The 512707-nt window shown below is 35.5% G+C and overlaps 10 protein-coding genes, 1 long non-coding RNA gene and 1 other non-coding gene across 19 annotated transcripts; 5 read left to right on the forward strand and 7 right to left on the reverse strand.

Moving 5' to 3' along the window:
* Nucleotides 1-31659: 31659 nt before the first annotated feature.
* Nucleotides 31660-80892, forward strand: LOC106664380 (BMP-binding endothelial regulator protein). Of its 2 annotated transcripts, XR_002910721.1 has the most exons (11): nucleotides 31660-31783; nucleotides 31909-31978; nucleotides 52120-52205; nucleotides 72157-72433; nucleotides 75681-75866; nucleotides 78355-78614; nucleotides 78676-78835; nucleotides 78909-79096; nucleotides 79696-80186; nucleotides 80244-80472; nucleotides 80557-80892. XR_002910721.1 is itself a non-coding variant. In XM_014390059.2 (10 exons), exons 2-10 carry the CDS (start codon nucleotides 31912-31914, stop codon nucleotides 80383-80385), a joined length of 1857 nt encoding a protein of 618 aa, XP_014245545.1. In that variant the 5' UTR covers nucleotides 31660-31783; nucleotides 31909-31911; the 3' UTR covers nucleotides 80386-80892. The 2 variants fall into 2 exon arrangements, 1 of the variants encoding a protein (XP_014245545.1); XM_014390059.2 differs by having other exon boundaries at nucleotides 80244-80892.
* On the reverse strand, nucleotides 42407-60969 carry LOC106664381. The gene is made up of 3 exons (XR_001340169.2): nucleotides 60773-60969; nucleotides 42564-42634; nucleotides 42407-42491 (listed from the first exon to the last, which is right to left on the reverse strand). It is a non-coding gene; the product is annotated as an uncharacterized LOC106664381 (long non-coding RNA).
* Nucleotides 80893-83441: 2549 nt separating the features above from the next.
* Nucleotides 83442-89209, reverse strand: LOC106664414 (protein PTHB1). The gene is made up of 13 exons (XM_014390115.2): nucleotides 88576-89209; nucleotides 88424-88512; nucleotides 86485-86749; nucleotides 86209-86432; nucleotides 86018-86145; nucleotides 85757-85937; nucleotides 85199-85636; nucleotides 84828-85114; nucleotides 84605-84769; nucleotides 84412-84552; nucleotides 84174-84360; nucleotides 84026-84112; nucleotides 83442-83701 (listed from the first exon to the last, which is right to left on the reverse strand). The coding sequence occupies exons 1-13, from the start codon at nucleotides 88842-88844 to the stop codon at nucleotides 83646-83648; spliced, it is 2517 nt and encodes an 838-aa protein (XP_014245601.1). The 5' UTR covers nucleotides 88845-89209; the 3' UTR covers nucleotides 83442-83645.
* Nucleotides 89210-92672: 3463 nt separating this feature from the next.
* Nucleotides 92673-98552, reverse strand: LOC106664375 (BTB/POZ domain-containing adapter for CUL3-mediated RhoA degradation protein 3-like). Its single transcript, XM_014390055.2, has 5 exons — nucleotides 98215-98552; nucleotides 97807-98066; nucleotides 94099-94151; nucleotides 93828-94026; nucleotides 92673-93754 (listed from the first exon to the last, which is right to left on the reverse strand). The coding sequence occupies exons 1-5, from the start codon at nucleotides 98378-98380 to the stop codon at nucleotides 93554-93556; spliced, it is 879 nt and encodes a 292-aa protein (XP_014245541.1). The 5' UTR covers nucleotides 98381-98552; the 3' UTR covers nucleotides 92673-93553.
* A 2905-nt stretch (nucleotides 98553-101457) lies between these two features.
* Nucleotides 101458-108354, forward strand: LOC106664389 (BTB/POZ domain-containing adapter for CUL3-mediated RhoA degradation protein 3-like). 2 transcript variants are annotated; one of them, XM_014390066.2, is made up of 7 exons: nucleotides 101458-101534; nucleotides 101597-101854; nucleotides 104325-104387; nucleotides 106479-106738; nucleotides 106807-106859; nucleotides 106934-107132; nucleotides 107187-108354. In XM_014390066.2, the coding sequence occupies exons 2-7, from the start codon at nucleotides 101689-101691 to the stop codon at nucleotides 107382-107384; spliced, it is 939 nt and encodes a 312-aa protein (XP_014245552.1). In that variant the 5' UTR covers nucleotides 101458-101534; nucleotides 101597-101688; the 3' UTR covers nucleotides 107385-108354. The 2 variants fall into 2 exon arrangements, with proteins under 2 accessions (XP_014245552.1, XP_014245553.1); XM_014390067.2 differs by lacking the exon at nucleotides 104325-104387 and having other exon boundaries at nucleotides 101497-101854.
* Nucleotides 108355-110206: 1852 nt separating this feature from the next.
* On the reverse strand, nucleotides 110207-123833 carry LOC106664211 (E3 ubiquitin-protein ligase Bre1). 3 transcript variants are annotated; one of them, XM_014389700.1, is made up of 15 exons: nucleotides 123681-123833; nucleotides 117948-118134; nucleotides 117700-117891; nucleotides 117511-117632; nucleotides 117223-117450; nucleotides 116797-116922; nucleotides 116279-116710; nucleotides 116040-116225; nucleotides 115776-115975; nucleotides 115574-115721; nucleotides 115400-115513; nucleotides 114851-115250; nucleotides 114692-114786; nucleotides 114423-114619; nucleotides 110207-110524 (listed from the first exon to the last, which is right to left on the reverse strand). In XM_014389700.1, exons 1-15 carry the CDS (start codon nucleotides 123831-123833, stop codon nucleotides 110440-110442), a joined length of 2865 nt encoding a protein of 954 aa, XP_014245186.1. In that variant the 3' UTR covers nucleotides 110207-110439. The 3 variants fall into 3 exon arrangements, with proteins under 3 accessions (XP_014245186.1, XP_014245185.1, XP_024084961.1); XM_014389699.1 differs by having other exon boundaries at nucleotides 114851-115235; nucleotides 115776-115993; XM_024229193.1 differs by having other exon boundaries at nucleotides 115776-115993.
* A 1544-nt stretch (nucleotides 123834-125377) lies between these two features.
* LOC106664213 (polyadenylate-binding protein 2-B) lies at nucleotides 125378-127518 on the forward strand. The gene has a single exon (XM_014389704.2). The coding sequence runs from the start codon at nucleotides 125608-125610 to the stop codon at nucleotides 126256-126258; it is 651 nt and encodes a 216-aa protein (XP_014245190.1). The 5' UTR covers nucleotides 125378-125607; the 3' UTR covers nucleotides 126259-127518.
* Nucleotides 127519-133664: 6146 nt separating this feature from the next.
* On the reverse strand, nucleotides 133665-249275 carry LOC106664212 (sn1-specific diacylglycerol lipase beta-like). The gene is made up of 16 exons (XM_014389701.2): nucleotides 249084-249275; nucleotides 185292-185362; nucleotides 154817-154917; nucleotides 150444-150656; nucleotides 144440-144552; nucleotides 138886-139110; nucleotides 138674-138823; nucleotides 135502-135670; nucleotides 135273-135396; nucleotides 135066-135209; nucleotides 134885-134996; nucleotides 134612-134704; nucleotides 134382-134536; nucleotides 134176-134319; nucleotides 134017-134108; nucleotides 133665-133960 (listed from the first exon to the last, which is right to left on the reverse strand). The coding sequence occupies exons 3-16, from the start codon at nucleotides 154909-154911 to the stop codon at nucleotides 133777-133779; spliced, it is 2013 nt and encodes a 670-aa protein (XP_014245187.1). The 5' UTR covers nucleotides 154912-154917; nucleotides 185292-185362; nucleotides 249084-249275; the 3' UTR covers nucleotides 133665-133776.
* Nucleotides 194767-194838, forward strand: Trnad-guc. Its single transcript has one exon. It is a non-coding gene; the product is annotated as a tRNA-Asp (tRNA).
* A 5880-nt stretch (nucleotides 249276-255155) lies between the features above and the next one.
* LOC106664383 lies at nucleotides 255156-338388 on the reverse strand. Its single transcript, XM_014390062.2, has 5 exons — nucleotides 338152-338388; nucleotides 306897-307166; nucleotides 303431-303517; nucleotides 302662-302877; nucleotides 255156-256086 (listed from the first exon to the last, which is right to left on the reverse strand). Exons 1-5 carry the CDS (start codon nucleotides 338310-338312, stop codon nucleotides 255897-255899), a joined length of 924 nt encoding a protein of 307 aa, XP_014245548.1. The 5' UTR covers nucleotides 338313-338388; the 3' UTR covers nucleotides 255156-255896.
* A 10063-nt stretch (nucleotides 338389-348451) lies between these two features.
* LOC106664296 (sodium-dependent phosphate transporter 2) lies at nucleotides 348452-425439 on the forward strand. Of its 2 annotated transcripts, XM_014389893.2 has the most exons (15): nucleotides 348452-348604; nucleotides 379968-380001; nucleotides 402075-402635; nucleotides 415335-415433; nucleotides 418609-418752; nucleotides 418829-419011; nucleotides 419075-419194; nucleotides 420678-420734; nucleotides 420953-421086; nucleotides 421144-421234; nucleotides 421297-421355; nucleotides 421431-421546; nucleotides 421612-421797; nucleotides 421873-422028; nucleotides 424414-425439. In XM_014389893.2, the coding sequence occupies exons 3-15, from the start codon at nucleotides 402443-402445 to the stop codon at nucleotides 424502-424504; spliced, it is 1629 nt and encodes a 542-aa protein (XP_014245379.1). In that variant the 5' UTR covers nucleotides 348452-348604; nucleotides 379968-380001; nucleotides 402075-402442; the 3' UTR covers nucleotides 424505-425439. The 2 variants fall into 2 exon arrangements, with proteins under 2 accessions (XP_014245379.1, XP_014245381.1); XM_014389895.2 differs by lacking the exon at nucleotides 420678-420734.
* LOC106664297 (E3 ubiquitin-protein ligase MARCH3-like) lies at nucleotides 376704-384012 on the reverse strand. 3 transcript variants are annotated; one of them, XM_014389898.2, is made up of 4 exons: nucleotides 383704-384012; nucleotides 383416-383630; nucleotides 380065-380197; nucleotides 376704-377148 (listed from the first exon to the last, which is right to left on the reverse strand). In XM_014389898.2, exons 2-4 carry the CDS (start codon nucleotides 383540-383542, stop codon nucleotides 376818-376820), a joined length of 591 nt encoding a protein of 196 aa, XP_014245384.1. In that variant the 5' UTR covers nucleotides 383543-383630; nucleotides 383704-384012; the 3' UTR covers nucleotides 376704-376817. The 3 variants fall into 3 exon arrangements, with proteins under 3 accessions (XP_014245384.1, XP_014245382.1, XP_024084945.1); XM_014389896.2 differs by lacking the exon at nucleotides 376704-377148 and adding an exon at nucleotides 377222-377630 and having other exon boundaries at nucleotides 383704-383994; XM_024229177.1 differs by lacking the exon at nucleotides 376704-377148 and adding an exon at nucleotides 377222-377630 and having other exon boundaries at nucleotides 383416-383994.
* Nucleotides 425440-512707: the final 87268 nt, after the last annotated feature.

Consider the following 512707-nt stretch of genomic DNA (forward strand, 5'->3'; position numbering starts at 1 on the left):
CTCTCTCTCTCTCTCTCTCTCTCTCTCTCTCTCTCTCTCTTTCTCTCTCTTTCTCTCTCCCAAAATAGTGCAAAAACTAAAATACAAATAGTTAATTGTATTCATTGAAAACTAATGAAAAACTAGTCGAATGTTAAAAAGAAAACCCTATATAATAAAGGAAACTTTACTTGTTTTTTGATATGAGCATTTCTTCCAGCAAGGACTAAATCCTATTGACATTCTACAAGATATCGGTATATTTATTAAAAATTCCTTCTGTTCTTCCCAGTAAACGGATAATAGCTAAACGGTTAAACGGATAATGAAAAAAGAGAAAATTGTCGGTTCAGAAGCGTAGAAGCACGCGATTCGATTTGACCTCCCCTTGCACCAAATTCAAATCCGTGGAGACCATCTTTCGTTGGAATTTCGCCTCAGGCAACTGATTCTGTATGCTCCACATCCAAAACAGCAATTCACATCAACATTTAACTTAACCACCTGAGGCGGACGACCTCTACTCCTATCCACAATAACAGTTCCTCAGATTACCGCTATTCTAGTTCCGAACAGCATGTTTTGAAGTGCGCTATTATATTTTCAATCCAGCCCTCAACAAAGGCGTGAAAAATTTATTTTATTTTAAAAGCGGTACCCAGTTGATCGAAAATTTGATCAAAACCGAAGAGAGGTGTACTCCTTTATATGTTGGTTTTGAATTTTTATTTTAAATTATTTCTATAATTTTAGCATCGTTGGGAAATGTGGGCAGAGGAAAAGAGTTAAAAGTTTGAAACTAATTGTTTTTTTCCATTGGTTCAGAGCTTTATACATATACTAATTGCAATTGTGCAATTGCTCTTTGTAGTCTGCGTGGCAGAGTTGGGCAAAAAGTAGTTTAACTACAAACTACAAAACTACAACTACAGAATGCGAGAAGTATTTGTAACCAAAACTACTTTTGGTAGTTAGTAGTTGGCCACCCCAACTGCTTGTTTCCCAACTACAACTACTGTAGTTGAAACTCACAACTACAACTACTATAGTTGGAAAAAGTAGTTGCGATTACGACTACAAACTAGTAATTGTAGTTGTAGTTATTGAGCTGTAACTACAGTTTCATTGACTCTCTTCTAAATATCCAAACGTCATGTGTACTATTCTACTATGAGTTGAATAGTTAAAATATAGAATTAGCAAAAATTAAAAGGTAAAAAATCATGTGGTGCAAAGCAATCACACTACTTTCCTTCCCGTTCCAACACCAGTGAATTTTTACATAATGCCTTTTTGCTTTGTATGACATATTCAAGGTAGTGATGTAGTTAAAGTTAACTTAGCGGAACAGTTATCACAGAATTTCGTTTAACCTGAAGGCAAAGATATAGCGGCCCAGCTAGTTTATTTTTGGTCCTATCGCAGAAATGATATGAGCAAAAAAGTCTCTACATTCAAATTCCTTCCATTGTGTTTCGAAGGTAGTAGGAGTACTTTGTAAAATGATCAGGAACAGAGATATATAGGTATATATATTTTATGTTTCACCCTCCCTATAAGGTCGGCCGCCTCAAGCAACTTTCTGAAAAAACTGACTACATCATCTTCTAGGTGCTGTTAAAAAACTGATTTTATGGAATAAGTACCTACTGTTTTGTTTTCCAAATGGTGTTTTTTTTTTTTTTTTCATTGCAAGTTATTCAAACATGAAAAGCGACATTTGCTTAACCAACCACTTTTCTCCGGGAGTATTCCAGGTATATTTGAATTGCATATAAATTTTTCACTTGAGGACTGAAAATGGAAAACGCAGTAAGTGCCTGAATTTGCCAGTCATGGATTTTTCGCTCTCCTGAAGTTTTAAATTTTGACAATTCATGCGTTTTCCATTCCCAGTCATCAAAAATAATAATTTTTATATGCATTCCCTATGCACCTAGAATTCAACACAGCATGCTTGAAACTTGTTGAGAAAAAAGAAATAAGTTGACTTATTCAGCTATAAATAGATAAAATGGGATCATTTGGAGTTTTCTAACTTTACCAGTCTTTCCAAGGCCAAAGGATTTCTGATGTTCTTTCTTTTTTTAGCTCTTATAATCTACCTCACCTATTTCGCTACTAAATTCTAAAATTTGGATTTTCTGCTTATCCTATCCACAACAGAATTTGCATTGTTAAAGTGTTTTACCGTTCCTATGTGTTTATAACAGTTGTGGCGTATGTAAGTGGACTGTGGTACTGTGGAAAGGGTTCTTAATACATAGAGATACGGTTTGAAGCATTTTGCGTAAATTTAACTGTTGGAGCTCAATAACTACAACTACATCTACTTGTAGTTGTAGTGACAACTACTTTTTGCAACTGCAGTAGTAGTAGTTACGCATTCTAACTACAGTAATTGCGGTTGAGAAAACATTAGTTGTGGGTGTCCAAACTAGTAGTTGCAACTACTTAAAATGTAGTTAATGGTTGTAAATAACATTTTTCTAGAGTTTAGGTTACTTAGGTACTTAATTGTAGCTTGGAATTACTGAGGGTTTTTGAAAGTTGTTGCCTATGTAGTTAACTACTAATTTCTAACTTGTTCGTTACCGATCTTTGCATTGATTTTTCTATACCATTTTTTAAACGTTTTTTCTCTATCATTATGATACTAATTCTTTCTGACATTTACCAGAATTCTTGTAAGTTTATCTTTACTGGCAGCACTACACTCATTCTATGTGTGCTCTCTGCAAAAAATTCAAAAAGTCAGAATTTTCAAGTTCCAAGGAAACAAATGAAACATTATTGGGGAGTGAGAGAGATTTGATAAGGTCTGATAAACGATTTTTTTTACAAATCTCGCAGAGTTAGGACAATTTGACCTTTCTTACACTCAACGAAAAACGAACGTTTTACTATTTGAACTTACATGCATGCGCTTCTAGATGATCATATTTATATAATCATAGTAATTTTCTTTTTTTTATCTCAACCAATACCTTTCATAAAGATTAATTAATTGAAAGATGTTATTTGATCAATCTGACTACGAAATCTAATGGATTTAATAATAGTAATAATAATTATATTAAAACTTACATTAATTTAACCGTAATAAATCAATAAAGAAAGAAATCATATAATTATATAATTTACTAAAAATGTTATACATTATGCGCATATAAAATTAAATTTACATCACCTCATGGTGGCCCACAGGGCAGTGTGCTCGCTCCTTTCCTTTACTCAATTTATACTTCTGACTTACCCACGCAACCTGACATTATCACCTTCACCTTTGCCGATGATACCGCAATCCTTTCTCCTGATAAAGATCCTGTAACAGTGCGTGTAATCTCCAAATCACTTACACATCCTAGAATACTGGCTCCGACTGTGGAGAATCAAGAACAACGAAGCAAATCAACAAATATAATATTTACGCTAAACAAGAAAACACTCCCTCCAGTATACCTCAACAACGTCCCCATCCCATTTGCGAACCATGTACGATACCTCAGACTCTACCTGGACAAACGCCTGATGTGGAACCCCCACACATGACTTAAGCGCACAGACAGTAACATACGATTTTTCATGCTTAAACGACTACTCGACAGGCGATCAAAACTCTCACTAACAAACAAAATAACACTTTACATTGCCCTACTGGAATCCCATTTCGACATACGGACTTGAACTTTACGGGACTGCTAAGCGTTTCAACCGCAATCCAATCCCAATCCCTTCAATCTAAAATCTTCAGAACAATAGTCAAAACCCCTTTCTATGTATCCAGTCATACGATCCATACAGTCCTAAACGTTCCTCTTGTTAACGAGCTAGCCAAATCCCGCTACGAAACGATCCATTTCAAACTACCCCACCATCCGAACCCTTTCGTCAAAAACCTGTCCTCCACCACATTACCTAATCCCAACCGAAGGCAAGCGTCGGTGGCCCCATGTTAAGACACTTGACAGTGTCCACACTTGACTCTCGTAGGACAGTGTCCAGCTCGCTCATCGTATTGATGTACTAACATCTACCAACACTGGATAGCAGCTGTTCAAGCTTTCATGCTACTGTTATTATTGTTTATATGTAAATATTATATGTTTTACGTGTTGCGTCCAAATGAAATAAATAATAATAAAAAATAAATACAATAAAGTTACATTAAAAAANCACAGGTCCGACGATATTCCAAAATATTGCCTATAAACGTCGATTAATCTGTAATAAATCAATTAAGAAACAAATCCTGAAAAGAATTTACAAATATGTTCAAAACAACATACAACATTATAATAGTTTGAATACTTGACAGATATAATAAATTCAATTATTAATATTCTTTATTAGTAATTTTACATAAAGTTTTTTTATTTCTTCTATATTGGAGGCTTTCTTAATTTCATCTGATAAATTATTATGTAGATACATACTTGTTATAAGAAAATATGTTTATATTTTATAGCATCAAATCTTGGTATTGTGAAGTGTTTTATACTCCTTGTGCTGATGTAACACATTTAACATGATGTTGAAAAGTAGTAATGGTATATTTAGGTTGTTTAAAATATATTAAGAGAAAGAGAGAGAGAGAGAGAGAGTGAGAGAGAGTTAATTTGGTTTGATAAACGATTTATTTTTACAAATCTCGCAGAGTTACAACTCATTTGGCATATCTTACATTCAACGAGAAACGAACATTTTACAATTTGAATTTACATACATGAGCTTCTAGACGATCATATTTATATAATAATAAAATAGTATTAATAATAATATATGATAATAATAGTAATAATATCTAAAAATGTACATTCAAATTTTCGTAATAAATCAATAAAGAAAGAAATCATATAATTATATAATTTACTAAAAATGGTATAGATTACATACATATAAAATTAAATTTACATCATCTCATTAATTTGTAAAAAATCAGTTAAGAAACAAATCAATAAAAGAACTTACAAATTTGTTCAAAACAACATACAACGCTATAATAGTTTGAATACTTGGCAGATATAATAAATTCAATTATTAATCAGTCTTTATTAGTAGTTTTACATAAAATTTTTTCATTTCTTCTCTATTGAAGGCATTTTTAATTTCATCTAGTAAATCATTATATAGATACACACTTGTTATAAGAAAATATTTTTTCATGTTTTACAGTGTTAAATCTTGATATTGTGAAGTGTTTTATACTCGATGAACTAGATTATCGACCTGCTGGATACAAGAAGTCTTTTCAGAGGATCTTCGGAAGAGGTCAAAACAGAGAAAACTTCCTTACGGTTTTCGCCGAGCTTTCGACAGTTTTATACTACGATACGACGGTTTTAAAGTAAGATATCCAATTATTGTTGTAATTATTGTTTTTTCATGTTTTAATTGTTTGTTTATATGATAATAAAACAGGCCCTGAAGATGACAGTATAAAACTGTCGAAAGCTCGGCGAAAACCGTAAGGAAGTTTTCTCTGTTTTGACCTCTTCCGAAGATCCTCTGAAAAGGCTTCTTGTTTTATACTCCTTAAGCTGGTTGTAACACATTTAACATGATGTTGAAAAGTAGTAATGGTATATTTAGGTTGTTTAAAATATTTTGAGAGAGAGAGAGAAAAAAAGAGAGAGATAGATAAGAAAGAGAGAGAGAAAAAAAAGAGAAAGAGAGAGAGAAGAAAGAGAGAGTGAGAGAAAGAGGGAGAGAGAGGAAGGGAGAACGAGTCAGTAATTGATTGAGTGAGGTAGTGAGTGTGTGAAAGAGGGAGTGAGTGAGAGAGAAAGTAAGTAAGTGAGTAAGTGAATTTGTGATTTAGTGTGAATAATAACAGAGATGAAATGGCGTCGGTGTCCGCAAAGATAACGCGCTGACACGCGCTCATCACTGTAAGGTAAAGGTCCGGGGTTCGAATACATCGGCCCTGCGTTCAAACTTGTCATATATACAAATGGGCTTTTTTCGAAAACACCGGCACCCCAGAGTGTCAAAAAAAGGGAGATAGAGAGAGAGAGAGAGAGAGAAAGAGAGAGAGAGAGAGATATGTGGGTTTTATATTTTTTTCTGCTCAAACATGCTGTAATAAAGATAAATATAAAACTGTATAAGTAAAAAAAATCATTTTTTACATCGCATTAGGACTTCTCTTATCTTAGTAAAATGATTATGGGATACCATCATTTTGTGATAAAATTTGGCTAGATGTATTGTAGTGTCTAAAAAGACAAATGTTTTTGGACACCTTTAATTTTTTAGTCCGAACTTTTAGTATTCGCGACTTTGTTTTTTAAAATTTAATTTATCAATATGTGCACGAGATAATTATAGATATGTTTAATTTATAAGAGTTACTACTACAAAGTTACGACGGTTTGCAGGCCCAAAGCATGAATTACGAAGGTCTTGAATTGAATTGCCGATCCCTATCTCGATAATCGGCATATCCCACTAGCACATTTAATAATGTCCCTCGAGGATAATTCCCTGTTACAAATGCAAGTCAGGGAAGTGTGTTATGATCCCCGAGTCACACCGGAGACCCGCAATTACCTGGAGTGTTCTGCAATTAAGAAATTTATCAGGCTGGGAAGGGGGATCAAGGAGAGCGTTAACTATTTTATCTCAAGGCGAGAATAACAATCAAACGGCAAGCACCATCCCAGACTAAACAAACTATTTCTTCTTTTGACAACAAAAAGTACGACCGGGTAGTTATGAGCGATAAGGGCCTTTTATCGGCTGAATCCCGGTTTGGAGCGTATTTACTCCAACACCGCTTCCTTCGCCTTGACCTTCCAATCATTAAACATTTAAACATCATTTATTAAACATTTAAACAAATACCAACAAGCATTGTCAACCAACCGTCAAGTTTTCAAAGTTTTATTCTGCTAATTGTCCTGACAAATTCGGTAATTTTGAAAATTTTAATAAGTTCACGGTATTCACAAAACCGTTATATTGTGGTACATATGTTATTGTGCTATTGAGACAGTAAGAATATAAGTGACCGACCTCTGAGAACAGGAGTTCGTGATTATAATAAAAATAATAAAAGTCAATATTAACAAACTCAATATTATACATTTCTTTCTTCATTCCATACGCTAGACCTACAGCATTGAGACCTTCTGAGGGTAAGATTTCGTGATTCAAAAGGATTAATTAGTTGTTTTTTTCATTCTCTGGATTCGAACCCGGGACCTTTACCTTACAGTGATGAGCGCCGTGTCAACAACTAAACCGTTGCCACCAATGCCCCCATTAATTAGTTGTTTTTCAAATGTCAAAGAAAAGTGTAAAGACTGTATATGGATAAAAGAGGCGGCCACAAGGCTTTAGGTGGTTCAACCTGAGTAGATTCCCTATGTTTTGTAATTCAATGACCAGCTTCACAGATTGTTTATCAACCTCCATAGCCTTGCCAGTGGCTCCTTAGTGCAGGATCTTCCTTTTGGCTTTTCCTGCCCTACCTGCAAGAACATGCACCTACCTAGATCTTCATAAAAGCATAAAATATGTTCTGCAGTCTCCTCCTCGGCCTGGCAATATCTGTACTCCTACCCGGTGCATGTGATTTCTTAAGTGGCAGTGCCCTGTCAGGATGGTTCACTACCCTTTCTCAATCCAGGTCCTTCGGCAGTTTTCCTTGAGACTTCTCCCAACCCTTGGATGCAAGGGGGTATCCAGGCACAAAATAATGGTGCAGCCTTGAGGGCCTGCAACCTCTCTAAAGCACAAGCTGGATTCATGTCGGCCTCCGGGTCGGCAGGGGACGGCGGGTGCTTTATCAGAGACACACTATGATTAGGTATGAGATCTGCATAGACGGAGGAGTGTTCATAACCATCTGTACTACGGGGTAGCAGAAATGTTCCAAAGTCCAGCTCCTCCTACATGGAAACGGACTCGTAGAGGCTTAGTGCCGATCTCCTGGCGGAATTTAGATAAGAGGATGTTATTCTATTCGTGCCCTTTGCCCAAGCACTTCGTTATAACCCCGGCCTTACGTTTTCCTATCGCCTGATGCAGGATGAAGTGTTTTTATCAGAGCTCGGCAATACGCTTCAATGTGGGACTGCAGAGGCTAGAAAATGGAGTATGGAAAGCTCTGATGAGGAAAAGCGGTTTGAACTGCGGACCGAGAATTAATATTGAATAGGAAAATCCGGACTGGAAGGTGTCGGGGGCTAATTCGTTCTTGTGGTCGGGGCTTGTTACAATTATCCTGTTTTATACGAGACAAAACGATGTAAATAAATTCCGCTGACTGGTATGAAGGATATTTATCTTAATGAGTAATACAAGTAGAGTAAAAAATATGACATCAACGAATTATGACGATTAAAATAGAAAATAAATCTTCAGCACTCATATCTTGATGTCTCTTAACGGGATACGAAAGATCGGACCATCGAAGCGTATAGCGTTGACGTTAGAGTTGACTACGCTGACGCTCGAATGCGTGAGATAGTGGTCGGTGGTGTCTACACGGGCGTCCTTTAACGAAGGCAGTCTTTTCTAGGGGGTGGTTAGTAATTTCCACTTTAAACAAAACCGCAGACGGAGCGGATCCGGAAATTCTTACGCTGGAGGAGCCTCAATACTCGAGGAGATAGAGTGGCCTTCTCTATCTAGGGAGTGCGTGGGATGCATTTCAGCCACTTTGGGTAGCCCTTTACTCGCGGCATACGGTATGATGCTCAATGCAGGCCCGATCACTCGGAATGGGCAAGCAGGGATTGAGGTTCGTCTTGGCCCCTAGGGGCTGCGACAGCTTCTAGACCAACGCTTGCGGCTGTAACACACAATCCAGTCGTGAGCGGGGGTGCGTCATCTCTCATCTTTGGTAAGGCCATGAGCCAGGTACGAACGCTAAAGATCATCATTGTCCTTTTAAGGACGACCGAGTATTTGGGAACGCATGCCCTGTCAGGAGTCCAACTAGAATCCATGGTTCGGTTGCGGTTGCCTTCCAGTAATTCCTGTGTAAGTTTTGCGGATGGCCCTTCTATGAACGTCTTCGAGTGCCTCATGCCTATAGTATTGTTCCGCCAGGTTTTGGACATATTAAGAATACATTTTGAGATGTTTCTTCTTTTGTGGCACGACGATCACAGTAGAGTTCAGGACCTAGGGAGTTCCTTCTTTGGTAACATGTCAACTTTTTCGTTGCCTCTATGCCCCGATGCCCAGGGACTCATGCTATTTAGTGTATTCACGCAATGGCTTTCTCTTGCTCTTTTGCTGTGCTATTAAGATAGCAAGTCGTTTTTCTTCTTCATGATTTTCATGTAAATGTGTAAGCTCTTCTAATTTCAAAAATGAGTGCTAAGGCAAAGTTTTAGAGTATTCAACCTTGATTATTTGTGTACAAATAAAATTAGAAAGCACGTTTCTACTTAAGCAATTAATTACCACATGTTGCAAATTGATTTTCGCCACTTCCTCCCTAGATTATTTTCTCATATTCTTGAACGACGACATTAGCTTTAAGAATTGACAGCGTGTTTGATGTGTTTTGTACAACACTTGATCGAGAGGATCTCGAGTGTCTTGTCAGTTTGTTGGGGGCCCACTTCACACCGGCGGTCTAACAAATGCAAAACGTCAAAATAAGGACGGCCCCAATAAAGAAAAAGGCAAACACTTTCGGTCTTCACGGATATTATTCGGTTCCCTTTTAAATTGAAGTGCCGGCAAAACGGTACAGACACGGCCTTACTCGGTTCTTCTACATTCTGACATTCCCTTGAACTAAATCGAAATTCAGGTTGATAAATTGCCTAAACCCTGTAAATAAATCATGGTTAAAGAGAGACCAGTTAGCAAAACGATTTTTCATTTTCAATCGGAAACAAATCAAAAATATTCAGGTCTGTTGTAATGTAAATTAAAGATGCATATAATTTTTACAACAACCAAGCGGTAAAATTACGTAGTGGGTTAGAGTTGAAAAATCATACACCATAAAAATTCTCAATTAAAAAAAAATATTGAGAAGTATTTGTGAAACACACCATCCACGAAGAGCCCGACGGATCAAAAGAAAAAAAGTCGAAAAATTGCTAATCGGTTCTACATACAAGTGCAATAAGCTTGTATATTGTTCCAGCAAATTTGACTCATTTTATATATATATATATTTTTGTTTTTGTTTTTTAAATAAATATTAGACTGATTTTATTATTATATATAATAATAATAATAATACATGTATAAATAATACAATAAATTAAATGCAGTTTACACGAAAAACTTATTTATAAACTCATACTTATATTAGCTACTCAACACACTTGGAATACAAATGTATAAATAATACAATAAATTAAATGCAGTTTACACGAAAAACTTATTTATAAACTCATACTTATATTAGCTACTCAACACACTTGGAATACAAATGTATAAATAATACAATAATTATGTAAATAAATTATAGATTTATTCGATTTTTATAAAACGAGCCAAATTGTTTCTAGTAGTTCGAATGATAAAATCTAGGTAGATTCGAAAACATAAAAATTCCCAATTTAATGAAACCAAATGATAAGCTGATAAAAACTAAGGGTTGACTTCCGACTCGCAAAACTTTTAAAATTTGAGGTCGTTTCCTATGATTTTGGTCTGTAAGAGGATTTTCGGATTTTTTCCATTCGTGCCCCCTTTAAAAAAATCTGTGAATTGCACAAGGACTAGTGTATTTGTGGAGAATATGCTATAATGTAAATTAAAGATGCATATAATTTTTACAACAACTAAGCGGTAAAATTACGTAGTGGGGTAGAGTCGAAAAATCAAACAGCGTAAAAATTCTCAATAAAAAAAATAAAATTGGGGAGTATTTGTAAAACACTCCATCCACGAAGAGCCGGACGGATAAAAAAAAGTCGAAAAATTGCTAATCGGTTCTACACAAGCTTGTGTATTGTTCCAGCAAATTTGCCTAATTTTATATATATATAAAAATTAGTTTAAATATATATATTTTGTTTAAAAAAAATACTATATTCATTTTATTATTATTATATATAAATAAGGATTGACTTCGATAGACTCGTATAGCTTTTAAAATTTGAGTTCGTTTCCTATAATTTCGGATTGTCAGAGGATTTTCGGATTTTTTCCATTCGTGTCCCCTTCGAAAAAATCTGTGAATTTCAAAGGACTAGTGTATTTTTGAAGAACGAACTTATTATTCTGATACTCACTATGAGCTTCCTATTTTGGTACTAATATTTCGGTGATTAGCCTAAAGCCGAAAGATTTGCTGTTTTTGATCATTTTGGCTTGTCTATCGACGTTATTTTGGTCTGTCGGGCATTTCGTCATTTTGCTGTCTTCACTGGTGGGTCTTTTGTTTGTATTTTGTTTTTTTACTTAATTCAAAATGCACATACTTATAAATTATTATTAAAATTATATACTAAAATTATTCTTAAAGCCCAGTATTTCCGACGAAGATCAAAAGTTGAAAATAGTCTGTTTATGATCAATAACCTTTACTATTTTATTTATTTTATTTACCTTTATTTTATACAATTTATTTTACCTTCAAATAAATCAATTTATTTGAAAGTAAATGAAATACTGAATAGTGAAAAGAAAACCTAAATCGACTATCGATGTAATGTAAACATAATCAACGTCTGTAGTTAAAGCATAAATAAAGTCGAGATTTATACGATTTTCATAAAACAGGCCAAATTTTTTCTAGCAATTTAATTTATGAAAAACTAACAAGTGGTAAATACAGTGTAATCAGACAGACGCGTTTCATCTTTCGCCATCTTCAGTAGTGAGCCTGTGTGTTTGTATTTTGTTGTTTACTTACAAAATACTTACATATGCAAGTATTGCTTTTTAATAGTCTAAAAAATGGAAGTATTCGTAAAGCCCTCTATCCCCGAAGTACCAGACGAAGATCAAAAGAACAAAACTCCAGGCAACATTGCTAGTTGACTCTATATAGGGCAATAATCTTAATAAACCAATTAATTAGTAGAAAAAGAGTGAAAAACTAGTCGAATAGAAAAAGTAAAAAACTATATAAAAAGAACTTTTTTCTTGGTTTTTATGTCGAATTTTTCAGGCAAATTTTGCTAAATTTTATAATATTTTTTAAATATATAGAATATAGTTTAGTATAACTAAAGAAGTAAAAACCAGTTAGTTTTGGGAGAACAAAATGATCGGAAAGATCATTTTACAGGTAATAAAAATGACTAAAAGTACAACAAATCCTAATGAACTAGATCTAAAAATTTACGAAAATTCTAACTATTTATTACTTACCTAATTTATTATAAATACTTTAAATGGTTAAGTTTACAATTTTTTTTAAAGAGCGTATTTCAACTACGAGATTAATTGAACCCTGGGGTGGGTTATTGAAAAAATTTTGGGTTAGTGAATAACTACTAACTTCACGTTTCTTCGTAGTTTCTTTTGAATCAAATTTAAGAAAACCTAAAGGGGGCGTCGGTGGCCGCAACGGTTAAGCGTTGACAAGGAGCTCATCACTGTAAGGTCCTGGGTTCGAATCCAGCGGCCTTGCATTCGAACCCGACATACTAACAAGGTTTTTGTTTTAAAGCACCGGCACCCTGAGGGTTGATATGATCTCTGCTGTTGCGAACCCTAGTAAAAAAAATGTTTGTAGTTGAATCGTAAATTATGTAGAGATTTATACGATTTTTATAAAACGGGTGAAATTTTTTAAAATAGATTTTTAATAGTTTCAGTACTGAAAAACAACCATGTAGTAAATATGGTGTAGAATATGAGGTAAATTCGTAAATCAAATACCATAAAAATTCTCCATTCAATTTAAAGAAAAATGACTGGCATTTTCTTCTATTCAAAATTCTGAGTACAATAAGGAAAGTTTATAGTGATCTCTATGTACTTGATATGTTGACTTTTAAATACTTAATTTTTAAGATTATATTTAAATATCCTTTCGCCCCACGGAGACAATTCAACACGCTTTGGTTAATTTGGAAAAAAGGATCTTCGATGAGGTCACAACAGTACGACAATTCTTTTCGTCATCATCAGGGCTTTAACTCGATGAGTATTAAAATATATCTTGAGAACAAGAAACTGAATTTATAATAAGATTATTAATATAAATATAAATATAAGTACATGCTTCTTTTTTTCTTTTTTTTTTTTTTAATAATAAAATTACTTTTTTTCTCGGGTACATTAGAATATCACAGTTAAGATTAATTAAGCGTTTTTTAAATTGTACTATACATAGATAACTTAAATTAAAGTGCTAATTTCTACCACAAGGGAGAGACTTAAGTCTCAGGTGGCTTTTCCGTTACAAGTGATGACGATATAATCGTTGAAAGCTCGGTAAAAACTTAGAGAATTGTAGTTCTGTTATGACCTCATCGAAGATCCTTTTTTCCAAGTTGTTGAACAGCAGATCGATACATCATCTCAGCTTTGGTTAATATTTGACAATGAAATGTGTAACTCATGTACGTCTTACGTGATCATAAATGTAAAGGAACAAACAAACTTGTAATTAAATATGAAATGTTCTTAAAAAGCTGATTACAAAACTCTTATATGCACTCTTGTCACATATTACACCTTCATATGCATTTCCATCCCGAAAGAAAGTAAAAAACGACCGATCTTCGCTTTGAATAGACTGTTATGATGTAAAATAAAAGCCGTAGTAATTTATGTGCGGTGATGAGGATGCGGTAGGTAAGATTCAATAGAAGACGTCGGTAGTGGGAGGGTAATAAAAAGGGAATGGCCCGAGGAGGTCGTGATGTTAGGGGCAAATAAACACACAAGGGACCAGGTGCTCCTTCTCCCATTAAGATATTAAATCTCGAGAGGAGGCGAGGCATCAGTCAAGGAGAACCGGCTCGGCTCCCTACAATCTGTTTGTATTACCTATGGCTCACTCCAAACCTACCTTTCTAATCACGGTATTTGGTCAACCGTCTTCGGAAGACGGCGGGATGCGTCGAGACGTCAATTTCTCAACTCGTGTACCTTTCAAGTTTGCAATTACGAAAATATCAAGGGTTTAACGGTGTATGAAGTGGAAAATCAAGAGACCAAACTAGTGTACTGAAGTCAAAGTCTATTATTATGTTTTTTAATGATTAGTACGCATTTTATGGCTGGGCGTGGTTAACATCAAACATTTTATGCAACATATTAACATGTAACATTTTCTAACATTTTGTGATTAAATTCTGTTTTCATATACATTGAAAGTTTTTATAAAAAACATGGACTTTTATTTTTTCACTGCCAATTTTATCGTAAAAATAGTATAGCTCTAAAGGTCATTTTTCATGTAGAAATCGCTAGAAAAATGTCAAAAAGGAGGAAAAATTCGAAAGGTAGATTGAGACGGGAAGTTGATGTCCGAGTGGATCGAAGTCACGATAGCTTAGTGGTAGGGCGTATTTAGCCGAAGGTCGTAGGTTCGAATCCCGCTCGTGACACTATCTTTTTCATTTCAATCAATACCTTAAATAAAGATTAATTAATGGAAAGAAGTTATTTGGTCAATCGGACCACTAAATGGATTTTAATCAATCATTTTTCCTTTTCTCTTATACATTTTTATAATTATTTTATTATTAATATTTACCTTTATTGTTAAGTGCCAACTCGACTGCATATTTTTTAGTTTACTGTTTTGAAGTTGTTATATTTGCTGTTTATATTTTTATTTAGTCCTTTACTTTAATTATTCATTTTCTTTCTTTCTTTTTAAACAAGGTTATTTTGAAAAGTACAAGTTTTTTCGAATTTCTGTATATAACATCTGTTTTTTTGTTTTGTTTTTTACATCTGCTTTCTTATTAAATAGCTCATAAAGCTTTATTATTATAAATGAATTTTCTTTTTCTCCTTTATATTATTTTATCTGGCTAACATTTTTTGTTCTTTCAGAGGCAAAGTTGTAGAATTTATATTTACTATGCAAAAATAGTCTTGCAGTTTCTCGTCTTGTATTTAATATCATTCATATTCACATGCCATTTAGGCTGAAAGCTGATTCCAAAACATATGTCATTTAATAAAAAATAATTGTTTCACCAATTGGGGTCTTAATTTTAAAACATGTTTTGTGAATTATCACATAAACTATTGATACATGTTACTGATTTTTTATATATATTTTTTTATTAAATATGTAACACTTTAAATGATATTTTTCGTTTGCCTGTTAGTTTAGTAACTTTATTAAAGGTTTTTAAAATTAAATCTGTAAATTTTTCTACAGCTAAAATCAAATCATCAATATATTTACATAAAATCAATATTTATTTATCAATGTAGGTTTTTGTTTTATCATATCGGAAATTTAAAATGTAATATATATTTTCTATATAATATATTTATAAATTGAGGTAACTAGATAGAAAAAAGGATTAATTTTATTTCCAATTGCACTTCAAACTTTCTGTCTTTTGCTTAATGTTATTTTTTCATTCATTAATCACCACAATCAGGTTTGTGGATATTGTTGAGACTTCCTAAAATTCGGGGGTTGAAGATGTCGAGGTTTTTGCCCTCACTGAATCATTTAAAACGTCCATAAACATTTAAATAACTGAAATAATTATCTTTCTTCCATCCGGTATAAGTTTTATTTTTAAAATTAAAAGTAATTTAATTATAAATAATATGTAATTGAAATTTTTTAATATAAGTTTAACAAACAAATGTAGGTTTACGTAGGTTTTTTTTGTACATTTTTGGAATATGTATTTATAATATTTGCGGGTAGAAAACATGTTATTTACTGAGTAGTTAAAAAAACAATAGTTTTCATTAAATATTTCCACCTTGTAAACAACAATAATTGGTTGTTCTGCTGGAAGAATCGTATTACACATTATAGCTAAATTAAAATAAAATTCTTATCTATGATAAATAATGGATTTATGCCGGGTGGTCTGCCAGTCTATTAAATCTGTTGACTGTAACTTATTAAAAGCTGATTTCCTTTGGTCCGCCTATTCTCGCTGTTGGCCGGGATGAGTTAAGCCGAAACAGGTCTTCGACTCCACGCCTAACACCAGACATTTTTATACAAGTTACTGTCAAATAATATTCCGTCAGGATTAAAAAATCATTAATTATTCCATTATATTCGATTGATGGCTGTAAAGATCTAAACTTGATAAAATTCGGAAAAATTGGTTCTTTTTTTGTAGGTTGTAAAAATTAATGACTAGTAGAAAAAGTTAATACGAATATATCTCGTTTTTTTTTCCTTTCGAAATCTGATTTTCTCCGTTATAATTTTTTTATGATTTGTCAAGTAATTACACGTGTAATTAATTAATTGATTTTGGTCAGATAAAATCTTGATAAGCTTAAATGTTCGGTGGCACGGAAGTGTTTTATGAGAGGGAGATTTGAGTTAAAAGTAACAACTTAGCTAAGTCCACTGGAAACAGGTAGACAAAACAACGACAGCCGTTTACCCACGTGCCACCGAAACTCGTCTAGACCCGAGGCCGTTACAGCCATAACCCAGAAAACCGCAGCAATCGTGAGCACGTACGGCTGAATGGATCCATAATTATTTATGATTTATTATTTGGGCCGGACTGGTCGAAATCGGTAAACATCCGTAACCCATGCGATTTATTTTAGAAGGCAGAGCGGTTTTCGTTCGGGAAAAAATTGATAGACAGATTTATTTAAAAAAATTAAAGATTACAGCCTACCCTTGTAAAGAATGCTTAAAAAGTCCATAGACTAGTCCGGATGGAGTTGATTTTTTTTTTGTTTAATTATCATATTACAATCAATAATTGAGCAGGCCAGAAATATTCGTGTGTCACTTCTTCTCTTTAGAATCTAATTTAAAAAACACTAAATGATAATTATCCATTCGGAATAAATTTATGAAATAATTATGTCTATATATTTATGTACGATATATTGAAGTATCCATCGATTCAAAGTAAATTCGAATTATCATATTCAAAAACAATATATAATCATTTTATGACAGCAAAGTATACCATTAATATAAACACGTCGTAAAAGGCGGATAATAAAATATCTAGGAGGCGTCGGTGGCCGCAATGGTTTGGGCGGTGACACGGCGCTAATCATTGTAAGGTAAAGGTCCCGGGTTCGAATCTTGCGGCTCTGCATTGGAAATTCGAACCCCACATACATACAAATGGGCCTTTTTTCAAAAACACCGGCACCCTGAGGGTTTATATGACCTCTGCTGTTGCGAACTCTCTATAAAAAAAAAAATTTTAATATAAAAAAATAAATAAATAAAATATCTAATAATCACGGTTTGCGATTTTATAAGTTTTTGTTGCTCAATATACTAATACTACAGTAAAATTAAATAAAAGCTCATTACGGCTTTGGTTAACCGTCTACCGGAAAAACGGGCAAAAAGTTTTATTATTATTATTTCAATAAACAAGCTTTTAACAAGTTTTTTATAAACATGAAACAATTATTCATACTAAATTCTAACAATTTGTGCAATAACTTCTTGGGAAAAAGACCTGTTAAATATACTCATCTAAAAATAAAAATATGATAATAGTTAATAGTAAAAATATGAAATCATTTCTTTCCTAACTCCAGACTTCTTTAGGAAAGTTTACTAAGTTGAAACACTGATTTAATGAGGCGATTGTATATTTTCTTGTTAATATGGACAGACCTAAGTGTCTCCATCGGACATTCTGCTTAGAAATGGAAGGTTTTTTTCTCTGGCCTTTCTATTGCAAAGGGAACACAAGTTGAGGCAGTTATTTCTTGTTGGATTATAGTTGAGAGGAAGCAACTCACATCTGATTTGAAAAAACCAGCAAGCAAACGGGACAGAGGAAATTCTAGCACTCTCAGGCATATCAAATAAGTTTCCATCAAGCGCAAGTTCCTTATACAACAGGAACCTGGATGACATATGGGCCTATGCTAGGCATTTATCAATGTGTACGGTTCGGATAAATTGCGTGAGTTTTGTAAGCAAAACTGGCCAATCCTTGACGTTATTCCGTGAAAATTCAATATTTGGGCTGAATTGCTGAGTCCCGTCCCTCCAGGCGGAAAACCATGATATTTTGTGGCTAATAATTTCTGATGCTGTTAATGGTGAAGATTTAGGACCCCGCGCCTATAGGAAATGTGAATATTTGCAGTGTAGCTCATTATAATATTTAATAAAATGCATTTTAATTTCATACAGTAAAATTAAATCCGTATTATTGCAGTGTGCCCTAACGGCAGAGGAAAAGATTATTGATTATTTGGAGATCGTGAGTGCGGTCTGGTGTGACGTAGGTTTTAGAAAAACATTTTCTTTATCGTGCGAACGTTTCGATCTTTATTGAGATCATCTTCAGTGCTCAAAGTGTTTGTTTTCTGCGTGCAACACTTTGAGCCCTGAAGATGATCTCAATAAAGGTCGAAACGTTGGTACGATAAAGAAAATGTTTTTCTAAAACTTACGTTATACCAGACCGCATCTCACGATCCCCAAATAAGCATTAACTAAGTCACTAAACACCACACATTCATTATTTATAAGGAAACTCTAAATTTTTTAAATTGTTATTAATTGAAAAGAAAATTTGAAAGTTTTCACGTCAGGGCTTGGATTTTGTGGTTTCTTTTATGGCACGTGGAGTAGATTGCAAAAATATCAAACTACCAAGGTTTTGTTCGCATGTTTTGCTGCAATTGGAATTTGTCTGATTTTTCGATTAACGCGTTTTTCGCCACTCTTCCACTGTGCCCGAGGGCGTAATTTTTTAGGAACTGCTAGCCTCTTAAATGAACACTTAATCCGAAATCATGATCAAATCTTTGATTTTTGATTATATGGTGGTTCAACCCCCTTTATGCACACATTTTCGGCGGATTGTGAAAAGTTGGAGTCGAATCTGCCAAATGAGTTTTAACTCGTACCGTTGGATCAGCTTCATGCACATTTAAAGAACATTCGGCATTATTTTCACAAGTAGAAGTCACTCAATATTTTCTCCAGAAGATTTTCTAATTGGTGCTCCTCTATTAGCCATTCTCAACCATTGATCCATAACCTTTTTGTGTTGAAAATGTATTTCTGAAGGGTGTTTCGTCCTTTAACGTGGCCTGTCGGGCCTTTGCATCCTGGGTCCGATGGGGTACCGCGAGTAGCTACTTACTAGTGGGGTACCAAACCTTCGAATTAATTGCCATTTTCCTCTATTTTACGTTTCCACACATAAAACACCATCCACAGTTTCCACCGAATTATTGTGCATAGTCTATATTTTGTGACCGTTAATCATTTAGCCTCTTAGTGTTTTACTTTTTGACATTATGGTAAGTTTTGTCGATGGTGAGCTCCCCTTTTAAAATACATACAATGGCCAGGATTTTGAATGGGGTTATGTTGCTACCGGTTCGACAGGCAAAGTGTCTATCCCAGAAAAAAAGCAAAAAGACAAAGTGTTTACTCTTTTAAGATAATAATTCATTTTTTAGCTGGGTTTCGCAACAGCAGAAGTCATACCAACCTGTATTATCATTTTTAATTTGCCCTTCTAGACGAGGTGAAAAGGCTCTCCAAATCAAGTATGCACATAAGTACATATATGTATTGTGAACTAAGTTAAATTTGGCGGGTCTCAGGGCACTGTATATTTCGCTGAGAACCTGCCATCAACCACACTTATAAATACATTCACACTGACTAGAAAATATTGGGATGTACGGGGGTTTTACGAGTGTCATCCTGGTCTGACAGACCAATCCAGCGAATATAAGCCGACCAAGACGATCAGGCAAGATCCACTTACAAGTACATCGTCCTCAGTCCACAGGAGGACGTCTCAGGATTAAATGTTCCATTGATTTTATTGCAATACTAATTGTTGGTAAAAAGTAACAAATCCTGCGGGGCGATGTGACATTTTAATATAAAAATGATTCAATCAATCCTTATGTTTCTCAAAAGGATAAATTTAGCCTGGCGGAATGCGACCTGAAAATGATACAACGGCATAGATCTCGAGTTCAAAATTAAACGTGGCATCTGTTTATTCAGATGTCGAGTGATTTGTTCGGCATCGATCTTCTGATCTTACTTTCTGCCAAGCAACAATGTTGTACCAGCATCCTGGATGCGCTCAGAATCCGAAAGTCATGTTAACCGAAACTAAGAAGAAATGATAAAATTACTGGAAGAGGAGATTGGCCAGAGTCTAATTTACGGCTTTGCTTTTGCAAATTGCTTTGTTTATTAATGGAACCCTGATTTATGCCATACCCTAGGAATAGTTGATAAAAGTGCTCCGGCGTGGGCGAACTAATGGGAAAAATCCTTTGCAAATGGACAATAAGAACGACAAAGAAACGACGCTCATTTGCAATTTTCGAAGGACGGTGGATAAGCCCTTCTCAAGTTTATGGAGATCAAGCGAGAAAATGATTATTAGCTTAGATTAAAATGATTACGAACAATAGATGATTTGGAAATGAACAATTAATCTTTTTTGATTTACTGTTAGGTGTTAGGCCCATTACTTTTTATTCTGTATATAAATAACACTTTTTGGTTGAAAAATGATGGAAGCCCTTACTGTTTTGCTGATGATACGGTATTCCTTGTTCAATCTGAATGTTTTGACAATCATACGAATACTGTTTCAAAAAATTTCTTCCTGTACTAGTGGTAAAAAGAGAACATTCAGAAACTATTAAAGATATTACACTTCATTCTGTTCTATCTTGTAATAAACGTAATGATTCTTGCTATACCATAAATTTTGTTGATCAATGTGAATATTTGGGTGTATACTTTGACACAAATATAAAATTTAAAATTCATGTTGATAAACTCACTCTAAGGATTAGAAAATTGTTTTATAGATTCAAAGTACTTAGAGATATTTTGGGATCAAATTTGTTAAAAACAGTCTGTTTTGCACTTTGTCATTACAATACGGAATTATTGCTTGGGATAGTGCCAGAATTGTGTTTTACAAAAACTTCGTACTGCTCAAAACATTATCATCAAAATCATAATGAACAAACATCCGGCGTATAATACAATCACTTTATATGAAGAATTTAATGTTCATAACATAAAACAATAATATTATCTTCCTGTATTCAAATGTATACATTAAATCTTTATAATTGTAATTACCATGAACATAATTCAAGTTAGTATTCAAACAATACTAATGTAATTATATATTATATTGTTGCTTTAAAATTTGCTATTACACATCAAATTAACTTTAGTAATTTTTCTAGTGTCAATATGTTTAAAAAAAATTTATTACATGTTATACGTTAATTTATTAATATCTTGCTTGCCAAAGCAGATCAGTTGCTTTTTGATAAATTCTTTAAAATAATGTACATTGATAAAAATAATGATTATTCGGAGATCGTGAGATGCGGTCTGGTGTGACGTAGGTTTTAGAAACACATTTTCTTTGTCGTGCCAACGTTTCGATCTTTATTGAGATCATCTTCAGGGCCTGGGATTTATAAACATTGTTTAAATTTTACAAATACATGTAGGATGTGGAAAAATGAATTTATTCAATGTTAGAAATTTTAGATTAAAAATAAATAAATAATAAAATGGATTTATAAAATGCGAGATAATTTTAGATTAAAAAAAAAGCCACACACAAATTAAAAATAATGTTTCTTCCATATTTATTTATAATCTTCTTTAGACCATAGACTTTAAATCTGACATTTAAATATATGTACATACAATTTTCTTATTTACATAGCGTATGTTACATATATCTCTCTAATAAATTGCATAAATCTCTGCTTGCTGAGAGTTGGCTTCATAACTATAAGATAAAGTAATAAGTAACAATTATTTGCGTTTTTATTAACGTAATCTTAATTATACTGTATTTATATTTTATTCTTATGTTTATTTATTACATGTAATATTATGTATGAACCCTCTTAAATAAATAAATACTATTTTAAACGGATAAAGTATTCTTTTTCATAAATCATATTCATTTCTCAGCCTAAATTTGAAGCCAAAGTACAACCAAATGAGCTTATAGCCAAAAGCATTAGAAGACTAGAAGTTTATTCCTATTACTTGTTGCAAACAGTCATTAAACAACACTATGAACATGATTTATATAATAATTAATTTCAATTAATTAATCTTTATGTAGGTATTTGTTGAAATGAAAAAGTTAGTGTCACGAGCGGGATTCGAACCCACGAACTTCGGTTCAATACGCCGCTGCCCTAACCACCCACTTGAGCTCGTGACTTGGATCCACTCGGACACCAACTTCCCATCTCAACTCAACCTTTCGAATTTTCCCTCCTTTTTGCCATTTTTCAAAAATTCGAAAGGTTGGGTTGAGATGGGAAGTTAGTGACCGAGTGGATCGAAGTCACGAGAGCTCAAGTGTTAGTGCAGCGGCGTATTTAGCCGAAGGTCGTGAGTTCGCATCCCGCTTGTGACGCTGGCTTTTTTATATCAACCAATAACTAACATAAAGATTAATTAATTGAAAGATGTTATTTGGTCAATCGGATCACGAAATCTAATGAATTTAATAATAATTCAATTTACATCATATTAGCCCTATCACTTTGTTTTTTAATTATTAAATATTAAAAGAAATACGATTTTTTTATATTGATGGTTTAAAATGGTACCCCATTAATCTTTTAGTATCTTTTTATTCTTTTTAATCTTTTAAAACTTGTAATTACAATAAAAGCAATCATATTCAAACAGAAAATTAGTAACCCTCCATCACAAGCTCCTGTCAATAAGAATTTCTGTAATTTTTCACCGCTACTATAATTAATTCGAAAATCCAGGTCAAGTCATTAAGAAAAAGAAATATGCTAAGGCAAAAATTAAAAAGGTTTCTTTTAAGAAATTATGATTAATTGGACATTAAAATAATTTTACACCAAGGACAAGGGCCTTGGGATGTACAGAACCGACTACACCTATGATTTAGTTATACTAATTACAAATTCTTTTGTGGCATAATATAGCTATAAAAATGATAATTGAGTTGTCCGCCGGTCGCGACAACACGCAAAGATGACTGATCGCTATCGACTCCTCCTACTTTTATCCTGAGCCCTAAATCCGTAGTTTTGTTGAAATTTAATTCATCTCGGACGGTTGGTGTAACGCAGGTGTTGTCTACAGGAGTGATTGATAGGATCGGATATCGATGAAACGTCTTATCCGGCAGAAAGCAGACTTCTCGAGTTGGTTTACTCCTAGGAAAAAAAAACACAAACTGGAAAAATATAATTAGACTAACTAGGGGAAATGACAAAACGAAATCAAACGGACATCATCCTTGAAATAGACTGGGGTTTTTCATTAGTGCATAGAACATTTTAGAAGAGATTGTTATAAATAAACATGATCCTACATGTCAGCATAAACTCCAATTTGTGTTCAATCAAATTAATCAAAGGCAGAACCTTTATTTTTTGAAAATTACTTAAAACTGTTTAAACTAAATTTTCAACACGTGAACTAAATGTCATTTTGATTCAAAAGTTTGAAAGCAATGAAAGACGAAATTAGATTCTTGCACATAGAAAATTAACAAATGAATATTTGTATTAATATCAAGAATTGAAATATCGATCGAAAACTAACTATTTAAAAATATTCTCAAAGAATAAGCAGTTTTGTATAAGTGGCATTTCGAATAAAACTGTTCATTCGAGGATATGTGTCAATAATAATAATATTACTGTGAAATAATAATCAGTGAACAAAAACTTGAAATGTAAGCTCATTATTTTATAAGATCAATTTAACAGGAAATAAAGTATTTGAATTTAAAAAAAAATTGTTTTACCAATGTATGTCATTTTGCAATTCTTATTTTGTACATATATTACTTTGGTACCTTTGGAGAATTTTGACTTTTAATGAAAAAATAATGTTGGTGTCTTAATTTGAAAACATGTTTTGTGAATTTTCACATAATCTATTGATACATGTTATTGATTTTTTTATATATATATTTTTTGTATTGAATATGTAACACTTTAAATGATATTTTTCGTTTGCCTGGTAGTTTAATAACTTTATTAAAGGTTTTTAAAATTAAATCTATAATTTTTTCTACAGCTAAAATCAAATCATCAATATATTTACATAAAATCAATATTTATTTATCAATATAGTTTCGTATTTTATCATATTCGCAATTTAAAAATGATAGGTAGTAAATTGAGGTAACTGATAGAAAAAAAGGATTAGTTTTATTTCCAATTACACTTTAAGGTTTTTGTCTTTTGCTTGAGATGCAGAAACTTGATATTTGTTATCATCCTTGAAATAGACTGGGTTTTTTCATTAGAGCATAGGGCATTTTAGAAGAGATTGTTATAAATAAACATGATCATTCATGTCAGCATAAACTCCAATTTTTTTTCAGTCTAATTAATCAAAGGTAGAACCTTTATTTTTTGAAAATTACCTAAAACTGTTTAACCTAAATTTTCAACACCTGAACTAAATTGTCATTTTGATTCAAATGTTTGAAAGCAATGAAAGACGAAATTTAAGAAAATTAGATTCTTGCACATAGAAAATTAACAAATGAATATTTGAATTAATATCAAGAATTAAAATATCTAGCGAAAACTAACTATTCAAAAATATTCTCAAAGAATAAGCAGTTTCTATAAGTGACATTTCGAATAAAACTGTTCAATGATAGTTCAAGGATAGGTGTCAATACTAATAATAATACTGTGAAATAATAATCAGTGAAAAAAAACTTGAAATGTAAGCTCATTATTTTATAAGATCAATTTAACAGGAAATAAAGTATTTGAATTTAAAAAAAAATTGTTTTACCAATGTATGTCCTTTTGCAATTCTTATTTTGTATATACATTATTTTGGTATCTTTGGAGCATTTTGACTTTTAATGAAAAAATAATATTGGTGTCTTAATTTGAAAACATGTTTTGTGAATTTTCAGATAAACCATTTCATGTTATTGATTTTTTTATTTTTTTTAATTATTAAGAAACACTTTAAATTATATTTTGGTTTGTCTGTTAGTTTAATAAGTATATTAAAGGTTTTTAAAATTAAATCTATAATTTTTTCAACAGCTAAAATCAAATCATCAATATGTTTACATAAGCAGTTTGTATAAGTGGCATTTCGAATAAAACTTCAATGGTAGTTCAAGGATATGTGTCAATAATAATAATAATAATACTGTGAAAATAATAATCAGTAAAAAAACTTGAAATGTAAGCTCATTATTTTATAAGATACTATCAAGGATCAATTTAACAGGAAATGAAGTATTTGAGTTACAAAAAAAACTGGTTCTCTAAACCTCGTCTGTGCATTTTTACTGTCCAGTATTAGATCCAAGGAGTTTGATAAATCCTGTCGTTTTGAAATTTGTTTTCTTTTTATATTTATTTAATTATCATAGGGAAAAGAACATATGTTTAAAAATGAATAAATCAACCGTTTTGTCGGTTTTATTTTGTAATCGATCGTTTGTGCCTATTAAATGAGTGAATTCTACTTTCCGATTGTAATTCCGTTAATGTTCGATTCTCCTTCTCTTTAAACAGGCCACGCTATGTAATTTCACACGTAATCTTTGATCTTTTTCAATATTACCCGACAGTCTTATTTTATTGCATTATTCACAAAATAGGCCTAATTTTTCTTTATGCATGCTTACTTATTTACATATCATATAATTTATAGTTTGCTTATTAAAAAAAACACACACACAATAAATAAATGTAACGATTTCAATGGCATGTTATAAAAGTCACAATTTTAGTAACTTGGTATAAATTTATTCAGTAATAACAGAATTATAATAGAAAGTATACATAGTAAAGAATGTTATAACATAACTTTTATATGGTCCAATTTATGAATATTGAAGAAAGATTTTTCTGCTTTAAATAATGATCCATAGTTATTTGTTTAGATGTAATTGATATCTCTATTGCAATGAGGGATAAGATGAATTTACAAAAAAAACCACTCAGTTCCTTCGTCAACCTTTCGGGCAGAATATCCTTTTCATAAGGACTTTGAAACTATTATATGATTAGCACGGTTAGCAAATATAAAAATCTACTATATTAATTACTATGGCTTCAACCATTGTAGTAAAATAATTGAATGCGATCAATGTATGTTGGTGTGAGTGTATTTATTAGTGTGAATGGGGAGGGGCTGATGGTGAAGTAGCATCTCCATGGCCCCTCATGTTGCCTGCGTGACTTGGGTCTACGGCTGAAAACTTTTAATGTACCCTATTGACCCCAAATTAGAGTAGTTTATTGTAGTGAACAGGTAGATGGAGGAATATCTACCAAGCAGTATGAGTGCGATCAATGTATTTGGTGTGAATGTATCTATACGCGTGATTGTGATCGAGTGAGTAGCGGTATTTTGTTAGTGCTTCGGAGCTGAAATGACCAAGCTGTCGGATGCCCCTTTCAAGAATAAATTAATTAATTAAAAAAATAATAATAAAAAATAAAATAAAATAATTCAATGAAAACATTTTTTTTTTTTTGGCAACCACAAATCCTTTGCACTTCGAGTAACTACACACTGATGATTGTTTATTACCCATTATAATTAGTTATAGTTTGTTTTAAAAAATAAAGTTTTGTGATTAGTCGTTTTTACATTGTTTAAATGCGTGCATTATTTATTCGTTTATTCCCTTTACATTTAATTAATTATAGCCCACCTATAATAACAAATTAGAAACCAAGTAATAAACTAAATTATTTTTTTAATTACCAATCTGGCTTAATGTGAAAGACGTGTTTTGTATATTTTATTAATAAAATAGCTAAAAAGAAAATTCGAATGCTCAATCTTTGATCAAATAGAGCTTTATGTTCGGAAGAGATCCAAATAAAATTCAACCTTTTTCAAAAATCAAATTAAACGTTTTCCTAATCAAATTGAACTTTGTTAAAACAAAATTAAATCTTTTTGTTGAATGCCACTTCAAATTGGAATTGTTTGGGCATCGATTTTCGGGCATCCTGTTCCGATTGGAGGAAGCAGGGCTGTTTTATTGTATATAGTACTTGATTTAAATTTCGTTTTGTGTATATTGAGAGGGAATGTATTTATTTAATTGAATTTACAGTGTGAGAGGACTGAGGGTGGAATATTGAGAATAGTTCCTCTTGTGGTCTGCGGGGTGATGAACCAACGGTTTGAAAGTCACCTATCACCTTGGTCTGCCTATCCTCGCTGATTTTTGATAGACGCGTTTCGCCATAAGGTCAACTTCAGTTGGGTTTATGTGATTTCTTGTTAACCATATAACCTGGCTAGCCTTATGTGTCAGGCACGTAGAGAAAAGTTACAAGATGTGTCACTGTCACTGAATTGAAGTATGTCATACCTCGGTTCTGTATAGAGGGGCATATGTCAATTTTACTTGAGCAGCGAGTTTCTGATACCTGTTTCGTTTTGTGGAAAGAAATAGCGCTTTTTTATCGTATATAGTACTTTGTATAAATCTTGTTTTGTGTTTTAATTTATATTGAGAGGGAATGTATTTATTTAAGTGAATTTTCCGATGGTGGACTATAGCATACCCCATTACAATTAGATTTTTTATACTGAATATGTGTAAAAGGTAACGGAATGGTAGATGAAAGAATGTATTTAAGAACTAGCTTTTACCCGCGACTTCATCCTCGTCCAAGGTATGGCTTTCTAATAACATGTCTCGTTTGTCAAATTCTTCTTTAGTTCACTTCTAGCTATACAAAGTAAAAATTTTTCATACGATCCCCTTAGGGATGGAATTTCTAAAAATCCTTTCTTACTGGCTATCCATGTCATTATAGAAATGCACTGTCGACATTTCAGCCCTTTAGATCCAGGGGTTTGGTCTGTGCGTAGTCTCAGTCAGTCACGGAACTGTTTTATATACTGGGAAGATTCGGATCAGTGTGAAAACTTTTTTGGGTGAAACTTCATTGAAAATGGAGTAGAATGTCGCCAGAACTGGCATCCTATCTTTGTTTAATAGTTATGATTGTTTTTGTGTTTTTCGTAAAAAAATTGGACCTTATGCAGTTAAATCGCTTTTTCCCAATAATAAATAAATAATTAAATAAGAAATACCATATCAGACCAGCTGGGTAGACAGACAAATATGATGGGTAATGAAAAAAATATAACACCGACAGATGCACATATCAACATCGATTGATTGATTTATACGCGCTCACTTCTGAACATACATAATGTACATACAAACTGAAATGAGCTTATGACTTCGTTTGGGCAGTCGGGGGGGGGGGGGTCAAACCTCGGTCTTATCAATTACTGAGGTTAGGCTCCAGGGGCTGTAAAGTAAAACTTCTAGGATATCTCAATTCTCATTCATTTATATACGGGGTGGAGTGGGTCAGTGTGAAATTTTTTTCTGAATGAATCTTCATCGAACATGAAGTAGAATGCCGCTAAATTTATTCTTTGCGGCGTGATTAAATGTCAATGATTAGAAGGAATAAGAAGGAAGACAGAACTTATATAAGGAATTCAAAAATTTGCCTCTCTTTTACGAGTAATTTTAGAGACTGTCGAATCACACAAAAATTTCTTCATTTAATAACCTTTCTAATGATGTATGCATTACTGTGATTGATACTTCTTTGGGAGGAGAAACCAACCTTCAAAAGTGAAAAAACGTGGTCTCGGTTGAGGGAAGAAATTTATCATGTTTCTCGTTCCTTCTCTTTATTTTTATTTGTTAAGAAGATAGGGCCCCACCGCATTATTCTAGGACAGTAAGCACTGTCTGAACGAGTCCCTATATGGATAGGGCGAAGTGGTACCATTGCCTCTGCGGTCTGCTGATCTCAACCCCTTTCAAGGACTTGAGTTGACTTCTTCGTTTGGGGTTGTCTCAAACAAGAAATCTGCAGGGTATAGGTCAACAGCGAAGAAAAGTTAAAGAGAAGAAGAATTGCTGCAGCAAAAACTTATGATGTTAAATCTCTCAATTACTGTGGGAGCCGTTCGGAAACGAACAAAATTGTGCGTCAGGAACAGGGGAAGGCAGTTCGAACAAATTTTACCCTGAATACTTTATTGTTTTGTTTAATGTGCATTTTTTTCTAAAATGAGAATAAAAAGAAAGAAAAGGAATGGGAACATAATAAACTACTCCACCCCTTTCCATCAACCGAGACCATGTTTTGTGTAATCTTTGAAGCTTGGTTCCTCCTCCCAAAGAAGTATCAATCACAATAATGCATACATCATTAGAAAGGTGATTAAGTGAAGGAATTTTTTGTGATTCGACAATCTAAGATTATTTGTAAAAGAGAGGTAAATTTTTGAATTGCTATGAAAATTAAAGATTTTTGGTAAATTTTATATATCCTCTGATATAAATGACAATTAAGCGTGTCGCAAAGAAATGAAAATGGTGTAGTCCTACAGAACATTTATCGCTCTTTCCGAAAAAAGAGTGAAAACTGCGAATAAATTAGGTAAAAGTGGGTAAAAGGTAAACGGTTAAGGAAATTTTGAATAAATTTATTAAGCGTTTTTTAATTTGGGTTCGAAACCGAAATAGTGCAATTGTTTACATATTTACCAACACTACTACAACTTTGATTATTGTATTATCATTCCCTGAAAAAAAGAATATTAACATTCAAAACGTTTTTAGTTCATTCATTCAAAATTTCCTTAAGTTTTTACATTATTTTTTGTTTTTTAATTTTCCACCTTACCAATCCGTCAACCACGGTTTTTATCTTTACTTCACCAATTTCTTCATTTTTGAAAAAGTAATTAAAAAAGCAATTACACCACTAAAAAGGATATTAAATGGAATACGTTTTCTAGTATTTGCTGGTCTCTGGGTTTGGAAATAGTAGTTTAGAATCACCACGGTAAGTTTTCAACTTTGAAAAAAAATTTTTTTTCGAAATTCTCGCTACTAAAACACCTATTTTACAAACGTTTACATGTGATGAGTTTATCGCATCTTATTGGAAATTTAACGTAGATTTCAATGGTATCAACCAAAACTTTTCACTTTTGGAGTTATCATTGTTTATTTGAAGTAAGGTCGTGAAATCTTAAAAAATCAGAAAAACGAAAATAACTCTGAAACTGTTGAGATTCGGACCATAGTTAATGAGGACTTTTTGATTCCATTTTGAATGTAGAATCTACTGGCAAAGTTTGTAACACGAGTAGCCGAACACCCCCTGATATACAGGGTGTCCCAGTTCCTTCTGACAAAACTCAGGGAATCTATTCTACTCTTCGTTTGGAGCAAAAAAATCCCCAGGAGAAAATTTTCGGAAAGTTCTCTATTTTGAAGATATTCGTCAATTTAGGTTTTTTTCAACTTTTCATTACCTTACCACATAAAAACGCTTACAACTTTCAAAATTTTGAATACAACAAATCCAATTACACCATTTGAAAGAACGCTAAATTTGCTGTAAGATACTTCTATTTGCAATAATCTGAATGACCTAAAATGTTAGCCAAAGCATATTTATAGAATCGAATTGACCACGCTGGAATAATTTTATCAGATGAAACATGTCAAAATTACAAAATTTAACATTTTGGTCATGATTGTACGTTACATTTTTTTTTACAAAGCTAGTTCTAATTGATTTATCTACCTCCCCCCTTCAAATTTATCTTAGCTCACGTTTTCGAACATTCAGTTGTTATTTTTCAACTCTACCAGAACGTTATTTAAAAACCTGGATATATCAACATAAAGCATATTAAATGAAGAAGTTTTTGTGAAATTTGACAAGTTGTAGGTGTTTTTTGTAACCTCAGTAGAACGTGCAATCATGACCAAAATTTTAAATTTTGTCATTTTGACATGTTCTAACTGATATTGGCTAACATTTTGTCATTCAGATTATTGCAAATAGAAGTATCTTACAGTAAATTTAGCGTTCTTTCAAATAGTGTAATTGGATTTGTTGTAGTCTCAACATTTTGGAAATTGTAAGCGTTTTTATGTGGTAAGGTAGTGAAAAGTTGAAAAACCCTAAATTGACGAATATCTTCAAAATAGAGAACTTAACAAAAATTTTCTTATGGGCATTTTTTGCTCCAAACGAAGAGTAGAATCGATTCCCTGAGTTTCGTCAGAAGGAACTGGGACACCCCGTATATATCCATTGTTATCTGAGAATTATTGTGCTACATATTATTTATTAATTATAAACGTTGCTATTACTTGTAGAGCCCTGATGAAGACCTCAATAAATGTTGAAAGCTTGGTATAAGTTACAAAATTTACTTGTTTTTGATGACCGCATTCCTGATCTCGAACTTACTAGTGAAGAGAAGTTTCATTTGAAAAGTTGATTTGAAGCGTTTAAAAATCGTTACCAGTACAAATGAATGACAGTAACAATATGATTCAAACAGCCATAAAACAAATTTACACGGCATATTTATAGAATCGAATTGACCACGCTGGAATAATTTTATATGAAGGGGAGGTACTGATATTACCTGTAAAGTTGGGGGTGCGATTGGTGGAGTTGAGGGCTGGTGGGAGAGCCAGGGCGGAGTCAGTTTTTCCAGCTCCGCATCTCTTTCTCATCGGTTTAGTCCGTGCCCAGACGTGAGGAAGCACATCGACGGCTACCGGGAGACTGTGTTCGTAAAACTTCGCGACTTTTTAAATATCGATATATAGACTTTCGTTTGTCTTGTGATTCTGATTTTAGTTTTTAACTTGATTCGGTAAGTCTGAACATTTTTTCGATCGATTTTCGTTCAAAAAGATATTGAAATTGCTTGATATCAATTTTTTTCTTAAAACGGTAAATTGAGTGACTTAGGGCTTATCGGGTTGTGTGTGGTTTCAGGTTATGAAATCGTTCCCTTGGCTCGGGGTACTGACATGGGTCAGCCTCGCTTCAGCTAATAACATAATCGGTGAGTAAATTTCAAATTTAAAAACTGCAAAAAAAACTGGAGATACATCTCTTTAAAATAATAGCTATAATTTAAATTTCATGACATTGATAAAATGCAAAAAAATCTTACATTGACCTGAAGCTGATTTAAAAGTAGTTGTCTCCAGGGTGTAAGGTAAAATAAAAATTCAATTTTAAGATGCTTAACCCTCTCGCATTTTGAACTTTTTCAAAAATCCACAAAAAATATATAGTATTAAGTAGTCACAGTGTACAATCGGTCAATCTTTGTTCATAAATCAGCAAAAAATATCTAGTTTAATTTCTTTTAAGGATTTTTATCATCTTTTCAATTTCAAATGACACTTTTCACATTGCACAGCAAGACATTTATTAAATATTCATCGATTTTGAACATATCTGGGATTTTTTGTGATAATATAAATAGCTTGTACGAATCTATCCTACAGTAGACTCCACTCTTTCTTATTGTTTCTTAGTTTATTATAAAAATTAAAATAATAAGAATAATTAGTCATAAACAAACATAAAAATGGTAAATCCTCTTGTTTTCTATTTATTCAAGGATGTGTTGAAATCTCCAAACTCCGTCAAGCCTGTTCAGAGTAATTACACACACCCTTGCACAGAGATAAAACAGCCTTATAGCATATCAACAAACATTTATGATGTTCAAACTCTATAGTTTTTATTATTTTAATTTAATTTTTTTTTAATATTTGACCACAAACCCCTCTTCATCGGGGAAATTTAAATGAGTTCCGTTCTCAACGGAACTAAACCAGTTTCGGCTGGTTTCCCGGTTTATTTGACGGAATTCTTAAGCGGATTCCGTGACACTTTCGTTTTCTTTGAAAACTCGTCAGAATCACTTAGGAGAGATAAACTGCTTATTCCCTTGATTTGAACTATTGAGGAATCAAGCCTTTCAACATTAAGTAAAATTTGAATTATCTACACTCTCTTCTTTAAATACGAAATTTATTACAAAACTTTTTTTAAAAAGAGGCCGCAGAAATATATCCGTTCAATGACTTTTTTTTCCGAGAAAACACTTATAGGTATGGGAGTAAAAGGTGTCTTCCTAGAACTAGTAAAATAGATATTTCTGCACGTACCGTTTAACTATCATTCGTATTTTTTAAATGCCAATCGTAAGGAAATTGTTAATATAAGATTCCTTTGTAAATATCCAAAGTCAATGTATTGCCAAAATGTTTTGGCATGTTAATAATACAAAGTTATAAGGAATGAAACAACAATATAACATTTTAATACACACAAAAAATTATTTAAAATATTTATTTATCTTATAATTCGTCTGTGAGAAAAGGTTTTGAACCCAGTTCAACAATAAAAAAAATAGATACATTAACTATCACCGTTAATCGTTAAAATGAAATAATGTTCGCGATTATAGGCCAAGATATCTTCAACTTAATTTTTGATCAAAATTTTATTGACCTCTTCCTAATCGAACTGAAATCTCAAACCGCATAGAACCTTTTCCTAACTAAATTAAATTTTGAGGATAAGAAATATTCGGTTTTTTTTTCAAATCAAATTGAACTTCTTTCACAACAAATCGAGCTTTTTCAAAACCAAATTAAACTTTTTTTAAAAATCAAATACTGATTTTTCTATGGAAACTTTTCCAATCAAATTAACATTTTCACAATCAAATTGAATTGTGCGAATACGAAATTATGCCTTTTTCAAATATTTTTTTAAATCAATTATCAAATCAAACTGAAGTTTTCTAAACCAAATTCAACTTTTACTAAATCAAATTTAAATTTATTCTAATCAAGTAAAACTTTTTCCAAAACAAATTGTACATTCGTCAAATCAATTCGTCCATTTGACTAAATCGAACCGAACGTTTTTGTTCTGGGTCCAAGTATATAAGAAAACAAAGTTGTTTCTACTTTCGAATTTAGTAATTAAAAATAAACAGATTAAAATCGTGTCCGTGGGAGCTGAGTAAAGTTGCAAAATAAATGGTCCAAAAATTAAAATGTTCGATATATATAGATATATACATGTATATGTATACATACATACATACATACATACATACATATATACATACATATATACTTGTACAACAACAATCAATTAGTTCATCTGATGTACTAATTGTTTTTATTTACTAGCCAAATTGCAAATATTACTTTTTTATTGAAATATTAGTATCTCAATTTTTACACTATATTATTATTTTTATTATTTCATTATTACCAATGTTTTCCAAGTTTTAAATCTTCTTCCTTGAAATTATTGTAAGAAACTGGGCTATAGCAAAATTCACAACATTTATTTATTATTTGTACTTTGTAAAGGAAATGTTGAAATTGAAAGAGAGAAAGCTGAAAATAAGAGTGAGAAATGCCAAAATTGAAATTGTAAAGGTTCGAAAATATTAAAATTTTCGTTGGAACAGGTTGAATTTGACTTGAAAATAGGGTGTAAACAATGACAAATTTGATCATAAAACATATTTTTGTGAGGTGTTTAGTGACCCTTAGACAATGATTATTCGGAGATCGTGAGATGCGATCTGGTGGGGCGCTACGTTTCGATCTTTATTGAGATCATCTTCAGAGCTCAAAGTGTTTGTTTTTCGTGTAGATGTGCCATTATTGTCTGTCGTGTTGAGGGGGCACTCAAAACACTTTGAACTCTGAAGATGATCTCAATAAAGATCGAAATGTTGGCACGATAAAAAAAATGTTTTTCATTTTTATTGTCAAGAAATTAAGTAGTTTCTAGGATTAGGGTAACAGATTAATCTTTAAAATGTAAAGCAAGTAAATATTTGATGTCAAGGCCAATGTATATGGCCCGGATAAAAAATGCATCTAGTTTTTGTTTTTTTAAATAACCTTACTATTCCTTGGTAACAGTGTTTAAAAAAATTAAATTATTATTCGTCATAAGTAACAATAATCAACAATTGTATAAGATTCAGACTAGTAGGGGGAGAGACTAGTAGGGAATATAAATATGTTGGTTTTTTTAAAAATATTATTATGTTCAAATATTTAAACAATGTAGTTCAACCGTGCAGGGTGTCATAAAAGTTACAAAAATAGATTATTTTCTAGAATTATAGTGAGGCGTTAAAAACGAGTGACACTCATCTGGTAACAATTGCCACCAAAATAAATATTAATTATCGCGGCTATTCTATTTTTTCTCTTCTGAGGACAATTTTCTTTTTTTCTATTGCTTTATCGTATACAAAACAGATAAGACGTCTTCTAAATTTTATTTGGGTGTATGTCTCGGTTAAGGATAAAAGGTCTGATAAAATAGTTTCATTAGGAGAGCGATTGAGTAACACCGGTTGCGTAAATTTTTCAGTGTCCGGACCTTCCCTCCAGGAATATGTTTATAATTAACTCGCTTCGAAAATTCAGGTTTTTTGTCTAAGCATATGTATTTTTTGAAAAACGCACATCAGTAGAGAAAACATTGAAGCTGTACGTTCATACAGACAATAAACAAATATATTTTTAAGATTGGTTTAACCGCTTGTATTTATGAAGGGATACAAAACTCAGACAAGCTCCAAGGATTTTTGGACGGTATCGCATTAATAATTATTTCTTGCCGGCCTTTTAATGAAAACTTCCTGCAATGAATGTTTTCTTAACATTTGGTTGAAAAAATGTTAATGTATACCAAAATACCAGAAATTTGGGGTTGTTTTGTGTGTAACCAGTGGACCTGTTCTTGCGGCATCGACAGCATTTTATTGGCGTGCTTTCGTTTCTAGTGAGGTATGTTGGAACATTTCTGAATTGTTTCGTCTTTATCTTTATTATTACAATATAAGTTCGAAAACTTATTATTCTTTAATAAACAAATTTGAGTATGAATTTTGTTTCAAATCCTCTTTCGTTCCTCGGTACCCACGATTGCTTTCTAGCAACTAGGAAGTTATGTCATTACAAACAAATGCAATATCCCAGTCCCTGAAGATGATCTCAATAAAGATCGAAACGTTGGCACGATAAAGAAAATGTTTTTCTGAAACCTACATCACACCAGACCGCATCTCACGATTTCTGAATAATCATCGACTAACGGTCACTAATCACTACACAAATGCAATATGTATTATATTCCTACAAATTAACCAATGTCAAAGCATACCATACAGGACTTTCTGTTAAAAGGAAACTACATTTGTTTATAATACGGTGAGTGCCACTGATCTACGATATGAGAACTGTTTCGAATTAAGCTTTAATTTGTCGTCGGCCTTGTTGAGTGTCCTTTGACTTATAGAGAAAAATCATGTCATTTCACTTACTAACATGGCCAATATGCAAGAATTTGTACTTTTTTGACTGTTTCTTTAGAAAAAAGACTAGCAAAATCATCACTTTTTGCCCAAGGGTTTAGGATTAAAGATGAGGTGGGTTGATGGGACTTAACTAAACGTAATAATAAAAGCTTGTACAACTGTTTTTCTAATAAATTCTATCAAGTGTTTCGAAAGATTTCAAAAATTCTGTATACTTTAACACTTCTATCTTAAATCTGTAGTAAACATTATAGTGATTTTCCCTAATTGATGTCGGTTTTCTTAAGAGTTCTACCTGTAAAGTTCGAGTTCCGCAACCCGTCTTCAAAAATGATAAATTGGGGAGGTAAAATACCTCGAGTGTTCTGGCGGTGTCTCGACCCCGTTAGACGTGGTGCCAGCCACCCCTTTCAATCGTGACACCTTTTCTTCTTGAGACTTCTGGTGTAAAACCTGCCGCCGAGCCGGGAAATTGTTTATTTAGGCGGTTTTGTTTCTGAAAAGGAGGAGAGAGTGAGAGGGAGTGAGAGAGAAAAAAAGGGAGTCGGTAGCGGGAGATAGTAAGGGTACGTGAGGCCGATAGCATCTTATGGCTTCATTGCCCACCTGCCCAATGGCTTCTTACCGCGGTCACGTCTCCTCCAACGAACACACACGAACCCACCAGTGGCTCTTTTATTTTCTTTATTCTTCTTTCCTGCCTTCCTGTAATTTTTTTTTTGTTAATATATCTCTAAGATAAACATTATCACTATACGGCGTGTTGTTTGTTGCCCCTTTCCCTTTTTGATTTAAACGCCATAAAATCGAGGTAAAACCTTCCTGACTGTTTATCCAAGATTCTTATCTCTACTCCTCAGGGAATTTTTTAAGTCGTAAAATAGAAGAAGAAACAGAAAAATACTCCTCCAACATTTACTTTAAAGTTACATCAAAGTCGTTTCAACCTGTTTTTTTTTTTTTAAGCTTAAGCTTCTTAAGCAACCATTGAAAATACCATTGACCACTTATGTCTTATAACCCTTTTGACAACAACAAGCAAAGACGGTATTCTGCCCAAGTTTGAAATGAAAAAGTTTCGTATTTCTACTAGAGCGGTACAGGCAAATCTGATGTCATTATATTGAATTTTATAGTACTAACGTAGAAAATTAACCCTTTGGTTACACTCCTATAATACTATCACGAGGCCATTGGAACTTTAGGCTACACATCTTAACTTGGAGGATTATAGAAAATGGTTTGGATGTTGGACTAAGAGGTCGAAATGAGTGACCCTGGACAAATGTGAAATGAATTTATAGCTAGAAAATTTTAGATAAAAAAAAAATGAATTTATACAATGCTAGAAAATTCTAGATTCAATCAAAGTATTCGAGCTCACTCAAAGTGTTTGTTTTCCGTGTATTTTTTTAAATCTAAAATTTTCTAGCAATGTACAAATTCGTAAGTTTTTCTACATCCTACATGTATTTGTAAAATTTAAACAATGTTTATAAATCCCAGGCACTGAAGATGATCTCAATAAAGTTCGACACGTTGGCAGGATAAAGAAAACGTTTTTCTAAAACCTACGTCACACCAGACCGCATCTCACGATCTCCGAATAATTGACTAACGGTCACTAAACACCACACATAAAGAAAATTATCTACAATTTAAAATAAATAAATTATAAATAAATGCTTGGTAAACAAGTGAATATTTTTTTAAATTAATTAATATTTATGATAGGTATTGGTTGAGATAAAAAAGTCAGTGTCACGAGCGGGATTCGAACCCATGACCTTCGGCTAAATACGCCGCTGCTCTACCACTTGAGCTATCGTGACTTGATCCGCTCGGACACCAACGACCCATCTCAACCTCACCTCTCGAATTTTCCCTCCTTTTTGTCATTTTCCAAGTCACGATAGCTCAAGTGGTAGAGTAGCGGCGTATTTAGCCGAAGGTCGTGGGTTCGAATCCTGCTCGTGACAGTGACTTTTTTATCTCAACCAATACCTTTCATAAATATTAATTAATTGAAAAATGTTAATTGGTCAATCGGACCACGGACTGTAATGGATTCAAGTGAATAATGTATCACTCCCTGTGTAAAATTAAAAACCCAGAGTACTTTTATCACATAACGTTAGGATGTGATATCGGAGAACCACATGTGATAAATTTACCATGTTGTGATTGCACTACGTTAATCTACGTTAGATGAATCATGAAAAGTTTGAGTAAGAAAATATCTAGCAATACCGATGTCAAATTCTTTTTTATAGGTTTACTTTTGAAAATACATATTGCTTTTTGAAAATTTTAAATAAAATAATTCTAGTGAATTGAAAAGTGGGTCTTTCTATGTTGAACGCAAAATTGAAAACAGGTTTACTGATCATTGTTTTATATATACATATATCATTTATGACCAGTTGGCATTATAACAATTTTCTGCCATTTCTGAAATGAATAAATAGAAATAATTTCGGCCTGTATTGTGGGGTTAAAATAATGTAACACTATTTAAGGATCCCAGCCTTGTAAATTGTTATTGTTTAACACGGCCCTCTTCTCCGTTCCTTTTTATAGCTATAGTATATTGCAGTCGGCCGGAAAAACGCACTTCGTTTTTCAGACTAAACACGAGATGTCAATCAACTACATAGCTCATCAAGCACGATTTTCCAGCGTAACCGGTCTATTTATAAACAATCACGACTACATTAGAGCCGGCCGAGAGGTGGCCAAATAACATGAAATTAAGCCCGGGTCGGGCCTATAATTAAAATTAAAACGAAAGACCGGGAGAAAACACTCCTGGAGCTAATGCAGTCCAAAAGTGAGTCTGTCAAATTACATGCAAATGGGGTGAATGGGATATAAGGACCAAGGGAGGGATCAGCTAGGTTGCGCGCTATTTCTTCGAAAAATACTAATTAGTGTTTTATTAGTATTATTATTAGTATTATTATGTATGATTATAAGGAAAAAATTGGAGAAAATTCTAGAGAAAAATCAACACATATTAATTCCTTCGAAATTTTTTCTTAAATTAGTAATATTTATTGCAATCTATAATCTTTTAGTGAGTTGAATTGACAAATGACATGGGTCATGTGTCGTGATGGGAATTAACAACCCATATTGTTCTCCAAACTATATGCGAGGACTAATCCTCGGTTAGTAGGTCGCGAGGCCATCTCATCCTCAGTCGTCTGTTGGAATGATGAGGGCTGTTTTTATTGGATAAGGATTTAGCAACTCGTTTGGGGTGAGAGTAGAGTTTATTGTGGAAAGTGGGAAATGTTTTGGCAATTATTTTTTGCAAGGGATTTTGAGGTCATTGAGAAGGGTATGGTTTCATGGACATTGAGCGTTCTTAGGATTTTGGATCAACTGTATTATTTGGATGTCGTTAGGTTTTGCGGTGCCTCAAAGGTCTACTCCTTATTTATTGCTTTTAGTATTGTCTTGTGTAGATTGTCAGTTTATTTTTGTTGAAACATTAGATTTGCGTGACAGTAGTCCGAAACGTTTGATTAATGTCTTACGTTTTAGTCATATTAGTTAGTTCCAGGTTAGTCATGAGCCTGGACAGCACACAAAGTGCGCAGTATGTTTCGGGATGGGAGTATTATTGAGGAATGAGTGGTTTTGCTCCGAAGAGGGAAAATAACATGGTGCTTTTGCTTTATACGCCAGTGTTTGCTCCATTCCTGGCGCTCTTCCAAAACAATTGATCGGGATCAGAGGATGGCACGGCTGAATCGTTGGAAAAGGATGTAATGATGGTGGTGGCTGAAGTTTGAAAATCTAAGGTGTAGAGGAAATCCAAGTATACTGCGCTGAGGTACTCCCGCTCCCAGAAGAAATAAGGGGTATTCATGATCTTTTGTGTTAACCCTGTTAACTCTGTTAGGTCGTGTTAGATCGAGAAAAATGATGACGTAGACTTATAAAAATCGCCTAGTTAACATTGCTCGATCTAACAGCCAGAGCCAGTGTTACGTGTTAGGATGTTGATTAGGACTCGGGTTGTGGTCTTCAAATATTATATCAACGCCCAAGCTTTCGACAAGTTTTATTGTCTTCTTCAGGGACATAGAATATCTATAGAGACATAGGGACATATTCAGGTAGGTAGTTATAAATTATTTCATCAATTTGTGCTAATTTCAGATACGAAGTCGAACTTAAACACATTAAATTCACTAATTTCGTGGTCCGCTTGACCAATTAATATATTACAATTGATTAAATAATGCTGCTCTACCACTTGAGCTATCGTGACCACTTTCCCTCCTTTTTGTCATTTTTTTTGTTGGTTGTGATGGGAGTGTCCGAGTGGATCGAGGTCACGATAGCTCAAGTGGTAGAGCAACGGCGTATCTAGCCGAAGATCGTGGGTTCGAATCCCGCTCGTGCCATTGACATTTTTATCTCAACTAAAAACCTTAATTAACTTAAACANAAGGTTAGGTGTTAGTTCGGAAATGTAGTCACATTGCTGTCCGTTAGGGCGTAGGTAACCAACATGGCAGCCATAGATTTAAGAGCTGTTCTTTTGTTTGCACGTATTTTTATTCTTAAATAGGCATTAATTAAATCAGACCGATACATTTCTTTTTTTCATTTCTGACCTGTCCTTATACTCATACTTACCTTATACTCCTACTGGAGATTTCTCTATTTGAATTAACATCTTACAAACATCGTGAATACCCCTATAATCGGAGTAGGTCGATCCTTGGCGACTCTGAAGAATTGTTCGATATTAGAGTTGGTTAAATATAAATTAAATAAATACTTAGTCATGTACATTTTTTATTTCGTCAAATTGTGTAGACGTTTTATTCTAATATTCACATATTTCAAAGTAAAAGTTTTGACTTACCTTTAAACATCGGGTCAGTCTAATTTTATTACATAAAAAGTAAACTGTCCATATCAGTTGGTACTGATTAATTTTAACAAAACTAAGATTCTATCTGGTTTCTTTGTATTACATATAATGTATGGTGTTTAGTGACCGTTACTTTATGAATATTTGGAGATCGTGAGATGAGGTCTGGTGTGACGTAGGTTTTAGAAAAACATTTTCTTTATCGTGCCAACGTTTCTTTCTTTATTGAGATCATCTTCAGGGCACAAAGTGTTTGTTTTCCGTGTAGATGTGACATTCTTGTCTGTCTTGAGTGTCCCCACGACAGACAAGAATGACACATCTACACGAAAAACAAACACTTTAAGCCCTGAAGATGATCTCAATAAAGATCGAAACGTTGGCACGATAAAGAAAATGTTTTTCTAAAACCTACGTCACCAGACCGCATCTCACGACCTCCAAATAATCATTACATATAATATAAATACGCTTTACATATCGCATAAATTAAATTCGAAATGTATAACACATTGCTGATCTGGCCATGAACACAGAAAGCTCAGCAATTTGCATAATACAAATACCAACAACTAGATGTATTTGTATTTATGAAATAACTCAGTAGCTATCATAAAAACAACATGGTCATTTTGTACGTTAAAATAAATTATCTAGGTATGTCAAACATTTTTGCTACTACTGAATGTCCGAGGAAATGTCGACTTGCCCTTACACAACGAAGAGGTTGTCTGATTAACGTAATCCTTTCAGCGATCTCATTTATAAAAGTGTTCAGAAGCTCTACTTAAACCACGATAAATCGTATATTAGTAGAATCACATTGTTTCTTTGAGTTTTACACCGCTTTTTTATTGGAGTTGTTAAAACAATTTAAACAGTTTAAAAAGAAAATCAGTTATCTTCTGTTTTAGACACAAATCGACAGAGGAGGAATGTAGAAGATTTGACGCGGTGTATCTGAGATCCGTTGATTGGCAAGTGTTTTTTTTAAATATTGGTACTTTACGCTATTTAAGTTAATATAATTTCTTTTAATTTTATATTAATAAGTTCAGGAATTCTACAGAAACATTCTTAATTTATGATCCATCTAGGGAAGTAATTATATTATTAAACAAAATTGTACTTTTAACTAGGAATAAAACAGTTATTAATGCAATTAATTTTAATATATTTCAAGTAATTTTCATGTCTAATAATTTTTTATGTGGTGAAATTTTGTTCTTGAGAGGAGTGATCATGTTCGGTTGTACCCGATCATCATCCGACCACAGCTTGATCCGTCTGTAAGTTCCGTACCTGTAAGAGTCATAAAAAAGAAATATCTTTTTATTATATATTTTGTTATAAAATTCAAGATTTCACACAGACCAATTGCGAAAGATCAAAACAGCGAAGGTAGACCGAATAGATCCGACCTAGGATGATTGGAAATGACCAAACTGCAAATTTTTAAATTTCATAGATAAATATATGTGTAAGATTTATTGAAACTGAAGCGCAAATTTTCTTATATGACTGGGTGCTTCGATTGAAAATTTAGCAACAGAGATAAGATCTTAAAAAGACAGAGAGCATCATGGCGAACTTCGGTATATTGAAGAGGTTCTGCAGTAATCCGCAGAATCAAACCCAGTCAAACTATTCGCGTACATACCAGGAGATATGGACTACAAAAAAGAAACTGTTAGTCACCATCCACACGACATGGGATTCGAAAAAGATCGGTATACTCACGACCCAACAGTCATATGAAATGGTAGAAACTTAAAATCTTCTAAAAACCCATGTGAATAAAAGGTTGTCACGTGATAAAAATTGTGGTTACTTGGGATGTCCTAACGCTCATCAAAAGTGGCTAGAAGATTGCAGACAAACAACTTTTCCAGTTTCTCCAAGGGGTTAATGTGAAAAAATCCATACTGCGCATTTTTTGGATCTAAAAAAGAGTTCTTAGCAATTTTTGTCCTGATTAATGTTTTATAAACTATGAACGCTACAGCAAATAGAAAGGTACTCGAAATAGTTGCAGCATTAACTAATTTTCGTTAGGATAGGGAAGATTCTTCGAAAGTGGAAGGTTGGTGTTTTCAAAGCATTGCAGTCTTGTCGCTTATTGTGCTTTTCCTAATTTCTTAGTTCAGTTTAATTGAGTCGATTCCATCTTTTAAGAAGGAGAAGATCATTGTCTCTTATTACTTCAATTCTTTTCCGTGGGTCTTCCGACCCTAGGTCACCATAGTTTGATTTCTACTTCTTTCTTCTCGTTTATTGTCAAGATTTCTTATGGCGAAGATTATTCTAGTTTATTTCTGTGGTTATACCACCAATCTCTATTACCAAATGGGTGTCTGTTTATATTTGTTATAATTGGACCACTTTGTCGGTTTCGAACTCCCAACAATTTATTTGTTTTCTGAAATCTGTACAATTTTTGTCAAGTTTCTCCTTGGATGTATGGATAATTATTAATGTTAGTTAATGTTTCTATGGCACTTGATGGAGTTGTCATTGCCCCCGACGCAGATTCGCCGGTTTATGCATGGTGCATAATTTCTTCGGTAGCTTATTTATGTTGAGCTTTGATCCGATGTATTATTGCGAGATAAAATGGCTTAACACAGCTGTGTGTGTCTGTTCTTCTTGTAGCCATTAAAGATGATTTACTTTTGTTTATAGTGTATTGTAGGTGAGGGTTCAATATTAGTTTCTTTATCAAACTCCTAAATATTCAACTCTCGTTTTTCATCTACAACACTTCAATCTATAGATATAGATCTATTTTCATAGGTTTCTTTTCTTGCTAAATAAAATAGGTGTGGTACTATCTTTGGATAATAGTAAAGGTGTTGCTCAAGAAGTAGCTGGACCACACACTTTCCGGACCAAGAAATTTTTTAAAGAATTTCAAGGAACCAAATTTCTTTCACACCGTACAGTTCAGACCTTGTTCCGTCAGATTATTACTTGGCTTAGATCCATGATCCACTCAAGGGAAAAATTAATTATTTATTTTAAAAAAATAGTTGTGGAAGAATTGCTCGTGTCTTCCTGGAGATCGTGTAACTGACTGAAAGTAGGCTAATTGCAATAGAACTCAGTGAGCTGTATCTTAAATATTAATTTTATTTCTAACTTTTTCGTTATTTTATCAGCTTATGCTTAATTATATAAATACTCAATTAATTATACACATTTTTTCGAAATGGAAAATTTGTGTCACAGGCGGGATTCGAACCCACGACTTTCGGTTAAATACGCCGCTGCTCTACCACTTGAGCTACTGTGACGATCGCTCATGCCACAAACTTCTCATTTCGACTCCCCGTTTTATTCCAATTGTAAGGAAATCGCGGCTTCATATAGAAACACTTTTTATTAACGATTGTACTACAATAGCGGGACTGTGTACGATTCACAGGTGTGATTCTAGATTAATACTAATAATTAATACTAATTTTTAGTACATTACAACTTCTTTCAATTAAGTAACAATGATCAAGGTAACATATAAATTAATTAATCTTTTTATGTAAGGTTTAGGTTGAAAAGAAAAAGCTAGTGCCAGCTCTACCTCTTGAGCTATCGTGACTTCGTTCCACTCGGACACCAACTCCCAATCTCAACCTACAACCTTTCGAATTTTCCCTCCTTTTCGCCATTTTTCAAAAATCGAATTCGAAAGGTTGTAGGTTGAGATGGAGAGTTGGTGTCCGAGTGGATCCAAGTCTCGATAGCTCAAGTACATTACATAGAAAGAATAATTATTGCAAAATCTCACACTGTTCTGTGTGTTCTGCAAAGGTGACTTCTTCAGATCCAACCTGTTCACTTTTAATTGTACTTATTTCAAGTAATTATTCTTTTTATGTAAGGTCTTGGTTGAGATGAAAAAATAAGTGACACGAGCGAGATTTAAAGCTCAAGGAAGTCGCGATAGCTTGAAGTGGTACAGCAGCTGCGTATTGAGCCGAAGGTCGTGGGTTCGAATCCCGCTCGTGACACTATCTTTTCCTCAACCAAAACCTTACATAAAAAGGTTAATTAATTGAAAGAAGTAATTTGGTCAATATAATGGATGTAATATATAAAAATTAAAAACAAGTGGAAAAAATACCCGTTGGTATTACTCCAATTTTACTATAATATTGTCTATTTAATTGATACTAGTGCTATTATCACTTTCACTATCATCACCATCACATCCTAGGAGATCTCGCCGTCATTGTCTCTTCAGTAGGCGAGGATTAAAAAGGCAATGAAATATGGTTTGTACCATGTGTTTAAAAAAAACTAGGTTGTAACTTGAACTAAATTTGGGTGCATTTCTCCTCGTTCAGTTACATCTTCTATGTTTTGCACCGTTCTTCAATTAGCTTCAAGATGCCATTAAATATTGGACGTAGCTTTGTTAGGAAGAAAATTCCCTAGGTTTAAGGCTGTTGTTGGGATCAAGTCAGCAGCATAAATCGTATATAGGATGGGACCAAGGCATAAAATTTATACATATTGATATAAACTTTTTAATTATTTTATCAGCTCATGCTTATTTATATAAATACTCAATTAAGCATAAACATAAAATAATTAAAAAGTCGTAGTAATATCGAAGTCACGATGGCTCAAGTTGTAGTGCAGCGGGGTATTTAGCCGAAAGTCGTGGGTTCGAATCCCGCCAGTGACACAACTTTCATTTCGAAAAAATTGTGTATAATTAATTGAGTATTAATTTTATTATATATGAAAGGAAGAAAATTAATTTTTTCCAACAGCTCCATGTAAAACTTCAATCGTTTATAATTTGTGTTTAAAGATCCGGCCAATGTCGTGTATTTTTAAACGTATTTGAAACTGTTTAGTCTTTATTTTAAAAGACACTCAGGTGCTTATTAACGGGCGGCTTTACTTCCGATGATTCTTTAAAATTTCAAACGTGTAAACAAAAAAAGGGCAAGAAGCCAAGTTAGTGTTTATACAAGTACGGCCCCTTAAGTCTAGCCCCATGCTGCTACTTAATACTTAGTGGAATCGTGTTAACCGCTGTTCAAGGGTGTTCGACAAAGGGAAGGGTTCTTGGAGAACGGCACTGCAGGAGAGGGATTGAGTGAGATGAGAGGGATAAGTAGACGAAGCGAAGAAGGGAAAAGGAAAACAAATAGTGGAGGGGTAGTGATGACAGGGCCACCCACGGAAGACCATTGTCTCAACACTTAATAGCCCGTCCTGAGATCTACCTCTTCTCTCCGACGGGCCGCCAATACCGACTACAAGATAATTGCGGAATGACATCCGCCCTCATTAAACACCCGACATAAATTACGAAAGGCCTTAAATAATGTTAGGAGGGAGAGATATATATTTACAGGACGGTCATTAAAGGCGGCCGAAACCTTTTTCCCTTTCTCCTATACCTTCTCCCTACCTTTTTTCGCTGGAAACCGCTGAATTAGAGGGCTTCACGACAGGTGGTCCAGCCTTGTTAACATCATCATCAAAGAATGAGCGAAAGGGCATTGTCTCTCTCTACGTGGGCTATGACCGGAAGTGGGGACAGGTAAAGCCGCCTAATGGAATATACGTGTTCTTCTCCAGTATTGCTGGAATGCACCCCCTCGATAACAGGACCTCCCAGAACGACTCCCGACCCGAGAAATTGCTCTAATTGTCCCGTAATTTTCGAGTGATTCTCCCGACGGCGGTAATTGGGCTTCGGATTCTCATTACTTTTCTTCTAGGTCGCCTCCATTAATTACAAACAGCCGGAATAAAACCGTTTTCCAGCCTATTTATAATCTAAACTCGCAAACTCTTGCGATGATCACTATCGATTTATTTTCCAGGCTTAAATTAATTTATTTTTAAGGTAGAATATGTGCCAGCAGCGATTCTGGGTTCGAATCCTGGCACAGCTCTTGAAATTTTAATTTATAAATGACAATAACGGATGATAACCTCTCCTGTATGACAAGAAGTACCTACTACTTTACTAGTAATTTACTAGTAAGTTACTGCCCTGTATGGCTCCGCGACACCCAATGGATAGTTGGGCGTTAAGTCCTCCTGCATGACACTTTACTTATTTGGAAATTTTATTATTTCAAACTACAGTAAATTAATTATTATTTATGAACAAAGATATTTATCATTTGATAAATGAAGAATACTAAAACAAAACTTTTCCTTCAAATCGCAGACAATCGGTGTGTTTGTGTGTGTTTAATATATATTTTATATCCATGATATTTCGTGGTCTATTGACCAAATTACTTCTTTCAATTAATTAACCATTTTATGTGAGGTTTTTGGTTGAAATGAAAAAACTAGTGTCACGAGTGAGATTCGAACCCACGATCTTCGGCTAAATACGCCGCTGCTCTACCATTTGAGCTATCGTCACTTCGATCTACTCGGACACCAACTCCCCATCTCAACCTACAATCTTTCGAATTTTCCCTCCTGATTACACGACATTTGAAAAATGCCAAAAAGGAGAGAAAATTCGGAAGGATTTAGGTTGAGATGGGGAGTGGTGTCCGAGTCATGATGGTTCAAGTGGTTAGAGCAGCGGCGTTTTGAGTCGAGGGTCGTGGGTTCGAATCCCGCTCGTGACACCAGCTTTTTCATTTCAACAAAAAACCTTGCATAAAAAGATAAATATATTTTATAGTTTATTATGTTTTTAAATTTATACTACACAAAATCAACAGCAAGCATGAGATACTCTGAATGTTCTTGTTTGTTATTCTTTTTAAATTTCGTTTATTTGTTGGCCTATCTCTAATATGTACGTGAGAAAAATTGACATTTATTATTTTTATATTAGCAATAATAATCCAAACACCAAACTAGGATGCAGAAAGAAAGAAAAAACAGGGGAAGAATAATTAATTATTTAAAAAAACCATCAGTGGTATCCGCTTTATTACTTTTTTATTATGTTCATTTAGACGTTTAACATCTATTTCTTATCTATTCTTTACCAAAGGCGTGTTTTTGAAGGAATTATTTAACGAGTGATCTTAAAATTCACAGTGAGAAAACTAAGCTGTAAATCTCAACCACTTGAATATTTTGAAAGATTAAATTTAATGATTACTCTAAGCATTATCAAAAATAATTGAAAAATCAGTACAAAAAACACACTAGGTGTCAAAAAGGATGCGAGAAACTTGAAAATAGTAGTACTTCTTCAAATTTGAATTATAGATGGATTTTTCGCCCTTAAGGGAAACAGAAAAATGGTAGATAAATTTTGTTGACGTTTTATTGAATTCGGTTATTAGTCCAAAAGTTGTTTCGTTAAAAAAAAATTGAGATTTAACCATAAACAGACTGAAGTCAATGAAGCATTAAATAAGCTAAAACCCATTTAAAGTCCAGAGAAATGTTTTTTCCACAGGAAAAAAGTCAGAGGCACAGGGGGAAGTTGACAAAACTTTTCGTAATATATTAAGAGTAGGGAAACATCTAACTGATCCTAATAGATAGTCCTGAGTAGGAAATAGGTGAATAAAGGTTTTAGGCGGACCTTAAAAGCTGAACACTACGTAATCCCGTTCCACACTAATCCGGCTTTACCCAAATGTCTATTTTGTTTGAAATGTTTTTTTTTTTTTTGTTATTTTTCTATTCTAAAATTAGAGAAAGAAAAAGCGACGGGATTTCTTTGATCAAGGTTTCCGTGTGGATAAACTAAAGAGTATGACAAAGAGTATATACATGTACTATTTTACTATGTACTTATTAATATTACTTCTATGTTTAATAGATGAGATGAATATGCAAGCAAAAAGTTGATAGTGACAACAAACAATGACATGGTCTGATAAACCGACCAAAAATACAAAGCATTTTAAAGTTGTTACAACTACAATTTAAATTTTCTTACAGTATACAAAGACACACAATAGTTATTAAATAAGTATTAATTGGACGATTCAAGAACAAGGATGATGAATTTGTAGTTTGGTTATTGACAACCTGATCTGCGATTTCACGCTGTTTTGGACTGTCAGGCTTACCTTAAGCGGTCGGCATATGAGGATGGTGAATGAGGGACCTCTAGTTTGGTAGTTTTTGAATATCCTGGCCCACGATTTCTCGCTGTTTTGCTATGCCAGGCTTCAGCGGTGTGTGAAGTGTCTGATGCAAGGGTAAAAAGACAACTTACATAGCACTAATCCGAGTTTCGTGAGATTTCTCAATAATGTCATGCACCAAGGATGATGAACGCCTAGTCTGGTCTTTTCTGAACATCCTTGTACAGTAGATCTCGAGTGTAACCGTCTTGGTGAATTTTTCTGGCGCATAAATAGGATGATCCGAGATTTCGTGAGATTTCACCTTGAGGTCCTTAATCAATGAAAATGAAGCTGTTATTTTATCGTTTGTTCGTCTTACAAGAGGACGACCAGGTTGGTGTGTCACGGATTTGGACCAAACTTTTTTTCGTGATTCTTCCAAAATATTGGACACGTATCCGCTTCTTTGTGAATAAGCCTTGGTTCAAAAAAATTTGAAAGTTGAAATTGTCCGTTTTTTAATATTTTTATTTCGCCGTTCTGCTTACTCAAATCAGCTATGTGATTTACAGCATTTTTTTATGTAGATTACAATAAAAATATAGTAAAAAGTATAAAAGTTTATCATTAACCAAAAAATTTCAAAAACCAAATATTTTTCAAGTAAACTAGGTCATAAATTTTTTTCGTGAAACTAATAAAACTTCGTTTTAGAACCGCTGGACTCCTAATATAAATTTTTGTTTGAATTTAAGTTTATCAATTTTTTGACCCCCTAAAATTTTTCCCATTTTTAAGAAATCGTTCTCGGAATTGATTGAAACAGTTATAATTCAAAAACGGCTTAAAAGATTTTAGCAATTTGAAACAAGGAAAATGTAGCTACGTATGTGCCATGAAAATAAACAAAAAATTTCTATAAGAAAATATATAAAATTAAAAAAATATTTTTGTCTGAAATTAATCTCGTTTTTTCAGTGGAAATAATAGTCCGATTTTAATGTTTGTCACAGTTTTAAAATACACTTAACACTTTATTTAAAACGACCATCATCAACTATGACAATCGGTCTCCTAGGTAATTGAGAAAAATGCTTGCTCTAAGAATGTCAACCGAAATTAACAGTCAAAAAATTAATATACACCGATTTCGCTAAAGTCGGTATCTAAGGGTTTTATAACGCTAGAATTACGACACTGAGGTAAAATTCAAAGTTTTTTTGACTATTTTCTGACCTACAGAATTACCTTACAGAATGATTATTAAAATACGTAAACAAAACGCAGTATTTGGTCGATTTTTCTTTTTAATTCATACCAAATTAGAATATTTGCGTCATAGAACATTTTTGTTTTTATCTTAACCAACAATTAAATTAATACACCAAAAATAATAGTTTTTTAATCTATAAATAACGATTTATGATAATTTAATTGGATTTTTTTATACTTATAATTTTTACTAACATTTTGATTTATACAATATAAAAATAAATAAAACAATTCGTTCAGAATTATATTTGGGCCCTCCTGTTTCAAAATTAACGAATATGAATTTTGTTGAGAATGTGTTAGAGTTTTTTGCTGATCACCGTCCATTATAATAAATTTAAAAAAGAATGAATTAATAATGGGTAAAAAACAAATGAACAAAATTTAAAATGTTATAATTAAAATTAAAAATAGAAAAATTAAATAGACTTATCAACTTAATCGGGTTAATGAAGCTTTTTCTAATCTAATTTTAGTTGCAATTAAATGTTCATCAATCGTTATTTAGAGATTAAAAAAATATTATTTTTGGGGTATTAATTTCATTGTTGATTAAGATAAAAACAAACATGGTTTCTGACGAGGCCAAAAATTCGATCAATTTAAATTCAAGCAAAAACTTATACTTAGGGGTGTCTAGAGGTGCTAAAACGAAATTTTATATTAGGTGATTAGTGACCGTTAATCGATAATGATTCAGAAATCGTGAGATGCGGTTTGGTGTGATGTAGGTTTCAGAAAAGAATTTTCTTTATCGTGCCAACGTTTCCCAGGCCCTGAAGATGATCTCAATAAAGATCGAAACGTTGGCACGATAAAGAAAATGTTTTTCTGAAACCTACATCACACCAGACCGCATCTCACGATTTCTAAATAATTTTATATTAGTTTCACACAAAAAATTTATGACCTAATTTACTTGAAAAAATTTAGTTTTTTTAAATTGTTTGGTTATTGATAAACTTTGATAGCTTTCACTATATTTTTTATTGCAATCTAAATAAAAAATGCTACAAAATGATATGTTCATTTAGCTGATTTGATTAAGCAGAAGGACGAAATAAAAATATTTTTAAAAAACGACAATTTCAACTTTCAAAATTTTTAAAGGCGAAACCAGGGCCTATTTACAAGAAGTGGCGGATACGTGTCCAATATTTTGGATTGTAGAATCAACAAAAAAGTTTGGTCCAAATCCGTGCTATCCAACCTGGTCACCTTTGTTAGATTTATCTTCGTTGTTTTCATCTGTCAGACAATTCAATCTTCGGCACGTAAAGATGTCTGAGCGAGAATAGTATAATTATATTTTATGGCTTAACATATACGTATATACAACCATACAGTAAGCAATAATATTCCATAGTCCTTTATTATTATAATGCTATACAATAATGGAAAATAAAAAACAGCCTCTGGATGGTGGGAACTTTCTTAAGAAGGCAAGCGTCAAGAGTTATCTAAGCAAGGTGTAACTGGTGTATAACTAGTTCTTTCTTTTTCACTAATGAATAAGACCTAATATCATAACCCGGTTTAAAACTAAGTTGTCCATTATGACGAATATTCGACGCTGAATGATAGGACAGCATTCTAGGTTTGAAAAATATTGTTCATTGAACTTTTTGTTTCAGGTAGTAGAGAAGCGTGCTCAAATGAAGGCGAACTCGTCAACGTCGAATCGATTAAGGATATAAGATGTTTCACGTGTATGTGTAAGGTGAGTTGCACCGTTTACTTTTCTTTATCGTTAACCTCATGTCGCGATCTAAACGGCTTGTAACGGATTAGCCATTGGAACGTCGAATGCAGATAACGTTGAATGAACGTTGTTATCTTCCGAAGTTGGACGGTTGTACTTGCCGTTAGCGTCGGCCTCAACCTATTTCAGCCGGGTTGGCCGTGTCACCGCCAGGCACCGCTATGCCGCAACCGGTTCAGCCACTCGCATTTTTTGGTATGGTTTTTCTCTATTTTTCTCTTCTCGGCTCGTTACCCCTGTCATTACAGAAGAACGGCCACCAGAGAGGAAGTGTCGGCCGTTTTCGACCTGGACGCGCTCGTACTGGTCAATTCGCACTGCCGTCATCCCTTGTTCGAAGGGTGAGAGGAGTTCGCCCGCGAAGACCTTGACCATCAGCTTTCCAAGGTCAATACCGGCAACCTGTTCCACTTTTACGCCTGCCCTAATGTAACACTTAAAAAAATATTTTCGCATGTAAATATTCAACTTCGTTTTACTCTAATGTTAAGTAGACAACATCATAGACCTGATATTGTTATGCTGTAATGGCTGTTGTACAAAAAGTCTTTGCGAAAATCCTTGCCCAAGAAACATAACTCTCCACGATTCGTGAGGACTCTTCACAGGAGAAATATTACTTTTTCATACAGAAAATATGTCATTTGAAATTGAGAATTGAAAATATGTCATAAATGTTTGCACTAATAACTTTCTTACCTCCTCCAACATTCTAGATTTGATCCTTTGGATTTCGTGTTCCGATTGACCAAATAAATTCCTTCAATTAATTAATCTTTTTATGAAAGGTTTTGGTTGAAATGAAAAAGCTAGTTAAAAAGAGAAGAAGAAAGAAGAAAAAGCCAATGTCACGAGCGTGATTCGAAACCACGATCTTCGGGTAAATACGTGCTGCCTACCACTTGAGCTATCTTGACTTCGATCCTATCTTCCCATCTCAACCCCACCTTTCGAATTGTCAAAAATGGCAAAAAAGAAAGAAAATTCGAAAGGGGGGTTGAAATGGGAAATGGGTTTCCGAGTGGATCGAAGTCAGGATAGCTCAAGTGGTAGAGCAGCGACGTATTTACCCGAAGGTCGTGGGTTCGAATCACGCTCGTGACACTGGCCTTTTTATCCCAACCAATACCTTACATAAAGATTAATTAATTGAAAGAATTCTAGATTGTTTGAAGGATCAGAAGGAGGACCTCAAACAAATTATAAATCATACGTCGATCCAAATTAATTAATTGGGTATTATAGAGTTGGATATTTTTGTAGCTAGTGATACTATTGTACTTTCATAAAGCAAGACAAGAAAGCAAAACTGTCTGAGTTTGCACGATGATGAATCAGGTTGGTCCTATTTTAATTTCTCACTGGTTCTGTTTGTCATATGCGTATGACATTATCATTTAGCCAGCCCAGTCTGTACTCGTAGTGACCACAAAAATCTGCGCTGTTGAATCTTTAGTCTGGTCTTATCCGATCATCCAGGTTGTCCAAATTTATAGTCGTAGTAACTATCAAAAAAGGTTTCGTAAGAAATATTTCCACCGTTGTATTTGATCAGTTTAGTTCATCTATCCTCACTGTTAGGTATGTCCGAACGTTTCGACCTTTCGCTATCATCAGTGGTGGGCTAGTAATAATAAAGATACGTTTTTTTACAATATTTTTTTCAACCTAAGATTTAACTTAAGTTGTGATAGACCAAACAGCGAGAAATAACCGACCACGATCACAGACAACTAAAATAAACATATCTGTTTCGCTTGTTTAAATATTAGCAAAAACCAAAACCCTCACCATAAGTATTTGAATGATAAAAAATATAAATCTCAAAAACTTAAACTCTTCCATTGTTAATGCCTAATGTTCTCGTACACAATTGAAGGATACCTTGGTCTATTATGGTGAATGAGAAATATGCCTCTTCTATCGTATATTTTAAATTTGTTTGAATGAAGAACGTTTATTAAACTTAATGTATAATGTGTGGTGATTAGTGACCGTTAATCGAGAATTATACAGAAATCGTGAGATGCGGTCTGGTGTGACGTAGGTTTCAGAAAAACATTTTCTTTATCGTGCCAACGTTTCGATCTTTATTGAGATCATCTTCAGGGCCTNTCTCTCGTCCGATAACTTCAAAATAGCTTTCAAAAATTATAAAACAATCCAAACACTTTTTTCCAAAATTAAAGATCCCACACCAATAACAAATAAATCTGACGTAATCTACAAGATTAGCTGTTTAAAATGTCCGGCAACTTACATCGGTCTTACATCCCAATATCTGGACAAGAGAGTAAAGCAACATATCTATGATTGCATAAAACCCAACCAAAATCCTACAGCACTCGCTACCCACCATTTTGAACACCAACACAATTTCGACTTCAAAAATCCAAAAATATTACATACAGAATCTCACTGGCACTCTCAAAACGACACGCAAGAGTGGCACAATTACACAGAAGACAAACACTTTGAGTGAGTAGAAATACCTTGATTGAATATAAAAAATATATTTTCCATCGTATAAATTCACTTTTCCACACCCTAAATGTATTTGTTAAATGTAAACAATGTTGTAAATCCCAGGCCCTGAAGATGATCTCAATAAAGATCGAAACGTTGGCACGATAAAGAAAATGTTTTTCTAAAACCTACATCACACCAGACCGCATCTCACGATTTCTGAATAATTAATATATAATGTGTATAGTATATTGTTTTAATAAACGAATATCGAATATTCTGAATTGATTTAAGTTGTATTGTAGAAGAATTAGGCAGAAGAGTTAGGATGGATATAGAGATTGGTGTGGATCTGTTAGAACGGATCAGATAAAAGGAATGTTATGATCATTGAGCAGTGAGGTTAGTACCGCAGTAAAGAGCTTGGAAAATTTGTCTGATAACTTTTGGTTGAATGGATTGTATGCCCTGGACATTGGATGGCTTAGTAAAACCCGTCAGTTCTACCCTATGTCCAAAATGGTCACAGTAATAACTTGTATAGGGTTAGGTGAGTTTTGTCCGTCAAAACAGTTTTCCTGCTAAAAGACGTTATAGTTGTCCAAGTCTTCCATTAAGTTGTCTTTTAAATCAGGTTATAGCTTCAAGTATCTGACTTGAGTGTAAGTCTACAATTCCTTGTTGTTGAAGTAAATCAGAGGCTATTTTTTTTTTTCGATGTAAATCTATACTGTGTACATTTTCCTCATTCTGTCTTGGCCTACACCTAGGTGAAAATTATGATGTTGGCATGTATTGTAAAGTCATCGGTATAAATGGTAAACAGAATGGGACCAAGAATTCTCGCTTATGAGACGCCGGCTTGTATTGGTCCAATGCCCATCTAGCTTTCACCTTACTAACAAACTCACCAATTTACAAGACCCTCCTGAAACCGACATGAAATTGAAGTTTGTGAATCCACGAAAAAATTCAATTCCAACAAAATCCAACTCATCCAATCATAAAATACTAAGAAAAGTATTAAACTTTCCTTTTTACCGTTTCAACTAACAATCCACAATGACCTCCAGATCCCCCATTTGTCATTCACATTATTAAATCCCGATAGAAAAACTGCCACAAAAATTTAAAATTTCGTCCCAATCCACTTGTCCAACAGTTTTCTTGTCCTAACCAGGATATCCCTCATGTCCTTGACGCGTTTGTGGCCGAGAGATCTCTTGAGAGATAGATTGACTCGATGTGAGGGATACTGTTGGGTGTTTTCGCCTGCTAGATTACATGATAGATTGTCACTGTGTCTTTTATCTCATTTGCTTGCTGTGACTAAAAATTACAGTCTTAAAAATCATAATAAATAAATTTACAAAATTATATGGTTAAACTTCATAGAAAATATCAAAATTTTTATCACAAAGAAAGATATTTAAAATCCTATCGGAAACTTAAATACCCTAGATTTTTAAAACACAAACCAATTTAAATCAAATCACTAAATACAAAAATTAAAATTTTAAATATAAACATCAACTTCATTGATTTTGCATTAGACTACTCCCTATTTTAAATCCAACATTATTTCCATTAAAATTTACCCTGGGGGGGGGGGAGAAAAAAGAGTTGAGAACGCAAAATGTACGTGCTGACCTCTTCTAAGACTAAAAAAAGATTGATCAATAGTAACGATTTTTAAACACAACCCCCTCCTGTATGTAAACCGCGTAGGACATTAAACTCAAGCCCCCGTCCAGGAATGGAAAGTCGAATCAAATGTTAAAACGAACGGATTTCCACGTTTTTCCTTGTAAATTGTATGCTAAAATAGTTGTTACTGTATTTTCTTTTGTGATTATAATACAATAATTGAATGTTAAAATGAGACGAGAGAAATGTCTCAACCGTATGGAAATGTTTCTATAATCAAAACTTGAGATTGGCAGGTAAACATAAATAGCCATGGTGGTTTTGATCCAGTTAGCGCCTGGAGAATCTGTTAACGCCTTCAAAACCGTTGTGCATTGTGGGTCCCACTGTTGCCTAAGCCCTTCCAATTATTATTTTCTCCAACCTGCCTAAACCGGTTTGTCAGTTTTGAATGTGCGTGCTAATTAATTTTTTTTTATTGGCTTTCCGTCAGCTGAACTGGAGTTTATTTGGAATTTTATAACTTTGCAATCGGATCGGAAGACGATCGTCGTTCTTTCGCTTGACAGTGGCTTGCAGGGGTAGATTTGTTGATTACAGTAAAAGCTCAATTTAAAATTTGAAAGTAATCCATCCAAGCAAAGTTTAAAAGATCTTTTTGAAATATTAACATTTATTTTTGGAAGTTATAATAAGAATCAAATCTAATTCGAGTAGTTTTGGGGTTCCAAAATTGTTCTGACCATTTATTTTCGACAGATTTGAAGAGAATAAAGAATGTGGCAAAGTTTCTCATCCAAAATAGAGCGAATCTGAGATTCAACATTGGCCTTTAGGTATAAGCAAGCTGTTGATATATTGAGGAAAAAAGGCATAATTTAAAATTTGAAAATACCAGATCCATTGGGAACATTTAAATAAAAATAACATAGAAAATAATTATTCTTTTTAATTATTCAAAAATCGTGAGATGCGGTCTTGTGTGATGTAGGTTTAAGAAAAACATTTTCTTTATCGTGCCAACGTTTCGATCTTTATTGAGATCATCTTCAGGGTTCAAAGTTTTGTCTTCTTGCGTGTTGTGTTGAGAGTGCCGCAAGAATGGCACAATTACACAGAAGACAAAACGTTGAGCCCTGAAGATGATCTCAATAAAGATCGAAACGTTGGCACGATAAAGAAAATGTTTTTCTGAAACCTACATCACAGTAGACTGCATCTCACGATTTTTGAATAATTATCGATTAACGGTCACTAATCACCACACATTCTTTTTTATGTAAGGTTTGGTTGAGATAAAAAAGTCTTTTACTTATTAAGTATCCCTTCACTCCCAGCTCCCCGTGGCCACTTCATAAGTCGCTGAGAATCGAATCCTGATTTGAAAATGGCAAAAATAGGGAAAATTCGTTGTAGGTTGACATGGAGAGTTAGTATCCGAGGGGATCTAAGTGACGATGGCTCAAGTGATAGAGCAGCGGCGTATTTAGCCGAAGGTCGTAGGTTCGAATCCCGCTCGTGACACTAACATTTTTATCTCAACCAAGACCTTACATAAAAATATTAATTAATTGAAAGAAGTAACTTGGTCAATTGATCACTAAAACATAAATGGATTAATAGAAAATAATTTTAAACGTTGAAATTAACCCTCTTACTCTAATCACACTATCCCAAAGAGAAGCAAATCAAAAATACCTATTTGAAACCTCAGCATTTGTTTTTGGAAGTCATAGAAAGATTCAAATCTAATTCAAATAGTTTTCGGACAGTTTGAGCGCTTAAGTAAGGCTGAATTAGAGTTTATAATTATTTTTATATAAAAAAACATTTACATTACACCCTAGAATAGGTCGCATTACAATCAAACTGATAATAAAAATGCTGGAGCGTAAACAAACAAGATTAATTTTCCAAAACGAACCGGTAATCTTTTACTAAAACATCATATTAAAATTCGACAAAACAATTTTAGCCGTTTAAAAACCTCTATTTTACTTTATCTTTTATATATGGGTGAATATTTTCCTTTTGCCGCAGTTTTTAAGGTATATTTTTGTATTAAAGTAAAATTCATATTTTTTTCTGCCCACATGGAACCACACATTATTTTATTATTACTTCAAGAGTCCGCTAATTTATGCTTTACAAAGACAGTAAATTTTGAAAAGATTTAAAAATTGACGTTAAAAAAATAAATTTACCATGCAAGACCATTATTGGACCAATTCAGATTGCGGACAACTAAGTCCTTGGAAAAGTACTCAAGAAGCTTCTCCTTATCAAACTGCAAACCATAACCGTCAAACCTTATTTCTGACCGCCGTTCGACTCCAACACCGGGTGTCTTCTTTTCAAGAATTTGACCGGGTATGGCATTTGGCCCTACTGTGGAAACTTAAGAGAATACCTCTTCCAATAACCTCATCCTTTTACCTTTTATATAGCACAAGGTTCATCTACTTCTACTAATTAGCCTATCAACACTTGCGTTCCTCAAGGAAATGTATTAACACCACTGTTCAATACCCTATACCATTTTCCACGCAATGCCTAACTACTCAACAACTCTGCCTTCCTTTTCCCAGGATTGCCATAATCTTTGCTTTCGCTATTCACTGCTAGTCTATTCCCCAGCCCTAATCCTCTCAAGACCTCTACAATAACTCCTACACAGCCTGGAACTTCCCGGTTGGAGAATCAGTCGCCACTGTTGATGATGGATTTGTGCCTAATCAAGAAGTTAAACTCGACTGAAACGTACAGAATGTATCCAGCGATGCAAAATGGTCAAACAGTTGTCTCTACAGTATAACAAAACAGTACTTCTACAGTAAAACACAAATTTGTACTTCACTATTTGCACCCGATCGCAAAGAACTCCAACCGATATCGACTTAAGTCCATTTAACCCCAACATCCTCCTTATAAAGGAAGCCATACCATTTACACCTACCTAAACATCCCCTATCTCCTAGATGTTTCTAAACCCTTTACTAAACTTTACGTACATATTTCAAATTCTCCTAGTTCTAAATCATTAATAATAATAATAATAATAATAATAATAATAATGCTTTATTAAACATAAAAAAAGGAAAAAAGACAATTTAGATTTTAAAGCATTTAAGGCCATAGATCTTGGATCCGTCTGCCAGAGGTCGTTGATTAAACAGTCAAAAACGAAAAAATACACAATAAAATAAAAGTTATAGCCTACGCAATAAAAAGAAAAAAAAGGAGAAACAACAACTGCCAAAATGCGAAAGAGAACAAAAAACAGGTTATTCAAAAGAAATCAAAAATTAAACTCATTAATTAATTCATATCTGTAATTCCATGCATGCCTAGCGTAACGAATTAAGGGCCGCGAATTTGAGCCACTCAAAAACCGTAACAGGTCAACCCTGGGGAGAGTGAAACATCCGAGATGCAACAACCGAATCTCACCCAGGGTTGAGCACTCCGCCAAGAAGTGGGATACAGTTTCAATAGAGCGCGAATTACACAAAGAACAGATCCCTAATTCCCCTCTGATCCAAACAGCCGAGTTTAAGTGCAAAACCTCACTTCTTAGCTTAAATAGCCATCGCAACCCATTGAGACAAAGACCGTCCAAATTATCTTCATGTAGGTCGAACAATGCAGGAGAAATTGTGTACCTCCTTATAAAGTGTGAGATGCGTAGATGGTTGGACACGTGACCGGCATTCTTCGTGTTGTTTATTAATTTGATCAATAAGAATTGAAAAATGATTATACCAGTCATAGAGGTTGTCTAAGGATATGAGGAAGGGAAAGTTGTACTTTTCAAATAAATATTTCCAGTGAGCGAACCATGAAATATTAGTCTTTATGACCGCCAACGATGTTATTTTTGTGTATCTGGTATCGGGAGACGTCAGAACTTTCACAATATAGGAGTAGTGAAACTTAAGTGTATACACCAAAATTAAATCCAAGTTGGTTTCTAAATATAATATATAGTTTGGTGTACCAGATGGCAATGTGAACAAATTTCTTACAAAAAAACGTTGCACTTTTTCTATTGCTTCAAACCTCTGGTATCCACACATTTGACAGCTATAGCACAGAATTGCACGACTTATCGCCTTAAAAATATTATACTTCACTTTAATAGGGATAGTCTAAATCATTAATATATAATCTACTCTATCTTCTCTTTCTACAAACCTTCCCAGACAAGTGAAAAAACGCTGTGCCAGGGATGAGCGTTTAAAATACCAAAATATTTACCCGACACAGTAAATGACTAACGACGGTAGTCCTGGCGATCATCTTTCACGCTTGTCACGTTACGAAACAAAATTCAGCAGATTTACATATTATTTTTGTTATATAAAGTTGCAAATAAATATTTCCACAATCACGACGATGATAGAAAGTCTTACTTGGAGTGCTCGTCCTGCTACGTACTGCATTCTTCGCGGCCCTTCTTCGAATTCATAAACTTTAAAGCTCAACTCATAAACTACTTCGCACCCTTATTAAACAATTGTAGCTTTAGTTTCAAATAAGTGCCACGATTCTATTCAAATACTGCATAACAACTTGACATTTGAGCAAAACCTCGTCTAGAAATCATAAAGTGGGGTGAGTATGTAGATTCACTTTTTGTAAATAATGGTTGTTGTTTACAACGATCCGGATTTCAAGCATTAAACGTTCATCATCGGGTTGAAGGAGTTACAAACACGTCCTCTCGACGAGAATATTATGATAATATGAATTCATGCCGAGAGACGTGTTTGTAATGATGAGCGGTTAAGGCTTGAAATCCAGATCGTTGAAAACAACAAGTCTTTGAATTGAACCATCGTTACAAAAAGTGAAAAAAAAAATAATAGAGAATTCGTCTAATTCTGATCTCAAAAGTTCAGCCAAATTAAACTCTGCTTTCCTTAACCATAAATCTCATAAACTACACGAAAAAATTATTATCGAACGAATGACATAAATTACAGAATGATTTAGCCAAATCGAGCTTTCTCAGTAAGACTTGATTTTAAAGTTGACTGTAAAAAAAATCTATGCATCATTGTACATGTTGATTATCAGAACCTTGTAGAAATCGTATTTTTTATAAGGATATACAATTTACATTTTTTATGTGTTAAATTGTAATAATAATGATACAGATAATGAAGTGGATATAAAATGGAAAGAAAATAACGGTAGAGTTTGTTAACGCGACTTACAGATCTGTTGGTTTATTTGTAGGACAGTAGCAGGTAAATTTTTAAAGATGTATCATCAATTTTTTTTTTAAATCGGGGCCACCGGTTCATTTTTTGTACATTATAAAAACAAGATTACTGATAAGAAAGTCGACCTTGAAAGGTTGATAAAGCCGGCGTTGCCAAGTTAGCCCGGGAGAAAATCCCGGTGGAATGCAAGGAGGAGGCGGTGTGGACAAGCAGGATCCCTTTGGCTCGTACCAAACTGGCCGGGGAGGCCTTGGATGCTATGCGGAACTCCTCTCTCTCTCCAGAGGGAACGAGAGGGGAAATACGCGATGGAACGAGTGGACGGGAAGTCGGTGAAATGTATTGACTCTGAACAAGGACGTCAGTGATTTTGGAACCGTTTCACATTGGACGCAGCTTATCCCAGTCGTAAACCGGAAGCGAAAAGACATGCCCTTGGAGTTAAGTAATTCGTTCAATTATCATTTGGATGATTTTACCCTGAAATGAATAATCGAGCAAAATCTTAGAATTTAATAACCAATCTGCGTTGAAAACTACATATTTAACAACCCTTTCATTGCCCAGTTTCCTCAACTTGGATTTTCCAAATATTTGATTTTTCTAACATTTTCAAAAGGATTGTAGCTCTTAATGAATAAGTAGACAATCACATTTTAGTCTCGTTTTATACGGGACACGAAGTGGACTTTGTGAAAAAAGTTCTGAAGACAGCAGTACAATTTTCTTAAGGAAAGACCAACACCTCGGAAGATTTTCAACGCCAATCTTAAGAAACCTGAAGAAAAACCATCATAAAACTAGCATTTCTTGACAATGTTAGACGAACAGTTTCCAGACCCTTAAAATGAAATTGGTAAAGCCCTGCTTACATAGAATCGTAGACGTTAGATATCGATCATCCCCCTTGTCACACACCTTATTAACGACAGTATGATGGACTGTAGTTAAGGTCATCTGTTATTTCTTCTAAACGTAATGCTAGAAGGAAGCGTCAATAAACAGTCGGAACTTGTGAACATAAAGGTCTTGCCGAATGACAACTTGTGAAAATGAACAAATTAAAGGAGCTTGATTTGCGCATCTTTTTCTACTGGTCCGTATCCTATAGACCACCAACTTTATTCAAGGAAAAAGGTGCGCAAACGGATCTGATAAAAAAAGCCTTTTGTAATTCTGTTTCATCTCGTTCGTAGTTAGATTTCTATCAGTTCCCTGTGACATGCCAAAAATGGAGAAGCAATGGCGAGTTGTGGTCCATTGTTCTTTTCTACTGACGGAAGAGCTGTTCTGGCACTTTTAATTTTAAAAAAGGTCTTATTCTATCTATACCCTACAAACTACAGTTTTTCTCGCAACTTAGCAAACTTAATACAATGAAAAGGCTTAAAAATAAATCGGAAATTCAAAATAGCCTTTACTCTAAGAAAGGTGATGTTGCAAGGGCATTTCCAGGCCGAGTACAAAACTATGAAATCCAAATTAGAAACTGCCAGTTTCTTTCGATCTTTGATTCGTAAATGTGTCTGGAATAAACAAAACTATTCTGATTGAGTTTTATCTCGGGAGACATTTTTTAGGTCAGTAGTTAGATTTTTATCAGTCATCAGGTGACATACCAAGACTGGAGAATCTTCGATGGCTGTGTGGCTTGTGGTTGTGGTCGTCAATTTTTCTTTATGAGCTGTACATATTTTGTAGCTGAGCTTTGTAGCTGTACATGTATGTACTAGCAAAAATGGACCCATTGCGTCAAACCAGCACCTTCCGGCAATGTTGATCAAAAAGGTGTTATTCTCCTGATCTAATTGATTTAATTTAGATGTCGATCAGCCGTCAGGTCATAAGCCAAAGCATAATTGTATGTTGGCTGAAGATAGTGTTCTCATTTGCTTTACTAAACAAAGGAAAGGAATAATAAAATCGACGACGTACTATGAAGCATTAAAAGTTTGCATGCATTAAAATGTAACCAAATACCAGCAGATTCGGGTAATGGAATGATCCTGTTTCATGGTTCGAATTTAGCCAACTTTATTCTTAGAAAAACGTTTGCGATTATATCTGTGATGAAAAAGAGCCTTGTTTCATCTCGTGATTGGACTATTTTTTTCAGTTAGAGGTTCGACCAGCATCCAGGTCACATTCCAAAGAAAAATTTTATGTTGGCTGCGTGGTAGATTGAAGGTAATGTCGTTTTTCTTCACTACCGAGGAGAGAAACAATAAAATCGACAACGCACTACCAAACATTAAAAAATCGACAAAATCAATCAAACTGATTTTTTAAAAACTATCAAATTCGGTTTATTAAAAAAGGTCCTGTTTAAATTAAGGCTATGAACTAAGCAAAAAAGTTTGGCTATGAAATTCTTTTTCAATACTTTTGCTTTCCTGATCTTGTACCCTTCTACACCGGTTTTTTCGCAACTTTGCCAACTTAATTCGAGAAAAAATCTTTCCAGATTAAACTCAGATCAGAATAACACCATTTTGCCAATTATGTATTTCTTTGTTTGACATCCAAAGCTCTAAGATCCAATAGTAGATTGTTGTAATTATAAGTGTGAATTTACTATACGGCATGTAGTATACGGCAATTACCAAGATGTTAAGGATTTGTTGAAAGTGTAAGACATTGACTTTCATTCGTCAATTGATCAAAAAAAAAACTCTCTAAGGAACTATAATTTCGTTGATGAGACGGCAAAAATTGTTGTATCTAGTTGGGAAATGCCACATCATCCACCTAAACGGCGGATGTAGAATGATTATCTACTTATTATAGGCAATGCAGACTTACCTAAACAAGAGCGTTTACATAAAGTTGGTATAACCCCAAATGACCCATCAAGTTACCGACCCATCAGTTTGCTTAGTGCTCTAAGTAAAATTTTTGAAAAAGCCGTAGATCGCCGGATCTGAGAATTCTTAGACAATGAAAGACTACTCATGATTGAGCAGTTTGGCTTTAGGTCTTCTCTTTCAACATAAGCTCAAATATGCAGACTCGTTGATCACATATCTTGGAACTTCAACCTTAAAAAATATATTGGCGCCTTGTCCCTAGACATCAACAAAGCATTAGACACAGTCTGGCACATTGCATTAATATTCAAACGTATCAAGATGGGCTTTCCTCAATACTTAGTCAAGATCATCACTCATACCTCACCCTACGAAAGTTTGTAATATCAATTCAAGGCGTAGAATCACGTGTTGGTGCTGGAAACCCACAAGGCTCTGTTCTGGGACCTCTCTGTACCTCATTTATATTAATGATATGCCCAAAACCCCTGGCTTTGAACTGGCCCTGTTCGCGGGTGACACTGCGCTTTACACATCATCATGGAGGGTGAGGGCCATAATGAACCGATTGAGCAGGGCAGCGGACAGGACTATCGAGTACTTTACGAGGTGGAAAATAAGTGTGATGAGGAGTAAGTCTGAAGCCATACTCTTTACGAAAAGACGCCCAACTGTAGAGCTTAAAGTTCTCCTTAATGGAGAAGAAATTAGCTGGTCTCTCTGGACACTCGCTCTACATATCATCATGGAGGGTGAGGGCCATAGAGAACCGACTTAGCAGGGCAGCAAACGTGACCATCGGGTACTTTACGAGGTGAAAAATAAGTGTGAACAGGAGTTAGTCTGAAGCCATACTCCTCACGAAAAGACGCCCAACTGTAGACCTTAAAGTTCACCTTAATGGTAAAGAAATTAATTGGTCTCCCTCAGTAAGGTACCTCGGCGTTCGGCTAGATGCTAAATTAACGTTTACAGCCCATATCAATGAACTAATACAAAAAGGAAAAAACATGTAAAAATACTTTTTCCCCTCTTGTGTCGAGAGTCCCAGTTGAGCGTTTATAACAAGGTTTTTAGTTGACATAAAAAGTCAGTGTCACGAGCGGGATTCGAACCAACGACCTTCGGCTAGATACACCGCTACTCTACCACTTGAGATGGGAAGTTAATGTCCGAGTGGATCGAAGTCATGAGAGCTCAAGTGGTAGAGTAGCGGCGAATCTAGCCGAAGGTCGTGGGTTCGAATCCCGCTCGTGACACTGACTTTTTTATCTCAACTAAAAACCTTAATTAATTGAAAGATATTAATTGGTCAAGTGGACCACGAAAACTAGTGAAGTTTATAACAAGTTGCTCATCTACAAAACCATAGTAAGGCCAGTGTTGACATATTCATGCGCTCGTTGGGGTACTTGTAACACCAATTATAACAATCTGCAAAGAACTCAAAATAAGTTCCTAAGGTTACAGCCCATTAGCAACCAAGATAGATGAACTCCACACAAACTCCGGAGTATGATTTCTGCACGAGTTCATAGAAACCAATTGACAAAAATTTTTTGATAGATGTTCTGGAAACGCCATGAGATTAGTTCAAGATATCGGACAAATACTGCACCCAGAGCCAAAGACAAAACCCTATGGGACCTCAATGTGAGGCTTAAATATATTAACGCCTAACTTAGCTATATAATTTATTTATTTATTTTATTTGTTTGTATATTATTTATTTATTCATGTATTAAAGGTATTGTGGTCCTGGGGTCACTGTGCATACAATTTTATTTGTTTCTTAAAAGAAAATCAAAGAAAAAATACAAAAAACATAAAGTTGGATTTCATTGCAGGCTTTTTTTCTTATCAAAAACTGAAAATTATGAGCTGAACGAATATCACACAAATTCTCTGTTGAAGCTGGCCTAATGTCAAAACTCTTTTGACAGATCAAAGCAGTGAGACTAAGAGCACCTGGATGATCGGTAATGTCCAAACTAAAAAAAAAGTTTGGATAGGTGGTGGTATAATAAAATTGATTTTCGTCTTTATTATTACAAAGAATTGTGTTTAACATCGTCATTCTAACTACGTTCTGTCTTCAGAAACGACTTTTTTTGTGTACTTTCGCAAATTTTAAGTCGTCACAAACTGATTTTGAAATTGTTTCCCCTCGCCTCGAACGATTGAAACTCGGGGCCGAGTATATAAATTGTACCACAAAGAGATTTCAATTAGCGGTACGGCAGAGTTTTAAATCAGCCTCGGGCGGTGTGATTCATCAACCTGATGATGTGACCTTGCTCTAAACCTCGTTAAAATACTGTTGTCTTGCTTTATCTCAAGGTAAGAACGGAAAACGTAGAGGTGAGGAGACAGACGAGAAAGTCCGTTCGAAAGTTCAATTAAAGAGAATCCGGTGTTCTCTACTTTTTTCCTCCCTGTGTTATGCGGATTTTAAACCCTGTGAATACACGGCTTGATGCAAATTAACCTATTCATATTAGCGTTTTTATGATTAAACACCTTTATCGTTCCATTGTCGACATATGTTGACATGTTCTACTCTAATTTGTAGAGGGTTTTTCATTTAAAATTTAAATAAAAACCTTTTAAGTAATTTACAATTTTTTTTCAAAATGTGGCTTTTCGCCTTTGTTTTGCATGTATTTTAAATTTGTTATGCAGGGTCTCATGCTATTCGCGTCACAAAATTTGCCAGTGAATTTCACACTTCCAGGGTAACCAAAAGGTTTAACCATGGTCAGATTCTCAACTCAACTTCGCAGATATTCAACATTTTATGGGGTTTTTTTCCAACTGTCACGGTTTTTGTCATCACAAGTAAAAAAACAGAGAATTCGTCTAATCCGGATCTCAAAAGTTCAACGATATTAAACTCTGCTTTCCTGAACCATGAATCTCACAAACTTCACGAAAAAATTATTACCGAACGAATGACATAAATTACAGAATGATTTAGCCAAATCGAGCTTTCTCAGTAAGACTAAATGTTAAAGTTGACTGTAAAAAATCTATGCATCATTGTGCTTCTTGATTTTCAGAATTGTGAAGAAATCGTATTTTTTATAAGGTTATACAATTTACATTTTTGATGTGTTAAATTGTGATAAGAATGATACAAATAATGAAGTGGAATTTCACACTTCCAGAGTTGCCAAAAGTTCGTATGAACCATGGTCAGATTCTCAACTCTCGCAGATATTCAACATTGGGTTTTTTTTTCCAACTATCACGGTTTTTGTCCTAAATCTACTCGTAGTTATTGAATTATCCAGTTTTGTGGAAATCCAAAAAACAGCATCTAAAAGGACATTGAATGTCCTTTAAGAAGACACCATTCTAGAATTTTCAATTTGATTTTTGGTAAACAAAAAATCGAACACTATGTCTTTCAAAAACTTTGATTTATGAGGAAAACCGCAGATAGATAAAAAAAAATAAAAACATAAAATGTTGAATAACTGCGAAATGGTTGAGAATCGGACCATGGTTAATAAGAACTTCTTGTTCTGGATGCCTGAAATTCACTGGCAAAGTTTGTGACGCGAATAGCCTGACACATGTATATCAGACAATTAGTTTTGCTATCTAGGATGAGAAAATAATCTGCACAATCGCACTTAATGTGATTACATATAAAAATTTACAAAATTGAAAAGTGTTTCTACTAAAGTACTAAAAAAATGTTTTTGAAAAAACAATCGGGATTCATTTTACGCACTCTTTGTGGACCTCAATTTATAATTTATTATAACAATAAAAAATTAGACATTTTTAACTAGATTCTCCTGGAGCAATATTCTGCTCCCCGATGTCCGGTATTTCTCTTAAAAATTCGTTCGTTTGAAAGTTTAATTTCTCTTTTCTCAAATTATATCAACAATGTATAAACTTTATGTCTTGGCTCCATCCTATATATGATGCTTCCAACAACAGCCTTAAGCCTAGGGGACTTCTGGTTCTTCCTAACCAAGCTACGTCCTATATCTAATGGCATCTTGAAGCTCATTAGTGCAAAACATAGAAGGTGTAACTGAATGCTCTCAAATTTAGTTCAACAACCTAGTTTTTTAACACATCGTACAAACCATTTTTAATTCCCGTTTTAATCCTCGCCGACTGAAGAGACAATGACCGCGAGATCTCCTAGGTTGTGATGATGGAGTAATACCAATGGTTATTTTATCCATCTTGTTTTTAATTATTATATATTGCATCCATTGTATTTAGTGGTCTATTGAGCAAATTATTTCTTTCAATTAGTTGATCTTTTTATATAAGGTTTTGGTTGAAATGAAAAAGGTAGTGCCTCGGGATTCGAATCCACGACCTTCCGCTAAATACGCCGCTGCTCTAACCACTTGAGCTATCGTGACTTGGATCCATTCGGACACCAACTCCCCATCTCAACCTACAACCTTTCGAATTCGAATATTTTTGAAAAATGGAGGGCAAAAAGGAGGGAAAATTCGAAAGGTTGTAGGTAGAGATTGGGAGTTGGTGTCCGAGAGGATAGAGTCACAATAGCTCAAGTGGTTAGAGCAGCGGCGTATCCAAAGGTCATGGGTTCGAATCCCGTTCGTGGCACTAGCTTTTTCATTTCAACCAAAACCTTACACAAAAACATTAATTAATTTATACATTACCTTGCCCAATGTTACATCCTACTTACTTGAAAGTAGTTGTAATGTACTACAAATTAAAAAAAAAGTTTTAATTATGGTAATAAAGGTTCAATTTTCACGTTTTCAATTCGATGAATTGAACAGAAAGACTTATGGCATAATTATCACAAAAATTTATACATAATAAAGTTCCACCTACAAATAATGTAATATTTTGTTCAACTCGATAAAGTTTTCAAAAAAAAACAACAATGGACCTTAGTGTTTGAAATCAATTAAATTTTTGAATAATTTTTAAAAAAGCAATTGAAATAATCAACAGAATTGTCCGTGCCGGTTTTTTGAATTTGTCTGAATTAGATGCGAGTTACAAGAGGAACCAGCATCTACAGATAGCAAGATTACAGCCTAAAATGATTAAGAGCATATGTTATGAATGGATTACCTTGACATTTTTATCGGCGGATTATCTCTTTCTAATAAGAAATGCCTACAACTACTTTCTCGATCTCATTATAGACTCCGTAGTACGTAAAACACTGTTGGTTTCTTATTTTGCACTTGTCCGAGTAGATTTTCGTTTTCGAGAAAAAAAAAGTATTACGAACATAAATATTTATTGCTACTAATGAAAATATAATTTTTTTACAAAGCATGTATTACAAAAGATGTGTAAAAGCGATGTTCTTTAAATTCCTTAAGAGATCAGAAAAAGTTTTTTTTTAACCGAACAATCTCACAAAACCCGTCTAGAAATTTGAATTTGAGTTTTGTCAAATTTCTATTATTTCGGTTACAAAAATCGATTTTCCACGCTTGAAATGATAATGAAATCTGTCCAAAGATATCATTATCGTTCGAAAGATATCGCTATAAATAAAAACAGATTGGTTTTACAACATATTATCCTGCATCACAAATCGTTGTTAGACTATTACACCGAGAAGGAGAGATAGATTGTTCTCCTAATCTGATTTGCAGAGGTGACTCAGTATAGGCCATACGTGGCTGGTTCCTAAATTTGACCAAAGCCCTCTAAACTCCCGACGTGACTTTTTGGACTTAAAGCTATTAACAAAAACCATAGATTCACCGACACTACTTCTTAACCTTCTTTCTGTAATCAGACATACACAGAATGCCTCAAATCATAATACTAGACACACTCACTTCGTGAACATCCTTCCTCCTCTTATGAGACCTTCAAATTTCGTTACCACCCAAACAAAAACAAATTTTACCCAAATCCGTAATATACCAGTCAATGACTAGATACCATCCTACGAAAAAACAGGAATTCCTAGAGATTAAGAATGCTCATCCTAGAGCCATTTTTGTTTATACCATTAGAGGACCTGACTATGAGCCGATTGTATCAGCATCAGAGGTAATAGAAGGTACCAACCTTTTCGCTGATCTGTATCTCCATCAACTTTAACGCTGAGCTACTAAGTCTAAAGCTCTGAACTGTCATATGCCTAGAAAGTGACAGATTTGTTATATTATGTTCTGACTATCCGCCTTCCTGGCCTTGGAAGATCCTTTTTCTTCTTTTATCCTGCACACCCCATCGTACATTGAATTATCTCTTTCAACGGAACATGAAAGTTCTTTTTTTCTAGGCACCTGGGCCTCCGATATAATGGGAAATGAATAACCGTTAAAACTGGGTTCAAAATCAAAGAAACACACAGATATCCTATGATTTCGCATTGAAGATCGTTCGTATGGCATAAATGGGTACGAATCTGGTCTAAAATTCCGAGGGAAACAAAACGAAGTCAAAGCTACCGTGCGTGTTGGACGTCTTCTCATATGGCAAACAGCAAAGAAGTATTTTGTCCAAACTTAAGATCGAACATTGTAGAATCACCCAGGGTCATTTGATGCCACAACCCTATATGCAAAGAAGGGGTTAAAACAAAACATATTTTGACAACCTGCAATGTTCCATGAGCGTAAAAATGCCCATTCCCTACCCCCTATCGGGCATGCTGTAAGCAAATAAAAACTAAATTTTACGTTAAATATAAAAAAAGATGAAGAAGTGAAATTACATCAAATTCTTGGTTCAATATGGATTACTACGAGTACATATCTACGAGACTTCTCTTCCTATACGTTCATTCCTATTTAAAATTGTATTTATTAGCGTAAATGTGTAGCCCGTTATAGAATGTGGAGGACCTTTGACGGAATATAGAGCATATCAAATTCACTAGTTTTCGTGGTCCGCTTGACCAATTAATATCTTTCAATTAATTAAGGTTTTTAGTTGAGATAAAAAAGTCAATGTCACGAGCGGGATTCGAACCCACGACCTTCGGCTACATACACCGCTACTCTACCACGTGAGCTATCGTGACTTCGATCCACTCGAACACTAACTTCCCATCTCAACCCCACCATTTGAATTTTCCCTCCTTTTTGCCATTTTTAAAATGTTGTAATCTCTCTAAACTAAAAACCTTAATTATTTGAAAGATATTAATTGGTCAAGCGCAACTCGAAAACTAGTGAATTTGATAAGTTAAAATGAAGTATACCTTACTAAAGCTCTCCGTGGCCATTTCATTTGTCGCCGAGAATCAAATAGATTACACGACATTTGAAAAATGGCAAAAAGGAGGGAAAATTCAATAAGTGGGGTTGAAATGGGAAGTTAGTGTCCGAGTGGATCGAAGTCACGATGGCTCAAGTGGTAGAGCAGCGGCGTATTTAGCCTAAGGTCGTAGGTTCGAATCCCGCTCGTGCCATTGACTTTTTTATCTCAACTAAAAACCTTAATTAATTGAAAGAGCATATCATCGATCTTCACTTAGTTATTTCCTTTTGTGAATAGATGTTTGGGGGGGGGGGGATATCAAGTATTCCATCGCCACCAGTAAACGAAATATATTTAAGAGAAAGCAAGTATTTAAGAAAGAGTGAAAGTTTGGGACAAAACCTGCCTGAGACAGTTTTTGAAATTATTCAATAGTCGATACCGTCTAACTTCAGAAGGACAACACACATGTGTACGTTCTCCGTTGACATAAACAGCTAAAATTTAAGTTAAAAAGAACTTGATAGTCTTGTATTTTTAAATTTTATTTGAAGGAAAATATATCTTTTTCAGAATGGATTTGTGGAGTGCCAGAAAGAACAGTGCCCTAGCCAGGAGGGGTGTCACATGCTCCTCGAGATCCCGAAGAACGGATGTTGCGGCAAGTGCAAAGGGTGCATCTACAAAGGAGTGGAGTACGACAGCGGAGTCGAATGGAGGGATCCGGACAACCCTTGCAAGGTCTTCACCTGCCGTGGAGGTGTAGTAACTGACACGATAGAACAGTGCTTCACCCCTTGCAACGACCCTTTTCCTCCTCTACCTGGGCAGTGCTGTCCGACATGCAGTGGTCAGTAGAATTATTCATTTTCGATAATAAACAAACAAAGATTTAATAGTTAACTTATAAAATAATAAGTTCCACTTATGTCGTACGAAACATATTTACGTCCAAATACTTGTCGGGTGTCGTAGATTTGCTTTAAAGAAAAAAATCTAAAATTTACTTGAGTCTTTGTTGAAAGAGAAACAAAACGGGTAAAATTCGGTAATTATGTTTTATTGTTAAATTTAATTTTTTTGGTAAATTTTATTGTTTATTTTGATGGGGAGTCAGTTGAGAGAAATCCCGAGGGGAACAATTTTATTGTTGTCCTGGTTGGTTAGGGGGTAAGAAAGAAGGTCGTAACAAGCTTTACAAATAAAACGATTTTTATAAGCTTCCAAGATTTTTCCGAATCGCCTTTATTTTCCAAAGCCTTTACAAACTTTGAATTTATAAAGATCTTATTAAAAATCATCTTCTTACATTGGAAAAATATAATTGTCTTATTGACTTATTAGTAAAATCATAAATAAAATTCTTTTTTTACTTTTATAAAACCACTAATTATTTTGTAAAAAAAAATTTTGGTTCAATCTAATAATATCAATAAGGCTGTCACCTGTAAGAATTCGTATGCGTGGTAGGTTGAGTTATTGCTTGGAATTGATATGTGGTCCCTGGATTAATTGCTGCTTCATATTCATTAGAATTGTTCTGCTCCTCTCAGTTGTATTGTATGCTAAGTGAATGGCAAAGTACTACCGGCGCTATGTCTGCAAAAGGAACAAATCTTTGGACTTTGTTAACTGGGGTGCGGATCTTTTGTTAACTTGTTAGTATAAAATATTATGACGTGTAGAGAAAAATGTTGATCTATCAATATACTTGATATCAAAGCATTAGTAAAATTCAAAGAAACTTGAAGAGTTCGCCTAAAAAAAAAGTCCGAAAAACAAACGATTCCATTAGACCAAAAATAAAATCGCAACAGAGGAGACACAGGTTTAGATAAATTTTGTAAGTGTATCTGTGCACAAAGTAGATACAAAAAGCTATAAATTTACAGAAAATAGTTCACTCTTTTTGGTGTGTATATTTAACTTTTTCTACCAGAATGAGAAGTCTATAGGGTTTATCGCAACTACTTGTTTTTAGAATATGTATAGTTATTTTTTAGTCATCTATCATTAACCAACCATTATCAAGTTGCTCATAGGACTGAGAATGCCGTCTCCATTTTTGCTAATAACAACAACCTAAAGAGAAACATCGAATAGCTGCAATATATAATATGTCTACGGACGTCATGACTCCTCAAAAAAAGCCAAATTGTTCCGGCACAATAAGAGTCCAGACAACTGTCTATTAGGTTCAAGGACGGTTCAAAATACAAACACAAGTTTGAGTCTTATAATGTCAAATTTTCTTGATAAATTGATAACTTGAGATTTGTGCCAGGACACATTTGTACAAGGCCGGGCGTACAAAGCAAGAAGCACAGGCATCACCAAAGCTTGAGACAAGGTGAGTGCTCTGGGAATCATATACTAAGAAAATTGTTTGTCTCGGTCCCAGGACAAACAGGGCAAAAAGGAGAGACAACACGCAGGAAAAGTCTGATAAATTCTCAGTGAAGGTTCCTCAGCAATACCATCAGAAATTGTCATAACCTATGATCAAGCTGCCAAGAGAAACATAGAGAGAATTTAGCATGCCTGAAACCTCCATTTCTCATAGGTTTGACATCACAAAGTAATGCCAAATTGTTCCGGCTCAAGAAAACATACAAGAATGTCCAGCCTAGTCACCGGTGACTCTGATACAAGAACAATTCAAAAACCAAACTTTTGAGGGTTACAAAATCATTGTTTTACATTAGCCATGAGACTGGATTTGTCCGCTGGGAGTCATACAAATGGAAAATTATCTGTCCTAATCCAAGGAGAGAAAGCAGGCAGGTAAAGAGGCTTACTAACTAGGCAGTAAAGATTCTTCACCAATAGTTACCTTGAACCAAGACGTCTCGCCTAAGCTTACAATGTTATAACCTGCAACAAAATTGGAGAGAACATCGGATCTAAGGAAAAGGAGGAAACCGCAGCTAAAGAAAAGCTCAACTCAGGAAACTTAACTGAGGAGGCAATGAAAGATGATAAAAAGCCATACAAAATGAACATAAACCATATGGGGTAGAGCACAATAGCCCTACCTAATAAACGTAGTGCAAATGACACTTTAGCTATGTGAGTAAAAAATCTAACCTAATCTGGAAGAGTAAAACTCCATGTGACAGTTTTTTATTGTAGTTTCGTCGTTTACGATCGTTTTGATTTGCAGACACCCCTCGACTTTCTGCAGTGCCAGTCTGTGAAAAATATTGCGAAATATAGAAACGCGTCTGACAGACCCAAACAGCGAGGATAAGCAGACGTAATGGTCGGAAATGACCCAACTACATATCATCACCCTAAGACCCCCAAGGGAAATGCCACAGTTTTGACTGTACTAATGTATGTCCACACATCCCCCAACATACAAAATTTTTGCATGTACCTTGTCAAAATTCAGCTTGTACAGTCACAATCGAATGCATTGTATCGTGAAGACACTACCAGTCTCTATTGCTCTTCATGGGTTTCTGAACCCTGATATGCCCCCGGGTTGACGTGTAAATACAAAGGTTCACGCGGTGTTAACGATGTTTTTGTACGAGTTTTGACAGCAGGTTGGTAGTCGGTTGATGAGTATAAGATAGGTGATAACCAAACACTGCGATAAGGTATGTAAAAATTATTTTTCGGATGCTATTCGAATATTGAAAATGAAAGAATTATAAGGAAGACAATTTGACTAACTTGGAAAGATGGTCAGCTATAGGACCTGGGCTGATTTATTGAACAGGGAACTAGACATATAGGCGACATATCCCTTGAACGGATCTTGCGGGTCACGATTCAAGAATGGTATAGCGGCGAAGAGAAAGGATCAATTAGAAGTAGGCCTACCTCTCATCCCATTGTCTCGAGAGAGCTTTTTCATCAATCTCAAAGGAGGGAGGATAATGGAAACCCTGACAGGAGCATTAGGCCTTCCTCTCTTCCCTCCCCCGGTCTCTCGTCCTTTTTCATTTTTGCCCCGTCCGTTCTTCGACGGCGCGATTCGTCTCTCTCGCCCCCTCGATAAAAAGCCATCCGTCCATTCATTAATTACACCCGGAATCTATTTGCCGTGGCTTTTTCTCACGGGGCTCTGATGTCTGTTGTGCCTCCAGGTTGCCGTGTGAACGGGCAGACCGTCGTACCAGGGAGGACGGTGAGAAGCATGGAAGACCCCTGTCTCAAGTGCCACTGCTCCAACGGAAAGGTGTCCTGCGCCAAGAAAGCTTGCCCGGTCGTCCACTGCTCCCCCAGCTCCGTCCTGCCACCTGGACCAGGAGAATGTTGTCCTTCCTGCCAAGGTATGCATACAAAAGTGTTTTACAATTATTACATATTATGAATGATATCCTAAAGATCACTTCCCGGTTTATTAATATACAAAAAAAAAAATTTAACCATCACCATCTTAAATTTTGCACTTGCTACCTTCTACCAAAAATAGTGCCATCAACCAGTCAGAAACAGTAAGAAGTACAAACAGTAAGAAATAGCAAACAATTTCTTAGACGCAATAAATAAACTAACAAAAAAGACACACAAAAACAGACATTAAACGGACCACAATGGCATACACAAAATAATCTGTTAACAGAATAGGCATAAAAACTACACTAAATATAACAAACGCAAATTGTCTCCTGAGATAAAACATCGTCAAAATTGGCCCACTAGACGAAAACGCCGCGAATGCGGAAAAACAATACACCGTACAGGAAGGAAAATAAAGGACTCAAAGAATTTACCTTAAGATAAGGCTATTTACGGACACTGATGGGAAATGAACAAAAACCTCCACAAATCCTAAAAAATACGGGCAATCTTAAAACACGTGACATACAGAAGGGTCGTACGAAATACACAAATGAACGACTCGCACATAATAGAAACATTATACAAACTAAAAAGAAAATGAACAACCGATAAAGATAACAACAACAATCCTTTTCCTTTTACGGCGAACTTATAAAAGATACATGATTAAACAGAAAAATCACACAGACCAACCACCGAAGGCGGCATGTTTGTCAGATAAGTTTCTTTTTTTTGCCATCTTCAGTAGCGGATTCGTATCGATGATTCCTTCCTGACATCCTGCCAACCGAGGGGGTTGCCTAAGTAAGGGTAATGTGGTCTTAACCGATTAGACCCAACACTGAAGATGGCGAAAAGCAGAAACACGTTTGATGGAACAAAACAGCGAGACTGGACAGACCACGATGGTACGCCTATCATTGCTGTTTAGTTATGTCAGACAGGTTTCGATTTTTCGCCATCTTCAGTTCAAATATCCTACTACCCTACAATATCGTGCAATTAACCATATCCTGTTTACAATCCTACCAACTGAGGGTAACTAAGTAAAGGTAATTTGAGCGTAACCGATCAGATCTAACAGTGAGGATGGCGAAAAGCAGAAACGCGTCTGAAGGAATAAAACAGATCATGATGGTCCTCCTATCATTGCGATACAAACCCGCCTCTGAAGATGGCAAAAAGTAAAACCTTGTTTGCAGAAGAAAACAGCATAGCCTGGGCATGATGGCCCGCCTATCATTGCGGTAATGTTATATCAGGTAATTTCGGTTTTTTGCCATATTCAGAGGTGAGTATGAGTCGATACAAATATCCTGTATACTTTGCAATCAATCATATCCTTCCATTTTATCCCTGCCAACCGAGGGTAACTAAGTAAGTGTATTTGGTAATAACCGATCAGAACCAGTACTGAAGATGGCGAAAAGAAGAAACGCGTCTGACAGAACAAAACAGCGAGACTGGGCATGATGGTCCGGCTCTCGTCGCTGTTTTGATAAGTCAGACATGAACGGTTTTACCTCTTCTTCAGTGTCGGGTTTATGACGAAGCTTCGTCCTGCTTATATCCTTGCCAACCGAAAGTATTAAGGGCAATTTGATCGTAACCGATCACCCAACACTGAAGATGGCGAAAAGTAGAAAAGCATCTGACAGACTGAACCATCGCCGTTTTGTTATCAAACAGTTTTTCACCTTACACAGTGGCGGGTTCGTGTCAATGATTCATCCTGCTTATATCTCTGCCGACCGAGAGTAAATTGGTCAATCTTTTTGGTCTGTCCTATTTTCGCTGGTACAGTCAGTCAGATGCGTTTCGGCATATCGCCATTTTCAGTGTTGAGTCTAACCGGTTAATACCAAATTACAGGTTCGTCAGTACGAAGACCTTAAGTTTACGTCTTCTATATTGTTATACATAAAAATAAGACGTTAAGTTAACTAAAATAATCGCAAAGTCTTTCATATTTGAGCTATTATTGCAAGTTTCAACAATATTTGATAGAACTAATTTAATTTGGATGTCCAACTCAAGTTTGATCAAAGTTCACAGTTAGTAATATATGATTCGTCTTAAAAATATCAACAAAATTTCCTACAAATATTAAATATCTTGATAATTTTGAAAAACGATTTTCGCCATCTTCAGGTTGGGTTTGTGTGTTTTCTATGAAATCAAATTTCTTTAAATTGTCCAAGTCACAAGATGGCGAAATGCCGAAACGTAGCTTAGAGACCAACACGGTAAGTATAGGCGAACCAGGATAATCGGCATGATCAAATTATATGTTCATTATATATTTTTTCCCCTTACGATCGCAGGAGAATACTTCACGATTTTGATCATTTCCTGCACGAAAACTTCGTCCTGAACCTTTTTCCTTTCCGAATTAAAGCACATAACAGCATTTTCTACCATTAATTTAACTTTTTCACAAGCGTTGTTTTTCAATTTGGAATTGTTACATTTTAGGCTCTAGGAAGCTTATGTTGCCACCCCAAGGAAAATGCATACTCGGAACTGGACTTCACGAAGCCGGACGGAGTTTCATGCCTGACCACTGCACCATTTGCGAATGTGTAAATGGTACGAGTGTTTGCTCTAGGCCTTCTTGTCCAGTGCTCGATTGTCCATTGGAGAAGCAAGAGCTGAAGCCGAACTCTTGTTGCCCTCACTGCTCGCCCAAATCCGAGCTCTCGAATACTTGCAAAGTTGGCGATTTGACTTATGAAGTAAGTCGTTTTTGATTTTTGCAATTTTTATTTATTTTTATATCATTACTTATTGTTATAGGATGGAGAAACATGGCAGGTAGATCTTTGCAAGTCGTGCGTATGCAAAGAAGGTAGTGTCAGATGTGCCGCAGAAATGTGCCCTCAGCAAAACAAGGCTTGCCCTCCAAACCAAAACCTCGTTCACCTGGAAGGCCAATGCTGTCCAAAATGTGTTGAAAGTAAGGAAAGAATCAAGGAAAAATTAATGTAAGATCAAGTTTCAATTTTATACTGATAAAACTGTTTTTATAGGTGATGGAGTATGCACTGTTTTTGGTGATCCTCATTATAAAACTTTCGATGGAAAATTCTATAGTTTTCAAGGATCGTGCAAATACCTTTTAGCAGCTGATCGGGTTAACAATACTTTCTCAATCCGTGTCACTAATGATGCAAGGAATACAAAAACCTCTTCATGGACCAAGACTGTTTCCATAAAAGTAAATCAGTTTTATTTTATTAATTCACTACTTTCGTGGTCCACTTGACTAATTAAAACATGACAATTAATTAAGGTTTTTAGTTGAGATGAAAAAAAGTTAATGGCACAAGAGGGATTCGAACCCACGACCTTCGGCTAGATACGCCGCTGCTCTACCACCTGAGCCTTCGTGACCTCAGGAGGTAGGGCAGCGGCGTATCTAGCCAAAGGTCATGGGTTCGAATCCCTCTCATGCCATTAACTTTTTTTCATCTCAACTAAAAACCTTAATTAATTGTCATTTATTTTATTGATAATTATCTAAACTGTAAAAACTTAATCCTTCTTTCTTTTTATTTGTGTGTCTTAAATGTTAAAGTGGGGGAGTCAGTGTCACAATGGTTAAGGTGTTTGTGTCCAGGTTTCGAATTCAGGGCCAATGGATTTTTGAAAAAAAAAACTGGCACCAAGGGGTTGATATGACTAATACCCTAAAAAAAATGGTCTATTGTGTTATTTAAATTTCTACTTACAAATAAAAAGAAAAATGGTCTATTTGACTGCTTTACTTCAGAATGTAACCAATTGTTGAATACTTAAATAAATAATTTTTTTCAGGTTGATGGGATTAAAATAAATTTAGGAGAAAAAAGAAGAGTGAAGATCAATGGGAAAAGAGTTTTTATTTCAAAGTATGGAACGACTAGAAATGGCATTCACCTTTCTGAGGCTGACGACAGTGTTCTAGTAGAAACACAACAAACGGGACTGAAAGTACTCTGGGACGGCAATTCTTTCCTCGAGGTGTCAGTGCCTGCAAAGTATAAAGGAAAACTCGAAGGACTATGCGGTAACTTCAACAGCAAGCCCGGTGACGATATGACATCGAGATGGGGAGAACCGATCGTCGACCCTGATAAATTCGGCAACTCTTGGAGAGTCGGAGGACGAAGGGCCTGTTCACGAGGAACCACACTAGTACCAAAGCAGCAAGGCTGTTTTTCCAAAACGGGCTACCAAAGGCGACAGAAGGAAAGGCTTTGTAAAATTTTAAGGAGTCGGGTCTTTGCCCCTTGCCATAAATACCTCAACTATGTTATGTACTACAAGTGAGTATTTCACATGCTTTCAATTTTTAGTGTTTTTTTAAACTCTTGTGTTTTTAGATCCTGTTTAGTAGATATGTGCGAGTGCCCTAGCAACATGTGCTACTGTGAATCTTTTACCGCTTATGCACATGAATGTGCGAGGCTGGGAGCAACCCTCCATGATTGGAAGAAAGAGACTAGTTGTCAAGCAAGGCACTGACAAACGGTCACCAGGTCTAAACCAACCAAAAAACCCATTCGCCCCATTGGGGAAGGAAACCTAGTCAGCCCAATCACTAGTACCAATGTCGGTATTACCAGTTCGTCCATTTCATGGGGAAATCGGCAAAGTTTCTTCAAGATGAAGGCTACATGCTGGCTCTTGTTTCAGATGTACCAGCGCTCGAGTTCAAATAGTGATGGGCCATTTTATTTGCTTCTATTTTATTCTCTTTTAAATTATGAAGGCTACATCAGTGTAGGCCTGGCTTGGAGCAGTTAATCAAAGAGAAACTAAGCTCCCAGAAAGTGCTTCACAGCAAAAAAATATATTTAAAAAAAAATAGTGTCCGTTTGTAAATATAAAGATGCTTTTGCGGTTGCTGTATTTTAAGTGGACACATACAATTTTTATAAAAGTGTAAACTCTATTTTTATAATCATGATATAGGTACACACGAATTATGTTAGTGTTAAATGAAAATCTGAAATAATATAAAACAAAATTAAAAAAAAAAAAAAAAAAAAACAATACCAAAGACTTGAATTTTCCTCTCTATCTTTATATAAAAATTTACCAACACAAAATACTTCTTGCCCAAATGTGCAATATATTTATGATGTTATTTTTTTTATTTTAACCATGTTTGTGTATTGTTATAACCGAAGCTTAGTTTATTTAAGAGTTATAAAGTGAGGCTCGAATGTTCCAAGAGATCAAATAGTATTTTGTATATATTTCACTATTTATGATATATTATAATGATTAAGAAAAAATAAATTATTGATTTTAGTTTATTGTTTTCTATGAATGAGGCAGGTTTCTGTTTTGCCTAATAAAGCCAATTAACCAAGCTTTTGATAAACTCTAAATTTATAATTTTCTGTTTTCCTTTTTTTTCTTTTTTTTTGCCAAATGGCTGTAAATTAAAATGTATTGTTTAGAAATTAAGCAAAATGTTTATAATGAAATTGATCTCACAAACAATGCATTTAAATTAAAAATGAAATATAAGAAATTGAATTTCGCAGTGAATTAATTTATCCTGATTCCTAAATACATAAATGGACTTATAAGTTGGGATGGTTCTCGACAACTTCAGCATTGGGTTTACGCAAACAGAAAGGGAGGCAGACCAAAATCATTGGGAACCTCGAAACTACAGACTCTAACCTACCTTTGTTAAGACTCCAAAACCAATTAAATTGACCAGAGACATGATTGTACAATAAAAAATTCTGACACACATTCCTACATAAAGTAAATTACTGCATGATCCTGGAACATGTTTGGCAACATCCTATAAATTTTTAAAAAACCATAAAGGCTAAAGACTAAATCAGGATAAATCAAATACAATTATATGGTATAAAGTTAGCCATAAAACAAAAGAAGGAACCAGTTCAAGTATATTCTGTACAAGTCCAGACTGTAAGTGATCAAACTCAAGGGAGTACAGCTCGGTCTTTCTAGTTGATAGTTTTCTAGTTTTTGGTTAGTCTACAATATGTCTTAAAAGGTGTTAAACTAACAAAAAAAATATTTCTCATTAGATCAGACAACCAAGCAGCCCTAAAAGTAGTAGAAAAAGTCGCAGGCAATATAGTTAGTGAATGCATCTAAAAACTCCAAAACCTGGGAAAACACAAAAAAGTTTTGGGTAATGAATTGCTGCTTGTTGCTGACAAAAGAAATTGCCACATTATCTTCAAATGTAAAGTTTGGTACTTAGGATACCAAGAAAACCCAGGAAAAAGAATTGCAATGACCTACTTACTACTTCTTATAATTATTCATTGAGATGAGATTGACATCGAGTCAATTAAAAGTAACTAAGAAAGTACAATAAACCAGAAGGATGACAAAAATAGTGGTTCAACACAATAAATAAATTAAGGTTGAGATAAAAAGTCAGTGGTTTAGAACCACTCAAGTGGTTAGAGCAGCGGCCTATTTAGCCGAAGGTCGTGGGTTCGAATCCCGCTCGTGCCATTGACGTTTTTATCTCAACTAAAAACCTTAATTAATTGAATGGTATTAATTGGTCAAGCGGACCATGAAAAATAATGAATACAATAAATAAATAGCTTCAGCAGAAAAGATGTTTCCTGGTGGTTTTAAAAAGTTTAAAAGAATTCATAATTGATCGCATCAGACCAAAACACGATTCCAGAAAAGTTAGACATATCTAAAAAGTTTCTCCGGCCCAAGTCTGTGCCGAATGAGTGCTGTTTCACAGAGCCAACCAATGACGACTGGTCAAATGGCATTCAGCCTAAAATGTTTAGGCTAGTTAAGGAAAATAATTAAAAAAGTGAAAAAACAGGACTTAACTTAGAGGACTTCATGATTAGGGAGGAAATAATTAAGCCTTCTTTAAGTTGCTTATCAATCTCCAATGCTCTACCATTATACATCATTATATTTCACACACTTTTTTCCTTTTTTGTACAATTCCCCTTAATATTCAGTTTAATCAAATCCTATTGACAAAAAAATTGAAATTGCCATTTATATTAATTAGAAATAGAGTACATAAAAGAAATTAGCCATAAAAATTAAATTCGAATAGAATCTATTTAATAGAATTGATTCTAGGTATGGTATGTTGCTTAACTACTTTAAAAGATAGTTCTTACTCATAGTTTGTTGTTTTCAACTGTATGAACAAAAATAGGTTGTTGTAGGTTACTATCTTTTATAGTAGAATCTATTACTATAAATCTTATTACACAAAATAAAAGCTAATATGGTAGAAACATTCAAATACGTTCAACCTGGACTCGCTCAACCCGGCCTATAATGTAAAATGTGCATAAGAAGACAAAATATATCTAAATAATATATTTTGAATTTTAATCGATAAAAAAAGTCAACCTGAAGTTGTGCATTGTTCTCTTAGTATTAATAAATTTAAGAGGAAACTACCAATACCAGTGAGATAAACAGGGACAATAATATATCATTTTTACCAGAAGTAGTTTTATTCTGCAACTTCTACAAAATAGAAAATCTAAAACCCTAATAAAAAAAAATTACATTTATCACAGTAATCATTTTAATATTTATCTTTCCAATGTTTCATTTATAAAACAACAATTATACTGAAAAACATGTTTTAAGAAAATCTAATCGTGTTTTACATGTTTGATCACACTACACATTCTTAAAGTAAATAATCATATATTATTACAAGAAAATTATTTTTATAAATAAAATATAAATTTAAAACCCTTTAATACCGTCAAGATTTAATCACCCTAATCTGTATCCTCATTTAATGATGTCTGTCGCAAAAGCTCTTTTACTTCTTCATCTAAAACAATGATAATTAAATATATTGAGTATATTATATTACTAGCATATTTGTATATTGAAATATATAATTTTATGATGGTAAACATATAATGTTTATTATATTATCAGTTTTATTTATTAATATTCTTTTAAATAAAGGATGAATTTTGTTAGACAACTTTTCAGATAGAATCATCAGACTAAAATGATCAGCACGGACCAAATTACAGTTATTCATCACACCACAGGCAAGATAAGAAATATAATATAATAATAATACTTCATTATAATTTGAAAGTATTAACAAAATTTTTCAATTAAAAAAAACTATGAAACATATTACCAAAGTCCTCAAAAAATTCTGGTTTCCTTGAGTGCAAGTTTTCTTTGAATATACCATCTTCTTCTTCTTCCAAAATTGGAGATGAAACTGGAAATCGGTTTCAATTAATTTTAGACAACTTTGACACTGTAAATGACAGCCTGCTAACCTCTATCGTCAATTTTTTGCCCTTTGATGACTCTTTCAATCGAAATTGCGATATACTTTTTTAGCAGGGTGGAATCTGTTACGATATTGTCTTCGGGTACTGGAGGCATGTATTGATCTCTCATGGACCTTGCTAACGTCGTTCGTAACAAATAATTCAATGCGGCTTCAGTCACCTCAGCCCAACCCTGCACATCATATTTATTTATTGTTTTCACAATAACAAAAAAAAAACATACCTGATTTTCTCCGATATGATTAGTGTGAGATAAAGCATCCGATAATTTTTTCACATCTTCATTTGAAGCACCATACAGTTTACACAGTATAAGTGTAAGCCTAATAAGACTCCCTAACCTTGTTCCATTTTCAATAAGATCCTGGAGAAAAAAATGTTTTTAATATGAATTATTGCAGTTGGTATTGAATTACTTTTTGCGCAGTCTCTAGTTTATGAGCAGCATCTAGAATATATTCGTGAGTATAGTTTATCAGTTCATTAAGCGCTGATAAATCTGTTTGCGTCTTATCTCGCATTTTTGTAAGCAGCCTTTTCTGTGCGGCTCTCATTTGTGCTGTTCCCACCTTCAGTTTTTCCTAAAATTTTTGAAATGGTTGATTATAGAGTAAAGTACTTCAGACACGATGATAGTACCTGCAACGTTCTTATGTTGTTTCTGAGTTCAACGTTATTGTCGGCAGAATCCAATAATTCAATCAGTCCGAATGTGTGTTGGCTCGATTTTATGCCTTTAGGCGATAACTTCTTAGATAAAATAGTCACTGGGAGTGTTAACGCTGTGATGGTGTTCGAGTCTAATCTGTATTTTTGCTGATTTTTATTCACTGTTATTGTGAAGTTTGTATCAGCCATATTTTTATATCTGAAGCCAGCTTGAAGTTCATTACTTCCAGTTTCATTCCAAGAATCAGCACCGAATTCTTTTTTGAAAAAAAAAAAATAGATAAAATCTATATACTCTAAGAAAAATATAAACATATTCTTACTCCATGTCAGTTTTATACCTGGAAAAAGTGTTGGAAGAATAACTGCATGGGAAGCAGAAAGGATGAGAGTCGATTCTAAGTCTTTAGATGGTGGAGCAAGCTCCAAAACTAAATGCGGAGGCAGTGTTAAACTTGCTTGTGCCGTGCCACACCTGTCATCGGAGCATAAATAAACCGCTAAAACATTAACATCAAGATCCCAAGGAACAGTGTGACTTGCGCTGACACTTATATTCGAAAACACTTCAATTTTATCATTAAGATTCGGGATGTAGTGCGAAACGGGCACAGCGAGCATTGGATGCTGGACGGTTACAGTTATATGTATGTTGTGAACGGGTGTCAATGCCTGAACTGACACTTCAAACTTGCAAGCTGTCTCTTGTTCCAAAAGCGGCCATACTTTCGGTATCAATTTCAAATCAGGTAGATTCGTCGGTGCTCCCAAAGTGTTCTCTATAATTTACACACAAAAAAGACACCCTGATCAAATGAAAAATTTAAAGAAATCCTAGTTAAATCGGTTTTTGAACTGTTTAATTTTTGACGAAAATTTGAATTTAACATATTCTTTACTTGCTGTTTGAGAAAATGTAGCTATTTGATGTTGAAGTGTAGCTAATTTTGATTCAAGTTCTGAAATTGTTGATGTTCCGCTTGGTATAGGCGGTGGGACAAACATTGTCGGTTCTGTGCCAAGGTAACAGCATTGAAGTTCACCATCTTCAGATAGTAATACCAGACACCCGACTATGCCCTTTATTCATACAAAAATATACATAAAAAATTCATATTAATAAAAATAAACGAAATGCTTAAATTAAAATTGTTCGCCACCTTGAAGTTGCCTTTAATAACTGCGACAGGTGTCAAGGAAATTTGCGCAGACCACTTTAATGTTGTTTGTTCGTATATCATCAATTGGTTTGTATCTGTAGCAACAAGTGACATCACCACTGGCTCACCTAAAATAAAAAATTTATTAACAATGAACCTTGATTATTTTGTTTTTTCTTTTTCAAAAGTACCTCTTGAGTAAATAGAAGAGCAAATAGGAGTATACTGTAATCTTTTACAGAATTTCATTACTCCAGTTTCGCTGAAGCAATAAATATTTCTATCGCTCAGAGCAAATATCGCCGCTTCTGTTGTAGTTACGCTTAAAAAGTGCAATTCGTTTATCGCCTCGCCTAAGTTATACGACCAAGAAGGTGTCAATTTTGGGGAAGAATCTTCACCCAAGATCTGGTACCTATGAATTCAAATAAATTAGATATTGAATTTGGCCCTAAGAAATTTCTTACCTGTAAGATTCAAGATGCCAGTTCGCGTTTAGTATTATAAAAGAGTCAGTATGGGGAATGTAGACGAATGGCGAAGGGATAAGAAAATTTGGCAAGGAACGAGTTAAAGTTAGCGTTTCTTGTTCGTAAAACATAAGAGTACCGTCTAAACCCTGCACACAAATGAAGTCTCTACCTTCCACACCGCCAAACCCTCCGACAATCATGCTATAAGCTGCTCTTTTTAATTGGTGTTCATACACTATAAATAATTGACTTTGATCTCCTGAAACAACATAAGAAAATAAAGTGAATTATAAAATGTTTTGATTTTGTTTGAAGTTGAATGCATGTATCAGACATCATAAGTTGTGTGTTTAATATGTGCAATCAACTTCAAACAAAATCAAAACATTTTATAATTCGCTGACTGCGGAGTATAGGCACAATGCCTGACAAAATACAGAAATGTGACAGACCAAAACAGAGATAATATGTGCTGGGGGAGGCCCTAACATTTATATACCATTTGAAGATGGCAAAATACAGAAATGCAATAGACCAAAGCAGTGATAATAGACAGAAAACTAAAATTAGGAATGACCAAACAAGAAAAATTGTATAAGGTTTTGTCGTGAAGCCTGCAGGGAGATGAGCATATAACCTGGACATTTCCTATTTCTGGTTGCAGAATGAGGCACTATCACAGACATGCTATGAAGATGGCAAAATACAGGAATGTGACACACCAAAGCAGTGATAATGACAGAAAACTAAAATTAGGAATGACCAAACAAGAAAAATTGTATAAGGTTTGTCGTGAAGCCTGCAGGAGATGAGCATATAACCTGGTCATTTCCTATTCCTGGTCGCAGAATGAGGCACTATCACAGACATGCTATGAAGATAGCAAAATACAGAAATGCAATAGACCAAAGCAGTGATAATTGACTGAAAACTAAAATCAGGAATGACCAACCAAGAAAAATTGTATAAGGTTTTGTCTTGAAGCCTGCAGGTTGATGAACATATAACCTGGTCGTTTCCTATTCCTGGTTGCAAAATGAGGCACTCAGACATGCTATGAAGATGGCAAAATGCAGAAATGCAATAGACCAAAGCAGTGATGATAGGATGATAGGTAAGAGAGGATGATCGAAAATAACTAGACAAGAAAAATTTTGCAAGATTTTGTCTTGAAAAAATCTGCAGGGTGATGAACTTATAAATTGGTCGTTTCTGATTCCTCGTCAGTTGCTCATATTCATGCAGTAATCATTCTCAGTAGTTGTGCATTTCAGCTGGGTGAGGCAACAAACGAACCATTTAATGATGACAAAATACAGAAATGCGAATCACCAAACAAGAACATTTTTATATTTCATCTTGAGGTGTATGGAGTAATGGGCCTATAGTTTGTCATTTATGTTCATCCTGATCTGCCCATTCTAGCTGTTTTGATCTGTCAACATGAACACAAATTCAAGGTTAGTTGTGGTCGGTGTTGTCTGTTTGTCAACAACTTTGATCAATGTCTGGATTTTTGGGTCAATTTGTCAGTACTGTTTAATATCCGTGCAGAATGCACAAACAACTTTTATAACTACAGTGCAGTTGTCTGAGGATATAAAGTGGGAATAGGCAGACCAAAATGATCTTTCACTAGCTGTATATACAAATTCACCACTGGTAGTGAAGCATCTCTAACAGACTGGTCTGTCACAGTCAGTAACAACCAAGCTAGAATATTTTTATGTAAAGAGTTGTGCCAGCTTCAGGATCTGCCAAGTAGAAGTGTCTTCTTGATAAATATCCTACTGATAGGATTTCATTCTAAATGTTTGCCTTTAGATTTTCTATCTCCAAAGGGATCTTAAGTAGCAAGAATGCACTTCTATTGGGGGGGGGTCATCCATATGCTGAAGTAATCTAATATTCTTAATAATTATTGGCAGTTTACCATGATCAGTGGAACCAGAGAGCGTAACAAAGTTGTAAACAGCTATACTTCTCGGATGCAGTATTGCTAGTGTTTTACTCTTTGACCCCCTAAGAAGAAAAACAAAAATGGTATTAAATGAGAATAGTGGGCATATTCAGCAGTGTTCTTACGACATAAATCTTCCTGTAGCTATCTGAATAATAGGCTGTGCCAGGTCTATTTCTATCACCAAATCCGTCGGTGCAAAGCCCTTTTCGTCCGCGGCTTCGGGTGGCTCGGAAAACGGGCTGAAAATCCTGAGGATTCCATGGTGACTTCCGACGATTATGTGGTCGGCACCTTCGCCGTTGAGATCCGCGACGTGAAGGGACGACTGTTCAAAAACTTCGTTCTGCCCGCACCTCGTCGACCACAAATCCCGTACTTTGAACAATGACATTTTATTCGCATTTCTTTCCAATTGTAGACCTCATTTTCAACTAATTGTGAAATCTGTCGAAATCCATCCTACACCCTGGGTCACAATAGCTACGTCGACGTTTTGACAGACATGACTCGAGGAATTTATGTTTAATGTATGGTCTTCGTGTTGCCGTGTTGCTTAGCGACATCCTATACCAAACAACCTGCATAGTTGGCCTTTTCGTTTATTAAAGGACAAATCTATATAGGACATTATTGAACTGAGATTTAACTTTGAAAATGCGTATTTAGATCTCTATGAAAAACTTCGCTGATTAAAGCTTTATTGGCCGATTTTATCTTTTAATTTTTGGCTAATCCCACTTGTATATGCAAGACATCCTTACACAAAAATTACATTATTTTAATGACATTTTAACAGCTGCAAGTTAAATCAAAGCATAAAATATAATATTGAAATAGAAAAAGTTAGATTGAGATCATTAAACGACGCCGTCCGTTTTTTTCTTGGCAAAATGGCAGTCCTACTACTGAAGATGGAAAAAAACAATGATATATGATGATGTCAGTACGATCAGAATGACCAAACAACAATATTTTTAAGGGATTTTGTCTTGAGGGTTGAAGGGTGATGGACCATTTCATTTCTCATCGGCCATCATCGTGGGCAGCCTACCTTGCATATGCACTTTGCCATTCTCAGCAGTTGTCAGAAATAGCAGTTGTCAGAAATAGCAGCAGGGTGAGGTACTGACCTGCTGCTGGCAGTGTATAGGATGATCAGAAACGACCAAACTACGATAATTTTATGAGATTTTGTCTTGAAGAATGATGAACCTGTAACCTGTTCATTTTCCATCATCTTAGCCAGCCTACCTTGCATTTATGCAGTTTGCCATACTCAGCGGTTATCAGAAATAACAGCAGGGTCAAGGGTGAGACACTGACCTGCCGCTGACAGTGTACAGGATGATCAGAAACAACAGCTACAATAATTTCATGAGATTTTGCCTTGAAGAGAGATGAACCTGTTCATTTCCCATCATCTTAGCCAGCATATCTTGCATTTATGCAGTTTTCACTGGTTGTCAGGGATATCAATAAGTTGAGACACATCTACTACCAAAGATGGCAAAATAAATTTAAAAAAAAAAAAAACAACAGTAAACAGGATGATCAGAAACGACTAAACCACAATAATTTTATGAGATTTTGTCTTGAGTGATGAACCTGTAACCTGGTCATTTCCCATCATCTTAGGCAGCCTACCTTGCATTTATGAAATTGGCCATTCGCAGTGGTTGTCAGAGATAGCAGCAGGGTGAGGCACTGACCTAGTCCTACTACCAACGATGGCAAAATAAAGAAATAACAGCGAACAGAGTAATCAGAAATATTTTTATGATATTTTGTCTTGAGGGTTGAGGAATGATGAACCTGTTCATTTCCCATTATCTTGTACAGCCTACCTTGCATTTATGCAGTTTGCCAATCTTGGCATTTGTCAGGGATGTCGTTGAGCAAAGAAATTTTTAATGAGATGCTGGGTTTTATATAGCACACAAATTGTAGTTTGCAGGAAAAACAAATTTACATAGCTTCCTTGTAACTGAGATCTTGAGGTGAGACACTGACCCCGACCTACTAATGAACATGGCAAAATACAGAAATGTGGCAGACCAAAGCATTTATAATAGATGATAAAACAGGGTGGTGAAATGAACAACAATAACATTTTTATCAAATTTTGTCCTGAAAAAATCAACAGGGTGTTAAATCAAAATGAACATGCAGCTTGGTCGTTTCCAATTCCTGGTCGGTTCATCCTCACATTTGTACAGTAGCCATAGCCAAAGATATCAGCCGGATGAGACACTAACACATTCCTATCAATGAAGATGGCAAAATCAGAAATACTTGACAGACTAAAATAATAAAAATGGACATAATAGATGATGAAAAAATTCTCAAACATGAAATTTTTATGTAATTTTTTCTTGAGATCTGTGGATGGCAAACCTAGTCACTTCCAATCCTCTTGGTCTGCCTAGGTGTAATTTCCAAGCATAAAACATAAATTTAACTTTGGAGTAGCAAAGATGATGTTTGAGGCCTTACCAAAAAAATAATTGGCTTGATGATCTCAACTGGATCATGGCTCTTTTCTGCTCCTATCTGTGGGTTAATCTGCTCTCATTATGTATTGTAAATGTAAAATTTTTTGTATTTCACTTTAATTAAAAAGATGAATTTTTTTCTCTTTCGTTAGTTTTAAGAAGAAAATATTATTTTAATTCAAACATTTAAAAAAAAAATTATGATTTACAAAATATACTTTAAAAAAAAGTATATCAAATAACTTGTAAAATAAGTAGTCAAAGACATAACCACTGGGTTTGCCAGAAATTCTATTATGAATAAAGACCTAGGTATACCAGAGGTTGACTTCGTCATCAAGATCAAGCTACTCCCGTTTAAAGTTAATATTATCAATATAATTGGTTGTAAGCTTCATAGTTGTTAATAGTAAATATAATACAATTAATTAAGGATTTTAGTTGAGATAAAAAAGTCAATGGCCGAATCGAACCCAGATCTTCGGCTTGATAGCCGCTGCTCTACCAAAAAGGAGGGAAAATTCAAAAGTGCAGTTGAGATAGGAAGTTGGTGTCCGAGTGGATCGAGGTCACGATAGCTCAAGTGGTAGAGCAGCAGCGTATCAAGCCGAAGATCGTGGGTTCGAATCCCGCTCGTCCATTGACTTTTTTTATCTGAACTAAAAACCTTAATTAATTGTAATATATTAATTGGTCAAGCGGACCACAAAATTAATGAATTTAAATAAATATAATACTGAGTAAAGGAGGTTTTCCATTTTTCTTGATGAAGTTTTTCATTTGTAAAAGCCTCAGGACAAAAAGGATTTGTTTAAAATCAACAAATAGTTACTGTACAGAAGAAAAGACTATTGAAATTAAATTAATTTAATCACAGTAATAACATACGCAATGATTGGCTGTTCATGATTACATAAGGATCACTGTTATACATACATATATTTTAATTTTTACAGGTCTACATTTGTTACAAAAGTACAGTCTTTGATACATCAAGGCGATAATAACTAAAGGAACGAGGGGCACAAATATGAAAAAAAAAAAATATATATATATATATATAGATATAAATACGCATATAAGTAAAACTATGAAAGGTGTTCTTTTATTGTGCTTATTTTTATTTATTATGTTGATGTTGTTCAAACATTATCAATATCCATATATTGAAACTTTGGTGCTGAGTTAGGTAGTTAAAAAAAAGGATAACTATAATTTTACATTCAATTTGTTAAATTCAGTGAAATAATTTTGTCCCAAAATAGAAGTTTATTTATTTATTTTTAATTTTTATTTGTTTTTTATTTTTTTTGTAAATCCCATCATTGTAAGGATTAACATTTGTTTGCATCAGGCTTCTCCTCTGGTAGTTGGCTTTGAGATTGAACTGAGACTAGATATCGTTTTTGTAAGGCATCACCTCCCGTAATTGGTTCCTGTGCAGTCGTACAGGACTCAATCAAGATTTTCCTCCATCTGAGTTTTCTTCAGTTCATTTCTTAAGAAACATTGTTTTGGAGACCCTGACCCTGATTTCCTGAACTTTTTCGCTATTTCTCAACAACTCTAGCCTGCCTTCATCAGTCATAAATCACCACCATTAGCTCTGGACTGCCATCGTATCATTGCCGCCCGATTAAATAAATAAATTTATGTATTTTTCTTTTGTACTTTTCAATTTATTTGACCTACAAGCTTGCATTTTTGCTTTAATTACAATTTTTTTTCTTTTCTAGTTTAATTCTATTTTTATTCTTTTATGTTATATAGGAGGTTCATTAATGCTATTTTGCTGTCTGTATAGCCCCCCCCCCCACAAAAAAACGAAGTTTATTTGGTTACTTATTTTTTGTTAATAAAACATTGTCTTTTTCATGTGGTGGATTATCAAAAATACAATATAATAAATGCAAATAGCCAAGTTTTCAATCTGGTAACAGGTAATTTAAGATAGTGGCAAATTACATTTGTAATTAATTAACAATTATTTGTTGAAAAAACATCAAACTTTTTCTACTCGCACTAATAATTAAGTGCTTTAAAACAGACTTTTAATATAAAAAAAAAATTGCTCTATCAATTTTGAGCTTAAAGATTTACCAAATTAACTACATACTAAATATAATGTAAGAAATTAATTCCTTGGTGCAAATTTGGATTTCAGTTATATAAAGGAACAATGATCAGCTTTATAATTTTAACATAAATAAATGAGCTTCAAAAATTTCCTAATATAGGGACACTACAATTAATTAATATAATTTTTCAACGGTTAAAGATATTTTTCATATTGGAAGACACATTTATATAAAGTCTAATATTTCTAAAATGTAACAACATAAAATATATTTAAACAATAATCAGTGTCTTTTTATAGCGATAATAATTTTTTTTCTTTAAAAATTCAAACAAGTACTTGTAATTTTATTTTGTACATATAGGTTTTGTGCTATTTGCAAATGCTAATTTTCATACCTGTCAAGGGTATTCAATACGGTAAAACCAGCTTTGTATTTTCCTCATGATATCTCCGAAGTAGCAATACATCCCGGATTGGCGTCCATTAAAAAATTCAGGGGGGCAAAATTTACCGCCCCCCGACATGCTATCATTGATTGTTCTGTTTATTCGATCTGAGCCTCGCCAAACCGGATCTCTCCTCTTCCTCGTCACTGGTGTATGACGAAATGCCAGTGACGGCGCCCCGCGATGAGGTCGCCTGCATCAATTCCTGATCGGGCCCAATACGATTCTCATAAAGCAAAATGTTCAACGTCTCCTCGTATATCCTTGCCTCAGGAAATTCAACCTGTAGAAAAACTTAATCAACAACCCCATATACAATTGAAGTCTTTCCTTTAGTAATTTTTTTTTTTTTTTACCTTGGTGTGCTTTTTGTCGGTGGCGTACAAAATCGATGTACAGCAGACTTCTGCAACTTTCTTTCCATGCCCATAAAATCCCCAGCAGCAGATCTCACTAGATCCTATCACATCTTTAATAAATAAAACTCTACCACTAAACCTCAGAGATAATTTATCGAACAATTCAATGTTTTTTAGAAGATTATCGTCAGAAGTGCTAAAATAAAATAAAAAAAGTCAATGTAATGCATTTTTTACTTAAAGAATAAAAATAAAGAACATCAATTACCTTGTATAAGAATATTTATTGTTATGCCTATTAATAAGCAATTTCACAACAGGCTAAAACATAAAAACAAAAATTTATATATTTAAATGATCAATTTCATTGTTTAAACCAACCGCACACTTAATCGGCCGACTGTTCAATCAATCGCTCATACAGCATTAACCTTTTTGGGGCTCGTAAGAAGTTATCTCATTCAATCTTGGAGGCTCCCCAGGCAAACTCAAGCTGGGCAGCTTTATTGGGCTCAGGTTGTATCTATTAGCAGACACCTCAGTAGTAAATAGAAGACATCTCCCACATCATCCCTCATCATCAACAAACCACTCTTTTCTCCCCGTTCTATTCATAATCTGGGCTATCAAACTTTTGTGAAATTGCGACAATCATTTTTCTGGAAAACCATTCGGCCACTATATCTGAGTTTCATTGAGAATGACCTATAACTCCTGCCCCTGCCCATCCCTTTGGGCTTCCCAAACTTTTTAGCCAGCGGACACTTTCCACAGAACAAAATCCATGGCGAACCCCTCGCATTCAAGTATTTAAAATTAGATGCTTACAGTATCTGTAGTAAATTAAAATAACATGCAATAACAAATAATACAACATATAAAACAATCATTACACTCCACACATCAAACTACATTGTCTAAATCTTCAACCATTTATCTCTCCTTTCCATAATAATACCATCTGTAATAATCCTGAAAGGCTAACCAGGCCTGAACGACAAACCATTACCCCTTTTTTTCCGTTGTCAGTCCCTTTCAAAGAAGCCAACTCCTCATAGAAAAATGAATTTCTATCCTTACTTCCTTCCCCAAACATATATACATAAAAAACATTAATCACATCAACATTCTCAACACGACGCACAACAGTAACAAAATCCCAGGTCCTGAAATTGATTTCTTAAGATGGAAATGTTGGCATGATAAAGAAAATGTTTTTCTGAAACTTACATCATACCAGACCTCATCTCACGATCTCTAAATAATCTTAATTAACGGTCACTAAATACTACACAGAGATAAGACTTCAGAACGTAATTCCTACAATGTAGAAAGTGCTTTCCTACAAGACAGCCTTACTTCGATATGGAGAAAAAAGAATGATGAAGGCGTCCCATATCAACACCTAGTATTTTGAAAAGTCTTGACTTCAACAGCCGCAACTTCTTATAATTAATAATTTGCACACTCATCTAAAATATTCTTGAAAGAAGCTAGCATTTGTTTCATAGCTAAAGCATGCCTGTGGAGAACACAATGACTGCTGCTGCAAAAAAACTTTCATTTTCAGTACTCATTGTTATTACTGTTTTAATTTTGTTTATTCATTCTACGTTTATTTTAGTAATCATTAATTTTTCTCAAAGTTCACCACAGACACCCTAGTTAGGGTCGGTGGACCCCCAGTTTGAGAAGTCCTGCTCTACCTTATTGTCTGATTTTTCACCTCTTATCTGCCAAGTGCCCTCAGTTTTATTTTTACATTTACAGTAATTTTTGGAATATATTTTTATTTTTGTTGCCATTATTTATATGTACATATTTTTTTAATAAACTTTTTTTTCGATTGTACTCCTGTGTATGTATGTACAACCGAGTGACAAAATTATAGACACACCCCTAATTGTTATGATTTTTTAATGTAATGGGTTTGTACTACAAATATTTATTCAAAACACATGAAATATTTTTCTTCATTAAACTGAAATTTTTCAGTATATAAGAGAAAAAATTATTAAAATACTCAAATTAAATGATTTTGTCTGCGACAAAATTATAGACACATGGGATAAAATCAATTTAAAACAAGGTTATAATATTTTGTGGCATTATCACTCAGTTTTATTTCCAGTAATCTTTCTGGAATGGTTTTGTACAAAATTTTGAATAAAATCTTGAGGCAAATTATTCCAGGCAGTGGAGACAGCTGTTTTAAGTTCGTCGACAGAGTTGTACTGCTTACAGTCTTGATACCATCCTCAATAATTTTCCCCATACATTTTCTATAATGTTTAAGTCTGGTGAGACTGCAGGCCATTCAAGTTTTTCGCTGTTCTATGAAAACCATTCTTTAACAATTTTTGCATTGTGTATACCTGCGTTATCCTGCTGGAATATTAGAGTCCCTTCGCATAAATCGCTGAAACTAGTTTTTTCTTTGTCCAGTAATTTCTTGTAATATTCCAAATTGACTTTTTTTTAAGAAAACAAAGATTCCCTTTTTTATTACACCCAATACACCCCCAAATCATCAAAGATCCACCACCCATTTGGCGCCGTGACAAAATTTTTTTGTCTTTAGTTAGATCATGAAAGTAGTATGCATATCCGTCCGGGCCATCCAAATTGAATTTTTTTTCATCAGAAAAAATAACTTTTCACCAATAATCTTCATTGGCAATGTGGTTTTCAGCAAATTTGACACGGGCTTGTTTGTGGTGGGGTTTCAGAGCTGGTTTGCGTTTCAGTTTTCTTCGGACTATGTTTTCAGTTTTTTTAAGGGATCTCTGAACAGTTCGAACATAAACATCAACACCTGCCTTCTATGCAATGGCTTTTGCAGTCGAAAAGCTGTTTGAAGCAATGCGCAGGATGTGCGATTTGTCTCTCTGGTCAAGGAAGGAGGTCTTCCCTATGCCCTCTTCTGTAGTCTTCACCTAGTCGTATTATCTTCGATACTGACAAAAAACTTCGTTTTATGCGTCGGGCGATATCTCGACAGCTCATTCCATCTTCATTGAGCAAGTGAATCAACCAGCGCTCCTCATCAGAAAATCTTCTTCCTTTGGGAATTTTAAAATAACTTTGAATTGCTCCAAATAAACTCACAGTAATCACTTTACTAAGGCACGGTACAGTGAATACTGAATAAACTTTTGGAGTTATAAAATAAACGTAAACAAAATGTGTGTCTATAATTCTGTCGCAGCTAAATCAAAACAATACTGTTTATTGAGATGTACATTTGTTAAGATTATCAGATCAAGCCATTTCCAGAGTTAATTTTTTTTTAATATCATGAACAATATTCTAATGGCAAAAGAAATCATTTTTGACTGTTGAAATCGTGATTTTTTAATGTGTCTATAATTTTGTCACTCGGTTGTATATATTTGTACAGACTTGAGCTAAATAAATCATAATCAGTATTTATTTATTTATTTTTACATAATGAATACTTTTTGTGAATAATTCATTTATTACAATTAAATATAACTTTGCTTTTTCCTTCCATTTAGTTACTTCCGTTGAAAACTACAATAACATAGGAATGTAATGTCAAATTCTGAACGGAATTGGTGCATTTTAAAAGAAATATCCGCAATTCGATGTATGATGCAAAATAAATCAGGCTGGGGGCATAGCTGCCAAGATAATATGCAGGGAAACACATTTTAGCATCCTAAAATCAGTCCCAAAAAGGTCAAGTCTCAAGTGAGTGCAGACACCCAAGAGTTTTTAGCTCATCGATACCTGCATGACTAAACACTTGGATAAGCTGCTTGATGACCTTCCAAATAAAAAGTTGGCTATCGGAAGACATGTAGTACAGTGTGCTAAGGGAATGCACATTTGCTTTAACCTGCAATTTATTATACTGAAACAATTTATTTGACCTAGTGTGCGTGGTTGCAACCCAATCGGACTAAACTGTCGGCCGATAGTTATCAGTGGCCCTTATACTTTCTATAACTACCTTAGATGTAGAATTAATCAGCAATTGTTCCTCTTTAGGGGATGTAATCAGCGGAACACGGCAAATTGGTTCGGCCTCCCTTTCTTTTTTCATCAGCGCCTGCTCGCAAGCTTGCGCCAACTCTGCTATGCAGTAGTATTTAGATTCTGCAAGAAGCTCAGCTGTGTCTCTGCTCGATTCCGGCAACGGTACAAGACCATCTCTTAAAAAGTTCAAAATCGCTTCAAAATGCTTTCCACACCTGTCGATTAATATCCATCCTGAAATAAATATGTGTTGTTATTAACGAACATAATTAAAAAAGAAACGGATATTAGAGTATGGTATGTAGTGTGTGATGGGTGATATGGGCGGGTCCCATCTTTGAGGTCGACCGTCCAATAGCATAAGAGATATGGTAATAAGTACCTTCAGAGTCAGTCAGGACTTCCATCCTCCCTGAGAACATAGCCCTGAGCATAGTGTCATGCTTGGTGAGCGTCCCGACGGTCGTGTAGTGCAAAGAGCCCCCGATGTTAAGTTTGACATACTGAGAAGGATTGTCCTTTATGACAGTTTTCTGGTCCCCGGACATATTCCTGCCGGGCCGCAAGTTCAAGTCCCTCGGGGTCGAGAGGCTATGAAGTTTATGATAAGCCCCTTGGACCGTGTCGCATATCAACTTTAATGTCAATGCGCCGAAGAACGCGATTCTATCAAAGTATCAATCTAGGGATGGGCGATACTGATAGTCGATGGTACCGTCTACTATCGATATAGCGTTGCTCATAAATATATCCATAGAAAGTCTATGCTACCATCTAGACGATGAATTGTCAAACTGGATCATTTTTGAAAAAATTCCTGATGGATATTATTTACATGGAAGTCTATTGCTGTCAGCCTTCAGCTAAGAAAAGCTCATTTAGCCTTCCGAAACAAACTGGGTGGGAACTTAAAACTTAGGGCACACAACAATAATCAATAAAATCATACACCAATTATTTGAAATGAGGACTGATTATATGATCCCGAAAACACTCTTTACAACATCCTATAAATTATGAACAGACTACAAAGGAGAAGAAGAATTTAGGAAAACAGCAGATACAATGATGTGGTGTACAGATAGCTCCACAGCAAACGAAGGAACCGGATCAGATTTTTGTACAAGCCCAAAACATGATCATACTCATGAGGAAAGTACATCTACGTTTTCAAGCTGAGATACATACCAACAATGCTTGTACCTTAGAAAATCTTAAAAGAGATTACACCAAAAATTCCACATAAGATCAGATAAACAATAACCTTGTGATACTTAGGTACCAGGACACAAAAGAATGTTTGGTAACAGAGGGCAGAGGAGGATCTGCAAGACCATAAATAGACCCTGTACCTTTTCTTGGCATAACAAAAACAAACACAGAATCCTCCATTACAGAACAGAACCAAAAAAGACAAAAAGAGAAGTCGATAAATTCTATAGGTGCTATACACAGTAAACTTAGGCTAAAACTTTAGGGAAGTACACCTTGGTCTTCTTCCAAACTGAAATACATGACATCAATACTTGTGCCTTAGAAAATCTTAAAAGAAATTATCCTGGTAAAAAATACACATAATATTGGATAGCCAAGCAGCTATTAAAGCATTAGCATGTAAAAATTGGTCAGTGAATGCATTCAAAACCTGGGGAAACACAACACCTGATGATATTTTGTTTACCAGGATACAAAGGAATTTTGGGTAACAAAAAATCAGATACACTGGATGGAGGAGATCTGCATGACCATATATAGGCCCCAAACCTATACTTGGGATAACAAAAGCAAACAAAAAACCTTCAATCGCAGAATGGATAAAAAAAAGACAAAAAGAGAAGTCGATAAATTCTACAGGCGCTATACAGTAAATTTAAGCTAAAACGTTAGGTTAGTTCTAGCTCTTTCAAGCTGAAAAACATGCCATCACCGTATTTTACCTTAGAAAATCTTAAAAGATGTTACACTGCCTTATAATATTGTATAGCCAAGCAATAGTTATTGAATGCATCCAAAATCTTAGTAGTAGTTATTTTATTACAAGGTAGAGCCAAGAGGCAAAATGAACTTGAACACTTAAAGATATTTATAAACTGAAATTGAACATAAAACTATGTTAACAAATTCCATTAACAACAGCATGATCCAACTAATTAAATAATAATTCAGTAATAACAAAATTTTTCATGGCGCATAAATATGAAAAATGAAAAAGTGAGAATCATTTACACCTACATACATATCTCTTTGGATTGTACAATTTTTATCTATATCAATTAAGGTGTTAGTCCATCAAAACTTTGCCATAAAACTATTGTAAATGAAATCCTTACTGAGCAATTATTGTAATTTTTTAAGAAAAGTGAAAGATAAAGTGTAAATAAGTGAAATTAAATGTAAATATTTTTTAAACTTCATCTTTCATGAATCTCTACTTTTGTTTCCTAGTTGACATTTTGTAAATGTATTTTTCTTAATCCTAAATATACACAAAATATATGTATAAAAAGACATTATAAAATATAATCTATCCAACAAAAAGCAGGCATTGTAGGTAAAACAGGAATAGTGTAGGGCCTGATACAGAACCTTGTGATACCTCTAACAAGAGCAGGCATTTTATTATTACACATAAGAGCGGGTGGAAGATATTGTATAAAAAACATTTTTTGTAGTTCACCTTCCACTAATCCAAAACGGTTTTCTTCCTCCAAGTTGATGTTTTGTAAATGTATTTTTCCTAGTAAATATACCCAAAATATATATACAAAAAGACATTATAAAATATAATCTATCCAACAAAAAGTAGGTACTGTAGGTAAAACAGGAAAAGCGTAGGGCCTGACACAGAACCTTGTGATGCCTCTAACAAGAGCAGGCGTTTTAATATTACACATAAAAGTTGGTGGAAGATATGTAAAAAACATTTTTTGTAGTTCACCTTCCACTGATACAAAAGTTTTTCTGCGTTTTTGTAAATGCATTTTTCCTAGTAAATTGTTTATAGATTCACCAATGGATAATAAAATAGAATCTATCCAATAAAAAGAAGTCTTTAAAGGTAAAACAGGAAAAGTGTAGGGCCTAACACAGAACCTTGGGAGAGCTCAACGACAGTACTGTGGATTGTTAAGTTTCAATCAATAAACAATAAATTAATTTGTAGACAAATGTTGTAAATTTATTTAATAACAAACAAAAGCAGGCGTCTTAATATCTAACATAAAAGCTAGTTGAAGATATGTAAATAGCATGCTTTGTAGTTCACCTTCCACTGACCCAAAACCTTATTTCTGCTTACATGTTCGGTGTTTTCAATGCATTTTACACAAAAAACTAAAAAGTATATGTAATTTAAATATTCCTTACTAATTATAGTGAATGTATTGTAACATATATTGTTGTTGAGTTTACAATGATAAAATGGTTACTGTATGCTTTATAACTACTGTAGAGTTGTAAACTAAGTTACTTACACGAAAAATATAATTCTTTAATAGCGAAACAATTTTTGGTTATACATTTTTATTGTTCTCATCTAGTTTGATGGAAAACATCATCAGATATTTTTGTATTATTGAAAAAATTGCCCCTTAAATGTTGTGATTAGCTGTTGTTCCGCTAGGTCATCCCTCTATAGGTACAGCGTGTGATTGTACTCTTGTGTCTCTCTGAAATTCTATTTTGCCGAACTGACATTTCTCGGTAATCAGAAAACTTCACGGGTGATTCATAGTTCGAAGTACTAGTTTCCTAATTGCTTTTAGTATCCTTTTTCTTCGGACATGCCATCTTCGGATTCTTCCAGTTCGAGAGGGCGAAAGGTGCCTTTGTAAAACTGTCGGATTCAATTCTAGATATGTCCGGGGACCAGAAGACTCTCATAAAGGGCAACCCTTCACGGTACGTCAAGCTCAATGTTGGAGGATCCCTGCACTACACGACCATAGGGACGCTCACCAAGCATGACACCATGCTCAGGGCTATGTTCTCAGGGAGGATGGAAGTCCTGACAGACTCTGAAGGTAATTTTCTGAGGGTTTGCTCTATGTTGTTTGTGTGCTTTGCTAAATTTGATTCATTCAATGAATACCCTATGCATTGCACATCAAAATCAATCATGAAGCTCTTAATGAGAAACGAAATAAGAGAAAATTCAATTCAAATTTGTATGCACTACCATTTTTTGTAAACTGTTCAGCACAGTACTACTGGGTCTGTCTATTTTTTTGTAAGTTTACTTGCGTTTCAATGAGTGTGACCTGAACCTGCAAAAGAGTGACCAAGTGCCAATAAGTTTAATGTCTTCACCAGTTCACAGATCAATAACCACCAACTAGCATGTTTTGCCCATTAATGATTTGAAGACTATGCAACCTCTTGGTTTGACCGTACTCTTTATGGTCCATGTGAAGTGCACTCTCATTTAATGGTGCGTGCACACTAAGCAAATCTTGGCCAATGATAGACATGAATTGCTTCACTGGCTGCGATTTGCTTAGGGTACAGGAGGCGAATCAGAGCCAACGAAGCAGTTGGCCTTGGTCGATGTTCGGACTTCTGGTGGTAACATCAAAAGGGTTGATGTTGGCTGTGATTCTACTTGGCAGAATCCTTTGGTTTGATGAGGATGAGCCAATGATGGGCAATGTTCGGCCCAATATATTCATTGGCCGAGATTTGTTTAGTGTGTACGCACCTTAAGAATAAATCACTTAGTGGTGAGATATCTCCAAAAAGTCTGCAGGATGATGAATCTATAATTAGGTTTGTTTCAAATCATTTTGGTCTGCTTATTCTGCTGTTTCAGTTTCCCTAGTGGTCTTCAGTATGTAAGAAGAATTTTTTTCCACGACAAGTATATTAGATTCTTTAGATTTCTTTCTGCACCAGTCCTGTTAGACCTGAACTGCAGATTCATCTCGCCAACCTTAAAGAGAAATATTCTTTCATCTTAGAGATTCTTTGTGTGTTTCACCTTTTCTGATGTTTCTATAAAACTATGTGAAGTTTTTTAGAATTTACCACTCTTGTGGTTGGTGTTCTGTGGTTCGAATTCCACAGAGCCCACAGTTTTTAATGGATTATAGTATGAAAAATTTATTGTGACGTAGTTTGATCCATCATCTGGACCCCCAACAGGTAGTTAGATGTTAAGCCCTCCTGGATGACAGGATTTACTTTACCTTTTTTAAACAATTATAATTTCTTTAGTTGTATGTCAGATGCTATGCTCTATCCCTGGTTTTGCGCTTGGTATTGATATTTTGTATTGATATGCACTTGTGTACACATATGTGCAGAACTTAGCCTATGGCTTCTTGAGGCAAGCTGCGAGAATCGTCTATTTCAGTGTTTTGGTGGTCCTGGTCAGACCTTGGTCCTTTCCTTACCACCTCTGAAGTTAGGCTCAAGGAGCTATCGATAGGATAGTAGATATTCTATCATCGATACTCTTATACTATACAAACTGATTGAGCAAAAAGATCTATATATACAGAATTTAAGGGACCCAAAGATTCGCTGCCATATCGAGAACAATTCTCAAGTCGGGTGTATTTCTATTCGCCCCCTATATGGAGCCAAGGAATGACACCCTTCAATTAAGTTGGTCACATTAAACACCTTTCTCTGCATGCAGGCCTTGGCCCAAAAGTAAGTGTCCGTGTGTCATGGCTGATTCTAAGTTGGCTTGGAATGATCTTCCTTCTGTGGTTTAGAACATCTGGGGGTCATGTACCAATCGTGCTCTTGACACACAAGAGCATCTCAGACCTTACAATTTTTTTTTTTTAATAATGGATACCAGGAACTGGAGGAATTCCCCTGAATAATACAGCTTATTGTACTAACTTCTTGGCTCCATTTTTTGTGAGCTCGCAACAATTTGAATTTGAGCCCCCAGTGTTCAGTTCCATTGAAGAAGCTCATTTATGAAGGGGGTTGGGACCACATTTAGGGTCGCTGAGATCTGATTCCGATCCACCTTCCATTGATGAGGGATGTGTCTATTTTTTTCAATTGCGGCCACTGGTCCCCTTAGGTGTCGCAAAAAAAGTCCAGAGGGACTGTGGGAATCGAACCTATAGCTGCAAGAACTACTCGCCGAGAGTCTGACACCTTAACCACTTGGCTACCGTGGTCCCCGAGATATAATTTACTATATTCTTTATTGCTTGTCTGGCGCCAGTGGGTCCGATTGAAAGGTTGGGAGTGTGAACCCTCCTTGCTTTTGCTACATTGTCATTGCGCCCTATGTATCCAGGTACCACATTTTGCACTTGGTATTTAGACTGTTGTATTTTCTTTACTGTTTGGCTAAGATAACAGTTGTCGGCTACTAACTCACATTTTCTTCTGTTCTAATGCAATTGTGATGTTTTGCCTAATAATTAAAAAAACAGCCAGGTTGTCTGTTGTTACGGTTCAGGTTGCTTTATGTATCTTAGAACTCTTTTCTCTAATTTTTCTGCTTATCTATTTATTTTTGGATAGGCTGTTCCCAGATGTACATCCCATCCTCAACAGAGGGGATGAAAAACAGGACAAACCCAGAAGGTAATTTTGATTATGCCTAATCTAAATTTCGGACGTTCATTTTTAGTCACTTCCATTTTTAGCTTTCGAGTACATCAGTATTTTTAAGCTCTTGTCAAAGTCTACTTGCATTGGAAAATATAAAAGTATGAATTTATTCCAGCGTTCGAATCCAGCAGCCTTGGATTCAAACTTGACATACTTAGAATTTTTTTTTTCAAAAACAGTCACGCTGAAAGTTCAAACAGTGCAGCATTGAGAATTGACTGTTTGCTAGTACCTAGCATTTGTGTCTGATTTTTGTTGGTTCAGATGCATTTTGGCATTTGCTGTCTTCATTGTCTGGGTGATTTTTGTGAAAGGAAGTATTAGTTTTGGATCAGATGAAAGGGGGGGTTGTGTAGGTATTAGCAATATAGTCCTGTTTGTCGATTATCATCCCGCAGACTACAGGAAGAAATCTCACAGTGTTTGGAAATATTTGACTCTTTAACACCTACAAAGTACACGGGCAATGAGAACAACCCCTTCAAATGCATCAGAAACTATGCTAAACCGACCTCCATTGGAAATACTTATACAAGGAGAGACTAGGAATAGCTCATTTAGGCTCCAGAAATGATCAAATTGGATGGAATTAAACAATACAGGCATACAACCATAATTAACAAAATCAGCACCCATTCTTAAAAATGGAGACTGACTATATGATCCCGGAAACATTCTTTACAACCTATGAAGTCTCAACGGACTATAAAGGAGAGAAAGGACACAGGAGAGCATCAGATACAATGATATGGTGTACAGATGGCTCCAAAACAAATGAAGGAACCGGATCAGGCGTTTTTTGTACAAGCCCAAAACATGAGCGATCAAATTCATTAGGGAAGTACACTTCGATCTTTCAAGCGGAAATACATGCCATCAATGCTTGTGCCCTGGCAAATATTAAAAGAGGTTACACTTGCAAAATATCCTCATAGGATCTGATAGCCAAGCATTAGCATGTAAAAGAATCATATCAAAATTAGTCAGTGAATGGATCCAAAATCTCCAAAACCTGGGGAAACACAACACCCTGATGATATCTTGGGTGCCAGGGCACAGAGGAATTTTGGGTAACGAGAAAGCAGACAGACTGGCCAGGATCTGCAAGACCATACATAGGCCCCGAACCATTACTTGGGATAGCAAAAACAAATATAGAGTCCTCTATGGAAAATGGATCCAACAAAACAAAAGGAGAAGTGGATAAACTCTTGCTGCACAAGACACAGTAAATTTATGCTACAACCCTCACCAAGACTGGGAAACTCGCAATTGGGGAGGGCTAGACTCAAAGGTGTGATTGAACTATTAACCGGTCACTGGCATCTGAGAAAACATCTACAACATGGGCATGTACAATGATGATCCCATCTGCAGATTATGTAATGAGGAGGAGGAAACAGCCACCCATATCATCTTCGAATGCAATGCTTGGCTCAATGGAGATTTAACTTAATATATAAAAAACTTAGGGAATGAAATTGTAGCAGCGACAGTTGACTAAGAAGGATTGAGTCTATTGCACTGATCTAAGTAACTAGGAAGGCTGAAGTGCCTATGGAGCACAAACCCCGCTTCCTAGTATGCCATACCATACCAACACCTAAAGTGCCATGGGACCCCCTGCATACTCACCCTCAGACCAAAATGATTTTTTGTTTAGTAACTTAGAGTAAAAATGAACGCATTGTTCTTTTGAAATCTCCTTGGTTATTCTAGGCCAGAGCAGTCCAAAACATGCGGTGAATTCCTGGGAAATGTGCTACTGTGGCCACAACGTGAACCCAACCACAACTTGTCCTTGCGGTCCTAGGCACCGCTGTGGTGTGAGAGTGAGGGTTCGCCTGTGACCGCTGGAACTTTACTTGTTAAAACAAGTTATTAGCAGATAGATTTGCCTTGTTTGATTTTTTTATTGGGTAGCTTTATTCTTCTGAATGAATTCTGCCTAAGTCGATTTGATTACTATCTGCAGTGTCTACTCTGTTATGTCTTTCACAAAATATGTATCCAAAATTCCATTAACATCATGACAAATTGCAATAATTAATGAAATTATTTTAGGCTGGATACTAATAGACAGGTGCGGTAAACATTTCGGAGCGATTCTGAACTTTTTACGGGATGGGCTGGTACCACTTCCAGAATCCAGTACCGAAACAGCTGAACTTCTCGCTGAATCCAAGTATTATTGCATATCTGAGTTGGCTCAGGCCTGTGAAAAAGCGTTAATGAAAAAAGAGAGAGAGGCTGAACCTATTTGTCGGGTACCTTTAATTACTTCCCCAAAAGAAGAACAGCTTCTTATCAACTCTACTTCAAAGGTAGTTATTATTGTTAATAAAAATACTGAAAATAATGCAATTTAATTAAATTGTCTTTTCTTTTTTAGCCAGTTGTAAAACTTCTTATCAATAGACATAACAATAAGTATTCTTATACAAGGTAATCTTAATTATTTATAATTTATTTTAAACATTCTTAACCTTTTTTTTAAATTATATTTGTGACTTTTTTAGCACCTCTGATGATAATTTGCTTAAAAACATTGAGTTGTTTGACAAATTGTCTTTGAGATTTAGCGGCCGTGTTTTATTTATCAAGGATGTGATAGGATCTAGCGAAATCTGTTGTTGGGGGTTTTATGGCCATGGTAAAAAAGTGGCAGAAGTATGTTGCACGTCGATTGTTTATGCACCGGACCGAAAGCACACGAAGGTATCAAATGTTTTTAAGTATGTAACAGCTGTTTCTATATGTTGAAATGCTTAGGTTGAGTTCCCGGAGGCAAGGATTTACGAGGAGACGTTGAACATTTTGCTCTACGAGAATCGCATCGGACCGGATCAAGAGCTGATGCAAGCCACCTCGTCAAGAGGAGCCGTGACTGGCATGTCGTCATATACGAGTGATGAAGAAGAGGACCGCCCTGGCCTCACAAGGCTCAGAATGAACAAACAAAACCCATGATTCTTTTGTAACAGTGGTAAAATTAATCTTCAATTTTTAGTGTTCACTAGCCCATATCGACTACAAGAAAATGAGCATGGCTCATTTTATTAGCCGGATGCATTTTTATGGTCTAAATAAGATATTTAAAGAGTAATATTTTTTTAAATAGGTGGAAGTTTTAATTTTTACTTCAATACTTCTGAAATCAGGAAAAATATGGATCAAACACATTATCTAGTTTAGACGAGTTTCTGGTTTTCAGAATTAACAATTCGTTTTCAAGTCAGTACTTGTACATATTTTTGCTACATAAAAACTATGTATATATAAAACTTATTTATTATAAATGTTTTGTGTGTAACTGAAGATGGAACTGAAAGTAGAAAAAGACTTAAGTTGTTGCAATGCCAAGTTTTATCCCCCTCTTACCAATTCGACAAGGTAAATGTTTTCAATCCTCTACCATTTCCTTTAATTATTTCTTGGAAAACTCTTCAATTAATATGTATTAAAAATCATTTAAAAATAAACTACACTTTTTCCCATAAATCAAAATTAATGAAGTCATTCTTTAAATTAAAATTGAAATTTATCTTTTAATTACCTTAGAAAAGTTGAAGCATGTTTTGATGCTCAAGGTTCTGCACTACATAAATTGAATGAAATATGTTATTCAATTTTTTGTTAATCTTGATGCTTTTAGTAAGAAAAATATGATTTTAATTTAAATAAAAAATATTAAATAATATAAAAATAGAATATTGTCAATTATTTGCAGTTAGGAAATTTTACCAATATGACTTTTGATTACCCCTTTTATGTTGAACCATAGTAAATAAATAATATGAGTGTATACGCTTCTACAAAATGTCGCTTGTAAGAAAATAAGACTGTACTTTGATGGCATATACTTAAGTTATAATTTAGAATTTGAACAACAATCATTGGTTTTATTATTGCTGTGATTAAATAAATGAGTTATAGTGTTTCTTTTGTTTTCCTTCTTTCCTTTCCAGGAAAAATATGTTAGGTGAACAACTAACATTTATCCTCGCAATGCCACAGAATGAAATTCTGTTGAACACTATGTGTGGTCCCAGCGGACCCTTTTCGTAGTTTTGATATGATTTAATTGATCTAAAATCATTCCAGTCACAAATTTTTCATAGACATTTTACTAAAAATAATAAATCAATTAGTTTTTAGCATTTTTTCAATATTCTTTATAACTTCACTAATTCCGTGGTCCGCTTGACCAATTATTATATTACAATTAATTAAGGTTTTTAGCTGAGATAAAAAAGTCACTGTCACGAGCGGGATTCGAACCCACAATCTTTGGCTTGATACGCCGCTGCTCTACCACTTGAGCTGTCGTGAACCCACAATCTTTGGCTTGATACGCCGCTGCTCTACCACTTGAGCTGTCGTGACCTCGATCCACTTGGACACTAACTTCTCATCTCAACCCCACCTTTTGAATTTTGAGATGGGAGGTTGGTGTCCGAGTTGTCGAGGTCACGATAGCTCAAGTGGTAGAGCAGCGGCGTATCAAACCAAAGATCGTGGGTTCGAATCCGCTCGTGCCATTGACTTTTTTATCTCAACTGATAACCTTGATTAATTGTAAGATATTGGTCAAGCGGACCACGAAATTAGTGAATTTAAAATTAGTCAAATCTCAAAATCAATATATCACACTTTTTTATTGTTATATTAAGTATAACATACTTATTTTAATTGTAAACCAAATTAAATGAGATCAGAAATTCATGAGTTAAAAAAAGACTTATGATGGTTTGAAAGAAAATTTACCAAAATAGTGGTACTTTAAGATTTAACTAATAATTTTTAAATTATTTTGCTCTATGCATTATTATGAATAAAACCAGGTAATAAGACAGATTCATTCTATCACTAAACTTTACAAAGTTTAAAATTTTTATTAAAACTTGAATTTTTGATTTCCTTTAATTTGGTTTACATTAAAATAAGTTTTATGTAATTAAAATTTATATAACAATAAAAATACATACAGTTTGAAATAAATCACAAAATAAGTTTCCAGTTATTTTTACCATTAAGTGTATTGTGTAGTGGTTAAACATGAAGAAGGGTTAATATACAAAAAATATATTTAAAAAAGGAAGAAAATTACAGAAACTCAAAATAATTAATTTTAATTTGTTTAAAAAACGTTTTTAAACAATAATAATTTTTGAAACTCCAATTCAGGTGTAAAAATTACAACTGGTAGGGAAACAATGAAAGTAAAACATTGATTAAAAAAAATTCTAAATTTTTTTCAAGTTTTGCTTTTTATTTTATTAAATTGACATTATAAAATAAAAAATTTAGTCTTCCATTACAATTTTGTAAATTTAAAGAACATTATATATATAATACATAATCATTTATGCAAATGTTTATAAGTTAAGTCATAAATAAATTACAATAAATTCTCTACAAAAGTTTTACAATAAATAAGTTTGAAAAAAGTCATTTCACCACATAGGAAATAATAATAAAAAAATAATTAGTCACATTTTTAAACAAATTTGAATTCAACTAAAAATTACATAAGGTTTAATTAAATTTTTACATGTAATAATTTACCACTTGTAAAGCTTTTCAAGATAACCAAAAGTATGTTTTGTTTTCTAATGATACTCTTTATAGTTTATGCGTTTCGAACGTTGAAATAAAAAAAGAAAAAACAAAGGGCCAAATCGATTTGGACTGATTATATAAAAATGTACCGAGCGAAACACAAAAACTAAAAAGTTCAAAACGGTCAGTCTGTTCTTTTGGGAATTATCAACTTTTAGCAACCCTAAACTTTAAAATTGGAATAGGACTCTTGGATTGGAGAAAAAAAAATTTATATAATAATTTTCACAATGACCTTTCTGAAGAACATGACAATTCTAATACAAAAACGGACATTGCAGAAGCTATTATACAATGTATTACTATTAAATTAAAACTTATAACAAAAGAAACCATTATACTACATAAACAAAATAAAATAACAATATTTTGTTGGAATAAAACATTTTTCACAAGTACTTTACTAAGAGCCAAGGTAAAGCCTGTGGTAGTCATTTGCCCCAAAGGCGGCATTACATTTGGGACATTTCCTCTGCCTCGTCTCATACCTGAAAAGAAAAATTATATAATCGGTATTTAGGTTCAGTAAGTAATTTGATCTAAATATAATTTTTTTTAAATAATAAAACTAAAACTTCAGCCTGCATACATGTGCTTGATTGACCTGTCACATACTAACTTTTAGTCTGTTGCTTATATAGCAATAAGTCTTATGTCAGTGTGCACACCCAGGTGATTCTATTGACTGATTTTAGTAGCATGAATACTACTGTGCACCCCTCAATTGCATTCGTTTGTACATTATTATTATTATTTTTTTTTTTGAGAAGTGTGATTTTTATTCAGTAATATGCTGAAATAATGTTGGGAATCTCAAAGAATTCCTCCAATTAATTAATTCTCTACACTGTAATATAAATTTTACATTGGAAATTAACAAAGATGGTTGTTTAAACTTTTTAGACCTAAAATTGTGCATAATAAACAACCTAATAGAAATAGATGTATATAGAAAACCCACAACTACACACACTATGATACCAGCGGATCATCCTAAAGACAAGGTAGACTACTTGGCAAAAAGCGGAGTTTACCAACTTAATTGTAATGATTACGATATTACATATATAGGACAAAGCGGTAGAAAAATAAAAACGAGAGTTCAAGAACACTTGTCTAAATCGAACAAATTTTCGGAATTTAAGGACCATCTAAAAGAAACAAAACATAATTTCAATTCAAATTTAAATACAACAGTGTTACATAGTTTCAACAAAGGAAGAGAACTAGATTGGTTTGAGAAATTTGAAATTAAAAAATGTAAAATTGAACATGGAGATAGATGCATTAATAATATAATACTTTTTGATCGACCTCCCATTTTAAATATGTACATAAATAATATCAAACATCTAAATAATTAAATTAATTATTTTAATTGTTATTATTTTTATAATAATTTAATAACATTGAGGTATTATTCTAATTTTTTATCTTTAATCACTAATTTTTAATTAATTTCTTACAGTATTTACCATTATAATATTTACTTGTGTTATAATTCCCACTTTTTGCACGTTCAAATTGAGCGCCATTAAAAAACCAGCATCTCATTGGAACGTCGCGTTGGCAGGGGTATCGACGGGTTCACCTTTGCAATTTGTTGAGAGACGTGGTTTTAGAAATCCTTCAACTGATGATGATGAGCTTAAGGGCTTGAAATCCGGATGTTGGAAAACGACACTGTGAGTAGGAACTATCTTTTTTAACTTATGATTTTTCCTTCTTGAAGGTGGGATAATAGGTTTTTGATCCAATCCTGTTGAAGTTCATTGGGCTCCCTAGAAATTCTTGTTTCTTTCATTTATAGATTATCTAGTTTTTTATTCAGTTTTAATTTTCATTTCTTCTTTTCCCTGTCAACGAATTCTCTCTGTTTTCTCCTAAATTCTATAATGATATTGGGGGGAATCTTTCCATATAGTTTGTTTTGTTTGGTAGCTATGTCTCTTTCAAATCCTTTAACCTGGGAATAAGCTTATATCCAGGTTCAAGATTTTCTTTTTAGAGTTTCTAGTTTTTTGATGTAAGTAGCTGTGCTCACCGGTAAAATATCTTTGTCCACTTTTAACACGTTATTAAGATAATTAGGAAAAAACATTGTTTCTTCTACATTTTATCAAGAATTCTTTGTTGAGCTGGGCGTTTAATAACTTATTATTTAGTGAAGACCATTTCTTAAAACTTGACATTAATTGTGTTCCGTGTTCCTCAGCAATCTGTCTGTAGAACATACCTCCTCCCCGATTGGCAGTGCTGGCATGTCCGTTGATATTTCCCATGATTAGAGTAACAATGTTTTCTTATATTTCGAAATATAAGAAAACATCATTATCTTTTTTTAAATAAGGATTGAACACCGCACTCACTCCACCATTCATCATTTCTGTTAGTGTTCTATATTGTAAAAATGTTGTTCTCCTATAGACAGTACCCTTGGCCATTTTATTTGTATTTTTTTTTATCGGTTCCCATAATAATTACAAATTATATTCAGCTGTATGGTCAATTGAGGATTGCATCTGAAAGTGGTCCCTTTTGGTCAGGAACCCAACCATATGGATGAGAGCCAAGCTACTTTCTCTGAAATTCTGGTGGCAGCATTCCCAGCTTGCAGCTTAGGCTGATCAAAGGGCTTGTTCTAAACACGTGGGAGATTGCCCAAAAGTAGTAGAGCCTACTGAGCTTCCCCATACTTATTACCATTACATTGACTTTTATGTATACCATTTGTTTACTATAAATTTTGTTAATATATCTATGGGGGGGGGGAAGTCGCTGTAGTAACTTTGTACCCTATGTACTTGTGCAATAATGGTAATAACCCATATATGTTTAGCAGTCATAATTGACCATATTAATTATTTCAATTAATTATTCTTTATATCTAAGGTCTTGATTGAGATGAAAAAGTTAGAGTGGGATTCGAACCCACGATCTACGGGCTCAATATGCTGCTGCTCGACCACTTGAGCACGGAAATCATGATTTCTCAGCAGCAGGATATTGAGCCGAAGGTCATGGGTTTGAATCCCGCTCTAAGTTTATCTAGAAACTTTTTTAAAATACCTTCTTTTATCGACAAAGTGGATCTAAAAAAGTTCTTTTATTGACAAGATAAACCTAGAAATTTTTCTAAAATAAGTTCTTTTATCAACGAGATTAACCTTGAAATTTTTCTAAAATACATTCTTTTAATGAATAGACAAACATAGAAATTTTTCTAAAATAAGTTCTTTTATCGACGAGATTAACCTTGAAATTTTTCTGAAATACCTTCTTTTATCGACAAAGTAAACCTAAAAATACATTCTTTTATTGACGAGATTAACCTAGAAATTTTTTTAAAATACATTCTTTTATAAGGTAAGTTTAAGTAAACCTAAAAATACGTTTTTATCAACAAGATAAACCTAAATTTTTTCTAAAATACATTCTTTTATTGACAAGATAAACCTAGAAATTTTTTAAAAATACCTTCTTTTATCGATGAGGTAACCCTAAAAATACGTTTTTATCAACGAGATAAACCTAAATTTTTTAAAATACCTTCTTTTATCGACGAGGTAAACCTAAAAAATACATTCTTTTATTGACAAGATAAACCTAGAAATTTTTAAAAAATACCTTCTTTTATCGACGAGGTAAACCTAAAAATACGTTTTTATCAACGAGATAAACCTAAATTTTTTCTATAATACGTTCTTTTTTTTGAGAAGATAAACCTAAAAATACGTTTTATCAACGAGATAAACCTTCTTTTATCGACGAGGTAAACCTAAAAATACGTTTTTATCAACGAGATAAACCTAAATTTTTTCTATAATACGTTCTTTTTTTTGAGAAGATAAACCTAAAAATACGTTTTATCAACGAGATAAACCTAAATTTTTTTCTAAAATACGTTCTTTTTTTGACAAGATAAACCTAGATATTTTTTTAAAAATACCTTCTTTTATCGACCAGATAAACCTAGAAATTTTTAAAAAATACCATCCTATATCGACGAGGTAAACCTAAAAATACATTCTTTTATCGACCAGATAAACCTAGAAATTTTTAAAAAATACCATCCTTTATCGACGAGGTAAACCTAAAAATACATTCTTTTATCAATGAGATAAGCCTAGATTTTTCTAAAATACTTTCTTTTATTGACAAGATAAACCTAGAAATTTTTTAAAATACCTTCTTTTATCAACCAGATAAACCTAGAAATTTTTTAAAAATACCTTCTTTTATCGACGAGGTAAACCTAAAAATCCATTCTTTTATCAACGAGATAAACATAATTTTTTTTCTAAAATACATTCTTTTATCGATGAGATAAACCTAGAAATTTTTCTAAATTATGATGAAGTAGAAATGAAATTAAAACTGAAATACCTAGTTTTTAGACAGTCGTAGCAAAAGACGTGGAAACATTTCGATAAGACAGCATCCTTTCTTTTGACTTTGCAAGAAGGACATGTGAGTGTTTCCTTGTACTCCCTGATCTCCTCCATCATGACTTCATCCAGCGTTCCGGCCAGTTCGATCTTCTTCATCCTCTCAGTCTTCCTCCTCAATTGCGCTATTTCCTCCTGTAATTATAAATAATAATAATTGTATAATAAAATAAGAATTGTGAATTTTTTAAAAATTAATGAACGAACCTGGAGTCTTTTGGTTTTATACGCCTCTGCTTCTAATGAACTCGTTTTCTCCGCTACAACTTGTTGTGCCTCTTTCATTTGCGCATGGTATTTTTCTGTAGCAAAACATTTTTATTGTACTTGTTTCTTTTTTTAAATATTTTATTTTTAAAAAATTACCAAGATGGAGTTTTAAATCGGCAGCTGACTGTGCACTTTCGATCGCTTTTCGTTTATGCATTTCCATCGCTTGTTGCCGAACAGCAAGTTCTTTTTCAACTGTTGCAAGAGAATTCTGCAATATCCTCTCTTTTTCTTCGAGTTTTCTCACCACGAGGTTAGTTGCATCTACTTGTGTTGATAACGTCGTTACTTGTTCTTTGAGAGCTTCCTTTTCCTCACGAGACAGCTTATGCAACTGGTTAGATTTTATTCTCTCCGACATCAGTTTAAAGTTGGCATCATCCTTCTCTCGAAGTTGTTGAATCAGCCTTGAGTTCTGCTCTTGCATATCCTCGAATGCCTGGCCGGTCACCTCCATCTCGTTTAAGAGCGCCTCCTCCTCCTGCCAACACAGCCCCTAGAATAGGTGTTGCCACTACTGACCGACAGTCCAGTAAGTCTGATCATACATTTTTAAGTATGTTCCAACAGAATCACTTTCCAATTTAAACTATCTTATATTTAATAACAGACTATATGAATAACAAGAATGAATAGTTTTCTTGCCTGCTTGTGAGTCGAGACCTGCTTCTGGAGTTGGTAGGCCTGTTCCTCGAGATGCTTGATTTTTCTGAGTGCATCTTCATCTGCCATCTTTTTACGTTCTTCTCTCTTACTTTCCTGAAGTGACGAGCAGTTTGAATATAATTTCAGGCTAGGAAACAACAAGTTTTATGTCACCTTTTTCAACTGTTGTCGCAAGTCTTCAACCTCGGCGCGTAGCTTCTTCTCTGCGGCCATGAGTTGCACCTTGTCCCTCTGCTCCTTGCTTACTCCTTTGTACATATCCAAGAGAAGTTTCATCTCTTTTTGTTCATTCACAGTCTTCCTGTAATCAATTTAAAATTAAAATTTGATAATTTTCGACAATTTCCTGACATACTTTAGTTGCGCTTTGAGATCACGAACAAGTTCAGATTCTGCAGGTTTGACTTCCTTGGCGCGATGTGCAGGTTCTCTATGTACACCAGTTTCCTTCTTTACTTCTTTTTTAATGACAGCACCACCCGGTGCAGCAACAGTACCCTCTTTCTTTACAATTGGCGAGCTTCCTGATTTATCCTTGTCGCTATTCTCATCCACCTGGGGGGTATGGCAATTCTAAACTTTCAAGTTTTAATAAATCCATGAATTCTAATTAACTTACAGTGGCATCGACTTCATCTTCGGAGACTTCTTTTTTTATGGTGGTGGGTTCTTCCTTGATCTTCAATCCTTCGCCATTATGACTTCCTTCTTCTTCTTTACACTCGACGATTCCTTCTTTTCCTTCTTGAATCACACCAGGATTACTGTTTAGCTTATTTTGAAGATCCTCAATTTCTTTCTTGAACTATAAACCAGGAATTTTTTACCGAGTTCAGGTTTGAGCATAAGCCTACTTACTTTAGGTATTTCTGCATTTGAGTCTTTGTATTTTCTTTTGTACCGATGCACCTCCCCTTTGAGCTGTTGATTATGGTTTTGCAGGGATGTTATCAAATGCCTCATCTCCCTGTTGATCGGGCCGGTCTGTTCATTGGCGGCGTAGTTCTGCTCGAATTCAATCCTGAGCATCTCGTACTCCTTTCTGACCTGGGCCAGGTGGTCTTCGAGTTGAATTACCTCCGTCCTCAGTTTTTTCTGACCCATCAACTCCTCACTTTCCATCATCTCAATTTGTCTCAGATGGGCGTTTTTAGAAGTCGCAAGTTGGTGTCTAACTTCATCCAGCTGGGTTTTAAGCTGCATCGATTCATTGTACAAAACTGAAAATTGAGATTGGAGACACTTGTATTCGGTCGTTTCCACAATAACACTTTCTGGCAATTGGCGGATCTATATTTAATCGACATAAAAAAATTAACATTACACGTACATAATTTTAGGAAGAAAATTAACTTTTAGAAAACCAAATAACATACATCCATCTTTAGTTTTTCCACTTCTTTTAAGGTTTCCCTATGCTGTTGATGAAGTCGGTCTAACTCGGTCAAACGGTTATTCGCCAATTCCCTAGTTTCCTCTAATTCCTTTTGAAGTTCCTCCACCTAATAAACAAGTTTCTGTCAGGAAAAAGTATCTAGTGATAATTACAAACTATACACACCCGTCCCTCAATTTACATGACACTTTTTTATGCAAGTATTCGTTTTATGTGAAATTTATTTACAAGGCCAGATACATATTTTCCTGTAAGTTTTAAAACTGACAACTTTTTTATACAGTCAGTATACATGTGGCGGATAAAGAACTCAGGCTCAATTTACAGAATTTTTATTCGCATAACTTAAATCCACGTGGGACGGATATTCACGTAAATTGAAGAACGGGTGTATTAAAATAGTTACCTTTCTCTGAGAAACGTTAGAAACAGGAGAAGGCTTTGTTATTCCTTTTTCTTCACCTTGTATTTGCTGGTAGTTCTTTAGTTTTTCAATCGCCTCTGCAAGGTGATGCTCTAATTTGTCATTTCGAGCTTGGATTTTGTTCAATTCATATTGCTGGTCATCTATCTGGTTTCTAAGTTCAGCAGCTTCCGTTTCCCGTCCTGCCACAGTATCTTGCAACTCTGCCATCTAAATATTACACAAATTGAAGTCGACACATGTTTTTTTCTTAATTTTGGTAATACATACTTTAAGGGAAATGGTATGATATTTTTTATGGAGAGACGTGTTAAGCGCTTGCAAATTACGATTCTCTGCTTGGATCTCGATATTCGCCTGGCGGATAACTTCATCCATAACTGGGGCCTCATCTAAAAATGCATAAATATAAGTCTTATGTCTAAGAAAAGCCTGAATGCTTAGGAAAAATTGTATCACCTCCACTTTCGAGTTCCCCTTTGAGAGCCAGCGTGATTTTTTCATTTCTCTGCATAAGCCTATCAAACGCTTGGATTACTTTCGCTACAGCCCTTTTTGAGACTTGCACTCGGTTGGCGAGTTTGTCGTCAAGCTCTTCCTTATCCCAAGTCGACAGTTGTAAAAGAAACGAAGTCGTTGCTTCGCTTTCGTCTAATCAAATCGCACAATTTATTCCAAATCGATTAAAATAGTAATTCAAAACTTACTTTTATTTTCTGATTCATCAGCCGTTTCAGCATCAAATCTCTGGAGTAAGACTCTGATGTCCTCATTCAACTGGTTCCAGTACCGGTTTACAACATTGAGCACTGCATCATCCTGAGTCTGGCGTTTTTCCAACTGCTCAATCCTCTGCCTGAGTTCTGCTTCAACTCGATGCCTTTGTTCTAACCTCTAACAAAAAAATAAATATTAACTCTTTCATATTGATTAACTCTAATTTGATAAAGATGATGGGGAAAAAACACAATTGTGAGATTTCTCTGAGTAGTCTGCAGAGTGGTGAACCTGTAATCTGGTCTTAATTTAAAGCAAAAACGTTTAATTGAATGTGATGCTTAGTTATCTTAAGTGCTTAATTGTATATATATATGTAGATTTGGAGTGAAGTGGGATCTGGCATTCATGGCTAAGCAGGTGCTTTTTTTTCTCTGAATTTGTTCAGTAAGTACAGGGTGTGGATTAACATTTTTGGTGACAAGTTATCTTGTTTGGGCTTGAAGGATCCCCCGTACTCATGAAGAGTTATTGTTTTTTTCTTATTTTTTAATTTAAATTTAAATGGCTCTAGTTGGACACCCATGGCATCAAATGAGCTGAGGTTGTAGGGTAGCAGACATCTCGGTAGTTGATGCCACCCACACCCTTACTTTCCTGCCATCATCGAACCACTTGTTTCTCCCTTTTCAAAACCTGGTCTCCTTTTAAAGTTTTGGAAAAATTGCAACACATTTTTCAAAAACCATTTGGCCACAATATCTTCGTCTCATTGGGAATGTCTTATTTTCGTACCTGTGCCCTACCTACTTGTTGGGTTTATGAATGAGGGGGGGTGTCAAACCACATTTTTTGTTTCAATGTGGCCTAGTGCCTGGTGTTCTTATTTAAATAATTTTCTGTGACTAGTGCTGAGAACTTATTCAAAAAACTTCAAACAGCAGGACATTAACTGTGAACTTTGTAGTGGTATATTATGCAGTGTGGGCGACCAAGACCCGAGGGGTTAAATGCTTGGGTAGACTCGTACCCCATCCCTAAAAGGTCCGGGACTTGGTCGGCATAAACCTCTTGGACCTGTTCACAAACCCCAAGATTTTGGACCATTTAATCTTGGGGAGTGATTTGGTGATGTCCTCTCCTTCAAAGATTTCAAATCTAGACCTAGCATACCTATCACACTCTGCGAGGTAGTTCCTTGCAGTTTCTTCTTTTATTTCGCAGAAGCGGCAAAAGGGATCTGGTAGGATACCCATTACGAAGAGGTGTCTTCTCAGTGGGCAGTGGCCCGTCAGAATACCTATCAGCCTCCTAATTCCCTTCCTTGAGATAGAGAATAGCCATTTCGATTCTGCTGGTTTGATTGCCTTAACAAACTCTTTCGATTGTCTGTGTCCGGGGGATAAATTCCACTCCCTAAGGAATTGTTTCATGCCCCAGCTATTGATACTCTCTTTCGCTGTGCTCATAGAGTGAGGTAATACCGGTTGTGGTCCAACAAACGCAGTATTAGAACCTTCTTTGACCAGGCCATCCGCCTTTTCATTGCCATGGTGTCCTTTATGTGCTGGTATCCAAATAAGGGTCACCTTATTCTCAAAACTGAAAGAGATCCTATTGATAAGATCTATAGTTTCCTCCACCAGTCGTGAGGTTGACAAATCTTTTTTAATGACCTAAGACTAGCCTTACTGACAGAAAAAATTCTAATATCTTTTCCCTTAATTTTATTTTCCATAAGTGTTCTACAACACACATTGATGGCCCAGATTTCCGCCTGAAAAACGGAGGTGTTATTGCCAAGAGGGGAGGAGATGCTGATTCCTAATTTTAGTATGTAGATTCCTGCACCACTCCCTCTTACTTTGATAATTGATCCATCTGTGTAGCAGTCTATGTTGCGATGGTCATCATCCAGACTATAATTATAATCACAAGGGGTGACTACCTGAAAGCGCTTTTTCCCCGAAGGGGTTTTAATCTTTTTATAACTAACGCTTAGTAATTGACCGTTAACCTTACTCAATAGTTGTGAGATTTTCGAGTGACCTATGTTATTGCACTTATGATTCCAGCTGCCCTCGCTAATTAATCTGTAGCAGCTGATTAGTGCTCTGACCTTAACCTCAATGTGAAGAGGTGTAGTATTGGTTTTGATTTCAAGTGCTAGGGTGGGTGTAGTTGAAAATGCTCCTGCCATCATCAAACAACCTAGTCTTTGAAATGACCTTAATTTATTACTATTCCCTTTGTTTTCTAGACCTTTCCACCGTACTAAAGCTGCGAAAAAGAATCTAGGTAGAATAGTTGCAGTATATAGCCATTTGGCCACCCATGGTTTGATGCCCCATGTTTTACCGACAATTCTCCTACATTGTACCATTGATATAGTGCCTTTCCTGTATATGTTATTAATATGATCTTTCCAATCAAATTTCCTGACAAGATGTGTGGTGATTAGTGACCGTTAATCGATATTTATTTAGAANATGATCTCAATAAAGATCGAAACGTTGGCACGATAAAGAAAATGTTTTTCTGAAACCTACATCACACCAGACCGCATCTCACGATTTCTAAATAAATTTCCTGTCAAGTGTCACACCAAGGAATTTGATGGAATCCACTAACTTTAATTCTATGCCCTGAAATTTTGGGTTTTTAAAATTACCTAATGTTCTTCTCCTGCTAAACATTATCAATTCTAGTTTAGCAGGATTAATTGATAAACTTCTTTGTAGTGGTACAGAGTGAGAGGGTTTGTTCTATTTCTTGGTAACTTGCCCTGTACTGGCCACTGTCAGGAAACAATATTTTGGCAAAGAAGCTCTGTCTAATGAGATCCTGCTAGAATATATTAATGGCAAGGATTGGACTGTGTTGGCTGATTTCTGCAAAGAGGCCAGGATCAGAGGCACCTGGTGAGGGGGGAAGCGGCTTCTCTTGGTGGATTCCCCTGAATAGTGAAAAGCTCATCCTCGACTTAAATATTGTATCATAACATTTATTATTTGTTTTAACTATTATCTCTTGTAGTATATAATGTACTTCATTATTATTTGCTTTCACTTTTATTATTCCCATTTACTTTATTTTAGTTTATTTTATTGATTGAGTTATGTGTATTATAGGTACTCATAAATAAGTGATGTATATATTTGCATTTATATTTCAGCTATTATTATTGAATTGTTATATTATTACATTACTGAAATTTTTGAAGAAAGAATATATTCTTTTTGTAAATACTAATTATAATTACTTGTAAATACTCAGAAGAGAGATTTTAGTTATTTAAGATTATGTGCTAGACTCCCTCAGATGGTTTTAAACATGAGGAACTCTTTGTTGTTTTGTAAGATATATTGCTGATTGTAAACTTTGTATATATTAAAGAATAAAGACATGTAATAGTAGTGGTTGGAAAAATCGTTGAGGTACTTCATCAAGTTTGCCTTCTTGTACTCCAAAATAATGCTATATTTAGAAACTCGTGTTGATCCCTTATTTCTGCACACTTAAAGCCCCATTTTAAATATGTATACAAAACCCTAAAAATTCCTGGTCACCGTTATACGAAAATTACAGCTCAGCAGATAATAAATAAAAATATTTTTTGTTTCCTTGCCAGATAGATATCAACCTTCGTTCCGATTCTCTCGAGACATTTTTGAATGGATGGCAGAATTCCAGTGCATTCTTTTCAATATAAGGTCTAGCAATAACAAGAGGTTTTTGGAGCGAACGCTGACAACAGAGAAGTTTCTTTTGTACAAAAGGCTTGACCGAAATTTCAATGTGTTCTGCTTGACGAATGAGAAACATGGAAGAACACTAAAACTAATGGATCTCTGCTGGCTCTTCAAACTCCAAGGAGAACTTCCGTTCCTTAATTCTACCCCCTTGATAGGCTACCAGAGGGATTCAGAAATGTGTCCTCTGCGCAATACAAGGGAAAAGGAAACCAACGTCCACTTTTTGGCTAAATGTACCATTTTGTCCGAGATGCGTGCTTCTTATTTGGGTAGTGCTATGCTCTCGGAAGAAAGACGAGTCAAACTATTTACTATTTTTAAATGAGCCAAGCCTGCAGCTAATAAAATTTACTCGTCACACCTGGTTTTCCTGCTAGGAGCTGGTACAAAAGTTCAATTTTTGATTTATTAGAATAAATTTGATATATTGGAAGAAAAACTTAATTAATGGTATATTGGGAGAACAACAATGGTTGGCGACTTCCCTCAAGACTATACAGTGTATAATATAAATAACTTCACTAGTTTCGTGGTCTGCTTGACCAATTAATATCTTACAATTAATTAAGGTTTTCAGTTGAGATAAAAAAGTCAATGGCATGAGCGGGATTCGAACCCACGATCTTCGGCTTGATACGCCGCTGCTCTACCACTTGAGCCATCGTGACCCCGATCCATTCGGACACCAACCTCCCATCTCAATCACAGTATACTTCACTAAAGCTCTCCGGGGCCATTTCATTTGTCGCCGAGAATCAAATTGATTACACGACATTTGAAAAATGGCAAAAAGGAGGGAAAATTCAAAAGGTGTGGTTGAGATGGGAGGTTGGTGTCTGAGTAGATCAGGGTCACAATGGCTCCAGTGGTAGAGCAGCGGCGTAACAAGCCGAAGATCATGGGTTCGAATCCCGCTCATGCCATTGACTTTTTATCTCAACTGAAAACCTTAATTAATTGTATGTAAATAACCTCAAATTAAAAGATGTATTAATAGGTAGTAAAAAAAGACAAAAAGGTAAATAAATCTTATACCTTTATTAATACATCTTGTAATTTGAGGTTATTTACATATTTACATTATGCACTGTATAGTCTTGAGGGGAGTTGCCAACCATTATTGGTCTTCCAATATACCATATATTTGTTTAAAATTAATTAATTTTTTTGGTTTTTGTTTTCTTCTTCTTTCTAATTATGTTATAAAACACAGGGAATATTATTATATGGGCAATTTTATTATCTTTTTTCAATATTTTATCAGTAATCTTGACTCCTAGCAGACGGATATTCCATTGCTGTAAATACTTTTTTTTTTCAAAGGGTATATTTTATTATTTATAATAATTGTCAAATAAAGTGTTATTGTTATTATCACTACATAGAAGCACCAGAGGAATATAACGAAGAAAAGGTGCAAATGATAAAGATGGGCAGTGGCTCAATTTAGATTAATAGTATGCTTTTTCTTCGCGCTATGAAAAATATTTTGTATAATCGAATGTATTAAAAATGCACAGAATTTTTTTCGTCTTAACAAATTGACCTGCTGAGGAGTTTGTATTAACAAGAGTCAAATGTATTTTATTCTTGCAATTTGCATTTATGTAGACAGATAAACTGAGGATATCTAGTCTTTAAGACTAAGTTTCTGATAATTTAGAGGTGGAGTTTAACAGTTCTCTTAATAATTAGTTGGATTTCTGCTGGGTCTGTGAGTCGGTGAACTCAGCTTGTACTTGGCATTGGGTCCGACTCCACTCACAGGTTTTTTGAACTACTCAAACACGTTTCGGCATCGTGCCATCTTCTGGAAATGCAAAATTTGAGCAGTTCAACAAACTAGCGAGTGAAGACGGACCCAATAGATGACTCAATGCAGGTCCGACATGAATTTGTACGGCTGTTTTCAATGGATAAATTACTGATTTTTAATTCTCACGGATGAAACATCCCCGCCGTTGTTACCTGTGCTAGTTTTTTATTTTGAAATTGTAGGACTTTGATGTCCATCTCCTCGAGGGTGGAGATGGGTCCGATCCTGACCGGCTCGAACTGCACCTTCTTCTGTGGCGGCTGGCCACCGTTGCCGCTCTCTCCGTCTGCTGGCCTCTTGGACATTTTCCTCCTATCGCATCAACAAACACCTGGTCGGACAAAACGCAAATCTTTATTATGGGAAGGCGTCACGGATCAGCATACTCACATAAACAAATAAAGAGCATTAACAACAAACAAACATTGCTCGGGGGGGAAAAACTGGAAAGGTTACTTCAGCTGATCAGCATAGAAAACAAATACAGATTTTTTAAAATAATTTTTAACGGCCTTTTTGTTCGGATTTGAGGAGTCGGGGATTTAAAAAGTTTCAAAACGGCACAATTGAAGTGGGTAATAAGGTAAATAAATAAAAAAGTGAGAGAAACGGGTAGAGTAAAACTGGAAATATTTTCTCCCTAGAACGGCTCGTTATTTATACCTTTTTTTTCTTTTCGGCTTCGTTTCGAACGGTTGGAAAAAGGCAAAATTTTTTAACTGGATCGTGAAGGGCCCAAGCTGGGAAAAACTGTACGACAAGGATGCCTTTTGAGCGCCATTGCCGATAGAAGGGGTGAAGCGGCGAAGCGTAGAGGTCTCTGACTCCGTGCTACGAAGTGCCAAGCCAAAAGCCGGCTACGGCCTGACGAAAATGAACCTACAAAAGTGACAGAGTGAAAGCGAGAAAAAAAAAGGCCTTTCCAGGACGTCGAGTCGAATCGAGAAACTATAAATCTTTCAAAATTATCCGGGAGATATGACAATTTTTTGAAATATTTCGCTTAATAAGCCTTGGCCGAAAACGGCTCCAAAGCCCCGCCCTTCTTGTTGCTGTATCATAAAATATTCCCTACTTAGAATTGACTTAAGAGTAAATTGTGATGACTCAATTACTTTTTAATGAAAGGTTTTATCACAAAAATAAATATTTTGTTGTATAATTGATATATACGGGAAATTGGAGGAATTTGGAAAACTGCAATGTCAAAAATGTAATTAAAGAAAAACTATGACAAAAACAATCGTAGGAAATATTTAAAAAAAGGAACTCAAGCACTTGTTTCGATATTTTGTGTAAAACATCAGAGTGGAGGTAAAAAAAAAAGGTTTTTTGAAATAGTTTCGTGTGAAGTTTGATATTTGATTAAAATTGTCATCCAATTGTGATTATTTTGACAAAAGTAAGAGCATTTTTCGATTTAATTAATTTTTAATGAAAAATGCTTGTGCGATAAAAATGGATTAGCCGGCAAAAAAAGAAGAAAAAAAACACGGGGCATCCACGAGTCGCGTCGTAGAACGTTGCCAACCGAAAAAAAAGAAAGCGACTTGATCGAAATTCCGAGTCGAAAATTAAACAATTAAAAAGTCGAATCTTGTTAATTTCCGTGGAAATACATTCGAGGATAGCAATTTTGTGGGAATTATTTGATTCAGAGGGATGTTCGTACGGTTTGTCGGGATCGGTGAAAATTGGATTTTTCAATTTATTCCTTTTTAAGCGTGAATTAAATCGTTTTAATAAAGGTCTCGAGGTATTTGAAGTTTGATCTTTTGATTGTTGTTTGATATCCTATGAAAAAGGATCTGTGGGTCGGCCGTGGAGAAGGTTGTCGCACTTGGCGATTTCGTAGCTTTTATTTCTAGTTAGCGTAAAAGCCCAACTCGAGACGAGAGTCCGGTCTCGTATTTAGTGTGTACACACGGAATTGTACGAGGGGCTTTGCGTGGGGGTTGGAAGTGAAAGTCTCGGAAGGGTTCTGCGAGTGTAGTGCACGCGGCAGACTCCGGCCGCTTTTATACGTTGAACAAGTGAGTCGTTTTTTTATATAGTTTAGACGTTGTGAAAGCCGTTGGGATGGCGGACAACGACGAACTGGGTTCCGACGTGATGGAGGCGTTGGAGAACGGCGAAGAGGCGGTCGGTGAGAACGGCGACGCGGAGGCGGCCGGCGGCCAGGTGGACGACCAGGAGTTGGAGGCGATCAAGGCGCGGGTCCGGGAGATGGAAGAGGAGGCGGAGAAGCTGAAGCAGATGCAGACGGAGGTGGACAAACAGATGAATCTCGGGAGCCCGCCCGCGACCGGGGCCGCCGGGCTCAACCTCTCCTACGACGAGAAGGTCGAAGTGGACAACCGGTCCATCTACGTCGGCAACGTGGACTACGGAGCGACCGCCGAGGAGCTCGAGTCACACTTTCACGGATGCGGCTCCATCGTCCGGGTCACCATCCTCTGCAACAAGTTCAACGGCCATCCCAAGGGGTTCGCCTACATCGAGTTCGCCGACAAGGACTCCGTCCAGACGGCCATGGCCATGGACGAATCCCTCTTCCGCGGACGGCAGATCAAGGTGAATCCCAAGAGGACCAACCGACCCGGGCTCAGCACCACCAACAGAGGGTTCAGAGGCCGAGGACGCAGCAGATTCGCAAGAGGGGCCTATTACGGATACCGGGTGTCGAGAAGCGCCAGAGCATACCGCCGTCCGTTCTATGCGCCATACTGATTTATAATATAATACATTTAATTTCAACCTTATCATTAATTAAAGGTATAGTTAAGTTAGAATGTTGCAAATCCTTCATGTTGTAGAATCTTGATTCGAGTCTACGTCGCAGATTTTTTGTGTTCGCAGGAAAGCTGATCAAAAACATTTTTCTTTTTCCTTCATTTCATCAAATACTATCAACTGCCTGTCTTTTTTTAAAAAATAAATATTAACAAAAAGGTTGAAAATTTTTTTTTTAATAGCAATTGTTAGAACAACTACAAAAAAAGAGTGTACTAAAAGTGCTACTTTCATCGAGGATCTTGAACCCTCTCAAATAAAATGTCATTATTAATAAAAAATGATTTAAAGAAATGTAAACTTTTTTTATTTTTCAATAATCTTTGTTAAGATGAATAATTATAGCAGGCTCAAAATATCACCTTGCGAGAGGCGATTTTTTAACGACTACCCTACCATGACAGGTTATATAAAAAAAGAAAAAATATCACATTTTGGATTTACATCTTTTAAAATCTGGCGTTTGGTCTACGAAATCAGAATTTATTTAAAAAATAATAATTTTCAATTACATTTGAGAGAAAATGTAAATATTGTATTTTATACTAGAGTACAAAACTTAGGGAGTAATTGGTTTTTCGGGTTTTATTCGAGCACGACAAAATTGTATCAATACTGACACTCACAATAAAATAGACTCAGTTCATCGTACGATAAGTAAAAAGAAAAAAAACCCTCTTTTGTTTTTAATCGGTGGTTATTAGTTTACAATTTTAACCCTGTAAAGGTGTCAGAAATATTTTAAAAAACCATCGGTGTTAAGAACAAAAGAGTTTAAAAGTACAGAATATCTTAGCAAAATTGATGTATTAAATTTTTTTAAATGTACAGCACTGTATTTTAATTCTTTAAATTTTACATTTGACTGTAAAAAAAAAAAACAAGTAATTAATAACTTCATTCTGTATTTTGGTTGTAAGTTTGGATCCATTTTTAAATTTTTGTCAACTTGCGAGAAAGAAAAAATGTAAATATATTTTTTTTTAAACCAGTCTTAAAATTTTAGGATTTTTGTTTTCAATTTTTATTTAATAACCTCAGAAAATTGCATCAAAATTTTGTTGAACTTCAACACATTCCTTGAGATGAACTTTTAATTTAATAGAAAGCGTTGTTAAAAAAATTACAATAAATGAAATGAACCAGTTTTTGATGTATTACATGAAAAAGATAATAAAAAAAAAAAAAATCATATTTACAATAAAAAAGGGTCTTATTTTCTCTCCACTTGAAAAATAAAAAAATGAAAACCTCCAGGGGTTAACCGCTCGATTTTCATTTTTTAAAAAAAATCAGGCCAGCATTCTATTGAGTCAATACCGATATTCTAACTTAACTGTGCCTAGTCTGTGATAAGGTTGAAAATAGGTGTGTTTTTATAAAGCGGCATGGCCTGTGGAACAGGCGGTGGTATGCCCTGGCCCTTCTCCACATGCTGCGGAGAACGAGCGACGATGTTAGGCTTACCGCTATCCGTTCTACGCCCCCACCCCACACTCTGTAATTTTATTCTTTATGACCTTATCATTTTAGAATTTGTAGTTAAGTTAGAATGTTGTCCTTTTTGTATTAGAGACGCTGACTTGAAATTTGTTGTTTTTTTCTCTGTTTGTAATGGTTGTGCCATGGGTGATATACAATGGGCACTGTTTTTTTTTTTTTTTTCACTTTTCAGCTCTGACATAATGCACGAAAGGATTTACTAGAATTTACCCTAACACTATTTTGGATTTAAGGTGAAACTTTTTCTTTTTTCTTTCTTTTATATAATTGAAAACAGCTGATTATAAAATTTTTCCAGCATTCATTCTTGGTTCTATTTTATTGTTTTATGTTCATTTTTTTTCACTTACATTTTCAGTTTTGTCTACTAAATAAAAAGTTCCTTTAATCAGTTCTGTTCATAAGAAGGTCAATTTTTATTCTACTGTACTCAACAAGCAAAAATTATATCAATATATTAAAATTTATGTACATTTTCTTATTTTACAATGTGTAAAATGTAAGGCAAAATAAAATTAGGGCTTAGAATTTTTTTCTGTTTGAAACAATTAATTGAGCATCTTTTATAAAAAAAAACTTATTATATCGATAAAATTGCTTTGTTTAAAAATTTTACTAATTGTGGTAAGGAACTAATTGAATTTAAAAAACTGCTTTTTTTACTGTGAGGTAGTAGATAATTTATGAGACTAAATATTTATTGCTTTAAAAAAATATTTAGGCGAATACATGTTTCAAATTTAAACTAACCCTCTAGCGGATTGATATTTCTTTTATTCCTGTATGTATAGAAGTGCTTAACACAGTTACAACAAGAAAAAAAAGTGGAAATTATTTTATTATTGATAATAGCACATTTGTAAAATATTACTTAAGTGAATGTAATTTTTCTTTTAAATATTAGAATCAATTTAGTGTTTCAATAATGCTTGAGTTGTTGGAAAGTCATTCTGTTTGAAATCTGTTTCGGAATCTTTATAAATATTCAATTTTGGTTGTATTCCTCATATAGAATAAAAACAGATACTTTTTCTCACTGATTTCATCTCCAAACAATCGCATTGGACATTTTCAATGCGCAGGTTTTTGGTTTACCAGATACGCAAATGTTTGCAAACTTTCTACTGCTACTCGGGATGTTTTATATGAAAAAAAAAAATATATATATATATATATATATATATATATATTAATTTCCATGATGGCATCTAAAAGGTGGAGTGCAGTGGTTCTTCAGTTTGAAAGTAAAAATAAAGGTTACTGAAGACAAATTAAATATTGTGGCTCAAAGTAGATCATTCTTACATTGGGAAAAACGTCTAGTTTTAGGACGCCCACAATTGGTTTTATTGCTCAGCGTCTTCATGCAAGGGAGGAACATTGTAGCTGAGTTGTAGATCTTGAAGCTGGAGGCCCTCTTATGATGATGAACCTGTGGACTTACCTGACCAACTTTCAATTTGACTTACTTAGGTTCTGACTTTGTCTCGGATTCATGATATCTACACTTGATTCCATGTAAATTGACTCAGGTATTGACTGATGGTCTTTGGTACTTTGGTACATGCGAGTGTAGTATATCCTGTACACATATTATGGTTCAGACAGGAATGATGTTATCCTTAATGATGAGGCTGTATATGTGCCCTTGGGTGGTGAGGACTAGCCTTATGATATTTGGGTGGAGTGGCTGTTTAAGCTTTGGACAAGGGCATGGACCTCAGAGTGCTGTTTATTAAATTTATGCTGTTAATTTAATAATTATTCAGTGGGGGTGTCAGTGGACGCAATGGTTTAGGGGTTGACATGGTGCTCACCACTGTAAGGTAAAGGTCCCATGTTCGAATCCTGCGGCCCTGCATTCAAACCCGACATACTTACAAATGGCCTTTTTTTTCAAAAACACCAGCACCCTGAGTGTTTATATGACCTCTGCTTTGGAAGCCCTCGTAAAAACTAAGAAAGAAAAAAATTCTTCAGTGCTTACAAAAATAGGCGGATGGTAATTAAAATATGACAAAAAAAATAGTGTTCTCATGTTTGAGCTACTGGGTTCTCACATTGGCAACTACGTTTGTCATGACCTGATGATCCTATGTGTACAAAGAGTAGGGTGTCCAGTCTAAAACCAACTTTTATATATATTGCAAATTTTTTTTTTACATTATTCACCTAATGTCGACATGTCTGCAGCTTGTGAATTGTCAGATATCTTCAAAACCTAAAAAATCATTAATTTGCTACACTTAAAAATTTTGGACCATTTGTTGACACCCCAAAATTCCCAAAGCACTAGTAATGAACACATCTTGGTATGAGTAGCAGACCAAAGAAACATAGATGAAATATCTTACTTTATTCTAAAAAGTATTAGTTATTATTATTATTAGCATTATATTATTAGCATCTGAAAAATTATGCTGGCTAATATTGGCACAAAATTGTAATGAACAAGTTCAATTAAAAAGTAGAACATTACCTAAGATTTGCACCTAGGTGCTATTGTAGACAGGTTATTAGGCAATTATCATCTTCAACAATGATAGCGTCTTAAACCATTTTTTTTCCTCTTCCATCTTAGACTGACTGTTTCTTTTTCTACTTTTTATCCATTTTTTTTTAAAAACTGTTCTTGCCAATATGTGAACAACTGATGGCAGCATAACCTAACCTTTTTGTGAAACTAGGTAGCTGTCATCCCACCCAGAAGGGTATTATTTGTAGTCAAGTCTCAATTGAATACCAATGGTACACTGTCTGTTACTAGATTCCCTAGCCTACTTTATTTTTAACTTGACCTGTTTGGATGAATAAATTTCTCACAATTGTCTGAACTCTGGATTTCATGTGGTGAAATACCTTTTGGCATTGCTTCTATTTTCTGTTTTCTGCCACTTACAATTGCATTCTCTGGGCAAAGTCCTGTGAAATGGATATTAGGATAGATGTTTCTGTTAATTCGTTGCTTCCCACTGCCCAAAAGGCTTTAAACACAAGTTAAGCTAAGTTTAGCCTGAAAGATAGTTGAACTAAATCATGGACATCCAAGTGCTATGATTGCATTGCTAATACTATTTTGCTCCGCTCACTCTTTGGTTGAGAGGCCAACTCGCCTTTCTAAAGCAGTTTTGAATCTTAGAACACACTAGATGCATACGTCAAAATGAAAATGGGACACAGTCCTTCAGTTGAAACTGTTTGAGAGTAGGTGGATGACGCTTTAATCCATGGTTGAGAATCATATACCTAAACTGTTCTACTTACAACTCAGAGAACTTCAGTAGAATCTTGCTAGTCCAAATTGATTAGTGCAGAAGCAAGCTGTAAAACAGGATACAAGTGTACATTGAAAAATAGGATGTAAGTTTTGAAAAAGCAGGGTGAAAAAAATGTAGTTAAGTTGTTTTGGATCACCTTGGCCTACATACAATTGCAGTTTTGGCTTATTGTTATCTCTAGTTTTTAATTATGAGTTTGGTTAAAACCAAATTGAAGATTATGACAAGTGAAGTGGGTAACACAAACTAAAACAAGAATATGAATCCAAAATGTTTGTAAAGGACCAAACTACATGTTCATCGCCACGCAGAAATATCAATTTTTGGATGAAAGTACAGCGAAAAATCGGCAGAAGAGTTGGGAGTGGGCAAAGACTAATTAAATCACAATTAATACTACACAGAAAACTATATTTTCGAAAAAAATAATTTCCTCATACTGGAAACATATTTGAATAAATCCGGCTGTAATTGAAGTTTCCTCCACAATTGGACACTGGAGCATAGAGATTATTTTAAAAAAATAAGGACCCATAATATAATGGCATAATGGTCTTGCATTAATCAGGGATAACTAGAGAAAAAACTTTATTCTGGAACGGGGTCCCTTAAGAATAACAATGTCACAAATTTTTTTACAAATCTGGCGCTTTTAATTAAAAAATTATCCTTATCATATAGAGGAATAAAATGAAATACATAAAATGGAAATATTAGTAGTAATGATAAGAATTTAGAGAAAAAAATAAATAAACGAATTTCCTGTCTTTGGGCACTTAATCGTAAAATGTGAACTTAAAAGTTGAGAAAAATAAAAATAAAATAAGCTTTTTTATTATAGTAAAAGGACCTAATAATATTGTTGGACTGTTTTCTATTCAATTCACTATTTTTTGTGGTCCGCTTGACCAATTAATATCATCCAATTAATTAAGGTTTTTAGTTGAGATAAAAAAGTCAGTGTGACGAGTGGGATTCGAACCCACAACCTTTGGCTTGATATGCCGCTACTCTACCACCTTGAGCTATCGTGACCTCGATCCACTTGGGCACTAACTTCCCATCTCAACCCCACCTTTTTTTAATTTTCCCTCCTTTTTGCCATTTTTCAAATGCTGTGTAATCTATTTGATTCTCGGCGACAAATGAAATGGCCATGGAGAGCTTTAGTGAAGTATACTTCATTTTAATTCATTAAATTCACTATTTTTTTTTTTGAAAAATGGCAAAAAGAGGGAAAATTCAAAAGGTGTGGTTGAGATGGGAAGCCCGAGTAGATCGAAGTCATGATAGCTCAAGTGGTAGAGCAGCGGCCGAAGGTCGTGGGTTCGAATCCCGCTCGTGACACTGACTTTTTTATCTCAACTAAAAACCTTAATTAATTGTATGTTGTCTATGTTTGAATAGATCAAAAGAGGTAAGGGAGGCAGTTTTGCATATATGCAAAGGAAGAGAATTACAGAGATTTGTGTGTGGCTCGAGGTAGGAAGGGCCTCTCAAATGTGGGAGATAGGTCATTCGGAAATGAGAGGGTGTTACAAGAGTGGAAGGAAGATTTGATTCGGACTAGCTGGAAAATATAGTGAGGTCGACAAGTTTATAGATGGTAAAGGAAGGAGCCTAGAAAATACTTCTTATGTAAGGAGGGATAAAAGTCCACATAAGTGACACAGCCAAAAAGAGGAAAGATGAGGAAAGAGACGATTTACGAGTGGCGATTGGTAGGAGCCAAGACTGGCAGTACAGCATGGGAAATGTGTAGTTTCTAGGAAAGGTTTTGATCAAGAGTAACACCGAGGTTTTTTTCCAGTGTGGCAGAAGGAAATGGACTGGTATAATAATTTAAATTAGACTTATATATATTACACAAATTAGACTTAATAAACCAAAACATAAAGGCGGTTCATAACTCCAGGTTTAACCAATATTGGACTACATGAAATTTGCAAACTATCAAATTGAATTGCTCAATTGATAAAATAACAGTCGTAGCTCAGAAAATAACTTTTAATAGCATAGATTGCTTATCAAAGTTTATTGGATTTTTACCAGATTTTTTATATTTACCAGAGAAACTTCTTTTATTTCATGTTTTTTGGTGTTTTTTAAATTTTTTATTTGTATAATTCCCTTGTCTTCTAGCCATAGAAATAGTAAATATTTTTAAGCCTAATAAATAAAATAAATAGAGTCAATGTTATAAAAGAAAGTTATGAGTGACAATGGATTGGGCATATCGCTTGTACCTTATCTATTCTGAGAATCTTGACTTATATGTTCAGTCATCATGTCTTACAGGGCCATAAGTACCATGGTATGTTATCAAAGAAACGCCGATTAAATAAAACTCTTCCTCTGCATTTGAAACTAAACAAATTTCAAACTCTAGGAGCTGTTTCAGGATTACAGTATTTACACTCCATAGTACAAAAAGTATATTATCTAAATATATATACAAAAATAGATAAGAAACACAAAAAAAAATGAAATACAAATTTTAAAAAATCACTGTTAAGTATGCTCGGTTTTCATGGATTTTTCTTTATAGGTACTAAGTACATATAGCCGTTGGCAGTTTGTTTATTTACAAAAAATCACATTGTCATGTTAGCCTCTCTAGTTGAGAGTATATCAGATCCATATAAAAATATCACTTGAGTATCCATTAGTACATTCATATAATGGTTATTTTTGGGTAATCAATTATTTCAGTTCTTTGTTCCTCCAATACTGTTTTAATAGCTTTTAAGATATTATGAGGTAAATGGTCGAGCAGCATTCGAGGCATTATCCTCAGCTCGAGAAAATCTTCAGGACTCAACCACCTCATTTCATAAGTTTCGTCGTCTTCAGACTTCCTAGAAATACATCACGTCAATATATCTTCTTAAAACTTATATAATTCAATATTTACTTTTCATCTTTTGTTTTTCTTTTTGGTGCTATGTGCAATAATTTTCCAGCAGTGTACATTGGTACTTTGCAATACCGTCTTGATAGTACGTCCTGAATGTTTAAAACAAATAAATGAAAAATGTATATGTATATCTAATGCAAAAGAATAAAATCATACACTGTGCGGTGGAATGAGGACTCTACGTTGTTGTTCTGGTGGTCTGAACCTCGGTGTCGGCCTGTCGTTCCTCCATGTAGATTCTAAATCTCGGGATGGAATTCCAAACAACGTGTACCCGAATCCGTTTAAGAAAACCCGGTACTGAAAAAGTGTTCAAAAGTGATTAAGGAGAAATAAATAAAAATCTTGACATTATTTCTTACCTTGGGCAGCCTGCACGATTGCAGAACGTTGAACAATTGGATACGAAGATCCTCAAAATTATGTACACTGAGCCTCATTATGAAGTCATCCCCTAGACCGACGGACATTGCGAACTTTTCAGACTCCGCTGACGCTTTCCTCGACAGTAAACCTCCTGGAAAATTTTCAAAATTTTTCACAAGGGGGAAAACTTTGATTTTGTTTAATACAATATAATCTAAAAACCTACCTGGAGTTGAAAATGCATACACCTTTAAATCTGGAAAAGATGGGCGTAGAAGGAATCCTAAAATTATTGCAGTCCCTGCCCCAAGGCTATGACCTGAATAATTAATAATAAATTTTAACAAAGCAGCAGTTTTTTTTAAAACTAAAGACAAACAATAAAATAATAGATTAACTCTGCAGCCTACAAAAAGCCACAAATGACTGTCAGATCCCATCAGAGCTTTTAAACACTTTAAGCAACTAAGAGATGTTCATATAATATATCTAAGTTTACCAGTCAAAATTAATCCGTAATTTTGGAATGTCTGGAAAGCTTTGTCCAAAATGTGATTTTCGTCTAGTTGTTTCTTGAGCATTGTTGCACACATCAGCATGCCTTTATGAGCCTGCATTGAAAACATTTTTATATTACAAAATATCCTTATAGAATTTTTATATAGGCTATTGAAACATACCAAACTGCCAGGAGGAATGCCTTTTCCTTCGAGCTTTTCAGGGACGACAGTCAAATCTGTGAAAACATCCCTCATAGACAGTGTGCCACGGATGGCGATCACTATGCTACTCGTTTTGTGATCTGCGATGACGATAAACTGGGGCTGGAATATTGACACAATACAATAAACATTTAATTGTCTTGGTGACCTTGATGAAAAACAAACCTCAAATATATAATTTTTGAACGAAGCGTACAAAATTTCTTTGTCTGATAATTTAGAGAGAGCTTTCACGCCAGCAAGCTGGCATAGGCAACAGTTGTCCCCTCTGACTAGAGTAGGCTTTGATCTATAAAAAAAAAAAACTTTGTTTAAATAATAAACAAACAGAGAATTAAGCTGTTTTGAACATTTTACAATTATTTTGCATTAATTATTTTTTTCTTTAAATTACCTGAAACAAGCACAGCATGTTGAGTGCGCTAGTAATTTGAAAATGCCTGTGAAACAATGGAGCATCATGATCATTGGACACCCGTAGCTGGACAAGGAAAGCGTCATATAGTGTTCTGCCTTCTCGAGGCTCATCCAACTCGGTTGGCCTAGGAATGCTTCTTTGACATCTGTAAATGAAACAAAAATTGATTCTCTGCTGTCATCAAGTTGAAGAACAAGATACAACATTTTAAACTGACAGATACTAATACAGTAATTAGTCAAAATTAACATTTTTACTACTTGTTTTAAACAAACTTATTTTGTAAGTTAATTTCAGTGTTGAATTAGCCATCGTGGTGTAGTATGATTATGAAACACATCTCATAAAAAAATAGCTTAAAAAATAAATAGCTGGTTAATAGCTTAATAATGACAACTACTAAAATGTGTCTGTATAATTGTGCACATCAAATCTTTTAAAAGCCTTGAAATTCAACAACTTAAAAAAAACCTTAATTTAAAAAAATAAACAGTGTAATTATTTAGGTTTACAGACGGATGAAGTTATTTGGTTCAGTCGTCTTTCTTCCTGTTGCATGTTAGAAAAAAAGATAAAATAAACCAAAACAGAAAGAAAAGGCAGACCAAGCCATTTAAAAATGACCAAAGCAAATTCAAAATTCATTACAAAGAGTGTTTTCAAATATTACAATCATTATTTTAATAATTGACTGTAACAAATATTTTTATTGTTTTTAAACTGGCCAACGTAATTATAGTACATGTAATAATAACATTTTAATGTTTCAACGATTCTTCAATGAAGTTTTGAGAGAAACATGTCGGATCCAAATTTGGCAAGACCGGAGAAAGCCAGTCTGCTTGCTGCTTGTTAATAATGTGATGGAAGTATTTTTAGTTTGTCTTCACATTCCGACTAGGAGACTAGGGATAAAGAAGGTGAAAGGCCTGTCCATCCTGTCTGTGTGCTCATTTCCTTCAAATTCTGTGAAGCTTTTATTTTACTTTCTAGCAAGGAGACGGTTATTTTTACTATGGAGCATGTCTCTCCTTAATCCTTAAGTAATCCTGAATAAAATTTCCTTATTGCTGATCTTGTCTCTCAAGAGCGTTAAACAAACTAAGAGCAGTACATATGAAGGGTAGTATGCTCCACTATACTTTTGTTTGGTTTCCTTTTTTTTAAATTTTTTATTATTAATTAATGATTGTTTGGAGATCGTGAGATGTGGTCTGGTGTGATTTAGGTTTTAGTAAAACGTTTACTTTATTGTGCCAACGTTTCGATCTTTATTGAGATCATCTTCAGGGCCTTGTATTTATAAGCATTATACAAATCCATGTAGGATGTGAAAAAAATGAATTTCTAGCATTGTATAAATTGATTTTTTTCACATCCTACATGTAATTGTATAATTTAAACAATGTCTATAAATCCCAGCCTCTCCAAATAATTATTAACTAATCACTAAACACCACACATTATTAATTAATTTGATTTTGCTCCCAATCTCATTGTTCTGTCAGTGACAGGCCCAGTACAAATAATGTCGGACAGACCAGTGAGGATAACCAAGACAAAATGATTAGAAATGACCAAACCCCATGAAGAGATTTACATCTAGTTGATGTTGATCGACCTAGGTAATTTAAACTGATGTTCTATTGGATCATCTTGAGGTCATTTTACAGGTGAATAAAGAACATCAATTGGGTTTCACCAAGATTTCGGCGAATGTTCCGCCATCTTCAGGGCCTAATTTATTAAAACCAAAATGGAACATTCGCCGAAAGCTTGGTGAAACCCAATTAGTGATGTTCTTTATTCACCTGTAAAATGACCTCAAGAAGATCCAATACAACATCAGATTTACATCTTTTAAAATCGGGCATTTGGTCTACGAAATCAGAATTTATTTGTCGGGTGTCGAGAAGCGCCAGAGCATACCGCCGGCCGTTCTATGCGCCATACTGATTTATAATATAATACATTTAATTTCAACCTTATCATTAATTAAAGGTATAGTTAAGTTAGAATGTTGCAAATCCTTCATGTTNTTAATAACCTCAGAAAATTGCGTCAAAATTTTGTTGAACTTTAACACATTCCTTGAGATGAACTTTTAATTTAATAGAAAGCGTTGTTAAAAAAAATTACAATAAATGAAATAAACCAGTTTTTGATGTATTACTTGAATAAGATAATAAAACAAAAAAAACCATCATATTTACAATAAAAAAGGGTCTTATTTTCCCTCCATTTGAAAAATAAAAAAGATTTCAGACGTTTTAAATTAGCTTTTGCTTGCTAGATCTCTCTCTCTCTCTCACTCTCTCTCCCCCCTCACCCTCTCCCCCTCTCTCTCTCTAATTTTGGGCATTATATTGGATATGTAATATATATGTAATAAATACAATAGAAAAATAATACTTTGTATGCCTCATAGATTGTGAGATGTATAGTTTCTTGGTTTATTCTGAAATGGACTTTAATATGTTGTTATTTAATTATTGAATATTTCCCCTTGTGCCAGTAATAATAATAATGTACATTATATATAAATTTACAAAAAAAAAACAACTTTGTGTACATCCCTGCCTGCCATCAAAAAGCAAAGCTTGTACTAGACAGCAGGAATTATTTTGGAGATCCACAGAGAAAGAAACAAAATATATCTTTACAAAAGAATAATGAAAAACTAACTAACAAAAAACAGAATAAATGTGTAGTATAAAAAAAAACAACCAAATTAAATCTTGGCTTTAAAATATTTTAACTACAATTTAAAATTTTTGAAATTTTCCTCTTTATAAAACAAAGTGCCATATTTAATGAAAAATCATAATATTGTGTAGACTTTACATTGCTAATGAATTGAACTAATTAATATATTTAATAATAAATGTCATTAATCTTTTTAAATCTCTTCCTTGGTAAATACGGTCAAATTGAAGAAATATTGTAGTGTACCTATACATTGTAGTGTAGGGCTTGCAAGTTTTACATATCAAATTCGAGCGAAAAAGAAATTATTGTAACTCTCACTGGCTGAAAATAGTAATTCAATTGATAAAGCATCTTTTGGTCCTACAGTGCCTTCAAACTGTATATAATTAAGTAACAATAAGGGTTAACAAAAGCGTTTCATCATAATTGCAGGATTTACCTGTTGTATATTTGAGCCTTTGCTCTGCAATCAGCTCGATCCTTCTCTGTTCACGGGACTCCCTTTTCTGTTTCACCCTGAGAAGTACGAAGCCAGAGATGATATCTGTCGGTACGAGGTCTGTGTCGCGGAACATGGAGCTCATAAGGCCTGCAATGAATAACTGATGCAATTACCAATCAGGAGACAGGGGTCCGTCGGGTGTATATTACCGGCAACTTGGGTGAAAGCCTCGTGCGACTGCTTGTCCCTTATGATCCAGCAGAAGATCCATCTGAAACGGCGGAGCCAGACGGACGTCACCTTCCGGTGGTGGAGCGAGTCCAGGGTCAGGTCTGGCTGCGAGCCGCTCAACTTGACAGATCCGATAGGATCGATCACCATGAAAAGAGTGAAGACGGCCAGAGCAAAAAGAAGCCAGTCGAGGCAGACCAGCACTAAAATTTAAAAAAAAAAATTGTAAATTTTAATTACTTCAAGAAAATTCAATAAATTATTGAGCTGATGTAAAAGTAATTATTACGGATTTGTATTAGTGTGAATATAAAAAATATATTTTTATATTTTAATATAAAATAAAATAAATATCTAAATATTTCATTGTAGTTGAATGTCAGTAGCCATATTTCCTTTAATTGCTCAATGTCATTATGCTATCAAAAAATCTTAGTTTTTTTCTTTCGGGTCGGTGCCCCTCCCTGCTTATATCCCTGGCCAGGACCAAACTGCAGGCTTCCCACACTCGCAGGCCTCAACAAGAAATCACTCAATTCTTCCAAAATTTTGAATGTATCTCGCGCTCGTCTCGTCGAGTTCTTCACTAATTCAAAAGCAGAAGAACGATGAAATTGAATAAATTGCGCTTCAAATAGACCTAGGTTCTGCGTGTAATCGATTACGGCGTTTCACTCCATCCCGATTCGCATTAATTATATTCGCATCAACAGTTAAAAGACCGGTGAAAGGTGAGAAGAGAGAATTTCGTGCAGAGAGTTTCCTGGTCGTACTTTCTTTTATCCACGCCAGGAAGAAAATCTGTTGCTTATTTTTTCTTTGCTCTTCATAGTGTACAGTTTCACGATTAAGAATAGACGTGAAATTGAATTGTTCGGAGATGATTTTACGAAATTTAACGTCTCTTCTGTCTTCCAGCAGCCACATGAAAAGACAGACGAGCTGTTTATACAGGGTGTCCTTTTTATATGGCCCGGCTGATTTCCTCTTGAACCAATACGCTATCAAAAAAATAAAAAATACATGTTTAATATTTTTTAATCTAGTTTCAAAATTTTAACCTTTTTTTTGAGAAAAATTATACAGGGTACCTCAGGCTAAGTTCAACTTCACCATTTCAAACATGACCCTATACATCCTGATACATAATTTTAAAGGATTTTTTACTCTGAAAACAAGCAAAAGCAGTCATTTGGTTTGTTATTTATTAATCACATTTGGTGTTCGAACTGCCTGCCTTGCGTAAATATGCAAAGATTTGCTCTTTTTAACCACTCTCCTTTCGCCAGTGCTCAGAGCGATAGTGCCACGGGAGAAGGATCGACTAACATTTTCTATCTTTTCCCGCAGTTCTTCACCTGAGGTTGCTGGGTTATGATTGGCGTAGACACTGTTTTTTAAATGGCCCCGCAGAAAATACTCAAGGAGTTAAATCGGGTGACGAAGGAGGCCAATGAGATCCTATCCACCCATCCCGGAAGTGACGATTCAAATAACGTCTCACCTGCAAAGAATTCTTTCGTGCGGGGCATCATCAAGCTGGAGGATCATTCTTTGTCGTTGCAGAGGAACATCATCTAGTAGTGTCACCTGATGATGACATGAGTTCTCGCATTTTCCTCTGCCCACGTTCGAAAATTCCAACGGTTTAGTATGCCATTAGAGGTGAACATTTGGGCAAGGAACTTGCAAGGAAAACGCCTGTCATAATCAGAGTCCCGAAGTCCCTGGACAAGATGAGCGCGATACGGCTTAAAATTGTCTGGGGTACACCTCTAATTTTATTTTTTGAAAAACCTGAAACCCTTCCGACATTTCGGAGAAGAACTCAGATTTTCGCGAGCACACACAGCTCCTCGTCGAAATTAAGCTCCTGGTTTCTTGATGATGGAACAGCAACTGATCCGTATCTCCTCATAATGCGAGTAAGACGAATAAACGTTTTGTGGCTTACTCTGGAGCAATCAGGAAATTTCTGGCCATACTGCGCGACTGCACGACGCCCACCACTATCAATAAAGCAGTCGTACATATCAACTCGCTGTTGATCGGAAAAATGTGCTCTTCGGTTTATTTTGAATGGAATACTGAATGTAACGAATATGTACTGTTGTAAAATTTATTTACTTACAGGAATTGAGATTTGTTTTCATAAAGCGAGTTTGACAAATAATTGCAGAATGTAAGCAGTAAAGACAATTAATGTTTACTTTAATGAAGAAGCAAATTAATGAAATTAACAACGAAACGGGGCGTCGGTGGCCGCAACAACGGTTTAGGCGTTGACACGGCGCTCATCACGGTAAGGTAAAGGTCTCGGGTTCGATTCCAGCGGCTTGAAAAAAATGCGTTTTTCAAACATTTTGCCCTAACAGTCATTTTTTGACCAATATAAATTCCGATTGCACCATTATTTTCAGCGTAAAAAAATCCTTTAAAATGACGTGCCAGGATAGGGTCATATTTGAAATTTTGAAGTCAAACTGGGTCTGATGTACCCCGTATAATTTTTCTCCAAAAAAAGGTAAAATTTGAAACTAGACTAAAACAAATTAAACACTTTTTTTGATAGCGTCATTGGTTCAAGAGAAATTCAGCCGGATCATCTCAATAGGTCTTGTGTAGAATTATTGTGTAGTTGCATACATACTCACTGTATGTACTATACTATACAGTGAGTATGTATGCAAATATTTGTTCGTTTTTACAATATATATAGATTTTATTTGTGTGAATGATAAAGTGAGGGAGAAAACTCATATACTAACATAGAATGAGTTTATTTACCTAATGAATATTTAACTACGTGCGAAAATATATGGTTTTACCTATTGTATATCACATGTTTTATTGGTGTCAAGCAGAGTTATCTCACTTGTAAAATTGAGTGATTTTTAATACAATTTGACTTATCCCATTTTATCCATCCAAAGGAATACCTGAATAACTGTAAAGCGGTGATACTATAATCTTCAAGTACTTTAAATATTGTTAAAAACTACTTAGGTTAAATACCAGAAATCCAAGTTATTATTAAATGAATGAACTATGACAGTATATTGATCCTCGACAGTTACAATTTCATAACGTTCATTGTTTCATCAAAGGATCGACAATGTTAGATGTTTAGTCTTAATGAGTTATTAAATAGACTCCAAAGAAAAATACTGAAATAACAATAAAATATATTATCTGTGAAAGTACGATTACGATTCGACAAAAAAGGATGTATAGGGTCGTGTTTGAAATTTTGAAGTTGAACTGGTAGCCTGAGGTACCCTGTATAATTTTTCTCAAAAAAAAGTAAAAATTTGAAACTAGACTAAACAAATATTAAACACTTTTTTTGATAGCGTCACTGGTTCATGACAGATTCAGCCGGGCCTAAATAAGAGAAATAAGACACCCTGTATAATAATAAATATTAAACAAAAAATCTAGTTCAACGTTGGAACAATAATGTTATTTTGTCGGCCGATTGAACGAAGTTCAAAAAGAATTGTAATTAGCTTTTAATTTTGCATAACAAACAAATCAGCCTAGTTTCGGAATTCCATCTGAATTGCATTAATGGTGCTACCCAAGTAGAAAATTAATTCTTTCCCTGTTTAGGACAATAAGTCCTACTTTTATATCACTGTCAGCTATTTCAGCTATTCATGTCCTCCTGGCAGGAATTTCGATTAGCCTGAGGTATTCGCTTAAAAAAAATAATACTACAGTAAATCTTAAATTTTAATTACTGATCATTATTCATTTCATCAGCCTCATTAGAAAAACAATCCTTGGTGGAATGTTTTATGTTCTAGCGAGGCCTCCGATTATCTCGCTCTCTATGTGGAAGATTCTTTTACAAGGACGTTTAATGTCGCCTATGCCCTTCACAGGCTCTAATTCACTTTTTATGCAGTGTGATTTCGTCTTGGCTTTTGAACTGTTGTCCTTAAAAGAATAGCTCGAGGCCCTGGAAAAACATACTGTTTTTTTTCTTATAATAAAGTATATATTAGCCCCTGTTGTTTTTCTCTTCTTGCCCAAACGAAGGAAAGTTCACCCATATTCAAAAACTTCAGGTAAAGATTACAACCTTTTCTCCACTGCGACCTATATAAGTCTATTGTGAAGCACCATTGATTATGGCTGTACCGAGGAAAGTGGACTTTTTCCTACAAAATTAAGTACTTTCCTCGTTGCCTCTTCGGGCACCTCTCTTGGTGCTTTACTGAAGTGGCTATACTGTATTAGTGCTTAACATTTACAAATGATATGTGTCGATGTTTCTGATTTCTCCTGACAGAGTCAGCATGTTCCTGTCTCTGCTTTGTCCATCTTCTTTAAGTGTAAGTTCAGAGCCCTCTATAGAGGCCTACAATATTCTTAAATCCGGCCTGCTGAGAAAGATTGTGTTAGAAAAGGAGTCGGACTATTTACAACCTGCTCCCTGTGATCAGCATTGGTCTATTGTGCCTCCACTGGTCACCTCCTCATTAAGCTTAAGGCTTTTTTCCAGATCCCAAAGCATTTTCAAGGACTTTCGTGTGTATCTTTCAGGCCAGGGCTTCTCTTCTAGGAGTTCTCTCACCCTAGATAAGGCTTCGACTAGCAGAGGATGTGCCCCGCTGTCTTCTTCTTTCTGGCAATATCACAGGCTTGTTTCAGCCGTTCCGAGTTTGTACATATACGTACGTCTGCAGTATCCAGTTAGCATGCCAACTGTTATTTTAAAGCGTCATAGTTTTAGTATTGATGGCGTGAATTTCTGCGATGGTCCTTTGATGAACTTTTTCTCATGCTTTTGTCCAGGGCAACATTCCCCTTCAACAGAGGTCTTATTTTTAATCCAATGTCAGACATTTTTGGCAGTTTGATAGGTCGGAACAAATTTGTCTTTCTTTTTGAGAGATTTATAAATTTTTTTAGTTTGCCTTATTCCTGGTGCTTTTGTTCATTATTTGAGTTTTTCTTTCTCATGCCATTTTTCCGGCTCCCACTTTAACACTCTCTATGGTGCTCTAGTTGCGGTTCCAGGCTTATGGTCAAGAGCAGACTTTTCTTTGAAGGTCATTGGCCAGTTGGTCAGCCTGATCATTTACTTCACGTCGGAAGCTCATCCTAAGGTAACTTTGTCGTGTTTTCCCAGGAGAACATTACACAATCTAGACATTCCCAGACTAATTTGGAGGAGCAAAAATTTACGCATTTAGTGCTTTCATTGCTGCCAGGCTGTCTTCTTTGTTAACTCCTATCACAGTATTTTTATTGCTTTTCCAAAGTGACAGTATTTCAATGTGACCATTGCTACTCCCATTTAGCTTTAGCCATTTTCTTCAGCTGCAAATTTGATAGACAGTAATCAGTCATCAATTACAACCCCATAAGTGAGAGACAAATGTCTTCCTATTTGATTTAGTATTTAGTGTACTTTTGTTTTGTCTCAGTCCTGTTGTTAATTGTGCTTACCTTTTTCTAGTTTGTCAGCTAAAAAATATCTAATTGTGTGCGGTTTATGGTATATTTTCATGAGAATCTTACCGTCAATCACCGTGTTCGTGTAGTGGTCGTAGTCGCTGCAATGTACGATGTTCATGTAAGCCCATATCGAGCCCATGACGTTCCACGCGACTTCTGGCCCCAACAAGATTATCCTGAAACGTTATAAATTTTTATAATTATCATGTAATAGGATGTACAATAATTCTAGGTAAATTGGTGTATGGTGAACTCTTCCACCCGTAGGACACATTACGTGGTTCATGTACCACAGGGGCGATAAATTATTTCAACAGGTATTTATCTAAAGTCGTGTAAACTACCAAAATGTATATTATGTAAACATGGTCAATATTTTTTTAAACATAATTTTGAAGGCAAATATTTTGACGAGATAATGTGAAAACACGACATTACTCACATTGCGACAAATTCGTCATAGTAGGCAATTGTAATAACCTTTTAGTGTAAAGTATTAGTTGAAAACATCAATGTCACGATAGCTCAAGTGGTTAGAGCAGCGGCGTATTAAGTCGAAGGTCGTGAGTTCGAATCCCGCTCGTGGCACTAACTTTTTCATTTAACCTATACCTTACATAAAAAGATTAATTGGTCAATCAGACCTCGAAATATAATGGAATTATAATAACGTTGACAACGATCTAACATACCTGAACTCTTTCGTTTAGTATACGGAATAATAAATATTACGTAAAGCGAAATTAAAGAAAGAAGGCCTACAAACACTTAACTTTCTGTATATTAAAAAAACCGACGACACACTTCAATTCGATATGTACCGAAAACTACCATCCCGGAGGCAAAATAGCAGCAATCAAATACATGACAAACAGATTGAAATCAGCATCGTTAACGAATGAAAAATACAAACATCATAGGCATAATTAACAAACTAATAAACATATTAAAAACACAAAAACAAAACGGCTCAACAACAGACAATAAATTCAACAAAAAGGCAGCAAACTATCGGGCAACCTCGAAGACAAGACTAACATGCTTGAATTCATAAAACGCAAAAACGAAAAAATTCTCCCCAGAAGCAGAACATAAAACAGAAATAAATAGTTGCACTCAAATAAACGACGACAAGTTGAAATCAGAATCTCTAAGAATAAAATACTATAAACATGAATTATAAACAGCATAGACATAATTAGCAAACGAATAAATAATACATACACAGTAATAAAAGATAGACAAGTTAATCAAAAACTGTGGCGAAAGGTTTAAAACAAGACTAACAAACTCTAATCAGCAACAGCAACATGCTAAGTCATAACAACCCCCCAAAAAAAGATAAATATATAAAAATACAAACATGAATTCCAAACAACATACACAACATACACACAATTCACAAAGAAACTAATAAACATTGTACAAAAACAAAACATCTCGAAAACAGGCAATAAATTCAACCCAAATCTGCACTAAAGTCAACAAAAACTATTTAACATCTAAGACAAGTCTGATAAACTATAATCAGCAATAACAACATGCTAACAGGCTTAAAGTCATAACAACCCTCCCCCAAAACAACATGGTCCAAACAACATAAACACAATTAACAAACTAATAAACGTAATAAAAAGCAAAACATTTTGAAAACAGACAATAAATTCAACCAAAATCTGCACTAAAGGTAACAAAATCTATTGAAAAACATCTAAGACAAGACTAAAAAACTATAATCAGCAACAACAACAGGCTATCTGTCTTGAACTCACAAAAAACAGTAAAATTCTCTGCAGAAGCTGAACACAACTGCAGCATAAATTTTGCATATTCTCGATTTGAATATTCGAAAAACTGACGACAAATTGTTTGGGAATCGAATTCGATTCCCGCTCGTGACACTAATTTTTCATTTCAACCATATTTTACATAACAATTAAAAAGCAATTTAATTTATTCAATAAAATCATCAAAATTCACAGACTATCAGTAAAATTACATGTACGAACATCAAGCAAGATCGTTTGGCAACAATAACTCGACAGAAAACTACAAACTTTGCATGACGTAAAAACTGGATGAAAGGTGGATATGTTCTGGTGCAAAAAAAGGCCCCAAAGTTTTTCTACTCTTGTTACATTTATGTAAATAACTGCTTCGATATTTATCAGACAAATTCACCACAGGTCATATGTGCCCAATTTGTTTATTTTTGTGCTACCCCTCCTAGTCCAAAAAACAAAAAACAATTTATTGATATTTTTGATTGCTGCTGAATAGAATTGAACGGAGAGGGGGAATTCTTAAGATTGGTCGGGTGGAATTTGGCCCCAGGGCCTAAATGTGTGTTGCTTTAGAGTTACGCCATCGCAAAAGAGGCTTTTGTCCCCGAGAAACAAATATTTCCTTTAATATTACTAAAACGTTAATTTATTAATGATCTAATATTCAGTAAAAATGGTTAAAAAAAAACACTTCCAGGGATCCAAAAATATTGTCATTTCTAGTTTAGGAACCTTTGCCTGGTGGCCCTACTCAGGGGCCGGTGTTATGCTGAAGGTGTTGAACCTTGACTTTACTGTTTGATTTGAAAAGCCAATGGTGCTAAAGAAGTAAACAGGTCTCTACCCTCGGGCATCTTTGAGCCAAATCGGCAGTCGAGTGGTGGAAATTTGAGCTGTTGAGATGACATTCTTACCAGCGGCTTCTGATGTCTATTCTATTAGTGAATGAGAGAGCTCGTCGACGAGATCTGGTTTTAAGCGGTTGAGCTCCTACATAAATTGCTTAATAGAGGCTGCATGCCCATTGACTGCTATTTGGTAGCCTCTTCTTGCACTTCTCTTGGTGTAAAAATTGCATTACCGAAGTGGCTATTCCGGCTAGTGCTGTATATTCACAACCGACATGTCCTCTTGTTTCTCCTCTCAGAATCGACATGTTTTTTCCTCTGCGTTGAACATCTTCTTTAGTTAGACTGTCGCCTACCAATAAGCTTCTTATGTGCAAGGTGGCGGTCAGGTCAATGTCGCCAGGCTGCAGGTTGTGCAGAACAAGTTTCTGAGGCTTGCGTCAGACTCGCCCCGATATAAACGCTTATCGTAACTGCACAATGCGACAAATATGTTGATGGTGCTGGAATAGGTCAGAGGTACAACCTTTAAATTTTTTAAGCAGTGCAAAGCTAGTACCAGTACTATCTGCTGCCTAATAGGCAACTATTGCTTGGACGACAGGTACATTCACAGGAGAATAAAGAACGCTCTCTTATTATTTGGCCATGATAGCTGGGGTTTTTAATATAACATTTTTTTTCCTCATAAATGTAAATAATATATATTCGTTATATTCTAACCCGCCGGAGGTTAAGAGTCGCTAGACAGAAACCCCACTAAACTATTGTATATAATATATATATTTGTAAATAAAAATTCTGTTCTTTAGGTTTTTATTATTATTTCCCAAATATTGCTTGCTGAGAGAGACCTTCGGCTTCCTTTTTGAAATATTTACAAATTTCTTAGCTTTTCTCATACTTGGTGCTTGGGTATTGCAGTCTCAAATCATTTTTTCCAGCTTCAGCACACTCTTCGCTAGTTGGTCAGCCTGTTCATTTCCTACTTCATGTTTCTTCATATCCCAGAACCCATCTTAAGGTAACCTTATTTTGTTTAAAGAGGGTTTGAAACACAGAGACCTTATCGACCCTCGGGATGTCACGCCTTAACCGTTGGGGCCATCGATGCCCCCTGGTAATCTTTGTGTTTTCCTAGACTGGCTTGGAGTTGAAAACATACGCATTTAATGCCTTTAGCACCTGACAGTCTGAAAGTACGAAATCCGTGCACCTTCATTTTCTTCTTTATTGGCTCCTGTGTTCAAAGTTGGACCCTTGCTTGTTTAGGCAATATTATTGCTAATGCAAAGTGGCAGCATTCCAATTTGTCTAAAGTTCTGCAAATTACAGATGTTTTGTCAAAGCTTTAATCATTTTATTCAACTTCTAATTTAACAGACAGACATCATCAACTCCAGCCTGCTGAGCGAGAAACTCTTCCTATTTGATTTAGTTAAATTTTTTGACTCAGACTTATTTGTTCTTATCTTTTTCTAATTTGTCAGCTAAAAAAATGTTTACAATTTTCTTTAGTTGTAGTTATAAGGGCAGTGGCCAGTATAGATGTTAGATGTGTACAGTTTCTTCAAATATTACCTTCTGACCGAGAGGCACACAACTTTCGCCTTCTTCTTTTTTTTAAAAGGATTTATAAATCTCTTAGTTTGCCTCATATTGCCCACTGCTTGAGTTTTTCTAGATCAAGTTATTTTTCCTGTTCCAACTTTAGCTCACTCTCCGGTGTAGGTAGATATGGTTCCGGTCCCAAAGGTGAGAAATGTGCTCCTTCTTTTGCTATTTAATCTTTAATCTTTGCTTTAACATCTAAATTTTTAAATAACAAGATCGTTATAACAATACCACTAATCCTCTAGAATCCAGAGAAAAATTATAGCCCTAGAAAAAATCACACGACCTTTCAGTTTTCACCAATAGCTATTATACAACTGTCTTCGTATAGTATGGTTTGGTATGGTGGAAAGGATACTAGGAAGCGGGGTTTGTACTCCACAGGCACTGCAGCCTTCTGGTTGTACCTTCCTAGTTCCTTAGTTTAGTCAATAGACTCAATCCTTCTTCTCAGAAGTATCAGGTGACTGGGGCTGCTGCAATTTGATTCCCTAAGTCTTTTCCGTACGTTAGGTTAAATCTCNTAGTCCTACCACTCCTCTGAGTTTGGCCCTCTCCTATTGCAGCGGTGTTTTTGCCAGTCTCGGTGAGGGTTGTTTCATCATAAGTTTACTATGTCTAGCACCACTAGAGTTTATCCACTTCTCCTTTTGTTTTGCTTGGATCCATTCTGCGATTAAGGATTCTATATTTGTTTTTGTTATCCCAAGGATAGGTTCGGGACCATAGTCTTGCAGATCCTCCTCTGGCCAGTCTGTCTGCTTTCTCGTTACCCAAAATTCCCCTGTGCCCGGGACCCAAGATATCATCAGGTTGTTGTGTTTTCCCAGGTTTTGGAGATTCTGGATGCATTCACTGACTAGTTTTGATGTGATTCTTTTACATGATAATGCTTTAATAGCTGCTTGACTGTCTGATCTTATGAGGATTTTTTGTCAGTGTAACCTCTTTTAAGATTTTCCAGGGCACAAGCATTGATGGCATGTCTGTCCGCATGAAAGACCGAAGTGTACTTCCTAATGAATTTGATTGCTCATGTTTTGGGCTTGTAACGCCTGAACCGGTTCCTTCGTTTGTTTTGGAGCCATCTGTGTACCATATCGTTGTACAGATGCTCTCCTGTGTTCTTCCTCTCCTTTATAGTCCGTTGAGACTTTACAGGAAGTTGTGAAGATTGTTTCCGGGATCATCAGTCCCCATTTCTAATAATGGGTATCTGATTTTGTTGATTATGGTTGTATGCCCGAATTGTTTACTTCCTTTCCAATTTAATTGTTTCTGGAACCTAAGTGAGCTTTTCCTAACCTCTCCTTGTATGAATATTTACAGTGGAGGTAAGTTTAGCAAAGTTTCTAATGCGTTTGTAGGGGTTGTTCTCATCGCCCCTGTGATACATAGGTTTGCTAGTCTTTGTATGCTGCCTAATGTTTGGGTAGCTACTTTTTGTTGAGATTTGTTCTACCAGATTAGTTGATCCATAGGTTAGCTCCATCCAACTTTATCTCACTCTCCGGTATAGGTAGATATGTTTCCGGTCCCAAAGGTGAGAAATGTGCTCCTTATTTTGCTATTTAATCTACCTGTTATTTGCTTTACATCCAAATTTTTAAATAACAAGATCGTTATAACAATACCACTAATCCTCTAGAATCCAGAGAAAAATTATAGCCCTAGAAAAAAATCACACGACCTTTCAGTTTTCACCAATAGCTACTATACAATTGTCTTACAAGCCTTCCTTTTTATTTTTCCATGGATCACTTTGCAAACTATTCATATTCCTTATAACTACAGGTAATTTTAAAAATAATTATAACTCACTTAATGGCAAGCAGTTTTGGCACGTGCCTCCTGGAATAGACATCGACGATAGATCCCTGTGCGCTTCTGTTTATTATCACAACTAATAAAACGCTGACTAGTCCCAGGATTGAGAGTTTTCCGATTAAGTACGCCCGAATTATATCTCCTCCCGATGTGCAGCCATAAGTCGCCAGGTAGTATCTGCAGGTCGCCACGCCTATAAGCGTCATCCTGGAAAATATTAATTAGTTAGAAGCAGTTTAGATTTAAAATTATATGGTCGTCAAGTAGAAAAGAGTTTAATTTAAAAAAAAAAATCACGTTAGGCATATGTCATTCATGATTTAATCGACTGTTGGTGATTGAGTTTGATTTTTAGGTAACGTGTGTGTGGTGATTAGTGACCGTTAGTCGATGATTATTGGGAAATTGTGAGATGCGGTCTGGTGTGACGTAGGTTTCAGAAAAACATTTTCTTTATCGTACCAACGTTTCGATCTTTATTGAGATCATCTTCAGGGCTCAGAGTGTTTGTTTTCTGCGGAATGTGCCATTCTTGTGTATTGAGAGTGCCCAGTTTTTAGGTAACGTTCAAAATTACTCGCAGAAAATTTCATATCGTTATCTTCAATTTTACGGCTTATTCTCTATTGAAATAAAACATTAAAAAAAGGAATATTGAAAGTAAGAAAAATTGTTAAGGTTCCATTCTTCAAAAGAGACAACCAACTTGAAAGCCACAGGACTCTAAAAGAAAAAATATGGCGATTTTTAAAATTCTGCTACTCCATTTGTTGTGAATGGAAATATCACTGAATTTACATCGTGTCGAAACCCTATGAAATGTTTTATCTATCGCCGTTGTTTTGCCTGGACATGTCTGTCACCCTCCGAAGGCAGAACGTTATTTCATCATTGTCCAACGTCCATTATCACCCTCGGCTCATGATATATGCTTTTATGTTCTAGACTTAGGTGTTTTTATAACAATGTTAGAACTTGTTCAAATAATCGATTCTGTAAAATCATTGTAATGAAAGATTCGACTAAAGTCTAACTACAGTCTTCCACATTTGCATTACAGATTTTGATATGGTATGGGATTAATTAATAGTTCTAAATCAATAATACCGTTAAAATAACAGCACCCAAGATTTTATAAAATGTATTGCAAAATGACACATCGCAGCAGGCACGTCACGTGCAAACGAGAGAGGAAGAGCAACACCTTGTCAATTTCAATTCCCTTATCAACCCCGACACGGCCGTCTAACTTGTCCTCTCAGCATCATGTGCAGGTTTTGGTTGCTTAGCAACTAATCACATTTGGCTCATAACTAGACTACAATACTCGACTATGCTTCTAGTGGACAGCGCCTTACAGCAAGAAAGATACACTATCAATCTGGATTTCTCAGTTTCTATAAGGGAATTATTGCGTCTTATTGGGGTACATCTGAAACAGTAATTCATTTGGTCATATATGAAGCGATAAAAACTAAACTTACTGAAATGAGGGTGGACAGGAGTGAGATTAAACAAGAGGACAATGACAACAAGGGTTGTCGAGTTCATGATAACAGGTGCATGTTCCAAAATAGTGGCATCGTGTATCGCTTACCCTCAGGAAGTCGCAAGAACTCGTTTGAACATTGGTACTGCATGGATAGCATTATTCACTTCTTTCACTTTTTCATCTTTTTTCCAGGTCTGATGAATATAGCAAAGCAGAAGTTTTCCGCTAGGCGCTTTTGGCATTGATGGTCTCCAAGAGTGAGCTATGCCTTTTATCCTTCTCACTTCTTTGCAACTATAGTAGTTAAATCAAAGCGGGGCATTTTCCAGGTGTAAAAGTTTTGGCAGATTTTAAGTTTGACCAAGATGTCAACCTTTTCGTTGCCTCTATGCCCCGAGTGTCCAAGGACGCATGACTGACTTCCGTCAGGGACTCCATCCAGGACACTCTGTGCCTTCGCCTCGCAGTGCTGCCTGGTTGTCAGAGAATATGGCTATCTTCCGGGAATGTATTCCTAACCTATTTCTCTGGTGCATTGTTCAATCGCTATGATTCCAGACTGTAAAATTGTAGTATATTTACCAAGGTTTATCATCAGTTCGGTCTTTGGGTTTATCCCGAAGATTCCAGCTCCCGTACCCTTGTCGGTTTTGGAGTCGTCAGTATATCAGTAGGAGTTTGCCTTTAGCAGTGTTCCTTTGGCCCATTCTTCCCGTTCTCGTATCAGTACCTTGTACTTTTTAGCAAATTAGAACCTAGAATTGCATCTGCCTGTATCTCTTCCCTCAGTTTCCATTGTTTATTTACATGGCAAATCCTTGCAGATAGTTGTCCATTTATAGCTTTGGGCTACTGCTTTGGCTTTTCCTTGAATTAAAATATGAAGAGGTGGGAGGTTTAACAAACTTCCAAGGCCGCTGATGGTGTTGTGCTCATGGCTCCAGTGACATTGAGACAAGAAGAAGGATACAGGAATGTGTACAGAGGACTGGCGCAGCTCGTTCGGCAGATTCCACGGTCATAATGATTTCAACATATGAAGCTCTTGTATATATTGTGACAAGTTTCTTTAATTTTAATAGTCATTTTTATGAAGAACCTAGGTTATTTGAACAAAGCTTGAAATTTTGTTTGTTAGATAGGACATCTTCATACGAGAGATTAAGTACAGGAAGGCATGTGAATTTTTCATCAAATCAGGGTCAAAGCAAACATTTTTTTCCTGGGTGTGAAATTAGTCATTTGGAACATTTAAAATTGAATGCTGTGAAAATACGTCAACACAATTGGCCTGGTGTTATTGTACATAGTTTGTAAAAAGATACATTGCTATTGTTAAAAAATTATAAGATTTTTTAATTGCAAATGAGATATCCTGTTTCCTTTTGTTTTCTTAATGATAATTATGTACTTAAATTAAAATGTAATATTGTATTATTATTAATTTTTACAGAAGCCAAAGTTTTGTTTTACCTATTTGTTAAGAAAAAGGCAATAAAATACCATGGTTGTTAATTGTTATGTGAATGAGATGACGAACAGTTCAACCTTGTTATGTCTTTTTATTGGGATTTATTATTGGTAATAATAAAAAAAGTTGGCAGTTCGTCATTTCTTTCACAAAACAACCTTGTAATTCAGACAATCAACCTTCAAGATTGGTCTGGCACAACGAAATTCAAAAATCCCGCCAAAGTTTACGCATGGAATTATGGGTATGATAAATTTGGTGAGTGCGAACTATGAAAAAGAGCTGATTCATTTCACTGAGTGAACGGTTTTCTCCTAAATCTAACCGTCGATACAGGTCCATAGGAGCCACTCAGCGATGCAATAATGAAACAGCCAAAACCGAGTCAGCGTTAACCAAGGATCTCCTGAATCAATGTACTTTTTGACTTAAACTTAAGTAATTCTTTTTACTTTGTTCATGCCCATTGTTATTTGCTTAATAAAATTAATTAACTTTATTGAAAATCAAATCTTGAATGCTAATCGTAGAAGACGGTTCATAATCACCCGATTAAGAATAGGACGGAATCAATTCGAGGTTGGCACATGGGCACTTACTTTTGGGCCAAAGCCTGCGTGTGTGTCCGGCCTTCAGAGAAAGGTTGCTCGATGTGTCCCACCTAATTGAAAGGGGCAATTCTTTGGCTCCATATTTCGAGCGCGCAGGAATGCCACCGGATTGGAGAATTGTGCTTGAGCACGGCAGCGAGTATCTGGCTCCCCTGTTCCGATTCTTGGAGGAACGAAGTTGTCCTATTGTATATAGTAATAGCAGTTGTGTTTACCTAGTTTATGTTAAGAGTGAATGTATTTATTAGCGTGAATGTGACATGAGAGGATCGATGGAATATCGAGTACCCCATTGACCCTCAATTAGGTTAGTTGTATAATGTGTGATATGAGAGGGTCGATGGCGGAATATGGAGTACTCCATCACCCTAATGTCATGTAAATAGGAGTGAATATATTTAAGAATGAACGTGAGTACGAATGGGTTTGGAACTGCACGGGTTGGGTGCTGAATTGACCTAGCTGTTGATAGCACCTGGAGCCCAACCTCTGTGGCTGGACGGATAAGTCTGAGGACTGTTTCCCGACTGCCAACAACCGGATGGGTGGTTCTCGAGTCTGCCGGCTGTTTACAGTAAGTAGGAAAAGCTGAAACTACCGATGGACTTCTAGAAGCGAATAAGCCCAATTCGGCACATGTTTGTGTATATGTATATTTGCGGATTTGAGTCTATATAAATCCAAATCTAAACATCTTGAATGCAATAGCTTCATTACATGTGAGGTGATCTAAGGCGTCTAGTCTTATCAAAATGAAAAACAAAAATTAAAATTTCGAATCAAAATTACTCACCAAAGTCCTCTGATGAAAAGTTCGATGAGGCAAGGGAAAACCATATCGTCCGTCCCTGCCAGCCACTTGCGGCCAAACAGTGTTAGGGCCGGCATGGCTCCCTATAAAAAATAAAAACAAAATATAAACAACTTATAAAATAAATAAAATGTCACTCTTTTGAAAATTAAGAAGCGCTAGACGAGAAAGTCGTTTGACCAGCTGAAGGACGGATTTCACTTACATATTTGGTGGGCAAATTGGTACGCGGTGGTCGTACGTTTCTTGTATATTTTCGGCCGTCGGCTTCGAAATTCTCACAGGTGGGGTTTGTATTGTTTTTAAACTGTCCTTAAGATCAGACTGATTATAGTTGGGACAAAACCGAGACAAGTTAAGGAAACCGGAATGAGACGGTTATTCAGTGATTCTAAACATGGTAATTAGCCTCGAGCATTGCTGTTAACTGCTTCCAGGCGGAAAGCATATTCTGCGATTTAGATACGTACCAGTAAACAGTAAACGCTGAGCTTTTGACTTGGGGGACCTTGTAGGCTTTAGTAATCATAATCTTTCACGGGCTTCTAATGATGTAATCGTGATATCTCAAGTTGTTTAAGCCATCTCAAGGTATTTTCATACGGCGTAATCCTCATGAAAACTGGAAGTCAGACAACAATTCGTTGATATCACGCACAACAAATGACAGAATTTTCACTGTGACTACACGACCTGGTTTACTGATGCGACTAAATAAGACATTGGTAAAGATTTTACCAATTGGAGTTAATCATTAACAGTAATTTTTAAATTGTAATAAAGATGAAATGATGAATGGGTTTTATTTTAAAAATAGATTTTCAGACAATATCTCATTAAACACCTCGACCGTTTTACAAAACAAATATTTATTAGGTTGGCTGTTGTTTGGTCGTTTCAGATCATGACCGATGTGACGAAGATAAGTGAACCATTTTTGATCGGGAACGAAACCGAAGGTTCATCACAGCTCAGATCTCAACAATTCTCACAGTTTGACATATTTGTCGTTTTTAATCATGCCTAACAGAAAAACAAGTAAGGATTAGGCAGACAGGCAAACAACAAAAAGGTTCATCTTCTCAAAGATCTCAACTAGAAATCAAATTGTTAGATCTCAACATGTACTGTGTTTGATCGTTTCTGATCATGTCTGACAGAGCAAATCAGCGAAGATGGGTGGGTCCTGAATAGCCACAGGTTTTGCCATCTCGTAGGACTTAACAAGTCTCACAGTTTCTTACTTTTGTTGTTTTATTTGATCAAATTTGACAGACCAAAGGAGCAAGGGTAGGCGAGCTTGGAACTATCACAAAGGTTCATCATACTAAAGATCCTAACGATTTTCGCATTTTGGCATGATTTTTGGTCGTTTTCGATCATGCCAGACATACAAAACGAGCAAGGATTCGGTAGGCTAGTAAAAAGGTTCATTACATAGTAGATTTCATAAAAAATTTGACATTTGAACAAGTTTGATGTTGGGGGTCCAGACCAAATCACCGAGGATAGGCGAGCCGGGAACTACCAGAAAGATTCATCATCCCGCAGACCTCTACAATAATCTCACAGTTGGGCAAGTTTGTCTATTTGTCTTTTTCGATTATGTCTGGCAGTAAAAACAAGCAGTAAACAACCAAAAAGTTCATCACACCGCAGACCTTAGCTGCAAACCTCACAATTTGTCATATTTGATGTTGGGTCCAGACCAAACTAGCGAGGATAGGCAGACCCGAAACCAAAAAGTTCATAATCTCGCAGACCTCAACAAAATTTTTCGTTTTCGATCATGTCAGTCAAAATGAGCGATGAGTAGGCAGACCAAGAAACAACCAATAGTTTCATTGCACTTTACAATTCTCACAATTTGACAAGTGTGCTGTTTGGGTGTTTTCGATCATGTCGAACACCATAACAGAGAGAACGGTCATCAGGAAGCTCTTACAACCTTTTCAAACAAAAAGGTGAAAAATTTTCAAGGTACTCTATTTTTTCTAACAACAAATTTCTAATGCAGTTTTTTTAATCAAAGTTATCCCCAAATTAAAATAGTGTAAAATTACACCCAAAACAATCTAACATGATTGTTATCAGACATCTCGTACACACGGTGGTAATTAAGTGCATATCGGACAGTTTCCTTGAAAATAAGACCTGGATTTTTTGCAATAAATTATTTCCCAGATTATATGAGAAATATGTATGAGTCTACAGACGTGGGATCGACGATTCCAATTAAACTTTTTTTGGTGTACAGGGTCGAAAAATATTCGATATGTGCTTTCTTGCCAATGATTTTAGGAGCCGTAAAAAAAATAAATATATTTTGACCAATTTAAATAATTAATAACTTAATAATACGTTTTCTCCTTTGGTTATGCACTTATTTTAAAGTTATTATATATCATTTGATTTATTTTTTCACTTAGGATAAGAAAATAATATACAGGAGCGGATTAAATTGATGTTAGCTATATAAGTCACGAATCCAAAGTAGGACCACTTAAATAGTTTTTGAAAAAAAAAAACATACAAAAAACAACCGGATTCGTTTTAAGCAAATTAAAACCATTAAATACTTTATAATTAATGTCATTAATTATAAATCATTAATTTTTAACTCAATCAAAGATAGACGTTTTTGGGCCGGACAGCTCGGAGGAAATTTTTTTAATCTCTGATATAAGTTGTTCTATTTAAAAATTCATAGCTTTTCTGAGCTTTATCCAAATTCATTGTTATTAGAACCGTTCGAAAGTTGTCTTTTCTTTCTGTTGTTTAGATTTATGTTTCATTACATGAGAAAAATAAAGATGAAATCAACTCTCTCAAACATTTTATTTTTCATCTCCGGTGCTAATTTGTTTACAGAAACCAAAGTTATGCCACAATGTTTAGTTTATAAGGTTTTAAATCTTTAAAGTTTTCTGTGGATCCGCGTTTTCCGAAAAATCGAAGAAATTTGGAAGGCAAAAACGTCTAGCATTTTTTTTTTATTTTACCAAAAATATGTATTCAATGATACTTTCGGGTGCGAAAAACAAATATCAACTCTGTTTCTTGATAAAAAAATATTTTACATTTGCTGACATGTCTCCTGCCCATAATATGGAATTCTGTCAGGTATTCTTTATACTGAGTTGTTTTAAAAAATAAATAAAAGCTGCTTAATGAACCAAAAGTATTACAATCAAGCTCATTTTCTTTTAAAACATAAATTTAAAACATTCATGCTCCTGAGTTTTTGCAAATCGCTATCATTAATTTTTCCGTTGTGTAAACTGCTTGCAGGGAAAGTTTCAAGTGTGGCCGAGCTGTTCTTTGACTCGACGACGATGATAATGAGCCACTCATTCGACCGTCCTTTGAATCGTCCGTGGACTAAAAAATTATGCATTATCAGGTCCTTCGGTAACGCAATTGCCCTTCTCGAAAAATCATTCGATCCATTAGATAAAATAATATAATAAATCTTAACTGTTGACAAGGCAGAGACTGAAAGGTCGAGGATACATGCGTCAATGGTGGGCTGTTCCCGGTTGTATTCGTTAATCATGAAAAGGTTTTCCACTTCAAAGATTCTTTTGAACACCCTGTGAATACCGGCCGATGTTTAATTTAAGATTGAAAATGAATGAATCTAACGGGATTCTTTACAGATATCTCAGTTATAAGTCCATTATATTAAATGTAAAAATTATGTAAAGAAACAATAAATTTTGATGTGCCATAGAGATATCAGTTCAAAATGTTCCGGTACCTCAGGGTAATAACGATTTTTGAAGGATTAGTGTTTGTGTTCTGTGTCTCTGTTTTGTCTATGTTAATTGATTGAAATTAATGTAATTTAGTTAGTACTCTGGGGTATGTGCGACGTCTGGAGGGTAAGTTGAAAATAAGAAACGTTGTTAGTGAGAATGGAGTGGGTTAACTGCTTCAGATTCTGGACCTCAGAGGGATAAAGTGGCTATGTGGACAATACTGTACTGACCGCTAGAGCAAAATTCTGAGAAAACCTCTGTGACAATCTAAAAAGGGCTAAAAATCACAGATGAATGATGTAAGATCGCTGGATTATGGATTAACTCGTATAAAACCATCGTCTCCAAATATGTAGGTGTTACACTAGACAAAATACTGGCATTTAAGGAACATATCGGCTCCACGATCATGAAGGCGGAGCCTTAATGGTGTACAGAAAAATAGTGGGAAAACTGGGGATGCAGACCGGAAACCCTGCTTTGGATGTACACAGTGATGGTGAGACCTATTCTCATATATAGCGCCATAGCTTGAGCCTATAAAGTAGAACAAATATCAAAACTAAGAGAACTTACGAAAATACAGAGACTTGCATGCATCTGCACACGGGGAGCAATGAGAACATGTCCCACAGTTAGTATGGTAAAAAGTATTGGGATTAAACCCCCTACACCACATGGTAACGAGGACAGCACAGAAAACTATCAATATACTATTATCAATATCAATATAGTATTATCAAAGAGAAACCTCCAACAGGAATAAAACTAAACTGGAGAGATAGCTACAAAATAATGAAAGACCTCCGATACTCATGGCTTCAAGAGACATGAACAGGATATTTGAGTTTAACAAAAATTCCAAATAAACTTAGGAACAAAAAAGAATGGGAAAGAGAGAAAAACACCTCCTTTAAGAATGGCACCATCTTTTGGTACACAGATGGATCTAGAACACAAGAAGGTACAGGGGCAGGAGTATTCGGTCCTGGAACCAAAGACTCAGAACCCATCTTTTTAAAAAGAGAGTTCCTATTCAAATTAGGTTGTTTTCGTCGATCCGGATTTCGAGCTTATAGCTCATCATCAGGTTGAAGGAGTTCTACAACCTCTTCATGAGCTCCGGATCGTTGAAAACAACTTACTGTGAGTAGGAACTATCTTGTAAAAAGATCGAACAGCACACTAACTCCACCATTTATCCTTTCTAATCAGAGCACATGGGAAAATTAACCAGTAACTTCCAAGCTGAGGTTCATTCAATATACCCAATTCAATCTGAACAAAGGGTGCAAAACAAGAATATAGCTTTCAGGTCAGATAGCCAAGCAGCCATCAAAATGCTCAAACACTATTAGTTCAAAGATTGTGCTGAACTAAATAAATTAGGTATGCAATACGAAGACAGCCTCTACTGGTTCCCAGGAAGAAAAGTAGAAGGCGACGAGCAAGCGAATGCCCTTGCAAGAAGAGGGCTGCTATACCGCCGATAAGACCCGAGCCTTTCTGGGGCATAGGAATGTACGCTATCAATGAGCACCTCAGACAGAAGGAAAAAAGAAAAAGAACAATGGAACTCACTCATTGGACACAAACAATCCAAGAACCTCCTAACATACTTTGGAAAGGATGAGGTTACAGAATGCATTAAAGTAAGCAGGGAAAAACTGCGAATCCTAATAGGATTCTGAACAGGACACTGCAAACTAGATGGACATCTGAAGAAGATTGGCATAACCCAGCACGGCACGTGCAGATTCAGCAAAGAAACAGAGACATCAACACACCTGCTAACAAACTATGGTGGAACCTGCCCGCAGGAGGAAGTGTTTTGGAACATGCAACGTAACCGTAAAAAAGATCCAACCACTGAAACCGGGCTTACTAATCAAGTTCCTTGATGAACTAGGACTTACCGGTGTGCTTGAAGCCCAAAATGGGGGATACAATAGCTCTTAAAGGTCGCAGTATAATACACACCCCGACTAATAGATCTACATCATAGTCGCTTTTACGCGAAAAAGAAAAATTGATGGCAGATATAACTCAATAATCACACTACACACACACACACACACACACACACACACACACACACACACACACACACACACACACACACACACACAAAACACACATGCACGCACGCACACTATCACAACAATATTGTGATAAAAATGAAGAAAGAAGTTATCTAGGCGTCACACTAGATAAAACATTGGCATTTAAAGAACTAAGGAAGGAACCACTACAAAGAAAGCGACACGAGCGTTAATGGTGTGCAGAAGAAAGCATGAAAGCAGAAACCCTGCTCTGGAGGTGCACCATGATGGTGACACCCTATCTTCACATACGACGCAATAGCGCTGGGCAGATAAAGTAGGACATAACAAAACAAAGAAAACTCACGAAAATACATACTCGCAGCGCGAGCTATGACAACACGTCCCACAGCTGATATAGGTAGAGAAAAGCCAGTTGTTATTGGAAAAGTGTAGTCTCTGTTGACAAGTAAGAATAAGTAATTTTACAAATATTACCACTTTTCCAATAACAACGTGTTCGTTAGAAATAGGCTTAAGGGAATTCTTAATAAATTTACTTAATTGGGTTAATAAAGCTTTTTTCAAAATCTAATTTTAGTCGCAATTAAATGAGCTTAAAACGTTATTTAGAGCTTAAAAATAACATTGTTAGTTAACATAGAAAGAAAAATATTGTTCGACGCAGAATATTCTAATTTGGTATGATTTAAAAATATAAATCAACAAAATATCGATTGCTTTTTTTCATATTCGAACTGATATTAAATTTAAGCAAAGTAAGCCAGAAAATGGTCAAAACTTGACCTTATTGTCAGATTCGTTATTCTAGAGTTATAAAACCCTTAGATACCGACTTTCGCGGAAATCGGTGTAAATTAATATTTTGACTGATAATTTCGACGACCTATTCTGCCTGAATATTCCAGCTCTAACATCATTTTTCTCAAAAGCTAGTGGGCCGATTTTCAAGAGTGAAAATTTGTTTTAAAGAAATTGTCAATTAAATTTTACAACTGCATCAAATATTAAAATCGGTCTATTATTTCTATTTAAAACCTGAAGTTAATTTCTGGCAATTTTTTTTCTATTTTGTATATTTTCTTAAAGAGATATTTTATATATTTTATTGGTACTTTCGTCATTAAAAATTCAAATGGTCTGTTCCTTTTGGCCGTTTTTGAATTATAGATGTTTCAATCAGATACTCTGATAACTTCTTACAAATCGAAAAATTGTTAGAGGTCAAAAAATCGATAAATTTAAATCCAAATAAAAATTTACATTTCGGGGTCTCTAGAGGTGTTAAAACAAAATTTACAACAAAACCCTGAGGTACAAACGAGAGGTTAGAATTTTAGAAAATCGACTTAGTTTTCAGTTCACTAACAGAATTAGACGCTCAAATGGCTGCAGGCCGACAAATATGCGTGAAAGTCTAGAAAAAGAAATACAAACAAGCTGAGGGTCAGCGATGACCTTAGCTTTTTGTCTGCCCTTAAACTTCTCACAGCATTATTATTATTATTATTATTGTGTGTGGTGATTAGTGACCGTTAGTCGATAATTATTCAGAAATCGTGAGATGCGATCTGGTGTGATGTAGGTTTCAGAAAAACATTTTCTTTATCGTGCCAACGTTTCGATCTTTATTGAGATCATCTTCAGGGCCTGGGATTTACAAACATTGTTTAAATTTAACAAATACATGTAGGATGTGGAAAAAAGTGAATTTATACAATGCAAAATATATATTTTTTTATTCAATCAAAGTATTTCTACTAATTCTAATTTTTATCCCACGCCCTGAAGATGATCTCAATAAAGATCGAAACGTTGGCACGATAAAGAAAATGTTTTTCTGAAACCTACATTACACCAGATCGCATTGTTATTTAAATTCGTCAGATCGTCTTTACTTCATGAACGAAATACTGAAGCGAAATATTTTAAAAAAAATACAGTTATTGAATCCACACGCATTTTCCTAAAATATCCAGTCTCCTTTTGGAGGGAATTAGCTTAACAATTTAAACCTAATAAATTTTTTATAGAATTTCATTTTTGAATAATAATATCTTTAATGATTTTATGGAATTAAATCATTTAGTGCTTTTATAAAAATCGAATCAGTTTAAAAAAAGTCACATGTAAATTAAAATTATATTGAACCAGTAAATATCACCTGTATTCAGAGCCATGTGAAGTTCTATTCAGTTAGTGATATAGAATCGTACATAAAAAACTTCGGGATTTCCATTTGTGACATAAAAATTTGGGTCAATTTGAATTTAATTGTTCTTTAATGAAAACTTCCAAGATGTTGCAACTTTAGAAAAAAATTAAAATTTTTACACGAGATTTAAATTATTTGGTTCACCTGAAAAATATAGGATTCTTCGCTCATGTTTTTTTAATTTCAATAGGCTATGTGATTTTATTAGAGATAAGCTCAATTCATTATGTCTCTAAAAATACGCATTTCCAATGCAATTTTTAGGTTTATTAAATTATGGTAAAATAAACTAAAAAATTGGTTATTTTGTATAATAACTAGGGATAAAGATTAATAGATGACAACATTTATAATTTGTTGTTTACCTTTTATAAAGTGGTACTAGTTCCTACTAATTTGTCAAGTGAGTTAATTGGTTTTTATATTATTTTGTTCGATTGAGTAACATTGAATAAAAAATCATTAATTAAAAAAAAAAAAATGGTTTTAAGTCGAGAAGATCTCGCCGAGCAGATGCTTTGGCCAACTTAGCCCAAGTCCTGGGTGTTCCGCGCTCTACCATCCACGATGGTCTTGTGGTTTAGGGCCACCGAAAGTCTCGATCGTAGAGAAGCATCGCACTATGGAACAGTCATTTAACGGCTTCCAAATAGTCGATTCCAAACGGCCGTGTGTAGGTGAGCTTTAAAACGGTCATCTGATGGCTTCTTGAGGATAGCCTAGCATTGCTTTCCCTTATACTCGGTCGTCCTTAAAAGGGCAATGAGGATTTTTAACGTCCGCACTTAGCCTTTCGGCCTTATCGGACGTTTTGATTCTGAAGATGAGAGCTGACGCACCTCCGCATATGACAGAAAGGTGTTACTGCCGCAGCATTGGTGTAGAGGCAGCTCAGCCCCGAGGAGACAAGACAACCTCGCTCCCCGCTTGCCCATTCCGAGTGATCGGGTCCGCATTAAGCATCGAACCGTATGCCGCGCGCAAAGGGCTACCTTAGCCGAAGTACATCAGCCTGGTCTCCCGCGCACTCCCTAGATAGAGAAGGCCACTCTATCTCCAGAATATTGGGGCTTGTAGAAACCTCCGGATCCGCTCCGGCCGCGGTTTCGTTTAAAGTGGAATTGCTAACCACCCCCTAGGATAGCCTAGCAATCTACTACAGGAGAGGCATCGAGTAGAAAATTTTCATATATTAGATTTTCGCTTGGGCAATTGAACCATGGTATTTCTTCACAGAGCCAGTTTGATTTGTGGCAATCAGATGACTGGTACCATGTATGGAGAAGACATGGGTATCGTTTTGCTTAATGTGACATCAAATACAGTCAGTTATGATACATGGTAGAATCAACGTGTATGCCCGTACCAAAGATTCATTGAAGAAGTTCTTCTGGAAGCTGTGGCCCCATTCGCTCTGTTTATTAGGGACAACTGCGTGTTAATGATAATGATAATGGTCGTCCGCATTTAGCTCGATTTTTCACCCATTACGTGGTGGAATTTGTAATTACTACAATGAATTGGCTAGCAAGTCTACTGACATGAATCCACAGAACACTTATGAGACAAGATGAGGTAACGGTTCCACATCGTTCACCTTCCAAACAAGTGTAGAACGGCTTCAAGCCGCTCTCGTTTAAGAATGGTAATCTGTTTCACAAGAAGAAATCCGGTCGCTTATTTATTCCATGCTTAGAAGACTTAATAAGGCCCTCCGAGAGGCCAGAGGAGGTAATACGCGTTATTAACAACAATGTTAAATTTTAATCTATCAGTAAATGTTTTTCAGGTGTGGTGAATTTTCTTTCAACCCGTCAAAAAATTAAATAATTTGTAATAAAACTTACGAATTTCTGATCTCGTTTAATTTGGTGTATATTAAAATAATATAACGATAAAAATGCACATAGTTTGAAATAAACAACAAAATACGAGTGGCCGGTTTTTTGTTGTCTGCGTGCATCTTATATTGTCTCACGCCGTCTTCATAAATAATGCATATAGCCATTTTTAAAAAAATTCAAGGTTTAACATTATTAATTTTGTCTTCTTTACAAAATAAATACTACTATTGAAAAATGAAAATCAGTTAGTAGTTTGTAATGAAGACAGCATTTGTGTTGTTTGTTTAATATAGCGAGTAGTATTTCCAATAGGAGATAATTAAAAAAAAATCTTTTTGTCTCTTGAAGTTCTTGCAATAATGATTTCAATAATTATTTGCTGGAATATTTCCTCACGTCATGACGAATTCAAAAACATTTCTTAAGTTTTCGACTTCTTTGTAAAGGATAAAATGAGCTCATTGGGCATTCCTCGTTTTCCTGGTTTGAGCTATCCTTGTGTAAATGATGATTTGCTGTCAATTTCTAGGTATTTATCAATTTATCTGATGATTCGAGTGTTCCTTAGTTCTTAATGGATCAATTTTGTTTTTGATCTTTTTTAATGATTCTACGAGGGTTATCAACAAAAGATAAAGAAAGAGTACAACGTAAGTACTTGATGTTTATGTCTGGTTATTATCAAGTTAGTGACATGTTTTACTACGATAAACTAAAAGTTACAGGGTTAGATACACTAAACCACACCAACGAATTGCTGGTACGCAGTTGGAGAGTTTTTAATAATATAGCTGATGATATTAAAATAAATATTTTAAGATTGGAAATATTTATTCGGAGATCACGAGATGCGGTCTGGTGTGACGTAGGTTTTAGAAAAACATTTTCTTTATCGTGCCAACGTTTCGATCTTTATTGAGATCATCTTCAGGGCTCAAAGTGTTTGTTTTCCGTGTAGATGTGTCATTCTCAACACATCTAACCCCACACTCAGGGGCTCGACCCGACAGACAAGAATCTACACGGAAAACAAACACTTTGAGCCCTGAAGATGATCTCAATAAAGGTCGAAACGTTGGCACGATAAAGAAAATGTTTTTCTAAAACCTACGTCACACCAGACCGCATCTCACGATCTCTGAATAATCTTTAACTAACGGTCACTAAACACCACACATTGGAAATATCGATGAAAGATGGTGCAACGCAAAATCATTTCTGAGGTTTTAGTCAGAAACTTTCAGACCAATTATCCTAACTCTGTAGCATCACCTTTTTACATGATATTTAATTCAAAATTTGGTTTGAATGCTTATTACGTTAATAAATGTCTTGGCTGTAATAATTGAAGACCTACCAAAAAATCCTCAGGAATGAAATGACTAACGACTGCCTCAACCTGCTTATAGTTCTGACATCGCCCAACGCACAATAATATTTGTTATAGTGGCTAGTATTCAAACAAACATTTATTCTAATATCATGTGAGAAGGTGTGCGATAGAGTTTCGATAATAGGTCTAAACGATTCAATTAAAAACTATTAAAAAACCTCAGGAATATTTTATCAAATTTCAATTTATTTCATAATAACAATGTGATTTAGATTTCATGATTAGGCCTAGAGTGAAAATAAAAGAGGATCTCCATGATTAGGGTAGAGACAGTGGGGTGAATGAGTCCATTCCGGATAGATAAGAGACATAAAGAAGTGTGAGATCCTTAAAAGAATTTAAAAAGTGTTGGAATCCCTAAAAAACAGTGTTTCGGTCCACAGCGGATTGTCTGTAAATAATGAGTTCCACTGTTGTTCCAAATAATATAATGATAATAATAAGAGCCTTTATTTGCAACATGAAATAAATTTTTTAATAAAAAGTCTTATTAGAAAGTCTTATATAGAATGGCAAAAAGGAGGGAAAATTCCAAAGGTGCGGTTGAGATGTGAAGTTGGTGTTCGAGTGGATCGAGGTCACGATAGCTCAAGCGGTAGAGCAGCGGCGAATCTAGCCGAAGATCGTGGGTTCGAATCCCGCTTGTGCCAATGACTTTTTTTTATCTCAACTAAAAACCTTAATTAATTGTATTAAACTAAAAGGAAATTTCAGGTCAAAACCTTGACCTAAACCGCCTAACAAATTTTATAATAGTAAAGAGAAGTATAAATGCAAGCGTCACCAGATCACAGAGGGAAAAATTGGAAAAAAAACCTCACTGATAAAATTGACAAAAACTTTTGCAGAGTGCTTACAAACATTACAATTTTTATCATTAACTTAAATTGATCTTCCAATACAATTTTTGACCAGTATCATGAAAAGTATTTAAAACTATTAATCCATTATTTAACAATAAATAGTTATGTTAGATTTTAACAAAAAATATATGCTTAAGCCTTTTATGTTTATATTTCTTATAATTTAAGTCTCTGTGCTCATAATTTACAATATTTTTATGTATTCCATTGAATTCTTCTTGCATTTGGATGTAGTCTATTCGCGTTCGTATGTTTTGAACCGTCTGCATATATTTGTAATTGGTAGAACATGTGTTCGACCAGACTGGGGCAGCATATGTAAGAATAAGCCTTACATAAAGATTAAAGATGAGCTTGTTTAATTTTTTTTTTAAATGAAATTTTATTATAAAAATGCACCAGATCGGTTTGTATGTATTCAAGTTCGATCAAGACCTGTGGGACTCTGTTCCTAATAAAAACGCTTCAGAATTGGGCCCGTCTTGTTGAATCAAGAACATACCGTGACAAAATTGGTAGCAGAGCGTGATTAATTAAATTAATTACACAAAAATAATAAAAAAAGTGCAGCTAATATGTGTGACTCGGAAGAAAGTAGTCGAAATGGTGTTAAAAACTAGGCTTCTACCTCACCCTGCTTATTTCCCTGACATATAAAAAGTCTCTGAATAGAATAGAATATCCCTATTAAAAAGATAGTTCCTTCTCATAGCAAGTTGTTTTTGCAACGATCCGGATTTCGAGCCTTTTAGCTCATCATCAGGTTGAAGGACTTCTACAACTTGATGATGAGCTAAAGGCTCGAAATCCGGATCATTGCAAAAACAACTTACTGTGAGTAGGAACTATCTTTTTAATAGGGATTGAACGCCACACTCACTCCATCATTTATCTTTTCTAGAATAGAATATTTTATTGTATTTTAGCATTATATATATGCATATACAAGGGATGCACGTTTTGTTTTCTCTCATATTTTTACATAATTACAATACTTTATCCATGCCAAAAATATCTACAATACAATACCAAATGTACAGTACAACACAATTAACAATATACATAATTTGTAATTTAAAAAATAATTTATTATTATTATTTATTTTAATACAATTACACAATCATAATTATATATTGATATAGATACTTAACATTATCATACAACATATTATGGACATATAGAACCTTTGGAAGACTGCATCATTCATCTAACACAAACGCTCTCAACTTCAATGTACATTAATAAAATAAAATAAATCATTAATTTTTTCTTTATCTCAGCTTCCACTTAGTAACAGTATTAATTTTTCGTCACTATTGTGCAGTTGTGGTGCATTCTTTAAACAATTCTGTAAATATTTTTTTCTTAACGACGAATATATTGGGCACTCCCATATTATGTGTGCCAAAGTTGCGTTGACCTTGAAATTGCAGATTGTGCATAATTGTGTGAAGTGAATGAAGTATGTAATGCCATTATAAAACAGTCTAATTGCTGCGGTACCTTAGTACGATAGCCTTAGTTGCACTATAATTCTCTTCTTGGCCATGGAAACATTTTGAAGTAAATAATTTTTGCATAAATAAAGAGAGGAAATTCACCTGAAGTAAGGGCGACAGGGATTCTCCCTGAAGCAGCCCCTTCGTTACAGCAATGCTATCCTCTAATAAGTCGTCATTCAGCTTGAGGTTAAAGCCCGCAAAGTCATAAACATTTTTAAGGATACGTATAATCTTGCCACCAATCCCCCATTTTCGCCCAGAGCAAATTATGACTTGTTATCAAAAGCCTAATAAAAAGTCTGTGTACTAACTAAGACGATAAAATATGTAATAATGATAGATATTATGATAAATAATATATTATATTAAATAAATATGAGTTAGCTTAAGCCCTGTTTTTTCAATTCTTTAGCATTCTTCATAGCAGAGAAGAAATATTTTCTTTATTGGTACAAACTTCTCATTATGGCATGAAGCGGTACGGAAATACTGTGAGACTTGCCATTTTTCTTTTAAAAACTAAGTGGATATACAATTCATAATCATCTTCAATACGAAAGGATTGGAAAAAAATTCCTTCTTGAAAACTTACTAATTATATACAAAAAAGGGACCGAAGAATTTCTCAGCTATGGAATGCAATCAAGCAGATTGTTAATTATTTTCGTTTTATGTGGTAAAACGACTAGAAGGCCTCTGAATTATAATTGTCGGTTGTGAAAGTGAAAGTGGTAGAGAAAGCGAACTCAACCAAACTCCAATCCGTCAGCATCTTTCTACGTGGTATTCGGTACTTCTTCTTTTCATTCTTTTCGTTTGTACCACAACAAAACGTAAAAAACGAAAACATTATTTATTTGTTTTATAAAATCCAAACAGGAACTTATATAAAACTAAGTTTAAAAATTAAATTTAGATGATACGTATAGGATTACCAGATTAATCTAAACTGCTGAATTAGTCAGCCAATATCACATCAAATTCTGTGACTGGGATAAAACAGATTGGGTTATTGAGAAGGCGATCCAGGCAAGTAATACATGTGGAAGATCCATAACTTGTCTTATAAAAAAAGACCATCGTGCATGCAGTCAGTTTGTACAAGCAGACAGCTGTTATTCAATAACTAAATTATTTAGACGGGGTGGAATCAGATCCACTGCTAAATTTCGAATATAATATTGGAAGTTACAATTAAGTCTTGCTAAAGCGAACCTCAGAAATGGAAAGACTTGGCGTACTGCTTCACATGCTTATAACCCTGACATCTCACCATCTCTCTACAATTTTTTTAGCAAGCAGAAGCCAAGAATTTTATTGTTGAGAATTGTGTAATATTTTACAGTCAATGCCCTCATTGTCGTGACTAATAACTAAACTAAATGTGTGGTGGTTAGTGACAGTTAATCGATAATTATTCAGAAATCGTAAGATGCGGTCTGGTGTGATGTAGGTTTCAGAAAAACATTTTCTTTATCGTGCCAACGTTTCGATCTTTATTGAGGTCATCTTCAGGGCCTGGGATTTACAAACATTGTTTACATATAACAATTACATTTTGGATGTGGAAAAGTGAATTTATACAATGCAACTCTACATCACACGCAAGAATGGCACAATTACACAGAAGACAAACACTTTGAGCCCTGAATATGACCTCAATAAAGATCGAAACGTTGGCACGATAAAGAAAATGTTTTTCTGAAACCTACATCACACCAGACCGCATCTCACGATTTTTGTATAACTAAACTAAATATTTATTATAACACGGTGTAAAGTGTGCAATAGAGTTTGGATAATTGATCAGTAAGTTCAATTAAGTCCTACTAAAAAATGCTCAGAAATTAACAGACTTGGCTCCGCCTCAACCTGCTTATAACCCTGACATCACACCATCACTCTACAATTTTTAAGATGGTGAAATATGAGGGTTATATGCAGAGTGAAGCGGAAGCCAAGTCTTTCATTGTTGCGAGTTTATAATATTTTATATGAATGACCCTCATTGTCGTGACCAATAATTAAACCAAATATTTATTATAGCACGCTATAAAAATGTGTGCAATGGAGTTTGGAAAATTAAGTCCTATTAAAATATCCTCAGAAATGAAATGATTTGGCCTGGCCTCAACCTGCTTATAGTCCTGTCATCGCATCATCTCTCGACAAACATTGTCTTAATAATATCGTTGATTAAAAATATATGAGATAATGCGATGTAAGGGTTATAAGCACTTGTGTGGCAAAATGTTTGAGTCTTTTCATTTCAGAGGTTTGTTTTCGTAGGATTTAATTGTAACTTTCAGACCAATTATCAAAACTACGTGGCACACATTTTACACGACCTTGAAATAAATATTTTTATAATTTGAATACTTGGCACAATATATGTCATTGGCTGTCAAAAAATTATAGAGAGGTTGTAGGGTAAAGCAGAATCGAGTATTTTCAATTCAGATGTTTATTTTTGTAGGAGTTTTTATAGAGACTTTTTTTACAATATCGTTGATTTACAAAAAAATTGACAGATAATGAGATGTCAGTATACAAGTAGGGTGTGGCAGAACATCTTTCAATTTCAGAGGTTTATTTTAGTAGGACTTTTTATAGAGACATTTTTTGTACAATATTTTTTCCACATTCTATATGACCAACAGAAATAGGATTGACAACCCTATGAAATTAAATCCTTCAGTATTTTTATTGTAAGTTTAAACAAAACAAAACAATCACAATTACTATTTTCCAAAGATTTGTTCGAAGTTGAAGTAAGATTTTCTTAGTACTTTATAATGAAAAAAATAATGCTGCCCATTCTAATGAGCTTTAAACCCATTTAATTTTTTATTAATAATAATATTATTGTGTGATGAGTAGTGACCGTTAATCGATAATTATTCAGAAATCGTGAGATGCGGTCTGGTGTGATGTAGGTTTCAGAAAAACATTTTCTTTATCGTGCCAACGTTTCGATCTTTATTGAGATCATCTTCAGGGCCTGGGATTTACAAACATTATTTACATTTAGCAAATACATGTAGGATGTAGAAAAAAGTGAATTTATACAATTCAAAATATTTTTTTTTCTACTTTGAGTGAGTAGAAATACTTTGATTGAATATAAAAAAATACATTTTGAATTGTATAAATTCACTTTTTTCCACATCCTACATGTATTTGTTAAATGTAAACAATGTTTGTAAATCCCAGGCCCTGAAGATGATCTCTATAAAGATCGAAACGTTGGCACGATAAAGAAAATGTTTTTCTGAAACCTACATCACACCAGACCCGCATCTCACGATTTCTGAATAATTTTACAATATCGTTGATTTACAAAATTTTTACAGATAATGAGAAGTCAGGATACAAGTAGGGTGTGGCAGAACGTCTTTCAATTTCAGAGGTTTATTTTAGTAGGACTTTTATAGAGACATTTTTTTACAATATCGTTGATTTACAAAAAAATTGACAGATAATGAGATGTCAGGGATACAAGCAGGGAGAGACAAAAAGCAATGTCTTTTGTATGTAACTTTGGACCAAACTATGTTGCACACTTTTTACATGACTTTAAAGCAAATCTTTTGATAATTTGAATACTAGGTACAATGTATGTCATTGGCTGACAAAAATTGTGAAAAAAGGGTGAAGCAGAACGTCACTTATTTTCATTTCAGAGGTTTGTTCTATTAGGACTTATTAGAGAGACTTTTTTTTAAACAATACCGTTGATTTAAAAAAATTAGACCAGATAATGGGATGTCAGGGATACAAGCAGGGAGAGGCAAAAAGCAATGTCTTTTATATATGACCTTCGGACCAAACTATGTTGCACACTTTTTGCATGACTTTAAAGCAAATCTTTTGATAATTGGAATAGTAGGTACGATATGTGACATTACCTGATAAAAATTATGGGGGATGGTGCAATATCAGGGTTATAAGCAGAGTGAGGAAGTACTCTATAACTTCGATCATTTCTGAAGTTTTTATTATTAGGACGTTTTAAGGTAAAATTATTTCAAGACAGTAGTTTTCTTGGTCTAATTTTCTCCAGTGATACCAAAACGGAAGTAATTAATAACAAAAGAAACCCCTATTGTTAATCGCTTATGAGAAATTTTCATAGATTTCCAGCAGATAAAGAAAAATCTAGCACAATGCAAGGTCGAAAATGTCAATGAAATTGTTCTCGGGTATTGCGTTGTCTGTGGGTCCGCTTATGTTAACTTTTTCTATTTCTAGATTTGAATATCTAGTACTGTTATCTGCAATTGTTTTTTTTTTCAGTTTTCATGAAAAAATTGTAATAAATAGTCTGTTTTTGCGTGCTGTTTTCTTTGACTGCACTAAAAAATGAAACTTGTAATATTTTTACAAGTTTTATTTTTAAATGCTGACATTTCATTGAAACTATTGTGGTGTTGGAATTCATTCGTCCTTTGACTTAAGCTAATATACTATCTATTGCGTTTATATTGTAATTGTTATTTGCATTGAAGTTGTTTATTATTTACCTTGTATTTCATCGATCCGACTAAAAACTCAAAACAAAAAGAATAATCAGAAAAAAGAAAGAAAGTATAAAGGGAATTCCCCTGTATTATTTTTTCAGACGCAGTAGATTTTATTCTTATTCAATATAAACATTTAAATGGAATTTATGCTTTTTGGGTTTACCATATTCTTACGGCACAAGTGAGAGGAAAACGCGTTGAATTTTTATTTAGGACATGATCTAATCATCTTGCGAATTTATGATAGGATGTTACGCCTTGAGAATCTCTTTTTGTCACGTTGAACAGTTTTGAATATATCGATTCATACTCAAAGCATTAAACATGATTTATACTGTTAAAAGACGTTAAATTTGTGTAACGACAGTGAAGCAAATTTTTTCAAGGAATATGATATAAGTGATAAGTTAGTTAAATGTTGATGACTTAGTGTTTATGTGATATGTTTTTTATTCTCTACGATTCATACATTGTGTGTTAGGTTTTCTGTTTTTTCTTGGTATCAGATCTAATTAAAAAAAATGTATGTCCAATGCAATATTTTTAATGCGATAGTGTATTAATAAAATCGGAAAGACAGATGCTTTAAATTTTACAACTCCTTAAAGTAGTAGTTAATTTTTATGTATAGCAATTTTTTTAAATGCTGAATTCAATGAAAGTGTTTTCGAATCGATTGAACTATAGCAAACTGCCCAAAATGGTGGTCCAAAATCCAAAAATCTAAAACATGTAAACAAAAAAATCAACAAGGGTATCGTTTTCTATGTTTTTTTATATGTTAAATCCAATTTTGAGAGGTGAATAGTTATGATTTATTGATTCTAAAATTAATTTACTATAAGAAAAATGTATTGAATTATTAAAATGTTTTTCTTAGTTTTTTCATATGCTAAATCCAATTTTGAGAGGTGAATAGTTCTAAAATTAATTTACTATAAGAAAAATGTATTGAATTATTAAAATGTTTTTCTATGTTTTTTATATGCTAAATCCAATTTTGAGAGGTGAATAGTTCTAAAATTAATTTACTATAAGAAAAATGTATTGAATTATTAAAATGTTTTTCTATGTTTTTTATATGCTAAATCCAATTTTGAGAGGTGAATAGTTATCATTTATTGATTCTAAAATTAATTTACTATAAGAAATATGTATTGAATTATTAAAATGCCATTTTATGAAAAAATGGGTTTTTTCCGCCTTCGCCTCAGATGCCAAACCTACTAAGCTTCTATTTAAAATTTATGATTTGTTCCGGAATCAAAGTTTTTTTTACGAGGGTTCGCAACTGCAGAGGTCATATAAACCCTCAGGGTGCCGGTGTTTTTGGAAAAAAAACCATTTATAAGTATGTCGGTTTTGAATGCAGGAACGCAGGATTCGAACCCGGGACCTTTATTTCCAGTGATGAGCGCCGTGTCAGCCTGAACCGTTGCGGCCACCGACGCTCTTATAGTACTATTAAATTGGTATTAAGGTTGCCTTTTTAAATTGTGTTATTGCCTCTGCAGGTCTTTTTTGGTGTTTCTGATCATCCGCTGATCCTCGCTGATTTGATCTGACAGACATGACCGAAAAACCAAATAGCAGACTTGTCAAACTATGAGAATTGCTGCTGAAGTCTGCGGTGATGAAATTTTTGGTTGTTCATTAGTCTGCCAACTCCTTGTTCGTTTTGTGTGTAAGTCTTATACTGTAAGACATGATCCGAAACGACCCAACATAAACCATACCATAAAACATCAAAATGTGAGATTTCTTGATATGTTTTATGGGGTGATGGAGCATTGTTTACTAGTCTGAGTAATCCTTGCTCGTTTTGTCTGTAAGACATGACACGAAACGATCCCACATAAACCATAGCCTCAAACATCAAAATATGAGATTTCTTGTGGGGTGATGAATTTTTAGATTGTGTACTGGTCTGATTAATCCTTGTTCGTTTTGTTTGTCAGACATAGTCGACTACAACCGAACAATGTCAAATTGTGAGAATTAATTATTCAGAATCGTGAGATGCGGTCTGGTGTGATGTAGGTTTCAGAAAAACATTTTCTTTATCTTGCCAACGTTTCGATCTTTATTGAGATCATCTTCAGGGCTCAAAGTGTTTATCTTCTGTGTAATTGTGCCATTCTTGCGTGTCGTGTTGAAAGAAGACAAACACTTTGAGCCCTGAAGATGATCTCAATAAAGATCGAAACATTGGCAAGATAAAGAAAATGTTTTTCTGAAACCTACATCACACCAGACCGCATCTCACGATTTCTGAATAATTATCGATTAACGGTCACTAATCACCACACATTGTGAGAATTGTTGTCTGAGATGTAAAGAACCTTTTGAGAGTTCCTGGTCCGTCTATCCTCGCTGATTTGGTCTGTCATGTTTGATCAAATAAGACGAAATGAAAAACATGTCAAAATATGAGAATTCTTGTCGATTTCTGCGGTGTGATGAACTTTTTGGTCGTTTACTGGTCTGTCTATTCTATGGTCAGTTAATTGAAAATGACCCAACATAAAACATAGCAAACTGTGAGATTATTTGGTTAAGTTTTGCTGGGTTTTGTTTTATTCATATCATCCAGGACCACCCTTTTTCGTTGTTTTTGTATGTCAGACGTGATCATTAAAAAAAAAATGTTAAACTGTTAGATTGGTGGTAGACCAAACCGATTCAGGCATGGCTTTGTTATAGTCCCACATACAGCTAAGTTGTAGAAATATTAAAAGGAAATTGCCTATTTTACTGATCTGCTGTTATAATTTTGAGTTTTTCTATACGCTGGAAGAAAATGTTTCGAACATTCTCACCGTTTTTTAGGAGAAAAATTTAAATGGACGGTAATTCTCGCGGTAGGAGTCGCGTGATTCTAATTTACTGTAATTAATTTTTTACTGTGTAATGTTTACAATACTCAATGTTTCGTGTAAGGCACAATTGACGTCAATAGTCGTAGACAGAATCCACCTCGGGTCGTTTCTAAATGCGGATCGAATCCAGGATAAAACACGGTTGCGTTTTTTAATTATAATTGCATCGTTCGGCAGACATATTCTTTTCCTTTTTAAAAAGTGCGATATCACTTCTAACTTGATTTCTCAAGGACTTTCAACGAAGTGACACGGTAGTTTCTACACACAGCTTTCGAGTTACAAGAGTATTTTATTATCCAGCAAAACGGGAAGGAGTCAGCGTATAAACATACGTAACAAAATAAAATTGTAGAATAGACCAATTCATAATTTTTAATGTAAATTAATTTCTTATAAACGCGTACATCCGGACGAAAGATGGGTCATCAATCTTTTAACAACTAGGTGTTTTAATGAATGTTTCACCTCTATAAACATAATTTCGGTCCTATTTATGCAATTTTACCTCTTAACGGACAGTACGTTAAATTTTACTATTTAAATTGTAGCTATTAGTAAGATTTATTCTGTAAGTGTGCAAGGTGATGAACTTATAGTTTTGTCGTTTACGGTCATTTTGGTCCGTTTATCCTCGCTGTTTTAGTCCGTAAAAGAGGTTTTGGTATTGGATTTTTGTCGGGACAGAGATAATTTCGGCCTAATTTATGCCATTTTACTTTTAATGGACAGCACAATATAATTTAATGTTTAAATTGTTTATTCTCACAAAAATGAATTGTCTCCTATCCATCCTATTTTAGCAGGTGTCCCACAGGGCAGCGTGCTCGCTCCTTTCCTTTATTCAATTTACATCTCCGACCTAGTTACGCAACCTAACACTATCATCTTCACCTTTGCCGATGATACCTCAATCCTTTCTCCTGATAAAGATCCCATCACAGCTTCCCGTAATCTTCAAAATCACCTAAACATCCTAGAATGCTGGCTCCGTGGGTGGAGAATCAAGATGAACGAAACCAAATCAACGAACATAATATTTACGCTAAACAAGAAAACACTCCCTCCAGTATACCTCACCAACGTTCCCATCCTAATTACGAACCATGTACGATACCTCGGACTCTACCTGGACAAACGACTGACGTGGAACCCCCACACACGACTTAAGCGCACAGACTGTAATATACGATTTTTCATGCTTAAACGACTACTCGACAGGCGATCAAAACTCTCACTAACAAACAAAATAACACTTTACATTGCTCTCCTGGCCCCTATTTGGACATACGGACTTGAACTGTACGGGACTGCTAAGCGTTCCAACCTCAATCGAATCCGATCCCTTCAATCTAAAATCCTCAGAACAATAGTCAACGCCCCTTTCTATGCATCCAGTCAAACCATCCATACAGACCTAAACATTCCTTTTATTAACGAGCTAGCCTAATCCCGCTACGAAACGTTCCATTTCAAACTACCCCATCATCCGAACCCTTTTGTCAAAAACCTGTCCTCCACCACATTACCTAATAATCCCAACAGAAGCGTCGGTGGCCCCGCGACTACCTTTTAAGCCAGGAACACACTTACCCGATGCTACCCGACGCCTTGCCACGTTTTGGTGGGGTGTGCACATCTATCCGACGCAAGCACACGTCGCGTACAGTCCACAGCGTTTATCACAATAATCACTATCACAATCGCAACGCATCTTTTGTTCTTAATGCACAATTTTGAGCAAAACCTTGTAATAAATTGTTAGTTAAATTTTATGAGCACAACCATCTAATAAATTGTTTGTTAAACTTAATTGTTTTAAATAAAGTTACTCCTAACCATCATAATTAAACAATGTTTATAAAAACTTATGCATTTTTTATCTCGTTTAATTTGGTTTACATTAAAATTACATGTACTTAGTTTGAAATAAACTACAAAAAATATGAGTGTCCTGTTCTGATGCTACCCGACATTACAAAATGGTGTAATTTTACGAGCAAAACTATGAAATAAATTGTTAATTAAATTTTATGAGCAAAACCGTGTAATAAATTGTTCCAATTTTAGTATATGTACCGCCGAAGCGAGTACAATAAATTGTTAGTTAAATTCATTATATCAAAAAATCGTATTCCGGTGTTTTGATTAATTTTCTACCAAACCATTAAAATTAATTTTTTAAATAAAAACTAATTAATTTTTAATCACAGTTAATTTGGTTTATATTAAAATAAGTATGTTGTAATTAATATAACGACAATAATACATGTAGTTTGAATAAAAATATGAGTGTCCGGTTCTTTTGTCTTCGACTGTACTCGATGCGACCCGACGAAAATCTGGACAGTGGGGATCGCAGAGCGTCGGGTAGGTTAGCGTGGCATAGCATCGGGTAGATGTGCACGGGGGTAATGCAACCTTATGGAAAATCGGAGTTTGGATTTGTGTCGGGTAGCATTACAGGACATCGGTCTCCTACGACGGAGTACATCGTATTGATTTACTAACGGCTACCATCACTGGATGGCACTGTTCAAGCTTTCATGCTACCGTTAATACGTTTATATGTAAATATTTTCCGTTTTACTTGTTGCGTCGAAGAATGCAGTTGTAAAAAACACATAAAAAGTTTAAAAAAAATTGTTTATAACTGACGAGGTTTATTCTTGACGTATGCAGTTGATGAACCGATACTTTTGGTCCGCCTGTTCTCGCTGTTATCGTATATCCGTTCCACGAGTATTATTGAAAACGTTCAACAAAAATTTACTGTTGTCGTGGTTTTGGGTGCATCGATCCTTGCTCTTTTGGTACGACGGACTCATTTCAGATTTTACACATGTAGTAAAATCATATACCTTTGTAAAGTTTGTGGTCAGGCGAATCTTTCTGTTTCGATCTGCCAGGCTCATTTAGGCTTTTTGGCTTCGCCCTAGCAATAAATCCTGACAGACCAATACGTGAAGTCCAAGAGCATTTAAAATGAAAATCACAGTGACAGGCACTTTGAGATATTCAGTTTCTTATCTAAAGCCTTTGGTCCGCTTATCCTCCCTGATTTGACATGCAAGGTTCATTTCAGCTTTTCGTCATCGTCCTAAGAGCCCAACAAGTGTAGTAAAATCCAAGAGGATTTTTTTAAATAAATTAATCCATATTTGCTTTGTGTTGATAGGTGTCCATATTAATTATTCCAATTAATTTATTTTTTATCTAATTTTTTTTGGTTAAGGTGAAAAGGTCGTGGGTTCGAATCCCGCTCAAATTTTTCATCTAAACCAAAAAAACCTTAGATAAAAAGAATAATCAATTGAAATTTCTAAATAAAATTCACTGTGGTCGGGCTCTTTGGGAAATTTAGCTTGCATTATAAAATCTTTGGTCCGCCTATCCTCGCCGTTTAGTTATGCAAGGTTCATTTCAGCTTTTCGTCATCGTCCTAAGAAGAGGTCCTGAGAGTTCAACACGTGTAATAAAATCCAAGAGGATTTTTAAAAATAAATTAATCTATATTTGCTTTGTGGTGATAAATAATCGACCATATTAATTATTCTTTTTATCTAAGTTTTTTTTGTGGTTAAGATGAAAAGGTCGTGGGTTCGAATCCTGCTCACATTTTTCATCTCAACCAAAACAACCTTAGATAAAATGAATAATTAATTGAAATTTTAATAAAATTCACTGTGGTCGGGCTCTTTGGGAAATTTAGCTTTCATTATAAAATCTTTGGTCCGCCTATCCTCGCCGTTTTGTTATGCAAGGTTCATTTCAGCTTTTCTTCATCGTCCTAAGAAGAGGTCCTGAGAGTCCAACACGTGTAGTAAAATCCAAGAGGATTTTTTAAAATAAATTAATCCATATTTGCTTAGTGTCGATACGTGTCATATTAATTATTCCAATTAATTGTTTTTTATCTAAGTTTTTTTTTGCTTAAGATGAAAAGGTCGTGGGTTCGAATCCCGCTCGTCATCGTCCGAAGAAGAGGTCCTGAGAGTCCAACACGTGTAATAAAATCCAAGAGGATTTTTTAAAATAAATTAATCTATATTTGCTTTGTGGTGCTAGTTTTTTTGTGGTTAAGATGAAAAGGTCGTGTGAAAATCCCGTTCAAATTTTTCATCTCAACCAAACAAACCTTAGATAAAAAGAATTATTAATTGCAATTTTTAAATAAAATTCACTGTAGTCGGGCTCTTTGGGAATTTTAGCTTTCGTCGTAAAATCTTGGTCCGCCTATGCTCGCCGTTTTGGAACGCCAGACGCGTTTCGGCTTTTCGCCATCATTAATAATTCCAGACGGACAAACAGTGGAGTAAAATCCAAGAAAATTAAAAAAATATTTTTATTTGTAAAGTCCTGCTTGTTGTATCTTAAAAGCTGCCTACTTGACCCTCACCGACTATGTAGCATAAACGTTCATGGATAATGGTATTTAAATGATTTTCCCCTTTGTTCCTTTAGTTTTACTCTTACTTATTGAATTAAGGAAGTACTATCACCTTCAATTTTCCTCAATCAACCTCGACCTTGTGATATGTGAAAAACGTAACCTTTAACAAAGATGTCATGCCTAGTCAAGTGAATATGGTCTCTTACAAAATTTGTTCAAAATGGTTTTGTCCTCTTATTGTAGAATAAGGAAAACTTCAATCTCCAAATGTTTAAAAGTAAAATTGAGTTCCCACTTGTTTCTCGCGTTATTGCAGCAGTTTCTTAAGAGGGGCTATGCATGTGAACATAACTTGGTTAAGTCGCCAGCGAGCGATTTTAAAATTACACCATATTTATTTTCAAATAAAAGAGTTGACAGCTACTTTGTGCTTTCATTTTTAGCCGAACGAACTACTACAATATGATTTAAAAAAGTTCGAATTTATTCTCGAAGATAAATAAAATTAATGGTACTTTGGCTGAAATGAGAGGTACTTTGATATATGATTCTCCTCAAAATGATTTAATACGGCAGTTGGTAAAATTAATCTGATACAAAATCTATGTCAGTGGTTTAATTTATCAAGAAGGAAAGTGAAAACAACATTATTCGGACACTCAGTACCTCTTATAACATCTTAAGGTAGCATTTTTCTTCCCGACGGGGTAAATGAAAAAGGGTAGAGCGCAATCTTCTATACAATATTAACATGTCCTTCCTGCACGGCCCAAAAGGTATGCCAAGGCAGTCTGGTTTGTAATATATTACTACGGACTGAGAAAACATCGTCCAAAACAATACGCTTACTAGAATATCAAGCCTGGTACAAGGAAGGATGATGAGGTACGCTTTTATCGCGATTAAAAAGTAGGCTGTGCGCCCATTCCGCCGCGTTTTGTCCTCGCCTCACGGGAATAAATATAAATATTGAATGAAATTTTTAAAAAAAGTTCTCACAAGTATCTTTTCTGTCTGGAAGGCTACTTATTTCACAACTCAATTATACGTGGAAAAGTATTTCCTCGCTTTTTCTCTTTCACTAAAAATCTATTAAAATATAATTGAAAGAATCTATTCAAAAGCTTTCAATACCATTTAAAACCATTAGGAGAAAATATTGCTAAGACTACCTCTCGGGTGACACCACTCATTAAATTTTTTCGTTTGCAAGGGATAATTTTTTCCACATCAGAAGCCGATTGCTAATCAATTTTTGCCCGGTCCCTGTTTGCGGTCAGATCATGTTTTGCCATCATGATTAATGCCATTATTAGTGAAAGTCAGGTTCAACGTCTTGCGTGAGTTCATCCACACGCAAACAACCATAACACGTTCAACCAAACCATTACCTTCTAGTTTAGTTTATATTACCATTCTTATAAAGCTAAATTTATTTGTGAAACTAGTAAAGCAAAAATTAAAATCGACAAAGTTTTATTCTGATTATTATTTATATATTATGTATTTTTATAGGTTTTTTAAAAGCAGATAAATGATCAATGGGGTGTTTGGACATGCTAGCCATTCAAAACAATGAATTAAATCCCGTGCCAAATAATCAGAAACGACTTGCATTGTCATTTACAAAAATAAACCCGCCGGTAATGAAAAAATTAACATAAATTTAATATAACGCTCAGTTATAAGGGAACCATCCAAGAAGATCAAGTCACCTTCCATTGAAATTCCTGCCTAACTACTACCACTTCCATAGTGAAAATGTATTTCGCTCCTTGTTCTTCTTCAAACACCCTCGGACGTCAGAAAACCTCAGACAAAACCTGGAATCGTCCAAAAACAGTTTTACTCAAATCGTACCCAAACCGATCGAAACTTAACCGAGATCTTCTGTCTTGTCTGATGTTCTGAACCAGTGGCTGAAATTCAGTTTCAAAAAAATCTTCGCCTTACAGTGCATAAATCGAACGTTTCTGATATGTTGAGGTCGTTGCCTGACTTTAATGTATGAAGAATGAAGATAAAACCACCCACATATACGATAGTGATCTACACCCTGGCCTACTGACCCTCCTGTTTCTTGACGATAGAAGACCTTTATAGATGTCATGGGAATGTTATATTCCCTGGCAACATGCTTCTTCCTGCGTCACTAAAAATTTCCGTTGTACAAATCGGTGGCTTAAGACAAGGTAAAGCATAAACTTACGTAAGATTAGAAAAAAGTTTAGCACCGAAACAGACCAAAAATCGATTATTTGAAGATTTCTACGTATGCCTTTTTTATTTCTAAAGCATATATACATATATACATNGATGGAGAGAGAGAGGGGAGAAGGAGAAAGAGGGGGAACGTGAAAGAGAGAGAGAAAGAGAGGGAGAAAGAGATGGAGAAAGGGGGATCGTGAAAGAGAGGGAGAAAGAGAGGGAGAAAGAGAGGGAGAGAAAGATGGAGAAAGAAGGGGATCGTGAAAGAGAGAGAGAAAGAGAGGGAGAGAGAGAGTGAGAGAGAGAGAGAGAGTGAGAGAGAGAGAGGGAGAGAAGGAGAGGGAGGGAGGGAGAGAGGGAGAGGGAGAGGGAGAGAGAGTAAGAGAGAGAGGGAGAGAAGGAGAGGGAGGGAGAGAGGGGGAGGGAGAGGGAGAGAGCGATGGAGAGAGAGGGGAGAAGGAGAGAGAGGGGTGAAGGAGAAAGAGGGGGAACGTGAAAAAGAGAGAGAAATAGAGTGAGAGAGATGGAGAAAGAGGGGGATCGTGAAAGAGAGAGAGAAAGAGAGGGCGAGAGAGTGAGAGAGAGAGAGAGAAAGAGAGAGAGAGAGAGACTGACAGACAGAGAGAGAATGAGTGAGAGGAAGAGAAGGAGATAGGGAAATAGATAGATAGAGATTTCAGTAATTATGACAAATTTTTTTTTAACTTTGTCAGACAATGTTCCTTCTAGTTTTAAGGAATCTATAATTTTCCCCCTATTTAAAAAGGGATCGGCATATGAGGCCAGAAACTACCGTGGATTATCCTTTTTGAACTGTATAGGCAAACTGTTCTGTGGACTTCTATTAAACAGATTGGAGTCGTTCGTCGAATCGAATAAAATCCTCAAAGAGTGCCAGGCTGGCTTTAGAAAGGGATATTCGACGGTCGATTGCATATTTGTTTTGGTTAATATCATCAAAATGCGATTACACAGAAAAGGAAGAAAACTCTACGCGCTTTTTGTTGATTTAAAAGCTGCTTTTGATACGGTAGATGGGGATGCGTTGTTTCTAAAACTGTTTAATATAGGTATATCTTCTCGTTTCATAGCGATCATACGAAACTTGTATTCTGAATCAACGTCGCCAGTGTGGACACCGTTTGGAAGAACAGAAGCCTTTAAAGTTGGGAGTGGTGTAAGGCAAGGCTGTCTATTAAGCCCTCTCCTATTTGCGTTATTTTTGAACGATTTTGAGGATACATTGGTGACGGGAGTGTCAGTGGGAGGCAAAGACATAAAAGCACTTATGTACGCTGACGACATCGTAATTCTTGCTGACAATCCACGTGGCTTACAAAAGAATATTACCAAACTAGAGGAATACATACTGTGATACGTGGAATCTTAGGGTAAATCTGGAAAAGTCGAAGATAGTTGTTTTCCGCAGGGGAGGTAGGCTTGGCTCTAAAGAGCGTTGGAAATACAAAGGTCAGGATATAGAAGTGGTAAATCGTTATACATACCTAGGAGTACAACTGACTTCTCACTTTCTTGGAAACCCCACTTCTCGGAGAAATCGAGTTCGGCCAAGTTTGCCCTTAATTCTGTTTGGAGAGGTGCAATGATGCAGCTCCAGATCCCGCTAAAGGCTAAGCTGCATATCTTTAACGCGGTCTCACGCTCAATTCAGTGCTATGCTGCACAAGTATGGGGATCAGAGGAATTCGTGGAGGTGGAGAGGGTGCTATGGTTCTTCATACGAAAACTGTTCAGTCTCCCAAACTACACTCCAGTTTACATACTGCACATTGAAACCGGCCTTCACCCAGTCTTTCTATTCACGTTGACTTTGAATGGTCGTTATTTGGTTAAGGTGCTCCGAATGGACCACTCCAGATTCCCCCGTACGGTGGCTGAAGAGATCATCAGGCTGGGGATATCTTGGGCTGCTGACTGGGGTAGACTGGCGGACAGGGTGGGAGTGGGTTTGTCCTTTTCGCAACCCGAGAGTAAGGCTCTCTCTCTTCAACTCCAGTCAATTACGATATTAGTCGGCTGAAAGATAGTTTTATGGTGAGCAACATAGAGAGAGTGCAGGCTTCCCGTCGATACCGTATATATAGGATGCTGGATCACGGAGTCAGATGTGCCAGCTTGGTTGGGGACCAAAAGACAAATAAGAAAATTACAGACATACGTTGGATCCTGAAACTGAGGGGAGAATTGCTGAACCTACGACATAAGCCGTATGATCTCCTCACCCAACAGGAGTGTGAGTTATGTAATTACCGGGTGAAGGAAGACATATACCACTTTGTCGCGGAATGCCCCATTCTGTCCCCCTACCGTTTATCTGCGTTCGGCGAAAGAACCGTATCAATGGACAGATGCATCAGATTGCTCAACGGACCAGATTGGACAGACTTGGTGAATTATGCTAAAGCGGCCTGGGCCTATCGAAGGCTAATAGTAAACGAATTTAATTAGTAATTCTTCTCTCTTCTTCTCTTTTACTCCCAATTTCTTTGCCCCCGCTCTTTCCCTTGATATTTGCTGTTTCTGTTTCTCCGGTCTCAGCTCCGCTCATTGATTTTTAATTCTCAGTTTTGTGTACTTTTGATTTGGTATTTTGTTATAGATGTTACACTTAGCATAGACTTAGTTTACTGCATTTGTACGTTTATTTTATAGGATTAGTCACCGGCAGACGGTTACCTTGCCGTATTAAGTTTATTTTCTTGTTTGAATTATATGTAATTTTTCTTTTTTCTTCTTGTGTGCAATAAACTTATTATTATTATTATTATTATGACAAAAAATTATTTTTTACCTTTGTCAGACAAGAGCCAAGTAGGTCTCAGCTAACTCTTCAGCATTTTAAAGTCGATTCCTCTTGCGAACCTGTAAAATACAAAAATTTATTGAAAACAAAATGCATCTAAAAATATTTAAAAAACTGTTTTAAGATAGTCGAATACATCGGTTGTACTCCATCGTAACAAATATTCCAATAATATTCCCTGAATGAAACGACCGGTCTGATTATATTTAAATTGATGTCAATGAGCCATGTTTACCTCAATGAATGGGGGAGATCAGCCAATTCTCTCGATGGAATAGATATTTCTCACAGGAGGATTTTCTTTTAAAGAGATTTTAAAGTTAAATTTAAAAGCCATCGCCCTTGATCGTTTTTTATTTCATTTTTGTAGAATTTTCAATTTTCCCTTCGTTTATAATATGAATAAAATTGATTCATATGGTATAAGGTTGAAAAGTTGTATCAAGCATGTCAATAAATATCAATTACATCCATTAGAAAAGATTTGTTTAAAAAAAAAGTTTCTATTAACAATTCATTGCAATTGTACATTCGGTACGTTCTATTTAATAAATTAAAATTATAGTTAGACGGAAAAATAGTCAAAATGATCTAGTTTAACAAGTTGATTCCTGTTATAAAAGGAGATGAAATGTATGTTTCCCGATCAGAATCTAAATTCAAGAGACTACAATTCTCTTTTATTGAGGATCGTGCCGACAGTGTTGTTATAAATGGCATTTCTTATGGCTTGTTTACATCACAAAAGCGACGTTCAAACTGGGTTTTGTACTGTTATATATAAAGCAAAAAATTGTTAAATTCTATTTCCTGACTTTACAGATATATTATTGTAGATTTATCAAGTTAAATAGTTTGTAATGAAAACGAACTATAAGATTTCATATGGCGAGAGTGGCTTGAACGATAGTCTTCAAGAGAGGGTAGCTAGTCGGGTAGATTCTGTATTGCAATAAGGTGATATAATAACATTTCGGGTAGCATAATAACATTAACCTTCTGGGAAGGTTAACTGAAGACGATTGGTTTATCTACAAACTTTCTATTTGCGAAATTTACATGAACGGATTTCTAGTAATTTATTTTGACCTTACAAGTATCTGTCCATTCATGAATGCTTGTGTTATTGGTTTGTTTTCGGTTATAATTTCCTACCGTGGTAGGACACTTGTGTACAGCAAGTACAGCACGGGGCCTAGGATGCTACCTTGCCGTACTCCAGGCTTGATTTCAAACAACTCAGCGTCTTCGCCTTGCAGTTTAACTCAGAACAAGTGTTTCCGAAAGAAAGGAGGTCAAAAGTTCAACATATTAACTTTAACTCTTAATAACGGTTAATTTTAATCTATATATGATTTTTCCTGTATAATTAATTCAGGTGTAAGAATTTTGTTACTTTTGTCACTAAAACTTGTCCTTTTATTTATTTAAAGAGTCGATGGCTTTTCCCTTCGTGAATGTAATCTCTGATTTATTTTGTCGTTACAAAATAATCTTAAATCTTCGAATCCCGCTCGTGATACTAAATTTTTCATCACAATCAAGACCTTAGGTAAAGAGAATAATTAATGAAAATAATCTTAAACTTTTTGAACTTCGCCGCAGGATTTTTTACCATCGAAGTTTTGCAACATGTTTTTCACTGTTAGAAATTGAAATAAATAAATTTAGACGGATAAAGCTTAGAAAAAAAAATCTAATAGCAATTGCTGAAGTATTTAATTTGAAGTTTGAAATTTATCGAATCTCGTTCAGGCAAACGCAAACGTTCCCGGGCGGGTAACGGATTCATTTTACATGTTCAAGAAAGGTTATTTTTGCTTTGACTTCTTTGTCGTGATTCAAAGTTATAAAGTGTCTTCTGTTTTCCATTGGACTTGGCCCTTGCTTTGGGTCCGTCACGTAACGTCTCTTCATTACGCGGCCGCCTCTTCCGTGACTAATTGGTCCTAATGTCACAAATTTAACGGGCCGCTGGCCAGTTGAATCTGGAAGAAACCAGAAAAAGAAGTGGCGCAATTGAGACACAACACCGATTGCGACATTGCGATTTTTTCAATATTACTTTTAAACGCAGGCTGGTTGAAAACAGGGAATTCAGTCTCAGTTAAAACATATCATCATGAAAACCAATCAACTGAAACAATAAAAGACCAAGTATAGGATTTTCTAGGCCAATATTATTGTTCGATCTAGAAAGTTTTAACTCGAAATTTGTTTGAACGATCAACTTAACTCTCGGATTTTTTAAATATTTAAATACAATGATTCTTATTACGGACAGACATCATGCCGGAACTCATCTGACCAAAAGGTTATGCGGACCTAATCAATTAAGATCTAATAGTCAACAATTTATCCACTCAATGCTACATTCACAGCTTAAAGTCTAATTTTATCCCGTTGACAGACCAAGTTTCGAGTTTGTTTCACAAAACAAGACACATCCATCATAAAATATTATACATAATTTTTTTTAGGATTTACATAAATATGTTTTCAAATGTTAACGTATCGGGAATGATTCTTAATATCAAGTCATGCCTTTACATCATTAACCAAATTCACCGTGAATTTTTTATAATATTTAAATATAAAAATCTTATCAACCAACTGTAAACTGTGTTAAAACCAGCGGAAATGTTTGCAATACTTAACTTAAATTCACGTTCTTCTTACAACATTGAAAACTTGGCAAAGCCCTTTTTTATCCACCCTTAAACTACTTTAAACTTTTAATAAATGCAATAATAATTTTTTAACACTTTATAAAGTTTTTTCTGATCCAATGCAAAAAGTTCGATTGTAGTATTATTTATACAATTTATACAAACGGTTTTCTTAAAATTTTGTTTTGAAATTATCCCAGTTTTCTCCGTATTTCTTCTGGGGACTTGTTCGAATCTTCAACTTTTCATAACTTGTCGATGAACTTGTCCTAAGGCAAATTGAAATCAACCGCAAGATAGCGTTATGTGGAAAAAAATTGGACGTACTCGCCACAAATTAAGGCTTGGCCCAGTGCAATTTTGTGTATCTATCATTTCAAGCAACAGCAGCCCTAGGAATGCTTTGGCCTGGAGGACAAAACAATTAAAAAGGAGAGGATATGAAAAGACCCAAGTACGATGGGAAATAACTGACTACAAAATAACTACGAATTTAAGAATTACTTATTTTCACATTAAAATTCGCGCTTCGCACTCGCCTATATTCCCAACTTCACGAAAAAACAATGAAGCATGGATATGCAACCTAACAAGTCCCTAACCCAACCCTACCAAACCTAATCTAACCCACCCTAACTCTAACCTTATCTAACCTAAAGCGTGAGATTTCATCTTGTGGCCTGCGGGGTGATGAAACTGTTAAGTTACGACCGTTTAAACGAGCGAGGATAGGCAGGATCTATAAGGATCAAATTATACATACCTAACCCGTCTTAATCTTAACCAGTCCCTAACTTCACCTAACCCTACCTAACCTAACCCTAACGCTAACCTAACCTTACCTTACCAACCATTACGTTATCCCACTTAACCTAGTCATTGCAGTGATGGGAAATTGGTGACATGAAAAAACGAGCACAAGACAAGAAGTGTGTATCCACTTGCATATCCTCGTTGTGTCTGTCAGACGTGTTTCTGCATTTCGCCATCTTCAGTGTTATTTCGGAGAGGTATAATTTTTTTACGGAGTTATTTTTGTTTGTCGGTGATTTTGATAGATCATACTCTTTTTAATTGGTATATTGTTTGGAATTGAAATGATGTGTGTGAATTAATTTGTTGGTAAGCTAATTTGCTTGTTTATGAGTTTTAGATGTGTTATGTTTGTGTATTTCTATCTTTTTAAGTATGTTCATTGTTGGTCATTTTTGTACTATGTAGTAGTTTCTTGTTTGCCTGAGTTTTCTGTAAAACTCTCCTCAAAAAACCACTGTCCATAGCACAACGCTCCCAAACCAATGTTTACACTACAGAACCTAATTACTCAGTGCTTTAATGAATTATACGGGGTGTATCATGGTTCGTCCTTATATTTATGAGGTGAATAGGCTATTATTTTCATCCAGACCCACCTGCAACTTCTTTTTATTCTGTAGAATTTAAAGACATGCTATGACTACCTAGACTGGAAAACTGTCAGTTTTCCTATAGTGGAGTAATGACTGGATGCTGAAGTTGGTCTTAGACATAAAATTATTTTTAAAAAAGATTCTTTAAAAAGTCCATATCGTAGAGAAAAGGACAGAGGTGATTTTCGGTCAAATATGTAAGACTAATTCAAGATTACTTTTAGAATAAAAGTGATCTGCTTACCGTGGTTCAGCATAATTAGTCATTTGCTACCATTCTGATTTGTATACTTTTTGGACTCCCGATTTCATAGAAACGTCCTATTTATAATATCTATACGTCGTATATCCGACATTATTATTATTTCTCGTAAATAAAAAAATGACGTGAATGAGCAATTTTTTAATTACAAAGTTTTATACAAAAAATCGTGACTAGGCTTACACGTTTCGGAAAAGATAGCTCTTCTCACAAAGGTTTAAGGCAGCTATCCGGGTTTCGAGCAATAAATACGCATCATCATGAAAATACAAACACGTCTCTCGATGTGAATTGTAGGAATGTTCTAGTGTAGTTATTTGTATCTTCTGCGTGATGATGAGTAATTAACACTTGCACTTCTGTAAGTAGAAATATCTTTTTTAAAAAGTAAATTGCCATGGTCACTCTCAAAACCATTCCTAGACTTACACATTTCCAGTTCCTGGCCATAATTTACTTTTTTCTACAGAACATGGTACAGGCTCGCCAACACAACTTCAGAAGTTTACTACACATAATAATTATATTATTTTTTAAAATTAATTCAAAAATTAGTCAATTGTCGTTTTGTTTTCTTAGGTGGCTAGAATTCGGATGTTTATAAACACTTTCCGACCTGGTAGGACAAAATAGACGGCAAACAAACCCGGGTCCTATTTTAGGGGAACTGACGACAATAGGATACCTCTTTCATTCGGCACACTGGAAAATCGGCCGCTCACTAATTATAGAAAGACATTTTAAGGACGTACAACAGTGATTTTTAACCGTTCCACAACGATAAAAACCAAGAGGTCAGAAAACGCTAATCCTTTCTCGAAAAGCTCTTAAATCCGATAATAAGTGGGTTAGGCAAGTTTATCTTTCCTCTAAATGTTTTGGCAATATGCTATTACGATAACAAAGGAATTTGGAGAAAAGATAAGTTGTATTCCATAAATATACAAAGCATCATGTCTTTAAACATGCCTAGGCAATGGACATTTGAAAAAAATAACAATGTTCGCCAACATTAAATTTGCATAAAACAATTCCCTGGCTTGTATTCTTATATAAAACAATTCACGAAAACGATTGAGAACATTCAGTTTCATTGATTTTTTCTTTTACCTTCGAGGTTGTCGCATATCTGATGTCCTGTGCAGAAAAGTAGAATAAGTAAATTACCTTTTTTCTCATGAATAAAATGTTAAAATATTCAATATGTTTTTTAAATATCAAGAATGATATTATTTAGTTTATGGCTAGGGTTGTACTTTAACGGACTATTTAACAATCATTTTATAAAAAATCAACCCTTTAGCTAACCTGAAAAAGGAAATTTTTATAAAATACATAGCAAATTTTCAACCCTAAAGCTCTTGAATATTTCGAGCTTAAAATAATAAAATGGAATGTGAACGGGACTTAGGAGTGGCAATATGCATGAAGCATATTCAAGTTATTTCAATCTATATCATCGGATATGATTTTTTTCATGTACACTTTCATTATTGGTCGTATGTTTCTTATTTAAATAAAATATATCTTTTAGAAATAATGATGTAATGAATATGAAGTTTACTGGAAGGTTTCACAACAAATATTATCGTCTGTGGCCCTCTGAGTATTTCATTCATAAAAGAGATTCATATCCGATTTGGAATGGGCCATACTGGGTTGACTTACTACTTATCTTGATAAGGCGAGGTCTGGCCGTCCGGACAGCCAACAACCACATTATGATTTAATTCACTAATTTCGTGGTCCGCTTGACCAATTAATATATTACAATTAATTAAGGCAAAAAGGCCATTTGAAAAATGGCAAAAAGGAGGGAAAATTGTTGAGATGGGAAGTTGGTGTCCGAGTGGATCGAGGTCACGATAGCTCAAGTGGTAGAGCAGCGGCGTATCAAGCCGAAGATCGTAGGTTCGAATCCCGCTCGTGCCATTGACTTTTTTATCTCAACTAAAAACCTTAATTAATTGTAATATATTATGATTTAACTTCAATTAAGCCTTTTTCATTTTTACCAAAGATTGTTAAAGAAGAATTAACCAATCTAAAGGATAACCAGCAATTTGATCCTCGATCTAGGCCCGCATCCCCAGCCCCAGGTTGGGATTCGGGTCACAGACCAATACAGCGAGGATAGTTAGCCTAAATTGATGGATAATGACCAAATCTGAGATGAATTCGTCAATTTTTTTACTAATTTTTGGACTAGTTTGGTCTGCTCTATATAGACTGTGCCTGTGCGGCCGGTACATGAGATCTAGTTGATATGGTCGATCACATCAGTTCTCAAATTCGAAACTAACAACTTAGCCGGAAGGTGAAAATTTAAAAACCGGTTAAAACACCTACTTTTTCAAGGTTTTTTTTTGTATTTTCGATGCTTTACTAATTTCAAAAAGTTTCTTTTTATATATTGCGTACCATTTCTGGACTATCTAACTGGGATCTAGTTGAAATAGACGAATACATCAATACTCCAACTCGCAACTCACACCTCAACCGGTTGGTGAAAATCAAAACCTGCTTATATCCCTCACAACTAAAAAAGGTGGTCGACTGCAGAAACGCAAGGATGGGCAGACCAAGATGTAAACTAATTAATGTTTTCAGTGTTAGAAGTATCGACCACTTTTTCACTCACGAACACTCTGGATCAAGGTATGGTCTTGAAGAAAAAAGCAAATTCAGTGGTTACTACCAAGCTTTCGACTTATTTTTAGGTCATCATGGCAAAACAATCTTAAACATATCTACTGATTGACATATTTCAATTTTTTACAGGAGTTCTCAAATTTCCATTGAAGACCGACTCAGTCGTAACATTCCCAACTAAAGTTACGTTTTTCTTTAATACCATACCTTGATCCGGAAACTGTTTAATTACAAATTCATCACTCCACAGAGCACAGGAGGAAATCTCACGATTTAAATAATAGCCGTTGTTTTAACGCAATGGTAGGATGGAGTTTTCCCATTTTTGCTCTTAAAATATTGTGTCCGATTAATGGTTTCAATGGTGCTAATGGTTTTCCTGGAAGATTTTTGTTTCATTAATAAACTACCTATCCTTTTCCCAAAACCTGGCAAACCCATAAATAAACTTTCTCCCTTCCGTTCAATAAGCTTATTTCCTTTCTTCCCAAACGATTGATCCCTACACTAAACCGTCTCTAATTCCCTCAACTTTCTCCAGGATCATCAGTTCAGCTTTCCATATGAACAATACACAACTTCGCGTCCATCAACTCATGCCTTGAGCATAAACAATACTGTATGGGTTCTGTCAAGATACATCAATATTTCAGGAGTTTGATCGTACCATGAAAACAAACCAAAACGTATCCTTTCAAATATTGCCTTCTGAGCAAAGGTACTGTTCTCGGACCAATGCTATAACTCATCTACACGTCTCAGATATCCCAACTACACCCTTCACTTACTTCTTTTGCTTCCTTTACCGACAATGCTTTGATCCTCATCCCGCAGTTATTTCGGCGGAGCTCCAGGCACACGCGTTGCAATTAGCCGAATTATTGCATGCTAAGGGAAATGAAAGCAAATGCACCCATGTTATTTTTACACTCCAAAACAAAACCCATGAAACAATATTCCCTAGTAGTACTCCTGTCTTTAAAACTCACGACTCACGTCTAACTTCGTACCTACATACAATAAACAGGGGCTATGAACTAAAACACATATTATTTTTGTGATGAAATAGAAGAAGAAGAAAAGAATATCACACGTATAGTTAAATCGATTTTGAGTATGGATTGAAACTACGTGGTATCACTTAACTTCCGACATCCAAAGTCTTCAGAACCATTGTCAACGCTTCATCTTACGTCTCCAACACCATCAATCACAATGACCACTAAATTCTTCGTCAAAAGCCTAAACTATCCTAACGATCTATCCAACATAACCAAATCCTACAACGCAATTTGCCGACTGATGGCCACGGGACCTCCTAACGAATATTATGGAATAGTACTAGTACTAGTAGTAATAATAGTAATAAAAAATAAAATTTCAACAAAAGCCAGGAGAGCAACAATGGCTGCTGGCTCCACTAAGGGTATAACAATGTCAAATGGGAAAATTGTACTGTAGCTCATTAATCGACCTAACATGGATCAAGCCCCTTAGAATAATCTAGTTTGTACAGATAGTAATACAAAATTACATAAACAACCATGTACACCTCAGGGGTATGGGGTACGAGGTCTTCATTGCGTTGAGATAGCTCAGGACTGGTTTTCCTATGTAGCGTAGCCTTCCTTCAGTATTAGAAGTATCGACCACATTTTCACTTACGAACACTGGATCAATTGGCCTTGAAGAAGCAAATTTAGCAAATAGATATTTCAGTTTTTACAAGTGATCTCAAGTTTCCTTGAAGACTCATTCCCAACAGTCATTGGCAATGTGGCAACATAGCCTTTAGCTCTTGCAGTTCATAGGATGCTATGTTGCCTGTATCTCCTCTAGATATAAACCGGCATTAATCTGTTAATAGTCTGATTTTTTTAAAGTGGTATTTTACTTGAGCATACGTATTATTGTTTGTAATTTTCTTTCTGTTGATGTCCTCTCACACGAAACAACTTACGAATAAAACTTTTTAATTATCTCACTCCTTAATCTAACATGAACAAGAACATAATCAAGATCTTTTGTTCTCTGCTAACTACGTCGACCTCAACATCCGTTTTCCCCACAGCCAAGGATAAGTTGTGCAAATTGAACTGAAACGAACACGGCAAACTCATAAAAAGGAGTCTTAAGGAAAAGTTAATAGGCTTAACTTACAGTGGAGAGTTGTTCAAATAGTAAATAAAAGTTTCAATTAGGAAATCACGTTATGCAACAGAACGTTATTATTGATAATACCAACATTTTATACGGTAATTACTTTTTTTTTGCAAATCCTATCCCATGGTCATTAGAGTGACGCATGGGATCAAATGAAAAAAAAAATTATGATTAAATTTTTCTCAAGAAGCCCTCGGCTTGATTTTATTATGGGCAGTTGAAATAAAAAAAGTTCGGATAATTTATAAGTATTGGGTAATGCGTTAGTAAGCACTGAAAATCAGCTGTTTGCGCGATCCTGGCACCAATCCTCGGTAGTATAGTGGTCAGTATCCCCGCCTGTCACGCGGGAGACCGGGGTTCGATTCCCCGCCGGGGAGGTTAATTTTTTTCAATTTCTAAACCGCTTGTTCAAATAATATTTTGCGTAATATTTTAAAATAGAAAAATAATATCTTAGGTTTGTATTTTTACCCTTTACCTTAATTCAGAGTCATTATCAAATTCCATTTTTTTTGTCTTGTACTGGTGTGATGCAACAAAGAAATATTTTGCGTGTATAGAAATTATTTAGCCGATAAATCGACTCCACATTGAAAATAATGAATATTATGGCTGAGAATGTATATTTTATCACTAATCATAATTAAAAAAAAAAATCACAGACTTTATAACTATTTATGATAAATTGACGTCTTACCGGAAGTTATCAAAATTCGGCGAACAGATTTAAAAAAACTATGAGTATTTTATCACAAATATACGTTTTAAAATATTTTATGGGCATAGATTTCCCTGAGTCAAGATAAATTGGCTTTTGATTCAAAATAATCAAAATTTGGTGAATTTAATGAAAATAGTATAAATATTCCGTCAACAAATATAGCATATAAATAATTTAAGAACATAAACTTATTTAGTTCTTAGTAAAGTTACTTCTGAATTTAAATGAAAAAAAAAATCGATAATCATGATAAATGTTGAGTCAGGATGTTTTTTTTCACAAAACTTAGATTTCAAAAAAAATTTAAATATTTTTTATCTAGTTTATGATAAATCCGGACTCTGATTGAAAAAAAAATCGAAATTTAATTGGTAAATAATAGTAATGATAATGTTAAATGTATTTTATTATGTATAAAGTTAAGGTTAAGGTTAAGATTAAAAGGAGAATATTCTTCACGACCTTACCAATATAGGTCCATATTTCAATCACTATTATTATCTAGAGCTTTTGGTTAAGCTTAAGGCTTTTAATGAGATTCCAAGCGTTGTTAGCTTGGTTTTTCTCTCCCATGAGTAGGAATCTCCAGCCTGTCAGTCCTTTCAACCACAGAGGATGTCCTGCTGTTTCCTGTTAACTGAGATCCCTATCACTCAGTCTGCTCTATTGCGTATTTTGTTTTGAAATGTCACATCAAATCTGAATTTGAGGATTATGGCCACACTCAGACCCCAGAACTTTGTCTGCTCGAAATTGTTATAGAAGCATCTATAGCTCTTTTACCAGAACCCGAAGCTTGTTAAGGTCTCCCGAGTGTCCTATAGGAAGGCTTTTCTTTTCCAGGAGTAAGAATTTCAGCCTTCACAAGCCTTCGGACTAACTGAATTTTTCATCTTATTTCTGGATAATATCGCCACAGGCTTGTTTATGACGAGACAAGATTACACTCTATAGACATATGCCTCTAGAATCTGCAGTGCCCAGTCAGCAATTCAACTATCATTCTAGACTCAGGTTTACTAGTTCTGCGTTAGTTTCTACGATTATCCTTGTAACGAACATTTTACCACGCCTCTATCCTGGAATAAAATCCTATTGAAGCAAGAACTTATTCTTAATTCATTGTCTGGTGGATCTACGTTTTTGTATGACGCAAAAGTTCAGGTATGACGATGTCCTCATCGCACTTTCTTTGTTCCATTCATCATCCTTTTCGTCGTCCCTCTGCCTTGGCACCCAATCAAGGGTAAGTTGTTGCTGTCTACCAATGCCTTACCCACCCAGTGCCACCTGACTGTCCTAGTATAAACTTTTTTTCATCCGTCCATTCATTATTATGAGCGGTAGTTTGGTGTTCATAGGGTGAAAGATCTGCTCTTCAAAGCATATGTTTGTATTTATTAAAGTTTAAATCATTAGTAATGCCCCTAAAGTCGAGTTACGTAATTCCCATATATATGAGTGGTGTTAGAGCAGATGTTAAGAATTACAGGCCGGTTCGCATTCAGACAACTATTGCAAAGGTGTTTGAGTCGCTTGTAGTAGAGGAAGTCAACTCTGAATTAAACATCATCACGTGCGATGAGAAATGGGTACTGTACGAAAACAGGAGGCGCACAGGTCACTGGTTGGATAAGGACGAAGTCCCAAAACACTCGAAACAAAAACAGCATCCTAAAAAGGTTATGTTGTCTGTTTGGTGGTGTACTCTGGGTTTGTTAACTTTATTTTCCTGAATTATGGTGGACTATCACAGCAGAGAAATATTGCCAAGAAATTGACAAAATGGACGGGAAACTGCAACGTCTTTGTCCAGTATTGGTAAACAGTAACGGGCCGATTCTTCTTCATGGAAGCTAAGAAGATCTCCTCAGAAAAGGTGTATGTAAGGAAAGAAAACAAACTATTAATTTTTAAATTTAGGAGAGACAAGAAAGTAACTGCCTGAGTTCACGTGGTCGTCCCAAAAGAGGAGAGAAAAATCTTTTTTCTCTGGCGAGAGGTTTCGATGAACCCACGGAAAACTCGATCGTTTTGTGACGCCCTCTTTCAGGCTGGCGCACCTTTCAAAAAATTCTCCAGTATGTATACATGTTACAAAAACTATACATGTTAAACGATAACTAGGACATAAAACCTCCACATTCACACGACCTCTCGCGTACAGATTTCCACTTTTTTAGCCTTTTCATAATTTCTTGAGCGTTAAAATTTTTAGAGAACGCGGTGAAGCCGAAAATGCTTCTCAAGACTTTATTATAAGACGAAATAAAAATTTTTATGTTAGTCGAATAAAAGCGCTTATTACAAAGATGTAAAATATTTAAAATCACTTTTCCTTATTTTATACAAATTAAAAATAGTTTTGACTGACTTTTTAAAACCGTCATTATTTTTGCACCTGTCAAATAGTATTTTAGTTAGAGAACAGCATGGACTTCGTTCTGGCAGTTCTACCCTCACTAATCCACTAATTTTTCAGATATTCATACTGTTAACCTTTTCAGCCCAAAAGTAGGCGTAATTTACACTGACTTTTCTAAGGCATTCGACTCGGCGATCATACAATTCTTCTTTCTAACTTTAAGCTTAGGGGTGTATACATTTGATGGGTATAACTCTTACTAATCCGGTGTTAACTGTCAAGACTAAATCTTATCTGACCTCCAAATTTGTGGCTTCTTCAGGGGTTCCTCAGGGTTTTTTATTAACAACTTGAATTCGATTAATAGTAACGATGTAATTAAATTGTTCCTGTTTGAAGATCACTTGAAAATATCTTGTAAGAATACTTCCCAGAGGATACTAGAAATTTGAATAATTGGTTAAACAACCTTCAACTGTGGTGCTTTAAAAATAATATTGTGTATACATAATATACGGGGTGTATCAACTTCTATAGTCCACCCATTTAATTGGAAAACAATTAACTTTAGCAAAAATGTCCTTATACAAAACCCAAGTTAATTTTGGATTGGGATCGCGTGGTGGTAACAGATTTAACTTTCTCATCTAGCTAGGAAATGAGACTAACTTTGTTATTTTAAATAAGAATCTCATACTTTTATTGTACAATTCGATCCTAGAGTTTAGAGGAGATATGCTTTTTGTAACAAGATGGCCCTACTCTTTTTTTCCCTCTGGGTGCCGGCGTTTTTGAAAAAAAGCCCATTTGTGAGTATGTCGGCGATCAAAAATAGCAAAAGCTAAAAAAAACACAATTAGAACAGAAAGGCTCAGAAAAACCATCGAAATCGTCGTTTTATCTCTTATAATTAAAAAAATTAACGTTTATAAATTACCTATGATTGAAATTGTTTTTTTATGTAAATGCATAGAAGTCAATTTCTGCATCAACATACGTTTTTATTGAACTATATCAATCTGAATGAAAATATTAATAGAAAAGTAAAATAATTATTATCACCTATCAATTTGTTTTTTATTCAAAAGCATGTTTATCTCCTTAATCTCCTTTAATAGTTTTCAAATGTAATAATATCTCTGTACACCGTAATATTCACATAGTTCATTTTTAGACATTTCTGTTGACCCAGCAGTCAGAAAGAACTTTTGGACTTTTTATGTCGGGTTCGAATGCAGGGCCGCTGGATCCGAACCCTGGACCTTTACCTTGCAGTGATGAGCGCCGTGTCAACGCCGTTGAGGCCACCGACGTTGTATAGTCGTATTAAATTGGTATTAAGGTTGTCTTTTTAAATTGAGTTATTGCTTCTTCAGGTCTTCGGAGTGATGGACTTTTTTGGTGTATCTAATCATCCGCTGATCCTCGCTGATTCGATCTGTCAGACAATCGAAAAACCAAATATAGCAAAATAACCCTCCTCGTTTTAGATTTTTTTTCCCCCATCCACCTCCCCGCCGTACCTAAGGGAGACCCCATACCGGCGTTTTAGATTTAAAATGCATGGGTTTTATGCTGTGCTTTTTTTTTTGCGCAGGGAGCGTATTTGAGCATTTATTATGAAAATAAATTTTAATAAATGGTCAAATTTGCAACAAAACGTAATAACAGTTGAGAGTCAATTTAAAAATAAAATGGACTCGAGATGATTAAAATAAATCCTTTTTTTCCAAAAAAAGGAGTTCTTTTTTGAAAAAATTATTGTAAACTAAGCGTAAAAGCGCCTCAATGGCCATAGCCAATTCTGAGACGATCCTAACTTAAATTAACTCGCTAATGCTAATCGTTTTCGAAATAAATGGACCATCTTGTTACAAAAAGCGTACCGCCTCACGCCTCTTCCGCCGGGCATAATTAAAAAATGGTCGATCTTATCGAAATTATCCTTTCAGTAAAAGTAGCATAAGCTCTAGAATCGAATCGTACAATAAAAATATAGGATTCTCATTTAAAATAACAAAGTTAGTGTCATTTCCCAGCTAGATGAGAAAGTTACGTTAAGTCTGTAACCACCACGCGATTCCTAGCCAAAATTAACTTGGGGTTTGTGTAAGACCTTTTTTTACTACTAAAGTTAATAGTTTCTAAATTAAATGTGTGGACGAAGTTGATACACCCTGTATATATGTACGACCTTTTCAATATCGCTGACAACTATCCGAAGTTAATTCCACACAAAATTATTAATAATATAATGTAGCTAGGAACGTTTGCTCCTCCTAAAATTTCATATTCCCAGATGCCCTACCAGACAAATGATCACTTTTAATATATCTTCCTATGATACTGTTTACATTAAATTGAGCCCTCATCATATCATGCGATTTTTAAATAATTCTCCTAGTTTAGATTTTTCTTGTCTCTAAGTCAAGGTAGAATATTATACCAATCTGGAATGTTCAAGACATGACATATATATATTTTTTTCTTTTTTTTACGAGGATTCGCAACAGCAGAGGTTATATCAACCCTCGGGTGCTCCTGGATTCGAACCCGGGACCTTTACCTTACAGTGATGAGTGCCGTGTCAACGCCTACACCGTTGCGGCCACCGACGATTATATTTTACTATTAAATGTTATTTTTGAAATATTATTATAAAAATAGCACTATGATTAAATATTGGTTTATTCTGAATTATATCAATGTATATATTCATTTTCTATTTATCATTCCTTGTTTTATTAATTTGGATATTTATGTATAACCAATACACATGCATTTTAGTTTTTCTCGTATAATAAATAAATAATAGTTTCTAACTCCTGGTGATTAGGTGATTTGCTTGAAGAACTGAGTGTTTTTCATTCTTTCAAATTTGCCTTATCTCTGATCCTTTTTTTATATTTATTAAGGCGATTTAATCGCCATTATTTTTTGAGGGTGTAACATTTTTAAAAATATGCATTATCCATGTTAGATATATCTTAATAATTAATGTTCCACCACTTAAAAGATTTTTTTTTTAAATTAAGCATATCTCATTAACAATTTTGTTAATTGTTAATATTTTAATATTTTTAAAAATGTGTGGTGATTAGTGACCGATAGTCGATAATTATTCAGAAATCTTGTGATGCGGTTTGGTGTGATGTAGGTTTCAGAAAAACATTTTCTTTATCGTGCCGACGTTTCGATCTTTATTGAGACCATCTTCAGGGCCTATCTCACTGGCACTGTCAACACGCAAGAATGTCACAAATACGCAGAAAACACTTTGAGTGCGTATTAATACTTTGATTGAATATAACAAAATACATTTTTTTGCATTGTATAAATTCACTCTTTTCCATATCATACATGTATTTGTTAAATTTAAACAATGTTTGTAAATCCCCGGCCCTGAAGATGATCTCAATAAAGATCGAATCGAAAGGTTCAAAAGAAAATGTTTTTCTGAAACCTACATCACACCAGACCGCACCTCTGAATGCGATTTCTGAATAATTATTTTTAAAAATGTTATACCCACAAAAAATAATGGTGATTAAATTGCCTTAATATATATAAAAAAGGATCAGAGGTAAGGCAAATATGTGTCATGTAAAGATTTTGTTTTAAATTAACCATATTTCATTAATAATTTGGTTAACTGTTAATATTTCAATATTTTTAAAAATTTATGTAAGGTATTGGTCGAGATAAAAAAGTCAGTGTCACGAGCGGAATTCGAACCCACCCCCATTTTATCTCGACCAATACCTTTCATAAATATTAATTAATTGAAAAATGTTTATTGGTGAATCGCACCACGAACTGTAATGGATTTAATAATTAAACTGAAGTATATCTTCACGAAAGCTCTCCGTGGCCATTTCTTTTGTCGCCGAGAATTAAATAGATTACACGACATTTGAAAAATGGCAAAAAGGAGAGAAAATTCAAAAGGTGCGGTTGAGATGGGAAGTTAATGTCCGAGTGGATCGAGGTCACGATAGATCAAGTGGTAGGGCAGCGGCGTATCTAGCCGAAGATCGTGGGTTCGAATCCCGCTCGTGACATTGACTTTTTTATCTCGACCAATACCTTTCATAAATATTAATTAAATGAAAAATGTTAATTGGTTAATCGCACCATGAACTGTAATGGATTTTTTAAAAAAATTGTACCCACAAAAATAATGGTGACTAAGTTGCCTTAATATATATAAAAAGCGATGAGAGGTAAGGCAAATATGTATTATGCGTGTTAGATATATCTCAATAATTGATGCTACACCACTCAAAAGATTTTTTTAAATTAACCATATCTCATTATCAATTTGGTCGTTACCGATCATTTTTGGTCTGCCTATTCTAAAGAAATCAGCGAAAATCCAAGGAGTATTTGGATCCCACTCCTCATCACCTAAAATAGAGGCTTGACTTCATCAAAATCACACAGACTCAACACTGAATATGACAAAAAGCGTCTGACATACCAACCCAGTGTAGGTAGACCAAAATGTTCTTTAATGACAAAACTACATTTTCTTCATTCTGCAGACGACATGGATAAATCTCATAGCATCATTCATTTAGGCTAAATTTTCATTTTTTAGTCTAAGATGTTCCTGTATTCTTTGGCTTTTAGTCACTGATTCATTACATGGATCGGGCCGGAAACAATGTTTAATATAATTGGACGTTTCATTCTCTGCAAAGTGTTCATTATGAAGGTTTCCAATTCCATTATTAAATCTTCAGTGAATCTAAAATCACTCGCCAATGATTCATGTAGGGCTACTTGGCTTTCCCCATGATCGATCTGTATCGTCAAACTGAACCCAATTTTCATCCCCCGTCAGTAATCTTCTAAGAAATTACCGTCGGCTCGAAGTGGTTGACGGTAGGAAAAATACAAGGAAATTGATTAGGTTACTTGCGATTAAAGGGTTGAGTTTGGCGTCATCGGAGAGGAAAGGAAACTTTTCAACGCCATTTATTGTTAGTCAAGATCATCAACAGAAAGAAACGTGTTTTAAGATATTCATGATTAACATTTTTAATCAAGAGCTAGAAATTTAACGTGTTGATTGATTGAATAAGTCAGGGTTATTTTATTATATTTTAAGAGAAATTATGTCTTGCATTGTATTATGTGCTATTGTTCTGGGCTATGGTACACCGGCGAGTCCCAGATCCCCGAGGAATTTGATTTGACCCGGTTGTAACTGATGAAGTCCAAAAATGTACTCATCTGTGAGTAAATGTATTAGTTTTTACTTCGCAGACTTTGCTGATTGACGCCTATCTTTAACATGTTCAGAAACCTGTTTACGTTCTGAGCCTCTTTCTTTTTTTTCTCGATGAATTTCGCAATTTCTCTGTTTTCAAATCTCGCCAGTGGATTCTCGGTTCGCTCGGGTCCTGTGAGACATTTTTCGGAGAGATTCCGGAGATAGGTGCCGCAATGGTTTGGAACCTGCAGTGTCCTTCTCGTGCAAGGGCACCCACTTCTTAAATTCGTAACTGGGATTTTTGCATACCCAACATATGCCCTGCATATACAGGGTGTCCCGGAAACAGACGTCAATACTTTAGTTGGTATCCTACATGACAAATTGGACTAAAAAGTGTCCACACTCAATTCAATATCTCGATTCTCAATTGTATTCGAGATATTTCTCTTTTCGTGTTACTTCAACCTTTCATTTTTTTCCGTGAACCCCAAATCTAATAAAATATTTCCACTGTAAATTTGATTAAATCAATGGAAAGAGCATGAAAAAACTTATTAGATTCATTTTTTTTATTGTTACCTTAAGCAAACAAAATGCAAAATCATTGAGAAAGATAAACTTTTACGAGTTTACAAAATACCTGCCTAAAGTTACTGTAAGATTTGCAAGGTTCTGTAAATACTAACAGATATGGACTTACAGAAAAGTTGGCCCTTTTAATGAGGTATAAACACCTCTACTTAATTTCTCAACGGTCAGTTATCAAAGTAAAATTAATGTTTAATTGCTAAAAATTAAATTTTCGGTTAACCGGTTTAAAAAATCAGTCAGTAAGATTTTAAATTTTTTATTAATAAAAATAAATAATACAAAATGCACAATAACTCTTTGGTACAAAATTGAACATAACAAAATACAAAAAGCTTCAAAAAGTTAAATTAAATTCACTATTTTTCGAGGTCCGCTTGATGAATTAATATCATTCAATTAATTAAGGTTTACGTTGAGATAAAAAAGTGAGTGTCACGAGCGGGATTCGAACCCACGACCTACGACTTGAGCTATCGTGACTTCAAGTCGGATTCGAATCCCGCTCGTGACACTGACTTTTTTATTTCAACGTAAAACCTTAATTAATTGAGTTAAATAAAATGTTCAGACTGTCCATCATCTTGAATAGTGCAAGCATTTTTTGAAAGCTTTTTAATTTGTTTATTTATTTAGAAATCGTGAGATGCGGTCTGGTGTGATATAGATTTAAGAAAAACATTTTCTTTATCGTGCCAACGTTTCGATCTTTATTGAGATCATCTTCATGGAAGTTGCATTGTATAAATTCAGTTTTCCACATCCAAAATGTAATTGTTATATGTAAACAATGTTTGTAAATCCCAGGCTCTGAAGATGATCTCAATAAAGATCGAAACGCTGGCACGATAAAGAAAATGTTTTTCTGAAACCTACATCACACCAGACCGCATCTCACGATTTCTAAATAAATATAGATTAACGGTCACTAAATTTGCTTCTATTTTTTACCATGAGTCTTTTTTATTTACTTTATATTACCTTAATTATTTGTAATATAGGTTTCAGAATTAACGATGATTTAAAGACTGAATTTTTTAAACCGTGTGAAACCGAAAAATCGAAGTTTTGCTATTAACGTTATCGGAACTTTGAGAAATCAATTTCTCATTTGTGTACATACATAACCCGGTAAAAAGCATGCAAAAACCAAAATATAATCCCGACTATGTATAATGACTCCAACACCCTCATCACTTGCGAGTTTATTGCCTTAATTATAAACGTTAAAAGCTTCATAAAGGACCTACGACGAAAAAGAAATTTTTATTTTTATGAAATGAAAATGTATAATCTAATAAGGTATATTTATTTAGCATAGCTTATAGATAAAATCATTGAAGAAATTGAAAAATGTAAAGGAATCAACTGATTGATTTATAAATGTAGTTGTAGTACTTCACAAATATGCAATGTATTATTTAATAATAATATTATTATTCGTTTGGTGATTAGTGACCGTTAATCGATGATTATTCAGAAATAGTGAGATGCGGTTTGGTGTGATGTAGATTTCAGAAAAACATTTTCTTTATCGTGCCAACGTTTCGATCTTTATTGAGATCATCTTCAGGGCCTGGGATTTTCAAACATTGTTTACATTTAACAAATACATGTAGGATGTAGAAAAAAGTGAATTTATACAATTCAAAATGTATTTTTTATATTCAATCAAAGTATTTGTACTCACTCAAAGTAGAAATAGTTGATTGAATATAAAAAAATATATTTTGAATTGTATAAATTTACTTTTTTCCACATCCTACATGTATTTGTTAAAAGTAAACAATGTTTGTAAATCCCAGGCCCTGAAGATGATCTCAATAAAGATCGAAACGTTGGCACGATAAAGAAAATGTTTTTCTGAAACCTACAACACACCAGACCGCATCTCACGATTTCTGAATAATCATCGATTAACGGTCACTACTCACCGCACAATAATAATATTATTATTAATAAAAAATTAAATGGGTTTAAAGCTCATTAGAATGGGCAACATTATTTTTTTCAGTTTAAAGTACAAAGAATATCTTACTTAAACTTCGAACAAATATTTGGAAAATAGTAATTGTGATTGTTTTGTTTTGTTTAAACTTACAATAAAAATACCGAAGGATTTAATTTCATTTTTTCAATCCTATTTCCGTTGGTCAAATCTAAATTAGTGTAGGATTAACATACCATGCAATACGAGACACTTTATGGCACAAAGTTGTGAAAGATTGACGTAACCTGAAAAGTGAAATATCTTGGATAAAATTGAAATTCAGACATTGTACAATATGGACTTTTTAGTCCAATTTGACGCGTAGGATAGCCTCCTGATGTTTGGACATCACGGAACAGCATGTATAGCGCTCAGTACTGTGATAGCTGTCTGACGTTATTCAAAATTGAAATAGGTACATCTCTCAGTAGCATTGGCTTCGTTTCGAAATTTATGTAAGAGCCCATGGGGGGGGGGGAAATCGTCATAAATCCATTGATGTACGAACAAATTGTTCTTTCTTGACAATTGTTGACAAAGGAGGAAATACCATAGTACTTCAAAGAAAAACATTTTGCCGGACTTGCTGGTAATTTTACAAAGTTTTAATTTTGTCAATTGATTTCATAGCGGGTATTTTCATATAAAAAGAGTTTATTTTTTTATACCGTTAGATGTGTGCCATGGGACTCTTGCCAATGGAAGTATTCAAATGACATCCGAAATGAGGTCTTTTAAATTTTTGTCGCCCGACGAGTTCAAGCATACCCTGTCAAGTTTGGCTTCGACAGCAAAGTTTCTATAATTTAGAAACTACTTTCGACTCGACAGACACCTCCCTTGAATGAACCGAGGTTTAATATTGATAAATTATACAGGATGTTCGGCTACTCGTGTTACAAACTTTGCCATTAGATTGTTCATTCAAAAAGTCCTAATTAACTATGGTCCGAATCTCATCAGTTTCGGAGTTATTCCACTTTTACTGATTTTTTAAGATTTCACGACCTTACTTCAAATAAACAATGATAACTCCAAAACTAAAAGGTTTTGGACAAATCTGTCGATATCATTGAAAACTACGTTAAATTTTCAATAAGAAGTGATCGATACTAAACTTCTAAACCTTCGTGAAATAAGCGTTTTAGTAGCTATAACTTTGAAATTTTTTTCGAAGTTGAAAAACTTACTATGGTGATTGTAAACTACTATTTCCAAACCTAGGGACCAGCAAATTTCAGAAAACGTACTCCATAATTCATTCAAAATTTCCTTAAGCTCCACAAAAACCAAAAGAAAGAAAAGTATCAACAAAATAAAAACCAGGTAAAAAATTTAAAAAAAGTTTATTAGTGTGATCAGCAGGCAAAGGCAATCTGTGGCAGGATCAAATTCATGGTAAAACTAACGAAATAAACGCATTTCGATTCGCGAAATTCTGTTGTTCATCAGATCTAAAATAGAAATATATAAAACCCGATCATTAAGCACTTTAAGAAGTAGGCCAAGAAGAGAGGGACATATTTTGTCTATATTCATGCACATTTTCAACCATAAATATGCTGTTTCAGCAAGTTCAAGCAAACTCTTGCAATATAAAAAGAAAAACAGTCCAGATTTTACAGCGTTAAATATACAACTGGTATCGATAGGGTGGAATACAGCTGAACGAAATTATACACGGTCATAAGAAGGAAGAAAGTCGTGAAAGTTAAAATGTACTGGGAGGAATTGAAGAAATTGGCATTGAGAGAACATAAAAAAAGGGTAAATTATAGACTTTGCCATTTCCTGGACTTAATTTCTAATTTAAACTAAACCAACAGTACAATATTTTTGTATGAACGGCGTCTGATTTTATTAGAAATAAATGTCGAAAAAAGAGAAGAGACAATTTGTTTAATGTTTATTTAATGATAAACAATCCTTAAATTAAACCCGATTTTTTTGGGGGAAAAAGTAAATTAATCCCAGTATGAAAGTTTGTTTATCAAAGCCTATTTTCTCTTTCTGTTTCCTTTCTTGCAGTTGAGTAACTCCTGGGGCCGTTATTGAAATGTGAATTTCACCGGACTACTGCGCCGTTTCGCGACCTATTTAGCCCGGCCAGAAAAACCGTTCTCGTTTCTTCAAGAAGCAACAGCTTTAAGCTTTACTCACTTATTACAAAAATAACCTATAAACCTTCACTTTATCTACTAGATTTACAGTAATAGTGCAAAATGAGAATGGAAAGATGGTTTAACCCGGGCGAACCGTTTTAATAACGAGCGTATCGGTCAAACCATCATCAGCTGATGGACAAATTTAATTAATAAAAAAAGTTTTTGCAATAAGATGATGGCCTTTTGCAAAAAGCACTTTATTGTCTGAAGTACTCATATGGATCCTATAAGAATAATAATTTAATATTATTATATAATTGAACAACATAGAATACACAATGCAGGCCATCTTCTAGGTAGAATTTTATCCAAAATTAATTAATGTTTCTTTATCGACGATATCAAAGAAATCAAATTTGAAAGAGTGTAGGCTTAAAATTGTACTTTAAACAGATTTTGTCTTCACCTACTTTGCTTAATGAACTTATTTATTAAAAAATTATGGTCTTCTTCGTATCCCATTCGCATTTTTCACAATGAACTATTTTTACAGTATCATTTGTCAGGCCTGATTAGAAATATGGATGATGATTTTCACAAATACACTCCATTTCTTTATAAATCTTTCTCATATAAAGGCAAGTTTAACTATTTTCTGATATAGTTTCAATATTTTTTTTAATTCTGTGATATTCTTCATCCAGGGCACGAATTGTGATCAATGAAAGTGGAATTGCAAGAGAGAGAATTGTCAAAAAAAACAAAAAAAAAACAACTTGTATCTTGGCTTTTTCATTTTCATTAATTAATAAAACGTACGAGAAATAAACCTTTTCAACTAAATCATACTTATAAAATTAGCTTTGTTGTATTTTCAGATAGTTAGTGGTGTTTTGGTCTGCGAGTTGATGTACTCATTTTGGACTGAGAGACAGTAATCACTTTACTGGGTTCGTCAATTCTCGCTGGTGCCACCTGTGGCGAGAATAGACCGTCCCATTAACTTAATAGGGGGGACGCTGAAGGATGAGTTTCACGTCGACGCCCTATTAGGTATGCCAGTGGATGTTACAACTCCCAATTTCAACTTTAATAACACTTCCGAAGTAATATGCCAGAAAGGGAAGCTAGGAGCGAAAGATTACTCTATAAAGCTCTTTCTGGTACGGCTGAGAAACCTGGGAGGGCACGGGGGTTGGAATTCTATTAATAATCGCAAAGACTGAACTGATTATAAACAGCCAAAGAAATAAAAAGAATTGAAATCTATTCTAAGATAGCCTTACTGTGTGACAGTCAGGCAGCACTCTTGTAAGGTGAAGTCAAAATTTGTCATGAGTTGCATGTAATCCTTGACAATATTTTAATCGCATGACAGTATTTTGGGTGCCGCAAAGGTAACGTAAAAGCGGAGCTGGTCACGGGGAGATCTGCAAAAGCCCCAGAACCTCTACTTGGGAAAATAAGATCAAACATAGAGTTTTCTTCTTAGAACAAAAAACAAAAGAAAAAGTGGACAAACAGCAGTGCACAAAAGTGACAACCAGTAAACCCACATTAAAGAGAAACCTTACCAAAACTGGCAACTACATTGCTGAAGTTAGGCAGGGTTGTGATAATGCTATATGGCATCTCAGAAAACCTTAATGGATAGAAACTATATGGTAAAGATGCCCCCCCCCATCCCACGAATCCATGTAACTCCTCACAAATGTTGACTTCACCTCACATGAGGTGCTTTGAGTGGAGTGGGCATTCACTTCAAAGTAGGGTCATCATCGAATATAAAACATGAGTCTAAAACATGGTCGATCAACACGCTGAGACATTCGAATAGATTCAAAGATTGACTACATGGAAAACTCACAGAAGGATTCTGGTGGTAAGCCTCCTGAATAACAAAGTCACCTAAAGGTGGATGCAGACATATGATATTCGCCGAATGCCGTTTGCCGCCGAATATTTACCAAGTCTCGAAGTGCTCGTCTTGTCATTCGCCAAATAGCGTGCGTATACACATATGCGGGGTTCGTACAGCCAACCAGTTTGTGCGAAACAAAGAATATTCGCCAAGTACCGTGCGAGCCCTCAACGTACTACCAATCGTGATGGACAACAGTGGAACCGTCTTGCTGCAGCTGCGGTTCTGCATGTGTAGTGGCTATAAACTCAGTAACATATCAGTCACAGAGTACTGTTGCCCCACCCCATCTCAAGGAGACATACCGGATAATAACAATTAATTAAGGTTTTTAGTTGAGATGAAAAAAAAGTCAATGGCACGAGAGGGATTCGAACCCACGATCTTCAGCTAGATACGCCGCTGCTCTATCACTTGAGCTATCGTGACCTCGATCCACTCGGACATCAACTCCCCATCTCAACCCCACCTTATGAGTTTTCCCTCCTTTTGCCATTTTTTCATCTCAACTAAAAACCTTAATTAATTGTCATGTATTGGTTGGTCAAGCGGACCACGAAAGTAGTGAATGAATACCGGATAATGTTGGCAGATAAAACATTGAACAGATTGTGTCAAAAAAAAGGATGTCTGCTCCAAAATCCGCATGCAGTCTCCTACACAAAAGAATCTTTAAGCAGGCTAAGAAACCTGATTACAAGCCTAAAGCTGACTGAACTCTAATAAATGCAGATTGGCAATAGATCTTTTGGTCGAGGTGCAAGAAGTTCTGAGGTCACCACCACTATCCCTAACATGAACAGTAACAATTTATCTGTGTTATGTGTTTTACTAATTTTTGTGGAATCCAATATATTTATGGTACTCCATACAGTATTATTTATATTGTTGAATGTCCTTTGTTAATACTAGCATGTCATGAACAGAGAAATGCTAGTTTGACCTTTTTATACTGAATATAATGAATAATAAACCTACATCAGATTTTTTTTTTAAACACCCTCCATACAGGTTCTTGTTTCGCTTATTTCATTATCTAACTGCAATTTATTTAATTGTGTGAATTGCGATAAACCGTGAGGAATTATTTGTTAAAAAATCTATTTTGACCCCAGCATCGCGTGAGGATTTGAAAGTTACTAATTGTGTCACGGTCCTTCTCCATGCTCCTCAAATTGCACAACTCTTTAGATACTACGTCTTATGGCTATTATCTTTCTAGGAATAACGTAAAAAAATCGAACCGTACAAGAAACGAAGATGATAATGAGGTTTCCCTCGCAATTCTTCTTTAGTTCTTGTCTAGGTGATTCTAGCCTGATAGAAAACTTGGGATAAATCTTGGAGCTGACGCATTTAACGATTAGCATTACTCGACACAGATATCCACGTACCAAATCCAAAAGACGGTTTCTAACGGGCATTCGCTATATCCGTACCTAAGGAGGTATCCCCGTGAAAGAAGTCCTTTTAGAGGTATTTTCCATCAGAACGTCGACAGTTTAACACGTATTTCCCCGACTGCAGGGTGCAATGATGAAAAATCAAAGAAACCGTGGAGTTTCCGGCAACGGAAGTTGCGAAAGGTTCGTGAACCTCGGCTGTTTTCCTTCTCGACGCATTTGCGTCACCAGGGATTACCGGCTCTCAGTCAAGGATTCCGAACATTTTAAATGTCAGACGATCTTCCTTTTCCTTTCAGTGGCTAAATAAGAGAAAAAAATCGGAGGGTCTCGCCTGGCAATTTAAATTAAAAATGGCATGTTGCTTTGACCCCTAGTAACTTTCAAGTGCTAAGTCTTTGAACAAAAGTTGGCGAAAACATAAACCCAAATAATTTTAGTTATTTAAAATCGCCATTAAAAATTGGCAAATCGTACTCAAGTAAATGTCTATTAATGCGCAACGTTACTAGAATGAAATGCCACATAATTGACCTGGTTTCAGTCTTTACCTAAAAAGGATTAGGTTTATACTTCTAAATCAAACCTTATGAAGTTAAATCGATTATGTTTCGTGGTTCGATTGACCAAATAAATTCTTTTCAATTAATTAATCTTTAAGTAAGATATTAGTTGCGATAAAAAAGTCATTGTCATGAGCGGGATTCGAACCCACGACCTGCTAAATACGCCACTATTGTACCACTTGAGCTATCGTGACTTCGATCCACACGGACACTAACTTCCCATCTCAACCTCACTTTTTGAATTTTCCCTCCTTTTTTCATGAGGTTAGGCCGAACATGATGCACTAACAGGCCACGGCACAATGTCGTTTCCCATTAAGATAAATAACATTTATTGTAATATATTAATATATTTTATTTTCTTCAGGTTGTTACTGTATTTTCGTTTTTCTATGATAAAAAAAAAACAACAGCGTTATATAAGATCGTGGCCATCTTTTAAAATAATTCCTTATATCAAAGCTTTCTTTGGTCGTTTGATTTACTTGAAGACCATGTATACGTTTATGTGAAGATTTTATCTTTCGATATACGCTGCGGATCTGGGACATAAGTCGTTGGTTAAGCGAAACTCATTGCTGCATCCTGTATACTATCTGCACAACTCACGCACCCCCCTCCACACACACACACACACACACACACACACACACACACACACACACACACACACAGAGCCAGCGGTGTATTGATTAAAAGTAGAAACATAAAAGGTTTTTCTTGGCCTTTGAACAAGGTTAAACTTCTGAATCCAGAGTGGAAGAAAGAGTTTAAACTGCTAATAGACGTTTACACATTCTCCTTCTCGCTTATCTTAGTCTCTCTCGCTCTCGCTCTCTTTTTTTCTCTCTCTGTTTCTCTTTCTATCTGTTTCACCTTCTTCTCATTTACCCACACTCTCTATCTTTCTCTCACTCTTTTAATTTCTCACTTCTCTTTCTATCTGATGTTTCACCTTCTTACTCATTCATATGTTTTTCTTCTATCTATTCTCTCTCACTCCCTCTGTATCTCTCTCTCCCTATTTTTTCTAACTGTTTAACCTCACCCAGTCACTCACTAACCTTCTCTCTCTCTCTCTCTCTCTCTCTCTCTTTCTCTTTAGCATATTCTCTGTCCCTCTCAATCTTTATATATCTCTCCCGTTCATCTCACCCTTTTTCATACTACGCATCAACTCACTCGCACTTTCCTTATTTATATCTCTATTGACTTCTCTCCACCTCTCTAATACCTCTCTCTTTCTCTCACATTCATGTACCGACGTTTTTCGTTAAAGTTGGTAGAACAAAAGGTGTTGTAAGTTCAATTTAGGAGCAATCCTTCGTGATGATTTAACAAATGAAAATGATGAAATTTTATTACCAATTCAGTATAATCTTGGTTCATTCGTGATTCTTCTTCGAGCGATTTCAATTCAAATCTGGCTTGGTGTAGACAACTGCATCTTCTTTTCGATTTCAGCATACAAATGTGGCAATCTTCCGGCTCAGAGTTCTCCATATGCGGGAACGGACCTGTTTTCGGGACGTGAGAGCCGGTGAAAGCGATAACATCGTGACTCTAGAAAGGCCTCCGCAACACCGCTGACTATTCAGAGAAATAATCATCATCCGAGCCGTATCTTCGATGACACGGCAAACTAACTCGGCGGCGATTGGTGGATGATAAAGCGCAAATCAAACCTGCGAGGAGGATCTCGATGGCGTTTGGTTTAATCGTCACCATCAGTTTAGCATGATACAAAAACAATACCAGAACTTGATCTTCCAAGGAATTTCCCTCAGGAAAGGAACAACGATGGTCAATATGAAAATGTGGCATGTAAATTTTTTATTTCCTGACGTCTGCTGGGTGATAGACATGAAGATCGATCATGTCTGATCATTTTGGTTCGTCTAGACATGCTTTTTCGATCTATCAGCCGGTTTTGCGCGTACCTCCAGTCCAGTCTCTGTTTCCACAGCTGGTGAAAGATCATCAAGATCTGCCTGTTCTCGCTGTACATTTCTGAGAGTTCAAAATTTGTGACTAACTTCCGATCTAGTTTAAAAATGTTTTTGAACAATTTACAAGCTTTTAAAACGGGCATGACTGATAGAATAACACACAGACCAACAGCTGAAGACGACCGCCTCTAGCTGACCGATAGGAAGGATAGGTGAACCAGAATGAAGAGACACGACCAACGTGTTAATAAAGTTACCGATCTTTTTGATCCGTCTAGTCTTGCTTTTTCAATCTATTAGATGATTCTGCGCGTACCTCCAGTCCTGGGTCTGTCTCCCCAGCAAGTTCATCACGGTCCTCCAGTACCTTTCTGTTCTACATTGGTTCAAACTAAATTTCTGACTCTAACTTCTGAGCTAGTTTAAAAAAAGTTTTGAACACTTTAAAAGCTTATCAAAACGGACACGACTGACAGAATAGAACACAGGGAAACAAACCGAAATAGTGAGAACAGGCGGATGGACGATCAACTCGTTAGTAAAATTTAGCGCAAAAGTTTTTGTAGAAGGGAAAAACTCAATATTCACAAAAAAATGTGTGTGAAATTGGTCAATATATGACGATCAGAAAATATATCTGACTATCCGATTTTTATTTAGGGGCAACAATACAATTGGTAAATTCGATGTAAATTGTATGTAAATGAACATATAAAAAAAGGTAGTAGTAGGTAGTGCCCTTCACTTCATATGTTTTAAGAATTCACTCATTTCGTGGTCCGCTTGACCAATTAATATATTACAATTAATTAAGGTTTTTAGTTGAGATAAAAAAGTCAATGGCACATTTCATTTGTCGTCGAGAATCCAATCCGATCGAAGACAAGATAGGTCAAGTGGTAGAGCAAGCGGCGTATCAAGCCGAAGATCGTGGGTTCGAATCCCGCTCGTGCCATTGACTTTTTTTATCTCAACTAAAAACCTTAATTAATTGTAATGTTTTAAGAATATACGTTTCATTATTATTATAATTTTTTTTCTCAGGCATAACCGTTTTCAATAGTTGTCCAGAAAACGTATTTATGAGACGCAACTTCCTTGGCCCTGGGATTTTGACGAAGGCTGCCACATCAGTATAATTGTTAAAAAACAAAACATTCTTTCAGAAAAAAAGAAGCAAAAGAGCAAATGTGCAGATAATCCGCAAACTGTGCGGAAAAAGTGGCCACGAGGTGCGATTGCTCCCAAAAATTTTGCATCGTAAAAATTCCAATTGTAAGCAAAACGCGAAGGGGTTACTCATTGTTTTCCTTATGTCGAAAGTAAAAAAAGTGTATTTTAGACATGAAGGCAGATTTTTCTTTTTATAAATGAAGTAACATCAAATCTATGACCTATGACCTCAAATCTACTTCTAAACGGGCAAAATTTTGACCTGGTTACACCCCTCGTTGATAATTCCTTATTTTGGTAGGCAAATTAGAATGAGACAAACGTTTTGAAAGTGTTCAATTATATTTAAAGTAGACAGATAATTATCTCTAGAGGACACGCGAGAACGCTATTCTACGTATCGAACGAAGTAGGGAACCAAACATTAAACATGAATTTCAACGCTCGATGTGTACATTATTACCATTTGGTGGAGGTCGTCAATAAATTCAATGTAAATCCAGCATAGCATCTTACTTTTGAAGAAAAGCCGTAAGAAAAAAGTAATAAAATCGACAAGCCTTGACTTTTAATTGAAAATTAAGCACTTCCTCGACTCGAGTACTATTAGATCCAACCTTTTGAGCCAAGCCGGCTGTTGACTTTTTAGGCGACGCTCGCGAAAATAAAAATAAATAAAAAGAGCCTCGTAAGACGTGTTTAATCTTACGGAGATCCGTCCCACGCGTGTAAGTCAAATAGGTTTTTATGAGCCGACAAATGATTTTTTGCAATTCATCCCAGGTTCTCTTTGTAAATTTAAACCGCGGAGCGCAGGTGGGGCAAAACTGGCGTTAAACCTTGAGACAACAAATCTATGTGTTGTTCATACTCTGAAGAGGCTCAACTTAACTACACGATATTTGGACGAAATAAATCTGAATGATTCTTAAAAGAACACTACGTGGATGTACAACAATACTATATTAAAGCTAATAATTTAAGGCGTCAAAGCTTTTTTTTAAACATTGCTGATCAATCTCCAATGGAATACAAGATATTTGCTGTTGCTGAAATTTTTGCGTTTGAACTTAAGGGAAAATTAGACGAAAGGATTTTCATTAGAAAGCACGCAATGTTCATGACTTTCTTCGAAGGAAAAATAAATTGTAATCTAAGGGCAAAGGTAAAAAAGAGGAAAACCCTAGGGACAAAATCTTTAACTGTTGTTTAAGAACAATAAAATAAAGAGAAGAATCGTTCTTTTGAGGAAATACCGCAGTCACAATTAACTTTGTCACTCTGAAAAACAACTAGTGCTATAGAGACAGGAAAGCGTTATTTGACATTACCACAATTTTTGTCATTTCATTCATCCGAATTATGAATCATCCAGGTCATGCTGAAAATGTCTTACAATTGGAGGAAGATTTTTCTGGATTAAGATAAATCCTCGGTTCAACGACTCACAGGAAAACAATGCGAAAAGTTCATCAAAGAACCATCACAGAAAGTATCGGCAGAACTGCTAAAGTTAATGATAGTAGTTGTCTAAAACTGCAGACTCCGGAGCATAATGAAGCCAATGCAGACATTGCCAGAAAAAAGAAGATATAGCAGATCTGTTGGTTCGAAGGCATATGCAGGCTGAGATTCTTACTCCTGGAAATGGAAAAGCCTGATCTCGAGAGCCGTTAATAAAGCTTCGGGATCAGGTAAAAACCATTAAGCTTAACGAAGAGCTTTAGAAGCTTCGATGACGGCAGACAAGGATCTGATGCTTGTTGACATTCGTTCCCAATCTGGCGCAGCGTCAGAGGACGTGAGGATCTTTTAAGACCGCGCCTAGCCCTAGGGCCGTATCGTTCCCCCGTGCGAGCACGGGATAGTCTCTCAAGAAAGGAGGCGACACGCTTCCGTCTACGGTGGGAAGTGCAATACCGTAGGTTTTCACGTAAAACCATGAAAAATTGTCCCCTCTTGGCCCTTCTGCAGAGTGAACAGCGCCGCAGCCGAAGGCATTCCCGATCGATATAGAAGGCAGCTCTATCGAAACCCCGAGTCGAGGCGCACCCCTAGCATAGTAGGTACTTCCGACAAACGGGTCGGCACAGGTTTTCGATTTAAGTGGAATACTAACCACTACCATCCAGGAGTCTTTCCACGTACCACTACGAATCTAAACCCACTTGCATGCATTGGGCTTAGACCTGCTTGCGCCCGTAGTTCAGTAATTCTCGCATAAGACTCGCATACTGCTGTCCGCGAAGTGTAATTGATCGCATAGTAAACTAATAGCAGCAAGAATCTTGACAGAGGTTCGCCAAACTGCTGTCTGACACCCAAAACTGCAGTATACCTGGATATCCTCTTGTATCCAAGAGGAAGAAGGGGAATTGGGAAAACTGGATAGGAAAAGGATTGAGAGAAGACAACTGTTTGCAGGAAGAAGTCCTGGGCGATGGGATCGCCAACTCCTACGCCATTGATGTCTGTTGGCACCGAAATGCAAAATTCAGATTTGATTAGTTTGATCAAAATAATATACACAATAGAACAGACTGGGCGATACGAATCACATTTAACCCTGCCTATATTTGTATACAGATGGCCCTAAGACTGACTATGTGTCAGAGTTAGTATCTATGAAAATAAACCAAGAATTAGAATTCATTAAGCCGCGAGTAGTATGCCATTGTCTTTCAGGCTGTGAACAGTACCAGTGAGAGAGTGAGTGAGATCAAACTGTACAAAACACAGTGACAAAATAATCACAAAAGTCGGGCCGCCAGGTAGATAGCATCGTTCGTCAAACTTAAATATTTACATAAAATTTATTTTGGTAAAATTAACATAAACAAATATGTTATGTCTAATTATTTAATGCCTAGAGTAGTTATAAGGCATTTTAATTTGTATAAACAATAGAATTAAAATCAGTGATGAAATTATTTTGATTAGTAATTAAAGTGTTATAGTGGCTTAGGAGTTAGCTTGGTAATGGTTATACATGCAAGTTTTAGCTTGTTTGAAAATATTTCTAGAAGAAAATCGTTGTTTAAAAGCAGTTTTTAGAGATAAATATTTATGAGGGTAAGGTACTGTGCATCGGTTTCTAAAATCTAGTGCCTTCCGGGATTGCATCAAGACCATGCAGTTATTGGAAGACAACAGCATTACCTTTGTACCATGCAGGCATACAGGGCAAAGTGCTAAAGAGGAGAGACTCATTTTTTTCAAGACTCACCAACTGTAATCTAAGAGTAAACGAAAACTGAGGAAAAGCGTGGGAAAAAATCCACCTATGATTTTTTATTGGCAGACGTCAGACGTATTTGGCTTTCCTCGGTTTTGGGGTACGTACTTTTCTCTTTTTTAATGCATATAGAAGGGGTATTCACGATCTTTTTGTTAACCCTGAATCGAGTACCGTAATGTTTATGTAAATCGCCTGAATCTGGTAAATCGGTTGTGGAATGATCTCGCCCTCTACTTTGCAGCGCATCAGAGCAGAGCCAGTGCGTATAGAAGCAGCCCAGTGCCCCACTGGCTTCACACTTGTTAACCGACGAGGTCTCACTTATACCTCAAGACTCGTCTACTCGACGAGATCCCACTAATTACTAATCGACAACGACAGAAGACTGAGAAGGTTTCAAAACGTCGTACTCTACGGACGCTCCTTTCCAGAGCTCCATAGATATATTGAATGAAGTCATCACAGAAAGCGGAAACCTACGTTGATCTGAGGGAGAAGATCAGGCAAGCAATCAAAATACAAAAGATCTACAACGACATAAAGAATCAAATACTGGTTCGAACACGACTGCCTAGTCCGACCTGTCCTCCACGTGGTCGACTGTCGTACATGGACGTTGTTCGTCTACAGTAAAATCCCTCAACTAAGATCGCTAATGTACCTATAACTGCTCATAAAGTTATCGTACGCCCCTTGGCAGGTAAGGAATCTCTTGATTTTAAAAAACTAATTAAAACAAAACTGGATCCGACCAAATTAAAAATCGGGGTTCAAAAAATTATTTCAATGAAAAACAATGGAGTTCTCATCCAAGTTAACTCCAAAGACGAATCGGATACGTTATGTTCTGAAATTAACTCCAAATGCGGGGATGAAATCACGGCAGTAGCATCAAAGAAATGCCAACGTCGATTGATAATTTATAATATACATGAAGAAGTTACTATAGGAAACGCGGATTCTATAATTCAGAAACAAAACTGAATTGTTTAATGAAAATAGCAATCTTAAATCTAGGACAATAATCAAAAGAAAGACTAATGGAACTAATGGGGCAAACGAGACGAGACACCTTATTATCGAGGTGGACTCAACATTAAGGAAAGTCATTCTCAACAAAAAATTGAAAATATGTTGGTCTATATGTAACAGTCAAGATTACTTGTACATTCGACGTTGTTTTCATTGTAGCAGGTTCCATATTAACAAGAGCACGTGTACAAACGACCAAATTTGTCCTCGGTGCACTGGAAAACATGATATAAAACAATGCAACAAAATAGAATTATCTTGTATCAACTGCATCGACTTAATTCGAGGGAAAAACCACACAAAGTCGACACTAAGACTAAACATTCTGCGACATGTAGGGAATGCAATTGTTATCATCAGCTGGTACACCGTCTCCAGGCAATAGATTACGAATAACAATGCCTGACGTCACTAAATTCTATTACAGCAGTTCCAACTCAATAAAAATGAGTTTTTACCACGGGAAAACATTGACATAGTGTTAATCCAAGAGGCTTACTGTATAAGAAATTACACAGCTGGAATCTACAAAACATGGCGAATTTACCAAGTTGGCCAAGGGCGCATATGAGCAATATTAACTAACCCTATAATTGATGCCATCCTAACCTTGACCTCTCTGACGGGGACCTGGTTTGCCTGGATGCAAAAATAAAAACGTTTCCAGGTTTTGGTATCATTAGTTCCTACTGCTGCGATAAAGGGGACTTAGAAAAAGATTTACAGAAAATTCAACATGCAATTAATAATGTCGATCGACCTAACTATATAATAATTGGTATGGACACACCCGTTCCACAACCTGGCATGATCGCCTTAAGAACAAAAGAGAAAAATTAATGGAAGAGTTTATTAGAGCCACATCTCTCAACATATTAAATGAAAATGACAGAAAACCATCATTTCAAAGTACTCGCGGTAAGAGTAATATCGACCAAACACTAGCGTCTACACAACTCTCTCCGTACCTCACCAATTGGAGGAAGTAACATTGAAGAAAGCCTCTCATTTCATAGTTTTCTCACCTTTCAAATGTCAATACACTTAAATGACCCATTAAAACCTGATATTATCAAACGATCTCTCGGCCACAAGTAAAGGACCATAGAAGCTAATTGGGATAGATTCAACCATGAATTTAAAAACTCCATCAAAAATTATGTACAAAACCAATCCCTACAGGATATCAATACAAGACATACGACTACTTGTCTTGACGAGAAATTTGCAGAAGTAATAACTGCGAACTCTTGGAGAAACTGGCCAAACAGCTAACTCATTTGATCACTGAAACTTGTGATAAAACTATTCCTGCATATAACAGGACGGGAAAATTTAATGGTAAAAAGTGTGTACTGTGGTGTACAAAAGAATTAACTAACGCAAGGAAAAAGGTTAATGACTTGAGACGCAAATATCAGAGGATACGGTTTGATCAATCTCTACGCGAGGCACGGAAAAAGGAATATTTATATAACAAACAAGAATACCAAAATCTTATTAAAAACGCCAAAAAAGAATCATGGCGACAATATTGCAGCTCTACAGGAGCGACAACCTTTGGAACTCTGTGTATAAAGCAGCTGCAGGGAAAGTACGCCCCCCTTTAACAATCACTACTATTTGTGATGAAGAAGGCAACGAAACCAAAAATCTGCTTGAAACGTTAACTATAATCTTAGACAGCTGTATTCCTTCAGACTCTGCCCCGGATAACGAGCACCACAATAACGTCCGCAGTATAGTATCTTCGGAGTTAGAAACACCAGACGATATACCGTCTGTGCCTTTTGTGTTTTGCCGCTCCTAAGCCATATCTGGCTCTTTGCAGCTTCTTGGCTTGCGCTGCTAAATAGCTTTTTCGATTACAGACGGAAGCTATTATTATGTCTTGTCTATTAGACGGTCGCATCTCTACTCCACCTGGCGAGCACTTTGTCACAGTTTTTTACTGTGTCCGGGATGGGCCACGCGGAGGCGGCTCGCTCGGGATATTCAGGTGGAGGAGGTATAGGCTTATCTGATTTCTAATTATAGCCTTTCATTTATGCCTGCCATCCTTTCTGTCTCATAACGCTTTTCCACATCTGCTGTGTATCGTTGAACCCCGCCCGAGTGGTGATCGCTCTTCTTAGGGTCTCCATAGTGGCTGTTTATTCATTTATCTCTTGAAGCCAGCGTACACGGGGAACAATGTGTTTATCGCAACTCAGTACGACGTGTTCCGCTGTCTCTTCGTCACCACACACACACATCGGGCTTGATTTCAGTCGGAAGGCATGGAGCTTTGCGGCGAAGTCTCTTTAGTCTATCTTCTATTTTTGGGAGGAGCTGGTAGGTGTGGCGTCCCTTGGATGTATCATCCCATCTTAACTGTCACTCTCTTACCAACCTCTGCCTCTTCCTTGCTTGTAACTGGGATGCACGGTGGACGTCCTTTCTTCAATTCCCATTTGGCACAAAGCGCTTTCACTTTTAGGTCGATGGGCGGCCTGCCAGCGACGACTTGTAGGGCCGCCATGGAGACCGTCCTATATGCCTGGGTGACCGTGAGCAGGGCTGCGCGCTGAGCACGCTCGAGCACCGCCCAATCGTTTGCCCGCAATTCGCGAGTCCAAGCCGGCGCCGCGTAGAGTATTACAGACTCGCACAGCGCCGTGTAATAGACTTGTCTAGTTTTGTAGGAGATTCCCCAAGTGGCGCCACCCACGGAACGGATAGTTGCGATCCTCGTGGGTATCCTAGCTTTTGAGCTCAGGTCGTTTACGCCAAATCTTAGGCCAGGTGTCATTTTCACACCAAGATAAGTTAGGGACGCGGGGCTCTTTATGGTCTCACCACCTATTCGAATTACTGGCGGTGACCGAACATTGAGCTTGCCTTTGAGTAACATTAGTAACGTTTTATCAGGGGCCAGTTGTAATTTAGTTCTATAGCACCAGACCAGAAGATATACCATTCACACACTCTGAAATCCTGGAAGGCATACAAAATTTCACCCATAATAAAACACCTGGCTCAGACGGAATCAATAAGATCACCCTACAAAATGTTTTCAATATCATCCCTGAAAGCATCCAGGTATTATTCAACAAGGATCCCAGTAAATATAGACCATCAGTCTATTGCCAATAATGGGTAAACTTCTGGAAAGACTGATGATTGATAGAATACTTCACCATTTGATGAGTTGCAATCATTTAGCTAAATCGCAATACGGCTTTACTCCTCAAAAAGGCACTGTGGAAGCGCTCATGGAAGTTAAAGACTGTACTGAAAAAGAACTCGACGATCCAAGAAAAGCAATTGCAATGATCTCCTTAGATGTTAAAGATGCATTTAATGCTGCATGGTGGCCATTCTTATTCCTCCAACTACGCTCCTTTTCCTTTTTCTAGAAATCTGTATATTCTGGCCAGACATTACTTTTCTAACAGAATTGCAAATTTAAGCACAGCTATTATCCAAGTCCAGAAAATAGAAGAAAAAGGTTGCCCTCAAGGATCGTGCTGAGGACCCGGCTTTTGGAACATAATGTTCGACTCAGGTCTAAAATTGAAATTTCCAACTAATGTAAAACAGGTCGCTCTCGCTGATGACTTGCTCCTAATGACTAGCTCCCGTGACATTGACTACGCCGAGTATACAGCTAATAAATGTATGTTCATAGTTGAAAAATGGTCATCAGAAAATAAGATCAATTTCAACCAGAACAAGTACATTGTAATGGTAATAACAAAAAGGACAAATATTAACAATATTAACTCTACACAACAATATTAACGTACATCTTGGAGGAACAGAACTAAAGACTAACCGATATCTACTTCACCATAAAAAGATCGTTCAACAACAAAGCCCTCCCTGCCCTTATCGTGGAACCCACACTGCCTTTAAATGCATGGCCCCATCCGGCTTATAGAACTCAAGTACTAACAGAGTCAGTATCATTGCAAGACAAGATCGTAATATACACCGATGGGAGCAAACTGAATAATGAGGTTGGAGAAGCCCTAGTCATCTATGGAAAAGACAACAACCTGCAAGAAACAATATAAATTGGACTCGCAAGCTGGTGCTCGAACAACCAAGCTGAACTCGTTGCTATCCTAAAGGCTCTTCAATGGCTCGCACAGCAGGATGTTGAGGAAGTGAACGAAAATGCGATAGTGATGATAGACAGCCGCATATCCATTGATAAGATTAAAAATTACAAAGCACGAAGCCTGATGGTATCCGCCATCAGAAATATGATAAAATCATTGCGTGATAATGGCTGGAAAATCAGTATTGAAAAGGTACCAGCGCACACAGGGTAATGAGGAAGTCGACGCAGCAGCAAAGGAAGCCTCAGAAAACGCTGAACTCGAAACAGCTCACAGTAGTGCCGAAAAGCTAGCCATCTTCATGGCCTCGAAAATGACATTGGCCCAATGGGAAGAACGTTGGAGGCGTACTACTAAAGGTCTTCAAATTAAAAAGTTCTTCCCAACGGTAGAATGTAGGATGCCAGTAGAACTGAAACACCACCATATGCTTACCCAAATTATAAGTGGCCATGGACGAACTCGAAAATATCTCTGTAGATTCTACAACACGGGATTCGGAATGCGACTTTCCAGGGAGACCTCAACAAGCACGGGACCACATCTTATTCGACTGCCCCATTCAAGAACCACGCCGAAAATCTCTCACGACAGCAGACTCGTCAACCCGACGAGGTCTCACTTATACTTCAAGACTCGTCTACTCGACGAGCCCTCACTAATGAAGCACCTACGACGATGGCAGGTGGCAGCACCTGCGATAACCTCGAACTCGCCTTCTCAACATAGCCGACTTGGCTACAGGCAAACCGCTGCACCAGAGTCCCTTCAACCGATCTAGAGTCAGCCGACTCACGTCCCCGGACCTCAGCCAACTGCTCTAACGACCAACAAGCCCACACACTGTCCGGACCTCGTCCCCACCACCATAAATCGTCTCACCGATAAGCTTCCAAACAACACCGGCCCTTGTCAGGGCCACTAAAAAACTCCCAGTCAATAAAGTCTATTCACTAATCACTAATCGACAACGACAGCAGACTCGTCAACCCGACGAGTTCAAGATAAAAACTTGTTCTTGTAGAAAACATAGATAAAAACATGTATTTTAGAAAAAAAATTAGAAAACCGAAAAACACAACAGGTATTATTTGATGATTCGTTAGCAGCTGTCAAACGTGTAAGCCTTCTAATCGTCGAAACGATTTTCTCGTTGGGAAAACATCATGTCTGGCAACATTGCGCAAAATTGCCTCCACAAAGTGGGTTGGATTTTTTACTTACATCACAAGGGATCGCTCGGTGAGGAAACAGGGCATCAATTTGTATTATTTTCCGCCTGTTTAATTGGCCGGGGCGATACAAAAACAGTTTAATTTCCCAAAAGATCTCGTTAAAGACGAGGAAAAGTAGTTAAGAAAAAGACAAAAAGAAACAAAACTATCCTCGTATTGTTCCAATTATGCCCCCCAAGGTAACACAGGCGATGCATACTTCCTTGTCCTGCATTACCGTCCCATGTCGGAAGTTTCCTTTAGTAAATTCTCAGGAGAATTGCCAGGAATTTTCTACCGGCTAATTGAACCCTCGAATTTTCTTATCTTATTCTTCCTACTTTTAATTCTTTTGATTACGGTTTAACGCTTGGAATTATCTATTTGTCGAGAAAAGCCGTTCGAAATATCAACCCTTGGTGAAGTTCCATGTCGTCGAATTTCGGCTTAAGGTTTTTGAACTTATCAGAGATTTTCACCTAACCAATAGATGGCGCATGGAAGAGAAGCGAAGCTGGATTACGACCGCTTCAAGAATGTGGCCGCATCCGCCCCTCCCAGATCACACGAAGATTTTAGAGGGCACAGTTTGGATTAATAGTGTAATTAACTTAAGTTTTAAAATTAGAAATAGAAAAGAATAGTTAATAAACAATTATTTTTTCGCACAAAGAACTCCTATGACACGATGGATAAATTATTACTCAGCTTACTCGATACTTCAACCCAGGAAAAATCACTAACATTATTTTTTTTTAAATGTAAAATGAAATGTATATACTTCTAGTGTTGGTCAGCATATCCCCGCTTTGGTCTGACGGACATGTTTCGGCATTTCGTCATTTTCTGTGCCGAGTCTGTCCAAATAATGATCGGAACAACAGGTTCATGACCCTGCAGGTCCATGAAGAAATCTTACAATTTGTTTAACTAAAACCGCAAGGATGAGTAAATATTAAGGATGTTTCTATGACATTTGGATTCAAAAGAGTGTTATTTTACACATTAAATTCACTAATTTCGTGGTCCGCTTGACCAATTAATAAATTACAATTAATTAATTTTAACCCACGATCTTCGGCTTGATAGGAGGGAAAATTCAAAAGGTGCGGTTGAGATGGGAAGTTGGTGTCCGAGTGGATCGAGGTCACGATAGCTCAAGTGGTAGAGCAGCGGCGTATCAAGCCGAAGATCGTGGGTTCGAATCCCGCTCGTGCCATTGACTTTTTTATCTCAACTAAACACCTTAATTAATTGTTCTACACATTGTTCATTTGGAGAAATAAAAACGCATGTTGCTCTAAGAGTAAATATTTCTTGAATCAACAAAAGAAAATTGGCACTTTTGATAATTTCGGGGTCTCGAGCCTCAACCACACTATACTATCCGTCGTCGCCGCAGTGCCAATTGAGTGGGCCGCAGCTCCCAGGGTGGATGAGACGAGATGGCCGTTCGAGGGCCGAACGAATCGGCTCTGTCCCGACCAGTCGTCTCGAGGGGTGAATCTGAGTCTGCGTGGCCTCACGGCCCGCAGGTCGGTCAGATTGGGATTTTTCAATCTCAGATAATCATTCTTCCGCAAACAGTGTGCTCTTGATGGGCGACCGGATCCTCAGGCTTTCGCAGGCTCCCTTCCGGGTGCCCGCTACTCCACCTAGGCATGAGAGACTTCCTCAGCAATCCGAACCCAGGACCACACTGGAGGAACGGGGGGAGAGTTCCAATTTCTGCCCCTCAGCGACAGAAAGAAGGGACCCAGAGCGTAGGAGAAGTGAACGAGGGCCCGAGCACCTGTCTTGGGCCCCGAGCCTTGTCCACATATTACCATTATATTATTATAAATTAATAAGTTATTAATAAGTTTTTGTAAAAATACAATATCATTAAAAAAAAGAGACAGAATCGCACTTAGTAAACAACCTTGCTTAACCCCACAACCATAGAACGTAGAGCTCGCGCGGTCGTGGGTTCGAATCTCACAGTCGCCCCTGGAATTTCAGATGATTTGATAATCTCTGGCTAATAATAAATATCTGATATTTTACATACATGGGTGTGAATAATTTAGCTAGATAATACATTATTATATGATTAATACTCCTGAATGGTGGGATTTGCTCAACTGCAGACCGCACTGCAGTATTGATCAACGCCTGTTCCCTCCATTTCCGAAAAGCTTTTGTCTCGTGAACCTTGTTGAAACACAACGCTTTCTATTCCCCAAACCACTCGACCTTCGAAAAATAGCGAAATTGTATGATGCAAAGAAGATTAACCCGCCTGAGGTGGCGGGAACAGTGAAAGTGGCCTATATCTAGTAAAAATCTAAAAATGGTTTGTCTTACAAACTTGAAAAGTCACAAAAGGCACAGTGCATACTATCGTCAAGTCTGGCTCAAGGTGTCATTCATTTTCTCATTGATTACTATTGTTCCCCTTAATCTTAAACAAGCTTCCTCGGCGCGTTTACAACTAACTCAAAAAATGTTTGTACTATTCTTAGGAATGTTGTATAGAATTCAACCAATAAATTTATTATTTTATGGTAATGGATGATAGTTTCTCCTGCCTAAATTTATTCAGACGTTGCATGTAAATTATATAATTTGAATCTAATCGTTCCACCAAAAGTCAACGCTAGGCCTTGCCGTATCGAGCCTTTCTTAAGATGTAAATTATTACCAGGGCGTCACACTTGGAAATAGTGTACGTTCTAAATTTGGAGATCCTGTTTTTGCAACTTGGACGATGAGTGGACAAAATTCACTAAGCCCGAGGATTTTTTTTTCTTGAAAATAATGTTAACAAACATGCTTTACGCAATCTTACTTGCACGGAGCAGCAATTGTTTTTGTTACCAGGAAGAAAAATTCAACTCACATTTTACTTTAATCCGTTCCCTTCTCTACTACATCTGAAAAGCTAGCACAATGAAATAAATTTTTGGAAAACTAACATAGATTAAATATTCTTTTGTTAATATTTCATAAAAAGAGCCGAAGTCAATGAATATTTATTGATAAATCGACACGTAATAAAAACATAAATTGGATTTATGTTATTGAAAACACATTTACGTTCTTATTGATCAAAGCTCGGTTCAATTTGGCCATTTAAAGGTTGTTAGTTAAAAAAACAAAAACGTTTTTATGGCCCCATTTATACAAGATTTTACACGTTGAACTTTTGGCTATATCAAAGGTAAATCCTCCCGACAAAGGATATAAAATCTTGGTCCGTAAATCGGTCAAATCAGTGAAATGTTTAAAAAACTCTACTCTTTGACATTTGTTACTTTTTAATTAAAGAAATTTCTATCTTAATGGAACCTAATAAACGTAAGCGATTTTCATTTATCAAGGCATTTTAAATTGAAATCGTCCGTATTCCTCAGAGGCAGTAAAAGAGGAGGATCCTTCTGGCATTTGATATACAAACCATGTATGTAATCTGAAATAATTTGAGTCAATTAGATTTGTATATGGCCAATAATTAATATTGTAATTGTAAAAACATACAGAACATTTTGGACGAGTGGATATGCTTATTCAAAACACCTTTTCTTTATTTAAACAATTAAACGGCGGATTTGTCAGTACGTCTGAAATTTCATAACACGCCAGAATTGATGGCAATATCCGTTGTAATGCCATAAAATGTGTTACATGATATTTGGGAGTGTCCTTTTTCAAAACTGGAGCATGGACTTGGTTTTCCCCATGATTGTTGCCTCCCACAGAGTCCACCTTTCATTGCCTGTGACTAATCAAATCAACAGAAACACACGCTATAACGATGATTTGGTATTTTCCATGGATTGCAAGCTGGGGCGGACTCATCCTACCTCGTGTGCGCCGACTCCCTGAATACGTGGTGGGCTCTAACGGACAGATTCTGAGTGAATCCTTGTTGTGGTTTTATTCGAAAGACATGATGAGTAGGAACGTCTCGGAAAAACCGTACCTGGACATGCAGGGCTGGAGGGAAACGCACTTGCGCGCGGTACATCCTCCAGATCCTAACTAACCCACTGACAACATACGAGCAAAAAGGTTGCACTAAGAAAAAATAAAAATGGGGGGTCAGTGGTCCGGTCATCCGACGAGCTCTTGCGCATCAAGAGCACAGTCGATAGGTGGACCCCAGAGGGTCTACCGCAGAAAAAGGATCTTCCGACTCATAATCGGTCATGCAGTTCCGGCACATTGCTCAATGTGTCCCACTTAATTAAAGGGTTTTATTCTTTGGCTCTATATAGAGAGCGAGTAGGAATGCTACCCGATATAAGAATTGTGCTCAAGCCAAGCGAATCTTTTAATCCTCTATTCTTGGAGAAAACAAAGAAGAAAGAAAACTTTTGTATTGATGGCTTTGCGTTCGATGATAATTCAGTGACTGTTTCGTGAGAATGCATTTATAAGCGTGAATGTGTGTAGTATATATGCATCGATGGCGGAATATCAAGTACCAATCGAATCTCAGCCTCTCGATATGAGAAGCACCAAGATATGGATCCACTATTTCGATTTTTGGCGGAAACGGCTGTTTTGCTGTATACTTGATAGATATTTATTTTTTGTTCCTTTGTGTATATTGAGATTTAATGAATTTATTAAAGTTAATGTGTAATGAGAGAGAAACGACGGTAGAATACGGAGTTCTCCATTTCCCTACTTAAGTGAATTGAATAAATAAGAAAGAGTCCGCCTTCACTCGCCGTTCCTCGAGAAGTCCTCACTGAAGATGTCGCAAAGCGCAATGAGTGACATCAAAACTCAGGAGTATTGATTTACGGATACCCAATATCAATTCAACATATTAAAGTTGATGAATGTTAGTTTGCTAGTCGGTGAGCACTTGTTGAACCGTCACTGGATCCGGTTTATGTTACTGAAACGCGTTTCGACACTGTCATCCTCAGAACTTTTTGACCTCGAGGATAGACAGACCAAGATGATCGGTAAAGATCAAATTACAGGTTATCACCCACAAACTACAGAAGAAAATCTCACGAATTTATTCTAGGGTTTGTATCCATCCCAAGCCAGGATACTAACATATACAATTGACAGAACTAAATTTGTGGATGATTACCTCTTAAACGACCTTCCAATTTCCAGAAGTTCACTATTTTTCGTGGTCCGTTTGACCAATTAATATCATACAATTAATTTAAGGTTTTTTTAAGTTGAGATAAAACAGTCAGTGTCACGAGCGGGATTCGAACCCACGACCTTCGGCTTGATTCGCCGCTACTCTACCACTTGAGTTATCGTGACTTCGATCCCCTCGGGCACTAACTTCCCATCTCAACCGCACTTTTTTTAAATTTTACCTCCTTTTCGCCATTTTTCAAATGTGTAATCTATTTGATTCTCGGCGGCAAGTGAAATGGCCACGGAGAGCATTAGTGGTAAAATAGCTAAGGTTAAACCAAGAACCGCTAATGTAACAGATACGACTTGGACGACCTAATAACTCGGCACTACTCCACTTTTTCCATTTTATTAGAATTTTAATAAAAAATATATTGTTTCCAATTTGCCATTCTTTCTAAAGATGGTTGTACATGTGTGTTAACGTCGGTAATTTTGTGCTGCCCATCGATATTTTGGAAGTAGTATCACACTGAGACTAGCTTGTTGGGGTGTTCTAACATATGTGAAAATAGGTGTTTTTGTAAATTTTAACAATTTTTTTTAAACCTTTACTGCCCAAAAAGTCATTTAAGACAAACTAATGTGGCACTAAAATCACATCTCAAAATAAATAAAAAATTCGTAATTATTCGTGATATTTTTGGTAGCAAAGTAATATTGCTAGAAATTATGGATGATGGAGTGGGTGTGGAGTTCAATCCTTTTTAAAAAGATGGTTCCTACTAACAGTAAGTTGTTTCGCAACAATCCGGATTTCGAGCCCTTTAGCTCATCAACAGGTTAAAGGGTTTGCAATTCATGTCGAGAGACGTGTTTGTAGAAACCCTTCATCCATAAGGGCTATTCTTCCTCTTAAATTCATTATATTTCGTGGTCCGATTGATCAAATAACTTCTTTCAATTAATTAATCTTTATGTAAGGTTGGTTGAAATGAAAAAATTAGTGTCACGAGCGGGATTCGAACCCACGACTAATTAATTAATTGAAAAATGGCAGAAAGGAGGGAAAATTCGAAGGTAGAGGTGGGAAGTTGGTGTCCGAGTGGATCGAAGACAAGATAGCTCAAGTGGTAGAGCAGCGGTGTATTTACCGAAGGTCGTGGGTTCGAATCCCGCTCGTGACACTAGCTTTTTCATTTCAACCAATACCTTACATAAAGATTAATTAATTTAAATTCTTCCTTTTATTTTTAAAATATTAAGTTTCCTGTTAAGTCCTTTAAGTGTTATTAATAAAACACACGAACAATAACTAGTTGTAAAACCAAATTATTTTTTTGACTTCAGGAAATGATTCCTTGGTTTTCTTTCCAACATTCCCATTGTCTGGGAATTCGACGGCTCACAATGAGCTTTTTATAATTTATTCTCCTTTTGGACGGGCTCACATCTCGACTCGATGATTCAACGCTACGTGTCGGAAATAAATTAATTCTCCAAAGGCTCGGTCACAGATGAAGCTCCAATAAAAACACCTCGTCGGTCGAAACAACAAATCATTTCATGTCTGTGGCCTGTACAAGAAGGAAATCAATCCCCTTATTAACGTCTCATAAATTCAAATTTGACATTAAATCTACCCCGCGGGATAAAATCCTCATATATAAAATCCATTCTGGTAATTGTGAACGTCTTCCGTTGAAACTGGCCGCGACCGGTTCGGCAAGGTTAAAACCCTTGAAAGGGACTTAAATATCACGATTTTTAGGACGTTTTTCGCCTCGACTACGAGTCGAATGAACTGAAAACACTTTTGTAAATATACTCCGACCGGCCAGGGTTTCATCGCGTAATTTGCATGTTTATAAATCTGAGAAAATGGAAATTCGTTAACTACCTCCTGGCCAACGGTAGACTGGATATTTCGTTCATTTATAATTCTAACTAGACAAGTCTTATAAATTAGTATCTTCCAACAAGAAATATACCATCTTTTGACAACTCATACTTGTGTTGTGCTTTTTAGACCGGTTCAGTTTGTTATCTGAAACAACTAGGTCACAACCTCTGTCCAAATGTGCTAAAGCCTTCTTTTAATCCTTTTATACTATCTATTGGCTTCAAATGAACGTGAAATAATTGTCAGATGAGATTTTAACAGTTAACATGTAATTAATTAAGAACCGGACCTGTTGTTATTGTAACTTAACGGCATGTGTGTCGCCTGGAACGATGACCATAGCAGAAATAACGACAAAATCTATGGCAAAACGCACATGTTGCATGACATAAGAAAATAAAATCACACCCAAAACAACAACAATCTGTTTCGACACGGGCCCGCAGTGTTTGGCAAAAGCCCCGAGGATAATAATAAACCGTGAAATTGCCCGGACAACTGGAGTAATACTTTCCAACAAAAACGAACCGAATGAGTTGATAATTTTTTTTAAATGTCGAAATCTTCGATAGGAAAGAGCGTCTGTTGCGCAATATGTTTTCAAAAGGGGGAATTACTCAGTGAGGTATTTTTCAAGTTCAAACTTTCTCCGATGCAGTAGCCCCTGAAAGTAAAAGTGGCCGGAAAGCGTTCCACAACGTCCACGATGAGATCCGACGTGGGACCAGAAGGGAAACGTCCCTCTGCGCTTTTCCTCTTTTCAAACTCGACTTTTCCGACTTCTAACGACACAGAGGAAGGTGTAAAACAAGAATAGAAATGACGGATGTCTTTCGTATGGTGCAACCAGCCCGAAGACATTTAAAACCAGTTCCAGTTTCACGTTGAGGTTACATGGCAAAAGAGACAGAGTATTCTTAAATAGAAATTGATTTTAAAAAAATATTGTTATTTTGTTCCATTTCTATTTTCATTGAGATATCATTGTTTTAAAATCATTAAATACACTTTCACATTGTTGATTTAGTTAATATAAGTTAGTAACTTTTCTAATAGGTTGAAATTCTGACGACATCTTGTGCACTCATAATTCAAAATGGTTCATTTTTTTTTTTAATGTGAGTTAGTGCTGGAGAAAGTATCGCCTGTATCAATGGTGCCTGCGAGATGAAGTCCTTGATGTCGGGCTTATTGCTGTGACAACAGAAGAAGTAAAAAGACAAACATCTTCATTAGGCGGATTCTCGACGGGAGTTCGTGAATAGAAAGGTCGTAAATTATATCCAATCAGATCCGATTTCTAAAGGGTTTTCTCTGATTGTATTTGAAAAGAAAAAAAATCACTGGTGACAATAGAAAGACTTTCTGACGCTGACCTATTACCGAGGCGACCGATCAACTGAACATTTTGCCCGGCGACTTTTTCAAATTATCTCGTCCTCTTACAAAATCCCCTGAAACGGTGAGAACAGTGGAATGAGAAAACTTGATTTTGTTTTTAATCGTTTGCAGAGAAATGAACGTTGTTTACTCGAAATGGCCAATTCAGAAGTTTCTACATCTTCTAACAAAGATCTGTATCTTCATTTAGACGTTTGTGAAGAAAATATGGAAAAACTTTCTACACAAAATTGACAAGGGCTTTTTTTTTTGCCGTAAACTTTTCACTCAAAACCTTGATACATAAAAACATTTAAAAAGTACACAACAACAAAAAAATTATTGGAACTTTAAAATCAAAATATACAGTTAAATTACAACATCCTATGGTATTTCTTAGGGAAAAAATATGCAATGACCTTTGAACCTGTTCGACCGTAGATTTCCTTCATAAAACCCTTTGCATTTTAAAACCATTATGGATTTTAGTGACGGTCATGTTAGAAAGTTCTGTTTCCGCAAGTGAAAGTTATGCGTTCATGTTGCGAGTTAAGGCCGTTCTAAGGTCGTCCTCCCCCTTTGAACGTTGAAATGTTACAATTTATGACCATTGTACAGGGACAATGAGAGATGATAATTATTTTAAACAGCACGCCTTTAAATTAGAAAAAAAAACACAAGGAGAAATGGTTTTTCTTGAAAAAGAAACATGTTTCGAGCCCCAGAGGTGATTTTCCATAAGGAAAAACATATCAACCTCACCCAATTCTCAGCCATTGTCCAGAGCTGTTCAAGTTTATTTTCTCTCATGCGTATTCTTCAGAATCTTTTTATATCCAAAGAGAGGAAATTTCAGCTTGCGTGGTCACCAACAGAGGTTCCGCTGTTTCTTCTTCCTCCTGACAAATATTTGTCTGTTTCTGCTACACTATTCTATTTATGTATTTTTTCTAGTCTATTTATACACCTCTGGAGTCCGCAGTGTTCAGTGAGAACACTTTGACAGTTTTGATGAACTAATTATTTGGAGATCGTGCGGTCTGGTGTGACGTTTAGACAACATTTTCTTTATCGTGCCAACGTTTCGATCTTTATTGAGATCATCTTCAGGGATAGTTCTTAACCTACGTCACACCAGACTGCATCTCACCATCTACAAATAATCATTAATAAACGGTCACTAAACACCACACACTTTTGATGAATATCGCCAATAAAAATATTAGCCTTTTGCTTAATCTCCATTATTATCTAGAGCTTTTGGTTAAGCTTTAGGTTTTTATCAGTTCCCAAAGCGTTGTTAGCTTGGCTTTTCCTCTACCAAAAGTAGGAATCTCAGCTGAAAAAGGGCAAGCCAACCAATAAACCACAGAGGACATATTTCGCTGTTTCCTCTTCCTGGCAATATACACAAATCTACACATATGCCTCCGGAGACTGCAGTGCTCGTTTAGCAGTCCTACTTTCATTGTAGACCTAACATGTCCTAGGTTTAGTACCACTGCGGCTGGTTTCTGCGATGTTCCTTCCATGAATTTTTTTACATGTCTCAGTCCTCACAAATATTGACCTTTTGTTTAATCTTCATTATTATTTAGAGCTTTTGGTTAAACTAGGCTTTTTACCTGTTCCCAAAGCGTTGTTAGCTTGGCTTTTCCTCTACCAGAAGTAGGAATCGCAGCTTACAAAGTGCAAGCCAACCAACAAACAACAGAGGACATATTCCGCTGTTTCCTCTTTCTGGCAATATACACGAATCTATACATATGCCTCCGGAGCATGCAGTGCTCATTGAGCAGTCCTACTTTAATTCTAGACCTAACATGTCTTACGTTTAGTACTTCTGCCGCTAGTTTCTGCGATGGTCCTCCCATGTACTTTTTCGCATGCTTCTTTCATGGAATCGAAATCCATTGACTGCTGGATGTACGTTTGTAGCACTTCAGTGTGCCACAAAAGGGTTCAGGGTTTATTTTTATCAGCCTCAATGACAATTAAAAAACAATAAAACTCTCGATTTTTTATTAAATTAATTTATTGTTATTGTTAACTATTTCGGAACGTTGTGGTCTTTTTGAGACGCTTTTGCATATCAGAGGCTCAATCTCGGAAAATCTGAATTGTAACAGAGTGATCATACTCACCCGATTAAGAATAGGCTATGGGAAGGTGGACCCTTGGGCCAAAGCCAAAATGTCAGGTACGTACAGAAAGGTTGCTCAATGTGTCCCATCTAGTTAAAGGATGCAATTCCTTGGCTCCATATAAAGAGCATGTAGTAATGCCACTCATAGTATGGGGATAGGAGATAAGAATAAAAGAGGCAGCCACGAGCTCTACTGCACCTCGACCTGAATTGATCTATTGAGCTCCCCTGTTTTTTTATAACTTTATAATGCCAGGTTCAGGTTGTTAATCAGCCTCCTTAGCTTTTCCAGCGGCTCCTTATAGGATATTGCTTGCAGTTTTTCTTGAGCTAGTTACAAGAACCTGCACCTACATAGATAGACCTTCACAGAAACAGAGAATATGTTCTGTGGTCTCCTCCTCTTCCTGGCAATATCAGGACAGTGCTTCTTCTGTTTGAACTCCTATCCGGTGCATGTGCTTTCTTAAGTAGCAATGTCCTGTCAGGATAGTGGTCGGTGGGGCCTACACGAATGGCGTCCTTTACCGAAGGCAGTCTCTTCTAGGGGGCGGTTAGCAATTCCACTTTAAACAAAACCGCGGCCGGAGAGGATGAGGAATTTCTTACGCTGGAGGAGCCCCAATACTCTGGGAGATAGAGAGGCCTTCTCTATCTAGGGAGTGCGTGGGAGACCAAGCTGATGCATTTCAGCCACTTTCGGTAGCCCTTTTCGCGCGGCATACGGTCTGATACACAATGCGGACCCCACCACTCGGGGCCGGGACAGGAGGTTCTACACCAACGCTTGCGGCTGTAACACACATTCAGTCGTGAGCGGAGGTGCGTCATCTCTCATCTTGAGAATCAAAACGTCCGGCAAGGCCATGAGCTAAAGAACCTCATAATCCTTTTAAGGACGACCGAGTATTTGTGAACGACTGTCATGTCAGGAGTCCAACCAGAATCCTGGTTCGGTTGCTGTTGCCTTCCAGTAATTCTTTTGTAAGTTTTGCGGATGGTCCTTCTATGAATCTCTTCGCGTGCCTCATACCTATGGTATTGTGCCACCAGATTTTGGACTCATTAAGGGTCCATTTTAAGATGTATCCTTTTTTGTCGGAGGATGCTAAGACACAGTAGGGTTCAGGACCCAGAGAGTCCATGCTGGCCAATGTAGGAAGCCAACTTAATCCTAGTAGAAAGTTTTTGGGCCAAACCAAACAAATATCGCCATCAGTTTTTGTGGACTTTAATTAACAAAAACAACTATTTATTGAGCGTGATGTAGCGGAAACCTTGACTTTTGAATAGATCTTATCTACCGGCAAATCAATATTCACATTTCGTTCGGAAGTTTCGTCTCTTAGTATCCTCTATGTTAAACAATTTTTTTTCAAAAAGTTCCAATGTAGTATTGTTTTCAATGTTTATTATTTAACTGTAGAAATAAAATTATACTGACATCCATCAAAAATCCTTTATTTAACAAGCCTAATTGTACTAAAAAGTGCCTATTTTCAAAAGTCTGATTCTCATTTGTATTCCATAAAGTCTACCGAATCTCCTAAAATGTGAATACTATTTTATATTTAATTACCCCAATAAAAATAAGTAGAAAGCCCTATGAGATTCAATTTTATATTGTTTTTTTACCCTTACGCAATCAAAATACAAAATGAAATAAAAATCATGATTAAAAGTAAGTGGCAGCGTCGGTGGGCCGGATCTGAAGCTTGTATGTAAATATCAAGAAAACGGACGATAGATGGCCTTCGGAAGATTTGAACCGAAGAAGAGGAACAATATTCTTTTAATCATGATTTTTATTTAATTTTGTATTTTGATTGCTTAAGGTTACAATGAAAAATATCCAAAAACAAAAATCAAAACCATGATTCTCCGGCTTACTGCGTGAATTCGTGCTATTCCGGCATATACACTTATGAAGTGACGACAAGCTGAGATTTCTCTATGTGGTCTGGATAACTGAAGATGGCCAAATGCGAAACGCAAAAAAGAATATACACAGCGAGGCAAGGCGGACCATGATGATCAGTTACAAGAATGATTGTGTTGGAAAATGTCACGTTACGTAATCGTTAACGTTCTTCACTAATAAACAATCAATTCACAGCTTTAATGATTAATTAAATAATTAAATGCGATTTGAGTAATCTATTAGAGATAAGGTGGGACAAAAGCAGACATCCGTGTACACGTAATTATTTTAAGAACAAATTGTGGGATAGTTATTATCGTTTTCAACACATGTATTGTTTTGATTTAAAAAATTGCCAATATAATTTTCAAAATATACATTATTAATATACTTTTACAACTGAAAAGAGCAGTGTAGTAGACGGTTTGGTTTTCAGAATAACTCGGGATTTTCTGATCTGACTGATTTTCTGTTCTGACATTACTGCTTAGATGTTACTTGTTTCTCCATGATAAAAAAATAGTAAAAAACAGTAAAATTAGTTATAATTTTTTATATATCTTAATGCTTTGTATTTTTCTAACTTCTTGAGGAAAAAATCAGGATTAATCACATCGCGCTTAAAAATAAAAATAAAAGAGTGTTGCCATAATTTAACGTTTCTTTAAATAAAAATTGAATACCTCAAACATCCCACATGGATCTTTATTTTAAAATATAAGAATGATTATGCTACAAATGCATAAATTATGTTGAACAGTACTGCAGTCATGTTATGTATCCATTCTTCCCGGAAAGACTATAGGAAATGTATGATCGCTTAAATTTGTAAATTTTAGTTTTTTTTTAATAATGGGAATACCGAAACGGCTTCATATTCCCTTTAATAAATGAACAAAAACGATTTTAATCTGCAGTTGAATCCCTGAGATTCGGGATTTTAAACTGATCCTCGTGGGGCTTTTTTTATCCGTTGGACCGGCGGTTACGAGCGGCTGGAAAAATAGTATATCAACTTTTCATAACTGTCCTTCCGTGCTGGTAATCGTTACAGGAAATATATGTGAAAAATGTTAATAAAAAATATAAAAAAACAGTGGGAAGCGTCGAATCGTTGGGACATAAGGAAAACAAACAACTTCAATTCACAATAATAGGACTAATTTTATATTATTATTGTCAAGATTTATTTATAAAAATGGCAAGGGGTTCAACAAGTCGGCCTAAATAGTTAAACAAATTTTTAAGCAAAAATGAAAATTATGTTTAAGTATTAATCTTTATGAAAAGTATTGGTTGAGAGAAAAACGTCAGTGTCACGAGTGGGATTCGAACCCAAGACCTTCGGCTAAATACGTCGCTGCTCTACCACTTGAGCTGACTTCGATCCGCTCGGACACTAACTTCGCATCTCAACCCCACCTTTCGAATTTTCCCTCCTTTTTGCCATTTTTCAAATGTCGTGTAATCTATTTGATTCTCGGCGACAAATGAAATGGCCACGGAGAACTTTCGTGAAGATAAAATGGCAAATGGTGACCGAGCGGATTGAAGTCACGATAGCTCAAGTGGTAGAGGCGAGGCGTATTTAGCCGAAGCTCGTGGGATCGAATCCCGCTCTTGACACTGACTTTTTTTATCTCAACCAATACTTTTCATAAAGATTAATTGAAAAAAGTTAATTGGTCAATTGGACCACGAACTGTAATGGATTATGTTTATGTTACTAGGTGTCAACTTCGTTATGATCTTGCGCTCCTCGGCCAATATTGGCCTGTCGTGCAATCCCCATCGTTGTTCAATTATTCAAGGTTAAGTTTATTTATTTTCTCCGAGGAGTAAGGATCTCAGCCTGCATACGCCACTAGCAAAGGTTCAGCTGTTTCTTCTTCCTCCTGACACATGTTTGTAAATCCCAGGCCCTGAAGATGATCTCAATAAAGATCGAAACGTTGGCACGATAAAGAAAATGTTTTTCTGAAACCTACATCACACCAGACCGCACCTCACGATATCTGAATAAGTAATTAATAATAATAATAATAATAATAATAATAATAATATTATATAATAACATGTAAGAACTAATCAAAACACCTCATCAAATACATGGCGCTTAACTGAAAATCAATAATTACATGGCACAACAATAAAAGATTATTCATTGACAATAAAATTCCTCAATTTAAGTGCTTCATAAATAAAATTGAACATATTAATTGCCCTTTTTTTTGCTTCAAATTTTAGCAAGAATTCAAATTTGTCTAAATTGTTATTATTTACACAAGTATCTATGTATTTCTTTAAATAAAAGGAACTTTGAGGTTTGTAAATTGGACAGTTTAAAAATATATGTTCCAAGTTCCCCTCTTCAAACAATTTACACATATAGCACATTGTGTGTCAATTACATATTTGTGCCCATTTACAAACAATTTGATTTCCTTAGCACAAGACAGCCTTAGTCGTATAAGTTCTCTTTGCTTATTTATAGGCAAATTTCGTTGTAAATAATCTTTACATTTATACAAGGAGTTGATTTTTCTATAAAAAGGGTTAAATTTTGAGTTTAGCACCTTTTCTATGCGTATTGAGTAGAGATTATTTTTCCACTTGGACAAAATACTTTCTTTTTCGCGTTTCAGACATTCAGGGTCGCAAAGGTACATCTTGTTACAATCTATACCAATCAATAACTTTTGCAATTGATAGAACCACTCCCTATAATTTACTTCTAAATTACATGCTGATGAATTGGCCTTACGGAAGACATCATGAAACGAACTTCTCAAAAGTGAATCTTTTCCGTGCTCAATACTTTTATCCTTTAATTTAAAATTCTTTTTAGCAACTGCACGGTAATAGGCTCAAGTTCAAGCTCAATCCTTAAATAGTGACTAGGTGTATTTCTGGGCAAGTGGTAAAGATGCTTAAAATACCGTAGTTGTAATTTATACAATTCGTTAAAATGGCCAAGGGACAATTCCGCAGAATACGAGGACGAGGCAACAACAATAGAATCAAACAGTCTCTTTTTCGTTTCTAATGAACGCGATCTACCCTTTGTTAAGACGTCTCTAGACTTCCCAATTTGTTAAATGAATTTTTCACTGCTGAGTTGAACTTTCCAACACAACTAAATGGTACATCTAGATATGTAAATGTGTATATAAAAATACTCTACGCACTCAAGGCCGAAATACAGCTTTTTCAATCTTTTACATTTGGGAGAGTCTCTAAATACCATAACTTTTGTTTTCGATACTTTTATCACAGGCCCATTAAGGGTGCAATACTCAGCTAGAATATCCAGGGCTTCGGCAGCCGAATCTGCGAATGGTACGATATCTTCGGCAAAAAGTAAACAGTAAATTCTATGCGGTGATTAGTGACCGTTAATCGATATTTATTTAGAAATCGTGAGATGCGGTCTGGTGTGATGTAGGTTTCAGAAAAAAACATTTTCTTTATCGGGCCAACGTTTTACGTTCGTAACATAGTAAGAGTGTATTGTTGTTGTTTGGCTAGGGATGCCGCTGAATTGTAATGCCACCTAAACTGGCGGTGGGTTAATCAAAATTAAGACGGCCTAGGATAGGCTGGTGAGAGAGTAGAGGAGTGGAAAAAAGGGAGGACAGTGTGCGTCGAGACGCCGGATCAAAGAAAATCATCAATTCCTTGATCAACGAAAGCGATCGCGGACCCACTCAACTTCAGAGAAGGTGCTCCACATTCCTAGAAGCGGGGATTTTCAATCGCCTGGAAAAGAAGCATATCTGGACACTGGTACCCAGGAAAGTTTAGTTTTTAAGGAATGTTTATTTAGATTTTATGATAATTTAGGTTCATTTAGTGTGTAAGTTTGTTATAATGTTACCCGCAGAGAATTAAGATTAATCTATGTTTAATATTTTAGATTCCATTGGAATAAATGTGTTTTTTGTTTCCTTATGTAAATATTGTGTTCTTTTTTTTTGTTAATTTTACTGTTATTGAATTTTCTTTGTTTTCTTTTCTTTTTTTCTTTACGGTTCGCTGTTTCCGTGTATATAAACAGCGTGGCGCCCATTTTTTAAAAATTTAATATTAAGTTCATTATTCTTAATTCATTAAGTAACCCCGCCCGTCTCCACGGAGCGAAGCCGGCAAATTCTCGGCGTAAGCGTTTCGATCTTTATTGAGATCATCTTCAGGGCCTGGGATTTACAAACATTCTTTACATTTAACAAATACATTTTGGATGTGGAAAAAAGTGAATTTATACAATGCAAAAAAATATATTTTTTATATATTCAATCAACGTATTTCTACTCACTCAAAGTGTTTGTCTTCTGTGTAATTGTGCCATTCTTGCGTGTCGTGTCGAGAGTGCCAGTGAGATTTTGCTATTTTGTGTTTAGATACGTTGGATTTTGAAGGGGTGGGGAAGGATGTCGGTATAGAAAAGACATTTTTGTATAAGACGTCGGCTTCTTTGAGGTGAAAAGAGCCGACGAAAGGAAATAATGAGTTGGTAATGGTTCGGCCAGATTATCCTTTCAGGATTATGTAGAAAGGGATAAATAGGAAAAGGAAAGCTAAATTGTTGAGAAATTAGACCATGTGAAAAATATTTGATGTGTGGAATGTAATGTGATGATATAGGTATGTTATTTGTATTGAATTTGATTAATGATATTGGCGTAGCTGCGACTGAGTTTACATGTATCTGTTCTGTAATTGATGATGTGTTTATCTCTGTTGATATAAGCTATTTCTAAGAAATTGCGTTTATGTTTGTTTTGTTCTGTATGTAATACTTTTGGATTCAATAAAGATCAAAACGTTGGCACGATAAAGAAAATGTTTTTCTGAAACCTACATCCCACCAGACCGCATCTCACGATTTCTAAATAATTAGTAAATTCTATTATCTAGTCTTACTCCACTGATGTCACGGTTTTTAAAAAATTGAACGAAATCACATTGAAAACAACAGGGGGGACAAGGATTCACCCTGTAAAACCCCCCTCGTCACGGGAACTTTCTCGATCATCAATTCGCCATTTAGTTTTATAAATTAATAATATTACTGTTCTATGAAATTAGTTTTAAACACCGTTTATATAATGTTCTTGTTAACTGCAATACACATTTTTGGAAATAATCTTTTGATGAGTATAAAACATCCAAATTTTTTCATTTAGGCTTGAAGGGAGGGTCAATTTGACATTTTTGACATTGTTTTGAAACTATACCGCCCGACATTTAAAGGGCACCGTGGCAGAACTTCGTTCCTTAAGTTCGGTTGTTGCTCGTTAAAATTCTTCTGATAATTGATTATATTGAGAGGTGCTTAATCTGAAGACGAGGTGTTTCGTTTTGAAAGTAAGTCATAAATTTAAAATAATAACAGTATAAGCCTCTTTATTGTGTTAAGAAAACATTAAATCTTTTAAAAAAAACCTTCCTACCCATAACAACAAATAATCAAAGGCGGTCAAATTAAGAGTTGATATTATATTCCACATTCATGTTTTTAAATGCTTTCTTAGTAAGAAACAATATATCATGTCAAATAATTAAGGGTATCAAAAACAAACGAAATAAAGCAATAACAAAAAGTTTTGTAGGTGGAAGTTCATTAATTTTGCAACACCTGTTCCGCTTTTTGGCATTCTAGGCCAGACGAATCTTAACAATAAACTATTCGAGAAAACATTTTTTGTTCAAGTTTAAGCATCGTTCTTGTACAACTCAGGCAGTCAGAGGTTTGAAGTTGTGTTCGGATGAATCCGTCGCCCTTTCGAAGATGGCCGGTAGCACGCGGTGGAGGGCCGACTTTCGCCTTTTTTCCCCGGTTGTGTCAACAGGAGAAGGCGCAGCGCGGCCGAAGGGGAGAGTGAGATTTCCAAACTGACCCAGTTGAGGAAATCGCCTTCATCCAATCCCCCCACGTTCTTTACACAATTAAAACAAAATACACTCGCCTATCCTAGCCTTAGGGGGGGGGGATTAGATATTCCAGCATAGCTTTGCAAAATAGCACTGATCATCGTGATTAGACAAACGCTATTTTTGATTGCATCAAACCTTGTAAAGTTGATGATAAATAGATAGAAAGTTTAAATTATAATAATAAACATAAACAAGTGTCCTTAAATAGACCTCAAAGGAAGTTTTCATACTTCCATGGGCTTCGACTAGACTCTGTTCACAACCGGCGACCAACATAATACAATTTTGCATACAAATTTGTATTTTGTGCGAGTTTGTGCCAAGGTCGTAAACACAACGATAGTGGGGAATCGTAAACAAAACATTTTCAACCGTTAATTGTGCGACCAGTCATTATTTCGCTATGGTCGTTGTGAACGATAGTCGCACATGAAGATGGTACAAGTATGTGTATCGTAAAAGTTAAAAAACGGACAAGAAATATTTAATGTTTTATACATTTCTCCCTTGCCAGTTCATACACAACGTGAAAAAATGCACTCAAAGATAAAAATACTCATATTTTGTTGTTTATTTCAAACTACGTATATTTCTATCGCTATTAATTGAAGCATACTTATTTTAATTTAAACCATAATTTCATGTGTTTCCATCAAAATTATTATGATAGGCTGAAAGAAAATAGACCAAAACACCAGAAAATTCATTATTGATTGGTTAAAATCATATTTCATTTAATTATTAAAACTATTATATTAATTTGATGATTTTATTTCCTGCTTTTGCTCTTAATAAAGCGTATTATCTCCTCTGGTCTAGCCGCTAAAAAAAAAATTTTTTGAAATTCCATCCCGATATTCTATATTTATAAAAAAGTTCTGTGGCTGACTGAGACAACGCACAGACCAAACCCCTGGATCTAAATGGCTGAACTTTCGACACTGCATTCCTATAATGACGTGAATGGCCGCTAAGAAAGGATTTTATGAAATTCCATCCCGATCTTCCATATTTATAAAAACGTTCTGTGACTGACTTACAAAGCACAGAAACAACCCCAGGATCTAAAAGGCTGAACTTTCGACAGTGCATTCCTGTACTGACATGGATGGCCGCTGAAAAGTAATTCTTTCAAATTCCTTCCTAAGGTGATCATATGGACAATTGTTTACCATGAATAGACCGAAGTGAACTGAAGAAGACAAAAATTTCAGAAACGAGATATTATATTACAAGGCCGTACTAGCACTCTGATTAGAAAGATACATTAAAACAGAATCCCGCGTGAACGAATTCTCGGGTAAAAGGTAAGTGTTATGTGGGATTCATATCAGAGAATGTTCTGGCCAATTCAAGTGGTAATTCCTCCAAGTAATGTGCGAGAACTCGAGCGTTCGACCATTATCACGCATTAACAAGAAGTCCCAATAGGAGCAAATAGGACCACAGCTTTCCGAAGAACTTCCTCAATGAAACCTAGTACGATTATCAGTTTGGTACGGGCATGGAGGTTGATCATAATTGACTGTCTTTGAAATGGTTGCAACTCACGCATGGCACATGGAGCAAAACGTTCTCCTCTTCTTTTCCACACAAGGTCCTGATTTCAGATTATCACAAACCAAATCTGCACTCATCTGTGAAGAGAACAGCACCTGATCCAAGCGAGATGCTAAAAAGCGAATAGTTGCGTTTCATCTCGATACCTCTCCAGTAGTAAAGATGCGAGACGTCTAAAGATTATTATCTCGAAGCGTTTGACTAGTTGACGACCTATCAAATTTCCTTAAACCGTGAAATGCCAGTTTTGTAGTGAGGGTCGTGCCAAAGGATCGTCTCAAACCATCGTACATCGTGGAAGACCACTACCTTTTCTTCGATTTTGGTGGATCTAAACCGCTTTAGACCATCCATCATTCTACCCAGTACCATAACTTACTATTTAAAAGTGCTATGGCACATGAAACAATGTGTTCTCCACGTCTTCTCCTCACATGGTACCGATGCCTCCTGATCAGTGTTTTATAGAGCTCACCCTTACATTACGGACCGTTTGGTTCATTAAAGATAGTTCAGAAGTGCGGTAAGAGCATACAGCGATCTTCTATAGCCTTCGTACGTTGCGGTCGACCACTACCTTTTTGATCGAGACATCCGGGGGGTCCTAAACAAGTGTAGAACGTCGTGGATCATAGAGCACGGCACACCCAGGATTTGGCTATTTCGTTGACCAACTGCCCGGCAAGATCTCGCCTTAAAACCATGCTTTATGAAAAGAAAATTTTACTCAAATTTATTGCTTCACCAAAGGATACAATTTAACAATCAATTACATATTTTTATCGACATGTTTGCTCTGGAAAAGCTGAAATTGAACTGATTTTCTTTTCGTTTCTGCGATGGGTGATAACATTCTTATACAACAGTTGTCGCTTGGAAGACAATAGGACATTAAGAAATAATTTATTGGTTGAATCGTTTGTCCAGTGATGAAGGGCAATATGGCAATGTTTTTCAGGAGAGACGTGAGTGACCACTGTGCCAGGGTGATTCAAAGGCAGAATATTAACAACAAAGGATAGCCAAGCTTCACTAAAGCTGACCACTTAAAGTCCGGATATATTTGGTTTGCATCAAGACCCTGTCAGACATTGGGGACATGAAACAATGTTATTCTTGTTTTGTACCGGGGCATAGAAATAACGAGGAAGCTGATAAATTGAGCTTTAAACCCTTTTGAGGCATACCAAATTGCCCGAAACGTAGATAGATAATCAGGCGATGGGTTTGAATTAATTCTCAGTTTAATGGGAAATGATTTCAGGACAGAAAAGAAAAATTTCATTAATGAACCGTCGCAGAAACTTATGGCAGAACTGCTAAACCTAGGACGTGTTAGAACTAGAACAGTAGGTCTGGACATCGCAGACTCCGGAAGAATGTGTATTAACTCGGAGCACCAGAAACAATTTTGTGCAGATATAAACAGGAAGAAAAAACAGTGGAACATACTTGAATATTATAATTGTATATACAAAATTAAGGATAAGGCGAATTTGAAAGAAACTTCCTCAGTTCCTTCGTGAAGCTTTGGATATATCCTCTTCATCAGGACTTTGAATCAAAATTGCTTGTATTTTCGATCTCGCCTACTCTATTAAGCTAAAGTCATAGTTTCATTACGGTTAAGACCGTAATTTATAATATTATAAATAGATCCTTATATTTTTTTAAATAAACAAAACACGCACACAAAAAAAGACACATATAGTGGGAAAGAAACGTACACACTAAATTATTCAACAAATTATTCCTAACAACAGCACTAAAAACCGCAAAGACAATAGGAAAATTACTAATACAAAATATCGACAAGACCGACCAACTCGAAAAACCACGTAATACACACAAACATCCTAATGTGGAAACAATTACATCGGACAGATACAACGAAAAATAAAAGACAGATACAAGGAACATATCAAATCGTTTAGGGACGACGACGAAAAACGAATTAATCGACTCACCTAACAGAAAACAACCACGAACCATTGACAACACAAACAAGTACGATACAAGTACACAAAGTATAAAAAGAAAATGAATATTATCGAAGATTTATAAATATATAAACATAACACATTCAACACCAAAAAACTCATATATACAGGAATTAAAAATAACTCACAAACATCGTTTACACCTTTTAAAACATTAGACAAATTAGGCTTGAAAGACCGAGGTTTACTTTCATAATTGATTGGTTATGTTTTGGTCTTGTACAAAAAACCGCTGATTGTTTTGTAGCCATCTGTATGCCATACCATTGTATCTGATTTCCTTCTGAATTCTTCTTCTCTCTTGTAGTAAGTTGAGACTTTAAGATGCTGGGCAGATTGTTTCTAAGATCATGTAGTCAGTCCTCATTTCTAGAAATGGGTGTCTGATTTTATTAATTATTGTTATACGAGCGGTGTTTAGTTCCCGTCCAATTTGGCTGTTTCTGGAGTCCAAATGGGATTTTCCTCGCTCCTTCTTATATAAATATTTCCAATGGAGGTAGCAGTGTTTTTAGTGCAATTGACGGTGATGTTTTCATTGCCCCTGTTATATTTTACATATAGAGCCAGTGTTTGTATGCTGCAAAGTGTGTGGGTAGGTTTTCAGCCGAGCTTCGGTCCACCAGAATCCAGCCATAGAATACTTTGGGTCTTATTCAGCCTATGTGAACAACGTTTGGATTTTATGTCATTATAAATTACATCAATAATAATGAAATTTAAAAAAAAATTGCACAAACTTTTTACTTTTTATCTCCGGTTCGGAATTATTTTCGCAATCCAAGGTTATAGGATTCTTAACACGAGAAAAGTTTCCTGTGGATAGGTGGAATCGTTTTAAAGTAATCGCTATTTTTGTGATTTTCAAAAAATTGGAGGCATTTCGCAATGAATATTTTTATTTAAAAAATATCTTTTTATTTCATACGAATTGACATATTATTTTCTTTTCCTACGTCAAAAAAATGGCTCGCCTGATGTTATAATAACTTTGAAATCCGTACACAACAAAGACTTCTTAAAAGTTAAAAAAATTACTCACACACACACACACACACACACACGCCATTCCTTTGTTAATTATAGAAAATTCTAAAAAGACAATAACATAAAACGTAAATAGTAAAGAAAATGTAATAAGTGCTTAAAACGGTACAGTATGCATGAACTTAAATGAATCCTGGGACTTAAATATAAAGTTGTTTTCATTGCCTCTGTGATACATTGATTCAAATGTTTGCCAGAAGTCTCCCATCTTATTTGCGTTATTTAACTTTGCTTCTTTAAATTGTTTTATAGATAATTTTGAACATTTGTTTTAATTTTGTAGTCGCGGGTATAACCTACGTTGCTGTCACCTGCTTGACAAAAGATACCATTTGTACCGTAAATAATAAATTATTTAAGTTAGACTTTCAAACACTGTGACTGAAATCAAAGTTAACAGTATAGTTATTTGTTTTAGAGGAAGATGTTTGATATTCATCATAAATCTTGTTTATTTTGGAATTTTGAATGTGGGTACGTTCAGAACCGGACAAAGTGAAGAGTAGGCAAGAAGCAAAATCGGCATAATACGAAAATCAATTTTTTCTGAGAAGGGGATATCTTTTTATCCACAGGTCGATGAACTTTGGGCTTATGGTTTTCATGAAATGGAGCAGAACCATCGTAGACCGTAAAAAAGGATTCGCTAAGTATGATTTCGTCCTAACGCCTATGGTAGGTCGAAAAGTGTCCTCTTTCTGACTGCTGTGTCAACAGAAATGTCTAAAAATGAACTATGTGAATATCACGGTGTACAGAGATATGATTACATTTGAAAACTATTAACGCGATAAGGAGATAAACATGCTTTTGAATAAAAAACAAATTGATAGGTGATAATAATTATTTTACTTTTCTAATAATATTTTCATTCGGATTGATATAGTTCAATAAAAACGTACGTTGATGCAGAAATTTTATGCATTTAAATAAAAAATTTCAATCATAGGTAATTTATAAACGTTAAATTTTTTAATTATAAGAGATAAAACGACGATTTCGATGGTTTTTCTGAGCCTTTCTGTTCTAATTGTGTTTTTTTTTGTTTTTTTTTTAGCTTTTGCTATTTTTGATCGCCTTTGATTCCAGCGATATCAGCTATTCTTGATCGTCAACTGCAATCATTGTTGACGTTTGGAAAATAATGGCATTTTGGAAACTTTGTTTTTATCCGTAGGAAGACAGATCATTTGCACTTCAATCTTGTTGATTGTTTTTCCTAATTCAAAACAGGTTTTTTTTGTCGTGTTATGCTGAATTATGTAACTATTATTTGATGGGACGTCATCGTAGAGATTCGTGTAAAAGTCAAATTTTAACAATAATCTAACAAGTCTTGCCACTGAACATTGAACATGAAAAACTGAAAAGGGCGGAAAAACATTTTCAAAGATAACAACCTTCCACATCTTAAGACGGTGACTACTCGGACATTTCAATGTTATTATTATGTCCGTTGCGCATTTTGAGGGCTTAGTATTTATTACTGACTTAAATGCTTATTCATCGAGCTTATCTTTCTAAAATCGAAAATAGTTACAGAAAAAGATCGTTTACTGATTGTACCCCTCTGTTACGTATCATACTGTATGAAACTATTATTATATTACTAAAATAACCAACATTTCCCCTATGAAATTAGTAAAAAACAGAAAGGTAATTTTTTTTCTGTTTTGATATGGCAGTAACTTTCTATACGCATTGGGACATTTATGAATATATACATAATTGAAGGGCAGGAAATAAACATTTGTTAATTATTTAAAATATAATTGAATTGTAATTCATAATTATGTATATGGCAAAAATTAAAAAAACATAAATATTACAAAGTATATATGTATTTAGTAACATAATGTGTTGCATAAAATTCCTATGTAATTGACAAATTAAATTATTGTACAAAATATGATTTATAAATGATTAAGTTTTTACTACGATTGGGATAGAAAGTAGTGCTCTTGAGAGGAGAGAAAGTATAAAGCCAGGTATAAAATTTAAATTGTTGGGTTGGAATTTTTTTTGGTGCCTTGACTCACCGGCTGCCTGATGAAGCCCCTGGTTATTAGGTGAATCGTGTGATGATCGAATCCGATATAAGTGTAAAATCATTCACTCATCACTGCACTCGTATATCGCGGATCGCACTCGCGCTGCCGCCGTTCTCTCTCTCCTCCAAAGGGACTCTGGAACAGGACTGTGGGTCCGGCCCGGCTCGCCTTTCTACTTTCCCGGCCCCCTCCAACGACGGCTCCGCCTCCGCCTTCACTCCTTTCTTCGGCGAACGGCGGAAGAATGGCGCTTCTTCAGAGCTGGCTGGAAGATTTCAAGTTAAAAAATAAATAAAAAATAACAACATTAAATATGAAGTGGCAGTTGAATATCGTTTTTGTTCGATTTTCTCTATTTGTCCAATTTTTACTAGGTACTAAAAATTATCCCAGTAGTAGGAAAATAAATAAAAATAGTGTATGGTATATCAGGCAGTTTGTTTATTACGAAAAATATACAAAAAGTTTGTTTGGATATTGTTCAATTTTAAGAGTTTTTTATTGCAAGAAATTATTTTTATTTTAAAAATGTATCATTTGTCAGACAATACAAAAGCAAATAAGATCAAAATAAAATTGGCTGAAAGAAGTACGCACGAAATGAAATGCCGTAGCAGGTTTAAAAATATGTTCATAAATTGGACACCAAATGGCATAAGGAGGGTGTGTTTATGGTAAAAAGCAATTGAAAAAATATGTAATTTTATGGAATTTCTTAATTGCATTGTAGCACCAGAGTCTAGTTGAAGTCTCCAAGTTCAAATAGCCAAGACAGGTAATACTGTCCTACTGCACCAATTCCAACAATATATTTATTTATGCTGGTTATTTTTTTAATAAAACACAATAATTTATTTTTATGCAATATATTTCACTTGCTTAGGCCTTTTGGGTCACGTCCCTTGCCCTCTTCAGAGCTACAATACTACATTATAATAAGTAAACACTAATTTTTATCAAAAACAGTAAGAAATCTTTATTATGTAAATAACTCACTATTTAGTTAAATTGAGCTCACCGATTAGCAAGATTACAAAAATATAATTATAAATATTTATATTATATATTTATATATAAATATTTTTACAGCCAAATGAAGCTAAAATTAATTTTAAAAAATAAACTTCGAATATCTGTATTTAATTTATTACAGCCTGATTGTACACAACCATATGCAAATTATGTTCTACTAAAATATGCTAGAAATTGATAATTTATCAAACAATACAATGACAAATAAGAACAAAAGTGGATTGGGGAAAGGAGGAATAATGAAAGGAAATACCGAAACACATTTAAAAATATGTTTATACATGATTATACAATAGCAAAATGGTAGTAGGATGTTTTCATGGTAATAAACAGTTAAAAAAAAAAGTGAATTTATAAAGTTTCACAATTGTTCTAGTAAAAGTAAAATAACCAACTAGCTTACTTATTAATTATCAGATGACCAAAATGCAAAAAGCTCAAGTGGTAGAGCAGTGACGCATTTAGCCGAAGGTTGTGGGTTCGAATCCCGCTCGTGATGCTGACTTTTTTATCTCAACCAAAACCTTAATTAATTGAAAAGAATTTATTTGGTCAAGCGGACCTCGAAACCTAATAAAATGAAAAAAATTGCTCAATACTGTAAGAGCTAAGGTCCTGGGTTCGAATCCAGCAGCCCCGCATTCGACTACTTACAAATGGGCTTTCTTACAAAAACATCGCTACCCCGAAGGTTTATATGAACCCTGCTGTTGCAAACCCTCATAATAAAAAAATTATACATTTATATAATATTTATTATACAAATGTATAATCAATATTCATAATAAAAACGCAAATAATAAAATATCAATTATGTTTAGTAGTCTGAAGATTTTATTAATTCAATTAATTATTCTTTATATGTAAGGTCATGGTTGAAATGAAAAAGTTAGTGTCATGAGCGGGATTCGAACCCTGCTCGCGATCCTAACTTTTTAATTTCAACCAAGACCTTACATACAAAGTATAATTAATTGAATTAATAAAATATATTAATTCAACCTGACAAGAAGATTTTTTATTCTTTTAAAATGGTTAATATGCAAAATAAATTAAAAAAGCAGGTGCAATAATAGAATATCTGAAATTTTGGCAATGATGGCAATTTTTGGAAATGATATTATGCTGAAAAGTCAATGGTGAAGTTTGATAGTGTGAACAATAAGCAATGGCAATTTTAGTAACACCAACAGGGAACAATTTTCTAATGTACCTTTGTAGTTCTTGTGCCAATAAAAATGGGTCATGAAGGAATAGATATTTTAATGGTTATTTCCTAGTATTTTATGGTATTTTTATCATACATAAATGACTGAAAAATTGAGAAAGGCTCACCAGTCGCAGCACAAAGCTCAATATGGTACACATTGGGGGGACTTTGACTACATTCCATCTTACAAATTTATAGAACAAACTGTTTTTAGGATGTTCAGGGACTGTGTGCATCGCGTACCGAGTCAATTTTTAAGTAACTCGACCTTAAGAGTCCTTGTATTTTTGTAAGAATGAAACAAAATCAGACATGGAGATCTATTGGGGTATAAAATAAATCCGTAGTGTTTTTTTTTTTTTTGTAATGGTAAGTTCAATGCAATTTTCAGAGGCTTGTAAGCATAAATTAATCAACAATTTATGAACCATTTTGTTACCATCTCCATGTAACTTTGATTTTGTCCTCCCAGTGCTCAGATTTTTGAGTCATTGATGCTTTTAATGACAACTTAAATCAAATTTGTTCCAATTAATAAAGTTTTTCAGTGCCTGAAAATCTGAACGGACAATGGCAGGCAAATACGGTGGGTGGGGTTGCCTTATCCCAGCCAGGCTTCGACAATTTTTGATGGCCTGAAAGACACGAAAGGGATGAGCATAACCCAGTGGAAAACTCTTGTGTTTAGCGAATATGGGGTATTTTTATGTTAATCATTAAATTCACTAATTTTGTGGTCCACTTGACCAATTAATACATTACAATTAATTAAGGTTTTTAGTTGAGATAAAAAAGTCAATGGCACGAGCGGGATGAAAAATGGCAAAAAGGAGGCAATATTCAAAAGGTGCGGTTGAGATGGGAAGTTGGTATCCGAGTGGATCGAGGCCACGATAGCTCAAGTGGTAGAGCAGCGGCGTATCTAGCCGAAGATCGTGGGTTTGAATCCCGCTCGTGCCATTGACTTTTTTATCTCAACCTTAATTAATTGTTAATCATTAAATTCAATTGAAAGTATAATACACTAGAATTAATGATCTGTTTGGAGCATTTTTCCAGAAATTTACTCTCTCAATAAATTTATTTATTTACAGACAATAATTCATTTTATGACAATAATTACAAGAAGGACAAAGAACGTTTAAAACATAAAAAACATTGAAATATTAAACGATGACAGTAACAAAATAATAACATATAGTGTAATAAATACCAATATTAGAATACAAATATATTTATGCTGCTGATAAAACCTACTACCCAAGTCACACAATGGATGGGAAAGCAGAGCATTTATGATCTGCAGTTTTTTCAGTTTTGTCCAGATTAGTTTTATGGGGGTGCTCTTGGTAAGAGATGAGCAGAAGGACTTTCAGGAGGCAAATTTGGCTGCTCGGATGGTCTTTTGGGCCAGTGAATGCCACCTTGTGTACTCTCTAGTTTGCTATGTTGGAATTTGAAACATATTTCCTGTACGCTATTCATCTTTTTTTTTTTTTAATGATGTTGCTACAATCTAAGGTTCACTAGATCTTTGTATAATTATGGGAGGGTTCTGTGTTGTATTTCGAGATACTAGCTTCACAGGCTAGCGTCAGGTATTCTTCAAAGTCAGTAATCTTTAAAATTATTTTTTTCCTGGATCCCCATTTTTAAGCAAAAGAGTGTTTCTGTAGGTATCCCAATTACCTTTACACATATTCCATACTCTTCATCTTCAAAAAGAGTGTTTTATTGGGAGATTGTTGAGAGAAATGAAGACTGGGAGGTGGTCGGAGCCCATAGGGTCATGGTATACTGAACAATCAGCCAGCACAGCTAGTTCTGGGGAGACCATAGTTATGTCGAAAGACGAGTTCTTGATATGTGGGGTTTTAATTTTTGTAGGCGATCCATCGTTGAAAAAGACTAGGTTATTTTGGTCTAGGGCGTCCAGGAAGGCTACAAAATAAATTGTTTTCAGTCAACATGTTACATCAATAAACTAAAAGGTGTGCTACCAAAGCAGTATGTCGATATTATCAGTTCCTACCTAACTGACAGACTGTTTAGTGTCAAACAAGAAGATCAATATTCAAAATTAAATACAATAAATGCAGGAGTGCCACAAAGTAGCATGTTAGGTCCACTGCTTTACTTGTTATACACCAGTGATTTTCCGAAAATATGTTTGCAGATGACCCAGCGGTGATATCACTAGGACCGACTATCACCCATTCAACCAAAATCCTCCAAAATGAATGTCATAGGATAAACGAATGGACAAAAAAAGGAAAATCAAGCTAAATCAGCAAAAATCAGTTCATGTAATCTTTACAAACAAAAAGGTGGACCGTGTTCCGTCGCTCACAATCGATGGAACCACTATACCATATAGCAATACCGCTAAATATCTGGGAATGACCTTAGATGCCAAGCTGAGATGGAAAGAACACGTGAAGAAAAAAAGGACAGAAATAGGTTTAAGGTATAGACAACTATACTGGTTGATAGGACGTGGCTACAATCTTGCTATACAAAATAAAATATTATTATATAAACAAGTCATAAAGCCTACCTAGACATACGGTATTCAACTATGGGGTTGTACCAAACACAGCAATATCAAAATCATACAAACAGTCCAAAATAAAATCTTACATAACATGGTCAATGCACCTTGGTACTTAAGGAATAAGTACTTACATAGGGATCTTAAGATCCCTGAAGTCAGGGCGGAAATACAAAGATTTGCCACCAAACACCAGCTCGCCTGCACGAGAATGTGGAAGCGACCAAACTTTTACATAACCGAAACATGGTCAGAAGATTAAAAAGAACAAAGCCATATGAACTAGTCTAGTTAAAAATTAGTGGATAGTGAAATGTAAATCTTATTGTACCAATGGGTTTATAATAATGTAAACATTTATTTATTCTATAATATTATTGTAAAATTAATGGTTGGTCTAATAAGACCAGTTTTAACAAATAAATTTAATTTAAAAAAAAATCAACATGTGAGGAAGTCTGACAAACATATCCAGCTCCTATCAAATATGTTGGAACACTTGTATGGAATATGTTAAGTCTCTGTGACATCTTGTGTAGTCAAGTATGATTTATTTGTGGCAAAAGTCATCGCTAGTGAAAATGACAAGATAGTCTGTATAAAGCAAGTGTGGACATAGACTGTGAATAAAGTTGATGGTGGTGTTGGTCTGGTGAATACATGAACTGTGACAGTTCCAAACTGAAGATGGCATACACTAAAACCTTCAAGTGTAGACAGACCCACTAGTTGAACAAGTAACGGTTCAAAGGGGAATTTAATGCTGTAAAACTGTCTTTAATAATCTAGTTGTTCTCTTGTGTTTTTCCATCAGTGAAGGGTTATAAATTTATTTTATTTGTAATGCTTTCATTAAGTATATAAGTTCTTTAAGGACATAAACGCAACCTTGCGGCTCCCATTTTTTTCGGTTTTGGATGTCATGGAGTCTTTTTATTTCACTTGAAGAGGTCCCTACACATGGCAAATTTTTTATAAATATGTGAAGTTTGTCCAGCCTGTCTTTTCCAGGGTGAACGCATTTAGCCCTCTCCATACTCTATACTTTACCACCCTCAAGAGCTAGGTTCTGAAAGAAAAAAGGTGTCAAAGGGATATAATCTGTAGAAACAATAAAATTTTCCAAAGTTATTTATTTTATGAAACATATTTAGCCAACACACAAATAGCACAAAGTACTATTTAAAATGGCACTAATAGCACTTATTAAATTGATACTAGTAGCAATAATATTGGAAGGCATAAAAGGATTTTAAAAATAAATAAGTAATTGTAAAATTGAAAACTGGCATTTTTATTGACTATTATCGAATTATAATTGCTTTTCAATATTGAATAATGTAATGAACGGATATTAACGTGAGTGATCACTCAACTCAAGAATTGTAACATAATTTCACAACTTTATAATTGCTTAAATTAAAAAATTATTTATAATTCATGAAATATTAACTGAATTATGCATGAATATTATGCTTAGTTCAATCTTTTCAATGATTTTAAGGGTAACATCCTTTTCTTTTAATTTTTAATTACAAAAGTTTGGAACGTTGGGTGTAGCTGCCCAAGTTAAAAGATAGATGGCAGGCGCTGTACAGGTTTCAAAAAATACAAATAAAATTGACAAAATTCGTGTATAAACTTAAAATATTTTTATTTAAAAAGGACAAAAACTATTTTGGAGATATTTCATGAAAGTGTGAGAGTACTTTATTCAAATTTTCACATATTTTTGTTTTGACAAGCAGCCTTGCTGATGCCATTTAAAAATAAACATAAATAAATACAGAACAATATTATACACAATGCAGCAAATTTAATTAAAAACTATAATTGTTTTATAAACGTTTAATGAATATTTTTTACAAAAATATAAACGTCTGTACAAAGGGGAAAAAACCGACTAACAATTTCCCCTTACGACCGGGGTAGTCGTCAATATGCGAAGTTCACAATTCAGAACCCTAGGACTTAGACTGGGTAACACTTTCTAGTAATTTCCACTCGTTCAGAAGACGAAGTTGTCCCTGACGTGGGCTACGATATCATAGGAACTCGATTGACACTTGCCGCGCCAGTTGCGCTTGTTGCAGACCTTCTCCGTCCTAGTGACGAAACACTGCTTCTGTATGAAGAAAAAGACTTTTCCGACGAACGTTGCCGCGCCAGTATCGGCCATCTTGAGACACCTTCGAAACCTGGAACACGAAACGATAATTAATCAGGAGCAGATCCATCAAGAGATGAAGTGCTGTCAACAGCCCTCAGGGCTTTATACATTTTTGGTCAAAACGTTGCCGACAAGCAACCCAGCCGCAAAGGTACCTACATACATAGATATTGGGTTGTTTCACATGAAATGTCCGTTTCCAAGGTAAAAGTTTTTAAGTAAAATTACTATATAAAAACAAAATAATTTTATTCGAAGTATTTACCTTCATATTTTACAGATTTTTTCCAAACGCGAGACCAACTTTTTTTATGCCGGAACTGAAGAATTCTGAGCTTTGAAATGAAACAATTCTGCAAATACTTTTTGGACTTGATCATTTTCAAAATTTTTTCCTTTTACGTATGTTGTCTAAATTCCTAAACAGGTGAAAAATCTATTGGAGACAAGTCTGAGAATAAGGTGGGTGGTGAAGAACTTCGTAGCCAAGTCCTTTCAACTTGTTTACAGTACGTTTTGAAACATGAGGCCTGGCGTTGTCTTGGAGTATAGGACAATTCGATTTACCAATGCAGGTTGTTTTTGGAGTAATTTTTTATACATTTCGTCAATTTCCTTGCGGTACGATGAAGAGGTAATGGTCTCACCTCTAGGCAAAAAGGAGTAGTGAATAATGAAGCATGGATCACCCTACTCTCATCATCAATTTTTTGAGTGTAAATTTGGTTTTGGTGTCCTGGTCTTTCGTCGATGTTTATCCACGGCGTCGGGATAGGCGGACGATTCGTTCGACTCTTGAACGGCCATCTCATCTCTTTTATCCGCTCAGAGGAATGATACCCCATTAAATCTGGGACTACGGTGACAATGGGTGGTACAGTGTGGCCGAGGCGGGTGGTGCAACCTGAGAAGGTGAGCCTCGTATCCTTAGTCATTTTCCTTTCTCAATCCAGGTCTTACGGTTATTTCCTTGAGACCTCTCCCAACCCTTGGATACACGGGGGGTATCCAGGCATAACGTAATGGTGTAGCCTTGGGAGCGTGGCAACCTCTCTGAAGCACAAGCTGGATTCGTGTCAGCCTCTGGGTAGGCAGCAGACGGCGGGTGCTTCATCAGTGTTACCAGTCAGTACCAGATCCTGTCTGCATAGACGGGGGAGGGTGCTTAACCATCTGAACTATGGGGTAGCAGAAAATTTTTTTTCTCAATCCAAATCCTGGGACTAGTGGGTGCTCCTAGGAGACTCCAGTAGACCCTTCTCAACCCTTGGCTGCAAGGGGGGTTTTCAGGTACAACATAAAGGTGTAGCCTTGAGAGCGTGACGAACTCTCTAAAGCACAAGCTGGCTCGTGTTTCCTGGCGCGTGTGGTCGCTCTGCTTGCATTTGAATGACAGGACCAACGAAGCGTATAGCGTGCAAGGACGCTGAGACTACGCCTACCTAGTCCCTCGAGATGCGTTAAGGGAGTGCTGGCTTGAGAGCTGGCCGCGAACGGCGGGTGCCGTAGTATAGGCACACGTGGGTTAGTGTACCAGATCCTGTCTAAATAGATATTTTGAATATATATACGGAGGGGGAGGGTGGATAACATCTGTACTGCGGAGCAGCGTCTGTAAGGACTCGCAGTGGCTTAGAGGTACGACCCCTGGCTGGCGGGTACTTAGAGAAGAGGCTGTATCTCATTCGTGGCCGTGGACCGTAGTACTTGCTCACGGCCTCCGAATTACCTCCCGACCTCATGAATCGGCGGAACGGATTGCCGAGAGCGTATAGCCAACGAGGAGCTGTGACTACGCTGCCGGCGTCCCGCGAATGCGTGAGGAATGGTGGACGGGGGCGGGTGCTTGTCGGTGGCTGACTCTTGGGTTGCCTTAACCGTAGGCATGGTACTCCTCTAGGGGGTGGTTAGAGATTCCACTAAAATCGAAACCGCGGCCGGAGCGGATCCGGAGGTTTCGACGCTAGCGGAGCCCCTACACCCAGGGAGATAGAGTTGTCTTCTCTATCTAGGGAGTGTGTTCGGATACTTGGCTGATGCATTTCGGCCACTTTTGTCGGTTCCCATTATGTGCGGCACTGGTTAAGCGCACACAAAGTTTCCCACCCCCTCGGAAGGGGCAAGCGGGAGAAGTCGGCATGTCTATCGATTAGTCTGTGGATTTTTGGGCTTCTACACCGAACCTCGCGGAAGAAACAGATTTTCCGGAGGTGAGTCACTTCTAACTTGAGAATTTAAACGTGTGACAAGGCCTAATCGGCCAGGTGCGCACGCTAAAGAACCTCAATGTTATAAGACATTGCGACCCCAGTGGGGTAGCAGAATGTTCTAAGTCCAAACCCTGCTACATGGGAATGGACTCGTAGTGGCTTATTGGCGAGGCTCCTGGTGAGAACTTAGGGGGAACCTGTTGCTCGGGGGTACCGTTATCGGTTTCCTTCGGAGGGCAGTGTTCCTCTAGGGGGTGGTTAGACATTCCACTTTAAACAAAACAGCGGCTGGAACGGATCCGGAAGTTCTTACGCTGGAGGAGCCCCAATACTTTGGGAGATAGAGTCGTCTTCTCTATCTAGGAGCTCGGCGAGACGACCCAGGCCGATGCATTTCAGCCACCTGGGGTTACCCTTTCCGAGCTGCACACGGTCTGGTGCTTAATGCAGCACATCCAAAAATTTTCAGAAATATGGCTAGATTCTTCAAAGACAGGGAAAGAAGAACGAGAAGTAGCGGCAAGAGATTATAAGAAGATGCCCATAGTGGTCTGGATTAATACGGCCTACTGGAAATCCTAGGAGATTAGGGTAGGTAGGATTCGTGGCCTTTCTAGATTAACATACAATAATCGTGCCAATACTATTTAAAAAACAATACAAATAGTGAATTTGTGCAAGGAATCAAACCTGAGGATAACACCAGAAATATGTCAAATATATTTTATGTTTAAAGGTGAACGTAAGATCGCAGCCTTCATGAAATATAAGAAAAATCCATAGAGCCTAGAAATAGCGTAAAATACCTGGCGAAAAAGCTAGGAGAAAAAGCCAGTCTTGCCGCGTCATCGAAATAAAAGAGACAACGCGGTTCACCTTTGCCAAGCTAGATAATTTCAAGATGGACGAGGAGGCTGAGCCCAAAAGTCCTTAAACACCTTATCGATGTATAGAAGAGGAGGGCGCAGCCTGAGCACCTGAGAACCTAAAGTAAAACTCTACTGAACAAACCACATAGGATAGCTGCACAAAAATGCACCAAATGATATCGGACAGCTCCTACGCATGCCTTTCAAGTGATCGCCTATGCCAAGTAGACATCATCTTTCAAATTAAAATTGTTACAAGACGAATTAAAGAGAAATTTGTGTAACCAAAAGGCGTAGAAGAAAGTGGCTGATGAACGCCCACCAAAATACAGCGCACAGTTCTAAAAATGGACAGATAAGAATGGACGTTCTGGACAGTGGCTCGACAAAGGAGAAACAACACCACATTTTCCAAAGCCCCCAACTCATCTGGTGGCTCTTTGTTGGGCTTCATCTGGTCTGATTTACTACAGCTGCTTGAATCCTAAACAATCGATGCCGAAATGTATTGCTCTCAAATTGAAGCAATACACCAGAAATTGGCATTATTGGCCATCTTTGGCCTTTGGAAAAGGCCGATTCTGTTACACGACAACGGTCGGTCCAGAGTCTCAAATGTGACAACACAAAAACTGTTGGATCTTGGTTGTGAGGATATAGAGAAGTTGCGATCACATCGGGAAAAGTGGTTTTAAAGTGATAGAGGGTATTTTAATTAATAAAAAAGTGTTTGAAATCATTTATTTAATTGTTTTTAATTTATAACATAAACCTGCATTATTTTCTGGACAACCGAATAGATTAAGTCCGTGGGCTACATTAACTAAGTTAGTGTTATTAATTGGTGTTTTATTTGTACCATACTTAAACAAACAAGCACGCGCGCGTGAGTGTGGTGTTGTGTGTGTGTGTGTGTGTGTGTGTGTGTGTGTGTGAGAGAGAGAAAGAGAGAAAGAAAGATATCATCACTATTGCTTCTGAACAATTTTTTAAATTTATTTATTATTTCCAACTACAAATATGGTATTGAGTAATTTTTTTCTTATTTCAGATTATGCTGATTGCGTCGCTTGAGTCACTTGTATGAGAAATTGCCCCGTGACAACAATCCATCGTACTAAAACGTCGTCATTAATCAATCACTGGGAAGTTTGCTGGGCCACTTTCTCTTCAATAGGAATACGTGCGGAGTTTATTGAAAAAAGAAATGGGCCAAGGAGGCTTCCTTGAGGAACACCCACCCTAATACGTACGTAAGGTGAAAATTTAGTTTCGATGATAGACTCAGCAAAATCGGTTCGTCAGCTTTGATCTCAGCCTGCTTAAAATCTTGAAAGGTCCTTCGTAGGTCGGAGTGAGAGGTGGTCGAACAGCATCTACTGACGTGATGTTGTTCTTAATCCTTCATCCACAAAACAATTCTTTTTCCTGACCGCTCGTGGTGGAAATGGTCGGCAAGAGACAAATAAATTGCGGAGTTGGATGAAGAGTTCCGATTAAGGAGTCACGGCTTTTTCTATAAACTCTCCTGGTAGCCACATTGTTTGCCAGTGAACTAATCCACAAGGAGCCATACCGACGTGTTCTCTCACTAATGTTCGCAGTCCGAACATGGCTGGCAATGCTAGGCAACAATGAGGTTTGTTCAGAATTGCCATTAACGAGGCTTTTACTGGTCTGTGAAAGCGCTCAACTGTCCCATTGGACTGGGGGTGGTATGATGTTGTCCGTTGTCGTCTGAATCCAAATGGTTTTGAGAGTTTTGCAAAAAGTTCAGCTCCGAACTGCCTACCCTGATCGCCGTTACCGGCAATCCAATCCCGGTACAATGCTTCCGCCACTGTCTGGTACGCTTCAGGGAGGATGTTCGTCAGATTCCAAAACAAGCCCTAGAGCCAAACACGATCGAAGACCTGTTCTAAATCAAGAACAACACCCAAGCAATGCTGTTTTTCTTCAAGGAAAGAGGCGATATTGTCAGCAACACGATGCAGCTGCTCAGTTGTCGAGTGATATGAGCGGAACAATTTGAAATTTTTATTTAATAAGCTATCAAATACCAGGTTTAAGGGTTGTACCATGTAGTTGAGTACTAACAAGCATTACGACATTTAGAAATGAGTGCGATGTTCAATTCTTTTAAAAAGATATTAAGTTGTTTTCAACGATCCGGATTTCAAGCTTTTAGCTCATCATCAGGTTGTAGAACTCCTTGAAACTGATGATGAGCTAAAAGCTCAAAATCCGGAGCGTTGAAAACAATTTACTGTGAGTAGGAACTATCTTTTTAAAAGGATTACGACATCTACGCTGGTTCGGTATGTAGTAGAAAGTCTCGATTGTTAAGTTTGTATTGAGAGTGTGTTTCATTCGATAATATTATAAAAATTGGAGAAAAAGCTCGTACATTTTTCTTAAATATCGAACGAAAGAAAGAACGTGACCCGAGGAACCGGACCGAAGAAAACAATGCGATTCGAGCCGGGTTAGGCGAAAATAATTTAAAATTGCTCCGGATCGCGACCGTCTGGGGCTCATGAGGAAGACACAAGATTGCGACCTAAGGGGGTTGTAACAGGGAATTAGCGCTTTATTGTAGGGCCCGGCCGTGAAACAATGGGACCCTGAGAGTAGACTGATTTCGAATAATTATTTTCCAACGGAATCAGCCTTGTCATTGTGATCACTTCCATGTTCTGGGTTTTACTCCCACCCAGGTACATAAATAAAAGAACTTTTACCATGTAAAAATTAGCAGTTCTTAAACCCTAGAGATAATGAGAGGCAAAATTTACATGTAATTAAGCATAATATATCCCACGTACGAATAAATTTTTCTTTGAATTCTTTCTCAGAGACTTTTTACCGACTAATGTTGCTAGTTTTAAAGATTTTTTAAATTTCTGACATCTAAAATTTTCGCAATGGCTCGAATTATATAGGTACTTAAATTAGTTCTATATTCAAATAACATGTTTTTCGGATTAGGTTTATTTATTAATCTAAAATGGTTTTGAATATATCAAATTTGAAAAAAATGCTCTTCTCACCGTTCCAGTACGGAAACGCGCCAAAACTTTTCCTTAGGAAATAATCATCCAAAATAATTTTCATTTTCTCCTCCTTCCTTCCAATAAAGTCGGGTCAATAGGAAAAAAAAAATAAGGCGAAGGAAACAACAGGCAGGAACGATGGCCATATCGGAGATCGGAGACAAGGTGGCCGGTGCTCGGCCGACTGTAAGCTCCATTGATAAAAGCGAAATAAATACTACAAGGGAGGCGTAGGCGATGATGGACGGCGATGAAGGAAGGGTGCAAGTCTTCCCTTCCTCATCATCCCTCGACCCTGTCATTTGTTTATCCCCGGCCACACACGCCCGTGACTAATCCGGCTACCATTTCCCTTTCTTTGACTTCGATTGCTATCCGATCCTCCCTCGTGGCCAGGCTAATTAGTAAAAATTTTTAATGGCAATTGCCTTTTACTTTTAGTTCAAACAGCCCCTATGCATTTTCAATAACTATATCATCCTAATTCAAACTAAAGTGAATCATCACAGGCTATATCTTTTTATTAAAAAAAGTTTCATAAACTACTTCCTTTCTTGTACAACCTTGCAGGAAGAATTCTAACCCACCTGCGATTCACGATAAGTAAAGCGAGATACCCGGCGCTTTGTTTGATCCGGTATTGCAGGAAATAAGTGCCTTTTCCTACTGGAAGATATCCTCTTGAGGCCTGCGAGGTATTGACCCTGTATTTTCATCGTTTTCATATCATCCTGGTCTCGCCATTTTGGTCTTGGTGATGCTAGTTGCAATTTGGTCGTTATCGATCATTTTAACATGCCAGGTGTCTTTTTATTGAAGCAATACATGGAACCGCAAAAAATTTGATTAGAATAAAATTGATATTAATTTTTAATTGAGTCTTCTCGATATTGGAAGTTCTCCCCTGGCGATAACTAGTTCGAAAGTCTTCTTGTTAATTTGCAAAACTATAAATTATCTTCACGAATAAGATATAGCCTCAGCCGACTAAAAAAGACATAAATAATATTCCTACAGGCTTATTATTTTTCAGTGTTGAATAAATAATCGAGACGACCATTTTTTCCTCTATAAATCATCAAGTTGAGTACAGATTCTTTGTTGCATTACGATTCGTCCAGCTAATCACGTTTGGCGTCAAAGACACAATAAAATAGCAAGACAACTCGGTTTTATGGAATATCACATGACATAAAATAATATGCTGAACAGACAGGAAGATGGAATTCATTTTGTGACAACAGAAAATCGAAGCAAGAAAAAAATTACAAATATGAATTACCTATATTGACACTATAAAGGAATTTCAGACAAAATGTTAAGAGCACTTAGAAAATTGTACGAAGGTACAGAAGCTGCAGTCTAGAATAAAAATGGCCTGACAGGGACAGTTTAACACAAACATGGGAGTGAAACAAGGCTGTGTCCCGAGTCCATTGTTGTTTGCGCTATTTTTGAATGATGTTTATGATGAAGGAGGTGTTAATATAATGGGAAAATGTATCAGGTTACTAGCCTTTGCTGCTGACATTGTTGTATTGGCTTCGGATAAATTAACTTTGCAAAAAATTACAATTAATTAAGGTTTTTAGTTGAGATAAAAAAAGTCAATGGCACGAGCGGGATTCGAACCCACAATCTTCGGCTAGATACGCCGCTGCTCTACCACTTGAGCTATCGTGACCTCGATCCACTCGGACACTAACTTCCATCTCAACCCTACCTTTTGAATTTTCCCTCCTTTTTGCCATTATTCAAATGTCGTGTAATCGTTTTATCTCAACTAAAAGCCTTAATTAATTGTAATGTATTAATTGGTCAAGCGGACCACGAAATTAGTGGATTTAATGAATTTAAATGAAGTATACTTCACTAAAGCTCTCCGTGGCCATTTCATTTGTCGCCGAGAATCCAATCCGAATACACGAATCCCGCTCCTGACACTGTCTTTTTTATCTCAACCAAGACCTTACATAAAAAGAATAATTAATTAAAATAATTAACACATGTTTTTTTCTGTTGTTTCAGTATGTTTAATTCCTGTTTCTTTCCTTATTTAATTTAGTAAGACTCATTTATTTTTTTGCTATTACATTGAAATATACTAATTTGAAACGAAGTGTACTGAATTTTGTACTTTTTTTGTTTGAAATGTATTTTCTTCTTCTCATTTTGTTACAAATTCACAGAGCTTTTCTAAATCTAAATAAGTAAATAAGAGTAATGCTCAGAGCTGAAAATGGGATCGTGAACAGTTGAAACTTGAATGGGCGAGAACGACGCAGAAAGGCGGATTCTGGAATCGGTTTGGACAGGTGTATCAGGAGAGCAAGGAGGTTGCAGGGGCAAACGGGGTTAAGTCACGTGTCAAGTTACTGAGTGGTGTTAAAGACGAAATTTCAAAATTGAGCGGAAATCGCTGAAGAGTTGGTATCGGGGTGGTGCGGATATAATAATAATCATTTTATTCAGAGGAGTTCATCGTTTGCTCAGTAAAGCTTGCAAGCCCCATCTTTTGATAGGTGGCCCTCGGAGATTCTGAATCAAAATATATAGATCTACGGGCTATATGGAATATGGATAGGCCATAGCTGGTTGACAAACGGACACTTGCTCTTGGGCCAAAGAAAGCGTAAGTGTCTGGAATGTAGAATAATTTTTTTGTATACGGCTTAATTGGGAAGTGTGTTATTTCTTGGCTCCTTATAGAGAGCGAGTAGGAATGCTTCCCGGTTATGAAAGTCGAAAGTCGGAAGACTTTTGGTCCCCTGTTCCCATTTTTGTTCACATTGTATATACAATAGTATTTGGTAGATATCTTCCTCGGTTTTATTTTGTGTTGAGAGTGAATGTATATATTAGAGTGAATTAGGAGTGTGACAGGGCACATGAAACATTATATAATATGTGTTGAAACATTAATAGTATGTGTAAAATCGAGTACTCTACCATCCCACTTGCGTGAATAGTATGTAAATAAGATTGAATGTATTTAAGAATAAGCTAGAGTGTATCTACGCTAAAAACTGCTTTGAAGACTGGAACCAACTGTTGACAGCCCCTGCATGTTAATTACTGCGGTGAAACCGACCGATCGAGGTCCGTCTTGCCTCAAGAATGTACAAATTCGGTTTTGTATGTATGTACATACGTGTGCAGATATAAAAATCAACCAATCAATTCACAGAAAGGAAACGAAGACTCAAATGAAAACTATTAATACACTAGATTCACCTACATCCTGAAGAGAGTCGTAAAAACTAACTAATTTGTTTAATAAATTAGACGTAAAAACAGTACTAAAGACCGACATACACAAGTTCAAAACTCCCGAGACAATACACCGACCAGACCAAAACGGTTCAGATGAGAAAATAAATGACAATGTGTGGGAACATAGGCAGAAAATAACCATAACAAACTTAAACTCATGTGGTACAAAAGATCGAAAAATGGACAAATTGTAAACCTGCAAATAAAGAAAGACAGCATATTTAATACGAAAAAATCAATACACATGAAAACAACCACATTTAATCCGTCAAAAAAGTTGAGACATACACAGAAACATAAAGAAAAGAACCCTTTTTACCTTTTACGATCATACAAAAAAATCACCAGAACAAACGAAAAACTACACGAACTCACTGAAGATGGCGTGAAGCTGGAACAAAACAGGCAGATGTAAGGAGCGAGATTATGTCGAATATATGACCGTCCAACTATGAACGACTAATCTAAAGTTTATCACCTCACATCACGATTTTCATGTCTCTGCCAAAGAGATTTATGTTGTTTTGCATTAATTTCATAAATCCTTTAAATAAAGACTTTATTATTATATATGAAAATAGTCCATCTTGCAAATTGAGATTTATCTTGTTGTTTTCTATAAAAATGTCTATATTTAATTTATTATTATTAGAAACTTCTTATCGTTTTTATCAACCAAGTGATGAATGGGTATCGTTAATACTATATACTGTAAATTCCTAGTTGGGAATCTGAAACAATTAACCCTCCAACCCGGCCATTTCAGGCGATAACACCCTCTTTGTCAGTGCAGCGGCAAAAACCAGGTCGTATCTGCATGAGGGTGGAAGAGGATATCTTTCCGGTCCGATGAATCGGAGCAACCCCGAGGAGGGATTCGACCGGGGGCTAAACAGGCAAAGTTGTCTTCATTGTCCCGGATGACATTCGATATAAGGAATAAATCACCGGTTGTACGATTTCCTGTTTGTTTTATTTTTCTCTTGGGGCATATTTTTAATACATAAAATAGGTATATATATATATATGTTGAAGACCAAGAGAAAAACGTTATAAATATTTTACTATATCCATTAAAATTATGGTTAAAAACTTGATACTTTCTATAAAAGGTGGCCGTTTAAAAAATATTTTGTGTTTTCTTCATAATATAATTACCTCTACGATACTTCGAAAACTTCCTCAGATAGGAATACTCCGTAGTCATTCACATCACTAAAGCCAGAAACACACTTACCCGATGCCACGCCATGCAAGGCTACCCGATGCTACCCGACGCAAATCCAAACTCCGAGTTTCCTTAAGGTTGCATTACCCCCGTGCACATCTACCCGATGCTATGCCACGCTAACCTACCCGACGCTCTGCGATCCCCACTGTCCAGATTTTCGTCGGGTCGCATCGAGTACAGTCGAAGACAAAAGAACCGGACACTCATATTTTTATTCAAACTACTACTATTGTCGTTTTACTATTGTACTATTGTCTTTATATTGATTAAAACATACTTATTTTAATATAAACCAAATTAACTGTGATTAAAAATGAATTAGTTATTATTTAAAAAATTAATTTTAATGGTTTGGTAGGAAATTAATCAAAACACTGGAATAGGATTTTTTGATATAATGAATTTAACTAACAATTTATTGGCGTAATATACTAAAATTGGAACAATTTATTACACGGTTTTGCTCATAAAATTTAATTAACAATTTATTTCAAAGTTTTGCTCGTAAAATTACACCATTTTGTAATGTCGGGTAGCATCAGAACAGGACACTCATATTTTTTGTAGTTTATTTCAAACTAAGTACATGTAATTTTGTCGTTATATTAATTACAACATGTTATTTTAATGTAAACAAATTAAACGAGATAAAAAATGCATAAGTTTTTATAAACATTGTTTAATTATGATGGTTAGGAGTAACTTTATTTAAAACAATTAAGTTTAACAAACAATTTATGAGATGGTTGTGCTCATAAAATTTAACTAACAATTTATTACAAAATTTTGCTCAAAATAGTGCATTAAGAACAAAAGATGCGTTGCGATTGTGATAGTGATTATTGTGATAAACGCTGTGGACTGTACGCGACGTGTGCTTGCGTCGGATAGATGTGCACACCCCACCAAAAGGTGGCAAGGCGTCGGGTAGCGTCGCATGGCGTAGCATCGGGTAAGTGTGTTCCTGGTTTAAAGCTCCCAAACCTCCCATTTTATCCCATCGCCTTATGACTATCCATCATCCTATCAACCCACATTCTTCCAGTGATGAATAAAATCGTGGACAGATTCCTTTTGATACGTTTAACAACTAGCCTAGATTCACATAGAATCATTCCTTCTCATTCTCAACAATTCAACTTCCGTCCCCTCTACTCTAGATAACAAAGAGGTTGGGCGTGATACAAAGCACTATCTTGCTGGTACACTGGAAGATGTAGAACGCAAGAAAGTACAGGGGCAGGCTCTCAAAATCCTCTCATGAGAAAGTACACCACAAAAACCAGGGCAATGTTGGAAAGCTAGCCAGCCATCAGAACATTAATCTCATACATTATTAATACAAGGATAGTGTTGAATTGCAGAGCTCAATTAAATGTATGACGTGCTCAAAGCAAGCTTACACTCTACTGGGTGCCAGGACACGCAGGAGTAGAATGAATGAGGAAGGGCTGCTGCTACATTGCAGATAGGTCCTGAGCCCTTTTGTGGATCCCCATTACCAATCAGCTTCTTAGACAGGAAAACATGGTGAAAATGTGGGCACCTATTGAATGGATCCTATTAAAAACTGGAATTCATCACGTCCTTACTATATCAGTAACATCACTATCCACAACCTGTCAACTTTTGTTAACAAGTTTATCCGATCAAGATTCCAAAAGTTTTACCAAGCTTTCAATTCATCTTAACCCTTCTTCCCAAGTCCTCACTACCCTTTTCGACCACGAAAACACCCATGAACCACAATAGCCGCCAGAACACGGCCCCCTAAATCCGACATATTGAGGGCCAGCGTGGTTTCTCCTAATCTGTGTTCTCCAGGACCGAAAAGACCATACATACCAATTATTTGTTTAAAAAATCTAAAACTCCAAAAACTCTTTATCTACGAGAAACATGAGGGGATTGCAAAAACAATCGAAAATTAGTATTTTGCAGATTTTCTAAAAATATTATGGTACAGGTAAAAAGTGGCCATTCTTTTGATTTTGGGGTGAATATGACCGTGACCTTATGGGAAGGAGACAATTGCAACTTACTGGCAACGGGCAGCCATAATTGAAAGTACGCCCATCGACACCCAACAATCTAGGCCCATTTGAATAGTCGGAGAGCTTTTCTGTTTCAGATCTCGGGGGAGAAAATTATTCCTTTCCGTCAAAGTGGGTCAGTATGAGCTGACGTACATGTCATAGATAATACCCGGTTGAAACAACACTACTTTAAAATTTCCATTTAAATTGTTAAACAAAAAAATGTTTCACCTTTTTATCTTTTTCTACTACTTTGAGACGTAATAATAGAGAAAATATAACGGGGCTTAAACCTCTGTAGATGACACATGAAGTCAAAGATCCCTGAGTAGATGTTTTATAGTTTATTATAAAAAAGCTAAAGTTAAACCACAAAAGGATCTCATGAATTTGTAAAAGAGTCGTCAGCAGGATAAGCTACGATTAGTACGAAAATACTCTGCAGCAGTAGCAGAAATGCTCCAAAGTAAGACCCAAACGATAATCCTCCAGGGTGAAAGAACAATTGCGCATAAGCTTCTACAACCTACTTCCATGATGTCGAACAACTAAAACTTAGCGAGGAGTGTTAAAGGATGGAATACTGACCATGATACTGCTCGGTGTAACTTCATAAAGAAACACCTAAGGTATTAGTCAACACAGTAAAGGGCTACGAAAACCAAAACCGGTACCCCTGAGTCGATATTTATGGGAGGGATAGGGGAGAGATAGTAACGGATGGATATGGATGTTGAGCAAATAAGGAGTTTGCTCTATAGTTGTTAATAAAAATACCTCCTTCACATATCTTTATCCAAGGTGAATGATCAATTGGGCATATGCTCATACAAGCTACCTCCAAAAACCATAAAATCTTAGAGAGGAGCTTTACATGGATGGAATATTGACCATCGATACTGCTCGGTGTAACTTCATAAAGAAACACCTTAGGTATTAGTCAACACAGTAAAGGTCTACGAAAACCAAAACCGGTACTCTGGAGCCGATATTTATGGGAGGGTTGGGGAGCGATAGTAAGGGATTGATATGGATGTTCAGAAAATAAGGAGTTGCTCTATAGCTGTTAATAAATATATCTCCTTCACATATCTTTATCCCAGGTGAATGATCAATTGGGCATATGCTCGTTCAAGCTACCTCCATGACGACAAACACAACTTAAAAAGGAACTTTGAAAGGACGGGTCGCCACGAATGCTTGGTATAGTTCATAAAGAAGTACCTTATGGCACTAGTCAGAACACAATGAAGCTAGGACTACCAGTCAACGGCAATTGGACGCATGGACAGCTAATAAACTAAAAAATGTTACCCTGGAGTCGACATGTATGGGGAAAAATGGATGGTTAAATCAATTTCTCTTAGAATAATTGCCTGGGTTGTTCAGACAGAAAACAAACGGTTATTGAGCTTTGTGAAAAAAAGAAAAAAAAGAGCTTCGATGCTTAAAGCCCTGGTATCAACTAAGATGAGAAAACGGACAGTATGAAAGCACAGATGAATGCACGGGGCGAAATGGGATCACTGATGATTCTTTGCAATACCTTACAGTTAATTAAGGTTTTTAGTTGAGATGAAAAAAAGTTAATGACACGAGCGGGATTCGAACCCACGATCTTTGGCTAGATACGCCGCTGCCCTACCACTTGAGCTATCGTGACCTCGATCCACTCGGACATCAACTTCCTATCTCAACCCCACCTTATGAGTTTTCCTTCCTTTTTGCCATTTTTCAAATGTCGTGTAATCGGATTGGATTCTCGACGACAAATGAAATGGCCTCGGAGAGCTTTAGTGAAGTATACTTCATTTAATTCATTAAATTCACTAATTTCGTGGTCCGCTTGACCAATGAATACATTACAATTAATTAAGGTTTTTAGTTGAGATGAAAAAAAGTTAATGACACGAGCGGGATTCGAACCTACGATCTTTGGCTAGATACGCCGCTGCTCTACCACTTGAGCTATCGTGACCTCGATCCAGCAGCATCTAGCCGAAGATCGTGGGTTCGAATCCCGCCCGTGCCATTAACTTTTTTTCATCTCAACTAAAAACCTTAATTAATTGTAATGTATTAATTGGTCAAGCGGGCCACGAAATTAGTGAACTTTGCAATACCGTTTCAAACAAAATTACGTTAAAAAATTAAAGAAGAAAACACAATAAAGATCGAAACGTTGGCACGATTAAAAAAAATGTTTTTCTGAAACCTACATCACACCAGACCGCATCTCACGATATCTGAATAATTATTTATGAATTTTATTATATTTACTGCTTCTTGTGGCAATGAAAGAAGATGAAGAACTGTGAAAGTTTTATAAGGAGGATGTTTCTAGGCGAATAAAAGCTTAGTCAAGCAAACATACCTAAGGAGTCACACTATCTATAAACCAAATGTGATGGAGTTAATGGTTTTATGTTGGACGTAGTGTGCAGACAAATCTACAATCTAAAAACTATGAGCGGATGAACTATTGACAGTGATCATCAATCATGACTTCCATTTTTTACTGCACCTATGCCGTTGCATTTGCCCCAGCAGGCATATTGATTAGTTGAATCACATTCCTTCGATCATTTTAAAAACTATATCACATTATATTTCTTATTGAATTATCGCATTTCCATAGGAAAAAGCCGTTGAGATGTGGTCGACAATTAAAGAGGATTTTAGAAAGATTCTCGTAGCGGCGCTTGTCAGTCGTCGTAACTGATGGAACGTCGATTGGTGTGAAGGGAGAAAGGGAGTTGAAAAAAATTGAACGGGGAGCGGAAGCCACCCCCGAACTTTATCGGGTCAATCTCATCTGCTGTCAATTACTCAATAGATTTATACACAGATCCGAGCGTCAACTGCCTCACCTCTCGAAAGTGGGCTTAGGACAACATACAAGTTATTGACCGACTTGTTAACCAGATTGGTTCTTTTATTTCCTAATGGGCCCTCCTAGACCGCAGCATGATTTGTTTTAAATTAGAATAGAAGTAGAGATTTATGTTAAATCTTATTTAAACTAACAATGCAGTCGTGCGCAATTGTCTTGGGTTTTTTCATCATCCTCGTTGCATTACGTTTTGTCCGAATTTTCAACAATAATTATTGATATTTGATGCAATTGACCAATTAAATTTAATGAAACAGTCAATAGTTATACGACCTAAAATAAAGCTTTTATCAAACAAAATTTTATTTGTATAATGATTTCTTGTTTTATATCTCTTCTTTTAGGCTATGACAATGATGTTTAGATTTTATGTCATCAAAACTTAGAAAAATAAAGATAAAAACTACAAATTTATTTACGGACGGCAAGCGAAACGTTTTTGACTGGCCAACCAGCGAGACTAGTCAGACCGGGGTCAACTAGCAAAAACGGCTGTAAGTTGATAACCCTGCAGACCTCAATAAAAAATCTCTCAATAAATGATTTTTCATCTCTCCATATGATCACAAACATTTAATTCAGTTGCCCATCAATGCTGGACCCGCAAGACCCGCTGAAACCAGCGAGGATAGGCAGACCAAAATGATCAAAATACAAAAGACTTCACTTGCAGAAAATTATCTTAACGGCGTCCCACCGGGTGTTTTCATTACAACAAACACTTTGTTTGAATTAGCAAATTTTTTTGTAAAATAAAACAAATTGTAATAGATACAAACTAGTGCTATTTATTGATTAGTGCTATTTATTGATTTTTGTACTTTTCCTAGTTCCTAAATTCAGTTTAATTTACTCAATCTATCTTTTAATAAGCAGACCATTGACTGTAATCGCTGCAGTTTCTTTTGTTGTGCAGATTTTTTCTCAGATAACAGTGACTTATATGCCCTACTACTACCTTGTGTTACCCTTCGAACTGTACCAATGTGTTTCTCTGTTTGTGTTTAGGTTCTTTAATCATGAATTTCGCTCTCTCTCTCTCTCTCTCTCTCTCTCTCTCTCTCTCTCTCTCTCTCTCACACTTTCTTTGCGTTCTATCTCTTTCTCGTTTTCTGCCTCTATTTGTCTCTAACTCTCTCTATTTCTCTACCTGTACGATATTCTTTATTTCCTGTATCGTTTTATCTATTCCTTTTTATTCTTCACTTTCTCTCTATCTCTTTCTTTCTCCCTCCCTCCTTTCTATGCCTAATAGTTTTGCCTTTCTCTCTCTCACTCTCTCTCTCTCTTTCTCCCTCCCTCTCTCTCTCTCTGCCTAATATTTTTGCCTTTTTCTTTCTCTCTCTCTCTCACACTCTCTCTCTCTCTACCTCCACTCTCTCTCTCTCTCTCTCTCTCTCACTCTCTTTCTTTCCTTCTCCTTCCCTCCCTCTCACTGCCTTATATTTTTTGCCTTTTTCTTTCCCTCTCTCTCTACCTCCACTCTCTCTCTCTTTCTCTTTCTCCGTCTCTACTTTCTCTCTCTCTCTCTCACTTTCTTTGCATTCTATCTCTTTCTCGTTTTCTGCCTCTATTTGACTCTAACTCTATCTATTTTTTCTACCTCTACGTTATTCTTTGGGTTCCTCTCTCGTTTTATCCCTCCCTTTTTATTCTTCACTTTCTCTCTCTCTCTCTCTCAATCTCTATTACTCACTATCACTCTCTCTCATTCTCTATTACTCACTCCCCTCTCTCTTTTTCTTTCTCGCAGGAAAGTATTTTATCGTTAATTGTATGAATGGTCAGAAAAACTGTATTCACGCAGAAAATTATCTTAACAGCGGCCCACCATGAGTTTTAAGTATATTGACAAACTTTTGAATTAGCAAATATTTTTTTTCTGTTATATAAAACAAACTGACATTTGTAACATGGAAACATTTGCAATGCTGTTTTTTTATGATCCAAGGCAAAAAATAGGTTAATCTGTAAATCATCGAATGCTAATCCTCGAATTTATCGACGGATCCAGGCCGTTTGTTTGCCAGTTTTTAATAACTTTTTCGAGACGTGTTTTACGGCTATGTTTTTACAACCGCAGTAGCCGCTCACGTCTTTGCCGGTGATCTTTTTCCAGCACCGCTGATTGCTTTTTTACGTGAGACGGCTTCATCGCCAGGGGTCCGCCCGTCTTCAAAACGCCTTAATAATAAAATCCTGCCATTAAAATGTACATTTTTCGAAGAGAGGTAAATATTTACTATGGCATATAGTAATGACAATAAAACCTTATGTTTTAAACGGTTTTCTAGTTACACTGTGATTTCGCTGAAACGAGGGACTTTACGCAGGCCTCGGGGCGCCGCAAGGTGAAGTGGATTTTGACGATTAAAATGATCGCCCCTCCCGATTACATTAGCCATCAATAAAAGATCACTTGTCGTCCTGCTCTGGGGTTAGAGTTTCTTTGTGACTCAGGCTGCCAACGAGCCGAGGGTGCTGGCTAATTGGCCAGAAACGTCACTCCTCGTTTCTACGCTCTCATGTCACCGGGGGACGCGAATGGTCGTCTCAATTATTAATGGCCCGTACTGGGTAATTTGAATAACGACTAGTTTTGCTTTTCGGCCATAAGGCCCTGTCTTTATTTAAAAAAAAATCATCGTGATTGTTGGACCGCGTCTAAAGCCATTAAGCCCCCAAAAAGTACTGAACAACAAAACAATCATTACAGGCCGAAATTGGAGTCGAAATCTCGGTCGGCAGGTTCTCGCAAGGATTTGAACTCTTTCGATTAAAGTTTTGAAAAGTTTTGTTTATCTCGGGGACCAGGCTGCGAAATCCACTGCCTCGTGTGTGTTTTGAGCCGTCCGAGTCTCTAATTGACCGGATTCCGTGAGCGAGACAGCCTCGCTAACAAGAAATGTTTGAAAACGGGAATTGCTTTATTTGTCCAAACTTTCTGGTTTCAAAAAAAATCTGCTATCTTATAAGTAATACCAAATTTAAAAAAAAAATCACTGTTTCGTTATCAATTAATCAAATCTGACAAAATCAGCAAAATTTATTTTCCAACTTGAACATAGCGAACACAATAAATATTGTGCAAAATATTTGTACTAAGCACAGACAAAAAAATAATAATAACAATACAGAAGTTGTAAATCCGAACTCTGTCCTAATAAAAAAGCTAAACAAAGAGTAAAAATCAAACAAAACGCATAAAAACGAGACAATGAACATAGCGAGCACCCAAGCAGAAAAGTTTTGCAAAATATGTATACTAAGCACAGATAAAATAAATAATACAGAAGTTGTAAATCATAACTCGGTCCTAATAAAAACTAAAAAAAGAGTAAAACTCTCACAAAATTTATAAAAAAAACAAAAACAACAATGAAATAACTCCGTCCTGATAAAAAATCTCAAAAAATAGTAAAAATCACGCACAATACATAAAAAAGACAATGAAATAACTCTGCCCTTATAAAAAAGCTCAAAAAAGAGTAAAAATTACCCAAAATACATAAAAAAGACAATGAACATAGCGAGCACCCAAGCAGAAAAATTGTACAAAATATTGATACTAAGCACAGGCAAAAAAATATAATACCAAACTAGTAAAACTAGTAAAGTTTCTGCCCTTATAAAAATGCTAAAAAAGGGTGAAAATCTTGAAATTGAAAAAAAAAAAATTAACAACGAAATTACGTTGATTTTTTTTTTGTTTATGTTTAGTGCACATATTTTAAGCAGGTTTTCTGCTTTGTTTTTCCTCGCTATGTTTTGATTGTGATCACATTTTTAATATGTATTAACGTGCATAGAATTGTTACAATAGATAAAAGGAAAGTGCAGATAGAGCTATTTAAAAAAATCGTTTTTTTTTCCAAAAGATTTGACATAACTGACATCATATGTATATAATTTATAAGTTAATTTGATTGAAAAATTCAATCGCTTTTTACCTTCGTTTCAAGTCAGATTTGGAACGAATTGGAATTTTTTTAATTTGAGATGTAGTACATATGTTATGATACCTGCAAGGCTCAAACATGGCAAAAAAGGCTTTTTATTTTAAGCAGTTGGTGCCAAAAGATTTTTCGTCATCGTCAATATGCCTTGTCACCGTGCGTCGCCCCAATTAGACTCTGATAACCCTGGCGTTTTCTTTGACAAATAATCATCGGTGATTTTTTGTGGCGACCCACCCTTCACCGTTGAGGGCGAGTGGTCAAATTAAAGATGGCCGAAGGCCTTCCAGGGCACAAAAGCTCACCACAATGGGATCCGTCCGAAAGAGAAATGCCCCCTAATAACTAGACAAAATGGGAGAAGATTAATAAACAGGTGGAGGGCCGCTCATTTACCTTTTCGACTCCCCATCACCTTAATATTCCGTGTCTCTGCGTTTACGATCCATAAAAACGGGTGAATTACTGCCCTGTGTAAAGGAATACATGGTCGGTGTCTTATTTTTCTATTTTCTCGAGCTTCCGAGCTGTGTTAACACGAAAACCAGTTAAGCTGAATGCAAATTACCAACAAACAAATACAAGATTATTGATATAATTATATACCAACATTTCAAAGTTTAATTTTCAAAATATTATTTTTTAATTTAAATTTATTTGTTGTCTATACTCGATCGTATACCATACAAATATGTACACATGATTAATGTATCACACAGCATAACACTAGCACTAATAGCAGCACTGCACCGTTAGAACACATGCTTTGAGGAGCTATTGCTCAAGAAGGTCGCTCGGTTGAGGCGACGTGGTGGATTGTCAGGATGGGAATGAGTGGAGGCTTGAGCAGTATGGTTAGGATGGTTCGAAAGGAAGGTTTTTGAATCTGGACCGGATCAGTTCGTTGACAAAAGGAATGTTGAGGTCTTTGTGGATAGTGAGGTTAGTGACATAATTAGGTCCTTTGACAATTTGTCTAAGAACTTTCGATTGGAAGGACTGGATGTGCTGGATATTGGAAGGCTTGGCAGTACCACACAGTTCTACTCCGTGTGTACATATTGATCTTAGTGAAGTCTTGTACACTGTTAGCTTGTCAGCTTAGTTGTCAAAGTCGATTTCGGTCTTAGAAGTCTTTGTAGAAGTCCGAGACTTTGTTGTTTTTTAAGTCTTGTGTGGGGATTCCACGTCTGCTGTCGACATATAATCCCAGGTATTTGACTTGAGTGGATATATAGTACATAATTTTTTGTTGAGATTTTTGTTAGTGCAGAGGTTATAAATTGCGTGTCTCCGATCATACATTTGCCCTATGGAGGACAAAACCAGCGAGGATAGCCGGGCCAGAGATCGGAGATCAAACTACTATGTGATTATTTTAAGGATGTTTCGTATAATAACAACAACCTACAGAATAAAATAACAAAAACAATATTATCAATGTATGATAATATAGTTTTTTAATAATATTAGTATAATATTAATATTGCAAATTGAAAAATCTTCCGTCCGACTTTCTTCGTTTAATGATCAAACCAGCTATGGACAAATTCAACTATTCACGCTTTATATCAGCTGCAAGGTGATCTGTCTGATTCCACCCGGTACAAAAAGGGAGAAAAGAGGACTCGGACAATGTCTGACGGGTTGAGCCAATTAGTAGTTGTCATGAAAAAGTGTATATCTTAACAGGGAAAGGTATTTCGAGACTGGGCTGTACATCCTCGATTTAACTGAATCGATAATGTCCCTGGAATCCACCCTAGGAGAAATAAACGATCTGTCATGCTTTTATCCTTTCGTTCCGACTGAAATTTATGCTCTATAAATAATTCGATTATACTTTGCCTAACATAGGGGTGTAAAAAGCCAAAATAGTGCAACGTAATACGAAAATAATCCTCCGCTGAAAATCTTAAACTGTTCCCCAACGGATGACATCCCCACGGCAAAAACATCTCTTCACGTAGGAGGTTTGTAAGTTGTAGATTGATCCGCATATCCTCGCTGGTTTTCTATCATTACCAATTTATTATAAATCACTTTTGCCCCAACAAAATATCTTATAAAGACAGTTCTGTCTGGTCATTTATGATCATGCTGGTTTGCCTCATTGGTTATGTCTGTATGATTATTGTATGATGATAAAAGGGTACTAGGAATCGGGGTTTTGGTATTCCCCAGGTACTGCTATTTCTAGACTATTGTACTTTTCCTATTTCCTAAGTTCAGTTCAATTTACTCAATCCTTCTTTTAATAAGTAGTAGACCAGTTTAATAATCGCTGCAGTTTTTTTTCTATTCAGACCTAAAAGGTACCCTAGGTTATTCTCCATCGAGCGATTTAGGATTCGATGATATATTTGGCAATTTCTTCCTCCTCATTACATAACCTACAAATGGTATATAAACCAATGTTGTGTAGATTTTATCACAGATAACAGAGTGACCTATATGCGCTATCACTGTCTTGAGATTAATCCTGTCAAACCGTACCAATGCGTTTACCAGTTTGGGCTTAAGTTCTTTAATCATATATCTCGCTCTCTATCTCTCTCTCACCCTCTCTCTGCCTCAACTTCTCTCTCTCTCTCTCACTCTCGCTCCCTCTCCCTCTCTCTCATTCTCTCTCTCTCTCTCTCTCTCTCTCTACCTCTACTTATCTCTCCTTCCTCTCTCTCCCCCTCATTCTCTCCCTCGTTTTCTCCCTTTTCCGCCTCTACTTCTCTCTCCTCTCTTTCTCACTGTCTCTACTTCTCTATCTCCTCACTCTCTCTCTCCCCCTCTTTCTCTCCCTCGTTTCTCCCTTTTCAGCCTCTACTTCTCTCTCTCCTCACTCTCTCTTTGCCTCTACTTCTCTGTCTCCTTTCTCTCCCTTTCACTGCCTCTACTTCTCTCTCCTCTCTCTCTCTCACTACTTTTTCACTCCACTTGTTTCTTCTTCTAATTTCTCTCTCGCTCCCTCTCATTCTCTCACTCTCTCTCTCTCTTTTGTAATTCACATTTTATGTAAGAATGGTCCTCGGGACCAAATTTTTTGTGTGATTGAAAAGCATTCATCATCATCATCATCTCTTTCTTCTTCCTTTCTGTTATCTCTTTTTTTCTTACATTTCATAAAACACATTCAACCTCTATATATCATTGATTTTATCTGAAACTATCATTCCATTACTACCCAGCTACGACGAATGAAAGCCCTGTTATATAAATTTATAATGGGTGTTCGATTTTAATAATTTATTTAAAGCGGTCTTTCTTATCCCGACCAAAACGTTTAACTTCATACATCTTATGCAATAAATAATTCCCTAAAGTAATAAGAAATAAAATTTTAATTAAAATCCGCCAAGATTATACATTAACGTGTTTCTAATGTCGTAGATTGATTTCACTTTCATAATGGTAAGAAAATTCTTGGAATTCCGCATCCGCCAATGAGGGTTCGGTGTTCAACAATGTCATGAAGAGGCGGCGAAAGAAATCGAGACGGCGGTCATGGATTTCATTATGTTATTATTTGCCCCCCTTTGTGTCGAAAGCCCAGCACTTTCTACGTTTAGCCGGTCACGAATTTCTACTTATTGTTAGACGGATTATAATTTTACATGGATCGTTTTTTTATTCTTTCCTGGAGGGCATTCTGCCCCGGCTACGGACAATGAGGTCATAAGTTCGGCATTTTTGATCAATTTTGAAAACAAGGCATCAGACTGAAAATACAATTTGTAACAACCCTGAGGGAAGATTTATCTCAAAATTGTGTACCAAAGATATATAGTTTGCATTTTTTTGTGAACATAGGGTGAATTCTACGCCCTGGGTACAGGGATGAGGTTTTCCTGTCCCACAAATGTTGCCCTATCATCGGAGAAATATTAAGTCTTACTTTGTCATGGGAAAGTATCGATGACATGAGGGCTTTGTTCTCATTAAGCAGTTCATAGAATAGCCACTACAACGTTTCTGATTGATTTTATGAATAAATAAACTAAAGAACTGTATTTTAGAAACTTGTTTAGCTAAAATAACAGAACTGAATTGCAGGCGGTTTATTGTGCATGTAAAGACTATTTTGAATGAAATGCTCATTTCTTACAGCTGCGTAAGTTTTTCTTTGTAAGTTTCTAATCTTAGTTCAAAAGAGTTCTTTTAATAAATGCAATAGTTTTAAAATAGGAAAAACTATTTTTGTAAGCCTAACCATTGCAGATTAGTATTTTCACTTTGCTTAAAAAAATACTGTATTTCAGTTGATATCCCGTTCATTCGCGAGATCCATTCAGGCTTCCTAGAAAAAGACGAAATATTGCCTATTGTCCGCGATTGACTTGTCTCGAACTCGAATTATCAGAACAATGAGGAAGACAAAAAGAGCTAATTAATAAATCATTCCCCCGGCTTAATTGCTTCCTTTTATTCCACCAACCCGGCTGAGAAACACCTCGGAGCTTTTTATAACGACGTGAAAAAACAAAACTTGTTTATTTTACCATAAATTAAATTCATTACTTATCCAGGAGAATCTATTAAGATGAGCCTTCGTTAAAGGGCGAGCCGACAATGATGCCTTTGTTGTTACAGTGGAATAATTTGAAACGTCGTTATTTCATAAAGAAAAACTGAAAATATATGTTTCTTTGAGACAGGAGAACACAAAAATGTGGCGAGAAAATTGGATGAAACCACGACACATTTGCTGTCAGACTGTAGCAGGAAAATTTTTTTTGGATATACTGTGGAAGAAATTCAACTGTTTCAATCGTGTCAAGTAATACATTTTCTTAAATTTTGAATCACAGGTTTGTATAGAACAAGGGAAACAATAGATTTTAAAGGACGTGGAATGAGATAACTTTGTAATCTTTGGTCAATCAATTATGTAGTCATTTGATGGGTTGGTGATAGTTCAAAATCCCTGAAAAGATGAGTGACTCAAGCATAAGATTCTGATAATTTTCCCTAGTAAAAATTACCTTTGTACGATGTCAGTTAATATTGGGTTGTCCGGAAAATAATGCAGGATTTTAAGTTTTCATTAAAAAAAATCTATATAAAATATTCTGTTTACGTTTACAGGATTACTCATTAAATGATATTGTTTGTTTACCTCTGTAGCATTCCGCTACTTGGAAATAATTCAGTCATCCTTATAATGTCAAAGCGAGAATTTCGTACGATTTTCTTTTACGAGTTTAAACTCGGCCGAAGCGGAGCCCAAACGGCTAGAAACATTAACCAAGTCTGGGGCGAGGGTTGTGTTAATGAGTGCACTGTGCAAAGGTGGTTTAAAAAATTTCGGGAGGGAGATTTCAGCCTTGAAGATGAAGAAGGTCGTGGAAGGCCTTCCTCTCTTAATGATGATGTTCTGCGATCAGTGGTGGAAGAAAACCCCAAAACAACTGTTCGAGAACTTGCAGAGCAACTCAAAGTCAGTAAAACGACCGTCGCTGACCACCTCAAGGCGATTGGAAAAGTGAAAAAACTCGAAAATTGGGTTCCACACTCATTAAACGATCGCCAAAAAAATCAGCGCTTTGATGTTTGTGCATCACTTCTTTGTCGAAACAAAAATGACCCATTTCTGGCCAGAATTGTTACATGTGACGAAAAGTGGATTCTGGACAGTGGCTCGACAAAGGAGAAGCTCCAATACATTTTCCAAAGCCCCCAACTCATCAAAAAAAGGTAATGGTTACGGTATGGTGGGCTTCATTTGGTTTAATACACTACAGCTTCTTAAATCCTGGCGAAACCATCAATGCTGAATCATACTGTAACCAAATTAATACCATGCATCAGAAATTGGCAGTAATGAAGCCCTCTTTGGTCAATCGGAAAGGGCCCATTTTGTTGCATGACAACGCTCGACCACATGTGTCACGTGTAACGTCACAAAAATTATTGGAGCTTGGCTATGAAACTTTGCCTCACCCACCCTACTCTCCGGACCTCTCGCCTACTGACTACCATTTTTTTAGACACCTGGACCACTACTTACAACACATAATATTCAAAAATCAAACGGAACTGGAAAATGCATTTATTGACTTTATCAATTCTAAAAATTCTGAATTCTACTCAGACGGAATTAATAAGTTACCAACACGTTGGGAGAAATGTATTGAGAGTATGGGAAATTATTTTGATTAAAGAACATTGCTTTAAAGTAACTAGTTTCTTTTTTTTTGTTTAATACCAAAATCCTGCATTATTTTCCGGACAACCCAATATATAAAATATGAGCTTTCTCGACCTCTAATATTACAGTTAGCATAATTCAATCTCTACTTAACTTTCTGTATAAAATAAGCTAAAGTAAATAGTAAAAAATACATCGTGTCTATTTTTTGCTTCAATAGTCTATTTTGATTTGTTAGGAGTCACTTAGATTGAACTGCCTTATCTTGACCCATTTGTCGCAGGTTAAGTGATATGCTACATCAACAATCAATTCAACATCTCAGCTGCCGGCTCTAATTGTGATGTATAACGTTATTTAAAATTTGCCCACTTTAATCACGAGCCAAAGCACTTAAATAAAATATCCAGATAGTTCTAAAAAATAATAATAAAAATAAGGTGTAAATCAACCACATCTCTCAATCATTTATCCTACCTCCATACAAGTCTCATTTTAATTGACTTAAATTCTCGAGACAAATCTATTAAAACGCCTTTAACCATCATTGAATCTCAAGAAACTATTTCGAGTCACCGGTTCGGATTAATAAAGTTCCTACATTTTACAATTGTGGACATCATTTCATCATCCCTTGCATATAAGCAGTGATCCAGCACATTGATCATGCCTTTTTCGTGAAAGCTTGGCAAAAAAGCTTTAAAATTGTTTCTGTCCGACCGTGATTTACGAATTAGACATGGTGCAGCGATAGCTTTATCCTATCCAAGCTGACGTCGCACAAAGGACTTCTCCTTTACAATATATGTATCTGCTGACATGATTATCTTTCTTAAGCAAACTATCTATTTTTTCCAAATCTTCACCCTGAACGGGAGCGGTACCAATAGGCACTTGCTCGACGCTTTAGCCCTGTGCCCACTATGCGGCTTTGCCGGAAACCGGCGCACGGATAGGTGTTCACATTATACCGGATTCGGCAAGAAAACCGGAGTCTCAAGTCCTCACTTCAGTCGAGGTCAGACCTGAGTGCACAATGGGCGACGTAATTGTTGTGTTGTGGTGGTATTTTAGACGACATAGAGTAAAAAGAAAACATTGGGTACATCCTATTTTACGGGAAAGATTTTCACTTGGAACGTTCGAAACATTAATGGGTGAACTGAGAATTGACGAAACAAAGTTCTTCAATTATTTTCGAATGAGAGCATCCTTTTTGACCATATATTGGGACGACTTTCAATGGACATAAAAGATACAAGTTTCAAAGAATGTATTTGCCCAGAACAAAGGTTGGCCATATGTCTAGATGATTTATGTTGAAACTATTAAACTATAAATTATATAAACTAAAGTTAAAAATGACTGCCATAGGACTTACTGAGAAGAGAGATCCATTTGACCTAATTTGAAGGAGGGTTTATAATAAAATATGGGTTTCCATTACGAAATTAATAAGTTTATGTACAATAAAGCAAAAATTATGAACCGAAACTGGGTCACTTATTGGGTGGGTCCGTCCTCTTTCGCGGGTTTGTTGAACTACTCAAACGCGTTTCAGCATGCGCCATGAAACCCGCGAATGAAGACGGACCCAATTGGCGAAGTGCCGGTTCAACATGATTTCACGACTCGGAGACCAACACACCTACCATCGACTACAAAGCAAAAAGTCAATAAATAGGATTAAAACTCTATTGGTCATCCATGAAAAAAGATGCGTGGCAAATATGAGACAGTCTCCTTAACCACTAGGCCACCGGATTTACATATTTATTGTTAATTTTGTTAAATAATAAAATCGTCTCATGTTATTTGATAATTGTCCAAATATTTATCTCTCTTACGAATTTCATAACTAAAGATATACTAAACCATTAATGGCATAGCGTTGGGTTTCACCTTGAATGATTATTTCACCGGAAAAGCTTGGAATTAATCAGTAATTTATGGCTGTTTTGATTTTATGCCCAAACTTTTGATTGATGGATCAAAAACTTTTTTTAACAGGTCTCAACCCCTTGTAAATAACGGTCGGATTTAAAAGAGCGTTGCACTTGGATGACTATTTATCAGTAGACAATTAAAGGTTGTCCCACGGCTTAATTGAAGCTCGAAAGGAATTGTAAATGAATATAATTTTTTTAAGACGCACTTTATTCGTATTAAACTTCACTTTGGAAAGGTTGTAGGATCGCTGACATTAATGGATCTGAACTTAACTGGATAATTACTCTTGTGGCTCCGACCCGGTGGTCTCCGGTTGTCATCTCTCGCCCCATGGAAAGATCCTCGGAATTACAGGTGTTTCAATTAGTGGAATTCTATTCTATGTCATATCGGATCTTATCTCGGGCCAGGATCACAGCATTAATGAATCATCCTGACGTGGGGAGGCATAAAAGTTTACAGAAATAACTGTAATACAAGACCGCAACTTTTACCCCGCCAAGTTGTCTCTACCTTTGACATTTCTTCACACACTTTCAGAATTTTTAGACTTAATAACATACAAATTATAACTAATTTGACGTGTGATAAATCATTTTTAGAGATTGCAGCAGATACAAAATATATTTCTATGTTTCACAATTTGTCGCAAAAATTCTCCACTTGTATTTTATTTTTTATCGTTAAGATTTTTTCGAAGTCACAGGTATGAAAAGATTAAGTTGGGTCTATCATATTTCTGAATGAAATTCAAATTGTACAAATTCCGTTTAACATTTCCATATTTTATTGGGAGATGGGGGCTAAAATCGTAATAGATTTTTATTTTGGTACCTACCAAACTGTCTGCCGATTCTTCCTTTATCAAGCATATTTGAAATTTTCTTTTGGTTTTTCTTTATAATGAATAAAAAGGTTTAAACAAAAACTGCGAAAACACCCGGACCTCAAAGATCCCACAGAAATGATTAAAATAAGGTATTCACGGGATCTTCATTTAGATCACGATATTTTGAGATTATGATACGTTACATATGTTTCTTATGTTCAGCAAGTTTATAAACATGCTTTTACTGTTCATTTTCGCTGGTAACTGTTCCAATGTGTTTGCCAGTTTTAGTTTAGATTCTTTAAGCGTGGATATCTCGGTATCTCGCTCCCTCTCAATCGCTCTCTGACTCTACTTTTCTCTTTCTCTCTTTACCCCTCTCTTTTTCTCTGCCTTATATTTTCTGCCTTTCTTTATATCTCTCCCCCTTTATCTGCCTCCGCTTCTCTCTCTCTCTCTCTCACTCTCTCTCTCTCTTTCTCTCAATCGGTCTCTTTCTCTGTGTACCCACTCTCTTTTTTTCTGTCTTATATTTTCTGCCTTTCTATATATTTCTCTCTCTCTCTCCTCACTCTCTCTCTCTATCAATCTCTATCTCTCTACCTCTCTACTTTTCTCGCTTGATGAATTTGAATTTTGATCCTTCCTTTCTCAACCCAACTTTTTGTCCTTTTCCGGGTCCACTATGACTTAAAAGCTCTACTGGGGAATTAATCCTTTTAGATGATCGAGCAAAGGCACGAAAACGTCAAGGAAAACGATGAACGACTGTACTCGGCCAAAACATCGGCTTTGAACGGGGAAAATAAAATAACAAATGTATGGTGATTAGTGGGCACTCTACACGACACGCAAGAATGGCACAATTACACAGAAGACAAACACTTTGAGCCCTGAAGATGATCTCAATAAAGATCGAAACGTTGGCACGATAAACAAAATGTTTTTCTGAAACCTACTACGTTTTGAAACCAGACCGCATCTCACGATTTCTGAACAAAATAACAAATGTTAAATTAGTTTTCGGGTTCATCCTGCATATCTCACAAAGATTGGATAATCGGTGAGTAACCTTCCAGAACAATATGAAGATTTGCAAGGAATAAAGAAGAAAGAGACAAGAGTCGCCATGGATCATTTGAATTTTCTTTTACCAACCATCCATATAAATGAAATGTTCAACGTTTAGTTGGTTTTAGTCTATATATAATCCATAAACACAATGGCTTTTTTTTATGGAACAATGATTATTATAATCAACAAACAATGGGAGAAAATTTGCCGTTATTATGCACCCCAAGTGGTGCAAACGGGGATAAAAACTACACGAGAAAGAGAGAGAGAGAGAGAGAGAGAGAGAGAGAGAGAGAGACAGAGAGACAGAGAGAGCGAGAGAGACAGTGAGAGAGAGACAGCGAGAGAGAGAGAGAGAGAGAGAGAGAAAGGCAGAAAAATAAGACAGAAAAAAGAGAGTGGGTACACAGAGAAAGAGAAAAGTAGAGGTAGTAAGTAGGCAAATTGCAAAGAGAAAGACGAAAAAATCTCCGTTCTAGATTAATAATCCAAATTTTTCTTTTCTAATAAAGCCAAAAAGGCCGAGTTAAAGGCTAGATTATGAATTTATCACGAGTTGTGCAATAAATTAAACTATCATACTGATTACATTAATTCCAGTCCGTTTAATGAAGCAAAGCTTATCTCACAAAACGGTTGAATCTAAATTATAGACCGTTCTTAGTTGATTTTGTACCAAATGTTTTATTATTTCATTTATACCTATCCAACCAAAAGTGTTTATCAATTTGCTGACTTGTTAGTTTTGAAACAGTTTTTCAAGGTAATATATATTTTATATGTATGTATGGTGAATAAAGCAACAATCTGCACGAGGTTCAATAAGTTACGTAGGTCACATAAAGATAAAATAACAATAATAGAGTGGATAAACTATCCAGTGATAAAACGACCTACATCGTTGATTAATTTTAATTACAATCACTCTTTAATATCAGGAGCCAACTACATTTTCAGATTTCGAAGAGGATTGCTGATGATGATAGGGTTGATGATTTAAGTATTTAAGGTTTCGATAAGACGTAGCCTCTTAGAGTTAAAATATTTTACAAAATTTTGGTCATTCCCTGCCTCCTCATATCCTCTTGCAGAATTATTTCCTGACCTAAAACCCATTCCTTACGTAGAATGAGACATGACAAAAACCACTAGACATCACTTTGCAATTAGAATTTCAGCCTTTTTTGATGAAAACCCTTCCATTGAATTTCCAAAAATTCAAAAAATACTCACCTATAGCTCTATGGCTTACTGCCATCCCTAGCATACATCTCTCTTTGAACCGTTTTCCCAAAGATACCATCCCACTCTATGTGTATAGCGAATAATTCCTTAAATTAATAAGCTCTTATAAGGGCTCAACTAAGTATTTACAGACGGGTCAAAAGGAAATGATGGCGTTGGTGCCGCATTAGTCTGTAACAATAGGAAAATGCCAACTCTTTGCCAAAGGTTCAGTTACAGCTGAACTTCTAGCCGTAAATAAATGTCTCAGCATGGGATACTACAAGTCCCCTAACGTAATAGTTTGATCTGATTCTCTCTCTGCCATCTGCACCCTTAAAAACCTCTTCACGCCTAATCCCAGAGTACAAGATATTCTTCTTACGATAACAAACAAAGTTAAAAATCAGTCCGTGTGCTTCTTATAGATCCCGGAGGTGGCATAATCGGGAATGAAGAAGCTGACCGCGCAGCAAAGAAAGCTATAACAGAAGGTCATAAAATAATTGAAATACCTTACGACGATTTTAATTCATTTACTAAAAATGTTATATGGACACATAGGAAATTGAGTGGCAGAGAGTGAGGTATAACAAACTTCAGGAAATTAAGGGTTTTGTCAAATAGTGTGTCACATCCTTACGAAAACCCAGGAAAGGAGAAACAACTTTGGCTAGATTGAGGATAGGGTACTGTCGATTGGCATATGGTCATTTGATGTCCCTGGAACCTGCTACAGTGTGTCCAGATTGCGGAGAAATGATCACTGTTAAACATGTTTTAATAACGTGCAAAAAATACACAGACCTAAGAAATAAGTTCAAACTCGCAAATAATCTAAAAACAATACTTTCGTTATTTTAGGGTCTGGATTCTGCTGAGATTGCAAGGATTGGTTGAACCCCACAATCCTATGACGTATGTACATATTGGTTTGAATGTTGAGTAGTATACAGGGTGAATTGCTACTCGTGCTACAAACTTCTCCAGTAGATTCTTCACCCTAAAATGAACAAAAAAGTTCATATTGTCCATGGTCCGATTCTCAACCATTTCAGAGTAATTTCGCTTTTTATCGATTTTGAAAGATATCACGTCCTGGCGTCGGAAAATCGTGATATCTTTTAATCTAAACATTTCTCTTAAAATCTATAAGCACCGTTGAAATCCCCGTTAATTTTTAGAGAGAATCAAAATCATAATTCCATTGAAATTTTTTAATTTAATTTAATGCCCATTTAGTATGTAATGCTTAAGAAGTTTACAAACAGCTAGAAGGTCAAGGAAGAAAGACCCAAACGTTTTGCCACCTTCATCTTCTTATTGAAAAATTAACGGGGATTTCAACGGTGCTTATAGATTTTAAGAGAAATGTTTAGATTAAAAGATATCACGATTTTCCGACGCCAGGACGTGATATCTTTCAAAATCGATAAAAAGCGAAATTACTCTGAAATGGTTGAGAATCGGACCATGGTCAATATGAACTTTTTTGTTCATTTTAGGGTCAAGAATCTACTGGTGAAGTTTGTAGCACGAGTAGCAAGTCACTCTCAAACATTAGCAATCCTTGAACCACCATTTTTTCTCTTTTTGTCATCAACATCTTGGTCTCACAACCACTAAATAAGAAAATGACGAGTGCGTTGGAAGCGTTATTAAATCAGGTAGTTTTCCTCAAATTTGCTGCCTTCTGAGACTAAAATTAGAAACTCTGGATTACTTTATACACTTTCCGATTTACACAATTTTCCACTCTTTTTGTAGTTCTGGCTGAAATAAAACACAAAAAATTAGCCCAAACATTTTGCCACCGTCATCTTCTTATTGAAAAATTAACGGGAATTTCAACGGTGCTATTAGATTTTCAGAGAAATGTTTAGATTAAAAGATATCACGATTTTCCGACGCCAGGACGTGATATCTTTCAAAATCGATAAAAAGCGAAATTACTCTGAAATGGTTGAGAATCGGACCATGGACAATATGAACTTTTTTGTTCATTTTAGGGTGAAGAATCTACTGGAGAAGTTTGTAGCACGAGTAGCAATTCACCCTGTATAATTACTATGTTGTAGAAGGAGGGTTTAGGTCTGTTGTCTAGCAGTTTTTTAAGTGATCGGTATCAGTTCAATTCTATCCTTTTAAGTCGAAAAGTCAAATCAACTCCTCGTCTCAACCTAAAACCTTTCGAATTTTCTCTCATTTTGTCATATTTTTCAATATCCAATAATCCAAGCCGTTAGCGAAGTAAGTACTTCTGTAATTATTATTTTAATCACAATCATGTTTAATTAGTTATTCTTGTTGTTTACTTATTGGTGTCCGAATGTATCGAAATCACGATAAATTGGTTAGAGCAGCGGCGTATTGAGCCGAAAGTCTCCTTAGATTGGAGTGTAGAAAGCTATATCCATAATCAAGCAGATGATTGTTATTTGTTTAAACTTTTTTAAAGCTTAAATTTGGAGATCTAATTCAATTTGATTAAGAAAAGTTGTTAAATTGGAAAATTCATTTTTGTTCGTAAAATATTGGTATCCCTCTGCTGACGACCAAAACAAATATTTTTTCTTGATGCACATCAATTTTCTTTTCGTTATTATTACATTAATAAACATTGAGGAGGACGACGAGGACCCAAGTTCTTATCCCCACACACTTCACATTCTCGTTAAATTGTCGGTCCTCGAAAGGCAGAAGGGTGCGCGCGGCGTCGCTGTTTAGAAGCGAGAAGGTCATTTGGCCTCCTTGCATAAGAGGGGTGGGGTTCCGTTTTAAACAGGCCATTTAATGTATTGTGAGGAGCTAGACGGGGGAGGATCGGAATCGATACCGGCTGTAAATAACTTGATATCTGCTACCACAGTTCATTTCTCCAAACGCCACTCGATTTGAGTTCTTCCCGTCTTTATCGGCACTTCCCCCATCACCTCGCTTCCTCCTGTCAATCCAATAATAAAATAGTTCCATTAGTTTCTCTCCGAGAGGATCTTTAGATTTGTATTACAAATTAAATACAATATTTATTCGAAGGCTATTTTAGCCCAGGAGGTTTTAGGAGTACCATGGCATACCTGAAAAGCCAAAAAGAAAACAATGTAGCAACTACAGGATATCCGTGATACCTTCCCCATGAATCAACTAATCCAGGCAATATCCAAAATTAGTGATATAAATAAAGAAAGGAAAAAAGTCGCTATTGCTTGGATTCCGGGCCATCTTGGCAGAGAAAGTGCCGACCGAGCTGCCAAACGAGCATGACCCGGAGACTCCTGTGAGCCCGGCGGATGCCAAAAATTATGTCAAAAATTTAAGCTGGGAAGATTGTCAGAAACACCAGGCTGCAATGACTGACAAATTAAAAGAAGTGAAACTGTCGGTCAAACGTGGGCCGTGGAGAGGATAATGTGTGGCTTTTCTTCGAGTCTCAAAGATGTATTAAAAGTTGATCGAATACCTGAAATGAATAAATGCAATAAATGCTTTTCCATAGTGGTTTTCCTTACTTACTTGAAATGAATGTATTTATTAGCGTGAGTGTTGAATACGTGTGGGAGGATTGTGGCTGAATATAAATATAAACCCATCAAACTAAGTTAGGAGTTTTCTATGAGCGTTTTCTGTCTTGAATGAATGTACTTATTAGCGCGAGTGGAGTATGAGAAGGTGGGACCTGCCGGAATATTGAGTACCCCACAGACCCACTAAACTAGGTTAGGATTTTTATGTGAGTGTTTTCTGTCTAGAATGAATCTATTTATTAGCGTGAGTTTTGAGTATATGGGGGTGGGTCGTGGCGGAATATCAAGTACCCCACAGACCCACTAAACTAGGTTAGCTTTAGGTTAGGTATTTTTAGAGTGAAAGGGGGGAGACACGGTCTTAATATTAATATCCCAGTGGCTCCCCAATTTTTAGCTGAACATATGGCATGAAAGGTTATAATCAGTGTGACTGTATTTAGTAGCGTGAGTCCAAGCTAATGGACAACTGAGTACCCTGAAACCCGCAAACTCAGGTTAGGCTAAGTTTGAATGCATGAACGCATCAGCTATAGAGTCTTTCCACCACGTGTAGAGCCAATTCTTTTTAGCCCTAGCAGTTAGCCAGCCGCGGGAAAAGGGGAAGAAGAAGAAGAAGAATATTTAAAAAAGGCTGATAGGCTTAAACCATGTACATTGATCTCAAACAAGGTCCCGAACCAAAGATTGGCAACCACCCAGACTATAACAATACTTAGGCATGAAAATTAATTAACTTAAGTAACTAAAAAACACGACGCAATAAGCATTGATATGATTTTGATAAAACCCACAGCTAGCCTAGTGCTCACTTCTTGTCAACAACTAGGATTCTCCTAAACCCTTCAGGAATGCTGTCTAGTTAGCTAGAATATCTCTTATTAACAACAAAATAAGTTGTAATTGAATAAATAAATGACAGTTATGATATTTTAATTCGAGTTGACGTTGATCGACCTACGTAGTTTAAACTGATGTATTGGATCTTCTTGAGGTCATTTTACACATGTCAAATGACCTCAAGAAGATCCAATACATCAGTCTATTTTAATTCGCTTCGAATGTACTAACACATTGGAAAGATTAATATCAACAGAGTAGAAATTGGTGATGAAGGTTCTGATTTTGCAGCTTTGTTCACCAAAAGAGAAAAATCAATAGTTCAAACAGTGCACATTCTTAAAGGAGCTGTTATCACAAGGTAAAAAATGATGAAGTTATTCCAAGTGCAAATTGTCTATTGTGAAAAATTATCTAGGCGGGCACCATTGTCTTGTTGTAACGAGCTTCCAAATACAGTCCGACGCTGGATCTTGCAACGGTTCGATTATTCCTTAGACGACACGGGGGCAATCGAGTACAATACGAAATTTAAATTGCAAATGGTCTTTTTCATAAATCTTTATCTCTTTTGGCATTTGGTGTTTAGTAAACGCTAAAACACATTTTTGATAAGAGCATATTGCAATGCTATCTCAGCTTCATTTTGTCCATACGGTTCTTTTGTATTAAATAAACATTTGTCGTGTCATTTTAAAAACCTCGAAAATGAGGTTTGATGAACAGTTTTTCTGACTATAAGAGAATAAAAACAGTTTAGCCTTTAATTATAAACAACAAGATATATTTTTAGGTTTACTTTCGCTTTGATCTCGAGTCATGTTTTTTTGTTCAACCAATATCTATATGTTCAATGTCTATTATTTTTCTTATATCTCTTCTAGGGAAACTAATATTACAATTTCCAGAAAAAAGTTAGCACCCTATGCAAAATTTACAGAAATGTTGTAGCAAATGGTGACAAGCAAGTACAATGTGTGGCATCATGCAGGAAACACATCTGTGATGCTGTTATAAAAAACAGGCAAGGGGATTGGTTTTAAGCATAAGATTTAAGCTTAATCAGTTTTAGAAATACTTAGGATATTAGCCAATAAATTTTGAATACACACCTCTCCTCCTGTTAAGTCAGCAAATTAAAACAGAATGATCCATCCATCCATCAGCCTAACTTTTGCGTACTGGGTACTCACATATACACATAGAGAGGAAAGATAGAGAAAGAGAGAGAGAGAAAAAGAGAGAGAGTGTGTGAAAGAGAGGGAGGGACATATAGAAAAGGGGTGGGATGGAGAGGTGAGATGGAGAAGAAAGAGAGATTGAGAGAAAGAAAAAGAGAATGAGGAAGGGAAGAGAGAGACAGAAAGAAAATGGATAGTTATGGTTTGAGAAACGTACAAAGAAAGACAGCGAGAGAGAGAAAAAAAGAGAGAGAGAGAATGAGAGAGAGAGTGTGTGAATGAGAGAGGGAGGAGAGAAAGGGAGGTAAACGTTATCACCCCTTGATATTCAATTTTTAAGTGCTAAATTGAACTTCACCACGCAACATGTATTTATAAAAAGAAAAAGAATCAAGAGGCGATAACTCCGTGCTTGCTTTCGTTTCAGACGTCTAGATGGTTAATAAACGTTGGAGGAAGCCAGTTGAATGACAAGAGGATTGTCGTAGGAAGAAAGAAAGGAGTAAAATTTAAGATTTTGTTTTTCTTCTCGATAAATATTTAGTAAATTGAGAACTGTGAGGATGGTGAGGACAATTTCTAATAGAAGATATTTTCCGTAAGATTTTGGATTGCAGAGTTCGTATTTTTTGTTTGTTAAAGGTTTATTCAAAGAGGTTAAGTCCGAAAGTCGGAATTAGAGTTTAATATTGTAAAAATTCGTTTAATGGTTAAGATTAGTCAGTTTACATATTCGATCAAGTAATTTGAAGAATAGATTCTAGCATCTGTTAAGTTCGTTTTCTTGTGTGGTGCTGAACATGTCAATTTCTTATCAATAAAAAGTCAAACTGTCAGAGGAATTGGCGTGAGGAATGTTAAAACGGAAGTAGGAATAGCGTGTATGCATATTATAGAAATAATAGAAACTAAGACACTCCGGTAGAAATGTGTGGTGATTAGTGACCGTTAGTCGAAGATATTCAGAAATTGTGAGATGCGGTCTGGTGTGATGTAGGTTTCAGAAAAACATTTTCTTTATCGTGCCAACGTTTCGATCTTTATTGAGATCATCTTCAGGGCCTGAATCCCAATTGATTACAATTCCACCAATTTACAAACAATTCCCAATGAATTGTTTGTAAATCCCAGGCCCTGAAGATGATATCAATAAAGATCGAAACGTTGGCACGATAAAGAAAATGTTTTCTGAAACCTACATCACACGAGACCGCATCTCACGATTTCTGAATAAACTAAGACACTCCCTTGGAAGGATTCATTTGGCATATAAAAGCTTTGACTACCACATATTTATGACTGGAGGGCAAGACAATAACACATAAACACAACATAGTAGAAAGCCTGCACTATGTAGAAATAAACGACAATTAATTAACATTAATTATGCTTAAGAAAAGTACAGTCGACTAGAACTACAAGGTACAAAATGATTTAATGTATACAATTACAATTGGAAAGAAGCGAGGTTTATTTCAATCGGTCGAAGAATAGCAATCAGTGAGATGCATCATCCTAAGTACATGACGGATAACACATTAAACATAAAACTTAAACAATAATAATAGAAAATTATACATCCTGTTGTAAAAAACGTTTTTAATAGGCTCAAATTGCCTCTTTGACTTCGGTAGAAATAACTAGCGAAATGGCAAGAATTTTAGGGTCCTGCAGGATAATATTCACTACTCGGGTTATAACTAACGACTCTATCGAATCTAATGAAAATTGACGTTTAATCATGTACAACTTGAACTGTGGACATTTCTCTTAAGCTTAACGAGTTTGCATTTGTGAGAATTCCCCATTTGGTCTGTGAGGTGATGATGCCCTGTAATCTGGTCGTTACTGCCGATGGTTTAGTCAGTAAGAAATCTTTCTGATACTTCGACACCTTCAGTGTTGAGTTGATTTTAGAAAATATTCAGAATTCCACACTCATGGGTTTTTCAAAGCTTAGGTGAGACGTCCTTAGTGGAGACGATGGGCGAGAGAAGTGATTCGTGTTTTTGTTTTCGAAGATGGTCCGATAAGGAAGGATAAACCGACATAGCGATGTAAGAAGGTCGATGAGATACGAGATCTGGTGTTAGCGGGGGTGTAGATAGCCTATCAATCACTGGAACAATAGACGGCCATTAGAATACAATTAGAGGGCGTTCGGATGTGCTCACGAGTACCAGCGCCTACAATTACCTGTACAAACAGTTTTTCGGCTTCAGTACAGGAGCGCAGAATGGACGAAGACCGACGGACACGCCTCCACACCAACACCCCACATGTATTGTACGCTTTCTTTTTTTTATTTATGAGACCCTTTATGTAAGAACAATTTTATTTTGAAATATTACGATGTTAAGGTATTGTTTATGTGTATATAACAATCAACAAGAAATTCATTCAAAACTTCCCACGTCAGGCATTTGCTAGTCTTCAACATTTATGGATTTTCAGTAGGTATACACAAATTATTAGAGATTTTATTATCTATACTGTTTTGCTATAATATTTTTTATTATACTCTTCACAGTTTATACCCTAGGTCTATTCACCTTTTTTACTTTCCTTTCATATATCATAACTTCTAAATTCGCTATTCCATTTTTACAAAGTTTAAAATAAATAGGAAAAAGTTAATAAATTTTAAAATTGATCAAATACATCCTGAAAAATTGAATTACATATGAAAAACTCGAAATGCAAATGAAACTTATAGATGGAGAAGCCGAAATTAATAAAGGAAAATCGAACTAGAAATGAAAAAGTGTTATATTTAACGGATAAGTTTAAATAAAAATAAAAAGTTGACTTATACGTGAAAAAGTCGAAATTTAAAAGGAAAAATTCTAATTTTAAATTAATAATTTTAAATAAAAATTGGCAAAATTTTATGCAAAAAAAGGTAGAAATTTCAAGAGAAAAAGTTTAATATTAAATAGATAAGTTTAAATAAAAAATGGAAAAATTGCATTTTATAGGGAAAAGTCTAATATAAAAAGGGCAGTTTAACTTAAAATTATAAATTTTGGATTATACATGAAAACAATTCAATAGGAAAAAGATGAATATTAAATGGATAAGTTTAACTTAAAATGATAAAATCTGAATATTAAAAAATTTAAATTTTCTTAAATGAATAAGCAAATAAATAAAAATGAAATTAAAATGAAAAAATCTAATAAAATAATTGTGTTCGGGGCATCCATCAAGCTAGAGAATCATTCTTTGTCGTTGTTGCAGAGGAACATCATCTAGTAGTGTTCGTAAAACATCCCACAAAAAGTTGAGGAACTGAGCACCATTTAAATTATTTACGTAGACATAAGGGCAAATTAATTTATTTCCGGGAAGTCCACACCAAACGTTGATACTGTGAAGCACCTGATGATGACAAGAAAACGAAATTCTCGGATATTCCTCTGCTCACGATCGAAAATTCCATCGGTTCAGTATATCATTAGAGGTGAACTTGGATACATTATTCCATAGGGATGTATGTAAGAAAGTTTTCTTCAGCCTCCTAAATCGACAATTGTTCAAGGAACGTTAGACGCCTGTCGAAATCAGAGTCCCGAAGTCCCTGGACAAAATGAGAGCGATACGGCTTAAAATTGTAAGTCTGGAGTACATCTCTAATTTTATTTTTTTGAAAAATCTAAAACACTTCCAACATTTCGAGGAGAGAAATTCCGATTTTCGCGAGCATACAGTAAATTATTCTGTTCCACGTCGAGATTAAGCTACCGGCTTCTTTTTGCCATAACTTTGTCATTTTTTGACTAATTTAAAATGTACCATTGTTTTCAGCGTAAAAACTATTTTAAATCATGTGCCAGGGTTTATAGGGTCGTATTAGAAATTTTGAAGTTGAACTGGTACCCTGTATAATTTTTCTCAAAAAACAAAAACAAATTGAAAATAGACTAAAAAATAATTTTAAAACGTATTTTCGGTTTTTTTGATAGCGTCATTGGATCAAGAGAAATTCAGCCGAGCCATATAAAAAGTATGAAATATGGTCCTGTATATGTAATATGGCTTTATAGATTCATTCAATTTTTTTTAAAATAAAAAATCCATTCAGTTCTATTCAAAATTTTATATTCAGTCGAACGAGGAAATGCATAAACGAAATTTTACAAGCTAGAATATTCCAACATAGGAATAAATGATGTGGACACAATTTTTCTGTTTTTGCAACACATATAAGCCATGTGCTTTATGAGATTTTCTTGAAGTCCTAGGGCCTAGGGAAAACAGTCTTAAGTCAAGAGATTTAAAAACTAATCAAACTAACTTTCACCGCTGCGTTGGTGGTTCAGACTTGAGAAGATAGATTTTAAGGCGAAGTGTAGGTAAAAGATACTAAGTTATGATCACTTACTTACGAACATTTAAAATTATTCGCGTCTGTTGCTAAAAAGTCAATTTCGTATTACGTAAAATATAAACGTTCCTAATTACAAAGTAAATTGTTGTGTGAAAATTCGGATAAGAAATTACTTGTAGCAAGTGGAAAATTGTCTTGGCCTCGAAAACAATTGATGTTTATGTCAACTGGGGCAAAATTGTACGGTAGAGATAGATTTTCCATAATTATGTATTCATAAGTCTACAACAGAACTCTGAAGAAGAGAAAATGATTTAATAATGATGGTAATAAAAATTTTCTTTTTCTTATTTTGGTTCAATTAAAATTGATTTAAAATCTAAATTTTGAATTTATACGTTTGATTAAGTGAAATCTTTAAATCTTATGGTTAATGATAAAAATGTTTTCCGAAATTAAAGGTACATTACGCTAACCTAATGCTAATAATAAATTATCTTAAGGATTAAATATGGACCAGAAGCCAAGATGCTTTCCGACATTATACTTCTTTTCAAGAAAGGTGACAGAAAATACTACAAGCCACTAAGTATTAGTTCAACAATCAACAGACCAATCAACAAAATATTAATCCATTTACGTTTTATTGGTCAGTTGACCAAGTTATTTTTTCAATTAATTATTCTTCTTATGTAAGGTCTTGGTTGAGATAAAAAAAGTCGGTGTCTCGAGCGGGATTCGAATCCACGACCTTCGGCTAAATACGTCGCTGCTCTACCACTTGAGACGTCACGATAGCTAAAGTGGTAGCGCAGTGGCGTATTTAGCCGAAGGTCGCGGGTTCAAATCCCGCTCGTGACTTTTTTATCTCAACCAAGACCTTACATAAAAAGGATAATTAATTAAAAAGAAATCAACAGAATGTTTATGAAGCTTATAAGAAGAACCATCTTGAGGCACGGATTGACTATAGATCATATACATAAGTGGAATCAAATTATGAAAAAGAATGGGGAATACAATCAAAACATAGCCTTTATAGAATAAACTTTTGATAGTGTCATGAATACCTTTACTCGGCCACTCAGAGAGGCACATGTGGAAGAAGAATACATCCAGTTAATCGGGTACATGTACTCCAGCGAAAGAAAATAAATGACATTACATCAAATTGAAGAAAGTAGTCAAACAAGGAGTTCCCTTACAACCAAACTCGTTTAAATGCGAAAAATTTCGACAAATTAAACACCTAATCTTTTTTCAGAGTGTGAACACTAAACATAATTCCTTTCAATTAATTAATCTTTATGTAAGGTATTGGTTGAAATGAAAAAACTAGTGTCACGAACGGGATTTGAACCCACGACCTTCGGCTATATACGCGCTGCTTTAACCACTTGAGCTATCGGGCACCAACCTCTCATCTGAATCAACCTTACATACAGATTAATTAATTAAAAGAAGTTATTTGGTCAACCACGAAAATATAATGGATTTAATAAGTAAAACGAAGTATATCTTCAATAAAGCTCTTCGCCGCCATTTCATTTGTGGCCGAGAATCAAATAGATTGATTACATGACATTTGAAAAATGGCAAAAAGGAGAGAAAACTTGAAAGGTCGGGTTGAGATGGGAAGTTGGTGTCCGAGTGGATCGAAGTACGATAGCTTAAGTGGTAGAGCAGCGGCGTATTTAGCCGAAGATCGCTGGTTCGGATCCCGGTACTAACACTAGCTTTTTTCATTTCAACCAATACCTTACATAAAGATTAATTAATTGAAAGAAGTTATTTGGACAATCGGACCACGAAATATAATGGATTTACTATATATTACAAAATAATTGTTTCGAAACACAAGAGGAATAAAAATTGATTTATTCAAAAACGTTAGAGACTTATTTGTAAGCTGAGAATGATTTGATTGAAAAAATTCCTATTTGAGTAGTACAAGTTCAACTCAATTTTAAAAATTTCAATTTTATTTGGAAAAGATTCGATTTGTTTGCCAAGATGTTTGCTTTTGAAAACTCATTTTGTATGCCAACATAGAATCAAATTTATTTATATTTAGCATTTTTGTTATTGTAGTACGCACAGATTTATTAATCAAGGTTAATTAAATAAAATCAATGACAATGATACGTATTCTGAACAACTTTAGCGTGCCAAACAATGGTGATGATTTTAAAGATTCCTTGGAATCATCTTGTTACTGGATTCGTCGCCCTGTATACCCTCACAAGGGCAAAAGAAGATACCAATTTTACCTACATCCGACACGCTTTACGAAAAAAATGTACAGATCCGAGGGAAAAAAAAAGTGGATCCTCTCGAGATATTTGCCGGTGTTGGGTTTCCTTGGATGGCCGTGTTCCGACAACTCTCCCATTAGTACGGAGGAGGAATGGGCTCTTTTTGTTGTCTGTTGACTTAGGCGCAAACCGTTAACAAGGTTCTAACTTAATATTGACAAGCTACCAATTTTTTCCGTGCTCTGAAGCAATCGCTTCACATTAACATACACTTTTCATTTAAAAGTGTTTGACCTCTGAAGAGGGCGGGACTGCGTTCCGATATCGATTGGAAGTAATTAGAAAAAACTCGTTAAAATCTCGCTTCAAAAAGACATTTGGGATTAGCCGATTTCTTTGTTTTTACAAAATTTTGGAAAGGCATGGCGAAATCCGAAATTCGACAGGCAGGGGAACGTTAGCTCATTCTATACTACTCGGTCGACGGTCCCAAGATAAATTTTTGATATATCTCTCAAGTCTACTTGAACATATTTCAAAACAAATTTAAATATTAATGTGAACTAAATAAAATTGGATTACCAGCAAATCTCCTAGTATTCTTTGGTTGTTTTATTGATTTTGGTTAGTTGTTTTATTGAACTTCTCCAAACAATTAATGTTTATTTGTGGCAGTGAAAAGTCCATGATTTAGTTGAAGAAGTCGAATAAAATACATAACTGTAAAACTGAATTAGCAAAGGAAAAGTTTAAATTCATTTAGGAAAAAGTAAGAAGAATTCGAATTCAATTCAGCCAAAATAAAATCGAACGTTTCCAGGTCAAATTTAACTTTTTCCAAACCAAAATGAACCATTATCAAATCAAACTTTTCCTTTATCACACTGAACTTTTTCCAAACTTATGTTAAGTTAATGAAGGGAGAAGTGACATGCACAACTGGTACAAATCAGCTGACTTGATCCCTTCATGGGATCGCAAAGGGCGCGAACGACTATTATTAAATCAAACTGAACTTTTTATTAAACCAAACCATTTATTTTTCTAATTAAATCATAGGTTTTTTTTTATTAAACTTAGTTAAATTCAAAAACTTCTAATTAAATCGTACTTGCTTTTCAAATACAACAACTTTTTCCAAATTAAACCGAATTATTCCTGATCAAATTGAACTTTTTCCAAATCAAAAATAACTTTTATTAAATAAAATTAAACTTTTCCAAAATCAAAAACTGGACATTTCCCTTATCGAATTGTACTTTTTCCAAATTCTATTGAGGTTTACAAATCAACATATAGAACTCTGCTTCAGTTAAATTGTATTTTTCTCAAGTCAAATTGAACGTTTCCATAAGGAAATGGGATTTCTTAAATCAAATCGAACTTTTTCCAAATCAAAAAGAATTTTAGGTCTTTCCCTAAATCAAATTGCGATTTTTTCTAATAAAAATTTGAACATTTTCCTAATCCAATAGCACTTTTCTTAAAACGTATCGAACTTTTTCCAAATCAAAAGGATTATTTTCAATCAAATTTAATTTTTACACAAAAACTTAACTTGTTTAAATTAATTGTTTTTCGAAAATCAATTAGAACTTTTTCCAAATAAAAATAAACGTATCAGATCAAAATGAAATTTTATTCGAAAATTGATTTTTTCCTAAAGGTAATTGGACTTTTCAGAATGTAAATTGAACTTTTTCTAAATCAAATCGAACTTGTCTTAAATAAAATCAAACTTCCTTTAATCAAATTGGACTTTTTCCAAATCAAAATGAAATTTTACCAAATAAGATTGAATTTCTCCTTAAAATAATTAGATTTTTTCAAAATTAAATTGAATTTTTGAAAAACAAATTGTAATTTTTCTAATTAAATTGACATTTGTTCGAACCAAATTAAAATTTTAAAAAGTAATTTCATCTAATTTTCTATCAACGTTTTGATTCAACCATAGTCATACATTATACGATAAAAATTAGTTTAGCTAATAACTCACAGTTTCCATTATCTTTCGTGCATTAATAGCATACTCATCAAGTCATTAACAAGTGATAAAGGTAGAAATGATCAATGGTGGAGTACGTTGTTCATTCTTTAGAAAAAGATAGTTCCTACTCACAGTTCGCAACTACTACCCTAAAAAACTAAACAACCCGAACTGTGAGTTGGAACTATCTTTTTATGAAGAGGGATAAATATTGTAAAAACTATAATCAGTATATTTTTATATGTTTTTTTAGCAGTCACAGAGATTTTTGCACATTTCTTCTAACATTCCTAAAAAATCGCCCACTCCTTGGTTTTGAAACATTAAAATCCATCTTAGCTTTATTTACTCCATAAATGAGCTCATAATCATTCATTTGCTTTATATTAGTTTCTATGTGTATTAATATTTTATTCTCTGATTGGGTTAAAAAGGCAGATTCGGAGAGGCAGTATGGCTGTAAACACTGGTCCAGACTTAATTCTTGACATATAAAAAGATAATGGATAATTATTCAGAATTCGTGAGATGCGGCCTGGTGTGATGTAGGTTTCAGAAAAACATTTTCTTTATCGTGCCAACGTTTCGATCTTTATTGAGATCATCTTCAGGGCTCAAAGTGNGCACGATAAAGAAAATGTTTTTCTGAAACCTACATCACACCAGACCGCATCTCACGATTTCTGAATAATTATCGATTAACGGTCACTAATCACCACACAAAATGGATAATAATTTTAACTTATATTAATATAAATTTTCATGATTTTCGTTACTTAATCATAACATTTGCCTCTTATAGAAATTGAAGCAGATTTAATAAAAAAACAAGCCATAAGTCGGCTGATTGTTATTTCTCTCGGCCAGTACATAAATTTTGACTTGTGTCCGAAAGTGACACAGTTATTAAATCTATATTTAAATAAGCCGGGGCAATCTATGCGTGTCTTTAATAGCGGTGTCCTGCGACAAGGCTGGAATGTCGATCGGCCAGGAGGAAGAGACAAAGTAATAACTTTAAAAACAAATGGGAATGTTTTTAATGATAATAACTGAGGAATTTTACAGTGGGACTTTTAAAGATTTTCTTTTACCTCGTTACATTATATTTTGTAAGAGTTTTTAAATGATAAAATTAGAAATAGTTCATAATTGAAAACTGATTATCTGGAATATACTATTAATGAAGCTTACACATTTTATTCATTTTCAGGGTATCAAATCTTCCCAGTAGTGGAGGCATTTTTTGAACTAAAGCCGCTGAATCTTTCGTATATTTCGCTGTATATTCTTCTAGAATATAAAAATTACGATGGATTTTGACCAAAAACCCATAATTGTTATGTCACTTGGCTCAAATTCTTCTTCATCTGTTTAGAAATAATAATTTATCTTTTTTTAATATTGCAGACAAACAGACCCAAAAATTGAAAATAAGAGCAGCCAATTTACAAACATGCCCCTGAATAAAAACTGTTGCAGGTATTCCAAAATCTAATCTTCAACTATAAAACACTAAGAACAAAAAATCATGGATAAAAGACGGACCTTAAGTTATCAGTGTCGATCAGTTAAATTTAAAAAATAATAATTTGAAATGAAATTAGAAAAGCAGAAACACGAAGCAGGTAATTGAACGATTCCTATTGAAATACTACACCGACCAATATACGTCCTCTTCTAATTTTTCCACGTTTTCTCCTATTTCAACGTTATTGTAAATTTGTTTTTGTCGAAACTAACCTTTTATCGCAGCTGCAGTGGCTCATGGTAAAAGGGCCTCCGTTGGGCAGGGAGTATTTGACGCTGAAAGGGCCGATGCTCTGGTCGCAGGTGTCGTGCTTCCTGCAGCACTTGTCGGCCTTCCAGAAACCGCCGAGATCCGTGTACTTTTTCGCTTGGTTGTTCGGACCGCACCATTTCGTCCCAGGTGTAATCAGGTTTTGCTTAATGTGATATCTAGAGTAAAAAACGTACTCATTTTACAAAAAATAAATATATAAATGTAAATATACTTCACAGCTATCAGTATCTTTTAGTAAAGGCAGCAGTTAAAGATCAGATTGGATAAGAGTGCTCCTAGTGAACTCAGTTTATTTAATGTTTATTCCGAATAATTAAAGATTATTTAAACAGTTTTAAATTTTGTTGAACTAAATGAATCGATAGACTAACCTTACTCAGAAGGTAATTATATATATATANTGTATATATACATTAGATTTCGTGGTCCGATTGACCAAATAACATCTTTCAATTAATTAATCTTTATGTAAGGTATTGGTTGAGATAAAAAGTCAGTGTCACGAGCGGGATTCGAACCCACGACTTTCGGCTAAATACGCGGCTGATCTACCACTTGAGTGTCACAATAGCTCAAGTGGTAGAGTAGCGGCGTATTTAACCGAAAGTCGTGGGTTCGAATCCCGCTCGTGACACTGACTTTTTTATCTCAACCAATACCTTACATAAAGATTAATTAATTGAATTATATATATATTTAAAAAGTTACCTGTTCATTGCGATATCGTCGTGTCTCGTTCTGTACAACACTTTGCTCCGGCTATGCCGTCTCGGCTTATTGGAAAGCAAGGAACGCCTAAAAAAATATGAAAAATTACCAGATAGAACAAAACGAAAAGACCCTTCGGGTTAGTCGGAGATTAATAAAAGAACCGACTGAAATAAAAGACCTCTGGGAGGTGGTTAAAATATATCAATATGGTAATTAACAATATTATTTAACCAAGTTGTGCAACTCAGCCGGGCTTATCGCATTCCAGATCAAACTTAATTACTCGATTTTGAGGACTTTCGGATCTTTGATGGATCCAAAGAATAGCCCTTAAGGCAGAAGAAAAGTACAACGAGTGACTTCAATGGTGGGATAAAAAAGAAGTCCCAACATCTCACAAGCCTCATATTTATTTGTAAAAATAAACAATGTTTTTAGTTCGATATAATTCTCAGAAACAACCAAAAAGACAACAGAAACTAAAAATAATTCTTTTTTTCGGAAAATATATCTCGTGATTTGTTAAAATGGAAAGTTCAACCCTGCTGTGAGTCTGTTGCTGGACGGATAATCAGTATTGAAGTTATTTTCACAGATTTTTTACTAAAAAATTAATAAATGGAATTCCTTCAAGCAAATTTTATATATTATTAATCTTTCAAGGTAATGAAACAACACAGAAGGTGATATTAATAAATTATTGAGGACAAAAAGAACACATAATTTTATATTTTATGCCCTGCACCCCTAGATCTTTCTCCTCTGACGCCATCAATTTCAAAATTGTCCAACCTCGAGACGCCGGCATTTAACTTAATTGTTCGGAATTTAAGCCCAGGAAATTGATTCGTCACCGGAAGACTTATTCGTCAAATTGCCGCACAAGGCCGGCTAATTTCATACCCGGGAATGAAATATCGGCCACGCCTACAGAACCTTAAGCTCTCATGTCGGAGCTGTGTTCAAAATTAACCTGAAAACGCTTTTAATCGACATTGAACTACTTCAGGCCACAGATTTGAAGCCCTCGTAATGATTACCATGATGACAATAACGACCACGATGATGAATATAAAAAACATGAATGATGTTCGTTAAACCATGATTTTTTCATTATGATTGTTGATTGAAGATAAAAAAATCCCTTGAAAACCCCCAAGTACTGCAAATTTTCCCGCTACCTTTTGTTATAGTTTTTTTCCTGATCCCTCCATTAAAAGTTGACTTAAGAACTTTTTTAGTAAGTAGTTTAGGTTTCTAGAAATTATGAAAATTTTATTATTACTAGGCAAATGTGAGTGTGTGTAGTGTAATGACACGTTTCAACTATCAATCACCAGCCTTGTGAGTCACAATGAATCTCGTGGTTTTCATCCTTCGCATTATCCTCTAACCAAGGATATGCATTGCAGAACTGGGTTAATAAATTTGGAATAAAACGTTATTAACTATTATATGAAGCATTCTTATCTATGAGATTTTGTAGGACAATAATATATATATAATACGTAATACAGTTTTAATTTTATTTTCACGACAGAAATTATACATTTTTTAGTAGAATTTTGTTTCATTGAATGTTCAGTCTAACCAAATAACATTTTTTATAAAGAATATTATATACAGATTTTTAAGCAAATCGCACTCATTAACTTTAAATTGGGATTTTTTATGATAAAGTGTGAAATTTTTCTAAATCAGATTAAAAATTTTCAAATTTCTACGATTTGTCAAATCAAATAGAAATTTTTCTAAACCAAATTGTACTTTTTCGAACTAATTTGCACATTTTTGCAAGAAAATTATATTTTTTCCTAATCGAATTGAACTTTCTATATATTGTACTTTTTTCAATCAAATGATAAGTTTTCCAATTAAATTGATCCTTAACTTAAAACTATTAATCAACTTGATTTTTTTCTAATGAAATTGAACTCAATTTAAAACCAAATTGAAAATATTCATACGTAAATAGAATGTAAAACATTTTAACCTTCAAAAGTAGGGGTAAATTAAAAAACGTAAAATACATCAAAACTACCTAATAAGTAATGGTTAATATCTTTCAGATGCCAGTGGCTTTACATTATTATTATTTTTAACACAGAAAAAGATTTTGTTTTATATCTTTTTCTATAGGACGTTTTTATATATTGTAGTTTTAAGTTTTTCAAGTTTTATTTAGTTTAACTTGTAAGATGTTATACTTTTAACTTAAGAATCTAAACAATTTTGTTATATTATACATAAAACTTGATATTTTTTATTTCGATTTAAAATTGAATTGCAGACAGAAAAAACAATTGATTTAAAAAAGGTTGAATTTAGGTTTGCACATACATATAGGATTTATGTTTGAAAAAATTTCAGTTTTATTTGTGGAATTGTTGAACTTGGCTTTGAAAAGGCGAATATGTCTAAAGATTTTTACATGTGTAGTGGATGTATTAGTGTGTAATAGGACGTTTCAACAATGTATCATCATCTGAGTCACATGGAATCTCGATGTTTTCGTCTTTTCAACCTTCAAGGATATGACTATGTATGTTTCAGTTCAGTTAATCAACGAGAAAAATCACTAGCCTTACCGAAACATAACCAGCTTGTGTTTTAACTTGTGATTGAATAGTGGATTAATTCGGTAAAGTAGTGATGATTTTTATTCCAAAATGTAGAACGTTGCTGTTTATCACGACTGATCATTTTTTCACGTAGTCTTTGATTGTTTGAACAAACAGAAAAACGTCACGTGGCAACGATTGAGTTGATTAAGCGATTCTGTAACATAGTCGACTACATGGGCTAATTGATGAACGCTTGAGACGGTTGTGTAACGAACGGATCGTCGGCCGTCCGCGAAACCGTTCAAGGCCCGCGATCTGTCACGGGACTAAAACTGAATTTGAATTTAAATTAAAATGGATTTGGATCAGTGCTGAATTTAATTCTCATTTCCTAGGAAGGGCTGAAGGTCAATTGTACGAATTACATGTCCTTTATTGGTTTCCTTGATTTCAATCCAACGTACTTCATCAATGATAATTATAGAGTTATGTCACTTTTATTACATGTTTCGTTTAATGAACGAGTCGCAATGATTTAATTCAAGATGTTGCAAGCTGTTCGAATACCAATCGAAAGGCACAACTACTGTATTAAGAGTCGCAAATAGCATAACTTCCAATTTATTTTTTAACAATAGAATGATTTTCATTGGTTTACAAGTGGCGCAATTCCAAAATTTCTTAACGAAAAAGAATTTAAAATTTAATACTTGTCAAAACACTCAAAGGAAAGTTATATAATGTTGATGTGTTATGATGGTTTTGATTTTTTAGATGTATATCCACTGACGGTTTGAATAAAGCCCAAATTGTAAAATTGGATGACCCTTTAATTTTCAATTGTGTTATATACTTAGCCACTTGCGAGCCAAATGGATCATAATAACTGTCTCGTTTACCTTCTCCTGCTGTTAGTCTTCGTTTGGGCCTTCTGCTTCTTCCTACAGTCCCTGGCGAATGCGCTGAAGTTGAGCCAGGATAACTCCGGCCCACGATTTAAGTGGTTTAAGTCTAAATAAGTAGCGTTATCGTCCCTCGCGGCTTGGACCTCCAAGCGCAAATTTGATGCTTCGCGGCTGTTGCGACGAAGCTCGCAGTCTACCAGGTCTTCGTCGATAAACACGCCGAGCAAGATCTTGCTACCTTCCGCCACCTCCCTCAGTTTCATTCTGGAACAAATTAATTATAAATTAAAACAAGTTTTTTTCATTGCCAATATAGAATAATAACAAATTGAACTTTTTCCTATTTTAATTAGGACTATTAACTTAATTTTTATTCAAACAATTAATCTTTTTCTTAAATTGATTGGACTTTACCGAACTCAAATTAAACTTTTTTTACTTATCAAATTGAGGTTTTTCCTAATTTAATTAACCTAATTTATTCAAAAAAATTGATATGTTTCTTAAATTGATTGGACTTTGCCGAAATAAAATAAAATTTTTTCCAAATCAAATTGAACTTTGTCCTAATTTAACTAACCTAATTTTTATTCAAAAAATTGATCTTTTTCTTAAATTTATTGGACTTATCAGAAATGAAATTAAACTTTTTCCAAAACCGAATTGAACTTTCGCCTAATTTAACTAACCTAATTTTTACTCAAAAAATTGATTCCACTTTACCGAAATCAAACGAAATTTTTGTCAAATAAAATTTAACTGTTACTTTAAAATTTACCTATTTTTCAATTTATTTGTACTTTTCCTAGATCAAATTAAACTTCTCCATTTCAAATTTAACGTACTTATTCCAAATCAAATTGTACTTTTTTCAAAGAATAGTGGCTGTCCTCCAAAATTTGGATTTTCTTTTTAAATATATTTATTTACACATTATTAACTTTTTGTCTTTTGTACAGTTTCTATGTTTAATTTATTCAATAAATCGTTTAGTTTGTACGACTTTTTTCTATATTTTAGTGATTGTTTGTTTTTGAGGTGTTGTTTTATGTTGTAGCCGCTGTTGTGGGTTTGTATTACACTCACTATTATATTTTTTTCACCTTATTAGTTATTTTACTATTTTTAGTTTGACCGTCGTATATTTAAGTAAATTTTGTTTTAATGTAAATTTTTTCAATCAGCACTTACAATTTTTACATAAGATGGCGAATTTTTATTAGTTTTTGTTATACAGTCGTATAAATAAATTGTAGGATATGTTAATGTAAAGATAGATATGCTAATGTAATAATTAATTTCCTGTCCTACCCAGATATTGTTCTCTTCTGGATATTTTGATTTCTCCCTTATCACTTGAAGGTCAGCGTTTGTGGCGAGTTAAAAGAAACCACTTTGGACTTATTTTTACGATAGGCTTGTAAAAAATTGCCTTTTGCCAGATCGTCCCTATAGGCACTTATCCGTCAAATGAGAGTCGTCGAGATAAGTGATACAGAGGCGTATAATGCCTTTTTTGGGGGTGGGTGTGCGTGCTCGGACGTTCATTGTGTTATGCGAGCCACTCGACTCGACGAGACCATGTCATTCATCCCAGGGGTTTACGCTTTCGAATAGCCCACTCGAAACCAAGAAAACTGGTGGCACTTGAAACATTTCGAAAATTTTGAGCTACGAATACGCTAAATAGAATTGACAAAGGTCATAGTTTTTTTAGGAAAAAATTCTTGAGAAACCTCCTGTATCTTGGTATGGAATACCCTTCTGACAGTTGTTCTGGGAATGTTAAGAACCCTGGCCATATACGCTTCTTCCATCTTTCAACAATTCAACAATATCATTTTAGCAGAATCTGTCTCACTTAAAGACTTAAGCAAATTTGAAACTTAAAAATGGTACGATTTTAAAAAATCAAACTACTGGAACGTTTGGAAGAAACTTTACAGAAAAACCAACAAAGAAGAGATAGACTTTTATTAGATTTTTTTAAATCCAATTAGAAACACTATTCTGTGTTTTGTCTGTTTTATTTTTATGTATCCAGGATTTAGAGGAAGGTTCTTCGATGTGTCCCACTAATTGAAGAGTGCAATTCCTAGGCCCAATATAGAGAGCGCGTATGAGAATGAGTTAGAGCATGGCAGTGAGTGGGTCCCCTGTTCCGATTTTTGGAGGAAAGGGTTATTTGATTCTATGTAGGTCTGATTAGTTTTGTATTCCTATGGTGAATGTATTTATTAGCGTGAATGTGTGGTATGAGAGGGTTTATGGCGGAATATTAAGTACCCATCGACCCTCAATTAGTTTAGTTATATAATAGGTGTAAAGGGTGATGTAGGAATATCGTATACACCACCACTGAGTGAGTGAGAGTGTCAATGGGAGACTGGCTAAGTTGGGGACTGTAATGACCTAGTTGTTAATAGTCCCTGGCCCAACCTCTCCGGCTAAACTGTAAGACCGACTGCCAACCACCCTAGGAGGGTGATTCTCGAGGCCTGCAGGTGATTTATTGTAAATTACAAAAGTAATTGCCGGTGGACTGGGAGAAGTGATATGCTCAACGCTGACACGTGCGTTTGTGACTAAGCAGATTATATAAATCAGTAATCAGAACTATCATTAAATATAATTTTTACCTACTACAATTATTGCTTACAAAAATTAATTATATTATTAAATCAATAATGATGTAATTCAAGCAGACAACACTGCCTTATGCTGTATCTATTTTATATATAATAACATTTTATATATATTATATTTATATATAATTTGAACATTTACCTAAACGAACGCGGCGGTCATCTGCCCAACGGTATTTTCGCACGGATGCACCGGATCATAAAGTGAGCAATAAACGGTTAGCTCCCTACCATGTTTGGAACGACTAGTTAAATCGTTTCTTCAGCTTTTCTTTTTGAAAGACACTTAAACAGAGCTAAACTATCAACACCCGAGTAGAAGCAAGCCACAATTGATTTAGTCCGTACAGGTTTAAGGGTCTTCTGAACCTTCTTTTTATAATGATTGATTTAAGATTAGCGTGAAGGATTAATTAATTGGAACTAAATTAAACGCCTGGTAGTACGTAAACGAGGTTTACACGGTAAACGGTCTACCCGGGGTGAAAAGTGTGACATGCCATGCCTATTATAATACACTAACCCTAATTTTAGGGTTTATAGAAAGGGTGGCATAGTACTTTTATGCTCCCTGAGCACGACCGCTCACGGGGATAATCTTCATCGACAAAACCTCGGCCGACAATGCTCTAAGTTTTCAGAAGTGATAAATTTATATTTAAACAAATTTGAAAAATGTAAGAATAAAACGGTGGTAAAAATATTCGGTTAAGCTTAAAAAGTTAAAATTCAAAGGGATCTTAAAAAGTCAAATTGTGATATCCGATGTTTCAAATAAAAAGCATAAATCGTGGAGGTTTTATCCACATTCATCATTATTATAACCGCTGTAAAGTAAAATAAGTCATTTAAGGCTATAATTGTTAGGTTGTATGCGAGTATAAGTGAGAATAATAAGATGAAATCAACTTATCAAATTTTTTTATATCCAGTTTTACGGTGGCACCACGTTTAGTTTATAAGGTTCTAAACCCATGTAAAGTTTCTTGTTGATCGGTAGAGTCGTATCAAAGTTATCTCTAATTTGTTATTTAGGCGATTTTTATATTAATATCGGACGACATTTTGTTACGCGAAAAATTTGAGAGAAAAACATTTTTTGATTTTTCTAACAAATTATTTTTAACCCTATCTATCTGTAGCAGTGAGTTTGTGAAGCCAATTTTTTGTCAGTGTTGCCACTTTTAAGACGGTGGCAAGTATTTCAGCTTGAAATACCGAGGTGGTCTTCTCAAATGAGTTCGATTGCTCATATTTTGGGCTTGTACAGAAAACGACCGATCCGGTTCCTTCATGCGCATTGAAGCCATCTGTATAACACATCATTGTGTCTGATTTCCTCCTGTATTCTTCTTTTTTGTAGTGTATAGTAAAGATGGTTTCCGGGATTATATAGCCAGTCCCCATTTCTAGGAATAAGTGTCTGATTTTATCAATAATTGTTGTGCGACCGGTATTTAGTTCCCATCCAATTTGGCTGTTTCTGGAGTCTAAATGAGCTTTTTTTCGTTTCTTCTTATATTTCCTATGGAGGTAGGAACTACACAGGCCCCTGATGTGTTTTGCATATAGATTTGCCAGTGTTTGTATGCCATAGATTACTTTGAGACTTATTCAGCCAAGGCGAACAACGTTTAGATTTTATGTCATTATAAATTATATCAATAATAATTAAATCAATAAAAATGCTCAACTTTTTTGACACAAACTTTTTAGTTTTTATCTCTGGTTCGGAATTATTTTTGTAATTCGAGGTTATGGGCTTCTTAGCCCAGTAAAGTTTCCTGTGGATTGGTGTAATCGTTTTAAAGTTAACACTATTTTTATGTTTTTCCAAAAATTCGAGACATTTGGCAAAAAGTAAATATTTTTATTTAAAAAATATCTTTTTATTTTGTACGAATCGTTAAATTATTTTCTCATCCTACGACAAAAAACGACTCGACTGATGTTATAATAACTTTGAAATTACACAAACACTTACTAAAATTTTTTCAAAACATTTTTTTTCTGGCTCCTAAAACGGAAGTATAATATTTGTCACCTACATATAAACATATAAAAAATCATTATAATCGGTGATCCCACTTCATTTCTTTGTTAATTGTAGAAAATGTTCAAAAGACAAGCACCTGGTCCTAGGACATTTGGTGGAGCCCACTATAATAACATAAAACGTAAATAGTTAAGAATAGTAATAAGTGCCTTAAAACGGTACAATATGCATGAACTTAAATGAATCTTGGGACTTAAACATAAATCTCGTACTTGTGAGCTTGAAAACATTTTTTTTCGTTATTTATTTATATTTGAATTTCCCTAATGAAATCTAATGTGAATTAATGTAATATTATATGTGAATAATGTTTATATTAGATTTCTTGGTACATATCGTGCAACTTTGTAACATTTATAAATAATACCAAATCATTATTATTAAATAGTTTTATGTTGTACAAGTAAAATTGGTGATTTGTTTTTAAAGTGGAATTAGACCAGGGAAAAATCTGTTTTGACCTAGACCGAGGAAGAATAGCTGAAAATGCTATTGGCCAATAGATTTTTTTACAATACTTCCATAAATTTCAGACTGTTTCTCTACGACGCTGAAAAATGACATCGAAGAACTTTACCATCTACGGTGACAAAACGGCAATTTTTTATGACGGGAATAGGCAGAAAAAATACCCGACGGTCCCATACGTGTCAGTGACAGTGGGTCGTTAGGTCGGTAACGAGAAGGCTGGAGCAGGTATTGTCATCCTGATTGTGATTGTGATTGTGGAGTTGCTGAGGGAAGCCACTCGGCCGTCCGCCACCTCCACCGGCCATCGCCTCCTGCCATTGACACCCCCAAGAACCAACCATGAGAGATACAGATGGGATCTGGCCCCCCACGACATTTACATTCCTTCGGCTAACACGCTTCATTGAAAGAAACGTCAAATTGTTATCGATTGCTACATTCCCCAATTGATTAAGCATGCCAGAGAATGAAGAAGTTAAATATTAAATCACTGGAAAAATGTATTTGACAAATTTATGTCAATCAATGTTTTACCTAAATAAAATTGGAATTTGATATCGAACTGTGGTCTTTTTAACATAACAATATCTACGAAGAAATTTTTAAATAAAAACATATCTAACCAAATATTTCAGCATTTTGTTGAACATTCACTACCTCCATTTTCCCTACTTCACTCACGCTCTCTCTCTCTCTCTCTCTCTCTCTCTCTCTCTCTCTCTCTCTCTATCTATCTATCTATCTATCTATCTATCTATCTATCTATCTATGTCTATCTCTATCTATCTAATTATCTACCTATCTATCTCTTTCTCTCTCTCTCTCTCTTTCTCTCTATCTATCTATCTATCTATGTATCTACCTATCTATCTATCTATCTATTTACCTATATATCTATGTCTATCTCTATCTATCTAACTATCTAGCTATCTATCTGTTTCTCTCTCTCTCTCTCTCTCTCTCTATCTATCTATCTATCTATCTATCTATCTATCTATCTATCTATCTATCTATCTATCTATCTATCTATCTATCTTTCTATCTATCTATCTATCAATCTATCTTTCTTTTTCTTTTCACGGTCTCTTTCCCAAATTCTAACATTTTTTGTTTTTTCTCCTTTCTGCCTTTCCCTCTGCTTGTCTGTTCGTATTTATCTTTCCTTCGCTGTCTTTCCTATCACTGCCTCTAACAGTCCCTCTCAATACCCGTGTCTCGCAATTGTTGCTTGTTGGGGCGAGGAGATTATTAGAGAAATGGAACAGTAATTGAGAAATTGGCAAGAATTAACTAGTTGTTTTTAAGAAATACTTTAAGATAATGTCATGTCTCAACTTAACGTTTTCTAAGGTGTTCTTTTTATTTATAATTCATTTAAGGTGTTGTTTGGACAAATGGTAGATCTTAATCTTGCCAGTTTTCTACCCACTACTGATTTACCGGTAATCCGAGAAGGAATAGTCAAACAATCGGACTGGAATGAGACCCTGACCATATATAGATCCGATGGTCCGTTCGCAATTAAGATCGATAGGCCTTGATTAGAGTTCTTTAATAAGACGGTATAAACACTGGGAGATTATTATCTTGTTGAAAATTAAGATATCTTTTCCATTGTACCTGAGACTGACAAAAACAAAATCTATCGTTCCTACTTTCTTTTTTCTTTTTTTGACCTGCCGCACGATTTTTCCCACCCACCCGGATTATATCGGCCTTCGGAACCCTTAAGTATAAAAGTTGTTTCTGCCGTTTGTCAATATTTTGTTTTTGTATAGATACATATACATATGTACATTGTATTTTTTGTGAGTGTTGTTTTGCGCATGTTCCATGATAAACATCAATAAGGAAGGATTGGTATCTAAAAAGATTTGGAAAGATTTTTTTACATAATTTCATTCAGATAAACGTTGGACTCTCACAGTTAATGCATACTTATTAAACTTTTTTGGTTTGTATATAAAGATCTGTGTGTGTGCGTGAGGGAGAGAGGAAGAGAGGAAGAGAGAGAGAGAGAGAGAGAGAGAGAGAGAGAGAGAGAGTGTGTGTTTGAGGGAGAGGAGAGTGGGAGTTAGTGTGAGGCAGACCGCCAGCGAACTTAATTATTAAGTAATACATAATTATGAATATTGTTTATTTATAATTAATTAATCTTTATGTAAATTATTGTTTGAAATGAAAAAGTTAGTGTCACGAGCGGGATTCGAACCCAACCAAGCCGAAGGTCGACACCAACTTTTTCATTTCAACCAATACCTTACATAAAGGTTAATTAATTGAAAGAAGTTAGTTGGTCAATCGGCCCACGAAATATAATGGTTTTATTTATAATATTATCTGTCTTTTTCGAAGTGTTCGTTTGTTTTCAATGGGTTGGATTTGCCGGTGCTTGCTATTTTTTATTTCTTAAAAATCAGTAACTACTTTGGACAATATCCAAATTCAACTTTATTACAACCTCGAGAAAGCTAAATGACTCTACTTTGCGCCTGTATCAATAATCTTTGGTCTTTATGCGAATATCAACGAGACATTGAAGGATAAAATCAACAAAACCTCCTAAATGTTTTATTTTAATTGTAAGATTTTGATTTTTTTGTAGAGACCAGGGTTTTGCTATTCCTTATAAATTATATTGTTCTAAACACCTGTAGAATTTTATGCTGAAAAGTCTTTTCAAATTTTCCATACTTTCTGTGATTTTCTAAAAAAATCGGAAGCATTTATAGCTGATTTTTTTGGTCAAAAATTCGTATTGAGGTTTTTTGTTCCTGTCTTCTCCTAATTTATTCACAGAGACCAAGTTTGTTATGTCTTCTGCAGTCCCGATGAATCATTCCTCTTTCTGAGTCTTTCGACATCGGGCGATTTGGAATACACTGCCATGAAGTGATAGTCCATTTAATTAGGTGGCGCATTGTTTTTGCAATGGCGTGTCGAAACATGAACCACCCTGTGCAGACAACTACGACATTTCTGGAAATAAATCTAGATTTTTAAAAAACGCGTCGGACTTTGTTCAAAACTCTACATCTTTCAATGCTGAACACTGAGTGGACTTTTGTTTCATTCATATCAAAAATGACCTTAATATTATTTTTGTAAGCCAAATGGTCAGTTCCCTGTTCCTTAAATTCCAGTTCAATATTTGGATCTATACTGACTACTGATCAAGCCTTGTCTCCATCCCGAAAACCTAGGAATCTCGGGATGTGCTGGATGTAGTGTCAGTGTTGTGATGGGGTGAAAAACAACATACGAGAATTTTGTAATCACTACTCAATGTTAGGGATGCAAGTCTACGAATTTGATATTACGAAATCTCACAATAAAATGCCTTTGTGATATTAAATCTAATTATTCTGCTATAGTAAATATAGAAATGCAATAAATATTTATGACATAAGGCCAATTGTTTTCCACCCCTTGACACTCTACTTCGACGTTAAGACGGTATTTCACGGTAGGGGTGGCTCGCGAGGAATTCCGCCCTTGAAACGTCGGAGATTTAAAATTTGAACGAAATAGGACCGCCCTTAATCCGTAGTGGCTCAACTTGTTCCATCTTGGCGAGAAGAGTAAACCGATTTGCAAATGGAACAACTCTGTGCTCGCTCGCCTAGCTAAAACAAACGGTACGCTTTCCCACGCCCGATGAAAAAGGATTATTTCGATTCGTGTCACCCCATCAGGGAACTTCCTCCCTTGAAAACGACTCACCCTTTAAAGCAATGCGACATCGATAGTTACACATCCTGCAAACCTAAACTCTACACTTTATTATACAATTACAATAAAAACAGCAGAAAGGCTGAAGTGTCAATAGTATAAACTTTTAAATTATTTATTTCATTTAATTTGTAGTCCTTCATACTGTTTTCTAATAAAGGCTTGAAATTCTTGTGAAGAAGACTTAAAAGGGCAATCAGTGTTGATGGGGGAGGCAGCTGCCGTCACTTCTGTCAGAATGGAATTCCTGCGAAATCCCTTGAAACCACGCCGCCCTTATTTTTCAATCTACCGCAGCTGACCCCAGTCTCGAACGCGGACACGATAATAAATAAGCGGCCGCTTTCATTTCCGCAGGTATCTTACCCGTCAGGTGTGAAAACAACTTACTCCGGCTTCGGTTTCTGTCAGGCTCAGACAAAAGGCCCGTTTCGCCTATCAGCGTTGAGGGGAAACTTGTTAAAAGCTTCCATTTCGTAATGTCGGCCAGAGGCATTTTTTGAATAAGACCCATGGAGAAGGAAACCCACTTGACACACAAATCTAATTATTGCATGTTACAAGGTTTGTGTACTGTATTTTTATTCTTTACTGATTTAAATCCTTCTCTTCTTTCTCCGTGGCCCCGCCCTTCATTGCCTTCTTGTATATATTGTACATATAGTATCATATAAAAAAATTAAAATAATTCTTGTCATACAGGAGTCTTGTGAAACAGAAGCCCACTTTTCAACAAAAAACGATTTGAAGCTGTTCAACGCTTGCTGCAGGCGGCGAAAGATCTCGACTCTTTATGTTCAGGTCCCATAAATGTTCAATAAATTATGTCCAATTCATTGAGGTAATCCCAACTTCTTTCGAGTAATGGGTGATAACTCGAGCTACATGCGGTCGAGCGTTATCTTTCATTAGCACAAACATGTACCCAATAAATGGATCGAATGGAGCCACATCTTCCAGGAGAACTTACTTAATGTAAATTAGTGCAGACAAATATCCATTTTATATGATAATCATTTCGGTACGGGCATGGACTTTGATTCCATACCATGCCATAACTGACTGGTGGAACACCGGACTTCGATTAAAAAAACAGACCCGGCTGATCCAGTCCGTTCAAAACAGACGAACATTTCGAAGCAGACACATAACCATATAAATAAAGAATATTCATAATTAAGTTGACTGATTGCCTGTCTCACTCTAACCCCCCCCCCCACATGCCTCTCTCTCACACCTTAACTATTCTGGTTCTTTTTATATCTTTTTCTATTCTCATTTCCCTCTGCAGGTCTCTCTCTCTCTCTCTCTCTCTCTCTCTCTCTCTCTCTCTCGATCTCTATCTTGACGGGAGAGGGGCAAAAACCTGAGTACAAGATTTTGGGAAAACCAAAAAATACTATTTTTCTAAAATTACATAAACTCTGATAACTTTAAAACTACTCCACCGATCCAAAGAAAGCTTTACTGGCGTTTAGAACTTTATAATCGACCCATAATGGCCAAAACCTTGTCTCCATTCAAAACTTGTGTTATAAAATTAAACAATTGTCTGTCTTAATTATTCAGACTTGTTACCTTTGGGGTACCTATTTTGGGCATATGTACACAAATTGATCACTGATAAAGACTAAATGACAAAACATTTTACGGACCAAACCAGAATAAAACATATATTAACATTATTATAAATATTGTATATAAACATATACACTGTTTACGATATTTACGCATGCAGTTTCGAGGTTATTGTAATGTTTTTATGCATTTTATTATAAATATAAAACCTATTATGCTTTTATACGGGTATATTTTGTACATATGGACGTAAAGATGAGATTTTGAACATACGATAAAGAGACAGAAGGAATGAAACATGGTTTGGCCATGCTGAAAAGTAAAAAAAGGAGATAATAATACGACAAGATATGGTGAGAAAGAGAATATAAATAGAATATTAAATTATATATAAAAATATATAATTTAAGTAGAAAAATTCATTTTAAAATTGATGTCCCTAATATAAATACATCTATATTTTTTAAATAAATCGTCTAGAAGAATGTAAGAATGTAAGAATGTAATGTTTTTATGGGTAAACTATTTATAAAATACTTATTTTAAACTTTTTGTTAGGTTGTCATTGAGCATTTGGGAAAGCGTTATTCTGAATTATTTTGATTATTTTTCTTCGTACTAAGCAGGTGGAGAATTTATCAAGCTGGAATCGATGTCTCCCCCTCGAAAAAAGATCAAAAACGTTTTTCTTTTGTGAAAACACACTTTTGGAGTAGCATTGTGCCCGCTTATGAATTGCCAGTTCTGGAAAATGCCAATACATCAACGAGAGGCTGGTTTCTCAAAGAAGACCGCTGTCAATGGATACCCGACTACCATTCTTTGACTATTCCTCATGAGGTTCCGGGTGAACATCTTTGAATAGTTGCGCAATAATAATCATGTAAAAGACTGTTCAACTGCTGAAACAGGCTGTTTCGAAAGAAAGGGTTGATTCAGCAGATCAATCACTCCTTGATTATCGTTCCGCCTGTTCTCGAAATGGTAGATTTATTGAAGATGGTGAAGAGAAGAATCTTGAGAGTGGCAAAAGATCTCAGGAAGCCCAATTGAACAATTTAGACAAATTATTAAGAAATAAAGCTTTTTTAATCAAAAAAGAACAATATAGAAAAACCAGGTGATCTTGCTATATTGAATATTTTATTAAATGAAATTGTTTAAAAAATGCAGATTTGTGACTAATAAAGTTAATTCTTTATTTAAAAGAAGAAAACAGAATTTTCCAAATAATTTTTCTTGCAATCTTATAAGTCACGATCCAAATCTATGCTGTTTTTCAACGGCAGGGGCGACTTGGGCGGTCCAGCCCCAGTCCTGAGGGCAATTTATGTAATTAATAAAACGGGGTCTATCTCGTATAAATTATATTTGATCGGCAATTTGTTTTTGCCTTGTCAAACCCATTGGGTTAACGGCGGGGAACGAGTCTTGTGAAATCCCTTGTAGATGATATAATTTAATTATTTACACAGTACAATTAAAAAAAGCCGCCGAAAAAGGGGCCGCGATTTTATGCATTTTTAAGCCGTATTATTACAAAAAAAAGTTTAACACAAAGCAGCTGGAGCTAATTCAAAAACCTATAGTACAAGTGATAATTTGTAAAATTTATCTTATCTTTTACGTTGCCACTTTTTTTCTACATCCTTATCGCTCCATGATCTTTGTAATACTTACTTTGTTGGAAGACAAAATACATTTTGTCTTTTATGTACATACATATGCAATTAATAACGTGTATATGCTTTATACGACAATTTTTATGTTTCTGCCAGTAATTCCAGTCAATTTAATAGCCTCACACCCTTTTTCTGTTACTTGTTCTCCTACTCTCCCAGTCTCTCTCTCTCTCTCTCTCTCTCTCTCTCTCTCTCTCTCTCTCTCTCTCTCTATCTATCTATCTATCTATCTCTCTCTCTCTCACTTTCTCTTTCTCTCTCTCTCCACGTACTCATCATCTCTCGCTTCTTCCTTAATATCTCTGTTTTTTCGTTTTCATTTTTTATCTCCCTTTCTCAGTCGTTTTCTCAAACCCTAACTATCTTTGTTATTTCTCTAGTTTTCCTAGTTTTCCTTTCTGTTTTTCCTTCGGTCTCTCTCTCTCTCTCTCTCTCTCTCTCTCTCTCTCTCTCTCTCTCTCTCTCTCTTTCTTCCCCCTACCACCCTCTCTCTTTTTCTCTCCCTCCTTATTTTTTCTCTCTCTCACCCTCTATCTATTTCTTTATCTCTATCTACAATCTTTCTATCGAAATTTTCTATCGACAAATCTATCTATCTTTTTATCTCTATCACTCTTTCTCTCTACCTATCTATCTCTCCTTCTTTCTCACGTATTATTTTTATCGCCATTTGTCTCTACTCCTTTATTGTTTTCTCTGCTAAAAAACCCGTGCGCGTATTTTTGCCTTTGTTGGCATTTACACAACAAATGTTACAAAATTTACACTTCTTACCCCTACTCAAGAGATTTGAATCCTTCTATTATCATTCTGTAAAATATTCGATTTATTGTCTTTCTTAATTGTATTATTATTTGTATATTGTTGATAAATGATTAGAAGAGATTTTTAGATTCTAATTTATCTGAGATTTTTCGATATTTACGTCGGAACCGTACTTCATATCATACAGTAACCACCTCGAGCATAACAGAACCGCAATTTTTTATAATCAAACGAACCAGTTAGAAGGATAATAAGATGGTATAAAGGAAAAGATTGAGATCCTTTCGGGGCGGTTTCAAGGGGGTAGCTCTTTCCCAATTAGTGTGACAATTTAAGGGGCAAATATTTGCCGTCGCATCATCATCACCCCGGAAAAAGCGAGAGGAGGAAAGAAAAAAGTTTAATTTGCGTACGAATGTTGATACAATGCCCACTTAGATGATCATTCCGCTCGAAGGCCTTCCTTCCTTTTGCACAAACAATCCCTCGCCCTCCTTATGACAACAATCTTCTCGTCCGCGGCAGATCAGAGTCGGATAATTATGCCCATTTCGTCCTGGGGGTCGTGCGTCAAAAAAAAAGTCACTTGTCAAGAAACATAACCGGAACGACTCCGGTTTACTTTTAATGACTGAGAGACAGATTTTAGCATTAGATAATAGGTGAAATTCCATTCGAAACCTGTTTTGAAGACCAATTTCTTACCAAAACCGTTTAATACATTACCTTTCTCTAATGTTGGTCAGATAAAATTGTTTGCAAAAATAAATAATGCCTGAACAAAATTTCTAATTTTAAAAACTATTAGTACTTCTCAGTATAGTTTAAATAAACGAAGTAAAAAGTTGATTTTTGTGTCAGTGAGTTAGTACTATCAGACGTCTGAAGATTGAGAAAAAGTCGAGACCATTGTATCGCAAGTTCAGTGCTGTATTCCATTGAAAAAGGACAGTTTTAAACTATTTACAGCCTCGTCACAGGTGTAGGATTTCACGGCTGCGTGTACTACAATGAAACGTTTCAGAAGGAGAAATTTACGATTTCCTTCACGAATTGTTCTATTCCTATTCACTTTCCGCATATATCGTACCATATATTATGTACGTTTCTGTGTAATATGTAACCCAAAGTATCGTCGAACAAATACGTTCCTTTTTTTTAAGGTTTGTTTATTTATTTTTATTGATAATTAGTAAAAAATTTCAAGTTCAAAATAAAATTTTTTCATTTATACAAATTGTTTAAAGAATTCATATTTTTATAGTTCTTTTTTGTTTTTGTCTGTTCATCAACGAAGAAGAAATCGAATTTTTATGTTTTCAAACTTTCATTTTTAACAACTCAACTCCATCTAATAAACATTAACAGTTCATTCGCCACAATTTATGTAAAACAGTCGTATTGAAATTTTCAGCGTACCTTACGTACATGTTCATTATAAATACGATATTTATTGTAATAACGTATACATGTATTTCTTAAACTTGCCATCTTGTAATCGTTGACTGTCAGGATAGCCATAATGAAAAACGGTTCGGTGACCAGGAGAAATCTTGCCTAATTAATAACTTTGGAAAACGATTAACTATGATCAGTATGATGTCAAAACTAATGGGAAACGACAAATCATATTTGAAAAAAAAAATAGTATTGAAAATTAAATATTATTGAACTTTTACAGAATAAAATTGCAAACTTGTCTTATCTGGTTGTAATGAATGTTAGGCGTTCACGACGAATAAAGTGGGAGACAATGAAAAAAGAGAGTTAGAGGGAGTTTGAGGAAAGAAGCACCAGAAAGGAAGATATATATATATATATATACTTGTATATATACAGGGTGAATTGCTACTCGTGCTACAAACTTCTCCAGTAGATTCTTCACCCTAAAATGAACAAAAAAGTTCATATTGTCCATGGTCCGATTCTCAACCATTNATATATATAATACAAGTAAGGGATATACAGGATGATTGAGAAAGAACGAGGATAGTTAGGACAGAGGGAGGGAGAGAGAGAGGGAGTGAGAGAGAGACATAACGCGGGTAAGACAGAGAGCAAAATGAGAAATGTAAAGAAAGAATAAAGGATAGTCATGATTTGAAAAAAAGGACAGAAAAAGGGATGGAGCGAGAGAGATATAGACAGAGATTGAGACAGGCAGACAGCGGTAAAGACTGAAAGTAGAATTGAGAAAAATAAAGAAAGAACAAGGGTAGTTAGGATTTGATAAAGTGTGAGAGAGGGAAAGGGTGAGTGGGATGGAGGCTGAGGGAGTCAGAAAGTGAGGGCAGACAAACAGACAGACCAAGGGAAAGGCAGAAAGGAGAATTGAGAAAGATAGAGAAAGAATTAGGATAGTTAGGATTTGAGAAAGAGGAAGAGAAAGGGTGATATGAAAAAAAAAGAGTGGTAGTGATATAGTAAGAGAGGTGGAGACAGAAAGTGTGTGTGTGAGGGAGAGAAAGGGCGAGAGAAAAAGAGGGTTATAACGGGTAGGAAGAAAGAGAGAAACGGAGGAATGCGATAGATAAATAGAGAAAGAGTAAAATAGGGTGACTGACTGAGATAAAAAAAGATAACGTTTAAATAATGAAATAACAATTATGATACGATAATTGCTGAAAAAATTATAATCAGAATTGGAAAAAAGTATGGGTATTTGTTAAAGTGTGAAAATTTACCTTTAAGGAATACTGTTTTACAAAAACCAACTGAATGAAACATGCTGTACAGTATTTTCATGTAGGATTAGAAACAATTGAAAGAAAAACCACTATGTTAGGTGTTAAGGCATACCCAGGGTTTGAAACGATGAACTTATTGGCCCTAGCATAGATTTCAAAACTAGTAAAAATTTTCTATCCACTGTTTCACAATAACGGGGAAATTTAAGACGGTAAAAATCCCCCGGAAAACCATTTTTTTGAAGTGGTGATTCATAATTGTCACGGGGGCTGTAATTCAGAGGTGCGGGAGGGTCCACGTCAGGAGCACGTTCCTCCTCAGTGACCCAAATGCTGATAAGGCTTGTTCAACCCCGATCACATTTTCAATAAAAACCAACCCCCCGCCACTTTCACCCCGGGCCGCCCTTATCGGCACCATCTACTCGACTAGGAGGCTGGCGTTGTTCCAACGCGGCACAGTTTAACACTTGCTTCCTGTCTCGTCGGTAATGGTTTTCCAATTTACACGTCGCTACGGTTATTTGAGATTTTTCCTATAAACGACATCTTAGGGATCAAAGCATAACCATCCGTCTTCTTTTATCAATGAGGTTTATAAGTAAAATCTATCGACAATGCTTCACGACACCATAAAACCTAGCTATCTCTCTATCTATATTTCTTCTCTCTTATTTATTCTCTCTATCTATATTTCTCCCTTTCTTTTTTCTTTCAATTTTCTTTCTTCTCTCCTCTTCTGTACAATATTATTTAATTTATTACAGCATTCATAGTTTGATATTTTCAACTTTCTTCCTCCACACTTCCTTAACAAACCCTCTAGGTTTCTAAAGTGTGACCGGAATTTTTGTAAATAATGCGTACTGAAGTTCACTTTAAACACTGTCGTAGAAACTTCTACCTCTTCTCTCTCATTACCTCTATCCCTCATCTATCCCTCTATCTCCGACAGTCTCAATTACGTTAATGTTGTCAATATCTCCTAAGTCTTAGGTCTGAGGTGACATTTTTTCACTACTAGAAACTGTGAAATTTCATTCTGAGGCCTTTTTGCCGGTGAACCTGTAGTACGGTCGGTCGTTTCCGAACATTTTCGTGTGCTTATTTTCCCTACTTCAATTTTTCAATCTCCTTCCTGTGGACTAAGCTGAGCAGATTAATCACTGATGATGGCAAAAGGGGGAACTCGCTTAAAGCAAACACGCGGCGAATACGTGCATAGACAGTACGAAATGACCAGAAAGCTACATGAATTTGAAATTAGGTTTTTCATTTGTTATTGGTTTTAATACCGTTAATTAGAATTTCTAATAACATAGGAGGATTGTGTTTCATCATGGAACACCAATGTGATAATGGGTCAATTCATAAATGAAAAGTGTCTTGAACGTACACTAAATTATAAAATATTTTCTTTCTCGTGGCTTTCCAAAATTCATGCTCGTTTATGGTATATTTAATTTATGCTCGGCCTAGGCAGGTTACAGAATTTGTCGTGCCTTCGATATACAACAAAAAGTGAGCATACTACACAAATTTGGTTTGGTAGACCTGTCAGTCTGTCTTGAACGAGAATGAATTATTTAACGTCTCTTTTTTAAGTTCACGGAAGATATAGAACTTGATTTTAATCAAACATGCGTGTAGCTCGCCAGATTGTTCACAACGTAAGCGATAAAACAATTCGCTCTAGTTTACATCGATTTGGGAAAATTTAAAACTGAATAAATGGCTTCTTAATAAATTGACTGACGCGTCATCTTCAGCTTCTTAACATTTTCATTTCATTGCTTTCACGACAAAAAGTTTTTTTTGCCAGATTGTCACATACGACGAAAAATGGATTCTATACAGTAACATCAGGAAGCTGGTCCCAGAGACGCGAAAACCGAACATTTGCACATGAGGTGGTGCTTTGTGCTTGTTAAAAGTGGGTTGATATAGTATTATGATTTCTTTCCTCCACTAAGTAGACCTAAGTGGAACCTCTAAAAATTATAGCCATGCCTTGAAAAGTGGAGTTTTCTGAAGTTTCCTAAAAGAATAAGCACTTTCTTGGTGCCTTGGACTACTTCTGATGTAAGAAATACTACCGAGGTGCCTGTCTCCTCCGGCTAATGCATCACATTCACAAAGGACATGACCGATGTATCTGATTCCTCCTGACAGAGCCGGCATATTTGTGTCTCTGCTTTACCCATTTTCTTAAGATGATCTTTAAGTGAGCACTGGACGGTATAGAGAACTATGGTTTTCCTCATATCCTGCCTGCTGAGAGAGAGGAGTTCCTTCGTCTTCCTTTTTGATGGATTTTTAAATCTCTTAGTCCTGCCTCATACCTGGTGATTTTCTCCAGTGTTTGAGTTTTTCTTTCTCAAACCATTTTTCTAGTTCCAAGTTATGTACTCACTCCAGTGCACCTAGTTGTGATTCTCGTTCCGTGGGTGAGAAAGCTGCCCCTTGCTTTGGTTTTATGGAATACTTTTTTTTACTTTGTAAACTGACTTATCTTCTTTGTTTTATGTAATGTAAACACCTAATCCTCTTAATAATAACAAACGAAAAACTTTTCTGATTACCTAGAATTTCAGTCCGGTTTGTTAGGTGAAATAAAATCATCCTTTTTTCCTTTGAAAAACTTCCATTTATCGTTATTTAACACAGATAGGCAATTAATGTCAATTAAGTTTTAGTAGCGTAAGAGCGAATGAATACATATGAAGAGAAATAAAATAAACTATTATATGACATTAAACTAGGAAGAATTGTAAACATAAAAGGAACTGTTAACAACCTATTAAAGGTAATTATAGTATTATAATTTAAATATATTATGAAATGGTGGGAATAATAATGAGAGCTTATTACAATTTTGTAAGGTTTTCTCTAAATCGAAAACATTTTGTGGCTGAAATATGAGTCTGAAGCCATTACGAGGTGGTGGCAGTCGGCCAATTATGACCATTTCAGAAGTATATATATAAATGAGGATGGTCATATAAATGTACAGAATAATAAAAAACCACCCAGGTCACCCAAGATGGAAAAGAATGCTGTGACCGGAGGCAGGGAAGTTTCAATTAGCCGTTAACGAGTAATGACGGTGTGTTGTTCCACCGCACGCGCTCCCATAAATCATCCGGATCGCGGCCGATTTCCATATCGGAGTCAAGGGTGGGTACACCCAAAAGAGGCGGCTAATAAACGAAAATTATGCCCTCCTCTTTTCTTGGACACCTATCCAATTATAATCGTGGAGTTGAATCGCCCTTGGCCCAATGCTGCCTGCACCGGCGTTCAAGTTACCGGGCCACCCTTTAGCACGACGCCCTCCAACCTCTTTCTACAACACGTCTACATACTCAACGATTAAAAAAAAAAAATCAATTGAAATTTATATATGAAAATGAAAAAACCTTGCAAAATTACTTTTTTATTAAACTTGTGAAGAGACAGTTAATGAACTTTTTTCATAATTATTTATTTACTGTCCATATATATATTTACAAGTTAGAAACAAGAGTACCAATGATAATATTTAACATCTCGAATATATATTGTATTACAACTTAAATGTTGGAAAACTGGACTACAAAAACCGAACACTGAGCTACATTTAGTTTTTAAGTTTAATTCTTTTGTGTTGATAATTGTTTCTACACTAATTGTCTTATTCTTCTTATTTTCGCTCATTTTTAATGAAAAATTTAGCATTAATTTCTTTTATATTGTTCTTAATGTATGTTACACTTGTATCATTGTGAAGTTTAAATATGGGTGTATAGCAGTATCCACAGCAAACCTTAGACCTGTAGATTTATTTACTATGTTATTGATTTGCGGTGTGAAGGTAAGTTTCTGTTATCCCAAAGTATTTTACTGTGTTTGTCCATTCTGTTTCTATTGTCTATTATTAGTTGGTGATGTAATGTAGGTCATCTTTTGGTGAATAAAATTGCCTGTGTTTTGTCTATGTTGATTTGTATTTTCCACATGTGGACATATTTTATTAGTCTATGATGAGTCAGTGTCAGTCGATTTACTATGGCGTCTATTATCCACGATGAGATATACAGAGCTGTGTCATCAGCGAACAATACAACACAACATTTACTTTTATGGGCATGCCAATTCCGTAAATGAAAAACAAGATTACATCTAGCAGTGAGCCCGGAGATACACCCGCAGGCAGACTTCTTTTTACAGACTTTTTATTTCCGTCATGTACCTGAAAAGTTCGGCCTGCCAAGTGTGAGCTGACCAGTCGAACAACATATGGTGGAAAGCCATAAACTATTACCTTATAGAGAAGACCTTCATGCCAAACGGTATCCAGGCCTCTCCAACAGCAACAATGAACTAATAATCTTTTTTTAAAATTTTATCTTCGAAACTTTTCCAAACATTTTCCTGCTTAATTCTCAGCGTTTTCACCACTCGTGGTGCTCTTACAGATTTGGAAAAAGTCTCAAAATGTTTCTAAAACGAAAAATTTCCCAAAAAAATGGTTGATTGCTCCATCAAGCTTGAACATGTTAGTGTATGAATATCGCAAAATTGTTCACGTATATTGTTTATAACAATTAGTGTAGATAGTGCAATTAACGTACGTAAGAACGCGTGAGTATTCTATATATTTTTTTTGTAAATTTTTGGGGGTCAGGGTGTTCTCGCTGTTTCTGATCAACATTTTGTATCTATTGCAGATAATGATCATCCCTAATATGCACTTTTGCCAATGTTTGATCCCTTGATCCCTATAGTCTTTCTACTTTTTTTAAAGTACGCTTTATTTTGCTTACCACATGTTGTTTGCTAATAATGAAAGAATTAAAAAAAAGATCATAAAGGAAGAGCCAAGTAAGAATAAGAAATGAACGGTCAAAAAGCTCATCAAGGCACTTTTAAAAATGAAGCATTAAAAAAACAGTACAATAATCTAGCAGCCCTGCCTATTCTTATCTTTGGTAATAAAAAAAAAATTTATTCTTATATAAATAACGGTAATATCAATAACGAACAATATGTCAAAAAAACATATTCCAAAACTTGCCGAACAGGTTTGTATATTTAAAAAATTAAAAATGTCATAAGGTGCGTGTATACTCGTGCTATGTTTATGGCAGAAAAACATATTTAACATAATGCAGTGGTTGCGGGATTAATCTGGTTTATTCATTTCGTTGGCAAACTTTCGGGGTCCGGGGTCCGATTGTTCTCGGTGCAACTGATTAAACTTGACCAATCACAGTTACCAGTATGTTTGCTCTTGAAGCATTTTTCTCAAAGACGTATGTTCTTGCATATTAGTTAGAATTGTAAGTATTTAATGTCGTATATTTATTTATTGAGAAAAGTACCGTGAAAAAAAAGGTAGGAGTGACGTTGGAAATTGAATACCTAGAGCCGAGATTCTATCACACAAAAAGGGGACTGCGTTAATCGTGTGGTCAGATTACCGTTTCCCTTTTTTCAAAATGAACCAAACCCATTTTTGCACAGAATGAGACTGGTCCCATAAGATTACGAGCTTTAAAAGTACTTCAAATATTTTTTCAATTTGCGTACCAATTGTTCTGGCGTGCCTTAATGAACTTGACCTCGCCATCCCGGACACTGTTTGAACCCTCTCACCTTTTATTTATTTTATATATCAAAAACTACCCTCAAAAACGCCCTACTCCTGAGGAATCGGTGTGTAACGTTTTTATGACTTAATTAGGGCCAGCGTAATAAATTCGAGCTCGATCGGAAAATCGCTTCTCCTGAAAAGTTCTACTTTTCGTACACTTTTCTTCAAATCATTTCATCATATTGAAACTGTCATTTTTTCGTTGTGTAGATCAATACTATGCAAAAAATCATAATGAGTATTTTTTAAAAAGCACTCAGGGACGGGGAAATAAATTTTTGTATTAACAAAACGGTGTAAATGTAGTCGCAAGTTTGGGTTGTTAAATTTAACAAATCACTCTATTACAAAGCCCCTTCCTACGAATTCGTAGTTTACGAAGAAAAAATCAAAATTAGATTGGCTCTACTAGGCCAAATAGATTTTGAAAAAAGGCACCAAAAATGGCACGTTTTTGGCCTCTCTTTTGTTAATTTTAGAGATTGATGCTTAATCAGAAAGTATAGATCTTACCGAAAATTACTTATCAAAATTTAATTTAATATTAAAGTTAATAAAATTTACTTATCAAATTAATATCACTCGAGCAGGATTGGAGTTAAACAAAAGAATAGGAAAATACTAGCTGTTCGTAAATTCAAATAAGAAAAGATAAAAAAACTTAATCAAGGAAAACTTGGCAGCCTGATTGGCACCGAAAATGAAAATCGAATCATTCCTTTGACCCCCCTTCTCCCAATAAAATATGAAAACTTTGAATGGAATTCCTACAATTTTAATTGCATTCTCAAATACTACACGGCCAGCTTATCTTCGTAGATCTGTTATTTACAATTCTAAGAAATCATAACGATAAACAAATCCAACTGGAGATAACAGTTGTAGAAATTATAAATCGTGCAAATTGAAACAAAAACTTTCGCTATATCGGCTTATTTCTGAAGGAATTATTCCCGCCTATTGATAAAGATCGAAACGACAATAAACAACCTTTTATCCTGCCGTGAATCACCAGATTTACACTTCATATCATTGGGTAGGATATTGTTATACTGACCCCTTTTTTTAGCCAGAAGCATAACAATGCTTTAGAAGCTAAAAAATATTTAATCCTTTTTGTAGTATAAATACAAGCCAAAGAATAATAGTCCTTAAACTGCATTTTCTCTTTGGCCATCATGTTGAAATGTACAAACTAATTTAATTTACATAATGTATTAAACAAATTTTAATCAAATACCTAAAATATTGGTTTATTGGTAATTATTTTGGAACTTGATTATACGCAATGCCCTAAACTTATCAACATATTTTATATTTTTAAAAATGAAACGTCCACAAAGCGAAAAAAATTTCTGAGTTAAAAACTACATAAATCTTTATTTAATGTTTTATTGTTTGGTTTGTTATGCGATGCGAAAAAAAAGTTTTGTTGACTGAAATTGAGTAAAATACCACAAACCAGTTTTCTAACTTACCCGTCGAGAACGTAAGATTTAAAATTTTTTTTTTCGAAAAAAAGGACTTGTTGAACCGGAAGATCATCTCACTGAAGATGGTGCAAAAGTTTGAGTAGCATCAAAACCCGCGAGTGTAGACGGACCCAGTGCCGGTTCAGTAATAACGGACTCACAGACCATCATTTCGACTACCAACTAAAAAAAGGACTTGCCACATAAAACATTTTTTCCCGTTACCTATGCAATTTTCTATCGGAATTGAATCTGTTTTTGATGTGAACTACTCATTAGTAATCACTCCTATTTATTAGCGTTAATCACTTTCACTGTCGTTACCTGTCACTTAGGGGGACGCGAGGCCAGTGACGCTTGAGCGGAAAATTATTTGGAGGGGTCGGGATGAAAGATTTCTGACACGAGGGTTTGTGTGACTGGAAAATTGTGAAAATTTGTTTTACTACTTCAAGGATATATTGGATATTAAGCTCATTGTGAACGGTAAGATTTGATGCTTAGAAAGGAGTATTGATGATGATTCTGAGTATTTTGGATTGTAGGGCTTGGAAACGTTTTGTTAAACATCAAAGTTCGATGCTGTATGACCAAATGGGTCTCAAAATAGTCAAAATGAGACATTTATTTTTTAGAGTACGTTTTGATCGTTTGTCCAGCAATCTTTTAAGAAATCGGAATCGTCCGTTTAGCTCTTGTCTTTTGAGTCGCGTGTGAGGGTTCCATATAAGTTTGTCAATGTATAGCACAAGGTAGCGGACTACACTAGTTGGAGGGAGGGATGCTATTGTAGTATATGGGAACAGTGGTTCTTCTCCGAAGGGTGAAAGTGACATGTTCACATTTTTGTATGTTTATTAACATCTCCCAATGCTTGAACCACTGCTCGTTGAGAACCAAGGGTTCGCAGGTTTCTGGTTGAACTGGCAGGACCTTTATGAAAGCAGAGGGTGGCGATTTGTGCGGATCGTTTCAGAAAGAGAAGGAATGTCTGCGGTATATACCGTGTACAGGATAGGCCCTAAGATACATCCTTCTGGTACCCCTGCATCTGGGCCGGCTGATAGTGGCTACTGGTGACATGAAAGTATGAGTCGGATAAGTAAAATTTTAGGTATAAGCAGTAGGTAAAATGGAGGAGTTCTTGAGCTTCCAAAAGATCCCCGTGTTTGATTTTTCTTAAATATGTATAAAAAATTGTTTGGATTTTATCTTTTGAAAAGTAAGTAATAATAGTGCTTACTAGTTCAAAATATGTACTCTATTTTTCATTTTGTTAAATATCCATTTTTTTAAGCTGAATGTGTAATATCTAATTATAAAAAACTATTTTTGTCAACAACAATCATCCTTAAAAATAATTTAGCGTTGTTAATAACGGCCCCAACATTATTTCATTTTTTAATTCAAATGTTAGCAAAAATTACCAATTTTGTAAATTTTAGGACAATATTCTAATTTTTCAGCTTCACTTTCAACGAAATTCCTATCCTTTTTTCAAATTAATAATATGCGATATTATTTTTACTTCAAATTTTGTCTGTTTGTTTTATAAATATATAATAAATAATAGATTATATATAATAAAGACGCTTTGTACATACAGTAAAAATAAAAAATAAAATTAAAATATTTTGCTTAAGTTGGAAATTAATTTTAACAATGAAATTAGTGGGGAGTGGTTTTATTGATTTTGATCCAGCTTTACATGTTTAAACGTGTTGGACGCGTTTGAGCTTATCGCCATCTCACCCTGCTTATACCCCTGACAGTAGTTATGGAAAAATAAATTTCAACCAGGAGTGTAAAGGCATCTAATTAGTGCCAATAGCCATGGTACATGAATTTGTTGTTTTTCTCCACTGGGTCTGCTGGAGTAATTGATCTAGAAGACACGAACATCTTCTGTTTTTGTCGATGCCTATGCCTACTAATAACACTGACAACTAATAAAAATTGAACAACAGAAAAACTCAAGGCAGTGTACTGCCAAACTGTCACTCCGCAAATCTCGGGAAGAAATCTCACAAAAACGTTTACGAGGTTATCGGTTTTGCCTTTTTAAAAGCTCAATCACATTTATCGTTGTTTTGGCGGTCCGAGGTTACACATAGGTCTTTCCGTCCCGCCGCCGAAGTTGGTTTCAGGGGCTGACAACACCTAAGTCATCATTTCAGGTTCCAACGCATTCAATTTTTAAACCTAGATTTACTCACCCTCTCCTTCATTCTTGAATACATTATTTCCTATTTACATACCATTAACTCAAGTAAGGTGATGGAGTACTCCATTTTGCACATACTAAATGTGGCACAATAGACCTCTCATACTACATTTTCACTCTAATAAATACATTTACTCTCAATGCACACAATACGAAACATAAGACGAGAAATCTATCAAGTTCTATGTGCAATAAAACAGCCGTTTCCCACAAAAATCAAAACAGGGGATATGCTGCTTGACATGAAGCACAAATCTTAAATAGATCGGGCGGCATTCCTTCTCGGTCCCCGTATATATCGATATTACACCATCGACCCTCTAATAACACTACACATTCACGCTTATAAATACATTCTCAGTAAAACAACAGTACAAACAAATTAATCTATCGTCAAACATTTCATATAAACAACAATAACATTACGTGCAATAAAAAATCGAAATATACAAAAACTTTCCTCCAAAACAGGGAATCAAAAGGTACGCGTCCGTTCTCGAGTACAATTCTCATGGCGGGTAACATTGCTACTGGCTTTATATATGGATCCACGGAATGTCATCCTTCAATTAAATGGGACACTCGAGCAACTTTTCTTTTTATGCCGGACACATACGCGGGCATACTCGATTTGGTGTATCTCTTGTCTTTCTTTTTTTTGTCGACACAAAGTTTGTCAATTTGTTGTTCTGACATGCATCTGTTATTTTTGCACATAATTTGATGAACTATAATGAAATAATAATCGAATTTATTTTCACTGATAAACAAAAACAGACATAAAATATTTCATGAGATACAACAAGAAGTAAAGAATATTGGAAGCCTCTTTCATCATAGACACGCCTGTACAGAACAATTATTTGTAAGGTTTTCAAAACTGGTTTCTATTTTTCTTTCAACGGTTCGAAACGGTTATAATCTGGCAGTTTTAGAAGCTGTAAGAACCAGAGTAGTCGTGCTCCCGCATGAGCGTACGATGTTGAATATCGTACATCTTATTTGTTGCAGGATAATGAAGAAAATTGCATTCCAAGGGTATTCATCCTACCTCTTGTACAACAATTCTGCATTGTGGGCTCTAAAGGACAGATTTTTGGTTGATCCTCTCGTCGTGTTTTTGTTCGAAAGATGGAGCGTCTCAGAAATTCTCACACGTCGGTTTGGAGGGCAACGAACGTCCGTACTCGCCCTCCGGACCATACTTCGCGAATCGACCCGCTGACACTAAACGAGCACTAAAAAATAAAGTAAAGAAAAGGTGGCAGGGTCAGTGGTCTGGGTCGACAGATGGCACCCTGAAGGTCTAAATCGCAGAGGAAGGATCATCCTAATCCAACTCAGAATCGTGACACATTAACACTTACTTTTAGGCCAAAGCCATCGTATTGCTCAATGTGACCCACTTAACTGAAGGGATGCTCCATATAAAGAGCAAGTAGGAATGCCACCCAATATGAAAATTGTACTCAAGTCAGCCGCGAATCTTTGGAATCCCTGTTCAGATTTTTGATGGAAGTAGAAATATTTTCGTATTTTTAGATTTTTTATTGTACTTAACGGTTGGTTATATGAAACGTTTCGTGAGAGATTTATTTATGTTAACTGTTTGGGGAGATTTTTTTTATAAAGGTGAATGGGTAGTGGTCGATGATAGAATATATAGATATAGTACGCTATATCTCTACATGAGTGAATGGTATAATGTTTGCATTCCATTTTTTTGCTGTCATTCCTTGGTTCCATATAGAAAATGAGCAATAATCACGCCAGACATGTGTATTGTGCTTGAACAAGCAGGATTGGCTGTTTTATTGAGCATAGTACTGGGCATATATGTCGTTTTTGTATTTAATTGTGTGTATATTGCTAGTAAATGTATTTGTACGTGTGAATGCGTAGAGTCAGAGGTACATGAGGAATAACGAGTATCAAATAAACCCTCAATTAGATAACCTACTTGAGTGAATAAATAGGACATAATGTAATTAAGAGTTAGTGGTTTAGGTTTACAAACGGCATGCGTCGGGGACTAAAATGACCTAGCTGTTGACAGCCCCTGAAGCCTAACTTGGGCGGTGGTACGGATAATACCGAGATCAAGAAGTCGTAAGTTCTATCCTGTAAAAGCGTGTAGACTTGAATTTACATATACCAGCAATTATAATATAATGCTATGGACACCAAGACAAACAATATTAAACATTTTTCTTTTGAAATAGGATTATCTTATACACAACATCTAGCGTGCTATATAAAAAGTTTGAATTGTAGGAATACATCATTTTGTTTGTAGGCGTATCTATACAACATCTAACTATTTAATCAGAAAGTGTGTATTTTAAAGAAAGAACAGCGATAAAATGTTCAGTGTAGTGTAAAAATCAGCCCATAGTACAAAAATACTTTTATCAAGAGATAGTTTGAAGGCCGCTGATTAAATTTTTCAATAATTACTGCTAATCGTCTAAATCTCACAATTGTCATTTATATTGCAGAATGAGTCGTTTTTAATAGGATTTACAGAGCAAACTAAAGAAAGTGTTATTTCGGGCCGATTTTCACTCCACAGTTTAAACAAGAGTGCGTTGATTTGTAACGTTTCTATGCTCTTGTCCTTTTCTATAAAACAACAAAAATCCTTTGAAAATTAAATTCTTTACTAAAGCATAAAGTTCAGTTTATGTTAAAGGGTTTATTTTAAGATTACCAGTTCAAAGTGCATGATATATTTTTGCTTGCTTACTAAGCTGTTTTGAAATTATTAAAAATATAACGTAAGAGAGCTACGGTTTAAAGAGGTTGAGGTTGGTACAAAATTACCATTTCGCGAATATCATGGTGTTTCTCCTGTTCTTTTGTAAATAGGATGAGAATTTTTAAAACAAAATTGGATTAACCTAAAAGGAATTCGAGGCTAAATCTAAAAATTGAGTAAAAAATTGGGAAAAGTTACGTTAGAAAGGAGAAAATTCAGATTTTTATGTAAAGAAAAGTGTTTTTCTTAAATAAACTCTAAAAAAATCGTATCTTTTGAAAGGATTGAGTTAAAACCGTAAAAAATTTAACACGCTGACTACCTGTATATCAATTGATTCTTCTTTTAAGGTAGGATATGAAAATAGCATGCAGGATCTAGGATATGAAGTGAAATTAAATAGGTAAAAAATGAGAAAAACCAAAAGACTAAGTAAAGTAGGCTAACCAAATGTGTAAAAAATGTTAGATTTTTTAGGCAGAATAAGAAAATATTGCGTAATATCGTATAAAGTCGTTTTCAATAAAGTAGGCTAAAAACATTTCTTATGAGTTTTCATCGCCTAAAAAGTCCTTAAATACAAATTTTTATAGCAAACAAAATATACAAATTGGGGGGGTGGATCAGTGGGGTATTTTTTTACCAATGTCCTGCGGTTCACTTACAAATTCATATTTCCCCTCAATTTTAACAAATGTGTTGTTGTTGAACCGATGTAAAACTACATTTGTCGTCATTGAGTAATACATGAAATACATAACTATTTTCTGACCGAGCAATGTATCAGAGCAGGAGAAAATATTTTTTATTAGGAAGAAACATAGTTGATATTCGTTTTATGCACCTAAAAAACTTGTTTTGGGAAAAATAATTTAAATTAATTCTCTCAAATTATTTACTTTTCAATGCGTAAGATTTTTTTGGAAAATAACAAAAATTGTGATAACTTTCAAACAACTCCGTTGATCTTCAGGAAACTTCACAGGGGTTTAGGACCATATAAACTCCACGTAATTGCATAAATCCCGCTCCAGTAAATGAATTTGAATTCAATTCAATTAAAATAAGACATAAAATCAAGACATTGCTGACAAAGACAGAAAGAAGAGACATCTAAAAGTTGTAATGACATTGAATTCGGATAAAATCCAGCGGAGTTATGAATTTTCAAGCGTAACACTGGTCATCGGTTAAAAACAAATGGCCAGGACTGATCCACCACTAAAATGTCTGTTTTTTTGTTTGCCCTAAAAATTTCATATGTAAGAGCTTTGAAGGGTGCTTAAAACTAATCCGGATTCTTTTCCTTTCTCATTTAACACTATCCTGAATGAATATTTTTTTGTACTACCTTCAAAAAAGAACATTTTTGGAACCTTTTTTTTAAACGATTGATACATATTAATCATGAAATAAATGTACAACATAGATAGAAAACCACATGTAAAACAATTATATAACTTACTTAAAAAAATTCAGTGCGCTGAGAGTCGCGAAATAATTACGATTGTGTTTTTGTTGATTTCATATTTTTTCTCACTTATAAAATCATAAAACAAAGGTTGTACTCTCAAAGAGGAGAAATGTAAATTTATAACAGTTGTGATACCGTGAACATTGGATAAAATTCAGTGGAGTTTTCTTCACCATAAAAAAGCCGTATTTAAGAGCTTTAAAAGGTGCTTAAAGCGAATCCATTGTACTCTCAAAGAAGAAAAGGCAGCTTTCTAATGGTTGTAATATTGTGGATATTGGATAAAATCCAAAGGAATTACTAATTTTTACACGGACCACATGTCCTCCGAGAAATAAAGCCTCATTTGTTTGATTTAATAAGTCTATGTGCTTTAAATGGTGCTTAAAACGACTTTTCTAGAAAAAAAGTTGCTCCTGGCTGATCGAGACCGAAAATTTCTCTATTAGTTTTACTATAAAAAAAATCATATTTAAAGTTTTTAAAGAGTGCTTGAAACTAATCAGGATTCTTTTTGAATATTTTCTTGTCCTACTTGACTAGAAGCGTCTGGTTTTTGTAACTTTTTATCTATTTAATCTCATTTAATCCTGCATATTATGTTCTTAATATAGGTAAGCAAGTAAATGGAACGATATATAGAAAACTGAAAGTACATTCACAACAATGGCAGAGAACTGCATTTAAAACTGTGAGTTTTATTGAAGTCGGTGATTCCTCGTCCGTACTATTCCCTCGTTAGTGTGCTGATAAAGTAGTGTACTAATACTATATTTGCCACAATAATAATTTATTCTACTAAAAAATGAAAGTACATCGAGATTACTCAGCCTCAGTGATTGTAACAATAATTGACAACGATTTTAAATAAATCTTAATGCGTTGATGACGTATTGCTTTTAATGATATAATTTGCCAAAGATTTTTTTTAACAAAATATTTTACAGCGAGCATCCTGCATATTATTTTTTTTAAATTATAAGTAAACAAACAAATAGACTGATATATAATAACCTTAAAATACAGGCAAAATAAAGGCAGAAAACCATCTTGAATGTTAGTTGATTTTAAAACAAATTATCTATTGGTTTCATTGAAAAGAACGCATCTTTTTTTCATTCTGTATTTATCTTGGCTATTGTACAAACATGTTATGCGTTGGGTTTTCTTATTGCAACAAAAACAACCTTGCTTATTTATCCAATCAAATGCATTTTCAAAGCCTTGCGGGCTTCCTCTGGCGAACTATAAACACTATTTCGTGCTAAAGTTGAGAAAAATAAAGTTATTATATTTTATCAATCATGAATTTAATTTTTTAATGAAACCCTACATAAACATATATTAGTTATATTAATTACCATTAATAAATCTAATATGATAACTGGTGCTGGTATCATCAAAAAAGTTTCATTAAAATAAGTCATCTCACGCCCCCAGCAATATTTGAACAACTATTATTAAAATCATGAAAATCATTGAAAAAAATGTAGTGTACTAGCATAAAATATAAAAACCATAGTTATCAACAAGAATTAATTTTTGATTGTGAAACGTTAGAAAACCAAAGGTTTAAGGAAAGAACGAACACACGTGCCATTTACTTACATAAAAACCATAAATTCGATTCTTAGAGGGCTAAATATGTACCACTGTACATTTTTGTACCATTTGCTAATTTGAGGATAATTGGAATTAATAATTAAGCCTTATGACATAATCTGCTTTCTGTGAATAAAAATGTTCCACGCTTGTCATTGCTAATAACAAACGTGACACATCTTTCGGCATCTCATCATCTTCTTAATTTCGCAATTTCTCCGAGAGAAAAACAAAACCAGAACAGACTTGCGAACAATTTGTTCGACTTTAATTGTTAAAATATTGTGCAGTTGTAAAAGGATTTGAGGTGTTAAACTTTGGCATTTCACCCTTCATTTTTTAATAACTGTTGGGGGTGAAAAAGGAAAGTCACGAATTTTTACATCTATTCCATGGACGATATAGTCCACTGACAAGACAAAATGAAAATAGGGAGAAAGATAAATTGTTGGAAGTCAATTTGCTCACCGGTCATAGTGAGGGACAGGGGTCTGTTTTCCGACAACCCCTGGGCCGGAGAGGTAGGACGGTTCATCCGGGCGTCCTGGAGGTTGGATAAAGGCGGCCCCGGGGGCGGCGAGGACGAGGACGAAGTTGGCGAAGACGACGGCAGACACGCGGATTCTCATCGTAACATGACCGGTCTCGTTTCTGCGACTTGTCCGACTCGACTGGGGCCGGTGTTGGCTCGAGACTGGATCGGAAGAAAGGCCTCGCTCCGCCCCCCCTTCGAGCCATCAACAGCCGAAGCACTTCGGCCCTCCATCCACACCTCTTTCTCGTCAATGTGCAATTCGGTGTTTATGATAGTGAGAAACAGGGAATTTTCACAATTTTCACTGTGGAAATGTTATTCAAAAGTTCATCTGTATTCATAAAGAAAACTGACTGAAATTCTTATGATAATAAATGTCAATCCTAACGTAAAAATTATGTTTATAGTTTTGAAGAGGATACCAGGAAGGCTTCGAAATATGCATATAATTGAATAAATGAGCATATAATATCTAAATGCTATGTTACATATATGATAAACACCACTACAATACAGGGTGTCATTTTTAGATGGCCCGACTGAATTTCTCTTGAACCAATGACGATATAAAAAAAGAAAAATTACTTGCTTAATATTTGTTAGTCTAGTTTCAAAGTTTTACTTATTTTTGGAGAAAAATTATACAGAGTACCTCAGGCCCAGTTTAACTTCAAAATTTCAATACGACCCTACACATCTTTACACACATTTTAAAGCATTTTTTACGCTGAAAACAATGGTGCAATCAGACTTTAAAATGACAAAGTTATGGGGAAAAGAAACCGGCAGCGTAATTTCGACGAGGAGCTGAATATTTTAGTGTATGTTCGAGAAAATCCGAATTCCTCTATCCGAAATGTTGGAAGGGTTTAGGTTTTTCAAAAACTAAAATTAGAGATGTACTCCGGAATTACAATTTTAAGCCGTATCGCTCTCATTTTGTCCAGATTCGGGCCTCTGATTATGGCTGGCGTCTGATGTTGCTTGCACAAATGGCGATTTGGGAGGCTGAAGAAAACGTTCTTCCATACATCCTATGGACTGATGAATCTAAATTCACCTTTAATGAACTAAACCGTTCGAATTTTCGATGCAGAGGAAAATCCGAGAATTCCGTACTCTTGTAATCATGAGGTGGTGACACTACTAGATGATATTCCTTTGCAACAACGACAAAGAATGATTTTCCAGGTTGATCGTCACTTCAGGGATAGGTGGATACGTCCTCTGCCTCCTCGGTCACCCGATTTAACTCCACTTGACTATTTTCAGTGGGGCCATTTAAAAAACAGTATCTACCTGAATGATACCCAGCAACCTCGGTTGAAGAACTGCGGCAAAGGAAAGAAAATGTATGTTAATCCATCTCCCCGACTCTATCGCACTGAGCACCGGTGAATCTTTGCATCTTTACTTAAGGCAGGTAGTTCGAACATGAAATGTGATTAATAAATAGTAAACCAAATGAATGTTTTCTTTTTCAAACTTTGTGCAATAACTTTGTCATTTTTTGACCAACTTAAAATCCGATTGCACCATTGTTTTCAGCGTAAAAATTCTTTAAAATTATGTATCAGGATTTATAGGATAGTGTTTGAAATTTTGAAGTTGCACTGGCCTGCTGTACCCTGTATAATTTGTCTACAAAAATTTGAAACTACACTGAAAGGTTTTATTTATAGCGCCATTGGTTCAAGAGAAATTCAGCCAGGCTATCGAAAAAGGACATCCTGTACAGTAGTAGTGTTTATCATATATGTAACCTAGTATTTGGGTATTATATGCTCATTTATTCAATTATATGCATTTTTCGAAGCCCTCCTGGTTTCCTCCTATTTAAGAAAAATTGTAAGTTTTCGGGTATTTCTTCAGAAATAAACCTGCACATAACTGTGAGGGCAATATGGCATTCGGTGATTAATGAAGAGTTAATTACTGTTAAAAACTATCCCTATGAATTTGGTGAAGGACAAAAAAATTGGACTGTTATTGCAAATCGCGTATCTCTCAGCGAGAACTGATAAAAATCTTTCTTTAAAAAAACTAAAACACCAGGACATAACTCTGACCAGTTAATCAGAGAACTCAATGAGCACCTTAAGATAATCACAATTAGATTCATCACTATCAGCTGACTTCATTTTCTTGAATTTTTTAAAAATTATCTCTACCCCGACTTACAGTTCACGTTCACCGAGTGCACTCTTTTATTATATATTTCTCATGTGATTTATTGAAGATTTTATTGAGACATTTTTATTATTAATTATTGAAACTAATTATTTTATTTGAAATTCATTGATGTTTTATTTAATGTTTTCTCGCTAAGGGAGAAGTTCAGATTTTTTAAATTTATTCTCTATACTCTGATTTGATTTTGCATAAGTTTTTGCACTTTTCTAGCAGGGTTTCTAATAAAGAAAAGAGACGTTTATGATGCTGAATTTGGCAATTTTCTGATTTGTAACGGGATACTATATTTTATTATAATTTTTCTTAATTCAATTTCTTTCATACGAAACATTTCAAATGCACGTCAACAGAGGAAGTGAGCCTCTGTAATCAAATTTTATCAATATGAACCATGTTGTTCCACTAAATGTTACCATTTTCCATGTAATTTTGTGATTCCGTCCTCTCAGAATTTCTCAGGTTTTGCGAGAGATAAAATCTTCCGTATGTTTTTCCATTAATAGAGTTTTTCAGAGCCCGAATAAATGAAAATCTGAAGGGGCAATGTCAGACAACTCATTACGTTGGGTAGGATTCCACTGATGAAATCAAGCTTTTGGAGTCGTTAACAGTGAGTCGTTGCGTTTTTCCAGAGATTTTTCTCTCTGAACATTGATGTAAAAGACCCATTTTTAATCTCCTGTTATCAATTGAACGAAACTGGCGAATAAAAACCCCTCAACTAATTCTCTTTCAGATTGTGTAAACAACAATAACTGAATAAATACACATTGCTTCAAAACACAAAAGGGATAAAATAGAATTGTTGAAAAACGGCGTGGATTTAATTTATAAACCAATAATTTCATGTAGAGATAGGAAAATATATTGGTCATAATTATCGGAAAAAATTCAAGGAATTCAGTTAACAAAGTACACCAGTATCTTAATAACTTAAGTCCCTGCAATTAAAAGAGTTCAATTTGAACAAGGTACAAGTGAAACTGCTACGACAGGATTGAGGTTTGCAAAGAGAATTGTTTTATCCTTAGCATTGGTAAGAGAAAGCGTCGAGAGAAGACTGTCATGTATATGCTGAAAAGTAATGGATGTACGATCAATCGGAAGGAAGAAATGATCAGATAAATTTTAAGATGAGATAGAGTGTGCTGAAAAAAATGAATGTTTCAGCAGTACACCCTGTTGCCTGGGAGAGGTCTAGATAGACTCCAGGGCAGAATTGCTTATGCCCTAGTGATGTTGAATTTGGTGGATTTTTGTGGTCAGTAATAATGCTAGGTGTGGTTAGGATTTCTTGCAGGCAGAAAAGGAGTCAAATGTAAAGAGGCTGTCAAGAGAGTTGTTATAGAAGTTGATATTATTATTAATTTTGTTCCCAAGTCTATACAGTCTAGATAGAAGAATGGTAGAGGTAGCTGGCAGTAGTTGGAGTGGAGATAATGAGCAAGATAGGGGTTGGTTAGTAGGGATTTGGAAATTTATTAGTTGAAGTAGCTCAGGGTAGTCCTGTTATTAAGAAGTTTATACAAGAGTAGAGCCTCAAATGTAGTACGCTGATATTCAAGTGAAATTAAATTTTTTGTTTCTGCTGCAGGATGTCAATAGGAATATCATAATAGGAGGTACACATTTTGCTGCAGCTTATCCGCCTAAATAATTTGTGCTGAATTTGCTCTAATAATTTAATATAGGTATTGTAGTGCAGTGCCCAGATTTAGGAACAGGATACTAACATGGAATAGATGAGAGAAGTGTACAGGAGACTAAAAGTGGAGAGATTAAAATCTTTGGAGTAACAACACATGAAGAATAATTGCTAAGGGAAGGATAGGGTAGATTTAATTCTGCTCAAAGAGATGATGTTGCATTTGTTAATGTTGAATGTCATATAGTTGTTGATACACCACTCTTCCAGATTAATTAGTTTGGATTGTAAATAAATGCAGTCAGATTCATAATGAATTTTAGGGAATATTTTGAGATCATCAGTGAATAGGAGAAATTGATTTTAGGAGCAGAAGCAATTTTGTTATTGAAGATGTAAAATAGAAAGGGGCCTAATGTGATCGTTGGGGCACTCCATAAGACACTAAAAACGGAAAAGAATAATAGGATTTTAATTTAACATATTGTTTTCTATTGTTGAGGCAGGAAGAGAACCAACTTAAAACAGTGCTATGGAAACCAAAAATGCTTCTGAATCTATTAGAAGTGGTTGATTAACTTTGCCATATGCCTTGGAAAAGTCAGCATAAATGACAGTGTATAATGAATGTATAATGTTGTATTCATATAAGGACAAAATCAATGTATTCCTAAAAGTGTTAATTTGTTTATACAATATTACACTTATTAAAAATGAATTGATTTTATATCTTTTATTTACACTCGTTCACTACTTAATATTACAAACTGTTTTAAATAATATTAAAGAATTTTTTTTTACTCATCTCTTTCTATTAACTCACACATTGAAACTATTGTAATTAAAAGTATAAAACTACTTGTTTTCTTGAAAATGGAAGAATTTAATATTGTTAACTGTTTGAAAATGTTATTTTTTGCATTGATAAGCCCCATTTTGGAATTCAACTCAGTTGTGTGATCACTTATCAAAAATATATTCGCAGAATATATTGCACATCCACAAGAAAAGTGGCACAAGTCAAAAAAATCTAAAAACCGGATTATTTATTGTTTTTTTTAAGTATTTCAATGTGTGTTGCTACAGACTGGTAATTCCTTAAATCTATAAACACTGGAATCTTTAATATAATATAATTTTGGTCAGTCCTACTTATTTTGGAACAAAACCCTTACATAATTGCTGACTATTTGCAAATAGGCTACTGTTCTGTTTCAGTTCATTTGAAAATAATTTCTGATCTTCTTGTTATAAAAGAATTTTAAATAACAAGGAAGCAAATGATTATTTATTATTGTGTACTTGTATTTTTATTTTGTCCAATTCTGTTGGTTTTATTTCTACCAACTTAGCCAAGCTAGAGTTGAAGAGAATTTTTTGAGGAGGGGAAGATGTCAGAAATTCCAGTGGGACAGTGGGAATCGAACTACCCGGTCTACTTGCCGAGAGGCTGAGCCCTAACCACTTGGCAACTGCAACCCCCTAGTCTGTTTATTTGTTGATGTCTACTATGGTGAGCATGTCATCAAATTATCTGTATGTGTGTTAGAATAATTTTCCTTAAAAGTAAAAACACTTCTATGAGTATGCCTGAATCAAAATTGACATTCATTGTCGCAGTTTTTGTATAAAATGCCTTGTAATATATTCATTGTTTCCTTAATTGGAACAGAGGGGTAGAGGTTTTTTATGCACTTATGCAGTAGTATCATGTTTTTACCCTTTTGTCACTTAAATGCGACAAACATATTTGTTCAATACCATCACAATTTACTTTTTTTAATTGCTTATTTATCAAAATTGTAACTCTTAAACTTCTAAACATTTTATTTTAATTTTTTTAAATAGTTACAATAGCATTTTTTCAGTGTAGGATTGTAATTATTGAATACAGAGATGACATATACATTTATTTTCATTATAGCACTTTTGAAGCTATGACCCACTTGCTCTTCATCATCATGAGGGAGGTCGGTTAAAAACTGAGTCTGTTCGATCCCTCTCATGATGCAGAAGTATAAGTCATAGCTTGAAAACACGTAAATGATAATAAATGTACATGTCGTATGATTTTAATAATTTTAATATTTAAAACAATTCACTAAGCAAATAACCAACAATAACAATAGATAAATTAGAGTTGTATTTAGCAACCGTTAATTAATGATTGTTTGGAAATCGTGAGATGTGATCTTGTGTGTTGTACGCTTAGAAAAACATTTTCTTTCTTGTGCCAATGTTTCAATCTTTATTTAGATCATAATATACACTAATCATATACACAATATTACAGAAAACACGCACTTAGAGTCCTGGAGATGATCTAATAAGATTGAAATGTTGGCACAATAAAGAAAATGTTTTTCTAAACCTACATCACACAAACTGCATCTCATGATCTCCAAATAAATTAGAGTATTATTATTTTAATTATTTATTTTTTCTACCTAAAGTCTCGGTTGAGACAAAGGTTAGTTTCACGAGCGGGATTCAAACGCACAACCTTCAGGCTTGGTTGAGATGAAAGCTGAAGCTGAAGGTCATGGATTCAAATCCCTCTCATGACACTAATTTTTCATCCGAACCAAAAACCTTTGATAAAAAGAATAATTAATTGAAATAATTAATATGGTCTATTATGACCACTAAACAAATGTGGATTAATTAGTACATTAAATGAGTGGACGCTTGCATTTGATTTTATTTTTCTTGTATAATTGCTAGGTTATGTGTGATGATTAGTGACCGTTAGTCGATGATTATTCAGAAATAGTGAGATGCGTTCTGGTGTGATGTAGGTTTCAGAAAAACATTTTCTTTATCGTGCCAACGTGTTGTTCTTTATTGAGATTTTACACAGAAAACAAACACTTTGAGCCCTGAAGATGATCTCAATAAAGACATCACACCAGACCGTATCTCATGATTTCTGAATAATCATTATTAGGTTATTTGATTTGTTTTTCCTAAATTACTTGAAAGGGTTCAATGTGCCTGAGAAGAGGACAAAATTAACCAATCTTTTCTATATACCAAATTGTAAAACGGATTATTTGATTAATGCTCCGCTAACTAAAAATGTGCTCTAATGCTAATGATATTGACCTCGAACTGTTTTGCACTTCTTTAAGAAAATTCAAATAGTAGCAATGATAAATGTGGGGTTTTTGATCTCATTTAGAAATACAGTTATTACTCACAGTTTGTTGATTTCTATTATCCGGATTTCAAGCTTAAAGTTCGTCAAGTTGAAGTACTGCACGTCTCTCGACATGAAACGTAGAGTAAACCCGCCGATCGCCCGCCAACGCGATTTTCCAATGAGAAGCCGGCTTTAATGCCGCTCAATTTTGAACGCGCGAAAAACCTGAATTACAACAATTTGATTTTATCGTTAAATCATTAAAATATTATTAATTTATCAATATTACTAGTATTTATTACAGTAATATTTAGTTTTATTATAATTAACTGTTTTCGCACGTTCAAAAATTGAACGGCATTAAAACCGCCATCTCTTTGGAACATCGCGTTGGCGGTGGATCGGAGGGTTCACTCTTACAATCGTGTCGAAAAATATGATGTGCTTCTCCTTCAACTTGACGAGCTTTAAGCTTCAAATCCGCTCGCTGAAAACAACTTACTGTGAGTAGGAACTATCTTTTTAAAAAAGAATTTAAATAGTTGTAAAAAAAGTAATATGTAACATATGTATATGTATATATTTGATTGTAGGCTATTCGCTGTTAATTGAATAAATAAAATTAATATAAATGTCATTTTGTAACTGACATTTATATGAGAGGTCGATGGCTGAATATCGAGTACCCCATCGACCCTCAAGTAGGTTAGTTGTATATGTAAAGGTTATGTTGAGAGTGAATGCATTTATTAGTGTGATTGTGTGACGTGATATGATCGATCTTTAATTAGGCTAGTTCTACAATATGTGTAAAGGTTGATAGAAGAATATATGAATGGATTTGGAATTGCATGCATGATGGGGCGCTGAAATTCAAGGGTGATTATTAATTATTTGTGTTGTTGCTCTCATTATACATTGACAGGCAAAAGATTCCGCCCACTTTTAACATAACTGGATTTGTATATATTAACCAAAGAGTCACATTTTTTAACGTTTAATAATTGAGTCTTTATCTAAAAAAAATTGCTAAGGAAAATGAAAAAAAAAGACAGATAAAACATGTTTATTAGATTTTTAATTAACGTTTCAGTATCGTGTGTTTCGTCCTCTCGCCTTAATTACATCTCGAAGACAGCTTGCCATACTTTCCACCAGACTGGAAATGTCTCTTTGCTGGAGGTTAGCCCATTCCTCATGAAGAGTCCTTTCACCATCGTGGAATGAATCAGGAAGTGCTCTTATCCGTCTTTTTAGATTATCCCGTAAATGTTCGATGGGGTTCAAGTCTGGAGAATGGGCTGGCCAGGCTAATACGTTGATGTTATGCTGTTGATGGTATGCTTGTACTATGTGAGCAACATGTGGACAGGCATTATTGTGCATTAGAATAGGATTATCGCTGATTTCATTGCGGATAGGCAATGCATGACATTCCAAAATTTCATCCATATAACAAGTCACCATCTAAGACCCTCCATGAACAACAACCAACTCTGTGCGACTCTCCATTGAAATTCCCGCCCACACCATCACTGAGCTATGTTGAAAAGGTTAGCTCTGGGAAAAATTACATGCTTCGTACCTTTCATTTCCTTCTACACACTCTTTGACGCCCATCTGGAGATCATAGAGCAAATCTACTCTCATCTGTAAAAGTACAGCAGACCAATCATCTAAAGACCAATGGCTTCTCGAGCAAATGAGAGCTGTGCAACTCTGTGCGTTCTGGTCAATTCTGGTCTTATGGGGCGAAAAGGCATCACTCCATACTGATTTCATCTTCTTTGAGCAGTGCGTTCAAAAATTTGGACACCTCGAACTTCCTGGAGCTGATGAATCACTTGAACAACAGTAAGGTGCCGATTTTACAAAATTCTCAAAGTGAAAAAAACGGTCATTCTATGGTTCTTTTACCCTAGGATGCCCAGAACCGGGCCTTCTATGATAGGATCCAGTTTCTCAAAAATGTCTAATGATGTCTCATAGAGTTTCGTAGGGAACTCTGATGACAATAGCCTCATACCTAATGGAACGTCCATCATCAATAAGTGCCACACCACACACAACATCCCCAAAATTAAGTGGCATTTTTAAGTTTAAAAATTGAAATTAAGAAAACAAAGATGAAAACTAAATGGTTTATAGCTTCAGAATTCAAATGAGACTGAATAAACATTTTAAATTTCATAAAAAGTAAACATTGAGACATACTTTATCATTGTTTTGGATTAAGGGATAAATGTGTTTACCTCTATTTGATATCCATATAGGATGCTGGATTATGGAGTTAGATGTGCCAGCTCGGTTGGGGACCAAAATCCAAAGACATACGTTGGATCCTAAAACTGAGGTGAGAATTGCTGAACTTTCAGCATAAGCTGTATGATCTCCTCAGCCAACAGGAGTGTGAGTTATGCAATTACCAGGTAAAGGAAGACATTCCATTTTGTCGCAGAATGCCCCCTTCTGTCCCCTATCCTTTGTCTGCGTTCAGCGAAAGAACCGTATCAATGGACAGACTCATAAAATTGCGCAACGGACCAGATTGGACGCCTCGGTCAATTATGCAAAAGTGGCCTGAGCTTATTGAAGGCTAATAGTAAACGAATTTAACTAATTCTCTTTTCTTTTTCTCTTTTACTGCTCATCTCTTTTCCCCTGCTCTTTCTCTTGATATTTGGTACTTCTGTTTCTCCGGTCTCAGCTTCGGTTCATTGATTTTTACTTCTCAGTTTTGTGTCCTTTTTATTTAGTATTTTGTTATAGATATTACATTTAACATATATTTAGCTTAATGCATTTGTACGTTTATTTTGTAGGATTAGTTAATAATTAATCCAAACTCTGGCAGACGATTACTGTGCCGAATTAAGTTTATTTTCTTGTCTGAATTATCTGTAATTTTTATTTTCTTCATGTGTGCAATAAACTTATTATTATCACTATTTGACATTCCCAATTTAAAATATAGCTTAAACAAATATTTATTGGTAAAAACAATGAGACAAATTAAAGGCAGAATTTTCTTTTATCGAGAAAATGAAAAAAAATCAATTGGGTGGAATTTTTTTCCTGTTGGTGTATTTATTTCTGTGCTATTGGTATGAGCCGATTTATGAGATTTGTCGCTAGATGGTGCGTAAATGGTTGTCGGTCAGCGGCGAGCAGGTCGTTCGTGTGTCGTCGGTCCGAATCGATAAATGGGCGTTCGGTGGGGCCGGCGGGCTTTTCCCCGCGCTCGGCACATGCGCCTTCCCCACTCGTCAGTCTCAACACCACCAACTCGCGGCTCACAACCCAGTTCACAGTTTTCCATTTCGAGCCGAACTCGTTTTTCACCGGTGATTTTTTTTTCTCCGGTTACACTGCCTCGATCCGACAGGAAGGAGTCTCATCGGAGAAGGTGAGTGGACGAGACAATCTCATTTGAAGGGCGCCGGCCCGGTGACCGGGACTCGGCAGCAGAGCCTTCCTGCCGTCTCTGACCCACGTGTTGTCTCCCTTCGGCTCATTATCACGTTTTCTTTATACTCGGGGCCCCTCTTATTTTCGACTATTTGGCGCATTTCCCCCTATTCATTTTCAATCTCTGCCCTATTCAGACCTTCATTGACACATCTCACGCGAGAAAAAAAAAGTTCGCCTACTTTACCTAAATTTTCCTAGTTTAATTGTCCTTTCCAACTGAACCTCTTCGATTGAATGCATTTTTCACAATCCGCGTCTTGCTTTCCAACCTGCCACATTAAGAAAAACTAAACATTTTATACTTCTCGACCCATTGCATAACAAAATGTCCTCACCTACTTTACTTAAATTGTCCTATAAGAATTATCCTTACCAAAAATAATAATAGTAAATAAATTATAGAAGTCAACTTACTTTATACTCTTCTATCTGTATGATTAATAATAACAACATTTTAAGTATATAGGTTCGGTTTTTTCTTCCTTTTTCTAAGGACGTGCCTCAGGCTCAACTACCTTCTATTTCCAATTCCATTGGGCCATCCCTGACCATCCTTACGTACATATTTTGTTCTAACTGGTCGTCAAAATGTAATATTATGCTAAATAGTGCAATTTTATGTTGTTTTAAATAACTAAACGTGTTTACTTGAAAAAACAACATTAGAAGTGTATCTTCTCACCTACTTTACCTAAAGTCTCTTAGGAGAATTTTTCCAGTTGGCCAACTGATTTCTTGCACTTCCACCATCTTCCTTAGCTTTATGAATAATTCTTTCTAATTAATTAATTCTCCATTTAAACCTTCATTGACTTCCACTATAGACCTGTTTAGGTCACAATGGAAGAAAGAATTATATCCTGCATCAACGCCACAACACATTTCATGCAAAAAAAAAAAGAAAAGAAATACTACTTTACGTAAATTCTCCTAGTTTAATTGTCCTTTCCAACTGAACCTCTTCGATTGAATGCATTTTTCACAATCCGCGTCTTGCTTTCCAACCTGCCACATTAAGAAAAACTAAACATTTTATACTTCTCGACCCATTGCATAATAAAATGTCCTCACTTATTTTACCTAAATTGTCCTAAGAGAATTATCCTTTCGAAAAATAATAATAATAATAAATAAATTATAGAAATCAACTTACTTAATACTCTTCTATCTGTATGATTAATTATTCCAGTTTTAATTATATAGGTTCAGTATTTCTTTCTTTTTACTACGAAGTACGTGCCTCAGGATCAACCACCTTAGATTTCCAACTCCATTGGACCATCCCTTACCATCCTTACGTACATAATCTTTTCTACATGGTCTTCAAAATATATAGTATTATGTTAAATATAGTAATTTTATGTTTTTTTACATAATTAAACATGTTTACTTGAAAAAACACCAATAGAACTTCCCACTTTCTCACCTACTTTACCTGAAGTCTCTGAAGAGAATTATCTTTTCCAATAATTTCACCGATTTCTTACATTTTCCACAATCTTCTCGCTTTATGAATAATTTTATTAAGTTTTAAATATACGGGTTCTGTATTTCTTCCATTTTTTGGTTCTAAGGACATGCCTCAGTTTCAACCACCTTCTATTTTCAAATCTTTGGAGCCATCCTGACCATCATTACCTTCTAATTTGTTCTTTCTAGCCTTCAAAATGCATGGTAAATAAATAAAATTATCCATTTTAACCTTCACTCTCACTTTGACACATCGCACCAAAAAAAAAAAAAAAAAAACTCTCACTTTGACACATCGCACCAAAAAAAAAAAAAAAAAAAAAAAAAAAAAAAAAAAAAAAAAAAAAAAAAAAAAAAAAAAAAAAAAATCCTCTCATATTCTCATAAGAGATTTATCCTTTCGAACTGACCCTATTCGTGGCGACTGATTTTTTGAACTTTTCACAATTCTTTTGCTCTCCAACCTGTCGCTAGTAAAATTGGACCCATGTATAAGAAAATGTTCTCACCTACTTTACCTAAATTGTCCTAGGAGAATTATCCTTTACAAACCAAATCAGCTTTATTATCTTCTATCTGTATGAGTCATTTAAGCACCTTTTAAATATGCCGGTCCAGTATTTCTTCTTTGTTTTTCTAAGGACGTGCCTCAGTTTCAATCACTTTGCATTTTCAATCTATTGGGGCACCCTTGATCATCATCCTTACCCACATAATTTGTTTTATTTGTTCTGCGTGCCCTTCAAGATACGTATATAGTATTACGATAAGAAAATCATGTTATTTCATATTGTTTTTACATAGCTAAACACATTTACTTGGGGCGGGGGGGACTTCTCACCTCCTTTACCTAAATTCTCTTCGAGTCAGTCCATTCCAACTGATCGACAACAATTTTTGCCTTTCAACTTGCCACTTAGTAAAATCTTAATATTTTATGCATCTTAACACACTGCATGAAAAAACATCTTCACCTATTTTACCTGAATTCTCCCAGGAGAATTATCCCCCCCCCAAAAAAAAAACCAAAAAAAAAACAACAACTTAGAAATCAACTTATCTTTACAATCTTCTAGCAATATGAATAATTTTAGCATTTTTTAACATTTAGCAGTCTAAAGTTAACTATTTCTTTCGCTTTTTCTTTTTAAGGCATGCCTCAGGTTCAACCACCTTCCATTTTCAATTCTTTTGAGCCAACGTGACCACCATTACCTACATAATTTTTTTTACCCTTGAAACGTATGCTAAATAAAATTATTCTCTCCATTCAAATTTTCATTAACACGTGTCACATTTTATGTAGAAAAAAAACTCCTCACCTACTTTACCTAAATTCTCTTGGGAGAATGAAATATGGTCTTTGTTTCGTTGTATTTTCTTCTTGAAAATATAAAATTGATTGACCGGCAATTTAATCCGCTTTCTCAGCGAGTCGTGCTCAATTTTCAACAACTCTGCTTCATTAACAAGTCCTTCATTTTGGCCCGGTTTCCCGAGTCGAAATTAATTGGTTAAATTTTTCGCTGGCACTACTGTATTGATTGATTTTAAAATATACGAGGTTTTGGCGGTTTTTTTTTCTCTCAGCGTGTAGGAATTTTTTTCGTTCCTTGGAGAAGAATTCTTATTAAAGACCCAGGCCGAAGAGGTCCTCGGTGCCTCACAGGTATCGATAGCTTCCGTTACCCATTCCGAATTTTTCCATGCCGGGACGATTAAACACTTAACAGTAGAACGTGGGACTGAGCCTTGTTCGGATTAATCGAAAAAAAGTCTTATAAAGCAGAAGGAAGCAGGAAAACTGGTCTGATCAGATGATATACAAAAGTTGAAAAATAAGCTTGAATTAAAAAAAAGCAGAACAAGAGGTGTAGTTAGGTCATTTCCAATCATTTTGTTCCGCTTACCCTCGCAGTTCCGGCTCGTCGAATCTTTAGTTTTTAATAATTATTTTAGTTAAAACCCACCACTGAAACAAAAGAAGAAAAAATCAGATTTTTGTTATGTTTTAAGTAAATATCTTATTAAGTTCGGTAATTAAACATGTTATGAGTCGCCATTTTCAAAACTTATTGCTTAATGTGTGGTGATTAGTGATCGTTAATCGATATTTATTTAGAAATCGTGAGATGTGGTTCTTGTTTAATAATTAATTAAAAAAGACGAAAGGGAAAATAGAAAGATATATAGTTTTCCAAAAACTTTTGTCCTTAATTTGTAAAATTGGCAGAAATTTTTAATCCGCTGGCTCAACCGGCTGGCCTACTTGCAACACTTCGCCTCATAATCACATTCGATTTTCCAACTTCGACCAATTATTATTATTATTATTTATTGTTGTCTTATCGCCTTTAAGAATAAAAAATGGTCATTTTTTCCTTACATTGTTAAATTAACAGCTAAATTTAATTAAAAACGGCCGTGGTGCTTCCGTGAAATTTCGTTGGTAAAAAAAACCAATTATGGATTATAAGGCACTTACTCCCGTGACCTAAATTTCCTTGGTAAAAAAAAAAAATCAATTTGATGGTTCCCCCGTGGACCTAGTATCACGTTTTTTCGTTTTTCTCGTGTTTCCCGAATTACTAAAATTTTCTTCTTTTACAAGTCATTGAGCTCATGAACAATTCAACCTGATGTAAAAACGTAATAGTAATGTAATATTTTCCCCGATTATAAAGTCAATGAAAGGTAAAGGTGAGGCGAGTATCCGTTGGCCTTTCTCCACTTGGATGGCGTAATTGGACTATAATTAATTGTATATTTCGCCCCTTTACCATTATTGTCAAAAATGATGTGAACTATCATAAATTGATTTTTAATCAATGATATATAGACATAAATATAGAAATTGATGGAATATTATGATTTTCAGTTTATACCATCCACCTTGTCTGATTGCATGATAACCCAAATTTGCCTTAAATTGTCATGGAGGAATTCAATTCCCCCGCAAGTAATTACGATAATAATGTTTCCTTTATTTATTATGCTTCCTCTTTTCCATAAACAATAGAAACCAGGAAGGAGTAAGACAATTTATATTATTTTTGTTTTATACACAGTTTATTCCGTCTGCCAGAAAAAGTTTGGTTAATTTGTAATAGTAGTTGAATTTTTTTTATATTCTCTTTCATAAACAATGGAAATCAGAATGGAGTACAATTGATAGTTTTTTTTGCTGTAATAGTACTTGGGTCTTTGTATCAGTAAAAGTGAAGGTAGGCTGGCTCTTAAATGACTACTCAAAACATCTCTCCCTCCTGCAAAACCATGCGTACCCAATGAAAGATCCCTAATTTAGGGCAAGTTAGGATGAGGGGTTAAGATTATCTACCTAAAAAAGACTTATTATCAGCGAAAATCCTTGGGTACTACGTAAAAAAGTTGTAAGTTTCCTTATTGTGTCCTTAGAACTATATACTTTCTATCCCAATTAACATTTTTCTCATTCAGATAATTCCAAAGGTCTTTTATCACCCTACTGTCAAATTAGTCTGTTGACTATATGAGCAAAATCCTAGAAAAAAGGCTTAAAAACGTTCTCCCTCTTCATTCTCTCAATCTTATTCCTGATCACCACGTTCAGACTCGATCCACTATTCAGCAGAACTATGTTGTTGACATCAACTGCTCGTGAGCGAAAGCTGCTCCCGGCGTATGCCTAGATTTGAAGGAAGCCTTCGATCGGATATGGGGGTTATTTTTTCTCGTACCTTGTAAGACCCTTTTACATACTTAACCAACTAGTACTTTCAAATCATCAGTGGCTCCTCTCTATCACCCCGTCTATCGAACAGCTGCAGGGGTACCACAAGGCAGTAATTTATGTGGATGGGTATGTTCTACACAGAATACACTACAGACATTTCTACTCTTGCTGAAACTATACTTACCACCTCTATACGGATGAAACCACCAACCTCACATTAACATCTCAACCAAAAACCTGCAAACTCGTATCACATCCCTTTAGCTGTAGTTAAGCGGTTGTAATGTCAATAAGCGTTCAGAAATGTGAACGTGTCACTTTCACCCTCCGAAGAATATCATAGCTCCACTCTAGTACCACTCCTTGGCCATCTAATCTAAACCGCTAATTAGGGATATCTATCAAAACTGACTCTACAAAGTTTCATTTATACCACCATTTAGAGACCCATTTCCACGTAAGACATCGAACTTTGGAGTTCAGCCAAGCGTTCCAACCTCCAAAGAATTCATACCAAAATCCTATAAATCATTGCCCTAACTTTCTACTTCGTATCCATTCTTACTATCCAAAATCAGGCCTAAAAATCATGTCCCAAGATCGTTAAGAACAGAGAACATCTTCAGAGGTAGCAAGGGCGTTTGTAAATTCCCGGGTTGCTAAAACAACTGCTGTTTTCCGATATACCATGTATTGTAACGTTGCATTAATCTTTTAAAATGAGTGAGATCTGGCTTCGAACTCTATCCTCGATCTAGAATCCGATTTATTTACATTACTCTCGAGAACGATGACCGCGCTAATTCATGATTGTGGTATTAGACGCATTCCTTTAAACACAGAAAAAACAAATAATGAATTAAAAAATAGCAGAAAAAAAATTGATGTTTTCGCACAATAACTATACTAAATGTGATAAAGTTTTGTTTACAACTTTACTTTTTAAGACGCTAGCACGTCCATATCTTTTAACCAATTGTACCATTTTTATGTTTCAATTTAATTTGCCCAGATCAAACCAGGCAGACCTAAAAAGACATGTAGCGACCAAATTGTAGGTCCATCACCCTTCAGATCACATGGAATGCGAACTAAATATCTTGCTCTATTACATTTATATGTCAAACTATTGAAGATCGAGGAGTATTTATCTATTATGCCTATAATAATAGGGGGAGCATTGGTGGCTGCTACGGTTTAGTCATTATTGTAATTTAATGGTCGCGGCCCTTCATTCAAACCCGACAAACTTGGCTGGGCTTTTTTTTCAAAAACACCGGCACTCCTACGTTCAACCGCGTAGTTGAAATACCCTCGTAAAAGAAAATTAATATACTCAATCAAACAATTTGTAAAAAATATTTTAGAACGTGTAGACAGGTTTAGTCGTTGATCGCTTTTGGTCCGCTTAAATACATTTTAAAACCTACAATTCTAGGAGACAGGAATAGAACATAATTATAATGTGTATGTACTAAAGTTTGCTATGTTCAGTTAAAACCATTTGTTTCCCTTAAGAGTTTTTTACACGTTTTCAATTTCATTTAAACAGAATTGCCCCGAATCGCGCGGGGTTACAATGTTTACTTTGTACGTTAGAGGTTCTACAACTATCCAGTTCTCAGCATTTGCAGAACATCAATAAAGAGCAAATCCATAACATCCGGGAATGGTGCTTTTGTTTACAAGTCTTCAATATACCACCATAACCTGAACTACTAAAACAAAACGTCTTAAAATAGCGTCAACGTTATTTGAAGGACGGTACACCAACGGAGACATTGAAAAACGTTATGCAAAATTTCTGAGTACTATTAATTGCTGTAGTATCGATCGGATAGACGCGCAAAATTTAATCATTTGGATCTTAATAGATACGATGAAGGGAGGGTGAGTGTGTAGATTCACTTTTTGTAAGTGATATCACAGATTTTTTTGTTTAGAATTTGCTCAAAATTCGGATCGTTGTAAGATCTCAGTAGAATTTAAAAAATTCACCACGTGTGAAAAATATCTCCCAAAAATTGCGTCATTTAAAAAGCGAATGGTATACTTTGTCCGATCGGGAGTGTATTATTTTGGAGGAGTGTGGTAGATCAAAACCCTTCAAATAACAGTTTATTATGGGAAAATAAAGTTTTATTATGATCTTTGCATGGATCCCCTTCACACCAAGCAACTCGTGTCACTTACGAGTGTAAAAAAATATCCGTGGCACAAATTCAAATAAAAAATTAATTAAGAAAACAAAAATCGGGACCTGACCCAAATAAATTAAAACAATCTTCTTAACATAAACGTATTAAAATTAAGAAAATAAAAAGTAATAAAGTGATCTGGGACATACCAAGCTTCTTGCCATTTACAAAAAAATAAATAAAAAAGAGGTGCCTTTAACAACTTGTATAAGAGGTCCTTCCTTGTCCTTTTCTGTCTCAGCTCGCACGGCCGTGCTTGCGGTTGGGGATTAGCTTATCCTAACCCAGAGGATAATCCTTGTTGAAAATATTGTTAAGCGAAGGCGAAGATCGCTTTTAACCCTTTTTCCACATGTTCTGCGAGAATTGATTGGTAAACCGCGTTAATTGTGTTAAAATCGAGATTTGTGGCACACGTGTGCTATTTGTTAAACTATCATAATTTGTCCTCAGAATCGTTTATTCTTCCACCTGGAAAACAAGTACGCGATTAATTTTTTTTAAAATGTGCATTAGCATTTGTACGAATGCATACTTTCAATTTTTCCCCTTTCGGCTATTTTGAACAATGTGCCAAAACAGCAGAACCGGGGCGTCACAACCGTAAACAAAATAATTTCCGTGCCTAATCTAATAACGAATTAATTATGCCACATAAAAAAACCTCCCGATAACAAAAATACAAATATAGTGTGGCTAACTATATATTTTTTAAATCTAGAAGTGAATTTATGCCTACTGATTGCGCTTAGAATATTCTGAAATACTTAATAAATGATCCTTCGTATCTGTTTTGTTTAATATTTGACCAGTTAAATACTTAAGGAAAATATTTCGGGAGAAATGATTGAAAAGTAACGTATTATTAACGTATTATATTAATTAGAATTTTTATTTTATCATAATTGTGCTATTGACGTATTTGTCAAGGCAGTTACTTCTTCTATTTTATTTCTGCCTAGGTTTGCTGTTATTTTGCCACAATTAGTTGTTAAGAATCATAGTTCGCTTTTTATATTTCTTAAGGATATTTTCAGTGCTTCTTCAGAATGGACTCCGTTCTTTTATTTTATTTTTTTGTTTAGTCTCGAATGATAACAAAATTTAATCAATTTCCCATGCCATCGAGGCATAATCTATGTCAAAAAGATGTAAATTATTTTCTTGTTCAATTATCTCGGAATGTTTAACGTACATGTTAATATCGCCGGAGGCTATCTTGATATTCAAATTGATACGGCACAGATAGCCGTTTAAGAAATAATTGGTTCAGATTGTAGGATTTTTCCTTCAACTGACTCAGACATAATTAATTGTTTATTAGTTACGTTAGATTTAATGCCGATTTCAATCGTAATGAGCAGGGTGTCATGCCCAAAGTGTTGATGTCAGTGAACGGTTTTTGCCAACTTTAGACATATTCTAAAAATACACGAATACAAGATTTTTGATAAAAACTAATTAAAATTTTTAACCTGCCTGAATTGGTTCTAAAATAGTGGTTAGAAAAATAACGTTGTACCCCCTGATGTTAACCCCTAGTGTCGTAGCACAGAAAGTGGCAGAGGGCATGCGATAATAGCACATGCACTGGGCCCTGCCACGATAAGCTTTCATTGTTAAACAGCTTTCTGTGAACGCGGAGATAAGACGAATACGTCAATGAATGTTTTACATCATTGAATTCTTACGATGAAGTGTCAGATAGTTAATAACGAAAACCTATTTTCTGATGTGGTTACAAAAAGGTCAATACGTACATATTTTTAAGTAATTCGTCTGTGAAGTATAAATTCATCTATGAAAGTTGCTTATGCCTAAATTGATGACTGATGCTATCATTATTATAGGCCTTTTTAAAGTCGAGATCTGCATGATTTATTTTCGAACCCCGATAAAATCGTGTTTTGGTTGGTTAAAGAAGGGAAAAGTGTGCAGTGTCTACGATTAGTCGATTCTAGATCCTGGAAGAAGGGCGCAACGTGGTATTGACTCTGCAGAAAAAGTGCCGAGTGTCTTTTCAATCCGGTGTCTCCATTTTAATCACTGTGCAAGATCTCGACAAACCACATCCTGGTGTTAAGTTGTAACCTACAACTTTAAATATTATGTTTCCAGGTTTATATTTATCAGAGGTTTTTGGCCTGCCTGTTTCTTTCTTTTAATAGTTATTCCTTTTGTCCGAGAAACTCCAAACTTCCGTTGATTTCTGTTAAAGAACGCATTAATTCTTAGAAGTTTTACAGGTTTAAACCTCGTCTTTTCTCGGCATTATAAATCGGGAGCTCCCCCGAAAGGTTTCTGAAAGAGGAACAAACAATACATCCAATAAAACAATTAAAAGAGTTTGTTCACGGAAAAAGCGAGAATGGCAGACCAGGAAAGGTTGTAAATTAGTTAAGACAATGGATTTCTAGCCAGTTAATCTACGATAACATGATTCTAATACTGTACGCGTTTTGTATTCCAATAAATGAAAAGCAGACTAGATAAGTTTGTGTCACAACCAGTATTTACAGTTTATCGGAATGTTGGGTCAAATCTAGATCATCTCCAGTGAATATGTGTGATGAATTGCAACGAATTTTAGCGACCAAAGATGATTGTTACCATTATTATAAATCCTGGCTTAAGTGACGTATTTATAGATCAAATTAACATTTTTTAAAAATTTCAAATTAACTATATTTAATTTCGAACTAAAACTTTTTTACAGCATAAAAAAACGTATCTCAAATATAAGCATGCAAAGTAAAATTTTTGAATATTTGCGATTGTTTTTTTTTTCTACAAATAAATTTAAAAAAAATAAGGTCGACTGTGTCAAATCCAGATTATCTCCAGTGAAAATGTATGATGAATTGCAACGAATCTTAGCGGACCGAAGATGATTGTGACTACTATTATAAACCCTGGCTAAAGTGACGTAGTTTATACATCAAATTAACCTTTTTTTTAAATATCAAATTAACCATTTTTAATTTCGAATTAACACTTTATTTAAAGCATTAAAAAAGCATCTCATATATACGCATGTAAAGTAAAATTTCTGTATATTTGCGATCTTTTTTTTTTCAAATAAAAAAATAAGGTCGACTGGGTCAAATCCAGATCATCTTCAGTGAAAAAGTATGATGAATTGCAATGAATCTCGGTGGACCAAAGATAATTGTTAGTATCATTACAAACCCTGGCTTTTTATCATTTATAATTTCTATATGTGGGCTTATGTGACAGTAGATTCTTCATCAAATTAACCGTGTTTTGCTTCCAATTAACCATTTTTAATTTGGAATTAATACTTTCTTTAAAGCATAAAAAAACGTAAGAGGTGGTCTCAAATACAAGCATGTAAAGTAAAATTTCTGTATATTTGCGTGTATATATATGTATATATGCGTATAAAATTGCGTATTTCTGTATATATTTTAATAAATTAAGGCCGACTGTACTGTCAAATCTCAACAAATGTCGAAATAAACAAAGCTATGTGTAAAATAGAGAAGTAGACTGTTGATTATTAGATTTACAAAGGTTCTTGTTATGGTAGTTTTTTAAAGGCATCTCAATAAAAACAAGCTAGAACAGTCAAACAGCTTTTCATTACTTTCATGGTTTACTTTTAAATCAATTAACCCTTCGATTATTTCAGAGAGAAGGCTTCAAAATTAGTGTAATTGTTGTATCATAGTTTCTTCTATATATGTGTGGTGATTAGTGACCGTTAATCGATATTTATTTAGCAATCGTGAGACGCGGTCTGGTGTGATGTAGGTTTCAGAAAAACATTTGCACTCTCGACACGACACGCGAATGACACAATTACACAGAAGACAAACACTTTGAGCCCGTTGGCACGATAAAGAAAATGTTTTTCTGAAACCTACATCACGCCAGACCGCATCTCACGATTTCTAAATAAATAGTTACTTCTATAGTCAACAGGAATTTCTTCTTTTTTTCTAGTTTCTGAATACACCAATCTAAAAAAAATTCTATGTTGGTGGCAGGTAAATCGTTGAAAAGCCCGGTAAAAATTAAAAACAAAATTAAATTGTCCTGTTCTTTATGCTTTTCCATGTTGGAATTTTATAAGTATGTAGGGTGGGGAGAAGCGACCCATTCATATGCATGCTAGCACGTTAAACTAGCCCGCCGTGCGGGTTAGCATTTCCCTCGGGATCGTCAGGCACAGGTTGCCCATTAAAAAAAAAAAAAAAAAAAAAAAAAAAAAAAAAAAAAAAAAAAAAAAAAAAAAAAAAAAAAAAAACACTATAAATGTGAATATCAACAACTTTCCATAAAGGTTGTTTAACATATAAATAATTCATCTTTCTGGTGAAATAGGGCAATTAAATAGATCACTTGTCGACTTCATATTTCGAAATATTTTTATTTTATTCTATTTTATTATCCAAATAGGTTGACCTTATGAAATGCTGATATTTGGGAATTCTAAAGATGATTGATCTGTAGGTTTGTTTTTAAATGTAAGGACAAATTCATCAGGCTCAGAGGAGACGGACCAGAACATTAATCAGGCTTTGTATTGTACAAAATTTACTGAAATTATGTTTATTTATCCAGTATATTGAATAAGTCTTTAAAACTTCAGTTGAATCGAAATGTTAAAACACTTTCCATTCGATATCTTTCTGGCAAAACCTGGCACTTTTAATATTCGATATAATTGGTCCGCTTTGTTTCGCGGCTATTCTCATTGATTTCCTCTTAGGAACGCGTTGAATTTAATTTCGACGGAAGAAAAGAACCCATATATAGAAACTGACAGACATCACTGGATCTGGAATTAGATTCCGGTGAAAATAGTTCGGCAAATAAGAACAAAAATGCAATTGAGATCATGTACTATCACCTTTTGAATACAATAAAAATGTGCTCTTTCATTATAGATATTTTTTTTAAAATATCTCAGGGTTATAAAGAAAAGTTTAAACCTGTTAAAAAAAACTACCATTGTTCGTAATGTTAGCTGTTAAATAGGATGATTTCCATTCACCTCTCTCAGAGGAAGCTCGGTCACACCCTAATCCGATAAACCGAGGACACTACATTGATCAAAGCTAATTATCTCGCTGGCCCGGTTTATTTCATTGAAAACCTCCTAGTCTTTTAACTGGAAAAGGGCAGAGTGATAAAATATTAGAACGATAGACCTAAAATCCATAAAAGCTTTTAATTCTGTTGTACAAATTTGATATGTTTTACGTTATATTTATTATTTGTGCTGGGGTTTTTCATACAAAGCCAGTCATGTTGCAACATCATTCTGACAAGAATTTAGGGTTGAAGATGGGGTGGAATTCTTTTCCCTTGCCTTTATCAAAATAACCCTCTGTTGTGTTTTTTGTCTAAATGGCCTGAATTTTTTCTTCTCCTGCCCGGCGTCGTACTACCTGTTCCTGACCTGCCGCACGCCCTGGGCACGAGCCCATGCCACTCCTCCTGGCCTAAAGGGCCGGCCAATCGATACTTTCACGATTTCAGACTTGAGATGCTTAGTCGGCCTTCGATGTACACAGGGCTTTCTTTTATGCTAATGTATACTTTGACTAGATTGTTGATTAGGAAAAATGAAAATTTATCGAAAATTCTGTATTTATCATTCTAGTAAAATACAAATTGCATGATGATTTTTCCGTATAAGTCTATAAAGAACGGTAAATTCACACGGAATGATATCGAAAATCTAGTTTATACAGAGGTACGATAAACTAAACCAAGATTTATAGTTTTAGCACAAATTCATAGCAGTACCTATTATCCAAATCGCTGGAAAGACATTTCCCAAAAACAATGTTTCTTAATCCCATAGGTAAATCAGTTTCTTCTAGTTATTTTCAAAAGTTTGATACCGGAAACGCACTTCGTATTTTGAAGAGAGGAAAACAAAACCATTTAGGGGCATTTTAGTGAGGTACTTATTTTTCAAGTTAAAATACATGATATACCTGTGCTATGAAAGATCTTAAATGACATGACACACAAAAAGTCCTTAGTAATCCAAGTAGTCGTTTTCAAGAAAATATTCATAAAACTGTCTATAAATCTAGAATCTTTTATTATTATTATTATTATTATTATTATTATTATTAATTTTTAAGGGCGTTTTAACGGCTAAGGTCATTTCACGCCCTAACATCCAAACCTTCTATCTTAGGTTAGCTATATCTCTTCTGAGTGCTATAAAGCTCTGACTCCAAACATTCACTCGTAATCTTATTTATCCTATTGCCNACAAATTCCAGGCGATTCCTTTATAATGCTCTATGATCTTCTGATTGCATGAAGTTCAGCTGTGTATACGCTAGCCTCATTCGATAGAGACCAGCTGAAGTTATACTCATCAGCAAATATCCCACACCCTACACCAATTTCATTTTTAGACCCATCGGTATAAAAAACTTTATAATTGGGATAGTTATTTAAAATTCGCAAGAATTCTGCCTTGATATTATTATTATTATTATTATTATTATTATTATTATTGTGAGGTTTGATAGATATTTTCAGCATTGATCATGCCTAGAATTCGCTCTAACTTTTGAACAATTGTACAAACAACCTTCTTCCAATTTATCATCCTGCTCTAATCTGTATGAATTGGGTATTCACAAACAAAAATATTAGCTATCAAAAATTGACAGAGTAAAGTAAATGTATATTTTTTGAACGACTCAATCTTTCAGTTTGAAAGAAACTAATACATTTTCATGTCTGATCACGTCTGGGTTTCGTGTTTTCATTGAAATTTCCCTCAGGGACAAGTTTCTATTTTAATAAATCTCGACCCTCGATTATTTTATAACCGATTCTCGTGAAGTTCGATATTGTAATATTGGTTTAATTGCTTGTTCCTAGTAGAATAGACAATTGGGCTTATTGACGCTTTCCCGAGATGCGATCATCGTTAATGTTTTTGTTTATGAATACTGCATTGAAAAAGATCTAACAAATATGTTGTTTGTACAATGGTCGAAAAGTTAAAAATTTCCATACATGATTAAAATAAATCAATCCTTAATCAGATACAATCAATCAATTCGCACGTTACACTATCAAACTTCGCAAGACTCGATAATAAAATTTAAGCCGGTGGAGATTCAATAAAACAGAGAAAATTATGCGAGTTTTAGTTAATGGCTTTATATCGATATCGAATTTATTATCCGGATTGTTTTACTTTAAAATCTTACTCGTGTGGGATCAGCGGGATTAAAACACAACGACTAGATCGAGAGGCCACTTTAGAAAAAAAAAGTATCGGCCATTCAATGGACCAATAAGAGCATCACTTCTGTAGAATCTGAAACCCAAGGTTCAAATTTTGCCACGGCAAGCCAAGGGGGCAATGTTTCAACGTAAACAAGTAGATTCACGTTTTTAGTTTATTATTTCAAAAAGGGGGGAAAAGATAACAGGCCACGACTAAAGATATTTCCATTTAAAAAGAAAACCCGATTGTTTCTAATAAACAAACGCTATTTTTATTTATTGAGCTTACATTTTTTGCCGTCCTGCTGTTTTGTCGATTTATCGTCCTAGGTGAAAAAGAAGTTCCCCAGTAGGCGTTAATAAAACGGAAATTCGTCGCTTTCGACAGCATTCCGGTACTATGCGACAGGACTAGTTGAATAAGGGAAATTCAATTATCTCCTATCAAATTACTAGGTTAGCGGGAAATTGTTTCGTAATTCAAATGAGATAAAAAGCCAATGGTTCATTTAAACAAATTATATTACAATACAGCGTTTTATTGCAATATCGTGTACTCCCGGATTTAACTTCTAAACCAAACTATAATTAGGGAGTCGAAAACTAACTTTCAACAAATATATCTCCTTATACGTTCAAAAAGTATGAACTATTTTTCAAGTTGAAGGAATTAAGAAAAATGCTAAAACTAATTTGAAATTTGTAAAGAAACGTTGGAATTCTTTTGATAGGTATAATCGTTATTGAGTTTTGATCCACTTCTTTATTTGATGAGCGATTTTGTTTTCCATTTAGTTGATATATTTCTATAACCGTGTTAGGTATGTTAACGTTGGGAAGTTGAGTTGCTTGGGTGCTAATTCTGAACTAATAACCGGTGTGCTATTTCGTAAAGTCTTTTAAGATTGATAGTTACTAATGATGTGTTAAAACAATAATACTGTTCGTTTCTATAAGACATTGTTATAAGAGAAGAATAAAATTTGCCTTGTTCAGTTGTATGGTATTTAATTATGGTGATAGCACAAAAACATAAAGGAAAACGGCACGGGAACCTTCTAAATGTTCATTAAAATGTCTATAAGTAATTTTTCCCCTAACTGTATATTCCTCAACTATACCGTACAGTAGGAATGTTGTTAAAGTAGTATTTTATCCCTTCCTTTCAGATATCTTTATATACTTATTTTGTCGGAAAGTCCGTTGGTATAGGCTTACCAAAGGATTGGCGGTCATGGCTTAGGGAAACAAATTCCACCACTAAATAAGGCGAGAAGCAGTAACACGTCTGGTAGGCTGAAAAAGCAAGAATATCCTAATATCCTAAAAAAACGATTAAACTTAACACACACCAGACCTCGAGGGAAATCTTACCATACGATGGAACCGTTAAAAAATAATGAGAAAGGAAAGCAAGGAAGAAGAAAATTCGCGCTTCGAACTCGCGTATTATTTCACGGAAAAGCGTCGAATAGATATATGTATATATATGTAACCCCCTACCTAGCCTAACTCGTCCTTAACACAAGCCCTAACCATACCCAACCTAACCCAATCCATTCCATGCGCATTCTCCGGTAACGCGAACACTATGATGGCCATCCGGAATAAACTTTGTGTATCCATCAATATTTTTTGTTTACTAAATGTTGTGAAATACGGTCATCTATAAGTTTTACAGCCCATTAATTATTAATATACTATTACTAGCCGATTCAACCTGGTACCAATACTTTTAAAGAAATAACTCAATCGGATTGGTGCTCTCAGTCATCTTACAATGTGCTATAGCAGGTTTTGGGGTGGCTTAGAAGGCGTAGATAGTGCTTACGAGCATACCGTTTGATCACAGTATTCAGGTCTCTCTGTCACTGTTCCATACATACCATGGAGCATATGTATATATTCGTAGAGCTTTATTTTGTGGATTATGATGGTACAACTTCTTTTGGCACAACCCCTGAGTTATACATCTGGTACTATAAGTTAAAACATACCGTTGTTAAAATTCAATTTAATCCGATTTCCCAACAGAAGAGATAATCTAACAGCTCTGGACAAATGAACCGCTATTATTCACGAACACAAAACCTATTGAAACGGTTTTGAATTACTTTCCTGAACACGTTAGCACATTTAACAAACTTGAAAGTTTTTTCGCTTATATTCGTACAAACATGTTTAACACAAAAGCAAGGTTTCGTGAATTCGTTAAATATTTATTGTACAAACTGCTGTGGTTCCTTTTTCCCTTAAGGTTTATTATCAGCCCCAGTTGCCCGTTTTTAAATGTGCAATGTTTTGTTACTAAAAACAATACGAAGTGGTAGATCATGGCCAATTTTCGAGTTTAATCTAGCCTTATGCTGTACAAATTTCATACAGTGACTATACGTTTTTTAATTGTTATCAATTAGACAACAGATAATTGCACTAGTGTTGAAGAGGAGATAATAACTAGTAATTACACATGCGTGAAGCTTTAATTATAATGACTTGTTCTATGCTGGATCGTCTCTTAACATCCTGATCCTCCTATTCTCACCATTCCTTTTGGTATGTTGAATATAAGATAGTAAATGTTTAAGAACTAACGATGAGGTTTTATGAACAAATTTTATTTGTGGGGAAGCATGTAAAAATGCTTTATTTTTATTCTTTCTAGGTGATAAGAGCTAAACACATTGGCCTGTTAAAATCCCGCAAGTCTTTTGATCCGGGCTTTTTCTATTTCTAAAACTCTTTAGTTTAGATTATCTTCCAATCATTCAGGAAGGCCGGGTTTTTTTGTTCTTTCCTCAGAGCTCAATTGTGCGATTGACTGTTGTGTAATCATGGTGTTTGCTGTGACTGATCGATTCGTTTGACCTCGCCGATGCCAACATCCGTTGATCACTTGTTGCCGCAAATTAGCAGACGGACTTTTACGCGGCGAAGCGATCAAACGCCGGGAAAAACCGTTTACACTGGACAGTTTATATCGAACAAAAGGGCATCGAACAAAAAAGACTTTCAACGTTGAATTTGTAACAGTGTAAATTTCACATGAAATAAGAAAGACGGAAAAGGCTTGAAAAAAAATCTGGATAGCTGCTTAAACATCTTTTTAGCTTACAACTTGTGCTGAAACCTAAAACTAAAATAGCCAATGGGAAAATGGGCTAAGGCGAGATAGTAACAGATTGGTATGTCACCTGAGCAACCACTACCGACCTGTCTCTCAACGCCAATTATAAACTAGTATTTATAGACAGTTTCGGCATACATTCGCGTCTATTGTTTACGGCCTGTTTATTTGATAATAGAATGAACGGAATCATCTCGTTTTTTTTTTTTAAATCCTGCTCCATTTTGGCAAGACTTCCGGTCAAACACTTTTTGCAAGCTGGTGTTTTGTGATCAGTTTGTTTGTTTTAGATAGTGCGTAAACGCCTGTGACAACAGTAGATAAGCGGAACATAAATGGTCAATTTTACTGGGCTCTGTTGGTAAACGCTGCCCATAAGGTCTCTACAATAAATAAAATCTACTGCAGAACAACAGCTATACAATGCGGACCAGAGTTTGCGATAAACTATTTCATCCTTTTTTCCTTGATACATTTTTTCCAGATGATAAATTTCGTGGTGTATTGAATGAACTTTTCAATAGACCCTGGCTTCAAACCTATCCCCTATTGTTTATACCATACAGTTGTAAAATATTGATACTATAAAAAAAAAGATGTTTTTGATACATTCGTATCAATTATAGTGGATTGCTACAAATTAGTATTCTAGTAAAAAAAAAGTTGGTTTATTCGTAGAGAACCTTTGTGGGGGGACGTGTATTGGCAAGCTTGAACTCTTGGTCCGCTTGTCCACGCTGCGTCGTAAACATCTCTTATACTTATCTATAGTTGGCTCAGAAGGCACGAAATGTAAATAGGAGTAAATAGGACTTTTACCATTGCTAACCGTGTTAAGCTCGTTTTTCGGTCGAACTGATGGTTTCTTTTCCTATTTATTTTTTTAAACTTCATTCCCACTAGATAGATTTGAATTTTAATTCGCATCTCTTATTCAGGAGATGATGTACGTTCCGTTTAAGCGACAAACTCAAAAGTTTTACAGTATTTCAACAATTTCAGTCGTTTAGTTATTCATAGGGAGGCAGAGATTTTACACATTTTTGGTACCATTTTCTCAAAATCAATTTGGTTTATTACAATCAATTTTGTTTTATTTTTCCTATTATATGTCAAATTTGTAGGAACGGTTTTTAAAAAAATAGCAAATCGTTAATTTCTGGTAACAACCATAGGTTGTGATAAAATTTTTCAACTTTTTGCATAAAAACGTTTTATTCCCCTCCTGGGTGTTTTAATGAAAACATTTCTCATTACGATTCTCTTCAAAATGAGTTTGAGGGAAAATAGTATTGGGGATGTTTTAAAAGATAGTTTTTTTACATAGAACATTCATGAAAGACATTGGCTTTCAAACAGGCTAAATTATTTTAACCATTAATATGCGAAAATGGTTGGTTTAATGTTTTAAAATATTTGCGACTGGAAAAGTGTCCCTGCTCCCTTAATCCCTTAAAGTCAAAAAGTTTCGTAACGGGCACTATTTCTGATGGAATTAGTACATTCAACCTCCCCAGGCCATTGGGTCTGTTATCCTGTGTTTAATTGTGCTTTTTCGGATTTAGATTTCTACATTACGGCTTCCTTTTAAAGATAATTTAAAATAAATCATCTTGCAAATCTGCCTTTTCATTTAACTAGAATTTGTTATATTTCTATTAATTTTTTACTTAAAAATAATCCTCGTATAAACATACCTGATCTTCATTAATGTTGAACAACCCGTAAAACATGTCACAAAAGGTATAAATTGATATGTGATCACGTGAGCACATTTAGCAAATAAAATTCTTGGAAGGTCGTTCAAGTATATTCTTGTGTAAATACACAACACAGTTAACACGATACTACGGCTGGCTGAATCATAAATTGTTCATCTTTTTCCTCACTCCTTTAAAATTTAGGAAAAATAAACAAAACTCACACTGTCTTTAACTGTAATCCATTCTTGTTTTTGAATGTTAGATTTTTTAAATGTTTGGACAATTTTTTAAAATTTCAATAGGTTTTCGTTCCAGGAACAACGATTGTAGATTAGATGTAGTCCAATGAAAAAAAAAAAAAAAAAAGCATTTGGCATATACATTTCACCTTTCTCAGGGCACTAAATGGATAAACAACATTTTTTATTATAACAATATTACCACATACTCCAATAAAACTTGCCAAATTTACCTGCAGTTTATGTAAAAAAAATATAACAGATTCCTTCTTCTCTAATATAACAGAAGTAGTCTTACATTTTTTATTTTTATTTCTTTCGTAAATTGTACGTAAATTTTGCTAGTTTTATTCTAATAAAACATGGTAACATTGTCATTTAATATTAATGAAAAATGTATGCTGTTGTAGTGCCCTGAGGAAGGTGAAATATATTCCTCGAATAGTTGGCAAACTTTCAATAGTTTTGTCCATTGACTACATCCCTGATCCACATCTAGAATTAACAACTGCCGGTCGATAACTACATCCTTACCGATAAAATACGATTCCAGGCGTTTTGTCTTGCTCCAACGCATTTCCAAATGATAGAAAAAAATCCCTGTCGGTTTTATCTTGGGAGTATTAGTATTAGCTGTCCAAAGGACCTGGATCGACCAACTACTAAAAACATGAAAAAAGACCTTGTTGGTTATACGAATAAATTATTAATCCGTATATAAGTGCAATTTATTGGTATTTATAAAGTAGTTTGTTTCTTCGTCATTAATATATAATTTCCAGCGTAATATCAAATATACAACTCAAATACTCCAGCTAATTATAACAAATCATCCAATAATTCCAATTCCATAAAAACACTGTATTTCATGTATGGTATTATTTTCTTCCTTATGAGCTTACAATAATTGCATATTATGTTTTTTTATCAAATCAATACTCTTAAGGTAACACCGACTTGATACGGATCGTTTTGTATTAAATATTGTAGATCTGTTATAAAATTCTTTTTTTTTCTTCTCTCTCTGGAATAGACATGTAAATTGTTAATATTATTCTCCATGCATCTTTTAACATTCATAGTTAACTGCTGAATTGACGTGCTACAACCTTAACACAGAATTGCGAACTTCAAGCGGTGGCGGACGCGGTCGATAAAGCACTTCTACTTGGAAAACAGGGCACATGACATTAATCTCAGATCAGAATCGTTCGGTGTGCATTCTCAAAATAAATAATAAAATGAATCTTTATTATTTTTTATTAGAGAAAAAATTGTTAATAGCTTATTTAAATGAGGAGCTAAAACTGCCGATTTTTTCCTACCTTAGTTTTAAGGAGTTTTGTTAATTTCTATTTATTCCAAATTAGGATTTTATAAAACTGAAGTCATTCAATTAAAATAAATAAAAAATTAATTCATACAAATAGCCTACGACAGAATTGCGAAGACAGACCAGGATCGTAAACAGCCAAATAAAGCTTAGTAATCCCGCGGAGTTTGATACCTCATAACACAATAATATTTTGAGATTTCTTGAACTCGAAACTTGAAAGTTGTAGTTTGGTAGTTTCCGATGGTTTTTAGTCGGCGTACCCTCCCTGGTTTGGCTTACAAGGCTTGTTCTGCATGTCGACTTCTTCAATATATGCTGGTGATTCAATTTGGTTGACTTGCCAAAAAATAAAAATGGCCTACTAATGAAACGTTGAAGAAACGTCCAAATAAATCTTTGTTATCACGCAGACCACGAGACAACATTAATAATGCTGTGGAATTTCTTCGTAGGGGCGCAGGGTGATAGAAAAGGTGGTTTCTGGCCTGTAAGACGCGTTTCGGCATTCCGCCATCTTCAGTCCGTGTTAGTGTCTCCACCTTTTAATTATTCCTCAAAACAAATAAAGATAGCCATCATCAGAAACGCAAGAAAGACAGACCAGGATCGTAAACGACCAACTAAAGCCTGTAGACCTCGAGAAATCATCGTCACAATAATTATAATGATATATCAAAAAATAAAATAAAATTATCAGATAAAAAAAGCTTCGGATACAACCAAACTACCGGCAGATATTACTAACCATACTTTTCCTACGAATTGTCATCAACGGAGAAGCAAGATCATTAATTGTACATAGGCTCATAAAGACTCCTATAACGACGGGGTTATAGGGATGGGTTGTGTTATGATGGTATGGTTGGGATGAGTGAAGAGGTAAAGATTAATTTATTTCTAAAAGGTATTTGAAGTCGTTGTGGAGGGTTGTTTTGAAGATATAATAGGGAGCGTTAACTATGATCTTTGGATAAGGAGTGACTGAATTTTTTTGTCTGATGTGAATGTAACTGGATAGTGTATTGCAGATTAAGGCTGTGTCCATAGTTCCACTCCATATGTCGAAATTGATTTGACTAGTTTTGTAGTTTGACAGGTTTTTTTTTTTTTTTTTTTTTTTTGTCGACATGTTGGATTTACGTCCAAGAGATTTATAGAGTAGCCCGAAGCGTGGTATTCAATTCCTGTCTTTTTATTTGAATGTCTGTCGGTTCCAGGTTAAACGTGATTTGAGACGGAACCCAACTATTAATTAATATTTAAAAGAGTGAATATTCGAACGGTTGTAGGTCGAGATGGGGAGTTGGTGTCCCATGGGTCGAAATCACGATAGCTCAAGTGGTTAGAGCAGTGGCGTATTGAGCCCGAAGGTCGCGGGTTCGAATCCCGCTCGTGACACTAAGTTTTCATCTCAACCAAGACCTTAGGTAAAGAGAATAATTAATAGAAACTATTAATTAATTTGATGATCAAGTTTAGGTCGTCTTCCCATGAAGAGTATAACTTTACTTTTTGCTAATAATGGAAGTCTCTCATCGTTAAAACGATAGAGGTTATTTTCAAAATACGTCTAGTAACCCAACTGCCAAAATAGCCATAAATCTATTTTGTGGTCAGAGTGCTATATTAAAATTTAAGTCTACTTGAAGAGAGGAGAGGGCTGACTTGAGTGAGAGGAAAGCTTGAAGTGATTGTGTACTTAAATATTGAAGCTTCGAATAAAGTGATTTTAATGGGAAAGTTTATTTTCATTGGCGTCGCACAGTCTAAAAGATTTATGTGGGTTGTACAGAGAAAAACAGTGGGCAGTTTTTTTTTTGTTTTTTTTGGTGCTGTTCACGTACATAAAAAAAGTCTGTTGTTTTATTTGACCTTTTCATCTTGTAAGACAGTTAACAAAAAACAATAAACGTGCAGTATTCAAAATGCAACGAAGTACATTTGTAAAATGTATGTTACGAGTCAAGGTGGATTATTTTTGGGATTCAAAACGAGAACAGGCGAAAACAACGATACGGCTAATTGAAGAAACCCATTTTTATTATTTTTAATGCGGTCAGACCCGGATCTAATTTCTCGCTGTCATTAACTGAGATTATTGACTCGGCTATACACATCGGGATATTTATAAATAATTTACCGCACATGTATACAGCCGTAGACTTCAAATAGTCCTATTATTTCGTCCTGCTTGCCTTATCTAATTCTGGTTTGGAGGAATTCCCCGCCGTCGAGCCCTTGCACCGTTTTTCTGGGCGCTGTCCCAGGCGGAGGGTCAAAGAACGGAAGATCGATATCTTCGATCAACCCTCTTACCTCGCGATTTTCAAATCGATCCTCATTAGGACTGATTCAGGATTGATCTGAAACTTGAAAATACATGGCATCATGGGGTACCCGAGAAAACACCAAGAATATCTCATACATTGTTCAATTTAACATGATATGGCATGTTCAACATATTATTGCTAAAGGTTCCAGTGCTATTACCGATCGGTCTACCATCCTGATCGTACTGTTCCCTGGTCTACATGTTGATTACGCTAACCCTTTATAAAAAATACAATAACATCAATAAAACTTTGTCAGTTAAAACGTTTATGTTACTTTTAGAATAAAAGTACGGAGGAATTGGATTGCACTTGATAAATACTTCTTTACATTATTGTTAAAAAAAACTTAATTGAATTATCGTTAAGTAGATTATCCTTAAGCCTCCGAGAAGTCGAGAATACGATGTGTGCTACATTGGTTAATGTCCTCCGCCTGGAGTTGTTTTTCTTGTCAGACTGAAGGACTTGTGACCTTTAACCCTTGGTAACTTCTTACTGACACATAGCAGTTTTTAACGGCACCACCCAACAATGGATAACGTACAACTGAGCTTTCAAATTTTTTTTTCAAAAATATTTCCTGTGATGTAATCTTTTGGCAGGATTTGAAGCATTCTTTACAGTCATAACAATCTTGGTTCAGTGTAGATAATATTTAATTTGAAGATTATGAGAAAAGTGTCTACTGAGAAAATTTCTTCAAAGGCTATTTTTGCATCGTGCAGTGTGCATTTATGTATCGATTATTCCGCCCTGGTTGCGTGTCACATCTGCATTTTTTTTCAGTCTGCGTGGCCTGAGATTCCTTAGCTCAATATTTTTACACTTCATCTACCCAGCCTATCATCAATCAATATAACATTAAGGCTTAGGTAAACACCACGATGTACCTTAATGTAACTATCATAATTAGTGAATAAATGTTATGCGCAAAGCTTTAGATGTGCGTCATACACACCTAGCTTTAATTTTTTTTTTAAATTTTACTGATTAACTGTTTACAGGCTATTCTGGTCTGATATTCCCACCACTGTTCTCGTATATGTAACTATATACAATTTTTATATAATAAGGGTTTCTTTAGAAGTAAACCGATGACTCTTCTGCCAATGAGGTGCTAGCGGATCAGGTAGACCGTTTCTACCAAACTTTATTTAAGCATTGCCGCCATCACATTCCCATTTTTTGTATAAAGTTGATAATGGGTGCTGGTCTGCGAGTTGGTGAACTCCATGCTAAACCGGCATAGGGTCACTTATTGGGTATGTCTTATTGTATTACTCAAACGCGTTTCGGCATTGTGCCGTCTTCAGTGAGGAAGTGAGGAACTGTCTGATACTGTCTGAGAGATATGTATTGGGCCCGTCGGTTGTCGCTAGAGGCGTTTGCGTTGCGGTAGGTGGCGTGGTTATGGCGTTCATGGTTCCGTCGATGTCGGTTATTATATGTTGTTAGTTTTTGTTGTGTCGGTTTCGAAGTTGTTTTCTTCTGAACACTCTCGTTGCTAAGTAGTGTTTTAGTTGTATTATAAGTTTTCCGTCTTTTAAGTATAAGTTGTTTGTATATCTCTATGTCCTCCAGTACGTTGAGTTTTCTTCCTTTTTGTTCTTTGTGTATTAAAGCCATTCATCACAATCACGAACCTAACAGTAGAAACAAGCATGATTTATAATGCCGCAACGCGTTTGAGTAATTGAACTAATTCAATCGAGTGAAAACGGACCCAAAAAGTGACCCTATGCCGGTTAAACATGGAATTTACACTTTTAGAAAATTTCACTGTTACGTTTATTTACACACAAGCTTAGACCAATACTGACCGGCTCGATTTAGGACGATTAATATTCCTCAAGTTGGATCTATATTTGCTTTCGACTTAGGCTCTGACAGAGAAATCGCATAGACTTATCTTCCAAGGGCAATCGGCATGAAAATAGTACGGTGGGCAAAAATAAGCGTGCCGCGGTATTGACCTTAACCCCACCTAGATATTAATTGGGCCACGTACTTGCGAATTTGGCGCAAAAATAAATCTGAGTATTGTGGGTAATTTAAGGCATTGGAATGTACCCCGAAGGCATTTGTCTTTTAAAATATGGGATGATACGATCAAATATTATAACGAGAGGCAAAAAAGTGGCAGACCTTAATATTTTGCCAGTGATTATCTTATAACAATATTTGGTCCGTTTTAAAGGATTGGAGGTAAACAAAAGACAGATAAAATCTCACACTTATGTTTACAATTCGATTTTGCAAATAAAACTCTGAATAGTCATTCTCTTCTTTGTTGGTTTTTGTATAAAGCTTCTTTCTAACGTTCCGGTTGTTTAATTTTTTTTAGTTGTACCATTTTTAAGTTTACAATTAGTTTGATGGTTTTAAGTTGATTCGGTAGAATACGCTACTAAATACATTCACTCTAAACACACCCTAGGAACACAAAACTAATCAGAGCTATATACAATTAAATAACCCTTTTCTCCAGAAATCGGAACAGGGGACCCATATACTCCCTGCTGTGCTCGAACACAATTCTCATATCGGGAGACATTCCTATGCGCTCTCTATATGGAGCCAAGGAATTGCACTCTTCAGTTAGGTGGGACACATCGAAGAACCTTTCTCTACATCCCGGACACATACAAATAAAACTGATAAAATATCCACTTGTGTTTATAATTGGATTTTGTAAATAAATCTGATAATAGTCAATCTCTACATGTTGGTTTTTCTGTAAAGCTTCTTTCTCACGTTCAGATAGTTTTTTTTAAGTCGTACTATTTTTGAGTTTCAAATTTGCTTGAGGGTTTAAGTTTCAAAGGTGCTTGATTCAGTTGTAATGATAGCATTATTGAAAGATGTAACAACTCATGCGTATGTGGCCAGGGTGCTTAACATTCCCAGAGCAACTGTCAGAAGGGTCTTCCACCGCTACCAACTGCATTAGATAAACTGGAGGTTTCTCAATAAGACATGGATCAGGTCACCATCGTGTCCCATCTCAGAGAGATGATCATTTAATGTTTCGAATGTTACCGTAAATTCCGACATTCAACCGTTATTGAGATGAAGCAACTACTTCAACAAGTTATAAATGTTGCTGTTCGCACTGTATGACGAAGACTTTCAGAAGCTGGATTACGTGCGAGAAGGGCTGCCACTGGTACAGAACCTCTGACAAGGCACAGAACAGCTCGGTTAAGTTTCGCAAGAAATGACATCAATTGGCCTGAGCAAAATTGGACTAAAATCTTGTTTTCCTGATGAGTCAGGTTTTGTTTGATGTCTTCTTACTGCCGAGGCAGGGCAAGCAGCTATTAAAGCATTAGCATGTAAAAGAATCACATCAAAACTAGTCAGTGAATGCATCCAAACCTGGGGAAACACAACAACCTGATGATATCTTGGGTGCCAGGGCACAGGGGAATTTAACGGGTAACGAGAAAGCAGACAGACTGGCCAGAGGAGGATCTGCAAGACCATACATAGGCCCCGGATAACAAAAACAAATATAGAATCCTCCATCGCAGAATGGATCCAAGCAAAACAAAAGGAAAAATGGATAAACTCTAGCGGTGCTAGACATAGTAAACGTATGATGAAGCAACCCTCACCGAGACTGGCAAAAACACTGCTACAATTGGAGAGGGCCAAAGTAGGACTACTAACCGGTCACTGGTATCTGAGAAAACATCTACACAACATGGGTATATACAGCGATGAACCCATTTGCAGATTATGTAATGAGGAGGAGGAAACAGCCCCTCATATCATCTTCGAATGCGAAGCAACAGCTCAATGGAGGTTTAACCTAAGGATTGAGTCTATTGACTGAACTAAGGAACTAGGAAGGTACAATAAGCCAGAAAGCTGCAGTGCCTGGGGAATACAAACCCCGCTTCCTAGCATCCTTTCCACCATACCATATCATACCATACTGCCGAGGCAGGGTTTGGAAAAGAACTGGAGAGATATATGCCCGCAACATTTTCACTCCGGAAAGCTATGGAAGTTGTGGAGTTATGGTTTGGGCAGGCATTTGTAAGGGAGGTCGCACAAACTTGATCTTCATCGGGAATTCCTAACAGCTGCACGATACATTCAATATGTGTTATCGGGAGTTTTTCCTTGCCAATAATTGGCGCCAGTTTATTTTTGCATGGCAATGGAAGGCCCCACACCGCTAGGATCGTTGGTGACTACTTGGGCTTCAATTTAATGTTTAGAGTAGGCCGTATGTAGTCCCGTCTTAAACCCTATCGAACATCTTTAAGACGACTTGTCAAAGAGGGTGAAAAATCTCCCCGGGGGACTTACTTGCCAGAGCATTTGCAGGAAGTAAGAATGGCGCTGTTAGAGAAGTATGAAAATATTACACACCACTGCATTCAAAAACCGCATAAAATTGTCATATCGAACCTGATCAACCGCAAGAGGAGGAAATAATCCGTACTAAATTGCATGAATATTTAATTATTGATGAATATTTTCCTCATTGTTTCGATAATAACATTTTTTGGTAAAATTCAGTTTAAGTTTTGATTTATTTTTACATTATTATATTTTAAAAAATATAAAGTAAAAAAATCTATTATTGAAAGTATTTACTAAAAAAAAAAAAAAAAATGAAACTACTCTTGCTTACAAGCATTCTTTGTTAAACACACCAATAAATACTGAAAATAAAAACGGAACTTTATTCTCTCAAGAACGAACACAAACTACACATAAATTCCTTCGGAAACTAAACAGTAGATATTTCTGAAAATGTAAAACTTCGTCGTATGATTAAACTTCTAAAATAACAGGCGTATTTTTTTTCTCGACGAGTATTACAATACGCATAGTCGAGTTCCACCATGCGTACCAGGATACGACGTGGTCTCTCAGGACGATGTAGACGCTGAGCAGGTAGCCGAAGACGACGACGATCTGGAAGCTGACAGACAGAGCGCGCGTGTATATCGGAGAAAGTCCCAGTTTACGCCCTTCATTCACGAAGAAATCCATGCTGAATATGCTGAACGAGCATAACGCGGCAGTCAAGCTGGTCAGCACAATCACGGCGACGACATCGGCCCTCAGGAGCATCCTATTCGCAGACTGCGAAGCCCAAATCCTTCAAAAAGAAAAAATATCAGACCGGAAGATTTCATGTTAAAAAAATACAATAAAATAAAAATAAAATTTGAAAGAAAAGAAGATTTAAGGATAATGTTGCTTTATTTGCATTTCTACACAGCAGTCAGCGCGCTGCTTTTGCTCGTTTCCGCTACTTCGTTTTTGATTGTCGGGTTCGACTCGTTTACTATGACTTTAATGAGGAGGCACCGGGTCCACCAGCGATACCAAGGGATGACGTGGTCCTTCGCCATGAGGTATATCGTGACGATATACCCGAGGATCATCACGATGAGGAACATCAGGATGACTCCTTGGGTGTACACCGACGGCACTCCGAGTTTAAGCCCTTCGATCACGAAGTAGCGCATGCCGAAGGCGCAGATGCAACACAACGCTATCGTCACAGACGTCAGGATTGTGGCCACGATGAGGTCCGATCTTAGAAGTATCCTGTGCCGTGGGTGCCTTACCCAAATCCTTCAACAAACAATACACAACATCACAAAAAATGTTGGTTTACGAACTACAGAATAACATGAATGAAAGACCTACCGATGACTCGAGGCTGCTTTCACACGAGCATAGTTGTCTAGGAGATTTTCGCACATCGGTTCACTTTTTTGTAGTCAGTTTTGTAGGGGAGCACTTTCACACAAGCATGAAGTTGCCGGGAAGGTGGATTGGCGAAATCGCGCTGCCGCCATTTTTTTAAATCATTAATTTAAATCGCAAATCGGCACTGGTTTGAATTTTAATAAGGATCTTATGAGTTGCTTCGAATCGGCAACTCTTTGCTCGTGTGAAAGCAGCATCCGTTCTGAACGAAAATTTAAAAAATGGTTTTATTATTGATTACCCCTTTATTTTTATACAATGAGATGTTTGTCTTTACTCGCTGTTCTCTCTGTCAGACGTGTTTATTATTATTATGGAGGGCGTATGCGTTGGATTAAATTAGGTTAGGATAGGTGTTTGTGCTTGTGTTATGGGCAGGTTAGGTATAGTTAGAGACTGCTTAGGATAATTTACGTAGGGTTAGGGTTTGTGTTACAGGATAAGTAGGGCTACTGGTTAGGTTAAATACAGTTTGGTCGTTTCCGATCAGTTTGGTACACTTATTCCAGCAGTTTTGGCCTATCAAACCTTTTCCGGCTTTTTGCATTGTTAGGTGGGTTTATGACAGTTACCCTCCCTGCTTATATCCCGGACAACGAATGAAAATGGCAAACTGCAAAAACCCGACCGATCAGGAACGACCGATATAAGTTCATTAATTCTACTTTAGGTGCTGCGAAAATCAGACCATTCTGGTAAGATAAACATTTTTTTATTATCGGATTAGCGTATAAAGGAATATTAATATCTGATAATCCCCTCTAAAGCCGAGACGGTGGCGATAAACCTGGAGAAAACCTGTTGAACTCCCAAAACCTATTGACCTAGTAGGCTTTCCGGGTAGTTATTTATTACCCTGTATATCCCACGGGATGCTGCCGGTTGCGAATCTTTGCTCACCCTGACAACTTTTTTCGAAGTGCGTTTGTTGGATTCGGGCCCGGAAATTTTTTTTTTAATTTATCAATTCTCACCGAGTGACCGAAGGTTCTTTATGCACCAAAGTGTATAATTATCTCAATCATATTAACCAGCAGGTGTTGGCATTATTTTTCACGCAAGACACATGCGTGTGTCGTCTCCACTGCATGCACGTTATAAAAAAAATGATCGAGATATTTTTTGTAATTCAACCCTGATAGTACAATCATTTTGTTGAACTCTTTATTGGAGAGGATTAAACTGAGAATTAAATACCAAAATCAACTCTTTATTGGAAAGGATTGAACTGAGAATTAAATACCAAAATCATACTATTCTTAGAGGTTAATGGATCAGGTTTTTTGTTTTTTTCCCCAAGAAACCCATTTTATCGTACAAAAAGTATGTTAATAACACGTATGTTTTCAACTATTTCCGATTTGTCTGTGTAATTATCGGGTTGTCCGGAAAATAATGCAGGATTTTAAGTTTTCATTTANTATTTTGATTAAAGAACATTGCTTTAAAGTAACTAGTTTCTTTTTTTTTGTTTAATACCAAAATCCTGCATTATTTTCCGGACAACCCAATATCTATCTCTAGTGTGATTAATTTCTTTAGAGGAATAAGTATTCTATCTAATCCATTTACGTTGTAGTGGTCAATTGACCAAGTTACTTCTTTCAAATAATTATTCTTTCTATGAAAGGACTTGGTTGAGATAAAAAAGTCCGTGTCACGAGCGGGATTCGATCCCACGAACTTCGGCTAAATACGCGGCTACGCTACCACTTGAACTAACGTGAGCGATCCGAGAGGAAATCACGATAACTCAAGTGGTAGAGTAGCACCGTATTTAGTCAAAGGTCGTGGGTTCGAATCCCGCTCGTGTCACTGACATTTTTATCTCAACCAAGACCTTACATAGAAAGAATAATTAATTGAAATTCTATGTAATAATTCTTTAGAAGAACCTTTAATAGATTTATTAAAAATTAAAGATCCCTTTTGAAGTGGCTTACTTTAAAGTTGTACATTGACATGGTTCTTCTTTTTTGTTTGCTTCTGCTGTAAATCTTAACAGAGAAAATACCTTTCGTCAAAAACCCCAGGTGTGGTACTTTATGAAAGTTCAAACCTCTTATATCCTTCGTATATTTAAATTTTGTAGGGTAATTTTGAATTAAATAAGGTTAATTTGACGGAAAAAAGTTTAATTGTATATTATTAGATTTTCATTGTATTAGAAAATTAACATAATGTAATTTTCTGTTACAGAGACTTTTTCTAGAGGGACCCCTACCTTTATAAAGTAAGTACTTAAACAATTTCCATTACATCCGATTTAAAAGTTCTTATGTGTTCTGAACCTCACCTGACGGATTGCAATACACTGTATCTTCGGCGTCTTTTCGCTGAAAACTCGAATTTGCATATCTCGCAGTGCTGCCTGCCGCAAATGTTCAGCCACCTTTCCAAACAGCTGAGATGAACCTTGCCTAGAGTACCTGCGAAAGAGATATATTTTGACTGTGATAGTTTAATTCTAGAATGGGGCAGATCTGTAATAAGTATGACAAGAAATCATCACAGTGGGAGGTTAAATTAGAGTCAGTGATGTGCCTGTTCTCGCTGTTTATTTCGGATTACCAGGCAATTGTTGAACAACTGTCAAAAATCAATTGTTTATCTTTCAAATGATGGATATGCTATTTTTTAATTTATTAATTAAAAAACCCTGCAAGGTTGTCTCTAGGTCAGTTTTATGTAATCTTTCAAATTACTCACCCCGAAAAGGAATGTACAACACGAATTCGTTGTGTTGAAAGTTTTTGGGGTTCATCCCCCCCCCCTGACACATTCGAGTACGATAAAATTTAAGACTTTACTTGTTAACGTTTGGCTAATCATGTCGTCAATTACTCTTGGCAAACACTTTGTATTCATTGGTAAGTTTAATCCATCGATTTTCCCGGCAAGGTGGAACCGACCAAGGCCAATTTCCGCTACGGAAATATATAAATTTTCAGAAAAAATATTACTTAAGAGCTGTTTTAAAAGTTTGCAAGTATTTTAAATTTTTTTTTGGTCATTAGGATATTATGATCTGAAAGGTGGCGACCTAATAAAAGGTTTATGCTCAGAATTTTATGGAAAATTGAGTAGGTTGGACCGTGCGCACTAGTTAAAGGGTTTTTTCTTTTCAGAGTATTTTATATTTAAAATAAAGCATGTTAGATTTTTGACACTCACAATTGATTGACCCAGTAAGATCATTTACCAAATAAAATACTACTTCGGTTAAACGCGGACTTAAACTTCATATTCTGGCCAATTCGAAATTATTTAAACGAAAATAAGTGAATAATTTAGATTATAATTAATATTGTATAAAGAAGTTGTTTTTTTATAAAAGAAAACAAAAGTGCCCATCTTGTTCTTTATTCTTCATTGGCAAAATTCAATAACGAGGCCACTTGGCGCCTTCTGACTACTGATTAACTAAACAATTGTTGAAATTTACGAGCGATTAATTGGGGTTAAAATGCCCGTCGATTGTATTTTAAAAATACAAATTAGATATCTGTTCGGTCTGAGGAAATAAGCGATTCTTTCCTTTCATCTGGAGTAATCCATCTCCCTAGATTTGGAATCTCTTAGATTTGGTACTTAGTACCTTCGCGTATTCTTTAAATGTTATTTGTAACGCAAGAGTGCGCGAGGCACAATAAGTTACTCAGGGTACATATATCGTACATAATATGAAATAGAGTAAAGTATTATCCAGTGATAGCTATTAATTGAGATAATTGATTAGTGATTAATTAAGCAGGTCACGGGGCAACTGTCTTTAGATGTCGAAGAAATTATTGGGAAGAAATCGGACGGAATGTTTTCGTGAGTGATACGTGATAATAGAATGTGATTGGAGGTTAGCGTGGATTGTTGTGTAGTTAGATCTTACAACATATTTTATTAAGGGAACATTTATGCCGTGGACGGTGCGTTTGGAAACATAAAACCTGTGATTGACAATGGAGTTGGATTTTGTGGAGATTGGCAGGTTTGGTTGAACCCCATAGTACTAAGACAAGAGACCATATTGGTTGGAGCATTTAGTATTGCGATCATGTATTTTGTCACCTAGGGGGAGTTTAGACTGTGTATACCTTCTTAAGTCTATTCGGTCCTCTTTGAGCCTTGTATGGGGAAAGCGTAACGTATGACGCTTTTGGTTGGATGAGGTTTTAATGGATTAGAACCTAGAGAGTTGCGACGGTTGATAATTTTTTTTTTGGGGGGGTACCGCGTTTAGTTACGCCATTTTTTGAACCATCGTTCAAGGGAATAAAGGTGTGTGTGGAGGATTCGGCGAGCTATAACGGTGTCAGAGAGTCGGAGGTTAGAATGACAGTATCATCAGGGAATGTTGGGATTCTGGTATTGGGAAGGAAAGGAGTATCTTTGCAAATGCTGAGAACAGCAATGGACCAAGGACTCCGCCCTAAGAGAATCCCGTGCCCGCCTTGGACAAAGATTGTCAATATCCCAGACCCTAAAGTACCTATCGACCAAGTAGGACATTGAGGATGCGATAAAGTCCGCAACATGATGGCACTGTTGAATTGTAGAATAGTGAGTTTTTAATCCAAATTGATGGGGAGTATATTCAGGTCAGTTGTTTATTTAACAGTTACCCTAATAGGGTAGCAGATGACGTTTGCGATAGGAAGGGAGGTGAGGTTGAATGCGACAAATAGTGAAGGTTATGTTTTGAGAATTCTGCAGTTGTATTATTGTTTAATTGAAGTTCTCTACAGTTGAACGTTTCTATATGAAATGTTATGTATGTCCTACTTAACCCGACCATTGGATTGACAGGGAGTAGGTGTAAGGGGCTGAATTACTCCCTTACAAGACCCTTGGACTGATTCCAACTATATTTCAAGCAATGGAAGAACAGGAACCACAACCGGACAGTGTGCTAAAGTTGGAGCAAAATGGCCTGAGTGAGAAAAGCTATTTAATTGTTAATAAACAAACAGGCATTTCGTTTTGTATTTTGTTGAGCGATTAGAGCCTAGTTTCGACAATTAACACAAATGGAAAACCTTTAAAGATCTTCAAAATCTGTTCATAACACGTGGAACAGTAGGTTTAGATAACAAGAAGTTTTTTCAATCTATAATTTTTTTTCTTGTAGTTTCGCCCTATTTTTTTTTTTAAATGAAAAGCCTGGTCTTTATTAGGGGATTTTTAAAGATTGTTCCTGCAAAGAAGGAACGCTTGTGTCAACTGAGTTCTTATATTCTTTCAAGTTTTTAAAGATCCATTTGTAGAATTACTTGTAAACCACGGACGACCAATCGATTGGTTTCTGGATAACAGGATTTTTTGGAAGATAATAATTACAAAAAAGTTGTTATTCTTGAAACATCAGCTGGCGGATGTTCTTAACATAAATTGTATTCAATCATTTTGTTTTTGTATGTTATAATAAAAAGCCAGTCCCACAAAACGATACCCAACGGAGAGTAAGTTTTTAAAGTTATTATCAACATAATATATAAGATTGTCCAAAAGCCTTGCGTCTTTGGTGGGTCTGTCGTAAGGTTTCACAGTATTTTCTAAAAAAATAAATCCCCATAAAATTGTGTTGTGTTCAAACAAAACTGGCGTTAATGGTACGAACGGAATTATTTAGAAAAAGGGGAACTTTAATTACCTTTACAATTACAGGGAGATATGAGTGCTTCTCTGCTCTTAACCGTCTGGCAAATTCTGCAAGTGCAGAGGGACAGGCTGGAGCCCGAGTCCTTGAGTTCGTTGGCGGCGCCCTCCCAGTTGTCCATCCTGCTGAAAACTTGTTCGTGGGACTGCGCTGGATCTAACTGCACATTACACTAGGCGTTGCTGGTCGGAAAAGTGCAACATATGGTTCTAACAAAAGAGAATTAGCCGTGCCCAGATTAATCTCTTTCCCTTCGCCTCCGGAAAATAAAAATTGACGTACTTTGTTGCAACCCGTCGAAACATTAAATCCCGTACCCAATCAACGTGTCATTTTGTACTAGGATTATCTTGGTTTAACATATGTTTTCAGTGTTTACTTCAAACTGATATTTTGTTTTAAATCCGTTGATCTTAAAAACATCAGTTGCTTTGTTTTGGGCCCGACTTTTTAATGGATGTCTGCCCAAAAACAACTAAGAGGGCAACGAATTATTTGTGAAGCAAAAATGTAGAAAATCCTGCGTTAGTAGGTTGAACAAAATTTCAAAATTAATTGAAGCTGTGCAATGGGCGTGTTTCAAAACATAACGACAAAATACATGTTCATACATGTAAAAAACATAATTCAAAGTCATTCAAATTTAAAATAACAGGTCTTGAAATTGAATAAAATGTAGACGAGTTCACAAATTCAAGGTTCGAAAGTAGTACTAAACATATTTCTCAAAATAACAACTAGGGATGACGGCATGTAGATTTTTGGTTTACATAATTTTCTCCCACAATCGCTGACATTGTTTTTAAAAATCACACGGTTCGACTCTACTATCCTGTCAAAGCGACCCGGTTAAAATTATTTCTATTTCCTCAGTTGTCAAATTTAAATTATCCTGCAAAATAAGTTTATCTATCTATCTAGGAATGACTAAAAAGTGTAAAGATCATAAGAATGGAAATCATCAAGTACGTCGTCAATTTGTTATCTGTGAGCATTTGTGGCATATTGATTGACAAAACTTAACTGTAGCGATAACATATTATATTAAAATAATAAATATTTTAAGACAAATAGAAATTTGAACAACAAGTAACGTCTTTCAATAAGTCATTCTCTTACATAAAATTCGCATTTCACATCACATGGGAGCCCGGAGGGGATATCTCGAAGGGAAAGCCTTGTCCTGACCCGCCTGCGGATAGGCCACACACGTGCGACTCATGGGTACCTGTTGGTCGGCGCGAGTCGACTTAGGTGCCCAGCATGTCAAGTAGACAGACTCACGGTGTCGCATGTGTTGGAGGGGTGTCGCAGCTTGGCCCTGTATAGGGACCAAAATGGAATACCGCCGGGTTATAGAAGAATGCTCGAGCATGGCAGCGAATTCAAGGACAAACTTTTTAGGTTTCTAACAGATATTGGGATTATGGGTTGTATATAGAGGGGTATTTATTTTATAGGTTTAAGTTTAGCTTTAGTTTCTGGTAGAATAGAAGTATGTTGGGCGGCGGTGCAGCATATTATTTCAAGGCTCCACCGCTGCTCCGGTAAACCGGTTCGGGGCGGAATATCGAGTACCCTCCGACCCGGATTCCAGACAGAGGATATGCATGTGTGATTGGGTGTATTTATTGTATGAGTGAGTGTGAGAATGTCTAGTTTTAGGGAACGTAAGGGCGCCGAAATGACCAAAGAAGTCGATGGCGCCCGACCAGAGCCCAACCTCGGAGTCGCTTATGCACCAAGGTGGGTGACTCCCCCTGATCTATCAGGGAGAGGCCAGAGGCCTCCTAGGAGGTTTCGCAATTCTAATTCTAATTCACATCACATATTTTCTGATCTTCACGGAAAGTCATTGATCATTTACCTATATATAACCTTATTCCAGCTAAATTTTTTAATTGGGCACCTTCATACACAAAACGCGCTTGTAATTCGTATGTCTGCTCCACGGGAAGAAATTGAATCATGAATAACCTAACCTCTATCTAACCTAATACTCTCCTCTAACCCTCATCCTATCTAACCCGGTAAAGTGAAATCGATGACAGGAAAATGGTCACGCCAAAAAATATGTGTATCATTCCCAAAAACATTCATGTTTAATCAATTAACAATTTAAACACAAATTGTAGACACTTTTGGTATATTTATTGAAAAACTAACTAATATTAAAATTAATAATAATTACCTAAAACTGATGATTAGCCCTAATCTAATACTAATTCTAACACTAAACAACCGGACAATTAACCCTAGTCCCTAGCCCTAATTTAACCAAACCTTTCATAACCTAACCCTATCTAAGTGCGAATTCGATGAGGCCTAAATGTCCAAGCAAAGAAATATGTGTATACAGCCCAAAAAATATCGGAGTTAAAATCTTTTTATTAACAAACAATTATAGCAATCATAATTAACAATTCAGAAATAATTGTGGGCACTTTTGTCATGTTTACTGAAAAAATAACTCTAATACTAAAAAGAACCAAATTAACAATAATAAATATTCACGGCCTCTGCATGTTTGAACAACAATTAAGGCATCCTCGTTGATAAAACTTATGCATTTTTCTTACTCTTCACTGAACGAAATTGAATCATAGGTATATAACCTAACTACAATCCTAACCCCCCCCCCACTATGACCGACATACCCTAATTCTACCCTACTTAAATTAACATAATTTAACCCTTAACCTAACCTCGATTTAAGCCGGTAATGCGAAATCGTTAACTCAAAATGTCAGATAAAATGTTTAATAATGTTTCTTCAGTAGCAAAAAAATGTACAACACAAATTTTACGGCATAATAGAAGCCGTCTGCCATATATTCCATGTTTTGGTTAAGTGTGAAGATCAAGCTTAATTGATTAATAGTATATATTATTAATATAAATATTTAAGACTAATAGACGGGTAAACATCAATAAAAAGCCCTTGATGTAGAAGTGTGGTTGGAAATCCTAAAATTTTTCAGCTTAACCAAATAAAAATTAGGAAAAAAATTATTGGCATTTTTGTCTTCTTGAAAAACATAATAAATATTGACACTTGGTAGGCGCTGCACAATTTTTTAATTATAACTATAATATCAATGCAAAATGTAATTAATTAACTTTAAGAATAAAATAAACCGCTATACATAAAAAAAAAATTGGCCGAAAGCTTTTCTATCATCTAATTCATAAAAAAATACAATATGGTTTTGTTGCTTGTAACAGAGTTTTTAAAATACGTTTACTTCCTATAAACTTACAAATTATTATACATTCAATAGAAGAGTTCTATTAAATGTCGCTAGTTCGAAGTCCCGAGTGGATCTGAAGTAGAAGCATGGTCTTGATGCTTAGCTTAATAGGTTCCATCGGCATTTATTAATTTGAATCAAGGGATAATGACGATGTAATACGTACACCTATGGTAAAAAGTAACTTTCAACATAATGTTAAAGAATCTTAACATAAATATATACTACTAGAAGTTAGAATAAGTAATGTCTGATTTTCTTTTGAATGTGTAAGAGAGCGAAATAAGTTCGTGTTAGGGTGCATTGAATTAAGAATACTTAACCTGTCCCTAACCCTATCCCACCCTTTTCCTCTCATGTTTCGTCAGGTAATAAAACATTCTAATCAGTTCGATTTTTTAATTTTGTTTTCGTATTTGAATTTATTCCTGTATCTAGATGTAATCCTGTTATTTGATTTTAAAAGTTGCCGGGATCAAATGGAGTAGAGTTTGTATTTGGGGGTAATCCACTCATATTTAGCTCAACCGGATATATTATTTTTGGAGCCTACTTCATTTGGATTTAGACAAATCTGTACAGCCTGAACTCTAAATGGGGGAAAACTTCGATTAAAGATCGTAAATTTAAAAAAAAAAGTCCTATGGTAAGAGCTTTGGATAAAATGTAGAAAATTTGTTTCATTTTTTTCAAATTTCTCATTATAAATAATCTTAGTTCAATATTTCAATAACTAAGTACTTACTATCAGTCAGTATCAGGTATCAGAATAATTCCCTGTGTTTCATTATACATTGAATAATTTATTGGCTATAATAATTATATAACGAATCGTAAAAAAGATTTCATCATTGTGATCACTTATATTTGTTTTGGCTCGGAACAAAGCTATAGGATGCACGGACTTCTCCCGATAAGAGAAATATTTCTTTCTAATTCAACATCACTGTGATATCTTCTATGACAATCCTTTTAACCCGTCCTCAGCAAAACAGCTTGGGATGGAAACAAATCTTTCCCATCGTATTTGCAAATTCGATATGGATTCGAATGAACTTTTTCCTCTTTGGTTTCGAATGGTATTATATTTTGCATAGACAAGAGTAGAGTTTTAGTCAAATATAAAACTAGGATTTAACTAGTATTAGCTTAAATTATCTCCTTGACGTTAATTTGGACCGGATGTTTAAACGCGTATCCATTAACCACACGGCCAATTTCTCATAATTAAGTTAAAACATCCAAACTTTCCGTCAATTTAGCAGGCTTGCTGTGCTATATTAAATAATAACAGCCTAAAAAAAGAAAAAAAACCAACCACACAACCAACTCTTTCAAATAGAAAACGTGTTAAATCTGAACATATCCATTGACCTTATAATTTAACAATAAAATTAATATTACAAAGGAAAACGTTTAGGAAACCAATTATGTAGTGTTGAGAAGGAGCGTTGATTTAATATCTGAGAGGCCCTTTGAAATACCCTTTAGTTGTGATAAACGATAACGATGTTGATAAAAGGTACAGTAAAGTAAATTATACTCTTTTATGAAAAAAGGTACTATCAGCAAGCTCAACTTGTCGAGAGACCTTACAATATTCCACAAATTCCACTAACTTTTATTATTCAGCATTTAATTGGTTTATTATAATTTGACTAAAGCCGTACTCTATAATTACATTTATTTTTGATAAATTTAAGAATACGTATATATTTTTCTACCTGTTGGAAAAGTAATAGTATTTTTTGTTTTTTCGATTTTCCAAATTTTTTTTAAAAATTTAGTTTGCCATTATTTTTTCAGTTGATGTTATGTACTTTACATAATAAACAGGGCTTAACAGTAAACTAGTCATAGGAATATAAACACAGCTATAATTTACGTACTGTAATTCCATTAATATCATTGATATCATTTTCCCTATTAAAAGTTCTGCTCAGTGAAAAACGATTTTCAAGTTCGGGTGGGTTTACACTTAATATTTGTAAGTTGTGTTTTTGAACTTCAATTTTCTGAAATTTGTGAAAGGTCAAATTAAAAAAAAAAATAATATGTTAACATTAAATTTTTTTTCCTAATTTAAAAATTGGGGACCGCGGTAGCCGAGTGGTTAGCATGAGAGACTCTCACGCCGCGGTCGTGGGTTCGATTCCCACCGTCGCCTCTGGCCCTTTTTTCCCGATAACCCCCAATTTGAACACACAAGAATTCGTACTATGGCTAATATGCAAGATCATAAGGCCAATTAAAAAAAAAATTAAAAATTACTTTTACTCAACGAGAAAATGCCCTTGAGTGCGAACTAAATTATTGCGTTAAATTTTTTGTCTAGGATTCAAAGGATAAAATTCGCGCTTCTCGTAATAACATGGAATTGTGGATTTAAGCTGATCTTATCCCTAACCTAAATTGACTCTAGCCCTAACATAACATTATGTAACCTAACCCTAACCCAACTAACCTAACATAATAGCCCTAAACGTATCTAAACCTGCAATGCGAAATCGATGACGCGAAAAACGAAAATGGGGATGCAAAATGTTCATCGAGACCAAAAATATATCCATGTTAAAACTTTTGACTAAATGTGCGAAGTTAAGCAATTATAAGCCCTAAAGTTTCAAGCTTAACTTAATTAACATATCAAAATTAATTGTGAACCAAAAATAATTGTGAACATTTTTGGTAAGCCCTCTAAAAAATAACTCCAATGTTAAAAAGATCTTATAAGACTTGTCCAATTACCCAATCAAAATAATAACACATATTCACTTGAACATTAATTAATGCACATCGACTAAAAGTGCGAGGAACGAACGATGGGAATTCTTAAATGCAGAAATAATTAGGGTTATTTTTGACCCGTTTGTGGTAAAGTTTGAACTTGAACTTTTTTTGGTGTTTAATTCCTTAAATTGGAAATAAGGAAAGGAATTAACTTAAGAAAAGTATAAAATATATTAAATAGCGTTTTGCTATGTAAAGTGAATTGTTGTAAACATTCTCCTCTTAAATTGCCCTCTCGTTCACTTTACCACATTTAACGCTGAACGGGCGTGAAAAACAAATGGGACGAATATTGATAAATTATATGTTAAGGATACTTTGTTTTTGGCACATTCGTTACCGGCACTGTATATTTACTCCGACGTGTATAAATACATGCCGGGTCAAGGGCGGCAGAGCGCCGTCTTCGCACCACCATCTTGGTGAAAATGGTCTGACGACGTCATCTTCTATTTGTAAATTGCGCAAATTGAAATGTTCTGTGTGTAACGCGACGATAAAATTTCAGGAAGGTATACTGTCCAACAGTTCGCACTTTTTTCGTTCTATCTCGTTACACCTTCTGATCTTCATATTTTCCCTTGATGTTTTTCTTCTCTTGCCTGTGCCTTCCTCCTTCCCTTTTCTAAACATTGTCTGTTTTCTCTCTCTCTCTCTCTCTCTCTCTCTCTCTCTCTCTCTCTCTCTCTCTCTCTCTTCTCACTCTCTTTCCCTTCTCTCTCCCCCTCTCTCTCCCCTCCCTCCCTCCCTACCACCCCTCACTCTNCACACACACACACACACACACACACACACACACACACACACCCAAACCCAAACCCAAACAAACTTTACTCGCTTATGTGTGGTGTTTAGTGACTGTTAGTTACTAGTTTACTCACTTAATTTATCATATGATGAACCTATAATAATTATATGGCGTGCCTCGACGATTAACATGGGCGCCGTCTAGACTTTTTCCTTAGCTTGCACAAGTTTACAAAATATCTTCATACAATCAACCTTGACAATATGTAATTAATTTTTGTTCAAACGATATTTCGTAATGTTATGTACAATATGATGGCATTATTTAAAAAATGCATGTCATTATCTGAATTGTATCAATCTCGAAAGTTACGCGCATATTTATTTTAATTTTATTTTTTCCTTAAATTTATTTGTTTATTTACAACTCCACTTGAAATATGCAGCAAACAAAAATGTTGAAATTATTAAGTATATTGTGGGAACGGCGTTCATCATGTGATTGGTGCCGTAAGTTCACCAACAGGAAGCTCAATTGGCAACTATGCTTTGTCGAAGTAAACGCATATTTTTAAAATAAAATTTACGCTAGACATAGCTGTGGCTTTACATATTACAATGTTGGCTGAAAGGCCGGTATCATTGCGTATCATTTTTATACAATCGTTTTGATTTCAATGTTATTTACCTCGTTATATGTTATATGTATTCGACTGTTGTGTTACGAAATTCGTTTGGGTGGTGGCTGTTTTGTTTCCTATTTGCGTACAATTGCGCCATTGTTGATTCACTAAAGCCTCGGGTATTCTCAGAATACTTCAGATAGATTGTGAAGACGTTGATTCGAAATGAGTGCTGCAATTCAAATGATTTATATTGTTATTTAATTTATTTTATATTTTTATTATATGTACAATACGTTACATGAATACAAAATAAGTTTAAATAATAGCTATTTTAACTATTCAATTGGTGCAAAATTAATGCAGATTTTGAAAATTTGTTTTATTTTCGCAGGTGCTTTTGTCTTGTAAACAAAGCTAAATACTCAAATCTAATTTTTGGGTTATAAACTTTTATATTTTTTACAAAATATTTTAGTTTATTTTTTTATGTAAGGTTTTGGTTGAAATGAAAAAGTTAGTGTCACGACGGGGATTCGAACCCACGACCTTCGGCTCAATACGCCGCTGCTCTAACCGCTTGAGCTATCGTGACTTCGATCCACTTGTATACTAATTCCACATCTCAATCTACACCTTTCGAATTTAACCTTCTTTCTGCCATTTTTCATTTGAAAGGTTGTAAGTTACGATAGGGAGTTGGTGTCCGACTGGATCGAAGTCACGATAGCGCTCAAGAGCGGTTCGAATCCCGCTCGTGACACTTAACTTTTTCATTTCAACCAAAACCTTACATAAAAAGATTAATTAATTGAAAGAAGTAATTTGGTCAATCAGTCCACTAAATATAATGGATTTTAGTTTATATTGGTTTTATAAGAGTGAGGACCTGTGAAATTAAATATGTCCAAACTAGATTTTCTTCAAATTAATTTGTAAGAATTTAAAGTTGGGCGAATCAAAACAGTTTGGGGGAGGGAAGGAAGCATTTGCGAATGCTGCACGGTGCAGCGTTTCAGAGATTTCGTCTTGTAAATTTCGATCTCGAAGACGCTAGATCGAGTAGGCCTTCCGTTGTAGACAACGACCAACTCAAAACGTTAATTGAAAAAATTCACGTAAGACAACACGGAGCGCTTAGTGTTGACCACTCAACCGTTGTTCTCCTTCTGGAGCAAATTGGTTCGACAAGTGGGTACCGCCACGCCCTAACCGAACCCTAAAAAAGAAATTGAATCTGAAATTTGCACGTCTCTTCTGTTGTGCCACCAAAATGATCCATTTCTCGATCAAATCATCACTTGCGATGAGAAATGGATTCTGTACGAAACAGCAGGCGGACGAGTGATTGGGCAAGGATGAAGCGCAAAAACACTTCCCGAAACCAAATCTGCACCCACAAAAGGTATGGTGACTTTGGTGGTGTAATGCTGGGGTTATTCATTAAAATTTCCTCCTTTCCGCAACGTCTTTGCTCAGCATTGGTAAACCGTAAAATTTCTTCTACACGTAAACGCCATGCCACAATGTCGCAAGCCAACACTGCGGAAACTTAAGGTCTTAGGATATGAAACCTTATATAACCTACGCCCTCGATATTTATCCGACCTCTCGCGTAAAGACTTATACTTTTTTCGGCATTTTGATCAATTCTTGAGTTGCTTTTTCATATTCTTGTCCCTCTGTTCACCAGACGGAAACGATTTGTTAGAATTATTTTTGCATAGTCATCCTCGACTAATTCCTTCGCGAAAATTCCTATAATTAGCTCCTTTAATACAGTTTTAAATTTGTCCCGCTGACGCCGAACATTTTTCTCTTGAATTATCAAAAAGCCCGAATCCCTATCGCCTTGTCCTTGGTCGACCTTCTTCACGCAATTTCGAAGGACAAGGGCCGACCCCAGCCTAACGACAGTCCTAATAAATTGTGAAAGGTGTCAGGGCTGAGTTTTTAATCTCTATTTCAGAAGCAAGTGTGATACGGTTCGTTCTCGCTAACTAGACTTTTTTAAGATTTTATGAAAACTTTTTTCCCCGTTCGTTGGAATATTCAACTTTTCCATTTACGAATTGTATTGACTTAACAATCTAGTTCCGAACAATGTCGGTATTGTTTGAAATCATCTGAACAATTGTTAGGTCCTTGAAAGTTAACCGAAGACTGTTTCTAATCGTGGATACTATTTTCAGCTCCTCAGTAGATTTCCGGTCATTCATATTCACCAGAAAACGAAAAATTAATCAATCGATCCTCCTGCTCGATTTATTCCGTTCTCCCTGGTTAATGTAATGCCATTTCTTTTCCTGGCCTGGTTAAATAGAAACAAACGCGGCGGCTTAGCGACTCATTGATTTTCTTATCCAGACAGGTCGGTCATTCATCTCCAAAGGTTTTTTTAATTTTTGTTTTATTATAAATGTAACTTTCAGATCGGCAATACATAATCAATTTTGATTTTTAAAGTATATTAAAAAACTTCGCATTTGCATTTCACATGTAACCAAGCTCTAAAACTCGTCCGGCCTATTTCTCTACGGAAACTTTTAAAAAATTTCAACAGTCTTAGTTGTCATTTTTGACGTTTTTCCAACTGCCAACCGTCGTCTCGAGTTATTTTGAAAATAAATTTGGCAATTAGGATAAAAACGTAAAGCTGAATAATGTCATGGAGGTCAGCATTTAATTTGTATTTTCGATTCACTTGGCTTGCTGATTCGGCTGGGCCTTTCATCTATGTACAAAGTATTTTAAACATACATGCTTGACCTCTTAAAACAACTTCTCTTTCATCCTTTGATGTGGTAAATTCAATAGTTTTCAACGGAGAATAAGAATATAATCCTTGATTAACCAAGGTGGTCATTTTTTAAAAGAAGAATAGCTAATTATTGATATAATTGGTTAAGTGCTTACCAGTCCTTTAGTAGTGATGTTTTTATATAGTCCTAACATTTTACTCCTTTATCAGTATTATTGTATAGTTATTCTTTCTATGTAAGGTCTTTGTTGAGATAGTCAGTGTCACAGAGAAAGAATTGAAAGTAGTAACTTGGTCAATTGGCCACTAAAAAATAAATGGATTAATATTAATAATTAAAAGAAGTATCACTTCACTAAGCAGCTCCCCGTGGCCACTTCATTCATCACAAGTCGCTGAGAATCCAATCCTGATTACACGACATTTGAAAATGGCAAAAAGAGGGAAAATTCGAACGGTTGTAGGCTGAGATGGAGAGTTGGTGTCCGAGAGGATCGAAGTCGCGATAGCTCAAGTGGTAGTAGAGCAGCGGCGTATTTAAACGAAGGTCGTGGGTTCTAATCCCGCTCGTGACACTGGCTTTTTTATATCAACCAAGACCTTACATAAAAAGAATAATTGAAAGAATTAACTGGTATGATATTTTTTCTGTTGTTTGGGTATGTTTAATCTAGTCAAAAACCCTTTTCTTTGCATCTTACACCATCCATACCTCCCAATATTTCCCTCTTGTTACCGAGCTAGTGGCCCCGCGACAACCTCGGCCTCCTAGGTCGGAGTACATCTCGCTCATCGTATTGATGTACTAATGGCTACCATCACTGGAATGGTAGCTGTTCAAGCTTTCATGCTACTGTTATTAAATTCACTAATTTCGTGATCCGCTTACCAATTAATACATTACAATTAATTAAGGTTTTTAGTTGAGATGAAAAAAAGTTAATGCCACGAGCGGGATTCGATTTGAAAAATGGCAAAAAGGAGGGAAAACTCATAAGGTGGGGTTGAGATGGGAAGTTGATATCCGAGTGGATCGAGGTCACGATAGCTCAAGTGGAAGAGCAGCGGCGTATCTAGCCGAAGATCGTGGGTTCGAATCCCGCTCGTGCCATTAACTTTTTTTCATCTCAACTAAAAAACTTAATTAATTGCTACTGAAAAAAATTGTTCGCGAATTATTTATAAGTTGCTTGATCAAGCTGTTTAAAAGATGAATTTGCCCCCAGTTGCATAGTAAAATATGTTAAACTTTCATAGTAATCTTAACACATCGACAATTAAATTTTTCAAGGCATTTTGTTGATTATGTTATTGGATAATTTAATTTGTTCGGCTAATCAATAGAACTTTTTTTGTCCTATCGATTTAATGAGAACAAAAACAAGTTAAAAAACGTGATTCATACAGAAGGGGTTTAATATAATTAACGGAACTGGCTAGAACATTTTGTTTTCAAATGAGCCAATACGAATTTTGTTTAAAGGAATTTTTCGAACGTTCCAGAATAAAGATAAGCTATCCTGACTTGTCGAGCCGTTTGTTTATTTTCCATTTATAACGCCACTCCTTGTTCTTGGAGACGTCCCCGGACAAAGGGACGGACCCCGTGTAACGGGTGAAATACCAATTTTTAAAATAAATATCTTCAGAGCGAAACCGCGATTCGAATTGTGAGAAAAGATTTTCTTTTTGCTTTTTTGAATATTGCGATCTGGCACGCGTACAATATAATTTTTGTGCCAAGGAAATGCAAAGTTTTTTTGGCGAAATTAAGAGCATTTCTTTGAAAGTGGTCTACGGTGTATTTTGAGGAGATTCAAGGCAAAATTTAAACTAATTAATCTCTTCAGAAGATAGTTCCTACTAACAAGTTGTTATTTTCAACTGTCCGGATTTCAAGCATTAAACAATCATCATGGTTGCGGATTTGCGGGTTCACTCTTACAATTCTTGTGAAGAGACGTGTTTGTAACTCCTTCAACCTGATAATGAGAGTTTAATGCTTGAAATCCAGATCATTGAAAACAGCAAGCTGTAAGTAGTAAAGATCTTTTGAAGAGATTAATCCACGGTCGCCCAAAGTGTAGTCCGACCCTAACTACCCTAACTTAGGGGGTCCGCGGCGAGCTTAGAAAAAAATGCATACTACAAAAATAAAGTAGAAAGTATAAATAAAGTTAAAACACGAATAACTATAATGAAAACCAAAGTTTTTTATTTTTAATTATTCATTCTATGTGTATTGTTGCACACGTAAGCAAAATAGGTAAGGTAAGTTAGACAGAGGGCTCGACTGGACGGTCGATTGGTTTCCTAAAAAATTCATTGCTGATACCAGTGCCCTTTTTTTTTACCGGGAACTGCTGCTTCTGGGACACCCTGGGTTTTTCCAATGTCGTATATAAAACACTCGATCTCTAACTTGTCAACAGATTCATCCGCAAACTGGATTTTTCTTTTGAAGGCACGAACTTTGTCATTAGCATCGAAAGTTGTGATACTCTTCCCTCGCAAAGGATATATTTCATTCATTTTTATGATGAATATCTGGTAAATAAAACATACATTGCTGTTTCACATCATTGTAAACGTTTGCCAATTTGACATTATGCTCCATCAACATTGATAAGACTAAAGAACGTAATTCTTATAATCGTGAAAGTGCTTTCCTAAGAGACAGCCAACGCCCTTCTGTATGGACTGATGAAGACTACCCATATCGTCACATATGTTGTGAACAATCCAGACTTTACTGACCGCTACTCCATATAACTAATATTTTGAACAGCTCATCCAAATTGACTTTCTTAAAAAAACCGGTATTTTGTTTCATGGCTAAAGAATGTCAGTGGAGAACACAATGACAGCTGCTGCTATCCTTCGATGTATCTTTTATTTTAGTAATCGCTCCGATCGTTTGGCCAGTCAATGCTTTTGTGCCATCTGTGCGGACGTCGATGCAATTTGACCATGGAATTTCGTTAGTTGTAAACAAATCGTCCAACAAGCTGAATATTTTGGCATCTGTTGCAAGAAGTGGTTTGCACTAGAGAACATCCTCCTCGAAACGTCCCGAGTATTCATAACGGAAAAACTTAAATTTACTGCATACTATAAGTATTTAATTTTAAATACTTAAAAGATAGAGGTCCGCTCTGGATTTTCTTCTGTGAATGGGGCCCACTTCCGAGGGTTTGGGAAGCCCTAGATCAAACATCATCTCATCCCATCTTTATCTACGAAACAATTGTACTGTTTTTTAAGCTCAAATGTCTCGCAATAGATACTAGATCAGCAATAATCATGTCCCTCTCCCCGTGAATTTGAGTCGGAAACGAGGTATTTTCCTTACCCTATTAAGAATCGGGAATTAGGAAGCCCCGTTGTCACTCGGGCATATAATAAGAAGATGGTCATTCCTCGGCGTCCTACAGAAAGCGTGTAGGCATGCCATCAAATTTAAGAATGGTTCTGAGACAGTAGTGAGTTTCTGGGTTCTCGGTTCCGCTTTTTGGAGGATGTGGATTTTTTTAAATTGTATATATTATGGTTTTATGTGTTTTGTGGTTGTTTTGTTTGAATGCGTGGGTTTACTTAGGGTGAGTGGTGAAATTAGCGTCACCGTCGCCCCACCAGCAATGTATGTGTTTAAGGTCCATGGCGGAATATTTATAAAAGTACCTCATCGATCCTAATATAGTTAACATTAATAATATTGATCCGTGTTTCTTAGTGGTCATAATTGACCACATTAATTATTCTTTTTATCTAACGTTTTTGGTCCAACTCCTCATCTCGACCTACAACTGAAACGTCCTACTGATAATAGAGGAGTTGGTGTCCGAGGGGATCAAGTGGTGTTAGCTCAAGTGGTTAGACCAGCGGCGTATTGAGCAGAAGTTCGTGGGTTCGAATCCCGTTCGTGGCACTACTTGTTCATCTCAACCAAAAACATTAGATAGAAAGAATAATTATTTGGAAATATTAATATTGTATGTAGGTCGATGGAGGAATATCATCGAGTCCTCCATCGACCAAACAGAATGAGTACAATGTACATAGGTGTGAATGTATTTATTTGTGCGACTGTTTTATAGAAGCCCTCTGGAGCCTAATCCCGTTGGTTGAGAAGCAACGATCTCCTGGGCATCTGGTTTAAGTCGCTTAACCCATAAGTTAGGTGAACAACTCCCCTGTTGTATAGACCAAGGTCAACACATCGGGAATGACACATGCCTTCAGGTCCATTGTGCAGAGAAAAAGTCGCACGATATGGCCCAAACAAAAGGAATGGTGTCATGCTTTCCATACAGAGCAAAACAGAAAAATTGTTCTCGAGTTTTGCCACTCGTTTCTACGCCAAATGTTTCAATGGTTTAGTTCACCTTGGACTTCTGTTGAGCGAAAACTGCATTTTTTGGGTCTCTTAGACGGAGCTTTCGAAGTGGTATGGCACCCAGGTTTACAATGGGAATTTAAGATTCTTCCCAGTTAAATTCACTAGTTTCGTGGTCCGCTTGACCAATTAATATCTTTCAATTAATTAAAGTTTTTAGTTGAGATAAAAACCTTAATTAATTGAAATTCTTCCCAGTATTTATCACTTTATCGCCGATATAATCAAACTATTAAAATACTCAGTTTATAATTTTTTATCATGTCACATGGATTTTTTAATGACTTATTGTCTTTTTTATATTTGTAATTTTTTTAAACTTTTCTATGTGGTTTTTAAAAAAAGATTGTAGAAGCGTGTTTCATCATTGTAGATGCTGTTGGGTGTAAATTCCCGAAATCGTCTAAAAAAATTTAATGTAACAAAAAAAATTAATTAAAAAAAACCACATGGAAAAGTTTGTTTAAAAACCCATGAATTATAATCAGTTTGTGCTGTAGAATTAAGACTTTATTTTTAAATTTCAAAAAAAATTGTAATCACTTGCTGTTTTAATTTTGTGTGTTGATATTTCTGTTTGTTGTACGTAAATGTGACTGGCTCTTACATAGACTTTTATCTTTCACGTGATCGGAAGCCTTTTAATTTATGACATATACAAACAGCATATGCAAACTAATTAAACAGAGTTGGTTTGTCAATCCGTAAAACCTGCCGCTGAAAAACCGTGTCTGTTGTTATAAATCCCGTATTTTTCTTTCTTCCATAAAACCCAAGACGTTCCGTCAACGAAATGAAGGTAAATTCCTTGTATTAGCCACATGAATTATGCAAATTTATAAAGGAGTTTAAAAAATTCCCAAACGTTAATTAAAAAATTCGTGGCTTTAATTTCTCCAGGGGGGTGGTGGTGGAAAAAGCTTTGGGGACATACGTTGTTCGTAAATATTTCGACACTCAAAAATTTATCGCATATCCCCACAAAGAGTGCATGATTTGAACATTCGAGCCTAAATTGAAGACATAACGAACAAATAATTTTCCATTGCCCGTTTCTATAGTTAAGCTTTTTTTAAATTTTCCCTTTGATGTAATTTTGTACTATAAAAGAAAACCGATTGGCATTTTCCTGTAAGAATGTCTAATAATCGAGACCCATTCTTCCTAAAGCCCCAATTAAAATTGTTTGACTCTACTATACCCTAAGGCTAAAGCGGATGAAGATTAGACAATATTGTGATGATCAAGAAATTGTTTCCTCTTGTCATCAGAGTAAATTGTCAATCTAACCTTGCGATCATTTGAAACGTTTAAATCGATTTTGTTAAGAAATCCTTTGGACACATTCTACAGAGTTCCCACTTTTTCGGAAATTCCTATCAGCCCTGACCCTGACAATTTTTCGGCGAGTGGTGCAATTTTATCTCTGCAACAAAACTATTTTTACCAACTGGAGTTTATTTCTATCGTACCACTCTGTCTCATTCAAAAAATTCTCAATACGGATATATTTATATAATATTAAAAAATTAAATTTCGTCTACCTTACACCATGACACATACAACCCACATACACATCTCACGTCTTGGGTTGCGTTCGCCCATAAAAATAATAATTTTGTAACTTTTTTATTTAATAGAACTACTCAAATTACATGTTTGATGGCGGAAAGACCAAAAATATAATTGGCGATAGTCTAATTAATGCAGCTATTTAATCGTGTTAATCAAACATAATCTGGCACTCTCTTGGGCTTGTCACCCCATTAAACATGTAGCTTATTTTATTACGTAGTGCCACAGAATCAAACTATAATTGAAAGTTTATACTTTCCAATAATAAAACAATTGAGGTTACCCAAATTAAATTTATACAACTACGCTAAAAATACAGAATTGAAAACTTGAATTTTCCTGTATGGTGAAACAGAAACGTTTGTACTTGGATCCGATATATTAACTTTTTATATATTTATTTTTAAAAACTAAAAAAAATTTTAAAATTAATAATCTATCAGTAAAATAAAAGTGCCGTGAATATGAACCACCTAGTCTATAACCAACATTAGCTATCCTCTTAGATTTCATGATGGCTTTATGTGCGCAGTTGGTCGCGAAGCCAGTGACGCCTCAACTTTCTATGGGGATCGGTAGGGAAAACGTGGAAAGGTCAGGAATGAGGGAGTTTGAGATAATTGGAAAAGAGAAAATTGGATTGGAATTTGAGGTCTCTTGACTAGGTCAGTAACATGGAATTCATAATTTTTAGTGGGAGTATGGTTTCTAACAAAAAGGTTTCACCGTCATGATTTTGAGGAATTTTTGAGAGGATGAAGTAGGGATTCTTTTTATAGTTGCAACCTTTAAGTCCATATTTGATGCAATCGGATGTAGGAAATGGAATTTTTTTCAGGTAGGAGGGGCTATTATTTCTTTGAGAGCAAAGTACCATGTTGGGATTTATTTTTATTGTTAATTTACATAACAATGGTTCCTATCTTTACCGTTTCAGTCCTTAAGTCCGTATAGAGAAGGTAGCGGAGCTTTACAAGGCAGGATTTCTTTCTTAAGTGTCCCTAGAAAGACATACTCGTAAGATTTTAGGAAAAAAATCAGGAGAATGGTGGACAAGTAGTACAAGAGTATGGCTCGTGACTGAAAGGAGTACTGCGGATCTAGTTTTTATTGCGGGTAGATTTACTAGAAGTACTAGAAAAAAAGGTAACAAACTAACTGGCGGTTAGCACTCTGTTTAAAGTAAACAGGAAGGTGAAAAGAAGTGCGTAGCAACGATTAATGGAATCTGTCAGCGATGTAGCCTCTTTGTCCTCATTGAGACCTCTCCCAACCCTTGCGGGGGGGGATCCAGGCGCAAAATAATGGTGCAGCATTGAGGGCATGGCAGCTTCTAAAGCACAAGCTGGATTCGGTTCGGCAGGGGACGGCGGGTGCTTTATCAGAGGCACACGAGAGTTAGGGTACCAGATCCTGTCTGCATAGACGGGGGGGGGGTGCTTAACCATCTGTACTACGGGGTGGCAGAAATGTTCCAAAGTCCAGCCTCAGCTACATGGGAACGGGCTCTTAGTGGCGATGCTCCTGGCCGGAACTTACAGAAGAGGCTGTTTTTCTATCTGTGACCTCCGCCCAAGCACTTGCGTATGACCTTCGTTATAACCCCGGCCTCACGGGATACGAAGGATCGGACGATCGAAGCGTATAGCGTTGATGACGCTTAGACTACGCTGACGGAGTCCCTCAAATGCATGAGAAGTGGCGGATGGGAACGAATGGTGGTCGGTGGTGCCTACATGGGCGTCCTTTACCGAAGGCAGTCTCCTCTAGGGGGTGGTTAGGAATTCCACTTTAAACAAAACCGCAGCTGGAGCGGGTCCGGAAGTACTTACGCTGGAGGAGTCTCAATACTTTGGGAGATAGAAGTGGCTTCTCTATCTAAGGAGTGAGTGGGAGACAAGGTTGATGCATTTCAGCTCGTTACGTTCGGCATACGGTCTGATGCTCGATGCAGACCCGACAGGTACGGACGCTAAAGATTCTCATTGTCCATTTAAGGATGACCGAATATTTTGGAACGCATGACCTCTTTGGGATCCTGATGAATAAAGTATTGAAAGCTGCCAAGTTACAAATGCTCAGCTTTCAAATCGACTTAAGGTAGAGCAGGTAACTTAAAGTACTTAGGACCGCACCAGAGTAATGACGGAGTGGTAGATATAGAGGTATGGGCGATGGAACAACGCTAGTAGGTTGTTCTGTGCTTTCTGAAGGACTTACGTTACGACCGCAGAATCTCCAAGGGCACCAAAGTCAAGGAAGCCAAATTGGTGGTCAGGCATAACATTGTGGTTAGGAGCTTCTCAACTTCTTTCCCGAGTAAAGGTTAGAGGATATTGACTACAACATGTGCGAGTTATTCGTATAGAAGAGATCTAGTTTTATGTTCGTGGGAATATTGTTATTAAGTGTTACGTAATACTTATTACGTATGGTTGACATAAAATATTATTTATGTAACTTTTGATTGGTTTTATGGTGTTTAATCTTCGGTTTATTTTTGTTTTCAGAAATCATCAGGGAGTTCTCGGTGGACGAGACCTCTTTCTTTTGCTGAAGCTGCTTCACGACAGCAACTCACCTCACGTACCCCATGGCCGAGTACAGGCACAATAACTCCGTGCGACCGCACGTCAAGAAAAGATACCAAAACTATTTTTAACCGACCCTCTCCTCCAACCCAAAAAAACCAAAACCGATTTTTTTTTCTTTTAAACTCTCAGGTATTTTTGTAAAGTTTTGGCTGTGATAGTAGTTAGTAAATTGTTAACGCCTCGGTCGGTGTCGCGTTCCGCCGGGACAAAGAGAAATATATATTGAAACTTTATTTTATTTCGGACGATTTTAGCGTTTAGAACGATTTGTAAATTTGAATAAAATGGAAGAGTTCGCGGACGAAGCGCTTTGGCTGGTGATCGTTAGTTTTATCGTTGCTTTTGTACTCGCGTTTGGAATCGGTGCGAACGATGTGGCCAACTCTTTCGGCACTTCAGTCGGATCCAAAGTCCTCACCGTCCGCTCCGCCTGCATACTCGCAACCATCTTTGAAATGGCCGGAGCAATCCTCATCGGTAAGTACTGATTCAATTTATATTTACGTCTATAAGGACACGTGTCAAATTAACTTCTTTACGCACATTTTTTTTACTGAGATCTTTGCCAGTTGAAAATTGGAGGACGGGTCATTCTGACATGGCCAATTGCTCGCAAAGTATATGGTAACGGAAAAATATAATCATGTATGACGCAGAGTCTCAAATATATGGAATGATTTACCTTAGATGTTATGTATTTGTTCATTTTAAATTAGGATAAGCCACACTCGAATGACACTTAGCATTTGCGAAACGATTAGGATTTTCCAATCCAATTTGTACAGAGAGGCTGTATGACATGTACGATGTTATTTATTTACTGTTTGTCTACATATTTATCTGTTACCCTTTATGTGTTTATTCTAATTCCTATTGGCCACACTTGTTAGACCAAAACATGTCGATTACATGGTAGCACTTCAATGAATCCAGAATTTCACCCAATTTAGTAGGGACAAACGAAATACGGCCATTCGATACCAGTGTGTCGAAAGAAATACTACTACTAGATTTTGCCACCCGTTTATTCTGATTAGCATAGGCACACTCCATTAACCCATGTGACTTGGAAAAATTGCGATCTGCACTTAAAAAAGGGAGGTGAAGGACGAAATACTCCCTTCGATTACACATGTCTAAATTTGTAGCTGTTGTCATTTAGAAGTATTCGGACTTCGAATAGGCCACACTCGAATGACCCTACTAACTTCAACTTACGAATGAACTTATTACATGGTAGTCGTACAAGAAAAAAACCTATGCCTACAATCCTAGACTTTTACCTTTTGTCCTGATAGGGAATTGACGGGTGATCATTGTGAATTTTTACAATGTAACACTTCCATCTGTCCCAGAAAACTTTAGGGTAGACAAAATATGATGATATATCGAAATACACTAGCAACATTTTGGCCGGCTACCTTTTTGCGTTTATTCGCCGGAAGAAACAGTTTTGCAAATGTAGACATAGCGCGTGGATATAACACTTGTAATAAATAAATAAAAAAATGTGTGCAGTTTAGTTCATTTATGATGACTGTTAAACTGTACATTATATTACATTGTATTAAGCAGTCTGGGTATAAGGTCATCTCTTAAATGATAAACCCAGTATGGTTTTTTTTATGTAATAGTTTATGCTTTGCCTTGAAAACTGTCATTTTTGAAAGTAAATAATGAAGCATCTATATATCCTGCCGATTGTCATTTTAGAATGATTTTGCTCTTTTATATATTTATCAAACCTCTTGTTTAATAAAAGATAATATCTGACATCATCATAGATACAAACAATTTGCCGTATAGTAGCCGTTCAAGGAGTGTATCTTTGATGAAATCTCCTATCCAGTTGTCGGATGATTCATGGAGGTGTTTTAGAATGATTTTTGCTCTTTTATGTATTTATTTAACCTATTATTTAATTAAAAAGAAAATATCTGACAGTCGTCATAGATACAAACAATTTGCCGAGGGTAGCCGTTCAAGCAGTATATCTTTGATGAAATCTCCCGTCCAATTGTCCGATGATTCATGGAGGTTAGACCAGACGGCCGTCTCACGATGAGCCGGCTTTGATACTCGTCATCGATTAAATCTATCCCTTCGGCTACAAACCCGATTTTCAATATTCCGATTTTCTAATTACCAAATTTAAATAAATTTCCCGAGCAAGAAAGAAGTATGGAGAAAGCTCAACCTCGATCTGAGTCGGGCTCTCCAATGGTAAAAGACCCGTTACCATTATAATAACCGGCAATTACATCGTTACTGCAGCGTCACCTGTAAATTTACCATTTAAAATTTTATCGCCGCGCTCGACTGGAACATTTGCCTATAATTGGAATGACGTTTTAGAACAGAATGTAACAACAACCAGACGTTTGCATTTAATCAAAGCTTTCCAATGTGATAAATCAAAAGCCAATTTAAATGTTAATAATTAGGCCAAAATGACCTACAACGTCGAAATTAAGGTTTTTCATAATCCTGATAACTTGGGTTATATTCTAGATACTTAAAATTTACCTATTTTACTTATCATCTTGTACTTTTCATTTCTAAAAAACATTCTTCCTTCAAAATAGACACTCATTGTGGGTTGTTCCGATATTTCCTATTATTAATGTAATGTGACGTTTCTTCCTTCCATTGTTGGTCATTTCATAAATAAGTTTGCCAAAACTGTCAACTTGGATTTTATAATTGTACTTCGCCATTTAATGAATAAGCCTGCCAAGGATTTCTCGCAGTCTTAATTTGTCCTTAGGCTAACTATGTGGATCGTGTTTATAAACTTTAATAATTAATTAGATGTAAAAGTCGTCTGGCTAGGGTCGAGTGCTAGAAATCCAATAAACAGTATTTTTTTTAAATTCGATTTGAAACTTCCGCGACACCATCGAAATATAACTATTGTATAATTAGGCTCATTGCCCAAAACGCTTCTCTCCTAATTAAACCCCGAAAACAATAGTACGGGGTTGGCAATTTATTTCTTCAATTTGCCCTATTGAGACGAAGAAGGGTGTGATTTCATATCACCATTATGTAAATGAAAACATGCACAGTGCGTGTTGGTCTGATGGGTGGTAAATACATAATTTATTTATAGAGTTTCTTAATATATATTTTTCAAATCATTTATTTACAACAAAAGAATTATAGAACATCTATAGACAGTTTGATCGTAGTTTTGGTCCGCTTGTGTCAGTTGGTATGAAGATGATGGCTATTGTTGGGTTTTTGGTCACCAAGCACAGCAGCCTTCTTCTGTTTAGTATCGTTGATGATGATGTCTATTAGGAAGTGGGTTTTTTGTTCATCAAACACATCAGCCTTCTTGTGTTTAGTATCGTTGATGATGATGTCTATTAGGAAGTGGGGTTTTTGTTCACCAAGCACAGCAGCCTTCTAATAATTCCTTAGTTCAGTGTAATCAACTCGAGCCTTCGACTAAGAAAGGTCTTTGCTAGGTCTTTTTGATTTAATTTATCCCAGATTATGTCTCCATTGAGCGGTTGCTTTTCGCATTTGAAGTTGATAAGGCTATTCCTTCCTTCCCATTGCATAATCCACAGATGTGCTAGTTGAATTTGTCCTCTGAGTTCTTCAGCCCTCTTTGAATGTAGCAGTGAGTTTGCTCGTCTTGATGAGGGTTGTGTTAGCAAATGCGTACTGTGTCTACTTCTAGAGTTGATCCACTTCTACTTTTTTTTTATCTACTCTGTGGAGGAAGATTCTGTGTTTGTTTTTGTTATCCCAATAAAAGGGTTTATATATTATCTTGGAGATCATCATCTGGCCAGTGTGTCTGCCTTTTCATTACTAAAAATTCCTTTGTGCCCTGATACCAAGTTATCATCGGGCTATTGTTTTTGCCCAACAATTTGGAAATTTTCGTTGCTTTTGCTGACCTTATACTTTAATACTATACTTTAATAGCAGCTCGGCTATACAATCTTATAAGGATTTTTTGCCAGTATAATCTTTTACGATTTTCTAAGGCCTTGATGGCATATATTTCAGCTTGAAAGATCGAGGTGTAATTCCCTAATGAGTTTGATTGCTCATGTTTTTTTTTAAACGCCTGTTATTGTATCTGATGTTCTCCTGAATTCTTCTTCTCCATTGTAGTCTGTTTAGATTTCATAGGATGTTGTAAAGAGTTTAGTATTTATTTATTAGGAGAGATGTTTTCTGTGATATTTCATTCGCCCTTATGGTCAGGCTTTTGTCTACTTATCAAGTTTTATTACTTCCAATGGAAGTGTTACAGAAAATAATCAGACAGGAAGAAACCAGTCAGATTGAGAAATATCACATCATATCTGATAAAGAACATCAGAAAGCAGGATACGATTCAATTTCATCAAATGATTTCCGACAAGTTACTTTTATACGAGCTTATACTTTTTTCTCTTGATCTGATTAATCTTAATAGAATAATTTTACTGAACATTTAGCAGAAACACGTATTTTTGATTGGTAGCACAATAACACAATGATCGGAAACGACCTTTCTTCAAAATTACATAAAATATGAAGGCGTTGCAATTATGGTCATTTTTGCAGTTTATTCTACCCTCATGCTAGAAAATTAAACATTGCACACAGCATCAACAAAAAATAGCTACCAACCTCTACTCAAGTCAGATATTTAGTACCAGAAGGACTTAACACTTGAGTGACAACTTGGACAGATGCGAAGACTTTCAGAATTGAAATTTGTTGACCGTCAAAACGCAACTAATTCTGTTCGAGACATAAGTCATAACCTCTTTGCCTTCGAATATCCAGCGCATCCAATCTTTCCTGTCCTCAAACAAATTATCAAAGCTGCTTTCTACTTTACTAACCTCACAATCTCAACCAACGTAACATTTCTTCTCAATGAACTGATCCGATCCCACTTCCAAAACTTCCAGAGTAAACACACGTTCCATCTAACCCTACTGCCAAAGTCACATGAACACTTTCTCATCCTGAGAACTACATGGCTGGTTTCTCATAACATATTACGTTTCGATGCAGTACTGACCATTTTTTCAGTCTTGTGACCGAGGGAAAACCGTATGTGAACATATTTTTAATATGTATTTTTGTATGTACCTGACCCTACTTTAGAGTAACCCTACCTAACCTAACCTAATCCTAACCCAACCCAACCCAACCCAACCCAAACCAAACCAAACCAACTTAACCTAACCGTAGCGTTTACCTAACAAATCCCTAACCTAAAGCCAACTCAATCCTACCTTACCTAACTAAACAAACCAAAATCAAGCGTTGATATCCATATTATATCCATGTTAAAACAGATTTGTTTTTGAGAAAAAATAGCTCTGCTTTCCTTATAATCTCGTATCAAAAACCTCGCATATTCCAATAAATTCCATACTTTTAGTTTCTTATTTTAAATTAATAATAATCCTCTTTATTTTTGAGGAAACAAAGTTAATGTTCAAAAGATACACTTAATTATCGCAAGTCGGTTTTCTTCGTCGGATCATGCCCTTGGCCGTTCATTTGCCTCGACATCCACGCATTATTTTGTTCCGTCACTTTAACACCTTTTTTTAATTATAACTTTGCGAAATTAAAAGTGAACAGTAAATACACTATATTGAAGATCGTTGAACTTTATTAGCAGTATAATTTAACAAACCAAGGCCCGTTCGTTTTCCCTTTTTTCCTTGGCGTATCGGCATCGCACTATATAGTTTCAATTCCCGTGGGGAATCATGTAGTAGACGGTTGATGCTTCTGCCGTTAGCAGATTGTAAATCGATAGTTTCAGGGTGTTCGACGTTGGATGAAACAGCCTTCTGCGGGGGGAGGGGGTTAGAGCGAAACCGAACGAACCCCGCTTAGCAATTTGTTTCTTTATTATGTTGAATTTTTATTCTCTTCGAGAAACTGGATTTCCTATTTAAATTAGATTTCTTTCATGTTTAAAACCTTATACACTGATTGATTGGCTCCGAAGATATAATTCAGGCGAGGATATGCAGCGAAAACAGACGGATCGGAAAAGATCAATGGTTTTAAAGCTTTGAAAAAATTGTTTACAAACAGGCAAAATTTGATTTAAAAGACATCACATTTTTAAATTCAGATTATGACTTCTTTTCCACTCAGCTTTTTGTATAGAAAATTGTTAAATTTAAATGTAGAAACATTGACCAATTAATTAATCTAAAAAATAAGAATAATTGACACGATAAAAAGTTTATTTTTTCCATTGATATTATCTTAAGTAGATAAGGCTTTAAAATAATTAGACTAAAATAAATAATCCATGATGTTCACTATTTACGAAGTGATAATGGCTTATAATCAGCAGTATAATAAATTTCAATTAGTTCATTCAATTTTTTATCTAAGATAAATGCTAAAATGTATGCGTATTTAACATATTACGAGATTTTCATGTAAAAATTCCTTGCACTTTTCATGAGAACTGACCTGGGCGAGGGCAAAGATCAAAAACAAGGGAACCAAATGCAAGCCAACGAAATCCGTAAGATTAAAAGAAAAACTAGTTCCAAATTAAAACTGTACAAAATATTGGCTTTAAATTATCTTTCAATGGACGAATGAAAGAATATGGTTTTATTTATAGTATTGGATCGAATTTGATCAAGTTAGACCCCACCGCTTGTGTACGCCAGCGAATTCACAAACTATGATTTGTAATTTTATAAAAAATGAATGGAGAATCCGCTAGAACGAAAGAAACCAATTTAAATTATGAAATTGGAAAAAAAGACATCGATCCCTGGCCTGCGGAGGAGGCTGGGTCTAGAAGGGAAAAGGTCAGACTTAACAGGTTGCGCATAGGACATACCAAGATCACACATTGTATTGTGGGTGAGACCACACGTTGGTTGTTGTGTTACGCGCTTATCGTAGAGCATACAATAACAAATTGGAATGACGAAGTCTGCAAATAAAGAAGTACCGCATCCCGAATGACCTAAGTGCGCCCTTGAGAATGAATTTTAATACATTTTTGTACCTTCATGTATGTGATATTTATTTTTTGGAACGAATGTATTTATTTTCGTGAATGGAGGTGTTTATACCCTAATTATCCTGAATATGGAGTATTCTGGGGTGGTGTAATGTAATTTATTAGCGTGAATGGAGGGGCTTATCCCCCAATTACCCCGAGGAATATGGAGTACTCTGCGGTAGTGTGAATGTAATTTATTAGCGTGAATACAAGGGTTTCTCCCCAATCACTTCGAGGAATATCGAATTCTCTGGGGTAGTGTAAATGAATGTAATTTATTAGCGTGAATGAAGGGGCTTATCCCTCAATTACCACGAGGAATATTGAGTACTCTGGGTAGTAAGAACGTAGTCTGGTGTGTGAATGGAAGGGTATATCCCAAATTACCCCATGGAATATCGAGTAATCTTGGGTAGTGTGAATGCCAAAACCAATGATATTCTAACCAGAATATCATGTTTTTATCGGGTTTCTGGGTATTTGTGTTTGTTGTGTTATTTTACCCTCATTTGATGAGGCCCTAAGATACAGTGGCTCGCAATAGGACAAAGAAAAGAGATTGGTTGGTTTATTATAAAACATCGTAATTAGGCTGGAGAACCAGTAAAAGAAATTACTGGGTTTAAAACGCGAGAAAGATAAGAAATGAAAGGGCTGGTGATGTAATATAGTTTGGCGGGTGGCCTTAAAACTAAATTTAAAAAATATTGACCACCCTTATATTCAAGGGCCCTTGTACAAGCGAAACTTAGCGGACCGAGGAATAACTAACACATTCTATTTGAACAAGTGAAATTGCTCAATAAAAATTAATTTGTATTATACTATAGACAAAAATTCAATATTCATCTCAAATCGAACAGTTTTTATGGCTTAAATAATTGTTTAAATAAACAAGGACTGCGATCAGGACTGAAATGTCTTTTCTGTTTGTTTATTTTATCTCAAAGAAGAAACCTCGGAAGTCGATCTTGAAAAGAATTCGCAGATAACCGCTGACTCACACTTTTCCCACAGTTTTATTCGTATTTTTATTTGGCTTCGAGCCGATTTTTCCAATTTCGTCCGAAGATTTTCACCAAAAATTAAAAAAAAAGGGCACAACTTGCAAAGTACAGGGTGTCCCTCAAAGCCGTGCATGCGTTAAATGCGTCATGATGAGGACATTGACAGGTCTGGGCTTGAAAAATGAATTTCTCCGGGACGTGAGCAGAGGGGGCGCCCTAGCCTACGGTGTAAATTTCTATTTTTACACAGAACCGAGAGACCGACAGGGTTCTAAAACCAAGCTTTAAACTATTTCTACGCTGTTAAAATAAATAATAGCAAAATTGACGAACAAAGTTTAAAATTCGGAGAACACATCGTAATTTTAGCTTTTGAGCAATGCTTAAAAACACATCCATCAAATGTCTAAATTTTTATACCAAAACAAAATGTAAAAAATAAAGCCCTTATATATTCTTTTTTTTTTCTTATGAAACTATGGGTGTTTTATCGACATATAGGTGAACTTAAGCTGCAGACGAGAACTGGCAACACTTTCAACTATGAGTTGGCAAGTTCTAATTGTTGGCCAATAATGGTCCTGCAGCCAAAAATTTAAACATCTTTTTTACCAAGACAAATGTTTTCCTCTCTGTTGATCGGTCTTATTTAATTAGTCTTTAAATGATAATTAAATAGAAATGTAATAATGTAATCAGTAATTCCTGTCATACGGGAGAGCTTATCATCCATCTACCCATTGGATATCACGGACGAGGGGGTCAAACCACTTCACAATACATTTTTCATACTATAATTCATTAAAAACCATGTACTCAAATCCAGGAACACTAGCGTGGCAAATACGAGTCTGACGTCCTAACCACTCAACCACAGTACACAGTCCCCTCATATATAATGTGTGTTAAAGGATTCAAAGAGCATTTTTTCTTATAAAACCAACAATGTTGCGCATAATATTTCACAATATTAGTTATTATTTATTCGATGTATTTTTCATATACTCATTGAAATTTAGAAAGTAATTAAACTTATATGAAAAATTAATTATTTGTTTAACAGGATGATTTACTTATGTATTTATTCTGACACAACTCATGTCAGGTGGATATTAAATAATAAAACTGCATGGTAAAAGATAAATTTTGTTTGAAACATCAAAAACTACCAGTAAGTTCAGTGATACAGTTGCAGCTACACTTTTAAATATTTTTGACAGAATTGATTAATTAATTATTGGTTTAACATCATTATACAAATATTGTATGATAAATTATTTATTTTAATACTACTTAATGCTAATATTTGTTTTTTTTTACACAACAATTTCACAAAACACCAATATGACACCACAAGAGTAGCACTATACTTTATGCCCTGCAAATATCTCGAATAAAGATTAAAACGTCGGTAAAAAAATGAAAAAGGTGGTTTTCTAAACTACCTCATTCTCGAATGCTCCTCACGAATCCAGCAAATTAGCTGATAGTTATGTTTCATAAACTATAACATAAATGAAACCTGCACCAGTCCCAAATTGATCCATTGATCCTTCTGTATACAAACATATGTTTCTTAATCAAAGAATTTTTAGGAACTCCTGTTGGTATATGTAAGGAGCTGTATTTTCCTTGGGAAATTTCACTAGAACGTCTAAGTCTAATATACACTTCATCTTTTAATCTTGGTGCTATGACATCAAGCCCTCCTGTATTACTGTTCATCAACAACAAAAACTACATACTGACTGACCTGAACTCCTTAAAAAAAACACTTCAGAACTAGCTAATATAACAAAAGTAATAGATGATGCAATAACAGAATACATTTCCTGGACCCTAATAATCACTGAAACGAACAACAAACTACAATTCAACGTATACAGAAAACCAACGGCTGTCAGATCATACAAGCAATCAAATCCCCCCCCCCACCAACATCAATTTGACTTTTTATAACATGACTATTTACTTATTTAAATTAAACAACCTATATGAAAATTATTTGATTATTTATTTTAAAATCTTAAAAGAGACTGCATAGGTCTAATTGTTAGGGCATTTGCCAAGCTAGACTTCTTGGGATCCAAACCAACCCTTGGAATTTCAATTCGTAATAAATGATATGTAAAGTTATTTTTAGTGGTAGACACCTCTATGCAACATTCAACGTGTTGTTGGACATCAACCCCTCCAATATCACAGGAATTATATAATCATTTGATTTTTCCTTTAATATGAAACGGGACTGTGGTGGTCTGACATCAGGCATAAATTTGCCACGCTAAATGTTCTGGGTTCAAATCCCGCCGAACCGAAGAAATTTAAATTGAAAATAATATGTAAAATTTATTTTATAGGTCCATTATATTTAGTGGTATATTGACCAAATTACTTCTTTCAGTTAATTAATCTTTTTATGTAAGTTTTTGGTTAAAATGGAAAAGCTAGTGCCACGAGTGGGATTTGAACCCTCGACCCTCAGCTCAATACTCTGCTGCTTTAACCACTGGAGCTATTGTGACTTCGATCCACTTGGACACCCAAGTCCCCTTCTAAACCTACAACCTTTCGAATTTTCCCTCCTTTTTGTCATTTTTCTTATTTTTTTTTATAGGGTTTGACCCCTTGTCCCATATTTTTAGATTCTAGGTTGTATTTGCCACACTATTGGTACTGGTTTTGAATCAACATAGCTGGGCTTCTATTTGTGATTAATAGGTAAAATACATTGTAAAGTAGTGGGATCCTTCATTTGTGACACCCACCGGAATATTAGACATTTGATTTTTGACCACCTGCAACAATTAATTGCAAATTGTTGGGGAAATAATTAACATTCTACGGCCAAAAATTGAATGCTTTTTTAAACATTGTCAATTGGTGTTTAATGTGGACCCTAAATATATATATCTAAAACTCCCAGTCTAAATAAATTCAGTGATACTTTAAACTTTTAGGCAGAATTGATTAATTTATACTTTAATCTTGTATTTTCGGGATTTAATGTATGGCCATGCAATACTTGCAAATTTTCAGCCAATAATTAACATCCTGCAATTTTATTGTTGATCCATCTTGCTAAAATAGATATTAAATGGTAATTAAACAAAAATAAATTATCTGTATTAAACAACACTGTGGAAATGGTCTACATAATATATTATGTAATACTGTAATATTACTGCCTTTTATACTCTTCATGCTTATAATTTTTTAAGCAGAATTGATTAATTAATTATGTGTCAAACTAGTAATTTAATTTTCTATTTTCTCTGTGTTTATGCTCAGGGGGCTTTTAATTGATTAACTTGCTGTAAAAACGTGCAAAATATAATTAATGCAAACAAAAGTCAAGTGATTCCTGTCATGCAGGAGGGCTTAATGTTCAGCTGCACATTGGGTGTCTGGAAGTTGGGTCAGAAATACTTTACAGTTTACACCATTTCTTTTTTTTCTGTACTATTCTCAGTTAAAATTCCATGTGCTATGATGTCATTTGAATTCAGAAACCCAGCATGGTATGCATAATAGTCACTTAACTTAATTATTTTTTAGAACATTTAAATGTTTTTTATTTATAAAATCCTTTATATTTTATGGTGGCCTGTCCAGGGAACTAGAAATGACATAACCCCTTTTGAATTGACAATTATAAATTCAAAATACCAAAATTAGCATTTTAATTAATTTAGCTTCAGTGTAAGCTCTGTTTAATTTGGTCATTCTTTTTCTCAATTATTTAAAACATACAAAACAATTGCTACTGAGTTTCATTGGTATCTAGTATAGTGTTAATAAAAAAATAAAATAAAAAATCAACAATTATACCCCGTTGTAAAGGTATTCATTGCATAATTTCTTTTTCCTTTGCGTCAATGTGCTGGTAGGGAGAGCTGAACAGGCAAGTCATGCCATCAGCGGAATACTTGACGGAATACACCCAATTAGCATAATAATAGGATCGCGAACAAATGAATGAGAATTTGCATCATAGTTTCCGCCTTTTTGTCCTGTTCAAATTTATTTTCAAATCCACCTGAGGCCGTCGTTTTCATTGGCTATTTCTACAAAATTGAACAATGACACGCTAATAATTTCTTTTGAAAGATGATTGCCTTTTTTTGATGTTAATCTATTTAGGATGTATGTCAGAAGAATAGATAATTTTATATTTGGTTGAAATAACAAAATCACCGGTCTTATTTAGTTATATATATAATTATATATTTATATTTATCACTGATTGCTACTCCATGTTTATTTTAGAAACAAAAAAAAACTAATAATCCAGATGTTGGCAAGACTGCCTGTTTCTGCCCAAATTTTTTTAAAAACTATTTATCAACATTATTATTCTTAGAATGTTAGTTTTGCGTGTAAACTAATTTTACCTATTTGACGAAGCAAAATTCATAATGTTTACTCCAACTTTTGTCGTCACATTGCCTTATCGTGCCTAATGCTCATGTTGACTTCGAGATATTCATAAATATAGTAATAAAAAAGTTAAAAGTACACTACCTCGTGATACACCATATAACTTAATTGGCAAGCGTTTTCTAGACTTAACATAAAGTCCTTTCTCATAATTATGATCTCAGCGTTACAGGATGTAAAAAAACCAACTCAAAATAGGTGTTTTTACTACCCTTCACAATAACTGCAATAAAGATTGTGCATTATAGTTATGGCTTAGTTGTATTTTAAGACCTGTTTTGTTTATTTGATTGGGGGTTAAAGAAAAGAGACATGTGTAATTAATTAAATTATGCCGTTGCACAAAGCATTGTTTGTACTTTTATTGAGTACGAAGGCTTATTTTATCCTTATTCCTCATTTGTACTTTTCACATAGTATGTTATTAATGTTATTTAACTTTTCCAAACTTGTTCCAAACTTTCTCTCCTGCCTATAGTCATTGGGAAGTTAGGTGGAACTTTTACACTATCTGCGTTTACTGAAATAATGGAATTTTTGTCTTCTGTTTACTGGCCGGACAATTGGACTGTCAAATGTTTATTTCATAATTCTAAATAATAAGAATCGATGACTTCAACAAGTCAACAAAATTGACTCAATATATTATTTTAAATGTAAAATTTATGTAAGATTTTTTTTCTTTTGTCCACGGTTTTACTGTTTGTTTTTTAGGCTACAAAGTGTCGGATACGATGCGGAAGGGGATTTTGGACTTGAGCATGTACAATGGCCAAGAAATGGAATTAATGCTTGGATGTCTGTCCTCATTGAGTGAGTTTTCTTTTAATTTTAAATTATTTTTGTTAATTATATGATTTATTGATTATTTATTTAAGCAAAATTTATAAAATCTGATCTGAATAATGAAGAATTAAAGGTTTCCGTAAGCTGAAAGTAATATTTTAATTTATTGTCACAAAAAAAAAAGTTTAAAAAGCTCTTATTTAAATTTTGGCCAAATAAAAGGAAACGTCGGGACTGCAAATTAATCGGCAATTATTTAAATATTAACCAAGGAGAGCGAAAGCTTTAATAATACGTTTAGTTGACCCAGTAATCTATATTATTAGTGTCAAGGTCGAAGTCTTTTTCCATGAAAAAGCACAGTCTTGGAACATCTTTTACGATTATATTCTATATTTATCATATTTGTGATTCAATTTTTTATATATCTTGATTTCTTATAATTGATTGCTATTAATGGCAAACATGTCTGGAAATTAATTATCAAAATGATTTACAATTTAAAATAGCAAATGAAAATAGCAAATGTAACTGAGCCATATTATTACTACTGTATTTTATGATTTGTCAAAATTAACAAATAATGAAATATCGTAAGTAATCGATAAAGGGAAAATATTTTTGCCGGGGTGGAAAAGTGGGTTTTAGTACAAGTCTAAAGATAGAACTCTTCAACATCGCAATCTCTACAGGTGCAAAAGTTGCAAATAACTCTTGGTCAAAATCTAATGGAGGGTATAATTAACCAAAAAACTTAATTAAAAAATTTAATACTCCTAACCTATAAAATTAATACTCGAATTTGTAGAAAATTAATTAGTTGTTTTTTTATTTTGTAATTACCTGGTTGTAAAATTTGTTGGTAAATTCAATGAAAATTTCAGGTACCTGTATAAATATATGAACCATTTTGTTCCACTACCAGTTGCTATGCTTGTTATCATCAGTGGTTGATGGATGACCAAAGCGTTTTGTTTAATTCAAATCAAAATTTCCATTTCTAAAATGAGCAAACTAATCGACAATACTGTCTCGTAAAACATCGTCAAATTTTTTAGCAGTCAGACTGTTACACTTTCCTTTTGTACTAACAAAAACCTTTAATTCTTAAAAATGCGCTATTTCCCCCTCCATTTTAATCGAGCAAAATGATAAATTATGATATTTGTGATAAAAGCTTGAATTTGCTCATCGTCAATGGGTGAAGGACGGCCAGAGTGCTTTTGCAACTTACAAATCAAAATTTCCGAACGAAGCAAACCATTTATGGACAGTGTTTAGTCTTGAAGCATCATTACCCATAAATTATCCTTAGCAGTCTAAGCTGCATTTTTTCTTTTGTGGTTAAAAAAAAAAGTAAAAAAAAAAAAGAAATGATATAATATTTTAAATTAGCAAAGTAAAAATACTTGTTCTCAAATGAAAATGAAAATGAAAATAATAATAGAAACACCATAACTAATCCATTTTTAAAGTGTGTAAAGGTGGCCATTCACGATCCCTCCTAGCAGTCCAAACGGAGCGATGCCGGTCCATACTCCATCGCTCCATTCCAAATATCTACAACGCGACGATGGCACGGCGCGTTCGTGAAAGGGAAAACCTGGCGTGAAAGGTGGAATATTGGAGCGCTGGCTTGGTCGTGAATGGGAAAACCCGCGTTTTTTTGGCACAGTCTCCGTCTTTCTGTCACTCAGCAAACATCTCCGTCCTACATTCTCAAAAAGTCAAAAATGTTTATTCTTTATTGGCAATGACATCCAATTGAGATTTTATTGTTGAGGTGATGGAATTGTATGAAAGTTTACCATGTTTATGGATAGTGGTGGACAATGATTACCACGATAGAAATAAAAGAAATTTGGTTCTCAACCAATTGGTCGACCTTTTCAAAGCAAAGGATGCAAATGCAATGAGAGATGCGGTATTGATAACTCCTAAGCGCTGAACAGACATCGTAGTTGAGAACTTAAGTTCTTCATATTTCATCCCTGTAGTGAGAAGTCGTAATGTGGCTGCCAAATTTTAATGTAGAGTGATGATTTCTCTCATGACTGTCTTTTGTTTTCTAATCAAGGGGGTAACAAGCTGGAGTAAATATAAATAATACTTATTCAGATATCGTGAGATGCGGTCGGGTGTGATGTAGGTTTCAGAAAAACATTTTCTTTATTGTGCCAACGTTTCGATCTTTTATTGTGAGATCATCTTCAGGGCCTGGGATTTACAAACAATGTTTACATTTAACAATTAAAAAAGAAAATGTTTTTCTGAAACGTACATCACACCCGACCGCATCTCACGATATCTGAATAACTATCGATTCTTTTTTTTTTTTTGTAAGATTTCGGTTGACATGAAAAAATAGTGTCACGAGGGGATTCGAATCCACGATCTTCGGCTAAATACGCCGCTGCTCTAACCACTTGAGCTATCGTGACTTCGATAGTTCGATCCATCGGACACCAATTCCCCATCTCAACCTACAACCTTTCGAATTTTCTCTCTTTTTGCCATTTTTTGGTGTGCGAGAGGATCGAAGTCACGATAGCTCAAGTGGTAGAGCAGCGGCGTATCTAGCCGAAGGCCATGAATTCAGATCCCGCTCGTGGCACTAGCTTTTTCATTTTAACCAAAACCTTACAAAAATGATTAATTAATTGAAAGAAATAATTTGGTCAATAGAACACTAAATATAATGTATAAATAAGACGTTTCATCCATCCTTAAATAGTTCCTCCAATCAGTGGGTTCAAGGGAAAGATGTTTCATCAAATTGATGTTGGTATAACGGCTTCTGTCCAGGAGCCACTTCTTACACAATTTCCTCTTCGGTTGTTTGCTTTTAATATATGAACAAACAGCAGCGTAGCACAAGAGATTGTCATCCATTTTGAGAAGGTAATTCACCAGATGACGTTCGGAGCGACTGTGGCTGGGGAGCGGTCGTGAATGCCCCCTCAAATTTCAGGCACTCCAAATGGATCTGTACAGCTTGGCGCAGTTCCATGTGGAGCGATCGTGAATTCGGCCACCTTAAGTGTAATGCCTAAATAAACACTTGAGGGATCAAATTGAATTACATATTCAAAAATGTGCTCATTTTGCAAGCCAATAGATGAGATTTATTTAAAAAAGACTAATATTTGCCATTTCGGTATTTGTTTGTCTGCGACATATGATTAAAAGGTTTCCTTTACAGTCGGAAGTGGGATTTGGCTCATCGCTGCAACATTCCTCAAGCTTCCGATTTCAGGGACACATTCCATTGTTGGCGCCACTGTTGGATTTTCTTTGGTGTGTCGTGGCACCAAAGGCCTCAAACTTCAGACATTAGGAACCATAAGTAAGTGGGACAAATTCAAATTCCGCCATTTTACGCCCTTAACGGTTTTTATTCTAATTTTTGTTCAATTTTTCAGTCGCGTCTTGGTTTATTTCACCGGTCATGTCCGGCATAGTATCTGTGATTTTGTATAAAGCGATAAACGTTCTGATAATAAACGCAGAAACGCCTTTGACGCCTGCATTGAGAGCATTGCCGTTTTTCTACATGGCAACCATCTCTGTCAACATCTTTTCAATTGTACTCGATGGTCCGAAATGTAAGTTAACATTTTCCTGTATATGAAATCTTTAACTAAACATTTTTTATTTTTTATTTACAGTGCTGTACCTCGACAATATTCCTCTTTGGCTTGCTATCACTATCAGCCTCAGCATCGGCCTAATTGTTGCCATCGGCATCCAACTCTTCATGGTACCTTGGCAGCGACGACAGGTCATCGGTGTGTTAACAATTATTTCACAATTTGAATTTAACTCACAGTTCACTTTAGAAATTAGGTGTAGTGTGGCCAGTCGAGAGAGAAAAAAAAAAATCCATTTATTTTTCCTAATGTGCCTGTCCACTTGAGAGTAAATCACGAGATCGACAGCAACTCTGAGACGTTCGTGCATTTTCGCAGTCGAATTTTCCCGCCTCTGTTCACGAGAGTGTCTCGCGAACTAATATCCATCAATTTTCTCGTGAGAACTCTCAAAGACTGTGCCACTGTTGATTCAGTCGACTATCAAGAGTGGTCAGGATGAAATCGTGACAGAAAACCACAGCAGTACTAATTATTCTACACATTTTACAACAGGATAAAACAAATAAAAGAAAGGTCGGGTTCAAGCCTTGAATCACAAGAAGAAATAACTTTGTCGCAAGCCATATACTTACTCAAGAATTAATGGCTGGAAGACGCACATAAGTTCAGAAATTATGAGAAAATTATATTTATATATTTTATGTTAATGTTTATAATTCAGTTAATTAAGGTTTTAAGTTGAGATAAAAAAAGTCAGTGTCACGAGCGGGATTCGAACCCACGGCCTTCGGCTTGATACGCCTCTACTCTAACACTTGAGCTATCGTGACTTTCATTTGTTACCGAGAATCCAATCCGATTACACGACATTTGAAAAATGGCAAAAAGGAGGGAAAATTCAAAGGTGGGGTTGAAATGGGAAGTTAGTGTCCGAGTGGGTCGAGGTCACGATAGCTCAAGTGTTAGAGTAGCAGCGTATCAAGCCGAAGGTCATGGGTTCGAATCCCGCTTGTGACACTGACTTTTTTATCTCAGCTTAAAACCTTAATTAATTGTATGTCATTATGGTCAAGCGGACCATGAAAAATAGTGAAGTTAATTATAATTGTTGTATATAATGAAATTATATTTATGTATTTTGCTTTGCACCTATCTCGAAAACACCTCAACTGGCCACCAATTTCTTCGTATATTTTAGCCTTTATATGTCCGTTTTCTTATAATGACTCGATGTTACATCCAATAAGGGTACATTCCTTCCCAATTTTGCTACAGACATGTTTAAAGATAATGCGTCGCAATTACTCTCAGGGGTATGAAATCGGTTCGTATTTGCGAGATTGTGGAAGCCTAGATATTTCAGCTCTCCGAGAGTCTGCCGGCGCTTTCCCATGAGTCCTTTAGCCGAGTACAACTCTCGAGAGAAAAATACTCTCAAGTGGATAAGCACCTTTAGTGGATAAAATCCAAATATATATTAGTCTTGAAATAGTATTACACAATTTTGCACAATACTAACCCTAAAATGCCACATGAGACAGCAGTTCTTGTTAATAAAATGTGCAGACAATTTTCTTTCGGTTTTTCTTGTTAATAATAAAAAAAATGTTAAAAATAATATTAGAATTGAAATAATTGTCAAAATTTAATGGTCCGTATGGAAACCTTATTTTTACAGAGGACATCAGAAAATCATCTAACAAGGATGTCCAGTTTACATTTGGGGAATCAACAGGTACAGCGTCCTGAAAGGACATTTTTACAAATTTTTCCTCTTTTTCCCTTTTTTTAATTTATAATTTTGTTTTTTTATTTTTTAAGCACTAGAACTAATTTTGTTTTGTTGTTCAGGGTTTTGCTTGATTGCTAAAAACAAACTATAACGCTTTCGATGTTGTAGCCAGTCGTGAAATATAAAGATGGGTTTTTAAATTGGAACTTGATCTGTTTTAGATTCGTCAAGGGATGGAAGCCCGAGAACGTCAAGGATGATGGAAGAGGGTACAGCAGGGCGAGACCTTCCTGTCATTATCGAAGTTCCTGCTAACAACAATGGCTATATTCTGGCGCAATCGGAATCTTTATCAGTGAGTTAGAGTAATTATACTATTTTGAAAAAAAAAACATGAAATACATATTTTAAGGATTTACCAAGTAAGGAGAGTAAGACTGGGAATGATATTCTGTCACCTAAATTAAACCTGCCAACTAACGGGAATGTAACACCTGCTTACGGTTGGTATTAAAATTTTATCTGATCAAATTAGATGTTAAAATAATTAAATTTTTACCTCTAGGTCTGTCGCCAAATAGTAGTGCTGTTCCCTTGATAAGAGAAAAAACAATTGAACCTATGGTGAGTACTACAGAACAATTTTAATCAAATAATTTATATTTAAAAGTGTTTATTTTATTTTATTTTTGCCTGTAGCAAATGGATGTTAAAATTGAAGGTGATGATTCACCCGAAATTGCTAGGGTATTTTCTTTCCTTCAAGTCCTTACAGCATCATTCGGATCATTTGCGCACGGTGGGAATGATGTAAGGTGCGTAACACGGTTACATTATTCCGACTAATTCAATGCATAACTTTTTTTATTTTTTATTTCAGCAATGCGATTGGACCGTTGATTGCAGTCTGGCTAATCTACATTGAAGGCACTGTCTTGCAGAAATCAGAGACACCGCTATTCATCCTGATCTACGGTGGAATCGGAATCGCTGTAGGACTTTGGATCTGGGGCAGACGTGTCATCAAAACTATCGGAGAGGATCTCACTAAAATCACACCTTCGACGTGAGCAATATATTTTTTTTTCTTTCTTTTAAAAAATTGAACTGACAAAATTTGATGCATAATGTTATATTTTAGTGGTTTCACAATTGAAATCGGAGCTGCTTTTACCGTCTTGATCGCCTCGAAAATTGGAATCCCAATCAGTACGACGCATTGCAAAGTCGGTTCTGTTGTCTTTGTCGGTTGGGTTAGCAGCTCCTCGTCTTCTGGTGTCGACTGGCATCTTTTTAGGTATTTTATTTCTTAAATATTATTTTTTACTTACCTAAATTGCATGTTAAAAATATATATATTTAAAATAATTAAAATAGATGGAGAGTTATAATAATTGTGACTTTGAAGTTATGAACATTTAACTTGATCCTCTCCAAAAGACCTGGTATTTTCATTAGCATAATGGTTTTCAATCATCCAGGCTTTGTCAGTCAAACATTTTGACGTTTTGCCATCTTCAGTAGTTAATTGTCCATTGTTCCCTTTAAGGTCTTTGCCCACTAGAACGTAACATACTAGGACATACTGTCAGGTGTGAAAAAAACATTCCGGTTACTACTATGCCCCCTGCAATGGATGAACTGCCGTCCTGCTTCAGTCGCTGTTGTACATTCCTTTTTTTTAAAAACGCGTCGTTTGTGAACTTTTGTTTTCTTGTGTGGAGTGAATTTGTTATATAAAGTATGGTTATTAGAAAATTATCTATATGGGAATTGGCCATGATTACCATTAATTTGGACGAGGAAAAGGAAAACAAAAAAACTAGATGTTGTAAATTGTATAAAAACTCGTAATTACGAATATATTCTATTAGTTGTTCATCCTCCATTTTTATTAAGGCACAAACACTCACAATACAATAGAACACAAACACAGATCTCTTCGTCAAATGCAAAGAACTTGTGTGGAACGGGACAGCAACACAGTAGGCCGGATGTGCACAACGGACTGACACCTGCAAAATATTCTCAGCAGCCGATCTTTGGCTGAACAGTGTTGGCATTTGGCATGGTGTAGTGGGCATTTTCTAATACTAAATGATGTAAAAAATTACAATTGATTAAGGTTTTTTAGTTGAGATAAAAAAGTCAATGGCTCGAGCGGGATTCGAACCCACAATCTGGCCTGTCAATCCTGTATGATCTCTGTGGTAAATGGATTTTTTTTTTTTTAAACCTTTCTTTCCTTGTAATCTAAAATCCTCAAAATACTCGTTTTGAATTTCAAAATTCAATCATTCCGTCTCACCAATTAAGTATCTTTCTCCAACATACTAAAATTCAGCAAAGGTTTTGTTAATAAATAAATATAGCGGTTAAGTGAACACATTCACAACTTTAGCACTTGACAACGAAGACTTGGGACTGAAATCTGTTTTACTTTCAAAATGTAACTTTCTCCTTTCCGAATGCTTTGGTCTACTTTTCATTGTTGTTTTGGTATATCATTCTGTTGGTGCTTCAACTTGCTTATTTCCCTGACATCAAATGAAGATATCTTACAGGAGAAACAAGGAAAGGCAGACCAGGATTGTTAACAACCAAATAATGATTCACTATGATGAATTTAACTAACAATTTATTTCATGGTTTTGCTCATAAAATAATTTAACTGACACTTGATTTAATGGTTTTGCTCATAAAATTTAACTAACAATTTATTACATGGTTTTGCTCATAAAATTACCTCATTTTTGTTGAGTAGAGTCAGAAGCAGACACTCATATTTTTATTTCAAACTACATGTATTATTGTCATTATATTAATTTCAATATAAACAAAATTAATGAGATCAAAAAGTCATTAGTTTTTATTTAAAAAATCATTTTAATGGTTTGGTAGAAAATTGATAAAACACCGGAATACCATTTTTTACTAGAATAAATTTTACTAACAATATATTAGATGGTTTTGCTCATAATATTTAACTAACAATTTATTTCATGGTTTTGCTCATAAAATAATTTAACTAACAATTTATATGGTTTTGCTCATAAAATTTAAATAACAATTTATTTTTGGTTTTACTCATAAAATTTAACTAACAATTTATTTCATGGTTTTGCTCATAAAATTTAACTAACAATTTATTACATGGTTTTGCTCATAAAATGTAAATAATTTATTTCATGGTTTTGATCATAAAATTTAACTAACAATTTATTTCATGGTTTTGCTCATAAAATAATTTAACTGACACTTGATTTCTGGTTTTGTTCATAAAATTTAATTAACAATTTATTTCATGATTTTGTTCATAAAATAATTTAACTAACAATTTATTTCATGGTTTTGCTCATAAAATAATTTAGCTAACAATTTATTTCATGGTTTTGCTCATAAAATAATTTAACTAACAATTTATTGTGTAACTTTGCATCGGGTAGGTGTGTTCCCCGCAGTAGTCAACAACCGCACTCAACTTATCCTAATAGCACAAAGACAAGCACAGAAAAAAAATGCTAAAATTGTTGTAACAGACAGAGCCAGGACATGATGGTTTTTAATAAATTTATGTTGAATGTTCATTCCTTTAGTAATTGAGAGACATCTACCAGGATATTGTTAATAAATATTTTCATCATTTTCTTATTTTTTCTAATGTGATTGTATTTGTCCCCAGAAATATAATTTTTGCGTGGGTAGTCACAGTTCCAGTAGCCGGACTTTTGAGTGGTGGCTTTATGGCTGTCCTCCGCCCATTACTCCTCTGAGCTTCTCTGTAATATATTCCTACATAATTGATGTTGTAGGTTCTCTAACGTTTTCATTAGTGACTAATTTTTGAAATAATGCATTAGGAATTATTATATTTGTAACAATATATATTTTCCTTTAAATGAAGCAATGAACGATTCAAATATATCTATATATATTTTTGTTCTATCGATCGAATACATGCTGTATTTTTTTATATAACGACGGCATTCGAAGTGTAAGCGTATTTGTAGGTATTGTTACAGGTTGAGGCTACGGGGGAATATTAAAAAAAAAATTGTCCTTAATTGTTGAAAATATTTGGTAATACATTTGTTATTTATTAGAGAGAGAAACAATTGGTTTATTTGCTCAACTGTAACACCCCATGTCAAATTATATATACTTATTATTTTTGTATTGTATAATTTTATTTATTTTAGAACATAGATATATTTTCAAATCGTCCCAACTATTTGTTTTTTTAATAAGTTGGTGTGAACAATGATTCCCAGTGTTTGAAATCATGAGTAATGAATTTTCTCTGCCGATTATCAAATTCTTGATTCCATAATTGTGTCGAACCCTGTAAAATTCTAATTGATAGCATTGTCATTTATCTAGTACATGTCTCCAATGTGGTAGAATGGTAAATGCTTCAAAGTGTGTACTGCACAAATAGTTGTCACTAGGGGTTTTAGAATAACATTTTCACACCTAATTACAGTGATTTCTTCACTAAATCGTTAACTTTTTAAAAAAAAGAAAATAGTGCATTGTTTTAAACTGTGCATTGGTAACTTTTAGTGTTGTACTATTATTTATTAAATTTATTTCTTTTGTTACCAGTGTAAATCTATTGTATTTTAGATATGGTTTCTTTTAGACATTAATTAATATTTCCATTAATGAATGCTTGTTTTTTTTAGGACATTTCTTTTATAAATATTTTTTGTAATTAAATTTTGTGGTGCTTCAGAAAAATTTCATTATTTCAAATTACAAATGCAAAACAAATGTTGGTATTTTTTTTCTATTTATTTGTTATCCATTGATTCATTATATAATAGATAAAGAAAAACATCCTGTTTTTCTAATGAGCACTGATCCAAATAAAAATATTAGTACCATCAGCTAAATTATGTTTTCTTTAAACCTCTGAACAACCTGGATTTCAATGTTCAACATCCGACTGATCTTTTGGTTTTTTCATGTTGGCAATATGGTCATTAAGCCATCAGGTAAATGAAATATAGACGTACTTTGCAAAGGGTTTTGATTGCATGATCATCCAGCCTTCATTAATAAGTTTGTCTATTAAAAGAAAAAACGAATTTTATTCTGGGGCTTGGGGCTCCCTTGATCTAAAACGTTCAAAATTTGGCACAATTTGTGAATATTTAAGTAAAGATTTAAATACGATAGTATAAAAATACTGAATTAAATAAGAAGAGGAAAAAATTTTTAACAAAATGAACCATCCTGATGTTAAATTGTAGGGGCAGGAGATAATAAAACAGAGGCTACTTAAAGGTGGAAAGGGTTAAGGTATGGCAATGGAGTAGGGTAGGGAATTCGAGAGGTTGTAGGAATGAAGAAGGACGGAGCGACTAAATAGTGGATTTGTATGAGGGATTAATATCAAAAGAGCAGGAACGAGTGAATATATGAAGAGGAATGCGAAGACATTGTTTGATGGAGGAAGGCGATGAAGCCGGGTACTTAGCTTAGTTGTAGTGAGAGTAATAAAAAATTAGTTTAAAAGACCACACAAAAAAAGGTTATAAATTGGAAGTGATCATCCATACGGAAACACTGTGATATCCACCAACAATCTGGGAAATATAACTTTTGCGATAATTAAGCAGTTGGTCGAAGGGTGTCACACCACAGACGGGAGCAACGGTGACGTTCCTCAGAAACCAGGGAAACCTAGCTTTGCAATAATTACATAAATAAATAACTATTATCCAAAGGTTGAAAAATACCAACTTCTACATGGTTGAAATATTTCATTTAATTTTGTCTATTACATGGATGTTTCGGGCTTACGGCCCATCATCAGAACCTAAACATGGAAAATCTCATAATACTACTCATGAATAATTTACAATTACAATTATATTATATATAAAAATTGTAAATTACTTATGTGTGTATATTCGGATGGCAGTTGTACTATGAGGTTTTTCATGTTCAGGTTCTGATGATGGGCCGCAGCCCGAAACATCCATATAATAGACAAAATTAAATCAAATATTTCAACCACGGAGAACTTGGGATTTTCCAACCTTTGGACACTAATTGCTACGAACTGTGGATTTTAAGAAAAATAAAAATAAATAACGTTGAAGGGTGTTGTAGACTGATGGGAACCACAGTTTAATTCCCACGAACCTGGAAGCCAAAGTTGCATTAGTCAGACAACCGATCGAATAACTAATATCAAGTTATTTAGTGTTAAAAGGTTTGTCACAAGGCCAATAATATGAAGTGCCTCATGTTGCATTGAAAATTGGGTTTATGTCAACCAGGTGTGCTTTGTCCACATGACTTGATTTTCCTTTCCACCTCTACTCCAGTAGAGAAACTAGTGCAAAAAGGGATGATTTGGAAATCAAATGTCAAATCAATCAATAAAAGTTAGTCAAAACCAAGGATGTACACTAGTGAGTCGAGACCAAGGACTGACCCCAGGCAGCCACCTCAAAAAGCTGTCCTTCGTCAAAAAGTCAAGACCGAAGATTCACCCCAAGCAGTGAACAGTCGACTCCAGGAATCAATCCAAACAGAAGCCAGAGCCAGTGAGGACCAGCCGTTGCGACTCACCGACGGACAGTCGGTCCGGAAATGTGCTAGGGATGCTGCGGACGCTGATTGTCATTTGGGGTAAGTCCCTTTGTTATTTAGATAAATCTCATACTAAAATTAGTTCTGTTAGGATTTTAAAACACTTTTTAATCAATGCACTGTTTGAAATAGAAGACCCTCGGACTTACTTGTGTTGTGGTGTGTCCACCAAAAATAAACAGTATTGAAAGAAAAGAAATAGGTACATACAGAGAAAAAGTAATATGAAACAATTTATTATTCCATTAAGTATCTATTATTAACACAGAATGTGAACGTAAATTATAATTTAGTGTTACATTAATAAGCAAAATACCTTAATGATTAATAACCGTAATGATAATAATTGTAAACAGAAACGATAATAACAACAGTCTGAAGAATTGGTTCACAAATTCTTAACGTTATGCAAGGGTGATTACATAAAAACACTGATGTTATAAAAAAAGGTCAGTATCAGAAAGCCAGGCCAATTATTGACTGTTTCGCTGTTGAAAAAGTGTAAAGGAAAAATTTTATTTTTTAATTCACCGTGGAATGTTAAATAAACCTTTTGCGTACAAACAGATGGCCAAGCTTTACAAATATTGTACCTATGAATTATATATATATATAAAAAAACATAACTATATAAATCAAAGCAAGAAACATTTGTGTAAAATTTAATAAAAACAAAAAAAATTATAAACACAAGATAATGCCATTCTAATTACTCCTAAAGACTAGTCAATTTTTTAAAAAATAATTCAGTTCAAAGTAAAGTGTGGTTATAATCAACTGTTTTACAAATTCCATGTAATATAGGCTGGTATGATGGATACTCTTGAATTTCAATTTTGAGAGAAAAAATAATTACATTTTGATCTAGATTTCAGCAGTTGACAATAAATATTGAAAAATTATTAAATCAAATTGATGCTTTAAATAAATTAATCGTGACTACATCTCACTCATAACCATGTACACGGTACAGAATGTGGATTTTTAACAAGTTAATTAATTATATTACATGGATCGTGGAAAAAAAAGAAAATCCTCAAGTGATTTTTTTTTATACTCGATTTATGCTTTAAGATGACAGATTTAACTCGCATTTATATATACAACATTAGTGCGAAACATACATTCAAATTCAGTAACAAAACGTAAAATAAATTCGAAAAATTTGACAACAATAATTATTGTCTTGTTGATTATACTAAATAAATGTGCTTTTTGAACTTAAATGCATGTTTCTGCTAATACTATAACAATAAGCATAAAGCTTAATGTTTTATCCATTCATCCTATGTTTCAAATCATTACTTTTTCTTTTTTTTTCTCTCTTTTTTTTAAATAATTTTAATCATATTTTATATACATATTTCACCAAAACTATTTCAACATTTTCATTCCTTAACATATCACGCTAAAATATAATTTAATATTGATTTCTTATTAACAAAAACAGCCATAATAATCATAATGGCACAGCGGCAAAAATCGAGTGAAGTTTTTTTTTCCAAATTATTATACAATATCACAGGTTATATTTTTCTAGCCATGCCGACCTTGTCAGCCAAATATAAATTTCATAATAAAGATCGCACTTAATTGATTTCATCATTGTGGCATAGGTAACAGGTAATTGTGACCCCTATGTAGCAAAAATTTCGAGTTTAAATTAATTTCATAATTTTTTCAACAAAATTCGTATAACGTTTTTCACAGTTGAAAGTTTTCGTAAAAGCCCTCGCTAGGGGATTCCTAAAGACGAAATTTCTTCTGCCGATTGTACACATATAATTTCTTAATTATAAATTTACAAATAATTGTTTTGACTGGTATTCGTTGTTAGATAATAACTAAAGCAAGGTCATAATCTTATTAGCCCCTTAATAAAAAATCTATTTACAAATAGTAATTTAAAATGGAAACTGTTACATGGAGAAAAAAAAAGAAAGGAAGACTACTAAAGACATTCAGTTTTTTGATGACGTTGCAACTCTAATATATAAAGTTACTCTTTTAACAGAATAAATTTTCGATGAAACTGTGATTATATCTTACAAAAATACAATAACATTCTTTTTTCTTTTGGATTTGGAATTTAAATAATTATTCTCCACTTATATACAGAAATTTTTTTAGCGGTGAAATAACAGTTTTCCTCTCTTAATCATGGTCAATACGAAAATGCGCATTTTCCACCCAACTTTTAGGCCAGAATATACTTAAAAATCAATTTTAGATTTATCTAACTCTTCACACTTCTGCACTTTGTGCTAAGCTTTGCGTTTCGAAGGGGTAACAAGTGAGAAAAACAGTTATTTCAGGGGGAAAAGAAAAGTCACTGGAGAACATTAGACAGAATGATAAATTTAGCCTCTATCCATCACTTTCATCACAAAACATTGACTAATAAATATTTTAAAATAATCCATGCGACTATCATTTTATAAAGAAAGAAATGTGAGCCGTTTTTATATATTTTACCATAAAGATATGACAATTAGCGATTGTAACTATAAAACAAATCATGCATATAAAAAAATTTCTATAACAAAATAATGTCCAAACAAATTATGAGCAAATGTAGAAGCTTCGAAAAGTCATCTCTGTTTTTATTGCTTTTCTTGATATGAGGGATGTCTTCTTGAGTTTTTGTACTTTTCGCAATAAAAAGTTTGTTGAACCTCATTACCCTGATGGTAGGTAGTTGTCAAATAAATAAAGGTGTTTTGTTTTCTGATATAGGAGATAACGTTTGTTTTTCCAAGAAAATATTAATAAATCCTTTTAAGCTTTAACAAAGCCACCTTATGACCATGGCAAACAGGAATGCCGCAAAAGAGGTTGATATGTGAGATGCAGCTCCTGTCCCCTTTTTCTCGTGGTTATCAGCTTCTTTGGGTTCTATCTCTTCTTTCTGGCTCCCTGCAAAACAAAAGAAAATCTTTGTAACAAGTGTGAAATCTTCAGTGCCGTAAAAGCCCTGAATTCTAGTATAAAGACATAAAAATCCTTTAAAAAAAGACAACGATGCAAATTTTCATTATTAACCTAAGCTGTATGGTCTATAAGAAAAACATAGATTTCGGAAGATAAAGAGTCAATGCTATTTAATTTCAAGAACTTTGTTTTCATGTATCTGAACCTAATCATAAATTCAATTAAATTAAGGTTTTAAGTTGAGATAAAAAATCAGTGTCACGAGCGGTATTCGAACCCACGACCTTCGGCTTGATACGCCGCTACTCTACCACTTGAGCTATCGTGACTTCGATCCCCTCGGGCACTAACTTCCAACCTCAACCGCGCATTTTGAATTTTACCTTCTTTTTGCCATTTTTCAAATGTCATGGAATCAGAATGGATTCTCGACGACAAATGAAATGGCCACGGAGAGCTTTAGTGAAGTATACTTCATTTTAAGTAAATTTTATTTAGGCTTAGTTAAGTTGACAAACTAGTGGAGCTTTTGATCTTTACATTCTCACAGGATTCTGGCCCCTACACTGTACCAGGTGTTCACAGCTGACATGCCATCTCATCCCGAAACCACCACATTCACATTTGCAGACGATACGGCAATTCTCTCTAGCAACTACGACCTTGTCATTTCCACTCGAAACCTCCAACACCTCATACTACTAGAGACTTGGTGCAAAAAGAAAAGGATAAAATTTAACACAGAAAAATCCACCCACATTACCTTCACTCTTCGTAAAAAGATCTCCCCCCCCCCTGTTTTCTTAAACAATACTCCCCTCCCAACTGCGGACAAGGTGCGGTACCTCGGATTGTACATCGACAAACGCCTGACATGGAATCCTCACACAAGACTGAAACGTCAGGAGGTTATGACACGATTTAGAGTTCTTGCACGACTTCTTGACAAACGCTCTAATTTACCCCTAAAAAATAAAAGACTCCTTAACAACACCATAGTTAAGCCGATTCGGACTTACGAACTGGAAGTGTGGGGTTCAGCCAAACATTCCAATATCCACCGCATTCAAACTGCCCAGTCTATAATACTACGAAAAATACTAGATGCTCCATTTTATATATCGAACCAAACTATACATACAAACTTACATATCCTTTCGTACAAGATGAAATACGTTTCCGTTATCATAAATTTCATAAAAACCTCCCAACTAACGTAAACCAACACATCAGAAACCTCGCATCCCGACGAATCCCCTCAAACCCTCCCCGCCAACTGAAGAGACAATGGCCGCGAGATCTCCTAGGAAGTGATGGTGATGATAGTGAAAGTAATAATGACACAAGTATCAATTGAACAAACAATATTATTGTAACATTGGAGTAATACCAATGGGTGTTTTCTCCACTCTTGGTTTTAATTTTGTTTTGTTTCAATTACCTTGCTCACAGTTACTTACTACCTACTTTAAGGTAGTTGTAATGTACTACAAATTATTTAAAAAAAATATCCTCACAGCATTCAGTGAAAGAAAGTGCTGTTCCGAAGTTTGGTTGAATGTGATGTCAAACCAAGAGGTTCTTCTATAGTAGTAATAGAAAGACTAAAGATGATTTCCCGGCTGACCTGAAAGAATTGGTCAGTCAGTGTAGTAGTAGGTATGGTATGGTAGAAAAGGATACTAGGAAGCGGGGTTTGTATTCCCCAGGCACTGCAGCCTTCAGGCTTATTGGACCTTCCTAGTTCCTTAGTTCAGTCAATAGACTCAATTTTTCTTCTTAGAAGTATCAGGTCGTTGACTGTCGTTGCTGCAATTTGATTCCCTAAGTTTTTTCCGTACGTTAGGCTAAACCTCCATTGAGCTGTTGCTTCGCATTCGAAGATGATATGAGTGGCTGTTTCCTCCTCATCATTACATAATCTGCAAATGGGATCATCGTTGTATATACCCACGTTGTGTAGATGTTTTCTCACATGCCAGTGACCGGTTAGTAGTCCTACCACTCCTCTGAGTTCGAGTCAGTGTAGTAGGTGAAAATGATCAGGAGCTTCCACAGCAAACCTTAGAAACAAGACCCGATCAAAGGCTTGCGTGTATTACACTGATGGATTGAGTGGTGTTATGGATGCCCAATTGGTAAGATGATGATTTGTTCTTCTAGGATGGGAAGGATTTGTTTTTAGACCATGCAAGATTTAGAGAATGGGCGAGGAACGTGAGCAGAAAGTATAGCGGGATGGGCAGGCCTTGTACTTTGAAGGATGTACCAAGGATTTTCCCTTGTGAGACTCCTCTCCTAAAGGACCTACACAAACTAAAGACTGTCGCTAGCTGACCTAAACGAATCAACAAGAAGTAGAAGGAAGGAAAAGCTTGAGAATTTAAGAGAGCAATCGTGGAAGCCAGATCGTATCATAGGCTCGAGCCCAAGGAAAGCCCTGGAGCAGTGGGGTCAGCTCAAGGGGGGAGGTAGGTGCGTCTGAATAATCAATTTTCTTCAAAATTTCACATTGAAATTTACAGAAAAAAATAAGAGAAAAGAGAGTTTATGCTCAAACGATTTGTTCATGCTGATTAATACTGCGCATTTTTATCATAATTAACCCCAAAGCTTAATAAGTAAGCTTTAAATTAAACAGGATAATCAGATCTTGCCTACTTCCTTGTCCGAGCTGGCGTACTGCAAGGAAGCTTCATGGGTACTCTCTTATTTACAGTATACACTGTGAATATCCCTCTAAATCCTTGAACCAATTACTACATGTTCAGAAAACACACTTTTTCTTTGCATCAAAACCTAAGCATTTCTGCGATTCATAAATTTCAAGATAGTGTTTATACTTGTGGTGACTTACCACCTTCTCTACGGAAAGCGACACCTAGCGGGAAGCTCACCGAATTAATCAACTGTTCAATTAAATAGTAATGTTTTCTGTATCATAACTTATAAATAAAAATGTATTTATTATATAATTAACAATGTAAATTGATTATCAGTAGATTGTAAATAGAGTTAAACGAATTATATAAAACTTGGAAATAAAGAGAAAACGGTAATCCAAGGCAGCCACTTCCCGCTCTTTCCAATTCACATCTCCGAAATACCTTTGGCTGCCAAGGAGTAAAAAATATATAGTTTTTGTAAAAACTAAAAACCGTAGTCACTAATACCAGCTAACCTGCGAAGAGACTTGTCCATCAGACCATAGAAGGATTCGGCTCAACTTCATCATCACTTCGACTTGCCAGGATTTCACCGGCTCTTCTCAGAGCCACGCAACACTAAAGTACTGGAGTTTCACCTAGAAAACTAGAAAGGACCCACGGATCGTAAGAGCTCACGATCTCCGGGGTGCCCGGTACCAGTCGGATAGGTGGAACTCTACCATCTCTCAACGGTCCTTTTCAGGACCAAAAAGCCTCCTCGCCGGCTCTACAGAGCCCTAGACTTAGGAGTGCCCTTCTCGTCTGCCTGAAAGGGGTTTCGTGCCGTAGAGCTCACGGCAGCGGGCTTCCCGGTAAGGCAGAATAGTTGGGACCTTCCTGGTCAATCCCGGCCCTTGTGAGGGCCCGCCATTCAACATCGCACGGAAGGACCCCAACAATACTATATAAATTTCAACAATAATTATAAATTAATCCATATTTGTTTAGTGGTCATAATTGACCATATTAATTAATGAATTAATTGTTCTTTTTATCTAAAGTTTCGAAATTCGAAATAAATTTCGAACGATAGCTCAAGGGGTTAGAGCAGCGGCGTTGAGCCGAAGGTCATGGGTTCGAATCCCGTTCGTGATACTAATTTTTATCTCAACCAAAAACCTTAGATAAAAAAGAATAATTATTAAAACATTTTGTTCAATCAACAAGAACCCCCTTATAATTATCATAAATACTACATTATAGAATATATCTGATACATACTTGGGATTTCTCCAGCACCAGATCCAGATCCTTCGTCATATTCTGAATAGGGTTCTTCGTCCTCCCTTGGGTAACCGTCCCCGCTCCCGCTGCCCTCTTCGCGTACCAAGGAATCGCTCTGGGGGCTCCTTTTTCCCGGCCTCTTGCTAGCAACGACCTGCCTCATGTGCCTAAGCTTCTCAGAGAGCAGCTCGATGCTCGGCTCAGGAGGCGCTGGTGTCCATTTCAGTTCTGGGTTGTATTTCTGAGAGTCCAAACCTTGCTTGACTAGAGGTTTCATGTACCTGAAAAAAAGTAACATTTAAAACTCACCTGTATTGTAAGTTGTTTTATGAAAGAGAAAGCATGAGAAGTATACGAGTACAAACTAATACTCGCCCCTTCCTCGTTCACTAAGGGGCATATATCAAAATGTAACAGGGCGAAAGTGATAAATTTATTGGCCATATTTTTCTTTCCTGTCAGAGCCGCGTTAACGCCTAGGGTTGGGCTAAAAACAAAATTTTTTTGCAACCCCAAGTTAAAAAAAAAGACAAAATCCCTATCACAATCTGGAAAAGCGTAATGTTTTAAAGGAGGATAATAAACAAATTTAATCGATACAGAAGGATCTTTTGTGTACAAGCATAACCATAGAATAACAGAAATTTAACCGATTTTCTCGGTAATTCGCAGTCGGACAAACTAACCCTTTTATCGTTGATTTCTGGCTCGTTTGTTCATAATTAGCAATTTGCCATTAATTTGTTCAAAGAACAGGTTACATATCGGTTCATAAAACTACACAAAATAGCACGACGGTGAAAAGACAATATATTTAGCTGCAGATCTTTTGTTTAGTAGAATTCAGTACAAATTAGGGAAAATACGCATATTAGCCAATGGAATTTAAGAAGGTTTATTTGATTCATAAATAATGATAATACGTTATGAATACAATAGAAACAGGTTAGGATTGGATAGCGAGATTGGTAACGAGGTCAGCCGTGCATATTGAATGTAGAATGGTACCAAGGATTTTACCCTGTGATACACCAGTCTTAACTGGACAGTAGACGAAAGCGAATTGTTCTCTGTCTGGCCTGAAAGAAGAGGTCAGTCAGGTATGATCGGGGTTGAAGTAGGTGCAGGCAAGGATGTTCTTGGGCTGCCACAGCAACCCGATTGCCAGATCATATCCAAGCCTTTAGCTAGATCAAGAAAAGAGCCCGAGCAGTAATCAGTCCGGGAAATGTTCAACAATGGGTTTGGGGATCATCTTTACAATATTGAAAATGAGTATTAGGGATGGTTAGGGAGGAGTCAGAGTTGAGGTTAGAACATCGTATCTAGGAGCTTTATATGGTTGGAAGTTTTTGATAATATACTGGACGTCTGGAGGATAGAATGCTTTTAGGGAAAGGGAAAAAGATTCAAGTAGTTCTTTTCGGAGTTCGGGCTGGAACGAAAGCTTCTGAAATTTTTCAGCCCGGTGCTTCAATAATTGTAGAAGATAGGCAATGTACATGGACAGATAGAACAGTGGTTCAGCCATGTCCATTGAATGTAGGGAGAGACCCAGGATTTTACCTTGTGATACCCCAGTCTTAACGGATAGTGGTATGAACTCTAAAGCGAATGTTCCCTGGCTGACCTGAAAGAAGGCAGGATCAGAGGATGAAGTAGGTAAAGGAAAGGATGTTCTCGAGTTAGCTTCATCACAGAAAGGCGTATCGGTCGATAGAATTGAGGTTAGGGGCTTTGGAATATTTACGATGGAGAACTTCCAAAACGTGAAAAATTGGTAAGGTTTTTGATAATATACTGGATTATACGATGGATGAAAAGTTTACAGAGAAGGGAAAGATTCGAGTTGTTCTTTTAAGAGTTTTACAGAAAAAGCGAAAGCTATCTGCACTTTTTGAGCCCTGGGCTTCAATACATGTAGGAGACAGACAAGGAATGTAGGTATCGGAAGGGAGGTCATTCGTGTAAATTGATTGGGATCATGGATATTAACCTGCTATACTCCTTAACAGGATTGTAGTAAGAGACATACTAACGACGCTTTCCTGGCTGACCTGAACGGATTGGTATATAGCAAAATATCCAAAACATGCAAAGGTTGGAAAGTTTTCAAGTGTCATAAGATCATATCGAGAAGCTTTTTTTGAAAGGTTTTGATAATATATTGGATCACAGAATGATGAAAAAGCTTTACGGAGAAGGGAAATGTGCAAGATTTAGGGAATAGGCGAGGAACGTGGGCAGGAAGTAGCGAGATGAGCAGGTCAGCCGTGTACATTAAATAAAGGATGGGGCCAAGGATATTACCCTGTGATACTCCAGCCTTAAACAGGATAGTAGTAAGAGACATTTAACGACGGTCGGTTTCCGGGATGACCTGAGTGGATTGGTGTGTCAGATGTGATGAATGTGACGGGAACGATGTTTCGCAACAAACCCGAAGAAAATATCCAAAACTTGCAAAGGGTGGAAAGTTTTCATATGTTATAAGATCATATTGAGCTTTCTTTTCTTGGAAGGTTTTTGATAATATACTGTACCTCAGAAGGATGAAAACTGTACGGAGAAGGGAAAGGTGCAAGATTTAGGGAATAGGCGAGGAACGTGAGCAGAAAGTAGCGGGATGAGCAGGTCAGCCGTGTACATTAAATAAAGGATGGGACCAAAGATATTACATTACCCTGTGATATTCCAGCCTTAAACAGTATACTAGTAAGAAACATACAAACGAAGTCGATTTTATCAATTTTTTATATATTAATCCTGCTAAACTAGAATTGATAATGTTTAGCAGAAGAACATTAGGTAATTTTTAAAACCCTAAATTTCAGGGCATGGATTTAAGTTAATGGATTCAATCAAATTCCTTGGTGACACTTGACAGGAAACTTGATTGGAAAGGTCATATTTAATAACATATACAGGAAAGGCATCAATGGTACAATGTAGGAGAATTGTCGGTAAAACATGGGGCATGAAACCATGGGTAGCCAAATGGCTATATACTGCAATTATTCTACCTAGATTCTTTTTCGCAGCTTTAGTATGGTGGAAAGGTCTTGAAAACAAAGGGAATATTAATAAATTAATGTTGTTTGATGATGACAGGAGCATTTTCAACTACACCCACCTTAGCACTTGAAATCATTACCAATACCACACCTCTTCACATCGAGGTTAAGGTCAGAGCACTAATCAGCTGCTACAGATTAATTAGCGAGGGCAGCTGAAATCATAAGTGTAATAACGTAGGTCACTCGAAAATCTCACAACTATTGAGTAAGGTTAACGGTCAATTACTAAGCGTTAGTTATAAAAAGATTAAAGCCCCTTCGGGGAAAAAGCGCTTTCAGGTAGTCACCCCTTGTGATTATAATTATAGTCTGGATGATGACCATCGCAACGTAGACTGCTACACAGATGGATCACTTATCAAAGGTAGAGGGAGTGGAGTGGTGCAGGAATCTACATACAAAAATTAGGAATCAGCATCTCCTCCCCTCTTGGCAATAACACCTCCGTTTTTCAGGCGGAAATCTGGGCCATCAATGTGTGTTGTAGAACACTCATGGAAAATAAAATTAAGGGAAAAGATATTAGAATTTTTTCTGACAGTCAGGCTAGTCTTAGGTCATTACAAAAAGATTTGTCAACCCCACGACTGGTGGAGGAAACTGTAGATCTTATCAATAGGATCTCTTTCAGGTTTGAGAACAAGGTAACCCTTATTTGGATACGAGCATATAAAGGACACCATGGCAATGAAAAGGCGGATGGCCTGGTCAAAGAAGGTTCTAATACAGCGTTTGTTGGACCTCAACCGGTATTACCTCACTCTAAGAGCACAGCGAAAGAGAGTATTAATAACTGGGACACGAAACAATTCCTTAGGGAGTGGAATTTATCCCCCGGACACAGGCAATCGAAAGAGTTTGTTAAAGAGATCAAACTAGCAGAATCGAAATGGCTATTCTCTATCCCAAGGAAGGGAATTAGGAGGCTTATAGGTATTCTGACGGGCCACTGCCCACTGAGAAGAAATAAAATAAAAGAAGAAACGGCAAGGCACTACCTCGCAGTGTGATAGCTATACTAGGTCTAGATTTGAAATCTTTGAAGGAGAGGACATCACCAAATCACTCCCCGAGATTAAATGGTCCAATCTTGGGGTTTGTGAACAGGTCCAAGAGGTTTATGCCGACCAAGTCCCGGTCTTATATATTTATATATGATGACGGTTTCCTGACTGACCTGAATGGAACGATGTTATCGAGGTTTCGCTTTAGCTAGGGAGAAGGGATTAGTGGATCGATAATTCTTATCCTATGGTTTCTGTATAATCCAGATTTATTATGTCATAATGAAGGAGGAATGTGAAGCATTTTTTTTCTTCGTTTGACTTGGCCTAGGAAAAGGAGTACATATTATGATAGGACAAGACGCTTCTGGTAGCTATCAAGAGTTTTTTTTTTCTACAATCGTAAGGTTTGTGCAAAAGTTGGCGGTCGGAAGAGTACCGAGTATATAAGTTCGTCAGTTTTTAGTTAACTATTTAAGTTAAGGCTGTATTCTAGTTTATTGACGGAATCATTCTCAGTCAATTGGTCTCTGAATAAGTTCAGAAGTGTAATACGACGGGAAGTAGGCCAGTAAGTTCCTTTCCAACAAATTGAAAAATGGTAGGTTATTTAGAGTCTTTAGAGCAAAAAACGAAATACCATTCCATTATCGATCCTTCCCCAAGTTTGCGAAATCGTTCAAATTTTTGAGATTACTTTTGTTTGTTATTTAAATTAATGGATACGTGATTGAATTAGAAAAGAAAGGGGCGGCTATTTTTACTGTTCCCTCTTTGATATTTTTGTAAATCGTTTTTTATTCAAGCGTGTCCTTTTATTGACTGAATCTCGATTTGATACAGCCCGTCAATCTATTTCGTCCCTTTCTCCCTTTCCCCGTCACCCTCGCGCTCTTCCAGTCGTGATTTATTTGCATTCCCCCGGAATATCCTAAAACCAGACACCGTCTATTAACATTATTGAGGGTGTCTGCGGTTTCTGAGAGACTTTTACCGGAAATAGAAGAATTATAGCAGTTGGATCAAGTCCAACTTTGTCCCGCAGCACTTTGAACTTGAAATCCGATTTTATAAAGTCGTTTAATAAAACAAACACGACGGGTGGAGTCTTTGATACGATTATGTTATTTACAGAGGCATGTAATTTGTCCCGAAGAAAACTTCTTCTTTTTTTTTTTTTTTTTTAATTCATTATGACCGGGATATGCAACTATAACACGAAAAAAATAAACAATATAAAAATAATCCTCCACCTCCAAACGCACTATTTTTCTTCTGGCTCCATTTTGCAGCACGAACCCTCTGGCCTGGGGTTATCTTCCACCTCATAAATGCTCAAGGCATTGGCGACAACACATTACATTATTTTGCTTTGTTCAGTTAGCTTTGTAAAAGTGTTGGTTATTGGGTAGAAGATCAAATGTGACCTCTACTATTTGAATCAAGTATGGACGTCGAACAAAAATATATTGTTTACCTCTTTTCTGTTCATATTTTTTCCAAAGTGTTTTCACGCTCTATTTTTTGCAAAAGATGTAAGCGCTTCGGGGATATATTGTTGAAGAAGTGAGGTTTGAGAGGCAATAGAGAAAAGAATAGAAATAAGAAGTAGGCAAGGTTTCCTAGAGACCCCTTGAATTTTAAAGATTCAGACTCTGAAGATACGGAAAGGCTGAAGGCATTTGGAAATTGACAAGCAAAAATCTACAAACTATCATTAATGATCTCCCGTGGGGGGAGAGTGTCTGAACATGTGAAACGTCAATTTATTGTTTGACTTATTAAAGAGTTATATTCAGAAGCTCTGTGATCAATTCTGTCTGTGGTATTGATGAGGTTTTAGTTGGAAATGGTTCTGACAATGAACGCAAGAAAGATGGACAAAAAATAAAGGTCGGATGACATTCAAATTTTTCCCCAGCGTTGAAAGGAGACAAAAAGCAAAATGGCAACACCCCCGACTACTGGACCACCCAAATGCTGCTATCAGGACATGGAAACTTCGCAAGCTATCTCCATAAATATAAGAAAAGAGAAGCTCTTTATGCTCCGTTTGCAGTACCGAAGAAGACGCCTAACATAAACTCAGCTGTACCAAATTCAATGCAAAAAGAGAACGTTTGCCAAAGACCATCGCCTCAGCAGAAAGGCCGCCTAATCTCCATAAACTAGTCTGTGATATCAAATCATTTGCAGCACTAAAAGACTTTGCCTCAACTACGCTTAAATTAACAAGTCCCTATTTATTCTGATTATTAAGTCCTAAATATTGTTGTTATTGTTAGAGTTTTATTACCGTTATTTATTTATTGCATAATTAAACATAGTTTAGGGTTCCGGGCTGTTTTCCTCTTCTTAGTAAGAAAATTTTAGATAATATAAATATAAAGAAAAGAATATCAAGAAAATGTAAATGTGCAAGGGGAAGCCAGCAAAGGAACACCTTTTGTTTTAGGTTTCAAAATGAAAATATTACAATTAATTAAGGTTTTTAGTTGAGATAATAAAGTCAATGGCACGAGCGGGATTCGAACCCACGATCTTCCTTCTGTCTTCGTCCAGACGATACCAAGATTCGTGAGGAAACACTTTCAAAAGTTGTTCAGATTCCTTAAAAACCATGAGATTGTGCCCTTCCGTTGATTCGAAATCGCTGACACGTTTTAATTGTACACGAGGTCTGAGCCCGCCTTCGAACGAGCCAACTTCCCAGGCCATCGATTACACGGAGAATACGAGATTCTCCAGAAATGACCTACAAGGAGTAATTAGCCCTGAAGGAACCGGGGAAACTTGTTCCTTAATGAGACATAAACAAGAAGCAAGGGCCTAATCAATGTGGCAAATTGTTCGATCCACCCTCTCACTCTCAAAATAACGTTTTTCTCCCTTTTGCTTTGATATTTTGAAGACATAAATAATTAAGAGGTATTAAGTATAATTGATTTATTATACAGTGATTATAGACTGTGGCATTTTGGCAAAATATCTGAAGACAAATGTGCCAATATATTAAATGATAATAATTGAGAGCGCTTGCCTTTTTCATCCCTTTCGTCACCCTTATCTCTCCCTTTGTTTTCCATGTATTTATTGATGTAAAGTTTTTGCGTAATTACATTACTTTTTTAGTTGATGAAGTCAGATCAGAAGAAAAAACTCAAGGGTTAACTAAACTTATCTTGTGTAGCCGCAGATCAGTTTTTCAATTTTTTTTTTGAAGAGATGTGTCAGTTTTGATCGCTGTTTGAAAGTTTAAAAGATCAACACGATGATCGATCTGAGGAAGAACGATGGCTTTGAGCTTTTTGAGCCAGGTGCTTCAAAACATGTAGGAACTCGGGCAGCTGTTAGCCAAATAGAGAGTGATAAGTGCGAGTATGGGCTGTCGAAGGGAAAAAACAAAAATGAAGGAACCGGATCGGGTGTTTGTACAAGCACAAAATATGAGCAATAAAATTCATTAGGGAAGTACCCTTCGGTCTTTCAAGCAGAAATACAAGCCATCAATGCTTGTGCCCTAAACAATCTTAAAAGAGGTTACACTAGCAAAAAAAGTTCGGATAGCCAAGCAGCTATTGAAGAATTAGCGTGTCACATCGAAATTAGTCAGTGTGTGTGCATTCAAAATCTTCAAAACCTTGGGAAACACAAACTGATAATATCTTGGGTGCCAGGGCACAAAGGAATTTTGGTTAACGAAAAAGTAAACACGCTGGCAAGAGGAGGATCTGCAAGTCCATACTGCCCCGAACCTACACTTGGGTTAACAAAACCAAATACAGAATACTCTATCACAGAATGGATCCAAATAAAACAAAAGAAGAATTGGATAAACTCTAAACAACCCTCAACAAGAGTGCCAAACTCATTCCAACAATTGGAGAGGGCCAGACTCAGAGGAGGAACAGGACTATTAACCGGTCACTGGCATTTGAGAAAACATCTACATAACAAGGGCATACATGGTGATGATCCCATTTGCAGATTATGTAATGAGGAGGAAGAAACAGCCACCTATATCATCTTGGAATGCAAAGCAACGGCTCACTGGAGACATAATCAAACATACAGAAAAAACCTAGGCAATGAAATTGTAGCAGCAACAGTCAATGACCTAATATTTCAGAGAAAGATTGAGTCGACTGCACTGAACTAGGAAGGTACAATAACCCAGAGTAGTGCCTGGGGAGTACAAACCCCGCTTTCTTAGTATAGTCATCAAAGGACTCTGTTGCTTATGATTATTGGTCCACACGGGAGTACTTAACAAAGCTTTGGGATATATTAAAAAATGTCTTAAGGCGAACGAAGAGGTCTAGATAATAATTCGGATTACACAATACATCAAATTTGGTCACGGTGCGTAGGATAATAAAGAGGGCTACCCCTTTTAACCTTAATTTTGGCGACTGTTTGGTTCAATAAGAATGTATTCAATGATGCGAAAAAAATCATTAACGGGCCATCATTGAAACTAACGACAGAACTATTAAACCTTGAACTTAGTAGGACTACAATAATGGTGGACTGGACAATACGGACTCCAGAGGAATATACATAGTAGTATAGACTCGGGGCAGTAGAAATAAGCTTATATTGTCAGGAAGATGAAGGAACGGCGGAACTTCTATTGGTACGAAGGCTGTTCCTACTCCTGGGAGAGAACCAGCCTAAGTCTAGATAGACCCGAAAATCCTTACCATAGCTTTGGGATCCAATAAACGACAATCTTAACGAAGAGGTCCAGATAATATTAAATATTCCGGCGCGGTGCATAGTCATAAGTAGGCCGATTCCTTTTAACCTTAGTCTTAACCTTAGAGACATCTTTGGTTCAATCTAGGACAAAGGCGAAAAATTTCATTTGAGGAGCCAATCATTGCTGGTACTCAATGTGTATCATTAGGTGTCATGGAAGACACGAGGCAACCGTCGGTTGAGGCGACGTGGCGGTTGTCAGGATAGGAATGAGTAGAGAGCGGTATGGTTAGGATGGTTCGAAAGGTTGGTGTGAAAGATTTGGAATCTGGACCGGATCAGTTCGTTGACAAAAGGAATGTTGAGGTCTTTGTAGATAGTGAGGTTAGTGACATAATTAGGTCCTTTGACAATTATGTAAGTATAAGGACTTCGATTGGAAGGACTGGATGCGCTGATATTGGATGGCTTGGCAGTACTCCACAGTTTTACTCCGTATGTTCATATTGGTCTTAGTGAAGTCTTGTACACTGTTAGCTTTGCCTTAGTTGTCAAAGTCGATTTCGGTCTTAGAAGTCTTCGTAGTAGTCCATTTCTTGTATTAAGTTTTTTTTTTAAGTCTTGTGTGGGGATCCCACGTCAGTCTGTTGTCGAGATACGGCCGCAGGTATTTGACTTCAATGGAAACTAGTATCTGTTTGTTGTTGATGTACAATGGAGGCCAAGACTGAATTTTCAGGATAAAAGTACACTGAGTGCATTTTCTTCGTTCAGTCTTGCCCTCCATTGGTTATATCAGTCTTCTATAAGTTCAAAGAGTTCCTGGATGTTGGAGGTAGCTTGGATAGGATTCGAGTTAGAAGATAGGATTGCGGTGTCGTCCGTGTACTTGATGATAATAGTGTCAGGATGTGTTGGTAGGTAAGCAGTATAAATGACATCAAGGATAGGATCAAGGATACTCCCTTTTGGTACGCCGGTCTGGAGCTGTTTCACTTCCGAGAACAAATTGCCGCACCTCACTCTGAACCAGCAATCAGTTAAGGAGGATTTCAATAAAAAGTAATAATGAAAAGGTAGGAAGCACTTAATCATGTCTTCGGCCATCGCTGAAACTAACGACAGAACTATTAAACCATGAACATAGTAGGGCTACAATAATGGTTGGGCTACTTACTGGTCAATACGGACTTCAGAGAAATTTATATAGTAGTATAGACTCGGGGCAGTAGAAATAAGCCTATATTGTCAGGAAGATGAAGGAACGGCGGAACTATTGGTACGAAGGTTGTTCCTACTCCTGGGAGAGAACCAGCCTAAGTCTAGATGCCTCGATGCCAGATCCTGTCGAAAGCCTACGTTTAAGAACGCACCCAGGCAATACTCCTTTTTTTCTAGGGCCGATGAGATGGTGTCGACTTCTCTAAAACTTTGTTAGATAGTGCTTATGACTAGAATGATAGTAGGACTAGTTGACTGGAAACTGCAGGCTCCAGAGACGTATTTATAGACTCGGAGCCGCAGAAGCAAGCCAGTGCAGATAATTGCTAGGGATTTGAAGGAACAGCAGGTCCTATTCTTTAACTAAGAGGTCTAGATAATAATCGAAATCGCGCAATATACCAATATTGGTCGCGATGCGTAAATTCGTAAAGTGGCTGCCTCCTATTAACCTTAACCTTAACCTTAGCATGATGCAGTTTTGAGTTTTGCGTATAAAGTGATGAATGCATGTCATTCGATTCCGAAAGAGTTTCTGCAGAAAAGGGAACTGAAAGTTCAAAGGACGCCGATTGGGAAGGAACGAAAGCTCTCTAAGCTTTTTGAGCCCGGTGCTTCAATACTTGTAGGAGATAGGCAAGGAACGTGGGCAGAAAGAGGGATGACGGTCCGTGGGGGCACATCCGACAGTCCTCTTGCATATGAATCCCGGGCTTTCACCGGCCCTCGTGAAATAAACAAGGGTGTTTACCCCGATGTACACACAAACGCCTATCGATTCCGGCCTTATCTTCCGTCCCGAGGGGGCAGAAAAAATTGATACGGGGACAACTTGCCCAAAAACACTGTAGGGTCGCCTCTTGTAATATATAGAGATTAATATAATGGCTAAATTAATTTGGCCCTCGTCCAGCCGAATCCCGATGAGTTAAAATCACCGGTTCATACTCAATTTTACTCACGTTTTTCATTCGGTGGATGTCCCGGAGTAAGATAACAATTGACATACAAATTAGGTCAACCTCACATATCTTTGGAACTCAAATTTCCTACAAAAAAATTCCTAGTGTAAAAGTTTGATTTAATTACTTAAAACAAATTTAGAATCCAACTCTGGCGTTTTTATTAATATATTTATATAAGAAAGTAACGAATGAAGATTATCGCGTAGGAAAGGCTTTTCCGAGGAAGGCCCTTGCCCCTGCTCAGATTTTCCAGAAGATCCTCAAGTAGAAAAACACGTTTTTAAATATTTTTTCCATGTTTAAATCGGCTAATTTAGTCATTTTTGAAATGTATGTAAAATTTTCTGCCACTCGGAAGTATAATGGCCCGACCCAATCAATTTTCTATGTTGTAAAACGTTGTCCAGGTGTCTGAAAAATTGGTAGTCGGTAGGTGAGAGTTCAGGAAAGTGAGGCAGGACCTCATAAGCATGACCAAGATACGAAAGTTTTCATGTTATTACATGTGAGACAAGGGGCCGAGCTTTGTCGTGTAACAGAATCGGCCTTTTCCGATTGGCCAAAGATGGCTCCAATAATGCCAATTTCTGGTGCACTGCTTCAATTTAAGAGCAATACATTTCGGCATAGATTGTTTCACGAGGATTCAAGAATCTGCAGTAAATCAGTCCATATGAAGCACACCAAAGAGTCACTTTTTTTTGATAAGTTGGTGGCTTTGGAGAACGGTACATCTCCTCTGTTGAGCCTCTGTCCAGCCAGCTGTTTTCATAGAGAAACCATTTTGATCACAAGTAACAATTCTATCCAGAAAAGGTTCGTTTCTGTTTCGGCAAAGAAGTATTGCGTAAACCTCATATCCATGATTTTTTTTTCCGGTTTAATGAATGAGGAACCCAACTTTCGAGCTTTGTCACCATTGCAATTTAGTTAAGGTAGTGGGCGACGGTCGATTTGCTAACTGAAAGATTCTCTGCACGTTCTTGAACGGTTGTTCTGGGATTTTCTTCGATCAAAGCTCGCAGAACATGATCATCTAGGGAAGAAACCCTTCCACGACCTTCGTCATTTTCAAGGAAAAAATCTTCCTTTCGAAATTTTTTAAACCATATCTGAACGGTGCTCTTATTCACACTACCATCGCCTCAGACTTGAGTAATGTTTCTGGCCGTTTATGCACCGTTCCGACCGGTTGGTTGAGTCTCGTAAAACGAAATCCCGCGTTGACATCATGGTAAAGACTAGGGATGGCACCGATATATTTCTACATATATCGAGTATATTTTTTATCGATATATTTGACAGTAAATACTTGAAATATATTTTTTAAACATTCTCCATCTCAACCAACAACCGTTCGAATTTTTCCCTCTTTTTTGCCATTTTCAAATGTGGTGTATGAGGGATTGGATTTTATCTCAACCAAGACCTTACATAGAAAGAATAATTAATTGAAATAATTAACTTGGTCAATTGACCACTAAAACGTAAAATGGATTAATAAGTAAAAGAAGTATTATTTCACTAAACAGCACCCCGTGGCCACTAAATAAGTCGCTGAGAATCAAACCTGATTACACGACATTTGGAAATGGCAAAAAGAGGGAAAATTCTAACGGTTGTAGGTTGAGATGGAGATTTGGTGTCCGAGAGGATCGAAATCACGATAGCTCAAGTGATAGAGTAGGGCGTATCAACCGAAGGTCGTGGGTTCGAATCCCGCTCGTGACACTGACTTTTTTATCTCAACCATGACCTTAGGGATAGGTATGAGAGAGGCACAAGACCTACTGCCCCTCGGCATAAATATATCTATTGTGTTCCTCTGTTAATTTTAACTCACTGACCAGCTTCAGGCTATTAACCCGCCTCCACAGCATTGCCAGCGGTTCCTTGATGTAGGATCTTGCTTGTGGTTTTTCATGTCCTAGTTCCAAGAACCTGCACCTACATAGACCTACAATGTGTTCTGCGGTCTCCTCCTCTTCCTGTATCTGCACAGTGTTTCTTATGCCTGTACTCTTATCCAGGGCATGTGCTTTCTTAAGTGGCAGTGCCCCGTCAGGAATCCAACCCGAATCCTGGTTCGGTTGCGGTTGCCTTCCAGTAATTCTTTCGTAAATTTTTCGGATGGTCCTTCTATGAATCTCTTTGCGTGCCTCACACCTGTGGTATTGTTCCACCAGGTTTTGGACTCATTAAGGATCCATTTCAAGATGTATCCTCTTTTGTGGCAGGCTGCTAAGCTGCAGTAGGGATCAGGACCCAGACAGTGCATGTTGGCCCCCTTTTTGGCAATCATGTCAACCTTTTTATACCCCGAATGTCCAGGGACTCATTGCCAGAGGTGAGGTCATTAGAGTCACGTCGGGGCCTCCATGAAGTTCCAAACACTCTTTGCCTTCGCTTCGCAATAGGCTAGGGATCCCTAAGTGCTTCCTGGCTGTCAGAGAAAATGGCTATCTGTATTGGCTATATGTATTCCTAGCCTTTTTATTTCTCTGGCGCATTGTTCGCTATGATTTCAGACTGGAAAACTGTAGTATACTTGCCTAGGTTTACCGTCAGTTCGGTCTTGGGGTTCATCCCAGAGACCCCAGCTCCAACCATGACCTTACACATATAGAATAATTAATTGATAGTTCAAAATGTTAATAGAGATTATAATCGGTTTGTTAAACGAGTCGTTATAGAAGTGTTAATGGAATTATTAATACTTAATTATTGAACATCCTCACGAGGATATACTTTCCTCGGGACTAAACGAGCCGGGGGCATGGAATTGGAGCAAAAAGGACCAGACGGATCCCCTCCTTACAATGGGAACATAATTAGAGAAACGGCAGACAATTATGCAGCCCTCGGCAAATTCAATTCAAGATACGGATAAGGAGGTTAGCATTAAATTAAGATCCAACGATTCTGAACTATAAACGCTCGACAATAACCCCCGGTATAAAGTTCCCAATTTCCAACTAAAAACAGTGTTTTATTTGGAAATCGGATCTAGTTCAACACCCTGAATCGAGCTACGCTCTCGATCGAATAAATAATATATTAATGCTTTTGTACTCTGGGGATGGGATTTTCCTCCGATATCCCTTTTAAATAACAATCCCCCACGGCGTTCGGCACGAGATTTTACGACGTGGCGGTCCTGTTGGGGCTCAGGGAAAATAAAACAGCGATCGCGGATTTATGCACGTAATAAATAAAACTTGGGAATAACTTCTGTAAAGCCGACTGTATTCCAGAAGGATTTATTCTACCTCTTGCCGACCGCCGATGAACACCCCGTTCTGTGCCAGTGTTTCGAAGCAGAAACAACCTGGTCCCTTCTGGAAGTCATTGTTTCCCCGTCCATGAAACTGTAATCGTGTTTAACGGTCAACTGTGAATATTCAATTTGGATCATAAGTTTTAGCTCATAGAAACACCATTCAACCAACTAGACAATGGAATTGCGCACTTTGAACTAACAAAGGGTTAACTTAATTTACCCGAAAAAAGGAAAATAACTCAAAATTAATCAACGTCTAAAATGTGCTGAATAAAATCAGTCATGAATCAAATAGTCGACGAGTTTAATGAACAAACAATTTTTTAATTCAATTTATAAAGTATAGCAACCGTTTTCGGATTAAAAAATATTTTTTTTATTAACCTAAAGCGGCTACCAGGGTGAAGAATAAAACATGGCGGATTAAAACCAAATCTATACTATTTTATTATTATTAACAAGAAGAAGAAAAATAACTTTATTCTGGTACTGGTATCCCCTAAGAATAATACACATGAAATAAATAAAGGAAGTTCCTTTTATGAAATTAAAAATAAAATGGGATAGAAATCTTGGCACAATGTATACCAGTAAGGCGCCTATTGGCTATACACGGCAGTAATAAGACCCAGAATAACCTATGGATCTACTAATCTGGTGAAACAAAGCTCAACAAAAAGTAGCTACCCAAACATTAGGCAGCATACAAACCTATGTATCACAGGGGCAATGAGAACAACCCCTACAAACGGATTAGAAACTTTGCTAAACTTACCTCCACTGGAAATATTCATACAAGGAGAGACTAGGAAAAGCTCACTTAGGTTCCAGAAACAATTAAATTGGAAAGGAACTAAACAATTCGGGCATACAACCATAATCAACAAAATCAGACACCCATTATTAGAAATGGGGACTGATTACATGATCCCGGAAACAATCTTCGCAACTTCCTATAAACCTATCAACGGACTATAAAGGAGAGGGAGAACACAGGAGAGCATCAGATACAATGATATGGTAAACAGATGGCTCCAAAACAAACGAAGGAACCGGATCAAGCGTTTTCTGTACAAGCCCAAAACATGAGCAATCAAACTCATTAGGGAAGTACACTTCGATCTTTCAAGCGGAAATACATGCCATCAATGCTTGTGCCCTGGAAAATCTTAAAAGAGGTTACACTAGCAAAAAAAGTTCGGATAGCCAAGCAGCTATTGAAGAATTAGCGTGTCACATCAAAATTAGTCAGTGTGTGCATTCAAAATCTTCAAAACCTTGGGAAACACAAACTGATAATACCTTGCGTGCCAGGGCACAAAGGAATTTTGGTTAACGAAAAAGTAAACACGCTGGCAAGAGGAGGATCTGTAAGTCCATACTGCCCCGAACCTATACTTGGGTTAACAAAAACAAATATAGAATCCTCCATCGCAGAATGGATCCGAGCAAAACAAAAGGAAAAATGGATAAACTCTAGCGGTGCTAGACATAGTAAACGTATGATGAAACAACCCTCACCGAGACTGGCAAAAACACCCAGTTGGAGAGGGCGAAACTCAGAGGAGTGGTAGGACTACCAACCGGTCACTGGTATCTGAGAAAACATCTTCACAACATGGGTATATAAAGCGATGATTGCATTTTCAGATTATGCAATGAGGAGGAGGAAACAGCCACTCATATCATCTTCGAATGCGAAGCAACAGCTTAAGCCAGAAGGCTGCAGTGCCTGGGAATACAAACCCCGCTTCCTAGCATCCTTTCCATCATACTATACCATACCAATAAGGCAGACCATAAGAAAAAATAACAAGAATAATAAACAAAAATATCAAATATTAGCGTAAGGTCTCTGCTTGGAAGGAGAGGAGGTAATTAAACAGGTGGGATTTAAAGGAGAAAAAGGAGGCTGCATGACGAAGAGAAAGGGTTTTCCAGAGTTTGGGGGCTCGGGTCAGAAAGAATCTTTCGAAGGTACGGGTTGTATGTTGCAGAAGGATAGGTCAACTGGGGATGAACGGGTGTTACGAGTGTGATGTGAGGTGTTGGATTGGAGGGATTGGGTGATGTAAGGAGGATGACGAGTGTGGACGGGCAGGAAAAAAAAGCAACCTAGGAAATACTGTACACGGAAGGAGGAGTAGAACCAGGCAAGTTGGGAATACAACCCCGACCCCCGGGACCCCCGCGGGTGACGAACACTAATCTTACGCAACAATTCATAATACGCATCAATCGCGCGTTTTCCCCATCAGAGAGACCACCGTAAGGTATTGGTTGAGATAAAAAAGTCAGTGTTACGAGCACGCGAGCAGACAATCTGGAAGAACCTATAGCAAATCATTAAATGTAGATGACAACAGTATTTATGGCATACAGCAATGGACCCGGTCCACACAAAGCCGAGAAATATTGGTTCACAGTCTCGACGTCCACAACGAAAAATCAATTTTTGCCGACTGAGGAGGGAAACCACCATCTTTCCAAAAAGAATGGAATGTCCCTCGAGTGGTTGGACTCGATAAAGATACCTCGGTGTTATCTTTGATCCATGCTCAGGTGCCAATCGCATAATGACAGTACGGTACCCCAAACAAAGCAAGTCCTTAATGTATAATGAAGTTCTTAAATTACTTCAAATTGGGAGTATGAAGAGAAGTACTGCTTCAGATATTTAAGTCCTCAGCAAGAAAAAACCCATAATAAAAAACTGGATAATATATGAATGAGGTTGGCCACAGTAACCCACCGAACTAGCCCAGTTAGTATTAACATTCGCAGAATTGCGGCGAGAAAAGAAATTGACATTGAGCAACTCCGCTAATTTCAGGGCTAGAGGGCAACACTTTCCGCCTGTAACGAGGAATCTAACTTGCTAAGAACTCAAGGAGAGCGACAAATCCTAAACTAAAACAAATTAAGGAATCAAAGAAGAAACCGTGGATGTTTTCCTTGATCTCTATACGTGTCTATATGGCGGACTTTAAGAAAGAAAAAAACCCTCGAATGTATATAAAGCAAAATTCCTGCCCTACAGAGAAGAATACGATAATGCAACATTGATATATGCAGATGATTCGAGGGACAGTGAGGGGTTGGCACCGCGGTATATTGGGAACGCATATAGAAATTTCCCTCCTAAGAAGTACAAGATGCTGATTTGACCGAATGTATTTATTAGCGGGAGTGTTGTAACGGAATATCGAGTACCCACTGACCCACTACACTAAGTTAGCTTTGGTTTTAGAGTGAAAAGGAGAGGCACGGGTGCACCCAAGTGACTCCTCAATTTTTACCTGTACACATGGTATGAAAGGTTATGTGACTGTTATTAATATACCCCTGAAGCCCACCAAACTAAGTTAGGCTAAGTTCGAATACAAATAGAAATCAAGTCCCAAAAGCTCTATCAGAAAGACTGGTAATTTTCCTTCAGGTCAGCCAACTGTTTTCTTTGACTACATTCTGATTGAAAATACTGAAAGAGGGGGGGGGCGTCGGTGGCCGCAAAGGTTTAGACGTTGACACGGCGCTCATCACTGTAAGGTGAAGGTCCCAGGTTCGAATCCACGGCCCGACATACTTACAAATTGGCTTTTGAATTGAAACTGATGGGCAAAATATAATAAAAACAATCTAGTCTGCATACCTTCGTTTCTAATGTTATAAATCTTCCTCTCCAAAAAAATCTTAGGTCAGAAGTAACAGGAATCACGATGAAATTGTCCAAATTATGATATTACTGCTTGAATTATACACAAATGACTTTTGTATTCTCAATTTGCCAATTCAATTCTTAATATATCTATAACGACATAAAAATTAAATAATTGGACTAATCGGCATATATAATTTTTTATCGATAGGCTGTAGGGAATATTTTTATCATCCAATCTGGGATTATAGGTTCTCCAGAACTGATCATTCCAAACGTTACTTTGGGGGGGGGGGGGCTATTGTAAGTTCCTCCACCACCTCCACTTTCCTATTTGTCCAAAACTTAACAGCGATTTTCACGCGCCCTATAAAACCATTATCTCATGACTGGTAGTAGAGAAACTTTGCTAAGAGTCCAATAAATTCTCTTAGGAATCTTAAGAGCAAGAACGTTAAATTTATTCCGAAAAGGGTCGTAAACATTAATTAAAGAAAAGCGACTTGCTTAAAAACAACATTCTTAATTTTTTGAGGAATTGCTTAAGTTAAAAATTTATATATAAAATTTCAAGTCAATTTTTTTTTCTCTTGAATTTAGTACATTATGACTTACACCCCTATTAAATCTTAATCACAACTTACTGATACCGGTTTATGCCCAATCTGAGAACGAATTTACCTGAAGCTTAAGAAAATGTTTTGTCTTCTTGAAAAGTAAAAAAATGTTTTGTCTTCGTGAAAAGATTTTCGTAAATTTGTATAAAAATTGTGGTTATTTTTATTCTCATTCTTGTTAAAATAACGTCCTTTCCTAATAGTTCCTTATAAGGAAGAAATGAGCCTAAACCGGAATACGAAAAACTACCGGCCAATAAAAAATATATTAAATCATGTCAAACAAATCAAAAATATCTTCAATTTGTTATCAGTTGGCCAGAAGGCGTGGTTTTCATCACCTGCCAGATCAGTTTTTCATAAGTAATAAGATAAATATGCGCTAATAAATTTACCATCATTAATAAACTTACTATTCTCAAATAAAATTAATGTACTAAATACAATTATTAATTTTTTTTTAATAAGCCAACTATTCTCTAATAAATTATTATTACTTGAAAAACGTACTATTCTCTGACAAAATTACTATTCTCTAATAAAATTACTATTCTATGACAAATGGCGGATACTCTAAGAAAACTACTATTAAACATACTATTCTTTAATATATGAACAATTTTTTTTAATAAGCCAACTATTCTAATACTTTACTATTAACTGAAAAGCCTCTAATAAATCTACTATTCAATATTAAACGAACTAATCTCTAATTAATTCACAATTCACTGGTAAACTTATACAAACATATTATTTTCTAAAAATTTACTATTTACTACTAAACGTACTATTCTTGAACAAACTGCTATTCACTTATTAAACTTACTATTTTCAAATAAACTGCTATTCACTGATAAACGGACTATTCTTTAATAAATCTACTATTCACTGTTAAACATTATTCTCTAATAAATCTAATATTCACTGTTAAACTTATTATTCTCTAATAAATCTACTATTTACTTTCAATTAATTACGGTTTGTAGTTGAGATAAAAAAGTCAGTGTCTCGAGCGGGATTCGAACCCACAACCTTCGGCTAGATACGCCGCTACTCTACCACTTGAGCTATCGTGACTTTGATCCCCTCGGACACTAACTTCCCATCTCACCTTTTGAATTTTCCCTCCTTTTTGCCATTTTTCAAATGCGTGTCGTGTAATCTATTTGATTCTCGACGACAAATGAAATTGCCACGGAGAGCTTAGTGAAGTATACTTCATTTTGCTTATTACATTTTATTAGGTTTCGTGGTCCGATTGACCAAATAAATTCTTTTCAATTAATTAGGGTTTTGGTTGAGTGGATCGAGGTCACGATAGCCCAAGTGGTTGGAGCAGAGGCGTATTTAGCCGAAGGTCGTGGGTTCGAATCCCGCTGTGGCGCTGACTTTTTTATCTCAACCAAAAACTTTAATTAATTGAAAGATATTAACTGGTGAAGCGGTCCACGAAAACTAGCGATTCTACTATTTACTATTAAACTTACTAATCTCTAATTATTTGACTATCCACTGGTAAACATACAAACATATTATTTTTTAATAAATTTGCCAATTTATTAAATTAAAAGCAGTATTCTCTATTCACTGATAAACGTACTATTCGTTAAAACACTTATAAAATGGTAATTGGCATTTGACGATTACTATTCTACTGAACTATTTTCTAGTAAAGTATCTTTCTATTCTCTCATAAACTTACTATTCACTAATGAATGTATTGTTATATAATAAACTGACTATTCTCCGATATCTACTAATAATTGCCAATTAATAAACTTATATTCTCAAATGACTCTCTATTCACTAATATTTTTCGATGTGCGATTGGCAAATAATCAATTTTGTTAAATTTCTGTCGGTGGTTCTAACAAATAAAGGATTGTCCTTAACTCCTCCTGGGAGAAAATCCCATTTCAAAAATGAGCTTACTATTGAGATATTTTAGGTCTGCTGTTATAAAAGGCATGGTCGTTAAATCAAGTTTTTTCATTTCGTTTAAATCGAAATCAGTAAATCATGTTAACGTTATATTGTGTGTAATTGCAGTGAAATAGGGAAATTGTGTTCGTCAAATCCGATGTATTTTTTATTAACGTGATAGAGATTGTAATAAAATATAAATTTTCAATAAGATCAGATTGAAAAATCTCATTTTCAGATGAGTTTATTTATGAGCTCTTTATACAGATATCGCGAGAACGGGTTTTATCTAGGTCTTTCGAAATTAAATGGCATAATTCAAACAGAAACGTCGCTTTTATTGATGCATACATCAGAAAAGTGATCAATAATTAAGATTTGCCGTAAAAAAGGACATTTGGCCAAGTACGACTTGTGTACTACAATAGACATTAAAGTAAATTACGACTCGGTTGTAAAAGGCGTAGAGAGAGTGAGGCGGCTATTTACGAGTCCTGACCCACCAAAACATCCATCAGGTTGGCTGTTTTATTCAACAGCGCGGACACCGGTTAATCATTCCCGATTCCAGTTAAATAACGGAAGTGATCCGATATCTTTTACAATGGTCAATTGTAAAAAAAAGATCCTTCCTTTCGTAAATGTAAGAAATGAGAACCCCCAACTTGTCAGGACTGTTGACACACCTGACACTCAGTTCGGATATCGGCCACTTTCCTTTTTCCAACGGTTTCCAGTTGACACATACGATGGAAAATGTCTTGGAAAAATTTTCCCGGACGTTTCAGAAGGTAGAGACTGTCACTTTTTATCTATAAACCGCTGACGAGGCACACGTTTGGTAATTATGGGAACTTTTTTCCCATTTTTGTACTTTGTTTTGAGGTTTACGAATAAAATCATAAATCATTGGAGACAGCAGGATCGAATCTATTAAAACAAGTATAAATATTTTTGAAGAGAGATTTTTGTGTATTATTTGTGGGTTTTTTGTCCCTTATTTTGACCTTTATGAGCATAATTCGTTAAAAGAAGGATTGAATCTACTAAAACGAGTATAACTATTTTTGAAGAAAGATTTTTGTGTATTATTTGTGGGTTTTTTTGTCGCGTTTTGAGGTTTATGAGAATAATGGATTAGTCATTCGAGGCTGGAGGAAAGAATCTATTTAAAAAGAAATTTTGGAGGGTTTTTTATCACTTATTTTGCGGTTTATGAGCATAATTCGTTAAAAGAAGGATCCAATCTATGACAAACAAATTTAAATATTTTAAAAAAGAGATTTTTGTGCATTATTTGTTGGTTTTTTGTCGCGTTTTGAGGTTTATGAGCATAAATTCATTCGCACAAGGATCTAATTTATTAAAAACAGGTCTAAATTTGTTTACAAAAGATTATAAATTTGTTTAGGAAAGATATTATTTCTCGATTATTTTTAGGTTATATCTACAATCTATGACCTCTCTATACAGTAGAATGGATTCTATACAAAACATGAATAAATACGTAAAAAAATATTTCTCGGTTTCTGTGTTTTTCAAGCTTATTTTGAGGATAATCTTGAAACATTTTACTTCGAGGGTGATTGAACTTATAAGGAACAAAAATTAATCCGTAAACAAAAGGTTTTTTTTTTTGTCTGTGTGTGTTACCAACGTTTATTTTGACATTTAGGAGTATAATTCATGAGTCATTCGATACATAACAAATCTACGAAGACAAAAACCAGACCCTGTACGTATTTTGTGGTTTATGTCAAAATATATGTATTTTTATCTTTTATATATTTTATATTAATTACAACATAATTATTTAAATGTAAACCGAATGGAGCGAATTCAGATACTGAATTTTAATAAAAAGTATTTAAGTATGATGGTTTGAAATTCACTTAAAACAGCGCAAAATCTTTAAGCGAAAAATAAAAATTTAACTAACATTATTTTTACCTAGTTTTGCTCGTAATGCGTTATTAAGAGCAAAATCAGGTAATAATTTATGTATTTTTAACTATTTTAATTAGGTTTAGATTAAAATAAATATGGTACCTAAAGAGTTATAACAAAAAGTTTTTCTAGTTTATTTTTGGTTGATTTATATTTTATGACAGAGGAAGGACGAATCTATAAGAAATTAGTGCAAATATGTACAAATTTTTTATTTTGTAGTGGGGTGTTTTTCTCCCTTTGTTTGACGGTTTTGGGCACAATTAATGAGCCAAGATACGGAAGGATTGAATCTATAGAAAAACAAGTATAAGTAGGTAAAAAAAGTTTTTATTTTTTATGTTTTTCTGGCTTATTTTTGGTTGATTTATAATTTATGGTAGAGGAAGGCCGAAACTATAAGAAATTAGTATAAATATGTACAACAAAATTGTTTTTTACCGGGGTGTTTTTCTTCCATTATTTGTCGGTTTTGGGCACAATTAATAAGCCACGATACAGGAGTACTGAATGTATAAAAAAAACAAGTATAAATACGTAAAATTGGATTTATTTTAGTGTATTTTCCTGGCTTATTTTTGGGTTTATTTATAATTTCTGACAGAGGTTTTGGGGCGTTTGTCTCCCTTTATTTAAGGGTTATGAGCACAATGGATTGATTTTTGTGTTTTTCACACTTATTTTGAGGTTTACGAATATGATTCCTATGCCTTTTGAAACAATAATATAATACTGTTAACTTTTTTTAATACTTTAAATTTTTATTTTGTGTCTTTTTCTCACGCATTTTGGAGGTGTTGAGTATAATTCATGAGCTATTCGACAGGGGAAAATCGAGGCAACAAGAAACAAATGTAATAAGTCGAGCAAATTTGAAAATCTTTCTGGATTTTTATTGTTTACTTTGAGGTTTACGAGTTTAATTGTTATTAAACCTCTTATTTCCTGATGTGAAACAGGAAGCTCGAATATATAAATAAGATGTTAAAAAATATTTTTGCTTATTTTTTAATTTTAACGCTATTCAGAGTGAATATAACATTCAAAACCTATTTATAATTGGTTGTTATACATTAACGATCGTAATTTCCTTTCTGATCCTTGTTAAAATAAACATCTCACCTCATAAAATTTTAAATTAATATTGATGGCGTTTCACTCCATCGCTTTTAAATCTCGATTTGAAATTTTATGACTTTTAAGTAGTTAACATTTAATATTATCAGTTAATGGACTATATAAATGAGATTTACAACATCCCTTCTGGTCTTTATTTTGTATTATATGTCGACGTTTTCTTAACACATTCATTCAGTGAAATATATTAATTTTTCAGGGGTTTTATTTTAATTATTATTATTTTTTTATTGTAGTAGTGAGTGTATTTTCATTGCGAATTTTGAAAGAATTCAAGCTAGGGAATGGAAAGATTTTTCTTTTTGACAAATAATTTCCGGAATCAAAGAAAATCTAGTAATCTTTTATTGTTCAACAGTGTAATGAAGAAAAAAAAACACAATTAGAATAAAAGGAATCTGCTCTTTTTTCCGGTCTTTCACCAACCGGAAATCCGAGCGGGCGAGACAAAAGATTTAACAATGGAATAAGCCGAATAATTTATCGTTCCAGAGGAGCGAACAGGTATCACAGTCGAAGGCGATAGCAAATTATAATCCGGTGTGTTTAGCGGCGATATATTATAAAAGGGGCATATGTACGGCGTCACTGGAAAGGGAGAGAGTTGAAATTATTCCGTGAATTATACGTTTTCAACTCGGTAATGAAATGTAGAAAGGAGTATAAATTAGCACTAGGTGCTTCGCCCTCTAATGAATGCAAAGTACAATCTTGGCGTAACCGCGCCGCCACTTTTCCCCCGAGCGACAAAGTCCGTAGACGTTGGCTGTTCGCGTCGGTCTGGTTTACAACTGAAAACTTATTTTACGGAAGTAGGACGTAGATTACCTGTGATACAAACGCCCACGCAGGGAACAGTTTCTTCGCGTTAATAACTTAAATCCAACAAAGGTAGAGAGATAATTTTCATGCCTCACAAAGGCCGAGGTTTCACATTGTACCCTTAGCGAGTGAACCCTGTTAAAACAGCATAAATTTAGCCTCAACTGACGACTGGGGCAAGTTGTCTCTTATGTCCTGCGATTAAAACACAAATTTGTAAAAGTTTTAGCAAACACAAAAATGTTGACAAAATTGAAAGTCGTAAGATTACCTCTCTCTCTCTCTCTCTCTCTCTCTCTCTCTCTCTCACACACGCACACACACTCTCTCGCCATATCTATGCAAATCGCGCTTTTCCTAGGTGGCGTTTGCTTTCTTCTTTTGTTGTCTCTCTCCCCTCATCCCTTTTTCTATCTGTATCTATTTACCTGTCTCTCTGTTTTTCTAGTTTTCTTTTCTGAATCGAAAAAACGCTTTTCTCATTCAATTTCTGTCTCTGTCACTCTCTCTCTCTCTCTCTCTCTCTCTCTCTCTCTCTCTCTCTTTATTTCCTTACTCCTCTCTTTTTACTTTCTCTCCTCTCTTTCTCTCTCACACACTCTCCCTTTTTTCTCTCTTTCCTCTCTATCTCTCACATTCACTTTTTCTAGCTATCTCGTTCCCCCCCCTCTCTCTCTCTCTCTCTCTCTCCTCTTTTTTCTTTTAAACCTCTGTTTCTCTCTCACACTTCTCTTTTTCCTTCCTTTCCTCCCTTTCTCTCTCATACTCTCTCCTTCCTTCTCTTTCCTCTTTATCTTTCACATTTTCTTTCTCTTACTACCTCTTTTATGTCTCCTCTCTCTCCCTCTCCCTTCCTCTCTCTTTCTTTTTGTCATACTCCTCTCTTTTTTGTTCTTTCTCTCTCACACACTCTCCATTTTTTCTTTCTCTCCTCCCTTTCTCTCTCTTTCTCCTTTTTTCTCTTTCTTCTTTATCTTTCACATTTTGTTTCTCTTACTACCTATTTGTTCTCCTCTCTCGTTCTTTCTTGTCATACTCCTCTCTTTTTCTCTCTCTCCCTTTTTTCTTTCTTTCCTCTCTATCTCTCACATTCACTTTTCTAGCGACCTATTTCTTTTCCTCTCTCCCTCTCCTCTTTTTTCTTTCAAACCTCTGTTTCTCTCTCACACTCTTCAATTTTTTTTCTTTCCTCTCTTTCTCTCTCTCTCCCCCCCCTCTCTCTCTCTCTCTCCCTCTCTCTCTCCTAGGAGGAAACAGGGTTGTTCTATTGTGTATAGTAATAACTGTTGTGCTTACATAGCTTGTGTCGAGAGTGAATGCATTTATCAGCGTGAATATGTAATGGTGGAATATCGAGTACCCCATCGACCATCAATTAGGACATTTCTAAATTATGTGCAAAGGTTGTGTTGAGAGTGAATGTATTTAATAGCGTGAATGTGTGATGTGAGAGGGTCGATGGCGGAATATCGAGTACCCCATCGACCCTCAATTACGTTAGTCGTATAATATGTGTAATGGGTGAATAATGAGGAATATCGATCTAGTAATCCATCACCCTTAATTGAATGTAAATGCAAGCGTTGGTTGCCGAATTGACCTTGCTTTTGACACCCCCCCCCCAGGAGACCAACCTCGATGGCTGGACGGATAAGACTGATCTGCTTTCTTGTCTATCAGACGCGTTTCGTTATGTTCACAGTGCCTTAGTCTTGTTCAGTATAGGACAGTGAAAATCGACGGACCATTTATGATCCGGATTTGTTTGAACTTTTATTTAGATGTACATTTAATCGTTCCGTTTAAGGTTATAAGTAGGGTGAGGCAAATAAACCATAACTTGGTTCTTAGTTTATTCATATTGATGATAAGAGCGAGTACCAGCAATAAAATATTCGTAGTTTGGCTTTTCCAATTATCCTGGCTGGCTTATCCTTCCTAAGCTGTTTATCAGTCGTTTCGGCATTTCGCCATCATCAGCATGCCTTACTCAGTATAGAAGTTGTCGTTTTTCTCGCTTATTTTGAGGTGAAAGAATACTGCGACCGTGTGAAAAAACATACTGTGATCAAGTTTGTAATATGGACTGATAGATATAGGTTTCAACTTAAATTTTTTTTGTTATTATAATTTTAAACTTCTTCGGTTGGTTTCTCGGATTTGGACAAGCGACTCACGTGAACCCCCTCATGCTTTAAAAGCTCATAGCTTTAGAATGATAGGACTGAACCGAATTATTAAAGTCTACTTGATAGCAGATCCAAATTATCCCATGACAACAAAAAATTAACAGCAAACTAAAACCTGCATGGCATTATGACATTGAATTGAAGAATTCAACCAAATGTTTGGTTATTTTGGAAAATCTGTGTCAAACAGCAGTTTAGTTTGGACTTCCCAATTGGGTCGAAAATAGTTATTATGTGTTTCTATCGTTTTTAGTATTTAGTTCTATTTATACCGTTTTTTAAATAACATTCGCCTGTCCATTATATTTTTGAGATTTCATGATCATTCGAGGGATGAACAAGCCAGGAAACGAAACATGCTCGGATAATAGCTCATACGACAATACGGGCTTATGTATCATCATTATAATCAACATAAACAACGAGAAAAATATACTTTGTTTGTCTTTTATGAAATATTCTGTGTTCGTCTTTTTTTAACTTTGTTTCTTGAAAGTACTTACAATCGTGTAAAATTATAAATTATTTTGAGTTTGATATGTCATAATTAAGTGATATTTAAATTTTAAAATAAGAAATGTAATTATTAATTATGTTGTGTTACTGCGACTGCCACTTGACCACAGTTTATACATACAGTATCAATTTAAGCATAACTTTTTAATTATAAACTGGTAAAACTTGTTTGAATCAAACCAGATTCAATTACATGGCAAAAGTTGATTTTATCTTCCTCGAAGCCCGACTTCCCCCAGTAAGTTTTGCAGTTTAAACGACTTCTGAAAGACTGTAAACCCGTTTGAGTGCTCGTTTACCCTCCTGGAGTGTACTTTTAAAACATTCCCCGAAAAGCGAAGAAATAGAAGGCGACATCAAATGCCTAACGAAGTATTTAATAAAAACTCCTTGGGGTAAGTTAACTTCACCGCCTTGGCGACGTCGATTAAAGTTTTGGGTATTAAATCCACTTGGGAAAGTACTGTACACGTAAAGCAATTTTTTTTTTCTGGAGTGCTTTCAAATTTCAAAACTAAGTTGGCCATAGGTCCTTACATTGGTACATATGCAGACTAATTTTTTAACTAAGAAAAAAATTGCGTTGGTTTCTGATGTGGACGTAGAACTTTTTTGCTGGATGGGCCAACTTTACAAACAATGTCTCATCTCAAGGAAAACTTTCAAGCGTAGATCAAGCGATTGGCAAAAGGGCAGCGAGACTTTTTCCTTTCTCTTATATAACTCCTTTATCGCTAGTATTTTCAATAGTTTGTATATTAACCACCCCACAACGCATTTTTAAAAGCTTTTGTTTTGTAAATTTGCCGACCAGCGTTGTCCTTTTTGAAATAAATCTCTCTCTCTCTCTCTCACTTATTTTTATTATTCACAAAGTCGCTTCGTTAAAAGCTCATGCATGATGCAAACAATCGGAATGAAAATCAGAAACGAAGGCGTGTCTTTTTGGAACGGACTTGTAACAAGCAGCACCTCCGGAATTACATAAGCCCCTCGGGCTTTTATTTCAATTGACTCGCCCTGAGGGAACAATTAGCATTACTTTTAATTAACTTAACACAAATAAAAAAAGTCTATAAAAAGAACCGAAAAATATTCATTATGTAAATAACCCCTTAGAAAAATAAACCGTTTAATCAAAATATGATTTTTATACAAGAAAAAACATTTTATTCCAACATTTTATCGATTTAAACATACTTTAACCTAAATTACTTTTTAAAAATTTGACTTATACAGTCTACTAGTTACCACCAGCCTTAAATAAGTAGTATTCAATCGTGTTAAAAAAACGACCTGGTGGAATTAATTGTTAATTAATTAATCTTTTTTTGTAAGGTTTTGGTTGAAATGAAAAAAGTTAAATTCATAAATCCTTTATAATTAAAAAGATTAATTAATTGAAAGAAGTAATTTATTTGGTCAATAGACCACTAAATATAAATATAATGGATTTAATTGTTAATGTTAAGGAAAGGACCACAGCAAAAGGAATCAAATTTATTCTACTGATTTGATACAAACGAAATATGACGCTAAAATGTGATACATTGTGTAAAATGTTTATGTGAAATATTGTAAAATGATTTAAAAAATAGGAGAAAATGACGCACATACAGACGTACTTACGTATTTAAGATCCAACACACATTTGGTCCTCTATCTACCTCTATTTCTCTGTCTGTTTGTCTTCTGTCTGTTTGTATGTCCGTCTCTCTCTCACTCCCTCCCTCTCTCTCTCCCTTTGTTGTATTTTTTCTCCCTCCCAACGTATTTTTACCTCCTGAACTATTTATTCGCCATCTATTTTTTTTCTCGCTATTGCTCGTCTGGCTGTCTCTCTTTCTGTCTCTACATTTCTTTCTATTTCTCTTTCTCTCTTTTCTCGCTATTTATTCGCTTTCTATTTCTCTTTCTCGCTATTGCTTGTCTGGCTGTCTCTTTTCTGTCTCTAAATTTCTCTCTATTGCTCTTTCCCCTTTTTCTCGACTTTCAATTTTTTTTTCTCGGTATTAATTGTCTGGCAGTCTCTCTTTCTATATGTCTAACTTTCTCCCTATCACTCTCTCTCTCTCCATATTTCCGTCCTTCTCTCATTGTCTGACTACTGTTCTTTCTTTTCTCCCCTCTCTATCTATCTCTCTCTCTCTCTCTCTCTCTCTCTCTCTCCCACTCTCTCTCACTATCTATGTAAATCGCGTTTTCTTATGTGGCATTTGCTTTCTTCTTTTGTTGTCTCTCTCCCCCCATTTTTATTCTAGCTAAAGCTAACTACTCTACTTTTCTTTTCTGACATGAAAACACGTTTTATTCACTCTCAATTTCTGTCTGTCGCTCTCTCTTTCTCTTTCTCTTTCTCTCTCTCTCTCTCTCTCTCTCTCTTTCTCTCTCTCTCTCTCTCTTTCCTCTCTTTCTCTCGCACACTTTCTCCCTTTTTTCTCTTTCCTCTCTCACTCCATCATTCTTCTCTTTCCTCTTTCTTTCATATCTTTCTCTCTCACACATCTCCCTTTTTTCGCTCTTTCCTCTCTATCTCTCAATTTTCTTTCTCTTCCTACCCCTTTTTTTCTCCTCTCTCTCACTCCTCACCAGCTTTTCCTGAATTGCAGAGGTCTTTGTGAGGAATAACATTGTAATTTCTTTTTACATCCAGAGTTGAGTACATGCCATTGTAATGCCGAATAAACAATAAATAAAAATTCAGCCGATTCCTTGATTCTTTTGTCATTCTTGACATTTCTGGCTCTTGGATTAGCTCTATTTGGAACACGACCATTACCAAACGCCAAGAAAATGTTTTTGTTTAAATAAAAAAAAATCAATAATAGCTTTATCCCATAATATATAATTTCTCCAGATTAATCGACGTCTTAGACCCACAAAACCATAAAATATATAAATTAAGGAATCACTACAGAGTTAATAGGGGTCATAAAGGTCACTAATGACTCTCTAATGGGTACAAACGATCTTCGGTGTCGATTTGTCAAGCTGTCGCCTTAGAGACGACTCAATTATTGGTCCGAAGTGTTAAGTGTGTGCTCTAAACTAAACAAAGTGGAACGGAAAAAATAACCGATTTCGACCGAAAAAGCAAGGATAACCAACATTACTGACGCACCCGGCGACAGAAAAAAGAACAACTCTTTCAACATGGCGTAAAAAAACAACGCCATCCTGAAAAAACATACTGGGCGATGAGATTTTTAAATCAAATAATGGCCGTTCGTACAAAAACAAACGGTTTCTCAACACCTTTATCTCGTCCGTGTTTAACATACGGGTCGCAAAAAATCGTCATGGTTGTTGAAAGACGAGCTTTTGCACTTAAAAACAAACCAGAGATCTAAGTCAAATGTCCTACCTTATGTACGAAGTTAAAGTAAATAATACATTATTTTTATATTGTCGACATATTCAATTCCAAAACTTGACTATGCACATGAATTGTAAAGAATATTCACCGAGTTAGATGACCAGTTCGAATGCATAATATAATAAAATAAAGTATAAAATTTAATGCTATTTAAGAAAAATAAGACTTAAAATTAAGTGATTTTTTTAGATTAGAACTAAATGGTGGCTAAAATTCCTGGATTAAAGATGAAACGTGGACAAGGCATATTTTCTTTGACAAGAAGATAACTTGAGGAGGAGAAGGAAAATGCTGGAACGCTGATTAAAACCAAAAAAGATGAGTAATCTGGTCAAGAAGGATGAAAGTGCAAGTAACAATCTTTCTCTAAATTGATTTAGAAATCGTGAGATGCAGTCTGGTGTGACGTAGGTTTCAGAAAAACATTTTCTTTATCGTGCCAACGTTTCGATCTTTATTGAGATCATCTTCAGGGCCTGGGATTTACAAACATTGTTTACATNGCCCTGAAGATGATCTCAGTAAAGATCGAAACGTTGGCACGATAAAGAAAATGTTTTTCTGAAACCTACATCACACCAGACCGCATCTCACGATTTCTAAATAAATATCGATTAACGGTCACTAATCACCACACCTTTCTCCAAATAATTGTTTTTTTTTATCACTTTATTTTAAAAAAATCAGAAATGGCCAGAATCCCGATGTTGAAAATTTCAGTAATTCCTTTCCTCAATTTTTTATTTTTAAATTTAAATCTGGAAGTTTAATTTTTCCGTGATCTGATTAGAGTAACCGGGTAAATAAGCCGTGGGGTGATTCAAAGGAAGCGGGTTAACAAGTGAATCCGTGATAGGGGGCCGATCTGGAAAATGCAAATCTCCCGAGTCAATACGGATTAAGGGAGCACAATGAAACGCATTTCCCAGACTGACCCGAGGACTTTATCCAGGTACTTTTTTTTTATCCACCGGCTACTAAAGAAAATCCTCCTAACAACTTCTTATCGGCAGCTTACGTGTTAAGGGTGTACTGACGATCCAATTTAACTCGCTTGAATTTATTTTTTCTAAAGCGACAAAATACTTACTAATATGTAATAATTTTAGTACATTAGGAAACTTTTGTGTGTTTGTAAAAATTTCACTTTTCCTGTGTTAAATTTGTTTGTATAAATGCTTGTTAATATTATTTTATGTGGTTACATTACTTTATGTACTCCAACGTTACTGTTTATGTGTGTTTGTTTAGCAAGTTAGTGTTTGTCATTCTCTTTTCTTTGTCTGTTCTCACTTAATACTAACTACTTTACACTTCAGTCCTTCGCGGTTACTTTCTGTCTTGCTGTCTGTCTCTCTCTCTCTCTCTCTCTCTCTCTCTCTCTCTCTCTCTCTCCCCCTCTCTTTCTTGTCTTTTTCCTCCCTCCCAACGTATTTCCACATCCTGCACTATTTGTTCGATCTATCTCTCTCTCTCTCTCTCTCTCTCTCTCTCCCCCTCTCTTTCTTGTCTTTTTCCTCCCTCCCAACGTATTTCCACATCCTGCACTATTTGTTCGCTATCTATTTTTCTTTTTCTCGCTATTGCTTGTGTGGCTTTCTCTCTTTCTGTCTGTCTAACGTTCTCCCTATCTCTCTCTTTCTGTCCCTATTTCCCTCCTTCTTTCTTTTCTCCCTCTTTCTTTCTTTCTGTCTGTCTGACACACTCTCTCTCTATTTCCGTCCTTCTCTCTTTGTCTGATTATTGTTTTTTTTATCCCCTTTATTTCTCCCCCTCTCCCCCCTCACATTCTCTCTCACCCTATCTATGCAAATCGCGTTTTTCCTTTGTGCCATTTGCTTTCTTATTTTCTTGCCTCTCTCTCCCCCATCATTTTTTCTTGCTAAAGCTATCTACTCTAATTTTTTTTTCTGATCCGAAAACACGTTTTATTCACTCTCAATTTCTGTCTGCCTGTCTGTCGCTCTCTCACTCTCTCTCTCTCTCTCTCTCTCTCTCCTTATTTCTCTCTCTCTCTTTTATATTTTTCTCTTTGCATTGACATCTTTCTTCCTCCAGCAATATTTATTCGCTTTCTATTTTAATTTTTCTCGGGATTACTTGTCTGGCTGTCCTTTTTTCTATCTCTCTCCTTTTTCTCGCTTTCTCACCATATTTCAGTCCTTATCTTTTGTTTCACCATTATTTTTTCTTTCCTCCCTCTCCCTATCATTCTCTCTCTCTCTCTCTCTCTCTCTCTCTCTCTCTCTTTCTCGTATATATCTACCTATTTATTTATATGTCTATATGTGTGTCTGAGAACGAAAAGCTGTGTGTGTTTGCTAAACTGACTGTTTATCAAGTTATTTTCAATCAGTATGGTATATCGATCTTCAACTGATTATCAATCGCTTATGGTTTTACGGTTCGGTTTCGATCCAATTTTTGTTTTTGCGCTAAAAAACTTCATAAAACTATGCACTTTTATCCACATTTCACTACGCATTTACGGTAAGGAGGACGTGGGGGATAAGAAATAATAACGAGGACCGTTTTATTCAACGGATCCGTCTAATTTACGAATGGGATGTGCGTCGGGCCGTGTAGAAGAAAAAAAATATTATATTTCCCTCAGAAAAGGCCAGATGGTAATATTGTAAAAGGCAATAGGAATAACATACGGAACGTTCATGCAAATACGACTTTCAACCCGTCCCCTTATGTTTTTGTCTCAAGTTGGCATTTTAACGAATGTACTTCATATTCAATTGTTTTACGTACAAAAAATTTGAGAGAAACGATGTATCATTCTGACAAGTCATGTTCGCAAACAATACACACAGACCATTAACAATAAAAAATTAAATTTTCTTGCAATAATTAGTCAAGCAGTTAGCTCATTAATCATTTATAATAACTGCTGCCTATTAACGTTGTTTTTCAGCAAATAAGTTTCTCTTCTGTTTTATTATCAACAGAATGGTTTGTCGTTTATTAACGATTATTAACGACAATGTTTAATTCATGATCCAATGTTGTGCATTTTGTCGACTCGGCCAACCGGGTTCTTTTTGTAAATTAAACTATCATATTTTCTCCATTTTCTCTTGGAGAAACATTTAAAAAAGGTCGTTATACTTATTTGTTTATTTATTCCAGGGCAGTAGCATCAAATGGGCCATTCCGCCTCTTTCCATGATGTCGGGAAAGCTTCCGTCTCTTCGAGGTCCTGTTTTTTTTTTTTTTTCAATTTTAACAGCCGGCAATGAAAACATAAATGGACACTTGAAACACGGTTTTCAACAGTTCCGACGGTTTAACAGGTAGAATTGCAAAATAGCTCAAATGAAACTAGTGAAATTTTTTTTTACAGTTGTTAAAATCCCTTGTGAATTGTCTGCAACAATAAATGAATAATTCAATTTTCATTGTTCCTCCGAACCATTTTGATTTCTTACCAATTGAAATGGGGAAAAATAAAATGAAAATAAAAATTGAACTATAAAACAGCAATGGATTTACCTTTGCCTTGTCTACCGGAAAGGCATAATAAATTATTTTACGTGAGTACTTTGATTTAATTTTCGCGTTTTATGTCCAAGTAATAATTTTGTCGTTACTTCATATTTTATTCAAACTTTATGGGCGATTTTTATATTCTGTGTTCTGCTCGCTTACTGTCAACCTACCTCTATTTCTACTCATTCTTTCCATGTTTCAATTCCGCCCGTCTAAAAGAGATCCTTCCAAGAAAGGAAACCGAAGCTGGTTAAGCCGATGGCGGTATCTTTGACAGTATTAGAGTCGAGTTCTGATTTTCCTGTGTGCTCGGGTTTTAAGGGCTCTTTTGATATTTTCGTTAGGAATGTTAAAGAAGACGTCCTTTTGTATATTTCTGACCTGTCTTGGGTCTTTTTGACTAATTTTTGGTTCAGTTTGTATTATGACGCTTTTACATCGTTTAAGAAAGTACGTTGATTACAATCTTTCAGTTAATTAAGGGTTTTATTTAGGATAAAAAAAGTCAATGCCACGAGTGGGATTCGAACCCACGACCTTCGGCTAAATACGCCGCTGTTCTACCACTTGAGCTATCGTGACTTCGATCCACTCGGACACTAACTTCCCATCCCAAACCAACCTTTTGAATTTTCCCTCCTTTTTGCCATTTTTCAAATGTCGTGTGATATTTGATTCTCGGCGACAATTGAAATGGCCACGCAGAGCTTTAGTGAAGATATACTTCACTTTAACTTATTCAATTCACTAGTTTTCGTGGTCCGCTTGACGAATTAATATCTTTGAATATTCCCTCCTTTTTGCCATTTTTCAGATGGGAGTAGCGGCGTACCTAGCCGAAGATCGTGGGTTCTAATCCCGCTCGTGACATTGACTTTTTTATCTCAACTAAAAACCTTAATTAATTGAAAGATATTAATTGGTCAAGCGGACCATGAAAACTAGTGAATTGATTACAATTTTTGATTTGGACCTTTTCTGTTAATGTGCCTCCGAAGAGATCGAGACAAAGGTCAGGTCTCTGAGCTTCCGCTCTTATGCTGGGCGTACACGAGGTCGTTGGCGCGGCGCAGCGCGGAATTGTGAAGGTCCGCACACTACGTAGGAACTGCTCTTGGTCGCGCTGGTCGAATTTTCTCCCTCCAATCTGACTACCGCTGCGGTTTAGTGTTGATTGTGCATTTCCAGGAGTCCCACGTCACAATGGTTAGGTTCTTCTTTACAACTCTGACGTCCGAGGGCAGGCTAATATACCCGAACTCAAAGATTTCCGACCGAGCACTAGGCCGGTAGCGCCGGGTTCCAGAAGTCTGGCAACTTCCTCCGACTAGTGTGCGGGAGGGTAGGTGTTACATTAATTTCAATCTATTCTTCTTGAGGGTCGGTTCCGCGCCGCGCCACCGGCCTAGTGTGCGCCCAGCTTTATCCTACCTTTCTTATCATATGTTCTGAGTCAAGGTGTATAGTTCGATGTTAAATAAAAATGCACTTTCTCGCACAATACGACGCTGTCAAACCAAGAAAACGGCAGTTCGTTTCCTTCAGGAAAAGAGCGTCCTTCCACTAGCCGTGCGATGTACAGGAGGACATGATGCGGGGCTGCATTTGACAGGATCTCATGACAAGTGGAGGTGCTACAAATGTAGGTGCAAGGCGGAAATGGCATAAGAAATAACATATATCTAACTGGCTCAAGACTGCCATATTCGATCATCGTGCTGTTCATATACCCTTGGGCATACGAAATGGTAAACGTTAAATTTTGTGAAACAGAGTTATATACAGAGTGTATATCATAACACGTTCGTCGATTGGTGCAACTATATGCACAAAGTCTGTGCGAACTCAATTTTGCGCAGACATTGGTGGCCAATTGCACTGTGGAAATTGACGAATCGCTGTTTTCGCGCCGGTGGGTTTTTGGTGGCATTGTCGCGAAACGAGAGAAAGCAGTCACCATTACGGACAAAACGCCACTCTCATCCCCTTAATTCGTGGTCGGATCGCTGCTGGGTCTGTCGTCATCTCCGATCAGTGGAAGGCATATGAAACATCCCAGGATCCTATTTTCCGCCGTATGACAGTGAACCACTCTCTCAATTTTGTCTACCCGACCACCCGTACACACAACCATCATTTCCCCATGTTCAACACATTGAAAGTGTATGGGGAAAAGCAAAGGCGAGGAACAAATGACAGTGGGGTACTCACCGATGTTTGTTGGACTCCTATCTATGCGAATTTATGTGGCGGCAATCTCGTATGGCTAGAAATGTAGATGTTTTCGAAGACATTATTAGTGATATAGTTAAATTTTGGGACTGAAATGTGATTTCCTTTATTACCAATTTATACTCTTAATTACTATTACACGAATTAACTAAGATAAAATGTTTCAGCATTTATGATTTCCTTTAAAGGAGCATTTCCTTATGTGACCGGAGGGAGATGTTAGCTGTCGAGTAGGGCTCGAATTAACGGAAAAGGTCCTTTGATTTTTTAAATTTATCATTTTATACCTCTACGCATATAGTGCTTAGGATATATTCATCATTTATAACTGGAAAGTGTCCTGTAAAGCCGAAATATACAAGAATATCGTTTCTTTTTTTCAGGATGCGAACGTAGCCAGTGAGGTATGGATCTTGTCATAACTCGTCCCGTGTGGGCCTTCAACGGGCTCCTTTTTCTCACTTGACACCTCGGAAAAGGGGCCGAAAAGAAAATTTCACCGCATTTACCCCAAGGCGAACTTTTATACACGTTTATTTGTTTATTTCACCGGAAGTAGTTTGTCAAGCTTCTCTTCCTTTCGACAGAATTTATAACCCCGAGGGGGAGGAGTTCAGCGTTCCGAGCTTTGACAACCCTCGACTTATCAAATCCAAATCGGAAGGGAAATCCTCGCTAATTTCCACATCGATTAATACGCGCCGTTGGCAATTTTGTCGACCCGAGGTGAGTTTACAGCTTCGTAATCTAGAAAATTTGCCCAAGTTTAAGAGTAGAAAATCTGAAAAAACGCGAGTGAATTTTTGCGCCCCCGGGAACGTCTCGTGGAAGAAAAACGGCTTTAACTTTTCGACGTAAGGCTCGAGTTGCCAACAATAAATTGAAGCGGACTCTGTAAACTGCTTTAACGTCAGAACAATTCAACCATTCATTCCTGTTAAACGAAATAAAGAATTAGTAAGGACTCGCTGGGGAACTTGATAAAACCCGAGACAATTTAAAAGTCGGGCGTTATTTGTTTCTTCCCGCTTATTTTCTCAAAGAAAAACACAGAAAACGCGCTACACGGAATATCTCTTGAGGAATTGTAAAAAGAGTTTTAAAACGATTTTAGTAGGAACGATTGGATGGTGACTGCGCGGAAACCGTGGCCGTGGGAAAGCCGGGAACGTTTCGGCGGATGTAAAAAATAATCGACTGCCTTATCCCAGGAGCGGGCGAGAAGGAACATGGAGAACTATTCCCAACAATGGGCCTCCGCGTTTCTGTATAAGGGTCGTTATTATGAAAACATTGTTGCACGATGAATGAACCCGCAGAGATCGTCGTTTCGGACCCATTGTGAGAAATATCTCATTGAAAGCGATGTGGAAGCCATCGGCTGACCTTTTACCGTCCTCGGCAACACTACGTTGAAGAGAGGACGAAAAAGAAAAATTTTTGTTGAAAAAACCATTGTTGAATTAGAGGGAGGAGAATTGGGGCGCGCTGGAACCATTATGTGACTGACGTGACAAAAGGCAATAAGGCTCGTTGTCCAAAATGTTTTCAATTTGTTAATTGTGTCGGCCTATCCAATCTCGTTTCCGTGTTTCTCCGCGGGTGCCTAGATAAAACTAAACTCGACTAACGCAACTCGGATTAAGACCTTACAACCTGGAGCTTGTTAAAAGATTAAAAGAAAAGTTCGGTACTTCGCGCTTCGCCTCCACGTTCCTCAACGATGCGTGCTAACCCTATTAACGAAACGAAAACTGTTTAGTAGTTTAGCGCATTCATTATTTTTATACTGCGTTATTAAAAAAATTACAATCCTGACGGTATATACGTTCCAAGGTTGATGTCTTTGGGATTGATGATGATGATGATAGGAGGTAACGTTACCACAAACAGGCTGTGGGTAGGTGTTACCGGTGCTAGGTGTTTAAAGCCTCAAACTTATAGGTCTAACTGATTCCGCAAACTCCTTAACGGCGGCAAACCCGCAAACACTACATGCTTTCACCTAAAGGCGATCCCGTATTNCTGTGAAGGCGTGCGCGCTTCTTAGTGACCAGTTGTTTCATAATTTGTTGAAGTCATGAGGAGCGGTCAAGAATGTAGTTTAGACACCTAAAACACCTTTTTAATTTTTTTTGCTGATGATTCGACCTTTATTCGGGTCATCTTCAGGGCCTGGGTAAATTACAAAAATTAGTATGAAAATTTATATTTACATCCATTATATCGAGTGGTCTATTGACCAAGGTACTTCTTTCAATTAATTAATCTTTTTACGTAAGGTTTTAGTTTAAATGAAAAAGTTAGCGTCACGAGCGGGATTCGAACCCTCGACCTTTAAAAGGCTTATTCTCAGAATATGAAATCTATTCTCTATCAATTGCAAAATATATTCCATGGATCAGAGATGACCGGAAGAAATCCATAATTTTGCACTGCAGATTCAATTGGCACATGAATAAGTGTGTAATTGCGAAAAAAGAAAAAAATACATCAGATGAAAAGGGTAGATACATAAATTTTCAACATCTGTCTTCGACGGGACATTACAAATCAAATGGGCATGTACGATGTAAGATGTAATAGTTGGTGCGTTTAATACACTGCGCCATTTGAGAGCTAACTTATACCCAGTTATCTATAGCCACCTGGTGAGCCCTAGTTCATCAAAAGAACTGATTAATAGGCACAGACTCAATGGTTGGATTTCTTCTACATAGACAAGTTTAGTGCCACAGTTTGCTGGTAGGTGCAATTATGATTCCTCTGATTATTAGCAGAATCTGCACGTACCATGTTGGATTATACCTATCTTCCTCAAATTATCGGTAGCCGAGTGGTTAAAGCGTCAGACTCTCGGCTAGTAGATCCCGCGGTCGTGGGTTCGATCCCCACCGTCTCCTCTGGACTTTTTCTGACGACTAAGGGGACCGGTGGCCGCAATTGAAAGATATTGACACGGCACTCATCAATGGAAGGGGCGAGATCGGATCTCAGCGACCCTGAATTAGGTCCCAACCCTCTTCAAAAATGAGTTTCTTCGATGGAAGAACACCGGTACAACGGGGGCTCAAGTTCACATTTGTGTTGCGAGCCCTCCCCCAAAATATGAACCAGGGATAAAGTACAATAAGCTGTACAGCTCAGCTGCAGTGCTCAGGAGGGAACTCCTCCAGTCCCTGGCATCCATGGATAAGTTGAACCAACACTAAATACGGTGTCGGCCCACAGAAAATCTAATCTATCTTGGTGATTTGAGGAATGACAAGCAATGACGAAATACACCAGAAGGGCAAGAAACTAAGAAATGTTTCGTGTCTCAAGTGAAGAGTAGAATCTCAATTTCCAATTCGAATATTCGGCGTTTAACTTCAAGGCAGACTTGCGATCCCCTTGCACCATCGGAAAATATCTAAGTGATAACTGTTATAATATTATTAAAAAAGTGGTCAAAATACTCACTCTCCGACCCTGTGGCCATTCCAACACTCTGCCGTGTCCCGGGTCTCCGCGAAGCTGTCGTCCGAGCAAATCGCTTCGGCGAGATTCGCGTAGAATCCTGTCGCTCTCGTCTTGTCGACGGCCTCGAGGAATTTGTCCATCTCCTGGGCCAGTTCCGAGGCTTTTCCCTTGTCTTCTGAGCTGACCGTCACCGCCGCTGCAGCCGCCTCAAGCCGTTTCTCGACCTCTTCGGAACTCTCGACCGCCTTATCCGTCAGCCTGGGTGCCCCACAAGCTCGCTTCACCTTAAAAAAAAGAAAATGTCAAAAACTCAGAAGACTGAATAAAAGAGAATAAGTAACGTTTTCAAATTAAATTTACAACTTATGACCATGTTCTTTAAGCCGTCAAGCTTTATTTAATTGAGTTATGTCCCGTACCAAAAATGCTAGTCGATGCTAGTCTAGGATGAATGGAATTGGACACATTCATGCATTTCAGCATCTAAAGCGGTTATCAAGGGTATAAGCTGGGTGAGGCATAGTCACTGGGCCAACATGGACTCTCTTGATCCTGAAACCTTGAATGACTTAGCATCCTGCTAAAAAAGAGTCTACATCTTAAAATGAACCATTAATGAGTAAAAAACCTGGTGGAACAATACCACAGGCATGAGGCACGCACAGAGATTCGTAGAAGGACGATCCGCAAAACTTACAAAATAATTACTGGAAGGCCACCGCAACTGTACGAGGATTCTGGTTGGACTCCAGGCAGGACGACATTGCCATTTAAGAAAGCACATGCACCGGATAGGAGGATAGGTATAGGGATAAAAGAAGCGGCTACAAGGCCTACTGCACCTCGCCCTGAATAAATTTGTTGTGCTCCCTTGCTATTTATAATTCAGTGGCCAACTTCAGGTTATTAACCAGCCTCCACAGCACTGACAGCTGCTCCTTAATGTAGGATCTTGCTTGTGGTTTTTCTTGTCCTAGTTGCAAGAACCTGCACCTACATTCACAGAAACAGACATTGTGTTCTGCCGTCTATTCCTCTCCCTGGCAGTATCTGCACTTTCTGTGTTTCTTCTGTCTGTACTCCTATACGGTACGTGTGTGCCTTCTTAAGTGCCAGTGCCCTGTCAGGAGTCTAACCAGAAGGACCTCCTGGTTGCCTTCCAGTAATAATTTGGTAAGTTTTGCGGATGGTTCTTCTATCTCTTCGCGTGTCTCATACCTGTGGTTATTCATCCAGGTTTTGGACTTATTAAGGATCCATTTTAAGATGTATCTTTTGTGGCAGGCTGCTAAGCCGCAGAAGGGTTCTGGGCCCATAGAGTCCATGTTGGCCCAGTGGGCTTGTGGCCCCCTCTTTTATCCCTATCCCTATGGACACTAACCCAGCACCGAAGACAGGCCTAAATGATCGGTATTTACCATATATCCATATACCAAAGTTTGTTATAGGCATTATATTAAAAAAGTCTTTTTATCCATAATACAGTGAACAAAAACGTATTTTTAATATACAAAACAATAAACAAGGAATAACAATAAATTAAGTCAATTTTGATGTGCCAATTTTCAAACAGTCTGTTTACGAGGTCAATTATTGACATTTATTATCGTTGAGCCTGGAACGTTTATAAGTTTATTTATGATCTGCCAGAGGTGGATTGTATTATTGAAACCGATAAAATAAAACGATAAAATCTTCCGCAGTTTTGTCCGACCGGAAAATGCATTTTTTCTTTTATTTCTAATTTTAATATTAAACTAAAACCATTTTTGCATAGAATGAAATTGGTGTTATGAAATTTCAAATGTTACAAATGTTTGAAATAATTTTGAGAATGTTGGGAATCAAGTGTTTTGTTTGCTTGAACTTGCAACTTGCTATTCGTTTTGCTGTTTGAAATTCTCGACTTTTATGTACATTCTTTGTCGTAAACTACCGTCAGAATCATCCTCTGTGAATTCTTTACGCAAGAAGACTGGATTTGTAAGATTTTCAGGGCGTAAATTGAGCGGAAATGGGAAGAATCCGAGCTCGTTCAGAAATCCGCTTCCTGAAAAGTATTTTTTCACATTTCGGTACAAATTTCTCCAACGCTCATCATATCAAAACGATTATTTTCTCGTTTTACTGTTCAATAATAAGAAAACAATCGTAGAGAGCAATATTTTTAAAAAGAACAGCCAAGATAAGAAAAATAAATTTGTTTGTATGAAGGAAAATGTGCAAAATTTATCATGAATTAGGGCTGTTGCCAAAAATTAACAATTCATTATTTTTCAAAGCCCTTATCTGCGAACTCGTACTGAATTAAGGTAAGTAAAATAAAAAAGATCGGTTGTAATAGACTAATTAGCTTTTGAGAAGATGCTACTGAAAAATAGGCATTTTTGTCTTATCTCTGATTGAAATTGAAGAAGTTACTGAAATACGTGAAAATTTTATGCTAACCTGAAAGTACACTCTTCCGAGAAAGAAATGCTTTTCAAATTAAAATCCATTGAGAAGAAATAAAGTTAACAAATAAATAGAAAAAGAAACCCTGTCCAACAAAAGAGCGGGCTACCCCCTTTCAATAATCAATTTCTTTTATAGAAAAATTATTATAAAACTTAAAAATTTCTGTTTCAAAGGATAAGCCATTCTCGGATTAAAATTGGGCGGGGGGTAACAGGTGGCAGTTGATCCGGATAATATAAGGATTCGCTTCCCTTTTACGCCTATCTCCAGAGGCGAAGATCACGTCCCAGGTAGATAAAGAAACCCTCGGCAGAAACGTCTAATCCATTTTAATACGCCAAGAAGTTAGTAGGCTTTATTGATCACCGTGAGCGGGAAGTCACCATTAACCTTTAAAGAAGATAATCGTGTGCTAAAAGGATGATCATCACAGCGCACGAGGACGTTTGTCCCAACTTATTAAATCCGGTTTATCCCTTGAGTCAAGGATTCGGGAGTTAAATCCTGGCCCCACCTGGCCCTAAGGGTTGCATATTAATTTTCAAGGGGATGGTTTCTCACCCTGGAGATTTCCAAGTGATCACAACCTCTCTCGACGTCTTTTCTCAGGTCTGGTCCTAAGTTAAAAATGGTTCAAAAATTGTACATACTGTTTAAGAAACAAGTGAATCGCGTTTATGCACGTAAAGAGTTTTTCAGTTTTTTTTTTTTAATCCTGACTATTCAAATTTGGCTTATCCTAGATCGTTTGAACTTTGGAAAGGGAGAAAATCCAGGTCGTCTTCTAGCCCCTTTTTTCCCTACGAATGCGTCGAGCGCTTACCGTGTAAGTCTGGCGGGCACGAAGCCCCCTGTGCATACTCAAGTAGGTCTAAGCCGGAAAACTCCGCCGACAGATCTTAAACAGGGTGTCGCAAACGTCCCTCACCTGAAAGTCGTAAAATATCAAGGGCGGAACGCCTTCTCGGCTCAATAGTATCATGACAAACTACCAGGTGACAGATTGGCCTATATTTCTCAAATCCGCAATTAAATTCAAGGCTTTTTCAATTGTAATTTTTGGAAAATTAAGCGTTAATTTTTATAACAGATGAAACATTTAATTATATAATATTATACTCTCTCTTCTTTCTCTGTATTTTTATTTTCTGATTTTTCCCCTCTTTCTTTGTTTCCTTCCCCTCTTTCTCAATCGCTCTTTTCCCTACGCTATCTTTTGCACTGTTTTTCTCTATTTTTCCTTTCCATTGTTCATCTGTCCCTCTCTTAGTTCTCCTCTCAATATCTATCTACATACCTATCTATTATATCTCTTTCGCTTTCCCTCCCTCTTTTTCTCTATCTTTCTCTGTATTCTTATTTTCCGATTTTCTCCCTCTTTTTCTGTTCCTTCCTCTCTTTCTCAATCACTCTTTTCCCTACTTTATCTTTTGCACTGTTTTCTCTATTTTTTCCTTTCCATTGTTTATCTGTCCCTCTCTTAGTTCCCCTCTCAATACATATCTATATACCTATCTATTATATCTCTTTCACTTTCCCTCCCTCTTTTTCTCTATCTTTCTCTGTATATTTATTTTCTGATTTTCTCTCTCTTTCTCTGTTTCCTTCCTCTCTTTCTCAATCGATCTCTACCCTACTCTATCTTCTTCACTCTTTTTCTCTGTTTTTTTCTTTCCTTTGTTTATCTGTCCCTCTCTTTCTTAACCGTCTCTATTTATCAATTAATCAATTTATATCTTTCTTTTCCACTCTGCCTTTTTCTCTCTGTTTCTTTTCCTTTATCTGCCTCTCTCTTAGTTCCCCTCTCAATATCTATCTACATACCTATCTATTATATCTCTTTGCTTTCCCTCCCTCTTTTTCTCTATCTTTCTCTGTATTTTTATTTTCTGATTTTCTCCCTCTTTCTCTGTTCCTTTCTCTCTTTCTCAATCACTCTTTTCCCTATTCTATCTTTTGTACTGTGTTTCTCTATTTTTTCTCTTCCATTGTTTATCTGTCCCTCTCTTAGGTCCCCTCTCAATATCTATCTACATACCTATCTATTATATCTCTTTCACTTTCCCTCCCTCTTTTTCTCTATCTTTCTCTGTATTTTTATTTTCTGATTTTTCCCCTCTTTCTTTGTTTCCTTACTCTTTTTCTCAATCGCTCTCTACCCTTCTCTATCACCTTCACTCTTTTTCTCTGTTTTTCCGTTCCTTTGTTTATCTGTCTCTCTCTTTCTTCCCCTTCTCTATTTATCAATCAATCATTCAATTTATATCTCTTTCTCTTTCTCTCCCTGTCGTTCTTTGTATTTTTATTTCTGCTGTTTTCTCTCTTTCTTTCTTTATACGTCTATCTGTCTCGTTCTCTATCCTATTCCCACCACTCTCTCTTTCATATCGTCTTTCCCTCCTCTGTTTATCTTCCCGTGCTTTCTTCTTTCTCTTTTTTTCTCTTTAACTGCCTCCCGTTTCCTCTGTCTCCCTCTGTCTGACCGTATCTCTCTTTTCTCTGTCTCTCCCTGTCCCTCTCTCTCTTTGTCGTTAGTTTACTCTTTCTTTCTCTTTTTCTCCCTTTGCACCCGTTCTCACTTTGTCAAAATCAATTGTATTTATTGTTTAACCTTTTTCCTCCCCATCTTTTCTTCCATACATAATCTCTATTTTCCCCTACTTTATTTCTTAGTATATTTATTTATTTTTTGATGTCAATAGTTACTTTAACGCCAGCCCACATTTAGTCTGATTTATGTTAATCGTTCAGCTGTGATCCAGGATAATATAAATCAAAGATTATATCAATCTTTTTGCTAAATCTGGACACCCAGGAATCAATTGTTTCACCTGCAATGCTAAACTGAAGTAACTTATAACAATAAGTTAAAATATTGTAGAAGTGGTTGCTGCAAAATAAAAATCTATTTTTGATCACACCCGTGCCTTCTCTTCAGTCCCAAAATATTTATATTTTTATTGCTATGAAAAATCGGATTTATGTGCTTAAAATAATTAGAATTTTGTTTTTGTGTACTTTACTTGAGGCGTCTTTCGGTTTTTCTCACCTTTCATAAATCTAATCGCATTTAATTTGACCTGCATATTATTTTCTTATCCTAGTACAAAACAGATCGACTGTAGCATAATAACATTAAAATACACGCATAACATAGGTAGAAAACTGTGTTATGTAAAAACAGATTGTTTTTCTGCGCTCAAGTCTTAACTTCATGAACACTCAGCCATTCACTCGCCCGTAGCCTCCCTAGGTCAGATTTGATGCCAATGGATGGATCATGGATCGTAAATGAACAAACGTTCACACGGTCGTTGTTCTTAATCGTTGATTTGATGATGCATAAAAAAAATTAAATGGATCGGAGCATGACGGCTTTACCATTTACACGCAACGTACATACAGACTACGCAATTAATTCATTATTCATTCAAATAGAAACTTTAAATATATAATTAAGCGAAGAAATGTTAAAGAAGAAGAAAGAATAAATGAAGAAAATTAATAAATAAAGAAATAAAATAAAAGAAAGGCGAAGAAAAAAAAAAGAAAAATATTTGCTTGATTATATAATGAATTGGGTTTAATGATGTTCGATAATTGTATTTAATTTGGAGTTGACCTAAGTGTAAACAATAGCCGTCTGTTGGGCCGATTTTTATTTTAACCCAATTGTTCTGGTTGACTTTCCTAATTTTGCATTATAGTAGTGCGGTTAAGGTCTCAAATTGTATAACTTTTTTTTGGGGGGGGGGGAAGAAACACAGAAAGAAATAGAGAGATAGGTAGATGGATAGAGATAGAGATATATAGATAAATAGATAGAAAGAGAGTAAGGGGAGGGTGGGAAAGTGACAGAGATAGATAGAGGGAGAAAGAGGAGGGAAAGTGATATATATATATATATATATATATACATAAAGNAAAGGAAAAATAAAGAGAGAAATAGAATAGTGAGAGGAAGAGAGAGTGACAGAGGGGTTAGAGAGAAAGAAAGGAAAAATAAAGAGACAAAGAGAAATAGAAGAGATAGATAGAGAGAGAGAGAGAGAGAGAGAGAGAGAAACAGAAAAGTGTGACGAACTAAAGACGAGATTTGTTTCAATGTTCTAATAGAAGATACACGCAGGGAGAGGCATAAATAACGCAGTTATTTGAATTTCCTAGCATTATATAGATTTCGAAGGACAGAGATTTTAGCAAAACATGCTTAATATAATTTATATAAATATAAAGGTAGAACTCGTGTAAAAATTGTAATGGCAAATGTAACAAAAAAAGAGGTTTAATAAAGAAGTAGTATATGGCCATATCGGCAGAAATCACCCGACGAACATTGTATGATCTTACGAGGGGGAAAAAGTAGAGGCAGAGCCAAATAGTCCTTTTGCCACTCTCACCTGTGACTACGTTCCCAGAGATCTACCCACCAGTGCAAACAGGAGCCTCTAATCGGATTGCCCGGATGTTTAACTTGCTACCGCTTATAAATTCGCCAAGAACAGTTCCTCACAATGAACAATGCTCATTTCGGTTTCTACGAAACGGTTAGAACCCCCTTTCGTGTTTACCATTTAAACTGTAAGACGGGGAAATGCATTAATTAACAAGTTGGGAGGATGGGGCAATATCTAATTAAGTAATTAACTAACCACCCTGTCGCGTTCTCAACTATTCAAAGCGATAAAATAATGCTATAAACAATTATATTTGACCCCTTATTATATATATTACATACCAACCTTTATTTACATGCATATATAGTAAAATTATCCGAGTTTTTTAATTTCAGATTGTTCAAAACTACATTATTTTTTTCCTCATTATTTCTTCAGGACAAAGTTGCAAACACTAATGGAATTTAAAGTTTGATCTTAACAGCTGTTTTTCGAGAACTTTCTTACTAGGCGAGTTGCATATTCGAAAACGGCAGTGTCGTAAAAGCCCGTAGAATTCCACCTTCCATGTAAATCAGCCGTCGGCCATCGGTCTTGTCTTTGAAAGGAAACGCCTTTTGAATAATTTTACAATAATTCCCTCGGATTCATGAACCGGCTGCGTTCGAAAGGTTCAGATAAAAACAAACTGCCAAGCCGTCTTTGGGCCCCACCGTTAAAAGTCGAACTGCCGTCAGATGATTTCCAGTAAAGATGACCCCGGAGATAATGGAGAAACGAGCATGAGAAATAATCAAAATTCAAAATGTATTTAACGCAGCTTTTACCCGAATAAGTTTTTTTAAGTTCAGGCGTGTTTCTAAGTTTATACAAATGGTAGAAAGTTATAATGATATTGCAGTATGTCCAAGTGTAGGAGAACGAAAGGGAGAGAGCGAGAGAGATGGAATTGGAAGTGATAAATGGATCAGAAGGAAAAAAGAGAAAGAGAAAAAATGGGATGGAAATAGCCAGAGATACTGACACTGTAAAGACAGCTAAAGAGAAAATGGGAAAGAGAGATACATGAAGAAAGAGATGGAGACAGACAGAGAAAGAAAGGAAGTAAAAGTGAAAAGGAGAGAGGCGCACAAATAGGAGAGAGAGAAAGGGACAGACAGAGGAAGGTAGAGAGTGAAAGAGAAACAGAAAAAGACAGATAAAGAAAAAAGGAAAGAGAGGAAGAGAAAAACTGAGGGAAAACGAGAAGGAGGGAAAGAAAGAAAGGAGAGAGGGAGAAAACCAGGACAATATAGAAAGAGAGGGTGAGAGAGAACGTGGGGCATTGCACTCTGTCCCTCTCGTTTCCCACGTTCTCTCTCACTCTCTCCTCCTATATTCTCCTGGTTTTCTCCCGCCTTCCTTTCTTTCTCTCCTTCTCTTTGCAATGGCATTGGAGGGAGAGAAATGGGTAAGAAGGAAGGAAGTGAAAAATAGAGAAAAAGAGAGGTGGAGATATATAGTTAGATAAACAAAGATAGGGTGAGAAAGAGAAAGAGAGAGAGAGAGAGAGAGAGAGAGAGAGAGAGAGAGAGAGAGAGAGAGAGAGGTGGGAGACAAAGAGGGATAGGGCGAGAGGGAAAGGGAGAGGGGGAGAGGGAAAGGGAGAGGGAGGGAGAGAGGGAAAGGGAGGGAGAGTGAGATGGAAAGGGAGAGAGGGAGGGAAAGGGAGATAGAGAGAGAAAGTGTATTTGGTGAGATAGGGTATGATGAAAGGATTACGTCTGGAGATGGAGAGTTTTTACATGAAGAGTCGAAAATTTTTCGAAAAATTTTTTTTATATAACTATGGTTGATTATTTATGCCAGGAACAATGCCTGTGCAAAGAAAGACATCCTTTGATAATTATAAATCAGATTAGAATTCAGTGTATTAATGAAATATTTCACCCACCTTTTGTGGGAATAGTTTGTGCGGCGGAATACTCGATGACAAATTTAATTACAATTCACAAGAAGTTCGCCTAGTATTTTGATGAAGAGGGCTAATAATATTTAATTACTTGTAATTAAAGGCCTGATAAACAGAAATCTTCAGTGCTTTGGTATAACAGCGCTGACATATTTACCTTTATTTTAAAATATTTTGGTTAGTACAATTTCAATAACTACAGACGAGAGGTGTTCCAAGTTTATATTTATTTTCTTTATTAATTAAAATGATAGACACAAATTTTCTAGGTACCGGCGAAATATGGCTAAGATATTTTAAGACCATTCCTATATTTTTCCTTACTGGCACTGGCATTATTCTTGTTGATCATCCCCCCCCCCTTTTAGCCTAAAGGGTCGTCTCAGGGGTAAAAATGCCCTAATCAATTTTTCTTGTGCTTACGAAAACGGAATGATATAGTTTTCTGCCTGATATCCCCAGGAGATATAAGATAAAATGCAGCAAGGGCAATTTATGCAAATACTACTTCGGATTATGTCGCAAGCTTAGTGGCTGGAGTGGAATAGAACATGGAACGTCTTATTACTGTCCATTTAACTCAGTTATTTTTATATGGACAATATTTTTTCGGTCTTTTCTTCTTAGCATTTTTGTACGTCTTTTTTTTTCAAAATACAACTAGACAGGTTTAAAAAACCATATTCATATACAAACACATATCATTTTATCTACGTGCATGTGCGTATTTGCGTGAAACTCTATTTGGTACACATTTTTCTTACCCTTTAATCACAACGAATAACATCACGGATTCATATTTCTTTGGAACCACGCATCCCTAACTGCCATTAAAAAAAATATCAGAAAGAACGCGACAAAGATAGTATGCTGTTTAGGTTATAAGCAGGGAGAGGCATGACGCTGATTTCTTGTCTGCGAATTTTGCCTGTGATAGAAGCTAACGAGTATAAGCTTTGCCTTGTTGACTTTGTTTTCTTACCTAATGTAAAGTTTATTTTAATGAGGAGTCTTTTTTTTAACATATTTTTCCGTTTTTGGAATAAAGTTGGTATTGCCTTGTTAAATATTTTTCTCAAATAATCCCGCCTGAGGCGATCCTGGGTACTGGGCGATACTGACACAAAATTCAATAGTAATTATTAATATTCTTATTGTTTATTCTTTTTAAAAACATTCGTGAATTAACAGCTAGGGAAATGTTTTACAGGAAAAAAATATTGTTTTTTAAATCATTACGGTTATAATAATTCTTACACCCAGAAAGTTGATTATTTTTTTGTTATTGTGTAACCAGTATTAAAATGAATTTGTAACTTTTTTCTCCGAGTCGGACCTCTTGTTGTTGAAATAATTTCCATCGATTTCCTTTCTTCTCGCTTCCCAAGGCTGGGAAGAACTCCGTCCGTCCACGGCTCGTTATAAGAGACGCGCTCCCGTGAAATCAATTTGGAGAGACCGTGTGTAAAAAAGCCGTGTGCAGCCTCGCCGGGTGCAAGGACACGTAATTGGAAGAACGGACTTCGAACCAATCAAGTTGGCATTAAGCTCGGTTTTTCCAATTTCGACAAGACTCACATAAAATCGAAGGGTATACTCGCGTCAAGTTCCAGAACAACCCATATTTTTATAACTAACATAAATGAAAAAAAAAAATCTAAAAACTCAAAAAGACCGAAAGACTTTGGTCAAGAACGAACAGAGTCATCGGAACTTTATGCGTCAGTAAATGCATTATACAGTACCTCCACTTGAGTGATGAAACATAATTGGTTTATGAAATTAACAAACTGGCTCTTAAGAAATTGCTACAAAGGGTGTTGCTTGTGTTTCCTAAGCCTAGTCCACACTTTGACTGAAAGTTGCGCGTCATTGTTGCCGGGCGGTTTATCTCCTTTGAATCTGGAAATTCTGCCCCGCAACATGCTCCCTTGTATCTGGAGTGTATTGCGGGTTTACGTGATACAATGTTGCTAAACATAACAATCGTAGACGCATGTTCCGGGGGCAGAAAGTGTATGGCTGGGAGTTTCACGATGGGGGGAAATTAAATTTCTAAATTTTGATTTTGTTTAAACACCTTCAGCGCGACCATTTGCAAATGATCAAAATCTTTAGGTGCCTTCCTTAAAAAGTTGACAAATCCAATTCCATCTTCTAGTCTTAACGTGTCCAAAATTCATAGGGCATTTATAAACTTAAAATCTTCCTACCCAATTTTTATTATCTTATCCTGAAATTCCACTCAACAGACCGCTCAGAGTGAGATGCGGCAACGAGTTGTCGGAAATCAGACGGATACGAGCCGGTGTACCACAAGGGGGCATTCTTGGTCCTACCCTTTATATCGTTTATACTGCTGACCTATCTGCACACCCCCTACCTACCATCATCACAACCTTTGCAGAAGCATCCTACAGGATGAAAAAATACGAAAAACAGAAGGCTTCAAACCCATGGGACCAAAACTGCAAACAGGCACACCCCAAAGCATGTTAAAAGTAACTAAACATATACATAATTAAAAAAAAGACTCAATATCTCAACCAGGAATTCAAAAATGAACTTCTCTTTCGGCAGGAATTAACGAAAATATCAAACTTTTATACTGATCATGACCTATTTAATTACAAATTTAAAAAATAAGAAAAACTGGAAAGTTATAAAAATAAAACTTAGTACACAAAAAATACCCATTAAGCCAATTTTTCAAAGTTGGATAAGAAAAATTTAAAAACTAAATATTACGTAATATAATTACAATTTTTTTAACCAAATCGTCCAATAATTTTGTATTGTTGTTGTTTATATTGTTTTCGACAGAACGGTCTGTAACTTTTTTTTTGCTTTGCTTTAGAACATATAGCAATCGTCCGAGTAAAAATATTAACCTTATACACAATACAGAAATATCACAGATAAATTGCTTAATAAATAAATATAAATAATATATGCTGTAATAAATAATATATGCTATAATAAATAATATATGCTTAATAAATAAATAAACAAATAAAATAAAAACAGTTTTTCCATTGAACCGAGGTTGTTTTTGTCATAAGCTGGACCTTTTTTGAAAGAGTATTTGATCTAATTGACCGGTTTTTTTTTCTAGAGAACCAGTTAATCAATTGGGCCTCCTCATGAGTGTTTAATTGTTCGTTTATTTGGATCTTTTGACCGTAATTAGTACTTGTATTGTTGTACCCAATCCCTCGTCTCTAAATTCAATAAAGAAATGAACTAAATTTGATTCAATTAATTAAGAAATAGTACAAAAAAGGCACTTTAACGTTTTATAGCTTTTTGTATAACCAGGAGTTTATTGTGGCCAGATTTTTTAAAATAAATCGTCTTAATGTGAAATTTAATTTTCATTTTTATCATGTTGTTTTTCTTGTTAGAAATTAATATTGTGTGGTGAAAAGTACACAGCAGAAATTTTGTCGCGATTAAGAATCAACCACATTTTAGAACATTTTCAATTCTAAATAGGAAAATTGAGTTATGGAAAACTTCATTTTGTGTTAGGACTGCTTGAAATGTTGCGGCCGTCCCTCGTGGGTCCGTGTTGACGAGTGGTGTAAGTTCGTGTGTTTGCCTGTGGGGGGGGGAGAGGGATGTTTCCACGGCAAATATAAAGGGGGGATACATCCTTTGTCCCCCTCGAACCCCCCACGGTGGAAAACCCTCCGCCTTTTCCCAACCTTACGCCTTGGATTTTCTATTTCAATGATATTGATTTGTCGTCACATCTTTTCTTCCCCTCTTCGGAACGATTTCCCACCCCCCTTGACCTTCCTCATGTATGACAGGAGTTACATAACCGCAGGGCCCACCCTCCAGCACACGAAGCAATCATTTTAACCGGATTGCTTCCCAGTCGACCCATATTCATATTTAACTGAAATTTCTTCTTATTACATTGTCCGGAAATCGTTTTTATTTAATCCGGGCCAAATCGTAAAAAAACCCTCGAAAATCAACATGTGCTTAACTGATAAATTCTTATGAAACGTAAGGTCAGGTTTGGCATTTCATCATTTTTGCCGGGTCACTAGTGACCTAAAACTTCTATTGTCGAATTGACCCTTTATTTCCATACATAAAAGTAGAGTAAGAGGTAGCTAAGCACTTTAATGGGTTACTTTTCTCTGTTTCTGGAACATAATTACTTCTCTGCTGCTTCATGAATAAACTGCTGTTTCTATATTTTTAATTTGTAATTACATAGACAATGGAACATGACTTTTATTTCCTTAATTCATGTTAAAAAAAAGTGGTCAATTTTTGATTTCCTGGTTGAGATGTTAAAAAAAATTCTTTGGTTGTTTTGCACCTGATGAGCTTGGTCCATTTCCAGTGTGTAGCCACTATTTTCCGTATACATTTAGATCTTCTGATCTTCTTTGGGGTATTCCAATTTATAGTTCTGGTTCAAAGTGTGCCAAATGTTCTTCTGGTATTGCTAATTTTCCAGCCTGAACGTTGTCTTCAAACCTCGCGTGGCCTGGCACCCACATCAGATTTCTTTTCCTCAGGAGTGAGATGTTAGCAATTCCGAGAGCAGCTTTGAGCCGAAGGTAGAAGAGTCTAAAGCTTTCAATTGCAGCAGGATGTGGGTACTTCTTGTGAACTCAGTTCTATTTCTTCTTTCTCCTTTACTCTCTCTCTCTCTCTCTCTCTCTCTCTCTCTCTCTCTCTCTCTCTCTCACTCACGCACTCTCTCACACAATCTCTTTCTCTCTCTCTCTCTCACTCACTCGCTCACTCACTCTCTCTCTCTCTCTCTCTCTCTCTCTCTCTCTCTCTCTCTCTCTGTCCTCTATAATTTTTTTATAAAATTAATTTATAAATTCACTAATTTCGTGGTCCGCTTGACCAATTAATATATCAAAATTAATTAAGGTTTTTAGTTGAGATGAAAAAGTCAATGGCACGAGCGGGATTCGAATTTTTATCTCAACTAGAAACCTTAATTAATTTTAATATATTAATTGGTCAAGCGGACCATGAAATTAGTGAATTTAATGAATTAAAATGAAGTATACTTCACTAATGCTCTCCGTGGCCATTTCATTTGTCGTCGAGAATCCAATCCGATTACACGACATTTGAAAAATGGCAAAAAGGAGGGAAAATTCAAAAGGTGCAGTTGAGATGGGAAGTTGGTGTCCGAGTGGATCGAGGTCACGATAACTCAAGTGGTAGAGCAGCGGCGTATCTAGCCGAAGATCGNCTCTCTCTCTCTCTCTCTCTCTCTCTCTCTCTGTCCTCTATAATTTTTTACAAATTTAATTTATAACCCCCATAATTTTACACTTTAGTATATACACCGATCATTCAATTTTCATGACAAATTGATTTCTTCTTTTTTATTATCTAAAAAGCCTTCTTGTCCTGTTATATTCCTTTGTTTATCCGCCTGTTGTCCTAAAATATTATTTTGATCAATTCGTGAAGCTTTAGCCTAGATCAAATTGGAACTACAGGCAGATTAACTTAATCTTGTCATCTGAGATCGCTTGTGCCACCTTCAGCCTTTTTTTCCGTTTCTTGTGAATAAACCAAGTAGCAATGGTCTCCTTTTAACACTACTCATCCGTTTCCATCATTCCTTGGATAACTGATGAGTTTAAAACCCATGGCGAGTGGATAACCAGGTCTTTAAACCCAAGGCAGTTTAACCTTGGTATCTGTATTTGAGCACTTTCTTAAGAGCCATTTTGCTAATTTCTTCGAGAATTTATGCTTCGTCAATAAAGTAGAGGTACTGTATAATGGCCGGCTTTGTTGACACATAGTTCCGACGTTTCTTCTTCTTCTTGACTGAAGTCGGCCGCTTTACCCATTATTTCGAAGTGGCATTTTCAGCAATGGAAGGTAAATTTTTTAAGACTTTTTCTCATTTAATGCTATAAACACACGAATTGGATCATAGTTTACGGTTCTGTGTGAGATTATTTTGTACATAATACTTAGGCGTGCTTAATTCTAGTCTCGTGTTTCACGATGAACCTCCGTTCATCTAAATTTTCGTCGTGCCCTTCGACCCAAAGTTGAAACAAACTTGAAAATAAGTTCGATCAAAGAAGGGAACAAGATATTATTTTTTCGATCAATATTCAAGACTGTCTAGTTTTACAACAAGCTAACTGATATTTATTCGTCTCGGTAGTTCTGTGCCTTTATATAATCAGCTCTTTTGGGTATAACATCGACTTGGGACTTCTTTTGTTACGAACTTATAAGCAAAAGTATAAATATTATATAACGTGGAGATAAAATGAATAAACAATCTCCATTTCCTGTCAATAAATATAGCTTTGAAAAATTAATGAGAGAGAGAGAGACTTGATCCGCGATTATATACCCAAGTTTCTCTTTCATTCTGGACTCGTCAAATAAAGCTTTAATGTTAATTAACAAAATTTCTGGTATAATTAGTAATAACAAATAAATCGATTGTTATAATATCATCATGTTTTTCAATTAATTAAATATTGAAGGAGCATGTGCAACGTAAATCAATGATGAATTCCTCTGTGTTGGGTATTTTTACCTCGTTGAAATGTAATTCAATGGATAAGGTTCGGAAAAAACCCTTCTGGATGAAAACAACACGTCAATTCATGGGAAATAATATTTATAAGGTCGGTCATTTATGAAGAGAAAGAAGAAAGAATCCGCTTTTAAAATAGGAGGTCTCCTTGGAAAAGAATCTGGACATAACTTTAGATCAAAAGCTCACCTGGAAGGAGGACATATAAATAATACAATACAAAACGTAAAGGCGAAAAACAAGTTTAATATTTCTTAGTAAAACAATGGTATAAATCTAAAAAAAAGACTATTGACTGCATACAAAAACTGGCCAATGGAGCTCTAAGTACCGTCACAAAAAAAACTTAGAAAAGAAGACACAAAACCATTTTAAAAAATTACAAAGATTGGCATCTTTTAGTATTACAATAACTAGGCATGCTTTCCCAATTTCAGCAATGAAAGTAGTCCTGGAATTGATGGCATACGGACAAGCTTTTAGGGCAAAATTAAATAACGTCAGACCTAAGAGAAAGCCATAAAATCTTGAAATGGACAAAAATGAAATGAAATGGTCACGCAAATGTCTGATTAAATGTAGGGAAGAATAAAATTCCTAAAACTATTAGAAGGAGCACAATGGTACTCAGATGAATCAAAAATGGAATCCTGTGTGGGAGAAAGTTTAAGAATTAAAGCGGAAAGTTTGATTAAGAAATCGTGAGATGCGGTCTGGTGTGATGTAGGTTTCAGAAAAAAATTTTCTTTATCTTGCCAACGTTTCGATCTTTATTGAGATCATCTTCAGGACCTGGGATTTACACAATTGTTTACATTTAACAAATACATTTAGGTGAGTGCAAGTGAGATTTTGCTGTTTTATGTTTATACTCATGTTTATACTGTCACTGGCACTCTCAACATGACATGCAACAATGGCACAATTACACAGAGGAAAAACACTTTGAGTGAGTAGAAATACTTTGATTGAATATAAACAATATATTTTTCATCTCAACTAAAAACATTAATTAATTGTAAAGTATTAATTGGTCAAGCGGCCACGAAATTAGTGAATAAAAAATATAATTTGCATTGTATAAATTCACTTTTCCACATCCTAAATGTGTTTGTTAAATGTAAACAATGTTTGTAAATTCCAGGCGCTGAAGATGATCTCAATAAAGATCGAAACGTTGGCACGATAAAGAAAATGTTTTTCTGAAACCTACATCACACCAGACCGCATCTCACGATTTCTGAATAATTATCGATTAACGGTCACTAACCACCACACCCACGTTTGATTAAGAAGACCCTCTAGGTTCCACAAGATCAAATTTTCCAACTTGAGATCCATGCTATAGAACTACAATACATACATAAAAAGCGTCTGAAAGGTGCATACCATATTCTCAGATACAAACTCTAAGACTGCCAAACAATCTTAAAGCCTTACTTTCAAATCAAAGTTGACAAGGAACGTTTATCTTACTCCTTGGAAAAGAAAACAAAAATAAAAGGTTGAAAAACTAGTAAAAAGAGCAGAAGCAGTCCCACACCCTTTGGACCAGAACGACAGATTAGTACCCCTCAAAGCTTTTTAAAATTGGATGTAGAAAGTAATGACTGCATTCAGGAAGTGAACTTGCATACTGGAAACTTACCAGGTGTAGAATAATCACAGAAATGATTCAACTTTCAACCAGGCAAACAAAAAACGACCTCCCTCTCAACATGCAGGAAATAAGGAAAAATATCCCATTTATACATACTGGTCATTGTCCATTTAATGTCCACTACAAAAATTGGGAAAAATGAGACAGAAACTTAACGAATCTGCCAGGAAAGAGAGATATCGAAACATGTCTTATGTGACGACAAAGCCTAGTACGCTAAAGTCAAGAAAGTGCTCAAAGGTGCACTTTCTCTGGTACAACCTCTTCGAAAAAAAGAGTAAGTTAGAAGAACTTTTGCAGATAAACCCAACAAATTTCATTGCATAACCAAAGTTTAATTATCTTAATTAACATTTTTTTACAAAGTTTAATTAATAATTATATGAATTATCACCTCTTAAATACATAAAATGTTCTTTGTATATCGGAGTAAGTCACCCAAAAAGAACCATAATCATACGACTTGAAATAGACTGCAATCTCGCTCAACATTGCATATCAGAATCCAATTTCATATAGGAATCAAAGAATATTTTAAACATGTGATACACCCCGTATACATACAATTTGCGGAGCTTTTTTATTTATTTATTTAATTTTTTTTTTAACGAGGGTTCGCAACAGCAGAGGTTATATCAACCCTCGGGGTGCCAGTGTTTTTGAAAAAAAAAAGCCCATTTGTAAGTATGTTGGGTAGAATACAGGGCCGCTGGATTCGAACCCGGGACCTTTACCTTAGAGTGATGAGCGCCGTGTCAACGCCTAAACCGTTGCCAATCATTTCTGTTATTTGTATTTTTTGTTTATCTCCAAAACTTGGGAAAACTGAACAACCTGACAATATCCTGGGTAATTAACATGAAAATAAAAAGGCTCAGAGGATCTGCAAGATTACATACAGGCCCAGAACATATACTTGGATGATAACAAGAACTCCTCCTTCTCAGAAAAAAGACACAATAAACTCATGTTTAATTTAATCCCATTTAAAATCTTAAAGTATGTAACACTGACAAACCAAAAATTCTCATAAATCAAAGGCCAAACAGCGTAAATCCAATTAGACGGTAAATACATCCAAAATTTGAGAACACGGTAATATTCTGACAATATAGGCTCAGATCTTATAATTGATATAACAATAACATAAAAACAATAGGAGAAACGTCTAAGACCAGAGGTAGCTAGCCAAAATTGGCACGTTACTACTCAGACAGTGTAAAACTCACGGGAGTGATAGGACTACATACTGATCCAGTAGATAAATATCTATCCACTAGTCACTGGTGTCTGAGAAATAAGATGGATGTATTCAATGATGACCTCATTTGTAGGTTATGCAATGAGGAGGACGAAACATCTATTTGTACCACCTTGGAAATACGAAGCAACCGCTCTTTGGCGACGCCAAGATGACCCGGGAAAAAGGACTGCAGCATTAACCGTAGCGGCCACCGACGCCCCTACGGAGATGTTGCTCAGTTTTCAGCTGATTCATTTTTGAGCACACTAACACAACGACGATGAAGAAAATGTCTCAGTTCCACTAGGCTTTAGGAGGCTAACGTGTGAGTTCCACGCTGTTAACCGTTCATTAATTAATGCAGAAGTATGTCCTGCCCTTTGGTTTGTTTATTTGTGGGCAATTCTCTTTTAAGCATGATAATCATGAAGCCCGTTGAGGATGTTTGAGACCAGGTCAGGTGGGACGGTGAATAATCCTCCTGTACCTTAGGACATCGTCAAAATTAAGGTTATAAATCAAGACTTGGTTAGTAATTTAATCAGGAGCATACTAAGGAGATAATTGTGTGTAATCAAAACAAGAGGTGCTATCTCTACTAAACATTTCTAATTCCCAAGAGGTTTTTATAATGCACATTAACCAAATTCTTTAAAATTTGAAATCAGAAGATTTTTAAATAGTCGATTTGCCGAATTTATTTCCAAACCCTCGACCGCTTGAGAACGGAAATATATTTTGCGAGGGCAAACAGGAAAATCCAGTTAAAGACATTAGGGCCAATCAACCGGTTATATTTAGGATCTTGGGGGGAGAAAATTTCTCGCAATCCGCTGAAAGCCGTCTCATCCTGGACAATATTTTCCGCCCGACAGGACGGGGGGAAATTTTACTCGCGCGCCGTATCATAAGCCGAACAGGTGAAGGCATAAATTACCATGGGAATGGTCGCTCCATGTCGAAGGCGTTAATATTTATCGCCGCGTCACGCCCCTCAAATTTCCAGCGACGTCTTCCAGCCGGGGACGGCTTTCCCGTTATTCCAGAAGAAGTTGATGAGGGGGAATGAAACGGATTTATATTTCCAACCTTCTGGAAAAATCCCATCTGTTCCTTTTATTGTAAAAATGAGCATATATTAGCATTTTCTCATGGGGTGTTTCATAGAAGAATCGACGGGAATCTTGTTTTTTTGGGTCAATGGCTAAAAAATAAAAATATAAGTAAAAAAAAGTAAACTACTTTATTTTATTTTCCTTTTATTCTCATTTTCTTTCTCGGTATTTTAGGTATATATTAGATAGAGAAGTGCTTTTCTTTTTGTCATTGTATATTCTGTTACTTTCACTAAATTTACTGTACTATCATCATTTTCGTATGTCAACCGTGATGTCAATCCCTTCAATATTCTTCTTCTTCTCATTTCCAACAGTCCCCTGTTATGTCTAATATCCTAACATCCTGTCACATTAACGCCCAGTCCTTTCCCGCACATTATAATGATTTTCATGAATATTTCACTGACAATTTTTTCCACATATATCCATATCCGAAACCTGGCTCAAACCCTATTCCATTTACAACAGTTTCTCTCCCCCAAGATATCCTACTCCGCCATGACAAGGTTGGTCGTATATGCACACAAGCTTAAACCTTTCATTGCCATCCTTTCTTATGAGCTGTAATTTACCCCCTAAAGCTTCCTTCGACTCAGCTTATGAATCTACAAAATGTATCCCTTTTTATTCAAATAAAATTTGCGGCGATTTCAATGTCAATTTCCTATCTTCCTCTTGTGATAAGATTTTTATAAGAAAATCTCTTTATGTCCCTTAGCTTATACTTTATTCCTTTTGGTCTAACAAATCATCCCCGCATAGTTGATTCTTTTTATATCTTTATGTAATTGATTCTAATGATACTTGCTTTCGTTTTCTCAGCATCATGTCTCATTTTTATCCCAGCATGACTTGATCCTTATTTGCATTCCAAGAACAGTGTCTATGGGGGGCGTCGATGGCGGCAACGGGTTAGGCGTTGACGCGGCGCTCATCTCTGTAAAGTAAAGGTCCCGGGTTCGAATCCAGCGGCCCTGCATTCGAACCCGACTTACGTACAAATGTTTTTTTTTTTTTTCAAAAACACCTGTACCCCGAGGGTTGATTTGATCTCTGCTGTTGAGAACCCTCGTTAAAAAAAAGACTTCAAAACTATCCTTTTCTCCTCATCTTTAATTGACCATATGATAGGTTTCCTAATTTAAAATCTTCTTTCTCTCTTCAACGTTCATGTCCCTGTTCGAACCTGAATGTTTCACCGTCCTACCTTCCTCTTGGCACCTTGGATGAATGATGAGATTCGCGACCTGAGGAGGTCGAGAGTGAGGATAACTTAAATTCACTAATTTCGTGGTCCGCTTGACCAATTAATATATTACAATTAATTCAGGTTTTTAGTTGAGATAAAAAAGTCAATGGCACGAGCGAGATTCGAACCCACGATCTTCGGCTAGATACGCCGCTGCTCTACCACTTGAGCTATCGTGACCTGGATCCACTCGGATTTGACTTTTTTATCTCAACTAAAAACCTTAATTAAGTGAGGATAACCTTTATCCAAAATATGATTTTGCTCAATATAAAGATTACTGAATAGCATTTCATTTAGGAAAATTTGCTCAGCATGGTGCAACAGACTGCGCCGAGGTGGACGATGCCCGTAGGCGGTCCGGTTGCAATGGTCATCCGGACCATCGTGTAGCCTACAACCTTTTATGGAATTTATTCAAACCTTGAAATCGATGAAAAACAGCATAAATTCGTGAAGCTTTTAGTGTACTCGGATCGTAAATCCCGGCTGGTGATGTATTCGGTAGTAGCCGAGATTTCCTTATGTGTGAACCTTCAATCGAACAATTCAACGGATTATTTCAAAGGGACAACCTTTGTCACGGGGGGTCGGAGGCGAAATCGACTTGGAGCAACGAACTTTGTCGAAGCGACGCGACAAGCTTGAAATTGAATCTTTCCCGAGAACCGGGAATTTTTACCAAATTCGGCGCTGGCTACGGTTAAAAGAAAAGTTTCTCCTTGTTTACTTTGACGTGCCAAATAACGACGGAAAAACGGATTCTCCTTACAGAACGGTTTGAACGTATTACAATTTAATGATTTCCTTTATTTCAAACGAGAAAACTTAAAACGAACCTTTTGCCGACAGAGTTTTCTAAAAAAACTTGACATCTTTAAGTACTGAACAAGGTGAAAAGCCTTTTCATGACCTTTCTTTCATCGGATTTTCCTATCAATCAAATTAAAGAGAACTTAAATAATCTGTACACCATGATGGTAGGACTCAATCTTAAATACGGAGCCGTATCCTGGTCCGATAAAGCAGAACAAATAAAAAGAAAAGAACTCACAAAAATACAGAAACTTGCGTGCATCTGTATAACAGGAGCAATGAGAACATGTCCCACAGTTGGTTTGGACGAAATACTGGGATTAATTTACCTACACGACATGGTAATGAGGACAGCACAGAAAACTATTATTAATATCATTAAACAGTAACTTCCAACAGTAATAAAACTAAAATGAAGAGAGCAACAAAATAATGAAGGACCATCCGATACTCATGGCTCTATGGACGACATGAACAGGATGTTTGAATTTAATCAAAACTTCCAAATGAACCTAAGTACCAAAAAAGAATGTGAACGAGAGAAAAACACCTTACTTAGGAATGGCAGTATCTTTTGGTACCCAGATGGATCTAGAACAAAATAAGTACGGGGGTACGAGTATACGGTCCTGGAACCAAATACTCAGAAACCATGTGAACACACACCACTATCTTACAAGCTGAAGTCGAGAGATGTACTCAATTCAACTTGAATAAAGGGTAGAAAAACAATAACATAGCTATCATGAAAGATAGCCAAGCAGCCATCAAAGCACTAAGCTCAAATATCATTAGTTCAAAAATGGTGTTGAAATGCAAAACCAAATTAAACTGGTTAAGTTCGCAGAACAAAGCCAGCCTAGTCAAGTTGGGTCCCAGGATATATGGGAGTAGAAGGCACCCTTGCAAGGAAAGGGCTGCTACACCGCTGATAGGACCCGAGCCGTTCTGCGGCATAGGAAACCACAATACGAATGAGTACCTCAGACAAAAGGCAAAAGAAGGAAGGAACAATGGAAATCATTCATTGGACACACAATCCAAGAAACCCCTAACGAATTTCGGACGGAAAGAAGTGACAAAATGTATAAAAGGGAGCAGGAAAAAATTGCGAATCCTAACAGGATTTTTAACAGGCAACCAAAATGGACACTTAAAGACGATTGGAATAATCTAAGACGGCACATGAAGATTCTGCAAAGAGGAAGAGACACCAACACACCTACTAACAAACTTCGGTTCTACACTTCCCCGCAGGAGGAAGTGCTTTGGGATGTATGTGAATCAGAATCTACAATCTGATACCGGGTCTACTCTAATCAAGTTCCTTTATGAAATAGGACTCACCTGTGTGCTTTAGGCAAAGGACGAAAACCCCGACCAATACATCTACATCTAAATAAATAATCTAACAAATAGCTAGACAAGGCGTACCGAAAAGTGTAAAAGAACATTCATAGGTCACAAAGGTAATCTTATTTGTATGTTCACTAATTTCGTGGTCCGCTTGACCAATTAATATATTACAATTAATTAAGGTTTTTAGTTGAGATAAAAAAGTCAATGGCACGAGCGGGATTCGAACCCACGATCTTCGGCTAGATACGCCGTTGCTCTACCACTTGAGCTATTGTGACCTCGATCCACTCGGACACCAACTTCCTATCTCAACCCCACCTTTTGAATTTTCCCTCCTTTTTGCCATTTTTCAAATGTCATGTAATCGCGTATCTAGCCGAAGATCGTGGGTTCGAATCCCGCTCGTGCCATTGACTTTTTTATCTCAACTAAAAACCTTAATTAATTGTAACTTATTTGTATGATTTTATTTAATATGAACCAAATAGAAATGATCGAAAATCGTTTTTCTACAAAATTACAGACAAAAATGTATATTTCATGAATATCTTGGCTGGGGATGGTTTATGGTGTTTCTCATCGCCTTTTCACTTTATGAAAAATAATTTTAATATTACACACGTATTGTTTGACGTTTTTTGTTTGAATTTGCCAATCGATCGGCCACCGGGAACGATTATCACCCATTAAAAACTGGAATTAAAGAATGTCACAGCTCTATTTTTTCGCAATATCAATCAGGTATTTTGTTCCCCCGGTTTTATTTTTTCCTTTAACTCTAAACCCGCAGAGCTTCGTTTATTAAAATATAAATACAATATTTCATTACCCCCCCCCCCGTCTATCAGTTTTATAAAGTTTCGTACTCGGGGAACGTGCCGTGATAAATTGGGATCCCCGGCTCAGCAGAGGAATTTACTTATCATGACGAGTTTGCCCCACGCCCGAATGGGGTGAATAAGACCAAAAATGATATTTTATGCTTAAAATAGCAAGTATTGCAATAAAAAAATTTGCAACCAGAATAGCGAGAACACGCAGACAGGGAAGATCAGAAAAGCTCGAACTACAAATTGATAAGTAGTTTAAAGATTAATTGAGCATTCATAAAAGGATAGTAAATAATTAGTACTAAGTAACATTAATGTCTAGGCCATGTGATAATCCCCATTACAGGTCCATAAAACTAGGTCTTTTCAGGTGGAAATAATAACCAAAACATTTATTCTGGAGAGGAGCAATCATTTCTCCATCATCCTTTTTACAAATTAGGTAACTTAAGGATCAGGTACTCTCTGTATACGCTATAAATACACTTACATACATTATATGATGATATTTGATACTTTCTATGATAATGATAGTGATGGGAGGATGATAGGAAGAGGGTGTTTGGTTTTCCCTAAGCAACGTAGCCTTTTAATTTACTGCACTTTTTCTTGTTCTTTAGTTCAGTTCAACTGACTAAATCCTCCGTTTAAGAAGTAGGTTATTATTCCCTTGGGTCAATGTATTATTGACTGTCAATGCTGCAGTCCTTTTTTCCGGGTCATCTTGGCGTCTCCAAAGAGCGGTTGCTTCTTATTTCCAAGGTGGTTCGAGTGGATGTTTCCTCCTCCTCATTGCATAACCTACAAATGAGGTCATCATTGAATACATCCATCTTATTTCTCAGACACCAGTGACTAGTGGATAGATATTTATCTACTGGATCAGTATGTAGTCCTATCACTCCCGTGAGTTTTACACTGTCTGAGTAGTAACGTGCCAATTTTGGCTAGCTACCTCTGGTCTTTGACGTTTCTCCTATTGTTTTTATATTATTGTTATATCAATTATAAGATCTGGGCCTATATTGTCAGAATATTACCGTGTTCTCAAATTTTGGATGTATTTACCGTCTAATTGGACTTAGGCTGTTTGGCCTTTGATTTATGAGAATATTTGGTTTGTCAGTGTTACATACTTTAAGATTTTAAATGGGATTAAATTAAACAAGAGTTTATTCTAAATCGTAAACTTGTAAACCTCAAAATAAGCTAGATAATCGACAAAAATTTGTATGCATGGATTTTTTTTGTTCGCGCGGTCTCAAATGCCGTCCGTGTGCCAATCATGGCCTATTCTAAGTCAGATAAGAACCATTAACAACTCATTTCAATTAATCGTCAAATTGTCGATTTTTTTTATATTCTTGCCTTTTAGCTTCAGATCGAGGTGAGGGGTCTAGTACTATTATATTATTGTCTATTATTTGTAAAAATGGTGTAATTAACATATCGAATAGTTCATCTTTTCAAAATTTGGCATTTTAGGATAATAAAGGAAGGTTTACTTGACTGTATTCCGCATCAAGTATACTTCGAAGATTTGTTACATTATTTATTGTGTCTAATATAAAATACCCTTACCAATTTTGTAGGTTATTAAAGTTAAATCGCCTGGAATTTGTAAACTAGGTCAAATAAAACAGCGATTTTATCAAAGTAGGTTTGTTCATAGTGGAAAATCATGCAAAAAGTGCTGTAGTGAAGTTTTTCGCTTGAAATGAATCGACGGTCATCACGCCCCGTCCTGGTTTTCAACAAATCCTCACATCTTTCCAAAGCAGGATTACAAGTCTTTTAACAAAAAGCCTTTCATTAAAATATATATTTTTTTAGACGGTTTTCTTCTTCTTCGTCAAAAATACCCGTTCACGGGGCAAAGTTGGATTATCCCGCGTTCAACCAGTTTGTCGGAAGTATTTGGGAATTTTCAGCGTTTCCTCTTCACCCCGCGTCGCGTCAAATTACGAGGCCAAGCGGTAACGAGAATTCTAAACCTAGAGAATGAAAATTTATGCAAACGCTTTTGGCCCGATTCATAAATTAACAAATGAATTTGACTTTGTAAAATATTTCGTGGGAAAAAAGAAATGTATAAAATGCTGTAACAAAGAATTCATTTTAATATCGCAATACGCTGTAATATTAAAGAATTATGGCCGACTGTTAAATCGTCGTGTTATTTTTCCTTCTTTCCTCACTTAATTAAATATTTATTTTTCGTGTGCTCTACGTTATTAGCCTTTTTTAATCTTTTAATGGTTAAGAAAATAAGAAAAATAAATTATTCCAGTGCAAATGTTTTTTATATATAATATAAGCTATCTTAGTGTGTGATTTAAAAGATATTTGAGAGTTTTGAAGAATTTACTGGTTGGATCTCTTGGGGATGACAATGAATCGAATCCAGCGGCCCTGAATTTGAACCCGACATACTACAAATGGAAAAAAACCAACGGCACACTTAAGGTTGATATGACCTCTGCCGTTGCGAACCATCTTAGGAAAAAGAAAAAAATGGCTGTTGGCTACTGCACAAGCATTTTTAAGAATTCGTCTAACCAGAGACTAACATGAAATGAATAATAAATATTTTAAGGGTGTAACAATAATAACACTATGAGATAACGGGTCCGCTCTGGAACTGCCCTAAAAGACCGGATTTCCAATTGCCTACGCTATATTGGCCCCATTGACCCGGGACTAATTCCATGAATATCTGTTTCCTCTGTGAGAGAAGAGGAAAACATTGAGTTTTAATAACGTAGCATAAAAAAAACTGATGATATCGCAGTCCCAGGTCATGTGAAACTTATGGGTAACGACCAAACACTCGAGCTAGAAATGGTCGTAGGAAAAGTACACACATCCAAATTGGTTTTGTGCCATAACCTTTAAAAACTCTCCCTTAAAAATAAACGAAATTTTGTTTAATTAAAGAACTCAACAAATACTGAGAACGCATGTATGTACATGAAGGTAAAAAGTAAATCCACACTGAAATTTTGGGAGTGAACCTCAAGGCAATTTTGAGTACAATCTGTACAATTGGAGAATATATGGGGATGGTTAGCGATACATCGTAGTAATTCAATACATTCACTAATTTCGTGGTCCGCTTGACCACTTAATATATTACAATTAATTAAGGTTTTTAGTTGAGATAAAAAAGTCAATGGCACGAGCGGGATTCGAACCCACGATCTTCGGCTAGTTACGCCGCTGCTCTACCACTTGAGCTAGCAGCTCTATTCACTCGGACACCAACTTCCCATCTCAACCCAACCTTTTGAATTTTCCCTCTTTTTTTTCATTTTTCAAATGTCGTGTAATCGGATTGGATTCTCGACGACAAATGAAATGTGCCATTGACTTAGTTCCGGGTTCCAAGTTTTCTCCATTTCACATCAAACAATATAAAAAAATCGTCAAGGAATAAGTAAAGGGGACAGAAGCATTACCTAATTAATAACTTCCCTAAAATAATAAAAGAGAAAAAAAAATTTAAGACCACAACTGCATAATGCCAAAACTTACAAACTGATGATAATACTATAGTCAAAGGTCATGAGCAACAGCTAACGATGCTGCAGAAATATTAACTATAAATATCAAAAAAATACATATGCCAAAATCAGTTTTAGCAGATTAAAAAATAACTGGAGTCTTGGATAACTAAAGAACAAGAAATATTCGATATGCCAGACATAATGCAATAAAAAAAAATTCTCTGCAAAAGTAATTTTATGAGCTAAATTCCAAGATAAAAAAAGAAGTCGAATAATGGAAAGCATCAATTTTTCATGTCACTCGTTAGGAAACAAAAAAGAAATGAGAAGGCAACATCGAAAAACAACCAAATGAGGGAAAAGGAAATCCTACCTAACAGAGAGGAAATACCCAACAGTTATAATTTATATTTTCGAGATATGTTCTAGTAAGCTACAACTTAAAAAGAACAAAGAAATACTAGACTATTAAAAGATGGCCAATGTCGCCTGTGTCTAGAGCAGAGACACCACAGAAAATATCTTATGCAAACGCCCTGCAATAGCTAGTAAAAAGCAATGGTACCTTTATGTAATAACCCCGAGAAGATATTCCGTACTTAGTTTAAAAAACAGACGTCTTCCTCTAATAAATTATTAAAATTAAGTTATTTTATATTTTAATAAAAACACTTCCAATGATGTATTCTTGGCCCGATGCTGTTTACAATATACACTAGTCATATTACTACATTTGTGAAGACAGTCACACCTTTGTCAACACGGCTTTGGGAAGCCAAGATTACTAACTTAAACCGTTATAAGTTCTTATCTGCAAAACCACCTCACTCTTTTTTTCAGAAAGTCTAGTTCTGCAAATGGAGAATCAAAGCGAACAAAAGAAAATGTGTTGAAATCATTTTCGTACTAAAAAAATCACCGTGTCTTCCATTATAACTGAAAGACAAACAGGTACCGACTGCCGACATAGTAAAAACATGGGACTGTACACATAATGATGGAATCGACACTTGATTGAAACGACAAGGAAAGAAAACTAAAAGTTCCAGGTAGTAAATTAATTGCAGTTTTTCTAATAAATTTAGACAAGAGAAACATAAGAATGACTAAATTGTTCAATAAAAGAAATTTTTAAATGTAATTAAATTCCAGGACTTAAACAGTTTGAAGAAGATATAAAAAGAAGCTTGTTCCAGTTCATTCTATTTGGGTTTATCGCAAGAAAAGGTATAAAACGGAGAGAAAAAAGTACATGAAGATGCTTTGTTTTCCGGAAAGGGCTACTGCTAAGAGGACTTTAAAGGGATATTCACGTCAGCCTCTATTCACTTCCCACTTTGTTCCCTGCTTCTCCGTGCTTAACCGGCTTCAATACCCGCCCAATTTTTACCCTCCCACCCATCCCTTTCATAATTCTGACAAAGGCCGCAGTTTCTACCGTTTGGAAATCATCAGTGGGAGTGCATAATACAAGCGAAGAATTCCAGACGCGCCGGAACGCTGAGCGCGTTATACCTGTCCGCAATGATGGACCGCCCGGCGGGTTTTGCCGATCCACCGCCTCCTATTTTTATCGGTCGAGAGGCAATTAGTCATTCCCCCTAATATCATTTTCAAGCCTCCTTCTCCCAAATAAAACCCGTATGCTACATCAATATTCATTTCACATGCATAATTAAACAGGGTTTGTTTTAAAGGGTGAAATTTTGGAGAAAAACCCCTGTACAACAATGCAAGCGCCCCTGTGGGGGGGGGGAGGAATTATATCACGAGGCTACTTTAAAAATATAAGTCCTCAAACATAACTTACATATAAAAGCCTTCTGAAATATATATATTTTATTATATTATAAAAATTTAAGACGATTATTTACAATCTTTTCTCTAGCAAAATAATAATGAAAATTATTTTAACAGACTTCTATTAGCTGATGATTCTGCTTCAACATATTGATTATTGTGTCTCAAATGTGCTGTCGATTGATAGTTGAATCTCAGTTGTACTGCTTTCTTGTTTGTTGCGTATGAACTGTGTTGCCTTCTAGATAATAGTAGGGGTATTCGCGATGTTTGTAAGATGTTAACTCGTGTGAACTCGAATAGAGAAATGTCAGAAATTAACAAAAGAAATGTATTAGTCTGATTTAATTAACGCATATTTAAGAATAAAAATATGTGTAAACCAAAAACAGCTGACAAATTCATAGCTGCCATGTTGGTTAGCTACGCCCTAACGGATAGTAATGTGACTACATTTTCGACCTATCATCTAACATTGGCCCTTGCCTGTTAGATCGAGCAATGTTAACTAGCCGATTCTTACAAGTATACTTCATCATTTCTCTCGACTTAACACGACCTACCAGAGTGTTAACACAAAGACGTGAATGCCCCTAGTATCTAAAATGTGTTACCGTTTTGTACTGATTGTCATATCTCAAATGCTGCCTTCTTGATTAGTGTGTCTTAAATTTGCTGCCTTTTGGCAAAATCGACCAGCAAATGCGAACGAAAACAAAGATACCTAGAAATAGTGGCTAAAAATAGGGATCGCTTAAGATTTATACAGACGGGTCGAAGATGGCCAATAAAGTAGGATGCGGATCGTCGGAAACCGACAATATAGCCTGAGACTACCCTCGATGTACAGTATATTCAATGCCGAACATATGACCACATCCAGAGCGCTTACAGATGTCCAATTGAACCATAATACGGTTGTTCTTTTTTGTGACTGCTACAGTGCCCTGCAAGCAATTAAAAGTTATAATGTCGAAAAATCCCTAGTTAACAGGGTGTGGGAGATAGTGTATGAACTATACTTAAGGGGAATTTCCATTTCCTTTATATGGATTCCAAGACACATAGGAATAAAAAACAACGAACGGGCAGACGTTGCCGCTAAAACAGCCCTGCGCTTACCTGAATCTGAGCAGCCCGTGTGTGCAAAGGATCTCGTTTCAACCTTCAGAAGAGAGATATTAAAAAAATGGGAATCTGAATGGATGAATATTGGAGACAAACTAAAAAAGATAAAAGACTGCATTCACCCCTGGGAAACTTCCTATCAAACGAATAGGAGGGAAGAGGTTATCTCTGCGGACTCAGAATTGGATACACAAGAATAACACACAGGTTCTTGATGGAAGGTACTGACCCCTCCTGTCTGCCTATGTGGTGAACGCCTAACCATCGAACACATCTTGTGCCCCCCAAGGAACTGCCAACGGTTTTACACATCTACCTTACACCTCCCACTTAAACAACTCCTACAGGATAAGCAGGAAATGGTTGACAAAGTATCGGGTATCTAAAAAAATAAAACTATACAACTATATATAACAAGAACACTACATTAACACACAAATAACATAAGCAACAAAATTCGGCTGGCTGTACGCGCTCCCCAGAACTGACACACATACGAATCCACATACTCACACTCACACACCACTTTACACATGCGCAGACATAGCTACATAAAGGCAATGATAGCCCTTGCTGGTTTTTTGGCTATTAAAAAAAAAAAAAAAAAATTAAATATGCCTTCTTGATTAGTGTGTCTTAAATTTGCTGCCTTTTGGATTATTGTATACAATGTGCTGTCTTCTTGACTGCTGAATTTCAGATGGGTTGCTTTCTTGATTGTTTTGTCTGAAATGTGCTGCCTTCTAGATTACAGTGTTTCAAATGTGTTACCATTTTGATTATATTGATTGTTGTATCTCAAATTTGCTGCCTTCTGGATTATGAACTCAAATGTGCTACCTAAGCTATTGTGGTGTCTCAGATGTTATTCCTTCTTGATCATTATGTTTCAAATGTGATGTCTTCTTGATGGTTGAATTTCAAATGGGCTGCTTTCTGGATTGTTGTGTCTGAAATGTGTTGCCTTCTAGATTATAGTGTTTCAAATGTGTTATCATTTTGATTGTACTGATTTTTGTATCTCAAATGTGCTGCCTTCTTGAGTAGTGTGTCTTAAATTTGCTGCCTTATGGACTATTGTTTCAAAGTGCTACCTTGGCGTTTTCTGTGTCTCAAATATGACCCAAATGTGCTGCTCTTGATCGTTGTGTTTCAAAGATCATCTCACTTTATCAGGAAATTTGTTGAGGTTTCATTTTTTATCACCTTAATGCTAGTCATCACTCATTGCAGTTATTTCAAATTATTGGATAGTTTATATATAATTAGTTGATTAATTATTTATTGTCAGAAAGAAATCAACGAAATTAATTTTACTGACATTAAAAAATGGCTCTCATAAAAAGCGTACCAGGTACCGTGATAAGTTGGCCCATTTGCGGATGGCTTTGAAAAATAAACTAAATCTGTTTGTGAAAAGACCTAAATTGAAAAGGGTTAAAAGATGGAGGAGGAGAGGGAGGGTTTCGAGGGAGCATTTTTTTCCAGGACAGAACAAGTAGTGACGCCTTTATAAAAAAAAGGGCCTAATTCGGGATTCTGAGGTCGCGGCCCATTCTTATTCAAAACGCCTGGAAAGAGGGAAATATTGCTATTCCAACAAGCCATCCCTTGAAAAGGTGAGACGATATATCCCACATCCGTTGAAATGAGATATTGAATCGAGCTTTTCCTGTAAATATTTTTTTGTTTGCCCCAATCCAACATCGCGATAGATGTAAATATTCAGAAAATTATTGATTTTCCGCTATTATTCTTTGAGAACTTAAACCAAAACAGGATTCGTGAGAACAAGGATTTGCCTTTATTTACCTGGATGAAAATATTTTTGGATTGAACATCAAAACATGTGAGCGTGTAGAAGAAATAACTTATTTTCCCATCCGAAATGATTTAACAATATATAAGTTATCGAAAGAATAAGAAAATAAATAATTAATTGTATGGACCAAATAAAAAACTAAATGGATAATTACAACGACTAGTAGATAGTAGTTCCTACATTTTCTGGCTATTGACTAATATGTCTCAAATGTGCTTCGTTCTTGAGTGGTGTGTCTCAAATATGTTGCCTTCTTGATCTCGGGTATCGAATCTGCAGCTTACGTTATCGTTACATCTCAATTGTGCAGCCTTCTTGATCGTGGGTTTCAAATCTGCAGCCTATCTTATCGTTATATCTCAAATATGCTGCTTTCTTGATCGTTGGGTTTCAAATCTGCAGCCTACCTTATCGTTATATCTCAAATCTGCTGCTTTCTTGATCGTGGGTTTCGAATCTGCAGCCTACCTTATCGTTATATATCAAATGTGCTGCCTTCATGATCGTTGTATTTCGGATCTGCAGATTACCTTATCGTTATATCTCAAATGCATTGTCTTTGCGAATGTTGCAAATATTTGCCATGCCATTTTGTATCGAAGTGGATTGTACGAAGGATACTTTATTAAAACCTTTCTTGAATTTGTGATTAAGGACGTAAAAAGTTTATCCTGAGTTTTAGAAATGTAATGTTTCTTCATTAGGACTTAGAATGGACTTCCATTTTTATTTATTTCTTAGTTATTTAAAATAGTGTTATATCCTTATGTTTTCTCATAATTTATAAATTTTGTAGATAAATATTATCTACAACCTTATTATTCTATAACCTTTTATGCAAGTGTGCTTTGAATTCAAAAAGCCGACGAATAAGGAGTATTGTCGATTCAAAGTAAAAGTTATACTGTTCGTACTGGCCTATTGTCACCAGTGTCATCAGTTTGAATGTCACAGGTCTTGGCATGCTCCCACCTGGCATTATCAGCCCACCCTTCTCCGCTTTATAGCCTTACTAACTCTCTAAACGCCATATTTTACAACATTTCCTTTCCGCGTCCCGGTAGTGTAAACTGGATTTTTCCACAATAATAGTTACTTTCCTATGTCACAAAGGGTTGTTTAACAGCAGTATCATTTGAGAAACAAGTTTGTATTTGTTATTCTAAACGGCTGTCATTAAACGGCCGTTATTTTTACAGTGTATTGTAGAAACGAGGTTCAAAAGAAATTGCGGGAGAGATTATGCAATTTCTGTCCGAGGCCGGATAGGCAATCTATAAACCATAATGCGTCCTTTATTGGATCACTCTTGTGATGAAGCCGATAGCTGCGAGACTAGGAGAAAAATATTACTCCCTCCGACTATATATAAAATGTAGTATCGCCTCAAAAGACGAAAGAATTGCCGCGATCGATCACAAATTGGGACTCAGGTAAAAACGTAACAAATGGTGGAATAAGTTGGAAAAATTGTTTGATAACAAGGCGATTTTATTATTGACATTCCTACATTCCTTCCAAATAATAAATCAGTTAAAACCACCTTTTTAAAAATAATTGTAGTCCATTTTCCTTAAACTCAATTTTCATTGTATCTCAAATATGCTTCCTTCATAATTTTTGGGTCACAAATGAACTTCCTTAGTGATGCTACTGTCTCAAATATATTCCCTTCTTGACAGTTATATCTTAAATGTTGTACCTTCTTAATTTTTCAGTCACAAATATGCTGGCTTTTTAATTATTGGCAGAAATGGTTGGCTTTCTTGATCGTTGAATCTTAAAAGTTCTGCCTTCATAATTTTTGGGTCACAATGTTCTGCGCCTTCTTGATCGTTGATCTTTAAGTGTGCTGCCCACTTAATTTCTTTGTCTTAAATGTGCTAAATTCTTGATCGTTGTGCCTTAAGTATGCTGCCTTCTTAATTTCTTTGTTTTAATTGTGGTAACTTCTTGATCGTTGGGTCTCAAATGTGCTGCCTTCTTGATCAACGTGTCTCCTGTCTCCTCGATTGATTATTCTTGATTCTTGCGACTCTTATCCGATAATTTAGGCTGCCTATGGTTGCATATCGTCTTTTAGCCATCAATGGTGGATTTTGTGCTTGTTTAACAATGTTCCTTTTAGACGTTGCCGAACGAAAAAAAAATTGGTAATTGGTTGGTAAAATTATAATTTATTCGTTGTTGCATTACATTGACCAAAATTTATCATTATTCGATAGGTTTTTATGGATAATGTTTTTGACTATCCTGGTCTGCCTTGCCTCGCAATTTTGGCTTACGGTCTCATTTTAGCCCATCAGCGGTTGGTCGATATAATAGTTAAATACTCAAGTTCATCAGATTCCAAACAAATTCAAATGAAAGCTAATACCCTTCATAATAAACTAACAACTGCTAATAAACCCACTGAGAAATGTAGTTTAAAATATAGAATTTTATATTTGTTGATTCTTTGTAGATATTATATTGGTTACCTGACTTTGAATTTTCAACCAAACCGAAAAAGCTATTAAGTTATATCTGTAATTTGCTTAGTCCCATAAGTAGGGAGCAGCGTAATTTTAACGTTAATCAAATTATAAATTTTTTAATTTCTAATTACTGCATAAATTAAAGTTAGTAATTTCAACGACGGAGCAAAGCGACATTAATTAAATCTTTACTGAATTAAATAAACGACGTATAAAACAAAAACAGATGTTTTTGAATTTATAATTTGCGCTATTAGAATAATATACATGATTGTTGTGAAATAATAAATGTCCAATTTTGAGTTTTACATAAATTTATATATTTTATCATAAGTATTGGGTTGTCCGGAAAATAATGCAGGATTTTGGTATTAAACAAAAAAAAAGAAACTAGTTACTTTAAAGCAATGTTCTTTAATCAAAATAATTTCCCATACTCTCAATACATTTCTCCCAACGTGTTGGTAACTTATTAATTCCGTCTGAGTAGAATTCAGAATTTTTAGAATTGATAAAGTCAATAAATGCATTTTCCAGTTCCGTTTGATTTTTGAATATTATGTGTTGTAAGTAGTGGTCCAGGTGTCTAAAAAAATGGTAGTCAGTAGGCGAGAGGTCCGGAGAGTAGGGTGGGTGAGGCAAAGTTTCATAGCCAAGCTCCAATAATTTTTGTGACGTTACACGTGACACATGTGGTCGAGCGTTGTCATGCAACAAAATGGGCCCTTTCCGATTGACCAAAGAGGGCTTCATTACTGCCAATTTCTGATGCATGGTATTAATTTGGTTACAGTATGATTCAGCATTGATGGTTTCGCCAGGATTTAAGAAGCTGTAGTGTATTAAACCAAATGAAGCCCACCATACCGTAACCATTACCTTTTTTTGATGAGTTGGGGGCTTTGGAAAATGTATTGGAGCTTCTCCTTTGTCGAGCCACTGTCCAGAACGTCTAGTGTTATCGTAGAGAATCCACTTTTCGTCACATGTAACAATTCTGGCCAGAAATGGGTCATTTTTGTTTCGACAAAGAAGTGATGCACAAACATCAAAGCGCTGATTTTTTTGGCGATCGTTTAATGAGTGTGGAACCCAATTTTCGAGTTTTTTCACTTTTCCAATCGCCTTGAGGTGGTCAGCGACGGTCGTTTTACTGACTTTGAGTTGCTCTGCACCCACCACTGATCGCAGAACATCATCATTAAGAGAGGAAGGCCTTCCACGACCTTCTTCATCTTCAAGGCTGAAATCTCCCTCCCGAAATTTTTTAAACCACCTTTGCACAGTGCACTCATTAACACAACCCTCGCCCCAGACTTGGTTAATGTTTCTAGCCGTTTGGGCTCCGCTTCGGCCGAGTTTAAACTCGTAAAAGAAAATCGTACGAAATTCTCGCTTTGACATTATAAGGATGACTGAATTATTTCCAAGTAGCGGAATGCTACAGAGGTAAACAAACAATATCATTTGGAAGAGGATTAATAAGTGTTGACATTCATACAAATGAGTAATCCTGTAAACGTAAACAGAATATTTTATATAGATTTTTTTTAATGAAAACTTAAAATCCTGCATTATTTTCCGGACAACCCAATAGTTTTTCCTTGTATATTTAATAATTATTAGTAAATATTAAATTAAAAGGAAGGTGATTAAATTTTTTTAATATACTAACCGTTATAAAAAAAAACCATTAAGTGTATTCAATAATGTACTAATTGCAATTATGTTTCCCTTATAAAAATTAAACTGCTAAATTATATTTATTGTACCTTTTTAACGGTTTATGCTTCCTTCTAAGGGTACATGATTTTTTAATGCTAAGAGAGTTTATGGTCTGTTTTTATCTCAAGGGGAAAACGGACAATAATCTAATGAACGGAACAACAGGAACAATTTTACGGGATTTAATAAAAAAATTTATACCTTACAAACAAATAAGGTTATGAATCAGTACTTTCCAGATCATTAACGATCTTCCTATCATAAATCGATCGTTTATTCTAAAGGAACAACTCGCGGATCGAAATTTCAAGCTTATATGAACAACACTGAAAAAAGTGCTGAAAACTCTTTCATCCCAGTTGGCCGGAAGAGACAACCGATGATACGAGGGAAAATCGGGTTATGACAAGAGTGTGTATCAAGTTTAGACGATAGACCGACTTTATTTATTATTAGGTTTGAAGTTTTACACGACTTTCTGGAAGCCTCGAACGGCTTCGTTTCGACTGCAGGCCTTACCCCTCGACCATGAATTGTCTTGTTACTATTCAAAAACGAAACATTTTGCAAAATATTAACCTCATCTTTATAAAAATTAATTATTATATTTGCCTATATTCCATACTAACCATAGTAAAATTATGTAATTAAGTAAAAATGACGAGAAGTTGAAATTTTCCGAGAGAAAGATACAAATAAATCAAAAGCTTTTTAAAAATTACTTTAGTTTAAAAGACTTTTTTAAACATCAAAAACTTAACAAAATAAGTATTTTAGTAAAGCTATAAACTATTTCTGTTATATATTTGCTTACGTAGGAAAACCGTTTTGAGTCTGGGAAACAATTTTAATTTAATAATTACCGGGGAAACTTCAACTATCGGCAAGCAATAACCAAGTTTGAAGGGTAATTTGAATTCTTGAGATAAGTAATAGCCATGGCCTAATAGCTATGAACCAATAGTCAATAATTTACTTTGATACTAAAACAAAACGAAAGGTTTATAGTGAATTTGTTAAATCTAGATAAGAAAAAAACTCTGAAAGTCCAAAATTGCCACTTCTTTCAATTTTTTACCACATTTAACAAATTACCAATTAAAAATTAAATTTTTCGGCGATTATGGTGCAAAATTAAATTCGTGAGGAAAAATATGTGAAGCACTTCCTTACGCCAACATTAATATATTTTATGTTTTTCTTTCGGACAGCGGAATAAATAGTTTAAAAATACTGACAAAAATAATTTCTATCATGGTCATACCCGAAACAACTCGGGAATCGATTTTATGTTACTGGCTCGGCGTTGTGTTAGGTTAGGTTAGGATTTGTTAGGTTAGATTGTGTTAAGTTAGGTTAGTTATGATAGGATGTGTTAGGTAGGGTTAGATTATACATAATTAGGCTAAGCAGGGTTAGGTTAGGAATGTTTAGGTTAGGTTGCGCGAAGCGGGAAAAATATACGAGTGCTCTCCCATGGAAAGACTCCCCTGAGTCATTTGACAGAAGAATTAAACTCGTAAAAGTCAAAATAAGCCAGATAATCGAGAAATAATTTGTATAAAAGGATTTTTCGTTCGCGTGATTCCAAATGCCGTCCGCGTGTCAACCAAACATGGTTAGGTAAGGAATTGTTAGGTTAAGTGCAGTTAGGGACGTGTTAGATTAGGAATGGTTAGGTTAGGTTATATATCCGTGATTTAATATTTTTGCAAATGTATGCGAGTGTAAAGCTTACAATTTTTTTTCTCAACCAAATTCAGACAAGGAAATGACGATTACGATAAAGCTCTTGTAATATCTTACAAATTAACCAAAAATTCTTAATATTTTTATAAAATTACGAATTTTAGGTGTATATTATACAAAAAATTCAAAATGGAGTTGAAAAGACGGATTACGGGTAGCCTCGCACCAACAGACTTAGGATCAGCACTCCGGTGTTCACTGATAATTTAAAAATAATTGTATTTTCTGTTTAATTGTACACCTTTGTCAATTTGGAAACAAAAAAACATTATCACCATTTAAAGGATAAATCAAATTACATTTTGTTTTAAAGGTTCATAGTTGATTTGACGAAAACACGCAGACAGAAATTACAGACCATTCAAATTTTCCACACATGCAATAATTTTTTTTTTTTTTAATTGCCAAATTTAAGGTGGAAGAGGCTGTCGTTTGCAAAGTCCTAGATACGACAGAATACAAACCTTTTTAAAAAGTAAATTCATACTTCTGTTCTACTTTCAATGTTGTTTTAACAATCAATTAAAATTAATTACGTATTATTAGAACTTTTAGAATAATAAAATTAATTTATAAAACATTTTCCGATAAGCAATGTCAAAAAGTAATTATCATTAATGTAGATTTAAAATAAAGAAGATTAATAAGATTTTTTTAAAAAAGAAAATCAGATCTGGGGGAGATTCGATTTTGTTGTGTTTTGTGCAAAGACAACAAATAAAAAAACAGGAATATTCAATATGTTTATTAAAAACAAGTAAGCATAGTGAAGTTTATTTAGTCATTATTGAAAATACGTTTCTTTATATATATATACAGGGTGAATTGCTACTCGTGCTACAAACTTCTCCAGTAGATTCTTCACCCTAAAATGAACAAAAAAGTTCATATTGTCCATGGTCCGATTCTCAACCATTTCAGAGTAATTTCGCTTTTTATCGATTTTGAAAGATATCACGTCCTGGCGTCGGAAAATCGTGATATCTTTTAATCTAAACATTTCTCTGAAAATCTAATAGCACCGTTGAAATTC

Source organism: Cimex lectularius, unplaced genomic scaffold, assembly GCF_000648675.2.
Source record: "Cimex lectularius strain Harlan isolate CLEC.00 unplaced genomic scaffold, Clec_2.1 scaffold98, whole genome shotgun sequence".
NCBI lineage: Eukaryota > Metazoa > Arthropoda > Insecta > Hemiptera > Cimicidae > Cimex > Cimex lectularius.

Excerpts from the sequence above, each read along its gene's own strand:
- LOC106664380 (XM_014390059.2), top strand. The coding sequence starts at position 31,912 with ATGAAATCGTTCCCTTGGCTCGGGGTACTGACATGGGTCAGCCTCGCT. Across the intron at positions 75,867-78,354 it reads ATGTTGTCCTTCCTGCCAAG|GCTCTAGGAAGCTTATGTTG; the intron begins GTATGCATACAA and ends GTTACATTTTAG. Across the intron at positions 79,097-79,695 it reads CCAAGACTGTTTCCATAAAA|GTTGATGGGATTAAAATAAA; the intron begins GTAAATCAGTTT and ends AATTTTTTTCAG.
- LOC106664414 (XM_014390115.2), bottom strand. The coding sequence starts at position 88,844 with ATGTCATTGTTCAAAGTACGGGATTTGTGGTCGACGAGGTGCGGGCAG. Across the intron at positions 86,146-86,208 it reads CTCTTCTATTTACTCAAGAG|GTGAGCCAGTGGTGATGTCA; the intron begins GTACTTTTGAAA and ends TTTTTATTTTAG. Across the intron at positions 84,361-84,411 it reads ATCATATCGGAGAAAATCAG|GGTTGGGCTGAGGTGACTGA; the intron begins GTATGTTTTTTT and ends TATGATGTGCAG.
- LOC106664375 (XM_014390055.2), bottom strand. The coding sequence starts at position 98,380 with ATGTCCGGGGACCAGAAAACTGTCATAAAGGACAATCCTTCTCAGTAT. Across the intron at positions 94,027-94,098 it reads AATAAATATTCTTATACAAG|CACTTCTGACGATAATCTTC; the intron begins GTAATTGATGTT and ends ATTTTATTTTAG. Across the intron at positions 93,755-93,827 it reads CCGACAAAAAGCACACCAAG|GTTGAATTTCCTGAGGCAAG; the intron begins GTAAAAAAAAAA and ends GTTTTTCTACAG.
- LOC106664389 (XM_014390066.2), top strand. The coding sequence starts at position 101,689 with ATGTCCGGGGACCAGAAGACTCTCATAAAGGGCAACCCTTCACGGTAC. Across the intron at positions 101,855-104,324 it reads AGTCCTGACAGACTCTGAAG|GCTGTTCCCAGATGTACATC; the intron begins GTAATTTTCTGA and ends ATTTTTGGATAG. Across the intron at positions 107,133-107,186 it reads CGGACCGAAAGCACACGAAG|GTTGAGTTCCCGGAGGCAAG; the intron begins GTATCAAATGTT and ends TGAAATGCTTAG.
- LOC106664211 (XM_024229193.1), bottom strand. The coding sequence starts at position 123,833 with ATGTCCAAGAGGCCAGCAGACGGAGAGAGCGGCAACGGTGGCCAGCCG. Across the intron at positions 115,994-116,039 it reads AAGATGAAGTCGATGCCACT|AATTGCCATACCCCCCAGGT; the intron begins GTAAGTTAATTA and ends TTGAAAGTTTAG. Across the intron at positions 110,525-114,422 it reads TACGACTGTCTAAAAACTAG|GTATGAGACGAGGCAGAGGA; the intron begins GTATTTCAGTTT and ends TTTTCTTTTCAG.
- LOC106664213 (XM_014389704.2), top strand. The coding sequence starts at position 125,608 with ATGGCGGACAACGACGAACTGGGTTCCGACGTGATGGAGGCGTTGGAG.
- LOC106664212 (XM_014389701.2), bottom strand. The coding sequence starts at position 154,911 with ATGCCGGCCCTAACACTGTTTGGCCGCAAGTGGCTGGCAGGGACGGAC. Across the intron at positions 135,671-138,673 it reads AAGGCTCAAATATACAACAG|ATGTCAAAGAAGCATTCCTA; the intron begins GTAAATCCTGCA and ends TTTCATTTACAG. Across the intron at positions 133,961-134,016 it reads AGAAAAACAAAAGATGAAAA|GAAGTCTGAAGACGACGAAA; the intron begins GTAAATATTGAA and ends ATGTATTTCTAG.
- LOC106664383 (XM_014390062.2), bottom strand. The coding sequence starts at position 338,312 with ATGAGAATCCGCGTGTCTGCCGTCGTCTTCGCCAACTTCGTCCTCGTC. Across the intron at positions 307,167-338,151 it reads CCTGTCCCTCACTATGACCG|AATGAAACTGAGGGAGGTGG; the intron begins GTGAGCAAATTG and ends AATTTGTTCCAG. Across the intron at positions 256,087-302,661 it reads CACTGCAGCTGCGATAAAAG|GTTTCGAAGGTGTCTCAAGA; the intron begins GTTAGTTTCGAC and ends TTCGTGTTCCAG.
- LOC106664297 (XM_014389896.2), bottom strand. The coding sequence starts at position 383,542 with ATGGACAACTGGGAGGGCGCCGCCAACGAACTCAAGGACTCGGGCTCC. Across the intron at positions 380,198-383,415 it reads ATCTCCCTGTAATTGTAAAG|GTACTCTAGGCAAGGTTCAT; the intron begins GTAATTAAAGTT and ends TCTCTTTCGCAG. Across the intron at positions 377,631-380,064 it reads AGTGTATTGCAATCCGTCAG|GATTTGGGTAAGGCACCCAC; the intron begins GTGAGGTTCAGA and ends TGTTTGTTGAAG.
- LOC106664296 (XM_014389893.2), top strand. The coding sequence starts at position 402,443 with ATGGAAGAGTTCGCGGACGAAGCGCTTTGGCTGGTGATCGTTAGTTTT. Across the intron at positions 415,434-418,608 it reads TGGATGTCTGTCCTCATTGA|TCGGAAGTGGGATTTGGCTC; the intron begins GTGAGTTTTCTT and ends TTTCCTTTACAG. Across the intron at positions 421,547-421,611 it reads CACGGTGGGAATGATGTAAG|CAATGCGATTGGACCGTTGA; the intron begins GTGCGTAACACG and ends TTTTTATTTCAG.